The sequence below is a fragment of the Oryctolagus cuniculus genome, chromosome 14 (assembly GCF_964237555.1).
Source record: "Oryctolagus cuniculus chromosome 14, mOryCun1.1, whole genome shotgun sequence".
Lineage (NCBI taxonomy): Eukaryota > Metazoa > Chordata > Mammalia > Lagomorpha > Leporidae > Oryctolagus > Oryctolagus cuniculus.
The window spans coordinates 5,239,651-5,816,366 of record NC_091445.1 but is presented as its reverse complement, the minus strand read 5'-3'; the positions used below and the strand labels follow the sequence as shown (position 1 = coordinate 5,816,366).

Here is a 576,716-nt window from a genome sequence, read left to right as displayed (position 1 = left end):
CCATACAAATGTACGGAATCTTAGAGGTTATCTCAAGTATTTTCCATTATAAAGACATTTTAATAATGTTAATTATTTTATATTTCACTATGACCTTATATTTTATTAACATGTAATAGCTGTACATGTTTTGGGGGTACAGTGTGATATATCATTTACACAGCATGCATTGATCAAATCATGGTAACCAGCATTTCTACATGAAACAAAGTAAATTACAAATTTCCAGTGCCTAGCTGCATTATTTCATATTAAGTTCTCCAAGAGATAACCCTACAAATCTTTTTAAAAGTATTTATTCTTTTTGGAAAGGGGGTGGGAGGAGAGAGAGAGAATATCTCCCATTTTCTGGTTCACTCCCTCAATGCCTACAACACCCAAAGGCTGGGCCAGGCCAAAGCCAAGAGCTCAGAACTGAACCAGATCTCCTATGCGGGTGGCAGGGACCCAAGCTCCTGAGCCATTACCTGCTGCTTCCAGGGTTCACGTTACCAGGAAGCTGGGGAGACACGGGGATGGGACTCCGACCCAGGCACTCAGACACGGGATGTGTGTCTTCTGAGTGGGGTCTCAACCACTGCTCCAAACCCTACAAATCTTGACAAAGTAGAGTCGCGTTTCTTGGTCATATTATTTCCCTGACTAGGAGCCTTCCATCTGGTTATCCAAGAGACGCGGGCTCCTTCTTGCAGGATCTCAGAGACATTTGCATTCTGATAGTATATGGAGATGAGACAGGGACAGGCCCTTCCACGTCCACTCATGTTTCACTCCCAAGAAACTAGACACTAGTGTCCCTGGACATTGGGGGTGCAGGGAAATCCAGGTCCCGGGCGAGCAGCAGCCCCCCAGAACCCAGCTCTGCTCTATAATGGGGAAGGGACACACATCTCTGTGAGTACACAGCCAACTCTGTCCAAAGCATTTGTCAGAAGATTTAAAGGGATTGTTAACCAGCTAGGCCATCCCTGTTTGGTGGAGGAGCCATGCTACATACACCTGCCGTGGACCTTGCATTAGTGCTATGTAACAAGCATATATGGTGTTCACGTGGTGGTGTCTATAGGTTGAACTGCTTACTGAAGTATACTGAAGGCAAGTGTCTTGTCTGACCTCAAACTGCCTGCCCAGGTTTCTCAGTCATGGCTCGTAAGCCGACAGAAGGCCTTGGTTAATGGCTGGCACCAGCCTTTCAATGAAGGACTCTAGCCTGTAGGCTGAGCAGATGGCAGAGGGACCGGGGCTGCACGCACCGTGAGCACAGTTGATGGTGTAGTAGCAGGGGCCCTACAAAAGGTGCTTTGATTCCTCCTTCTCCAGTAGAGAGAACAGCGACAAGTGCCTGAGGCCCATCAGCAGAGCTGGGCCAAAGAACACCACATGATGATGAGAGAGCAATCAAGAGCTTAAAGCCCCAGGGCTGCAGCAACGTAACAGCAAAGTTGCTACCTCAAAATAGCTTGCATTTTCTATCGCAGGTCAGCTTCCAGATGCACACAGGTCCAGGCCTGCCTAGCTGCACCCCTGGCCTCTACAAGATCCCAAATCCTTCTCTTAACACAGCCTCCCTTCCTAAATATCCCACTGATTTAAATGAGGATACTATCAAAGGCAGCCCATCCTACTTGGTCCCATCGATATTCGCTTTAGAAATATCCTGCCCAAACACATAGTGAGTGGAAGCAGTGCTACACCGTGACTTCCCTCGTTTTCTAAGAGAGACCTAGTTTGTGCCCACTGGACCCATCTCCACATTCACAACACTCCCCTTCACTCTCAAAGTGTCCTGGGCATGGGGCAGCAAATTGCAAATTGGAAAGTCAATTTATTATCAGTCTCAAACCCAAGAACAGAACCTCATTCCGCCGACTCAGAAGTCACTGCTCCTCCCGTGACATCAAGTTATTTCCCATCCTAACCAAACGGCAGCATCAAGTGGGCGGGGTGGTTGCTGGGCACAGCGCCCCCTCAGCCTTCTGGGTTCCTAGACGTTCATAGAGGAGATTCGGTCAGAGCTGGATGGAGCCCGGATCATGCCTGCCTAAGAACTGGGATAACGTAAGCAGATCTGGAAGGCTGCCCCTCCTGTAACCTCAGGGTAAGCGCTAACATTCATCCCGAGTTTGGAAACCTTGTCACTTCAATTCACATCTAAATTGAAATAAAGTCCAGAGATCCTCCCCAGCCCCACGAACCCACTGCTGTTACTCAGCTTAGGCCGTTCTCTGCAGAGCTACCCAACTGCCCGTCTCACAACACATCAGTCACCACTGAGAAGGTCTGTTCACGACCCACTGTCCCCGCTAACGTCGTGTAAGGCCAAGCATGGCTTATTTTTCTTTCCCCAGTCAGCCATGCAGATAACTCAGCATCATTAAGAACCAGGTGCTATACGCAAACAAGAAAGAAGCGAACAGCCCGGGAGGAACTTGGAGAATCTGACTGCAATGAACTGGAGGCTGAACCTAGGCTGGGAGGGGGCAGCAAGGAACGTTCTCTGGTTCCCAACACTTCCCCGCCACCCCTCACTGGTGTCCCTGGTCTGGTGTCCTCGTGCACGCTTCCTCTCTCCATCTGTGGGTCTTCCGGGAGCACGCAGCTCCCCAGGAAGCAGGGGGAGACCGCCTTCCAGAAATGGCAATAAAGCGCCACTCCAGGCTCGGCCTCTGTTGGAGGGAGACACAGTTCCGGAGATTTCTATGCACGGCACCTTCGTTCCAATTGTTTTTCAAGGACAGAAATGTATCTTCACACTTCTGTCATTTTATTTATGGACTGTAAATCCTTACTTAATGGAAACACTCCAAGACTTCAAACTCCTAAATCAGCCTGGTGAGTCTCCAACCCTGGGAGTTCAGTTCAGGGAGAGCCTCTTCAAAAAGACTATGCTCCTGCTAAGAATGCATTTTGGAGTCCACACGCCTTAAACAATGGTGAGACAGTCTCGGACAGCTGCTCTGAGGCCACTAAGAAACCACCATTGATTATAGAGGACTATCCCACTTCTCTATCAGGGCCTTGTGAAGTCGGATATGGAAGCAAACTTTTAAAAGGCAGAGAGATGACTCCTCAGGAAATCCATTTGCAATCGCCAGTGTCACCTCCACTCTTAACAGTATGTCCCATTGTTTGCGGGCCACTGACCCCTCGGGGCGGCTGGTATCTCCAGGAACTGCCTGCCAACTGCGGCTGATGACGTCATTTCACTACGGCCAGCCTGAGTGTAGCCAGCTGGTAGCCCGCGTCAGCCAATGCAAATATTCCACTATTGGGTCAAACAGCTCCACGGGCAACCACAGGTCTCAGGCATGTGCATTTGAGTAAGGTTTGTTCCGTAATGAAGACAAAACAAAACACAGAGCTCCCCAGTGTGCGGTGGCGGCTGTGTCGCCCAGCAGTGCTGTGTCACCCAGTCTCCAGCAGCCTCATGCAATGGCGTTCTCAGCAGGGTGCCCTATCTGCACCCTCCCTGTGCCATCCTCTGTGCTCTCGGATGAGACGTCCCTCTCAGATAGCCCTGTGCAAACACAAGCTGCTGTCCCAGCTGCCTGGGGGACTGTCTTCATCAGCCACTAGCGATCCAGCTCTGGATAAAGAATTCCCAGCCTGGCTTGGGTCTGCTCGCCAAGGGGGAATCAAGGAACTCAGTGATGTCCCAGGACATAAAGAGGGAAGCACGCTCTCGGTTCCTTTGGCCTGGGCATCAAGAATGCTACAGGGAAAATGCGCTCACATGCAACAAAGTCACCATCAGGAGCACACAGACCACAGCACAGGGCACTGCTGAGGGCACCTAGGAGGAGATCTGTCACAGGATTGCTCCGACAGGAAAACTGGACTGCAGAACCAGTGAGCCGTTGGCTACTCCAAGACACTCAGCCAGGAGCCAACCAGAGCACGCCGTTACTCTGTGCCTCCACAGCCCTGAGAGGTGACGACGGGGCAGCCTGAGCCAGGCTAACCACGCCCACACCATCCCAGAGCCGGGTCTCAGAGCTGTCGTCTTGTATCAAGGGTGGATTTATATCCAATACTCTACTGTTGTCTGACTTTTTAACTCATTACCCAATTTTATCTCATTATTATTATTTATCTAATTACTGGAGAATTAGAATTGCAGGTAATTAGTGAATACAAATAGATGTCAAAGTTACGCAGTGTTGAGTGGCTGAACCAAGCTACCAAACACGCCCGTCCCCTCAAATGCCCACCATTTCTTCCTCAACACTGAAATGTTCTCCCCTTGAGCGACCTCTTCCCTTCCTGTCTCCAGCTGCCGACAGCCGCTATCCTGTTCTCCGCACTCATTGATATTCACCTCTTTGAACTTCCCAACTGACACCATGGTCTCTCTCTCTCCGTGCCTGCAGATTAATCCATTTTGCAGCAAATGATGTAATTTCCCTCTTTTTAAAGCCAAATCATATCTCATTTTCCATATATATATATATACACATATAAATGGATATAGAAAGGACAAATATGTATATATCCATTCATTGGTTGATAGTAATTTATGTTGATTCTGTAGTTGATTCTATAACTTGTTTGTCGTGAATACTGCCATCATCATGGAAGTGCACATCTTTCTTCCACAGACTGATTTCAAATCCATTTGGATATATATCCAGAAGCACTACTGTTGGATCATATGGTAGTCCTATTTTTAATTTTTTTGAAGAGATTCCATACTGTTTTCCATAACCAACCTGTTAATTTACATCCTAGTGAACACGATACTAGATTGTTTTTTCTCTACATCTTTGCCAGCACTTACTATTTTTGATCTTTTTAATAATAACCATTCTGCCAGGCATGGAGGACATCTCGCTGTGGTTTAAAATTGCACTTTCCTAATGGTGCGTAATGCTGAGAATGTCTTTCTCCCCCAGGAAAATGGCAGCCCCTTCAACAGAATGTCGGGAAAACTGAGTATCTGCATACATCAGATTCAAATTGAACCTTTAACTCACACCACACCCAACAGCCAACTCAAAATGGGTTAAAGACCAAAAATAAAACCTGGAGCTGCCCAACTACTAGAAGGAAACATAGGAGGGAAACCTCGACACTAACCTGAGCAACGGATTTGACCTCAAAGGCTTGGACACGTGGGATTAGATCAGGCACAGGAGCCTCTGCACAGCCTAAACAAACAGTAACAGGGGACGAGCAGCCTACAAATGGGTCAAACAGTGCAAGTCACCCATCAGATCGGGGTGAGATGCAACCCACAGATAAAGCGCTCCCAACAGCTCAGCACCAGCAAACACCGGAACAAAGGCAGAAATGGTGCCGAGGGCGGGACACTGGTGTAAGAAATGGCTGAGACAGGGAAGCACCTGTGGGTGGTGGCTGAGACAGCACCGGTGTGGATGCTCAAAGCACCCCGTGCCTCCGTGAGCGGAGCGAGAAGGGCGACTCTGGGCAAGACTCAGAGGGGACACAGGCTGCTCCTAAAGGATTGCCTGGGTGACTGGGACCCGAAAGCCGGCCCACGGAGGATCAGGGCTATGGGCGATTCTGACATCTCGCAGGGAAAGGTAGATGAGGTACCAGACACTGGTGGAAGGCTGACCCCTGGGCTGAAGTCGCGGAGGAGTGGCTGAGATGGCCACGTGCTTCGTGGGAAGCAGAACTGAAGAGCAATGAACTGGGACACCCAGCAGAACCAATCCCTCAGCCGCAGGACCGTGAGCTTCTCTCAGCTGCTTATAGGAAAGGGTGAGAAGAGACCAGCTATGTGGAGCAGAAAGTCAGAGAAGCAGAACGCAAAGACTGGGAAAATTCTGTGCCTGGCATAGAAAGAATACAATGCAGTGTGGCCAAGGACCTCGTGGTAAGGGGCTCAGCTTGGACAGAAGGTAACTAACCCGTGTTAAAACTCCCCAGGCCCACAGTGCCCGGAGCTGGAAGGCAGAGCAGTTTCGAAGGAAGGGCCCAGTGTATCTACAGGACCTTGTGGATTGATGCCCAAAGCCATCTCAGGCATCTCCTCCTCAAATATGACCACCGAAATCATCACCCCCTCAGTGTGGCTGCAGCAGGCCCAGGTGTGGCTCAGGCCCTGCACTGGATGGTACAAGCCGTAACCCTCACTGTTATCCACACGGCGCCAGCTCTGCCGAGTGCGAGACTGTGCAAGTATGGCTACCGCCACCTAGATTTCAGGATAGCCTCAGAGAGCCTTGGGGCCCAGGCAGACGGCCATCACAGGAGTGGGGACACTCCTGAGAGTCCCTCCATGGCAATGCTTAGCAAAGCTGTGGGACAGGATACCCACTAACCCCAGACCCTTAGTGCCACCAGCACACAGCGCCAGCCTTGGAGAGCCACAAGGTCTTAGCTCCAACCCATGGGAGCTGTGGCATGGACTGTGCCCAGCAAAGCCACGGGCGTTAGGTTCCTGGAAGCCTTGGGATCCCAACCCCCGCTCCAATGTGTCCAGAGGTCAAGATATAGAGACAAAGAAAACTTTTTCAGCCCTAGGATTTCATGTTGTAATAGAAATGTCTGTCCTATGCCTTTCCTATCACGGCACATAGAAAACTTGTTTTTTATTCCACGGGTTCACAGCCAGAGAACATTTTGCCTCTGATGAAATACGTGTTTGAGTTTCACTCATCTCTGATTCAGATGATATCTAGATGAGAGGCTAAGCTAAGTATTTAGATTTTTGAGTTGAAATGATTTAATGAATATATTTTCACGTGCTGAACACAGTTTAAAATACATTATGTTTTGGTGATTACTGACTTTTCTATCTAGAAAGTATAACTACAGCCTCAAAAAACCTCTCACCCAAAGAAATGAAGGTACTCAGAGATCTGGCATCCCAGCTGCTTGGGTCTTGACAGCTCCTTGAGGTGGGGCTGGCATTCTCTCCACTAGGCACAAGGGCACGAGTCAAGTTAGTTAACTGTGAAGAGATGAACTGGAGCTTGACAAATTGAAACAGAAACCCTCAGGAGGCTGGACCACCATATTCTTAGTCTGCAGAAGTCATAGAGGGACATCCAGAGGTAGGCTGGGCCAGGTGTTCGATACAGTGGATACGATGCCTAGATCCCACACTGGCATGCCTAGGTTCTAGTCCCAGCTCTGCTCCTAATTCCAGCTTCTGGTAATGAGGACCCTGGGAGATAGCAGATGATGGCTCAAATGGCTGGGTTCCTATGACCCACACAGGAGGTCCAGAAGGACATCCCAGCTCCTGGCTTCAGCCTGGCCAATCCCTGCTGCTATGAGCCTGTAGGAATGAACCAACCAGCAGACAGGACACCTGTCTCTCTGCCTTTCAAATAAGAAGAAAAGTTCTCTGTTCTGTATTCTGTATGGGGGTGGGGGAGAAAGAGAGAGGACGGAATGACCACACACTCTCTGGAAACGCTGCCTGCTTTACCCACAAAACTCAGGCTCAGAAAAGACAGTGCTATGGTTTGAGTACGCCCCTCGCAATTCCACGCAGGAGTTAATCCCCATCGCGTGGTATTAAGAGGTGTGGGCTTTGAGACCTCTGCTTTTGTAAGTGGATCGGTGCCTGATAGCAGGGCTGGGGGATCCGCTGCAGCCCCATCTGCCTCCCCCCTCTTCCCCTCGGGGAGGCGCCACCACATCTCCTGTGCAGGATGCAGGATCCAGACACTGACCCACAGGCGGAGAGCAGCCGTCAGCTCCCTGAGCCTGCGGGCACCCTCAGCTTCAGTTTCCCTGCCCCAGACTGTGAGAAATTCATTTCTGCTGTTTACCAACTCCCCAACCTGAAGTACTTTTGTTATACAAGCCCAAGTGGGCTGAGACACACATGCGATGCAGAGTCAAATCAGAAAAGATGCAAGCAATTGAAACTGTTCCCCCAAACCTAACGTCACACTTGGGGCTTTGGTAGAGCCATCTGCTGCGTGTTCATGTGAGTCACTCTTCTCCCCTACCAGCTTAGCTGATGTACTGGGTTCACTTGACTAACCCCTGTATTTTGTCTTTTCCTTCTCCACTGAAATTCTGTTTTAGTTTTGTTTTAACATTTTTGAGGACGACATAAGTTTGTAAACAGGGGCAGTAGATTATAGGAAGAAAAATATGTAGAACAATGTAAAATAAAGCAATTATTCATGTAATCCCTGTGGGATGATCATATCCTGGAAGGGTATGGACAGAGGAATCTGCATCAGCTAAGAACGCATGAGGTGGCAGAAACGCTAACTGCCAACCTACGGTCACTCCCGCTTTCTCTTCTTGCACATATTTTACTGCCTTCCTTGCAGATAAATGTGGCAAAGAAAATGCAAGCAGAGCGTGCTGAGTGGGATTTCTGATGAAGCATTTTGTCCACTAGCACCCCCTCCCCACACCCATCCTTCTTCCTGGGAGTGAAAATTGCCACAGGGTCTCCAGCAGCCATCTTGGACTCATGAGGAGAAAGCAAACAGAACCTTAGAGATGGAGGCCATGATGTGCTAGAGGCCCTGAACCCAGCCAGAAAACGCCCATCTGGACATCTGATAACTTGAGAGAATCATCTTTGGTGTGATGAAGCCACCTTCGAATATCCCATTCCTGCCAGTGAACTTAAACCCTACTGACTCTTTTGATAATGGAAACAATTTTCAGTCATCAAACCCCAGTGGGCAACCTTGAAGTCAAAGTTTCACTCTTAATCAGAAGCAACCAACGATAATTGCATAACTACCTTAATGGAGAGCAGAATTTCTGACGAATATGCAAAAGGCATACTAGAGGTGCTACATGAAGACGTGTATACATTTGGAAATAGTTATGGGTAAGGATAAAGCTAGAATTGAGAAATTAGCTTTGTGGGGCAATCATGAGAGATCTTTGGAATGATGGGCTGATTTTGTGAGCTGACCAACCAGAAGAGGCAACCCCAGTTGTAGGTTATAGGACAATGTGTAGCTTCTGTTCTGGTAGTTCAAACTAAAATTGTTCGTGGTTTGAGGAACATAAATGAAATCACAGTGTTAGGTTATGTAGTGTTCATTTACTAGTTCTCATGGATCCTTATGACCAACAAATGAGGACTATTTTATATGTTTTAAAAAGACAGCTCAAAAATGATTTTTTTACACATCCACAATAACTGGGACCTATTAGAAAATCATATTTTCAATGTTAAAGATCCTCAACTCTTATATTAAGAAGTCTTCTGTTTATTTTATCTAATCTATCTGAACAGTGAGAACCAAACCCTTAGAGTTCAAACCTACCAAAACAAACCTATGTTAAAACTTTTATTCAATAATCTTGATTTAGTACTTCAATCTTTTATGCCAAAATTTTCCTTAGTGGGCCATTTTCTTTTTCATTTTTAAGCCTTTTCGTGCAAGTCAAAAATATAGCAATATAAAAAACAACTATATTAAACCATAGAATTAGTTTCAAAACAATTAATTCCAGCAGCCACACAGGAGGCAATGGTAGTTTCCTTCTGAACATTTTCAAATGGCTTTGGATGTAGTAAAAGCTTGTTAAACCTAACCGGCAACTCTGCACTTCACCTACTATTGTTGCCTGTATAGAACTGGAAAATTTAGGTCAAATCATCAGCAATTGAGTCCCTGAGCAAAATAACGTAACTGGAGCAAAAAAGAGTTGCTACAGCATGACTCTTGAATTTTTTTCTCATTAAATAGGAAATAAATGAGAAGAGGGAGGATTGTTGTTTTAAGAAACTGCTAACATTAATAACAGATTTCTCATTTTCACCCATACAAAGGACTTCCTAAAACTAACGGGAGATGGAATTAAAAGATAATGAACCTTTTCCATGAACTTTTTGAAGACCCCTTAGCACATGCTCTAGGCATTGTGCGAAGGAGTGTATTTTTTTAAAGTATGTTACTTCAGCATTCTTTAAAGATAGGTACAGTTATTAACATCTTAATTTGACCATCAGGACAAGCAACCAAGGCTCGGAAATCCTTTGTATTTCCCCAAAGCCACATGGGTAGCAGACACGTCAGAAGGAAGACCTGAGTCCCGGCCGCCTGACCCCAAGTCCAAGACCCCACTACATGAGAGATACCGCTTAGACTTGAGGCAACATGTGTTATACTGGGAGGTAGGTTTACATTTTCCAAAAATTATACATGGTTCTTAAATAAATGAAGAGTGTAGGCTCAGTTCACACACTTCTTAAACTTTAGACTAAATGATAACTCAAAATTGGTTCATATTTTGAGGTGGTACTGAATGAGCGGGAACTTCCTGGTCTCCCCAGGAAACACAGCTTTCATCGTGAACAAGTCACACCATCCACCTGGCAGCCAAGGTAACACAGAATAGAAGATACAGCCACTATTGTATTTCTCTTTCTGTTTCCCTTTCTTTCTTCCCTAGTTTGCAACACGGAAACCTTAGTCAATCTTCTTACAACACAGCAAGACCACAAAACTAATGTTTCATACCCTAACCCACAGCAGTTCTCAAACCCAACAACTAAATTCCTAATTGTTTACCTCCTTACTCACGACAACTTATCTTGCTCTAAATTTGAAACAAGTTTTCCACTGCACAGTCATGAGTATGTAAGTAGTGGGCAGTGTAGCGGACACAGGAGCACTGCTCAGATTCGAACCAGAGCTTTAGCTATTAAGCAGCTTTTTAACCTTGGGAAGTCACTAATTTCTCTGAGTCCAAATTTTTTATCTACCAAGTGAAGCCATTTGACTACATGAATTCTACACCCTCTAGCACAAAGATTCTGTCCTCTTTGGAATTTCATGTAAATAAATTTTCAATTATCAGTAATAGACAGAAAATCATTTCATCGCACATTTTTCCCACCCTTTGGTTAACTGCCACCGTCTTCTTAATGATGCGTTGTGACACAAGCCCTATCCACACATCCCACAATGCCCTTCCCCATCCCTCCGCACAGCCATTGCCCAACCATTCTGTGCGGAGGCTCAGTTCTGGGACTAGGCTGGCCTGCGGTTGGATGTGGGCAGCACTACCCCAGAGGGAGGACACTGAAGGCATTTTTAAGATTTCAGTAAGGCTGAGTAAGGGTGAAGCGGGATACATGGAACTTCAGCAAGGTATTTATAGTCGAGAGAAGCACATTTTCTCACAGAGTTGAGGCCAATCTGCAGCAGAGTGCACAGGACATAACTCGCATAGCTGCTAAGACTTTTTAAGATGAGAAAAGAGGGTTATAGGGCAAATGTAGACATCACCATGCTTCCTGAGTCAGTCAGTTCCCTCTTGGGGATCAGAGAAGGGCTGCATCACTGAGTTCCCATTGGAAAATAAAGTGCAACTCCCATGATCAAATAGGCATTCATGAAGAGACATCTGACCAAGAGGTAGACAGGGCTACGGGGACCAACAGGATGTTAAAACCCCTTCAGCAGCTGCGACCACAGGAAGCCATTACCATGGCCGAGATTGAAAGGGCAAGAGAACAGTGAACATTGAAAAGCCTCCTGCAAGGAATGGTCAGGGACAAGGGCTCCTCTGGCGGAGGAAAGTGGTGCACCCAAAGCCAGAAACCACAAGCCAGGCAGGCAGCACGAGAGAGAAGGAATGCCCCGTTCTCTCTCTTGCCACCCTCCCATCTCCCGTTGCTGCGATTGGCCAAGGCCACTCATCAGGGAGCCCAGGGGAGAGTATGCCTGCCTAGCTGTGAAATGAGGAACTGTTTTAATGCGCTCTGATTCTTGTTTTAACTGATACTTCACAACAGGTTCTTATTAACCACTGTCGAGAACTGGCAGTCACTGGACAAATCAGCCCACTCTCTGTACACGAGAATCTCTCCTTAAGCTTAAAATGTGAAGCAGGGTGAACTGTCTTCTGTCTTCACATTCCGGGAAGACTTCACAGTTAGCAATTCTGACTTTAAAGCTTAAGTAAAGAGTAAGAGAACCTCTACGTAACATATAGAGTGGACACTAATAGCGAGTTTCTATTTGTTCTTCTTGCAGCATTCATTACACCTTTAGGAGAAAAGTACTGAACACACGGACAGCCTTGTCGCTTAGGAGGTGTCAGCTCCCAGGGAAGCTCTGCGGAGGCCACACTGTCCTTCCTAAGCGCCATGGTTTCAGTCATTCTGAAACAAGACATGGGAGGGTGGACAGACCGAGAATAAAATGAATTCCAGAGTGTTCTAACTCTGGGCAGTTTATAAACCCAGTGGAGCTTGCTGTTAACGTGTGGCTTGGCAAACTCACTCTTGGTCTGAGCTACAAGTTTGGCTGTTTTCTATCTCTCTGTAGCCTTTAAGATTTTGGGATTGGACCAGAGCTGTCAGCTTAGTTTAGTCAAACAGAATCCAGCTCCTTCCTCCACGCCTATAGTCTCTTATAGGGAAATAAGCCATAATTTAAAGTGTATATATTTAAATGTACATATCTAGAATTGTGAAGGTACAAGGAACGTTGAGAGCATAGTGAGACTTTAAAATCTCCAGTGGATCACAGAGCAGACATACATGATGCAAGAATTCACCATTTCTTCCCTTTCTTTGCACTATCATGGAAATTTACTTGGACATAATAAATCAATAGAGACCATTTGAAAGGACAGAAAAATATTTACACTTCTTCATTTATCATTTTGTGACTCAGTCTTGCTAGCACCACTTGAGCTAAATGGCTTTCACGGTAGTAGCACAGAAACACAGAGAGACATGGAAGCAAGCACACAGACGTCCGAACATGCGCACTCTCCAGCAGCTGAGGACGCACTGAGGGTAAACACAGGACTCCGGCGCTTGCCACCTCGCAGGAGCGAGACGGAAGACCCGACACCCCCAGGGACAGGAGGGATGAGGACACATATCCGAGGGCTATCTCAGGATGAAACCAAGGGAGGCACAGGAGCTGCCAGGGCTGGGCTCCGGAGGACAAAGAGGAGTTCTCTTGGTAAACAGAGGAAAACAGTGTGGCACAAAGAGGTGAGTATCTCCAGGGAGCGATTCTGCTGCCAACATCGCAGTCTGCACAGGGAGGGACTTCCACAGAGCAGGAGTAGCCGGGGGTCCCTCGCTTGGCTGGGAAGGGGGAGATTTACCTGTCAAACTATCGTTAGAAAGCACTCATTTTTTCAATTTCATCTTTGTTCTAAACTGCATGAGTAACTCAATCTTGAAGAAGGCTCAAGTGTTTCAGAATGTCTGAGGGAAAAGGTACAAATCTATTTTGTGTAACCTCTGTCATGTTTGAAAGCTCATTTTTTAAAAAGATTTGTTTATTTATTTGAAAGCCAGAGTTACACAGAGAGGAGAGGGAGAGGGAGAGGGAGAGGGAGAGGGGAAGAGAAGTGAAGAGAGAGCATTTTATAACCAAATTTCAAGAAATTCCATAGATCTGTTTTGCAAGAATAAAGTATCATGTTGTATCAGGGTTTTGTAATTTAGAAAGTAAGTTGGTTTTCATTTAAAATCATCGGCAACATTGCCAACAATGATAAAAGAGACCCCAAATAGAAAGTCTTTATTCTCGGATTACTCAACGCTCTCTCCTTCCCTTCCAACTCTCGTGCAGAGATAAAACTTCCACTCTCGCTCCCAACTCTGCTTGGTTTCAGTCCCCGAAACCAACTTGATTTGGCTTTCAACTCTTTCTTGGTTTTTATCCCACACTAATGAGGGATGAAAGCAGAAGGGAGAGTTGAGGCGATTTTCCCAACAGCCTGAAGAGGCTATTCAAACGGCCTTGGTGCCTCTCGGGGCAACTTGAGGCCGTCTGAAGAATTTAAGTATAAATAAGCAATTTTCACATAGCAACAAGCTTGCTGTGGAAACTAAATGAGTCACATAACTGCCTGTGGTCATGTATAAATTTGTTCTTATCTTTCTTTGTCCTTTGTCTAAAACAGAGGTCAGTAAACTTCTTCTTAAAGAGCCAGATACTACACGTGGCCGTGGGTCTTAGCATCTCGGTCCCAACAGCACAGCTCTACCCTGGAAAGACAAAAATAGCTGGAGACACTAGGTGAACCAATGCATGTGCCAGTGTTCCAATAAAACTTTATTTGTAAAAACTGGGCTAGCCTGCCAGCTCCATCTAACCCCTACAGTGAGCAAGAAAATCAAAGAGCTACGGACTGAGGTCACGTCTTTGCGTTTCTAGGACATCCTTTCTCCTAATGACTTAACCACTGCATTTTGGTGGCTCAAAATATATGGAAAAAGAAGAGAAGCCTCTGAGGTACATACAGAAATAGGCACACAATTTTCAAACACTTCCAGAACTGGGAACACAACTGAAAGTAACAAGGAGCTCTCTGCCCTGCTGTATCTTCCAAGTTCAGCTTTACTGTGTGTCTTCTGAGCTTCAGAAGGTCAAGAAAATCGCCGATCTGTGTTAAGGAGGGCAGTGCTGAACGTGGGCATGCATAAAAATGTAAATGGTCAGCGGCCATGAGGATGACGGGTAAGTTACACTCATTCTAAAGTGAGTATTCCCTTGACCTAAATGGGTACATCCCAGTCTTAGAGTGCTCAGTGTGCTGTCACCCACTCCACAGGACACCGCACCACCCCAAGGCTGACCGACAGGAACCTGCTGTGGTCACTCAGCCGTTCCTCCCTCTCCGCTACGTCCACCAGCTCGTGTGAGGTTCTCACAAGGTCTGTGAGCTCTGAAATCCCAAGTGGAAACTATTAGATCAACGTTTCTCAGAGCAGTGCCCATCACCTCCAACAGCCCCACACAGAAATCCAGAGCCCAGAGTGACAGAAATCACACCAAGCACTTCCTTCATGAACGTTCTGAAGTCCTACTGTCCTACAGGGAATTCTCAGAAACGCAATAAGAAAACAAACAACGTGATTTGTTTTTAAATGGGATATTTTCTGAACAGAAGTCTCACCAGAGAAGACATACAGGTAAAAAATAATCGCATGAATAAATTAAAAAAAATAATCCCACGAGGTCATGTTCATGATCACTAGTCAGCAGTTCCAACAGTGATGAGGGAGGAACACACAGAATGGCTCGGAGCAGGGGAAGCTGCGTGAAGCGTACACAAAGATTCTGTGACTGTCTTTGCAAAGCTTCTGTAAATGAAATGATTGCAAATAAAAGGGTGCCCTTTAAAAAAAAATCCCAGTGGCCTGGGTCCATTTTTCATTGCTAAACCCCCAGTAGCCAATGTCACGGTTTCCAGCAGAGAGCACATCAGGTCAAAGAAAGAAGAGGAGGGACGGCTCACTGTGGCCTTGTGCTCTGTCTCGGAGCCCCAGGCTCCTGCACCTGCAAGCTTCGGCAGTTACACCTTGCGTCCCACACACGGCAAATTTTTCTTGGTTTGCTTTCTGTAGTATCTCCCACATCGGGTGTTGAGTATGAGAGAACAGAGAAGGCCAGGGGGTTCACGGGAAATGAACTACGTGGGAAATTAACGTGATCTCCTTGTCGTTTGGTTTGGTTTATTATTGTGCCCAGCGATGGAGCACAGGTAAGTAAATAGCGGTTATTTCTGTGCCTGCATTAATGACTGCTTCCACTCGCACTCGTGGACAATTTTTCCTTTCATTTAAGACAATTCTAAGACCCTCCTCCCTACCTCACCAATCCCAGGAAGAAGCTGAAGCTGAAGTAGATCTACTTTCACTGGACATTGGTAAGTTCACCTCCTAAACATAATGATTCTTTGAGAAAAATTAAACGTTAAAAAATGGCTTTAGATTCTGACTTGAACTAGAGTTTAAAACCCTTGTCAGGTGTGCTCATACAGCCACGTGACACCTGGTGTGCTCACATATAGCCACGTGACACCTGGCATGCTCATATACAGCCACGTGACACCTGGTGTGCTCAGCCATGTGACATCTGGCATGTGACATATAGTCACGTGACACTTGGTGTGTTCACATACAGCCACATAGCACCTGAGGCTTTTCTCAGAAAGCACTGGCCTACACAGCCTTGAATTCAGGTCACAATTCTATCATGGAACTCAAAACAGCCAAAAATATGACATAATTTCCTCCACTCATCTCCACACACAACCACCTTTCAGGAAGCCAATTTCAACCTTTTATTGGCTGGTGAACCACCCATCAAAAGCCACATTTCCGCATCTGCATCAACTGCAGACCTGTGTGAAGTGACTGCAGTCAATGCTACAATGGATGCGTCTCCACAGGAGACAAGCACAGAGCCAATCATTTCTGCTTTGCTGAACTAGTTAGGCTTTTTCAGGGCAAAAATGGGATGCATCTTACTCTTCTCAGTGTTAGTTATTCCAGCTCTGAGAAGGACATTATCCCCAGGAACAATGCTTTCAAGATCCGAGGGGTAAAAGCCAACGTCAAGTCTCCAAAGTGACCCTTGCTTGTCCTTCTTAGCCTACTGAACTGGCTTCAAGTGGGCATGCTAACACTGCACCCGCAGTCACCATGGACCAGCTCTGCTCACCCGGAAGTTCTCCTTAGCGCGTGCGTCCCATGAGCCTGGAAGGCCATCCCACTTCTCTGTGCTCCCACCAAGCCCCTCCCAATTTCCTTTCTCGTAAGAAGCACACGAGCAGAGTGTGCCTCTGGGTGTTCTGTGTGACGTAGAATTTTCCCTGGAAGGAAGGAAGGAAGGACGGACTAGGTGATCCTGAGTAGGGGCCGTAACTGCTTCCATTACAGATGGTGCTTCTATTTCCCACCGTCTCCCTTCAGTCTGTGAGAATCTCAAGTTCAAGGACTGCACCATGGAGTCACCCTATCTAACCCAGGACACATGTTCAAATTGTCTAACTGATGACAGTACTGCTTCACCGTTGCTCTATCAACAACAACAGAAATAATACATATAAAAACTCAATCAACCAGCAGACAGAAAACCAAAGAGAAACTCATTGGAGTTTGGGGTCAACACCAGAGATTCCCAACAGCAATCCTAGTAGTTCTCTGGGGAAGACTTCATCTAGCTTTGTGAGGTTTATGACCTATTTGCAAGGATCTCAAAATGCCACCTAGCAGCTCATTTGGCCAATTCTTTTTCCCACCCAGCAAGATAATCTTTGATTTTTAGCTTTGAAAAAAAGCAAGATGAACAGTCCTATCAAATTAGTTATCCACTTAGATTCAAACATCTTGGGTCCTTGAAAAAAAAGATAAATGCACTCAAAAGTCCTCAATATGGTAAGAGCAGAGAAGCATCACAACTTGATCTCAAGTTTGGGGAGTAAGGAAAAAGCAGATCCTGGAAGTCGAAGCTCTCCTTCTGTGAAGGACTACCCCTGTCTCTAAGCAGAGGTCTGTTCCCATCCACCAAAAATCCAGTGGGCAACTGAACACCTCTGTGATGTGTGCAGCCCCGAGACAAATTGCCTGCTATCCCAGACAGTCCATTTTCACTTGGTTTCTGTAACAGTCAGAGAAGAAAGAATAATAGCAAGGCGTACGGCTGCTTCCGCATGAGGCAAGGGTTTTCCATCCCTCCTGTAGTACTTGGCCCCCAAATCACTTTTTACACCCCACACTGCACGTCTGCATAGTATGGAAGGAAAGGGAGTTGGGATTCCATGGGGCCGTAGGAGACATGAAATTGCTTCTCTTGGCATTGGGTGCTAGGCAATCTAAGGAGCTGCTCCCTGAGACAGCCAGCGTGGAGGCGGATCTTCTCAATGTCTCAGCCCAGCAGCTGCCACCAGGCTTCGAGAGAGCCATCCAGGCACCCTGCATACATTCCCACACAGGAGACGCTGGAAGATGGCATGACGTCCCGGTCAATCATCTTCTTGAGGGTAGCCAGACTCAGGTAAATATTAGCTCTGCCACCGGTGACCCAGAACGGACGCTTCTGAGCTGCAGGTTCTGTGTTTGCAAAATGGGAATAGTAACACCAAGCTGTAATGTCACAGGGCAAGGAGAGGGGTTTCATGTAGACGAAGCCACAAAGTGCAGGCACTCGGTCAACAGCAGCTGCTGGTTTCAGCTCTTTGCTCTTTCTCTCCGCATTCTTCCTCTCCCCCTCTCCTTCCTCTCCCTTTGTGCCTACCCAGCCTCCGTTCTGGGCTGGCCAGTGACAGTCCCTGTGTGGGCAGTCCCTCCACCAGAGGCCCAGTGCCTCTCCTTCTCGACCGTCAGCTTGTTCACGGCAGCCTGTCACCAAAGCGTAGACACCACCACGTGCCTCTGATATTCAAAGGGTCATTGGTCACCGAAATTTGCCTCCCACCTATAGCATTTTCTTAAGTAACTTCCTCAGCGTGGAGTACACTGCCCCACTTTTAAAGTGATCCAGATAAAAAATGCCACTATTTTAAAAGGCATAGGTTTTTTTTTCTTTTGGTGTTGTTCAATTAAAAAATAAAAACAGAGGCCGGCGCCGCGGCTCACTAGGCTAATCCTCCGCCTTGCGGAACCAGCTCACCGGGTTCTAGTCCCGGTTGGGGCACCGGATCCTGTCCCGGTTACCCCTCTTCCAGGCCAGCTCTCTGCTGTGGCCAGGGAGTGCAGTGGAGGATGGCCCAAGTGCTTGGGCCCTGCACCCCACGGGAGACCAGGATAAGTACCTGGCTCCTGCCATCAGATCAGCGCAGTGCGCCAGCCACAGCACGCCGGCTGCGGCGGCCATTGGAGGGTGAACCAATGGCAAAAAAAGACCTTTCTCTCTGTTTCTCTCTCTCACTGTCCACTCTGCCTGTCAAAAAAAAAAAAAAAAAAAAAAGGATTATGCCAAATACTTTTCTCTTCAAAAACTTCTTATTAATATACAGAGAACAGACTTCATGTATTTTGTAGGTAATTTTCTAAGAAGATAACTTTCCTCCTTCCCTCCTTTATCTCCCTCCTTCCTTTTCTTTAACTGTTGCAAAAACATCATTTCTTAATGTACCACTAACCATAATATTCAACAAGTAAAAAGCATAAAGACCACATGGCCCTGTAGGCTGGGAAGTCCAAGATCGAGGGCCACAGACAGTGAGGGCCTCTGGCTGCACACCCTGTGAGGAAGGAGGAAGGCACAAGGACAGGAAAGCGGAACACAGGAGCCCAATGCAGTCCTCATCAGGACTCCTCTCCCCGGCCAGCGGCAGGTGAAACTACTGCTTTTCAGCCAGCATCCCACACCGGAGTGCAGGTTCACGTCTCAGCTGCTCCACTTCCCCTCCAGCTTCCTACTACTGTGCCTGGAAGGCAGTGGACGGTCGTCCAAGTACTTGGGCTCCTGCCACCCACATGGCAGATCCAAATAGAGTTCTAGGCTCTTGGCTTCACTCTGGCCCAGCCCTGGCTCTTGAAGGCATTTGGGGAGTGGACCAAGTAGAAGGAAGACTGCCTCACTCTCTCTGCCTTCCAAATAGATATACCTAAAAAAAATGGAGATAAAAAAGAGGAACTGACTCCCAAGACAACTGACCAACTCCTGCCCTAACAGCACCACCGATGAGGGCAGAGGGCTTAAGACCTCATGCTTCTTAGCTGTCCCACTTCTCGACATCTTTGCATCGAAGATGAAGTTTCAAAAACTTTGGGGGACACAGTCAAATTATCGCAATACCCTTAGCCTGATTCACTAATTGAGAACACATGGTACCACTTGCCTCATCGGCTTTCTCTCCCTCTTTGTATGTATTTACATGTGTTTCTATGTACATGTGGATGTGTATTTGTCTGTATCTGCATATATGCACACATATATAAAGATATGTAGCATTGTCTGACATCATTTAAAAGTCAACTGCATACACCATGGTTCTTTATTCCTCAACAATTCTGTGTATATTTCCAAAGGACAAAGGTATATTCTTACATAATTACAATGTAGTTATAAACAGTTCTTTAATTACTATCATTGATGCATGCCTTTTATCTAACCCACCAAGTTTAATCTAATTTTCTCAGTTAACCCAATAACAACCTTTAGAGAATTAGTTTTTCTTTGCTATGGGACTCAGCCTCGTATTTTTAAGGCGTTGCTTTAGTTTTTCAGTCTCTTTAGTCTCCTTTGACCTGGAGCATTTCCACAGCCAGGGAGCCTTACAGCAATGCATTCTTCTTCCCACCCCCGGCCTCATGGACAGACCACGTGTCAGGTGACAGGGACTTGGGATCTGCCCACACCCAGGGCACTTTCACCCGCTGCTTCAAACCGTGTTAGACAGTGGTTTCAGTCCTGCGTCACACGGCCCCAAGCAGCATCTACTTGAGGAACGCAAGCCATGTCTAATGGAAAAAGCAGCTTCCTCATCCCATAGCTTTGTATTCCAGACAAGGATAATGAACGTGGTTCAGGGATCTGTGGACCTACTGACACCTGTTAGCAATAGTACTGTTTGCAACCTCCGCAAGTTTGAGGTTTCAAAGAACATTTACCCAATATTCGTTGTTCTTCAAAGGGTTTTTATAGGAAATTCTTTTAAAGAGAGGTGGCTCTTCTTTCTAGCTTAAAAAAATTGGAGGCAGGCACATGTATTAAAGGATTGGAAGATGATAAAGAGAAATCAAAGATGCCGAAAATCGCCAGCACTGCTTTTATCTTCCAGGTATCAATGATTCTTACTAAATCATTCTTTCATTTAATATTTATTTGAAAGGCAGAGTTACAGAGAGAGGTCTTCTGTCTGCTGGTTCACTCCTCAAACGGCCGCCTCAGCTGGAGCTGGGCCAATCCAAAGCCAGGAGCCAGGAGCTTCTTCCAGGTCTCCCACACAGGTGCACTTGGGCCATCCTCTACCACCCTCCCAGGCCATAGCAGAGAGCTGGATTAGAAGTGGAGCAACTGGGTCTTGAACCAGTGCCCATATGGGATGCCGGCACCATGGGCAGCAGCTTTACCTGCTAACACCACAACGCCAGTCTTAACTAAACCCTTTTGGAATGACTATCTTATCAAGCCTTTTGCTGGAGCAAAGTCTTCTGATGGGGGAAGCTGAGCACCTGTTCTTTCCTCTGACCTCTAAGACTTCCTCTCATGCCCTCTCCTCCCTCTCCCGAGGTGAGCAAGGGAAACGCGGGCAGAGGCTGGGCTGCAACCAAGACCCTCACCACTGTCACTCCTGACTGCCCTGGGCCTCGTGCGCTGTTTGTCCTGCATAGCTGCCTGGACCAGAGCCTGTGCGGGAGTGCAAGTGGCTTGTAACTGCGCTTGCATACTTACCCAGCACAGTAAAACACAAAGCGCTTGCTCGGTCCCGCCCAGACTGGGAACACTGATTTTAGAGTTTTCCACCAAAAGCAATATTTTGCCATGACCTAAGCTATTCGGCTGTCCTGGACGCATACAAGAAAAGCAAGGCAGACGCCATCTCTGACATGTGATGCCTTGCTGGGCGGATGTGGACTCTTTCTGTGGTCAACACTGCTGAGACACCGAAACTGTGCCAGCCACTGTGCCAAGAATTTCTATAAACATTATCACCCCTGGTGCTCACAAAGCACCTCTAGTACAGGTACTGTTGTGTCCCCACTGCAGAATAAGAAAACTAAAGCACAGAAAAGTTGTACGTATTTGCCCAAATTCATACAGTGATTAAGTTGACAACTCTGATACTTCCCAAAGGAATGTGCTATGGACTCAATGTGTGCCCCCCCTGCCCCCCGCCCAAGAACTCCGATGGTGTGGCCCTAGCCCCCGTGTGCAGCTCTGAGAAGGTAGGCTCTTTGGGCAGTGACTGGCCTCTATGGTGGAACTGCTGCCCTTCCAGAGGGATGAAGGGTGCAGAGTCCTCTGTCCTGGACATGACGATGCACTGAGAGTGGCCATCTGTCACCCCAAAAGCCCCACCGTGCTCCCCGACTCTCAGCCTCCACAATGGGGAAAGGAAGTGCCAGCCGTCTCAGCCATGCAGTCTAAGGTGTTAATCATTAACAGCCTGAACTGCTCCCGACAGAAGGTCAATCTCAAACACCCTGCTTGGCCCGCCCAGTCACAGACAGGGGCCCGGGGCCGATGCCTGGGGCACACAACGGTAGGCTCTGAGTGGAGGTCTGATAACTACGGACATCTGTCCTGTGTGTCGTTCTTGGTGATGTCCAGCGGCCTCAGGGATGTGACCAGAGAAGCGGTTGAAGGCCATTAGGAACCAGGGGGAACCTCACTTGACAGAGGGGTGCATGAGGCCATGGTGGGGGGTTACCTGGGAGCATTTGCTAGGGTTTTCTTCAAAGCTTTTCCCCAGGGGGCCAGATACCAAGCAGAACCCTCGCTGCTGAATCCTGCTGTGTACTCTTAGCTATGGTGGCCCTGGGGCATATTCCTAAAGCAACTGAAATATCAATGGAGAAAGAAAGACAAACAGCAAGACTTCTAATGCAGACTTTTATTGTTCTTAATTTCTTTGCTGTTGGAGTCAGTGGCTTTTGTAATGCCATGTGGGTTTTTTATTACATTGCTGGAGTTTATAATTTGTGGGACAAAGTTTTCTAAATGTAAGAGGAGCAGTGGCTTATTAACACCTACCAGCTACAGCACTGAGCTTAGTACTGATCGGAGTCTAAATGGAGACCTCCAACTTAGAGCCTCAGTGTGCCCAAGGACATTGTTTGCCACAGATTTTCCCAAAAGACGGCAGCCATTATGCCCAATTCAGGTTTCATATTGATAGCTCTATTTCCATATTCTGTCCTCTAACCCATACTATGCGTCAGGTGTTTGGCACAGCAGTTAGGACTACTCAGGACGCCTACATCTCATGTTGGCGTGCCCTGGCTCAAGTCGTGCCTCTAATCCCCACCCCAGCTCCCCGCTAATTCATACCCCGGGAGGTGGCAGCGGTGGCTCCAGTGGCTGGGTTCCCACCGTCTACTTGGGAGACCTGGGCTAAATTTCCAGCTCCCAGCTACGGTCCCAGCGGGGGACTATTGTGGGCATTTGGAGAATGAACAGATGAGAAGACTTCTCTCTCTGCCTCTCAAATCAAAGAAAAGAAACACTTAAAAATAAGACAGGGGCAGATACTGTGGTATAGCAAGTGAAGCCACTGCTTCCCACACCTGTGTGTCTATAGGGAGTCCTGGCCACCCTGGGCTTCTGATCCACCTTCCTGCTACTATGCCTGGGAAGGCAGCAGATCAGAGCCCAAGTACTTGGGCTGTCATGGGCATTCAGAGAGTGAACCAGTGGGTAAAAAGCACTGTTGCAATCACTCCTTCCAGTAAATCAAATTTTAAGAAAAATAAAAAAAGACTATGACCACACTAAAGAGACATTAATCCCTGGTGGCAATCCAATTGAGCTCAGCAGGGGCGGCTCCCATGCAGCAAAGCCCCTCATACTGTTAGAAGTGACAGCACGGATGCTGTGCAGTGGAGGGAGCAGGGGGTCGGGGGCAGGGTGAGAGCACCAGCAGACCTGTGTGATGTCACTGACCTAAGCAGGCGACAGGAATGGTGACAACAAGTCAAAGCATTAGGAGTGTTTTTAGAGACAGAACAAGGCTCAGGGAGAGAGCAAAGATTTCTTTCCCTCCTGTGCAACTGAGACTGAGAACTACTCTGGGGGAATTGGGAGCCGCATCCTGAGCCCTTGAACCGTTGCTCACACTCGGCGAGGACCCGCCCTGGGTGCTGACTGGTCATTGCCACAGTCGGGTCATCAGCACGCTGCAACGTGAAGATGACCAGAAGTGGACCAACAGGGCATCCCAGCAGGTAGCCTGAGTTAATCTACCCAAGTAAGGCCTCTGTGCTTAGAACTGCAAGTTCTTACTTTAACAACGTGATATCCGACCAGACTTTGGCAACACAGGCGGCCTCTGGGCTGTTTACACACAATGTATGCTATTGAACACGGAGTCCTTTTCCAGCCCACTAATTCTGCTAACAATCTAGAGAGAAACTTCTCCGCACGTGATATCCAGTCCCCCCCCACACCGATCCAGGGCTGTGCTGTGTGCTCGGTGCTTCTCATCACTAAATAGCACCTATCAGCTGGAAACCGTATTTACATGCCTTGGTAAACAAAGGATTATTCTGAAGCCCTGATTTGGTAAATAATGTGGTCTGTGGGATTGCAGTACAAAATTAAACAGCAAACAAAGAAGGAAAGCTCTGTAGCTTTTATTTAAATTTCGAGGTGGGGGAGGGAATGAAAAATTCTTTAACACTATACTTGATCACGGCAAACAATGGAAACACATCTTAAAATAAACTGTAAGGAAAAATCAAACTACTTGGCGGGATTTATTGTTTTAAAAATGGATTTAAAGTAAGTGGGAGAAGAACTGAGTTCGAGATTCCAGGCAAGCACCTGACCACACATCTCTCTCCTAATAGTGATTAAAAAGTAATAAGATTATTTAGCCAATATTTGTGGTGTTTGCTTTTAGGAAACATTTAATTCAAACGGATCATCAGCTCATACACCATACAACAGATCCCTATACCTATTTCAGCATAGGGTTTCTTTAATCTCTTTTCTAAGAGAAGCTGAGGTGCAGCCTGGGAGACTGACTTAGAAGCAGGCCACATTCTGGCTTTGTCACCTTGAGAGTTACCCAGTTTTCCGACCTGGACTTGGTCCCAATTCCTCAAGCAAGCTGTGATCAGCAAGCAGCAAGTGTCCCATCCACACTTGGATCCCCTTCTGCTCCGAGGCAATCATGACCGACCATTGCGAGCAGTAACGAGAATCGCGGAAACGTGCATCCGTGTTTGTGTGTTTACAACCTCCGATCTGCCCTTGCTGGGCAGAGGGCTACAAGGTCTGTTTCCCTGGCTGTCCCTGAGCCACCTCCCAGGGGTCTCTTCTCAGATCGTTTTTCTACTTGTGCACAGTCGGCGAGGACTTGTACTTGGTGTGGACCCGCAGCTGCTGTGACAAGCGGTTGTTCTTATTTACTTCTATATATTACCATCAAGAGGGGGAAGCAACCTGCAATCTGCCGCGGGAACACTGATCAGGACCTAATTGCTCAAGGACCCCCTCGGCGTTTTCCATTGCCCAACACATCATTACACCGAGCAGTGCTCTAGGTAATTGTCAGAGCCACGTAGGGACTCTGCCAGTCTGTGCACAGAACAGGAAAACACCACCTGCGGTCAGTCCTGGCCAGCTCACCCCAGCGCCATGGGGCCACGGGGCCGCAGGCACTTTGGCAAAGACATCTGCTTGGGATGCTTGTGAGCACCAACTCAGGCAAAGCTCTGCACGTGGGTTATTGAGCTTCTAACTGGAAAGCACCAACTGTTTGGGTGAGGAGTTGGGGGGCGGGTAGCACCTGCTGGATACCCCTGCACATGCTGGCCTACCTGTAGAGAGAAAATTCAGCCTGGATCCAGCTGAATGGCAACTAGCACAAGGCGTTTCCCCAGATGACACTCAGGGTGTCACACAGGTGGAAAGCCACCCACCACACACCGCATATTCACTTCGACCTAGCCTGGAGGCCGCACACACTGCACATCGGCCATGGTTACAAAGGAGGTGGGGATCCAGTTTTGTGGTTTGTTACGCTGCCTGCAGTGCCTGCGTCCCACAGAGCACCAGTTCGAGTCCCAGCTGCCCCACTTCTGATCTGGCTGCCTGCCAGTGTACACGGGTAAGCAGCAGCAGATGGCCCAAGTGCTTTGGCCCCTAGCACCCATGTGGGAGACTCAGAAGGACTTCTGAGCTCCTGGCGTTCGCCCGGCCTAGCCCCAGCCATTGCGGCCATTTCGGGAGAGAACCTGTAGATATTAAGATAGGATCTCCTTCCCTCTCTCTCTCTCTCTTTCTGCCTTTCAAATAAAAACTCAATTAAAAAAAAAAAAAAAAAAAAAAAGGAAGGTGATGAACCTACGTGAGCATCCGAGAGGTCTTTTTGCACATTCCTGGTGGCTGTCTCCACCAGCAGCTCCCGCTCCGGCCAGGCACCTGACACCTCCACTAAACCCTGCAAATCTGTGCAAGTAGCTTACAGACTATTGAATCAGGTCATGGGATCTGGTAGCTCTGATACAATGGGAATTTTAACAGTTTGTGCAGAAAATGGAATCAAAAGCTAATTTTGATGCAAAAACATTTTTGAAGTCCATGCAGTATTTTATGAGATACATCTCCCTCAACCTTTCAAAGACCCCTCCCATACAGCACAGGAGCGCTTTTCTGCATTTGTATCAAGTGAAAAGGAGACAAAGAGGGGACCAAAGAAATTCAGCGCTTGTCTGCAACATTTCTGCCCGGGACCCTTTCAGGCTGAGCTCTTGCGTGAAAGCAACGCTCTTCTAGTCAACGCAAGTTCAGAAAAACACGCTGCTCTTTTTTAACCTAAGAGCCCCTCCTGAACAACCAGCAATTACCTAATAACATAATTTCTTGGCTTAATGTGTTGCTGTAACTATACTGGAATCGAGCCCTCCTTTTATTAACTGACCTTTCATTGTGACCTAAACAAATTCAATAGCCATTTTCTCTGGAGTCCTTTCAAGTGTTCAGAGTGTGTCAGTCAACTTTTTCCAAGGACCGAAACTACTCTACAATGCAACTCAATTCTTTTAAAGCTGAGACCCTCAAAATCACTCCTTTATAGGATAAGTGCTAAGCAGAGGCACCTGATTTTCTTTACATTATTTTGTTTATTTTACTCATTTATTTGAAAGACAAAGAGGCAGCCATAGCTTCCATCTGTTCTCCCGCTAATGGGCGAGGGGCTGAAGTGGGACTAATACAGGAATCCTACATGGGTGTCGGGAATCCCACTGCGTGGACCATGACTGCTGCCTCCCAGAGTCGGCAGCAGCAGGAAGCTGGAGTCGGGAGCCAGAGCGAGGACTCCGACTTGAGCACTCAGGTGTGTAACCCGGGCATCTTCAGTGCTAGGCTAAATGCTTGCTTGCTCCCTGACTTTTCCAATAAGCCAGCACCGTCTTCGGAGTATGACTTGAGCCTACGAAACACACAGAGCTGCAAGTAGAAGGTAAACTCCCACGGCCTCAAGGTACATCCAAACATGGTGGTGACGCCTGTGCCTTCCTTGGCCAAGAGAAGTGATCATTTTCTATGAGACCTGGCTTAGCTGCCTTCAGTATATGCCTGCCTGTGATGGTTTTCAGGAAAGAAAAAAAAATCCAAGACCTTCTTATTCCCAAAACTAGAGTTTTCCCTTGTGTGAAGACTTTAAGCCATTGAAAATGTCCTTACCATAGAGTTAATTAAAAAAAAAAAAAAACAAACCTGTGTCCAAGTGTCTACAACAGTTGTCCTCTCATATCTGAATCAGCAATAAATACTGGCTTTCTATCTGTGATCCTCTGGGCTTGAACAAAACCAGTCCATCAAAGATCCAGGAAAACAGATCTAATCTCAAAATAAGAAAAACATGTTGTAATGACTAAAACTAAGCCTCTCTCTGTGCGAGAGGGCTGAATTGCAGAAAATGCACTCAGGCTGAGAAAGGACAGACGTAGAAGTGACACATTGGCAGGGTTTTATGGAGAACCTTTCATGGACCAACTGTTACTGGGACGAAGCACCTGAGAGATCATCGGAGCTGCAGGAGTCGCTGAGCGGTTCCGCGCCGACTTCCCGCCGTTGCTACAGAAATCATGCTAAGTATCAGCAGAGGAATTCACAGCAGTGCACATTTATTTTCGGTCCCATTAGGACCCTCCGAGGGGGATCAACAGTGAGAGTCAGGGAGCAGGCGTCTGGTGCCAGGGTTAAGCCTCCCCTTGAGGGGCCCACCTGCAGGCATCAGAGTGCCTGGTGTGAGTTCTGGCTCCTCCACTTGCGATCCAGCTTCCCGCTAAGGCTCGTGCTGGGAGGCAGTGGGGGACAACTCAAGTGCTCTGGTCCCTGCCACCCACACGGGAAGCCCGGATTGAGTTCCTAGTTCTGGCCTTGAACCGACCCTGGCTACTAGGGATCTTTGAAGAACACACTGACTGATGGAAGATCTCTCTTCCTTGCAAATGAAATGAAAATACAAAATAGTAGTCCAAGTAGAGATCACTGTATTATCAGTGAGGGCAATGCCCCCATGCCTACTCTCTGCCTCACCCCATTTTTAATTAATTAATTAATTTGAAAGGCAGAGTAACAGAGAGGAAAGGAGTGACAGAGAGAGGGAGGGACATTATCTAGCTGCTGGTACCTGCCCCAAATGGGCACAACTGTCACGTCCAGCCAGGCTGAAGCCAGGGGTCAGGAACTCCATTCTGGTCTCCCACGTGGATAGCAGGCACCCAGTGCCCTGAGCCCAAATTCTGATAGCAAAGTGGCTTCCTATAAAATTAACATGACTCTCCAAGAGACATTATCAAAAGCAGGTTAGCGTGTGTCTGCAGTTTGAAGTGTGTATAGCCAGAGTCACTCCTTAAGAAGTAGCAGAGCTTACGAGAAAAACTTGAGAAATTTTCTCAAATTTGATGACAATCCTAAAAACATATGATATTGTTGGTAAATTATGAAGCAGAAAATTTCAAGTTCACCAGAGGAAACACTGTATTATATTTATATTCACTAAGCAGTTAATGATATTTTAAAATATTTATCATGGTTGAAGGGTGATTAAAGATTACAAAGACAGAGAATGCTCGGAGAAATTGTACGTAGGTGTGTCAAGCAGATTAATAAAAACATACCCCTTGTCTATTACATAATGGATATTTTCACATGGATCACTAGTTTTGATTTCTATTCATGTTCTAAAAACATTGTCTACTTCTGCATTTGTCATTTTGGATTCTTTTCCTTAAAAAGAATCACTCAAGGTGTAGAGAAGCGCCAGCCTCACCCACCAGGCCCAGCTCAGGTGAGGGAGGCATCCACGAGGAAGTGACCTCTGAGCCAAGGCCACGGTCGCACAGGTGGTCACCGGGCAGAGAGCGCAAAGAGTGGAGGTGCTGCAGGCAGAGACGGCAAGTGGGAAGCTTTGGAGGAGAGCGAGGTGGCAGCAGGTGGCAGGTGCCGACATGTCCTTCTCTAAGGACAAGGAGTGGGGCAGAGAGGAGTGTGCCGTGTGGCTGGCAGCTCCCGGCAGCACTGTTCACAACAGCCGAAACCATCACCAGCTGCTGGACAGAGTAGCGCAATGAGGTCTGCGCGCACGATGGAGCGGGTCCAGCCGGGGAGCGAAACCCTGCTCCTCTACGCTGCTATGCACCTGAGCCCAGGAGGCAGCACGCCAGGTCAAAGTGGTCAGGCACACAAGAAAACCAGATGTCCTAGGACTCCATTCCGATCCAGAGCAGACGCTGCTTGGGCTGCGCACACCCCACGTCGCAGGGCGTGGCTTCCTATCCTGCGTCACCTTCCTGCTACCGAGCATCCCAAGAGGCTCTGGTACTTGGGTCCCTGCCACCCACTGAGAGCTCCAGGCAGACTTCCCAGCTCCTTGTCTGGCTGTGGCTGTTGCAGAATCAGAGATCTGTCTCTTCCTTTCAGATAAATAAAAGTATCAACGAAAAAAAGTTTTAGTCCAGGGAGATGGGAGCAATAGCATCTCCCCATGTCTAAATCCTTGGCGTCTGAGTATCTCGTGCTGTGCAGGGAACAGGATTAAAGCCGTCAATGGACCCAAGTTTCAGCATCAGCTGAATCTGAGACAAAGGGAGTCCACAGTCTCCAGGTGCGCCTGAGAAACCACAAGCATCCTTTGAGTGGCAGCAGGAAGTGTCAGACGGGGCGAGGCCCGAGTGGCCACTGCTGGCTCTGACCGTGACGGTGCAGGGCACAAGCCAGGTGACGGAAAGAGACAGAAAAGGCATGAAGTGGGCAACATCAGGCCCATCGGCCACAGGAGGCCCGCAAAGTCGTCCGGCCTGGTCCTCCCAAAGCGACGGCAGCAAGACCCGAAATGCAGTACATCTACAGCAGGCTGAGTGTGGGGTTGATAGTTTTGCATGACCCGCAAATGACCTTATCAAATCCCAATGGCACTTGGTAGGTTCCCTACCCCCGCACCTATGGCACCCAGCCCGAGACACACCTCGCGCTCCTGTGCGACAGGAAGTGCTGTGAGAGCTTGTTGAAGCAGTGACAGCAAGTCAAGCACTGCTACTTCTCTGGGTTTGTCACCACCCCTTGGGCTAATGGTTCCTGCGTTTGGGAAGTAGAACTGTGTCTTAGCCCCCTTTGAGACCTGTTCTGTAATCCTGACCCCTGGAGCTATAAAGCAAGAGATGGCGGCAGCTTGTTCCAGCAACAGGAGACCAAGAGGGGACAGTGGCCTGGGTTAGGAGGGATCCGATCTTATGGAGGGAGGATACGCTCGAGGGATCTTCATGCAAAATTGGGTCTGAAACAGCAACCAAACCTTTGAGATAGGCATTGAGAACAGAAAAAAAATGCGTTCAGAAACATCTCAGCTGTGCCTCTGATGTGTAGCTTGACCAAGTGGGGTTGAGGTTTGCATCCATCCCCTGGATAAACAACGCAGCTAGAGGGTTCAGTCTGAGAGGGGAAGAACAGGAGCTCAGCTGTGCTGTAGCCACACCTCCAGCACCAGGCCAGGCAGAGATGCGTACCACGCAACTGAACACCAAAACCATCCCATGGTCAGGAAACAAGAGCCCGGTGCTCAGAGAAGACGGGTTGTGGGTGAGCTCCCTCGGGCAGATGAGACTGCGTAGGCGCTGTGAGGAAGATGGTAAGTGGGCTGCCGAGGAGTCCCGAGGCGTTTCAATGCCCAGGTGCCAACACAGTGAGGCGTGCTGAGAACCTGGGAGGGGAAGGAAGCCAACAGGCGAAATCCAGCCCTGGCCAAGAGCAACCGAGGCCGTGGGGTCCAGGGAAGGCTGCCTGTAATTAAGTGGTGGGAATGGAGGCTTTGCTGGAGGGAGGAACGCGAGGGAGAGAGCACCTGCTCCAAGAACAAGCAGAAATGGGGAGCAGAGCTGTTGTCTCCGGCAGTGGGGGACGGCACCCGCCATGCATTGGAATAAACAAGGATAAGAACAAGGGTGTGTGACGTGGACATGGAAGCTGGGTCCAGGCAGCTAAGTGACTCCTTAGGAGCTAGGCTGAATGGTTGGGTGGGGGTGATGTTGACTACCACAAACCCAATCTGCACGAACTAGCGAAGTGAGGTCGGGGCTGTCATCATGCCACACTCGGCTATGAGCGTGCTGAGAACTGACAGATCGAATTCAAGGCTACCCCACGTCCCAGCATCTGGGTACCGGCCTGGCTTCCAGCTCGGCCGATTATCAGCAGGATTTTGGGCTTTGTTCTATGCACCTATTTGCTTTCCACACCTAAGGAGTGGAGAAAGCGTAATTTGCCAGGACTCTCCTGCGCCAGAGGACAAACAGCCCAGAGCTAACCCAGAAACTCAGGCTACCATGGGAAAAACTGTGTTTTGGCTTACATCCAATTAAATAGAAGCACCATAAAACTCAAAACTTTTTTTGCACTTATTTAAAAAAAAAATAAAAAGCCTACCATTGGCAGAAAAGCTCTGGGCTTCATCTTTTTTTTTTTTTTTTCTCTCCACAATAGCAAGATGTTTCTGCTTTCTCTCCCCCATCAACATGTGATTTAATGTAACAGGTACCTCTGAAAACTGCAACATTCATTTGACTGTGACAGCCAAGAGCTTGCAGATGTGAGCCGTGGGGAAAGGCACTCCAGAGGGCTGGCGCTCGGCCACCTGCGCTAGGGTTTGGAAGAAGCCCCGAAAGTAATCCTCACTCAACTTTGCTTCAATAGGCAAGACGGCCAAAATACTCTTCTGCCTGAGCTGAGCACTGAGCGAGAGCCAAGGGCCCCACTGCAGCCTGGAGAAATAATGAAAGCATTGTAGCAAGACGCACGAATGCCTGGGCTGTGCTTTCCCGTCCCTCCTTGAGCCTGACTGCTTGCAATTGGTTCATCACCAAGAACCGCTGAGCAGGGCGAATTCAGTGGGATGGCAGTGCCCACAGAATCAAGGATGCAAGTATGGCACAGTGTTTCACCGACCCCTTCACGTGGCATACCTGACGTTGGGTGGGGCTGGGGGAGAAGGGAGAGGAGCCAAGGAGGAGCAGCCAAAGAGGAAGAAGAACAGGAAGAAAAGGAGGGAGGGAGGGAAGAGAGGAGGCTGGGAATGTCTTCCAGAATTTAACCACCACCAAGCCCAGGATTATTTTCATGAATGTTGCAGGCAGAGCCACTCCCCAAATCATAGTCTCCAAGACATCAAAGTTCCACTGCAAAGCCTGTATCCCTTGCTTTCCCACGCTCTTCATTTTTAACATCCAACTAAAAATTGTTTCCTAATGCAATCATGTTGAACCCAAAGCTACCATTTAATATATTAATGGAACACTTCCAGGGCTAAGATTAGGAGGTGAAAAGAAATGTAGACATTTATCTTAAATGAGACAACGCCTTAGAATTCGACAGAGTGAATTCAACAGTTGTCCTTAACTACTGGAAGTGTTATAATTTGCTAATCATATTTTGGCTAGATCCAAAGATATGCATTTGCACTAATACAAGTCTGTTAGAAGATTAATTTCAGTTCATTATAAAAATGATTTTTTAAAAGTCAGTATTCTGGGGTGGGCTCTGTGGTGTATGGGTAAAGCCAGTGTCTGCGGCCCCAATATTCCCTACGGGTGCCAGTTCAAGTCTCTGCCAACTCCCTGCTAACACACCTGGAAAAGCAGCCAAAGATAGCCTGAGTCCTTGGGCCCCTGCACCCATGTGGGAGACTCATATAAAGCTCCTGGCTCCAGACTGACCCAGCTGTGTCTGTTGCATCAGCCATTTGGGGAGTGAACTAGTGGATGGAAGATTTCTCTCTCTAATGCTGCCTCTCAAATAAATAAGTAAACCTCAAAAAAAAAAAAAACAAAAACCAGAATTCTGCAAAATTTAAACCTTTGTAATTAGAAAGTCGCCTATCAGAGAAACTTTTAAGATGTATTTATTTGAAAGGCAGAGTTAGAGAGGAGGAGGAGAGGATCTTCCATCCGCCAGTCCACTCCCCAAATGGCCGCAACAGTCAGAGGTGGGCCAATCTAAAGATGGAAGCCAGGAGCTTCATCTGCATCTCCCATGTGGGTGCAGAGGTCCAAGCACTAGGCCATCTTCCACTGCCTTCCCAGGCACATTAGCAGGGAGCTAGGCTGAAAGTGGAGCAAGGGTCTCAAATCATAGCCCACATGGGATGCCGGTACTGCAGGTGGTAGTTTTACCCGCTACACCACAGCGCTGGCCTCCAGGGAAACTTTTCTAAGTCTTGCTAGTTTATTGAGTACTGTTGATAGGGCAGAAGCACAACATAGTTTTCTTCTTTCTCATGAATCAGCACTTTAACCTGCTTTGTCAACCATTTTATTCCCACGTCTGGACGAAATTTCTTGAAAATTTGAGGGTACTTCATCCACTTCAAGGCAATGGAATTAAAAGACAAGTTTATCTTGGTGCAGAAATTCTGAAATTATTGCACCGTGGTTTTCATCATAAGCAGTCCCTACAAACTTCTTGAAGGCTCCTTGTACCACCGCATGGTTAAGGAGACTCTTGTCTGTCACTGACCCCAGAACTGGTCTCCTCTTCTACACACACCCTTCTTCCCCAGCTCGGAACCCCACAGTGGTGGTGGAGAGCGAGCTTGGCTGCTTCCTTGAGATTTCTGCTGCTCCTGCGGCTCCTCTGTACTCAGAGTACCCCCTTTGGGCCTCCAGCATTGTTGCTACTAGAAGGTAGACGTGAAACGCAGGTCACACTCGGACATGTATGATCTGGCGTGAGGTCATACGTGGAATCAGAATATACCTAACTATCATATATAATCTACATATCCAACAACAAGCTCTTTCTCCAATGTAGCACTTGGGTGAGTCCCACACACGCTCTTCCCATCCAGCTCTCTGCTGTGGCCTGGGAAAGCAGTAGAAGATGGCCCAAGTCCGTGGGCCCCTGCACCTGCATGGGAGACCCAGAGGAAACTCCTGGCTCCTGGCTCCAGATCGGCACAGCTCCACCATTGCGGCCATCTGGGGAGTGAACCAGCGGATGGAAGACCTCCCTCTCTAACTCTTTCAAATAAATAAATCTTTAAAAACAACAAAAAAAGAATACACCGAAAATTGTTTTAACAGTTTGTGATATAATCTTTATCCATCTAAGAGGATTTCACTCCGTGAAGATTTAAGATGTCAAACTCATAAGGCAGCTACAGGCTTCACAGGGAAGGAAAAAGGAGACAGGGGAGAGGGGAGAGGGGAGAGAGGGGATAAGGGAGAGGGGGGGGGAGAAGGGGAGGGGGGGAAGAAGGGGAGAAGGGGAGAAGGGGAGAAGGGGAGGGGGAGGGGGAGAGGAGGGGAAGGGGAGGGGGGAAGGCAGTGCTCAGACACACACATGCAAAACTATCTGTGCAGAGCGGTCTCTAAGTTAACGTAGATATCTTTAAATGTAGGGCATCACAAGTTCCTTAAATTTGTGACAGTTGTGACACACACAGATCTGTCGCTCCCCGTCTTCGTGGAGGAACGACACAGGACCCTGCGCTGTTCTTTTGTCTGCTCGGCCCTTCCCGGGTTTGCTGCTGGTTCTTCCCGGGTTGGCTACCGTCCCTTCCACCTCCGTGGAAGGGCGGTTCCCCCTGCCACTTTCCCCACTTCCGCGGGGGAGCGGCACACCGCCGGCTGGCTCTCTCGGGGGCTGCACAGGTGTTCCTTCAGATAGATGTTCCTGGTGCATGTTGTCTCTCTCCTCCTTTATAGTCCTCTTCCACCAATCCCAACTCTGCTACCCACACACTGAGTACGCTGCTCTCCTCCAATCAGGAGCAGGTCCTGCAGTTTATTGGTTGAACTGGAGGCAGCTGTGTAGAAGCTGTTTCTCCCTTCTCAGCGCCATATTGTGGGAGAGCAGATGTATAGAATAAGTCTTAATTCCAGTAACAGTCTAGTCCGAGTTGCTCCCCACAAAGATCTGTGGAAAATCAAATTAAAAGTTTGAGTTTGTTCAGAGCAATGAAAATTTCCCTAATATGTAGGAAATTATTTTTAAAGGTTTATTTATTTTTATTTGAAAGGCAGAGTAACAGAGAGGGAGAGAGACATCTTCCACCCACTGGTTCACTCCCCAGATGCCTGCAATGGCTGGGGCCGGGTCAGGCTGAACACCAGGGCCTGGCATTCCACTGGGTCTCCCACAGGGATGGCAGGGGCCTATATACTTGAGCCATCTTCTGCTGCTTTCCCAGTTGCGTTAGCAGGGAGTTGGGTTGAAAGCAGAGCAACCAGAACTCAAACCAGTGATCTGATCATGGGAAACTGGCACTCAGGCAGCAGCTTAACCTGCCGTGCCACAGCACTGGACCCAGAAATGCATATTAAGAATTATGCATGGCCAGGGCTGTGGCTCACTTGACTAATCCCCTGCCTGCGGCCCTGGCACCCCAGGTTCTAGTCCTGGTCGGGGCGCCGGATTCTGTCCCGGTTGCCCCTCTTACAGGTCAGCTCTCTGCTGTGGCCCAGGAGTGCAGTGGAGGATGGCCCAAGTACTTGGGCCCTGTACCCCATGGGAGACCAGGAGAAGCATCTGGCTCCTGGCTTCTGATCAGTGCAGTGCGCCGGCCATGGTGGCCATTTGGGGGGTGAACCTGCGGAAAAAGGAAGACCTTTCTCTCTGTCTCTCTCACTGTCTAACTCTGCCTGTCAAGAAAAAAAAAAAGAATTATGCATGGATTTTAAAAATAAAATTAACTTGTAATTTAATTTCATTTTCTGTGACTCAGATACCCTAATACATTATCTATCAAAATAGAACTTCCAAGAACAATCTTTATCTTTCAGATCTGATATGAGGTAGAGAAGACAATCAAGCCAACGAAAACCACAGCCTTCCAATTCATACTCTAAGGTGCTCAATCGTCATTATCTCTGCAGGTGCAAACCGCGGGTGTGCAACAAGTCACGAAGTCACACGACTAGAACCTGCGTCTCGTGTTTCCTAACCCAGAGGTCTTTCTCATCATGTGTCCCATCCTGCATGGCACAGAAATGCCCTGGTGGCACTTAGGACAAGTGTCACTTAAAGGCTGCCGGAGCAGCAGCTCTGCAGCTTGGAAGTTGATTGCTGGCACCCACTGGTGCCCTCCACTAACAAGCTTGCTCAGCTGCCAGTGTTCTTAAACCTCAGAGTGAACTCAGGTTTCAACCTCTTTGGCTCAACAGTCACCAGGTAATCCTTGATTTCCAATTAATGCATTCTTTCAATGTTCCATTCACTTCTCGATATATACTTACTCATTTATTTCATCCACACACATGGTTTTAAACATGAATTATATGACGATGATTCTCAAATGTGCTGATCTCTCTGTCACGAAATCCAGACTAAAATACCCAGAAGTTTAGTTGACATCATTACTGGGATGTCTACAAGACAATTAAAACTTAACAGGTTCCCAACAATTCTTTCAGTACTTGAAATGTGCTCTCTTCATCAAGTTCACTCTACCTAAGATAAAGGACCATCAACCACAGCCCTCCCCCCCAAAAAATGAGCTATGAAAACCACCACCGAACTCTTGTTTCTTCCATCATCTGTGTACTCAAGGACCTTACTTTGTAAACCTAGGAAATGTTTCGTAGAAAGCAGGAAATTTCACCTTCAATATTACTATTCTTGGGCCATGTATAAAAATTAGCAAAGTTTCTTAAGAAAGAAAAGTGCTTACTTTTCCCATCTAGTACTTTTTAATCTATATAAGTAAATGTATTCTTTCTTAAGAATTATTCTAAAGAATAATTTTGTAAAGACTAAAATCACTCATTCTATAAAAGTTTGGCCCAGGGAAACTTATTGTTAATATTTTGGGGGTACATCTTACCAATGTATTGCTTGATACATAATCATATACACATGTGTATTTTAATGTTTATATATATCTTTCCAGATTGTGTGTACATATATATACACACATGTATATGAATGTTATCAAATATTATCTTGAAATACATACTAGCCTATAACTTGATTTTTGGATTTAATATCAAACATTTTTCATGACAAAAAACATATCTCAGTATTCATTTTTAAGGACTGAATAATAATACATACCATGGATTATTTTATTCCACCAGTCCTTTAGTGTTGAATACTTTGACTTCATTTATTAGAATTACAAACAAAGTGACTAAGATCTTTATGCATTTATTTTTTTCCCTAGCCTACTTTATTATACATTTAGAATGCACTTGTAGAGTGAAATTCTATGTAAAAGGTTACCATATTTCTAAGATTAAAAAATGTGGGCTGGCATCACGGCTCACTAGGCTAATCCTCCACCTGCGGCGCTGGCACCCCAGGTTCTAGTCCCGGTCGGGGCACCAGATTCTGTCCTGGTTGCCCCTCTTCCAGTCCAGCTCTCTGCTGTGGCCAGGGAGTGCAGTGGAGGATGGCCCAAGTCCTTGGGCCCTGCACCCCATGGGAGACCAGGAGAAGCACCTGGCTCCTGCCATCAGATCAGCGCGGTGCGCCGGCTGCAGCGGCCACTGGGGGATAAACCAACGGAAAAGGAAGACCTTTCTGTCTGTCTGTCTGTCTCTCTCTCTCACTGTCCACTCTGCCTGTCAAAAAAAAAAAAATGTATTGAGACTGTTTTTCAGAAGGGTAAGAATAATGTAGGTTTTTTTTTTTTTTAATTTTTTGACAGGCAGAGTGGACAGTGAGAGAGAGACAGAGAGAAAGGTTCACCCTCCAATGGCCGCAGCAGCTGGCGCACCGCGATGATCTGATGGCAGGAGCCAGGTGCCTGGTCTCCCATGCGGGTGCAGGGCCCAAGCACTTGGGCCATCCTCCACTGCACTCCCAGGCCACAGCAGAGAGCTGGCCTGGAAGAGGGGCAACTGGGACAGAATCCGGCACCCCGACCGGGACTAGAACCTGGTGTGCCGGCGCCGCAAGGCGGAGGATTAGCCTAGTGAGCCACGGCGCTGGCCAATGTAGTTTTAAAAATTAAATTCCTTCAGTTTTTGCTCAAGCACAAGCCTTACATAAAACAGAATATTATTTGAAGAGGAAATTTAGTCCATTAAAAATATACTAAAATAAATGTTTACTGACATTGTATTAGCTTTTCCTAATAGACATGACCCAAACTGGGTTGTGATTTGTTAAAATAAAATGTATTAAATATTTGTCACAAGTACCTAGAATACACAAACTGTTTTTAGAGAGCTCTACTGCATATTTCAAATTTTAACGTATTTTTATAAAAATTCTCAGTATGTTGCGTATCCAGGGAAAACATGCACATTTTTATTATAAAATTATCTTTCCAACATTTCAAGATAATCCTGCTACATCCCCTATGAGAAACAATTTCAAACCACAGAAAACAAATCCTTCATCTTACTGTGCATACCTGACACCAACACACCCAACAACTCCTGAGAATTTGATCCACCGTGCTCCATGTGGCTCCAGCTTCTATGTGAGCATTATTCCAACAAAGTCAACACAACTGATAGACCTGCTGTCCCAGCCAGCATGAAATATAATGACCAAGGAATTGCTGGGTAAATATTTGATTCAGCTGTGAAAGAAAATACTTTCATTTAAACCTTTAAACAGAAATAGGAAGAACTAGTTGTGTATCAATTCTTATTTCTTATGCTGCAAATGAATAAAATGATTGTGTACAATTGGAGGATTGTAGCAAGTGGCTTCCAGAAAGTCGTAGTAACCACAGCACACTATCACCAGGTCAGTGAAGATCAACCACAATTAAGAAGTATGTCTTTTCGCTCAAAATCAGGTTTGCACTTCATGCCAGTGCCACACAGAGGTTTATTCCTATCTTTCAAATGTCTTAAAACTTACAGGAATATATGAGAAGGAAATCCACCCATCTATGTATAATGAGGATTCCAGAGACTGGAGCTTCTTGTAGGTCTCCCATGTGGCTGCAGGGGCCCAGGGACTGGGGCCATCTTTTGCTGCTTTCCCAGGTGCATTAGCAAGGAGCTGGATCTGAAATGGAGCAGCCAAGCCTTAAACCAGTGCCAGTATGGGACCCTGGCACTCCAGCCTGCAGCTAAACCCACTGTACTACAGCACTGAGTTAATATCTTTTATGAGAAACCTAGAAACTGGCATCAGAACTACTGGGAAATGGAAGATATCCTCTTGTCACAAGGCCCATCCTCAGCATAGCACCGTACGATCAAGCAAAAACTCCCAGCTCCAGCTTCTCCATAAGGAAGGAAGAGTTGGACTGCCCACTTACAACCCAGCTTTATGGAGCATTGCCCCCAAGGGCAGCTTCTCTTATCTGAGTGCAATAGGACCTAGTGTGTTCCAGATGCTCTAGCTGGGGTTGGGGGGAACATAGAAAAGGAGCCAGCATTTTGAACGAGCACGCAAGCACTCCAACAGAAAGTCCTTTACTGTGAAAGCCAGCCTATCAAGTGGATAGAGCCACTGACTACCACATGCACAAAAGCCAATACAGGGACATAAGAGCCATGCAAACACACAAGGTAATAGGTTATCTCCAAAGAAATAGAACTCTCTGGCAACAAACCATAAAGAAGTGGAAATGCACTAATTTCCTGTCTAAAAACATACAAAATCTTAAGAAAACTTAATGGAGAACTAGAGAACACAGACAATTTAACAAAATTAGGATAATTCATAATAGGAATAAAAATTTCAATTGCTATCCTAAAAAAAATAAAGGAATCAGAAACCTTATAGCTGGTATTGAGTAAAATTAAAAATCCAGCTGAAATTCTCAGGAAGATAATCAAGGAGGCAGAAGAATGTCTGAGCAAACATGTGCTGTATGGGAACTCCAGAAACAGAAAAGGGAAAAGCACAGGAAACCTAGTGAAGGAAGTTGTTACTGACAACTTCCCAATTGTGAGGAAGACGCTAACATCCAGTTCCAGGAAGCCCCCAGATCCTCTCAGAGACAACTCACAGGAGGTATTTTCTGAGGCATGTTACTGTCAAACTATCAAAATACAACACAGACAGACTCTAAAAATACTAAGAAAACACTCAGTCATACTAATGGGAGACTTTTCAGCAGAAACCTTGTTGTCCAAGAGAAAACAGGATAAATATTCAAAGCCCTGAAAAGGACAAAAAAAATGCTCATCAAGGATATCACCATCAGTAGTTATTCTTCAGAAAAGGAGAAATCAAGACTCTGCATGACAAGAAAAAAACTGGAGTAATTCATCACCAGCAGACTGCATCAACAAGAAATTAAGGAGATCCTACACCAGAAACAGAAACATAATAACTACAACTACAAAAACGTCCAAGTGCAAAGCCCAACAGCAGAGCTGATGCACGAAAGAAGAAAATAATCAATTCTATCAATACCCAAACCCATCAAACCACAAAGGTAAGCAAAAAAAGATGGGAACAAAGGATTTACAAAGCAAACAAAAAAAATCACAAAAATATCTTCTTACTTCTGTAACACTAATGTAAGTGGACTAAGTCTCCCATTTAGATACAATAGGTTGAATGGATTAAAAACAAAACATGCTGGCTACAAGAAACTCAGTTCACCAGTAAAGATACACCTAGGTTGAAATCAAAGGACAGAAAAAGATGTACCTTGCAAATGAAAATCTCAAGTAAGTAGGAGTAGCTATAATTGTATCAAATAGAAATGAATTTTCAGATGAAAACTGTAAAAAGAGACAAGATCAACACAATGATAAGTGGGTCAACCCAACAAAAAAATAATTGTAAATATTTACATACTCAAGAATGGAGCACTCTAATGTTGACATAAAGCAAACATTATCAGTTCTAAAAGGAAAGACATACTCTAATACAATCATGAAGAATTTAACACCCCATTTTGATTAAGGGACACATATCTAGACATCAGAAACCAACTGTAAGACACAAACAACTGAACATTTATAGACTATTGTGTCTAACAGTTGCAGAATACACATTCTTATCACCACTTCGAACTTTCTCCAGGATAGCTATCAGGCCACGAAACAAGTCTCCGGAAAAAAATTTAACGAAATCATAGCATGTATCTTGCCAATCCAATGAAATAAAAATAGAAATCAGCAACAAAAGAAACTTCTGCAATTACAGAATACATGGAGGCTGAAAACACGCTTCTAAACAAATAACGGGTCACCGGAAAAAAAAAGAATTTTAAAAATATAATACATATAATTATAAAAATATATTATATGTAATATATTATGTAATAATTAAAAAAACAAGCACTGAAGAATAAAATTTATTAAACAGGTAAAAGACTTGTATGCAAAAAGTTATAAACCACAGGCCAAAGAAATTAAGTAGGACACAAATGGGAAAGTATCCCATGGTCACAAACTCAATACTCTCGTAATGTGGGTACCTTCCAAAGCCATCTAGTTTCCATGCAGTCCCAACCAAGATCCCAACAGCAAGGTGGGCGTGTGGCATGGCAGCTGAGACAGCATGTGGACACCCACACTGTGGACCAAAGCACTGCGTTTGAGTCCAGCTCTGCTCCCGATTCCACTTTCTTGCTGGTGCGTCCACTAGGAGGCACCAGGCGATGGTTTGGGTGGGTGATCCCCTGTCATCCACCTGGGAGACCTGGGTTCAGTAATGGTTCCTGGCTTCAAATTCATCCAGCCCTAGATGGGCATCAGAGTTTATGTGTTCTTGTTCTCTCTCCCGCCCCCCTCTCCTAAACAAAAGATAAAAATAAAACTAACATTCGTATAGAACTACAAAGGATCCCAGACAGACAAAACAGTGTGGGGAAAAAAAAAAAAAAAACATGGTGGCATCATACTTCCTAATTTCAACATATATTACAAAACCGTAGTAATTAAACAGTATGACTGTGGCACAAAACCAGACCTATAGGTAAACGGAACAGAACAGATGGTTCCAAATCAAATCCACACATACACATCAACTGATAATCAACAAGAAAGTCAAGCATACACAATGGGGAAAAGATAGCTGTCTCCAACAAACAGTGCTGGCAAACCTGGATATCTATATGAAAAAAGTAAAATTAGATTCTTGTAATATACAACATTCAGAAATCAACTCTAAATAGATTCAAGAATTAAACCTAAGACTTGATATTGTAAAACTCCTGGGAGAAAACAAATGGTAAAATTTCATGACATTGGTTTTTTATTTTTTTATTTATTTTTTATTTTTTGACAGGCAGAGTGGAAAGTGAGAGACAGACAGAGAGAAAGGTCTTCCTTTGCCGTTGGTTCACCCTCCAATGGCTGCCGCAGCTGGTGCGCTGCGGCCACCGCGCTGATCCGATGGCAGGAGCCAGGTGCTTCTCCTGGTCTCCCACGGGGTACAGGGCCCAAGGACTTGGGCCATCCTCCACTGCACTCCCTGGCCACAGCAGAGAGCTGGCCTGGAAGAGGGGCAACTGGGACAGAATCCAGTGCCCCGACTGGGACTAGAACCTGGTGTGTCCGTGCCGCAAGGCGGAGGATTAGCCTAGTGAGCCGCAGCGCTGGCCGACATTGTTTTTTTTCCCTCTCCCTCTCGCCCTTTCTCCCTCTCGCTCTTTCTCCCACTCCCTCTCCCCCTCTTTCTCTCTCTCACCCACCCCATCCTCCCTCCCTCCCCCCTCCCTCTCATATGAATATGACAAAGATTTAAGGATGCTCAGTATCACTGTTCACCAGGAAAATGCAAATTCTTATTACATAAATTCAAAGGCAGGTGTAGGTGACGACACAGACAAACTGGAATCCACAGTTGGTGGTGGAAATGCGAAGTGATACAATAATGGAAAACTATATAGGAGTTCCTCAGAAAGCTAAAAAGCATATTCCCCGACTCAGCCTTACCCAAAAGGGTCCAAACCGGGATCTCTCAGAGATGGCACACCCACGCTCACTGAAGCCCTGCTCACCACAGCAAGAATGTGGAATCAACTTAAGTATCTACAGATGAGTGAGTAGACACCGTCTGTGGTTCATTCGTGTAATGGGAGACTATTCACTCTCGCAAAGGAAAATCCTGCACTCTAACGATGTGGATGAACCTCGTGCTATGTGAAATAAGCCAACCACAAACAGACAAAAGCTGTGGTCCCACCAATATGAGGTATCTAAACCCGTCAGACGCCCCAGAAGCAGAGCATAAGCTGGTGGCTGTCAGTTTATGCGACAGAAGAGACCAGGAGTTGTTAATCGACACGCATGTAGTTTGTGACACAAATAGCTCTAGAGATCTGCTGTACCAGAGGTGGAATCTACAGTTAGCAATACTGCATCGCTTGCCTAAAACCTACTTAGAGTAAAGTTCACATTGAATATTCTTACCAATCAAAATCAAGTAATTTGAAACAAGAAAAAACAGCCCTGGTTTGACAGTTATCCCTGAGTAGCCTCCCATCTGACACTGGACAACTTGGGGTCCAAGTCAATTTACTGCCCCATGACAAATCAGTCAAGTCTCAGAGGGGTACACACTGGACGAGAGAGATTTTACAATGCTGACCAGGACTGTGTCAATTGGCCCCAAAACTGATGGAAAAAGACATTCCCCCTCGTGCTGTCTAGAGAGATGGGCCAAAACTAAGAGAGTTATTTGAAACCGACTAATCCCCTCCAATACTGCAGTCAAGTGTCAGTTTAGAATTTCTCTTTTGGTTTTAACTGAAATTCATGCATTTTATGTTCTTTGACTAACACCATTTTTTTCTGAAGAACATGAACAAAATAATGATTTCCCAAAACAAACCAAAAAAAATGCATGCACACATATGCACATCTTTTATTTTAGACTAATACTTCAAAACAAGTCTTGATTGTAACTAAAAATGTGTGCAGATTATTTACTTTTTAGAGAAGATTTTTTTCCTGCCAAGCCAGAGTGACAGAGGGAGAGAGATCTTCCATTGTCTGGTTCACTCCCCAGACGCATGCAGCAGCCAGGGCTGGACCAGGCTACAGCTAAGAGCCAAGAATCCCGTGTGGGTCTCCTCCTAGGGTAGCAGGGGCCCATGCACCGGGCCGGCATCCTCTGCTTTCCAGGAGCATTACCCAGAACCTGGATTGGAAGCAGTGCAGGTAGGATCTGAACAAGGAGTCTGACAGGGAACGCCGCCACTGTAGACATCAGCTGAACCCACTGTGCCACAATGCTGCCCCCACATTATTCACTTTTGTTTCAAAATGTTTTCCTACCCTAAGTCAATATGTAACACCAAATTAAACTACATAAAATGTAAACAGAGCTGGCGCTGCGGCTCACTAGGCTAATCCTCCGCCTTGTGGTGCCGGCACACCAGGTTCTAGTCCCGGTCGGGGCGCCGGATTCTGTCCCGGTTGCCCCTCTTCCAGGCCAGCTCTCTGCTGTGGCCAGGGAGTGCAGTGGAGGATGGCCCAGGTGCTTGGGCCCTGCACCCCATGGGAGACCAGGAGAAGCACCTGGCTCCTGCCTTCGGATCAGCAAGGTGCACCGGCCGCGGCGGCCATTGGAGAGTGAACCAACGGCAAAAGGAAGACCTTTCTCTCTGTCTCTCTCTCACTGTCCACTCTGCCTGTCAAAAAAAAAACAAAAACAAAAAAAAACAAAAACAAAAACAAAAACAAAACAAAACAAAAAAACAGAGTGTATCACATGCACCTCTTATTATTTCTCTTCTCACTGCAGAAAACCTGCAGCTTTAGGATATCAAAAATAGCTTGTGTATTGAAATAGCAGCCATTATTTTTCCACTTTCTGACATGACACCACAGTGCACAGAGACTAGCCCAACTCTGTCGAATCTGGTCAGCAGAGGGTTGTTGTGAAGACGAGGCTTTGTAACAACTATGAAAGAGAACATAATCTGATGCTCTGAACAGCTTTAAGAACTAGAAATCAGGGGGAGGGGGGAGGCTGGCACTGTGGTGTGCCAGGTCAAGCCTGCGCCTGCAGTGCCGGCATCCCATATGGGCACTGGTTCGAATCCCAGCTGCTCCACTTCCAATCTAGCTCCCTAATAATGTGCCTGGGAAAGCAGGGGAGGATGGCCAAAGCCGTGGGCCCCTGCACCCATGTGAGAGACCAGGAAGAAGCTTCTGGCTCCTCGCTTCATATCAGCCCAGCTTCAGCCATTGCAGCCAAGGGGGAAGTGAACCAGCAGATGGAAGACCCCTCTTCTCTCTCTCATTCTCCATCTCTCTCTCTCTCTCTCTAACTCTGCCTGTCAAATAAATCTTTAAAGAAAAAGAAAAGAAATAAAACTCTATGAAATGGGTCAGGTGCAACATCTTCTGAAGACAACAATATTTAAGCATGAATATGCCTTTATAGCTTGAAGATCCCACGTGGGATAAAATTCAAATACAGATCAGGCGACTGGACTTGCTCCAAAGGCACAGAATCTGGAGTTTCCTTCCTGGAAGTAAGATGTGAAGACTGTATCTGTATCTTCCAGTTCTCCAGACTGAAAGGTGCAGGTCCCTCCAGCTCCACACTGATTGGCAGATGCTCAGAGCAGCGTCAAGAATGACCGGGCTCAAGGAACACACGATGGTTTATTTTAATGCATTTGACCAGTCGTAGATCTCCAACTGACATTTCTTTTTCAAAGAGTGATTTAAAAGGAAACCAAACCCAACATATTTTTAGCACATGGTTCTCCTCTGTATTACCTTTCAGCAGCTCCTCCACTTGCCCTCACTGCCTCAACCCCATCAAACACAGGACCCAAAGCGCAACCACTGGGGCCTTTGAACAGAAGGGGACACGTACATGCTGCACAGATGTGCTGCTGCCTGTGGGATGGGAATCATGCCAATGGTTGATGACAGTAACCGGCGGAACCTAATTCCTTTCTAAGGGATGTCTGGCTGTGAAGAATTTTCAATGGATATTTAGAGCTCTCCTGAGGACCCTAGAAACTGAAATTATTAGGATATTTGCACCTAAGGGAAGCAGTCTATCAACACTTCCAGGCTCTTCACTTTCCCACACTTGCCTTTATTCTTCCAAAAAGTTGGAGCTGTTGCAGAACTTCCCAACTATGAATAAAACATTCTGTTTTTAGGGATTTATTTACTTATTTGTCTATTATCTATTTATGTGAAAGACTGGGGGCAGGAGAGCCAGAGAATGAGAGATCTTCCATCCACCGATTCTCTCCCTAATTGGCCTCAAAGGCCAGGACTGGGCCAGCCCGAAGCCATGAGCCTAAAATTCTATACAGGTCCCACGGGGGTGCATGGGCCCAAGCACTTGGGCCATTTTCCACTGCTTTCCCAGGTGCATTAGCAGGAAGCTGGATTGGAATTGGAACAGTAGGGACTCGAACCAGCACCCAAATGGGATGCCGGCATCTAGGTGGCAGCTTAACTTGCTGCACCACAATGCCAGTCCTGCCACTGAAGCTTTAATAAGAGGATGTGAGGACTTAGCCACTGAGATGGCAGTGAGTCACGCTGTGTTATCAGCAATCAATGAACATAACAAGTGTCCTAAAGACCTTGGTATGTCCTCCATGGGGCAGAGTCAGCTCTTTGAATCCATTTGTTCTGACCATGTCCTCACATGGGGAGGTGATCTCTCTGGTTCCCTGAGCTCTGCTCTGCTGGTCGGTGCCCAAGGGTTGCTATCAGCCCCTTGAATCTGTTCTGAGCTGCACAGATGGTGGGGGTGATCATTTGGAAAGCAATTTCTTGCATGATCACTTCTGTGAAACCATCCCACACTTCCGTCTTTACACATAGAGAAAAACCTCAAAGTTACAAGGGTTCATGCTATTAGCAGCCTGTTTCTGCATGGTGGAGGCCTGCCATCCTAAATACTGCCTGAAACATTTTAGCCATGAGAGGACTGGAAAATTATAGCAATGGCCTGGAGAGCAAACAAAGCAAACAGCATCATTAAAATGCAGTAATTCCATAACCCCGTCCACTCAAACAAACGCATCTTTATGACACCAACTATGAAAAATCTGCCACGCTGGCACAGGAACTGATGAAAAGCAAATGAGCACAAACTCCTATCAATTAAGACCAGTACAGGCTGATTTAAAAAAATCAGTATCAGTTGTGGAAGAGGGTTAGATCACAAAACAGTGCAGGACATTCCACTGAAGTTGATAGTACACCCTAATTCACAGGGTGATAGTTCAGGGTGTTAGGGGGAAGGGTATCCCATTTAACTTTTAATTCCATGTGTATAACCTTCTAACAATACTGTGGTTTTAAAGAGCGTCTTTCTCTAGAATTGTGCTAACTGCTGAGTGGGAGAGGATGGGTGGTGAATGCTACTGAGAAGCATCATGCATTCAGAAAGAACTCACTAATACCGGAAGGTAGCACCTAGGAGCCATGAAATAGTATCAAGAAAGAGGAAACAGACGTCCCACTCAAGCTAACGGCTGGGGAGTGGGCAAAGGCCCAGAGGAGCCCCTCACTGGGTGACAGTGTCGGCCGAGTTATCATGAGGGCTATGAGGAAGCCAGCTCTGAGGCTATCTGGGTGCCCAGATTTGCACAGGGCTTCCGTCACACTGATGAGTCAGGCCCCGCCCTCGGTGAGCAACGCAGAGCGTGTGTCAGTGGGAAATCCTGAGTGACGCTTTGGCGATGCCAGTTTCGGAGCTTTGGATAGAGTATCTGCTCATACAATCACCCAAGTGAAATGGGTCACTCAGCACCTCTGACCCATGCAAGCTGTGGGGGTGTTACCATGGTCTGTGCGAAGTCACAAGAGACAACTCCAACTAAGCAAAGCAAAAACAAACAAACCCCCCCGCCCCGGGTTCATTTTTCAGGGCTATCAGGAGATAGAGATGAGTTTAGGCAAAAATGAGTTTCTCTCTCAGTATTGCAACTCCAGTTCACTTGCCTGGCATTATTCTGTCTGTGGGCTCTGTCTTCTTGTGGATGATGGGGTCAAGATTATCCCTGAGAGGTGAAGTCCCCAAACACCCTAATCTGACAGTAGCTTCCCCCGCCCACCTGCCTAACGCCAGAGGAGCAGATTCAGCATCAGCTTCCCCTGCTTCAGCCCAGCTTCCTCAGCCCGAATCACGACAGACAGAAAGGAACACTATTCCCAAAGTAAGCAGGTGCACCACAACAGGTCTGACTGAGCCTCTCGCTTCAATCTCTGTCAGCACTTCTACACAAGAGGTCCCACTAGCAGCCCTGCCACATCGTACTCCACCAGGGGAAGCCTCCTCTCTGATGAAGTCCAAGTGGACTGTGATGCTCCAAGGGATTCCTCTTCCCCCTACTCTAGCCTCCAATCGCAGGCAGCGAGAAGGGACGGGCGACAAGCAGCCCTGCCATCACACCTACTTTCTCGTCTCCAGAGAGGATTCAACACATCCTATCACAGTAAGACACGATTCTAACAACCCAGCACAGGCAGGCAATGCTAGCTAGCTTCTTGGTAATAATGTGAAGTGTTCAAAATGAAGTCACTGGAAGTCAGCTTTCGAAACTGGAATTCAACCTCTGCAGAACTGAGGGCAGAATCCACACCCCTTCTGAATGCAGGGAAGGAACTTTGGGGACAACACGCTCCCTAACACGCTGCTTCACGTTTTCAGAATTTCTTTAGGGCCAAACGCTCTAAGCCTTTCCTTGGACAAGAGACCATTACCACCTGTTTTAGTAAAACCTGTTCACCCAAAGCAATTTTTCAACGCTGGCATGAACCCAGCAGGTTCACCAACCAGTTCAGACAAGAATTCAGATTGGGACCATTTACTTTGAAGCTTACCCAATCCAACCAAAGGCCATCAAATTTGACTTGGAAATCTCACTAGAAAATTTGGTCCCAGGAAAGTTCCATCAAACTCACGTCTGTGGAACATATCCTGGAAAAAGTGCATCTCCAATGAGCAAATTGGAATGCTGCTTTCTGTCTATTCTGGGTCAGGATCATGGTGAATATTTTCAACATTAGTAGTTTCTCAAGTTTTAAAGTAGTGCAAATTCAGACTAGAGATATTTTCGATTTTCATTTTATCTACTTTCTATGTATCCCCTACCTCACACACTCCCTTTTGTTAATAATAATAATAATAATAATAATATGTGTGTGTATATATATATATATATATATATATATTTCAGCGGCAGAGAGAGAGAGCAGAGAGAGCTTGCTCCCCCAATGCCTGCAACCACCAGGAATGGATCCCAGCCAAGTGGGAGCTGAAAACTTAACCCAGGTCTCCCACATGGGTGTCAGGAACTTCATTACTGGAGCCATCACCGCTGCCTCTTGGGGTCTGGATTATCGAGAAACTGTATCCATCAGGAGCTGGAGCTAGCAAAGAAGTGCTCTACTGTGAAATTCGGGGTATGAACTACCAGACTAAATGCCTCCTCCTGGGACTGCTCTCCACTACTCCACTTCTCATCTAGCTTCCTGCTAACGCACCTGGAAAAACAATGACAAATAGTCCAAGTATGTGAGCCCCAGCCACCCTAATGCGAGACCTGGATGGGGTTCCTGTATTTGGCCGGCCAGGCTCTGGTTGTTACAGCCATCTGGGGAATCAGTCAGTAGATGGAAGATTGTCATTCTTCCCCTTCTCCCTTTCCCCCTCCTCCCCCCATATATCTATCACTATCTATCTCTGTATCTTTCTGCTTGCCCTGCCTTTCAAATAAATTTTATAAAGATGCCCACTCCTCACTCTCCTTTTAAATGTCAACACACAGGGGTCAGCACTGTGGTGTAGCAGGTAAAGCTGCCGCCTGCAGTGCCAGCATCCCATATGGGCGCTTGTTCAGATCCCGGCTGCGCCACTTCCAATGCAGCTCTCTGCTGTGGCCTGGGAAAGCAGAAGAAGATGGCCCAAGTGCTTGGGCCCCTGTACCTGCATGCGAAGACCCAGAAGAAGCTCCTGGCTCCTGGCTTCAGATCGGGGCAGCTCTGACCGTTGCAGCCAACTGGACAGTGAACAAGCAGATGGAAGACCTCTCTCTCTGCCTCTCCTTCTCACTTTCAAATAAATAAATCTTTAAAAAAATTTCAATACACACCAACTAATCTGTGGAAAGAAATTTTCCAGGTTAGGTTTTTTTTTTTTTTTTTTTTCTCTTCAATTGAAGTGTGCCCAGGTCACAGTTCTCTTATTAGTAGACAAGTTAATACAGAAGTGTAATATCAGAATTTGTACAAGGTCAAACACCAGACATAATTAAAAGATTAAATGCAAAAATGGAGAGAAAGGCAATGATATGTTGGTCGAGTGCCAAAAAAGAACTACATAAAAATTCATAAAGATCTATTTTGTAAATTGAAGAACAATCAGTTGAAAAACCAAAGTACCCCCAAAATTCTTTTAAAGAATTTTTTTCTGGGAAGATAAGGCTTCTTTTAGGTTACTTTTGTGGTTTGGTTTTGACAGGCAGAGTTAGACAGTGAGAGAGAGAGAGAAAGGTCTTCCTTCCATTGGTTCACCTCCCAAATGGCTGCCACGGCCAGCGCGCTATGCCGATCAGAAGCCAGGAGCCAGGTGCTTACTCCTGGTCTCCCATGCGGGTGCAGGGCCCAAGCACTTGGGCCATCCTTCACTGCCTTCCCATGCCACAGCAGAGAGCTGGCCTGGAAGAAGAGCAACGAGGACTAGAACTTGGGGTACCAGTGCCACAGGCGGATGATTAGCCTAGTGAGCTGCAGCACTGGCCACTTACGTTATTTTGTTTCCAGATAGGAAGACCAAGGATTTACTAGAAATTTTTCCCGTGTGTGTATCAAACCCTGTATCTGTGTATATCCATGTATGTATTATATATTTTACACACACAGCCTTTCCTTATGTTGATTTACGATATCCTATACAACTATTTTAAGGCACAGAATAACTTTCTCTGGGAATTTGACAATAGTGAGTCAATGATCCCAATCCCACCATCCAGGAAGGCACAATGACAAATTTCCCATTTGAGAAAAAGGCAATCCTAGATTAAAGACCTCAGCTACATCTCATACAAGCCACACCATCTGAAAAGCAGAGACAGTATCTATGTGATGGTGGTCCTGCAAAGACCAAATAAAGTAGCATCTTTATGGTCATCAGCACATTTTTTAAAATTATCACTAATAGTATAGAATCTTAGGGTACACAGAGTGTTCATGTGGTTAATTCAGTCCAACTTTAGACCCAACATCCCACATAGAATTTCCTGACATTTGATCCTGCAAGCTCCGTGCCTCACATGGAGCCATTCCATCTTTATACAGACTTTCCTCGCAATACCCACCAAGCCATCTCTCCATAACTCATATCCACCACCCCAGTTCAACTCTAACATTGAATAAATAGTACATTTAATCCCTTCCTTTTATGATTCTAAAATATTTCAGGATGATAAAATTGAAGAAATGATTACAGCATTAAGACCACAAAAAAGTCTTTTTTCACAAAAACTACATATTTTTATTCCTATAATTATTGTTTCCATCTCCTTGGACATTCTACATACTCTTGCTATATGTATTCTAGTCAATAAGGCTATTTTATACTTGTTAAATTATTTTCCCTGTACAGAATAACTAATATGTTTTCTTTTAGTGACTGTACTTAAAAACATTTAACCTCAAAATTAACATAAATTTCATGAGAAATTTCTATCTACCTTGAGAAACCATATGTAAATATTAGAACATTTTAACTCAATTATCTCCCTCCTGAGTTGCATGGTATTTTATCTTTTGTTAAGTCTACATATTTCAGATTATCAGGTCCTGCCTTGTATTTGAAAAAGGAGTACATTTAAAATTTCAATTTTAGTGTCTACTCAATCAGCTGTCTTCACCAAATCTGTAATACTTATTAAAGTCTTTCAGAGCATGGGCAAAGCACGTTGAGGTCACTTTTCTGTTCTAGCTAAGTCCAACATGGCTACTTGTCCAGTAGACATTCTTCCCATCTACCAGGAACATTCCTTTCTCTCCCACTCAATCATTTCTGTAGTGTGCCAACAGACGGTAGTATTTCGGGAGCAACAAAAATATAGAAAAAACTCTGGGGACCTCATACCCCGTATCTCTTTCCTGTAGAGTAAGACTTTAGACCCAATAACCCACATAGGATTTCCTGTCCCCACCTATTGTCTCCAGCTTACTTCCTCCGTCCCATCCTCAGTTCATCTCAGCAGTCTCCCTCCCCACTGCACGGAGGCTGGGCTCACACAGGTTATCGACTGCCTCCCTTACCCCTGCTCCCTCAGCTGAGCCGCGTGCCCTCGGGCGCTCCTCACTGCCGATGCCCTAATGAGAAGTTTGCCGTGTACTTCATCTCTTGTGTTCTTCATGGGAACTCAGCAAGGTAGGGATTATCAATCCAATTAGCGAATCGCAGCAGAGGACTTTGGAAGCCTTTGGGAAGCATATGGTTATCACTTTATCAAGACTCCGTTTCAGCAAACAAATCTGCTCTCCTTCCTGAAGTTTCCGATGTGTACATCAGAGGAGTCCACAGATATGATGAATGATGTTTTCACCAAGCCTTCACACACTGTCATTCCTAATGCTTTTGGAGAAGAGGTGGTAACATGTCTAGGAAGTTGCAAACGCAATGACTATTGATTAATGGATCCAAATGAAAACCAGGAGGGGTCTTGAGTGCCATCTGTACAAGGTTCCTTACTGCCAATGGTTTCATTTAGCCTTTGATGGATTAAGCAAACATTTGGAAGCGCCTTTTCCCAGGTACCTTTCTAGATTTTTGAACGAACATAAAAAATCAAAGTTGCTAGCCCCATGGAGCTTATATCATGACGAGGGAAACAGGCCTTAAGTAATTAGAACGTATCACATGCCACATACTAACAAGGGCTAAGGATAATAAAAACATAGGGTGACAGTGAGTGTGTGAATGAGGGAGCAATCTAGCATTGTTTAGCCAGAATACACATAGTGTTAAAATACAACGGCACTTTCAAAAGTTCATGGAATGAAAACATACGTTTATCTTGGTCAAAATTTTTTGCCATCTGAGCATAGCGTATTCACAATAGACATTTTGCATGGACTTCTGGAAGACCCCTTGTTCATGTAAGAAATGAGGGGTGAGAGGGAGGGAGCCCACTAGTGCTTCACCGGCCGTTACAACACACCAGCTCACTGGCCGGCATGAGCAGCGCTCAGTAGCTGTTCTGAACAAGGGAGTATGTCGAGAAACCAAGACTACCTGAGCATGCGCAGAGGTCGTCCGTCATCCTATGCAATGCCCGGAATCGTGGGACGCGCTGCCTGCAGAACACAGGCAGCAAGCTTCCATTTGTACTTGGGCTTCTTTTGATGACTCGCAGAGCTATGGAAGTGAAGGAAGCAGTAATGGGCCACCACAGCTGCTTAATGGAATGTCACCTGTTGCCATTTCCAGTGCTCAAAGATGGTTTGGAAAAGGGCTCTGTGTACTTAGTTAGGAGCATATGTGAGCTGAAGAGTGAGGAGACGGATACAGGGCACGTGATTCAGATCAGTGCGTTTATCCCTCCCGAGATCTCGTAGCCGGGTTCTAAACTGGGGTGGGTCCTGAGATGCTTCCGAAGGCGGTAGGGGAGGATGGGGGAGGTTCTGTTGGACGTGAACACACAGTGGCATCACACGGACACAATGCTTTAGAAGTGGGCGACATAAACATCCCATCAGGCTCAGACGGGCCTTTCACACAGCAAGCTTTCTCCTGGACACTTGGACCAACATTTTCCAAGCTCGTGGCTCTTTTTGTTCGTTGGTTTTGTCTTTTTTCTTTTCTCTCAAATAGCCTGGGCTTCCCAAGAGGCCCTGATACGTGGAGAGGTGGAGTCCCTAGTCTCAGCCTCCCGCACGCTGTAACAGCAGCGGCCACTGGGAACTGTCTCCCACGTCTCGTCAGAATAGGTTGTGATTTTTTTTTTCTTTAGCGCACATACATCAAGACGATTTGCCAAAGCAAACCTAGCCAAGTTAAATTTTCTTGAAAGGCTAAGGATGATAATTCAGCCATTCTCAGACAGGAAACAAGTGACTGTGTGGGCCTCCGGTGGGCCGGGACCCTGCCCTGACCGCAAAGATGACATTGCCCCTGACCCATGGATGTCCTTATCACTAAGGCACAGGGCACGATTCTTCCTGCTTTTCAGCATACACCAAGGGGTCCAAGACGATAAAGGGTGGTCTTCCTTTGAAATACCTACATCCCAATAATTAATGCCTCTTCCTATATTTGATTCCCCACTGTTGGCCCTGACCGTATTTTATTCCCCATTCCTCCATTCCAGACTCCTAAACAATTAAATGACAAAGTCGACAGAGCAGCCAGGGGTGGTCTCCTGCCCAGAGCAGTCGTTAGTCTAAGACTGCATTTTCAGTGACCATCATCCTCCCCCTTCTCCCTTAGTCCTGACATTCAGGTTCTCATCAGCCCACACTACACTCTGCAGGTGACACTTCATGCTTACCTGGTTGTGGTGAAGTACGTCAGGCCTCCCAGTCCATCGGCTATACATCCCTGGGTTCAACGAACGATGGATTAAAAAAAAAAACCTGCAGCTGTACTGAACAGGTACAGACGTTTTTCCCTAAACAATATAGTGTAACTACTGTAGACATGGCACTTAGGTGGCATAAGGCATTCTGAGTCACCTAGCCATGGATTTAAAGTATGTGGGAGGATTACATGGGTTCTAGGCAAACCCACACCGTCTGCTCTAAGGGTCTTGAGCATCTATAGATTCTCATGTCCAGTGGGGTCCTGGAGCCCACCCAGTGCCGATCACAAGGGACCACTGTACCTGATTTTAAAACCAAAATGTTCAGAACTGTATCAACGCTTAAGTCTGGCTATAAGACGTAGGAATTTCTATTAAATCAGAATAGGATTTAGAAATTTTGTTCTGCGATGTTCTCCTTTCTGGAGAATTTATAGACAACCCCAACACACAGCCTATAAATACAAAAAGTGAATATGCTCAGTAGAACATTAAGGATATATTTATAATAGCTCTCCTTAGGAGTCCTCTTAGATAATTATGTTTTAGGCAGGCTCTATTTTCTTTAAGACTTGAAGGCAATGGACTTCACTCCTGTGTTCCATGAACTCTTTCTACTCACCAAGTTGATAGCTCTCCCAGATAAGTGAGTTCTTGTTTTGATGTCAATACTAGTCTTTTCTTCCCACATTGACACAGTCAGCAGTGGGTTATTCAATTCCTTAGGGAAAAGTCAAAGAGCCCAAACAATATTATCAATATTAGCAAAGCTTGGATGAAGTTATTTTCATTTCACAAGTTAGACGATGTAAACATTTTAAAACCTGCCAGAACTTTGGATTATTTACTGCCTTCTCATTCAGTTTAGTAATTGCAATCGTAATCTACCTGTACAAGAACTAAGCTCCGTTGTTCAGCAAATCAAATGAGCTCAGGGGAGGATGTCAGAGAGTACACGGATCATAAACACCCTGCCAGAACCGTGAATTTACTCCTCCAGCGCGTCTTCCTGGGTGACCCCAGTTCTGCCACAGCCGCCTTTGCTAGCTTGGCCGGGACATTTGTGCATCAGATTCCTGATCTTTAAAACGTGGACATGGATGTTCATCTCGACACCAGCCAAGGTTGTTGCCAGCTTCAGTGCAAGCTAAATTCTTCCATGTTGTTCTCTTGTGAGTTGACATCAGAAGAATGAACAGAACTGAGCAAGCAAGGTTTCCGAATACGCCACAGTTCTGAGTGACTGCCACGCACACGCAGGGCTCCTTCTGTGGGAAAACTTCTGCTTAGGGGCCTCCATAGACAGCCACATGGACACAACCATGAGTGAACTGGGAATGACCACGTGGCCCACAGACGGAACTCCAGATGCGGGCCACATCCTGCTGCAACTTAAATGGGAACAGCCAGTAAGAGGTGCCAAATGCATGGAAATTTTGAATTAGAGAAGAAAATAAATCAATTATTCCTAGAATTTGGAAGAACACCATCATGACAAGCAGGGAAGCAGGAGAGACCATGGTAGAGTGTGTATCCAGCTCAGGAAATATAGAGCAATGTTACCTAAAGGTTAGGCAGGCATGCCCCTTGTGACACTGACAAATAAAAAGGTGTGGAACTCCGAGACAGACATCACCGAGGTTATTTCAAAAACGTCCCTTTGTTTTCCTCTCTGGAAATTTTTTTTCAGCTAGAGAGTTGTTAATCGCAAAGGTTCTGATGAGTCACCGGCCTCTATGCCGATATTTCCAACAGCATTTCAGAGTTGTGGGTGCAGACTGGAGACATCCATATTTTAGGAGGGCTGAGCCGAGCTAGGACCTGTCATGGGTTCTCACATTCGCAGTGACCCACCTCCCTCTTCCACACCCAAGAGGACCAACAGACATAATTCCGATCACACATTCTCTTCACTTGCTTGCGGTACAAAGAGGCTACTCTCTACCTTAACCCCCCTTTCCCGGAACAATACAAGGGATTTACTGATCAGACTTCAAACCCAAAGAGACTCATTACAACAACTCGAACATCAATAATCAAGGGGCACTCTGATGAGGGAAATCAGACAATCGGGGAATGAGAGCGTTATTAAGGGCATGCACTGATTGAGCCCTTCACCTGCAAACTGAGACCACAACGGGCCATCGCTGACCCTATTTGGGGAACTCTCTGATGAGGCCGATCCAAGCGAACGCACAAGCTCCCCAAATCACAGTTACTCAAAGCCGCCCGCCAAGCCATCTGGAAGGTCACCCGCCATCTAATTTCAGCAGGCCGGGTTTCACCCAGCCGTGTCCCAAAACGCTGGTCATGTTGACCTCTGGAAGGGTCAGGTTTCTCTACTGCAACTCCAGGGCTGTCGTGCCAAGGCCAGAATCAAGTCATTAAGAACCAAGTGTGTCAGGCAGCTGCCCGAAGTACCCCCAGCGCTTCCTTGATTCGCTCAGTCAATCCCATCAACCCCATCGTGAGCGACTGCTGGCCCAGGAGCTGAGACCATAACCAGGTCTCTGCTCCCAAGTTCTCACCTCCACATGGCAAAGGACGAGGGGGACAATTAAACTAATGATGGGGACGAGGACAGGCAGAAGAGCCACTCAGAGACAAAGGTCCTCTTCAGATCACAAGGCAGACCTCAGAAGAGGCCAAAAGCTACCATGATGACAAAGACAGTCAAGAGAGTTCTCGGCCGGTGCCGCAGCTCACTAGGCTAATCCTCCACCTAGCAGCACCGGCACATGGAGTTCTAGTCCCAGTCGGGCACCGGATCCTGTCCCGGTTGCCCCTCTTCCAGGCTAGCTCTCTGCTGTGGCCAGCGAGTGCAGTGGAGGATGGCCCAAGTGCTTGGGCCCTGCACCCCATGGGAGACCAGGATAAGCACCTGGCTCCTGCCATCGGATCAGCGCAGTGCGCCGGACACAGTGCGCCAGCCGTGGCGGCCATTGGAGGGTGAACCAACGGCAAAGGAAGACCTTTCTCTGTCTCTCTTTCACTGTCCACTCTGCCTGTAAAAAAAAAAAAAAAAAAAAGTTCTTGAACACGCTCTGTTCGTGCAGACCTATCCTGCAATGTTCCCTCGGAACGGGTAAGGCCATTAGACCTGCCTGGTGCCTGTTCAACGCAAACCCACCCATGTGTCTAACACCCTTGGCTGCTCTGGGTCCCAGAGGCCTGGGAACACAGGGGTGATGACCCCAGGGTGACTGCACCCTCTGTGCCCCGAGAGCTTGACCTGGACTCCAGAGGCAGGCAGAGTAAACCAGCGCCTTCACCCACCGGGGTCACACAGGGCACCGCTCCCATTCAGTGCCAAACCACCTCGGAAAATATAAGGTACCCAGAGCACCAGAAGTCAGCCTTCGTTTTCAAAGGCAATCATTTATAATCCCCCATACTAAGAGGGGACTTTGTGATTCCACAACTCAGCTAATTTCCCAATCTTCCCTCCTCAGGGCTCCTAATGGGAAGCAGATGTGGGAGCCACCTCCACACCAGGAGTAGCCCGCTCTCCTATCTCGCCCAGCCTCTGTTGCCAATAAGCCCAACGTAAACCAGCAATCATGCGTGTTCCCAATCAGCTCGCTGGCCTCCGAGCCACGGAAGGAAACGTTTGCTCGCACAGCAGCGCCCGGACAGGGAGCAGCACGTTCTCACGACATTAGCATGCTCATAGCCAAGGCAGAGGGAGAGCAGGGGCCAGGCGTCAGCAGACACAAAGGCCACTTAGGGAGTGAGCCAGCGGATGGAAGGTTTCATTCTGTGCCTCTCCTCTCATTCTGCAACTGCCCTTCAAATAAATACATCTTTTTTTAAAAAAAGGAAAACATGAACTTGGTGTGAAACACACATCCATTTTACTTTTCTGGATGTTTTGTGAAAGATGTAGACTACATTTCACATTGACTTGGAGTAGGTGGTATTAAACATAGATGCACCAAAAGATGACATGTCCAAGTTTAAGAAGAAGTTTCACTGTCTGCATAGTCTTTATTACAAATAATTAGCAGGGCCAGCATTGTCATACAGCAGGTTAAGCCATCACCTGCAACACCGGCATCCCATATGAACACAGGTTTCAGTACTGGCTGCTTGACTTCCAGTCCAGCTCCCTGCTGATGCTCCTGGGAAAGCAGCAGAAGGTGGCTCAAGTCCTTGGGTCCCTGCACCCACGTGGGAAGCTTGGAAGAAGTTCCTTGTCGGCTGGCTTAGCCTTGGCCCAGCCCTAGCCATTGCAGCCATTTGGGGGGTGAGCCCAATGATGGAAAATCTCTCCCTCTCTCTCTGTAACTCTGCCTTTCAAATAAATAAATTTATCTTAAGAATTTTTTAAATAATATTTGGCCACACCAAGTTTTCCATTATAGTCTTTTCACAGGAGACTCCTCTCATTTGTGTGTGTGTGTGTGTCATCTTTTGTCAGTTCTCGGAGCAGAGCACAGTTGGGCAGGAATCCCTAGCATCAATCAGAACACCAAAGGCTGCAGGCTAATTCAATAAAACTCTTAGGCACACAAACAGCTGAGAATGTTCAACCCGCTGAACAGATAGTGTGGAGCTAACAGTTCTGGGAATCACACTGAATATTTATTTTCATTTGCTTAATTCCAAATTGGAACATTTTATTGTACAGTAAGTTTATGAAAATTCTGAATGGTTGGTTAGGTTACACACTTGTTTTCCAATAACTTTAAAACACTTAGCACATGTAGCTTTTTAAGACAGCTTCAGTTTCTCAAAGCACTGCAGAAAAGAGTTTAATGCAATCAACACAAAAAATCAACAGACCATCACTCAAGTTTCAGAAAGCCTTCTTTGCCACCAGCAACCTGCATTCAAATCTCGCCTCTGCCACCCTCTTGCTCCGAGTTTGGGCACGGTGCTTACTAGGCTTCTCTACTGCCATCTGTTCAATGAGATCAAAATAATCCCGAACCCACAGCATCCCTGCAGGCATTGCTAAAGCAAGGCAGGTAGTGCACAACCAGTACTCAGCCATTATCATCACCCTCTTCTGCATCTTGGCATCAGCCAACAGTCTACACACGCCTTGGCCAGCTCAGACACCCCTACTGCAGGTCCACACTGCTCATCAGAAACCTATCAGCAGAGGGATTACTCAAAAGCACATGGCTCATTTTGTGCACCACAGTCCAAAATGCAGAGGCACAGCTGTCAACAGAAAGACACTCCAGGAAGGGTCCTGACCTCGAGGATGATCTCAGAACACATTTCATTTGCATTCTGTGCAAGCAGGGCTGCTTATCCCAAGCCTGGAGCGGGCCAGCCCCGCAGTGGGCCTTAGGCCGGTCCACAACCAACACCACTGCCTATCTACCATCTTCCTCTCCCTTCCTAACCACTAAGCCACAGCGGGGAGGGAGAGACACAGTGAGTTGTTCTGGTTTTCGCCACATTCATCCAAATTTAGAAGCAATTCAGAACAAGACTTGGGATCTCCCAAGACATGAATAAGCTTTTTGGTTTCCCTAAATATGAGATTCTTCCCCACAAACTTGGTCACTGGCATTGCCAGATATGGGTGAGCCTGAAGCCACAGGGCAACCGCGCTACTGGTCTGTCAAATGCTCAAAGCTCACTGGCTATTCGCTTGTGTCTGTTTTCTCTACCAGAGAGACGGCAATAGGTCCTGGTCAGGGTCCAGATCCCACTGCTGCAGGCAAGCCAGTCTCACTGGAACCCCTTCTTGGGACAAAGTCTGGAAGATACAACTCACTGGACCTCCTGCTTACTCTGCCCACACGTAGCCGAGACATCCTTAGACACTCCAACAAGGTTTCTTCCATGCAAGTCCTACCAGAAACCTGTAGAAATGGCTGTCGACAGCAGTTCAGGGCTTCCACTTGCAAAAAACCCCGGCCAGAAGAATTAAAGTGATCACACTGGCTGTGATGGAAATCACCAAAGCCACTTAGAGTAACTTAACAGCACACACTCCTTCAACGAAACCTTGCTGTTTCACCTTGACAATTACGGGGGGGGGGGGGGACCATAATGCAGATGGCGTCCTGCTGCTGCCTTCACACAGTGTCCGTTCAGATGGTGGTGAGGGTCTTGCGCCCACAGCCCTCCCTGATGGCCCTAGATGTTAGGAGCAGGTACTCTTCAGTTCACCTCCCGAGTGGGCAAATGCTAACAGCTCTTCCACTGAGTTCATGGAGACCTTCAACCCCAGGGTAGCCAACCGGAGATGCTGGATTCTCTCCCAAGGAGCCTTAATAAAGCCCATGTGCAGCCCAGGAGGCTCCATAAGGAGGAAGACTCAGCCAGCAGTTGGGGCTTTTGTCTCCTGGTCGAGCACCTGCTGTTGAGTCCCTTCTGCTGTCCTCGCTGCTGAAGTCTGACCACACAGGCCAGAGACCTCCTTATCTCTCGACAGTGGGGGCTGACAGCAACTTCTCTTCAAGGAGCTGCATGGAGCCATGTCACCCAAAGTTAGGCATCCAACAGTGGGAACTGAGTTTGCCACTGGGATTATGATTGGGGGCAATGTTGCCTGCTTTGCCTTCAATGAGAAAATGCCCCAGTACTGGGCAAGGCAAGGCTGCCATTCCCCGAAGTGTGACTGTGGTATTTAAGACGACATTTTCGGAATAGCACTGTCCCAACATACCAGCCAACCTCTTCAGCTGGTGCTCATCTGTTTAGAAAGCACAAGAAAACTGGCTCCCTCTTGGTTTCCAACAGGACATCTTCCTTACAGCTTTCCAAGAATTCTGTGTGACTTTTTACTTCCTCGCCACCTTGGGGATCTAATCCCCCTCTAACATGTGATTCTGTGATGGTCTGTTCTTGCCTGGGGTTGGATAAACTGTTGAGGTTTGTCTCACGATACAGTGTCCTGAAGCAATAAATAGAAACAAACCAGGTCATGTACACTCTCAGAGAGTCTACAGCATGACAGATGAACAGGAAAACGCACGAAAGGACAGGTGTTTGGTGCAACAACTAAGGTGCCCCTTGGGATGCCCTCATCCCCTATGGGAGTGTCTGCATTCCAGTCTCAGCTCTGCTTCCAATTCCAGCTTCCTGCTAACGCATATCCTGGGAGGCAGCAGGTAATGGCGCATGGATTTGAGTCCCTGCCACCCACGTGGGAGACCTGCATTGAGTTCCAGGCTCCTGACTTCGGCCTGGCCCAGCCCTAGCTGTTGGTGCAATTTGGAAGTGAAACAGCAGATTTGAAATTTCTTATCTTTGTCTCTGAATCTATCTCTGCCTCCCAACAAATAAATAATTATAAAAAATAAAAAAGAAATGGGAGTTAGGGACAGTGAAAAGTTATTGTTGGGAAGAGGCATAGTCTCTCCTCAGTGAAGGCCAGGTGTCAAGTCCGCCCATACTTTGAGTAGCTTTACAGCATTTCCCAGGGTTGTGAATCCCCTGCCTCGAAACACTGCATAACAGAGGCAGGGCTTAGCTGGTCCCAAATACAGTCCTTAAAGTACACTTCAAAAAGGTTTCCGAAAATAGAATTAAGATGTGTATCTTGATGTAAGAAATTTTTGAAGTCCATGTACAGGTGTTTCTCTTGTAAATTTATTCATTTACTTATTTGCAAGGCACAGAGGAAGGCACACAGATAGGTCTCCCATTCACTGGTTCAGATAGACACAGATAGATCTCCCCATCCACCTTGCAACACCCACAAAAGCCAGGGCTGGGCCAGACCAAAGCTGGGAGCTACAGCCGGGAACTCAATCCAAGTCTCCCAAGTAGGTGGCAAGGACCCAATTGCTTGAATCATCACCTGCTGTCTCCCAGGGTGCATAGTAACAGGAAGCTGGAATTAAAAGTGGAGCTGGAACTTTAACCCGCTCAGCCTGATGTGGGATGCAGGGCTCCTAAGTGATAATTTAGCCACAGCACCACACATGGGCATTTTTCATGAACTTCTTCAAGACCCCTGATACTTCTGCATCAAAATAAATTGTTCTGTTAGTTTCATTTTCTACGGGCACTCTGCAATACCCTGGCACCGCTTTCAGCCTCTCAACTGAACTCGGTCACCAAGGCATCCGCGTGTTTCAGACTCGCTTTTGCTGTCTCCTTCCAAAGTCACGACAGGTGGGACCTCAGCCTTAGTGAGTCAGTTGGACATGGGCGGGACAGAGACTGTGACGAAGCCAGAACAGCCACAGGCCAGGGAGCCCGATCTGGACTCTGGTGGTGACAGCTAAGACGTGAGGAGACTTCAACACGAAAGGAAGAGACAGCAGTGTTGGCGTGGTAAACCCCAATGCCAGCGAGGCAGGGAGTTCAAAGCCGACCCTGCTGACGCTGTGCAGGCCTCTCCTCCCAGCAGACAAGACGTCCCTCGAGAGACGAAGCCAAAACTATCCCAGGAGCAAAGCCCCAGATGCCCGAGGGAAAACATTCCAGAAGTAGAAAGCCCGAATGTTAGCCAACAGAAATAATTGAGGAGGAACATAAGAGAGAAAGAAAACACATAAAATGTGGCTTGCAATTTTCTGGACATCTTCAACCCAGAGAAATGTGGTCAGTGCATCTGGTCCCCTCGCCATCTGCGTGTTCCTGGAAGCAGGGCACAGAGCAGCACTGTAGGCTCCCTTGGTTAGGGTTGACTGTGTTTGATTCTTGTCTTCTAACAGCAACAGGCGGAATAGCATCCACTAGAGTCCTGGACATCAGCAAGATGAGAAGAGAAGGCAGCGCCAGGACCAGAACTCCTCATGTACAGACCACAGGCGTAACAGCTCTGTCAGCAAGGCCATCTCAGAACAGACGAGTCCCACGATGTCACATCAAATGGGAGACGCTAGCCTTTAGCATCCCAAGTGCAGGAATGGGGATGACCACAGAACCTAAGGCAGGACTGCAGTTATGACCTTGAAGCTAAGATTACGTTTGTGCCCCGACATGAAACAGCCCCGTTCATCTGAAGGTTCATGTCAATGTGACTGCTGGTGCAGGTTCTCAAAGATGACCACTGTGACCCTTTAAAAAAATAATTTACTTGAAAGTCAGAGTTACACAAGGGGAGGTCTTCTATCTGCTGGCTCACTCCACAGTTGGCCGCAACGGCCAGAGCCATGCCGATCTGAAGCCAGGAGCTTCTTCTGGGTCTCCCACATGGGTACAGGGGCCCAAGGACTTGGGCCATCTTCCACTGCCTTCTCAAACTATAGCAGAGAGCTGGATTGGAAGTAGAGCAGCTGGGACTAGAACCAGTGCCCATATGGGATGCCGGCGCCACAGGTGTAGGCTTTACCCACTATGCCACAGCACTGGCCCCTACTGTGGCTCTTAAACACATTCCAGATCTGTAGATGGGGCTCTCCTTCAACTACCAAGTCTGTTTTCACAAGGTCATTTCACAAAGCATTCAAGAAGATTGTTTCACACCCAAACTGCCTGGACTTCTTCAGAATGCAGGAATAAATGAACCCTACAATCGCAGGGGTGCAACAAGACAGATGCTGTTCTCTCTTGGGGAAAGTCAGACATGGGAGGGGCAGACTTTCGAGGGTAGCTCTCCTCCGCATGATGATCCAAGGGTCCAGGCTTTCCCCACTTGGCCTTCATCAGTGGACAAGACACCAACTTTCAGCTTCCCTCCTGGCCCATTGGGCAGAGCATAGCCAACAGCTCATACTGATCATCTTGGCTGTATTTGCATTCCCGTGCTTACCGTTAATTTCTGGGGCTCGGTACGATTGGGCCCATGGAGCCTGGAGGCTGGTGTAGGGCTGGCTGTCTACTGGGTGAAGCAGGTCACATCTGTGGGATGAGGCAGGCTTGGGAAAGCAGCGGAGCTGGGAGAAGATCGTCACCTGAGAGGTACATACTTGAGCTAGGCTATTTAACTAACAAGGACTCAGGAAAGGGGAACGAGAAGCCAGAATTTCTCCCTGGGTAGAGGGCAACCAGCTCACTTCCCCAGAGCAGGCTCGCGATGTGGACACTTGCTATGGTTACCCACAGGGAAAGCACTGCCCATCCCAGAGGGAAGAGCTACCTGCAGGCCAGCAGGGACCTTGACGCTGCTACCCCTGGTTGGCATCATCCATTCAGCCTTTGCCTGGTGCTGGTCCCACCAGACTAGAAAGCAGCATAGCAAGGATGTGAGTGCTTGAGCTGTCACTCACACACCCTGACCCAGGGAATGCTTCTGATCACTAGTGAAGGGCGTTGGGCACTTGGCCTACCGCATAGGAACCCCACGTGTAAGATGGGACCCACCTCCTCTAACACTGCTCTGGGGTACGTGGGAAGCTCAAACGATGCCAAGCATCCAATCTGAGAGGCAGTCAATGGATGTGAGATTGCTGTCGGACAAGAGGAGACACTGGAAGGCTAAGCTTCCACCAGGAGAAGACATTAGTGGAGGAACACGGAGTACAGGGTGAGACACTCAGTAGCAGTCACTGTGGGAAGGGACAGGAGAAGAGGAGGGCGTGGACTCAGACAAACTCAGTCCCAGCTACCATGTAGACCAGACCAACCAGGTACGTCTGATTCTCATGATTGTGATTTGGTGAGAACGGAGAGACATAGTTATAAATTAGCCTACAGAAAGGTGCACTCTGACAGACGCTTTGAATCTACACGGTCACGGACAGCCGACCTCTGGTGTCCCAGCGAGTGCCACTGGGTATCCTCCATTGATGGCTCTGGGGCTGCCATCACCGGGGAGTGATGAAGGCACTCTGACTACCCAAAGGAGGCAACCTGAGAGAAACACTTCACTTCCCAGACCTAAGATCCCATCATCCTTGCAGTATCTTACATTGCACAAACATCGGGAAACATTCCCAACTAAACAGTATATTGGTTCTGTTTTCAAACCAAAGAGTTGTATTCTATTCCAGGAAGTGTCTCCAGGATTCTTTAAATGAAGTTGCAAACACTGCAGAAGCATACTTTTCTGTGATGCTACTTTGGCTAACAAGTATATAAATTAAAAAGTCAGGGGCCAGTGCTGTGGAGTAGAAGGTTAAGCCTCTGGACTGCAGTGCCAGCATCCCATATGGGCGTTGGTTCAAGTCCCAGCCGCTCCACTTCCAATCCAGCTCCCTGCTAATGTGCCTGGGAAAGCAGCAGAGTCCCTGAGCTCCTGCACCCATGTGGGAGACCTGGATGAAGCTCTTGGCCCTGGCTCAACCCTGAAGGTCACTGCCATCTGGGGAGTGAACCAGCAGATGGAAGATCACTCTCTGTCCCTCTCCCTCTCCTGTCCGCTTCTCTATCCTGTCTTTGTATTTTTGCCTTTCAAATAAATAAATCTTTAAAAAAGAATAAAGGCTCACAAAGGTGATGCCTTTAAAAATTATGAAAGAAATCGTATTTGTGAAGCAAACCCTTCATTATACGATAATATATTTGCTTCAGAAAAATCCATTAGCCTCAGAAACAGCTGTTTACAATGTACCAAAAAACAAATTACAGGGCTTCAGAATGGCTAGGTTTGGACACATGGGGATTATCTACAATTTAATCATGATAGCCTTTCAGACTGGAGCTGGAGTTTTTTTTTTTTTTAATTAATTGGTTCAAAATCTATGATTGCCTGCTAAATATATACAGGAATTGTGAAGTCAGAAAGAAATGCTCCCTAAAATACAAATGAAGCAGCCACAAAGCAGACCCTCCATGAAAAAAAGTACAGCACACTGTGAATAGTTCTGTCCACATCTCTCACCAGTCCAGAATCTGGGACCAGCCTAGCACCCACGGCTTCAAGGCCAGGGTGGAATCTTCCAGGTGCTCCCTGAAAACCAAAGATGAAGCCCAACACTGAACTCTCCAGGAAAGTGAATTCACGAGTGATGTGACTTGGCTGCATCATTAGCCACCTGCATGACCGTGGGCAGCATCCTGTGTTCCTCCTAGTCGTCAACAACAAAACCACAATACTGCCCCCTGCATGGGCTTGTTGAATGGCTAGAATATGGTGACCTGAACTTTCCTCCCAATGCCAAGGGCACACAGACACCAGCTGCTCTTTGCTGTGTTAATCCGCTGTGCTACTGAAACCCAATCTTGAGCCACCATTGTGTGGGTCCTTGTACAAAAGAAATCTTCATGAAGAACAACAAGGTGATTAGATCGTGTAAAACCACAGAGTGGTCTGACTTAAAGTATAAGCTGCATGGTATTTAACAATGTCCCTTTGCAGGGCCTGGGGATGGGGGCCCAGGGGAGTGATTCCCTGTTTGCCAGGACAGCTGAAACCAGGGTACCCAAGGCCAATGGGTCTGCTGATTAGAAGACGTCTCAAGATTCTATGCCTTTGGCCAGCGCCACGACTCAATAAGCTAATCCTCCACCTAGCGGCACCAGCACACCAGGTTCTAGTCCTGGTCGGGGTGCCAGATTCTGTCCCAGTTGCCCCTCTTCCAGACCAGCTCTCTGCTGTGGCCAGGGAGTGCAGTGGAGGATGGCCCAGGTGCTTGGGCCCTGCACCCCATGGGAGACCAGGGCAGCGCGCCGGCCGCAGCGGCCATTGGAAGGTGAACCAACAGCAAAAGGAAGACCTTTCTCTCTGTCCACTCTGCCTGTTAACAACAACAAAAAAAGATTCTATGCTTTCACATGTTAGCCCCAAAGTCACAAGGGCAGTCAGTCTCTCAAAATCTGTCATCAAGAGGCTACAGTCTGGCCACAAGGCTGATCATCTCCCCGGGCAACATGGCCAGAGGCAAACATACTCACAGTATTAGCACATCTTACATCTCTTGTGTAAGTCACTTCTCTCCAACTCCCAATGAGCACAGTACACATCCTAACAAAATGCCACTGTCAAGAACGCGTCAACTTTGGAATCGAGGTTACCCCAATTCAGGACCCTGCTAGAAGCTGGGGTTGGAGGGGCAGTACCACGAGACGTGACCTCCTCGCTCATCTGCACAGGGGTGTCCTACAGTTGCCCAACCAGCACTGGCTTCTCCCGGACGCCCAGCGTGAAGCTCCAGGTCCAGGGTTTGCTCCAAGTCCCAGTGTGGCTGCCCATAACTAAAGGGTTTTGACCTTGGCACTGGAGGGATCATTTTAATTCTGTGCCATCCAGGGAGCAACGAGGCAAAGCTGCTAGTGACTCCTAGGATGTAAGAATGCAGTCGCTGTTCATGGCTGGGTTGGTTGCTGCTGGTGGTTGCTTTTTCTATCTTATTTTAGTATTTTTGTTGTTGTTGAGTGGGAACATGAGGATACACGCATCATTTCTACACAACCATACCTCAAAACTCTCCAAGAAGAGGGTACCTGTTCTCTGTTGATTGTCTCCCCATCACTGTCTACCATTCCAGGTCCTCAGCCTTAGGGGTTCCTCCTTAATAATCCCAGCCATCCGTCGTCTCCTTAGATTCTCCATAGACAAATAGTTTGCGTGGAAAAGGGAACAAGCCTCGGGGATCCGGGAAGGCTGGTGGTGGCTCATCTACCCCGTTTCTTACCACAAGTCTCCCCCCAAACCCAGCTCCCAGCCATGAAAACTGGGGAGTCATGCCAGTACACTCAAAGTTTCCATGTAGCTTGCAGGATAAAATACATTAATAAAGAACCGCAACACCGTATTAATACAGTCTTGTGTTTTGTCATAAATTATAGCAGTCAAGTGTTTTATGATCACTTTGAACTTTACAAACACTCTGAGAGGGAATTATAATTTATGCTCATTTTTCAAGCAAAGTAGAGACTCCCAGGAGTCAAGGACATTAGCCAAGGTCAGTCAAGAAGACATGGGAAGAGAACCAAATGCCCTACTCCAGTCCTGGGCTCTGTGAGTCCCACTCAGGCTACCCAGCCATTCATGCTGAGAGAAACAAATGGATGCAGGGGAGTGCGGGAGACTGGGATGCTGCCCGGTGTGACAAGGGAAAAACAAGTCCTGTGTACTCATTGTTTCACGGGTAGAAGCCCTGCATCACCCCCGCCCTGTCTCGTCTCAGCAGTAACACTGCACTCAGTATCTGCTGAAATCTAATGAATAGCAGACAAATTAGGCAGTAAGATAAACAGTGACTTATGACGTTAGGATCGGCACATTCATGTCACAAATGATGAAACCGAGATGCAAAGCAATCAGATAATCTCCAAGAGTTTAGATAATTCCAAGGGAAGGGCCCCGAATGACAACACCGCAACTCCCACCGGCTACACCAACTCCCCCAGGACGACAGCCGCCGTGTGCTCGACAGCCAGCCAGACACTGACCCCAGCGTGGGCACAGGGCCAGCTGGTGGTCAGCTCGTGACCGTGAACGCTGAATGCTGGGTTTCACTGATACGGACAAGGAAACAGAGATGCTCCAGGAACCACCGTGCACCCACCTCCTGTAGGAGCCAGCACAGCGGCCATCAGTGAGCGTTATGGGAGCACGTAGAGCCCGTGCCCGGCAGGACAAAGCTCCCATGCTCCTCATGGTGGAGCCATGCTCAGTGTGCCCCTGCTCTCCTCCCCAGGGTCCTCGTGGGCACCTCGGAGTCTCTCCAGTCCACACGCAGACCTCTAAGGACTGACAACGTGTCAAGAGCGGGGCAGGACATGTGGGCTGGAAGAGGGCTGGATACCCTGGTTTCTAAGAAATGTTATAGGATCACTTTCCCCATTTCAGAGTGGACATTCTCCCGTCCCAAGGGTCGCATTGGTTCAAGCTGATGAATCGCTGTGCTGGCCCCACACAGTCCCATGACTCATTTTGCATGTAAGCCTTAATGCCACGATTTCAATACTGCTGGCTCTTATGCTGTGCCAAGTGGTACAGGCCTGTGCATTTGTGGTTTAATTCAGTCTTCTGTTTATTTCCATTGTTGGCACTATTTAAATCGTTACATTAGCATTCAGATTCAGAGGGAAAGCCAATCAACCTCCTCGTCTTTCTGGTTCATGAATACCATTGTGCCCTTGCTGCAGATCCATCTGGGACGGAGGAGGGCGGGCCTGGTCTGGTCTTCCTCCAGAAAGCTGATACTGTCATTGAGAGCCTCGCTAATAGTAACTGGCAGTGGCAAGAGCCAGGCTCTGTGCTGGGTCAGCTTTTGGTCAGCCCTGCTTTGCACAGAGACCCCAGCCTGCTGGGCAGACAATCTGTGTGGCCCCATGCGAGACAGGGATGGGCTGCTGAGAGACAGAGGTTTTCAAAGCACAGCTTTTCTGAAAGACACAAAAAGATGGAGCAATGAAGTATAATTTAGAGACTAAAGTAGGGATAGTGGCATAGCGGGTGGGGCCGCCGCCTGCAGCGCTAGCATCCCATATGGATGTGGGTTCAAGTCCCGGCTGCTCCTCTTCTGATGCAGCTCTCTGCTATGGCCTGGGAAAGCAGAAGGTGGCCCAAGTGCTTGGGCCCCTGTACCCGCGTGGGAGACCCGGAAGAAGCTCCTGGCTCCTGGCTTCGGATTGACTCAGGTTTGGCTGTTGCAGTATTTGGGGAGTGAACCAGCAGATCAAAGACTTTTCTGTCTCTCTCTGTGTCTGCACCTCTAGTTCTCAAATAAGAAAATAAATCTTCAAAAAAAAATACAAAAAGAGACTAACTCTGTGTGGTTTTCCAGGTACAGGTGCAAAAACTGGTCTTTATTTTTGGTTTCTCGAGACGAGTCAGGCCACTCCCGTAGGTGAAAAATAAACCCAAGGTCAGCTTCAGCACCTCCGTCGACACAAAGCCCCTCAAAAGGGAGGCATTATGGAAGAGGGGAAAAGGACAGAGCAGGTGTTTCGGCTGCTGGTGAAGATGCCAGCATCCTATGCTGGACTGCCTGGGTTTGAGTCCCGGCTCCACTCCCTACTCCAGTTTTCCGCCCATGTGCACCCTGGGGGGCCACACGTGACAGCTCAAGGAGTTGGGTCCCTGCCACTCAATGAGGAAGACCCAGACTGAGTTCCCAGTTCCTGGCTTCTGCTTAGCCCCGCCCCAGCCGTTGTACACATCTGGGAAGTGAACCAGGGTATAGCATCCCCCTCACCCTCTCCCAAATACTAATTTTTAAAACAATTTTAACTGGAGGACTTCTAACTCAGCCTGTCAAAAAATAAAAAAAAAAAAATCAGAATGTCCATGTCCTGTACGCCTGCTCTCTTCCTAAGCACGGAGAAGAGTCTCAGAAAAGCAAAGGGATTTAAGCAGTCATTGTCCATCAGGAATGGGCTGGAGTCCCTCAAGCAGGGAACGATAGACCAGGAGCCCCTCTGGAGAGGAGCAGTCGCACCCAAGAGGGATGGTTGAGACCAGGAAGGCAGGCAAAGGCCAGGCAGACAGAAGGACCTGTATCATGGGATTACTTGAAAATACATGAAATCTGGTGAAGACACTGCAGGGAAGAACACTCAGTGAACCATGGTACCACAATCCTCAAGACCTCCCGAGGGTCTAGCTAGCCAGTGGAGACACGGACACTCTGAGTGGGGAAATCAGTGGTCATGTTGGTTATCTTCTGTCCCCATTACAAAACCCGAGTACAAGACTCTGTTCACAGCACCTGCTAGAACAGCCAAAGGGACCCGCTGCACCCTCAGCAGCTACTGCCACCAACCCACACGGGGTCCTGAGCCCCTGCGCCGTTAGGATTTGTCTCATTTGCCTTTGAAACCCATCTGACAGATTTTAGATGGAAAATTCAATGATTGGCAAATTACAGACCTATTACTCTAAGGTCTTATATCTTCTCCATAAAAATTCAGCTGAAGGCATCAAAGACAAGAAACATGTGTGAAGCATTTAAATGAATTTGCATGCAACTTTCTAGAGCAAAAAAAGGTAGATTAATACAGCAAATCAAGATTTGCTTTCTGCAAAGTGCCCACCTAGCATCCACTAAACCCAGATGTGGTTTCAAGGGCAGCGACTGATTTCTCCCAAAATTCAGTGTCCTCTGATTCGCTGTGGAAGTCTGTGGACCTCTGGTCTCCTTTGGGGAATCTGAGGAAATGTCAAACAATGCCAAGGTTGCCATTGGCTGAATACTTGCATGGTTTAAAAGTTTTATATTATTTATTGGCAGAGCGAGAGAGGGAAAGGGACAGAAGGCAGGCTGCTAGCTGCTGTTTCACTCCCCAATGCCCACAACAGCTGGGCTGCACTGGGGCCCAACCCAGGAGTTGGGAATGCAATCCGCTTCTCCCACACAGATGGCGAAGACCCAATGTACGTGAGCCACAGCCTGCTGCCTCGCAGGGTGCACCGCTGCAGGAAGTTGGGGTCCAAAGCTATAACTGGTACTGAACCAAGTTACCGTGGCTTGACAGAACAGGCATCTGAACAGGCTCGTCAAAGCCTGCCTCTAACTACGCACACTGATATTCCGCCTGCTTCTAAGAGCCCACAGCCTCATCCCAACCCAACCAGCAAGCTACTCTCAACCCAGGAGAGGAGAAACAAGGGTTTCGCAGGGCCAATGGACACCTCAAAGATTAAGTGCTTTCCACATGTTGAAAAGCAGTCTGTTCCCAGTCGTGACCTTCTAGGATGGAGTTTCAGAATCGCCACGTGCATATCCTTCTTCAAGCTGGCAATCTGCTTAGCCTTCTGCATCCTTGGGCCTGGTGACAAAGCGAAGGGGAGAGAAAGGGATAAAGTAGGATTCTAATAAGAAAAGATCTGGGGCTGGGGCTGGGGCTGGGGCAGTGACATGGTAGGGAAAGCCACCGCCTACCGCGCCAGCATCCCGGATGGACGCTGATCTGAGTCCCAGCTGCTCCACCGTCCATCCAGCTCTCTGCTATCACCTGGGAAAGCAGCAGAAGATGGCCCAAGTGCTCTCTGCATCCACATGGGAGACCTAGAAGAAGCTCCAGGCTCCTGGCTTCAGATCGTTGTGGCCTTTGGGGGAGTGAACCATCAGATCGAAGACTCTCTCTGCCTCTGCCTCTCTGTAACTCTTCCTTTCAAATAAACAAATCTATAAATATAGAAAATAACTTCCTCTCTCTTCTAGGAATATGGTTTTTTGGTCCCTTGGAAACATCTTGCCTTTCAGTTCAAGGAATGTGAATTTAAAGTTATTGTGTGTGCGTGTTTTTCATAAGATACCGATACAAAGATTGACCACAGCAGGGAAACTGCATAGCCTAAAGACCATCCTAAAATTTCTAAGTGGGAAACGTATCCACTGGTGATTAAATGCAAGTAAGGCACAAGGAAGTCCACCTCGTAATTCTGTTCTAGCACCAGTAATCACTCGTGGTTCTCCAGCCCACTGCCCTGCCAGTCAGGTGGCAGGGTACATGGTCCCAGCATGTGGAAGACCCACCGGCGGCACGGAGTTCCTTTCTCCTTATGCACTCACACACAGTTCATTTCCCTCCACGGGCCACCGTGCCAGAGCCGATTTTCCCAGCTCAACTCCATCCCATCCCAAGCTGCCCTTTGTCTCCTTCCTGGCTCCACTGAGCTCGGACAGAGAAATCAATTCGCAAATTACCCCAATGATAAAATCTTTTTTCTGTTCCTAATTCTAGCGAAGCCTCAGATTTGTTTCCGATGTGTTTGCTGGTGTTGTTTTTAGTATTCTCCTCTTGTATTTCTCAGGAAGTTCACTGTTCTGTACTTTGCATTTCTTCTTCAACCTCCCCCTTTCTTACACCTTTATTTCTGTGATTATCCTAATGCTGTGTACTCCAAGAGAATTCAATTAACAAAATTTGCCTCCACAGAGACGGGATAATTTGGAATCCGATAAAAACACACTCCAGATGAAACACACTGCACAGAGCCAAGAACAGTTCGTGCACCTGGACACCGAGCCTCCGAAGCCAGGTCTGGAGACTTCTGCCCTGCCGTGTGGGAAGCGGGCACTGTCTGGTGTCACTTAGTGACCAGGACAGCGTGGAACATGTGTCGTTAGGTGACGTCACCCTTGTTGAACATCGAGTGTATGCACGCAAGCTGAGAGGGCCACACCGTCACTCGAGAGAAGCCACATGGGACCACCATCACACACACGGTCCATCGTCAGTCAGGACAGTGTCCTGGGAGGAACAAGGAAGGAAAGGCTGACTGGGCACTGCCCAGTGACCGTCTCTGTGAAGGTTAAGGCAAAGGGGGATTCCGCACTTCGCTGGGCAAGACGGGCTTGTCTGGGACTTGCCTAGTCTCTCTTGCTCTCCTCATCTCTGAGGTTATGTAAGCACGTGACTTTCAGCTTGGTCACATGAACACTTAGCACGAGCGACTATTTTGATCTGATTCGTTGGGCCTCGGGTAGGAGTTCAGTCCAAATCAACAGCCTCCTAGAAATTTAACAAAACCATACAGGGATCAGTAAGGCACAGAAATCCACCAGCATCTATCTGAGAGTGTATGCTAAAGGACAAAGCCCCCGACAGTCTGTCCAGCAGGAGTTGGCGCTGTGGTGGAGGAGACACTACTACGGCCAGCAGCCATGGCAGGTGAGGAAAATGGCCCGTTCCCCTCCTCCACCTTCCAGTCTCCCAGCAGCCTTTTAGCTGGAGACCTGGGAAATGCATGCCTTCAGCTCAGCCTGCCTGTCACTCACAGGGAAGGGCATGGGATGCAAGGGGAGAGCAAGAGGCCTATGACTGACCGTCACAGTCCCTAAAGCTACAGCTGTCCAAGTCCACAGAAGTGACATGACTCAAACCCTGCGAGTACGCTGAGCATTTAACTAACAACGTGTCATCCGTACACCCTGGAGTCAGTCCAAACTCCCTCCAGCTCTAACATTCGGTGACTGTTCACTGCTGAGACACAGAACAAACTTCGGTTGCTCTCACCCGCACCAGTCGCTTGGCATACTTACTGTCCTCTACCAATCAAATACGCCTTCCAAGAAAAGTTTTTTAGAATCTACCCACCACAGGGCTGGAGAAGAAAGTCCCTTTAAAATGTTACTGGGGCTAACAGATAGTCCAAATAAAAGCCGAGCACAGGGCAGCGGTTCACCAGCTACCAGAGGCAGTAGATGAGAAAATCCACAGAGCAGAAGACCATGTCCATGGGCCCGACGCGCTAATCTTCGGAGACTCGGACTTCCTGCTGGTTGTAGAGAACGGGCGAGATTTGGTTTGGCAGAGAGCAGTAGCTCAGGCAGAACTGTGGGAACCAAGATTTGGAGGCACACACACAACTCGCAGCAGGCGCAGAGCGTCATGGAGTAGAATGGCGCTGTTTCGGGAATCAGGGTGGGATTAGCTGGGGCTCTGAGCACGATAATGACGACGTATTTTCAGTTCACCGACTGATAGTGTTTTTAATTAAAACAAACACTCCATAAGGTTTTCAAGCAAAATAGTCATTTTATGGGGCGAGTAGTCTAATATTGCAGCAACTCCAGCTGTGCTTAATTTGGAAGAAGATAGTAGGCTTGTTTTTTCAAAGCCAACTTGCTGTTTTATTATGCAGACGACACTGATTGACAGCTTAGAAGACTGGGCCCACAGTCATTCGTTCTGGTTTTTGTTTTATTCTATTATCTCCTCCTTGAAAAGTCAACATGCTCCCAGATATTAACATCCCCATGGCACCTAGGGTGTGCTGGCACCCTGGCCAGGGACAAGTGTTAGCAACATGACTCCAGGTCAGTGTTACTAGGAGAGCATGGCTGTGCTCCCATTCTGAGGGACTGGCCCTTTAAGATGAATTCTCTGTCACTTATTTCTTTGCCCAGTAACTTTTTTTTGCCCATTAACTTTTTTCTTTTTAAGATTTATTTCAAAGTCAGATTTACACAGAGAAAGGAGAGGCAGAGGGAGAGAAAGGAGAGGCAGGGGGAGAGAAAGGAGAGGCAGGGGGAGAGAAAGGAGAGGCAGGGGGAGAGAAAGGAGAGGCAGGGGGAGAGAAAGGAGAGGCAGGGGAGAGAAAGGAGAGGCAGGGGGAGAGAAAGGAGAGGCAGGAAAGGCAGAGGCAGAGGCAGAGAAAGACAGGGAGAGAAAGAGAAAGACAGGGAGAGAGAGACAGGGAGAGAAAGAGGGAGGGAGAGAAAGAGGGAGGGAGAGAAAGAGGGAGGGAGAGAAAGAGGGAGGGAGAGAAAGAGGGAGGGAGAGAAAGAGGGAGGGAGAGAAAGAGGGAGGGAGAGAAAGAGGGAGGGAGAGAAAAAGAGGTCCTCCATCTGCTGGTTCACTCCCCAAATAGCCACAACAGCTGGAGCTGCACCAATCCGAAGGCAGGAACCAGGAACTTCTTCCAGGCCTCCCATACGGGTGCAGAGGTCCAATCTTCTACTGCTATCCTAGGCTATGCAGAGAGCTGTATCGGAAGAGGAGCAGCCGGGACCAGAACCGGCGCCCATATGGGATGCCGGTGCCGCAGGCCAGGGCGTTGACCCGCTGTGCCACAGCGCCAGCCCCTACCCGTTTACTTTCATCTTTGCTGCTCAGCACACGTGCAGGACTATTTCCTGAGCAGACAAGCACAGTGTGAAACTCTGCTGTACCTGAGGGACACTGGACCACGTGCACCCACTGGACAGCCCAGCAGCACGGGCGCCCTGCACCTTTCTCCTTGGCATGTGTTTCCCCTTCAGATTCCTTGGAAGGAAATCCTGGTGATGCTGCCTCTGCCCTCCGGCCAGGCGCTCTCGGCCTCCTTCCAGGGCTCTCCTCTCTCTCCTTGTGTCCGAAGTGGGTCTTCCTCAGGGGTCTTGTTGCAGGATGCTTCCCACTTAATGCTACCTGCTCTCCCGTGGCCTCACCCCCACCCAGGACTTCAGCCTCCCCTCCCACACACAGCTACAACGAACACAAAATTCACAGTCTGAGGCCCCAGCTCTCCCGTGATTCTTAATTAACAATTGGTTATGGAGAATCTCATGCTGAATGATAATTCAATGTCACAAATAAGCCCTGTGGAGTGCACGTCCTAAATCTTTCTCTAACCTATCCTTTCTCTGCCTTTTCACTATCATCATATCCCAGTATTACCATTTTCTGCCTGGATTTATTGCCATTATTTTCCTTCCTCCAATCTTAACCTTTCTGGGGGTGGGGGATTTCTGGAGGACGCTGGTGTGTGCAATCAGTGAACTGGGTGCAGACTATCAGCCCCCAGTGTGGTAGGCACCATCCAGTCTACTGGGGACCACACAGAACCACAGCAGGAAGGGAAGAAATGATAGGGGGTGGAGCAGTCTCCTGCTGCCTTGGACATCACAGCTCCAGGCTGTGTAAGCCTTGGGACCCCAAGACTCACCCCAGAAACCCCCCAGCCTCTCAAGCCTGCAGGTTTGGACTGAGATTCGCACCCTTAGCTTGCCAAGTTTCTAGGCATCTCAGCAGGGACAGAGCCCTTTTATGAGCATCCCAGGGTCTTCCAGGTCGCAGGCCACTCATAGGACTTCACAGGCCCCATAACTGCCAATCTTCTTAATAAATCCAGGCTCATATATCAATATGTAGATCCTATTGATTCTGCGTCTCTGAAGAATGCTGATTGGCACAAGTCTTAGTATCTATGTTGCAGGGGGTTTTGTAGAATATAAAAGGCTCTGTGTGTGAGGCTGCATAGTCCAACACTTGGTCCACTGAGTCACTAAATGCCAGCAGCCTCTGCTCCATTGCCCGTCCTTCAAACATCTGCCTCTTGAGCGGGACTACGTGAGTCATGAAAGGCACGAAGGTGAAGTCCACCTCTGCTTCCCCACCTCCCCACCAGTCCCTGTCCCTCAGGCCCCCGTGCTGTTGTCCATCTGACACAGGTCCACAGGCCTTCCTGCAGATCCCTGGGGTCCCAGGCCATTGCCCACAGGCCCCGGCTTTGCTAGTCCCAGCCCTTCCTCCCCATCCAAACTCTGAACTCCTGTGAGCATTTCCTTAAAGAAACCATGTGGTTAAGAGATGCCCGCGATCGCGGTTTCCATGAAGGCAGGTGCACACCCGTGGAAGCACAGGAGGGCACATGGATTTGCACACGGTGGGATTCCTTGACTGGCATTCGGAGCCTCAATGCATCAGAGAAACGTGCCAGGCTAGAAACTGGACCCCTGTGGAGCAGGGAAACTAGCTGGACGTGACCGAGCCTTCCAGCACGACTGCTCCGCTGACTCACTGTAGAGCCACAGGCGGCTGAAGTGACAGCTGTGTCTGAAACAAACTTCAAACGGTTACAGAGTCCACAAGTCCTCCAAGTTTAGATAAGCAGGGTATTTATCCACATGAGCTGACGTAACACATTCCACAGACCACTGTAACTGGACAAAGATCCTAGCGTCTCTGCTTGCTAGCCATATACATTTGGTAAGGTATTATCATCTCTCTATTATATATGTATGTAAAATATATATTTATATATAAATATAAAATTTATAAAATTTATAAAATATATATACTACTGTTTATAATAGAAAGGTGAGGCTTTAGAGTTAATAATAGCTTACTTAATACATATAGAGATGATAATAATTGTACTTATGATAAAAGCTAATACTTACCAGGTGTCAGGACATCGGGCATCTTTTCCTCTTAACCTCAGACAGGCCCCCATCATTAGCCTCATTTCATAGATGAATGAACGGAGGCCGTCAGAGCTTGAGCAAATGCACAAAGACCTCACTACTGGTCAGTAACAGAGTCAAGATCTTAGCACAAACCTTCTCTCTCCACCAGCAACTCCATTTTCAGCCATTCTGCCCCTCCTAGGCCTGCTTAAGGTTTTCCAAGGATTAAATAAGAAACACCCTGAGGAGTTTAGACCACCATGCCTACAGCACAGACCTCTGGGGTCTCTACTCTGTAGAACTCCAGGTACTTTACTCACATCATGTTAGGGGCACCACACATGTCAAACAGAAACCCTGCTGGCTCTGCGCAGCTGCCACCCAGCCACCCTTCTGCAGACACCATTGAACCCATCAAACAGCAAACATTCAGGCCATTGTGTCTGCTCGATGTCATTCCTCTGCAGAGGGGATGTCACACGTGTCTATCACCTGAAGGAACTTTCTAGAACACATGTGATCAGGGTAGGAAAGCTGGGTTCTGGAATACCAGCTGACAGACATCAGAGTGCCAGACACCCCTTCCCCCAGAGGTTGTCAAATGGGGTCCTGTCTCAGGACCCACACTGACCTCCAAGGAGTTCTGGGGAAAACTGTACACTGTTGCACTCTGAAGGAAACCCCAAGACTGTCCTTCTGTAGAAAACTGCTCCCTAGAGGGAGTCCGCCGATCCAACACTGGGTCGTGCTACATTCTATACTCACAACACCAAGTCCTTGTGAAGCCGAGAGTCCTACAAACAGTGGGAGAGAAAGCAACTTAAACTGGAAACACCAGTGTGCGACAGCCAATGGGAGCAGCCATCCCCAACGTGATCTCCAAGTCCGATAACCTTAACAGTGCCCAGCAGGCACAAACTTCTCCTCGACCAGCAATGTGGTGCAGAATGAAAAATGTCCTGGTTATTGTCTTTGACTGTATAGGAACACACACCTTTGTTGTCAGGACATAAATACACGTTCAATAACATGGGCCTAACTACTTGACAAATGGAACTCCTGGATATTTCTCTCGATGAGCAGCACCATGGAAAACCACTAGGACCATGAGGGCCCCAAGAACAGAGGTTATTTGGGAACTGCTGCCCTGCCTTTCTGTGCGTTGTTCGATAATTATTGCAGCAATGTTAGGACTCACGTGTTGTTAATGCTCCAGTTTACAGACACGGGAACGGAGGACTTGAGCGGTACCACCACGAGGCCGAGTTCCCAAAATGCATGGGTTGTTCAAACCCAGCCACCTGACTCGGAACCATCACCCTCAGCCACTAGAGCATCCTGGGGCCACGCCCCAGGCTGATTTCATTCACGCAGACCTTAGGACAGACGACCACTTCCTCCCAGACCTCAATCTGCCCCCAGCACACAGCCACCAGCTCATGTTTTCCCGCCATCTGGTCACACCCCATCTGCTCAGTCATGTGTCTGAAATGACAATGTGAAGGTTCCTGAGAACCGTGCCTGCTCCGGATGCAAGTCACCTTCTACCAAACAAGCCAAGCAAACGGAAGGCTGTGCAAAGTGGCAGCATCAGCAGGTTCACAGGCCAAACACCAGATCCAACAGAATTGGGTAAACCATTCCAAAACGCTGCATGACCCGTGCGTTTTTGAACCATCTTTAAATTCTGAAATATTTTCAAAGTGATGACGAATAGGAACCAAAGTCATTAAAAATTATCTCTAGAAAGTTGGCAGACGAAGCAAAAGTCAGCCACCTGAGGCTGTAGGATCTGGTACTGGGCTTCTCCCAGCCTTTAGGACAGACTACAAAGAAAGGTTTCCCAGTAGCCCTCGGGGACGATTCTCCCTAACCGAGCCCCTGGGGACCACAACAGTGGCACCGCTCCACACATGTCCACCTTCATGGTCCCCGCTTGCCAGTGGCTCTTACTTGTGACAGCAAAGCCCGTCTTGGGTGGTCTTTAATCACCGAGTCACACACAGCTCAGAGCCCCGGGCAGATGTGGCAAACTGTTCTCCCAGAAACACCACAAAACCTTCCCAACACTTACCAGGGTGCTCCAAAAGGCCACGGAAATGAAATTAAACCTTTATTTTAGTACCAATAAATTTTAAGCCATGCAGTTTTTTCATGATATACCTTTTTCGTGAACTTTTTAAAGACCCATCAAATGCAAGGATTTTCAAATTTTTTGGCCAAAGTCAACATCTTTTAATTCCATGCTCCCGAAACTTTTTGAAGTACCCTCCTTTGTGTGCATGTGTGTGTGCGTGTGTGCGCATGTGCGCACGGTGGGAACAAGAGGGATTGGCTGATTCATTGATCTTAAGGAACTGGAGCACCCAATTGTGGAGGCTTTTTAAGTTCAAGGTCTGACAGAGGAGGTGGCCGGCTGGAGACTTTGGGCCATCTGAGTCTGAAGGTGACCGCTGCCATAGAACCCGGAGGGCTGAGTGTCAGATGAAGTCCAAATGGGTCCGCTGGGAGACAACCTCTTGTTGTGGGGGTTGGGATTGGAGGGGGGTGGGGCATGGGCTGTTTCTCCTTTTCACGTCTTTGTCTGATAGGATGAAGCCCACCTGCGCTGCAGACAGCAACTGGCTCTGCCCAAAGTCTACCAGTTCATGCACATCCCATCCCAAACCACCCTCACAGAAACAGCCAGAACAATGCTTGACCAAGGAATTGGCAGTGAGGCCTGCATACACGACAGAGAAATCAACTGTCCTAGCTACCGCAGGCACGAGAGACCTGAGCCCATCAGCACTAAGCAGATTCTGGGAATCCAATGCCAGTGCCTGCAAAGATGCTCTGGGAACCAGATCCATCCATCCATCCTGGGAAACACACCCCATGTCAGGACAGAGGGAAGGAACACGTAACCAACATCAGGAGGCAGGCTGCTGGCTGTACACAGATGCACTATAAAAATGAGCAGCGGAGGCCGGCGTGCGGTGCAGCACACTAACCCACTGCGTTCAAGGCCAGCACCCTGCATCAGCGCCAGTTCCAATTCCAGCTCTGCCGCTTCTAGTCGAGCTTCCTGCTAATGCGCTTGGGAAGGCGGCAGATGATGGCCCAACTACTTGGGCCCCTGACACCTAAAGGGATGGAGCTCCTGGCTCCTGGTTTCAGCCTGGCCCAGACCTGACTATTGCAACCACTTGGACAGTGAACCAGAGGATGGTTCTCTCTCTGCCCACCTTCTCTCTGCACTACACCTCAAAACAAAGACAGCAGCAGCAGTGGACACATCACGTACCTGTCCTTGGGCCTGCACAACACATCTCTTCCCGCCTGGAATTTCCAAGGCCAGTTATCCAGGGCCCTCTGCTTGGAACTTATGTGCACACAAGAGGTGTGAGGAAACCAAGGCCCCTGTGGCCAGCCTCGGCCAGTGGGGGATGAGCCCCCACACTCGTTTCAGACAGGTCCCTAGAGGGGAGAGTCACCTGCAGGGGTCAAAAATTCTTCCTCCATTATTTCCCATTCGATTCCCTGCACTCTACTCCCTAGAACCAGGCTCCCAAGTTGACCCCCTGCCCTGACATGTTAATTTCAGGCTGTGTGTTCTGCTATCTAAATCCATGGGTGGAAATATTTCCTTCGTGTGTCTAAGAAAGGATTCAGGTTAAGTCAGCACTGTAGTCCACTGAGTCCCAAAGAACAGGCTGAACGCTGTAGTTCGCCATGCCACAAAAGCTATCATTGAACAAGAAAGACATGGAAAAGATGGTCGAACCCAAGTAAGAACACGTTCCAAAAGCTCCTGAAAGACAACAAATGTTTTCATTTTCTAAGTCTGTAGGCGCTCCTGGTCTGACTCACTGTTTAAGCAGTCTCCACACAGCTGCCAATTCTTACACCCCCGTGCTCTTTCCATTATTTCTAAACCCCATTGGCCCCCTGTGGCTCTCTGTCAGGCCAAATGGCTCGCCGGATTGAGACTTCCAGGAACTCACTGGGGCTCCGCATTATTAATCGGCCACCACAAGCCAAGTTAGAAACAGTTTATTCTCCCCCAGCCCCCTTCAAGATGCAATTACGACTACTTATTAAAGATCTGGAAAAAGAAATCAATTTTTAAAGCGCCTTTTCAACACTTAGGGAGATGGGTTCAGTAACAAAACCAGCGACAGGGACTGTCCATCATCGCATGGAATCATTTCTGTTTTATTCACATCACACCAGGCACCGAGCAAGCAGACGGGATAAGGCATGGAGGCCTCCGTGCTGGTGCTGCCCGGGGAGCTGCAGGCACAGAGCTCCATTCCCTGATACAGGCCTGGTTCTGGGGAAGATGCGTGGTCAGTGGACCAACCGGAGCTTCTCCATGGCATCTTCAACTTAAGGCATGGGCTAGGGTGCAGGGAGGCCTGCGGGTGGCCTTCTGCCCAGCTCAAAGTTGTGTCTGCAGTGGGGGAAGTGAACTTGAACATGCAGGGATCAAAGACAGAGATGTTTGCTGCTTTTTAGACACCTGCACCTTGTATGCCTGAGCTTGCTGCTCCCATTCTTTCCAGCGAAGAATTCTAAGTTCTGGTCTACGCTTGTGCTAAAACTGAAGCTAGTTTTCTGTCACTTCCTACCGGAGGGGACCAGTGGGAAAGCTGAGTGTCGGAGGGGCCCCTTTTCTCTGCTGCTCTGCTCTGTGCGGGGTGGGCAGTTGTGCCAAGCTCCCTTGGGCTGCTCTCTGCCTTTATCAGTTCTTTCCTAGCTATGCCGTTTAACCTCCTTGTAAATTCAAGAAGAATGCATGGGACAGCTTGGTCCAGCTCCTTCCTTCATTCTCTGGGGACCAAGCTTCTGGACAGGGCTCTTTTTTTTTAACGTTTTATTTGAGAGGCAGAGTTACAGACAGAGAGAGAGAAAAGTCTTCCGTCCACTGGTTCACTCCCCAAATGGCCGCAACAGTAGGATCTGTACCGATCCGAAGCCAGGAGCCAGGAGCCTCTTTCGGGTCTCCCATGTGGGTGCAGGGGCCCAAGGACTTGGGCCATCTCCCACTGCCTTCCCAGGCCATAGCAGATAGCTGGACTGGAAGAGGAGCAGCCGGGACTAGAACCAGCACCCATAAGGGATGCCAGTGCCACAGGCGGAGGATTAACCTACTGAACCACAACGCCAGCCCTGGGCCCTCTTCTGAGTCTCCCTGCATGGTTGAGGATAGCCTAGCCCAGGCCTCCTGGGGCTTGGTTATGGTTGGAGTTAGGGCTCCTTAGCTCTAAGGTCTGGCAAAACTGGTTTACTGGGGCTGGCATCATGGCATAGCAAGTCAAATCTCCACTTACAACTCCAGCATCCCATATGATACCAGTTCCTGTCCTGGCTGCTCCACTTCTGAGCTGGCTCCCTGCTGATGGCCTGGGAAAGCAGCGGAAGATGGACCAGAGAAGCTGGTCCAGATGGCCCAGAGAAGCTCCAACCTCCTGGCCTCATGGGCCTCGGCTGTTGCAGCCATTTGGGGAGTAAACTGGCAGAAGGAAGCTCGCTTGCTCTCTCTCTACTCCTCTCTAACTCTGCCTTTCAAATACATTTAAAAAATCAACCTTTAAAAAACATCATTTGTTGGGGCCGGCACTGTGGCACAATGGGTTAAAGCCCTGGCCTAAAGCACTGGCATCCCATGTGGGCTCTAGTTCGAGTCCCGACTGCTCCTCTTCTGATCCAGTTCTCTGCTGTGGCCTGGGAGAGCAGTAGAAGATGGCCCAAGTCCTTGGGCCCCTGCATCCACATGGCAGACCCAGAAGAGGTTCCTGGCTTCGGATCAGCGCAGCTCCGACTATTGCAGCCATCTTGGGAGTGAACCAGCGGATGGAAGACCTCTTTGTCTCTACCTCTCTCTGTAACTTTCAAATAAAAAAATAAAATAAAATAAAATAAAAACATTGTTTCCTTTCCTGCCAAGAAAACTGATCTCCACTCTACTCTTGCAAGTAGCAACAAAAAACAGTTAGGATGTGCCTACTGCCTGGGCCTCTTCCCTCTCGGCCCTTCAGACAAAGGTGTCGAAGCATCGCACGCAGCACTCTTCCAAGGGGAGGGGCCTCGCACCTCGGGATCCTGGGCTACAGGCAAGGACACGGGGCACAGATGGTTCAAGCCGTCCTCGCAGGTTCCACAGCCTGGAGGCGCCCACCCGAGATTCCAGCACCGTCTGTGCTGCTGGCTGCCCCCACGCTCCACAAGCAGGACAGCAGTTTCCTCGTTACTCTCCCACGGGCCTCCCTCCTCTGTCTTAAACACCCATTTGTTCCAAGAACCCTCTTTCCTTAAAAGTCCTTTAGACTGATCTAATCAAAGTCTTAGAATAATTCCTGTGCTGAAGCCATACCTACAGAAAACTAAGTTCAGGGAATACTAAACAGCTTCCACTGGCTGTGCGCCATATGATAGAACACAAAGCTTGCACCAGCCAGCAATGCTCGTTCCAAGGCCCCAAATTCCATTCCTTTGCTCAACAATCAATGCTCCCACTTTCTTCCCTGGGCTTTCAAAGTTTCACTGCTCCATTTTATGATGCCTGCCAAAACGTTCTTGAAGACCAGCATAAACAGTGTGGTATTCTCCAAGGACCAGTGGGCTGGGCTTCAGGCTGGAGGGGTCAGTTGCCCCAGCAGAAAATGGATGGCCTAGAAGGGGTTGCTTAACAGTGTATGGAGGGGCTGGCGCTGCGGTGCAGTGGGTTAATGCCCTGGCCTGAAGCGCCCGCATCCCATGTGGGCGCTGGTTCTAGTCCCGGCTGCTCCTCTTCCCATCCAGCTCTCTGCTGTGGCCTGGGAAAGCCGTAGAAGATGGCCCAAGTCCTTGGACCCCTGACCCTGTGTGGGAGGCTCCTGGCTCCTGGCTTCAGATAGGTGCAGCTCCGGCCGTTGCGGCCACCTGGGGAGCGAACCATCGGATGGAAGACCTCTCTTTCTGTCTCTACCTCTCTGTAACTCTTTCAAATAAATACAATAAATCTTTAAAAAAAAAAAAAAAACAAGTGTATGGAAAGAGCACCCCTACACTGTCTCTTCCATTCTAGCAAGCAGGCGTTCTATGTGGGCCTCAAAGCAATTTGTCACTTGTGAAAAAAAGAACCCAGTTACTTACTGCATTCCTCAGGGTTCCCCAGGGGGGACAGAGGAGATGACCCACACAAGGGAGATATCAGGAGGAATTTGTTCCATGGTGATGGGAGCCGAGAGGGCCCACAATCTGCTGAATGGATGCTGAGACCAGGAAGCCTGATGTATAACTCAGTCTGAGTCTGAGAGCCAGAGACCCGGGAAAGCTGGCGGAATACGTCCCAGTGTGAGGGCAGCAGAAGCCGAGAGGAGACGTCACAACGTGGGGCTGGACCAACACAGGAGGCAGGGACTTGCGCCGCCTCTGCCTTCTGTTCTCCTGGCCCTCGGCGCACTGTTTGCTGCTCCCTTGCAACAAGGAGGGTAGGACGCTGCACAGAGCCCACGGATCCTAAGGTCGGGCTCATCTGCAAACAGCCTCGCAGACACCAGAGGTAAGGTTGCACCTGGGTACCCCAGGTATGCTCAAGTAACACATGAACTTAACCATGGCACTTCCCCCAGGAGTACGCTAAGGCAAACAGGAGGCAGGCTTCTTGGACTTGTCAGAAACCTCTGCGATTCTCAGGGCTTCTTGGCCCGGAGAGCTGGCATGTATTACACAGGCCATAGACAGCCACGGAGACTTCTGGCACCACATGCTAGCCAAAACCCTGCCATCTCCCAGGAAGGAAAGCCTGTTCTCCCTGGGTAGATGGTGGTGACGGCTGGGACCAACTGAACGCCCTGGGAGAGCTGTGGTGCAACTGCCTGGTACCTGGTTGGCTCAGTCTTGGGCCTGACACTGTAGCACGATCACTGGGCTGTGAGGAACCAGCGCTATGGGAGGAGGTTCTGAGCTGTCTCGTTGACAGCCCCAGTGGAGCCCTCAGCAGACAGCCAGCCTCAGCCAGCAGATGTGTGAACAAGTTCGTCAGCCAACATCAGCTCCTCCGGCTCATCGGGCGTGGAGCGGAGCGAGCCATCCCCACAGATGCCTGGCCCAGTTGCAGGCTCATAAGCAAAATAAATGTTATTTTAAATCACTACAGTATGCAGCCACACATAGCAACTATGACAACACCAAAATAACCCTAATATCCATCAGCAGAAAATAGATAAATGGATGATGGCGCATCTATGCAATGAAGTAATATATGGCAATAAGACAGAATTGCTGATCCAGTGAGTAACATGGATAAAATCTCAAGATATTCTGAGCAAAAGAATCCACACACACAAGAGTACAAGGGGCCTTTTAAAAGTTCATAGGAAATATGATTAATAAAAAAAGACACATGAATTACAAGTTTTTGGTATTAAAAATAAACTCAGACAAACTTCTTATAATGTATATAAACAGGATCCACTTTGAGGCACTAAGAAGAGTGAGACAGGCCGGCGCCATGGCTCACTAGGTTAATCCTCCACCTGCGGCACCAGCACCCCAGGTTCTAGTCCCCGTCGGGGCGCCAGATTCTGTCCCGGTTGCTGGCCCAGGAGTGCAGTGGAGGATGGCCCAAGTGCTCAGGTTCCTGCACCCACATGGGAGACCAGGAGGAAGCACCTGGCTCCTGGCTTCAGATCAGCATAGCACGCCGGCCATAGCAGCCATTTGGGGGGTGAACCAATGGAGGGAAGACCCTTCTCTCTCTCTGTTGAACTCTGCCTGTCCAAAAAAGGAAGAAGAAGAAGAGTGAGACAACAGTTTGGAAAGATACCCCTAGCAAAGCAACAAAAATTCAGCTGAAACTAAACCAAGACCAAACATCAAACTGATGATGAAACTTGGGAAGACAAACAAAATTACTGATGTTTTATAAAACTTTATAGGGACAATGCCCTCAAGAAGTGAGCAGTTTACAAATGGATAACTCACTTTAAAAAGGGATGATTTTGAAATGGAAGCACATAGCAGCACACCGTCCAGCTCAATTTGCAAGGAAAAATTTAATATTGGTTATGTCCAAATTGAAGGAAATGAGTGACTGATGGAATTATCAATCAACGGTACAGACATCAATTGGCTCAGCTTACACAAGTCTGAATAAAAAAAATTAAGTGGAGAGATCTTTCTAACCAGTTTTGGGTACCAAAACTGTTGTGTCCACGTCAGATACAGACAAGAGCAGCGCCTTCAATGGAAAGGGTAAATGAGTCAGTAAAAGATCCTAAAGCATTTAGTCACACAATTGTAAAAGGACAGGAGACATCGCTCTACCAACACAATCCTGCAACGCAAAGGCTACAAGAAGAGGAAGGAACAGTTAAAGGCAAAGTGGGCCAGTCAAGAGCCCAAGTCCTGGCAAGAGTTTTTCCAAGATCCTAAAGGCATTTGCTTGTTGGCTTTCTGAAAGTCAAAGAACAGTAACACCTGCTGATTGGGAGAAGTTTGGACACAGTGAACCAGAGCCCTAGCACGAGAACTTCCAGACGGCTTCCTTGACCGTGACCACGCTCCGGCTCACTCCTCTCATCAAGCAACAGCAGTTTGTGAGAATCTCAATGGGGAATCATTTGACAGCCAGCGTGCAGTCCTCATTTGGCTTCTTTTGCAAGATTACTCAAACTTTAAAGAGCAACCATCCATTATTCTTCAAGAAATCACATAACAAAGACCACCCCGATATGGTTAAATTCATAGGAACCTCAGCTGAGTACAGACTGATTGCTTATTATCACTGTTTTCAAGCCTCTTGAATTTGATACAACTTGTGTTGCAAGACCGAGTTCATGCATTTCATCTTTCAATTCCATTTCTCTTTTTTTTTATTTATTTATTTATTTTATTATTATTTTTTTTTGACAGGCAGAGTGGACAGTGAGAGAGAGAGACAGAGAGAAAGGTCTTCCTTTGCCGTTGGTTCACCCTCCAATGGCCGCCGCGGCCGGCGCGCTGCGGCCGGCACACCGCGCTGATCCGATGGCAGGAGCCAGGAGCCAGGTGCTTTTCCTGGTCTCCCATGAGGTGCAGGGCCCAAGCACCTGGGCCATCCTCCACTGCACTCCCTGGCCACAGCAGAGGGCTGGCCTGGAAGAGGGGCAACCGGGACAGAATCCGGTGCCCCAACCGGGACTAGAACCCGGTGTGCTGGCGCCGCTAGGCGGAGGATTAGCCTAGTGAGCCGCGGCGCCGGCCTCCATTTCTCTTCTATATGTGCTCTCCTGTCTTCATTGTTCTCTGCATTTTGTCATCATCTTGGTTTCTACCTCCACTCTGTGGTACCCTGAAAAGTTACAGAGTTGTATTTTTGAGACCAGGCATAGGAGAAAACGGTCTTATGAGATATTTAGAAATGTTTTAGAGTTTTCACCACATATGCACAATCACACTTAAAAAGTGAAAATGCAGGAGGAGGCAAGACAAAGAGAGAAGGAGGAAAAATAAAGTATTAAATTTTAGCAATAAGCAAAATTCAACCTGCAGTTATCCGCAGAGTCAGTGATGAATCTGACCACAGAAGTAACTGGGAATCCTGAACTCCTGTCCTGTTCCTATCCATGGCATGAGCTCCTGTCTCCTAAGGAAAAATGCAACCTTCCCTGGAAAGTGCTATAACTTTGTGTCAACTTGGGAAATCCCCAGCTGTCTGGCTAGCTGTCGGGCACAGCAATAGTTAATAGTAGTATGTCCCTTCTCGCTTCTGACTTTTTCCAAAAATTAGCTTAACACCTCTAGTAATAAAACTTCACATTACTGAAATAAAAATAAAGCAGCACTATGCCTTGTTCACTGCCTATAGAATTCTAGAAGAGGTGTTATGTAAGAGCAACTAATGTGGGTCTGAGAATTATTATCAAAGAAACCTTACTAGTTTCATTTTTGTCTCAACTGTCTTCTAGCTGTTGAGAAATCATTTTTTTAACACAAAATGTAATGTTTTGGCTAGTTCAACTTCACTACATACATGTGCACGATACAACTATTGAAAAAGGCACTCATGGTTTGTAATGTATTTTATTAAACTAATTAAAGAATTTATGACAAGAAAAAATCAAGTTAACTACCATAGGGAAGAAAGAGGAAAACGAAGTCTTTTGTGCTTGAGCCAACTCCTGCACAGTTTCACAGGTGCCACACCAAGGTGATGTCATTTTGATTGGAGACAAGCTCTCCCCCACCAAGACACATGAAAGAACCCCTTTGAAAGTAACCCTCCCACTTCCCACAGGTGGCCAATCCTCAGTAAGCCTGCAGACTGTGCCTCAGCCACAGTTGTCTAAAGAAATGTTCTTCCAGGACTGCTCCAAGGCTAAAGTCTGACTCAAATGTGCTGGCTGCTCTTCGCAAGGAAAATCAAGAAATGGTTTTTCTGCTCTGATCAGTGAAAGGCATGTTCCTCAAGCAGCGCTCTGTAATCGATTTATGGGACGCAAATAAACTTCCTCTTGACTTGTTCAAAATCGATTTGCATGGTTATGTTCGCTGGCGTCCACACACTGGCAAGGCATCCCATCCTTACTGGGTGTCCTGGACCTTGATTTCTTTTGATGGTTCATACCCAGGAATGACCTTGCTGGCTGCCTGGTACCGGAGACTGAGAGGTCCAGGTTGTCTCTGATAAATCAAAGAATTTGAGGATGGGACATAGATAAAGGTCATCAGAGGATTAAAAGTTACAAAGAAAAGCCAAACTTACACACTCCAGAGAGACTTGCGGCCCATGAAGGTGGAGGTCATCCCTGTATGGGATCTGCTTTGGGCAGTTTTCCAGGAAATGGCATGGGTTTCTAGAAATTTCCTGACTGATCCATTTCTGTCCTTTTCAGAAAGTACCATGGTGTCAAGTGCATGATGGGAATGGGAATGTCAGCCATGGTAGTTTTACTGTAATGCTGCAATAGGCTATAGATCATAGTGGGGATGAAGGCAGTAGCCATGTTGAATATTTCCCATGGCCCGTGTTCTTGATGCAGGCTTTTCTACAATAGTGAGTTTGGGTCGGCAGCCATGGGAGGAGTGTTTAGAGGCAATCAGGTGGTGTTTGGTGGTGTCGTATTTCCTCTGGCTCTTTCTCTGATCCCTGAGTCCTTGCCTATAACGCTGGGTACCAATGTTCTGTCAGCCGCCACAAAACTGTCTGAGGAGGTTCCTATAGTTGTTTCTCCTCAATCTAACTACTCACTACAATATTTGGGTCCTTAAGAATACAAATCTTGGCCAGCGCTGCTGCTCACTAGGCTAATCCTCCACCTTGTGGCGCCGGCACCCCAGGTTCTAGTCCCAGTTGGGGCACCGGATTCTGTCCCAGTTGCTCCTCTTCCAGTCCAGCTCTCTGCTGCAGCCCGGGAGGGCAGTGGAAGATGGCCCAAGTGCTTGGGTCCTGCACCCGCATGGGAGACCAGGAGGAAGTGCCTGGCTCCTGCCTTCGGATCAGCATAGCGCCGGCCATAGCGGACATTTGGGGGATGAACCAACAGAAGGAAGACCTTTCTGTCCACCCCCTTGCCACCGGCTAACTCTGCCTGTCAAATTAAAAAAAAAAAAAATACAAATCTCTCAGTCTCTGTGGTTGTGAGGCACTGCAACATCATATTTGCTTTGTTTCACCAACTTTGGAGCTCTACTGTATCCATGTATATATGTATGTATGCATTTATTTATTTGACGATAGAGTTAGACAGTGAGTGAGAGAGACAGAAAGGTCTTCCTTCCATTGGTTCACCCACCAAATGGCTGCTATGGCTGGAGCTGTATCGATCCGAAGTCAGAAGCCAGGTGCTTCTCCTGGTCTCCCATGCGGGTGTAGGGCCCAATCACGTGGGCCATCCTCCACTGCCCTCCCAGGCCACAACAGAGAGCTGGACTGGAAGAGGAGCAGCCGGGACCAGAACCCGGTGCCCATAAGGGATGCCAGCACAGCAGGTGGAGGATTAACCAAGTGAGCCATGGCACCGGCCCCCTGGAGCTCTACTGTTTTCACAACTCAGTGCTGGGCTTCTTTTTATCCTCCCAGTATTTGAGCACGAGTTTAAATGCTACCAAGAAAAAACCCTCTGGCTTTCACACTTAACTCCTGATGATTAAATGTTCTTATCATTTTCTTATCTTTTCCAGAACAACTGAACTTAAAAATAGGCAACCAATTAATACCAAACCCTATATATATATATATATATATATATATATATATATCTCCATATTTTCCCATACTTACCTATAATAAAGTTAAACTTAAAAGTTAAGCCCAGAAAGAGGTTAACCTTAATAAAACAGAATAAAAATTAAAGTTATATAAATGTGGGGAAAAAAGAAATGGTTACCTATATCCATTGTCCTTATAGTTACTGTTTTTCCCATAATTTAAGTGCTAAAACATCATGGAAACAAGCGCATTTCCTTGTGTTAGCAGATCATCCCAATCCACCACCACAGAAGTTCTGACAATCGCACCGCTTCCTATTTGACGATAGAAACTGTGTGTTCCACCAACCATCCGTCTCTAAGTGTCCAGGATCAGCCAAGAGTGAGTGACGCAGCGGGGCCAGCGCTGTGGTGCAGCGGGTTAACACCCTGGCCTGAAGCGTCAGCATCCCACATGGGCGCCGGCCCTAGTCCCGGCTGCTCCACTTCCCATCGGGCTCTCTGCTATGGCCTGGGGAAGCAGTGGAGGATGGCCCAGGCTCTTGGGCCCCTGCACCCACGTGGGAGACCTGGAGGAAGCTCCTGGCTACTGGCTTCGGATCAGCACAGCTCCAACTGTTGCAGCCACTTGGGGAGTGAACAATCGGATAGAAGACCTTGCTCTCTCTTTGCCTCTCCTTCTCTTAACTCGGACTTTCAAATAAATTTAAAAAAAAAAAAAAAAAAAAAAAAAAAAAAAAAAAAAAAAAAAACCTTTGAAAAAAAAATCCTATCCCTAAGCTTGCTTTTTTAGGTTGTCCTGGTACCATCTGCTGCTGGTGGTTTTTTTTTTTTTTTAACCAAGAAGCCAACTCTGAGACAGAAATCAGTCAGGAAATTCATTAGAGAATTTATATTCAACACCTCTGTGAGAGCAACTAAGACGAAATGCAGTCAACAGACCATGTGCAGAGTTGTGAAGATGGAGTGATCCTGCAGGGTGTCCCTTCTTGGTCTATCAATTATTTGCTTTGAACTGCCCTGGAAGGTCAGTGTGAAGCTGCTTGATGAGGTGCCAGTCCAGCTAACAGACTGGGAGCTGAGGGCTTTCTCCTGGCGATAGTCCTGGAAGTTGAAGCACTGTCTCTCAATCCTCAAGGGGGTGTGGGTAGCACATCACAGTCCTTAGCCCAGAGCCCATGAACTATCGTCATGTGATGACCGTACCTGACTTTTGTCATGACTTTCCCTTGAAGCCTATTCCACTTCCTCTAACAACTTCCTTTTGGTTTATATTTCACTGGAATATCACCCTCCCTTGTTTTACTCACAACTTCTCTGGTCTTTGTATTTTAGATATGATCTTATAGATTTCACCCAGTTAGATGTTGTAAACTCAGTCTTCATAGTCTATGCTGTTTATTTTGGAGTTTGGTCCAATTAGAGTTACTACTGGTATACTCAGTTATTGCTCAGTGTTTCTGAATTCATTTCCTTCTCCATGATTTCTTGTCTTACGTCTGTATTATGAGTTTTATTTTTTCCATTATTTTTCTTTTGACAGGCGGAGTGGACAGTGAGAGAGAGAGAAAGGTCTTCCTTTACCATTGGTTCACCCTCCACTGGCCGCTGCAACCGGCGCAGCGCACCAATCCAAAGCCAGGAGCCAGGTGCTTCCCCTGGTCTCCCATGGGGTGCAGGGCCCAAGCACTTGGGCCATCCTCCACTGCACTCCCGGGCCACAGCAGAGAGCTGGCCTGGAAGAGGGGCAACCGGGACAGAATCCGGCGCCCTGATCGGGACTAGAACCCGGTGTGCTGGTGCCACAGGTAGAAGATCAGCCTATTGAGCCGCAGCGCCGGCCTATTTTTTCCATTATTTATATACACATCCTATTCTCATTCATTTATTTGATTCCTTCACAGATTTTGGTATATATATTTAATATAATCTAAGGGTAGCAAATAACTTTTCCCTCTTCTAATACAAGGAATTTATTTTAAACTTCTCTCATCCTGGTTTACATAATTTTCTTCAGTATTTTAGTTATTTTGTCTTGAACAAATCGAGTCCTAAAATTATAGCTTTATACAGTTATTGAAGGCCACCTGTATTTTATCTATTTTCAATTCCTAGTCTTAGGTAACATTTCATTTCTGAGCCTGTGTATTTCTATCTTTAATTATGAGATATATGTCCTGCATTTTTTCTTGATCTTTTATTCCTGAATGGTGAATTAAGCATAGGGCAATCTACTTTCTTCTAGGTCGCTAGTACAGTATCTGTATCTTAGCACTTCTGTGTTGTAAATTCTAGCAATTTTCCAGATTTATCTTTTAGACTAATACCCCTTTACCTGTGTCTAATGTTTCTACTGAGTTTCTAGTTTCAATTTTTTATTTTGAATTATTCTATAAAGGATTTTTTCTGTTTATTTTTGGTAGTTTCTAATTGATGTTTTCAATTCCATATTTCATTATTTGAACATATTGCACTTAATTATACACCTGAGATGGCCAGAACTGCAGTGTTTCATGTCTGGCTCCGTATCTTACTGTTTCTGTTGGCTTTAGCCAATGGTGGCCTATTTCTTCAGATGTTCTGTCATTTTTAAAGTGTGAATTTACATTCCTTGGGTTCTTGACTGTGTGACTTCCTTGGACCCTCCCTCCCCCCAAAGTTTAGATGTATTTACTCCAGCCAAGCTTGAGAGCAGACGGAACATATTTCTAACTCACTACTACTTGAAACTAAATTTTCAGCTTTAATTTTTAAGCTACTTAAAAAATGCTTAATTTCTTTCTCCAAGCAAACAGAGGAATGGCTTATGGTTACAACTTCAAGGGGAGACATCACCCTCTCTCTTCAAAACCAAGGCTGAGAAGCAAACTTGCCTGGTCCAGGCTTCCTGTGGCATGGGGTTTGTCTGAAGTTCTCCCCTTGAAGGGGCCGTCCATCAGTGGTCTCAGCTATGTACGTGGGTCTCTGATTCCTCATCCCATGTTAGATCAGTTCTGGACTGGAACAGGTGTTTCTAGCACACTCAAAGCTCCATGCTACCAAAGATGTCTATTTCTCCAGGATGGTTAACTGACCTCTCCGATTTCAAGATCTCTTGTTGTCCATTTCATGTCTGAAGGTTTTACTTTCTTGCCAACTCAAACCTTGTACCCAGCATTTGGTGTCGGTTTTGTTTTCACTAGGTGTCACAGGGAGGGTGTGGCTGGCATCCATCCAGTCTGCTGTATTGTCAGACACAGAAGTCTTCCTTATTCCTAAATCCACACAAATATGCGTTAACTCATTTTACTCTCCTCACAATTACTGAGGTGGGTCACATTTTTGTTTCTTCTTCATAAACAAAGAAACTAGGCAATGGAGTTAGGGTTTCTCACACCCAAGATCACACAGCATCTAAGGCACGGAACAGGACTTCCTTTCCTGGCAGGCTGGCTCCAAGCTCGTGGCTTAACCACCTCCCTAGGCATAGCAGGTGCAGTGGTGAGCATTAAACACCGGGCCCAGCCCTGAGCAGTGCCCGGCCCATGCTGGCTGTGAACAGTGCCGGCATTCCCGGGCAAGACTTTAATTGCAAATACCTCATTGAAGAGGCCAGGATGCAAGAAAATGAAAGGTAAACACACTTGTTCCAGGGCGAGACTCGCTGCTGGGGCTCACACAGTGTCCACCAATCGCACTGTGTGCCTGTGGGTACCCGGCTCAGGCTGCAGAGGAACCAACAGCCATCGGGGAAAATCCCGACCACAGCTGGGACCTGGACCAGGCAGCTGCATCGACCTCACTCTCCAGTTCTTAAGCTCCCCAACTCCGGGAAGGAAGGCTGCATCGTGGGAAGAAGCCATCGCCAAGCATCCGTTTTCTCACTGAAAACCTGCACACACACTTCCAGGGAGCCAAGAATGGCCAAGTAACTTTTTCCCCTTTTTTGGGACCTCAAAAAGCAGCAGTTATTAAAGGGCAAACAAGGGGAACAAGAATAGTGAGTGGCACTTGCCCTGGAATGAAGAACAGAGAGAACATGTGGCTCCTGGATACAGGAGGACCCGCACCCCACTCCATGACATGGGCTCGTCAGGCGGGCTGCTCCCCGGGCTAAGGGGCAAGGATCCTGCTGTGAGCTCCCTGGATCCCTGAGCCGCAGGTGCCATCGGGAAGGAGAGTTCTGCCCAAGCCCAAGACAGCACCTTGACCCAAGATGACAAAACCATCAGGGAGTGTGGCTGTTGCCTCGCCATCTCAGAGAATGGAGAGTGGCGGCTGTGACACTGAGAAGCAGAGAAGCCCCCAGCGATGGCGGCTGAATATCCTGCCATGGCCTAGGGTACAGGTTCAGAGGGGAAATTCATTTAAAAGAAATAAAATGCTATTTCTTGACCATGTGGATATGTGGACCGGGATTCACACTCGCTACAAGGGTGCTCCGAGTTCCAAAGCAGGACCGGGACCCTCTCTCTGGAAGGATACAGAGTGTCCATTCTGGTATTGCAGTTCCTTCTTGAGGGTGGGGGGAGGACAGGACGCAGAGACAAAGAACTCCAGCTGGGGCAGGAGCGGGGGCTGCAGGGGAGGGCCAAGAAAGCTCAAGGAATCCTTGGGAATGCAGGAGGGCACACACTAGATGACCCAGAGACAGGGACTCCGCACCCCGAGACAGCACCACTGGGCAACCGTGACCGCTGACTGGACGTCGCGTTCTATTAAGGCGTCATCGTTGAGGTTTCGGGAACTTGTGGACTGTGTTGTGTTTACAAGTAAAATTCTAGACAGGATCTCCAAGTCTTACACAGAAATCTTACCTAAGGAGACGGTAGGAAGCCTGGGATTTGGGAGGAGCAGGTGGGGTACAGATAGAACGAGAGACGGTGAGAGTAACGTGATGCACTTTTCCTCGACGAAGGAGACGGCTGCCTTCTGTTCTCAGAGCGAGTCCTGGCGAACAGAACCGACCTACGAGAGGCCCAAGCTTTGCCTTCTCAGAGCCGAGTTGTGGGCCTTTGGACCCTTGAGACTGTGAGCACACATCTCGCAAGTCTCTGGGCAAGTACACGGCAGATCGTCACAGGACCAAGACCTTACGGCTCAAGGAGATGAGCAACAAACTGGGAGTTGTTCTTCTTCCCCATCTTAAACTTGCGGTCAGTTTTATCCTGACGCTGTAGTCCCTCCCCGCTCCCTTTCCCGTGTGTGATCTGCGAGTGCTAATGCAGTAATACCTTGCTTCCTCTTCCATTTGCACTGACACACTGCATTTCCAGGACTGCTCATTTCCCCAACAGAATACTTGGGAATCCCTTGAAAACAGCAGTGTGCTGCGCAAAGCCAGAAAGACGGGATCAAAGTCCAAATGCATTTAGAGTGATTTTGGTTGCAAATAAATCTTACAATTTTTGTGTAGCAATTTTCATTATGCACATTTTCATCAACTTATTGAAAACCTCTTTCTATAATTAATACTGGAAATGCTCTGTAATATTTTTAAAGACAATAGTTAATAATTTCAGATACTCCAGGAAGGTAAGAACCAACCAACAGCCAACAGGACCTTTCTGCTGATGTCCTTGGATAAATAGCAGAACCAAACAGTGCATCTTCACTGAGAGCCATCAAAGGGAGGGGAGAGATCGCAGGCAGCACATGTGACTACTCTTCAAGATACCCAGTGGACAGCAAGAAAGGGAGAAAGGGAGAAGAGGAAGTAGACGGTAGGATTCTTTTAGGACAGACACAATCTGGGGATGAGCATTAGCAGAGAACATGGAACCTGCCCACAGGGAGAAACGGAAGCTGCGCAGGGGAGGGGTAAGCAGAGACCCAAGGACTGCCCCCTTTATTTCCTGTAAAGCAAACCAGGTCACCACTCTCTTGCTTTTGTTTTACTCACGATTTGAGTTAGCACACACACACAAAATGTCTATTCAATAAAGAAAACAGTAACTTTTTTAAAAGCACGGGTAATCTTTCTCATATTGGCACAAGCCACCTGCTGTTTGCCACGTGTCTGTAAACAGATCCACACACTAATGTGATTGTGTTACATAGTGGTCTAACTGTTCTCACTTTTTCTGTTATGAATGTCATCCTGTATCAACAAGCACAAGGATCTTTGAAAAACAAACTACATCTTACCACCTTCTCTGTTGTTGAATTAAATACTTCACTGGCTCAATGTTGCCTTTAGAGAAAGAAAATCCGAGACTTCCAAGATGGCTGAACTGAGTGCAGCCACACTAACTTCAGCTGCTCCGGGACATGCAAAGAACAAAGGACCACGTTTCCAGAGGTCCGACCGACTGGAAATTTCAGCCAAGAACTGAGAAAATAAAGACTGCATGGGACAACAGGACAAAAGACAGAGACATGGCTGATGGGATAAGAGGAGAAAAGCCAGCCACATGGCACAGCCAGCTGCTGACTGCAGCCATCTTACCACATCAAGGCAGGAAGAAGTTGCCACACGTCCCACCACTCGGTTTTAGCTGACAGTGAATTCCACAGTCGCCCACTTTGACTTCAGCCTGGGGAGCTGAACAGGGTCTAAGCAACTGCCAGGTGTGGAACCGGGAAGCCACTTTGCTTCCCTGCCCTCCCCCAGCACCCCAGAGCACCATACTCTGCAGTGAGAAGTTGGACAGTCAGGAGGAAACGTCAGCTTCCGATAGAGGAGCCTGCGGTACCGCCATGTCACGGCTGCTACTGACTCAGGGAGACCCCTGCAGACCACACTGATTGAGTCCAGCCTGGAACACTACAGAGGGCAGGGTGCCCACCAACCCTTCAACAGAGAGCACACTGTCTGCTTCCCACTCCCCCCATAAGAACTCCCAGAGACACCCAGGGAGCACGCGCCAGCCTGGGAAGGCCAATGCAGGCAACTGTGGCTCATGCAGTCAGGGAGGGGATTTTATCTGAGAGCTCTACCCACAGTCCCTACCGATTCTGAGTTTGGACTAGAGAGTTGGCAGTGGGCAGGGCGCCCCCTTAACCCTGTGAGGAGCTCCCCTCCCCTAACAACAAGGTGGAGCACTGACCCCCTCCCCTAACAACAAGGTGGAGCACTGACAGGCAGCTGGCTCTGGGCTGCCTCCGCTCTCTCCGTGGATACAGAGGCTTGCAGGGCAAGAGTGGGTGTGGATTCCTTGCTGCCTGTGACGTGGGAGCCCTGAGCACCATGCTGGTAGGAATTCTGTGACTGCACAGTGGAGTGTGGGGCACAGCCGGGTCTCTGGGCCATCACTGTGTCTGCATTCAGAGGCTCAGTGTCCCAAGTGCTGGGGACAGGTCACTGCAGAGAGCTCTGTACTCACACTGAAGATCGCACAGAACCTTTGTGTGGCTCCTGTGAACACGTGGGTGGGGTTAGCCACACTGGGCTAACCATGGCATTGATCACTGGGGGAGAGGCGGAGTCAGCGGTCACACCAGCTGATGTGATTGCATCATCCCCCTGCTGACATCAGAGATCTACCACGCCCAACTTGGTGTGACTCTGGCCCCCTACACCAACTCCAAGCAATGACTGGAGGTCCCCAGCCCGATCCTGCACAGTTCTCTGCATATTCACCTAAGGAGGTGACACTCTGCTAAGTCAGAGGCCTATTTAAAAGATAAAAGCCTTAAGAAAAGATAATCAACTACTGGTTCCATAGATGTCTTAAATTAAACATAGAAATGAGAAAAACAAAGAATATGACTCTCCTAAAGGAATACAACATGTCAACATTTGAATGTGAATACAGACTGATGAAATACATGAAAAGGAACTCAAGAGAATGATTAGATTACTCAAAAAACAATGAGAAGCAAATGCAATAAAAAAAACGATACATTGGCCGGCACTGTGGCTCACTTGGCTAATCCTCCACCTGCAGCGCCAGCACTCTGGGTTCCAGTCCCGGTTGGGGCGCCGGATTCTGTCCCGGTTGCCCCTCTTCCAGGCCAGCTCTCTGCTGTGGCCCGGGAGTGCAGTGGAGGATGGCCCAAGTGCTTGGGCCCTGCACCCCATGGGAGACCAGGAGGAAGCACCTGGCTCCTGGCTTCGGATCGGCGCAGTGTGGCAGCCGTAGCGGCCATTTGGGGGGCAAAGCAACGGAAGGAAGACCTCTCTGTCTAACTCTGCCTGTCAAAAAAAAAAAAAAGAAAAGAAATCCATACTTGACATGGATGAAAAATTTTGCCCAGAGATAGAAATATTTAGGAGAAATCAACTTGCAGTATTAGAAATGAAGAAATCAATATATCAAAAAAAAAAAAAAAACCATAGTGGAAAGCCTTAACAACAGAATTTGGTGGGAGCAGGAAAGGGGTGCAGAAGAAACACTAACCAAGCTAGAAGAAAAATCTTTAGAAACAGATCAGCAAAAAAGAGTAAGAAGAAATTAGAAAAACTAAGACCATGTACAAGATTTATGAATTCTATCAATGATTGGATTAGCTCAGTTACAGCCATTGAGGTCATTTGGAGGAAGCAGCATTGATCCAGCAACCTGCAGACATTTCTCTGTAACTACATCTCAGTAAATAAAATCTAAAAAAGTATATTAAAAAAAAAAAAAAAGAAGGAAGACTACTGTGGGAGACCACAAGACAAGCACAGAGCACTCAAAGGTTGCAGTTCAGCACAGCACAGTGAGTGAACACAGCAAGCAACAGAGCTCAGGTGGGGCTCAGCTAGTTCAACGGCGGCACTAAGAACAGTCTCTGAGTGTAAGGAAATCAGCCTATAATTTCCACTGCAGTATCAGTGCCTGAGTGGAAGGGGAAGTCGCTCTCAAGGCCTCCATTAGTGGTCTGGAGGAGCGTCTGGAAGATGTATTTTACAGCATGGCACACACAGAAGTACACGAAGATGGGAACTGGAAAGGAGAGACGCTGTGCAGATACTGGGAGTCCGTCTCCTGTTCTAACTCCTCTCGGTGTATCCTGTGGTCGCCTTAATTTTGCATCTCTAGAACCGGAAACTCAAAGACAAAGCTTTTTCCAATTGCACCTTTCGCCCCATAGACTTTTGTGTAAAGTGTTTTCCTTTTCATTGCTTCCTAAAGGGTTACTAATTGATTTAAAACCTAATTCCAGTGTTCTGTGGGAAGGTGCTTGTTGTTTTCCAAATAGATAATTTCTACAGTAAGGCTCAGTTATTCATTTTAGATTTATTAGCTTAGGAAGAAAAAAAAAATGTGGTCTGTAAAATAAAGACCTTTTTAGAATTTGTAGTCAGCTACAAAAGCAGTATACATAAAATCTAAGTTTTCTGACTCATGTAAAGATTTTACTATTGCCGGCGCCGCGGCTCACTAGGCTAATCCTCCGCCTTGCAGCGCCTGCACACCGGGTTCTAGTCCTGGTCGGGGCACCAGATTCTGTCCCGGTTGCCCCTCTTCCAGGCCAGCTCTCTGTCATGGCCTGGAGTGCGGTGGAGGATGGCCCAAGTCCTTGGGCCCTGCACCCCATGGGAAACCAGGCTAAGTACCTGGCTCCTGCCATCGGATCAGCGCGGTGCGCCGGCCACAGCAGCCATTGGAGGGTGAACCAACGGCAAAGGAACACCTTTCTCTCTCTCTCTCTCACTGTCCTCTGTCAAAAAAGCAAAAAGGAAAAAAAAAAAAAACGATTTTACTATTAAAAATGTGTATTACGCTTGAGAGTTCAGAAGTTCTGTCTATATTCAATTTATTTTATAAGCTGCATTTGAGGTTTTTAAAAGTAAATTTTCTATCTTCACTCATTTTTCACGTCCATTCATGTCCTTATTCATGACTGTCTAGTTGGACCTCTCCTGATCTATGCAAAGGACTGACCAAGTATTAGCAAATGGGATGCAGCAGTACAGTGAAACACAAATGCATTACGACCAGCGAATTCTTACCTCAGGAAAGCGAGGTATTTTATCAACATAATCAGTAATTTTATCTATTATACATAATTCCTGCAAACATTTAAAAATCACATCAATAAATACTGAATAAGGATTTTATAAAGTTCCACTCTTCCTCAGACGAATTTTCAGTAGCAGGATCGGCATTTGGCCTAGCAGGTAAGACGCCCATGTACCACAGCCAAGTGCCTGGGTTCAATACCCGGCTCAGCTCCTGAGAAGCAGCCATGATGGCCCAATGAGCTGGGTCAGTGCCACCCACAGGGGAGAGCTGGCGTGAGTTCCTGGCTCTGGTGTCAGCCCCAGCAAGGGGCCATTGCCACTGCAGGCATTTGGGAAGTGGACTGGCAGACAGGATCAATCTATCTGCCTGTCAATTTAATTTTAAAAAATTAAAAATTCAATTGAATACAATAGAACCAAGACTATGTACTAAAAACCAGTAACATTATGTTCCTAATGGTGAACCACTAAAGTAATTCAAGTAAAATCCAATCTGACCATTATAATTTAGTACTGTTATAAGTTTAAAAAAAAAAAAAAAGAAATTAAATAACTGGTATACCCATTAGGATAAAATATATTAACATCTCTTTTTGTTGGTATAATTGAACAGCAAGAAAACCTAAAATTTATCTGTGGAAAAATCCAATAGCATTGAAAAGAAAATTTGAGGCTGGCGCCGCGGCTCACTAGGCTAATCCTCCGCCTTGTGGCGCCGGCACACTGGGTTCTAGTCCCGGTTGGGGCACCGGATTCTGTCCCGGCTGCCCCTCTTCCAGGCCCGCTCTCTGCTGTGGCCAGGGAGTGCAGTGGAGGATGGCCCAAGTACTTGGGCCTGCACCCCATGGGAGACAGGATAAGTACCTGGCTCCTGCCATTGGATCAGCGCGGTGCGCTGGCCGCAGTGTGCCGGCCGCGGCAGCCATTGGAGGGTGAACCAACGGCAAAAGGAAGACCTTTCTCTCTCACTGTCCACTCTGCCTGTCAAAAAAATAAATTAATTAATTTTTAAAAAAAGGTAGAGAATATTTGGTAAGGTATAGAACACAAGATAAATATCAGAATAGGCACACTTTTCTTTGGTTTTCTTACTAAAGAAAGAAATGACCTAAGGAAAGAAAATGATATTTAAAAATATACTTGAGATACATTTATTCTGAAGTATTTTAGTATTCGTTTAACAAGAAAGGTATGAAGAAAATTATAAAATTTTTATTCTAGTATTTTATAAGATTTTAACATGCAAAAAATGCCACATTCATGTTCTTGAGCAGGAAGACAGCACATTTAAAAGATTCATTTTCCCACAATTAATAAATAAACTCAATGTCATTCTAACTGGGTTTTCAATGAAGGTCATTTGTCATTTGGTGCTGGTGGGAGGGAGGAAGGGAGACAAGTGGCTGACGAAATCATCCTGAAGCTTCCAAGGAAGAGAGCACACCTGGAAATAGCCAATAAACTGGCATCGCTTTTCAAAGCGGCAATTCTAACCGTCTGTTTAAAACACAAACCCGGCAAGCTTTGGGGCAGGACACGGGGAGGACTCGTCCATGAAGGAGACATCAGTCCCGATTTTCCTCCTTCCTCGCTGCCCCTGGCCCTGCCCTGCCCTCTCCAGCACAAAGATGCACTGTCCACCCACGCAGCACCCGACCAAGTGCAACCTGCGCCTGTGGTTCAGTCCTCAGGATCCCCCCTGCTGACCCTGTTGTCAGCTTCAGCCTGGCCCATCGCAACAACCCCCTGCAGGGCTTACATCCTACACTCTCAGCCCTTCCGCTCGATTTACAACCTCCAGCGGCTTCCCGTGGCGCTCGGACCAGTGTCGGAACTCCACCTCTCCACAGTCCGGCCAAGTCTGGTGCCAGCCATCCTGCTAACCTCAGTGCCGTTCTCTCGTCTCAGCCTCTGTGTCCCAGCAATGGCGACCTTCTCTCAGCCTATCCAACACACCAACCTCCTCAGGCTGCAGAGCCGCCTCACCTGCTGGGCCTGCGAACTGGTTCACGGCTCGGATCCTAAGCATTGACGAGATCCCTTGACCACCTCTCATATTACCTTGCTGTAACTGTCGGCGTCGCACTAGCTATTGTTGGATCTTTCTTTGGCACGTACGTTTGCCCAGTGTTCACTTCCACATGACAATGTCAGCTTCAAGACTAAGCAATTAGTCTATGTGATCTTGGCACAGTCCCTGACACGAACCAGGCACTCAATAAATGGTTGTTACGTCACAGAAATAATGCTTCACCCAAGTTGTGTTTCTTAGTGTTTTCCTGAGAAACCACGGGACCCGCAGACATAGGTTTGCTTGCAAAGATCATCAAGGGGCCAGCACTGTGGCTCAGTGGGTTAAGCAGCCCCGTGCAACCCTGGCATCCCACACCAAAGCATTGGTTCAAGTCCTGGTGCTCTGCTTCTGATGCCGATTCACCTGCGAGAACAGATGACAACCCAAGCACATGGGCCCTGCCACCCAGGTGGGAGATTTCACCTCTCGTCTTCAGCCTGGCACAGTCCCGGCTGCTGCGGCCATTTGGGCAGTGAACCAGCAGATAGACCATTTGTCTGCTTTCTCCCTCTCTCTCTGTAACTCTGCCTTTCAAATAAATAAAATCCATCTTTAAAAACAAGAGAATGTCATTGAAGCAAAGTGAATAGCATATAAAAAGGGCTTCCTTATTCCAAAAAAGGCACTGTTGCAGCCCAATTTCAGGAGGATTTTAAAAATTCGGAAGCAAATACAAAAGCCTGGCCCTACACAGCTGAAGTAATCACGGTCAAGTACAGACTGATGGCCTCCATCTCCCGAATGTCAAAGACAGATCTGCAGCACGGATGTGTCGGCTGCAGGCAACGCTGATACGTTTGCTAGAGGGCTGTGATGATTCATGTAAATGAGCTGCCACGGGTGCTAAAGGAGACATTTCACTTTCTGCACCTCCTTCTACAGCGAGTGACCAAATCCCAAGCTCACCCTCAGTGCAGTGATCCATCACCCGCAAACTTGGCGCCAATGTAAAGCCCTCGTGTGAGAGCCACGCAAGGACTCCGGGAGAATACAGGGAAACAGGACGAGCCGATGGGCGCGTGAGGCTCAGGGCTCGCCCTGCCATGCCCACCTCCACTCAGACAGTCCCCGGTGGGCTTCCTTGTCTTCAAAGAATTGGAAATGAGCAGGGAATCGAATCTATACAGGATTTCTCCAATCCCGGTGGTCTTTATGACCCTTCCCCGGGCTAACTAGCCTCAGCCCTGACCCTCTGGACTGGGGTTTCCTGTAAGAAGCTTGTCCAGTTGTTGCTCCCAAGGTGGACTACAGCTAACTCACAGCCATGTACACATGCGTGTCACGGAAAGGGAATCTGAGGCCATACTGGCTGCCTAGGCCCTTATCTCAGACTGACCTGTGTTCCCCTGATCCAGATGTTGAACCCTAGTCTTTATAGACAGGGTCTTTAAGGTTACATGAGGTTGTGAGGGCGGGGCCCTAATTTGATAGGACCAGTGACATTTTAAGAAGAGACATCAGGCATGGTTGTGGTTTTGTGTGTGTGTGTGTGTGTGTATATATGTTTGTGTGTACACACACACACACACACAGAGAAAACAATCTGTGTGCACACCCTGAGAAGTCAGCCTCCACGGGACAGAAGAGGAACCTCACCTGCAACCAAGCCTTTGAGCCCCAGGATCTTAGATTTGTGAGACATGGAACATCTGTTGGCTAAGCCACGCTGCCCATGGTGTTTTTGCTGCAACAGCCCCAGCAAACTAACACAGTCGTCCTCCACCACTCAGGCCCTGGGATTCCAAGATACACCCTCTCGCTTCCCCACGTCCCACTGCAGCCCCATGCCTGGCCTCACGTCCAAGGCACATCCAACTGGATTAGGACAGCCAGCCACAGGAGGAACAAGCAGCTTAGGAAACTTAAAACGAATCCTAAGTGCCAGAAGCTGATCCACAGCCGTGCAAAGCTGTTTGCTTCCAAGAGTAGAGCCACAGAGCGCTGCTGCTGTTTCTAGAATGCCTAACTTCCAATCGAGGGGAAAGCAAGTGTGCGGGGCCTCTGCTAGATTAAAGGCAAACCTGTTCTAGCCCACAGCTAACACGCCACAAAGCCTTCTCTCCTACATGCGAGCTTAGGCAGCAAACCCAGCACCAAGGCAGAGGGGCAACTGGATGCCGGCCACCGCACCCTCCGAGTGCCCAGCCCACCTCTGCCCCTGACTGCTGTCCACATCTAGAAGCTGCAAAGCACAGGCAGACCCACACAGTACTAGTTCCCGGGTTCATCAGGAATTCCATCTCGACTATGCCAATTCCCATTCCTCCTATCAGACACCCAGTCCAGAAAGTAACACACACACGATGACCAGTTCTGCCTGAACCTCTCACCGAAGTCCAATGCCCTCTTCACTATTGTTTTTCCAATCTGTTGATCCGTAATCCACCTCATTACTCTGTAATTTGAAAGCTGAGACGAGGCTAGTATCATGGAAAGACGAAACGTACCATCATCCAGTTCTGAAAAGTAACAGCCCTGGACGTCTGCTAGGGGCACTGATTTATTTGTCTCCAGAGTTCACCCAGCTGTCCTCTTGTGTTCTCCAACCCGTAAAAATCTAGCAAATTTCTCACAAGTAGTTTATTGAGAAATCACTTTGCAATTAAGGTTACAGATGACAAAGCAATAGTGCTCGGCCAGTGTGTTTTACAGGCCATTAGGGAGGCACCAAGATGAAGGTCCAGGGACCCCAGGGAGCCTCCAAGCTTCAAGAACACGGCCTGAGGAATGGCCTTGGGGTTCTCCTGGCACTACGAGCTAGAAGGATCGCAATGATGAAATGTTGATGGGTTTTAAACTGTTTCTGGACTATGCCTCCTCTGTTGTGAGCTAAGAAGTTGTGTAAGAAATGGGAAAACGGTACATCGCAGCGTTTTAGGAAACCACTTACGTGGTAGTTGGAATATGCACGTCCTACACCGTTTCCTCCCCTTCTCACCGCTTCTGGGACTTCTCTCAGCCTCCTTGCATCTCCAAGGTGAGGGTTGCACCAGGGATCCCCGGCAACAGAGGAACACGGCCCACGTGCTGGGCCCACTGTCACCCGTGTCTCAGACTTGTATGGTCTGCCTGGCCCAACTCTGGCCATTGTGGCCATTTGGCGAGTGAACCAGCACATTCAAGAGTTCCCTGTATCCCTCTCTGTAACTGTGCCTTTCAAGTAAGTAAGTATTTAAAACATAAATACAACGTACGATCGGCTAGGGGAAGGCCTGCACCTGTCACTACCAGCTCCCCCACAACACCCAATGAACTACATTAGTTTCCCAGAGGGGCAACAACTTATAACTCCTGGAAACACGATGCTACTGTGTTCAGTGGATAGCACCAGCTGTGCACTACACATCGCCCATCCGTGTGTTCTGTGATTCTGGGTAAATAATACTACCGTGAAGGTAACAATGCATGGTAACACAAACCATGACACTGATCATGTCTGACCTGTCCCCCCCAATCCCATGTTAGAGGTTCCAAAGGAGCCACCTGCAGAGGATGTTAACTGAGCAAACAGGGACGCCGTCACTGAAGACTGCATCTCCTCCTTACAGAATCTCTCAAGTCCCAAATTTAACATTGTTACCCGTGGCATGCAGTATGGCTACAGGTAACCAGAGGGGGGAAAAAAAAACACACACACACACACACACACACACACACACAAACGAGGTAATCACTCCACTGAAACCAGTCAAGACTGCAAAATGCACAGCAATGACACCCAGCGGCCACAGCCCGGGGGAGGCGACTAAGCCAAGCTGATCCAATCAGCTCTCTAGGGCATTTACCAATCAGAGTTCAGGGAGAGGAGGGGGTGCCACTGGAGGACAAAGTCAGAGGCCAACATGCAATCATTCAGCTCAAGAGTTCTAGAAAGAGTTAACATACAGTAACATCAAAATCTCCATTAATAAATAGACAAAAGGCGTGAACTGTGAATTCACATGCGAGAAAATACAAGAGAACGAGCGCAAGGAAATACATTCAGCCTTCCAGTTTGCAACTAAGAAACAGAGCTGCAAATGAAAACCGTAATGCAGCCAATACAGGAACCAAAATTATACAGCAGCAGAAATCCCATCTAGACAAGTTTCAGCAGACATTATGGTATTTATACATGATTCATAGCACTGAAAATTGATGTAAGCCTTCTTGGGAGAATTTAGTAACACACAATACATACACACATACACATGTGTGTGTATAAATATATATTTATCATAACCATTTGGTTCATTAATTCTATGACTTGGAATTTCTCCAAAATAAATTATTGAAAAGAAAAAAAAAGACCATTTGTACAGCAACATTCATAGCTCTGTTATATTAAAAAATTGGAAATAGTCCAACCATTTCCTGTCATTGGACATTTAATTATGGCATGTAATTAATGGAGCATTATGTGGTCATAACAAAAAAATACAACTGGGCAGTAACATGAAACTGTTTATGAAATACTAAGTAAAAACGCAAAGAACCATATTGTACATGTACTTACGACCACATAAAAACACACCACGTATGGTTCGATTGGCACATAAATATTAGCAAAGGAAAGACAAACCTATTAGGATGTTTAAGTGTAATTTCTTTTTCTTATTCCTTTTAACATTGTTTTAATGTTTTAATAAATCCCTTTTTTGTTAAGGAATTAAGGGATTTTAAAGATTTTTCTCATAAGCAATAAATATGACAAAAGCAAAATCAATTGGATTAAGAGCATAAAGTCATACAAATCCAAGTAGGAGGCCTGTGACATAGTCCAGGCTAGACATAACAGGCTGGATCAGGGTACAGAGTGAGAATACAGAGTAACGGATGCTAATGGAAACACTGGGGAAAAAAAAGGTTTTGGTTCAGGCAGGAAAATGAGGAAGACCACATTTCTACCCTTGATGAATAAAATGGGCCCAGCTGTTGCAAGTTCATTTGTTTTTTCAACACTTATTGTGTACCTACTATGCGCCAAGCTCTTGGTTGCAGGCACTCAGCCCTCAAGACAGATCCCTGCTATCATGGAGTTTGCAATCAGTTCCCATGGAGGGATAAAGGTAAGTACATACACGATAGGTAAAATGAATACAGAGGGTGGGACAGTTAATACGCAAGAACGCTGAAATGGAAGGACTTGTCTGGGAGTGATTTGCTGGATACAATAGGTGGATCGGAGAAAGGTTTCGGGGGATGTGTCACTGGACACAAGATTCGGATGTCACCAAGGGGATTCCCACGTGATGAACATCACAGGACGAGAGGGAAGAAGCCCAAGGGGATATTCCCTGGCAGAAGGAAGCCAAGTACACAGGCCCAGATGTACGTCGTGTATTTTGAGATCAGTACTGCTCCAGGAGATCTGAGATTCTGGCTGTTCCTGGACTGGGGAACAATATAAACCATGCAGGGTTAGGGGATTTGAATTTTAAGGCAGGTACTTGGGAAGCAAGATAGCAACATGATTCGTTGCATTTTTAAAAATGTATTTGAAAGGCAGAGTTGCATAGAGAGAGAGAGAGACATCTGCTGTTTCACTCCCCAAATGGCAGCAATGGCCAGGATTGGGCCAGGCCAATGCCAGGAGCTTTAACCATGTCTCCCACTCAGATGGCATGAGCCCAAGCCCTTAGGCTATCTTCCACTGCTTTCCCAGGCACGTGATCAGGGTGCTGGATTAGAAGTGGAGCAGCGGGGACCCCATCAGCATCCATATGGGGTGTCAGCATTCGAGCTGGCAGCTTTAGCCACTGTGTCACAAGGCTGGCTCCAATATGCATGTTTTGAAAAAGGTAACTAGTGCTGTGTGAAGAACAGATTGCAGGGGCCAAGAGTGGAAGTCGAGATCCCAGTTAGAAAGCTTCTCTCATGGTCCAGGGAGCGGACACGGTGACTTGGACAAGAGCAAGGATTATGGAAATAGAGAGAAGTTAGCCAATCCGAATTCACACCAGAGACAGAGCCTTCAGGAACTTCCGATGGACTGGGTCAGGGGTCTCTGGAGGGGAATGAGTCCAGGGAGGTAAGGGAAAATCTAGAAGACTCCAGGATGACTTCAGTTGGGTGGAAAGGCGTCGTACAATGAACACCACGAGGGTTGCCGATCAAGTCAGCATGAGCAGTGGCAGGCGATGGACAGGCCAGGCTGGGCAGGCCTTATTGTCCTGTCCATCTACCCAAGCCGGTCAGTACCGAGAGCTTTCGCACCAAGAACAGGAAGCGCACGATTTTCCACCCGAAAGAGCATTGAGACACAAGTTACGATACCCCGAGCCTCTGCCCAAGGATATGGCCTGGCTTACACAACGTTTGAAGCAACAGGGTCTAGGAGCCCACAGCATTTTACGCGTGACCTCACTGAACTCACCGACATCAATCAGGCTTCTGATATCCGTATTGACAAGCCATCAACAATAAGTCTTCTCGTGTTTGTTTCTTCCTTTATCCTCACGGGAAATGCTCAGGTCAAAGGGAAAAGACTTTAAGACCACCATCACACTGGTTTTCTCTTATTTCCATTTTTAAGATACTGAGATTTCGCAGTGGTCTGAAATTCCCAGTAAATTTCACTCAAATAAAGCTACTCCTGGCTCGATTTGAGAAAGTTGGTTCCCCGAGAGTAAACTTTTAATTGTTTATGGAGAACAATACTTAAGTACCAAGACTAAAACAATCTGTCCACCACTGTAACATTTGGAAAATCATTCTGGATTCCTCACTAAAATTTGCTTTTGAAAGAAAAAAAACTTTTAAAACATCAGGGGCAAAGTGACACTCTGCAAAATTGCCCTATATATTAATTTTCTATGTAGACATACAATTCTGTGATCGAGAAGAATTTTTAAGACTTTTTCAACTTTGAGATTTTAACCAGGCAAATAGATGAACTGGAGACACTGAACAAACAGATTTCACCACAAAGGTCATAGGTTCAAACCCAGCCCAACTCATCCGGAAAGCAATTACTGTTTGCTGATCTTTACAAAATGTACTGGTGGGCTAAATTCAATTTCTGGCAAGGAAAATAAACATCCATAATTGTTAGATGGCTGGGTGAGGGGCCAAGGATTAATTTAGTTGTTCCGTGTCCGGATTGATACATATCAGAAATGCTAGGTTGTAGAACCAACTGAAAATTTTCACCAATAGTACACAAGGGTACAGCAAGAACATAGCAAGTACACTAATGTGCATCAAGGCAATCTATGTGCATAAGTGCATATATATGTCTGGTTCATGACCTCATGTATGCATGTATGTATCATAATGGATACACAGGGATAAGCACTTCCTTTGAATATTTTGGAGCACCCATAAAGATTCATGACCTACAGTTCTCACAGGCAGCACATCTCTAGATATTCAAGAATTCCACATTTACTGATGCACCTCTTGCATACAGTTTTCCCCCTAAGATATAAATTAAAAAAAAAAAAAACCACCATTCCCTTGGGTCCTTCACAGAAACATTTGCATTGCCCGATTCACCGATATTCCACTTCCCCCACAGTCCTGCCTATGCAAACCATCACACCACAGTGGAGTGCCTTCTCTTTCCCTCAAGTTTCACCCTTCTCCAGTTGAGCAGCTCTGGTGCTATTGCACTGGCGGAGACAATGGCTGGGCTCCTTTCGTGAACTGATGCTGTCTGTTGGCCTAGCAAACTTAATAAACTTCAGACTGTCAGAACCGTGGCATTTAGCCAAGCCCAGGAAGTTAAATCTGCAGGGGTCTCTTGGTAAGGCACGATTTTGCTAAGTTGGTAACTTAACTCTGGCCTATGATGTTGGAAAGAATTATTTAACCAGTGCGTGAGACCGGCTGATTGCTCAACCCTTTCCCCTCGGTGCAGCTTGTTCTTGTATTTAATCGTTTCTGAATAGCACAAATTTAAATTTTGTGGCATTTTATGGGACAAAAAACACCTACAGTAATATCTTAAGACCTTGAGGTTCTGGAAGTCTTATCCGTCTATTCCTAACAGACACCACAGATCTGCAATACAAACATATTCCACTCTAACAACTGGCTACAAGTTGGCTAAAAAGCTGATGGCCAGGGCCACGTCCAACTTCTAAATATGAGCAACTGACCCATCGAGGTGTTATCACCAAGTACAGAGAAATCTGTGGGAGAAACTCAAGTTTGAGGTTATGTCTCTTGCTTTTACAGCCTGTTGTGACAACCACATGAAAGATCCGCACCAGGAAGATCCATCTAGAAAGGAACTCAGAAATGAGCCCCAAGTGATGGTGGCTTCGGCAGCAAGGTGCAGGGTGAAGTCGAGTGGAGGGTCTAGAAACCGGCTCTTCCATTGCAGGCATGGAAAGCCAGGACACTGTGGCAAAACAACAACAACAAAAAATCTAAATGAAAGATCTCTGTGAGTGAGATCCCAGTGGAAAGAAGGGGCCATCAAAGAAGGAGGTGCCTTTCTCTGAAGGGAGGAGAGAACTTCCACTTTGACTATGACCTTGTCTAAATAAGATAAGAATCGGAGAACTCAAGGGGCTTCCATAGCCTTGGCAGCTCATGACAAGGGCCTCGGGTGATTACTGAGGTCATAAATAAGAGTGTCAATTGTTAAATCAACAATGGGAGTCACTGTGTACTTACTTCCCATGTGGGATCTCTGTCCTTAGTGTGTTGTACTACGCGAATTGACGGTAAAACTACTCAAACAGTACTTTATACTGTGTGTGTCTGTGTGGGTGCAAACTGATGAAATCTTTACCTAGTACAGAGCCGGTCTATCAGTATATAAGTATAATTACAAATGAATCGTAATTAAGAATGGGATGGGAGAGGGAGTAGGAGGTGGGATGGGAGTGATGGGAGTGGGGGGTGGCAGGGCGGGTATGTATGTGCGGAAGAACCACTAATTCCCTCAAGTTGTACCTGTGGAATTTGGATTAAATAAACAATTTCAAAAAACAGAACTGGCTCTTCACACCCTGAAGGGACTGATGTCTAGTTAGAAAAATGAAGTTCCAACGCAAGAACTCTTCATGCTTCAGTAGAAGATGTTCGCCCCTCAACAGCTAAGCCTGGCTGGGGCCCAGCAAGGGAGCAGCCAGGGTCTCTGGCCCGGGGAGGGGTCCACACGTCCAGTCAGCTGCTACTCCAGGGGCCTTCATTTTGCTCGCGAATTCAACAGATTTTGACTGAACAGCCCAAGTACACAAACCCGTTTCTAAAGCACAATGTTAATTCGTCCAATCATGTCCTCGGTCCGTCTTCTCACAGCAAGGATTTTTCAATATAATTCAGTTTCTTTAATAGAGGCAGGGTTCTCCACATGGACTGTGCTGTTCTCTTCTACCTAAGGGTCAGAGTCCAATGATACCAACTTGAGGACCATCTTCTACTTGTAAAGTACCTAACAACAAAGAGGAAGGGCTTTCCTTACAAGCCAGCTTCCCTTTCTGTTGAAAATTCAGCCCGCTTCCATGAAGCCCAGAAATGCTGGTCTTTCCCTCTAATCCAACACAGATGGCTCACGGCCTCTCGGAGGCCACACAGGGGAGCAGCCCTTCAGCCCAGGCAAGGTCATATCAGAATTAAGTTGGTTTCAGTAAAATGAAACCAAATGAAAACTTGATGTCCACACTCCCCGCCCCCTCCCCGTATAGACAGAGCCAGGCATGCAATTGGTTCCGCGCTACCCACCGCAGGACGCCCTGGTCCCCAGCCCAGGAGATGTCATCACTGAGCACCTTGCGTTCCTCCCTGCACACTCGACACTGTGCTCTCTGGAGAGTGCTCCCAGAGCGCCGATGGAGTCACTCTATGAACCGGCTCACTATGACGCTCTCCAACCTTACGATTCTCTGCCCCCAGATGTAAACCTCCATTAATAAAGCTTTTTGGTCTGATTTAGCCTGGAATGCTTCAGGTGCAAACAATTCTTCATGCCCATGTAAGCCGGGAGCACGAACTTTTGAAAAAAACCCAGAGAGATCCACACAGTGGCTTGGACTCACGGCCAACCCCCACACAAACGGTTTAGAGAGAACTAATTTTCCCCTGAAGTAATTGGATGTGAAGTCGTGCTGTCTGTGCAACCTCTTCAGTCATTTATCCCTTGGGGAATTTTTTTTTTTTTTTCACAAATGCACTATCTCCCACTTCTACACGTAAACCAATACTAACACTTCTTATTATTTATCCTAAAGTGATCTCTCCCTTTCAGTCACCTGTTGGCGAATCACTATCAAACCATTTAGGTTCAGCTTCTCTGGACGGATTCTGTACTCTCACCACCTGTTCTAACAAGGGGCGAAGCCTGCCTAACTGCAGATTCCTCTCCAGGTACTACCTGGATCATCCACCCGGTGTTGCTCTAAGGGAACCCCCGAGACGTAATTTACAAAGAATAGAATGCAATTGACTCACAGTTCTGGAGGCTGGCAGGTCCCAGAGCGTGGCACCGGCATCCTGTGAGCATCTTCGTACTCCGGCAGCCCTTGGTGAGAGGCAGAGGGCAGGAGAGGGTGAGAACAAGGAAGCACCGAGGAGCAGAGCTCCGTTTTCCAACCACCCTCTGCGGCTCTCACCCGGGCACTCTGACGACAACCCCAGGAATCCTTGTGACTTCACCACCTCTCGCTGGGATCCACCTCCCAACGCTGCTACAGCTGTGCCCCACACTGCCAACACCTGCGTTTTGCAGGACACACTCACACCCCAAAATTCAGCTTTCTCATCTGTAAAACAGACCCAACAGTCCCTACACCTTACAGGGTAGCACTGGTTAATACTGGTTATCCCCGCTGGTGCCACGGCTCACTTGGCTAATCCTCCGCCAGCGGTGCTGGCACCCCGGGTTCTAGTCCCAGTCAGGGCGCCGGATTCTGTCCCGGTTGCTCCTCTTCCAGTCCAGCTCTCTGCTGTGGCCAGGGAGTGCAGTGGAGGATGGCCCAAGTGCTTGGGCCCTGCACCCGCATGGGAGACCAGGAGGAAGCACCTGGCTCCTGGCTTCGGATCGGCACAGCGCGCCAGCAGCAGCGGCCATTTGTGGGGTGAACCAACGGAAAGGAAGACCTTTCTCTCTGTCCCTCTCTCTCTAACTCTGCCTGTCCAAAAAAAAATATTGGTTATCCCTCAGTATTCAGAGAGCCATCGACCCCACGCCTCTGTGGCTTCCGCGAGCTCCAAGTCGCCCAACACTGTAGCTGCTGCCATCGGAGGCAGAGCCACAGTCACAACGCCTGAGGCTGCCTGGCCGACCGCTGCTGCTCGAGCTGCCTGAGCCGGACCCAGAGGCTCGGGTCCTCCTGCTGCGGCTCACACACAATGCCGGGAACAGGGGAGACAGCTCTTCCCTCCTCCCTACCTGCTGATTTCCCGCCATGCCTCCCACTAAGCAAAGCCAAGAGCAGAGGAGTCCGAGACATACAGGGCACAAGCATCCAGACCCTCGTTGAGAGAGACGTGGAGCCGAAGCCGAGAAAAGCAACCAGCCCCGGTGCTAAGGTCAGACCAGCACGGCCTCAACCCCACAGGAATGCTGCACCGGTCAGCCAGAATGCGCTCCAGCTGCCTTCTTAAGGCTGTGACACTCCCACACTCGGGTGAGGCTGAGATGAGGGCCACCTGGGCTCAATGTCGACTTCTGCAGGGGTGGGGGTGGGAGTCCCTACTCACACATAAGCCACAAGTCTCCACCCCTCTCACTCCCAGTTGGCCTCTTAGTATCAAACGTCACTCGCACACCTGCAGGTCAGGTTCTACCAGGACTGCCAACGCTCCAGTCGCAACGCAGGCCCAAAGCGTGAGACGCTCACCTCGCCTCCCGCGGGTGACTACAGCGATGAGAATCCTGGCGGGAGGAGCAGAGCGGCCACATGCTTTGCTCTGTTCATGCTGCCATTGAACAGCAAAAGAGAGGGAGCGCTTCCGTTGGTCTCATCACCTCCAAGGTTCACCCTGCTTCCAGCTATCTGCGAATGCTCACTCTGGGGAGGCCATAGGGGACAGCTCAAGGATGTGGGCCCCTGCCACCAGGTGGGAGACCCAGGTGGACATTCAGACACCTGACTTCCACCTGGCCCAGCCCGGGCACTGGAGGCATTTGGGAAGAAAACCAGTGCACGAAAGCTCTCTCCCCGTCCCCTCCCCCTACCTCTGTGTGTGTGTTTCAAATACGTTTTTTCAAAGATTTTTATTTATCTGAGAGGTACAGTTATGGGTTGGGAGGGGTGGGTAGAGATGGAGAGAAAGGTCTTCCATTCACTGGTTCACTCCTCAGATGGGTGCAACAGCCAGAGCTGGGCTGATCTAAAGCCAGGAGCCAGGAGCTTCTTCCAGGTCTCCCATGTGGGTGCAGGGGCCCAAGCAGTTGGACCATCTTCCACTGCTTTCCCAGGCCATAGCAGAGAGCTGGATCAGAAGTGGAGCAGCTGAGACTCTAACCGTGATCCATATGGGATGTTGGTGCTGCAGGAGGAGTCTTAGCCCACTATGCCACAGCACTGGCCCCTTAAATAGATTTTTTATGAAAGGTAGTTAGGGAGGCCAGCACTGTGGCACTGGCATCCCATATAGACTTTGGTCTGTGTCCCAGTGGCTCCTCCTTTGATACAGCTCTCTGAAATGGCCTGGGAAAGTAGTGGAGGGTGGCCCAAGTCCTTGGGCCCCTGTACCCATGTAGAAGCTCCTGGCTCCTGGCTTTGGACTGGCCTAGCTCTGGCCATTGTGGCCAATTGGGGAGTGAACCGGCTGATGGAAGACCTTTGTCTCTCCCTCTGTCTGTAACTCTGCCTCTCAAAAAAATAAATAAAATCCTTCAAAAATAATTTGGAAAGGGTAGTTAAGCCCTTTGCCTGAGTAACTTCATAGTCTCTGCAAATGTCAGGTGACATCATTTTCTCAACATGAAAACCTGCTTCCCGTCTACCCCTCCCCCTCCCACCCCACCACGGTTTTCCAAAGCAAATTGGGAAAATGACCAGCCTCTTCCCACACGGTTTACCAAGGACCTTGTCCCGGCTGCTGCCTTCTCCATGGCCTCCCGGCATCCATCTCCTTCCTAAGGACTGACGTCCTCAGGGCATCTGGGAGCGAGTGAGGTCCGAGCGCTATCCCACTCCCTTCATGCTGTAGTGTGGTGCTGACCCAGGAAGAGAGTCCCCACGGCCTCTCTTGTAGCTCTTCCTAAACCAGAGAGCGCTCTGAACACCTGGTGGGAGCTGCCTTTCTGGCCTGTTTCATAAAACGGGAGAGACAGGGAGGGAGGCCAGGAGGCTGAGGAGTAAGCTTCAGCCGTGTGGGGCTACCTCTGGCGGTGGAGGCGGCGGGCAGCAGGCCGAGAGGTGGGGCACAGGGAGAACCAGCCCAATGGGCTGGAGGGAAGGAAGGCAGAGGCCGATGGCAATCAGCTGCGGAGAGATGAGGTCATTCAAACACGAGACGCCGTGGGCCAGAGCACAGGGTGAGGAGCGTGCAGGACCGAGCTGGGGGAAATTCTGAGCGAAAGGAAGTCTCTGGAAAACGGCTCTCACAACCCAACTGAGCAAGAGCTACCCAACCACCACACTGGGAAGCATTCTAAGGAACTTCCTCCGCGCGGGCCACCACCACAGGGGGCAACCTGCACAGCGTGCTGGGTTTCTGAGCACACTACCTGTCTCGCTGCTCCTTACAACAAAACTATGGGGTGACGTGGCCACACCGCTGTACAGGTGTGAAAGGCGGCAAGGGAGGGGTGCTGATTCCATGGAGATAGACCGCTGGCAAGTGGTGGAGTCAGGACTGTCCACAGCTCAGTTCCTAATGCTTTGCTATCTTGCCCCTCTCTCTCTCTCCCCTCCTTAATCATCATAATATTATCTTGCCCCCCCTCCCTCTCTCTCTCTCTCTCTCTCTCCCTCTCCCTCTCCTCCTTAATCATCAGACTTTCCCTCCAACACATCACCTGCCCCCAGAAAGGACTGTGGCGCCCCCAAAGGAAACGGACAAGGCACGGTGAAGGCACACAGTCTCGCTTATGCATTTCAAACTTCGGAGGCAGGCTGATGGGATCCTGGCTGACAAACACGTCTTATGGCTCCAAATCCTCCCTCCAGAATGATGAGTTTTCCATGTGGGATGCCTATCAGAATTTCCAGGGCAATCAAACACCGCCTCACACCTTCTCTGGGTCAAAAGGGAGCGGGAGCTAAGAGCCTTCTCTCGGGGGTGGTGGTATCCAAGGGAAGACCCTGCTTTTGTAAAATTGAACAGCATTCCCAGAAGTGCCCTGCTTGCTAAGTTGCAAAACTGCTGTTCCCCAAGCTCACTCTTGGACGTTTCCTACCTCATCTTTCCTTATATCTCAGCTCAGAAGAATTTAGCTGGAGAATGACAACAGGAAAATCCGAAAATGAATAAAAGACCTCTTGGGGGAAAGTATTCTTTAACGGTACAAGTTTATTTGCCTCGGGATTTGACTTCCTCATTCAAAAAGCACTGACCCCAGCGGTCAGGGTCAGCCTCCGTGAAACTGTGAATTCAGACTGCCCCCAGCCCCCACCCTCGATGCACACACAGCTTCCTTCCGCGGCCATCAGATGTTGGGTATCTCCACCCTGCTTGGAGCTTATGCAGGCTTGCTCTCTCCTTGCCCCCACCCCAACACACACAGCCACAACATCACACCAAAACTGATGCGTGGGGAGTGTGTGCCCTTCTAATTACATGAGATCATATGGCACACTGCCTGGGGACTGGATACCTGGCTGCGTTGTCACCCCCTTACACCAAGACCAGTCCAGCAGAGCCCACAGCTCCTAGAAGGCTAGTGGCTGGGCTCGATTGCTAACTAGCGCGAGTTTGGGTTCAACTATCACTTGGATGGAACAGCATATATGTGGAATTCGGCCATGACTGCCTAATCACGGTGCACCCCTTCCTCGTTCTCCAGCTGTCTTCTCTGTCCACTCACTCACTTATCCTCTTGCTTGCAAGCGGCCCTGGGTGAGGACATGATCCTTTGGGCTGTGGAGCTGAGCAGAGATGAACAGCACAAGCCCTTCCCCAGGACTCTGTCGGAAGGACAGTCCACGCTCCTGTCTTGGAAGAGCCCTGTGACACTCTGGTCTGCAGCCTTCCCATTCTGAGCAGCCCCTCAGGTCTAGGCGGGGGACAGACAGGAAGTCCTGGATGATGAACGCTTCCCGGACAGCCCTGGAGAGATTCACCCCACACAGTAAATCTCCCTGTCTCGCTGGTGCTAAGATGTCATCTTGGAAAGCTCCACGTTTCGCAGGCTCGGGGAGCCAAGGGCTAAGTCCACCAGCAGCAAACGCGGCCTCTGATGTGGAAACTCCCCAAGCATTATTCCAGAGTTCCAGCCTCACTGAACACTGAACGGAAAGCCAGAACTGTTCTAATTAGCTCCATCTTGCACAAAACCATCGGCTGCAAAGAAGGTATTGCTGACCTCTTTAATTCAAGTAGCTATGCCTTCATGGTGGAGGACGATTGTTTTAATACTTTGGGCTTTTGTAGATGAAAGTTCAAGCAATTACCATTGTCCAGTTCCTGTTCTGTGTTCAGTTTGCACCAGACAGTAGCCCAAAGGGTCACAGCAAATCTTGACTGAGGACTGTCTTCGTCCAAGTCCTATGCCAGGGACCAGGAAGACGGGAGGGAGTTACTTAGTGCAGGCAATCAAGGAAAAGAGTCCAGGCAAGTGTTGATAATTCTGATCCAAACTAAAACTTCCAAACAATTGAAGGAAGTTGGGAAACTGGTTAATGTTAAAAAAAAAAAAAAGTTCAGATAAAAATGCCAATTCGATATCTACAAAGCCAAAAGTAAAATGTTATTCAGCTGTTTTGGAGCCAAGTAGATACAAGGTCTGGGCTCCAGGAAATCATACAGATAAAGTGGAATGAAATAAGGAGACATGAATGGAAAAGCTAAATACATCGCCTCCCACTCAACCCGTAACCCATCTCCACAGGAGACATGATCATTGCTCTACTCTTTCCCGCACAAAGCCTCTCCCCTTTCTCCCAATAGTAATACCTTAGCAAGAGTTATCTGAACAATTATCCCAAAATTACACTTGCTGTGTCTACTCACACTCAATGAGAGGGGAGAATAATTACACTATGAAGCCGTCAGTGTTGTGGTGTAGCAGGTTAAATCACCACTTGCCACCAGGGCATCCTGTATGTGAGCACTGGTTTGAGTCCTGGCTGCCTTGCTTCTAATCCAGCTCCCTGCTAGTGTACCTGGAAAGGCCGTGGAAAATGACCCCAATGCCTGAGCCCCTGATACCCACCTGGGAGACCTGATGAAGCTCCAGGACCCTGGCTATGACTTGGCCCAACCCTGTCTGTTACACCCATTTGGGGAGTGAACCAGCAGATGGAAGACCTCTCTCTCACTTGTTCTCGCTCTCTCTCTATGTCACTGCCTTTCAAATAATAAATAATTCTTTCAAAAAAGAAAATGCAAGTCATCTGGTCAGGGAGTCATGTGAAGATGGCCTGCGGTGCCTGCCTGCGTGGGTACAAAGTCCCCACACTGTGGGCAGCTCACAATGTGCGAGGGAACCCCAGCTGGGGTGGGTGGAACCTCCGGCACTAATGCAGTGGGTGTCTACTGAGAGGCACAGCAGCCCCCCAGGGGCTTCTGGTGCAGGCGCCTTCTCTCGCCACACTCAATCCCAGATGCCGTCACCCCGTTCTATGATTTGCATGAACTATTTGCAAACCTGTGTCTCCAGCCAGCCCCCACCTCAGGGTATTCAGGGCCCTGGACAAATGGCTGTTGCCAATGCTCTGTCGACATAAACAAAGTGAGTCACCCAAAATCAACCTGTCAGCACCATTCTGGCGGCTCAGTGTCACCCAATTCTGTAGAGAAAGATCCCACTGGGCAGCAGAAGGACTTTCTTGGGATGACCCCATCTGTGGATCCCCTGCCAGCGCCGGCTGTGCCAGGCACCCGAGGGACACTGGGGAAAGGGAGCCCAGAGCGATTGAAGCACAGGCGAGGCCAGCAGCCCACTTGTCCTGGCTGAGGAAACATTGTCTCTAGCCTTGACCTCTGAACCACATTTCCAATTTGTCAGAAGTCATCCACCAGTCCGACCACAGGTCCGTGTGTGCACGGTCACTCCTCAGTACATGGATGGCATAGTGCAGAAACCACTGGGCCCAGACTCACAGAGGACCTTAAACCCCCAAGTCCTTCCTAAGTTATTGGCACAAAGGGGGGGGGGGGGACTGGACCCAGCCGTGGTGTTTAGGGAGTGGGCTTGGGAGAGAGGTCCCTGGGTCACGGTGGTGGCAACTTCAGAGGTGGTTCTCCCAGGAGGGCTGTGACCCCCGCCCCTCTCTGCTGCCCAGCTGGCGGTCTGAACCTCCTCTACGTGTATTCTGCTAAGGCCAAGTGCCACCCACATCAGAGGCCGAGCCAGCACGGCCACCCTATCTTGGGTTTGAACCTCAGAACCTGTAAGCTAAATAGATCTTGTCTCATTAATAAAATTCATTTCCTCTGATGTTTCATCATAGCCGGCTGGCACAAACACGTGTTGTACGTTGCTGTCCTCTCCCTAGCAGGCTACCACCACAAAGCCAAATCGTCATTAGCACAGCAGTGGGAAGGAGGGGACAGGGGGACCCAGCTGACATGGTCCTGAACCAAATAAGACAACCAGCCCCAACCAGGCAGCGCCATCAGCGGGAGAGAAAGCTGGAGGGAAGTTAAGTCTCTCTGACGCACTTCGCCCTGCGCCCCAGCCACACCCGTTTACAGAACAGAGGCGACTCCCCGCTAAGATCTGCAGCTCAGCCCTCTGGCGGACGTGTCTGCTGGTCCCGCAGGTTAAATAGGGCAGCCTAGGCTGTGGTGCTTGCCCGGGAACCTGGCACTGGGCCCTTCCAGGAATCCCTGGGGGCCCGGAAGCCTCTGAAGAGGAAAGCAGCTGCTGCAGTTAAAAGAACCAGAAAACTCCGTTTCCTTCCCTCCCACAAACACAGGGACGCTCTCCCGGTCTCCAGTGCTCACTCCCCTCTCTGCTGCGGCAGGACGGCTGTTGTACTAGAGACACACCGTGACCTCCTCCAACCTGTGGCTTCAGGGCCTGCTCGCGCGCTGCTGTAAAACGTCACAGGATCATCTAGGAGTTGGGGGAGCTTTCCTAGGTTGTAGTCGTGCAAAAACACAGCCTGAGGTTGGGTGCACGGACAGCGGGGCGGCTGCACGACCTAACGCCCTGCCCGGAGCACACATTCAGCAAACAACCACACACCTGCTTCTAACACCTGAGGCCGGGCCCTCGTTTTCTGCAAAAAGCCTGCAGTGGTGTTTCCTGGCCGAAGGACAGCCGAGGTGCTTCAGAAACGCTCACCACCTTGGGCTACAAGGATGACCCTTAGGCCCCATTTTCCCTGAAAAAACTCACAACGGACCCACCCACACAGCCAGGGGCACAACTGAACTCGTTTACACTACTTGCGCTGCACCTCCGCCCTATTCATTGATTTCCATATCAACCATAAAAAGCAATTTGGCAACAGGCCCAGGCTCAATCTGCCTACCTGGGTTCTTTGTTCTGTTACACAATTCTGACATTCAACACATTGGAGCAGTACCACTGCTCTCGCAACACCCAGTGATAGTGCACAAACAGCCCGCCCTTCACAGCCTCAACATCTTTCCGGTTCAGTGTGTCCACCACATTATCCACCATGTGCAGACCTGTCCTATCTCTTCATTTAGTTCCAAACAAATAAGATCTTGATTGATCTGTTCAGGGAGGCGTGTGAGACAACCCGGGCATCAAACGATTGATGAACACCTTGGGGCCTGGGCTCGTAGACTGGCATCAATAATGTCAACCATTAAGACAGGCAGTAAAAACCTTCCCCTCCGAATCCTGCAGACAGCAGCAAGCAGAAGGTCACGCTGACATTCTCACTGCTTCAGGGGTGAGACCAGTGAGCACCTTGGCTGCAGTGTGTGACGAGGTCAGGACACAGAATGCAAAATGGTTTGCCTTTTGGGAAATAACCAACGGAGGCAGAACAAAGTTGTGGATTCGCATTGCACAGCAGAAGGAACGCGAACTCCCAGGTGTCTGGGGAAGCATTGTAGATTGATCATCACCGTCTTGGCTGGCTGGCCGGCTGGGGACTCTCACCCACCACGTCTTCCCTCCATGAAGTGTCCTGCAACTTTAGCCTTAAAAACGACTCACAACAAAACACTTCAACTTCTTCCTCTTGTTTCTGGGTCCCTCCAGTACCATCTCCCACAAGGCTGCCGGAGCAGTCCTTCTAAAACGTAGACCCACCTCCTTGCGTAAGGTCACTGCAGCTTTGCAGACGTAACATAAAACTCAGACACCTTAGCATTGCAGGCAAAGCCCCCTCCCCCCAGCCCACACCAGCCGTCCATCGCGAACTCCTGCTTCATGGCCCCACCGTAATGAGTCATCTGCAGTTCCCAGAATTCCCCAGCTCCCTCGGGCTGCCGTGGCTTCCTTGTGCTGTCCCTTCTAGCTGGAGCACCCAGCCCTCCGTGAGAGCCGGAGTGCATCCCTGAACTACCCTCAGTGCGTAGTTCCTTCCTCTCTGGAATCTCCTCCTGACCTCTCCTAATCTATCCCAGACCCCCTCCCTCCTCTCCACTCCTGTACACAGCCTCACAGATCTCATTGCACCATCCTGTAATTGGAAAATGAAATTATATATAATTTCCGTCTGCAGCGTTTTACAAAAGGAAACATGATATAAAGGTCTATAAAGTATATAAATATGAAACAAGACTCTGCGAAAGCCTCCCCCCAACCCCCTGAGGCCATGCACCTTCCTTCTTCTACTCCACCGTGACTCGTGCAAGGCCTTCAGGTGCCCTAGGTCTCCACGCGCCCTCTAAGACCTTAAGCCAGAAAGTGCTTGTCTCACCTCTGCTCATCAGCCCCACCCAGGTGCCAAAGAGGCAGGGAATGTGGTCTCTGGCTACATGGCCACCTGCCAAGCTAAACTCAAGGATCCTCATACTACAAGGAGGAGGAAACAGGCGCTGCAAAAAAAACAGCTCGCGGCAAGCAGCTCCAATACTGCATGCAGAGAACAAATAGAGACGTCTGCAAACACAGAGCTGGGAAAGTATTAACAAAACTTCTAATCCCCTGGTACAGAGAGCAGCCCCTGGACAGTGCAGGGGAACTGGAGGAGGAGAACCGGACCAGAACGTGACCGGGCTGCATAGGCTCCTGTTTAGCAGCAAGTTTCAAACACGAGCTTTAGACGTAACAGTCCCTGAGCTTTGAAACCTCTGGGCTGTGAATTAGCAGATACGCGTCTGCTCGGCTCCGCTTGCGCAAGCTCACTTGGCAGAGAGGAAGCGCTCTGCACGTGCAGAGCAGTTTCCTGAGATTTAACGCAGACAAATTAAAGATTCCTACAGAACTGTGCACTCTGCCGAATCTTGGCAATCCACTCATTTCCCCAATGGCTTCTGTACTCCCTCCGTTTCCGGATAGCACCATCCTAAAAGAAGCAATTATTACTTAAACATAACCCATAAGGAGCACAAAGAAACACGCTTTGCAGTTACTGACTTATACGTCAATTCCTACACCACTTGGGCGCTTGATTTTTCTCCTGCTGTTGAGCCTCCTCTTCCTGTCAAAAAGCAGGCGACGGGACCGTATTTGCCGTTCACAGGCACGACTGTCACAGGTGTCCTACAGGAGCTGGGGCAGGCCATCGCAGGACTGCGTGCAACTGTCCTTTAGGAACCACAGAAAAGAGAGCGGCGCAGAGGCTGCCGGGGCAGAAAGCAACCCGTGGGGCGGGTGCCGCAGCTCACTAGGCTAATCCTCCGCCTTACAGCGCCGGCACACCAGGTTCTAGTCCCGGGCGGGGCACCGGATTCTGTCCCGGTTGCTCCTCTTCCAGGCCAGATCTCTGCTGTGGCCCGGGAGTGCAGTGGAGGATGGCCCAAGTGCTTGGGCCCTGCACCCCATGGGAGACCAGGAGAAGCACCTGGCTCCTGCCATCGGATCAGCGTGGTGTGCTGGCCGCAGCGCGCTGGCCGCGGCAGCCACTGGAGGGTGAACCAACGGCAAATGAAGACCTTTCTCTCCGTCTCTCTCTCTCTCTCTCTCTCACTGTCCACTCTGCCTGTCAAAAAAAAAAAAAAAAAAAAAAGAAAGAAAGAAAAAGAAAGCAACCTGTGAGAAAAGACCTGCGAGGAGAAGTCTAGTCTCCTGGCTGGGGGCCGTGGCTCTGACAAAAGAAGCAGGCCAACCAGTTCTTGGAGAAGCAGTGAATTACTGAAGAGAACTCCAAAGAAAGACAGGCAGAGAGCAACAGGGACAGGCAGAGATTGACCCAGCGCTGGGGCAGGAGTGGGTGAAGGAGAAGGTAGCACGCTCAGTCAGCTAGCGGAGAGTCACCATAGTAGGCTCACAAAATAATCTGCAGTTCTGTTTCCAGCAACACTAAGTAACCAAAAAAAAAAACTTAAAAAGAACAAAAATGGAACTTTTAAAAACATCTGATTTTGTGCATAGGCAAAGGAAATTCGGGGTGGGGGCGGTCAACATGAAGGATAAAGTAAAAATCAGAGTGGTGATCCTTGGCGTCTGTGGTCTACGGACACAATGGGATTCCCCCCTCCCTATCTCCTTCCTTCTACTCTTCTGTCTTCTTCAGTTTTTGATATATCTTAAATTTACATTACAACACAAAGGCTTCATACCACACCACATAAATTTAACAAGTAAAAAGCAAAAAGACCCTAGTTTAATGGGAATACAGACAGCAGCTATCAACAATAATTGAATGCGCAAATGACCATCTCACCCATACTCTTTTTTAAAAAAGGTTTATTTATTTATTTGAAAGTCAGAGTTATACACAGAGAGAAGCAGAGGCCAAGAGAGAGAGAGAGAAGTTTTCCATCCACTGGTTCACTCCCAGTTGGTTGCAGTGGCCAGAGCTGCACCAATCCAAAGCCAGGAGCCAGGAGCTTCTTCCGGGTCTTCTACATGGTTACAGGGGCCCAAGGACTTGGGCCATCTTCTACTATTTCCCAGGCCATAGCAGAGAGCTGGATCGGAAGTGTAGCAGCTGGGACTTGAACTGGCGCCCATAGGGGATGCCGGCACTACAGGCAGTGGCTTTACCCACTATGCCACCAGCCCCCTCACCCATACTCTTTAGAAAAGTGCAGAAACACTTAAAATATAATAACAAAGAAATGTTGAAATTAAAAAAGAGTAAAGGAAGATATACTGAACAAATAAGATTTTTTAAAAAATGGTGTAGCTATACTATTATCAAACTAAATGGTGCTTCAGGTGAAAAAAGTACTAAGGACAAAGACAGTTATTACATTAAAGTGGCAGGAACCCACGACTCCAATGTGTCCTGTGATGTGGCCTGAAGCTGTGCATGGCAGGGAGCTCACAGGTGCCACATCCAACAGCTAATAATCCAGTCTGACACGGTCCCACACTGGCGCTCCTGGAGGAACATCTGGTCTTGCCTACACAGACATCTGCAGAACCAGGAAGTTGATGATGGGACCCTCGCAACTCCATGTACACTGGCTCTCAGCAAGGCAAGCTGGCAGGCTCTGTGGGGACAGTCACCTTTATTAGAGTCCCAAGGCAGGAGTTAGGAACTCGGAACAGGCATATTCCATCTCCCGGTCCCACTTCCTCCCCGGCCGTACGTGAGACACAGGTGGGTCCTCACTCTGCCCAGGGAGACTCCGGTGTGCACACTTCTTCACCTAAAACACGTGACAAAGCCCCAGTCCACGGCGAAGGAGGCTTCACCTTCCATCAAGGTTACACCACCTGCCCTCGGAAGTAGCCCACCCACCCTGGTGGCTAACAGCCCCGGCCTGGCCTGGCCACCAAGAGCAATGACTCCAGGGAAGCAGAGGGCACTTGGACGTGAACACCGTCTGCCACAGCTTCCACATTTATCACCAAGAAATTCCACATGCTCGGGGCACCGTTTGTCACAGAAGGCTCGGGGAGAGCTGTTGAAGCCGTGATTTCCGTCACGGCCATGCTAACAACGGTGATGACATGAGCAGTCATGACGCCAGCAAGCGGTCCCTCTCCAGTTACATCCACTCAGAATTCTCGCCTCCTGCAAGGCTGGGGGCGGAGTCTTCTATCAGCATCACGCTCTTACACAGGACGAGGGCGAGGGCTTTAGATGAAGCCAGTCCCCCCTCCCTCTCCAGTCCTGGCTCTGTCCACTACTGGGCACCACAGTCTGCATTCAGAGGGGCATTCTGTGACCAGGGAGAGGCGCTGCTGCGACCCCTTGCTGCCCCCCAGAACCAAGGGAGTCCCGGGCGCCAGGCTGCCTCCCGCCAACCGCAGGAGCTGAACCCCCAATGTTTTCATCATCCCGTGAAGGCCACCCACAAAGAAGAAAATGCGCTCCTACTTTTCTCTCTTCTGCGGGAGGCACTGGAGCGAAGAAGCCAGTCTGGGGACGCAGCCCGTACTGGTCAGCCTTCCCTGCCCCCACCCCGCATCAGCAGAGCCCAGGAGGCTCCAACTCACAAGCGCACTGGGCACAAACTGCCCCTCAGATTCACAGCCGGCCACGGGGACAGCACGGCAAACCCAAGAAGACAGGAGCAACCCTGCCACGGGCACCGGGCCCTGTCCTGTGCCTTCGCCACTCCCACTCCTCAGCCCAAGAACAGCCTTGCAGTAGAGGCGGAGGGAACCATTTTCCCAACCGCACCAGGGACTTCAGAATGTTCTTGGGAAAGGCAATGGACAGATAAGTGTATTTGGGTACCAGAAAAGGAAAGGACGGAGGGAGGGAGGGAGAGGGGAAGGGAGGGAGGAAGAGGGGAGGGAGGGAGGAAAGAAATAGGCTGCTGTTGTGTCACAGTAGGTAAAGCCTTCCCCCACAACGCCGACATCCCATATGGGTGCCATTTAGAGTCCTGCTGCTCCACTTCTAATCCAGCTCCCAGTTAATGCGTCTGGGCAAACAGTAAAAGATGGCCCAAGTGCTTGGGATCCAGAAGAAGCTCCTGGATCCTGGCTTTGCCCTGGCCCAGCCCCAGCCATTTTGACCATCTGGGGAGTGAACCAGCAGATGCAAACTCTCCCTCCCTCTATAATTCTGACTTTAAAATAAACAAGTAAATCTTTAAAAAATATTTGAAATCCATGCATAGTTTTTTCATAATATGCAGTTTTCATATACCATTATGTATGGATTTCAAAAATGTTTATGCCAAAATAAACTTCAACTCAAATTCCATTTCCCGTGAACTTGTTGCCTGCTTGGTACTGCCTAGTGTTGGATTTCAGCTCCCCCCAGCACATGCAGCTAACGGACATGGCCCTATGCCTGCGTAGCCTCCCACTCAACCCCGAGAGGACTGTGGGTCCAGGAGGGAAGGGGAAAGACAAGGAGCAGCTACCTCTTCCCCAAAAGCCAGAGTGCCCACAGCGCTCTGCAGAATCGCGTTCAAGTATGTTGAGAAAGAGCATTCGTGGTGTCAGGGGGAAGAGGAAGCTGTCCCAGCACGTCCACACCCCTTTGCAGGCTTGCAAAGAAGCTGGATTCTCTGCACTGATTCCTGCCATTCTTTCTGTGTGTCTGTTTTCACCATTTCTTATTCCAGACGCGTGCATGGTTGCCTGGAGAGCCAGTCGTACTAGAAACAAAATCAAGCCAGGCAGCTGATTGCCCCCTGCTCATTCTGGCTGCACCTGGTGTAGTACAGCCTACCAGCAATAAAGTCGACTCGGGCTCAACCCTGCTGATCATTTTTATTCCCGTCTTGGATGATCTATGGCAACAAAAGAATCAGCTTCCATTTCTCTCCTGCCTGAAGTCATGCAGATACATCAATATCCTCCAGTCTTTGGGACATGCCTCTTGTTTGTGTGTTTCTGAATTTTTCTTCCTTGCACATGGCTCATGAGTCTGTCAACATGACCTCTGGCTTATTAACAGAGATTCTGAGGTCATACAATGGAGAACATCTTTCCTGAAGCTGCTGGGGCGTCTCAGATTTTAACTTGCAGATCCATCATGGTTTGGTTTTTGCACGGATGGCCGCAGTCTCCCCCTGTGGGGAAGAACAGATGGAAAGATAGAACGGGCAGATTTCCCGTGGAGCTTTGCCTCATAGTTCAGAGACCACTGTTATCCATTTGCAGCTCTAACTGTCTGGAACTCAACTTCAGCATAGTTCAACCCGAAGTAGCAGAGCCCCATGAAAGGGGAGAGCAGCACTAGCAATGACCTTGAGTTTTCCATGCCGTTCACCGTTGATATCAACAGCCAGGCCCCCATGAGTCAGAGGAGAAAGGCACGGAACAAGGAAACAGAAAGACCCTCAGCCAGCAAGGCCTTCCAGGGCACCACCCACAGAATCACAAGGGCGAGGACCCATGAAGTGCCCTGAGAGGCGTGGCTCTTCCCAGCCCGTCTGCAGTCCCCTGGGGTGTTTCTGAATGTCCTGCATCGGCTCCCTGCTTTTTGTCTAGATGGACAGCACGCAGCTTCCAGGAAGCTAGGACCATTGTTCTGGCAGAAACCCCTTGAATAAAACAGCTGACGCCAACCATGACGCCCCACCTGAGTGTCCACAGGGCTGCCCTCTCAGAACCCACCACCCTAATGCCAACTGCATCACCAGCTGAAAGGTCAATGCTAGAATGCACTGGCGTATCCAAAGGGGACGGGGGATGAACAAGCAGAAAGGGCTTCTTCTGTCCCCAGGAGATGGGACAATGCCAGTGGGAAAGCATGAACCTGGTGACCAGCAAACCTGACGTTCCTGAGGGTGACAGCCAACACGTTTAATCAATGACCAATCTGCCAGCTAAGCAACTTGAGCATAGCAAGGCATCAACTGCACCACTGTTTTTACTTGCTGACGTTTGTATGGCACCATACAGCTGTTAACGTCCTCTTCTCATGCAGTATCTCATTCGATGTTTGCAGTACTTCTGAAGGGCGATGATCATTATGCACACTTGAGACGTCACAGCCCAGCTCGTCTGAAGTCCCAAATGTAAATAGCAAAGCTCACTGGATCCCTGGACACTGAACTGCTAGCTCAGTGTGTTTCCATCGGACCCCAGATCCCTCACACAGGAAGTTGTCCCGTTCACTTCCCAAGATCCTAATGCATGTTACCCTGGTTATGCTCACACAGCTCTGTAAGATATGCGCTGGGTCATTAGGCTCATTTTTCTAAACGGAAAACTTAAACACAGGGGGATCACGGGATTTACCCAAAGTCCTTCTAACTAACAGTCACAGCCCAGGTCTTCTGAGGCCCCAATCCAGTGTTCCTTGGGCATGATGACAACATCATCAGACCATGACCCTGTAGCAGGGAGAGTCATGGCTGAGCAAAGCCATGCAGAGGGATCCAACCATCCTTGACATCAGCACAGTAATCTTGTAGCGAGGCTGTTGATACAAGCAATGCCAGGTGCATTGTTTTAAAGTTTCCAGTGGTTCTCATGCTGTAGAGGAAGCACCTTGCCCTTAGCTCTCTCCACTGCTGGACACTGCCACCGAATCCATGGCCAGCCCCAGCCCATGCTCCATGTTTCACCCCCTGCATCCTCTAGGCAGAGCACGCGACTCCCTAGAATATATGGTCTACAGTGAGAGGAGAAGGGGTTCCACTGCATGAACTGGGGAACGCAGCACATGACACGTCAACCGGGAAGTACTCATTCCAGTCCCTGTTTCACGTATTGATACCAACTACAAATCCAGAGAGTTAGTGGTGAAGGTTCATTCTTTCTAACTGCAAAACACCACCACCAGGGACACATGTGGAACCAGCCCCTCTGTGATCAATAAAAGGAAAGCACTTTCTTGGCTTTGGGCAAGGGCCAACCTCTAAGGGCCAAGGACAACTATAACCAGTCGCTCCGAATCTCAGGTGACCCCCTCTTTGGATGGATGAAGGTGCAGGTGCAGGTAGGGAAAGGAGTCCACTCACCCACCGGGACCGACTAGGAAGAAGCCAGGGGGGCAGCATCTCACTTTCTCTCCAGCCTGAGTTACTTCCCTTTCAACAGGACACCTGCCTCGCCCCAGGCCAGATGGCAAGAGCTCCAAGTCAGGCTCCTGCAGTACAAGGGGACAAAGCACCAGGGACTTGGGCCTTGGGAAGAAACGCAGGTCTCTCTTCACTGGGCTTTTATTATTCTTGTTTTCCCGCTGGTTGATAATCCCAGCTGTGAATTCCAGCCAAAGAATGCTGGACAGTGGAGGGTGACAGGACAAAGACTGGAGACAGGGGAGAGCTCAGAGCAGGCAAGGAAAACTAGCTTCTATTAAAAACCCTCCTGGATGCCAGAAACACTCGGCTTTGGAAAGAGCCCCTACTCCGCCTACCAAAAACCCATAATGCAGCTGCATCCCTCTACGAAACAACATCTGCTATGTCGCTGTAAAAGAAGAGCTCAGGGCTTTCCACTGGAGACTGACTCACTTTCATCTGGAAAGCTTCTAATGCAGTTGGCTCTGGGCATTTTGTATTTCGGAAGCAGTAAGATTGTGTTCACGAGTTGATCTTCATTGCGAGTCTAGGACAACCTCCAGGTCTTCGTCTCACGCAGTGTGTGATGCCTGAAGAGTGCACAGCCTGGGCTGAGTGTGAGTGAGCTGGGCTATGCAGACAGGGGCAGGGAAGGGGCCAGAGGGGCAGAGCAAGTGATGCCTGCTGCTGGGGTGCGGGAGATGCCCCCCATTGTTAGCTTGCTGTAATAGGAGGAGCAGGACTGCCCGTTCCCAGACATCAGCTGGGGGGGGGGGGGGGGACCTGATGCGACATAACAAAGTGTAACAGAGAACAAGTCCATAATGACAAATCCTTCCCAGAATGAGCCACTCCAAGAGCCCACAGCCTGAACAGGCTCAAAGTCCTGTTCTGACCCTGCCCTGTATCTACACTCACCAATGTCCCTGCCTCGGTCAGGGCCCTTGGAGAAAAACAGCATCCATCCCCTCTCCCCAGTCCAGGAGAATCTCATCGTCCTCTAGAAGCAAGCCTCTCTGGGCACGTCTGGCACTGGGAGTCAGTAGTCGCTTGGAGGGCACCGGACCTGACACCAGAATCTTCCAGATAGTCTGTGGGGAAGTGTAAGCTGGAGAACGTATTTCTCAAAGTGGAGCTGAAAGGGCACCACTCGTGGGACCCCAGCTACCCAGTCCAACCTGCCTTATGGAGACCTGGTCCAGCTCTCAGCCTTACCCTCAGTGTCAGGCCAGTAGGTCAGGCACACATGCATCTATGCCCTGTGATCAGATCCCTATGAACGCAACTGAGTAGCACCACCAGCGAGGAAACACAGCTCACCTGCACACAGCCCTCCCCACAAAGAAATGAGAAAGTGAAGTTCAAGGTAATCTAACTCCAAATGCAGGGGCAACACGTCTAATTTTGCAGAAGCACAACCGCCAATTGCTCAACAAAATATTAACATAATCATTAATTATTATTAAAAGATTAACAACTAGGGCACCTACTTTAGGATTATTAGAAAGTATGCAAGTTTTTTTCCCTTAAATCAGAGAGGAAAATGTGTCCACCTTACACCTGCCTATGTAAAAGAGTTAAGTAGCTTTCCCAAATCAAAAGGTCAGGCTTCTTCAAAAGCAAATCACAGCCAGCATCGCGGCTCACTTGGCTAATCCTCCATCTGCAGCGCCGGTACCCCAGGTTCTAGTCCCGGATGGGGCGCTGGATTCTGTCCCAGTTGCTCCTCTTCCAGGCCAGCTCTCTGCTGTGGCCCGGGAAGGCAGTGGAGGATGGCCCAAGTCCTTGGGCCCTGCACCCCATGGGAGACCAGGAGAAGCACCCGCCTCCTGGCTTTGGATTGGCGCAGCGCACCAGCCGTAGCAGCCATTGTGGGGTGAACCAACGGAAGGAAGACCTTTCTCTCTCTCTCTCTCTCTCATTGTCTAACTCTGCCTGTCAAATAAAAAAAGAAAAGCAAATCACAGGGGCCAGCACTGTGGCATAGCGGGTAAAGCCACTACCTGCAGAGCCAGCATCCCATTGGGGCACCGGTTCAAGGCCCGGCTGCTCCACTTCTGATCCAGCTCTATGCTACGGCCTGGGAAAGCAGTGGAAGATGGCTCAAGTCCTTGGGCCCCTGCACCCACGTGGGAGACCCGGAAGACATTCTTGGCTCCTGGTTTGGGATTGGCCCAGCTCCGGCCATTGCAGCCATCTGAGGAGTGAACCAGCACATGGAAGACCTCCGTGTCTCTACATCTGCCTCTTTGTAACTCTGCTTTTCAAATAAAATAAACACATCTTTAGGGAAAAGAAGTAAATTACAATCCCTGCTTTAAGAGGCACGCATGTTTGAACCTTTGGAATGGCAGCTTTCTATCTTCCAGGGAAAGAAAATGTTGACATCACCTTCCTACTGGAAACCTCATAATTATGGAGTGGCCCGTGTCGTGCAGCTCCGTTCTGGGCCTTCGGGGGGAATTCTCTACCTGAACTCCCCCTTTCCCATGTTCTCCGGTAAGAATGCTGATGCCCACAAGGCTAAGACCAGGAGTGAATCTAAAAGACGGACCAAGGACACGTGGTCTGCAGGAGCCAAAGGAATTCTCTCAACCCACGTGTGGTCCTCGCAGTGCCCAGCATAGCAGTGCCAAGCAACCTCAGAACCAGCCAGTAACTCGCCAGAGAGAAGCTGCACCCAGATGGGGGCCCATGCTCGTGACCACCTTGTAATTGAATTCTCTCTCTCAAGACCCCATCTGCAAACACAGTCGCATTCTGAAGTATTGGGAGGCGGGGCTTCAACCCAGGAGTTCCGAGGGGCTGTGGTGCAGCCCATAGCGGGAGGTGAGGAACCAGGCGCGTCCTGAACTCTTCAGCCTTCTCTCCCTCCTCCGTGACTCTGCAGGGCAGAGGCCTTGCGTGCGGTGATGGACCCAGCACCCTGACCGTGCCTGCCTGTCACTGAGACGGGTACCACTTCCACTCCGCAGGCTGGGACCCGCCACAGCAGCGTCTCAGGTCTGGTCGGGCTGTTTTTGAACTGCACTATCTCAAGGGCGCCCAGACTCTGATCTCAGCATCTCTGCATCCAAGGTGAGGCTTCCGTTTTGAAGCAATCTGTAAATATTCTGGGACAAGCATTTCTTGCCACACACTGACCTTGTCTGGAATACTCTGCGCGTGTGCTAAGAATAGCAATTACATTAACGACAATTGTTTCCATTCCTGCAAGACGCGAGGACAGCCAAGGTGCATGGAAGATTGGAGCCTGAGATACTGTCCTTGTGCGCAGCCCTGTGCCTCCCTTCAATTTCCTGGGTGCCCAAAAGACTACCTCCAGCCTCCACAACAGCAAAACAAGGCGACTCAGGTACAAGGTGAACACTCTCTTATTGCTGCTTGCAAAGCCGATTTCCCTGGCCTAGAGATGAGATAAAACTGCAGAGAGTAGAGATAAGACACAGCGGTGACAAAGGGGAGGCAGACAATAGGACAGAGGCTTCCTGGAGGTCAGAGGTACACAGATACCCATCCAGAAAATTACGTGATGTGGGGAAATGGTAGCTTCCATTTGCACAACCCTTGGCAACTTGTCTACACTGCGTTACTGGATCATCATCACACAGCCCATGAGGCCGGCTGAGCTAGCTGTTACAAATCCCATTGTATAAAAGGAAGTGGGATGTAAGAGTTAGCTAAGTCTTAGCCAACGTCACATAATTAGAAAGTGGCAGAGTCGGAACTGGTTTTCTAGTATCTCTCCCAGCTCACTCTCATGGCTCCATAGGCCTCTCCCCCAAAAACAATGCAACGGTAGAGCATTCTGGGAAGTTGAAATCCTCAGTGAATGAGGTCCATTTTAGCCACAAGTAAAGGTCTCCGGTTCTAGTCAGGTAATTCTATTTTTGTTTTCTGAGTGTTAAATCAGCAGGCTGGGAATGAGTCCATGTGTCCCATTTCCACTGCATACTCCCTCGCTGTGAAGCACAAAGCCCCGTAAACTCCTGTTCAGCACCCAACAGACTTTCAGTCTCAAAAGAGGAAAAGGACACCTAACGACCAGGTTTCTCACTGCTGCTTTCTCATGCTCATAGACACAAGTCTTGTAGGTAGCACACGCGAAAGCAGTTTTCATCCTAATTCACGCAACTGATAGATCGAAGTGAGACGTGCAGTTGTTGCACAGCTGTGCAGACAGACCTTAGTCACGGACCACGGAACTAGGTGCACGGCCAGCGGAGGTGGGCCCTGGGGAGGACAGGACCAATCTGCTAGGGGCTTCAGGACAAAGGAGTTCAGGCCCAACCAGGAGGCCCAGACAAGGCCCCCCAAGAAATGTGCCTATCACGCAGGCTCTGACGGAGCAGGCAGCGAAGACGTGCGGCTGGCTCAGTACATCCAGAGGGGACACAGCCCACGTGCGGTGTCCCCATGGAGCCCCGATCCTGGCCATGCAGGATCCAGCATGGAGACACTAGGCATGGGGAAGGCAGGCAGAGAACCAGGAGGCTGAGAAGGGGGACTTTCCCTCGAGGAGGCGAGCCCCACTTCGAGGAAAGATTAACGGGGACCAGGGGCTAAAGTTCGCCCCCGCTATGCAAGCACCGGTTCCCCAGGGCCCTGAACAACAGGACAAGCACCTGTTTCCCCTGCTGCCCCCGTGAGGCCCTCCCTTTGTGTTCCCAGCGCTGGGTCCCGTCTTCCCCAGCCCCTGCTGCATGCAGCCTGCCTGCTCTCCTGGCTACGTGGGATGCAGCACGCTGATCCTCCCCGAGGCACGCAGGGAGACCCACCACCTGTGCTGTGGGCAGCTGACAGGTCTACCTGCCCGGAACCGCCTGCTCCCAGCCCACTGAACTCCCGGGGAGGCTTCCAAGCACAGGGAGCTCCCGCGCGTGTGCAGGAACCACGACCAGGGACTGGTTCTTCCCGGCGCGGAAGGTGAGCTCCCACCATTACACACTGACACACAGGGGGCTTCAGGATACCAAGGGCAGGAGGAGACAGGCACCCGAGGGCTGAGCCTGCCGTGGCCCTGCCTCTGCCTCCCAGGCGGCAGTGCGATGGGCAGCTGGAGGCCTGTGGCCGTTTCCTGGAGGCAAGGACTGACTCAGAAGTGGTCTTCCCGGAGGAAGCTCCCCATCCTGAAAGTGCTCCCCCCGTCCTGCTGTGAGGCGAGCGCTGTGGGCGCGTTATGGGAAAGGATGCTATGTGTGTGCAGAAACAGCCCCGAGCCAGACACGCTGCCACTCAGCATCACGAGCCCACGCCCCCTTATCGAAGCCCCCGAAACTGCCACGAGGGAGCAGCCATTGCTATTATTATCATCTCCCATTTTAGAGGGGAAACTGAGGCAGACGGATGTTCAGGTAATTCTTCCAGAAATAAAAAACAGTTTATGATTAAACATCTAAAGAAAGTTGTTTTTTTGTTTTTTTGTTTTTTTTTTTTTGCTCTGAAAGTTTAAAATACATGGGCCGGCGCTGTGGCATAGCAGGTAAAGCCGCCACCTGCGACACCAGCATCCCACATGGGCACCGGTTCGAGTCCCAGCTGCTCCACTTCTGATCCAGCTCCCTGCTAACACACCTGGGAAAGCAGCAGAGGATGGCTTCAGTGCTTGGGCCCCTGCACCCCCATGGGAGACCTGGAAGAAGCTCCTGGCACCTGGCTTCAGATCGGCGCAGCTCCTGCCATTCTGGCCATTTGGGGAGTGAACCAGCAGATAAAAGACCTTTCCCTCTGTGTCTCCCTCTGTCTCTTTGTAACTCTGCCTTTCCAATAAATAAATAAATCTCACATCTCACAAGGCTATCTTGTAGAAGACCAGGTAGTATTCAGGAGATATTAACAGACTCTTAGGTAATATTTTGAAACTGTCAAATCAAGCTTTGATTATTTGTCAAAGGATATATATTTTTAAAGACTTATTTATTTATTTGAAAGTCTGAATTACACAGAGAGAGAAAAAGGGAGAGAGAGAGAGAGAGAGAGGTCTTCCATCCGCTGGTTCACTCCCAGTTGGCCACAACGGCTGGAGCTGTGCTGATCCAAAGCCAGGAGCCAGAAGCGTCTCCCAAGGACTTGGGCCATCTTCTACTATGTTCCCAGGCCATAGCAGAGAGCTGGATGGGAAGTGGAGCAGCCAGGTCTTGAACCAGCACCCATTTGGGATGCCGGCACTTCAGGCCAGGGTGTTAACCCACTATGCCATGGCGCCAGCCCCAGAACATAGTCCTTAAAAGGTGGTTAAGTAAGTGACGGTGCCTTTGTGTAACATCTGAGCCACGTAGCTCAGCTCAGTGCCCAAACTCAGTGGAACATGCGGCTCACAGAGCCGGAGACACGGTCCACAGTGCCTGGGTGAGTCTGTTCAGCAGCCACGAGTGCCACCAATGTGAGTGGCAGAAATGTGTTCCCTCACAGTCCTGGAGGGGGTGGGTCTACGATCAAAGCAGTGGCAGGACTGGTCTCTCCTGAGACCTGCCCCTCGTCTTGCAGGTGGCTGTCTTCTTCCTGTAACAAGACATAGCCTTCCCTCTGTGTGAGCACACACCAATGTTCGGGCCACCCTTTGACCTCAGCTGAACTGAATTAGCACTTTTGATACTGTCGCCAAACACAGTCACATTTTGAGGAACCAGGATTTAGGACTTTAGCCTATGACCTTGGTCAGAAGACATTCACCCAAAAATAGTGGCTTAGCCTGTGACTTGGGAAAAACTCAGATCCATGGACAGGAAGACACCAGCAGAGCTAGGACAGCAACGCTGGTTGGACACTTGCTGCACCTTGGGATCTGTCTGTCCCTGAAGGGAGGGAGCCCAAGGAGTGGGAGAGGATTCCTGAACGCAGGTCCAACTCCACTTCCCTGCAAACAGGAGAAGGGCGCCCTGGCTACCTGGAGAATGTGCCCAAGAAGAGAAGATCTGCCTGAGACATGCGCCTCCTTCCCCTAACTGCACCCTTCCATCGTTAGCTGACCTCTTGAATGAGCTGAGAGCCCAGACAGGAACATAAATACGGCAGATTCCAGGGTGGACATGGGTGAGCCCAATTCCATCTCAGCCTTTGAAAGGATACGGCTTGATGATGTGGCCAGGAGCCTATTCTGGGGCTAGCTCATGTGTTTTTGATGCATTTCCTCTCAAAAAGAAATGCAGTATGCTTTGTCTGACACAAGCAAAAATAGAGCTTAATCCTGAAAGCAACCCGTGTTTTTATTTGCCTTTTAGATTAACTAGCCATTTTTACTTTCAGTGCTATTTTCCTTTCTTCAAAAATATCTGCCAAGTTACATTACATGAAATGTGTGTTACTGTTACAATTTTAAAAAAGAACTTCTGCGGAATTATCACATACTTCTCAAACGCCCATTATTATTATTATTATTATTTTTTGACAGGCAGAGTGGACAGTGAGAGAGAGAGACAGAGAGAAAGGTCTTCCTTTGCCATTGGTTCACCCTCCAATGGCCACCGCGGCCAGCGCACCACACTGATCCGAAGCCAGGAGCCAGGTGCTTCTCCTGGTCTCCCATGGGGTGCAGGGCTCAAGCACTTGGCCATCCTCCACTGCACTCCCGGGCCACAGCAGAGAGCTGGCCTAGAAAAGGGGCAACCAGGACAGAATCTGGTGCCCTGACCAGGACTAGAACCCGGTGTGCCAGTGCCGCAGGCAGAGGATTAGCCTATTGAGCCACGGCGCCAGCCCAAACTCCCATTTTTTACAAAAAAAAAAAGAAGCAGTTTGTAGTTTTGAATTTTTTAAAATTTGTCCAATAAAATTTTCTTCACTAATTAAATACAAGTGATTCTAAACTGGGTAAAATGAAGTTTCGGGGAATGAATCACACATTCTCATTGTAACTTCAGAGGGGCTCCCGTAAAGGGAATAATTGGGGGATCACAGAACAGGAACTTCTTATTGCCAGAGTCACTCCTCTTGCCAATGGTAAAGAAACTTGCTGAAACTGGAAGAAAGCCCAAGAAAAACTGTCATCAGCATGGGACGGGCACTGAAACCCCAAGAGCATTTCAACAAGGAAATTTTACTTCTAAAGATCTAAATTGGTACAATGCGGAAAAATGTTTGCCGTATATGCACACATGTGAGCAAGAGCTAGTAATTAAATATTTGAGAAACTTCTATAACCCACAATAAAAACCCAGTAAGAAATGCACAAATGCCTTAAACAGTCCTGTGACAAATGAAAATATACAAATGAACAATAAACACACAAAAATATCCTTAATCCAGGCTGGCACTGTGGCTCAGTGGTTAAGCCACAGCTTGCAATGCGAGTATCCAAGACTAGAGGGCCAGTTCGAGTCCTGGCTGCTCCAGCTTCCTGCTAAGGCACCTGGGAAAGCAGGAGAAGATGGCCCAGGTAACTGGGCCCATGCCACCCATGTGGGAGACCCAGATGGAGTTCCAGGCTCCTGGTCTCTGTCTGGTCTACCCCTGGTTTTGTGCCCATGTGAGTAGCTTCTTCCCAGGCTCCCACGTGAGTGCAGGGATCCAATTAGACCACTTTCCTCTGTTTTCCTAGGCACATCAACATGGAGCTGGATCAAAGTGGAGCAGCCGGGACTCAAACCGGCACCAATATGGAATACCAGCACTGCACATGGAGGCTTTGTCTGCCACGCCACACCATCAGCCCCTTGGCAGCTTCTTATTGAACTAACCATATACCTACCATTTGACTCAGAAATTTCAATCCTAAGTATTTACCCAAGAAAGTTGAAAAAGTTCATCCATAAAATGTTTATACAATAATGGTTCTAGAAACTACTCCATAGCTTCAAAATGGAAGCAACTCACATAGAAAATAGAAGATTGGAACAACAAACTGGTGTGTTCAGGCAATGCAATACTACATAGAACAATGCAGAAGGAGTTCCTGACACAAATAACAGTCTAAAGTATGTTACACACTGTGCTCTATTCAGATACGCCAACGTGGAACAATGCTTCCTGCCTGGTTCTTTGAAAGCAGCTCAAGAGGAACCACTGTAGTAGAACAGCAGCATAAGCTACTGCCTGCACCTGTAGGCATCAGCACCAGTTCAAGTCCCGGCTGCTCCACCTCTGACCCCGCTCCAAGCTGATACAGCTGGGAAAGGAGCAGAAGCTGGCCCAAGTGTGTGGGACCCTGCACCCACATGGGAGACTCAGACGGAGTTCTTAGCTCTTGGCTTCAGCCTGGCCCAGCCCTAGCTGTTGCCGCCATTTTGAGAGTGAACCATCAGATGGAAGATCTCTGTCTATGTATCTCTTCTCTCTCTCTGTAATTCTGTCTTTCAAATAAATCTTAATGACGAAATGACAGGGAAATGTCTGGAGTGAAGATGCATAATTTTTACCAAAATTCACCAATTTGGCCCTGTAATACCCGTGGTTTTTCGTGGTGTGTAAGTTTACTTCTATGAAAACGCTTCCAGTGGTTCCACAAAACTGAACTTCGCAGTTTTCCTTTTTTTCACATCTAGTGCAGTCTGTGCTTCTCACGTGCGACTTGGCTAGCTCGCCTGACTTGCCCACCGCCTACTCATAGGCCTCCTGGCACATGGTGACACAACCCTTTCGTGGAGGTCAAGTGCACCCCGCAACGTCCCACTGTGAGGCCATCCAGAACATGGCATGGCACAGGAGAACAAGGTCTACCAGACCCTCCTCCAGACCTGTTATTTCTGACTGCCCTTAGCAACAGTGATGTGGTAACGTGGAAACACAGCCAAGGAGCCAGCTAAACCAGAGATCACATTCTAGCTCAGCCATTGCCCACCCTTGATCAGGTCGTTTAATCGCTCTGAGCTTCTGTTCTTTTGTTTGCAGAAGGCCCATTGCGAGGATTACAGGCTATATTATAGTGTTGTCTAGGTTAAGGCTTTGCACATACTAGGTCCTCAATAATGGACAGCTTCCATTGGCAATCAACTCCCTGAAAGTAGATGACCATGACTGTTCAGCACACAGTAGGAGTTCACTAAATATTTCCTAAATGAACAGCCCAAGACATTTCTATTTTTCTTTAGTTCTTATGAGAAAACACCAAGGGATGTGGCCAAGAAGCAGCAGGAAAAGTTATCTCTGCATATATCCAGTCTGTTACGGGGAACACGTGGGATCAGGTGCGACGCTGAATTCAGAATGTTTCTGGTTTTGGCATTGGATTATGGTGCCTACACTGCGCATATGTAAACTCCCCAGTAGACAGGAGCAGCACCCTACACCAAATACACTGTGAATTCCACAGCAAAACAGAAAATACTTACATTAAATGGAATAAATAAGGGCAAAAATTTCCCCATCAGTTCAGGTTAGTTCTGTCACCAAATAAATTATTTTTAAAAACAAAACTTCCCCCTTTTCACGGATGAGTAGTCTTCCACCGTGTATACGCACCATATTTTCTTACCCATTCATCAGTGAATGGGCACTTAGGTCCGTTTCTTAGCTACAGTGAATTAGACCGCAATAAACAGTTAGTGACAGGCTGATTTTACTTCCCTTAAAGGCATGTTATTTGCGACAAAATGGATGGAACCGGAGGTCAATACTTAAGTAAAACAAGCCAGGCACAGCAAGACAAAGACCATGTGATGGCATTCCTCTGAGGAACCTGAAAGAGCTGACCTCGTAAAACACTGAGAGTAGGATGGTGGTTACCAGCGGCCAGAAGGGCAGCGGGGAAGGCGGGAGAGGGAAAGGCTGAGTACCGAGGACCACGTTCCAGCTAGGGAGAAGAAGGAAGGTCAGCCCGTCCGCTGCACAGCAGGGTGACTGTGGACAATGATTGTATACTGCATACCTTCCTAAGAAATACTGGAGTGGATCTGAATATTTTCACCAAAAAGGAATGATAAAACATGACAAGATCAACATATTTACCCTAACTGGACATTATATAGTGTATACATGAATCAAAACATCACATCCCATAATATGCACAATTTTTACACACCAGGTAAATTTTTTAAAATATTTTAAATGTAACACAATAGGGGCCAGCGCTGTGGCATAGAGAGTAAGTCTCCACTTGCGGTGCCAGCATCCCCTAAGGGCACCGATTCATCCCAGCTGCTCCACTTCTGATCCAGCACCCTGCTGATAGCCTGGGAAAGCAGAGGAGGATCTCCCATTGGGCCCCTGCGCCCACATGGGAGACCCAGAAGAGCTCCTGGCTTCAGATCAGCCCAGCCCCAGCCACTGTGGCCATTTGGGAAGTGAACCAGCCAATGCAACACTTCTGTTTCTCCCTCTCTCTCTCTGTAACTGCCTCTGAAATAAACAAATCAATCTTTTTAAGAAAAAAATAACAAGGGGCCAGCACTGTGGTACACTGGGTTCATGCCCTGGCCTGAGCGCCAGCATCTTATATGGGCGCCGGTTCGAGACCCAGCTGCTCCACTTCCTGTCCAGCTCTCTGCTGTGCCCCAAGTCCTTGGGCCCCTGCACTCGCATGGGAGACCTGGAAGAAGCTCCTGGCTCCTGGCTCCTGGCTTCGGATCGGCACATTTCTGGTCATTTATGCCATTTGGGGAGTGAACCATCGGATGGAAGACCTCTCTCTCTGCCTCTCCTCTCTCTGTGTAACTCTGACTTTCAAATAAATAGATGAATCTTAAAAAAAAAAAAGGTAACAAAATACTGGTTGCTTGATTTCAAAGCTGTTGGTACTTGAGTATTGTTGAAAAATCTGTAAGCTACCTTCATGTAGCACCTGCAGTGCACTCCGCCCTCTGGCTTAAGCACCTGCGTGTATTAACCCACTTACTCGTCACAGCAACACCTTGAGATGGGTGCTATGGTGACTGCTTAGATTTTAGAGGAAAATGAGACACTGGGCACGTAATGTGCCCGAGGCTACACCCAATCAGCACCCCGTTAGTACAGAGGCCCGTACCTGAATCACTTTCCCACACCGCCTCATCTCCCCTGCGGTTGGTATCTCAGCAGTGAGCTTTGAGGAAACATGACTCTCTCCCTCAAAGGTTGAAAATCCCTCAAGAACACAGGTCCTGCTCTGCCCACGCTGCCCACGCTGCCCACGCTTCTCCCACTGACTCAAAAAGGGCGATTTTCCTTTCAGGGGGCCATCCAGTTAAACCAGAGACACACACTGCCCATCAAAAACAAATACATGAAAAACTTATCAAAGAGATGGCTAATAAAAGGCCACGCTCGGAGGCTGCCCCAGCGGTGTGCGTGGCAGAAGAACAGCGAGAAACCGGCCGAGCAGAATGGTGCTTCCAGCAGCCAGCAGCTCATTAGAAGGCACATTCAAGTTTCTGAGTTACCCGGCCGCCTTATCAAAGGAAAACAACCTAAGCCCTGCACAGCAGCGAGGGCGAAGGGAGAGGCAGGCACCGGCATCAATCATGTGGCGGGCTCCATGCTAACAGCTTCTAAACGGGCAAGGTGAAAGAACCTTTGTCCACCAACGGCCGCTTTGGCAACTGATGGGGGAAGGTTTCGGCACACGTGTTGGAAACTGTGCCTCCATGTGTGCCTTACTGTACCCCTGGGCCCCGTGTGCTTGGGAAGCGAGGTCACTGGGGCCAGCAATTAGTCTGGCACTAATCAGTGTCCTCTGCTGAAGCCCTCAGGAAGCCACTCCAACCTAAAGGAGGACGCCCCAGGCCAGCTCTGCCTTCACAGCACATACCCAGCCCTGAGCTAATGCCCTCGGGAATACACACTTCCCCTCCGCCAGCCAGCAGTTCCTGAGCGTCTAGAAGGTACTTAACCCTACAGTCCGTGCTTGGGAGCCCTTGTTAAAAGAAACCCAGTTTCCTCCTGCAAATAGTTTAAAATCTAATTGGGGAAATAAAAAAACACAGTGACGTCAGAAATGGAAAAATCTATGTGCATGTAAGAGTTGACAAAATGTTTTGACTTGTGTTTCTCTGTTTCTCTTTGTGTTTTATACACCACTCCAATTACAGTCTTCGGGCCAACCTTGCTGAACGCTCAGAGAATAACAGCCTCACTCAGGTCAAGTATTTCCAAAAGAAAGCAATGTTTCTTTCAAGCAATCCCTCTGCTCCTCGCACCACCTCCGCACAGGCTGTAGAACAAGTCATACGTGTGGGGCAGAGCAGACAGACACACGGCCCCGCTTAGCAAGCGTCTGTTGCAGTGAACTGAAACCCTGCCCTCGTCTACCCAACCAGGATGATTTTGCTCATGAACCTGACCGGACTCACCAACCACCAGTGACTTGGGCCGACACAGTTCAGAGAAACGTTCTCCCCAAAACAACCTGTACTCACTCATGATAGAAAGCTCCGGACAGGATAGCACAGCCTAACCTCCACAGTAAACCTTTCATGTTCACCAGATGCTAGTTTGCTACTAAGTTAACGTGTTTTAATATTGGCCTGTCCAGGGCCGGCACCGTGGCTCACTAGGCTAATCCTCCACCTGCGGCGCCGGTCCCCCGGGTTCTAGTCCCGATTGGGGCACCGGGTACTAGTCTCGGTTGCTCCTCTTCCAGTCCAGCTCTCTGCTGTGGCCTGGGAGTGCAGTGGAGGATGGCCCAAGTGCTCAGGTCCCTGCACCCGCATGGGAGACCAGGAGGAAGCACCTGGCTCCTGGCTTCAGATCAGCACAGCACCAGCTGTAGTGGCCATTTGGGGAGTGAAGCAATGGAAGGAAGACCTTTCTCTCTCTCTCATTATCTATAACTCTGTCAAAAAAAAATGAAATTCTATCATTTGCAACAAAATGGATGCAACTGGAAACCACTGTACTTTGTGAAATAAGCCAGTCCCAAAAAAGATGAATACCATATGTCCTCTCTGACCTGTGGTAACTAACAGAGTACCTAGAAGGTAAGCCATAGATGTGAAATTGATACTTCGAGATGCAATGATTGTTGAACAGCCCTTTTCTCAACTGTTTGTTTCTTTTTCTCTTCACTTATTTATTAAACTCTATAATCTTATGAGTATAAAGTTAAATGAAAATAGATCTTTCTAAAAAAATGAGAAGGGTAGTAGGAGAGGGGGGAGAAAGAAAGGTAGGAGTCCAGGTGGGAATCCAGCACTGCTGCCCAACTTTCTTCACGACATTGGCCCTAAAATAGTGGTCTGTTTGCACCACACCCCGGGGAACTTGACAAACCCACAAGATGGCAGACACCTGGCTACCCAGGCCCCTCCTAAGCACCCTGAGGGGTTAGGAATCCTATCAACTCCCACACGTCGTTGACACACCCAGAGGAAAGCCACCAGGAGGTATTTCAACTTCCGGTGTGATCACCCCAGCCTCCTGGTAGGACTTCTGGTAGTAATCCCCACATCGTGGTAGGACTTCCGGTAGTACCCCCCTGCCTCCTGGTAGGACTTCCGGTAGTACCCCCCTGCTACCTGGTAGGACTTCCGGTAGCACCCCCTGCCTCCTGGTAGCACTTCCAGTAGTACCCCCTGCCTCCTGGTAGGACTTCCGGTAGTACCCCCCTGCCTCCTGGTAGGACTTCCGGTAGTACCCCCTGCCTCCTGGTAGCACTTCCGGTAGTACCCCCTGCCTCCTGGTAGCACTTCCGGTAGTACCCCCTGCCTCCTGGTAGGACTTCTGGTAGTAATCCCCACATCGTGGTAGGACTTCCGGTAGTACCCCCTGCCTCCTGGTAGGACTTCCGGTAGTACCCCCTGCCTCCTGGAGCACTTCCGGTAGTACCCCCTGCCTCCTGGTAGGACTTCCGGTTTAAACGCTGCCTAGCCAGATCTTTCCCAGCTTACCACAGAGTTTTTGTTTTCATTTTAAGATTCGAGGCGAGCTAGTTTATTATCAGAAGCTTACAAACCAGCTGAGGAGGAGAAGCTGTAAAGACTCTTGGCTGGATAGTGGATGGTTGGATTCAGGAGGACCTGACATACTTCCTGTCCCCTGAGCTTGTCACTGAGTATCCTCAACAAACCCTGGGGGAAGAAGGAACGCAGGCATGAGAACGCAAACAAGAGGAGAGGGAAGATTAGGGCAGAGGCTGAGTGGGAAGTGTGCGAGGAGGAGAGGGAAGTGTTTTCCATGCGGACGGGAGTAGCCATCTGCATCGGGATACGACAGAAGGGGCAGCTCCCTCGCCAGCAATTCACAGCACTCTTCCAGCCCTCCCAAGCGCCTGCCTCCCTCCTTCCCACCTTGGGGCCCTGGACACGGTCACTCCGAGTGGAACACTCTCAGTGCCTTCTCACCTCCACTGGTGGGTCTCCTCTGGGACAGTTCTCCCTCCCGGGGACATGAGCAGTGTCTGGGGCAGGAGGACAGTGCCGCTACTTCCAGCCAGTCGAGGCTGGAGTGCTACCGAATATCCTCCAATGCCCAGGACAAAGAGTTCCTGCATTCCGGCCAGCTCTGTGGAGGCCGATAACCCTGCCCTGTGCTCCAGTCTCTTCCCACCACCCTGCTGGGGTGCTTACTCAGGGAAGCCCCCCCCACGACTGCCAGGAGGGGCTCTCATCACAGCCTGGGCTTCCCCCCAGTGTGTGTGTCAGGACAGTAAGGAGAACCCAGGGTCTGTTGTACATCTGTGTCCCCTGCTCCCCTGGGAGCCCCCGGAAGCCCAAATCCTGCCTGTCTTCCTGGGCACCATATATTCAGCGCTTAACACAGCGCCTGACGTTTGTTGCAGGAAAGAAAAGAGCTCAGAAATCCCCACTGGAGAGCAGCCTTCAAAACAATCCAAAAGCCACACAGTGGACCTGTCTCGGCGCTTACACTCAGCTCATTTTTCACTGACAATGGCCCTTCCCAAGATGACGTCACCAGCTTGTCCTCCAAATGCCGCTAGCTGTTTTAAAGACCAGATCCTCCCTCAGAGAACACAGAGTGGCCACAAGAAGGGAGTTTGCAAAAACGGGAAGGAGGCCAGAACACGGACACTGCACAGGAGGGAGCCCAACTCCGCAGCTGAGCACTTAACCTCGAAGGGCGCGATCCTCGGAGGAACCAGTGTTAAGACACTTGCTAAGAGACCAGTGGCGCACTCAGTAGTCCTAACAGCACTATTTGTATTTATCCTAAGCAAATGGGATGCCAGGCAATTTTGTGAATGAAAAGAACAGAACATGAATGGGCATGACTTAAAGGAGGTGTGTAGAGGTTTCCGCAGTGAGCTGAGAAGCATGTAAACTCTGGAAGTCAGAGAGAGCCATGTCGGAACTCTGGCTGTATCCTTAGGAAGCTCTATCAGCTTAGGCAACTTTCTTACATTATCTGAGCATCAACTGACTAATAAAAAGTGGAAATGAAACTTCTCAGAATCACTGTTAGGATTAGTGGGTTTTATTAGCACAACCCCTAATCCCACCCTTAGAAGACACTCCTAAGAATAAGTTTACACCTCATAAAAAGCATCATTCTGACCTCAGAAACAATATAGCCTGAAAAGACAAGCTAAGGATCTTCCTCCTCTAGTTCACTGAATGGTTACTGAGCACCTGAGCCCGTCCCTGGGCTACAACACTAACTAAGCCTGAGAATCTTACTACAATGAGGTTCTTAAAATATTGTTGCTCACTGACACCTGCAGTGCATGCAACAGTAAAATAGTAGGCACCCAAAATGCCATGTTTCAGACTCACAGCACAGTGTTCTTGCCTTCATAGTTGTCAATCATCTCCTTATAATTAATATTTATATCATTTTGCAAGAAACAGAACCCCCCCCCCAAGTAATTGGAGTCAATAGCGATTCCTTACAAAGATGATGTGGGAATCCGAGGCCTGAAAAAGTAGGTTCAGAAAGGGTGGGGAGCAGAGCCGACCCTGAGCGACCCCACATATGAGCGCTGCACTTGGGTGAACCTGCAGCAGGCACTGTGTGTGGTTAGCATCCTTCCTTGCTCCACCCCTGTCAGGCACCAAAATCCCAAAGAGGGAGCCCCACAGCCTAGCTCAGGCTGGGTACCCCACCCACACAAAGGAAGGCTGTCTCACCCCTAGTGACAATCAGCAAGCAAGCCAACAATAACAGATAAGTTACCAAAAAGGAAGCTGCGTATTTATAGATTCAATGCAATCCCAATCAAGATACCAAAGACATTCTTCGCAGATCTAGAAAAAATGATGCTGAAATTCATATGGAGGCACAAGAGACCTCGAATAGCTAAAGCAATCTTGTACAACAAAAACAAAGCCGGAGGCATCACAATACCAGACTTCAGGACATACTACAGGGCAGTTGTAATCAAAACAGCATGGTACTGGTACAGAAACAGATGGATAGACCAATGGAACAGAATTGAAACACCAGAAATCAACCCAAACATCTACAGCCAACTTATATTTGATCAAGGATCTAAAACTAATCCCTGGAGCAAGGACAGTCTATTCAATAAATGGTGCTGGGAAAACTGGATTTCCACGTGCAGAAGCATGAAGCAAGACCCCTACCTTACACCTTACACAAAAATCCACTCAACGTGGATTAAAGACCTAAATCTACGTCCTGACACCATTAAGTTATTAGAGAGCATTGGAGAAACCCTTCAAGATATTGGCACAGGCAAAGAATTTCTGGAAAAGACCCGGGAGGCACAGACAGTCAAAGCCAAAATCAACTATTGGGATTGCATCAAATTGAGAAGTTTCTGTACTGCAAAAGAAACAGTCAGGAGAGTGAAGAGACAACCGACAGAATGGGAAAAAATATTTGCAAACTATGCAACAGATAAAGGGTTAATAACCAGAATCTACAAAGAGATCAAGAAACTCCACAAAAACAAAACCAACAACCCACTTAAGAGATGGGCCAAGGACTTCAATAGACATTTTTCAAAAGAGGAAATCCAAATGGCCAACAGACACATGAAAAAATGTTCAAGGTCACTAGCAATCAGGGAAATGCAAATCAAAAGCACAATGAGGTTTCACCTCACCCCGGTTAGAATGGCTCACATACAGAAATCTACCAACAACAGATGCTGGCGAGGATGTGGGGAAAAAGGGACACTAACCCACTGTTGGTGGGAATGCAAACTGGTTAAGCCACTATGGAAATCAGTCTGGAGATTCCTCAGAAACCTGAATATAACCCTACCGTTCGACCCAGCCATCCCACTCCTTGGAATTTACCCAAAGGAGTTTAAATTGATAAAGAAAAAAGCGGTCTGCACCCTAATGTTTATTGCAGCACAATTCACAATAGCCAAGACCTGGAACCAACCTAAATGCCCATCAATGGTAGACTGGATAAAGAAATTATGGGATATGTATTCTTTAGAATACTATACCGCAGTAAGAAACAACGAAATCCAGTCATTTGCAACAAAATGGAGGAATCTGGAACACATCATGCTGAGTGAAGTAAGCCAGTCCCAAAGGGACAAATACCATATGTTCTCCCTGATCGGTGACAACTGACTGAACACCAAAAAGGAAACCTCCTGAAGTGAAATGGACACTATGAGAAATGGTGACTTGATCAGCATAGCCCTGACTGCTAATGGACAACTTAATACATTATCCCTCATAGTATTTTTTTTTGTCTGTTCTACTTAATATGACTGGTTTAATTCTGTAATTATCACACAGTTATTCTTAAGTGTTGAAAATTAACTGAAATGTGATCCCTGTTAAACATAAAAGTGGGAATAAGAGAGGGAAGAGATGTATAATTTGGGGCATGCTCGGGCTGACTTGCCCCAATTGGTAGAGTTGGAAACATACTAGGGGATTCCAATTCAATCCCATCAAGGTGGCATGTGCCAATGCCATCTCACTATTCCAAGTGATCAATTTCAGTTCACAATTGATCATAATGAAAGGACTAAGAGTCAAAGGGAGCACATAAACAAGTCTAGTATCTGCTAACACTAACCGATAGAATAAATAAAGGGGAGAGTGATCCAACATGGGAAGTGAGATACTCAGCAGACTCATAGAATGGCAGATGTCCTAAATAGCACTCTGGCCTCAGAATCAGCCCTAAAGGCACTCGGATCTGGCTGAAAAGCCCATGAGAGTATTTCAGGCATGGAAAGCCAAGACACTCTGTCAAAAAGATCTCTGTGAGTGAGATCCCAGTGGAAAGAACAGGTCTTCAAAGAGGGAGGTGCCTTTCTCTGAAGGGAGGAGAGAACCTCCACTTTGACTATGACCTTGTCTAAACAAGATAAGAGTCGGAGAACTCAAGGGGCTTCCATAGCCTTGGAAACTCATGACTGGTGCATAGGGAGATTACTGATGCCATAAACAGGAGTGTCAATTTGTAAAGTCAACAACAGGAGTCACTGTGCACTTACTCCTCATGTAGGATCTCTGTCCTTAATGTGCTGTACACTGAGGCTTAATGCTATAACGAGTACTCAAACAGTATATTTCACTTTGTGTTTCTATGGGGGTGCAAACTGTTGAAATCTTTACTTAATGTACACTAAACTGATCTTCTGTTAAAAAAAAAAAAAAAAGAAAAGAAACTATCAATTCCCAACTTGACTCTCACTGGGATTAAACATGACAATAGGTCTGATCTGATTTCATCATCATGTAAAAAAAAATCATCTATTATTTTTCACTTTATGTTCCTGTGTGGGAACAAACTGTTGAAATCCTTACTTAAGGTATACTAAGCTGATCTTCTGTATACTAAGATAATCGAAAATGAATCTTGATGTGAATGGAAGGGGAGAGGGAGTGGGAAAGGGGAGGGTGGTGGGTGGGAGGGACGGTATGGGGGGGAAAGCCATTGTAACCCATGAGACGTACTTTGGAAATTTATATTCATTAAATAAAAGATAAAAAAAAAAAAAAAAGGAAGCTGCGTAATATTATCCCCCCAAAATCATAACGCACGATGGAAATACAGCAGTAACAACAATGGGAGCTGGCTGTGTGTTGGGTCTGATGCGAAGCATCTTATAGCAATTATCTTATTGAACCATTACCACAATCCTATGAGGTAGAGAATATTATTCCCATTTTAAACATTAATAGATTAGGCTCTGGGTCCACCACTATGGCATAGCAGGTAAAGCCATCACCTGCAAGGCCAGCATCCCATACGGGCGCCAGTTTGTGTCCTAGCTGCTCTACTTCTGATCCATCTCCCTGCTGATAGCCTGATAAAGCAACAGAGGATGACCCAAGCACTTGGATTCCGGCACCCACCTAGGAGATCTGGAAGAAGCTCCTGGCTCCTGGCTTTTGCCTGGCTCAACCGTGGCCATTGTGGCCATTTGGTGAACCAGCCAATGGAAGATATCTCTCCCTTATCTCTCTCTCTGTAACTCTGCCTTTCAAATAAATAAATAAATCTTAAAATAATAATAATGAATATTCAATATTCAATATTAAAAGGAAAACTGCGGCCCCTGTACTCTGATAAGTATATCTGGTATCACAGTAAATGATGGCATAGTTATAGAAAAGCAAGTGGCAACAGTAACAAATGCAACACAGAAAGCCAGAATAATGTTTTGCAAAAGGAAAGAAAGGTGACTTATTGACTACAAATGCTTTTTTCATCTCTCTGTAATTTGGAAACTTAACCTTGGCAACAAACTAATCACTTATTTCAGATTGGATTCCAGTTGCCATCACAAGTAGGCTTTCAATCAAATGCCTGTGGATTAGTCAAGCTCAGTAAAAAACTGAACATATACAAGTATCATCTATCATCATGTTAGTGCTATCTTGAAAATAAAACCTCTCTCGCTAAATTGATGAGAGAGAAGCTGAGATTTCTTCTTATCTAACCAATAACACTTAGCATGAACGAATAAATATTTATAACTATGTTGTACTTTTCAAAATTTTAAATGATCTCACACATAACTCCAGTAGTCCTAATGAACAGCTGGAGGTGCAAAACTAAAGAACCCGCCACTTCTTCCAAAGCACCCATCCACCCGGAGCGGCACCGCTTCCGATGCTGCAGGCTGTGTGTGTTGGGCTGAGGGTCTTGGTCCAGGGTCAGACTGCCTGGCTGTGAATCTCAGGCTCCCACTGCATGCCTTTACTTCTTTAGGCCTTGGGTGCCTCGCCTACGAATAGCTGTTGCTAAGTTTCTCTGAAGACGAAATGAACAGCACCAAAAGCTGCACGGCGTGGACCTGTCTTAGGATGGGATTCCCCAGAAGCAGAGCCAGTGGTGGGGATTCTTGCTTTTTTGAGGGAGTAAGAGAAACAGAATGGGGCAGGGCAGTGAGCCGGGAGAGGATGTGACCTCCGCAGGAGACCCGCTCCAGGCAGGTCCAGGCCAGCTCTGCAGAAGGAACCGCACGAGAGGCTGGTCTCATATTGAGGCAGGGGTTGGGCTTGGGTGTGGTCACTGGCCACTGGGCAGAGGTTTAGGGGACAGAAGGCCAGTGAGGCTACTGTAGAGCGCAGAGTAGCTGTGAGCACGAACAGCCGATGAATCATGGCAGCTAAAGCGTTGGAACAGGGCACCCACGGTGTTTGCTGCACATGCCCGGGGCACTGCCGAAGGGTTGGATAAACACAGCTCTTATTTTACTCTCCACTTCGCAAATATTTATTGATCCCAGGACCTTGTTTGGCAGTGAAGCTGTAAGATGAATAATGTATAGTTCCTGCCATGGAAGAATGCACAGCCTGGCCAGACAGGTGCGCATTGGACTAAGGTGGCAATGGGTATGCGAGAGACTGTTTTTTATTATTTTTTTTTTGACAGGTAGAGTGGACAGTGAGAGAGAGACAGAGAGAGAAAGGTCTTCCTTTTCTGTTGGTTCACCCCCACAAATGGCCGCCGCGGCCAGTGCACCGTGCTGATCTGAAGCCAGGAGCCAGGTGCTTCTCCTGGTCTCCCATGCAGGTGCAGGGCCCAAGCACTTGGGCCATCCTCCACTGCACTCCCGGGCCACAGCAGAGAGCTGGACTGTAAGAGGAGCAACCGGGACAGAATCCGGCACCCTGACCGGGACTAGAACCTGGGGTGCCGGTGCCACAGGCGGAGGATTAGCCTAGTGAGCCACGGCGCCGGCCGAGAGCCTGTCTTTGGGACTCCTCTAACATCCTCCCATCCTTGAATGCCCTCTTTCTTCCATTCCACAGCAAGTACTTTGCCATCACTTCCTTGGCCACCATGCTCACTACCCAGGCCCATATTTCAGAATTTTTTTTTTTGCAACATTTACCACAGATAGATATGTGATAATGACATGGAACTTCTCTGCTCTACAAATAAGATTAAAAACTCTAAACTCTTCAACTTTAGGTGGGATAATAGGGCAAATACATATTTTTATTTGACAGGCAGAGTTAGACAGTGAGAGAGAGAGAGACAGAGAGAAAGGTCTTCCTTTTTCCATTGGTTCACCCTCCAAATGGCTGCTAGGGCCGGCGCACCGCGCTGATCTGATGGCAGGAGCCAGGTGCTTCTCCTGGTCTCCCATGGGGTGCAGGGCCCAAGCACTTGGGCCATCCTCCACTGCACTCCCTGGCCACAGCAGAGAGCTGGCCTGGAAGAGGGGCAACTGGGACAGAATCTGGCGCCCTGACCGGGACTAGAACCAGGTGTGCCGGCGCCGCTAGGCGGAGGATTAGCCAAGTGAGCCATGGTGCCGGCAGGGTAAATACATATTAATGTTGTGCTCAAGTTAAGAAAGTAGGTGGAATTGCATCAAACTGAATACTCCTGTGGACTGTAACTTGAGTCTCCTTCACCCCAGGAATACCCAGTGGTCAAAGATGTTGCACTATTCAGGAGAGTGAGCCAGGGGGATGGGAACCCCCTCTTGTGTGCATGTGTGTGAGTGCACATATGTGTGAGTATGCATGCGTCCCTCTGCCTCTCAAATAAATACTTAAAAAAAAAAAAAAACCCTATTCTCTACAAGACTTTGTTTTCTGGTTGTTGTGAAGTACCCTGGTGCCTAACCTCATGGACTTTAAATCTCATTTGGGAGAAAAAAATGCATGCAAAGAAATAAGAAAAAGGACATACAACTACAATAACATACATGAACCTTTTTTTAAGAGAGGAAGGGGATTTGGTTATTGTTCTTCGATTTGTTTATTTGTTTGTTTCTAATTCCAGAAAGACAAATAGGAAGTGTAGAGCCATACCAGGTGGAATCAGGAAAACAAGGTTGGGCCAGGAATGCATGAACTAGGGCCAAAGAAAGGCAAATTAAGCACACTCGTCTGTGCTTATCTGACACATGGTAAGCATCCCATAACTGTTGGAGTGCACACAGAGTGCCCATCGCTGATGAGTGGGTTGATCCACCGAATGTTCCCAGGAACCAGCAAGATCAGCAGTTAGCAGGGACGTGCCTCGTGCTGGGTTTTATCTGATCTCCACAACAGGAAGTGTCAGCAATCTGGCGACACTGGCCACACCAGCACTGGGTGTAGACATCAAGAGTATAGACCTGGAAGAAACCCCTGCTTCCCGGCTTCGGCCTGACGTAGGCCTGGCTGTGTGGCCATCTGGGGAGTAAACCAGCAGATGGAAGATCTCTCTCTCTCTCTCTCTCTCTCTCTCTCTCTTCTCTATCTCTTTTTCTGACTCTGTTCCTCTCTGACTTTCAAATAAATATTTTGCTTTTTTTTTTTTTTTTTTTTTTTTTTTTTTTTTTTTTTTGACAGGCAGAGTGGACAGTGAGAGAGAGAGACAGAGAGAGAAAGGTCTTCCTTTGCCGTTGGTTCACCCTCCAATGGCCGCCGCTGCAGCCGGCGCACCGCGCTGATCCGACGGCAGGAGCCAGGATCCAGGTGCTTTTCCTGGTCTCCCATGGGGTGCAGGGCCCAAGCACTTGGGCCATCCTCCACTGCACTCCCTGGCCATAGCAGAGAGCTGGCCTGGAAGAGGGGCAACCGGGACAGAATCCGGCGCCCCAACCGGGACTAGAACCCGGTGTGCCGGCGCCGCAAGGTGGAGGATTAGCCTATTGAGCCACGGCGCCGGCTTTGACTTTCAAATAAATAAATCTCTTTTTTTAAGAAAAAAGACCATAATATTTGGGGAACACAGCAAAGAGACTGATTTGGGCTGGGTTAGATGACAACAAAGCTAAGACATGAAAGAAAATGTCATAAAATAGTGCCAAGATACACAGGAAATCTGATCTGGATAATTTTTCCTTTGCACTATGTTCCTTTTTAATCAGCTTTATTGAGGTATTATTTACTCATATCAAAATTCACCTGTTCTAAGTATACAGTTTGATGAGTTTCCACAAACACCTATGGCAGTGTAACCATCAACACAGTCAACATACAAGACATGTTGCTCCCCTTGGGACATTCGGATCTGGCTAAAAGGTCCATGAGAGTCTCACAGGCATGGAAAGCCATGACTCGGTGGCAAAAAACAATCTAAATGAAAGATCCTGGTGAACAAGATCCCAGCAGAAGGAACAGGCCATCAAGGAGAGAGGCGCCTTTCTCTGAAGGGAGGAAGGAACCTCCACTGTGATACGGCCTTGACTAATCAAGTTCAGAGTCAGTGAACTCAAGGAGCTTCCATAGCCTGGACAGCTCATAGCAAGAGTCTCGGGTGATTGCTGACGTCATAAATAAGAGTGCCAATTGTTAAATCAACAACGGGAGTCACTGGGTACATGCTCCCCACGTGGGATCTCTGTCCTTAATGTGTTCTACTATGAAACTTAAAAACAACACTACTAGTCGAACAATACCCTATACCTTGTGTGGTTGTGTGAGTGCAGCCTGTTGAAATCCTTGCTTAGTGTATACTAAGTTGATCTTCAGTATATGAAGGTAATTGAAAATGAAACTCGATGAAGGGCAGGATGGGAGAGGGAGTGGGAGAGGGGAGGGCCACAGGAGGGAGGGAGGTTGGGTGGGGGGAAGCCACAACAATACACAAGTTGCACTTTGTAAATTCACATTTATTAAATGAAAAAACTATATAACAAACAAAAAGAAAGAAAAAAAAGACCTTAATACTTTACCCTTTTAGTATCTTTTATGTTCTACTTAAAACTATTGGTTGACCTTTCTCTCTGTCTCTCTCTCTCACTGTCCACTCTGCCTGTCAAAAAAAAAAAAAAAAAAACTATTGAACTCTGTAATTAATACACAATTACTCTTAGGTGTTTAATTAATGCTATAACTAGTACTCAAACAGTATTTTACACTTTGTGTTTCTGTGTGGGTGCATCTGTTGAAATCTTTACTTACTGTATGCTAAACTGATCTTCTGTATATAAAGATAATTGAAAATTGATCTTGATGTGAATGGAAGGGGAGAGGGAGTGGGAGAGGGGAGGGTTGCGGGTGGGAGGGAAGTTATGGGGGGAAGCTATTGTAATTCATAAGCTGTACTTTGGAAACTTATGTTCATTAAATAAAATAAAATATATAAAAAAAGACGTGTTGTTCACATGGAAATGTCCACCGCCCTCTTCCTTCATGTTGGAAAGCAGGCTCTGAGGTGGATGAGTTCAGCGCTGGCGTTAAGGCAAGTTGTGTCGGCCTACGATCCTGAACACTGACTTTATGTCTCAGTAAAGAAATCAAGGCAATTGGTGAGACACAAAGAGAAGACAGTAACAGCAGCAGAGACTGTACAGGACCAGCCGCCTCCAGAGACCCAGTCTTCCTCTTGTCTGCACCAGCGTGATCGGAGCACCCATGGGACTACCGTATCTTCAGTGCCAATGGACTTGTGGAGGCAGGGGGCCAGACTCTGCCCCACCTGAGGTAACTTCCTAAACAGTTACCAACCTGGCAGCCAGAGAAGGAAGTGACCTGAGCATCCCGCGGGCCCCTGAAGGTTTACACGGTGCAGCCGTTTCTTTGTGTTCTTTCTAAGGGGTGGACGTGGACCCGAGCCCCACACAGTAGAGAAACATCACTCTCAATAGCCACGTCCTCATGAGGATGACTGTGCTCCTAAGTTTCAGACAGATGTTTTATTAAAAAAAAGAAGAAGAATGAACAAAAGCCAGATGGGAGTATTAAAGGCAGGAACCAAATTAAGCCTGAGATTACCCAGCAAGATAAGACGAGGACTGGGAAGGTAACAGCCCGTGCTGACCAGAGAGCGCTCCGCCGGCCAGCCCGAGCAGACAGACGCGGCCCAGACCTGGCTCACGTCCAAAACAAGCACAAGGACATCGCCCTCTCCAGAGCGGCCAGGGAGTGAACCGTGCGCTGAGCGGCTGAATCACCACGTTACAGTAAGCGTCCGCCACCCATTGGGAGGAAGAATGCTTTGAGAAGAAAACGAAATCTCACATGGCTGGGCAGGATAAACTCCAGAGACGTTAGCCCAGGGCCAAGAGACGGCCAACGACAACGAAATACAACGTTGACACACACACGCCGCCCAGACTGTTTTCAATCAAATTTCAAAAGTAGCAAAACACATGAAAAAAAAGCACAAATTCCAATCTTCACCCTGCAAAAAAAGGGGGGGATCAAAAGGCTTGAGAGCGTTCTATTTTTCTTTAAAGAGCTATTTATTTTTATTTGAAAAGCAAAGTTACAGAGAGGGAGGGAAAGACACAGAGAGGGAGGGAAAGACACAGAGAGATCTTCCATCCACCGGTTCACTCCACTGAAGCCAGGAGCCTGGAGCTTCTTCTGGGTCTCCCACGTGAGTGCAGGGGCCCAAGCACTTTGGTCATCTTTGACTGCTTCCCCAGGCGCATTAGCTAGAAGCTGGATTGGAAGTGGAGCAGCCAGGTCTCTGTATGAGATGTTGGGGTCACCGGCAGTGGCTTAACCCATTATGCCAAAACACTGGCCCTGAAAGGGTTCTATTTTATAGTTTCAAAAATGTCAGTCCCACTCGAGCATGAAGCTCCCATAATGATGTCCCAGAGGTCACAGAGGTCACACCGTGGATGCTCAGTGGGCATCAGCTCCCAAAAACCCTCAGCCATGACCTTGAGGTGTCTGTCCATCAGCTGTTCTCTCAGCAGCAGGCACAGACGAGTGCTGATTCACTTCATTGCACCACCAAACGTCCCAAGTCTTACTAAACACTCCCATGCCTGACTTTGGCCAAGGCCTAATCCATTCCCTTAGCTGGGCACTGGGCCGGACCCAGCTGAGAATGGCCCCATCCCTGCCAGCTGCCCCACCTTCTGGTTCACCTTTGCAGATTCCAGCTCACCCAGCGTCCCCCCCGCCCCCAGCTGAGTCCCCAGGAGCCTAGAGGGCTGCCTTCCTTTCCTTCTGACTCACCTTGAACCTGACAGAGGCCGAGTTAACCTCTTGCAAACATCAGCAAAGAGACCGAAGCACCAAGAGAGGGAGAAGAGGTGGTGCTGAGAAGCCACTGCCCACCTGACTCTGAGCACACGGCTGCAGTTCAGACCGGCGAGATGGGGTCTCACCCGAAGCTCTTGTTAAAACACGCAGATTCTGACTCCAACCTCTGGGCTGGGCCCAGGCCTCCGAGCTCCCAGGCGGCACCAACCAGGCTGGCCGATGGCTCTCCCTCAACTAGAGAGTTCTCGGAGTCTTGCCTAAAAATTCAGATTCTAGGCTCCACCTCGACTAACCGGACTTTCTGCTCTTTAGAAGGTTCCTGCACAACACTAAATGTTGAGAGCTTCTAATTCCCTGTGGCCCTACTGGGACAGTAACACCTAAGTCTGTACTTACCTGGGTGACAGCCAGAGTAGCGACCGCGGGGGGTGGGGTGGGGTGGCAGGGGAGCATTCCATCTCCCGGAAGTTTGGACAGTGGTTGGGGAACACAGGGGCCGGCTGAGCTGCTTTCCTAACCCGGGGGGCAGGAGTGGAGGTGGGAATTCACTTCACCTGCTACTGGGGGTGGGGCGCTGTCCCACGCTATGGTTGGCTTCTCTCTATGGTTTCTGTCCTATTCCCCAAGAAGCTTTATTGCTTTTGCAGTCAGAGAAAGGAAACCTTTCTAGACGTGTTTACCCAGGGGCATCCGCGTCCTGCCAATACCACAGCAGAGCACAGGGCTTCCCGAAGCAGGGGCGCCGCGCCTCGGAATGACTGCCACTGAAGGGTACGCGTCCCTCTGCACGCCACTGGACTCCTCAAAGTCCACGTCTGGATGGCTCCTACGACAACGTCCAGGCTGTGCCTTCTGTCCTCGCCTGGGAAGCAGGCAGGCTGCGGTCTCATCAACACATCTGTTTTTCTCATAAGAAAATGTTCAGACCTACCTGCTTTTGACGACTCCTCACATACTATTTCTTTTGGGTTTTAGTTGTTTGGTTTTAATAAACCTCACTGCTGATTAAATGAAGTAAATGGCCCACATCACCTGTTCCTCAAAGGGACGCACTTTTAACTGTTTTATTTCCTCTGCTCTTTTCTACATTTTTTTAAACTTGTCAAACATGATGAAAGACGCACACTCAGTTCTCTTAATTCCTATGTTGTTGTTGGTATTATTACTAAGTCTTCATGTATCACATACAGAATTCTAAGTGTTCTGACACCTCCGTTCCTTATTCTGTTGGCTCCTGATGCCACCCAGGGTCTTCCCAACACGTCAGCTGATGCAGCTACCAGGGGGTCTCAAGTTCACGGAAATTCAGGCGACCTTTTCCGTCCACTTTTTCGTGAACACTGTGAAACTGCCTTGTGCGAACACCTCTACTGCATACCTCCCTTCTCCTTCCCTCCTTCTCTGTAAAGTCCCTCAGCCTTCAGTCTACAGCTGCTACTTCCGTACACTAACCGTAACTGTCTTTAGAGTTCTAATGCTGAGAAAGGAGCCAGCACTCAGCACCTATGGCATTACGCCCACCTGAATACTGTTCACAGCCAAGCCAGGAAACGTGCCGGTTTGCATGTCCACAGTCCCACCTGGCCGGTTTCCATGTCAACAGTCGCAGCTGGCTGGGCTGGGCAAGCACAGGACCCCCATGAGCACCCAGGCAGAGGGGTTCTCCCGTTCCGTGGGGCCTCCGTCACTCCCAACCCTGGCACTCTTGGGTTTGCTTCATATGTGGGCCATGGCTTCCTTGAAGTTTCTGTGTTTGGTTGGGACTGGAGGGCAGAGGGGAGGGGGTATTTGATTAGCTTGTTTTCCCCTCGCAAATAGCAGAGACGGGTGCTTCTCCCATATTCTGGAAACTACCCCCGCCCTTGCACAAAGTCTACTTTTTCCAAGTGCAGTGTCCGCTGTAGGCCCTGGGCCCTCGCCCTCCCGCCCACCCAGCGGCCTCCTGGTCCCCCTGAGCTCCCATCCTGGGCTTCCCCCTGAGCACACTTGGCCTGGACGAAGCAAGTTCTCTCTCAGTTCTCACCCGTGTTTGGTTGTCCTGGAAACACACCTTCCCAAGGGTGCACAGTAGGGACACATTCTGAGCTCTTGCAAGGACGAACGTGTTTTTGTTCTACTCCAATACTGGATTCCTAGAAAGGGTGCAGAACTTCTGTGTCTAAATAGCTTGTCTTCAAAAGTTGGAAGCATTGCACTGCTGATTCTCACAGCCCGTGCAGCCGATGAGATGCCCAAGTCGGCAGAGAGCGGTCTGATTCTCCTTGCTCTTTAGGGGAACCCTGTTTCCTTAGGGAACCCTCCTGGGATAACACACATTTCCCACGTGTTCAGAAACTTTATTCAGAATGTGTCTCTGTGGTCTCCGTCACCCTGTACAGCATGTGATGTGCTCTCCTCACCTTCAGTACTGTTCTGGGTGATTCTATTATCTTCGTTTACTTCGTCTCGTCTGTTTTCTCTGCTTTCCATTGTGGGTTTCCTGTTAAAGTCCTTCCAAATGTATTGTATCTATCTTTCCTATTTTAGTGGTGACCTTATCTGCTGTTATTTGATGTTCTTGGAATTTTACTTTTCAGCAATCATTTGTAATTTATAAGAGTCATTTCTCATTTTGCTTTTTTTTAATGGAATCCTGCTTTATTTTATGGGTGTACTGTGTTTTCAAGGGCCAATGCCAATTCTAGTAAAACAGGATTTTTGAAGTTCTCTTCTGCTTCCTAAATTATCTCTATTTCCTTGGGGGTCAATCTATATATATCTTATATATCCTATATATCTTTTTAAGTATATATAAAACACACATATTTGCTTATGTGGGCTTAACTACTACTTTTCTGTGGTGTTTGGTATGTTGAATGTCCATATGTAATTAGGAGGGCAGATGTGGATGTTATTCTAGATAACTGGTAGGGGGTTCCCGTGCACTACGATTAGGTAGGCTGTTCTCCCGCGTAGGATGGCCGCCAACTCTGTGGTCATCAGCCAGAGTATGAGCTAGGAGGGCTTGGAGTGTTGGGTGGGCGACCTAATGGCCAGAAGGAGCGTCCCGGTGCTCTAGCAACCTTGGTTTTCTCCCAGCAGATGAAGTTCCTCATTTGGCTGCTGGCCAAACTCTTTCACACCATGACAGACCTCAGAAGTGATACTTCTACTGGGGCACTTGCCCTGAGCTGTAGAAGATGCGCCAGTAGCTCTAGCCACTCCAAGGCACTTCACCCTGCCAGCAGCTCCACGCAGGGAGGCGGGCAAGGATGCACCTGCCACCCGGCGTATTGCAGACTTCAATCCATTCCTTCAGTTTCCTGCGCTCCACACCTGCCAGTGGGAGCCACATCCCATTTCATCCCGTTTCCCCTGTGCCCGTGAGCCAGCTGTCTCCTGCACTGTGTCCCCCTTCCCATAGCTCTGTTCTGTCATCCAAAACTGTGTTCAACTCTCATCTGATGATGGCCTCTGCGTCGCTTTCTCCTGGCTGTTAAGAACTTCTAGGCTTGTTTCAGCGAGAGGAGAGGCAGGAGGCAGGTTAAGAAGCATGCGTGGTCTGCCATCTTGAAATCTTGGATCCAACTGCACCCATCCCCCAGCAGCCAGGAGAACTCTCTGTCCTGCTTTCTCCATGTTGCATTTTCAGACAGACATTACTCTTGAGTTAAAGATTTAAATCATGAAATTATCCTTAATTCCTCCTTAGCCTTGATCCCCACATGCAGTCAATCATGAATCCTATCTATTATAGCCCACAAAGGTTTTGAAATCTGGTTCTTGTTTAACATTCCCATTGCCCATGTGGAAAGTGTAGACTGATGAGAGGCTGTTTAAGACCTTAATAGCCTGATCCTCATACGCCCACCTGCTCTGCTGAGACAGCTCCTGCAGTCTCCCTGCCTGCAATTTCTCCAGCTCTAATGCCTCCCACCCTCTGCTCGCCCTCCTTCTCAGTCGCCATGGTGAATTCTTATCACTCACCAGCCCAGGCACCCCTGGAGGTGCTTCCCTGCGCCTCAGGGAAGGTTGTGTAAGACTCAAGCATCTTGACCTTGAAGTCCTTCCATGTCCAAGCTTCTCTCTGCATCTCTGGCCTTGCCACCCCTCTGCTCCTCCTTCAACACTCTGAGTTCTAGCCAAGCTAAACTACTTTCTAGGCCTTTAATTTGCTCTGCAGTTTCCTATCCCTGTGTCCCTGGTTTTCCTATTAAAAAATCCCGTTCCCCTTTGGAGAAAAGCTGTTGTCAAACTCTCCCCTACGTCTCAGCAACCAGCTTAAATGCCTCGTTTCTGAGATGTTCCTGGATTCTCCCTGCTGGAATGAGTTTCTTTTTCCGATCTTTGATCTAATGTGTTGGTTTAACACCTGTCTTGACCCTCCCGCCATATCCTCACACTTAATCAAGTCAGTTCAGTGGGCACATTTTATCACTAAATAAAATCAGTGTAGACCATAAACCGCTGAGGGTAGAAATCATGATGGCCATTTCTTGTTCCCTTACAACAGAACAAAGACTCTTACAAGCAGCTGGTGCTGAGTGGAGGTAGATGAACCTTTCTGTGAGAGACCACCATGGGACTCTCAGTAAATTTTCATTGTTCAAGTTGGTTACCCTAGCGTTCAAAGTCCTCCGTCTTAGATCCCCCAAGTGCACCCACTCATTGGAATCCTCATCCATTCTCAGTCTACTCAGGGCCGAAGGGGCCACCACACGGTGCCCATCCCCTCTACTTGACCGCTTTTATTATCTTCATGATTTAAGGCAAAGCACCTCTCCACAAAGCCACTGCATGAACTGTAGCCATTAAACCACAATGCTCTTTCCATCTGCTAATCTCATTAGGCCACGTTCACATCAGCGATAATTTTTCTTGTTACTTAATTATTATTGCAAAATACCTTCCCTGGCTAAGTCGTGCTTCCTCTTCAATTGTCCCAGTAGTTTGCCCACAGCCAGCTTCAGCAGAGGTCTGATTTGTTAAAGATTTTTATCCTCATTCAAATTAATCAGTGACAATATTACTCCAATATAACCAACCATGTTAATGACAGGATTTTAAGATATGCTTCAGAATTTTCCACTATAATGTATTAGCAGTGACTACATTAATGAAGAATTACACATAAAATACATATGTACTAACTACTTGACACTTCAAATTAAGTCTTTTATAACAGGTCAACTGAAATGTTATGGTCTTTATATCACATATGTCAACAGGTTTATGTTATATACGCGCTTTTAGAAATACCAAAATTCATTCCGGATAGATACAAGTTATTCTCAATTTCAAAAGGCTGGAATCATGGAATTAGAGCTTGCTGTAAAATACAGAACAATCCCTTCTCTTTTCAAGTCATGCCTATAGATTTTTTTGGTGATAACTTTAAGACAATATGAATTCATTTTAACAAAAAGATGTCATACAAAGGAATAAAATTTTAGTACAAAGTCAAGCTATGTTGCTATGTGCTTTCAGTGTTGTCAGGAAACTTGTCATCTCATCGAAAACAAGTTACTTACTCCTGCTTATTTGTTTTCCAGAATTTTATTTCCATCTTACAAATATATTCCTACCTTGCCTTACTTGTCTTTCCTTCATAACCTCCTATTGCCTTGCATTTTCTGTCCGTACAGAATGTGCATCTTGCTCTGGGCTTCTTCTGTTGAGCCTCGTGCCTGGTGCCTCTCTCTCCCTTCCACTCCTTGAATGGGGCATTGTAAGGATAACGGAGAAACCTAACTCACAGGCTGTCTGCAAGTGGCTTAGGTGTCCAGGGAACATATCATTGAAATTATAACACTGTAAGACATGATGTCATAACATACTAACTGGAGATTATGATTCAATAGAGAACATGACTAAGGTCTCTAGGCTGGAATTATCAGACATGGCTGGATACCTTAGAACTTGACCTTCAGTCACATAGACATTAACAAAGTAATGAGGCCGTGTGAATGGTGGAAATGGCATGATTTTTGATGCTGGATAGAACTAGATTCTGCATATAGGTCTTCCACTAACTAGCTTTGCTGTGTAAGGCACATCTCTTCTCCTCAGTAACCCATAGTTCTCTGCACCATGGCCAGCTATCCAGTAGGGGAACCGATTCTTACCTCATGGGGTTGTTGGAAGGATGGGAAGACAGCATGCAGCCAACATGGAACCTGACATGCAGTGAACACTTAGCACCTCGCTTCTTCAAAGACAAAGCAATCTATGGGGACACCCCCCACGCAAGTCAGCGATGGGCCCAGCAGAAGGAAGGGAGCAGCTGCCTACAGCCCATCTAGGCAGGGGGTGGGGGGGCACTCCTCAAGCCGAAATTCCCCTCCTCATCTACCCTCCTTCCTCTTCCCCATCAGGAGAGCTTCCTGCAGCCACCTCTAAACCATAAGTCACATCCACAGGCCAAATAGTGTTGCTGGATTTTTCCCCTGCAGAAAAAAATGTCATGGAGGCAGAAGGAAAATATCTCTGTTGCTGCCCCAGACAATGCCGTCCGGCAAAGCAGCTGACTCACAGCCGGACAACCTGCAGAAGGAAAATCTTCCCCAAAACAGCGACAGTGCCACAGAGTTAAAAGGCGGGAGGGAAGGAAAAATATGTCATGACCTGGCACTCCATCCTGATGTCATGCGAATGACTCACTTCACTGTGGATCGGGTGTTGCGGCCACTTTGGAGGAGCGGGTGGTGGGAGGAGTCTCACCCCAGATGGTGACTTTCCACGCCACTTCACTGAGTGTGGCCCAGGTGCCCGGGCCCAACTCTGCCCACATGGCCCAGGGGGTGTGAAGGTCTGCACTCAGGGAGAGTCACCATACGGGCCCCTCCCATCCAGCACAGGCAGGAATTCATCAATGGTACTGCTGAGGTCGCATGCGTCCAGGTTGAGAAGAAGCAAGGGGAGAAAAGCCATCAAAAATGACCCCAAAGCTTCAGGATGGCCAAGAGGAGGGGTGATAAGAAAGCCCCTGATGCGCCTGCAAGCACAGTTGGAAGGCACCAGGCCCAGCAGGACTCCAGCTGGACAAGGTCAGAGGTTAGGGGACCTGGACGTGTTGGGCACTGGCTGCGTGGGAGCAAAGCAAGTTTCCAATAACAGAGCCTGGGTGCCCAGCCTGGCCGCCCAGCCTGGCCGACAACAGGAGCTCATCAGGGAGACAAAGGAGGGAGTCCAGGGGAATGGAGGCTGGGCGAGCCGGAGGGGCGGGCACGTTCCAGCCCTGGGAACTCTGCACAAAGCCGGTGCGAGATAAAGCCTGGAGCAGAAAGTGGAGGAGTGACGAGACGAGCTGCCATTGACCAAGGCAAGAATGGGAGAGATCCCTGTGGTCCGAGAGGGAGGTGACGTGTGCAAGAGCCTTCCAGGAGAAGAGGGGAGAGGCAGTTCAGGAGAAGAGGGAAATATCTGTTTATTTTCATGGGCAATTGTGGGTTTAAAAGGCAATCTTGGGGACGTTTAGCCTTAAACAGATAAATGGTATACTACTTGCTAGTCGACCCGGTATCTGGAACACGATTTAATATGCAGTTCCCAGAATGAGTTCTATTGAGCTGGATATCCAGTCCAGCCCTGTGAAAGGCTGTGTGTCTCTTCTCCCAGAAGCGCGCTGGGAGTTCTGCTCACTTCAGCCTCCCGCTTCTCCACGCTGCCCAGCGTCAGGAGATGCCTCTGACAGTCGTCAACATCGCCGCCAGTGCTCTGCTTCCCCCTCCCCCACCCCCCAGCCAGGGTTCGTCCAGGTCGGGCTCTGGTGCAAAGCCAGCTTCCTTAACACCTAATGGAAACTAAGCCCTGCCAAAGACGGACAGGAGCGAGCACGAATCCACATGCAGTGCACACACACTTGGCACCCAGCAAACACAAGACCACGCCCCCAGGGGCACCGCCTCTGCGTCCATGCTCTCATGATCTCCCTCACTTCTGTTTGAAGAAAACATTCAGAAAAGACTTCCCACTTCAAAACCCAACAAATTACTTTGATGCCGCTTCCAACTCTGCGCTGTCAGTTCTCCCACATTTTTGTGCTGATCCTGGGATAAGAAACCAATGACTGCATTGCTGGTGTTTATGGTCTTATCTTCAGGAGACGGCCTTAACCCTTGCCCTTCGAGGTAACCCCGCCAGTGCTTCTCAGCCCAGACAAACCCAACTGAGCATGCCTGAGCCACCCGGAGTCTGTCCTGTGGCGCTCATGTTCAGCTGTTCAGGCCACCCCCACTGCCCCGCCCCCACAGCTAAACTACCCCTCACCCCTTTCCCACAGCATTCAGGAATAATTTTATTTGCTCTTATTCATCAGCAAAGGAAAAAAGTAGCAACGCTCTGAGCCATTAACTATTCATCCGTCCCTGTTGATAACCCTGACCCCGGTACAGCCAACATCTGTCTTGTGTTTGAGGTGGCTGACGGCCAACTGGGGATCAGAAGACAACGGCTTCCCTGGTCGGATGAAAACCCTGTCCAGCATGTTGACTTTATAAACCACCCTGTAAGCTCAGCGCATTTAATTGGTAGATGGGCTTGTCTTTCCTTGGCTCATTTCCCGCCGATTAATGTGACCGGCGCAAGTACCCGTATGATCAGACATCCACTAACAAGGTTCTGTCTAGACAGGCAGAAAAGAACGCTTTCCTTTTTATTTTTTTCCCCTAGAGTTAGGCATTAATGTGCTGGTCGTGAATGGAACAAATGTTTACACAAATCCATCCTGGGAAAAGAAATACTGCTCTCAACTACTTCCAGTGGAGACACTTTAGACGGGATTAGTTAGGTATAAGAACTACTATATTAGTTTATTCCCTGGGTGGGTGCTTCCAAGTCGTGAGAGCCAAGCAGGGGGAGAGCAGCAGGGTGTGTGAGAAATGTGAGGACAAAGATGGCCAATCAGTGCTCCCATCAGGCTGATTCCAGCTGGCTTCGCTTTAACCACGATCGACCTCAATTTATGGAACTGGGGAGATAGCAGGCTTGGCTAATCGTGTTGAAAATGAAACTGGCCATCCCTGGAATATGGTCTAAGAAATTATCAAAGGCACTTTCAAAAACTACTTTGAATAAATGAGCTATGCCTTGTCAGAATAGCTAACCTAAACTGTAACATTCTTCTTATCTAAAGAGAATTTTTCAAAGCATCCCCTCCGAAAAGTCAAGTTCTAAGACATAAATACAACTACACACTAACCTCCCCCCCCCCAGCTCACTCACAGCTTCTCCAATGCCTCTAATACTTGCTTACACTGCACAAGTTATGAAATTCAATTTCCTCAGGAACACTAAATTCATGAGTTTGGGGTAAGAAACGCCGAAACCGACACTGATTAATCATGATATGAACTCATCCATTGTCACAAAGGATCAAATCGTGTCAATTCTTAGCATATTTGCAAAACTCTAAGCTACTAGTAGCATATGGCCCTGCCCTCAAGACTAACCAGGTCATCCACACCAGTTTAGTTCATAAGATTATTTCTGTGGGAAACTGAGACCCAACGGACAGTTTCAGGTTGAAAAGAAAGATTTCCATCAATTTAATGGAGAGTAACAACATCTCCCTTTCAGAGAGAGTTACATCAGCCCTCAAAGACGAGGATGCAATAGGGCTGCCAATCTTAGCGTCCACTTCCTCCCGGCCAGGAAGAGAGGCGTGGAACCCCAGCTGGACCAATCACAGTCCTGCCCTTGACAGTTTTGCCTCGGACCCTCTCAGGTGCAGAGCTTTGGGAGGCCTGAGGCTGGAGCTGCCCGTGGTCGTGGCTTGCTGCCCCTGGAGGAATGAAGGTGGAGAGATTGAAACCCCCATGCTAAGAGCAGCAGACACAGACAGATGGAGCAGCCCCAGTGGCTCTGTCTCCACACTCCTGAGATGGACCTGCCCCTACCCTCACCCGCCCCACAGCCTGGCTGTGTTTGCAGTAAGTCCCAACCTGGGCAGCCTGGTTGAAGCTGGAGTTCTGTCACTCACGGCCAAGACACCTCTTGACATCAGCTTAGAGCTCAGAGACAAGAGCTCACGTAACCAGAGAGACGAGCTTGGGCTGCTGCAAGAATGACGCAGTGGGCATGGCCATTATATGATGTGTGAGTTCTCGTCCGAACAGCGAAACTGCCACAACAGTGCGTGTGGGACTGTGGTCCCTGACCTCCAGGTCTTCTCAGATGCCTGCGCGAGTAACTTTACACCCAGACCAGGCTCCAGACCCCACGAGTCATTCTCAGATCATCTGTCCTCCACATCCTGCACTTGCTGAAACGCTCCAGAGACCACCGGCCCTGGTCAGCCGTGCTGCTCCTGCCATCGAGTTCCAAGAGCCCTCCCGTTGCTGTCAACGTCTGCACCTCCGCACACCTCTGGACGTGATCACTCACACACACATTCGAATGTCACCCACACTGTCCCTGCCTTGTCACTGAAAGGCCCTGCCTCCCGCCTGGCCATCTGGCGGCCACATTAACTATACCACCAGCCCTTCTTTCCTGGGTTCCTCCCAACTCAGAGAAGCCCTGGGGTCCCCCACGAGGACCACACTTTGAGAACCTCGGGGAAGACGTCTAGGCCATGTCTGCAGAGCAGTGTGCGGGGTCCTCCCTCCGTGTGTCCTGTGTCTGCTTCGGCAGCGACAAGGGCAGATCTGGGAAGGCCTCCCCCCTGCTTGTCCCACAGTTCCAGAAAACAAAAGGCAGCACGTGAACCTCAACCAGGAAGACTGTTTTTCCAGCTGCTTTTCTTTAACCTTGCGATGCCTGCATTGAAGTGGGGGAGGGAGAAGAATTGGGAGTGGGGCTTGAGAGATTGATTCCTGATAGTGAGGCTGGGGTGTGCGTTTTCACCCACTGTTCAAGTGTTTCTCCATGCTTCACTCACAGAGGAAAGTGTTCTTGGGAGGCAAATCTGTTTGAAATTATTGAGCTCGGAGACCGACATTGTAAAATTAGAAAGCGAGGGTCAAATAACCTTTCAGCAAAAGGCCCCGGAGCTTGCCTAAGCGAAGTGTGCGCAGGCACCACGTAGAAGTTTTCAGATGGCCCTGGACACTGAAAAGACTCGACGAATTGTTTATAAAAGAATTTTCCTTACAGTAGAAGAAATCCAAGTCCCACCCACACCATTTTTTTTTCCTTATGCTGCCTTGACCCTCAGCTGCTAACACAGCATCTAAATTACAGCAGATGCAGTAGGGTTTGGAATCTCCATTAATATTTACAGAGCTTGCCACCCAGGCTACGAACCACCCTGCTGCGTCAGGATGATAAATTCTTCTGTCTCCACTGAGGCCTGCAAAGCCTTATTTCGCTGGGGAATACGCATAATTCCTGCCAGACACGTGATGTGATTATCATGTCTGGTTTATTAGCCTGCCTGGTTCCCGAGGCTATTTCACAGTAAGAATGTGTTCAATAAAACTCTGGAATGACTGGGATAATAGCACTTTCTCCAGAAGTCCTATTTCCTCGGTAGCTGTTAATCTCTCTAAAGTGCAGGTAGACACAAGGCCAACAGGGGACAACAGGTAAGCGTTGGCAAATGCACCATGAAACATGGGCCCCTGAATGAGACATGCACTCAGCAGCAGCAAGGGGTAGAAATGTTTTCTGCCCCAAAACTCGCCTTTCCAACAATGGCTTTGTTTTGCAACCTTTACTGGGGAAAATAATGAGCTGACAACATTTGTTATTTTGATCATGTTACTTAAATGTACAAAAACTGAAATGCACCCAAGATTTTTTAATTATTTTTTAAAAGGCAGAGTTAGAGAGGGATCTTCCATCTGCTAGTTCACTCTCCACTCCCCAGATGGCTGCAATGGCCAGGGCTGGGCCAGGCTGAAGTCAGGAGCCAAGAGCTTCTTCCAGGTCTCTCAAGTGAGAGCAGGGCCCCAAGAACTGGGGCCATCTTCTGCTGCTTCCCAGGGTGCATCAGCAGGGAACTGGCTTGGAAGTGGAACAGCCAGGACTCAAATTGGCACCCAGGTGGGATGCAGCCACTAGACCACAGTGCCAGCCCCTGCACTCAGGTTTGAAGCATCAAAGTCTGGGGCTGGCCTTTAGCCTGGTAGTTAAGATGCCCACATTCCACATTGGAACACGTGGGTTACAGTCCCAGCTCTGGCAGCTGACTCCAGCTCCCCACCAGTGCAGACCCTGGGAGGTGGTGGTGATGGCTCAAGTGAGTTGTTACCACTCATGTGGGAGACCTGGACTAAGCTCCCAGCTCCTGGCTCCTGGCTTTGGAACATACCAGCTCTGGCCATTGTAGCCATCTGGGGAGTAAACCAACATATGGAAGATCTCCCTCAGTCTCTCCCCCACCCCACCTCTCTCCATAAACCCTGACTTTTATATAAATAAATAAATCATTTTTAAAAACTCAGGCAACCAGGGATCAGCATTGTGATGCTCTGGGCTAAACCACAGCCTTCAATGCCAGCATCCCATCTGGGTGCAAGTTCAAGTCCTGGCTGCTCCACCTAAGATCCAGTTCCCTGCTAATGTGCCTGAGAAAGCAGCAAAATGTGGTCCACATGCTTGGATCCCTGCACCCATATAGAGACCAGAGTGGAAATCCAGGCTCCTGGCTTTGGTCTGGTCCAGCCCAGGCTTCTGCAGCCATTTGGGGAGTAAACCAATCTTTCTCTCTCTCTCATTCCCTAACTCTGCTTTTCAAATTAAAAAAAAAATTTGTGCAACCCAAATAAAAAAAAAAAATCTTACCTGACATGAGGTAGTCAGTAAGTAAATTATAACTAGCATTTTGGTATTGATTTTTCCAAAAACTCACCCTTTTCTGTCAAAGAAAAAGGAAGATCTAAGACTGCACACCGAAGTTCACTGCTCAGTAACTCAAATGTTGGTCTGTCATATTCATTCACTGTCTGTGGCACCACTGAAACTATTACTAATAGTATTAGGAGCAAATATGTATCATTCACAGTGAGGAAGGCATTGTGCTGAGTGATTTGCAGTCCAGCCCCACTTAACACGGTTGCACGGTGACTGTCATCCATATTTTGCAGAGGAGCAAACCAGACGAACAGAGGCGAAGTAAATTTATCAAGAACGTGAAATGTCAAAGGAATATGTTTGGAGAGGATTTCCAATTAGCATCTAAGTCAAAAACCTGCTGCTTTGATTACTCCAGCTAACTGATTCGCCAAAATGTCTTTCCACTCCATCCCTTTACTAAATAAATTTTACAGACGAAAGAATGTGTTCTGATTTGAAGCAGAGAATATTTGAAGCAAAAAAAACTATCAAAAAGTGCTGTTTCTTCCTGGGGAGTAAACATCTATCAAGCATCACCGTCTGAGAGAATCGCGAGATCCCGACTGACAACACGATTTCACTGTTCCCAGCTGTTGCTCTTGTCTAGTGTTACAGATGTCAGCTTCCACGCAGCACTGACCAGGTCTTCTGTGAATGCAAAACGAACTTCCAAGTGAAAACTTTACAGCCACGTTATATGCAGGGCTCTGGGACTATTTGGAATTAAATGAGATGGAGAAATTCCTGATTCAAGGTGGCTAGTCTTTTGGGGGGAAAATGTCCAAATAGCCCCGCTATCAAAGAGCACTTGATAAAATTAGTTGCCCACTACACCTGTGGAGCTGTGCACTGCTTGGCCTGGGAGATAAAGCTCGTGAGCAGTCCGGGGGCTGCCCCAGCCTTGAGGTCCAGAACTCCACAGACATCCGGACTGGTGAGCCAGTGACTTCCACACGTGCTCTTCCAAGGGGCAAAGAGGCACAACACCCTATACAGGGACAGGCTGTTAGGCCCAGAGGATGGACAGGACGATCACAAGCAAGTTAGTACCAGCAGTAACCCGCTGCAAACTTTTCACCCAAGCTCACCAATGTATATGACCCTTGAAATCCAAGGGACCCTTGTGTGGACGTTGTATCATTGGGTCCACAGTTGTAAAGATCATTCATTGAATCACAGCATGTGCATGGTGACATACCCTTCTTCCCCCATTCATGGTCATTGTCACAAGTTCCTCACTTTGTGCTATCAATCTTTGTTTTCAAGAAAATAGTCTATGTGCATGTATGTAACATCTATATATGAACTGAATGTGGCAACATGTTAAAAAGTCTCCAACTTAAAACTAAAATTAAAAAACTATTTAAAAAAAAAAGACAAAAGAAAGACATCCAAGGAACCTATGTGACCCAAGCTTTAAATACCATTCCATTCAGGAGAAAAATGTCCAAACACCAAGAGTCCTTTGGAAAGCAACTCAGATAATTTACGTGCATTTCTGGAAGGCCTCATTCTTGATCCGCAACAATAAATTCTAAATCTTCTTTCTTGTCTTTCCCAGTTCTCAGGGCTAGAACGACTCCCACAGATGACTGAGAATTGCTAAATCTTTTCAAATTCTCTGCTGAAACATAGCCATGAACTGCAGGTTATATGACGGATACACTTTCTGCTGTATGACCCTTCCCTCTGTGAGAAGAAATACCTGCCCACCCTGGGAACACTGGCCTTGACCACAGACCAAGGCAACGAAGGTACACTTGAGCATCCCTCACGGCCACAATGTGGAGGCTTGACTCGCGCCTCTGTGCCCACTTCTTTTTTTTATTTTACAGGTAGAGTTACAGACAATGAGAGAGAGACAGAGAAAAAGGTCTTCCTTCCATTGGTTCACTCCCCAAATGGCCGCTATGGCCGGTGGTGCGCTGATCTGAAGCCAGGAGCCAGGTGCTTCCTCCTGGTCTCCCATGCAGGTGCAGGGCCCAAGCACTTGGGCCATCCTCCACTGCCCTCCCGGGCCACAGCAGAGAGCTGGACTGGAAGAGGAGCAACCAAGACTAGAACCCAGTGTCCTTATGGGATGCTGGTGCCGCAGGCGGAGGATGAACCAAGTGAGCCAAGGCGCCGGCCCTCTCTGTGCCCACTTCTACCTGCCTTTGCTGTAAGGAGAGGAAGCCCAAAGACTTCCTGAAACAGGCAACAAGAGGAACTTCAAGGACAGGACATAAGTAAAGGTTAGCAAGCAGGATTAAAGGAACTGCACAGTAAAGTGCACACTCAGGATGGAGTGCCAGCAAGCTTGAGAGACAGCTGCACTCTACAAGGTTCAGGCCATCCCATAATATGAGCTGGGGACATAGGCAGTGGTGTCTGTGCAGGGTTTAATGGAATATTCGTAAAGGGTAGCATTTGGGTGCATTTCCTTGCCCTGTTTTAGAAAACAGAAATATCAGGGCATCAGGCACAGGATAGGGGCAGGTGTGTCAACCATGGTAGTTTTTTTAGATTGACCTTATAAGGAGAAAAGGCCCTCAGGAAAAACAGCCAGCAGCCATGTTGGTGATTTTTAGCCAGCACTGGTTCCTAGCAGCAAAACCACAGTAACTGGATTTTTTCTGCTACCCAGAAGGTCAGAGGCAGGCGGTAGTTGGGGTGCTGCAGAGAGACTGGTCATCTCAGCTCCACCTTCCCAGCTGCCTCCTTTAAAAACAAATATTGTTACTATTGAGGAAGCCATTCATTCCCACGCTGGTACTTCCACCTGTGCAGCTGTTCTTAGACAGGACCAGAGCCGCAGCACTCCTGCCTCCGGGCAGAGGGAGCTCAGGAACCCTGATGGGCAGAGTGGGTACCTGGAGGCCCACGGCCTTGGCTGATGGAGCCGGGGCCGCTCCGTCAAGGCGAGTTCTGAGAACAGACTAAGAAGTCAACGCAATTAAAAGACTGAGCCATGGGCTGTTTCTCAAGCAAAGTCTCCCCATTGCTTTCCAGAGGAGCCCTGTGTCAATGCTTTTTGCTTGTTCTCCTTCATCCCTTCTCTTTAAGAAAAAAAAAAAAAAAAAAAAAAAAAAAAAAAAAAAAAAAAACACTTTTTTCCTAGCACATTAACTTGGGGGGGCATTTGCTACCTACTTCCAAGTGCCACTACAGGCAGGCCATTGTAGACCGCGGATGAGGCAGTGGTAAGCACTGAGGGATGGGCAGTAACACTTCTGCACTAAGACTTACAACTGTAAACCTGCAAATCTCTGGTTTACATATGCAAATGTGAGGCCAATTAGGGATCCACCTGCAACTGCCAGTTCCAAGGCCTGGGTGATGGTTGGCCCCTGCGCGGGCAGACTGGGGTCTGGCTGCCCGGCATCAGCTATGCCCACACAAAGAACGGCCCAGGGCAGAATCTCCAAAGATTAGCTCCCAAAAGAGCCATCAGAATTTTTATATCTACTAATTTAGAAGAAAAAAAAAAGTCGTGTGGGAAAATGTAATTATAATGTAGCTAGAAAATAAAAACAGGCAAAGCAAACCAGGCATTGTTGCATCATTAGAGGAGAAAATAACCCTTCTGCGTATTTTTCCCATGGAATTCAGAACAAAAAAAAAAAAAAAAAAGAGAGAGAGAGAGAGAATTGGAAAAAGGTTTGGAAGAAACCACATGTGATTCTTTGCCCTCCAATTACAACAAATTTCCACAGTTCTCAACTCAGCAAAATGCCTGAACCAAAGCTTGGCAAACAACAGGGAATAAAGTTGTTAATAAAACAAAAAATTCAAGTCCAAGCCTTGCAGACAGAGCGAGGCTGAAGAGGTTCTCATATTACTTAAACTAAGTTGGGAGATATTTATTCAATTTCTGACTTCCAGGGTCAGCTAAAACAATCTAATTAAAATTCAAATTTCTCCAAAACCTGCTTCCTAAGGCCCGTGAGTGGCAGACTCTGCAGATCTGCAGTTGCACAGACCTCAAGGTCAAGTGCTGGCACAGGGCTTCTTTTGTTGGCTTCCGTGGCTCAGGCACCCAGACCTAAATGACTCAACCACTGCTGTGACCACAGCCCTTTATTCTCTACTGTCGCTAAACCCACACCTCTCCACGACTCTCAAGCCCCAGCCCAAAGGACAACCATGACATGAGCTATTTGACCAGAAGCCAGGCCTGTGGCCACACCGACATCTCCATCAAAGGACTGCTGACTGCAGGCGCTGGTTTGGTTGGAAGCATTTGTCCTGGGCAGCACTAGCACGTTTGGGTTGGACAAGGGCCCCCTCAAAGAGCATCTTGAAGAACCTAATGAGGTATCGCCTAAGAATACTGCGTAACTGAGTGAGTGCGGAGAGGAACCAGCAGGTGGGTTGCGTCTGTGTGCTGCCCGCAAGAAGAGCTGGCGGAACCTCCTTAGGCTTACCTCATCAGCATATCTTGCTGCCTTGGAGAGAGGAGAAATAAATAAGCAAGGCTCGGCCAAGGGATGTACAAACACTGGACTTGGAGCTTGCACGGCCACACCACCCAGGCTTCAGTTATAGCTTTTCTGATCAACGTGTCTGCTGGTTAGGTTTAACCTCATTGAGTGTCTGTATATTCCGTGAAAAGACAGCACATCTTCCCGGATGCATTTCTCGCCACACTGTCCTCGTGCACTTTCCCACAAGCCAGGTAAGGCCGTGAGCTGCCCAGAGTCGTCGTGCTGTGCAGTGGGGGAGGCGGGAGGGCCTCGGGGCTCCACAGGTGCTGTCCCCAGCCCATGCCAGCTGCCACCACCATTTGGAGAAGCCATTCCCCACCCACGCTTTGTCTTCTGCTACTTTTGATATAATTGGGCCCCTTATTTGGGGGGCGGGGCTTCATTTTGTGACTTTTCTGTCTTCCCCTGTTTCTGTTTCCTACAGTTTCCACAATTCTCTGTGCTTCTTTCTTTATACACCTGATTCTCCACTCCTCCCCTTCCATCACTTCCACGTTGACACCAGGCATCCCAAATCCTGCATTATCAGAAACATCAGAGAAAGACGCAGGAAACGTCTACACGGTCTATCAACCCCACTTTCGTTTAAAGAAACCAAGTGTGGGAAAGGTTGAGCAACAAATTCAACTCCCATTCCTCCTAGAGAGTTAGACTCTGGGAGCTCATAGGCTAAGACGGATCCAGAGCCTTGGGCTCCTATGTAAGCAAAGGGAAACTCAACACCCATAAACAGTCAAAGCAAACTTGAGCTCAACTAATCAGAACCTGCTGACTAAACCATAACTAGGGACTGTCCACTTTACCCAGCCAAGTGCTTTCTTTGCTGGCTTCTGCAAAGGCTTGTAAAAGTCTTCCCTTTGGCCCCGTCAGAAGAGCCTTGAAACACAGCTTGGCGCTGCCCAGTTCATGAATTGCTGTGTGCCGAGAAACTCATTGAAACTCCAGTGTGCCTAAACTCACCTTTAACAACTCAATCTAGAAACTAAATCTTACTTCTTCAATGTGAGTTCTACCTCTTCGAGTGCCCACACCTGCTCCTCAGCAAAGAGTCACCACGGCGATCTACAACCACACTTGCGCTGTCCTGCCCCACACTTCGCAGCAGAGGTGCACCTGACTGGAGTCCCTGGGGGCACACGGCTTGGCTGGCCCCCTTTGTATCTCCTGGTCTCCCATGTGGGTGCAGGGACCCAAGCACTTGGGCCATCCTCCACTGCCTTCCCAGGCCACAGCAGAGAACTGGACTGGAAGAGGAGCAACTGGGACAGTACCCCGCACCCCAACTGGGACTAGAACCCGGTGTGCCGGTGCCGCAGGAAGAGGATTAGCCTAGTGAGCCATGGTGCCGGCCAGTGATGCCCCTATTCTAACCTGTAGTCACCATGTCTGCAACAGGTTAAAGCTGCATAAGGCCATGAAAGGTGTATAAGGAGAATGAAACCTCAAAACTTACTGAAATAGTAAACACATGTCATTACACACTCCCCATAGCCCATTGATTGCACACCACCAGGAGTGAGCCCAATGTAAAATACGCACACTGGGTGACAATGATGTGCCAACGGCACTCGGCAGCTGTAGTTAAAGGCCCCACCCTAGTGATGTTGACAAGGAAGGACTCTGACCCTGAACTGCTCTAAAAACAGTCTCTAAAAAATAAAGGATTTTACAAGTGAAATCCAACCTTTGTGGCTACATGCACACCTGGACTTGCTCTATAAAGCTTACTGTATCTGCGATATCAGAAGCAGTCACAAACCTCGAGAACACACGGCATTCACCTTGACATCATGACACGTCAATGAAAATGCAACAGTCGAAAGTGGGCTCCAAGACAGAAGCCAAGAAGCTCGCTTCAAGAACGAAGTCCAATTCCCACTGTGGGGAAACCTCCACAGAACCCCTGCCAGCTTACGGTCAGTTTTAAACTTAGCAAATACATCTTGGGGATTTATTGGCTAGAAGAGAGGAGCCGGAGGGCTGGAGAGCTGCACAGCCTTTTCCAATCTGTAGCCATAACCATCCCTGGGGAAGGAATGCTTTACTCGCTCTCCTGCCTTTGATCCCCACGGGCCAGACCTACAAGCTGTCAACAGCCCCTTCCAGGCAGGCAGCGAGCGTGAACCTCTGCCGATGAACACTCGCACTCTTGTCTCCAGCATCCTGAACTCTGCATGCACACAGGGCGGGCTGTATCTTGCATGGCCACATGGCAGTGAGCTGCAGCCGATGAAGTAGAAGCAACTGCACGGCCACCTAGACCGTGCTGTCTTTGAGCAGTGGTCCCACCTGCTCTCCCCCCAGGGCTGGCTTCCTGAAGTTCCCAGTGATGTCGTTTCTCATGTCATTTGTCCATTTCCAACTAAGCGTGGTAGACGATCCGAGTGATAAATAAGGAGTAACTGAAGCAAGTCTTCGCAGTTGGTTCAGTCATACTGGATTAATTATTAAGTCCTCAAACGTGCTCTTCCAGGACTCCATCACTCATTCTGCCAACTCCAGGCTGTCAGGAGCTCACAGGCCTTATTGTCGAAACAGCAGCAGGATGAGGGGAGCTGGGCCAGGAGCAGAGAGAAGGGAACCCCTATTCTCAGAAAAAGTTCAGAGGCCACCTTTTATGCCGATCCCCAAAGACTACAAAGGAAGAATATAGTAATATAGTCCACTGCCCTAAGGACAGCAGACCCATCCCAGCGAGGGCGGCAGTTGCTCTGCCTTCTGATGACGTCTTCACCCACCAAACAGGAGCCGAGATGCTTGCCTTGTTACGGAGGTGACGAGACATGCTCTCAGGACACCAGCTCAACTAGAATTTGGACCCAGAAACTGTCCTGAGATTTTGCTCTGTCTGACCAGAAAGAGAAAGCCCAGGAAAAGGCAAAGTTTAGAAGACAGAAAAGTAGAGGCCGGCGCTGTGGCACAGCGAGTTAACGCCCTGGCCTGAAGCTGGCATCCCATATGGGTGCCGGTTCAAGACCCAGCTGCTCCACTTCCCATCCAGCTCTCTGCTGTGGCCTGGGAAAGCAGTAGAAGATGGCCCAAGTCCTTGGGCCCCTGCACCCACGTGGGAGACCCAGAGGAAGCTCCTGGCTCCTGGCTTCAGATCAGCATAGCTCCAGCCATTGCAGCCATCTGGGCAGTGAACCATCGTATGAAAGACCTCTCTCTCCTCTCTCTCTCTCTCTCCTTCTCTCTCTCTCTCTCCTCTCTCTGTATAACTCTGACTTTCAAATAAAGAAATATTTTAAAAAATAAGAAAAGTGTGGACCCCTTTATAGGAACCCTGGTGATCTTTTCTTTTTGACTCTATCTTTATTTTAATACCTCTTAGATTTCCTTTTTTTTTTTTTTTTTCATTTTACTTTAAAGGCAGGGACCCGAGTACGTGAGCTGTCACCTGCTGCCTCCCAGAGCACCCATTAGCAGGAAGCTGGTGGGAAACAGGAGACTCGGAACTCACACCAAACACTCTGATATGGGAACCAAGCACCCACACAGCAGCTTAAGCACCATGCCCAAGACCCTCCTTTTCTTTCCATCACACATTCTTCATTTGGGGAAGAGCTGTGGATAAAATCAAGGAGTTATTCAGAATACAGGGCCAATGTCATACACTTCCTGCATCTCCTAACGATTCCTACCACACCCTAACGTGTTAAAGAAAGCGACCCTTGGCCGGCGCCGCGGCTCACTAGGCTAATCCTCCGCCTTGCGGCGCCGGCACACCGGGTTCTAGTCCCGGTCAGGGCGCCTGATTCTGTCCCGGTTGCCCCTCTTCCAGGCCAGCTCTCTGCTGTGGCCAGGGAGTGCAGTGGAGGATGGCCCAAGTGCTTGGGCCCTGCACCCCATGGGAGACCAGGAGAAGCACCTGGTTCCTGCAATCAGATCAGCGTGGTGCGCCCGCCGCAGTGGCCATTGGAGGGTGAACCAACGGCAAAGGTAGACCTTTCTCTCTGTCTCTTTCTCTCACTGTCCACTCTGCCTTTCAAAAAAATAAAAAAAAAAAAAAAAAGAAAGTAACCCTCTAGCTGTCCTGCCTGGATCTGTCACAAACTTTCCCGCAGTCCTTGGTGAAGTTCCCCTAACCTGGCTTTTTGTCCAGACCACATTCAACCTTTACCCAATTATCTAAGTTTTCAAAAATCACTCCTCACCCCTCCCCGGGGGCGTGAGTGGGGTATAAGCTAAACAAGCTTGGACAGAAGTTAAAAATGGTTCAACCTCAGTGATGAGTGCATGAGGGTCTCTTATACCATTTATTTGACAGAGGCAAGTTGCCATCTGTATTTGAAACTTTCCCCAACAAATTGCCCCAATGAGATTTCAGCCCACCATCACCTCAGTCAAGTACAGTGCTTTTGTGGTTTTTTTTTTTTTCATTTTATTTGAAAGGCAGAGAGACAGAGAGATATTGTCCATCTGCTGGTTCACTCCCTGTGGTGGAATGAGAAGGCCATGCCAAGATGGCCGCTGGCAACAGAGCCTGACTGGCAACAGGCTGTGATTGGATGGTTTTCAGAAACTGCCTGGCAACAGAGCCTGACTGGCAACAGGCTGTGATTGGATGGCTTCGGAAACTGCCTGGCAACAGGCTGTGATTGGTTAGGGCATAGACCGCCCCTTGACCGGATTGGCTGCCTTGGCTATATAAGCTGCTGTAGCAACTGAAATAAATGAGTCTGCGGGCTGCTCGCCTCTGGCCCGCTTTCACCCGACTCCCCGGGGGCTGTGTGGTGACTCCATGCCTCTTGCCCCCACATACTCTTCCTCTCAGAACAAATCAACCTCAGCAACTCCCCAAAAGTCCACAGAAGTCAGGGCTGGGTCAGGCTGAAGCCAGGAGCCTGGAGCTCAGTCTAGATCTCTAAGTGGTTTTAAATGAGAAATTATGAAAAATATCTTCCAAAAAGGACTCCATGTCAGAGCTGCCCTACATTCTATCCCTCAGCTACAGAGACAGCCCCTGCTGCTTGTCCCGCACTGCAGGTAATTCAGCCTGCTCCCTCCTCCCCTCCTCTCTGCAATCCATGATCCGCAGTTTCGACAGGAGTGTGGTGAAAAGCAGTGCACTGCCTCCCAACGCAGTGTTTTGAAAGAGGCTGGGAAAGCCTAAAGGAATGGCTTAGCCTTGGGCAAACTTGGCTCCTGCTGGGAGGTGTTCCACGCTCCACTCTCAGCTCCCCTGCCCCAGCCAGGGTACGAGCGTGCTGGCCAGCGTGCATCAGCCCGTGCTTACAGCTAGCTGTCCATGGGGTGGAAAGACCTGGATTGGAAGGCTTTCCATCCGGATCGATGCTAGCTCCCAAGGTGAGGGCGCTGCGTGGGGGAACTGGGAAGCCACGAGCACACTGAGCACCTGGGAGGAACCACTTCCACTGGCTGCTGCAAACAATCATGGCTGACCCTCTGGGGAAACCGCCCCAGAGCCCAGAGTGTCACTTCTCAGGACGCACCCAAGGACAGCTTGCAGTCAATGCCGAACTGCTATGGGGCCCAAAATAACGGACCCTGGGCTTCAAGGTCAGGCAATGCTGTTGGGAGATTTCTGTATCAGAGCCCCTGGGGAATGAGAGCCCACCCCTGGGGACCACCTCACTGTTCAGCACTTCCCCTTCTGATCCCGCCTCCCTCACTTAGCAGGAGGCCCGTAGGAAACTGCACGCAGCTGAGTGTTCGATGAGGGTTCAGCCTCCAGGAAGCCCAGCCTAGGCCTAACACACCCAAACATATCCCAAGAGTTAAGCTCTCCCCAGCTTTTCCCTCCAATGCACCCCAATTAAAATGAGGAAATAATTCTACTCCCAGGAGAGCCAGGGTTTCACAATGTCTAACTACAAACACTACATTTTTGAAACCTTTTAGTTTTGCAATAAAAATGCATGTGAAAATCTTAAATTACATTCTGTAATATATCTCTTTTTTATATGCCATTGTCTTCTCATGAATTCTTTTTTTTAAAAAAAAAAAAGAGATTTATTTATTTATTTGAAAGAGAGGGTCACAGATGGGCAAATAGAGAAAGAGAGATCTTCCATTCTCTGGTTCACTCGCCTAATGGCCACAACAGCCAGGGCTGGGCTAAGCTGAAACCAGGAGCCAGGAGCTTCTTCTGGATCTCCCACATGAGCGCGGGGGTCCAAGTACTTGGACCATCTTCCACTGCTCACCCAGGTGCATTAGCAGGGAGCTGGATTGGAAGAGGGACAGTTGGGACTTGAACCAGTGTGCATATGGGATGTGGTGTTGCAGGCAGTGGCTTAACCCACTACGCCCCCAGAATTCTTGAGCAGAATCAATGCCATGGGGTGCTGGCCTATCTTGGTCACATAAGAGTGTGCATGTCCACAGCAGAGAGTCCAGACAAAGTGGGTCTGGGGGCAGTGGGGTCCCCTGAGATGCTGGGCACTCAGTGTCCAGCTGTGCAGCGTCCAGCATTCAGTCTTGGCACTGTCTCTCCTGCACACAGGCTCACAACTGACCTACAGCAAACACAGATCAGTATATCTAGTGTCTGCTTCAGTTTAATCAGGAAGGAAGCGGGAAAAGAGGGAGAGGACAAAGGGTTTCAGCCACAGAGGGTCAGACCTCTTCCTGTGACGAGTGAGCACACTGAGACCTAAACCTCTGGCTTCCGAGCCCGGGGTCTCTGTGCCTGCCCGTGCCACCTGCCCAGCTGGTCACCTGGGAAGACGTCAGTGCCGACAGCACAGCCTTGGGCAGCGGTTCAGCAGCGAGGCAGCCTCCAGACTCCACGGGTTTACAAGTGCGTGCCAGAAACCGCTGCTGACTTCACCCAGGACCAGAGCGCGCTGTGGGTCCCAGCCTCCGTGCCTGGGTAATCCGTGGACCAAGAATGCCCTCTGGTGACTCCCCACTGCGCGCTCAGGCTCACTGGAGGCAGGACTGTCCCTCCTCTGTGGGAAGACGACGACAAGAAGCTGCACTCCTGGAAACCTTTTCCCTCCCAACCACGTGGCGGCTCTTGACCGCGGACCGTGGCGGGGTCCCACCAGCAAGCCGGGTAAAACAGAATGCAGGGTTCCACCCCGGCTAACGTGGCCTTCTGCTGTCTAATGATGACTGAGCTTCTAACTGTACAATTACCTCAATACTTGCTCCCCATCAGTAATGAATACAAGGCATAGAAACAACAGACTGGTAGGCGTGAAATTCTCTAACACAACTTTAATTTAGGCCTGTCCTGCTCTGCTAGTCTACATCAGATGCTCAGCACTTCAAAAAAAAAAAAAACCAAGAAAAAAGAAAATGAGCAAAAGCCAGGCCCCAGGTCCTCAGAACGGACCTTCTCAAGGTCACGGCCACCCCCCTGGGTCCTTAGAACAGACCTTCTCAAGGTCACGGCCACCCCCCTGGGTCCTCAGAACAGACCTTCTCAAGGTCATGGCCACCCCCTGGGTCCTCAGAACAGACCTTCTCAAGGTCACGGCCACCCCCTGGGTCCTCAGAACAGACCTTCTCAAGGTCACGGCCACCCCCCTGGGTCCTCAGAACAGACCTTCTCAAGGTCACGGCCACCCCCCTGGGTCCTCAGAACAGACCTTCTCAAGGTCATGGCCAACCCTGGGTCCTCAGAACGGACCTTCTCAAGGTCACGGCCACTCCAGTGTTGGTTACATGCACGTGAGGGAACAAATCTGCATTTGTGCCCCAAGGTCCACCCGTGAAGACACTGGGGGGAACGCTGGGGAGAAGCCATGGTAAGAGCAGGCAAAGGCTTTTCCGATGAACACATCTATCTGTGCTTCTCAGTTCTTCTAGATCAGAAATACAAAACGTGAGGTCTGGAAACGCCCTCGTCCACATCAGGATGAGTCAGAGTCAAGCGCTGTTGCCTGCTGAGTGTTTCCCAGGAGCCAGGGCGACGCACACACCTGCACGTGGATTCTTCATCCAACGCTCATGTTGGCCGACAGAGAAAGGAGCTGGGACCTTCTGCACTGTGTGTGTGGGGGGGGGGGGGGGGGGAGACCTGCAGCATGGGAGGGGGGGGAGACCTGCAGCATGAGGGTGTTGCCTGAGGTCACGCAGCCTTCAGCAAGCCAGACCTCAAGTGTTCACCTGCTCGGCTCCCGAGCCTGTGAGTTCAGACACCCTGCTATGTGGCAGCCAACCTTCCTCTAAAAAAAAGAAAAAAAACACATTGGTTTGTTTGACTTATTTGGGGGGAGGGGGATGGAGAGACAGAGAGAGAGAGAGATCTTCCATCTGCTGGGTTACTCCTCAAATGGCCACAACAGCCAGGGTAGGACCAGGCTAAAACCAGGAGCCCCAGAGGGGTGGCAGGAACCCAAGCACTTGGGCCACCGTCTGCTGCTGTCCCAGGTGCACTAGCCGGAAACTGGCTCAGAAGTGGAGCAGCTGGGACTCAAACCGACGCTCAGATACAGGATGTGGCCTAGCCTGCTGCACCACAACGCAAGCCCCTGCACCCCCACCCTTGCTCCATAGCCTCCCTGGCCCTTCCTTGAACTCATCCAACTACAAGCAAATCATCGCCTCATTGCACAGTCCATGTCGCTTACGGAACTGCCGCCCCCATCCCGATTCTGTGTACTGAAGCCAGCCGGCACGTTGCATCGCTCCCTGCCCCACCAGGGCAGAGCCATCCACATTGGGGTTCCTGTTGCAAGGCCGCTAAAGGCCACTTCTGCCCCAGCAGTGCCACACTGATCATTCACGCGGGGCTCACAATGAGCCGAAGAGTCTCAGCCTCTCCCACGCGGGAAGCCTTCTGCCAGCCCACACACGCCCGGGGAAGGGTTTCTTTACTGTCAATGTCCTAGTCCTATTTCTCCCAGGGTCTTCCTTTTTCCCTGTACTGAGACCATCCAGAGCTCAAGTCGGGATGTGAAGATGCTGCAAACAGAGCGAGAAGCTCCCTCCCGGGGGCACACACTGGTCCTGAGCAGACACAGTCCTTCCGGGGAGCTGTCAGCCGGCTCCCCTATCTGCGTCTTTCCCACAAGGACGGCCTAAGAGGCGTTATCAAGTGCCTTCCTGAAACCCAGACACGTTCTGCCTGTGGCATTTCCCCTCCGCACAGTCTCCCCAGCCTATCAGAAAAGGAAGTGCAGTTAGTGGAGCATATCTTGTTTTTAAGCAAACCCACGTTTAGGGAACCCATATTTGCGTGCACAAGGCTCAAAGAGATGTTTATTTCAGAAAATGATAGTACCTCCAAGAAATCTAATTTTGAGCAGACTAGAGAATCAGGATTTTGGCTACATTTTTGTTCTTTCGAAAGCACTTGCGAACAATGTATGTTTTCAGCAGCATACGGGGCTCAGCATTTACTGGTTGTACAAACACCACTATGTTCCCAACTACAACTGAACTGTAAGAACCACCTCCTTCACCACGCGGGAGTGTCTGCATCAGACAGTCGCCAGGGAGGGAAATCTCCCCCAGAAACCCTGGATGCCTGCATTTAACCCCGTATCCAGGGCACGCTAAGTTCCACTTGCTGGAATTTTCAGAGCTGCCATTCAGGTCGATGAAAAGCCGGCACTGAAAGATTCTTGTACCACTGACAATTCCCTTGTGTAAGCCCCCATACACACTAATCCCCCCAGAGCGGGAGAAGACATTCTTGAAGATATTATTTACCAAAAGTAATATAATATTTAGAATCAGGGTGCTCTTAGAGCTATACAAACATTAACTCATTTAATCCCTATAACAATTTTTTTTTTTTTGACAGGCAGAGTGGACAGTGAGAGAGAGAGACAGAGAGAAAGGTCTTCCTTTTGCCGTTGGTTCACCCTCCAATGGCTGCCGCGGCTGGCGCACAGCGCTGATCCGAAGGCAGGAGCCAGGTGCTTCTCCTGGTCTCCCATGGGGTGCAGGGCCCAAGTACTTGGGCCATCCTCTACTGCACTCCCTGGCCACAGCAGAGCTGGCCTGGAAGAGGGGCAACCGGGACAGAATCTGGCGCCCCAACCGGGACTAGAACCCAGCGTGCCAGCGCCGCAAGGCGGAGGATTAGCCTAGTGAGCTGCGGCGCCGGCCACAGTTCTTTTCTATAGTTACTTTTTAAAAAAGATTTATTCATCTGAAAGTCAGAGTTAGAGAGAGAGATCTTCTAGCTGCTGGTTCACTTCCCAAGGTGGCCGCAGCAGCCAGTGCCGGGCCAGGCCAGAGGCAGGAGCTAGGAGCTTCATTCAGGTCTCCCACGTGGGTCGCAGTGGCCCAAGCACTGGGTCCTCTCCTGCTGCTTTCCGCAGGCCACTAGCAGGGAGCCGGATGGGGGGTGGAGCCACCGGCACATATACCAGCGCCCGTATGGGAGGCCAGTACTGCGGGTAGCAGCTTTTACCTGCTACACGACAATGCCAGCCCCTGGGAGTTACTTTCCCAGTCTTCATTTTAACGGAAGAGAACAAGAAGGCACAGAGAGGGTAAATGGCTCGCCCAAGGACACACAGCTGGGAGGTGGCATGGAGCTTTGACAGTAAAAATGACAAGATTTATGCTTAATATGCAAACAAAAAAAACTCATACTGGCTTTTGTTCCCTCCCTGAGAGTCACCGGGAGGGTCTAAGCACTTTAGTATTTCTCTGCACATCCACTGGCAGTGTTGTGCACACCTTCGTAAAAGAACAGGACAAAAAGGAAGAAAACCAGACCGACAAACGAGGGCTAAGCTACACCTGCAGCTGGTGTTCACGGAACACTCTTGAATCCATGGGCTGCGGCTGACTGTGTTTCAATGACACACTTTCTTCAGGTGCACGGTCTTCTCTCCTGGCCCCCGGCGGGTGCTAATGGGCTGGCGTTTCGGGTGTTCCCAAGCTGCCCCATATAAAGGTAGCAATGCCAATGCTTATCACAGTACACTTTCCACGTGCTGTTAGCGTGCCCTCTCACTCACGGGAGATTGAGACCATAGTTCTGTAAGTAACATCCAGGATGCCTGGGGCCACGCGTTAGCTGAGCCTTTAACAACCCGAGTTCCCACGCACGAGCGCAGTAGAGCATCCCAAATCGGTCTTACACCAACGTGAAATACTATGAAATGAGAAAACGCACCAAGTCTCTTCACGCTCGCGATTTGAAGGAACACAATCCCGTGAAACCCAAGTGCTCCCAGGGGAGTGCACAGTTTCCAAGCTGGCGGGCACATGCACTGTCAGGCTGAGTGAGGCCACTGCCCAGGTCGTGCAGGCACTCACTGTGCAGCCTTGAGTCCCCGCCTCCCTGTCTGTGCCCTCGGCCCCCACCCGTCCCCAGCAGACAACACCAATGGAGCTGACGCCTTTCTGGGAGGCTGAGCAGACCCGGAAGCCTCATGCCAAGGGCACCGCCGTGGGTCTCTCCACAGTCTACAGAACCATGGAGAGCAGAGGGGAGAGAGGAGAGACCCAACCGTGGGTCTCTCCACAGTCTACGGAACCATGGAGAGCAGAGGGGAGAGAGGAGAGACCCAATCACACCCACACACTTGCAGGATGCAGGGGAGGGCCCTGGCCAGGCAGCCCGCAGAGAGACACACTCGCTCCACTCCGGCTCCAGGCTCTCAGGGCTCCCGTCCTGCATCTCAGTGAGAAACCACGGCTCTCTCAGAAGCCACGTCACCTCAGGGTAGGAGAAGACCACAGAGCAGCACGTGACAGAGTGAGCTGAGACCAGGGCACCCTGGAAGCAGCATGTGGGAAGGCATGCGACCAGTTCCACGCAGACTGCAGACAAAGAGAGACGCAGACAGAGAGATGGAGACAGAGAGAGATGGAGACAGGGAGATGGAGACAGAGAGATGGAGACAGGGAGAGATGGAGACAGGGAGAGATGGAGACAGGGAGAGATGGAGAGAGATGCAGACAGGGAGAGAGATGGAGACAGAGAGAGAGATGCAGACAGAGAGATGGAGACAGAGAGAGATGGAGACAGAGAGAGATGGAGACAGAGAGAGAGATGGAGACAGAGAGAGATGGAGACAGAGAGAGATGGAGACAGAGAGAGATGGAGACAGAGAGAGATGGAGACAGAGAGAGAGATGGAGACAGAGAGAGATGGAGACAGAGAGAGATGGAGACAGAGAGAGATGCAGACAGAGAGATGCAGACAGAGAGATGGAGACAGAGAGAGATGGAGACAGAGAGAGATGGAGACAGGGAGAGATGGAGACAGAGAGAGATGCAGACAGAGAGATGCAGACAGAGAGATGCAGACAGAGAGAGATGGAGACAGAGAGATGCAGACAGAGATGCAGAGAGAGATGCAGACAGAGAGAAATGGAGACAGAGAGAGATGCAGACAGAGAGATGCAGACAGAGAGAGATGCAGACAGAGAGAGATGCAGAGAGAGATGCAGACAGAGAGAGATGCAGACAGAGAGAGATGCAGACAGAGAGATGGAGACAGAGAGAGATGCAGACAGAGAGAGATGGAGACAGAGGGATGGAGACAGAGAGATGGAGACAGAGATGCAGAAAGCAGTCTTGATTTCCTCACCCGCACTTCATGCCCGCTGAGACTGTCCCTGGTATTTAAGAAAGTGTGGGCATAACCAAAACTAAGAAAAGAAAGGAGTTTGGCCAATCTTGAGGGTGACAATGAACGGAACGGAGCTTGAATTCTTCCAGGAGCACCGAGACCCTGAAGGTCTCGAGTTTTATCCACACAGTGGCCTTCCTAACTGGGAAAATCCAAACCCAGTCACTTCCAGCGCCTGCATGCGCCTGATCAGGTGTGCATGACTGTCGGCTCCTGGGTCATCTGCAGCGATCTCTCCAACGGCGAAGCCAGCAGTCTTCACTCAGATTCCCCAGGCAAGCCCGAGGCCGGGTCCTGAGCTGACGCTCCTCCAGTCTAGCGGAGCGACACTGACTGTGAACCTGTCCTTGTGCATCCCTGTGCTCCCCTCACTCCCGTCCTGCAAACCGACCAAAGTGAAACAAAACGCGGACAGCCCCAAAGTTAGGGTCGGCACAAGGGCTTGGCCAGGGTGAGAGCACCCCTCGTGAGCAGCGCCCCAGCGAGAGGACACGCAAGCACCTGTGAGGCGAGAATGTCCTGGGGCTTCTTTGTTTCATTCTTACACATGAAGAGCTCTGACAGGGCAGGCGGCGAAAATTTGAATCTGCAAGTCCCAAACCTCAGTGCCCTCAGGGACCAGATGGTACAAATTATTAAAATCCTAGGTGTCAGGAAATAGGGAGCCACACCGACTTTTTCCAAATGTGCTAAGCAGACGAAGCACTTATGAGGCCCTGGACACACACACACACACACACACACAGACACCCTACTGCAGTGTGCAACTCCTTCCTCTGCTACGGGCCATGTTATAGCATTTTCCCAGGCAGACAGACAGGAGAAGTAAACTGAAAAGGAGCCGTAGGCACGGAGGCTCCTGTCACCTGTGCGGGCAGGACGGAGACCACAGCTTCCGACACAGGGAGAAGGGCTCCTGCCCCTGTGCTCCCCGGGAACCCCTCGGGATTCCCCCAGTGGCAAATGCTCCTGGCTCTGCCGCCATCTCCACCCCGGGGCCCAGCCTCCAGAACCTCACCCCGCCTCTGCCACCTTGCCTGACCACAGCGGCAGCTCATCCAGCTCCAGGAGCCTAAGAGGGTCGCAAGAGCTCCACCGGGCTTGCCTCAGGGCCAGGCCACCACCAGGGGGCGCCCTAACATACCCTGGGCAGCGTCTTCTGACCAAAACAGCCAAGCTTCCGCCATTTTGGTTTCTTTCTCTTGACTCTTGAATAAGCAGGAATTGGGACTGGGGGTTAAGTTTAAACATCTCTCCTCTCCAAGGCCTTCTCAGCCCTCATGCCAGTGTCGTGGCACCTCAGGTGGCAGAACGAGAGTGTGCATATCCCTCTGCTGGTCTGTCCCCTGCTGTACCTCTGCCACCTGTTGTCACAAGCTGTCCCCAAGGGATGCCACATGAGCTGCTTCCCTGGCTTCTCTGGGAGGTACACACACAATTGCAATATCGTGTCTGAAACTCTGCTGTAGAATAAAAGCTAAGGTCAAGATGATACCAATACAAGGCAGGAAACTCAGGACCCATCTAGTTGACACAGGAAGCAAGGTATGATTTTTTTTTTTTCCTTTTCTGGACTTACGGAACTACCAACTGCAAACTGATACACACACAGAGTCGGGGACAGGGACAGGGCACGGCACTCGGGCGCTGGCTGTGTGCAGCCGCTGCCTGTGTCACAAGGAGAAATGCTGCGGCCTGCAGCCAGCGGCAGGATTGTCACAGCAGCACAGCCAATCTGCTGAATGGGAAAGCGTCGGGCTACGAACTGAAAACTGCAGGCCTAACGTTTTAACCAATGCTCGTGCCTAGGAAAATCACTGAACTCTGTTCTCCCAGCCCTGAGAACTGCACTCAGCTCAATTTAGAAATGAGCAGCGGCACCCAAACCTGCAGGGATCAGGATCCTCAGGGAGGCGTTCTTTAAAACAACAGGTCCCAGCTCTCACCCCGGATCTCATCCACGGGCTACTAAACTGGAAATCTGCATGGGGGTGCAGTTGTATCAAGTTATCCGGCTGACTCCAAATGACCAACCAGACTTCAAAGCACACGCAGCACAAGAACCCCTTCCCCTGCTCCGTTCCCAGGGCAGACATTAGTAATCAATACCGGCATGCTATCCCACTCTAGCCTGGCTGGGCCTCAGAATCCTTCTGCACATGGATCTCCAGGCAGCCCCCACCACCCGAGAAAGCTGGTTCAGGACTTGAAGCCTGTCGGCCACACTTGAACAAAGGCCACGTTGCCCACCAGCAGGTCGTGCTCCGTGGCCCCTTCCAGCCAGCACCCAGAAGGGCTCACTGCAGAATCCTTTCTGTTTGGACAAATGTTTTCAAACACAGCCTCTCAGGAACACGGTGCACTGAGGAGGACACGTGTCCTGATCCTCACTTCACAGATGGGAGTCACGGGAGCTCTCGGGCTCGCCCAGGTCAGGGAGCGGGGGAGCAGTGTAGACAGAGGCCACCCTGACCTCCTGCCTCCCACACTGCACGCCTCCTTCCCTGTGAGCTGGGCACAGGGCCGCTGTCCCTGGCCCCTGCTGTTCAGCTGCCCCCCCTTCTCCTCTCCTCCAGCCTGCCCCCAAGCGCCCTGCTCCCCCGGGCCTGGTTCCCTCCTCTCAGCCACACTCCCCTCTCCACAGCCCACCCCTTCTTGCCCCTGTCACTCTGTCACTTCCTTCCAAGTGCAGAAGGAAACCACCCAGCTTACTCAGAGCAGGTCCCGGCCAAAGGGACTGCAGATAAGACAAGCACCTTGGCAGGGAACGGGGAACACAAAACCGCAAACACTGGAGTCACAGGGCTGTAATCTTCTGAGAGCAGGAAGCGGGGCGGCCTCGTCTCCCCGTCTCCAGCAGCCAGCGCCCCAGATGCCACCTTGAGTCCAGCTGGGCGGACATGATCTCACAGGCCTGCCTGCCGCACGTGTGCATCCCCGGCCTGGACACGGGAGACGTGCGGCTACCGAAATCGAAGCGACCAGACTTGCTTAGCCGGCCTTCCGTGTGCTCGGACGCAGCCTGGCTGAGCTGGCTGTACCCTGGGCAGTCTGTTTAATCAAGCACTTTCTGGCTGTGGAGCCAGCATGCCGAGGGTCCCCGAACACAGGGACGGGCTCACCCCTGCCACCCACAAGGGTGTAACCGTGGCCGAGTTGTTTGATCCCTCCCATCTCAATCTTTCATCTACAAAATGGGATTCGAATGCCCATACGTCCCTCTCAGGTTACTGTAAATACTAAAGTGGATACCAGGAATGAGGACTTAGCAGGATGGCCGACACAGAGCAAGCAGGCAGTGTGAACCACACAGCTCTGGGTTTTAGACAACACCTCAACAGGCCTCCAGGTATTTTAAGGTCACAGTAAATGGGTTTAAATAGCCAAACACAAAACCCTACTTGTTAGTAGCTTGTTAGTATTATCTTCAGTGAAACAAATTCTACACATAGAAATGAATAAGGAATTAACAAGAATTTATAAAAGCCATCTTAAAGTGTTTGTGGAGATGTGTATCACCCTTTGGCTTTTTAATAGTACACATTTCTATACCTTCCAAGTTTCTATCAATTGCACTGGGAGAATTAAATCAGAAATAAACAGGGAATAAAATTGAGCGTGATGCCTGCCAACGTAGAGACACAGAGAGCCGAAGGAAACGGCCGAGAACGAGTGAGGACGCCCAGGTTGCTCCGTGGCTTCCCGAGCTGCCCCAGCCAGACAGCTCTGCTGGGACACCAGAGACCTCGGGCACCAGATCTGCAAGGGGACGGGACCCAGCGCGTGCTCAGTTACCACCGCAGTCCCCTTAGCACCGAGCAGGCCAAGTTAGAGCCACCACCTGAGCTCGTCCCATGCGTCTGGACACAGCCTCGGCCGCCGGGGCTGCTCAGGGTCACCCTGCCAACTGTACACACGCGTGCACAGCGCCCACACAAAGTGTGCACAGCCCACACATATGCACGCGCATGGGCACAGCCTCTACACACACACACACACACACACTGCCAATACACACATACACACTGCCAATACACACACATGCACAGCCCACACATATACGCAGTCTCTCCACACACACAGCCCTACATAGACACACACACACATGCACAGTTTCTACACACACACACACTGCCAATATACACACACACACAGCCCACACACACAGTCTCTCCACATACACAGCCCTATATAGACACACACCCATACACACACATGCAGTTTCTACACACACAAACACACACTGCCAATACACACATACACACTGCCAATACACACAATACACAGCCCACACATATATACAGTCTCTCCACACACACAGCCCTATATACACACACAGCCCTATATACACACACACACGCAGTTTCTACACACACACACACTGCCCACATACACACATGCAATCTCTATACACACACAGCCCCATAAACACACACACACACACAGTCTCTCCACACACACAGCTCTACATAGACACACACACACACATGCACAGTTTCTACACACACACACAGCCAATATACACACATGCACAGCCCACATACACACATGCAATCTCTATACACACACAGCCCACACACACAGTCTCTCCACATACAGCCCTACATAGACACACACACACACACGCACAGTTTCTACACACACACACACTGCCAATATACACACATGCACAGCACACATACACACATGCAATCTGTATACACATACAGCCCCATACACACACACACACAGTCTCTCCACACACAGCCCTACATAGACACACCCATACATACACATCACAGTCTCTCCACACACACAGCCCCATATACACACACACCCATACATGCACAGCCCACATACACATACACACATTCACAGCCCCCACACACATATGCACAGTGCACACACAAGGACACACACACAGCCCACACACATGTGCACAGAGCACACACAAGGACACACACACAGCCCACACATACACACAGCCCACACACACAAGGACACACGCACAGCCCACGCATACACACAGCCCACACACACAAGGACACACACACAGCCCACGCATACGCACAGCCCACACACACAAGGACACACACACAGCCCACGCATACACACAGCCCACACACACAAGGACACACGCACAGCCCACGCATACACACAGCCCACACACACAAGGACACACACACAGCCCACGCATACACACAGCCCACACGCACAAGGACACACACACAGCCCACGCATACGCACAGCCCACACGCACAAGGACACACACACAGCCCACGCATACGCACAGCCCACACGCACAAGGACACACACACAGCCCACGCATACGCACAGCCCACACGCACAAGGACACACACACAGCCCACGCATACACACAGCCCACACACACAAGGACACACACACAGCCCACGCATACACACAGCCCACACACACAAGGACACACGCACAGCCCACGCATACACACAGCCCACACACACAAGGACACACACACAGCCCACACATACACACAGCCCACACGCACAAGGACACACACACAGCCCACGCATACGCACAGCCCACACACTTCCATTTCCACTGCTCTGCTCCTGCGGAGACCAACAAGTACCAGCAAACCTGTTTCTTTTTCCTGATGCATTCTGGGAAGTTCAGCCTCCTTTTTTCAATTTCAGTCCTTTTTTCAATTTCAGTGGTTAAAAACATCCCCTCCCAGAGCACACCGTCAGCTGGTAAAATGCGAATTCTCACGAACCAGCCAACACTAGTGTCCTGTGAGCATCACGAACAAATCTGAAGAACTGCTGTGAAGGCCGACTTGACGCGCCAACCAGACAGACGGGCGCTGCAGCGCCTCCCATCCGTGCGTAGGGGCTGCAAGCAGAGGGACCAGCGGGGTCCCCGGTGGGGGCCGAAAGCCCAGGGAGCCCTGGTGTTGGCTGCCACTGAATGGGAAACTCAGGGCCCCTCAGGGTTGAGAGAGGCCCCAGCAGATTCCACATTTACAGGTCAGTAATACATTAAAAACTTAATAAATGCCCAAGTACTGCCACAAAAATATGATAGTTTCAGATGTTTACCTTTAGCAAATGAACATTTTTGGCCCCAAAACAATGTTGAGAACTATATGCCTGCTGAAGGAGTCTCAGTGTGTGTCTGAAGCCAAAGGCTCTCTCCCTCCACCCGGACACCGCCCTGGGGAGGCCTGAGGAGGACGGCCTGGCGTCAGAGGCTGTGGACTGCACCCCAGCTCCGGCCCCGCCCACATCTGCCTCGTGGCAGACGCACGGCCAGGACGAGGGGCTGCAGGCGCAGGCTGCCCCGGCCCCCTCAGCCCTGACCACTTCTGGAAGTTGGACAGAAACAGGGCATCCAAAGCAACAAAACCTGTGCTGATGGAGCTTCTGCCACTTTGCAAGTATCAACCTGCAGAGGGCCTCGTTCTGCGCGCCCACCTGCTGCTCAGCCTTGGTTTTAAGACCCCAGATCCAAAAGCCATCAAAGAGAAGACCTGGGGGCTGGGGCTCACTGAGTCAAGCTGCTGCCTTTGCCGCCAGCATCCCATACCCGAGTAATGGCTGGAGCCGCGGCTGCTCCACTTCTGATCCAGCTCCCTGCAATGCGCCAGGGAGAGCAATGGAAGATGGCTCAAACGCCTGGGCCCCTACTGCTCACATAGGAGACCCACACAGAGCTCCAGGCTCCCGGCTTTGGCCTGACCCAGCCCCGGACCTTGAGGATGGACGATCTCTCTTTTTCCTGACCCTGCCTTGCAAATAAATCAAATCTTTTTTAAAAAATAAGGAGAATGTTCTGCCAAAGTGACAGTGAGTAGTCCCACCACCCGTGTTCCCATTAGGGTGGGAGAAAGGACGTTCCGACGTCACTGGGTTGGTGCTGTGATCCTGAAAGACGCACTTCCGAAGAGCAGGATCCTCGAAGTCGAAACCTTGAAAGGTCAAAATCCCCAAAGTCGAAAATTCTGAAATAGCAAATAAAAATTTCAAAAACCACAATTCTTGGGAAAAGAACCTTTAAAAATTCTTTAAAAGTTCTTTATTTACATTTTCAAAGGGGATTTACTTGAAAAATACTTTTAAGAAAAACCAACAGGTATTTTACTCAATAAAATAGTCACTAATATATATGTATTTTTGCAAGCATTAACTACTCAGTTATGCCAGCAACAGCCACAAGGACATGGTAGTTATGACCAAATGAATCTCATTCCTAAAGACATTGGCGAAAAAGCAAAGTGTTTACCCACCCATTGCTAGCGTAACTGTGTGCGCTCAGCTTTCTAGCTGTGCTCATCTGAGATACAGGCGGGAGCAAAACTCCAGTTACCGCCACAACATCCGTACCCCCGAACACCGCGCTCTGCAGACAGCTCTCAAAAACACAGAGGAGCAAACAATCTCTGTTGAACCAAGGACAGTGCAACATTTTCACACACAAAGCCAGTGAGTGGTAACACACTTTCATGGGGTCACATCTGGGGGAGAAAGCTCATAAAACGAATGAGAACGCTCTAAAATCTCACGGAATTTACACCTCCGGGTTTGCAAATGACGCAATGATCAACTGACAGCAAAGCAAATTGTAAAAACTAACCAACAAAAAAAGCCTAAAGCTGGCAATTTTATATAGCAGGGAATAAACATAAAAAGCAAATTTGCTGGCGCCGCGGCTCACTAGGCTAATCCTCCACCTGTGGCGCCGGCACCCCGGGTTCTAGTCCTGGTTGGGGCACCAGGTTCTGTCCCGGTTGCTTCTCTTCCAGTCCAGCTCTCTGCTGTGGCCTGGGAGTGCAGTGGAGGATGGCCCAAGTGCTTGGGCCCTGCACCCCATGGGAGACCAGGAGGAAGCACCTGGCTCCTGCCTTCGGATCGGCGCAGCGCACCGGCCGCAGCGGCCATTTGGGGGGTGAACCAACAGAAGGAAGACCTTTCTGTCTCTCTCTCTCTCTCTCACTAACTCTGCCTGTAAAAAAAAAAAAAAAAAAAAAAAAAAAAAAAGCAAATTTGACATACGAAAAAGTGCACTGCAGATAGATGGCAGGAACTGCAGAGAGATCATGCCTAAGCATTGGGGCAGTGTTGGAGGGGTCAGCACTGTAGGGGCCAGCATTGTAGGGGCCAGCACTGTAGGGGCCAGTGTTGGAGGGGCCAGCGTTGGAGGGCCAGCACTGTAGCACAGCAGGGTAAGCCGTCACCTACAATGCCAGAATCCAATATGAGCACTGGTTGAGGCCCTGGCTGCCCCACTCCCCATCCAGCTCCTTGCTAATGCACCTGGGAAGGCAGCACTTGATGGTCCAAGTACTTGGATCCCTGCCACCCATGTGGGAGACCAGAAGGAAGCTCCAGGCTCCTGGCTTCAGCCAGCTCCTGCCCCAACCATTGTGGCCATTTGGGGAATTAACCAACAGAAAGGAGACCTCTCTCTGTCTCTGTCTCTGTGTAACTCAGCCTTTCAAATAAGTCAGTCAATCTGTAACTTTGTGTTGCAGCCCTGTGTCCTGAAGAGCGGCTGCTTTTGACCTTGCAGGGAGTTAACTCTCTTGAGACAGGGTGTTCACCTGCATCTTCCACGCAGCACTGCTCTTTCTGAAACTCCTCCGGCCCCTGCTGTGCCCCGCCACGTACAATCCCACCTTCCGCACCTGCTCTGTGCACACACATACAACAGAACACAGGTCTGGCCAAAATGATACTGGTGATGAAAAGCCAACAGCGTTCTTGTCTTCTACCGCACATAGAATTATTTTCTAGCCAGTCAGTAACTTCGCTGACTCCCTCAGGCCAAGGCGCCTTCGATTCATTAAAAGCTGGTGGAGTTTCATCAGCTGGAAGGCACGCCCCTGCAGCCCAATGACGCATTCTTAGACTGCAGTTTTATCCCGGCCTTATCCTGTGGCCAATTCCTTACCCCAGTATGCGACTTCCTCACTCTTTTTTTTTCCCATGAGAACTGCTGCTTAGAGGATTTGGGCTTTCAGGATTTTAATCGTTTGTGACTGTGATTTGGAGGATTTTAGCCTCTCGATATTTTGATCCTTTGGGGTTCCAGATCATTCAAATTTACGGCATGTGAGACTGTGTCTTTCGGGATGGTAAGGGTCACCAGACGTAAATACACGACACGGAGAAGCAAACAATTTCCAAACTCTGGGCCTAACCTGGCTCCCAGGTGACGACAGCCTGTCTCAGGTCCCCAGAAGTACAGAGCAGCAAGCCTGGGGAACGGTCTCCGGGTCTCCAAGCCCTCCTAGTGATAGGAGGGAGACAGGGAAATGATGCCAGGGACTTTCGCGAGTGACCTCACGACAGCCCCAATGTCCCCTCCTCTGTTCCGGGAATGCGACACTCCCAACTCAGCAGCTGCTCACACAGCCTCTGTAATCTGGCCCCCAGCGCCTGGCGCACAGCGCGTGTGATCACTGCTTTGGAAATGAGCGAGCGCTTCGAGGCAGACACGCTTTGAAGTCAGTTCTCATTCTGGGTTGGTGAGCTCCGTACCTAGTCTCCACATAGGGTCCGCTGTTGACTAAGAGTCTATCCAGCAGACACCAGAGCAGGCCTGTCCTGTTTACCTCCCAGCTCCAAGAACACTGCTCCTACTGTCTCACTCTGCGGCTTGCAGGTTTGAAGAATAACATAAGAACAAAGAAAATAAAAGGCGGTGAATCTATTTAAGAAAAGGCATCCACGATTCTCCAGCAAATGCATCCCTAGACGTTCAGGCCCGTGGAAAGTAAGAAGCCAGGGGCCGGCATCGTGGCGCGGTGAGTTAAGCCACTGCCTGTGACACTGGCACCCTGGTTCTGCTGCTCCCTGCTAATGCACCTGGGAAAGCAGCAGGAGATGGCCCAAGTCCTTGGAGCCACCCACGTGGGAGGCCCAGATGGGATTCAAGGCTTCTGGCTTTGGTCTAGCCCAGCCCTGGTCACTGCCGTCCTTTGGGGAGGAAACCAGTGGATGGGAGATACATCTCTCTCACATTCTCTGCCCTAGAGCCCTGCTGGGCACCTCGTAACATGCTTGGGGGCACAGAAGGCCAGGAGGTAGTGTTCAGGGAGACGTACTTCCCTGATGACAGTGAGAACACAGGCAGCCACCTGCAGAAGACGGGCGTCACTCCTCCGAAAGTGTACTTCCCCATGCCGGTGCCTCCTGCGACCACCTCCACACATCCGTCCTCCCACAGGCCGTGGGTTTCCTGAGAGCCCGGCCCCGCGTCCGTTCCCCTTTATGGTCACTGCGTCCGCAGGGGCGAGGGAAAATCAAGACTCTTAAGAAATGTTCGGCGGAAAAACTAACATACGCCGCTGTGTCTCTGGAAATGACGCCCAGAATCCTTGCGTTGAGAGGCGAGATCATCAAAGTAAGAAGTTCTCACATCGAGCGCTCCAGACCCGAGAGAGGACTTCACGGTTCTCCAGGCTTCAGCAGCGACCCCTTACGGACACCGCCTCGCGTGTTCTCACGATCGGAATGCTGAGACGCACTCTCGCTACCACCGACACCATCAAAAATGCCAGCCGTGTTCACGACAGCTCCAGTGCCTATGACCAGGAAGAGCCGCACACAAAGGACCCTCAAGAAGCCATGGCAGTGTCCCAGGAAAGCCTGGGGGGCTCAAGGAAGCGGGGTGGGGGGCAGCTGTGCTTCTGTCCCCAGGGCAGGGTCACACACGCACAGCACTGGCTGATGGCAGGAAGCCGGGCTAGGGGCCAGGGCTGGCCTTCCACCATGGGGCCGGGTAAAGGACACTGTCCTCACCTGCGCTCTCCCAGGCGTGCTCTGTCCTTACGCGGCACGAGGGAGAGGCCCTGCCAGATAAGTCACGCTGTCACAGAACCTCTGATGCTTGCGTAGGCGTGCTCCCCGCGAGCGCCTGGGAAGCAGAAGCAGTACTGTGTCTCATGGTTTCTACCGTCAATGGAGAAAGAAGGGACATGGCCGAGGGCTCACGTCTGTGCCGGCTTCCAGTCGACTGCGTTGCTATCCACTGACGTAGCTACACGCTATTTTTTAAATCTTTAGAAATTTAAGAATCCGACTCTGGGTGTCCTGTGACTACCTATTCATGATGGAAAGACAAAGCATTTCCACCTCCTGGAGTGGTTGATAGCAAAAGGTTATCAGGCATCTGACACAGCTCAGTGAATCTCTAGCGATCTCTAGTGGCTAGAATAGGAACTCATTTCGTCGTGAACAGAAAAAGCAGCATAGGCCTGGAGGGACTGTTTGCAGGGACAAAAGACAGACCTAGAACCTGGTGAGCTCCACTAACGAGCGCCTGGAACTTTCTGGAAGAGAAAGTCTGGATCATTTCCTTGCCAATTACCTTCCTCTCGTTTCTCTTCTTTGTGCCGTTACAATCCAGCTGTGCCTTTGACACCTGTCTGCCTCCCTCCCACCACCCAGGAAACACCCACTTCACGGCTTGCCCTGGAGGTCCACACAGCAGACACCACTTTGCCCCTTCAAAGGACTCCCGTTTCTCACATGCATTCCAGGGGCCCCAACACCTTTTTTTCACCCTCCACAGTCCCTCCATCTTTTATTCCTTGATTCTGCATGTACTCCCCCACAAGTCCAAGGACGTGCTATGGCTCTGTGCCTGTCACCCCTATTCTTCCCAGATAGAAGAGAACGCCAACATCGACAGGACACTGGCAGATGCCCCAGCCCCACGCGTGAAGTCACTCTCACACATTTGCGGGAGGGAGACGGATGGAAGGATCATTTTAGCCTGAGCACTCGCTGTGTGTAGTTTTCAGTTAGTCATGGTTTTCCCTTCCCAAATTCTCTTATTCAGCTGCTATGATTATGGATCCAAAGGTGAAGCACACATTAGCATTTATACTCACGGAGACCCGTGGAAGGACAGTCCTGGCTCTGGCCTAATCCCGTCTCAGGTAACAGGAAGTGGGGCCTGCAGGTCCGCCTCCTGTAGCTCTCACCTGAGCGCACAGCCTTAGCTTTGATAGTCCCCTCCCAAGCCCAGGAAAGGTCTCTCTGACTGGTTAAAAAGTCCATCAATCAATCCTCCCTGCAAATGAGGTCTTTCTTTCTGAGGGGTTGGGATCTGTGGCCAAGGGTGGGTCAGCCTAATGAGCCAGAGGCAGCAGCAGGTGCAGAAAGCCCGGGAAGGGCCCACACAACCTGCACCTGAAGCAGGCGATGTCCGCGCGTTCTCAGAGCACAGGAGTTCCCAGAAACCCCCCAAATTAGCAGTCACAAACGGCTGATGAGTGGGGAGGTGTATCCCATTGGTTCATGGTGTCAGAGAGGCTTTTAATGAAGTTAGGGGATGGTGGGAAAACCCCAGAAACTCGTTCCTTTGCCTCCCTTCCTTAGTTATCTCCACGTGGAAAGGGCTGAGGTCACTGATCGACACACGATGGTGTTTCTAGCGCATTATCAAAACCCAGGACCATGATCCTGCTGAGAAAACAAACTAGATCCTCTGACGCAAGTATGCCGTCCAGAACAGGATGGGGCGTGTTATAAAAACCGACAATTTGTTAATCTCTGAAATATATAAGGAGAGTGTAATCTATGAAGGCTAGCCCACTGATATTGCAAAAACTTTGGCTTTATCGCGCTTCTATTTTCCAACATCACAGCAGTGTGCTTGCGCATACTGAAGATGTGTTTTGAAAAGTTTTACGGGGAGGGATGGTACCACAGCCCATCTCAGGGAAGGAACCAGCTTTCTTTCCGATGGTCCACTGTGGTATAGGATGAGACCCTGAGGCTGGGAGGGGCAACAGGAAGGCACGTTGGGAGGGGGCTGCTCACAGAAGAACACGGCAGGGCTCTGCACTGAGAGAGGAAGAGCCAGGCAGACAGCACGGGAAACATGCAAGGCCAGATAGCCACTGCAGAACGCACCATGGTAGGATGAATGATTTTAAGAACAAGAGGGGCTGGGGCCGGTGCTGTGGCGTAGCAGGTAAAGCCTCCACCGGCAGTGCTGACATCCCATATGGATGCTGGTTCGAGTCCCGGCTGCTGCACTTCCGATCCAGCTCTCTGCTATGGCCTGGGAAAGCAGTAGAAGATGGCCCAAGTCCTTGGGTCCCTGCAGCCACATGGGAGACTCAAAGGAAGCTCCTGGCTCTTTGCTTTGGACTGGTCCAGCTCCAGCTCTGGCCATTGTGGCCAGTTGGGGAGTGAACCAGCAGATGGAAGACTTCTCTCTTTCTGCCTCTCTTCTCTTCTGTGTAACACTGACTTTCAAATAAATAAATAAATCTTTAAAAAAGAAGAAGAGGGGCCAAAAATAAGAGCTTGGTTTAGAAACAAGAACTGAATCATCAGAAACGCTTGTGTCTCTGCAGAAATCCACCTGTACCTCCCCGTCAGCTGTCCGAGCTCAGCTCGCCTCATGAGTGTGGCCCGCCGACGTCTCTTGCCCCTGGCCCCAGCGACACCACTGCTTCTGGTTCCCCGAAGCCCTCTTGGGCCAACTGGTCCACCAGCCCATGCCCGTTGCCCAAGCCTTTATAAATGCATAAGAGAAGTAAGTAAGTTGGTAAATCAGTAAATTCAGCCAGTGAGCCATTCAGCAATTGTCCACTTGTCCTGGAGCTCTGAGAACGGCAAGGCTGCAGGCCTGGCAAGGCTGCCGCCACTGCTCCTGGGCTCCCAGTGCCCTCAGCCCCACAGGGACACCAACGTGTCTGAACCCCAAGAACCAAGGGGACCAGCAGCTCAGACTCAGGCCTGCAGAGAGAACCTCAGATGGAGACTCCCATCTACAGGGCTCCTTTAAAGGAAACGCGGTGAGGACCCGACTCACTAGGGCTGCCCCTGGAAGCTCTCTGGGATGGAGGTGCTTCTGGCAACACCGGAGGTGACATCACAAGTCAGGCGGGAACCGCTGGCGGGAACTCATGACACCCCAAGGCTCACAGTGTGTCCCCCGGCACCATTGCCAAACGGATGCCCACGGGTCAGAGGAAGGCCTGGCGGTCACCTCCACCGCTTGGGCCCACAAGCTCAGTCGCACCTCTTCTTCCTCGCTGTAGCTCCATCTGCACCATTCAGGATCTCCCGTGCCATGCAGGAGGCGGCACTCAGCCCCCTGTGCCCTTCTAACCTCATCCAGTCTCCCAGAACCATCCCACTAAACGTACACTCAAGAGAGCTTTAACTGCACCGAGCGGGAAAAGGCTGGGAGCATAGAAAACACCCCAGGCACACAACACCCCTTAGGCGGCCCCCACATGGTACCCGCCAACACCCCGCAGAGCAACAGCCAATGACACAGCTGCAGAAATGCAGCCATCAGCGCGGCACACGTCCAGCGGGCACCAGGGCACGGGTGGCAGGGCGTCTACCGCCTCGCTCCACCCGCAGGTCCCGAGGTCCTGCCAGCACCAAGCCGGGGAGGGGGCTCCCTCCCAGCTGCGCCCATCCAGGTTGAGTGCCGTGGGCGCCGGCACAGTGGGGACAGCTACCTGCAGGCTGGCCTCTGCACACAGACCAGCCTTGTAGCTGAAGGAGAACCTGGCAGCTCTGCTACCAAGGCCAGCGGACTAGGCGGGATGGAGCGCTCCGCGGGCCCCTGCGACAGATCCCCGCGGCGCCATCTGCGGCCACAAGCCGGCTTCTCAGGAACCACCAACCTCCATACCCAAACAGCAAGGGTTGAATCTTCCGGGAGAGGCCTCGGCCCGCAGTTACTCCCGTCTGACACGCGGCTCCGACTCTGAGAGGCGGCTCATGTTCCTGAAACTGCCCGCGCCCTGGTCAGCCCGCCAGGGGTCCTTAGACAGGAAACCACGGCCCCCAGGGAAGCCAGCCCAAAGCCTGTGCCTCTCCAGACCTCAGCTCCCTCCGCTTCCTGGGCTTCCATGAGAACAAGGCCAGGCAACAGAAGTGGGTCAGATTTCATGCTGTAGCCTCCCGGAGCCACCAAAGGCCTCGGGCCCACTGCCTCCTCCTAAGGTTCACCAAGCACAGCGGCCCCCAGACGGTCTGTGCATCACCACTCTGCCTCCCCTGGCTGGGCCCAGCCAAGGTGTGCACTGAGAACTCACACTGTCCCCCTTGTTGGGAAGGGAGCCCCAGACCATACGCTTCTGCCCCAGGGGCACACTGCCCTCCCTGTGCAAGCCCCAGCAGCTGAGTCCTTCTTCCCAGGAAACAAGGTCCGAGCTTGGCTGCCCCACGGAGCCTCATCTCTGTGCCCAGGAAGAGACCGGACGAGCCATTTCCATGTCTGCAGACAAAACTCACAGGCAGCTCGTTCCTAAGAGAGCTCCTGTCGCCCACCACAGCCCCAAAGACCCCTGCCATTCCTCGGCGGTGTTTGCTGAAGCACCCCCTGGGAGTCGTGCTGCACGGGAGTCAGAGAAAGGAGAGAAACTGAGGCAGAGTGGGCTCCAGAACTGCTCGCCTGACAGCCGATGATCCCGGCAGGGCCCGAGAGAGGACACGCAGCAGTTTGTGGGCAACCCGCCTGTTCCTCTCCCCGCGGCTGGGCAGGCAGCCCAAAGGGCAGGTGAGTGCTGGGAGAGTGGTGGAAGCCAGCTCACCTCCCATCAGCCTTCTCCTCCTGGGCAGAGGGGGGTTGGGGTGGGGTCAGGACCAGCGAGAAGGCCCCTTGCACAGTAAGGCCGGGGTCAGCAGAACCACGCGCACTGCCCATCTCTGATGCTCACCACGGAGTGGAGCTCTGTGGAGGACACAGAGGCCCCAGGTCCCATCTCCAGAGAGATGGCTTCTACCAGGCACACGGCACGCTGGGGCCGGAGGGTGTGCGAGCTGAGGCCAAGGACTCCGTGTCCAATCTGCCTGGGTTCCAGTCCAGAGCCCGCCTCTCACTAAGCTGGAATTCGGGGCCGGTTCTGTGGGTCCCCATTCTCTCATTTGCAAAGTACAGACAGTAACCAGGTCAACCTGACAAAAATTGCTGTGAGAGCTGAATAAGCCCTTGCACGGAAGGTGCTAATGCATACGTGTCAGCTATTCACGGGAAAAGGGAAAAAAACCTCATACGTATCAGCTATTCACAGGAAAAGGGAAAAAAAAACCTCATCAATTATAAAGCCAAAAAAAAAAAAAAAAAAAAGACAGACGTGAATCACCCACAGAGTGGGCAGGTGGCTAAGAAGGACCACGCAGCCCACTTTCTGTGAATCAGCCCGAGTCCAACTCAAACACCCAGGAAACACTCACAGACCCTGCCGGGCTCCGGGGCTGCGGCAGAGTCCCAGGACCCCAGGAAGGGCTTCCTCACCCGCCACCTGCCAGCCGCCGCTCGGGGCTCTGTGAGGTGCCCGAGGGCCTGGAAAGTGCCCCGCCTCCCCCCACCCAGCCACCCGAAACACCTGTGGCCATCCCTAGGGTCCTCCCGCAGCCCGGGGCGCCACCAGCCCCGTCCCCACTTTGAGAGCCTCTCATTCCTGCTCACCCACAAAGGTGCTCCACACAGTCCCCCTTTCTCTCCAAACCACCCAGGGCACCTCGCGCTGCCACCTGACAAAGGCAGGAAGAGTCCACCCCAGGCAGTTTTAGGTCTTCTCCCAGTGGCAAAGGTGTTTAAATGGGGACCTGGGCGCCACAGGAAAGCGCCAGAGAAATTACAGCCCAAGGTAACTTCCGCTGCATCCCATAGGATGAGATGGGCGGATGCGTGCTCGCCAGGACGCAGGCCTTCAGAAACACAGCTGTGTGCTACGTGATCTCGCCGGGTGCAGGCTCGGGGCCACAGAGAGCAGCTGCGTGGTCACCCCAGGGGACACGGGGGGTCAGGAGGGCGTGCTGTCGGGGAGGACTGCTTCAGCAGAGTCTGGCGATGGGAGACAGAGGAGAGAAGGGGAGGGCATTTCAGCCGGAACTGGGAGCAGAGGTGGGAGAATGAGGATAAAGTACGTGGCCACGGAGGAGTGAAGACAGGGAGATGCAGGGGCAGCAGGGGCTTCCTGGCACCTAGCAAGGGAGGACCACAGCCGGGGGGGCCCCAAAAAGCAACAGAACTTGTGCCAAGGAGTTGATCCCTGACCCTGGGGTCCGCAGGGGAAGACAAAGCCTCAGAGTAACAGCCGCAGCTCCACACAGGCGCACCCATCGGCCCCTCCACGATGCACCGAATGTAGTGAGCAGGATGCAAGATCTGAGTAAAATGTGCAGGAAAAATGGGAAATGTTTCACTTATAAAGAAGATGTCCACGGATTCCTAGGGACTGCATTCGGCTCTCTCGATCCTAAGTGCACGTCTACAGCATGTTTGGCCAAGTTCTTAAGAGCTTCTTTAAAAAAAAAAAAAAAATCGGGGCCAGCGCCGTGGCTCACTTGGGTAATCCTCTGCCTGCGGCGCCAGCATTCCATGTGGGCGCCAGTTCTAGTCCTGGTTGCCCCTCTTCCAGTCCAGCTCTCTGCTGTGGCCCAGGAGGGCAGTGGAGGATGGCCCAAGTGCTTGGGCCCTGCACCCGCATGGGAGACCAGGAGGAAGCACCTGGCTCCTGGCTTCGGATCAGCGCAGCGCCAGCCATAGCAGCAATTTGGGGAGTGAACCAACGGAAGGAAGACTTCTCTCTGTTTTTCTGTCTCGCTGTCTATAACTCTGTCAAATAAAAAAAAATCAAGATGCCCAGTTTAAAAGAAACACACACACACACACACACACATTTTTTGTCACAGCCACTCAGTAACACTCACAACCCACCCCTGAAACCAGAGTGATGGTGTTGCAAACACTGTCTACTCTCCATACACAGGAACCCCTTGCCTCCATCCTTGCCTTTCCTGTTTAGTCTGTACGGCCGGTGACCCGGTCACAGACGACCACACTGATTTCACAGCTCCCCCCGCCCCCATGGGTCCCCGCCCACCGTAGGAGCACTAAGGCCATGCTGATGAGCAGACATGGAAGTGACCGAACAAGGAAGCGCCCTGGTCGCTCTGTGGGTTTAGAAAGCCGTGCTCTGGGCTCTGCAGTTCCCTGCGGAGGGCATGGGTGGGAGGGGCAGCTCACGCAGGAGGCTCCTGGGATTCGCAGGGGTCTGCAGCAGGACTCGCAGGAATAAAGCGGAGGTGCTGGTCCCGGGTACTGGGAAGGCAGGGTCAGTCAGACTTGACACTGCACTGGACACACTGCGAAGGGTCTAGAACGGCTCCCAAGTTTCCACCCCCGTGCTGGGTACCCTGTTAACTGAAAATAACGCAAAGCACACAGGGCTGCAGGCACAGCAGGTACCTTGTGTCACCTTGACTTTGACTATGAGAGCCACCCAGCTGGCATTTCCAGACACAGGTCGGAAACTCCCGGGCAAGATCAGAACGATGTGAACATTTCGGAATCAAAGGCAAGGGACAGCACTTAAAACTCAGAGGGAGGGCCGGTGCCACAGCTCACTAGGCTAATCCTCCGCCTGCAGTGCCAGTACCCCGGGTTCTAGTCCCGGTCAGGGCGCCGGTTCTGTCCCGGTTGCTCTTCTTCCAGGCCAGCTCCCTGCTGTGGCCCGGGAGTGCAGTGGAGGATGGCCCAAGTGCTTGGGCCCTGCACCCGCATGGGAGACCAGGAGGAAGCACCTGGCTCCTGGCTTCGGATCAGCGCGGTGTGCTGGCTGTGGCGGCCATTTGGGGGGTGAACCAACAGAAGAAAGACCTTTCTCTCTGTCTCTCTCTCTCTCACTGTCTAACTCTGCCTGTCAAAAAAAAAAAAAAAAAAAATCAGATGGCGTCTCATCCCCAGGGAGCTTTTCCCAGTACCTGGCACATGGAGCTCACTGCCTCTTACGTGTATGACTGTGCTTCTACGTGAGTACCACTTCGCAGACACAGTTAATCGGCTGACATAATATTCTACGCACACACACACCCCGAAAACAAAATCAGCCACAGACCTCGCCGTGAAATACACAACGGAGATGCAAGATTGTTTCACCACGCTATCTCCCCTTTGGTTCATGGCTGCAGCCTCCTCATGGGACCGGGGGCCCGTCGGCCAGCTCACGGCTGAAGCCGCACACCCGACCCTGTGCTCAGCGGAGCACTGGGTACGCAGCAAGCACCCTGGGAGAACCGCCACCTCCACACTGAACCATCACTCCACACATCCATGCACACTGAGGTCAGGATTTCGGTGGCGCCACTGAAAGAGAGACCCGTTTACAACAGGGGAAAACGCTCAAATTGAGAACGCATAACGCGCATTGCTTGGAATTGAGGCCAGTTCTTTGGCAAGCAATGAGAGAAATTAGTTGCGTACCTAAAGTCACAATACATAATGACAGAATAAAACAGTCCTCCGCTATGAGAATAGGATGATCATGTTCCTAATAACTGTACGAGTCATGCTTGAACGGCTTAGATGAATAATTCCCCTGCTGAGACTCCAACACATTTCCTTATACAAATACGTGATTTCACAAAGATGTCACATTATATAATTTTTTAAACTATCAAAAGAACTTACTCATGCATATTTCAAGGCTTCTACAAAGATCTATTCTAACTGTGTAGTGAGTAACAAATTTATTACAATAAATTATTTTAAAGTATTATTTCCATTTTCCGCTTAAAATAAGCCCATTATAAACAGCAGATCCCTGAGGGAGTTGAGTATTTGTTTGATGTTAAGGTAAAACAACCATACAAAACCTTCTAACCTGCATTCGAACTTGTTTTAGTGTGAATTTTAATCTTTCATGTTCATACATTAAGGAGCCTAAATATTTCTCTATTCATAGAAACACAGAGACTATCCATTCTAGTGTCTTTAATTTATTCTAGAATATTTCCATATAAACAGGTTCATTTGTACATGAACCTTAATTTAACCTGGATTCCCCAAAGGTGATTAGTTCACATTTAAAAGAATTTTCTCTCAAAAGCCTGCTACAGCAACTTCAAACATTGCTTCCCAAACGCAGATGAATTAACTAGCAGAAAGGAGGTTAGATGACCTTCCATTGTTAAAACAGGGAAGCTCGAGATAGGAGGGCAGATGAGAATTGCCGGCAAGCACCCAGCCTTGGCGTGCGCCAAGGATAAAAGTTTGCCATCCTCACCTCCAGGATAAGGCACCACGGCTGCTCCGGTCTTCTGCCACGTGACAGGACTTTGCCACCTTTTCAAACTAGGCTTGGGTATTCACTTGTTTGTTTTAAGGCTTATTTATTTATTTGAAAGGTAGAGTTACAGAGAGAAAGAGGGAGGGATAAAGAGAGACAGAGAGGCAGAGAGACAGATAGTTCTCCCATTCACTGGTTCACTCCCCAAATGGCCACAATGGCCACAACTGGGCCAGCCTAAAGCCAGGAGCCAGGAGCTTCTTACGGGCCTCATGGTGGGTGCTGGGGCCCAAGTACTTGGGCCATCTTCTACTGCTTTCAGGCTAGGCTTGGTTTTTCTTACCTTCCAAGAATACTATTCCACCTGACTTGAAGTAAATTTTCATGCAAGGTATTTGCCCAAGGACAAAGCCCTTATCAAGATGCATGGGTGCAGACTGTGTGACTACGTGTTAACAACATCTAGGTTGAGTGTCCCTTCTTTGAAATGCTTGGAGCAACAAGTATTTTTAGAATTTTTATATCTTTTTTAATTTGGAAATATTTGCACATACCAACATCTTATATGTTTTTGAGCAGGGCTCAAGTCTAATCACAAATTCACTTCCGCTTCATACACACCTCACACACACAGCTTGAAGGCAGTTTTACACAGTAACTGTAATACTTTTGTGCACAAAACATTTGTGTATACTGAACCAGGTTTTGTCTACGACCTGTCACATGGAGTCTGGTATGGAGTTTTCCGCCCATGGCTCCAGGTTCAATACTAAAATGTTTCCAATTTTGGAGCACTTCGGACGTCACAATTTTGGGTTAGGGATGCTCAGTGCATAGTAGAATTCTCCTGGAGACTTGCTTCCACTGGGAATAAAAACGGCAGCAGTAGCAGCCTTCTAGTTTAAACAGGTGGCAAAGTCCTCTGTCGCTGGCAGCAGCCCAGAGCAGCCGTAGGGCGTCACCCTGAAGGTGGGGATGGTGAACTTCTATACTCTGTCCATGTCAAGGCTGAGGGGCTTGCCTACAATTGTCATGTAACAGCTCCCACTGTTGGAAGCCACTGGTAATTTCCAAGGGAAGCTGACCAAACTGACTTACGGGAGTTCTCAGAATTCCAGAGTGGAGGCCGGCAGAGATACTCGGTAATGGCCTGCCCGTTTCCTTTTAGGAAGGCTGACCCTTCCAACGTCTGAGCAGTCTCAGAAAGAACAGTGGCATACAAGACAGAAGGTCTCAAACAGCTGAGCTAGGGTAACCCTCTCATTCCAGAGGGTGGCACCCAGGCAGGAGAGAGCAGAACCTCACAGGAAGCAGGTGAAGCTCCGTGCACAGTGCTCAACACCAGCCTGGGGCAGAGAAGGGTCTGCCCGGTCCTGTCCCGAGGATGGGGTTGGCTGGGACTACCCCGGAGGCAACTGGAGGGTCGCAGAAAGACTTCTAGCTCACAGCATCGTCCTGGGGCTGCCATCGGCTGCTGATGTTCCTAAGAGGTCTTGGTGAGCCAAGCCCAAGAGATACAGAAAGACAAGGAGGCTGTCTGAGACGGCTCCACAGCGCAGGATTTGCGGTGGGACTTGGCGTGGTAGAGCTGGCGCGACTCACTCACGCACAGATACCACATGTGCTCGGCAAACATTACTTGAGCACCGTGTGGATGCCAGGCACCATTCCGGGCACAGGGAACATGGCAATGGAGGGGAGAATCGCCTCTTGCAGGCCTGGGGGAGGAGCCTGTTCTCCAAGTCTCACAGCACTGGGTGTATCTCCACCTGCTGGATGGTTGAGCTCAGAGCCCCGGTGAGGCCTTTCCTCCCGCCGAGCTCACAACAGGTCCAGATGGTGGCCAGATGTGGAACTCACAGCTCCGGTCGCCCTGCACCCTCCCCGGGGCCGGCTGCTCAGAGACAGGGGCAGGTTGGGGCCGACATGCAAGGGCTCGCTGCCCGGAGATGGGGCCCAGGGTCTCAGACTCAAGGAGAAAACCTGCACGTCCTGCAGCTGGGGCTCAGAACCGCCCTTGGCAAAGGACTTGCAACTGCTTGGAAGAAGCCAAAAGACTTGCTAGACATCACACGTGCAGAACGCTGCTCTCCCGAGTTGCCGGTCAAGGACTCTGGGACGCATGTGCATCACACTCCCTCACCGGGCACGAGGAAGAACGCTGCTGACAAACCACCCATTCCATTGCCCCGATAAGGGCACCACTGTGATAGAGTGCCCATGACGTCTCCCGTGTGCAGCCCCCCAGGGCATGCATCTCCCGCCCTGGGCCGGGCTCCTCCATCAGAGGCGCTCAGAGTAGGCGCTCAGACTGTCTTCCCCGACCCAATACCAAGTGCATCAGACTGAGTAAACCGAACCCTCAATGCTTATCCAAACTTGAGATTAAAAGTGACTCCGGCAAATGTAGTAAAATACTAAATCATCTCGGAGCCCTGGGAGCCCGTCAGCAGCTCACAGGGGTGCACTTTAGCCGGGGCCTGGTTCTGGGTTTGGAGACGCTTCTAAACACGGTGATGGTTGGTGAAGGCGGAAGCAGCCGCAAGTGACCTCTCGTGTTTCCCTGACAGATGCTGCTGGCTGTGACTGGCACACGCACTGCTCTGCCCAGAGTGCACCGTGACACCAGATGGCCAGCTGTGCCCCAGGGCGCAGAGCAGACTCCACTGGAGGCACAGCTGTGCCCTGTCCTTGCCACCGTTGGGTTGGACAACCTTTCTGTGTGACAGCGCCCCACTGACAACACCACCGGCTCTGCATGTGTGGGAGAGGGCGTGACCTCCTGCCTCCAGGTTCTCTCCAAGGATCGCACACCCAGGGGCTTCCCAGCATTCCAGATCCTGGGAAGGTGCCGACAACAGCCAAGCAAGGAACCGTGGTACGGGTTCCAGTATTAGCATGTGGGCCACGTCGGCTGCTGGACTCGGCTTAGCAGAAGGTGCACTGGGCTTACAAGGGGTCATGTGTCAGGCACACATGTGTCATCCTCCTCATGGCTGATGGGCTAGAATGAAGAACATGAAGGGCTCATTGTGACTGAGCAAACTCGTAGGAAATACACTAAAGTATTAACTATATTTAACACATTGGCAAGGTTACATAGAAGCCTTGATGCATTTGGAAAAGGCAAATAGTAAAGGATCTAACGGGGTTAAAAATAATAATGGGCTATGAATTGTGGGCTTGTCCTTCTCCCATTTAGCTCCCTTGGTCCTACCACGGTCTCCTTGGTGAAACAGAGCTCAACACTTGACGGCTGATGGGTCTCTAGGTTCATCCCAGGACAAAAGCTAAGCCTATCTTACTGGAAAAGCAACGCCGAAAGGCTGCCACACAGAATCTGTAACTTCTGACATCGTGGTCTGTGCACCCAAGAAAGGGCCTCCCAGAAATGTTTGGTCCAAAGGGCTCTGGGCAGAATTATTCTGGGAAGAAGTAATTTCTGTGTTTGTCTGAGTCCACAGCAATCCCCAGCAGACAGGGCAGTCATGACATTACAAGGCTAAGGAGGGAGGTTGACACTTTCCAAACCCACATTAGTGATTCCGTCCATTAATCTCAATCTCCATCTGGGCGAGGGCGTACAATGTGGTCTAAGAGCTACCGAACAGCAGGAGCAGCTCAGAAGTTTCTCTGGCTCGAACATCCGTGACACTTCTCCAGCAGGAGCAGCTCAGAAGTCTCTCTGGCTCCATCATCCACGACACTTCTCCAGCAGGAGCAGCTCAGAAATCTCTCTGGCTCGATCATCCGTGACACTTCTCCAGCAGGAACAGCTCAGAAGTCTCTCTGGCTCCATCATCCACGACACTTCTCCGGCAGGAACAGCTCAGAAGTCTCTCTGGCTCCATCATCCATGGATCATCCATGACACTTCTCCAGCAGGAGCAGCTCAGAAGTCTCTCTGGCTCCATCATCCACGACACTTCTCCAGCAGGAGCAGCTCAGAAGTCTCTCTGGCTCCATCATCCATGGATCATCCATGACACTTCTCCGGCAGGAGCAGCTCAGAAGTCTCTCTGGCTCCATCATCCGTGACACTTCTCCGGCAGGAACAGCTCAGAAGTCTCTCTGGCTCCATCATCCACGACACTTCTCCAGCAGGAGCAGCTCAGAAGTCTCTCTGGCTCGATCATCCATGACACTTCTCCAGCAGGAACAGCTCAGAAGTCTCTCTGGCTCGATCATCCACGACACTTCTCCAGCAGGAGCAGCTCAGAAGTCTCTGGCTCCATCATCCACGACACTTCTCCAGCCACATAAAAGCCCTGAACGCCATGATCATGAAAGGTGTTGACGTATTTAATGGGTTTCGTGTCTCAGCCTTGCATCCAGCCTAATTTTTTTTTAAGGAGATTTATTTAATTTATTTGAAAGACAGAGCTACAGAGACATATACAGTCAGGGAGAGAAAGAGAGGTCTTCCATCTGCTGGTTCACTCCCCAAATGGCTGCAACGGCCAGAGCTGAACTGATTCAAAGCCAGGAGCCAGGAGCTTCTTCCAGGTCTTCCCATGCAGGTGCAGGGGCCCAAAGACTTGGGCCATCTTCTACTGCTTTCCCAGGCCACAGCAAAGAGCTGGATTGGAAGTGGAGCAGCTGGGACTCCCCCATATGGGATGCCAACACTACAGGCCAAGGCCTTAACCCACTACGCCACAGTGCCAGCCCCCAGCCTAATTTTTATTGTAACATCTTCTAGAAAACATAGTCGTGATTATTAACAAACCCTAACAGCCTTACCTAGAAATTTCTATGATCGAAGAAGCTAGGAAGGTGGGGGGGGAGACAGGCAGGCCCGGAGGGAGGGAGAAAACCCACACACCAGGCCGAGAGCATCTGTGGACTTGAAAGTGATCACACTGGATGTGGCGCCTTGCCATTAGACCATGTGTCTGAATATAAGAAATACGGTGAAAAATAGAGGGCAAAGCGCAGTAAAGAATTATAAAAGAGGATTAAACGATATATTTGGGGCTGGCGCTGTGGCATAGGGGGGAAAGCCGCCGCCTGCAGTGCCGGCATCCCATATGGGTGCTGGTTCGAGTCCCGGCTACTCCACTTCTGATCCAGCTCTCTGCTATGGCCTGGGAAAGCAGTAGAAGATGGCCCAAGTTCTTGGCCCCCTGTACCCATGTGGGAGACCTGGAAGAAGCTCCTGGCTCCTGGCTCTGGATGGGCACAGCTCCAGCTGTTGCAGCCGACTGGAAAGTGAACAGGCAAATGGAAGACCTCTCTCTCTTTGTCTTTGTCTCTTTCTCTCTCTCTCTCTCTCTGCCTCTCTGTAACTCTGCCTTTCATATAAAATAAATAATTCTTTGAAAAAAAAAAAAAGAAAATAACTTCTTTGAGGATAAAATCAGTCCCACAGAACAAACTGGAAGGAAGTTTTAGATGGAAGAAGGGTGGGAAGGTCCCAGCTAAATAACTTTTTACCGTTTTTTAATGTGACGGTTTCCACGCAAAATCCCAAACAAACTTTAAACTGCTCTCACTCCTCCCCAGGCATGGTACTTCGCGTTTCATCATGTGCTGGGTTCAACCAGCACCATCAAGGACGCAGCCGACAGGAGCGTGACCGCCCAGGGCTTGGGAAGCATCGGTGACAAATCCTGCCTCTCCCGAGCGAGCCGCCTGGCGTGGCCCTGGGTGGGAGAAGGGTCCCTTCCGAACCCGACCTCCAGACGAGAACAGAAAGACACGAACAGGAGGGCGTCTGATGACAAAGGACGATGTCCTCCCCTTCAGTCAACCACGGGACGCGACTGCCAAGGGTTTCCAGGTTTCGCACTTCTCCCTGGAATAGCTGTTACCAAGCTTAGTAGAGACACACGGAGGGTTTCTTCCGGGGCATTACTTGAACCTCGTTCTCAGTTCTTACTTCAGATGCCGAGTCCTGCAGCTGCCATCACAGACGTGCTCCTGGAGGGGGAGGGGACACACTGCCCACGGGTTTTAAGGGATTCCAAAGAAGAAAGGAAGGGGGAAAAAAGGCTAATTTAGGCCAGAGAAGAAAGCAGAGGCAGTCTAAATGCAAACCATTTATGTTAAACAAGTGCAGCCATGCGAAATAACAGAATCAGAGCCTGAGACACAAAGAACACAGGGAGATTCTTATGCTTACAGAGAACCATCCTGCTTGGTCCCGAGGCAAATGAGGAGACTTGCCTCAAATGTGCTGGGCGCCGAGACCCATTCCCAGCCCAAAGCTGCCTTCCCCTGGCCCAACTGACGGACGCAACAGCAAGAGCGGCCAAGGGGGCTCTTGGACACGCAGACCTGAGGACAGAGGTGATGGAAGAAACGAGAATATCTCAGAAGGAAGTCTAGAACCTGGGACCTGGTTCCCAGTCTGTCACTCTCTAAACGTGAAACACAGCAGGAATTCAGCCGAGCCACCGTTTCTTATTCAGCAAAATGGGATGATAACCCCTGCTCTGTCGAGGAACTCAGGACGGGGATCAAGTATGGCATCAGGGGCTGGCGCCGTGGCTCACTAGGTTAATCCTCCGCCTGCGGCGCCGGCATCCCATATGGACATCGGGTTCTAGTCCCGGTTGCTCCTCTTCCAGTCCAGCTTTCTGCTGTGGCCTGGGAGTGCAGTGGAGGATGGCCCAAGTGCTTGGGCCCTGCACCCCATGGGAGACCAGGAGGAAGCACCTGGCTCCTGGCTCCGGATTGGTGCAGCACCGGCCGTAGCGGCCATTTGGGGAGTGAACCAATGGAAGGAAGACCTTTCTCTCTGTCTCTCTCTCTCTCTCTCTCTCACTGTCTAACTCTGCCTGTCAAAAAAAAAATAATAAAAAAATTTAAAAAAATTTTTTTAAATGTAAAAAAAAGTATGTCATCAAAGTAAAGAGGTAATGAATTTGGGGAACAATAATACACTGTCTTTCTGGTTTAAAGAAGTAAGATGGTGGGGCCAGCACTATAGCGTAGTGCACTAAGCCTCTGCCTGCAGTGTCGGCATCCCATATGGGCACTGGTTCAAGTCCTGGCTGCTCCTCTTCTGATCCAGCTCTCTTCTCTGGCCTGGGAAAGCAGTAGAAGATGGCCCAAGCCATTAGGCCCCTACACTCACAAAGGAAATCTGGAAGAATCTCCTGCCTCATGATTTCAGACTGATCCAGCTCCACCATGGCAGCCAGCTGGGCAGTGAACCAGTGGATGGAAGACCTTTCTGTCTCTATCTCTCTGTCTGTAAGTCTGCCTTTACAATAAATAAAATCTTAAAAAAAAAAAAAAAGAAGCAATGGGGCTTCAGTTTGCTGGCAGATTTTAGTGGAACAAGTTGGAGGGTTAGCAAAGAAAACTAAGATTGAAGAAGCCTGAGATGTTAGCACTGAGTGCTTCCTTGGTTGTGGGTGAGAGTGAACAGTAAGCCTCCTTGGTGCCCAGGGCACTTCTTGATCTAAAGAACATCACGCAAAGCCATGTTTCAGTGGGGACGGGAGTCTTGCTAGCCGCTCTCTCCACCTGGCTCTTTCGTGGGCTCCACCATCTTCAATCTCACTTGGACAACACTCTTGAAGCAAAGTTCAGCTTATCTGACTCCGCCGGGGTGTTGAGTTGTTTGCGTCAGGGCTGTAGGAATAAGGCACTATTCTTAGCTGGGCTTCCTGGTGAAATGCTTAGCAGTGGCCGTTAGCTATTCTAGGAATGGAACTGACCTGGGAGGGGAGCAGGTTGGCGCCTCCGCTAGAAAAATGCCTGTTCTTGTGAGGAAGGCAGCTTGCAGAGAGCAAGTCCACCGCCTTGTGGACAAACTCACGTTCCTGCAGCCTGAGGGCTCCAAGTTTACTAACGAAATATCAAGGGTAGTTCCTGTCTGCCTACCCTAGCTACCACGTTAGCTGGTTGAATTCACTGCGTATTCCACTGACAAAAGACAAAAACCCTCCCAAATAGCTTGCCATATAATTCCTGGCAACAGTGCGTGATGAGTGTCTTAGAAATTACAGGTAGACAAACCCAATTAAAAAAAAAAAATCAGGGGCTGGCGCTGTGGGTGCCGCATGGGTGCCAGTTCAAGTCCTGGCTGCTCGTATTGTGATCCAGCTCTCTGCTGTGGCCTGGGAAAGCAGTAGAAGATGGCCCAAGTCCTTGGGCCCCTGCACCCACATGGGAGACCTGAAAGAAGCTCCTGGCTCCTGGCTTCGGATTGGCACAGCACCAGCTGTTGCAGCCATTTGGGGGGTGAACCAGTAGATGGGAGACTCTCTGTCTCTGCCTCTGCCTCTCTGTAACTTTGCCTTTCAAATAAATAGAAAAATCTTTTAAAAAACAAACAAAAAAAATCAGAGACTTTATGAAGCAGAAGGAAAAAACAAAACCCCTTTAGAGCTCAGCTGGCGTCTAAAAGCTAAATAATACGTAGGCAAACTCGGCCTGCTTCTACGGGCTGGGCTCCAGAGGTCCAGCAACCATTGCTAATGTCTACATGCTCACGTTTCATGGCCAACGTCCCCCCTTCCCTCGGTTCAAGAAGACCCACCTATGAAAGTCTTTTCAATCACTCATTTAATCTAGGTGAGTGTTACAGGAGTTATTATCTATAAGCACTTAGAAAAATCCCTGCCACATAGGAGTCTCTATATAAATGTTCATTAAACACAGAATTTAAGATTCTAAAGCATCCACTTTTTAAACCAGTTGCTATAATGGCACGCTACTTGGAGCACTAAAATTCCCTACAGTTTCTTGCTTGTTCTGGGGACACACGAGCCATGTCATAAACACTAATTCCTAACTGAGTCATCCTAACCATTTATTGGATACCCAAAGGGTCATTCAAAAAGAACTGAATACTTTTAAAAACGTATCCTTCAGGCCGGCGCCGCGGCTCACTAGGCTAATCCTCCGCCTTGCGGCACCAGCACACCGGGTTCTAGTCCCGGTTGGGGCGCAGGATTCTGTCCTGATTGCCCCCTTCCAGGCCAGCTCTCTGTTGTGGCCAGGGAGTGCAGTGGAGGATGGCCCAAGTGCTTGGGCCCTGCACCCCATGGGAGACCAGGAGAAGCACCTGGCTCCTGCCTTCGGATCAGCGCGGTGTGCCGGCCGCAGCGCGCCTGCCACGGCAGCCATTGGAGGGTGAACCAACGGCAAAGGAAGACCTTTCTCTCTGTCTCTCTCTCTCTCTCACTGTCTACTCTGCCTGTCAAAAACAAAAACAAAAAACAAACAAACAAACAAAAAGGTATCCTTCAGGAATCCAAACTGTACACATGGCCGAACCTGAACACATGGCCAGAACCAGCAGGTGCAGGAACACTGGCAGCTCACTCCCTAAGCTCGCACACGCTCTGCGCGTTAGCTGGCAGACCTCAGTCCCGCCGTGGCCGCTGTGTGGGACCTCAGCCCCGCGGGTCTGGGGGAGTGGCTCAGTGGGAAGCAGAGGGGGAAAAGTCTCCCAGTGTGAGATCTGGCAGTCGGAAGACCAGTGCTCCCAAGAGAGAAGGGGCCTTGGGCCCACATTCAGAGTCACTGCTTGATTCACCCAACCCAGGGAGCATTCGTATTACAAGGCCTAAAATATCCCTCCTCTTTAAGAGACTTACTCCTTCGCAGCACGCATGCTGTGTTTGGGCTGTAATTCTTGTCCACGCCTATATATATAGTATGTCATAGATCAGAACAGAGAACAGTCCACGAGTGCTTATGCAATTCTAGTCGTTTTTACACGCCTCATTTTCTTTATCTGAAGTGCTCATTTCTGGGCATTCTATCCACGTGATTTTTGTGGAGAATATAGCATTCAGCATAAAAGAGCCATTTTCCTGCACATATGAGGGTACTCCAACAAGTTCACAGAAAAATGCAATCAAAAAGATGTCTGTTTCAGTGCAAAATATTTTAAAAATCCATGCATATGAGAGAGAGACATCTTCAAAAACATTCATGGGAAACGTGTATTATGAAAAACTAGATATGGATTTCAAACTTTTTTTGCACTAAAATAAATGAACCTTTTCCTTGCATCTCTCCACGAACACTTTGAAGCAGCCTCGCGTAGTGTGCTGTGCGTCAGTGTCCATGTGGGCATCGGCCTCAGGTCCTGGGCCCAAAGCCTAAGCCTGCCTGTCCTCCCTTTGCCTGAGATGGACTTTCCCTTCCACACAGCCTCTCCCGGGCTCAGCCTTCCCCGTCTCCCTGTGCTCAGGGGCACTGGACGGTCCTCCCCATCTCGTACACCTCTTCCCGGAGCGTCAGTGACACATGACTCATTTCTTCCAGCAAAACATTTACAAATGCGGTCAGTAACCCTGAGCCTCCTGACCCCTCCAGTGCCTGGCACATCTCTCCGGTCTGAAGACATCTATGTAACCCCGGCCTCTGATTCCCAGTCTGCTTCAGCCTCGCCCACCCAGCACATCCGTAGTTAGCTTCCTAGGTCACATGTCATCAGTTCCTAAGAGGAAAGCTGCACTCCAACCTAGGCAGGTCACTTTTTTTTTTTTTTTTTTTTTTTTTTTTTTTTACAGGCAGAGTGGACAGTGAGAGAGAGACAGAGAGAAAGGTCTTCCTTTTGCCGTTGGTTCACCCTCCAATGGCTGCCGCGGTTGGCGCACTGTGGCCGGCACACCGCGCTGATCCAATGGCAGGAGCCAGGTACTTCTCCTGGTCTCCCATGGGGTGCAGGGCCCAAGCACTTGGGCCATCCTCCACTGCACTCCCGGGCCACAGCAGAGAGCTGGCCTGGAAGAGAAGCAACCAGGACAGAATCCGGTGCCCTGACCAGGACTAGAACCCGGTGTGCCGGCACCGCTAGGTGGAGGATTAGCCTAGTGAGCCGCAGCGCCGGCCACCTTTCATCATTCTCTCGTTCCCATAACCAGAGCTCAGTACGTCCAGACACGACCATGCCCAAGCTTATTATCCACTCCATCTGGGGCACACCCCCGAAACCACAGAGATGAGAGGTGGGCTAGCCCAAGAGTTCCCTTCAGAAAAGAGACGTCCTTTATTTTATCAGTCTCCAGGTACCTTCTTTACCCAGCATTCCATGCCACAAGGGTCTCAATGAAGACACTCTTCTCTTAAGGCAAAAGAAGAAATGGAAAGATCTCAGAACAGAAGACCTCAGACACGAGCATGCGTCCAGATCCCAGGCTGGGGCTGACTTTCCTCCAACAACCGCAAGACTGTCGCTCCCCCTCTTCGCGGAGGAACGACACAGGACCCTGCGCTGTTCTTTCGTCTGCTCAGCCCTCCCCAGGTTTGCTGCTGGTTCTTCCCGGGTTGGCTACTGACCCTTCCACCTCCGTGGAAGGGCGGTTCCCCCTGCCACTTTCCCCACTTCCGCGGGGGAGCGGCACACCGCCAGCCGGCTCTCTCGGGGGCTGCTCAGGTGTTCCTTCAGATAGATGTTCCTCGTGCTTGCTGTCTCTCTCCTCCTTTATAGTCCTCTTCCGCCAATCCCAACTCTGCTACCCACACGCCGAGTACGCTGCTCTCCTCCAATCAGGAGCAGGTCCTGCTGTTTATTGGTTGAACTGGAGGCAGCTGTGTAGAAGCTGTTTCCTCCTCTCCCAGCGCCATATTGTGGGAGAGCAGATGCATAGAATAAGTCTTAATTCCAGTAACTTAGTCTAGTCAGAGTTGCTCCCCACACAAGACCAGGGGACTGAGACTGCACTTCTGCTAACATCGGCACCGGCACCGCAGGGACGGTGGCCCTCACCCACACACAGCTGTCCTGACCCTGTGTCGGAAGTAAGCCCCAGGCGGCCTTGTGCTCTTCCCTAAAAGTCCCGTGTGCCCCCCGCCAGTCCTCTGCACTCCAGATGCAAGAGTGCGAGAAGCAGCTGGAAGGCCGGCACTTTCATCGCGATGACTCGCGCCGGGAACAGATCCGAGTGCACCACAGATTCCCAGAACTCCAGCAACCCAAAGGCAACTGGAGCTGTGATGGTCTATAAACCTCAGCTTCTATTTCACCAAACTCCGGGCAAGGCCTGCATCTGAATTCTTTCAACAGTGAGTCTCAGCACTTACACACAGTAGATGCTAGATACCTATTTATTGAAAAGCTAACGAGTAAATGAGCGAGCAAACAAATGAATTAGAGCTGTAGTCCGGGTATCTTCCCTCAGGACGACAATGCTAGGTACAGCATTAGCAACAGACCCTGTATACTTGCTTTTTGTCTCACAGCACTTGCAGTCTTAAATAATAATCAACTAACTTAAATGACTTGCCCAGTTTCTCACACTTCTATTATCAATATTTAGTGCTTCTAAGCTCAAGAAAAATGCTGAGGCTGGGAAGTTAAATATAACAAAAAGGCCATGGAAATCTGTAGGCGCTCACAGGCACAAAGTCTGAAATCAAGAGTATGTATGGGGACCAGTGCCGTGGCTCAGTTGGTTCATCCTCTGCCTGTGGTGCCAGCATCCCATATGGGTGCCAGTTCTAGTCCCAGTTGCTACTCTTCCAGTCAGCTCTCTGCTGTGGCCTGGGAAGGCAGTGGAGGATGGCCCAAGTGCTTGGGCCCTACACCCGCATGGGAGACCAGGAAGAAGCACCTGGCTCCTGGCTTCGGATCAGTGCAGCTCCGGCCATGGCGGCCATTTGGGGGGTGAGCCAACAGAAGGAAGACCTTTCTGTCTGTCTCTCTCACTGTCTAACTCTGTCAAATGAAAAAAAAAATTTTTAAGGGTATGTATGACACACTGATAAAATAGATGAATATTAATAAAATAAATAATATAGTTTACTTTAACACATCACTAACGCAGGCACTTGCTAATCCCAGGCTGCATCACCAACATCACTGCGATATGTACAAGAGAATGTCAAGCCTTGCACAGTTGCAGAGGTTGGTCAACATCTGTATATTGAGCATTTGTCTAAATCAGCCGGAAAAGTGACATGTCCGGGGGGAAGTACAATCGTGATGGAGAAGCTCCGTGTTTTTACATCTGCAAGTGAAACACACATCTCTGACTGCACAGTTTCAAGTTTGGGTTCTACGTTCACTACAGACCAAAGTGGAGCACTTCAGCAGTGACCCAGACATCTCACTGTGGGGAGAAGGGCTTTGCCAATTCCACCATATACTTCGCACAAAATTAGGGCCTGGTGTGTTCCATGTAATCTGGGAGAAGTCTGCGTTCTCCTGAAAATCTGGTAGTCACGTGGGATGACCCTTACATGCAGTGAGCTGTGCTGTCCGGCAATGGACTGCGTGTGTTGCAAAGTGGATTATGTCTTTATGTTGCTAATTTGAAATACCAGAGCATAAAAGATGAGCATGCTGACCTGCAGGGACGGGAGGAAGAGCACTGCTTATTCATCTGAATATTAAATATAAACACGGTTCTTTGACTCTAAATATGAGCGAATCCGACTCGACACCAAGTCCCTTACTCGACACCTTCCCAGCCGTCCGGTGGACCATGAGGGCCTGACGTCTGCTTCCTGGGAGGCTTGGCCCTGCTTCAGCCTCCTCTGAACCCAGAGCCAGCTGATGAAAAAGCAATGAGTCAGCAACTGAGCGCCTGACTGCGGAGGAAACAGATTGTGTGTGTTAATCCATCTACTTAAAATGGAAATATTTTGAAGATCTGAAACAGGAACCTTGGATCCCCAAAATAAATAAATGCAGATTTGTGGGAACAGTTTATAGGAAAAGACTGGGTGTGTCTACATTTTCCTTACTGATGTCTGTGACCAATTAAGTAATTCAAAAGGCAAAACTTGTTAGTAGGACAGAACTGGAAAGAAATGTAATTTTTCTGACAAGTTTTCTGTTATAGATATCAAGAAACAAGTGATCTCTCCTGCAAAGACAAGCCAGCACCCTCCCTGCAATCAGCTATGCGTTGGCTTTGGCTTGATTTTCCCCGGTTCTCCCTGACAAACGGAATTTGCTGGAACTTAACCTGTCCCTGCTCTGCCTTGGTCCTCTCTGTGGGAATCAGAGCGCCCTGAGTCTGGTTTCCCCCAGCGAATGGAGGGTGAGGCCCCGGCAGCTGTGAGGCCTGTGCTTTCAGGGCAGCTGGGCGTGCTGAACAGCTGAGCCCCAGAGAGAGAATGTGTGCTCCTACGCCAACGCACACGCAGAGAGCCGGGGCGAGAGAAGCTCTGGGTCCTGAGGCTGGAGAGGCCAATGCCGGGAAGTCTGCTTCCTGGGGGAGAGGACACTGCACAGGACATGCTCATCTCCCAGGACACCCCACAAGGCTAAGCACTGAGGCCGCCGGGGAGGGGGGGGGGGAGGCAGCGCTGAAACGCCTTCCGTGTTTTGACATTTAAACAATGAGATGTGGCTGCTTGGAAAAACCCTCCTGACTACAAAGGAACCATCTGGGGCTGATTATGACATCCAGTCCCATTTACGACCATCATTTAATGTTGTAGGTTGAGTTCCTCCGTTAGTTAATTAAGGCTTCCCCTGTCCCTACCATAATCTCATATATATATTATGAGGTGTGCCGGGGGGGGGGGGGGGGGTCCATACATCCATATTTGGCTAAGAGTTATGAGTTCTCCAGGACTTGTTTTAACTGGAAATCATCGTCCAAGTCTTCCTGAACAGGTAACGGTAATAGTTCGGGAAGATGTCAGTGGCTTATGTCACATCTGGACACCAAGACGGCAGGGCACGTGTGTCACTTGCATTCTGGAAGCCCTACAGACCCAGAATAAGGCAGGCCCCGCCCTCTGGTCTATGGAAAACCCCACGCGGAGCCACGAGGCCAGAAGGAGCCTCAGAGGAACAGAGGCTGGACGACATGGAAGGAACCCCTCTTCTTGCAAGCTGCTCACGGAACACAGACATTTCTTGGTGACCTCTTTCCCACGCCGCCACGTTTCAAACTTCCCCTTCGGGGAGAAGTCTCATGGCGGCTGCAGGATGCTCTCACGTCTCTTTTCTACCGAAGACTGAACTTAGAAAGGAGCCAGCGTGAGTTCTGGGGGATGATTCTCTCTTGAACTGTCAAGGAGAGAAGCCAGCACCCTCAAGAGAAGGGAGACTGCTTCCCTCTTTCACTGGAGTGACTTCTTTCCCCCGCTGTGGTCAACACGCTGAGGAGACCGTGACGACCCGGGGACTGCTGAATCCTCGTTAGCGTCTGCTCATCCTTCCTGCTGGCCATCCCCTACCCCAGAGTCTGGCTGAGTCAGGCCGAGAGAAGAACAACTTGACCACTTGCGGATGTCTGGCAAAACGCTGAGTGAAGGGACAAGGTCAAGTAAATTTCTAAAATAAATTTTTCAAATATTATTGGTACAAACCCAAGCTGTTTCGCATTACCACAGATACCAGGAATTAACTGTAATTTTGCTCCTATTTGATTCCCTGTAGGGACCAAACCACATTTTTAATGCCAGCGCATGCACATTCTAACGTTACAGTCAACGTTTTTCTGACGCATTTACAGATTCGCCAGAAAGAAAGAGGCAAACTGAAACACTTGGCTCCGGTGGAGTGACTTCACTGAGAATCAGTGAACATGTCAGAAAGCAGGACCATGGAGAAAGCACTAAATCCACTCTCAACAGACCCTCAGGTTAGAGTCTGGATTACCAGAAAAAAAAGAAAGAAATGCAAATTGTTTATTATATTCACATGTACAGTAAATTCAAAAAATTGTGTTTCTTTAGAGAACCATATGGGACAGGCTTTCTTTTCATCAGGAGTGGTTTTGCTTGTTGTGCCAAGAGCTAAAAAGATGTTTTTAATAACTAGAGCCAGTTGGCTATGCAATCTGTGTGGAGCCGGCTTGCCAGAGAGATGAAGGTCCCTGGGAGGGAACTGTAGAGTGACGGGGCAGTTGTCGGAGATGACAGAAAACGTGTGCAGAAAATCACAGAGGGGATGAGCAGAGACGATTCCCAAGGGATCACCTCTGCATCCCGACTGGTAGAACTCATTTGCGTAGTCACTGGAGAACCATGGGTAGCAGTTCCTGCAGCTTCCCTCTTGTAAGTGTGCGGCCTCATTCTTTATGAGGGAGGCTGTGAAAAATGCACTGGGTGCTGTAGTTAAGTCTGCTGAACACCTAAGCTTGTTGCAAGTGAAGGGTGTCCTGAAAGACCCTCAGAGAACACGGCTGCTCTTTGACCCAAGAGGAGGTCAGCTCCCTGCCTCAGAGGTTAGGGGAAAAGGGGTCTGAGCAACGCCAGCGAACCCGCGGGCTCACCCAGGTGAGCTCCGCCATAATGAGCTGCTCACGGCCCGTGATGGAATGAGAGAACTCAAGTCTAGTGCACTTTTCATCAAGTTAGGCAGATCCGTTTTAAGGTCACTCCCTTATTTTAAGATTATATCCTTCCTATATTCCTCGAGTTAAAATATGCTTTAATATATTAGATTGAACCACAGGAAATTGCTAGTATTCAACTGCTTTTGACCTACAAAAACAGCAATTTCCTAGGGTTCAACCTAACATTAAATGATGACGATTGGATACAGGAACTTCTAAAGGCTTTGTGTGGCAAGATGTAAAGGTGGTAACCATATGTCAGTACTAGATTTTTTTTTTTAATTTTTTTTTTTCGGTTTATAATGCCCAGAAGAAGAGTCAGGTAACCCTAGAGTGCCTCTTGAGGCCATCTTACTGGGCAGCCGTCTCGATTTTGACTGCCACAAAATGAAACAAAACCCAAAAAAATGACAGCCCCAGATGCTTAGTAGGATGAGATAGACAGAAAGGCCTATCTCTCTACAAGGACAGGCTAGAACACCTGAATCTCGGAGCACCCTAAAGACATGAGACAGACCGGGTGAAGAAAGTCTTCACTCTCCTGCCCCGGGCTGTGAGCGCCATGAAACGAGAGCTTTCTGATCACCCCCTCATTCCACTCCAGTGAACGGTATGGAAGCCCACCCTCCACTAGGAAAACTCCACGGGTGACCCGAAGAAAACGATTTCCAGAAACAGAGTGGTGCCTTCTGCCAGCAGTACACATTGAAAACACCCACCCGACGCCCTGCTTCCTACAGGAGTCCTACCCAATGCCAAGAAAAGGGTATTTTTATCGACCTTGTCAATCACTGTTTGAGCACATCTGAGTCTACCAAGGCAGACCCATCAGACTTTTTGGGGGTGGGCATTTGGATTTGTGGAACGTGAGCTCAAGGGTCTGGCAGAGACCAAGGCTGCCGTTTGGGGATGGGCACAAAGAAGATATGCGCAAGCGGAGAACTGGAGAGAAAGTGAAGCAAGCATCAGACGGGACGAGAGCTCAAAGAGAAAGTGACGGAAAAACGGCAAAACCAAGAGGCAGCTCCCTTAGCTGCAGGCTGCATTCCAGATCTGAATCCACTCATTCAAGCAGCTCTGGCTGGGTTTTCAGACTCTGAAGACCCATGAGAGAGACCTGGGCTTAATTTTTCTCTACGTAAATGAGCCGGGGGGGGGGGGGGGGAGATTCTGAATCTTAGAAACCAAAGATCCCTGTTGAGCAGTAAGAGGTCTATTTAACAGGGGAAGAAATGGGACTATAACCAGAACCGGCTAAAGGCCATCGCAACCTGACTCTCTGTCCCTCCTTTTGCGTCTCTTCCTTATGGCTCATTCCCTGTTTTCGTCCCTCTGATGGGGCAGCTGTAATGTCTCAGACATGCAGGTAGCTAATTTGGAAATACCTCTCCACTTGACGGCACACCAGTAAGCGCTGGCTGCGTAACAAGCCACTCCGAAGACAGAGGGGCTCAAAGCAACCACCATTCTTCACCACACAGGTCTGTAAGCAGGACACCGGGCTGACTCCCCCTTGGCCGTCAGCTTCTGGGCCAGCGGGAAGCTCGCTGATCTGCATGGCCTCAGCTCAGCCGGCTTACCTCTCCTGCAGGCGCTCTCCCATCCTCCCGCAAGCTCTCCCTCCAGAGCTGTCCACTTGGCAGCTGAGCAGACTCCAAGGTAGTAAGTGGCTGCTCGGGCTCAGAAAGGATCCAGCATTACCTCTGCTGTGTCTGTGGACCAAAGCAGATTAGACGACCCCAAATTCAAAAGCTAAAGAAACTAACCCCACTTCTTAAGGCAGCAGGGAGGGCAATGCACAGTTAATTCCCAAGAGATGTGGGTACCAGCAGGGGAATAATGGTGGCTACTCTGCAAACAGTTGGCCACAGGTGGCCTTCCAGCCCCAGGGTGGGGTCTGGACTGGTGACTTAGTCCTTGCTCCGAGACTCAGGGAGACGAACTCTTCTTCATTTACCTGCTGGCTTCCTCTGTCATATGCAGAGTCATGAAACACACAGGACAAATGCAGGACATGGACCAACAAGGGGGACTGTGCACTGGGAACCAAGAGGCTGGCAGTGGATGAATGGAGGCTCAGAAGAGACTCCGTCTGAAGAAAAGCCTGGAGAACTGTCAGGATGCGAGATGGACATTTGACCACATCAATTCAAAAGCAGCTGTTTTGACTGTTATTCCAACTGATGTACCTTCCCTATGTACCTCTCCATTCCTTTAAGCCTTCATGGTCTTTTCAGAACCACTAACACAGACTTTTCTCCACCATGCCACCAATCTGAGGACGCCAGCAACATCAAGTGACATGGAGAATGGAGCAACAGAGTGTCTTACTATCCAATGTACAGGACCTAACAGTAAAAACAAAGGAAACAGGGGCAGTGCTGTGGCACAGCAGGTAGAGCTGCCGCCTGCAGTGCCGGCATCTCACATGGGGGCCGGTTTGAGTCCTGGCTGCTCCATTTCCCATCCAGCTCTCTGCAATGGCCTGGGGAAACAGTGGAGGATGGCCCAAGTCCTTGGGCCCCTGCACCTACGTGGGGGACCTGGAAGAAACTCCTGACTCCTGGCTTCGGATCTGTTCAGCTCCGGCTGTTGCAGCCAATTGGGGAGTGAGCCAATAGATGGAATGGCTCGCTTGCTCTCTCTCTCTCTCTGCCTCTCTTCTCTCTCTCTCTTTCTCTCTCCCTCTCCCTCTCCCTCTCCTTCTTTCTCTGTGTAATTCTGACTTTCCAATAAATAAATCTTAAAAAAAAAAGAGAGAGAATGCTCTGAGAACAAATTTAAAAGGAAAAAAAAAAAAAAAAGAAACAACCAGACAAGAGAACGTAGTGATTTCAATGGGCAATGAATACAAAAAAAAACTATAAGCCCAAACTTAAGTTTATACTTGAACAACAAAATCTTTGGGATTTGTATGATTTGCCATACCCAACAATAAGTACTGACAGACAATCAGGTTTAGGCAAGAAAGTACCAGAAAGCACCCAGCACATAGAGTAGACAGGCGCTTACCTGATGCAATTTCAGTGGCCGCCAAGTCCCCAGCTTTTGCTACCACAAAGCTGCAATGTCCCACTGATAGAGAAATTCCTTCTCTGGCTAAGCCAGAAAAACACTCTTAGACTATTGTCGCTCCCCCTCTTCGTGGAGGAACGACACAGGACCCTGCGCTGTTCTTTTGTCTGCTCGGCCCTCCCCGGGTTTGCTGCTGGTTCTTCCCGGGTTGGCTACCGACCCTTCCACCTCCGTGGAAGGGCGGTTCCCCCTGGCCGCTTTCCCCACTTCCGCAGGGGAGCGGCACACCGCTGGCCGGCTCGTCTCGGGGGCTGCACAGATGTTCCCCTTAGATGTTCCCCTTAGATGTTCCCGGTGCATGCCGTCTCTCTCCTCCTTTATAGTCCTCCTCTGCCAATCCCAACTCGGCTGCCCACACGCCGAGTACGCTGCTCTCCTCCAATCAGGAGCAAGTCCTACAGTTAATTGGTTGAACTGGAGGCAGCTGTGCAGAAGCTGTTTACTTCTCTCCCAGCGCCATATTGTGGGAGAGCAGATGCATAGAATAAGTCTTAATTCCAGTAACTCAGTCTAGTCCGGATTGCTCCCCACAGATCCCCCTTTCTTTTTATTTTTGGCATTGATACGCGCCTGTCTTCGGTGCCCTGTGGCACACACTCTGCTCTGCTTGCTAGAGTTGCCACAGGTTCTTACAAGTCCTATCAGGCAAACCGAATCCGGGTCCTCTCTTCGCCATGTTGTGAGGAGGTTTTTAGGCGCTGATGCGTGCCTGTGTTCGGTGACCTGCGGCTCACACTCTGGTCGAGCCGCTTGCTGGTGCTTACTGCCTTAATCAGGCAGACCGAATCCAAGCTTTCTCATTGCCGTATTGTGGGGGAGACTTATTAGTGTTGGTTTGTGCCTATCTTCGGTGACCTGCAGCTCATACTCTGGTCGAGCTGCTTGCTGGTGCTTACCGCCTTAATCAGGCAGACCGAATCCAAGCCTCCTAATTGTTGTGTTGTGGGGAGGCCTTTCTGATGTTAATTCGTGCCTGTCTTCGGTGACCCGCGGCGCATAAGCTACTAGCCGCAGCAGGTGCTCATCGCCTCACTTAATCAGGCAGACCGAATCCAAGCTTTCTTATTGCCATGTTGAGGGGAGGCCTTTCTATTTCTCTATTTCTCTATCTCCGGGCATTCCTATTTCTCCCATTTTACTTCTGTCTGCCAACCTTCCCATTTCTCTCATTTTACCCGCTACACTACGGAAACTTCTAAACTTGTTTCTCTTATCCCCGCGGCTTCCCGGCTGCGCCCGCCCCGAGGCTGCTTCTCGGCAGCTTTCCGGCTGAGCCGCTTCAGCCCGCGTCTCTCTCATCTGCGCGGCTCGGCTTTGCGCGCACACTCCGCAGTCTCGCACTTAACCCTTTCGCGTCTGAACCACGGCCTTGCGCCAGCCCCGCGTTCCCTATGTACTTGAGCCCCGCACGCTCTGTCTGCGCGCGGCAGCCTCCGCGAGTCACACAGCGTAGCTTACGTGTCCGCCACTAGCATTCAATCTAAGTTCCCCGGGCTAGCCTGGCGAATTCAACCCAGCTCACGTTTCCGCCCCACGATCTGGCTTCCCGTCCTTTGCTCCCTGGGCTAATCAGACGGATCCCAACCAGGCTTACGTTTCAGCTTCTGGTTTCAACTTTTCGCCCCCTATTCCCGGGCTAACTTGAGAACCCCAAAGTGGCTTTCGTTTCTGCCTTGGCCTGCCCCCCGCGGCTTCAATTTCCCTAACATTTTTCTCTACCCGGTATGTTTCCCCAAGCTTTCCTCCAACAATACTCCTCCCTCATTTCTCCTGGCCTCTCCCCACAGTCCGCATCCGAGTCTGTTTGTTCTAGCTTTCACTTTTGCTTTTGACCTTAGAGATTTCTCCCAGCTTCCCCCCGTAATCCGTATCTGAGTCTATGCCTAGGCTTTCAATAGCTTCTTCCGGCACCTTTTTCGTCCGGCTTTTCCCTAGGCTGTTTGCTAGTCTCTCTCTCCGATATTTTCCCTAGACTGTTTGCTAGTCTCTCTCTCCGATATTTTCCCAGTTCTTCCCGGTCTTTCCCTCCTAGGTTTCCTATCCGAGTCACAGCACCACTATGTCGCTCCCCCTCTTCGTGGAGGAACGACACAGGACCCTGCGCTGTTCTTTTGTCTGCTCGGCCCTCCCCGGGTTTGCTGCTGGTTCTTCCCGGGTTGGCTACTGTCCCTTCCACCTCCGTGGAAGGGCGGTTCCCCCTGGCCGCTTTCCCCACTTCCGCAGGGGAGCGGCACACCGCCGGCCGGCTCTCTCGGGGGCTGCACAGATGTTCCCCTTAGATGTTCCCCTTAGATGTTCCCGGTGCATGCCGTCTCTCTCCTCCTTTATAGTCCTCCTCTGCCAATCCCAACTCGGCTGCCCACACGCCGAGTACGCTGCTCTCCTCCAATCAGGAGCAAGTCCTACAGTTTATTGGTTGAACTGGAGGCAGCTGTGCGGAAGCTGTTTACTTCTCTCCCAGCGCCATATTGTGGGAGAGCAGATGCATAGAATAAGTCTTAATTCCAGTAACTCAGTCTAGTCCGGATTGCTCCCCACAGACTATAAGTGTGTTTCAAATATATTTGAAAATATGACTTGCTGATTCATTAGCAATGTGTCATTTTTCCATCAGAGTTCAAACCGCAAACAAAGGAAGAATTAAAAACGAATATTCAATGAGATGGAGCGATGGGGTAGAGGAGTAGCCAGTGTGGCCTGGGTCATCCGAGTCTGCCTAAGAAAGCAGAGCACAGAGGAAGGGGGAGAAGGAACAGTCTCTCCGACAGGACCCACTCTGCAGCCTCCACACGTCTGCCTGGAGCCGTCCCTGCAGAGAGTGATGGGGACTGGGAAAAGGAAGAGGAACGTGTGGTAAGGCACAAGGCCCAGCCCCATCCGTGTCACTTCCTTTCGGGTCCAGTTCCTCGTCGGGGCTTCATTGCCATGGGGACAGATGGCCACACATTCAATAGCTGCCAACACCACGAGCGTCCAACCCCATCGTTCTGGATGTCCCACACTCTAAAATCAAAGTGGCACCACCACCCCACAAGCTCCTACGGACAGCTTTCCCTTGCCTGCTGCTAGAGGCCACCTGCAAGTATGGCTCATGGCTCCCTCCTTCTCCCATTCCCACTTCTGCTGTTGCATCCATCGCCCGCCCACCCCTTTGGGTCTGCCTCTTCTGTCTCCCTTCCTTTCACAAGGACCCTAGCGATTACGTTGGGTTCACTTGGGTAACACGGAGAATCCTTTTGCCATGTAATCTAACACACTCACAAGGGTCAGGATGGAGACAATTTGGAGATTAAGGTGATCACAGGGTCTGTACTCAACACACACACCAACAGTACAAGGTTGTCTGTCCTTCTCTGAGAACTAAATATAATTAACACTAACAGGGAAGAGAAACCATGATGCTGTGGTGCCTAAGGGGCACCACTGGAAATATCAGTGGTGGAGGGGATGTTTTATGGAACCTTTGGCAAGCTCCTATTGGCAAATCACAGCGAGGACCCTTGGGATCGAGGAGCAGAACCACCCATCCTGTTCAGAGAACTACTCTCCTTTAGGGATTTTGGATTTCTACTTGACCTTAGATGTGGAACACTTGCCCATGTACTGTGCATCCTAAGCTCCCATCTCAAAATAGATGCTGTCTGGCTCACCAAGCCCACACAGCTAGGTACACACAGCAGCCCACCATCAAGAGAATCTGGCTAGGGGAGGTCTTGAGACACAAGTCAACTGCATGACACAGTGGCCTGGGTGCCCACAACCCAACTCCTGCTGATTGCCCTCTCTCTCTCCGACCAACCCCATGGCCTTTGTGAGCAGTTGACTGAGAAAGGAGAGACAGGTGTGGTTTACAGATGATCCTGCTTCATACACACAGGCACAGCCTGAAAGTGGTGGCTCCTGTGCTCAACCTGAGGCCAGATGGGCTCTGTGGGTAGCGGTAATGGGGAAGCCTCCCTGTGAACAGAAATTTGGTTGTTTGTTTTATGCTGAAGGAAAGTTAACCAGAAGTAGGGTCTGTGGTACTTCTTGAGGTCCAGCTAACGGTTTGCCTGGCTTTTCAGGGGCTTAGAAGAGACTCAATTATGACACTGGTAATATAAAGGACTGGAGAAGAGATATTTGGATAAACTTCCCTGAAGGAACACAGACTGAAAGTATTTGAGTGTCATGTGACCACTCATCAACGTGTTCCTTAGCTTTTTCCCTTCTACTCTGTCACCAGCAACAAGCTCAGATAAGATGACCATGGTGGTAGGATAGACTTCTACTCAGCAAGGCTTCTGTGGCTACAGCACTGCTAAGTGTCCAATCTGCCAGCCGAAGAAACCAACTCTGAACCCCTAAAGCAGTGTCTCTCTAGGCAAGATCAGCTGGCTGCCTGGGGAAGGACCAGGTGCACTGGGTCATCTCCATCACAGAATGTGAGACACTTCTCCTCGCTGGGTAAGCATTTGTCATAGATGTCCATTTCTTTTCTTGATCACAGTGCTTCTGCCTGACTACTATTGATGGGTTTACAGAAAGCCTTATCCATCACCACGATATTTCACAGCGTTGCTTCCGGTCAAGAAATTCATTTCATAACTGAACACATACCCAGTGTGTCTGTGCTCACAGAACTCACTAATCTTACCATAGAGTACTGCTGGCTTGACAGAACAGAATCGCTTTTTGAAGACTTAGGTATGGTACCTAGTAGGTGACACTCTTCAAGGCTGAAGACACAGTCACCAGGTTGTAAATATACTCTAAATTAACAACCAATATATGCTCTTATTTCTCCCTGAAGCAGGATTTATGAGTCTGGGAATCAAGGGACAGAAATAGAAGTAGTTCTCACTAGACCCCATGATTCACAAGCAATGTTTTTGCTTCCACTGCCCGCAACCTAAGGATCAACTGGTTTGGATTTCCTAATACTTAGGGAGGAATGTTTGCACCAACAGACAAAACAATGACTCCACTCAACTGGAAGCCGAGACTGCCACACAGCCACTTCAGGGTTCTCAGGCTTTCAATTAACAGGCCAAAGAAACAGATTTCTCCATAGATTCTCAACTGGGGGTGATTTTGTCCACCAGGGACAACTGACATCTCTGAACATATTTTTGGTTGTCGTGACAGGGGGAAGAGATGACACTAGATACCATGTGTGTAGGAGACGGAAGCCAAGAATGCTGCTTAACATCCTGTACAATGCACAGGGCAACCCACAAAGAATGTTGGCTCAAAATGTCAGTTAAGCAACCCTGGGTTATCCTAATAGTCCTGGTGATTGATACCCACTGTCCATGGGAAACTGAATCTCCCCATACAACTGGGACAGAGAGGAACTCAAGGGTGCCCCTTGAAACTCCCATGTTCTGTGATTAAAGTCAACAGAAAACAAGTACCCAAATCAGGCAAGTTGGCTAATGGCACAGAAACTTCATGAATAAAGGTTTGGGTTACCCGTAGAGATGGAAACCACAACTAACTAGCTGACAGAGGCAACTTGAAATACCAAGTAGACCAGGTAACCAGCTGTAGAAATGAGCACTACCGTTGTGACGAGCACTTTTGCTTATTTTAATATGAGCATGTTTGAATATATATTAACCAAATACTTTTCCCCTTCTTCTCCCAGTCCTCTATCATCTAACATAAAATGCACTGATAGTTATTAACCTATATCCCAATACTTAACTTACAGGACATCAAAGGGGGAGGTTGGATAACCTAAGAATGAGTAAGACCAAAGACACAAAAGGGAATTAGTATCCATTTGTGGGGAAAGGGTTCCCATGTATTCAGCTGTGCACAGGGTGGTTGTAAAATGTTAAGCAGAGGCATGCTTTTGTCAATGTGTCCTTTTCAAAAATAAGTACCGTGAGAGATACATGGGCGCGGAGTTGGCAATGGGCAGACTGCAGTGGTTCATAATACCTCAGTGTAAATAGGCCGATCCATGTTTCCCAGGATAAGGTGAGCCAACTGAGAGGCATACTTGCATGAGACTTAGAAGGCGAAAGTGAAGCAGCAAACTTAATCTTCCCAGCATAGCGGCAGGGGCTTCTGTAGCTCATGTTCAGTGCCACCTGTTGGCTGGCTCACTTTGTTGGCACAGGGCAGCACCCCTGTGGCTCAGCCATGTGCCAGCTCCTCCTTTAGTGTCTCTAACTCCTGGGCCAAGCGTGATCCACCTCTGTGGCAAATGGCACCACGTCATCAGTGAGCATGGACATGGATCCCAGTCCCTCACCCACCACGGTCCCAGGTCCTCTCTGTGGATTCCAGCTTATCCGTGCCCACCCCACCTTACACCCAGGTGTCTGACATCAATGTGGAGACACCAGGCTCACAGAGCCTGCTGAGGCAGCCCCCATAACCATGCATGATGCCAAAGCTCTATTTCAAAATTCATACTTTATAATAAATTTATAATGAAATAATAAAATGTATGCATACTTTCTCACACACACACAATTTATCAGGCTCCTTCCATAGCCCTAAAAGGGTCCCTAGCAATGTGTTTTCATGATTATGTTTTTGTAAAAATAATGTATTTTTAATCCATCATGTCAACAACTTAAATTTTTAATTCGTTGTGATTTGTTTCCTTTCTTAACAGAGAACCACATCCATGCCTAGTTTATATCTGTAAGTTTACAGTCACTTTCCCAACGAGTCTCCTGGTGTGTGCTACAACATCTGCAACCGTCCTGCAGAGAACACGTCGGACGCCCGTTTTGCAGCTGGAGGAAGAAACAGATGCAAGCCCAGGGGTGGAGAAGGCTGGCGAGTTCTGAGCTCTGAGCCCAGAGCACTGAAACAGGAAGTGAGTTCAGCCAACCTGGGCCTTGTGGTAGCTTGCACCATGCGGGAACCGCTCAGGCTCGGGATACGCACAGCCTTTACAGGAAGCAGGTAGCACCCAGGGGCTGTAGACTGTTAGGGTGAGAACATTTATCAAAATCTCCACCAGCGTCTCTCCCTGGACTCCAGATCCGTGACCTCTCCGAAGAGCACAAAACAAGTAACACATAAAGATTCTCCGATTTCCCTGCACTGACTCAATGAGGTGGGGAAAGGAAAGTGCCCATTTGAGGAGAAGGACGTGAGAGTGTTGAGTAAGTTTTTAAGTTGGATACCCCACATCAACGGGACAACAAACTCTTACGGCCAGAGATGCTTGACTTTGGCTCCAAATGTCATTGCTGGATAAAGATGAACATTTTCGGAAACTTATCGCTATAATACAGCTGGAAATACAGTTTCACTCCTTTATCAAAAACTGTGATAGTATGCATTCTGTAGCCAATCCTAAGGAATCCCCAAAAAGGTTCATTGAAATGTGTATTGGGCCAGTGCTGTGGCATAGCAGGTTGAGCTGCCACTTGCGATACCAGGATCCTATAGTGCTGGTCTGACCCTACTGCTGATCCAATTCCCCGCTAATGTGCCTGGGAAGGCAGCAAGACAGCCCAACTGCCTGGGCCCCAGCCATGAGCGTTGGAGACCCAGGTGGAATTCCTGGCTCCTGGTTTTGGCTTGGCCCAGACATGGCTGTTGTGGTCATTTGGGAAACAAACCAGCAAATGGAAGATTCTCTTTCTCTCTTTCTCCCCCCTCCTCTCTCTTCCTCTTCCTCTGCCTTCCTTTCACATTTAAAATAAAGTTCACCTTTAAAATAAATTAACTTTAAAAAAAAAGCAAGCTAAAACAAAAAAATTCAAATGTGTTTTATGGAAAAAACTGAATAATTTCAAAAATGTTTAGAACCAAAATAAATTTATATTTTAATTCCAGTTTTTTTTTCTTGAAATTTTTGAAGGACCCTGGTGCTTTGCAAACCAAACAATTGTTTTCTTCACATTTTTAAACTTTTCTGTGACAACTTGTCCACGGAAGAGCTGATATGCATCTTTCCCGACCTAAACACGTAGATTTTTAAAATATCTTCTGCTTTTTAAAAAATATTGTGTCTTAGTCTACTTTGATTTACTGTAACAAAATGCCTGAGGCTAGGCACTTTACAGAGAAAAGAGGTCTGTTGATCTCCCAGTCCTGGAGTCTCGAGAGCAGGTGCTGGCATGTTCTGGGCTCTGGTGACGGCCTCGTGGTGCACAGCCTCACAATGGCGGAAGCAGCCACGCGAGGAGCCCAGAGGCGAGATGCTGGGCAGAGCCAGGCTTGCTCTTCTCACACCAAGTGGCTCCCTCGAGACCTGTCTTCTCAGCCCTCCGAAGTGAAAGGCAGGCACCAAAGACCTAACCACCTTCCCTCTGGCCCTCCGACAGGCCCCACCACTCCTGGACTCCACCACTCCTCTGACCAAGCACCCCGCACAGGAGCCCCTGGGAGATACGCCATACCTAAAACACAGCATTCTGCAAGCCACATTCACCGTATATGTCTCATAGGGCCGATGGGAAGGAGAGAGAGAGAAACGGTCTGATGGGTGCACAGCTGTGACTTTCAAGCTGATGGTGGGGTGTAAACACAGTAAGGGCAGGAGAAGAAGGGCTGTGTTCCTGAGGAGCAGCCCCGCGCTGAGTGCACTGCTCAGGAAAGCTGGGATTCTTTGGCACCAACCTCTACAAGAGAGTTCCAATAAAGAATCAAACCGTTCTCCATCATAAAAAGGATTCGAGAAAACAAAAGGGAGGTTCCTCAGGTCATCAAAGAAGGAGGTACCTTTCTCTGAAGGGAGGAGAGAACTTCCACTTTGACCATGGCCTTGTCTAAATATGATCAGAGTTGGTGAACTCAGGGGGCTTCCATAGCCTTGGCAGCTCATGACAAGAGCCTAGGGTGATTACTGACGTCATAAACAAGAGTGTCAATTTGTTAAGTCAACAACAGGAGTCACTGTGCCCTTACTCCTCATGTAGGATCTCTGTCCTTAGTGTGCTGTACATTGAGATTTAATGCTATAACTAGTACTCAAACAGTATTTTTCACTTTATGTTTCTGTGTGGGAGCAAACTGTTGAAATCTTTACTTAATGTATGCTAAACTGATCTTCTGTATATAAAGAGAATCAAAAATGAATCTTGATGTGAATGGAAGGGGAGAGGGAGTGGGAAAGGGGAGGGTTGCAGGTGAGAGGGACGTTATGGGGGGGAAGCCATTGTAATCCATAAGATGTACTTTGGAAATTTATATTCATTAAATAAAAGTTTAAAATAAAAAAAAAGGGGAGGTTCCTAAGATGGTCCAAGTTCAGAGCCAGAAGAGGACCCTGGCCAGCAAGAAACCCCCTGTGATGAGTGAAAAGCATTAATCACCCATGAACGGGGGATCTGGGATTATCTCCCACCCTGTGATTAATTAACCTATTATTTCCCAGCTTTCAGGAAAAGTCCATGATACTCATGCCACCATCAGGCAGCAGTTCCGGGAACGGACAGAGCCGCAGGAGCATCTGAGGCCACCACAGGGGTGACTGGAAACCAACTGGAGAAGTGACAGAACATCACCGCGGCTCACGCCACCGACCCACCCTTCTGCTGGCTTCTCGGCTTTGCTGGGGAGCAGACTTGTTTCTCACACTAAAGGGGCTCAGGTCACTCTATTAGGAGAGAAAGTACAGGTCTCCCCATAAGACCAGAGAACCTGCAGGTACCCAAGTGGCCAGCATTAGAGGTAAGTATCTCACAAAATGACTGATGTAACAACTGAACTTGATCACATGCACCTACCCTGTTTTCCCTTAATAAAAATATAAAAGATGCAAACTACACTCTATTTGTAACTCGCAGTTTGCTTTAGTTCCCTTTGGTCCTTGGAAAATGCTGGTCATCTCAGGAACCAACAGCATCCTATAGCAAATGGCCCAAGTTTTACAATGCAGAGAGAAATGTGTAACAGAAGCAAATTGTCTCAAAGAGCCACAGAGAAAATCTAGATCTGTTCCGTTAATTATCTTCCTGACTCTTGAGGTCTGAGGGCCTGGACGGCTCAAGCAGGCCAGGGGCAGAAGGCAGAACTGCTCAGGACTCGGTCCAGAAGGTTCTGGCCCTCCTGTGTCTCTGCTGAGGAGGCAAGTGGCTCCTTCTCCCCACCCACCTGTCACTCCCCCACTCGCGGAGGAACGACACCAGACCCTGCGCTGTTCTTTTTGCCTGGCCCCTCCCAGGTTTGCTGCCGGCCCCCCCCCACCGCCTCCGCAGAGGGGCGGCACCCCTGCCGCTTTCCCTACTTCCGCGGAGGAGTGGCACACCACCGGCTGGCTCTCTCAGGGGTTGCTCAGATGTTCCTGGTGCATGTTGTCTCTCTCCTCCTTTATAGTCCTCTTCCACCAATCCCAACTCTGCTACCCACACACCGAGTACACTGCTCTCCTCCAATCAGGAGCAGGATCAGCTCCTGCAGCTTATCAGTCGAACTGGTGAGGCAGCTGTGTAGAAGTTGTTTGCTCTCTCTCAGTGCCATATTGTGGGAGATCAGATGCACAGAATTAGTCTTAGCAGTTCCAGTAATTTAGTCTAGTCTCAGTTGCTCCCCACACCCACCCGGCTGTAATGCTGCAGTCTAGGACCAAGCCCCATCGTTTTCTCCTCATCTGCTGTCCGTATTTGTCTCCTTTCTCTTTCCCCTAGTTTCTTGCTCCTAGCCCAGGGGCTCCCAACTCCATGCCCTGCACGTAAGTTAGAGAGTATCCAAGAGCTGCCCAGTAAGAATGGCATTCTGGCATTCCAATGTGCCCTTTGGAGTGAGAACACCCCAATCCGGTGCCTGGGAATTGTCTGTAGCCTGCAGCCTATCCCAGCTGCCCATGGACCCAGCCTCAGCAGGGGTCCCAGACACCTAAAGACTGGGAGACAAGGCAACCAGATGTGGGCCTTCTACGCAGGTGCATTCCACATCAAAGTCAGTGCTCATAATGTTGCAATGGGCAAAACAAAAAACAAAACAACTGGGGGCCACTGCCTCATCTTATATCAAGCTTGGGTGTCTTCCATCTTATCAAAATCTTATTAAGGGGCCAGCATTGTGGCATAACAGGTTAAGCCTCTCTCTGCAATGCCAGCATCCCAGAAGGGCACTAGGTCAAGACCTGCTGCTCCACTTCCCATCTAGCTCCCTGCTGATGGGCCTGGGAAAGTAATGAAAGATGGACCGAGTGCTTGGGCATCTACATCCACATGGGAGACCAGCAAGAAGCTCCTGTCTGTCTGTCTGTCTGTCTCTCTCCTCTCTCTTCTCTCTGTAACTCTGCCTTCCAAGTAAATAAAAATCTTTTTTAAAAAAATCTGATTAAAATGGTTGCTTAAATCCTTTCTGAAAAACTGTTTAAAAATGATAGATATAAAGAAAGAAACAAAGCACACAGTAAGTTTTAGCTGGCCTAAACCTCTGTGTAAGCCTAAGCCCCAGCAGGTGGGTGTACTTGAAAAGGTCCCAGCAGGGGACAGGAAAACCACAGGGACAGTGTGGTGCACTGAGCGGGCACTAAGGGCCTGGTCCACATCTCTCAGACCAGCGCAGAGAAGTTACTGGAAGCTGGGAGCAGGCAGGCACGTGGAGGCAGCCACCTTGCGACCAATGGCGGACTTTGGAGAAGGGGTGCGATCAGTCCCAGCTATGCCCCCTGGGGAAAACCAGGGGGATAAATACTGAGTCCTCCCCAGTCCCTCTTTTCCATGGAGAGTTAATGTTCATCAATGACTTCTTGCTGGCCAAATCCAAGAAAGAAACACTTCCCAGTTCTTTTCCGACGGTAACGCTCTCCAGCACCGGACAGTGCTGACCGCTTCCTTCACCTCTATGGTCTTTCCCTCCTTCCATTTTCTGAGACCCTCGTCTTCCTCGCTGACTGTTCCTCCTCTCGCGCCTTCACAGACTCCCCTTTGCATCCTGCTCCCTGGTGATGGTGTCCCCTGGAGTCTACAAGCAGCCCAATGTTTCATCTCTGTCTCCATCACCACCGCTCCCACCAAGCTGTCAGCTTTCCCCAAATGCCTTAGTTTGGGTTTCCTTGGAAGCAGATCCTAAAATAGAGACTTCAATGTGAGTAGATCATTTTGGAAGTGGTGCCAGGAAATCCCAGTAGGGGAGTAGCAAAGTGAGTCAGAGAAGAGAACGGAACCAATCAATTAACGCACTCAAGCAAGTTCTCCCAGGGGCCAAAGAGCTTCGTCCCATGGGGGAGTCTAGAGTTCTCTCAGCCACAAGGCAGATGAGCTGGAGAATTACGCCACAGCTTCTGGGAGTCACTGGCTGAGGGCTACGCCCAGCTCCCACGGGTGGAGCAGCCCTTGAGGACAGCTGTTGGCAATGGACAGACGGGCCAGGATGGACCCAAGGGGTAAGGGCCAGAGGAACCTGGGTGGGATGATGATAAAAGCCGCCACATTTCTAACTCTCTACTTCTGACCCACATCTCCCTATTTCATCCCAGGTCCTACTCTGACCTCTGTTGTGGGATCTGCCTGCCCGGACCTTACACTTCCAGCCTCATCTGTTATCTTCCTGAATTCAGAAGCTGGCATCACATCCTTCCAGCAGACCCCAAGACAGGTACCTACTGGTCTGTGATGTGCCGATGGGATGCCAACCTCCTAACACTTTCTCCAGCTCCCACCTCCCCTCCTAGTCTCTTAGTTCAAAGCTCCATTATTTTTTTGTCCAACCTATTGCAATCTACTCCTAATTGACATTTTGGTCTTTATCCTATTCACACTCACACGTCATGCAATCATCTTGCTCTGAACCCTCCAAGACCCTCTCAGGGACCTCTCTATTACCTAAAGTCAGGCTGTTAAGTCTTGGGTTGAGCACAGTGAACTGGCCCCGCCCTTTCTCTCCATGTCTCCTTCTTCACCCCTCTAAAACTGAGGGATATTCAAAGAGTTCATGGAATTACAGATTACGAAAAAACTATGCACATGGATTTCAAAATCTGTGTGCCAAAATGAACTTACCTTTTTTTTTTTTTTTTTTTTTTTGGACAGGCAGAGTGGACAGTGAGAGAGAGAGACAGAGAGAAAGGTCTTCCTTTACTGTTGGTTCACCCTCCAATGGCCGCCGCGGCTGGCGCACTGCAGCCGGCGCACCGCGCTGATCCGATGGCAGGAGCCAGGTACTTCTCCTGGTCTCCCATGGGGTGCAGGGCCCAAGCACTTGGGCCATCCTCCACTGCACTCCCTGGCCACAGCAGAGAGCTGGCCTGGAAGAGGGGCAACCGGGACAGAATCCGGCGCCCCGACCGGGACTAGAACCCGGTGTGCCTGCGCCACAAGGTGGAGGATTAGCCTAGTGAGCCGCGGCACCGACCATGAACTTACCTTTTAACTGCGTTTTTCCACAGCCTTTTTGAAGCACCCCCTTCTATTCCTGCCCACGAGCGTGTATTCAAAGATCTCCGTGCGTGAGAGAGCGGGTCTTTGCAGTTGTGTGTCCTTCTGCCACGCTTGTCCTATGCCTGACCCACCTGGTCAACTCCTGTTCATGTCGTACATCGCTTTCTGTGCCCTGTTGTTCCAGATCTCCCAGGCAGACAGACACCTCATAGGCTATGCTTCCAGAGTAGTACCAATCAAACAGCAATACTCGCCTAGCTGATGGGTGAAGAGTAACGGTGCCTACAGAAATCACCCAAGTACTTTACCTGAAAATCAGGACACAACAGAAGTCATGAAAAAGACAGATACAAACACAGAATTGCTCACGATGATGACCAACGCCAGACATAAAGACCAAGGGCCCCCTTAAGAAATGGCTTCCTGGGGCCAGCACTGTGGCTCACTTGGTTAATCCTCCGCTTGTGGCACAGGCATCCCACATGGGCGCCGGTTTCTCCTCTTCCAGTCCAGCTCTCTGCTGTGGCCCGGGAGGGTAGTGGAGGATGGCCCAAGTGCTTGGGCCCCTGCACCTGCATGGGAGACCAGGGGGAAGCACCTGGCTCCTGGCTTTGGATCGGCACAGCGCCGGTGGTAGCAGCCATTTTGGGGGTGAACCAATGGATGGAAGACCTTTCTCTCTGTCTCTGTCTCTCTCTCTCTCATTGTCTATAACTCTACCTGCTAAATAAAAAATAAATAAATAAATAAACCTAAAAAAAAAAGCCTTCCTTCGAGGAGTCTGAGTTAGGAACAGATTCAGCCCTGGGACCCACCACACTGGCTGAAGCAAGAGGTTTTGAGCCACCTTTACATTTTATCCTCACTGTTGTTGTTATACAGTGGACTGTTCAGTCACATCTGTCCTGGGTCAATTTACGAGTAACAATAGAATCCAGGAACAATTTATCAGTAATGAATATAACCCAACCTGATTAACACTGTTTGTACTCCAGTAACCAACAGAATCCCATCTGATTAATACTCCTGCCCTCAGCCCTTGGAGGTCACTGTGCTGCTACCTTTGTCTGCCACGGAAGGATCTCGGCCTCGCTACTGAGATGAGGGGTTCCCCAGAAAGGACAGCGTCTTCCAGCTTCACCCAGAGCCTAGAGAGGACTGGGCACGCTTGAGGCACGCTGCCAGCGCGCTTCTCAGAGTTAGGACACAGCGGGGATTCTCTGGGCCTGGACGGAGGAAAACAGTGTGGGTGAGGAGAAGCCTACATAAACATATCTAAATCTTACTTCTCTAAGTCATTAGGCTTCTTTTCTTTCTCTAAACAGTACCAGGGAGTTCCTGATCTACCGCATTAGGATATGTCACCGTGGAGTACCAGTTTAAAGCAGCTTTCTAAACAAAGAGTTAGAAACACTTCCTTGGGGCCAGCCTTGTGCTGTAATGGGTAAAGCACTGCCTGAAACACCAGCATCCCTCAAGGACGCCGGTTCAAGGCTGGCTGCGCCACTTCTGAGTCAGCCCCCTGATAATGACCCGGGAAAAGCAATGGAGGATGATCCAAGTGCTCGGGTCCCGCCACCCACATGGGAGACCTTGATGAAACTCCTGGCTCTGGACTTCAGCCTGGCCCCGTCCTGGCTGTTGGGGCCATCTGGGGAATGAACCAGCAGATGGAAGTTCCCTCTCTCTCTGTCCCCATCTCTCCCTCTCACTAAATAACTCTGATGTTCAAATAAACAAATCTAAAAGAAAAAATCAGCACATTTAATCCCAAAATCTGGTAAGAAAACTCATGTCAAAAAATTCATCACAATCTTAAAAGTATGCATCTCTCTCCCTGGGCTTGCATGTCCGGAATCCATTCTCAGATATACTCTCCTGAGTCTTTTGCTGAGGATGGCAAAACTAGCTTTGTAATTCAATTCCCCCAGATTCGACATCACAATTGGTTCCCTATCACAGTCTAGAAGCTGCCTACAGGCAGTGAGGGAAACCAGCAGTCGCTGGCAAAGTTACTACCTCTGGAGAAGTCATCAGAGTCTTCAAGCAAGGGCACCTGAATACAGTACCATCTCCCAGAGGTTGCGTCTGACAATAACAATGAGAGTAACAAAACCTTAGTGGAGCTTGTGAGTGTTGTCTAAAGCCTTCCCACACTGACCATTCCCCCTCTCGAGGACACTCGCCTTTATAATCAGTGGTTTCATGTTCCCAGAACAGACCCGAGAAGGCTGTGAACTGCACCAGGAATGCAGGGTAGCAGACTGCAGGACTAGACCAGTCTCTGATTTTTAATGCCGTCCCTCTGACAAGAGGTAAGAGATCCCTTTAAATCACTTACAGAAACTCCCCAGATCTCTGCCCATGCTTTGAGATACGAATTTAAAGCCTCGGGCTATTGCTTGCTTCCTGTAAGCCATGCAACACAGTTAGAAAGTGCCAGTCTGGCCTGCAGTCGCCACCTAAGCCCAGGAAGACTACACCCTACTCTGCTCAGTGCCATCCTGCTGTCTGCAGTCACTGAATGATTCCCAACTCCCCCTTTCACTTTCAAAAATGTCCCAGTTTCAACAGAAAATTGTTTTCTCCTCCATGCACCTGTAACTTCTCAGCCAGCCATGAAGATCACTGGCTGTCCACCACCAGTGGACACTCAAGGCAACCACAGTGAAAAATCTGTCTCACTTCGGAGTGGCATGAGTATCAGTCTACCATCCCCAATGCTTACAGAGTTTCCACTGGTTTTAAGCCAATTGGAGTAAGACAACCCACCCTAGATTCTCACTTTCTTCAGAGTCTGTTTCCTGCAGTCGTGTTGACACGAGTATGTCAGTCAGGATTCTTGGTTGCAGACTACAGAATCTACTCCGGAAACCGTCAAAACAGAAAAGAATTTATTGTAACATGTTGTTCTTACAGAGCCGTGGGAGGGCTAGAACCAAACCTACGTTCACAGCCAAGAATAACACAGCCATAGGAAATGACAGACGTGAGTATGTCCCATCAGAAACTTCACTGTCATTGTCATCTACTGCTCGCTACCCAAGCTGGGACTCATGTTAGACCCATCAGGATGGCCAACCGGAAGATTCAACTTTTCCATGCATGACACCCAACCACCACCCAGTGTTCCCACCTGCATTCCGAGGCTTGGGCCAGGGTATCTGCTCTGTGAACCTAGTTTACGTACGGGACCCTAGTTAGGAAAGTGCACTGTTCTTTTTTACATTATGATCTCTCCGTCACAGGAGACAGAGAAGTTCTGGTGAGGATGGAGAGAGAAGCGATCTTCAGTTATCTGCCAAGAATGGAAAAAGATCGGGTGGGGGTGGTGGCTGCAATGGAAGAAGGTGTTGGTAAGAACATCAGTGGTGGTGCCAGCATTCCATTCGGGGGAGCTTAGGGGCCATCACCTCACTGGAGGGGGTCGGTGGACGTTTTTACAGAGTGGCACACTGCTCTGACTTGGCCCAGTAATGAGCAACCATTAACACCTCCATCAAACTGGAGAGTACGAAACAGTCCAGAGTGTGCTCCCAACTGCACTCCACTTCTGAACAGCACAGGGAACAAGCAGTCTTGAGTAAAGTGCTCTGCCACACCCACAGGGGTCTGCCCCAGACAGCTCTGAGAAGGAGGAAGGAAGACTACCTTGAAACAAAACGACGCTACTTCTGCAAGATGCAATGATGGTATAAAAGTTTAAACTCCGAACTTGCAGATAACCTCAGGTTAGTTATCTCTCTCTATTCTAACCCCATCCAAATTGGCCCAGGCAAGGAGGACCAGCCCAGGGGGACAAGTGCGCTTTCCTTTATGATTTGCTGTTTCTCTCTCTCATCCCCCTACTTCTCAACATTTGCCCACAAGAGGTCTATGCAGCAACGTCAGGATCTCTGAGCTGCTCCCCCACTGCCCCAGGTCATTCTAGGCAGGCTGGTGGAGGCCTCTTTTTTTGTTAACCAAGCCATGGACAAGGGAGCACAGGAAGGAAACAGCCCCTCTCAGGGCCCGTGTGGACAAGGAGAGGGGCAGGATGTTCTGCTAAGTGTAGACTGTGCAGAGGCGCTGGCTCCTCAGGGCCCGTGTGGACAAGGAGAGGGGCGGGCCTGTGCACTTAAGCGCAGACTTTGCAGAGGGGCTGGCTCCTCAGGGCCCGTGTGGACAAGGAGAGGGGCAGGATGTGCTGCTAAGCGTAGACTTTGCGGAGGGGCTGGCTCCTCAGGGCCCGTGTGGACAAGGAGAGGGGCGGGCCTGTGCTGCTAAGTGTAGACTGTGCAGAGGCGCTGGCTCCTCAGGGCCCGTGTGGACAAGGAGAGGGGCAGGCCTGTGCTGCTAAGCGCAGACTTTGCGGAGGGCTGGCTCCTCAGGGCCCGTGTGGACAAGGAGAGGGGCGGGCCTGTGCTGCTAAGCGTAGACTGTGCGGAGGGCTGGCTCCTCAGGGCCCGTGTGGACAAGGAGAGGGGCAGGATGTTCTGCTAAGCGTAGACTGTGCGGAGGGCTGGCTCCTCAGGGCCCGTGTGGACAAGGAGAGGGGCAGGCCTGTGCTGCTAAGCGTAGACTGTGCAGAGGCACTGGCTCCTCAGGGCCCGTGTGGACAAGGAGAGGGGCAGGATGTGCTGCTAAGCGTAGACTTTGCGGAGCGGCTGGCTCCTCAGGGCCCGTGTGGACAAGGAGAGGGGCAGGCCTGTGCTGCTAAGCGTAGACTGTGCAGAGGCACTGGCTCCTCAGGGCCCGTGTGGACAAGGAGAGGGGCAGGATGTGCTGCTAAGCGTAGACTGTGCAGAGGCACTGGCTCCTCAGGGCCCGTGTGGACAAGGAGAGGGGTGGGCCTGTGCTGCTAAGTGTAGACTGTGCAGAGGCGCTGGCTCCTCAGGGCCCGTGTGGACAAGGAGAGGGGCAGGCCTGTGCTGCTAAGCGCAGACTTTGCGGAGGGCTGGCTCCTCAGGGCCCGTGTGGACAAGGAGAGGGGCGGGCCTGTGCTGCTAAGTGTAGACTGTGCAGAGGCGCTGGCTCCTCAGGGCCCGTGTGGACAAGGAGAGGGGCAGGCCTGTGCTGCTAAGCGCAGACTTTGCGGAGGGCTGGCTCCTCAGGGCCCGTGTGGACAAGGAGAGGGGCGGGCCTGTGCTGCTAAGCGTAGACTGTGCGGAGGGCTGGCTCCTCAGGGCCCGTGTGGACAAGGAGAGGGGCAGGATGTGCTGCTAAGCGTAGACTTTGCGGAGCGGCTGGCTCCTCAGGGCCCGTGTGGACAAGGAGAGGGGCAGGCCTGTGCTGCTAAGCGTAGACTGTGCAGAGGCACTGGCTCCTCAGGGCCCGTGTGGACAAGGAGAGGGGCAGGATGTGCTGCTAAGCGTAGACTGTGCAGAGGCACTGGCTCCTCAGGGCCCGTGTGGACAAGGAGAGGGGTGGGCCTGTGCTGCTAAGTGTAGACTGTGCAGAGGCGCTGGCTCCTCAGGGCCCGTGTGGACAAGGAGAGGGGCAGGCCTGTGCTGCTAAGCGCAGACTTTGCGGAGGGCTGGCTCCTCAGGGCCCGTGTGGACAAGGAGAGGGGCGGGCCTGTGCTGCTAAGTGTAGACTGTGCAGAGGCGCTGGCTCCTCAGGGCCCGTGTGGACAAGGAGAGGGGCAGGCCTGTGCTGCTAAGCGCAGACTTTGCGGAGGGCTGGCTCCTCAGGGCCCGTGTGGACAAGGAGAGGGGCGGGCCTGTGCTGCTAAGCGTAGACTGTGCGGAGGGCTGGCTCCTCAGGGCCCGTGTGGACAAGGAGAGGGGCAGGATGTGCTGCTAAGCGTAGACTTTGCGGAGCGGCTGGCTCCTCAGCTCGTAGCAGTCGGCCCCCTGGCTCCGGAGCAGCTCCTTCTCGGCGGCATCACCGGCGTTCAGCGGTGGGAAGCGGGCAGGAGAGGTGAGGCACTCGTAGTGCTGGTCCAGAGCGCGCAGGTAGGTGAGCATGTGCAGGACGTAGGCCAGCACCAGCAACAGGACCAGGGACGTGGCCAGCCCCATCAGGATGGCAGGCGAGAAGGCAGAGGCGCAGTCCCGGGCTTTGGCGAAGCGCGCCCCCTGGACGGCGAAGCCTTGGATCTGTCAGGAGAAGGAGGCGGCTGCATGAGGGTCGCTGCCTACCCCGGAGAGCTGCTGCCCGCGGCGCTGGCGGCTCTGGGCCAGGCAGCAGCCGGATTCAGTGCTGGGCCACCGTCACTGCGCGTGATCTGACAAATGTGACCGTGCTGGGGCCGCAGGGAAACTTGACTCTCCGTCAGGCCTGGCCCAGAAACTCCGGGGTGCACGGCTGTCCCAGCTCAGAAACAGAACCGTGATTGCAAGGCTCGGGAACAAAACCTCTTTTACTCTGACCCCGAGGAGCGTTCTAGTTCCTGTAAAACCACAGCTGCGCGGTGCCTCTGAACCCCACAGTGCACGTGTGGGGTTGCAAGTGTCAGCTGAGTTCCACCGAGACTTCAAGTCTCAGTTCCTCCACGCTTCACTGTTTCGAAGGGAACGACGCAAGAGGAGCCCTCGGAGGGAGGGTAGCGTGATTCCCATTTAGATAAACCATGGTGACAACAAAAGCTAACGCGGCAGGAAGGCGATGGCGTGCCAGATACCAGCTGGCAGCACTCACTAGAGCATCTGCCTAACTCACTATTCATCCTATTTTACAGATGTGGAAACTGAGGCACGGGAAAGTTAAGGTGCGTGCGCAGAGGCACACAGGCTGGCTTCAGACCAGACCCGGCGTGCGCGTCCACAGTGCCTGTGTGCTCTGCCTCTTCTGGCCTGACTCGCTCCCTCCTTCACGTGGCCTGCTACCACTCTGGGAAGAGCCGGATACCGGCCCCTCCTTGCATCCTGCCCATAGAAGGAGAGGGGTCTTCTCAAGTCCATGGAAAATGTGAACTGTGAAAACAAACGTGCATGGATTCAAACATCGTTAGCACTGGACCAAACTTATCTCGTAATTCCATTTTCCACAAACTTTCTAAAGACTCCTAGTGGGAAGAAAAGCTTTCTCGTGTGTGCAGACAAGGCGGTTCGATGACCTGGAAGGAGAACACTTTCAACGATGCTCGGCCCCTACCCATGTGCCACCAACACGGAAGAGCCAGGGCCATAGAGCTTTAAGCACACAGCTGCCTTGCAGGATAACCCTACACACACCGCCTCAGTCACCCACCTGGCTTTAAAGGGGACATCAGAAGAACAAATACTGGGGTGGCACTGTAGCACAGCAGGTTAAGCCGGCATCCCATGTGGACGCTGGTTCAAGTCCCGGCTGCTCCACTCTCGATCCAGCTCCCTGCTAATGGCCTGGGAAAGAAGTGGAGGGTGATCCAAGTGCTGGGGTCCCTGCACCCATGTGGGAGCCCTGGAAGAAGCTCCTGACTTCAGCCTGGCCAAGCTCAGCCACTGTGGTCATTTGGGGAATGGACTAGCGGATGGAAGGTATCTCTCTCTGTCCTTCTCTCTCTGTAACTCTGGCTTTCAAATAAATAAATAAATCTTAGGAAGAAAAGAAACACCGAATTGTCCAGCAGTGCAGTAGTGAGAATCCATTTTCATGGCACAGTGGGCAGTTCAGTGTGTTCCTGTGCTAAAGTTCCTGAAACCTCGCACGGGGCTGCAGACCTCAGGGCCCGGCTCACGTGACCGCCTGTGCTCTGGCTCCTGCAGGAGTCTCTGGGCCCAGCTGCACGGCCACCTGACCACCGCCCCACATAGTGGGAGAACAGCCCCCAAAAAGCAGAATCTGAGTCGAGCTCTTCAATGGCAGATGATGACCTCATTTGATTCTGCAACTTCCCCACCCCTTGCCAACGAAACTATTCTCATGGTGACTACTCCTTAATTCTCTTTTTTGTAAAAAAAAAAAAATTCTTTATTATTTGAAGGGCAGTGTGGCAGAGAGGCAGGAACAAAGACAGGGAGAGACATCTTCTATCTGCTGGTCCGCTCCCCAGATGGCTACAACAGCCAGGGCTGGACCACCTCCCAGCCAGGAGCCCAGAACTCCACCCAGGTCTCCCATGTGGGTGGAGGAGCCCAGGTCCTTGGGTCATCTTCCACTGCCTTCCCAGGTGATCAGAAGTGGAGCCACTGGGACGTGAGCTGGCACTCCAATGTAGGATGCTGGCGTGGCAGGTAGTGGCTTAACCCGCTGCACCACAATGCCAGGCCCCACCCCTTAACTCTTGACAAGACACGGCTGAGAACAGCCAGTGCGCAGCCTACCTGAAGGCCACGTGGCCCGCCGTCTGCTGGACTGCAGGTACAATACAACGTAGCTGGCACACAGGAGAGTTCCGTCTGGCCCAGGGTTCTGAACACCCGAAGCATTTCCACCGTGTTCATGGCATTTACATCCCCACCAGCAGCGCACAGGTTCCCGTGTCCCCATATCTTTGCCAATACGTATTTTCTGTTCGTCTGTTCTTGGTAACAGCCATCCAGATGTGCCCAAGGGACCATCTCGTCATTTCAAACCAGGTCTGCCTCATTCTCAAAGGCAAGCTCCCTCCCCTAGCCTCTGTCCCCTCTGGGGACCCACACAGCACAGTGACTATCTGTACACGTGGAAAAGGTCAGAACGCACCCGTACTGCAGACCCGAGAAGCCCTCCTGTCGTGTGAGGGGCTGGAAGAACACACAGGTGAGCAGGACGGACGGACTAGACAGCATCTCTGGCCTGAGACACTGGCGCAGGAAGGAGCCTCTTACCTGGCCAAGCCCCTCCCAGACACTGTCGAGAGAGGTTTGGAATATTCTGACTCCCTGGCCGATGATTCGAATCCTGTGCCACAGGGGTCTTGCACAGTGCTGGTGTACTATTTCCCCGCCCTGACAGCCTCACGGCTCCACTCCCTGAAGGGAATAAAACAGTGGCCCAGCCGCGCCTCCCCCAGAAAGGCCTCTCCGTGCATGGAGGGTCCACCGCAGGCCTCAGCCACAGCGTCCCTGGGGCTGGCGTGGCTGCCACTCCCCCGACCGCTCCTAGCAATAGGATGAATGGGAGGTCCAAGCACGCCCTTGAGAGGTGAAGACGCAGAGGTGCAGGGAAGCAGCTGCTCTACCCGGTCCACCCGCCCCTCAGAAGATAAAGAACGGAGCACCAGTGTTACTTTAAGGACAGCCACTCCCGTCTCTCCCCGAAACAGCCGTGTTCCTGCCAGGTGACACCCGGCCGCAGCCTACCCAAGGGCTTCAGTTCCTTACCTGGAAGTCCGTGAAAGAAACCTCCCACAGGCTTGCCATGTCCGCGGGGTCGCTAGGCAACAGGAGGGCGTCGGCTCCCTGCAGGCTGCTGACCAGGTGGCAGTGGTACGAGTAACTGGACGGAGCGTATATGCCAGTCGCATTGAAGGTCGCACGGACGGAACTGTTGAAAATCATCTCCACCCGGTGCAAACTAAACCAGCTCTGGATGGACAACTTGTTGTAATTGGTAAGGACGAATCTGAAAATGATGACAAAACAACGATTACCCCCAAAGCACTTAGTCTGTACTTACTGGTACAGGACATTGTCTATGAGCAGTGCGATGGTGCCCTCTGGTGGCAGATGGTGGAACCACGGTGGGGGCAGCTCTCCCTGTGTTTCCAAACAGGAGCCTCTACTAGAAGGCTGGGACAACACCCAAAGTGAGCAGCTCAAATTCCTACAGAAGAAAACAAAACAAAAAACAAACAAAAAAAAACTTTTTCTGTCTTTCTTGAACTCAAAACTTCATTTGATGTTTATTGTTGTTAAAAAAAAAAAAAAAGGAGGCCGGCGCTGCAGCTCAATAGGCTAATCCTCCGCCTTGCGGCACCGGCACACCAGGTTCTAGTCCCGGTCAGGGCGCCGGATTCTGTCCCGGTTGCCCCTCTTCCAGGCCAGCCCTCTGCTGTGGCCCGGGAGTGCAGTGGAAGATGGCCCAGGTGCTTGGGCCCTGCACCCGCATGGGAGACCAGGAGAAGCACCTGGCTCCTGCCATCAGATCAGCGCGGTGCACCCGCCGCAGCGCGTCAGCCGCGGCGGCCATTGGAGGGTGAACCAACGGCAAAAGGAAGACCTTTCTCTCTGTCTCTCTCTCTCACTGTCCACTCTGCCTGTCAAAAAAAAAAGGGGGGGGGAAACTTAAAGACACTTCAGTATAGAATTGAATAGTGCACTAGAATTCACAGGTGTAGCTCTCTTACTGTGTGCCAGTCTCCCTTCCATATCACACATGTGTACTTTATTTCATCTTCCTATGAAACCATGTGGTGAAGGACATTACTCTCCTTGCACAGAGCAGAGTGACACCTCGCGTGCACTGACTCATGGAAGCATCAGGGCTTCACAGCCACTCCACGACCAGAGCGCTCACTCCTAGCCACTTAGCAATGCGATACTCTCCAGCCATCAAAGAACTATAATACACCTATTCCAAGATTTTTTCTTTTTCTTCCTACTTACAAATATGGATTACTGCATATGAAAAATGCCGCAGCAAGTACAGATAAAACCATTAACACTGATTACAAGTGGTCCTGGGATTATTGGTGGCTTTCTCTTTTTTTCTGAAGGAGCCTTTTATTTAAGGTATACGAACTTCATGCATTTCATAAATACAGCTTTAGGAACACAGCAATTCTTCCCACCATATCTGCTCTCCCACCCTTTTCCTCCTCCCTCTCCTATTCCCATTCTTATTTTTTACTAGGATTTATTCTCAATAAACTTTACACACAGAATATTAATTCTATACTAAGTAAAGAACTCAGAAATCATATGGAAAAACAAACTTGGGCTGGTGCTGTGGCATAAAGGGTAAAGCTGTCACCTGCAGTGCCAGTGCTCCATATAGTCCAAGTCCCAGCTGCTCTACTTCTGATCTACCTCTCTGCTGTGGTCTGGAAAGCAGTAGACCATGGCCCAACTGCTTTGGCCCCTGCACCCACGTGGGAGACCTGGAAGAAGCTCATGGCTTCTGGCTTCAGACCAGCCCAGCTCCAGCCACTCGTCACTTGGGGCGTGAACCAGTGGATGGAAAACCTCTATCTCTGTCTCTACCTTTCTCTGCAACTCTACCTTTCAAATAAATAAAAACAAATCCTTAAAAAAAAAAACTGTTCCTCAACAGTTTTTTGATGTCTCGTTTGATTTCTTCTATGATCCACACTGTTCATTTTCAGTCTCTTTGCATTATGGCCTAACATGTGGTCTAGCCTAGACAAACTTCCAAGCACGGGTGAGAGGAATGTATATTCTGCAACTAAGTTGTGTAGATTCCTATAAGGTCCATTTTGTCTATAGTGTCAATTAAGTGTTGTTTCCTTGCTGATTTTCTGTCTGGTTGATCTGTCCATTCCTGAAAGTGGGGTATTGAAGTCCCCCACTACTATTATATGGATCTGAAGGGAGACTTAGACTTCCATATAACATTTCTTTCAAATAGCCAGGTGCCCTGTAATTAGGTGCATATACATTTATAATAGTTACATCTTCCTGTTGAATTGATCCCTTAATCATTGCATAGTGCCCTTGTCTCTTTTAACAGTTTTTGTGTTAAAGTCTATTTTGTCTGATATTAGGATGGCTAAACCAGCTCTTTTTTGGCTTCTGTTAGCATGGAATATCTTTTCCAACCTTTCACTTTCAGTCTGCATGTATCCACGTATTGGTGAAATGAGCTTCTGATAGGCAGCAAATAGATGGGTTTTGGTTTTTAACCCATTCAGCCAGTCTGTGTCTTTTAACTGGAGAGTTGAGGCCATTTACATTCAAGGATAAGTAACGACTTGGCCCTGCCTTTTTTCCATAAGTATTCCTATTGTTTACTTTGGATCTCCTTTGTATTTTTACTGGGAGATTTTCTGTCCTCAGCTTATTTCGTAGTGATGACCATGTTTCTGTGTGCAGCACATACTTAAGCATCTTTTGTAAGGCCAGATGAGTGGTGACAGATTTTTTCAGTTTCTGTTTGTTATGGAAGGTCTTTATTTCACCTTCATTCATAACTGAGAGCTTTGAGGGGTACAGAATTTTGGGTTGAGTTTTATCCTCTTGGAAATATATCTCGCCATTCTCTCCTAGCCTGTAGGGTTTCTGATGAGAAGTCAGCTGTGAGTCTAACTGGAGATCCTCTGAGAGTAATCTGATGTTTCTCTTGTGCACAGTTTAGAATCTTTTCTTCATGTTTTACTGTGGAGAGTTTGATTACAATGTGTCGTGGTGAGGATCTTTTCTGGTCATGTCTATTAGGAGTTCTAAGTGCTTCCTGTACTTGGATGTCCCTTTCTTTCTCCAAATTAGGTAAGTTTTCTGTAATCATTTCACTAAAAAGGCCTTTTAATCCGTTCTCTCTTTCCACACCTTCAGGAACTCCTAAACACGTATGTTGGGTCATTTGATACTATCCCATACATCTCCAACAGTGTTTTTCAATTTCTAATTTTTTCTTTCTTCTTTTTTTTTTTTTTTTTTTTTTTTTTTTTTTTTTTTTTGGTCTGACTGCAAAATTTCCAGATATTTGTCTTCTAATCTGGATATTCTGTCTTCTGCCTCACCAACTCTGTGGCTAAGGCTTTCCACCGCATTTTTTATTCAGTCTATTGAATTCTTCATTTTCCAATATTTTGATTTCTCTTTAACATCTCAATTTCATGAGAAAGATTTTCATTCATGTCAGGCATGGATTTCTTTGATTCATGGATTTCCTTCTGATCACTCTAGGTAACACTATGATCGATTTTCTGAATCCTGTTTCTGGCATTTCTTCAACCTCTTAAATTTCACATTCTAGTATTGAAGTGTTGTTGTGTTCCCTTGGAGGTGTCATATTGTCTTCCTTATTCTTGTTTCTTGAATTCTGAGGCATTTGTAGAAATACTTGTTGGGTTCCCCTCCCCATCATGATGGCTTTTATCTTTGGACTACGAATTAGTGGCCTGCTCCTTCAGTGAATACCCTGAGGCATGTGCTGCACGTGGCCAGGGAGTTCAGTACTCCAAGGTGAGGGTGTCTCCAAGGTGACATCTAAATTGGGTATTTTGTCTTTTATCAGAGAGGAGGTTTAATCTACTCTGCTGGCATAGTCTCACGCTCGTCTCCTCTCCTCCAAGGAGACCAAGCCTGGCTGCTAGCCCCAGCAGGTACAACACTCATCCGCACTGCCACAAGACCCACTCAAAGGGTCTGTGCAGTCCTCAGGGTGAGCGCGGGTCCTGCAGCAGAGACCCTCACTAGGGAATCAGAGCCCCGAGTGTGTGCAGCTGCCCACAGTGACTGCCCAGAGACCCAGCCACACCCTGTGCCCTCCCAGCAGCCACAGTGTTTTCCCAGTCCCAGCACACAAGGCTCCCACAGTCACGAGCACCCAGCCCCCTGTCAGTTCTCCCCGCCAGACTCAGGCATTTCATCTGAGCGAGTTGCCAGGTACACGGACGTGAGCTGGCACAGCTATTACAAATGTTCAAAATCGAGCCCATCCTCTCTCAGCTAGTTACAGGACACCAGTAACGGGTGGTCAGGGACAGAGAAATGTGCCCCCTTTTTCCCCTCTAGGTTGGCAGGTACACGGTCCCCCAGAGGGCTCCAAGCCAGACTCAAACCAGGCTCTTCCCCACCTTTATTGCCAGTGGCTTGGACTGCTGCAGTCTGCTCTCATCGCAGTCCACAAAGCTGGGGCTGAGGCTCTCGGCTGCTGGGATCCTGTGTTGTACACGTCCACGCCCTCCACATAGATCCACAGTCTCTCTAATTTGCGTTGAATTTCCTCTGCCGCTTTCTCCCTAACTTCCCTGAGACTGTACTCTCTCCACCTTTTTTTTTTCAACTATCTTACCCTAGACTAGGGCAGTAAGCTTCCTCCCTATTCGGCCATATTGCGTGCGCTCTCTCTCTTTCTCTCTCTCTCTCTCTCTCTCTCTCTCTCTCTCTCTCTCTCATTTGCTACTTTTTATTGCTCAGTATTTGCTGATTTTAATGGCTTTTCTTAACTTGAAAGTAGACACCAAGATGAGGATGTAAATGCAAGAATATTTCAAATGGTTGGAGAAAAAAAAAATAGAATTAAAAGGTAAGTTTATTTTGGTGAAGAGAAATGCTGAAATCCATCCACAGGTTTGTCTTAATAAGCATTTTTCATAAACTTTTTGAAGACCCCTTTCTGTGTGTGGTTTTCAAAATTTTTTTGCACCAAAACAAACTCATCCTCTAATGTATTTTCCATAAACTTCCTGAAGTACCCTCGCACAAAGGGCACCGTGGGGTACACCTTCCAATCCAGATAGGCAGAGTAGAAAGGAGGCACAAGAGAGGAATGGAAAAGCTGCCAACTGGGGCACATCACTGAGCAGGTTTCCACCGTGAACAGGCCTCACTGCCCTTCCGAGACTGGGAGAGGGAGCTGGGGTATTTGCACACTTCCTGGACTAGGGATGGGAGGCAGGTGGCTGCTTCCTGAGCCAGAGAACGTGTTCGGTTCGGGCAAACAGAGGCTGACAGCTGAAATCTGGGCAAGTGACGCCTGCTCTCAAATGGAAGGCCCAAGCAGGCAGGAATGGAGTACTGACAGCACCTGCTGTGTGACCTTAACACCAAAATCAGTATTACCAGAGCTAGTTTCCATTTGGAAAAAAGAAGTGTCGTGCATGAAAACACTCCCCACTTTTATCAAACAGACATGCATGTGTGTTTGGCCACCCTGTGGCATTCCAGTTCCTGATAATGCTGCCCTGTAAGATGAGGCCTGTGTCTCCTTGTTTTCCGTGTCCCACGGGATGCAGGTCGGAGGAAGAAAGCTGGCTGGGGCTAATCCCAGCTCAAAGCACAGCGGTCCCCTTCAGAGCACGCCTTCTCACACACTTGGATACCAAATCTACCTCCTCCCAGAGCAAGACATGGTGTGTGGTGGTTCCGGACTCTCACAAACACTTTCGCCAAGCAGAGGTGTCCCACAGGGCACGGCTTCCCAAAGGCTGCCCTGGCACAGCCTGCTGGGGCTCCAGGGGGAGTCAGGAACACAAGTGCTTATCGCCATGGACGGCTTCGTCTTATGGGAACTGAAGGACTGTATTTGTATGAGAAAAATATTAATACCTTCTCTTTGTTCTCCCCCACTCAGGAGCAGTTCCCGAACTTCCTGGATAAACCCTGCGGGCAGGTGCCCCCTACCACACCTAAGCACAGCCAAAGGCCAGCCCGTGCGGCTGTCTGCTGGGGAATTCTGACGGTACAGGCGTTTACACTGTACTCTGGTAACAGTGAGACTCCCTGTAAGGAGCTAGAGACCCTGCGTTCACACCACAGCCTCAACAGCCAGAGCTGGCTTCCTTTATCCTCTTAATCTTCGCTCAGAAGTAAAGAGAGCACGTGGTCAGGCCCATGCATTCTTCAAGTCCCTGCTGAAGGAGGTCGGGAAGGAACTGCAGGTGTTTTGACAGGAACGAAGGAAAACATTAACAGATTCCACTGCAGAACACGTGACTTCTCCGTGTAATTAGGAAGATTTGGCATCCGCTACATCACAGCACTTGGCTCATAGCAAGCTCTCGATACTCACGTGTGAAATGAATAAATCATATAGACTATTCCGAAGAGATGAAGCTGTAACACTCACCTTATAACAAGACCTGTGAGATTTTCTGTGCCGCCAAACTTCAGAGACAACCTAGTCAAAGAGAAACAATGCAGTCTGTCAAAATGGCTCTGATTCCACACTCTTCCCAAAAATTACTTCAAAATGGACCACGGATGCAAATGTAATAGTTAAAGCTCCAAAATCTACAGAGGAAATGAAAAAGAACAGTTTTACAGTCTTGAGGTAGGCAATGATTTCTTGAGAAATACAAGAGGATGAGACGTCAAAGAAGAAAAACTGGGCTGGCGCCACGGCTCAATAGGCTAATCCTCCGCCTTGCGGTGCCAGCACACTGGGTTCTAGTCCCGGTCGGGGCGCCGGATTCTTTCCCGGTTGCCCCTCTTCCAGGCCAGCTCTCTGCTGTGGCCCAGGAAGGCAGTGGAGGAAGGCCCAAGTCCTTGGGCCCTGCACCGCATGGGAGACCAGGAGAAGCACCTGGCTACTGCCTTCGGATCAGCGTGGAGCGCCGGCTGCAGTGTGCCAGCCGTGGCGGCCATTGGAGGGTGAACCAACGGCAAAGGAAGACCTTTCTCTCTGTCTCTCTCTCTCTCACTATCCACTCTGTCAAAAAAAAAAAAAAAAAAAAAAGGGAAGAAAAACTGACAACCTGAACTTTACTAAAATCGAAGATGTTTGTTCTTCGGAAGATGCAGTTAAGGAAACAGGTAAACCACGGAACAGGGAAAAATATGGACTTTATCCAGAACAAGGCAAAGGATACTAACAGCTCAGTAAAAGTCAGCTCAACTCCAAAAGGAGCCAGAGACTTGGCCAGTTCACACAGGAGATACACAGATAGCCAATAAGCTCAGGACACAATGTTCAAAACACATAATGAAATCAAGTCAGAAACCACCATACAGAAATCCAACAACTGACTCTTAAACTCTTAGTACCTGTATTTATTCACATTTTCCTGAAAATAAACACAAGATTCCCTGGAGCAGAGTTAGGTCACTACTCACACGAGGGAATAACCGTATCAGTTACGTTTATAACCCAGTTCTTCCCCTGGTTAACATGATGAGAGCCAGATGTCACCCTGCACAGACTGGGATGTGCAATGCAGGTGAGGGAGTTTGTACAGGGGGGGACAGCACCCCCGCCTCACCTCCGGAGACAGAAAGAGAAGTATGTGTTCCCTGGCGTCAGTCAATTTCCCTCAGGGAGAGGAGGAAGATCCTAAGCCCCACCCTCACCCCATAATAAGCTGAGGAGCTGCGGCAGCCTTGGGATGGGAGCAAAGAGCAGGCCATGAGGAGACAGATGGCTGCCGGTCGAGCACCTGTGGTCAGGACTTCCTGACCCCGGAACGGCTCTGTGGTCCTGAGTCCCACTACCTCTCCAGGTCAACACGCCCCTCTGAAGAGGTCAGTGTCTTCACGGCTTATCTGTTAACGCGGGTGCCAATAATTTTATTCAGAAATGACCGCGCATGCAGAAGTGTACAAGCGTCTTCTCTCCAGTCTCCCAGTGACCACGTGACGTGTCGCTGAGGACGCGAAGCAACCGGAACTCTCAGGAACACCACTGGAAAGGTGAAAACACCCCCATGGCTTTGAAAACCAGCGTGTGAGGCCGTTTCCCTAAAAGTTAAACACACGCATTCCGTACGATCCCACCATTTACTCGTGGGAGGAAGGGCACCGAAGAGAAATTAAAATGTTCACTGCCGCAGACTTGCCCATGATAATTATTCATAGTGGCTTCAGCTGGAAAATGACGCAAAAACTAAGGAAAAAACCCATTTCCATCAGAGGGGAATGGTAAGTTGCAGGACACCCACGCAACTCAACAATGAAAGGGACACACTGTTGATGCGTGCGACAGCAGAGAAAATTATCCAAGTCCATGCACAACTGAGGATGGAAGACTGAAAGACAGTGCACACTCTGTGGTTATCTTTATACGGCGTCCTAGACAATGCCAATGAAGTGACCAGTGTGGTCTGGTCTGGAGAGCTGGAAGTGGCTGTAGGAAAGGCTAACCCAGGGGCACAAGAGGACTGGGCGTGGCGTCTGCTGTGTTGATGGTGGTGAGGGTTCCTCAGGGGTACAGATATGTCAACACTGAGCTCACTGGACATGTTAAAGATGCGCAATTCACTGTTCTTCACTCATCTTTCAAAAAGGCTCCAAATGCAGAAGCGATAAGAAGCTAAATATAATTATAATAGGTAATTATATAGGGAAATGTGAGAAATCTAAAGATATAAAGGAAGTTGCTACTGCGTCAGGAACTTTTTGAAGACCCCTCAGACATCTAAAAGTTGTAACGACTCAGTTTATATTAGAAAACAAAAAAGCAAAAGTAAATAGTTACAAAATGTCTGATTACAAATGTGAAAAGCATGACACCTACACAATGTAATTAATTTGATCCCGCTTAAAAAGAAATAAAAATAGCAATGATTGGGTTAAAGTTTAGCTACACACTATTTTTTTTCTTTATTAGAGAGACAGACGGATAGAACTTCAACCCTCTAGTTTGTTACTGTAGCTTGTTGTGCCTGTAATGGCTGGGGCTGGACTACAGCTGGAGCTTGGAGCCATGAACTCATCCAGGTCACCCACACCCAGGTGGAAGGAGCCCCGTCACCTGAAACACCACCGCTGCCCCCCAGGTTCTGCCATGGCAGGAAGCTAACGTTGGGAGCCGTAGCCAGGTATCAAAGCCACGTGCTCTGATATCTTAAAACTATTTATGGGGCAGGCGGGGTAAGCATTTAGAAAACAAGCCATATAAACAGGTTGCTAAGAGAAGTATTTTTATTCCCTAGCATCATAAACGTACACTCCACAAAAGCACCCATAGCAAACACTTCATAAGCTTTGTACTCAGTAAAGAAGTCTTCAAGAAGGCCTTTCTCCAACAACATGTTCGCAGCCTGCTCCAAAGGACCGAAAATACTTTAAAGAAAATGCATTTTTTGAGCAGCATTTTATAAACGTGACAGCCGCTTATTCTAACAGAAACGCCCCCAGTTCTTCCACGGAATCAGGAGAGCGTGATGTCCAGAAACTGGCTCTGTGGCTCACAAGCTCAGCCTCCAGGCAAACCCGTGTCGGGCCCACCTCCCCTCTGCCTCTGTGCCCTGTCAGGGCTGCCCGTCCTCACAGGGCTTTGCTCCAGGGGTCTTGGTTTCAGGGGAGCTATTAACACGCCCTGTTTCCCAGCAAAGAACACGAGGCCGGATTTCAACAAAGCAGTCGGTGTGCAGCCAGGCGGTGTCTGGTCGACGGGGAACGGAAGAGAAACGCAGCGGAGAACACGATGGGCTCAGCAAGAACACATCACCCCAGGCTCCCTGCTCTCATGCATCCAACAGACTCCGAATTCTCCAGACTGTCGCTGCCTACATTCAAAACACACATGGTAGCCGGGATCATGCACGATGTTCAGGATTTTCTCTATGTAAAAGGACTTCCGCGGCAAATCTGCGTGCCCACAATTTGCCTCCCCCCCACCCCCGAACGTTTCATTTCTGAGAGCTACAACAAGTTTGTTTATTTTTTACTCCAAGCTTTTGACCTTACATGGTGATGTCTTTGCTTGGGCCGGTTCTGTGAGCAGCTCCTGTTCTGGTTCTGGAGAACCTAGGATTTCCTCTCCAGCACAGCAAAGGCCTGCGGCTAATCCACGGGCACTGGCCACACTAAGCCTCAGCAGCGGGCCCCTGGAGGCCTCGCCTCCTAAGGCACAGGGCTTCCCAGGACGCCTGCACTCTCAGCCGAGCAGGAGCCCGGAAGTGCTGTGCACACAGAGGCAGTCCCAAGTGGACAAACCATGAGCCTGTGTGCTGTGCAATCAGGGTTTCTCAGGGCAACTCCAGAGGCAACCAAGACGCGGAATCACTCTACTAGTGGCCATCCTTAGTACCAGGCGTTTCCCAGAAGCTCATGGCAAACACGTATCAGGAAAAGATTATGCGTGGATTTCATAATGTATTTTAAAATAAACTTCTAATTCCATCTGATCAGAGATTTTCTCAAGCGCCCTTGTATGTAAGGAAGGAAGAGAAGCCTAGTTCTCTGAGTAGCACGGGACAAGATCACAAAGCCCAGGAACACACATCGCTTCATCTGGATTTCACACTCCTCTGAGACAGGGCCACAGGTGAGGAGGCAAAATGATGTGTTCACTTTATTTACTTATTTTCACGTCATTTGAAAGAGAGAGATCTTCCATCTGCTCGTTCACCCCCCAGATGGCCACAGCAGCCAAGGGGCTGGGCCAAATCAGGACTCAGGAACTCGGGCAGGTGCCCCACCACAGGGGGCAGGGACCCACGCACCTGCGTTGCTACCTGTCGCCTCACAGGTGCATCAGCAGGAAGCTGCACAGGAAGTGGAGGAGCAGGAACTTAACCAGGCCCTCTGACGTGGGATGTGGGCGTCCCAAGCAGCAGCTTAATCACTGCGCCAGACGCTCGCTCCAAAAATGCCATTTTTTTTAGATTTATTAATTTTCTTATTTGACAGGAAGAATTAGAGAGAGAAACAGAGAGAGAGAGAGGCCTTCCATCCACTGGTTCACTCCCCAAATGGCTAAAGTGGCCAGAACTGGGCCAGACCAAACCCAGGAGCCAGGAGCTTCATCTGGGTCTCTCACATGGGCACAGTGCCACAAATTCCTGGGCCATTCTCCCGCTTTCCCAGGTGCACTAGCAAGGAGCTGGATCAGAAGCAGAGCAGTCAGGACATGGACCAGCACCCATATGGGATGCCGGTGCTCATGGTGGTGGCTTAACCCACTATGCCACAGCACTGGCCCCAAAATGCCATTTTTAAAGATGTTTGATGTGAGCTCTACTAACACACAAGCTGTGTGACTGTAGCAAGTTTTCTTTCTTTTTTTTTAATATTTTATTTATTTATTTGAGAGTTAGAGTCACAGACAGTGAGAGGGAGAGACAGAAAGGTCTTCTGTCCAGTGGTTCACTCCCCAGATGGCCACAACGGCCGGAGCTGCAGCAGTCTGAAGCCAGGAGCTTCTTCCGGGTCTCCCACGTGGGTGCGGGGCCCAAGGACTTGGGCCATCTTCTACTGCTTTCCCAGGCCACAGCAGAGAGCTGGACTGGAAGAGGAGCAGCTGGGACAAGAACCGGCGCCCATATGGGATGATGGCGCCACACCTGGAGGATTAACCTAGTGCGCCATGGCGCCGGCCCCTGTAGCAAATCTTCTAAGCTCTTTGAGCTGTGATTTTCTGAGACATTTGGGACAGTGATAATAAGAGCACCTGTGACTGAGGGCACTCCCATGAGGAATAACAGACACGAGGCCTCGGGAAACTTGGCACAGTGTCTGGTCCGTGGTCAACACCAAGGCCATCATCTCCATCCCACACATGACAACTCTGCAGGTCCTTTTTGTAAATTCACAAAACTCACTGGAAAAACCTGGCCCAGAAGTCACGTTTTCATTCTTTGCATTCCAGGTTCCCAGACACTGCCACGATCCCCAAGCCCAGTAAAAAGCACGGAGCCCTGATTCTCCCCACCAATACTGAAGGGGCCTCCAGCCGGGGACAGGCAAGATGATGCCAGCACAGTCAGCCTCTCTCCAGGCAACTGACCACCAAGAGCCCTGCAGGGAATTGCTCAGAGCCACAGGCAGAAGCCCTGGGCTCTCCGCAGAGCTGGGGTCTTTGATGGTCATGCTCTAACGGAATACAAAGCTGGGAGGACTCTGGGTGCTCACACTTAGAACGCTCTAAATTCCAAATAAAAGACAGCCATTCTCATGGGAAGCCAAGAACGGGTCATCAAAGAAGGAGGTACCTTTCTCTGAAGGGAGGAGAGAACCTCCACTTTGACCATGGCCTTGTCTAAATATGATCAGAGTCAGTGAACTCAGGGGGCTTCCATAGCCTTGGCAACTCATGACAAGAGCCCAGGGTGATTACTGATGCCATAAACAAGAGTGTCAATTTGTTAAGTCAACAACAGGAGTCACTGTGCACTTACTCCTCATGTAGGATCTCTGTCCTTAGTGTGCTGTACATTGAGATTTAATGCTATAACTAGTACTCAAACAGTATTTTTCACTTTATGTTTCTGTGTGGGAGCAAACTGTTGAAATCTTTACTTAATGTATGCTAAACTGATCTTCTGTATATAAAGAGAATCGAAAATGAATCTTGATGTGAATGGAAGGGGAGAGGGAGTGGGAAAGGGGAGGGTTGCAGGTGGGAGGGAAGTTATGGGGGAGGAAGCCATTGTAATCTATAAGCTGTACTTTGGAAATTTATATTCATTAAATAAAAGTCAAAAAAAAAACATTGGTAGGCAATCTTGCCAACTTAGTATTCTGGAAAAAAAAAAGACAGTCATTCTGAACAGCAAAACACTAACACTTGTAATATGGCTTTTAAGTGTATACTAACATAATCTCTTCTTAGTCACCATCAAGATTTTTTAAGTGAGAAGTAAAGATTAGGGGAGACAAAGACATTTCCAGCCAAACTATTTGAACTACACACACACACACACACACACACACAAATATGCTACAGCTTATACAAAGCATCTACCCAACAAAACCAGGCCAACACAAATGTACGGAATCCTCCGAAAGCATCGACTATACCAGCAAATGTTGAAGAGCCTTATAGAAATTGAGTAGGACAGGCCAGTTTCCCGCCGCTTGGACCAAAACAAACAGAAGCAAAAATATTTTGCTTGGACGCCTGAAGAGAAGAGAAAGGCCCTGGACGTTGTGTGCTCTTCGAAAGGGATGCTTGTTTAATCTGCTTTCCTCAAATCAAAACTCATTATTCTAACCACTCTGAAAGGTCCTACAGGATCCCTGAAATTGCCCATCCAAGGGTCACGATTTCAGAAAAGCCCCCTGGCGTCAAACACCTGTCCTGGCTAGGGCCCTGCTCATCGGTTCCAGAAACTGGACTGGATGACCCCACTGACACAGGTCACTTCTCCACTAGAGGAACAGACGTGGTGTGACACTAACGCTGGAGTCGAGACCAAGACTGGGATCTTTTTCTCCTTTCGGCAGAAGGAGTCTGAGAGACCTGATGTTCAAAACTCTCATTTTCCATGTATTATTGTGACAATTAGCGAAAGGGTTAGCTAACAAATTGCCAGGGTGGAAAAAGTTGGTTTTCCAAGTTATTGTCTGAGTTTATTCTTCCATTTTCTATATCCCATTTCATTTTAAATGCTCAAAGGAACCCATCGGTTCTGTTCTGAAGTGACAGAAATCTAGATTCACACGGTCACCAGACCACAGCAGCCCCGGGGCTTCCTCCACCCCAGGTCCACTCACGTGGCACTTTCTTCACTGCAGTTTGAGTTGACGATGTCCACCATTGCCTTCTGGCCAAAGGCTTCCTCTGCAAGGTCCAGCCAGGTCTGGTTCTTAAACTTCACGGTGATTCTTCTGGCCCAGAAGAGAACGCAGGGAATTCCATCGATGGAGACATTAACTGGGCTCTGGTGGCCAAAGGCATTCCAAGGTTGTTTCTCTAAATGCCCTTCTCTGCTCAAGGTGTCATTGAGAGCCTAATTAATCAAGTGAAAGAAGTTGACAAGGTAAGTGTGAATCCATGGTGCAAAAGGCTTCCTAGAAATGAAATGGCTAATTCACATCATGGAACGGTGGATGCAAATTGGTTACATTTATTAAAAACTCCTAAAATGCACACTACAAAGAATGAACCAATTACTGCAACGGAAATGCAAATGAAAGAAGAATTAGCTAACAGGGAACAATGACCCAAACTCAGTGAGAGAGAAACCGTTCCTATAATGATCCCGTCTGGAAAATGGCAAAAATAAAACAGTATCATAATAAAAATACAAAAGAACAAGTAAAATTAGGTAGTTCACTTTTTTCTCAACTGTTAAGATTACTATAAGACATGTTTCCACTCAAAGTTCTGGCAATAATATGTTAATAATTAACATGGTTATTACTTGGATTTTACAGTGGTTCTGACATGACTGAAATCTTTAAGACAGGTTACAATCACGTTTCCTTTTTTTTTTTTTTTTTTTTTTTTTTTGACAGGCAGAGTGGACAGTGAGAGAGAGAGAGACAGAGAGAAAGGTCTTCCTTTGCCATTGGTTCACCCTCCAATGGCCGCTGTGGCCGGCGCACCGCGCTAATCCGATGGCAGGAGCCAGGTGCCTCTCCTGGTCTCCCATGGGGTGCAGGGCCCAAGCACTTGGGCCATCCTCCACTGCACTCCCTGGCCACAGCAGAGAGCTGGCCTGGAAGAGGGGCAACCGGGACAGAATCCGGTGCCCTGACGGGGACTAGAACCCGGTGTGCCGGTGCCGCAAGGCAGAGGATTAGCCTAGTGAGCCATGGCGCCGGCCAGAATCATGTTTCCTGACACAACCATACCTGTGCGACTGGTGTTGTGGAATTCCGGATTGCTGTCATACTTGCATTATTCTCTTGATCTGTCAAACAAATAATATGAGGACCATGGTTAAATGCCATCAGCTTATTAATGCAATTGATCTGTGAACAATACTGGGCCTTTTTGTGGCTCATATTTAGAATCTGCTAGTTTAGAAAATTCTCACAAGGGGCTCCTGGTACCACTGCATTCGTCAGGGACGTCTGTGGCAGACAAAGCCTTTCTTCAATTCCCCCCACCCCCACCGGAATCACAAGGGCAGCTGGGAGTCTTACCATTCTTTATAACCACTTCCTTATCTGAAGATGTTTGAGAACTGAAATTGGAAAAAGTACACAAAAATTAAAAGGTGCTGAATGAATATCTACAATTCAGACGTTTACGTGACTTTTCAAAGACTTATATGTTCAATTATTTGAAAGGCAGAGCATCAGAGAATAAGGGAGAGAGAGAGCTCCTCTGTCATCTGATTCGCTCCCTGAATGGCCACAGCCGTCAGGGCTGGGCCAGGCAGGAGCCAAGAGCCCCATCGGGGTCTCCTGCGTGGGTGGCAGGGACCCAAGTACTTAGGACATCATACGCTGTATTCCCAGACACATCAGCAGGAAGCTGGGTTGCCAGCAGAGCAGCAGGGACTTGAACTGACACCGCTACAGGACGCTGCGCTAGCAAGAGGGGGTTTAACCTGCTGTGCCACAATGCCAGTCCCTTTTACGTGAAATTTTATGAAGTATATCTAGGGTTATTATATTTCAGAATAGAGGAACAGAAACTTAGCTGGTCAAAACTGCTTGTTTTTAGAATATTTATTTACTTACTTAATTTATTTATTTATATTTGAAAGGCAGAGACAGAGATTTAGAGTGACAGACAGAGAGCTCTCCCACCTGCTGGCTCACTCCTCAAATACCCACAACAGCCGTGGGCAGAGGGACCAAGCTGAAGCCAGGAGCCCAGAACTCAGTCCAGGTCCCCTACACAGGTGGCAGGGACCCCAGTACTTGAGTCATACCCTGCTGCTTCCCACAGAGAGCATTAGCGGGAAGCTGGAACTGGAAGTGGAGCCGGAACTCAAACCCAGGCACTCCCACAGGGGCTGTGCGAATCCCAAGGGGTAACTGCTGCCCCAAATGCCCACCCCAGAACTGTTCACTTCTTAGATAGCGAATTTGTGATTTAAAAAACAATAAGTGTTCTTCAAAGAAAATATGAAAAAATTTTATAGAATAAAAATTTTAAATCATCCCTGATCCTTACTCATTGAATAACATACACAGGGTAGTAGATCCTGATTTTTAACCAATAATAAATAATAACTAAATAATAAAACATGCAAAATAGCTTGCAGTGAAATAATTTTACGCTACATTATATTATTAACATATTGAAGACAAAATATATACCCTTTATTATGTAAAAGACTCAACTGCCTAAAAGATATTTGTGAAAGTATAAGGATATGTAAATTATGATATATATTCTTTCAGTCTCTATTAAGACACATATATATACATCCATATTTATTGTAATAAAATTTAAAAAGACTTTTGTAAATATATTGTTTTGGAGCCTGTATTTTTTTTTTACTAAAAATTGTGGGAAGCAAACCGGACTAGACTGAGTTACTGGAATTAAGACTTATTCTATGCATCTGCTCTCCCACAATATGGCGCTGGGAGAGAAGTAAACAGCTTCCGCACAGCTGCCTCCAGTTCAACCAATTAACTGTAGGACTTGCTCCTGATTGGAGAGCAGCGTACTCGGCGTGTGGGCAGCCGAGTTAGGATTGGCGGAGGAGGACTATAAAGGAGGAGAGAGACGGCATGCACCAGGAACATCTATGGGGAACATCTAAGGGAACCCGTGCAGCCCCCGAGAGAACCGGCCGGCGGTGTGCCGCTCCCCTGCGGAAGTGGGGAATGCGGCCAGGGGGAACTGCCCTTCCACGGAGGTGGAAGGGATAGTAGCCAACCCGGGAAGAACCAGCAGCAAACCCGGGGAGGGCCGAGCAGACGAAAGAACAGCGCAGGGTCCTGTGTCGTTCCTCCACGAAGAGGGGGAGCGACATAATGGTGCCGTGACTCGGATATGAAGCCTAGGCAGGGTTTAGTGTCGTTCCTCCATGAAGAGGGGGAGCGACATAATGGTGCCGTGACTCGGATATGAAGCCTAGGCAGGGTTTAGTGTCGTTCCCCCATGAAGACGGGGAGTGTGGGGAGCAATTCGGACTATACTGTTACTGGAATTAAGATTTATTCTATGCATCTGCTCTCCCACAATATGGCGCTGGGAGAGAAGTAAACAGCTTCTACCCAGCTGCCTCTCACCAACTTGACAAGCTGCAGGAGCTGCTCCTGATTGGAGGAGAGCGGCGTACTCGGCGTGTGGGCAGCCGAGTTGGGATTGGTGGAGAGGACTATATAGGAGGAGAGAGACGGCATGGTGGTGTGGGTTGGTTGGAGAGTGCGTTGGAGAGTTCGCGGGGAAGTTCGTTACTTCGTTCTTTCTCATTTCTCTCTACTCATTCTTGCTTTGGGAGTTTGCTGTTTACTTATTCTTACTTTACTATAGAAAGGACTTGTAAAAAAAGGGAACAACAAGCGCCCGGTCCGGTGCGGCTCCTCCGCGTGCGGAGGAGCAGCAAGTGGTGCCGTGACTCGGATATGAAGCCTAGGCAGGGTTTAGTGTCGTTCCTCCATGAAGAGGGGGAGCGACATAATGGTGCCGTGACTCGGATATGAAGCCTAGGCAGGGTTTAGTGTCGTTCCCCCATGAAGACGGGGAGCGACAGGGGAGCGACATAATGGTGCCGTGACTCGGATTAGGAAACCTGGAACGGATAGGAAACCTAGCTCAGATAGGAAACCCAGGACGGATAGCAAACTTAGGAGGGAAGAAACGGGAAGAATTGGGAAAATACCGGAGAGAGAGACTAGCGAAGAGCCTAGGGGAAAGCCGGACAAGAAAGGTGCCGGAAGAAGCTATTGAAAGCCTAGGCATAGACTCGGATGCGGACTATGGCGGGGAAGCTAGGAGATTGAAAGCGAAAGTGAAACCTGGAGGGGGCTTGGACTTGGATATGGACTGTGGGAAAGAAGTTAGGATTTAAAGTGAAAGCAAGAAGAAACTTAGACTCAGATACGGACTGCAGGTTGAAAGTGAAAGTGAAACCTATAAGAAACTTAGACTTGGATACGGACTGTGGGCAGAGGCCAGGAGAAATGAGGGAGGAATATTGTTGGAAGAAAACTTAGGGAAACACACCGGGTAGAGAAAAATGTTAGGGAGGATGAAGCCGCGAGTGCAGGCCAAGCCATCTTGGAATTCTTCAAGTCACCCTGGGGAGCAAGAGGCGAAGATCTGGAACCAGAGGCAGAGACGTGGGCCGCCAGGATTCGCCAGGTTAGTTCGGGGAACTTGGACTGAATGCCGGTGGTGGCGGAAACATTCGCGGAAGCCGCCGCGTGCAGAGAGAGCACGGGGCGCTGGCGCGAGGCTGTGGTTCAGACGCGAAAGGGTTAAGCGTGGAGACCGCGGAGCGCGCGCAGCGCAGAGCCGGGAACCCGCCGGCGGGGCGAGGTGCCGGAAAGCCGCAGGGATAAGAGAAACAGAAGTTTGGAAGTGGAGTGAGAGAAATGGGAATGTTGGCAGATAGAAGTAAAATGGGAGAAATAGGAATGCCCGGAGATAGAGAAATAGAGAAATAGAAAGGCCTCCCTACAACACTGCACTGTGAGAGCTTGGATTCGGTCTGCCTGATTAAGTGAGGCGATGAGCACGATGAGCACCTGCGGCGGCTAGCAGCTTATGCGCCGCAGGTCACCGAAGACAGGCACGAATTAACATCAGTAAGGCTTCCCCACAATACAATTAGGAGGCTTGGATTCGGTCTGCCTATTTAAGGCGGTAAGCACCAGCAAGCAGCTCGACCAGAGTATGAGCTGCAGGTCACCGAAGATAGGCACGAACCAACACTAATAAGCCTCCCCACAATATGGCGCTGAGAAGGCTTGGATTCGGTTTGCCTGATAGGTTTTGTAAGCACCTGCAGGCAGTTCTAGCAGAGCAGAGCATGCGCTGCAGGGCACCGAACACAGGCACGCATCAGCGCCTAAAAACCTCCTCACAACATGGCGAAGAGAGGACCCGGATTCGGTTTGCCTGATTGATAGGACTTGTAAGAGCCTGTGGCAACTCTAGCAAGTAGAGCAGAGTGTGTGCCGCGGGACACCGAAGACAGGCGCGTATCAACGCCAAAAATAAAAAGAAAGGGGGATCTGTGGGGAGCAAACCGGACTAGACTGAGTTACTGGAATTAAGACTTATTCTATGCATCTGCTCTCCCACAATATGGCGCTGGGAGAGAAGTAAACAGCTTCCGCACAGCTGCCTCCAGTTCAACCAATTAACTGTAGGACTTGCTCCTGATTGGAGAGCAGCGTACTCGGCGTGTGGGCAGCCGAGTTAGGATTGGCGGAGGAGGACTATAAAGGAGGAGAGAGACGGCATGCACCAGGAACATCTATGGGGAACATCTAAGGGAACCCGTGCAGCCCCCGAGAGAACCGGCCGGCGGTGTGCCGCTCCCCTGCGGAAGTGGGGAATGCGGCCAGGGGGAACTGCCCTTCCACGGAGGTGGAAGGGATAGTAGCCAACCCGGGAAGAACCAGCAGCAAACCCGGGGAGGGCCGAGCAGACGAAAGAACAGCGCAGGGTCCTGTGTTGCTCCTCCATGAAGAGGGGGAGCGACAAAAATGATCACAAATATTTTCCCATGTTATTATATATTTTTCAGACCCAATTTTAATGCCATGTGGTGTTACATTCTAAAAATCTATCAACATGTATTTATCCAAATTCTTATCCTTAACTATTTGTTTCCAACTTTATGGTATTATTATAATACTTCATTGACTATGACTGTAGATGGCTCATTACTATGAGAGTTCCTTGGGAATGATTCTAGAAGTGACACTGCTAGCTTAGGAGATTTATACTCTTTTTTACCATGGACTATTTCAAGCATACACAAATAAAAACAGTAAAATACACTAACTATAACTAACCCACGTGAGCCTACACCCATCATCCAGTTTGGTAATTATCAAGTCATAGTCTTATTTCACTTATAAGCTCACCTACTTCCCCCCATGATATTAATTTGAAGAGAATATCAGAAACTGCATCATTTCAATATGTATATCTAAAAAGTAAAAATTTTGAAAATAACAGGACAGTTACATCTAGAAAAATAGTGATAATTCCTTAACATTAAGTACCTGTCCGTGTTTAAACCTCTTTCACAAAAGTTCCACGAAGATTTTAGGTTTTGGGGCTGGCACTGTGGCGCGGTGGGTTAATGCCCTGGCCTGAAGCACCAGCATCCCATATGGGCACCAGTTCAAGTCCCGGCTGCTCCTCTTCTGATCCAGCTCTTTCTATGGCCTGGGATAGCAGTGGAAGATGGCCCAAGTCTTTGGGCCCCTGCACCAGCGTGGGAGACCAGAAGAAGCTCCTGGCTCCTGGCTTTGGATCGGCACAGCTCCGGCCATTGCAGCCAATTAGGGAGTGAACCATCAGATGAAAGACCTCTCTCTCTGCCTCTCCTCTCTCTGTGTAACTGTGACTTTCAAGTAAATAAATCTTAAAAAAAAAAAAAAAAGATTTTAGGTTTCCTCGCTGCACATTTTAAGTTTTTCATAAGTTATATCTCTAGTATAAGGGAATACAGATCTAATTTCACAGTTCCTATCTAAGGCCTGTTCTATCACTGTTATATAAACTCTTAGCATTTTTAAAATTAGACAATGATATAGATTATATTTAATGATGTATATGCAAAATATTATACCTTTAGAGTTACTAAATCTGTATCATAGTAACATGCTATAGAATTAATAACATGGAACCAATTACAAGTTAAATGCACCATTCCCTTTTTAGTATGATCTCTATTGTCTAAAGAGAATTTCTGAAGATGACAAATTGGTAGCAATGTTTACCAATTACCATTAATAAATTCATGCATGCCTGAAATTATTCATCTATTTTTTATCAACTTCACTTAAGCATAATTTATGCACAGAAAACTGTCTCAGTACAAATCATACAATTCTATGAATCTTGGCTTATGCCGAATACCATGTCATGACACCACAATAAAGATACAAAGTATTTCTATGGCTCACAAAATCTTCTTATGCATTTGGGCAGTGGAGAGATGTTCCCTCCACATTCAGGCCCAGGCAACTTCAGACTTGTGTCATTTTAGATTAGCTTACATTTTCTAGAACTGCATATAAACAGAACCATATAGGGACTGTTTTGTGTTTGGCTTCTTTCATCTCAACATAATGACTTTGAAACTCTGCAGGTTGTTGCCTACATCAACAATCCTGCCATTTAACTGCTCAGAAATATCTCATTTTGTATGGCTATACCGTATTTTTATAGGGAATACACTGGTGGGCATTTAAGTCTTTCCAGTTTGAGGCTTAAATAAAGATTTAAGAACATCTGTGTACTGGATTTTTTTGTGAAATACGTTTTTTTCTCTTGAATAAATATCTGGAAGTAAAGTTACATAATAGATGTGTTTTACTTAAAAAAAAAAAAAAACTGACCCTTGCTGTTGCTCAATATGCTTGCTAACATTTGGCCATCTGGGCTTGTTTAACTGTGTGTGGGTTGCTAGTTACCAGAGGTTAACTTGCTTCTCCAAAGACTACTGAATGACGCTTAGCATCTTTCCTTGTGCCTACTGACCAGTCTTGTATATTTTCTCCTGTGATGCGTATGTTTGAATCTTCTGCTCATTTGAAAAATTAAATTCACTGACGTCTCACAGTTGAGCTGTAAGTGTTCTTGGCGTGTACTGGATACGAATCCTGTCCTAGACAAGCAGTAGAAATGCTTTCTTCCCTCTGTGTCTTGCTTTTCCGTTTTCTTAATGGTGGTTCTCAAAAACCCTGAGTTCTAACTTTCATAAAGTCTGGCGTATTTGTGTGTGTTTTTTCTTTTACGGTCTGTGCTTTTATGTTAAAGAATGTCACAAAGATTTTTCTCTTGTGTTTTTTCCCTACAAGTTTAAATATTTTAGGTTTTACATTCAGGTCTGTCATCCATTCTGAGCTGATGTTTGTCAGCTAAATATCTGTAACATTTTGGAGCCAAGGAACAAGAAAACAAGCTATTAGCTTTCACACATTTTAAAAAAGAGAGAGAGAGAAAGAAGTACGGATTCAGGAAGTATGCTTCCCATATTCTCTCACAGGAAGCTGACAGAAGACACACACCTTCTCAGCAAGGGGGAAGCAAGAAAGACAAAAATACAGGCTCTAACAAACAGCTGCTGTAACTCAGAAGAGGGGTAAAGAGAAACCTGAGGCCATCGTATATGAGGAGTCCGCAAAAATTTCACAAGAAATATGTATTATGAAAAATCTGTGAGTGGGTTTCAAAAATATTGTGCACCAAAATAAACTTACCTTTTAAAAATATATTTTTATTTGAAAAGCAGAGTTATGGAGGGGAAGAGGACAGACCTTCCATACACTGGCTCACTCCCCAAAAGGCTATGATACCTGGGGTGGGGCCAGGTCAGAGCCAGGAGCTTCTTCCGGGTTTCGCATGTGGGTAGCAGGGGCGCAAACACAGCAGTCCTCTGCTACTCTCCCGGGCTCGTTACAGGGAGCTGGATCAGAAGTGGAGTAGACCAGCCAGGACTGGAACAGGCACTCAAATGTGATGCTGGCATCACAGGCGGAAGCTTAATCCACTGCACCACAATGCTGATTCCAATAAGCTTCTTTTAATTCCATTTTCTAGGAGCATTTTGAAGCCCCTTCATCCATTAGAACTAGAGAGACCCAATCCAGATTGGAGCAAGAGGACAAAAGGGACAAGACACAGAGGGAAGCCCAGGGCAAAAGGACATTCTGAGAGACTGCACTACAAGTCAGAGGAGAAAGATCAAAGGATTTAAGAACACACATGTTTAAAAATGGCAACTGGGGAAGGACGATTTTTAATTCTAGCACAAAGGACACAGTTAAACACACGCAAGAAGCATGGTTTCCCAAGTGGCGTGTCACGGAATACACAGTCACAGTGACGCGACACTGAACTGAAAGTAGTCATGTCCCCATGGGGAGGCGCGGGGAATGAAGGGAGGGAAGGTAAAGACTCTGGAGACAGAAATCTTGTTGACAACAACAGAAAGTCGTCAGACGAGGTCTAAAACACAAACGCTGAGACATCGCCCATGTGTACTGCTGGGACGTTAGGGCAGTGTGGTGGCTGGTGATTGCTGCCAGCTCCTGGCTCCCTTCTCCATGGAGGAGTTCCCATGCCCGACCAGAGGACCTGCAGCCGCCCCCTTGCTAGGTAAGGCTTTTGTCTTGCTTGGGCGAATGGAACATGAGCAGAGGCAAACCAACAGAGAGACAGAGAGAGAGCCCCCATCCACTGGTCCACTCTCCAAACGCACGCAGCAACCAAGGCTGGGCCAGGCTGAAGCCAGGAGACAGGAGCTCCAGGGAGTACCCACATGGGCAGCAGGGACCCAAGGCCCTGGCCCATCATTCCCTGCTGGACCAGAAGGCGGAAGCACACCTGATCCCATGCATTCTGATATGGGATGAAGGCACCCAAGTGGCACCTGAGCTTGCTCAGCCACCACATCTTCCCCCATATTCAAGTTTCAAAAGGCTTAGCGAACAAAAACATAAAAAATTATGAGGTCTATTTTAACTAAATAATATAAAATATATCAAGTCATTTGGAAATATATAGTTAGCAGGGGAGTTTAACAAATGTTTATTAAAAGTGAATGAATAAGCTATAATATTGCTAATATTCTTGGCTTCAGGCTCTGCTCCACTAATTCAAGATTTCTGTGTACCCACTAGTAGACAACACAGGCTCATTATCATTGCAGTAAGTCTATGGTCTCACCACACAATAATGCTGCTTTACTTCTACTTTACACATACTGCAATTCAGGCAAGTCTTACTTGCATCCATCAGCAAGGTAGAGTTATAGACAATGAGAGAGAGACAGAGAGAAAGGTCTTCCTTCCGTTGGTTCACTCCCCAAATGGCTGCTACGGCCGGCGCTGTACCGATCCAAAGCCAGGAGCCAGGTGCTTCTCCTGGTCTCCCATGTGGGTGCAGGGCCCAAGCACTTGGGCCATCCTCCACTGCCTTCCTGGGGCCACAGCAGAGAGCTGGACTGGAAGAGGAGCAACCGGGACAGAATCCGGCGCACATATGGGATGCCAGTGCCGCAGGCGGAGGATTAACCAAGTGAGCCACGACACCGGCCCGGATCAGCCTGAACTAATAAGGCTTCATGGGAAGCCATAATCTAAACCAAAGACAAAATACCTGTGAATTTTCCTGTCACAACAGTCTCAGAACTAAAATAGGAACTAAACACTGTTCTGGTTAAAAACTGTCTATGTTCCTTTCTCTCTGTCTCTCTCTCACTAACTCTGCCTGTCAAAAAAAAAGAATAAATTAATTAAAAAAAAAACTGTATGTTAGGTTGGCACAGCAATTAAGATGCTACCTGGGACACACATATCCCTTCTCAAAGCCTGGATCCAAGTCCCAGCTTTGCTTGCAAGTCCAGCTTCCTGCTAATACACATCCCGAGACGCAGTGGTGACGGCTCAAGCACTCAGGCCCCTGCCAGCCACGTGGGAAACGCCGGCTGCCTTCCCAATTCCTGGCTTCAGCCTGGACCAGCTCGGGCTGTCGCAGGCTTGGAGCGTGAACCAGAAAGTGGAAAACTCTCTTTTTCTTGTTCTGTCTCTGGTTCTTCCTCTCTCCCTCTCTGCCTCTCAGGTAGATAAAAGTGAGCAAGTTTAAAATTGCACGTGCGAAGAAGCCGAGGAACACAGGTTTAAATGACACCTACACCGTCACTTTAATACTCGGCCCTTTTTCTCGTCAGAGAGACCTGTGCCATCCCCAGAACGCAATCAAGAGCCTTAGGTGCCAAGGCCTTGAGGAAGGTGACGGGGACGTGAGGCAGCTCCTCTGCGGTGCACATTCCCGACCCGGCCTGCTCGGAACGACCTCTGGAGGACCTCGACGTGCCTGCTGCGCCAGCTCGGCTCCCCCTCTCCCTCCTCTCCGCTCCGGCTGCACAAGCACGCCTCAGGCACTCAGCGTCTTGCCCTCCCGAAGCCTCAGCACAGCTGCTAGCACAGCCTGCCATCCTCTCCATCCACCTGCCTCACCCCTGCTCTGTTGTCACCTGGGCAGCTTCCAGGGCACAGCTCCACGCCACCGCCTGGCGACCACAGCCCCTACACTCCCCAGACTGGTTCAGATGGGCTCACTGTCCCCATGCTTTCACTCATGCTGAATTTCAAAGTCTCTTTGTCATAAGAGACATGGACAAGGGATGAGCCCCTCTCCTCTCTGGTCAGTCAGGCACAATGGTTCTTTGCATCTAGCACAGTACCCAGCTACTGAACAGTACCAAGGATTCTAAACAGGTGTTACATGCATGAATGAACTGTCACGTTAATGAACAAACCCTAAAAGCCAAGTGGAAAATGGAAGATTATAAAGGATTTCCTTTTGGTTCAAAAATAAACCCAACTTGAGGGGGAAGTGTGGGAAGGAAGAATGGAGACCCCTTCCAAGCTGGGAAAATCACTCTGGGGCCAGCAATGTGGTGGCACGAATGAAGCTCGCCTGGGCCCCTGCACCCACCTGGGAGTCCTGAAAGAAGCTCTGGGCTCCTGGCTTTGGCCTGGCCTGCCCTGGCCATTGTGGCCATTTGGAGAGTGAACCAGTACATGAAAGACCTCTCTCTCTCTCTCTCTCTCTCTCTCTCTCTACCTCTTGCTCTCTCGCTCTCTCTCTGTAACTCCGATTTCAAATAAATAAATAAATCCTAAAAAAAAAAAAAAAATCATCCTTCCTAGAACCTGAAGAACCTTGAACGGCCCCATACAGCTGACAAGTACTTCTAATTTCGGATCTGTGATTTAAAAGGACACTCGCAAACATCAACAGTTGCTTCCTTCATCATGAAAAAATATGCCATATCCGAAAATTCAAATGCTCCTTGATTCATCCAGCTTCTGAGGCTAAAATTACTGAAACCTATTAACTTTTTCTTAAAAACAGAATTGAGATTTTTAAAATTCTTGGCATATATTTGAGCAGTGCAAATACATACATCAGTAAGTCCTCTATAAGCCAGGTGGGAAAACAATCTTACGTTCTGAACACGACGCAAAAGAAGTTGCTATTGTAAAGGGAACCTGGAGGACAGCATCGACTGATTTGGAAACCAGGACAAATAATCATTTCAAATGCCTGTCCCCACAGCTGTGACTTCAGGACTGTGTCACACAGGTCTCGCCAGCTCGTCCTGCTTGCTGCTGCCCTTGGGGTTCACACGAATCCCTGCTGCACCGGCTGAGCCAGCACACCATGAGCCACTGGGAGACAGGACAGAAAGGAACTGCTACTCGGATCCTGAACGCTCTTAACATAGATAAATCTCTAGGTGCTGCTTGCCACGGTACGGGAAGAAGTCAAAGGGGCAACAGAAGTACAAAGGGTCTTGCTTGGTCATTTTGAGTATCATGCACAGCCACCATCTTCTACCAGTTATCTATTTCCCAGATTTTTAATTCTGTGTCCTCCTCTCTTCTGACGTGACCATGGCAGGGAAACTGTGAAATGAACAGTTGCGTGTAAGTATGAAAGAACACTGGTTTCAGGAGTCAGCTCACAGAAACACACTCTGACACATAATTCAAATGTTTCTGGAGTATTCTGATCAAACAACCCTTCAATTCATGATGAAGGCTATGTTCTTATCTCATAATTATAAACCCCAGCTCAGTAACTGTGGCAGCTAACTGTATGCTCTCATCCGGCCTGTACATCTTAATCATAAACAGATGTGGGTATGAAACAACACGAGGACACTCCGAGCCACCCATGCCTGCACGGAAGGGCGTGACGAGACGCGGCTACTCACCTTGCATTCTTCCTGGCAAGGATCTGCTCCAAAGTCAGGGAAAGCCCCATGCACAGAGAAGCAAGTGCAAAATAAAACAAGATTTTTCTTCCCATCAAGAAATGAATCTGTTGTTCGAACCAAGCACATCTGTGAACTCATAAACACAAGCAGAACAGAGGCAGTGCTTTGCCTGCCATGTGACTGGCAGTACATTCAGCCAATGAAAGGACAGCTTTCCCAGGTATTATGTGGGGGGAGACGGAGGGGAGGGGCCTGACAGCGCCTAATTTAGAGCATATGATGAAACAAATGCAGTATTCGAGCTTTTAATGATTCATTTCAATAAAAATTAAGGAGCAGATTTTTAGAGATGTGTTTACCAGCTCAGCTTTTTTTTTTAAATTTGCATTGTTTTGATACTGTCCTGTAACTTTTAGTAAGACTCTCATGGTCCTTTTAGGAGCTTTTAAATTCTCCCCTAAATTAGCGAAATGTGCCTTTTCACATGCGTGTTCCAAATGGACAAGCAAGCACCAACCTCAGGAACTTACCTACATCCCCACAGGTGCACACAAGTGCTGAATCCTTGACTCTGCATTGGCAAGGAGGCAAGTGTGTGCAGTGGTGAGCCCTGCTCTGCAAGTGCACGACCAGGCCAGCCCTCTCCCTCCTCCCCTGCACAGACAGAGGGGACACAAGTTCCTGCAGAGCCGCTGGCACATGAGATGAGCTCCTGTGGGAAAGCTTCTTATGACTTCAATACCCATTTTCATTCCTTCCCTGCCAGACTCTTCACCAACTTCACCCCCTAAAGAGCCTGAAAAACAGAACAAAACAAGATCCCTAAGATCTGTACATCTGAAAAACTACAATGAAGGTGCCACAATAAAGAAAATTCTCCAAAATTAAAGTATCAGTGTTTTGGGCTTCTGGAATCTTGGTCTTTTAAAGGCAGATGGTGGGGAGATGGTGCAGCCAGGGAGGCTAGGGACCTGGCTCCAAGGAGACACTCCCTGCCTCACTGTCAGCTTCCCACTTCCCACACAAACACAGCCTAGGGAATGCAGAAAAGGATCAGAGGTGAATAAGGCACAATGACCAGAGGATGCAGGACTAAGGAAGTTACCAAGAGCAGTTACAAAACAGAGACAACCCCTGGCCCTAGGTCTTGATATGCTCCATCGTCCCCTCCCCTTCTTCTCTCTGAATGTTCATCCTACCCAGCATCCACTTCCATCTTCCGTCCTCACCCCGAGTCTGCGGGATGTCAAGTCACAAGACAGGTATGGACAAGACGTTTAGCCTGAAGTGGGATTGATGAACTCTAGGATATCCAGTTAAGTGGTGAATTTCATTAAAGCAACAAGTAATTTTCATATTAATATGTCCTGTGCATTAAGTGGGACACACTGTATCTTTTTAAACTATTCACTGTTTACCTGAAAATTGAATTTAACTCGGTGCCCTGTGTTTTTATTAGCAAAGTCTGGCCACCCTGGTCTGCTGCACACAGCTGCACAGGAGTGTCACAAAATGCTTGCCCCGACTCAGCAGGTCTGGGGAGGGGTGTGGGACTCTGTGTTTCCAACAAGCTCCAGATGGCTGTTGACGCCGCTCGCCGGAGGACTGCCCTTGGAGCAGCCCAGATCTAGAACAGCATGGTTCACTAGACCTATCAGGAGAGCCCCACATGTCTTAACATTTTCTAGTAGTCACATTAAAAGGCAACTTCTACTTTAAGGCAACAGGCAAGATTGATGTAAATAATATTTTTATTTAACCTAAAATATTTTCACTTCAAACATAATCCACTTTCAGAACTATTAATGAGATACTTTCCGTTCTTTGTCTTTCCTAAGTCTGAAATCTGCCATATAATTCACCCTTTCATTTCTCCATTGACATGAGCTGCCTATCAAGTGTCCAATAGCCACACGTGGCTCATGGCCACCATACCAGAATGGCTCGGCCAGCTGCTCGGGCAAGACCTGGAAGTCTCCTGCAGTAGCAGTAACAGTGGCTGCTCCTCAGGTCCCACCCAGGTCAGGAGGGAGAGCCCAAGCCCAGTGGGGTCAGGCACTGTGACAATAATGACACTGAACACTAAGAAACCACAGTGTTAGGCACCTAGAGGTCATTATGTAAGAATCTTTTGTGGAAATACACTTGGGTTACATTCTTAAACACATGACGTTTTTATTTTAAATCAAGTATCATTTGAATACGCTTTATGTCTTGGTGATCCTAGAATTTTCACACAGCATTCTTTGCGCTGTCGGAACATGCTCCCCACTTGGTTAAGAATATTCAAGGCACGACGTGAGTGTTTGCCTTAGCAGTTAAGATGCCCATGTCCAGAGCAGAGTGCCTGGGTTTGATTCCTGGCTCCGGCTCCTGACTCCAGCTTCCTGCTAATGCAGACCCTGGGCGACAAGAACGACGGTTCAAGTAGTTGGGTCCTCGCTGGGCCCCACATGAGAGATCTGGACTGAGTTCCCAAGCCTCGGCTTCAGTCCAGCCCTGTCCTGGCCAATGCAGGCATCTGGAGAATGAACCAGGAGTTGAGAATATACTTGCTCGGTCCCCATCTCAAATAAATAAACAAATTCTAATGAGAAGAAAAGAATATTCAAGACAGAATAATTAGTAGCTAGTAGATTTCACACGTGTATTTTAGAAGAGCTCACACTTTAGGATGTGATTATCTGAGAATAACTTACTTGTGACGCTGGAGAAAAGCAGTGACAGTAACTGTTAATGAGAATCTTCCTGCAGCCTGCAAGGCCTCAGAGGGTTTCAGTGGCCTGGCACGAGGCCTGCCTGCTTGGCCTGCTAAGCAGACTCTGTCAAGACCCGTGAAATGTCTGCGATTTCACCCACTGGGAAGCTAACACCTGCCAGTTTTACAGCTGTTGGCTGAAGACAGGACTCCGGGTCAGAGACACAGGCCTTTATTCTCACCCCACAGCGGCAGTGTCAGCAGGTCCTGTGTCACAGGGCAATGCAGGAACCCTAACGGATGCTTGTCTCCATAGTGAGTTTTTGTTTTTTATATTTATTTTATATTTATTTATTTGAAAAGCAGACAGAAAGAGACAGAGAGAGAGACAGATTGAGAAAGGTTTTCCACCCACTGGTTCACTCCCCCAAATGCCCATAATAGCCAAGGTTGGGCCTAGCCAAAGCCAGGCACCCAGAACTCAACCTGGTTTCCTACATGGCTGGCGGGGGCCCGATGACTTGAGCCATCGCCTGCTGCCTCCTGGGGTGCTCATTAGCAGGAAGCTGGCTCAGAAGTGGAGCCAGAACTCCAGCCCAGGTACTGTGATACGGAACACAGGCGTCCCAGGCAGTGTCCTCTCTGCTCCGTGAAGCCCCACTGGTCTCGTCTCCGCACAGAGAGCCTGAGCTTAGCCCCGGCCGTTCACGACATCAAGCCCCGCTCCCCCAGCTCTGAAGGAAAATGCGATCTCCCAAGGCAGTCGGCAAACCTCCCTCCACTGCAGGAGACAAGTTCTACTTCCACAGCTGCTCACTACACAAACACCCTGGGAAACTATGCAGGAAAAGCGCACGGAGTGACCCACGCACGAGACAAGCCGGAGACAGAGAGGCAGACGGGGAACTTCCCCTGCCAGCCCCAGGAAAGAAGAGGACGCGGCACACTCTCACCACCCTCTCCTCACTTGGAAGGAACTAAGGTTTGCTGCCTTTTGCTGATTTACTGTGTAGAACTGAACGCACCCTCAACTGCGGATCTGACTATCAAACCCGTAATCACACCTGACCACAGAGAACTGTGTTCCCACGGGGAAATTCAGAAACGGCTCAAACTTCAGAATTCTAATATTAATTTAAGAAGCATCTAGCAAGTGTGCAGAATCTATTCATTCAATGCTCTTGGGGCCAAAACGGCATTTGTCAGATGTTTAACTCAATTAGAACGGTCTTTGCATAGTGACTTCAAATCCAGAGCCATCTGCCTCTACAAAGCCCTTCCTGGCATGGCCCCTGCTGGCCTCTCTCGCTTAATCTCATGCCAGCTCCTCCTCCTGCCCACAGTCCAGGCACACTGTTTGCACCCCATCAACAGCGGAGCTCAGCTGCACCTCAGGGCCCTTCCACATGCCATGTCGTTCGTGGGGATCACCTCACCTCTCTAACTCTCCCTGCTTTCTCTTCACCTTCACTGTTACACACAATCTGCACTGAGACTTGCTGTTTTTTTCCCAAGGTTTATTTATTTTATTTGAGAGGCAGAGTTACAGAGAGAGAGAGATGGAGAGACAGAGAGAGAGGTCTTCCATCCACTGGTTCACTCCCCAAATGGCTGCAACGGCTGGAGCTGGGCCAATCCGAAGCCAGGAGCCAGGAGCTTCTTCTGAGTCTCCCATGTGAGTGCAGGGGCCCAAATACTCGGACCATCTTCCACTGCTTTCCCAGGCACATTAGTAGGGAGCTGGATTGGAAGTGCAGCAGCTGGGACTCGAACCAGCACCCAAATGGGATGCTGGTGCCACAGGCAGAGGCTTAACCTTCTACACCACAGCACCGGCGCCAGGAGTCTTGTATTTTCTTGCTCCCTTATCTGAGCCCCATCAGAAGGCTCCAGGACAGGCACTGGTCTAATCAGCCAATCCCCACCCACAGCCCAAGGTGGAGCTCAATGCAATACACAGAATGAATGATTCAACCTACCCCAACACCACTTCATTCAGTCCCACGTCATGTCACATTGTTCTAACCCACAGGGTCCTGAGGCAACGTAACTGGAAAATCAATAAATCCACGCATTCCACAGAATCTAGGAGTTTGAAAATGGAACTGGACAAAACCCAGGTGACACCAGTTCACCACCAAAACACCTCAGCGCACACTGCTTACTCCTCGATGGTATCTCCTTATCAAGTTCAGGGCCAAATCACTGCCATGACTCCAACCAATTTTCATCAAACCAGCTCGGAGGTGACTGCAACCAGAATGGTAAGTCTAATGATTACAAGTGCTTCTAATTTAAACATTAACCACTTTGGGCGTCCATTGACTTCTGGAACACAAATAATGCGGCAGATCAGAGTGTATTTTTTTGGTCTGTGGTGCTTGAGCTAACCTGAGACAGAAGGGCCGTTCTCGCACAGTCTTGTCTGTCTGACAAAGACTGATCGGCACTGCGCCAGATTGTTCACCAGGTATACAGGCCAAAACACAGAGTCCTCGCCTCTCCAGAAGCTCCAAGCCAAGTGTCATGCAGAAACGTGAACACATAACTGTGCTGGTCAGTGTCTCCCTGGGGGCTGTCCTCACCTCCACACCAGGCAATGGCTGGTTAAGTGAAGGGGACAGAGAGGCAGGTGGATAAAAGCTAGAAAGAGAGCCTGAGGGGCCGGCACTGTGGCACAGTATATGGATGCCGATTCAAGTCCCAGCTGCTCCACTTCCGATCCAGCTCCCTGCTAATAGCCTGGGAAAGCAGCAGAAGATGGCCCAAGAGGTTGGGCCTCCACCCCCAAGTGGAAGGCCAGGAGGAAGCTCCTGGCTTGCCGTGCGGCCATACGGGGAGTGAACCAGCAGACAGGAAGATCAGTCTGTCTGTAACTCTGCCTCTCAAATACATAAATACATCTTGGGGGGGGGGGGGTTCAAGTGGGTTTCTGTTAGTTGTGGTGCATTAGAGCCCTCACTGGAAGGATCTGCTAAATGACACTTGGTGCAACGCGAGAGGTGTGAAACAGGAAGAGGGGCCCAGAGGTTGGGGGACCCTCACAGAAGGGGTTCTAGGGATGAGAAGCCCCCGTCTCCACCACCTGCACAGATGCTCCCACCAGGCACCTGCAGGGCCCCTCCCTCAACACCAACAGGAATCCGAGTCTTAGATCACGGAAATAAACTCTCTTGGAGAAGAAATGCCCTACATACCTGGGTTAGTATACCTGCCCCCTTTATACCTGGGTTAGCAGTGTAAATGAATTATCTGGACAGAGACGAAGCAGAACTCCTCACAGACGGCTCTGCATATGGTGCAGTGAATCCCAGCTGCTGCTTTCTGAATCATTAACGTAAATTTGGAAATGCTAACTTACAAGCCAACTAAGTATTTATTTATTTTTTAATTTATTTGACAGGTAGAGTTATAGACAGTGAGAGAGACAGAGAGAAAGGTCTTCCTTCCATTGGTTCACCCCCCAAATGGCCGCTACGGCCGGCGCACCGCGCCAATCCGAAGCCAGGAGCCAGGTACTTCTCCTGGTCTCCCATGTGGGTGCAGGGCCCAAGCACTTGGGCCATCCTCCACTGCCTTCCCAGGCCACAGCAGAGAGCTGGCCTGGAAGAGGAGCAACCGGGACTAGAACCCGGTACCCATATGGGATTCCAGTGCCATAGGCAGAGGATTAACCAAATGAGCCACGGTGCCAGCCCCCAACTAAGTAAATTTAAATATTCATGTGTATTGGGGCTGGCGCTGTGGTGCAGCAGGTTAATGTCCTGGCCTAAAGCGCCAGCATCCCATATGGGCGCCGGTTCTAGTCCCGGCTGTTCCTCTTCGGATCCAGCTCTCTGCTGTGGCCTGGGAAAGCAGTAGAAGATGGCCCAAGTCGTTGGGCCCCTGCACCCACGTGGGAGACCTGGTGAAACTCTTGGCTCCTGGTTTTGGATCGGCGCAGCTCCAGCCATTGCGGCCATCTAGGGAGCGAACCAACAGATAGAAGACCTCTCTTCTCTCTCTGCCTCTCCTCTCTCTGTGTAACTCTTTCAAATAATAAATCTTTAAAAAATAAATAAATAAATATTCGTGTGCACATGTGCACACCACTCCACAGTAGGCAACACGACCATGTATCTACGCCCAGGTTACACATCTCACTCACTGTGGTCGTCCTCAGGGCCGTAATGATCACCAGAGCCAACCCACCTTTGCGGCAGTAAGAAACCCATCACTCTCCTCCTGGGAGGCTCTGCAGAGCCAGGAGCCCCGCATTTCTTTCCTCCTCTATTTCCTCCCATCACCATCTGCTCTTGTTGCCTTCAATTCGAGGGGATTTTGTTTTATATTAAAATCCTTAAAGCAACAAAGTCTCAATAATACAAATGGCCACAATGGTGTGAATGGTTTATTTTGAAAGGGATTATTATGCTTGCATAATAATCCCTTGCATATAATTTCATTTAAATAATCAAGAACTAATCCTGGTAAGTCTTCATTTTGCTGTGGAAAGAACTGGGAGCCACTCTCTGCCACTCCCCATCACCAAAGACCAACTGTCCACCCTCCAATCAGACTGTAAAGACCTGGGTCCACCTACCCCATTCTTAAACCTCTCTGTGCAAGGACATCCTAAAGCTTAATGTTCCACTGTAACACGGAATAGTATCTTTTCTTTCCTAGTGAAGAAAATTCCCTCTTCTACCTCCAAGGTGCCTGCTGAAGCGGAAGCCCGGTTCCTTTGTTTCGTCCTCAGCCAGGCCAGGAACATCGGAGAATAACCCCTACTACACATACTAAAATTACACTCCCTTCCAGGGACTCCACACAGGGCATTCAAGAACAGCTGTGACGGCTCCCTCTAGCTCTTACATGGATGTTTAATGATAATAACTGGATTTTAAAGATCAGGCCTGAATACGAGTAAGGTTATATGGCACCATACACTTATTTCTTTAGAATGTATTCTTTGGAATCAATGGAAAAAGAAACAATTACTGCCCCAAACAGTCACTAGAGATGAGAGATTCCGTTCACCTCGGATAAAGGAAAACTTGTGTTTAACAATTTCATCAGGTAAAAAGCAGCTCCCGACATCCATCCTGAGAGGTCATCGCCACCCTCACTCTCAGCTCCTCCTCTCCCGCTGCCAGCTCTTATTTTAATGTGTCCCGTTACCACAGCAACAGCGGCCACGGTTTTTACAGTTAGATCACTAGCCGTCATCTTCAACTCTTAGTTACATGTTAATAGAACTTCAGTGTTACTGATCCACACTGCTGGCCTCCTCTCCCACATCACTACGCTTTGGCCAGCCCGCGGAGCAGGTGTCCGACCTCTCTCGCTCCGGCCTGTCCACGGTTCCCCCCAGGGAGCCACCCAGCGCTGTGGCCCTGAACACCACGTGTCCACGTTGCATCACTCACCAGCCCCCTCCTTGGCACCCTACCTGCTCCTCTCGCGGTATGTCCCACTCCCTGGGTGCCCCAGGTGCCCCGCCGCGGTGCTACGACCGAGCTCCGGCCCGGCACGTCGGGTCAGCTGGACCACCAAGGGTACACCTGACCTAACCACTTCTTATCACGTCCACGGCGGCTTCGAGCGGCCGCTCTCACCGGGCTACCGCGATGCCTGCCCACGGGCCTCACGCAGTCTCGGGTTCTCCCCACGGCAGCCCGAGCGATCCCAAAAATGTGACTTCCGCGCTCAGCACTTCAGGACAGCACCCAGTCGGCAACCACAAAGGCCTTAGGGTGGTCGGCCAGGTCTGAGCGACCCCCGGCAGCCCTCGGGCCTCGCCGACCCGCTGCTGGGATCGCTCAGATCCAGAGCCGGCCCACGCCCCGCCCGGCCCACGCCCCGCGCGGGGGGCTCTGAGCTCCGGACCACCTGCTCGGAGCCGCCGGAGCCGGGCTTCCTCACAGAGGCGGGCACTGCTCCGGGCCGAGGGGCCTCCCCGTGGGAGCCCCCGGACTCGGACGGCCCACGGCTGCGAGACGATACCTGGTCGGGGCCGAGGGGCTGCCCGTGGGACGCCCACGGCTGCGAGACGACACCTGGTCGGGGCCGAGGGGCTGCCCGTGGGACGCCCACAGCTGCGAGACGACCCCCCACGGCTGCAAGCCGGCACCTGGTCGGGCTCGAGGGGCCTCCCCGTGGGACGCCCCACGGCTGCGAGACGACACCTGGTCGGGGCCGAGGGGCCTCCCCGTGGGACGCCCACAGCTGCGAGCCGGCACCTGCTCAGGGCCGAGGGGCCTCCCCGTGGGACGCCCACGGCTGCGAGACGACACCTGGTCGGGGCCGAGGGGCCTCCCCGTGGGACGCCCACAGCTGCGAGCCGGCACCTGCTCAGGGTCGAGGGGCCTCCCCGTGGGACGCCCACGGCTGCGAGCCCGCACCTGCTCTGGACCGAGAGGCCTCCCCGTGGGACGCCCACGGCCGCGAGCCGGCACCTGGTCGGGCTCGAGGGGCCTCCCCGTGGGACGCCCACGGCCGCGAGCCCGCACCTGGTCAGGGCCGAGGGGCTGCCCGTGGGACGCTCACGGCCGCGAGCCGGCACCTGCTCAGGGCCGAGGGGCCTCCCCGTGGGACGCCCACGGCCCCGAGCCGGCACCTGGGCAGGGCCTCCCGTGGGACGCCCACGGCTGCGAGCCGGCACCTGCTCGGGGCCGAGGGGCTGCCCGCGCGGGAGCCCCGACTCGGACGCCCCACGGCCGCGTGACGACCGGCACGGGCACCTGGGCTTGGGGGAGCGGCCAGCGGGTGGAGACCTGTCTCTGCCTCCCCAGTAAATAACTCACTCCTACACCGCGGGTGTCCCCGGTTACACCTGCGCACACGCACAGCACCCGTAACTGCTGCGTTCCGCCGGCCTGCGACACCGGTGGTGAACGAACCCTCGGCTCGGAAATCTCTCGTCTGCCATTTCCCTTTCCAGGACACACAGGTTTACAGAGCCGGGTAACGAATCGCCCCAGGTCGCAACAGCGCGGAGCCGGAGCTTAAGGCGCCCTCTGACTCCGCCCAGGGTTCTCTCAGTACTGCCCCGCGACGCGGCACACCGCTCCGGAGGGCGGTCGGGGATCGAACTCGCAGACCGCGCGCCCCTCCCCTGCCCCACGCGGCCTAGGCCCCCGGGGCCGCAAGCGCGCGTGCGCAGCACGGGACTCGCGCAAAGAATTCTGGGACTGGTAGTCCACGATCTCCCTCACCCCACCGTTCACCGGAACGGGAAATAACGATGAAAGCTACAGAGCTTGGAATTTCGTGAGATTCAGAAAACACGCAGATTCTTGCGCAGGGAAGTGGTGCGGACGACTCGTTTTCGAGGGCAAGGCCACGGGCTCGGGTCCGGCGCTGCGCGGGCAGCCGCGGGGTCCTCGGCTGGGCGGGGCTTGCGCGCAGTGGCTTGTGGGGGCCTGGCTCTGCCTCGCTCTTTCGCTCAGGCCCGCGCGCTGGCAGGATGGGTGAGCTCTCGCTGCGGGGTCCCGGCGTCCACGGGCGGGACTGGGGCTCGGGGCGGCGTGCGGGTGGGAAGAGGGGCGCGGAGCGCAGGCGGGCGGCCTCGGGGCGGCCGGGCCCGTCAGCCGGGGAACCCCGCTCGGGCCGGCGCATGGCGGCCGGCGTCGGCGGAGCAGCCCGGGGCCGCCCGGGGCTCGTCGCGGCGGGGCAGCGGCCTCGTGTGCGGGACGCGCGCTCTCGACGCCGCCCGGTCGCCTCTGAGGCCCCGCGTGGGCTCTGAGCGCGGGCGCGTTTGGGCCTCGCAGGCAAGTGCCGTGGGCTCCGCACCGCCCGGAAGCTGCGCAGCCACCGGCGCGACCAGAAGTGGCACGACAAGCAGTACAAGAAGGCCCACCTGGGCACGGCGCTCAAGGCCAACCCCTTCGGAGGCGCCTCGCACGCCAAGGGCATCGTGCTGGAGAAAGTGTGAGTGCGGCCCGCGCGACGCCGCGTGGCTCTCCTGCCCTGGTCCCTGGGGGAGGCGAAGTCGCGGCCGTGCTGAGACAGGGAGGGGACATGGTGAGCCCCTGCTGCGCTGGGAGCCCGCTGATGCTGACTCGAGTTAGCCGGTGTGTGCGCTTTTGTAAAGAGGTCATGTAGGGCCCGGCGCTGTGGCGTAGCGCTGCCTCCAGTGCCAGCATCCCGTGTGGGCGCTGGTTCGAGCCCCGGCTGCTCCACTTAGGAAAGAAAAAAGAGGTAACGTAGCAGAGCTCACATTAGTGGTAGAATCCTGAACCTCGACTTCCTTGTTGGGGAGCTGTGCAGTAATGAATTAGGAATTCCTGTTCTGCCAAAATGAAGACACGGCAGAAACTTGATTTCCGTTAGCAACTGGAGACTGACAGGAGCAGCGGTTTCCAGGCGCGGGCAGGGCTTGCTGTGTCGCCTTCGAACGCCAGCTCTCACGCTTGCTGTCTCCGTTGCAGAGGGGTTGAGGCCAAGCAGCCCAACTCCGCCATCAGGAAGTGCGTGAGGGTCCAGCTGATCAAGAATGGCAAGAAAATCACGGCCTTCGTCCCCAACGACGGGTGCCTGAACTTCATCGAGGTGAGTGCTTGCGGGATCCTCACCCCTGCCGGCCGCCTCCGCGACTCCTGTGCTTGCCACTGACCAGGAACCCACTGTTTTGCTACAGGAAAACGATGAAGTTCTGGTTGCTGGATTTGGTCGGAAAGGTCATGCTGTCGGTGACATTCCTGGCGTCCGCTTTAAGGTGGTCAAAGTAGCCAATGTGTCTCTTCTGGCCTTATACAAGGGCAAGAAGGAGAGGCCAAGGTCATAAACGTTGATGGCAGAAATGTATTATGAATAAATTTTCATATTCCAAAATGTCTTGTATCTTATTCCTCTCCATAGCTAGCAGTTTGCAAAGTCATAGTACTTTAAAAAGTGACCTTTGGATGAGACTGTTGACGATGCCCTCAAGCTCAGTGCTGAGGGTTGGGGTGCCCTTGGGCATGGGTACTGTTGGGTCCATATTCCAGGGCCTGGGGTGACCAGTGTAGCCCACGGTAAGCTGCTCCCTGCTGTGATCTTTCTTGGGTGTCTGAAGGGGTCAGGACCACGTTGGGATTTGTGTGTCTAAAACAGGCAGAGAACCAAGAGTGGGCGGTTACGGGAAGGATGGGCTAGACCTTGCCACAGAAGTTGATGCAGGAGCAATGGAGCAGGTATTTAAATTTGCTTCAGGGTACAAGGTCAGACAATTAGCAGCGGAGACACTGTGTTAACACAGCTGGGATTTAGGTGCACAGGGAAGTCTGCAACAGGGTGGAGAGTGAGTCGAGCACATGGAGGCACCACTAACTGTCCAGGACGTGGTGGCCGTGGGGTCCCACTATCTCCCACTGGGAGTCAGCAGCAGGTGGCACGGGGGAGGGGGCAGAAGCTTGTGGGCACCCACTGGGCCTCAGCAGGTTCTGGTCTCCACCACCTCAGCTGAGGCCAGTGGTTCATGGCCGTTAGTCCCAGCTACCAGATGACCAGGAGCCTCAAATCCCAGGGTGAGACGCACGTTCTGTCCCTCTGGTCTCTGCTACCCACCTCATTCCCCTCCACTTCGTGCCCAGAGTCCCTTGTGTGTGAAAGTCTTGTGTTCTGCCCAGTCTAGGGTAAGAGGAATGAGGCACACACCTTGGTGTACAATTTAAGCAAAATCCCTGCAGGATCCAGAATAGCTAAAACAATAGTGAAAAAGTCAAGTGGGAGGAGTTATAAAATGGTTTTAAAACAAAATTTATAGCTTCAGTAACCTAAACTTAGTGGAGAAAGGGCAGGATCAAGGATCCATCAGGAGAAACTTGCCCAACTGATCTTTACAAAAATAAGCAGTGACGGAGGATAATTTTTTTTAATAAATGATACAGGCTTCTATTTGCCAAAGTTGAAACGCAGTGGGTCAGGGATCTGAATGTAAGACAACACCAAACTGCATCCTTGCAACTTGGGTGGAGTTCTAGATGTGGCAGCAGAAGCACATTAAAGAAAAACCGATAAGCTGGACTTCAAAATAAGAATTTTTGCTCTGCTGTGAAAGATGGATGAAAGAGGATGAAAATACAAAAAATACTTGAAAATTACAAATCCAACGAAGGACTTCCACCAAAATATTAAGTGAGAAAGTAACTTACAAACGGGCAAATAGGGGTGTGGGTTTGGTGCCAACAGCGAGATGTGGCTTCCTGCACAGGTTGAGTGCTAGCTTCCCACCGCTGTGCACTATGGGAGGTGAGGGACAGCTCAGGTACACGGCTGCCTGCCACCCACGAGGGAGACTCAGTTTCCAGCCCCTGCTGCAGTGTGGCCTGGCCTCACCTGTTGGGCACGTTGGGGAAGTCAACCAGCACATGGAAGATTCCATTTTCTCTCTTTCCTCCCTCTTTATTTATTTTTTAAGACTTGTTTATTTGAACGGCAGAGTTAGAGAAGTCTGGTCCACTCCCCGGATGCTGCAATGGCTGGGGCTGGGCCTGTTCTCTGAACCATGTGGATCCAGAGGCCAAAGCACTTTGGTCATCCTCTGCTGCTTTCCAGGCGCGTTAGCAGGGGGCTGGGACTGGAACCGGCACACACAGGGGATGCTGGCGCTGCCGGCAGTGAGCGCCATCTACGCCACAGTGCCAGCATTAAAATGAAATTTCATTAAAATGAAAATTTTAATGCTTATAAAAGGGGGACAATGGACATTTACCAAACAGGTGCAAATAAACACGTGGAAAGGCAAACGTTAGGAAAATGTAAACAAACCACAAGGTGGTGTCACCTCACCTAACAATGGAGAAGAATGAGGACTAACACAGGAGAATGTGAAGTAAGTGGATCCTCCCACGGTTGGTGGGAACATAACGTGGAGTAGGCACTCGGGGAGAGTTACACAGAGGCTTACACGTGGCTTCTGGGTAGTGCACACGAGCGAAAATAAATGCCCTTACAACCTGTGCAGATACTGCCGCTATGTGATAGCCCAAACCAGACAGCCTAGGTGTCCTACAAGGAGGGCACAGACACGGTGGGGCACATCCATAAATTCAGTACTAATTAACCGGGGCCAGCCTCTGCCTGCGGTGCCGGCATCCTAGATGGGCGCTGGTTCGAGTCCCAGCGGCTCTACTGATCCAGCTCTCTGCTGTGGCCTGGAAAAGCAGAAGATGGCCCAAGTCTCTGGGCCCCCGCACCCGCGAGGCAGGCCTGGAAAAGGCTCCCGGCTCCAGACCAGCTCAGTGCTGGCCACTGCGGCCATCTGGGGAGGGCACCAGTGGGTGGGAGGCCTCTCCATGCCTCTGCCTCTCCGTAGCGCTGCCTTTCAAAGACATCTTTCAAAAAAAAATGTTTGACCACTAAAAGAAATAAACTAAATGCATGCAACAACTTGCACCTGTCTCAGCAGCGTGACGCCCAGTACAAAAGCCGCCTTCCACCGGTTCCATGACTCAAGCATGGGACCCCGAGCGGGCCTCTGCTGGCTTGGAGCCCAGCCTACAGGTTATACAGTGCATATTTTATATATATATATATATTACACGATATGGGTCATCGTCTGTGTCCACCCTGGGAAATCGTCCAGTTGTGGGTTCGGCCATCAGAGGCCCGCTGCGGATGACAGGCCCGGAATCCGAGCTACAGATTACCCTATTACAACAAACTTCACCAGCTGTCAACCAGAACCTTTAACCTGTAACATCTCCGAAACAGGCGGCTCACCCACTGACACTCCTCCCACACACCAGCCAAGGCACCACCCGCGCCCGACGCCAGCTCTGACTGGCGGGGCTTGGAGCCAAAACAGCCGGGGAAGGCTCAGTGGGCGGAGCTCCGGCGCCGGATTTCCGGTCCAACAAACCGCGCCCCGCGCCTAGGGGCTCCGCCGTCAAGTTCCGGTCGTTCTTCGCTCACTTTGGTTCCGCAGGTTCCTTAGGTTTTTGCTTTGCTTTGTTTTGATTTCTTTTTCTGCACTTGCCCACATTGCACGGCTTGACAGTTTGGTGGGGGCTCTGCACAGCTGAGTCTGCAGCAGCTCTCCTCTGCAAGCGGGAACTTTGAAAGCATGGTTAGAGAATGAGCCAGGGAGCCTGCAGGAAAGGGATGGGGAGACAGGAGGGATACCCGACGGTGGGGGTGGGGGTCTCCTATCAACGTTGTTCTTTAGGGTGCGAGGAAGGACGTGGAGTTTAAGGCTGACAGGCCGGCGCAGTAATGTCACAGTTTCTAGAGCCGTGGCCCGGGTTCCTGTGTGCACACGCAGTAGCCGCCCCTTGGGGTGGCTGCAAGAGCCCCTTCCCCTGTGGGCTGCGGCCCGGGAGCCGTGGCAGGGCGTGGTGAGCATGTGGCCAGCCCATCCCTGCGACCTGAAGCTTCTGGGCCGAGAGAGCCTGTTGCTTCTGGGGTGCGGGACTCCGGTCCCCGCATGGCCTGTCGGAGCTGGGCAGGGCCTTCACCGCTGGTCTGGGTATTTGTGGGCCTTAAGTCTCCGACTCAGGCTCTGTTCTCCAGGCTGCTGGCTTGTTAGTTTACGTCTAGCTTTACAGATCTCCTTTCACTGTACATTTTTAAAAAGATGTTTGTTTATTCCTTTGAAAGGCAAAATTACAGCGATGAGTCACCTCTGTGCTGGTTCACTCCCCAGATGGCCACAGTGGCCGGAGCTGGGTCATCCTGCAGCCAGGAGACGAGATCCTCCGGGTCTCCCATGTAGATGGCAGGGGCCCAAGCACCTGGGCCACGTTTCTCTGCCTTTCCAGGCGCATTAGCCGGGGTCTGGATGGGAAGGGATGCAGGGATCACAGGGGGTGCCTTAACCCCTGCACCGCAGTGCCCACCCCATTCATTGTAGTCAACTTGAACACGGAGGTTCTGTTAGTTGGCTAGGTCAGAAGTGTAGAACTTACAGACCACACCTAAATTTTCAAAGTTTCTCTGCAATGAAAACATCGCATTGCTTTCCCACCTCTTTTAGCAACCAGCTCCTGTTGAAATCTGCACAACAGGGGGTAGGGTAAACCATATTTTAAACAATTTTTCATTTAATTCACAGCTGAACACAGTAGAGAGAATTGTTGCTCGTTGAGACATGTTTCTCCATTAGCACCTGCCTCGAAACAGTGATAGGAAACAGATTGTTGTGCCGGATCTTCTGTCTCCAACAGATCTGTGCGCATATTCACGAGGATTTTTTTTCCCTCTGTAGTTTGGCAGCTTCAGGTACTCCGTTGCACAGGTATTTGTCGGCTATTATGCCTGCTTCCCCCCTCCTCAGGTTCCTAATGGAGTCCAACCATTTCCCTAGGATTTTAACTTGTGTTAATAGTTGATTTTGTTCATTCTGTACGTTACATTCCCCCCCCTTCTTCCTGCCCAAGATGTATGTGGGTAATAGAAGAAAGCCACTTGAATGGACTTGTGATCTGCACTGTGTCCCATACATGGATGTCAGAAGGCCCAACAATCGCCTGACTGTGTATACACTTTTCTGTGTGTCTCTGTGTGTGTGTGCATTTTTGCCAAGATGGGTTCGCTGCTTTTTTTCAGATTTTTAAAGAGGTTTCTAGCCCAAGAACCCAGTTGTTTAAATCTGTACAAGCGTGAGCAGATTCAGTCACATATCACACATATGTGTAAACCACATATGGTGGTTTGGCATCACTGATTAAATGCCCCAGTGTGGCGAGGTCCTGGGAATGGATGGTTGCCTCCATTCTCCCGAGGCTGGGAACGTTATAAAGAACTTTATTCAGATCACGGTCCTGGAGATGGAAGAGTGCAGTGCCAGCATCTGCCCAGCTCTGCTGAGGCCCTCACGGTGGGTGGCATTGCAGTGGTGGGGGAGCACATGGAAGAGTCAGGGAGATGGCACTCATTGTTTTAGGAAGAAATCCAGTCCCACTAGGCTGGGCTCACTCTGGAGACAGCAGTCAGCAGTCGTGAGGGTAGAGCCCTCACTGTCTTCCAATAGAACTGACATGTTAAAGGTCTCACCAGCTCAGCATGGCCATCCTGGGGCCCGGCTGCCAATGCCTGAGGGGAACACATCATATCCAAACTATAGCAATGACACGGCCGTTAGATCCTGCAAAATGCACACTCAGATTCTCCTGTGATCACAATGGTTAAGCTAATTCTGGTAATTTTAGAGGAAAGGGCACAAGAACCACTGGGAGAGGTAGGATCAGCAAAAGTGTAGTGGCCAGCACTGTGGTGTAGCCGGTGAGGCTGCAGCTGCCTGCAGTGCCGGCATCCCATATGGACACCACTTTGGCTGCTCCACTTCTGACCCAGCTCCCTGCTATGACCTAGGAAAGCAGTGGAAGATGACCCAAGTGCTTGGGCCCCTGCACCTGCATGGGAGACCTGGAAGATGCTCCTGGCTCTTGGCTTCAGATCGGCGCAGCTCTGGCTGTTGCAGCCATTTGGGGAGTGTACCAGTGGATAGAAGACCTCTCTCTCTCTGCCTCTGCCTCTTAAGTAAATAAATAAATCTTCAAAAAAAGGGGGGGGGGGGGTAGACAGCCCTACCCTCAGAAGTAAAAGCAAAGGACAAAAAGTCAGCATCTGAGAAAGAGGTAGAAATGGGTGGAATTGATCAAATACAAATATCCAGTGTGCACCTGTAAAAACAAATGGTGTCTTTGTGACTGTGAGTGCCTTTAAAGTATTTGGGCAAATGTTAGGAAGAAACAGTTCAATGGAACCAATGTGGCCACACTTTGGTAAATGTACTGTTCCCTCTACTTTTTGTTTTAGAAGGCTTTTATTTAATAAATATAATCTTCATAGGTACAGCTTTTGGATTTTAGTGGTTCTTCCCCTCATACCCGTCCTCCCACCCCCATTCCTGTCCCACCTCCTAATCTCTCTCCCATCCCATTCTTCATTAAGATTCATTTCTAATTATCTTTATATACAGAAGATCAATTCTATACTAAGTAAAGATTTCAACAGTTTGCACCCACACAGACACACAAAGTATAAAGTACTGTTTGAAGACAAGTTTTACCATTAATTCTCATAGTACAACTCATTAAGGACAGAGGTCCTACATGGGGAACAAGTGCACAGTGACTCCTGTTGTTAATTAAACGGTTGGCACTCTTACTTATGATGTCAGTGATCACCTGAGGCTCTTGTCATGAGCTGCCTAAGCTATGGAAACCTTTTGAGTCCACGAACTCCATCAGTATTTAGACAGGGCCATAAGAAAAGTGGAAGTTCTCTCCTTCCTTCAGAGAAAGGTACGTCCTTTGATGGCCCCTTCTTTCCACCAGGATCTCATTCACAGAGATCTTTCATGTAGGTCATTTTTTGCCACAGTGTCTTGGGTTTCCATGCCTGAAATGCTCTCATAGGCTTTTTAGCCAGATTTGAATGCCTTCAGGGCTGATTCTGAGGCCAGAGTGCTGTATAGGGCATTTGTCATTCTGTGAGTCTGCTGTGTGGCCCACTTCCCATGTTGGATCATACTCTCCTTTTTAATTCTATTGTTATTAGCAAACACTTGGTCTTATTTATGTGATCCCTTTGACACTTACTCCTATCTTTATGATCAGTTACACACTTAAAATGATCACTTTAACTAATAAGATGGCATTGGTACCTGCCAACTTAATGTATTCCCTTTACTTTCACCTATGCTTGAAGTTTGCCATCATAATTTTTAAAATCACATGCACATACTAATTGTTTAATGGTCACCCTGGGCACACTAGAGCCAGTACATGGATGGCTGGGTCTTATAGGGGGGCACAGTGGAGATGCTGGGCCCTGCAAGTGGCAGGAAGCAACTGAGGACACTACACTTAGGGCCCTGAGACATGTTAACCTATCGGGAAGAACCCTTGCAAGAACAACAATAACGTTCAACTAAGTAGTAAAAACAAAGTAAAATAAGATCATTTTCAAAGATTTAAGGGACAGATAAAACACAAACTGCCTCTGGGAATGTCAAATCGGGAAGCCTCGCTACTGAACAGTGATGTGATGCAACAGCCTTTGATCTGATGTCCCCAGCTACTTGTCTCACCAAAGGAACAAGTGTGAGCCACAGTTTCTGCACGCACTTCCCATCGCTGTTGTGAGAGCTCTCGGCGGAAAGGGGCTCTCTTGAGCACTGTATCCCTGGAATGGACCCTGACCACGCAGGAAGTAAGCACTGAATGCTCAATGAGCAGCGAGGAATTCCAGACAACTAGCAGTCAAATGATAGAATTATTTGGTACATTTTTAAAGATTTATTTTATTTGAAAGGCAGAGTTACAGTGAGAGAGAGAAAAGTCTTCCATCTGCTGGTTCACTCCCCATATGGCCACAAGGACTTGAACAGGTACCCGTATGGATGCTGGCGCTGCAGGTTACCCACTACACCGCAGTGCTGGCCCCTGGTATGTTTTGTTTTTAAAAAAGATATATTCATTTATCAAGAGCCAGAGTTACAGAGAGGGAGAAACAGAGAGAGATCTTCTATCAGCTGGTTCACTCCCCAAATGGCTGCAACAGCCAGGGCTGGGTCAGGCCAAAGCCAGGAGCCAGGAGCTTCATCTGGGTCTTCCATGTGGTGACAGAGGTCCCAGTACTGGGCCATCCTCTGCTGTATCCCAGATGCATTAGCAAGGAGCTGGATCAGAAGTGGAGAAGCCAGGACTTGAACCAGCACTCAAATGCAACGCTGGCATCACGGGCGGCAGCTTAACCCACTGCACCACAACACTAGCCACAGTGCGTTTTGATGTGGAAGAAATCCTAGTCTTTTAAATTCTATTTTCAAAGAACATTAAGTGACATGAGAATATGTTCCAGATATTAAGTTAAATGGAGAAAAATCAGGATGTAAAACCATATTCAGAGTGGTCTTTAATGTGTTTAAAAGAGTATAAGGAACTACATCAAGATTTTAATTGAATGTATCTCTGGGTAATACATATACTTAAATGATTTTTAAATTTTCTCCTTCAGTCTCCTGCATTTTCCAAGTTATCCATAAGGCCTCAAATGTTTTTAACAAAATGAACTTTGTTCCCCATTCTGTAGGTGGAGTGTGTAGCATCACCAGAAGTACTAAAGTCTTCTTGGATCCCTCTAATCCAAGTTCCCACGCTCTGCGGCCCAAGTTCCCTCTTACAAGTTTGGTGCATTTCCTCCCAACCACTCTCCCGTTTTTCACCCATGTAAGGATTTAGACTGACAGACAGCGTGTGGTGGCAGTGTGTCTTTATGTAACAGTATCAGGTCTCGGCCTGTGTCGCGCTGTGCTACAGCGGACTGGGTGATTTCTGAGTGGAATGTGTTGACTCACCATCTGAAGGCTGGGGAGTGCGAGAACACGGCCCCAGGGCCTGGTAAGCGCTGTCCTGAGGCATCATACCGTGGCGGAAGGCATCCCTTACCTGGGAGCGTGTGCAGGAGGGGCCGCACGGGTCCTGTCAGGAGCCCCCTCTCGAGAGAACAGCATTAATGCAGCCTACGGACAGAGCCCTCGTGGCCCCTTCACTGCTCCAGGGCCCCACCCTTTACTGTTAGTGTCATGGCAATTCAGTTCCTAACACATGCTCTTCTGGGGGACACCACAGGGCCATGCACACCACAGGACATAGCTAGCAGCTGGTTTCTGTTCTAGCCCCACGTCTGGCCAGGGGCTCTGCCCATTGGATCCCTGGAGAATGAACTGATTCCCCATTTTTACTCAGACATTTCCATACTGATGAGCAGGAAAGGGCCTGGGTTCCCTTTTCCTGAACCTTTTGAAGGAGGGGGCTGTGGAAACTATACCTCACTCTGCTGCTGCTGGTGGGATGGAGAAATCTTCCCAGGGAATAAGGCGGTGGCTCTTCCCGAAACAAAGAGGCAAGTCCAGTCCCCGGTACCCCGAGAAAGGAGACTGGAGCCAGGCCTCACGGGGACTCCCAGTTTAGGACCTAAGGCATGGCCAAGTCATGGCACGTGTCTCCTCTCCCACCAGTTCTGATTCTCAAATGTCTCTGACATTGGTCTCTCTTCTCACTGCCTTAGCTTAGGAACTCAGTACCTCATCAGCCTCTTGGCCTCTGTCCAGTTTCTTGCCCTTTTCCCCTTTTCTAAGCACTTTAAAAAAAGACTATTTAATTTGAAAACAAGAGTGACATACAGAAAAGTATTCTTCATCCTCTGGTTCCCTCCCCAAAATGCTCACAGCACTAGACCAAAGCCAGGAGCCAGGAACTCCATCCAGGTTTCCCATGTGGGTGGCAGGAATTCAAGTACTTGGGCCATCATCAGCTGCTTCCCAGGCACATTAGCAGGGGGCTGGATCAGAAGTGGAGGAGCCAGGATTTGAACTGCCCCCCCCCCAACGTGGGATCTCAGCAGCACTTGACCCTCAGTGCTCCAACATCAGCTCCTCTCTCCCTTCTAATCCATCCTGGAAACCACTGCCGAATGAGTCCTCCAAAAACAACTCCAGAGACTCCCCTCTGCAGGCCACAAGTTTCAGGCAGGATAAACTGGATCTCACTCATAGGTCGCTGCGTGGCCTTCCACAGCTGCTACCTTCAATGCTCTTGTCCCTTTAGTCTCTTATCAAATTCCTCTCTATCCTTCAAGTCCCACTCTTTCTGGGGTCTGTCTTGAGCTCAGTGATCACCCACAAATTCAGGTATTTCATAAAGATGTGGCAGGTGCTACCAGGTCCCAGACACCCCACAAAAGCCCGCAGTTCACCTGTAAGTAGCGATGCACCAGGGCTGGACCTGTGTGAGCGGCGACTTTCTGTTAAGTTATCAAGGCGTGCTTTGTGCTTTGTTTCAACGTCTGCCTCCTGTTAGAGTTCGCAGTGACTTCTGTGCCCTTGGAGAGCTCCAAGTGCTCCAGGCAGGTGCTCCAGGCACGCGTGGCACTGCTGTAGGGTTGTCGTTTGAATGTTAGGCTCGTCTGAATGTGTGCATATTGAGTTTTTATTCACGTACAAAACGGGAGTGGGTGGGCTCTAGAGGGACTTCTGCTCTAGCGGTCTAGAATACAGACCCGGAACAGGACACTAGATGTCGCTGCTGACAACAGAAAAGGAAAGCCCGGGCTGGCCATCGCAGCGCTGCTTTAAAGAAGCCCTGTGAAAATGCAGAGGTGCGGCTCCCTCCGGAGGCCCAGTGTCCGAGAAACCAGCGCAGAGCCCTGGCACGGTCACTACGCGCTTCCTCCTTACAGGGAAGCCGGCAGCAGCCCAGGTGGGGAATCAGAGGGTCCTAGCACTGGAAGGCAGCTCATGTTTCCCTGAGTTTGCCGATTTCTGGCTGTTCCCTGGAGATAAAACACGGTGTATTTCACAACCCAACACACAGACATATCATATAAATGACACGCACACTATCTTGTGCCACATGATCACACACACGCTGCATCACACACACACACACACACTGTTGTACACTGCATAATCACACACACACACACACACACATCATGCACGGCACAGTGACACTGCAGTCCACGATGGGCTGCACCTGAGATGGTGTATACCCGACAGCCTAGGTGTCAGTAGGCCACACCGTTTCAGTCTGTGATACCCACATGGCCACAGCCCAACAACTCCTTTCTCAGAACATATTCCCACTGTCAAGTGATGTGTGACTGCAGCTGAAACCAAAGTCTTGCAAAATAAGCACACTCTTACTGTGTGCCACGCCATTTGCTAGCTTCTCATTTATGTATTCATTTAAAAATAATGGTCATAATCCAATACTTTGATTTAATGATCTAATATACTTCCGTCTATTCACAGACGAGAGAAAGGCAGCTCACAGAGGCACAGTGACGTGCCTCAGGGAACACAGTCAGCCAGGGCTCAAGGCTTTCAGCTTGGTTTGGGAGGCACACGTGAAAAGCCAAGTGTCCTTGGCACAGTCCCAGCCCCTCCTCTGCCCTCCTTGGCTGGTACAAACAACAAAACATGGACAAAGTATATGTGTGGTTAATTATATGCAACAGTCATTTCGAAAACGCAGGTTCTTCCTAAGACACAAATGGCATCATTTTGGCTTTTCTACTTGAATGGCTCTTTGTGACTTTTGAGCCAAACACAGATTCTCAGTGTGCCATAAAGGCTGTTCCAGACCCGGCTCCGAGGTGCTAGCCAGCAGATCTTCCTTTTGCTGGTTCACTCTCCAAATGCTTGCAACAGTTGGACTGGGTCAGGCCAAAGCCAGGAGCCCTGAACTCCACCCAAGTCTCCCACATGGGTGGCAGGAACCCTACAGGTGCACATTAGCAGGAAGCTGGAATCAGAAGCAGAGGGCCTGCACGTGAACCAGGCACTCTGATATGGGATGTGGGCTTCCCCTGCGGCATCTTAGCCACTGTGCCAAATGTACGCCCCTGAAAATGGGAACATTTTATCAACCCCAAATTAAGGTTTTTTTATGTGAAAAAATTCTGAAAGTGGCACTGCCTGAGGAGATGTATTTGTGTGGGTGCTGGGGGCAAGGGTGGGACTTTCCTCTCTTCGGAACTTCCTTCTGCTGCTGATGAACTTTTAGGTCTTCACCGAGCAGAGAGAAGAAACCCTAATCTTTTTAAGAAACCCAGCGCGGGCCGCTGCTGGGCCGTCTCAGGATCCGCTGGCACGGGGGAAGCAGTGCTTCCAGACCGCCGTCACCCAGAGGACACGGCGTTCCGTGCTCTGTGCTCCGGCCATGGCCCGGCTGGGAAGTCTGCGTTTACTCTGGGGCGCGTGGCGGGAGGAAGGCCCTGGCGCGGGTGGAAAAGCCGTTCCGTGGTAAATACCAAAATGCCCGGCAAGCACATACGCAGGAATATGTGCAGCTCAGCGATTTAAAATTCACTTTTAGCTTTCCTAGCAGATCGAGTTAACCCTTTCCCTGCCTCAGTTCCCTCTGTGAAAGCGCAGCCCTTACCCTGCAGATGGGCACTGGGGGTGCTGTCACGGCAGACGCCCTTCATCCCACCTGGCTCCCCACAGGCGGGCCATGGCCTTTGTCTTCTGTTGCTATCACAAAATACCTGGGCCTGGGTAATTTATAAGCAAAGACATTTATTTTGATTCATATTTATGGAGACCGGGAAGTCTGAGATCAGACAGCGGCATCTGTGAGGCCCTGGCTGCTCCAGCTCTCGGTAGAAAATGGACGGGGAAGCAGCAGCAGTCAGAGCAGGGCACCTGGGCACCCGCCTGCTGACCACAGCTGCTCTCTCCGAATGAGCCTCCCGGAGCTGCCTTAGGCTCCTGAGGACTGAGCGATGCCCGTGGAAGGCCCCACTGCCTCTCAACACGGGGACCCTGGGAATCGAATCCCAACACACACTGCAGCAGACACAGCCCACGATCCAGCTGGAGCGGCCATGAGCCAGTGTCCAGGCTGCCCTACTGCCCACCCACACGCAGTCCCTGGCTTAGGATGGGCCCACTTAGGGTTTCTCAATGTTAGGACCATGTGAACATGATAAGCCTTCATTAGAAGCCAACCTTTGATGTCTTTTTTTTTTTTTTTTTTTTTTTTTGACAGAGTGGATAGTGAGAGAGAGAGAGACTGAGAGAAAGGTCTTCCTTTGCCGTTGGTTCACCCTCCAATGGCCGCCGTGGCTGGCGTGCTGCGCTGATCCGAAGGCAGGAGCCAGGTGCTTCTCCTGGTCTCCCCTGGGGTGCAGGGCCCAAGCACTTGGGCCATCCTCCACTGCACTCCCTGGCCACAGCAGAGAGCTGGCCTGGAAGAGGGGCAACCGGGACAGATTCCAGCGCCCCGACCGGGACTAGAACCCGGTGTGCCGGCGCCGCTAGGTGGAGGATTAGCCTAGTGAGCCACAGCGCCGGCCTTGATGTCTTTCTGAAAGATTTATTTGACTGACGTGTGTGGGGGAAGGGTATCTCTTCCATCTACAGGTTCACTCCCCAAATGGCCACAACAGCCAGGTCTGGTCCAGGCTGACTCCAAGAGCCAGGAACTCCATCTGCCCACGTGGGTGCAGGGGCCCAAGCTTTGGGCCACCTTCTGCTGCTTTCCCAGGCGCACTATCAGGAAGCCGGATCAGAGGCAGCACAGTGGGGACTCAAACCAGCACTCTGATACGGGACGCCGGCATCACAGGTGATGGTTTAATCCACTCCGCCAGAATGCCAGCCCAGGCTGTTGCACTTGGACTTTCTCCCAGGCCAGGGGTATGTGGGAAAAGCCTCACTCGTGGCGCCGAGCAGGGGCAGTGAGCGCAGGTCCCAGGCAGCCATGAGACCGTGAGGGAAAGCCGCGGACACTCCACCCTGCACTGTGCTGCCGGCGCGTGTTGGAGGCTCTGCTTCTGCATCTCATCATGCCTACGAAACGCCCGTCAGTGTGCACCAGGATACACTGTGGGGCACGCATTTGGCCTAGTGGTCAGGTGCTGGTGAGGATGCCCGCATCCCAGGCTGCAGTGCTGGGTCCTAGTCCCAGCTCCAGCCTGACACCAGCTTCTTTCTCACGCGCACCCAGGGAGACTGCAGCTCATAGTCCAAGTGGATGGGGTTTCTAGAACCCAGCTGTGGCCCCAGCTAGGGGCTACTGAAGGCATCTGGGAAGTGAACCAGCTGTTGGGAGTTCCCTCTCTCAACTCCACACCCCCCCCCCCCATCTCTCAAATAAATTAAGTACATTTCTTAAAAAACAGGCTTTGTGTTGCATGATTTCAGCCTAGGCTAGTACAAATTTCATGGGCACGTTCAAGGCACAGTGGGCGGAGCTGCGTTTGGGAGGGTGGGGGGACGGAGTGAGGGCTCAGCTTGCGAAGCTGAAGTTGATGACGTTGTCAGGGGTTAACACCACGGTCAGCTGAAGAGCACCGGCAACACCCAGACAATTCCTGTGTGTGTAGGGCTGCAAAAGGCCTCTGGAGACAGCGCGACGGCGTAGTCAGCTTGGTCTGTGAGCCCCCCAGTGCGTGTGCTGTGTGCATCAGCATCACCCAGGGCTGTTTCCCAAGGTGGCGTGTGAGGCTGCCCGAGTCCTCGAGTGATTCCAAAGGCCGTGTCTTTCCACCGAAAGGCACCGATATAGACGCTCTAAAGACACAGTTGCAGCTTTCTCCTCATTTCCGCCCCTAGCAAATTAAAATGAAAGGCAAAACAAGCCACCAACACAGAAAATTCTTCCAAATTAGGTTCAGCGTACAACTCATCATAGTGAGTTTAATGCTATTAAACTCATGCCCAGGCTGAGTGACAATCAGACGGCAGGAATGTGAGCACTTAGTGTGCATTTGTGTGCTACTGTGCGGCACCTTCTCACGCGCTGAGACCCCAGTGGCTCCCACAGCCCCTTCTGAGGTCACGCGATAGAGTCCCCTGCAGGTGAAGGGGACAGGGAGACTCGCTCATGATCCCCCACTCAGTACAGCACAGCAGCTGCGGCTCTGACAAACAGAGGACAAAATGCCTATTGTTTTACTACTGTAGGTAAAAAGAATTTTTAATCTTTAAACATTTCCTACAGTTTTTTTTTTTAAACTACTAATGTCTACAGTGGTTAAGATGTTTCCTGATCAGTGTCTGTGTTTAAATCCCAGATTTGGCTCCTGAGTCCAGTTTCCTGCTAATGCAGACCCTGCGAGGCAGCAGCGATGGCTCAAGTACTCGGGTCCCTGTCACTCTTGTGGGAGACCTGGATGGAGTTCCGGGCTCCCGGCTCTGACCGTGGACCAGCTGTGCGCACTGTGGGCGCTTCTGGAGTGAACCAGCCTACGGGAGCACTCTCTCTCTCTTGCCTATCAAAAAATAAACCCAGAATTGTCTCTCTCATAATTGTGTTTTTTCTTTATTCTACATCTATCTACACATACACTTCTGTAATAAAATAGAAATAATATATTGTTTCTGAGGTTGACTGTAGGAGAATAATGTAAGATAGGCCACACAAAGTAATATTAATTTCAGAGCTATATAAATCCTCTTTTAATTTTCATACGTTGTCCATTACAATGATCACACAAAGACATTTCTCCACCATCATCCACATTAGGAAAAGGGATGTGAAGTGGCCCAGAAAACCATGACCTGCGAGTGCCCTAATGACGTCAGTCTTCTGAGGACTGCACAGTTAGATTCATTTTTTTCCTACTTCTATTGATTTGTGTCTTGGGTACATTCCTTCTAAACATCCAGTGTATCAGACATCAGCTGCTGCAGACGTTCACTTCCAAGGGACAAAGAAGTCCCTGGGGAGAAGGGCTGTCTCACAGTACCGGTCCCAGCAACGCCAGGCCGAGCGGGAAAACTCCTGGCATTCTACTTGTGCAATGTCTAAGCCCAGCAGAAGAATCTGGAGGACAGGAACACAAGACAAGAAGGAAAGAAGCTGCACTGGGCAGTAGGGCTTATTTTGGGAACATCAGCACTGAAGGCAGGGTATCCCCCGCCCTGTGGCTGGGCGAGGGCTACTTTGATGACAAAGGTAAACACTTCCTAAGGGGTGGAGCTAGGCACTGACTGGAAAACTGACAAGCACGCCAGTGGCCGGCCCAGTGGGGCTGAGAGCCAGCGCAGTGTGTGGTGGGGCCAGCAGGACATACGTGAGCGTAGCAGACACGCTGTGAGCTTGGAGCACAGCACGAGGCCCAGGCTTCTCTTCCTACCTTCATGTCCACAAGTCACATGTCCTGAGAGGCGGCCTGGGCGTAACTCAGAGGTAGGTTCAGCCCCACCACCGGCCCCACGACGCTCAGCCACGAGGTGACGTAGTTGATGTTCCTAGGAGACACGGAAGTATTTAGACCAAGAGCAGAAAAGCCAGCCAGTCACCTGCAGGAACAGCGGCGAGGCTTTTCTGCACACAGGTGGGCCTGCCGCCAGGAAGACGGAGGGTCTCTGGCTAGGGGAGTTAAAGGGCAGGCGAGGTGAGGCACGGGGGCTCCCGACTCCCCTTGGTGACCCAGAGCCTTCCTTAAAACATACAGCAGTTACTAAGGTGGCACAGTGCAGTGATATGAGCATGGCTCTGAAGCTACAATCCCAGATCCGTCCCCCAGCTCGCTGTGTGACCTTGGCCACGTCACATAACTCCTTCGCTTTAGTTTGCTCTTCCATAAACTGGGTAAAATAATGGTACAGAGCCTATAGGGGTGTTATAAAAATCCAGTGTGTTATTATATATAAAACTTTTCCAACAGCACCTAGCGCATGGTAAAAATCAATAAGTGTGAACCATTATTATTATTACAAAGCGTATTTCTTTTTTAGCCTGGCTTTTACAGTCACATGAGAAGATTTATACTTTTAAAATCAGAGTAGAGGCCAATGTATCTTCATGGTGTTTCTTACCTATTGATTTTCTGAGGATTCTTTAACACTGGAGTCATGAATTCATTTGTCTTGCAAGGATGAAGTACAAAAAAGGGTTGGCCAAGTATTGGATGCTCCTGTAAGAACCAGGGTTGCCAGTGTGAGCCACATTCAAAGTTCAAATAATCTGGTTTGTCTTAATCAAATAGATAATCTGGTACACTCCTTGAAAATAAAAAGTTCGTTTTAAATTCCAAGGTACTCAGTGAACACATGAGGTTGATTTCCTGTTATTGCTAGGGCAAACATGAGAAGCTGGGGAGAAGGAGCCAGCCACAGATAAAGCGGCACAGTGGGGTATGGTGTGACTCAGGGCTTTGCTGACACAATGCCGGCTATGGTGTGACTCAGGGCTTTGCTGACACAATGCCTCCTGTAGCTCTGTGTGGTCAGTGCCCTCTCGTTGCTGGCCACTGCTTCTCCTTGGCCCATGATAATTCTGCAGGTGTTCGCCAAGGATGTCCCTGAAGCCCACCGCACTGAACTTCTCAACCATGCATTCACCCAGCTCTTTGTCAACATTGTGTATTCTCACAAATGTTCTGTCAACATACTAATCCTCTCAGGCCTAACAACATACAGTCCCAGTGGATACACATTCAGAGAGTAGATGGGTGCGAAGATGGCTTGCACTATTTAAATTGTTCTACCGTCCATGTGTGCATGCTGTGTGCGTGCATGTGTGTGTCTCTTTAAACTTCCCGTTGCACCTGTTTCTCTCCTCCTGTCTCTCTCCAACCTATGGCTAGGGCTCCTTCTATAAGCTCAAAGCCCCGTGGCATAACTCCACCGTCTAATTGGGGCCAGGGGTGTCCAGCTTCTTCTCTCTGTTGCTGCTTTGCTTCGGGCAGCTCAAGGAGAAGCAGATGGCGGAGCCATTCGTGGGAGGGACTCCATGGTTGTCCCTGCTGCCTCTACCTCTCCACCCCAACACCCTGCCTGCACACGTGTGCACACACTCACTCTCTGGAACAGGAAGGGGCAGTTCCACTGGCACTGGTGTCGCAAGTAAGGAGACGTGGGCAGGGAGAAGGACAACTGACCCCTTAGTGCCGGTCAGTGCACGCAGCTGGCATCTTCTCCCCAAAGCCCACCTCCGGCTGCTTTTGCACCACAGCCCATCCGTGCCCAGCCCACCCTGACTGGCCCCGGGGCTCACGGCCCAGATGCGTTATGCCTAGGGGAAGTCCTGTCCACCTTGATTCTGGCCTCCTTCCCTCCTTAAACTACCATGAATTAATTCAACATACACTTATCGATCATCTCTTATGTGTCTGCCAGGAACGGCTCTAGATATGGTTATGGAGCCCACCGTCTCCCTAGGATAAACAAAAGTTTCTGATCCCACGGAACTTAAGATTCCAGGGCAGGTGACAGGTAACAGGCACACAGAACACATTAATAGACAGCATAACACAGACAGCAATAGCTCTGTGAAGAAACAGCAGGTTTGCAGGATCTCGGAGGGACCGTGGTGATGTCTGACTTGGACAGAGCGGAGACCTCACTGAGGAGGTGTGCAACGGACTCAATGTCTGAGTCCCCCTAACCCTGAAAGAGGTGCTTCTGGGAGGGGTCCCTGGGAAGTGACCAGATCATGAGGGTGGAGCTCTCAAGGTCAGGATTAGACAGACCACCCTAAGGGCTCCCCCACCTTCTTCCCGTGATGTGACAACAGAGTGAGTAGACACCTGATCTGCCACCACCCGACACTGGGCTCCTCAGTCTTTGGTGTATGCTGCAGCCACTAAAACTATGGTGCTTCTGTTGTAGCAGCCAAAACCCACTAAGAATACAAATCGACCTTGCAGAGGTCTGGGACAGTGTGCCAAGGCAGAAGGACTCCAGAAAATGAGCCCAGGAAATGCAAAGAAATTTTAGAATTATCATGGACTTAAATAATTACTGTTTATAGAGGACTGGGATTTTTTTAGATTTATTTATTAATTTTAAAGAGTTAGAGAGAGAAGGAGAGCTAGAGAGAGAGCAAGTGAGAGAGAGGGGTCTTCCATCCACTGGTTCACTCCCCGATTGGCCGCAATGGCCAGAGCTGCTCCAATCTGAAGCCAGGAGTCAGAGCTTCTTCCGGGTCTCCCACACAGGTGCAGGGACTCAAGGACCCAGGCCATCTTCTACTGCTTTCCCAGGCCATAGCAGAGAGCTGGATCGAAAGTGAAGCAGCTGGGACTTGAACCGGCGCCCATAGGGGATGCTGGCACTGCTGGCAGTGGCTTTACCTGCTGCACCACAGTGCCGGCTCCAGAGGATTGGGATTTTAAGAGCTAAATATAGTCTCAATTCTTTTTGTATGAGTTACATAATCACCACTGGAAGGAATGAAGAGCTGTAACCCAATTTGATTGACAGGAAGCCATAATTCTTTCCTTAATAAGATGAAATCCGGGGGCCGGCACTGTGGTGTAGCAGGTTAAGCCTCCACTTGCAGTGCCAGCATCCCATATGGACGCTGGTTTATGTACCAGCTGCTCCACTTCCGCCCCAGCTCCCAGATAACGCACCTGGGAGAGCAATGGAAGATGGCCCAAGTCCCTGGGTCCCTGCACCCATGTGGGAGTCCCAGAAGAAGCTCCTAGCTCCTGGCTTCAGACTAGCTCAGCTCTAGCCTTCGAGGCCATTTGGGGAACAAAACAGTAGACAGAAGACTTTTCTCTTTCTTCTTTCTTTCTCTCTCTCTCTCTCCTTGCTTCTCCCTCTCTGTAACTCTACCTTTCAAGTAAATAAATAAATATTTAAAAAAGAAGTAAGATGCAATCCAGAGCTCCAAGACTGCCCTGGGAGGGGACACTCCCAATGAGGAGGGCCAGTGTAACCACACAGTCTCCAGCTGTCCAACACTAACTGGCCCTGTGACATCTGAAGGTTATCACGGCCACTTTCACATGGATCTCATGGGAGCCCAGCTTTCCAGAGCGGAGGCAGAAAGGACCATGCAAACTTTAAGTCTGGGGGTACTGTGAGTCAGAAGAAGCAACAGGACCCCCATTGGTCCAGACTCGTTACAAGGCTGGCACCTGCGTGAGTCGTGTGAGACGCTGAGACTGGCTGGGCCTTCCCTCCCTGGCCTACACGGGTGGAGCACTCACTCCACCACTGAGGGTGTCTTCAGAGAAACATCTCCCTTAGCTCCCAGTGCTCCCTTCCTGGAGGACCCGGGGGCCACCACGAGCATCAGCTTCCTCGGATCGTCAAGACCTGCCTCTTACAGGCCTGTGGCACCACCATCACCAGACAACAGAACAACCGCGCACAGCGCTCACCCACGATGCACGCACACCGCAGTGCAGAGCACACTGAGGGCCTCGTCCCGCTGCACCCCTGCTCCCTGGACACTGCTGTGTAAGGACTCGACCTTCACTCCTCTGAGTCATCTTTGCTCACTCCACAGGCAAGTGGCTGAGAGTGTGCATGAGCACCAAGCCAAGGCCAGCGGAGGGAACGTGCAGCTCCATCAGTGAGCAGCTCTGAGCCATTTAATGTCTCGGTTTCCTCACCTGACAACTGGGGCTAATGACAGCACCTGCCTCACACACTGACTGCGCCTTTTCAAGGCGGCAGTACCAGAACAGTGCCCAACACACAATATATAGGCTACTCTTATTCAGCTACTGATCTCTAAACAGACAAGAATAATAACCACATATTCAGAATATGAGCTTAAAGCATCCTGTAATAAAGCCCAATTCAACATATAATACTAGGAAGCCCCTATAGATTATACAGCATAGTTAAAAAAATCACTGATTAGTACCTGAAGGTTTGGGAATATTTGACAATAAGTACAACCAAAAGAAAGAGAAGTCAGAGCCAGTCAAAAGCCTAGGAACATGTGGAGACCAGAACTACCAATATCTTGGTATTCAGGTTTAGAGCCAAATTAATGGAAAATAATTTAAATGAATTTAAGTTAAAATAAAGCTTAGACACTTCAAAAACACTTCAGCAATCTACATTTTAATATTCATTTTCCTTAAAAAAAGGCCTATTAGCATGTAAGGTTATGTTCTAATAAATAAAATGCGTGATGATGCTCACACTAAGTGTTTTTCTACCTAACAGAGACTTCTATGCCATGCAGAGCAGATCAAATGACTGGGGCACATCTTCAATGCAAGAATGGCCATCTGGAAAAACACTCTTTATCTTTTGCTATATTGGGACCTTATCTCTATGTAATTAAATAGAATATATTTAAATGAATAACTGTCTTCATAAAGATTTCCTTCTTTCTCTCTTTGAAAACAATGTCTTTAAAAAGCAAAAATTAAATTGAATTTTAAAATAAAAACCATCTTTTTAGTAAAATTTCTTTGGTTTACAAAGATCAGGCAAAGAGACGATGATCAGCTTAAAATAGGAATTATAATGAGATATATTTATGTAATATTTTAAGAAAAGTTTCATAAATAAATAACAATAGAAGCAGACTTCCAGCTGTGTCAGAATGAAGAAGTCAGCAAATTCCCCAGAAAATAAGCACAAAACTCAACAGAACTGTCAAAACCAAACCATTTTCGTACTAAGAACAAATAAAAAATTTTAGAAGCATTTAATTCATGCTAAGCTGCTAGAATGTCAAGTTGGAAGCCGAGGGAGTCTCCAGCCTTCTTGCCTGCAAACACCCCCCAAGTGCACTTGGATGCACACCGGGTCCTGGCTACATCACCAGGGAGGTTTGCACCCGGGCCCTGGCTGCATCACCAGGGAGGTTTGCACCCGGGCCCTGGCTACATCACCAGGGAGGTCTGCACCCGGGTCCTGGCTACATCACCAGGGAGGTTTGCACCCGGGCCCTGGCTGCATCACCAGGGAGGTTGACCAGAGCAGAGCTATGCTGCCAGCAGGGCTGACTTACCTCCGGCACACGGCAAGAACTGCCCAGCACACTGTCTACAAAAAGAGCAAACTAGAGACGAAATGAAAAGGAGCAGCCGCAGCTCTGCAGGCCAGAGGTTGCTGTCCCCACTGAAGCAAGCGGCAGCCCTGCCAGAAATGGAACGGGGAGATCCTGGAAATGAGTCCCAGGAGGGCAGGATGAGTCCTTCAGCACTGCCAGCTGCTGGGAACTGCCCGCACGTCCAGGGCAGACGGGAGAAAGCCTGCTGGGAAGCACCAGCTGAGGCCGAGTCAGGCGCTACCTGAGTTCTGCAGGTGCCTCCAACCACACACACATGTCCATCAGCTAGAGGGGAAAGCACCACAGACATGGGGGATTTGAGCACAATCCCCGTCCAGTCATTGGCTGACCAAGAAGCCATACACACCCAGAGCTGGTGACCTTGAGGAAAGCAGACTGAAAAGTCAGGATTAAAATAACATACAGCAGCCACACTTGCGGGGGAGACGAATTTTGCAGACAAAGCCTAGGAAAGTTACGAAAACAAACAAATCAATGGCAAAAGGACAACTCCCGGGAGAAAATGTTGGAATCTTGAAGTGCTTCAAGATAGTATCCAAAATGTCAGGCTTCCAAAGAAATGTTTGTGACATGCAAAGACACAAACCAGCGTAATGCATCCGGAGGGGTCCGGGAGGATCCTCTGGACTCTGCAGGGAACCAGATGCTGGACTTATGGAACCCAAAGCAGCTACTGTAAATGTGTTCAGAGTATCAAAGGGCAGAATTATGACAACGAATCTGAAATCAGGTCATCTCCAACAGGAACACAACTCATGAAAAGAACCAAACGAAATCCTACCATTCAAAAGTATAACACCAGAAAATTAAAAATTCAGTGATGGGCTCAACAGTAGATATGAGGCAACAGTAGGAAAAAAATCAATGGACTTGAAGATGTATTAGTAGAAATAATTCAATTTAAAAAAAAAAACAAACAAACAGAGAAAAGTGAGCCTCAGAGGCCCCTGGGACAACATCATCTGTATTCACATCCATGGAAAGAAAAGGATAGAAAGGGGGGAGGCAAAATATTTGAAGAAATATTGACTGAAAACTTCTAAACTTTAATGAAACACATTGATCTACAGACCCAATGAGAACAAACCTGAAGTAGAAACACAAAGGATCCACACCAAGACACATCATAGTCAAATAATTAACATTACTTTAAAGGCTACTCCTCATCAGTATAGGAGACCACAGAGTAACACTCTCAAAATACTCGGGAAAAATCACTAATATCGTCAACCCAAAGTCATTGTAACCAGCAAAACTATCCTTCAGCAGTGGAGGTAAGATAAATATATTGCCAAGGAAGAAGACCAGGAGAATCCCTTGCTAACAGATCTGCCTAACAGGATATGCAAAAGAAAGTCCTTCAAAAATTAATACCACAGGGAACTCAAGTCCATGGAGAAACAAATGAAAAGCCTCATAAATGGTGAATATAAAAGGCTATTTTTCCTTAATTTCTTTAAAAAGACATAATTTTATATGAGCAAAAATCATAATATTGTAGTGTTGGGTTTATAGCAGCTGTAATATGCAAGACAACAACAGCTCAGAGGAAGGGGTAAGAAATGTAAGCATATTAAACAAAGTTGCTGTATTTGAACAGAATCAAGTCAGTATTAAGCAGTGCTTTTAGTGTTAGATTGTTAGTAAGGTGTTGTGAAGTGAAATCCTGTTGTGAAGTGAAATCCTTTCAGTGTGTTGTTAATCATAAGCTCTCTGCTAGCATGTGTCAAAAACATCCACTGTTGGGGCTGGCATTGTGGCATAGCAGGTAAAGCCTCCTATTGGATCATGCTGGGACCCCACATGGGCACCAGTTCTTGTCCTGGCTGCTCCACTTTCTATCCAGCTCCCTGTTAATGACCTAGGAAAAGCAGCAGAAGATGGCCCAAGTGCTTGGGCCCCTGTGCCCCACATGAAAGACCTGGATGAAGCTCCTAGCTCCTGCCTTCAGCCTGGCCCAGCTCCGGCCATTGCGGTTATCTGGGGAGTGAATCAACAGATGGAAGATTGATCTCTCTCAAAATAAACTTAAAAATCTTAAAACAAACAAACAAACAAAAATCCATCGTTAAGTATATGCTTAAATGGTACATGGTTCAACACCCAATACTTCCCTTATCCAAAATGCTTTGGACCAGACCTGTGCCCTGTTTTGGAGCTTTCGGCATTTTTGGAATAACAGTATAGACTTTAATGGGTCAGCATGCTTCATCTCAAAATCTGGAATCAGAAATTCTCCAGAATAGGAAACATCGTGTCACATCAGCACTCAAAAAGTTCGGATTTCGCAGCATTCTGGATTTTGAATTTTCCGATCACATATGTTCAATCTTATATATACGCCTACTGAACAGACAAGGCCTTGAGTTATGATGAACGTAATAATGCTCATATTACACAGAAAATACCAAGTTTTCCAGCTATGGTTAGAAGACAGACATTCTATCATTCATTTGCTTAGTGAGCTCAAGGCTACTTCTCTGCTCATTTTAAATGGATTTAAGCCCAACTCAAGGCAAAGGGGGCTAATCCCACGGAGTTCTCATACTGCAGGAGGCAGAATTCACATCAGCAAAGCGACCTGAGCCAATTCTACCTTTTCAGTCACATCCAGTCAGGTGCTCCTGCAGCCTACTGATTTGCGTTTGGACAAAGTAGGGTAGAGAATGTACAAACAAGGAGGCAAGTGACAGGTGTAGGCAATCAATCTGGATAATATCCTGCACAGGCCATTTTTGTGCAGTGGACACTATCTATATTTTCCACTTTTTTCCTTCAGATGGCTAGAATCAGGAATGAAACCGTCTCTAGCTGGCTTAGGAAGTATATGTTGGAATTCAAAGAAATCTAAGCTCCTACACCTTCTCTGTTTAACATGCCTTTTTAAGAACTAGAAGGACCTGGACCATCAGGATCCTTTTTTGCGACATTTCTTAGATCAACTGTGAGGTAAATTCATGTCAAAGTGCTGGCATCTGCTGTCTGCACTAATGAACTGAGCAGATCCGCACTGAGAAAAATGTCTGCATGGGAATGCAGACAACCAGTGAACTGTACGAGGCTTACAACTCAATAAACACTTCTCTTGGAACAAAGTCCTGCTAACTGGGTTTCTGTGGAAATAGAAACGAGGCGCTGGGTTCTCTCCCTGCAACTCCTGAGGAGTTATGCAGGCACATTCCCTGATGCAGTGTAATTTAGCAATGGTTAAGTGTCTCATAAAATAGGTCTGACATGAACACTTGAGTTGGTTTCAGGACTATGCGATGGGACTATCACAAGGAAATGGTAGTGCTGCATCTTCACTCTTACTCGTCATAATCGTGATGAGTTACTCAGTTTGTGTCCTCATTTCCTTGGCTCCCTGGGAGGGCACAGATGTAATTTCACATCCTAAGCTTCCATCCAGGTTCACATTCCACTCTGATCAAATTTGTCTTCCACTCTGGGAACACGCCCTGGAAATGGGAGCATGGCGTCTCCCTCTTCCCACCCGCTCCAGCAGGGGAAGGAGAGAGATGATGGGGCACACACAGGATCAGGCTCCTGCCACAGGAACTCTTGGATGAAGGCTTTACTACGGCCACATTGGGGAGCAGGATGAAGAAAGTGCGTTTGGGTACAGTTATCCTTGTAGTAAGGGACAAAGCCCTCCACAGCTCGAGTCCACAGCTTATACTGCACCTCCTCATCTCTCCGAACAGAGGGGGCATCTAGGATGGTCCCTCACTCTCATTACTGTAGTTCACCTCTTCAAAAACCTATCAACTTATTTTAAATTACAGCTGGCCCTCTATAATCCCGGGTTCTGCATCTGTGGCTTCACCCAAGCATGAATCAAATATATTTGGAAAAACAAATTGCATCTGTGCCGCACACATACACACTTTGTTTCTTGTCATTATTCCCTAAACAGTACAGTAGGATAACTATTTACCTGGTGTTTACATTGTAATAGGTGCTAAGGATGATCCAGAGAGGATTTCAAGTTCACAGGAGGATGTGCAAAGCTTTTTTTTTTTTTTTTTTTTTGACAGGCAGAGTGGTCAGTGAGAGAGAGATAGAGAGAAAGGTCTTCCTTTGCCGTTGGTTCACCCTCCAACGGCCGCCGCGGCTGGCGCGCTGCGGCCGGTGCACCGCGCTGATCCGATGGCAGGAGCCAGGTACTTCTCCTGGTCTCCCATGGGGTGCAGGGCCCAAGCACTTGGGCCATCCTCCACTGCACTCCCGGGCCATAGCAGAGAGCTGGCCTGGAAGAGGAGCAACCGGGGCAGAATCTGGCGCCCCGACAGGGACTAGAACCCAGTGTGCCGGCGCCGCAAGGTGGAGGATTAGCCTAGTGAGCCACGGCGCCGGCCCCATGCCATCTTAATAGCCACACATTCTGGCCTCTGTGGGCAATCCTGAAGCCAGTCCCCAGGGACAGCCAAAGACGCTGCAATGTTTTCACAAACTTGCAAGAACAGTACCCGCAGAGAGTTCAGGAAGTGCAGATGAGAACAAAGAATAAAAGGACGACTCCAAACTACCCGGCTGAGAGCTCGTCCCTGGGGACTGCAGGCCCTTGTCACACTTGCACGGGTGTGGTCTCCCACGCGTGGGTCCACCGGGCACTCACTGAGGACCTGCAGTGGCCAGTCCCTCCCTGCGGCTTCCGACCCACGTGGGGCAGCTTTGTCTTCTGTTTTACTCGTTTCTATCCTCATTTGTCTGCATATACTTTGTGGGGTTTATTCTGCATAAAGAACACACGGTCTTCGCTTGGCCGCAGCTTTATTCTGCATGTTTCCTGTGGTCGAGCAAGCTATGCTGTCCCCGCCTTCTCCACCCTTGTCCGTTCCTGTCTGTCTGGTCTGTCAGCTTCTGAGAGGAGTCCAGATTTCCACTGCGGCAGCTGATGTGTCTATCTCTGCCTGTGGCTTCCCCATCTTTGCTTCAGGTATCCCGAAGCTACGGAAGTGTACCTTCCTAGAGAGCTGACACTTTAATACTGAGTGATCGTGTTTATCTACGATTATGCTTTCTGCTGAATGAGGGAGAGATACCTGATATTAATATAACCACACTAGCTTTCCATTTGTATTATGCATTTAAAATTATTTGACTTTCATTCTTTCTGTGTCTTTATGTCGACTGTGAAAAGAACATAGAAGGATTTGTTTAAATCCACCTTTATACTCTTTTAACTTGAGTGGTTTGCTCACTTACAGGCTCTGTGAGTACTGCTGAATTTTGATTTCATTCTTCCATCTTAATGGAATTTTTACTGATTCTGTTTTTTAAACTAGTAATTAATGTCACACACTCCCTCCCCCCACACACAGAGAGAGAGATGGAGAGGGAGGGAGAGGGAGAGAGATGGAGAGGGAGGGAGGAGACAGAAACACCACTGCCTCCCAGGGTAAGCATTAGCAGGAAGCTGGAGTCAGGAGCCAGAGCCACAGTCAGACCAAGGGCACTCAGATGGGGCTCAGACGCCCTGACCGACTTCTTTACTGCTGGCCAAACTCCTGCTCCTCATTCCATTGTTAATGTTTCTTCTTTTCTTTCTCCTCCTAAGCTGTTTTCTTTCGGATTGATTGAGTATAGGATTGAACTGTTTTTCCTCGGGGCTGGTGTTGTGTCTCAGCAGGTGAAGCCAGCACCTGCAATGCTGGCATCGCGTACGAGAACTTGTTCAAGTCCAGGCTGCTCCATTTCCAAGCTGGCTCTCTGCTCGTGTGCTTGGGAAAGCAGTGGAAGAAGGCCCCAGCCCTTGAGCCCCTCCACCCCTGTGGGAGACACGGATGGAATTCCAGAATCCTGGCTTCCTCCTGGCCCAGTGCCAGCTGTTGCAGCCATTTGGGGAGTGAACCAGCAGGTGGAAGACCTTTTTCTCTATCTCTTCCTGTCTTTGAACTCTGCCTTTCAAATAAAAAAAATAAATTTTTTTCTCATTATTTTCTTTTTATTTCTTTAAAAACTACATACTTCTTTAAAGTAGCCCCAAATTTTAAAATAATCATTTTATGCAATAAAATCTAAAACTATTCAGTATCTTTACCTTTTCCCCAAACAATTCATGTACTATATTTGTTGAAGTATACTCACATTTTACTATTCTTTTTACTTCCCAAGATTTTGTGTATCTTGATATTAATTCTGGGATCTCTTTCTTTGCCTATGGAATACCAGGGCACTTCACACAGTTCATGGACAGTGGAATTAAAAGATAAAGTGGAATTAAAAGATATATTTAATTTGGTACAAAAAATTTGAAATCCAAGCATGTGAGGGGCCTTCAAAATGTTCATGGAAATTGTATATTACTAAAGAATGGTGCATGCATTTCAAGATGTTTTTGCAACAAAATAAAACTCTTTTGATTCCATTTTCCATGAATGTTTTCAATCTCCTCATATGTTCTTCAGAACACACTTCTGTGAATACCTGTAGGTAGTAAGTGACCCTATCCCGTGGATGCTCTATCTCCCCCTCATTTTACAAGTGTAAACTTCCACATTGCAATCGTATGCTCCCAGCACATGGTTAAGTTATCTCACTTTCCTCTGACTTCCATTTTTCCTGTGTAGAAGTCACTATCTGTCAAACGGCCGCTCCTGTAGGGATCTCCTTCTTCCCTCGGGCATTCCACGAGACTGTGTCTAGGTGTGGGCTTCTTCCCATTTATCCCGCCGAAGCCTCACTGAGCCTCCAGGATCTAAGTGTCCGCGTCTTTCCAACAACTCCGGGAGACCTCGCCACTAGCTCTTTGAAAAGAGTCAGCCCCTGGCTCTCTCCCATGTCTCCCCCCCAGCTCCTAGTCTACATCTCTTAACCCCCTCCATCCCTTGTACCCCTTAACCTGATCTCACATTTACATTTACTATCTCTTCTTCACTTTTTTGCCACAATGCGTGAATTTCTTCATCTTCTAGTACATTAATGTTCCTTTTAACTGTACTTACCTACATTTTAGTCTAGATCTAATTACATATTTTCTAAACATTCTATTATTTCTTAAATTTGCTTCATCATTTTCTATAGTCTGTTATTATTTCACACTTCTGGTATCTTTAGCCATCTAAAAAATAAGCCGAACATCTTTATATTTTGTGACAAAAAATTTCAATACCTGAATTTGTGGGTCTGATACTGCAGTCTGTTGTCTCAACTGGCTCTCAGTCTGAACGGCTTGCTATGAACTCTGTGCTTTCTAACTGTGATCTTATAGTAGGACTATATATACCATAGTTCTCTGAGGCTTAGGATGGAAAGTGCATCCCTTCAAAGAAGTTGATCCGCGCTCCAGTCTCGTGCCTAGGAGGATGCCAAGCCTATGCCAGTGTGTGTTTAGGAATCTTCTGGGTAGGCTTTCTTTCCTTTCCCTTTTTAGCTATCCTATACATAGTAAGAGAAATTCAAAGGGAGGAGGCAGAAAAACTTAAATTTTAGAGACTGATGAGGGAGGGGCTGTTTCGGGTAAAGGCCTCTCCGCAGAGGTAACACCTGACCAGAGGCCTAAGGAGCAGGCCATGTAATGCTTTGGGAAAAGAGTTATTTCCAGCTTGGGAACGTCAAGTGCAAAGCTCCTAGGACCCTGATGTTGGGGAAGGAGCTTGGAATGTTCCAAGAATGGCAACACGCCCAGTGACCAGGGACGTGAAACCAGGGTAGTGATGGCAGAAGTGAGCCTGGACAGACGGCCAGGAAGCAGGATCTTGTAGGGCCTCGTCAAGCCTGGAAAAGACTGTTCCTATTCAGAACGAGGAAGCAGATATGTACTTCATGCACAGTTTGCCTTTATGTGCTTGCAGTGCCCCAAACATGCTGCTGTTTCCTACCCACAGGCCTTTGCACGTGCTACTCTCTCTGCCTGGAGCGCTCTGCCTCCCTCCTATACCCATTAATGCCTGTTGCTCTCCAGTAGAGCTCAGATCTCTGTTATCCCAGCCCTAACCCAGATGCCCTCCATGCTACAGCTCACTGCTAAATCCAAACAGTTCTGTGAAGGCACCTGGCTGAAATTCTTGAATGCAGAGGTTACATTCTGATTACTATTCTAACCTCAGTGCCTCACTGCATATGGTAGGCACTAAGAGTGATGCTTAGACAAAGACAGCCTGTTGTGGCAAAGGGAGCGATGGCTACACAAGGCTGGCTCTGTAGAGGGGAATGTGTGTGGGGAAGGCAGCAGAAGGCCCTCTGCCACTGCAGACAGAGCCAGTCTCCCCTTGGCGTAAAACCAGGGACAGCACCTCCCGGACATTTACGGAAGTACCCAGATAAGCTCGGAATGTCAATGTCTGTTTCCTCAAATATTTCCTCCAAAGTGTTCCTAAGAGCAAAGGAGAGAGCGTAAGGGCATGTCTAGGAAGAACTATACCTGTCATTTACTTTAAAAACTTATTGGGGCCAGCGCTGTGGTGCAGCGGATAAAGCCACCACCTGCAGTGCTGGCATCCCACATAGGCACCGGTTTGTGTCCCAGCTGCTCCACTTCTGATCCAGCTCTCTGCTATGGCCTGGGAAAGCAGTAGAAGATGGCCGAAGTCCTTGGGCCCCTGCACCCGCATGAGAGACCTGGAAGAAGCTCCTGGCTACTGGCTTCGGATCCAAATTTATGCAGAGAGAGAGAGAGAGAGAGAGAGAGAGAGAGAGAGGTCTTTTTTCCGCTGGTTCACTCCCCATTGGCCGCAACAGCTGGAGCTGCGCCGATCTGAAGACAGGAGCCAGGAGCTTCTTCCAGGTCTCCTACGTGGGTGCAGGGGCCCAAGGACTTGGGCCATCTTCTACTGCTTTCCCAGGCCATAGCAGAGAGCTGGATCAGAAGAAGAGCAGCCGGGACTAGAAGTGGCACCCATATGGGATGCCGGCACTGCAGGTGGCAGCTTTAACCTGCTGTGCCATAGTGCTGGCCCCATAAAATCTTTAAAGAAAAAAAGATTTGCTTCAACTAAGCAATATAGTCTCAAATCCACCTATGATTTTCACGTGAAAAAATACATGTTACTTTACCACTGAGGAAAACTGATAGACCAACATGCACACTGCAGTTCTGTGACCGGCCCGCGCCCTGCACACTGCTGTACTCCCCTAACATCTGGTACTAGACTGAGAAATGCTGCAGACATCTCAGCAGCTCAGGCCTTCCTCCTCTACTCACACCTTTTACTGCACAGACATCACTGAATGCCTAGAGTGTCCGACTGCTCGTGGCTCACTGCTCCCTGTCCATCTGTCCACCGAGAGCGTGTCCCCCGGGTCAGGCACTGTTCTAGGCCCTGGACCAGGTGACACAGTCCTGAGGACAGAAGCAGCACCTGGTACCACACGGCTCACCTTTCAGGTTAAGTCACCAGGGAGGCCCCCCCCTCCCAACACTCTGTCATCTCAGCTCCTGGGTTTACAGCAGCTGCACCCTCTGTACTGAAGCTCCTGGACCGTGCCAGAGCTGCAAAGCAGAAATAAGTTTGTCGTCTCTCACTCCCCTTCCCCGAGGATTTCTAAGGAGAACGGGGAAGCAGAGCCTCGAGAGGACCGAGTTCACCTGGCCTGACGGTGGGGTGAGGAGCAGGGCTCGCCAGCAGGAGCAGGAGAGCTGCTCAGAGATGTCTGCAGGGAGGGACTCCTCACCATCTGGAGGCAAGGCAAGGGAAGCCTTCATGTTCCCAATGCCACCGGCAAAGCACGAGAAAGCCCCCGCTAGACGACAGAGCGTGTCCTGAGGTGTCGGAGGGCCAGGTAACAGCTCACCCATAGACTAAGCTAACCAGAGGTGGCCCAGGCTGCGGGCCCGGGGACGGAAAGACCCCTGCTCCCCAGGGTGATGCTCATGTGAGCCCTGGGGCGCAGGCACCATTTCACACCGCAGACCATAAGCTTGCCGAGTGGTTTCACCCTGTGAGCGCTCTACGTTAGACTGCACGGCCATGTGCATGTTTCCATGAGCTGAGAGGCACCTTGGGTTAACATGAAACAGGAAATCTCTCCTCTCCCTGTGCCCCACTGGAGCACCTGCGGCTGAAGGCTCACAGAGAGCGCTGTGTCACACGACAGGTGACGATCCTGGCCACTCGAGGAGTCCACAGGGAAGCTGAGGGCACGTCTGCCTGGAGGTGGGGCATGGGGACAGCAGGGACATGCCGGACATCCAGCCTGTGTCGAATCTGCCCAGACCTTAAAGGATAGACGGGACTCGGAGGGAGGACCTTGCGGTAACTCAGGTTCAGACAGACAGTGTCTACGCTAAGTCTAAAGCGAAAGTAGCTGAGTGAGACACACCAAGCTCCATCTTTTAGGTAAGACTCTGACGTTTAGAAAAGCTGCAGAAGAGAAACATCTCCTTGGTTCAGCTTGGTGGTGGTGGTGGTGGTGGTGGTGGTGGTGGTGGTCCTGACTGAGGCCGTCCTGCTGATTCGAGAACTCCCCGGAAGCAACCAACACCAATGAGAAGCAGCAGCAGCAAGGTCTGAAATGCAAGCTCTCCTATCTTAGAGTTTTCAGGGAGAAAAGAGAAAAAAGGGGAAAGAAGATCCCAGTCAGATCTCTCTCTTTTTTAAGATTTATTTTATTTATTTGAAAGACAGAGTTACAGAGAGGTAGAGACAGAGAGAGCAAGCAATCTTCCATCTATTGGTTCACTCCCAAAATGTCCACAATGGCCAGAGCTGAGCCGATCCAAAGCCAGGATTCAGGAACTTCTTCCCGGGTCTCCTATGTGGGTGCAGGGGCCCAAGGACTTCCTCCGCTGCTTTCCCAGGCGCATTAGCAGGGAGCTAGATAGGAAGCGGAACAGCCAGGACTGGAACCAGTGTCCATATGGGATGCCAATGCTGCAGGCTGGGGCTTTAACCTGCTGCGCCACAGGGCCGGCCCCTAACCCCGTCAGATTTCTATCCCTTACGGGGGTTGCATGAAGATACAGACAAGAAGACAGCGAGAGAACATTTAAGAAACAAGTATTTGGGAGAGAAATGCCAGGTCTCACCCAAGTGTCCAGGCAGTCAGCAACATCCTCATTTCTGAGATGGGCAGAGGACCCTAGCGAACCAAACTTCTCCCCAGCTGCATCTGTCCACGTTTCATGGCCAGAAAAGTCTAATGGTGCTTGGGAAGGTGGCTTAAAAAAAAAAATGGAAACAATGACCAAGAAACAGTTCTTCCAATTCCTAGCCTGCGCAGAGACCACCAGGCTGCCTAGAATTTTTATTACAAATTACTGACATCACAGCAATAATTCTCAGATGCCGCTTTCTCTACTAACAAAACCCCTCTTTCATGGCTCCAGAGAGAGCCCAGAAACTAATTTTCCCATGCCTGCATAAATCTACAAGGGGCTCCCTCCCTGGGCTTCTGACAGGCCCAGCCCCAGCTCCTGGAATACAGAGCAGAGTCCGCATGTGCCAACAGAGCCCGTCCAGACCACTGTTTTAAGCAATGCTGTTAATATGCCGGGACGCCGAGTTCCCAAACTTAATGCAGTTATCAATTTGTGGTACGTAATTTAATCTCTCTATATTTTGATATGCAAAGTGGAAATGGCACTGCTGATACTTCACAGGGTGAGAAGCAGATAACCACCAGCCCCATTCTAAAGCTTGCTGGGCGCAAGGAGCTTATGTAAATACCTATTAATTAAACAGTCACAGCTGCACAACTAGGTCAGGCGTGATGATAAGACTCCGCAGCCCACCCCGCCACCAGCAGCAAGCAGGGGAGTGAGCACCGAATTCCAGCAGCACTTGTTCACTTGTTGCGCTCCACAAAGAGCAGTATTGAGTTGTAACGTCCCACAACATGACACAGTGTAGCGTCTTTCAGGCCATCTTCAAAGAATTCTTTGGTAGAACATAAACTTATTAGAGAAGACAGCCACCACAGGAAAAAAAAAAAAAGCCAGCGAATTACTAATGAAGAACTGGCAAAAAGCTAATCAGAGCTCTCATCCAGAGAAAATGAGAAAATCTGAGAGTCAGACTGATTTTGTATATTGATGAGATTTTGATGTAGTGTCACAGACAGGAAAATAAAACAGATTCGAATGAAGACAAAAAGGACCCTTAAGTCTTTGTTTAAAAGCCCTGCTATGTTCCGTATCGCAGTGTTTATTACAATGCTCTGTTCCGACAGAAACGGCCATGTTTTAGAAGAACCTGATGGGAGGGGCTGAGAGAAGACCCTGTCTCCCGAGTCCAGCCACCAGGTGAGGGTCAGAGAGAAAAAGGTTTTCAGCACCAGCAGAGGGTGACGGCACGGGCGGTACTTGAGGATGCAGGACCCCACCATTGTCTGCATGCCAAACAGCACCAACCAACCAAACCCTTGCTCTTCCTTTTTGAGAATAAGGAACATAGCCTGGAGACAGAAGAGAAAAATCCCAAGCAGGTGTCAGATTAGGGGTGAGGAGACAGGAAAAGAGTGGGGGCAAAGTTTCAAGAGAAGTGAGGAATAAAAATCAAAAATCAGAGCAGGCTTCTCAACGTGTGATCTCAGGAGCATCAGAGTGGCGTGGGGTTGCCTGCTGCCAGGGCAGATTCCCGGGACCCACTTCAAACCGCAGTCAGCGCCTGAGGTGATGTGCGCGCAACTCTGAGGCCTCAACTCTGAGGGCCTCTTGCCTCCCCAGCGGAAAAGACTGGCTTTCTCGAATGGCACGAGAAGGAAGGAAGGAAGGGAGTCGTGGTGATGTGCCGAGTTCAGAGGGAAACCCAGGACACACGGCTTCTGGCCCCCCATGAAAATCGGAGGCACGTGCAGAGGGAGTAACACACCGTGCGTGGCATCAGCGAAGTCGACAGAACCCACAGGCAGGATGAAGTGGGGCAGCACAGATAATGTGTTACTATCGAAAAATGCCCCATTTCTCTGCACCAACACTTTGTTGTCAGGGAGCAGGAAAGGGCCAGACAGCAGAGCACCCAATGGGTGGTGCTGAGTTTAATCAGAGAAGGTGGGTCTGAGGGAGCCTGTGGGCACTGGCATCCTTGGCAAGGAAATAAGACAAACAACTGCAGTATTGAATATCTGCTAGGATTCACATTCTAAAATAACGCTAAGAGGCTGACATATAACTATTACAAAGATGAAGAATCTGAGGCTGATATTTTTATTTTTTAAAGATTTATTTTATTTACTTGAAAAATAGAGTTACAGAGGGAGGTAGAGACAGAGAGAGAGGTCTTCCATCTGCTGGCTCACCCTCTAGATGGCTGCAATGGCTGGAGCTGCGCTGATCTGAAGCCAGGAGACAGGAGCTTCCTCTGGGTCTCCCATGCAGGTGCAGGGGCCCAAGGACTTGGGCCATCCTCCACTGCTTTCCAGGCCATAGCAGAGAGCTGGATCGGAAGAGGAGCAGCCAGGACTAGAACCGGTTCCCATATGGGATGCTGGTGCTTCAGGCCCTGGCGTTAACCTACTGGGCCACAGCGCTGGCCCCAGAATCTGAGGCTTGAAGATGCCAATTATCTTGCCCAAGGGATCTTGACTTCAAGTTCCTTGGTCTAATTTCCAAATACTTTCAAGGCTAGTTTGACCTTTTTCAAAAGGTACGCAGAGCAGATGACACTTCCTTCCTACCATGTCTCTCCACCTGTCCCCTGAAGGGGGTTTAGGGTAGTGGGCTAGGCCAAGCTGTCTGCATGAGGCCTAGGGCTCAAGTCTAGGGCAAGGTTTGTGCAGATGAGCCCATTTTGGGCACTGCAGAGGAGCTGCTGTAAGCCCCGCCTCTGCAGAGTAGGCCCCCAGCTCTGCTTTGTGCCGAGGGCAGCGGAGGGGGCTGCAGGCAGTGGGGATCAGAGTACGCCTCCCACCAGATACGCCACTTTGGCTGAAGGCGACCAAGAAGCAGCAACTGCAGAGACCTCTTTACTCTCCCCCATCTGCCTAAAAGCAAGACATGCATTTCCCTTTGTGAAAGTTTTTGCCACAGGGCCAGCACAGTGGCGTAGCTGGTAAAGCCGCAGCCTGCAACGCCAGTATCTGATGTAAGTGCTGGTTCAAGTCCTAGCTGCTCCACTTTCAATTCAGTTCCCTGCTAATGCACCTGGGGAAGCGGCAGAAGCTGGCCCAAGTGCTTGGGCCCCTGCACCCGTGTGGGAGACCCGGAAGAAGCTCCTGGCTTTGGACCAGCCCAGCTTCGGCTTTTGCAGTCTTTTGAGAGTGAACCAGCAGATGGAAAACCTTTCTCACTACCTTTCCCCCTCTCTCTCTGTAAAACCTTGCCTCTTAAATAAATAAATCTTTAGAAAGTGTTTGCCTTCCTCTCTCCCAGGCCAAGAGGAGAAGAACCCATTATCACTGGAGAGCCCGCACTGAGATGACTCTGGAGTAACCCTTTCTTCCGTGAGTTTCACCTTAGGTTTGCCTTTGCACCGTTCACTGCCCCTGGAAACACAGACCCCCTTTCCTTTGTCTCGTCACTTCTCCACTGGTTTACTACCCTCTTTTAAAGGTGGCACATAGGCCTCCACGTCTGACCACTCCTTCAGGTCTTTGCTTCTCTTGTGTGAAGACATCTGTAGTGTATGTGAACACTACAGTATTAACACTGAGCAAAATTTGTGTGCCTTTTCTGCTGTTCATCTGTTTGTTAGTGCAGTTTGTAGTCCCCGGCCAGTGGTTGTCAGAGGGTACAGGGAAGAGGTTTTTTTTTTTTCCCCCTTCCTTACACCCAAGGAGGTTGAGGGCAGAGACGTGTGGGCCTCCCATGGAGCCGCTCTTTGCAACAGTACAACCAAGGGGCATTTGCACCTGGGATTCAGACAAGCACAGACTGACATAGTGCAGGACACCCCTAGAGACGGGAGACGCCATGCGAGTTTAAGTGCAAACAGACCCCTTGATGTGAAATAATTACGATTAAGAATGATGCCAGAGAAGGGTAAACAAGCAAATACACAAATGCATATTTTAAAGTTTGGATAATGCAAACTTAAGACCAAGGAAGGAGCTATCCCAGCGACATTTAGAGGCCAAAAAATGTACTTTTCAGTTTAAATTAATGATGAAAGACCAATTCTGGGTTATTAAGGAGAACACATGTTGAAGGGGCCAATTCCTCAGTCTTTTAGGCTCATGCTAGAGCAGGTACCTTGTCCATGGCATCAGAGATGGAGTACACATTAAGTCGACTCTAATAGCGAAAATGTTTCTTGGTAGTGACTGAAGAACTCAAAAGTGAATCTACAAAATGAAAATGCACACCTGTAAAATGCTTCCAAGGCAACTAGTATGGCTCTTAATCAGTCTTACACATCAGCTCCACATCTTTTGTGTTATTTTTGATATTTTCAAAGCCGCATTTCAAACCTGGACAAGGACTTTAAAGGCACCTTAGGGAGGAGAGGACTGGGTGTTCTGAGGGAGCAGACCAGAGCCAAGGCTGCATGGCTGGCTCACTGGCTGGAGGGAAGACAGGGCACGCGGGAGCGGGGAAGAGGGGGAGTATGTGACACGTGCACAGCCCTGGGAAGGAGCTGCCCACCTGCACTTACTCTAAATCATGAGAGGTGTTTGTTTCTAAATTATTTTCCTTATTTGAAAGGAAAGACAGAGAGAAAGACAGAGACAACTTCCATCCACTGGTTCACACCCCAAATGCCTCAGGTGCCTAGGACTGGGCCAGGCCAAAGGCAGGACCTGCAGCTCAACCCAGCTTCCCACTTGGTCAGCAATGACTTAGCTACTTGAGCCATTACCTGCTGCCTCCCAGGATGCATACTGACAACAAACTGGAATCAAGAGTGGGCTGGGACTGAAACCCAGGCGCTCTGATATAGGATGAGGGTGTCCCAGACAGTCTTAACCACTATAGCAAATGCTTAATCCCCAGTAGGAGGTCTTATTTATTTATTTTTAAAACATCTATTTATTTATATTTCAAAGGGAGAGCGAGAGCAACTCTCTTCCATTCTTCCATCCACTGGTTTACTCCCCAAATGGCTGCAACAGCCGGGTCTGGGCCAGGCCAAAGCTGGGAGTCAGGACTCCTTCCAGGTCTTCCACATGGACGGCAGGGACTCAGATACTAGGAACATCATTCACTGCCTTCCCAGGTGCATTCCCATGGAGCTGGATTAGAAACTGAGTAGCTGGGATTTAAACTGCCTCTCCAATATGGGATGCCAGCATCCTAAGTGATGGCGTAACCCACTGCACCACAATGCTGGTCCCACAGTGAGAGCTTTTAAGTGGTGAATGGCATGATCTGTTTTTCTCGCTTAAAAACAGTACCCTGGTTTCTGGGTGGAGAACAGGTTACAAGAAGGCAGAAAAGGGAGACAGAAGGTGGCTTGACTAGACTGGAGACAGAAAAGATGGAGTGAAATAAATGTATTTCAGATCCACTTCAGGCTAGAGATGGAAGGTGTGTATTGGATTGAGATTATGTAAATGAAGGAAACAATACAGCAATATATATTAGTTGATTTAACTTTAACAATCCAGTAAAGCAGGCATTGTTTTCCTTTTGTAGAACTCTTCCAGAGGAATGACTTATCTAAGATCATGGAACTCACATGAGATGGAACCAAGACTCATGCCCAGGTCTAAGAACAGAACATGGCAGCTGACTTGCCCCAAATGGTAGAGTTAGAAACATACCAGGGGATTCCAATTCAATCCCATCAAGGTGGCATGTACCAATGCCATCTCACTATTCCAAGTGATCAATTTCAGTTCACAATTGATTATAATGAAAGGACTAAGAGTCAAAGGGAGCACATAAACAAGTCTAGTACCTGCTAATACTAACCGATAGAATAAATAAAGGGGAGAGTGATCCAACATGGGAAGTGAGATACTCAGCAGACTCATAGAATGGCAGATGTCCTAAATAGCACTCTGGCCTCAGAATCAGCCCTAAAGGCATTCGGATCTGGCTGAAAAGCCCATGAGAGTATTTCAGGCATGGAAAGCCAAGACACTCTGGCAAAAGATCTCTGTGAGTGAGATCCCAGTGGAAAGAACAGGTCTTCAAAGAAGGAGGTACCTTTCTCTGAAGGAAGGAGAGAACCTCCACTTTGACTATGACCTTGTCTAAACAAGATAAGAGTCGGAGAACTCAGAGGGCTTCCATAGCCTTGGAAACTCATGACTGGAGCATAGGGTGATTACTGATGCCATAGACAGGAGTGTCAATTGGTAAAGTCAACAACAGGAGTCACTGTGCACTTACTCCTCATGTAGGATCTTTGTCCTTAATGTGCTGTGCATTGAGATTTAATGCTATAACGAGTACTCAAACAATATATTTCACTTTGTGTTTCTATGGGGGTGCAAACTGTTGAAATCTTTACTTAATGCATACTAAACTGATCTTCTGTAAAAAAAAAAAAAAAGAAATTATCAATTCCCAACTTGACTCTCACTGGGATTAAACATGACAATAGGTCTGATCTGATTTCATCATCATTTAAAAAATCATCTATTATTTTTCACTTTATGTTTCTGTGTGGGAGCAAACTGTTGAAATCCTTACTTAATGTATACTAAGCTGATCTTCTGTATATTAAGATAATTGAAAATGAATCTTGATGTGAATGGAAGGGGAGAGGGAGTGGGAAAGGGGAGGGTTGTGGGTGGGAGGGATGGTATGGGGGGAAGCCATTGTAATCCATAAGCTGTACTTTGGAAATTTATATTCATTAAATAAAAGTTAAAAAAAGAAAAAAAAAAAGAATAGGTCATCAAAGAAGGAGGTACCTTTCTCTGAAGGGAGGAGAGAATTTCCACTTTGACTATGACCTTGTCTAAATATGATCAGAGTTGGTGGTCTCAAGAGGCTTCCATGGCCTTGGCAACTCATGACAAGAGCCTGGGGTGATTACTGATGCCATAAACAAGAGTGTCAATTTGTTAAGTAAACAACAGGAGTCACTGTGCACTTACTCCTCATGTAGGATCTCTGTCCTTAATGTGCTGTGCATTGAGATTTAATGCTATAACGAGTACTCAAACAGTATTTTTCACTTTGTGTTTCTATGTGGGTGCAAACTGTTGAAATCTTTACTTAATATATGCTAAACTGATCTTCTGTATATAAAGATAATTGAAAATGAATCTTGATGTGAATGGAAGGGGGGAGGGAGAGGGAAAGGGGAGGGTTGCGGGTGGGAGGGAAGTTGTGTGGGGGGGAAGCCATTGTAATCCATAAGCTGTACTTTGGAAATTTATATTCATTAAATAAAAGTTAAAATATATATATATATATATATATATATATATAAAAGAACAGAACATGGACTTTCCAGCACCACACCAGCTAGAACTAAACACAGACCCTCAGTACCAAACCACTTCCAGATGACACATCTACTCTTCTATCTGAAAACAGAAGGCAGCCTGTGCTTTCCAGCTGTTAATTATTTTTTTTCTAGAAAGCTTTTATTTAATAAATATAAATTTCATAAGTAGAGCTTTTGGAATATAGCAACTCCCCCCATACCCACCCTCTCACTCCCAAACCAGCCCACCTCCTACTCCCTCTCCCATGCCATTCTTCATTAAGATACATTTTTAATTAGATACATTTTTAATTATCTTTATGTACAGAAGATCAACTCTGTACTAAGTAAAGATTTCAACAGTTTGCACTCACACACACACACAAAGTATAAAGTACTGTTTGAAGACTAGTTTTACCATTAATCTTCATAGTACAACTCATTAAGGACAGAGGTCCTATATGGGGAGCAAGTACACAGTGACTCCTGCTGTTGTTTTAACAACAGATACTCTTACTTATGTCAGTGATCACCCGAGGCTCTTGTCATGAGCTGCCCAGGCTATGGAAGCCTTCTGAGTCCGCAAACTCCATCAGTATTTAGACAGGGCCATAAGCAAAGTGGAAGTTCTCTCCTCCCTTCAGAGAAAGGTACCTCCTTCTTTGATGGCCTCTTCTTCCAGCCATTAATTCTTTTTTTTTTTTTAAAGATTTATTTTATTTATTTGAACAACAAAGTTACAGAGAGAGGTAGAGACAGAGAGAGAGGTCTTCAATCCGCTGGTTCACGCCCCAGATGGCTGCAACGGCCAGAGCTGCACCGATCCGAAGCCAGGAGCCAGGAGCTTCTTCTGGGTCTCCCATGTGGGTGCAGGGGCCCAAGGACTTGGGCCATCTTCCACTGCTTTCCCAGGCCATAGCAGAGAGCTCAATTGGAAGAGGAGCAGCCGGGACTAGAACCGGTGCCCATATGGAATGCTGGCGCGTCAGGCCAGGGCTTTAACCCACTGCACCACAGCACCGGCCCCAAGCCATTAATTCTTTACTTTTGTTTTCCATGGCATTACATAATGGTGACATTTTTGCCTTATGAAAGTCTATTTCTAGAAGATACTCTAAAACAGTGACCCTACTTTTGAGCTAGATATTTTGGGAAATATAGGGCAAATCAGCAATCAGAAAATTCAAAGATTTTCAAGAACAAATTCACAAAAACCTACCAACATGTTGATAATCAGATATCACCATCTGGCAAACACCACACAGGAAGATAACTGGAGTAACACAAAATAAAATGGCTGCCGACCAGTATCTTTATAGAATGGTGCGTGATATAATTTTAAAGCCACGGAAACAGATGAATCTTCAAGATCATTTTTAAAACTCCAAGATACTTCTCTTCAGAGACATACAGCTGTGTCAACATGTAACAGAAGCACTCCTGTGTACAGCTGTGGCTCCTATTAGGTATGTTTTTCCTTCCCACTTCTTACTCAACTGTGATAATGAGAGATTCCATTTATTCTCAGAAGCAGATTTCCCAGTGATTTGGTTAAGCTAAAATTGGGTTCTTGAGAACTTCTCTCAAATGAGATTCAATGAAGAAAATTCCTGGAAGGGACCAATCTATTACAAAATCCCCCTTCTAATAATGAAGAACGATCAGTAAAGATCTGACCTACAAGAACTTAGCCAGTGTGACATAGTTTCCCCGCTTTCTGGAGTATTAATAATTTGAAGCAAGTTAAAAAAAAACAATGCCACTAATAGCTGCAGTATTAAGCAGTAATAATTCTCTATGTAGAAATAAATGGAATCATAGAGTTGTCCGAACAACTATTATTCTGCGGTGTTTTGCAAGCAAGTATTCAAGAGAGGAAAACCCAGCACATTACATTCATTATTGTTACAGCCATGGACATGCTGACATGAGACAAGTCCCGTAAGAAAGAAGCATCTGAGACAGCGTTGTGCACAGTGCAGGCTGCCGCCTGCCATGCCGGCATCCCATATGAGCACCAGTTCGAGTCCCAGCTGCTCCACTGCCCATCAAGCTTCCTGCTAATGTACCTGGGAGAGCAGTGGAAGACGGCTCAAGTACGTGGGCCCCTGACACCCCTGCAGGAGATCCAGATGGAGTTCCAGCCTCCTGGCTTTGGCCTGGCCCTGCCCCAGCCGTTGCAGCCATTTGGGGAGTGAATCAGTGAACAGAAGATCTTCCCACCCACACCCCCCAACCTTGATAACTCTGTCTTTCAAATAAGTAACATAAAACTTAAAAACAAGATAGAAGGAAAGAAAGAGAGGCATCAACAATTTTACTTAGAGGCACAGAATGAAATGAAAATGAAGACAAAGGTGTGCGCGTCAAACTCATGTAAATACAATGCACTCGCCTAACCGTCCGTTTCCAGCATGTTCCTCACGGAAGGCCGTGCGCTCAGCCCTTCGCCCTGGCTGGTGCTCCTCTGGCAGTGTGACAGCTGCCGTCTCCAGGAGGCAGTAAGACTGTCTCGGGGCACCCATCCCTGCAGAGCGGCCTCTCCAATTCTGCTTCGGGCCAGGGACGCACACACGGGGCCCTGCCCACCAACAGGACAAACCAGCACCCCTTCCAGAGGCAGGGCTCCCCCAGGTGCGGGGAATCCTGGGACTCGGGTGCGCTGAGCTTCTCAGGCAGCACCGGAGATCCTTCCGGCAGATCAGCCTGCACAGAGCTACAGTGGCTGCCTGCGGGGAACCTCGAGCTTCCACAACTCTAAGAGTTTCCCAACTGATAAGGACGATATCCTTCCTAAGGAGAGCTGTCACTCAGAAAAACAACGTATAGAGGCAATTGGTGGGGCCGGCGCTGTGGCACAGCAGGTAAAGCCACGCCTTGTGGTGCCGGCATCCCATATGTGCGTCAGTTCGAGTCCTGGCTGCTCCACTTCTGATCCAGCTCTCTGCTATGGCCTGGGAAAGCAGTGGAAGATGGCCCAAATCCCTGGGCCCCTGCACCCATGTGGGAGACGTGGAAGAAGCTCCTGGCTCCTGGCTTTGGATCAGCTCAGCTCCGGCCATTGTAGCCATTTGAGGAGTGAACCAGCCAATGGAAGACCTCTCTCTCTGTCTCTATCTGTCTCTGTAACTCTGCCTTTCAAGTAAATAAAATTTTTTAAAAAATACATATACCCATACACTCCATGGCACATAAGTTGACCTTTGAAGTTTTTCATTAAATAGTTGCTAATGATGTAATTTCTGGTGCATTGTACAACTGACAATTTAAATACAACTATTATATCACTCTCTTAAATGCATCTAATTGGAAATAAATCCCCATCATAACTTTAAAAATATAAGAACAATTCAGTATTTTGTATTTTCTGCTTGAATTCATATCTACATTCTGCTTCTCTCAAAGAACTTTATCCTAATATATATTTTATGCTTAAAAGCTTTTTATTGATCATCTTCTGGTTATATATATATATATATAGAGAGAGAGAGAGAGAGAGAGAGGAGTTTATGTTTTAAAATTTCCTGTGATCATTCTGGTCTCAGTGTTAACTTGGATGTCTGATTGCATTTTCGTTATAAGTCCTGCTACTACTCAGTTGATCATTTTAATCTCACTGCTAACTTGGATGTTCAACTGAGTTTTCATTTTATTTATTGCCAGTACTCAGCTATCAATGCAATATATATTATAAAATTTGATAAGCAAACATATAAAATGACATCTTTTTGGAAACCACAAGTTAATAGTATTACACAGTACGTTTTTATAAAACACACTTATATGTAACACGTGTAAGCCATATAGTACATTTATACTCTTCATATAGCCCATACCTTTTGCCCATGTGTACAGTGCAAGTGGCCCTCACAATACCACAGTATTCTGGCCACCACTTTACAAGAGCAGAAATGAAGTCGGAGGAAGCCGCAGTGCTTCCCGGAGGTCCTGCAGCAGGCTGAGTAGTGGGCACTGGATCTACACACAGGCCGTGTGGCTCCACAGCCTGGGCGCTGAACCTGCTACTCCCTGGCTCTTAACGCATGGATTGGGGCCGAAGACCGCCTTCCATGGAGAAGTTGTCAAATCGCTGCTCTGGTCACTGCCCTGTTTGGGCGGCAGGCATTGTGAGGGAGGGATGTGGGACACGCCTTTCTTTGTACACTGAGAGACAGGCAAAAGGAGACTGGGAAAAGAAAACTCTTGACCACAAGTGCCTGCTTATGCAGATGGATCTCCCGGGAGGGTGTGTACAGAGGTAGATCAGGAAATCAATACCCTGGAAATGCCTACGCCCACAGAATCCCCAGGAAGTCCTCGGGAACACCAGGGAAATAGATGCAGTGCCCTGGTCTGGATACCACTGGCCTACACAGCCTCTGGTACGATAAAAATTAGAGGAGGTTTTGTGGAATATTTTTAATGCTTTGGAAACAAAATTTAATTAAAACTGAAATGATTTTAACCCTTGCATTTTATATTAAGATGGCAGTGCACTTCAATAATTTGGAAGGACACAAATGCTGAAATATAACAGATTGGTAATAAGCCTAACTACACTCTACATGGTAGGTTTCTAATGATCAGATGTAATGCCTGGAAAGAGAGCAGGTCAGTAATAGAGCTATGCATAAAATGCTGCTCTCAAAATCTTTATTTGCATTTCTATTACTGAAGTCATTTCCTAATAATGAAGTTGCTATGAGAGAAGCCCCATTACTAAGGAATCACTGTTACAGAAACCACGTTATTAAGGCATTGCTATGTACAGGAACTTTTATTAGGATGATACAAGTTATAGATCATTGTAATAAAGCTTCCGTTATAATCCTAATTGCATAAAGCTGTGTTTGAGTCTAACTATGCTAGAACAGTAGGACTTTTAATAAAGCATCAAAATAATGCTTTGGTAATAGGATTGTTTAGAATACTAATACTTCAGGGAAGACTGAACTAGCTGATGGATGATGATTATTTCACTTATTACACGTGGCCCACCAAGAATTAAAAAGGAAAAAGAAAAGGTAGAAAGACCCCCTCATGTACTAACAGCAGGCATTAGCAGCCCTCTCTAATGTAACAAGTCCATGTCTCCTTTCTGAAACAAGAGACCCAGCTGCTTACGTGGACATTTACACACGTGGTCTGAAAGGGTTTAGTATTAAGATACTAATATACGCAGAGCTAACAGCTCCGATACGCGTGCACCTAGACCATGCATACATACACACCTTGAGAATTTCCTATGGGAAAGACCATTAGGGAAATGTAGGTTTGGGGTAAAGAGAGAAAGAACAAGAGTTGACTTTGAAGAGATTCATTCTTTTCCTTCTCCCACCAGAGATGAAAGTTTAATACTCCAGGATGTTACTGCATGTTACCTGTGAACAACGTAGTGGTGCCTCTGAACGCCAGCCTGACATCAGTGTCAGTCTTAAGTTCACCCTGAGGAGTTTGAGCATATTCACTCAAATGTTCCTGTCCCATGTGTTCCGGGGAGTCAAACACGCCACTGCTTGCTCCAGGAACATACATAACGTTCACCACCAGAGACCGCCCGAGAGCCATCCATCACCTGGGGGACGAGGAGACACTCAATACACCTGCGGTACCTGACAGGGCAGAGGCAAGGGCAGCAGGGCAGTGGCCAGTGCCTTCCTACTGCCACGTTCTCCATTAGATACCACCATGTTCTTCATTAGAGACCCTTTGTGGCTTGTCACTGCTGCAGCAGCTGGACTGCCTTGCAAGCTGCTCGGGAAGCAAAGTGCCTCTGCCTCGGGAGTGAGCGAGTTCCCCTTGGACACCTGCCGTGCGGCCGGGATAATCCACACAGGGCTGGGCGGGGCTGACTGAAGCGCCAGGAGGCTCACTTTCTCGCGGCCCAGGTGACCAATCGTGAGCAGCAGGAGCCATGCCCTGGTGCTACGATCCCTGTATGCTACCTGAGGGGAAGGTGAACCATTGTTTGACTGCACAGGCCGCTGGCATGGCTGGCTTTCAGGACTTAGGATTCTTTCATTAAATACCATCAACCCAAACTAGTGTGCATTGGCACTACCAGGGACTTATAACCATCTCTGAAACGTCAAGAAAATTCTGAGCTCTTCAGGGGGGGGGTGACACAGAGGTCCTACTGGTCAACTCCAGTACCTGCCACCCAGGACCCACAGCATCTGAAGAGAGCTCAACTTCCATGCATTTAACTAGCAATTTGAAATCAGATAATTTTGGGAAAAAATTTAATTTCAGCATTCAAGTAGGTTTGCAGTATATAATACACGGATATCCTTATTTTTAATATTGGGGGAGGCGGATGCAGGAATCCCAGTCTGCCTAATTAGACCTGCGAGAAAACAGAAGCCTTATTGGAAAGTCATACAGTGCAGCCTGAGGGATTCTTTGGGAGCTGATTTTGTCTTCACCACTCCCGCCTCCCCAAACATTTTGTCAGTGACGGTCAAAGCTCACTTCACCCCCTTCTCTCCTCCTGACTCCTCTCCTATACTCATCTCTCCAGCCCCCAAGTCTGCACACAGACATCTGCTTCACAGCCCCCACTGCCCATATTATGTCCCTCCCTTGCTCAGCAACACTCCCAATTGCCACCATGTTTGTTGTCTGAGGGCTGGCGATCCCTCCCTCCCTCCCTTCCTTCCTTCCTTCCTTAAGATTTACTATTCGAAAGGTGGAGTTACAGAGAGGTAGAGGCAGAGACAGGAAGAGAGGTCTTCCATCCGCTGGTTCACTCTCCAGATGGCTGCAATGGCCTGGAGCCAGGAGCTTCTTCTGGGTCTCTCACATGGGTGCAGGGACCCAAGGACTTGGGCCATCTTCCACTGCTTTCCCAGGCCATAACAGAGAGCTGGATCAGAAGTGGAGCAGCCAGGACTTGAACCGGCACCCATATGGGATGCTGGCACTGCAGGTGGCAGCCTCACTCACTATGCCGTAGCATTGGCCACAGCAACGCTTTCAACTGCCTGTGAGTGCCATCGACCTTACACTAGGCCTTTTGCCCATGGTTGGGGCTTCTCACATACCCCAAAGTCTGGAGATTTGTGACCCTGTGTAAAAAATGCTGATGACAACTCAAACGTGCGACACAGTTTTGAACTCCCCGGCCATCTGCCAGGTTTCCCTGCCGGTGGGCACAAAGTGCTTTCCCAGTCTCACCTCCCAGCAGAGAACCCCCCACCAAGGAGGAGAACTAAGCACCTACTGGACGGCAGGGAGTATCCACACCCTAAGGAGACTCATCCTCCATCCATCCAGTCATCCTGGTCCTGTCGTATCCTGAGCTGGCCTCCAGGTGTGCAGGGCCCGGTTTTGGAAATCAGATTCTTCTTGCACTTTGTACTCTATTTATTCCGGTTTTCTCTACTCCCAGGACACCTTGCATTTCCTCATCTCTGTCTAGAAAATTCCCTCAGCTCTTCCTCCACCTCCCAAACACTCTAAGACCATATCAAGGCCTTCTTTCAGCTCACAGTAAACTTTCTTTCCACCCTCTCTCTCAGTGAGCTGCCTCATCATGGACCGCCTGCAGCACCTATCTGAGAGTAGCAGGTTGCCGTATGTGGCAACTGTCATCCTGGATGGCTCCTTCTTTGTCATCTGTGCATTGTCCTCCACTTTTGGAGAAAGGAGGACACACAATTGATTTCTGTCTCTTGAACAATGTTGTCTTTTCTCATGGTGCCTTCTGCATACAACACCATTCAATCTGTGTTTGGTGGTGCTGATTAATTCCAAGAGCTGATGCCACTGAGGGCATGAAACTGACTGCTAACTTCCGGGGGGGGGGGTGACCCATACAAATTTTGGAGAATCTACCTCTTTAGGGATTGATAACATGGCTGAAGTTAAGCAGAGCCTAGCAAAGCTAGCTAACCAGTGTTCTCCATCATTCTGACTCTAAGACAAGAGTGTGCAGACCCTGGCACACAGACAGTGTGGGATGAGAGGACTTATATTCCCAACGATCACTTGCTGTTGCCATCTGCATACGGCTTTCTTATGTATTGGACACATTCTTATCTGACCTAATCTTCAACGTTAATACTGGAATTGCAATCTCTGAAGGCACTGAAGGGCACCTTAAAGCAAACAAACAAACAAACAAACAAACAGAAACCCAGACAGCAGATGATAACGGCATGGGAATTCGGCCTTGCTTGGTGCCATTAGTCACTGTAAATGCATCTGCTATCTCCCGTCTGCATCTATAACCATCATTCCCTCGCACGGTAAACAAATGTTGCTTATGAACTTCCCCCACCCACCCTGTCTTTGCAGGATTTTCTAACCTACCAAATCAACTAACAGAATCAAATGCCTTGTTAAAATCAAGGATATGGCATACAAATGCTAATGCTATTCTTAGGACTGTATCAGAGACGGTGTGATGAAATTTCTCAAGCATGACACTTGTTTTCTTTGCAACCTGAGAGAATGATGTGCCTCCATGTCACCTTCTCAAGTGCAGGTCCACCCATGTCTATGCAACCAGTGGTAGGTGTGCCTTTAAAATCCTGGAGCAAGCCTTTCACCTCCCCCGACTGGGGGCCATCTCCAGGTAGGGAGCTGTTCATCTCAGTGGCAGATCTCCATAAGCCTAGAATTGCTACCAGATACTCCACCAAATGATGACTGCTTGATACACACACACACACACACATATATAAATCTAATATATAAACACTATATATAACATAACTATATAAATAGAACATTACTTGTCATTTGAACTTATGTCTTGGAGTACTAACCTCATAAGAGTGTTAGGTTTTGAGGCTGGTGAATGACTTAGTGGAGGCTATGTCACCAGCATGAGATTCGGTCATTAATGGCAGCAATAGGCAGCATTTATTGTGTGGCTCGGCATTATGCTGGGACTGATTCGCAACAGCTGATGTTTATTATTGTATTTAGTCTGCGGAACCACTTCACAAAGCATGTACCGCCATCTCACCATTTTATAGATGAGGAAAGTCGGGCACAGAGAGGCTTAGCCAGCCCTGGAGCCCAGCAGTTTGGTTCTAAGTCGAATGCACTTGACTCCTAGGTTGTACCCATCTTCTTTAATTAGTTCCACTTCCACTCGCAAGCTTGGAAGTGGGGGTAACACTGACATGCCTTGTATTACTGTGTCAGAGGAAAGTGGTGTCAGGTGTTCATCCTGACTCCAAAGAGACAGTTTTCAACAGGCTGGGCTTCGGGGAGATGTCTGTACTAACGATTCTGAGGTTTCCTCTTTACGTGCAAGTCTTCACCCTCACAGAGAAAGCTGCACTGTGCTGCTGTTGGTGTCCAGGACTTGTGATGACCAGTAAGTCGCCTCTGACTGGACGTCGGCTACTCCACGCACATGAATGCTGCCGCGCCACCTGTCAGGACAGTGCTGGTCAACCCAGCAGGCACGTTCCAGGACAGCTTCTGTCTATCCAACCGAGCAGCACACATGCTAGTCAGTGTCACGTCTTGGCCTACATCAAAGACTGACCTTTGACCTTTGACAAGTGCCCTTGCAAACATATTCATAGGATGACAAGCAACACGTGGCTTTGTTTATTATTCGGATTGGAGAGCAGAGTTAGGGCTCCAGTTAGGAACTAATATAGAGTTTGCCAGTGATGTGCTCAGGCACAGGGGCTGTCCACAGCTCCTCTATAGCCACCCAGCACACAACAGTCTGAATCTGCTTGCTACTAATGTCATTTATTTTATTTACTTGAAAGGCAGAGAGAGTTGAAGAGAGGGACATACACACATACATATACACACACAGAGCACACCCATCTGTTGATTCACTCCACAAAATACCTGCAACAGGGGCCAGAGTTGTGGTCTAATAGGTAAAGTCACTGCCTGCAATGTTGGCACCCCATAGGGGCGCCCATGAAGACCTGGCTGCTCCACTTACGATCTAGCTCCCTGCTGATGTGCCTGGGAAAGCGGCAGAGGATGGCCCAAGTGCTGGGGCTCCTGTACCCACATGGGAGACCCAGAGGAAGCTCCTGGCTCCTGGCTTCAGCCTGGTCCAGCCTTGGCCAGTGAAGCCATTTGAGAAGTGAACCAGTGAATGGAAATGCACTCTCGCTCTCGCTCGCTCTCTCTCTCCCCGTCTCCCTCTCCCTCCCTCCCTCTGTCTCTCTCTTTTCCTTTCTTTCAGTAACTCTGCCTTTCAAATAAATAAATCTTTAAAAAAAATCTGCAACAGCTGGGGCGGGGCCAGGCCAAAACCAGGAGCCAGGAACCCACTTGGGTCCCCCACATGGCTTAACTACTTGAGCCACCACCTGCTGCCTCCCAGCGTGCATATTAGCAGGAGGCTGGGAACGGGAGCAGGACCAGAGCTAACATCCAGGCACTCAGATATGGGATGTGGGCATTCCAGGCAGTTTCCTCAACACGATGCCAAACGCTGCCCCCATCATTATTTTTATTATTTTTTTTAAATATTGTTTTGCATGCCTACACTTTACCACGCCAGCATCAGACCCTTGAAACACTACATTGTGGATTCTGAATCCTGTGCAATGGCTTGATGCTGCCTGTGCTGCCGGCTTCACCACCTGCTGGAAAAAGCTCCGAGTGAACAGACGGTGGCAAAACCATGACACGTTGCCCAGGCTGTCCTGCCCCTACGACTCTGACATCTGAGTGTCCTCTACATGCTCTGCGCACTTGGCACACGGTCTGCAACCTGAAGGCCAAACATATACACACGTAGATGCTTTTCAAACACTCGATCAGATCAGTTCATGTCAATGCCCACGTCCTGGCCCTTCCTGGCTCAGAGGTCCCATGCTGTTTACGCATGTTGTACAAAACCGAACAAAACACACCCCGACTGCAGAGGAGGCTGCATTTCTGTAGGAGACACACGTCCTTGAATCATTTCCAGCTGGGTTTGCTGAATAGAGAAGTGCAGAGGCATCCCAAGGGCCAGCAGAGGGGAGAGTGCTCCAGGCGGAGAACCACTCAAAGGCCGGGAGTGAGGAGCGGCACGGTGGACACGGCCGCAGGAGAGCTGGAGAGCGAGAAGGAAGCCGCTGTGTGCACAGACGGTGCTTTTCGTTAGCCCGCAGCTCCTGCACCCTGCTCCCTTCCCAGTAGACTTACGACAGATGTTGCCTCCTTCCTTTTCCCACCAATATTACTCATTTTCGCATCCCTGTTGCTATTGGCTCACTGCAGTAGTCTTCGAACCAAAAATGGGGATCCTACTGTCTGAAGTTGGAGAATACCACCTGTGTGACAGAAGAACACACCTTCCAAGACGTGGCTCCCACATCTATTCCCTGCTCCCCTGTCCTGCTGTCCCCAACCTCTCCTGCGCTCCCAGCCACCAGCATCCAGACTGTTCCGCATCTGCTCCTGTTCCTACCTGGGGACCCCGCACATACTGCTCACTCCCTCTCACCCCCTCGGCTGTGTGCATGACCAGCAACCTGCTCAGCTGCAGGGCTCTTCTTTCATGAGGCTGTCACTCATTCTCCCAGGCAGAAAAGCCACATCTGTGCCCCTCCTCATTGCACAAATACCCTTTACGAGGGTTCTCATCCAACTGCTTTGCAATTGCTGCTGCTGCTTTTTTTAAAAAAATATTTATTTATTTATTTATTTGAAAGCAGAGTTACAGAAAGAGAGAGAGCGAGCGAGAGCAAGAGTGAGAAAGAGTGCTTTTCCATCCGGTGGTTCATTCCCCAAACGACTACAACAGTTGGAGCTGAGCCAATCCGAAGCCAGGAGCTTCTTCCAGGTCTCCCACACCATTTGAGTCACACACTTGGGCCATCTTCCACTGCCTCCCCAGGCCACAGCAGAGGGCTGGATCGGAAGTGGAGCAGCTGGGACTCTTCTTTGCAGAGCTGTCTCCCCATCAGAATAAAAGCCCTTTGAAGACTAGGAGTGTGTGTTAGCTGTGCTCTGTCCCAGCAAGAATGCAGACAACTTGCTCATGATAGACAGGTGCTCCCTTCTATACCCCCCCTTAGTATTCTCGTAAATCCAGAAGCAATCAAGCATCTAAATCAAACAGTAGGGTCAACACCAGCTTCTCTGAAAGCACTACTGCCATGTGGCCAGGTGGGCGAGGAATGTGAAGTGCCAGCCCTTCCTGGGGTGTAGGGCCGCTAGCCTGATGCCCCAGCAATAGAGGCCCCAGGAAAGCCAGCTTATGTAGTTCTCGTCACGGTCTCTGAAGCCAGGGCCAGTAGGAGAGGACTGCTCGGGCTCTAACACCATTACATGCCAAAACCATGTCTCTGCTGGACTTAGTAAACAGTCAGTGCCTATTAAATGTTTATGAGTAACAGAACATTTCACTAAGAATGTAGTGGCTCAGTGGAACCACCATCGTAGCATTCTAATTAAGTCTCTGTGTGAAAAGAAGTGCTCATCTCCATTTTAAAGCATCAATCATGGAAAATAAACTGAAATGTGACCAGATTTTAAAATGCTACTTGTGCTAAAATCAGATGTAAATGAAAGCTTCCAGGATTCTGAGAGAGGCGATTACAGAGTGCTAGGAAACCCCATTTAAACTCAATCTTCTAGGAAACTTTAAAATACTTTCCCAGTTTGAAATTGTTCCCTAATATCACCCTTCATATGGTTTCCTTGTCTAAGAAACTCTGCTCTATAAAAATTTCTCCCAATTTATAAATGAAATATTACAGAATTTCCCAGAAGCATGAGCGGTGGTTCCTTAGCAACTGTTGATGTGTCTCAAAACAACCCAAGACAGTCTTCTCGGAGACATGTAGCCGCTCCCTCTCGCCACTCACAGAATCCCACAATATGGCACTAAAGATCTGTGCAGCCAAAAATAGCTCCCGACACACGTTTTCTAAGTTGACGGGGTCCATGTGATTTAAGTCTTCCATACCACAGCTTCGGCTAGGTGTGCCTCAACAGCTGTATATCAAACGGCTCTGTGCAGGGAGATTTTAGGATCTTTTCCTTTTTTAATCACACCATTAACATTCTTGACATTTGAGAAATAATGTTTATCGATTTTGGTGTTAGCACTCCCATAAATTAAGTGATGTAATGGATGGAATTATTGTGGTTCTATAAAGAATGTGTCATTCAGATTGTTAACTACATATGAGAGAAAAAAAAAAAAAAACAACACAGAGACTTTGGCTTCACGTAAAAATAGTCCTTGATCTAGACAGTAACTAGGAGGTGAAGGAAACTGACATGTTTCATTGATAACGCGTGTATCTGCACCACTGCCTCCTGGCTGTGGTTCCCAAAACAAATGAAGTTGTTAAATAAAACCAAGCTATAATAGCAATGATCACTGTGTGCAAAAAATCCAGAGATGAAAGTAAGACGTATGAATTCAATGTTATTCACCCCAGAGACATCTGTGTAAAGGAAAAGCATTTGGAATAGAGAAAAATGCATTTAGAATCTGTGGCCGTCAAGAAGCATGGGGTGCAGAAATCAGAATGGCTCACAAGAAGCGAACCCTGGTGGCTAGGAGGAGACGGCCCAGGTCCAGTGAAACGCCTGAGTGTGGGTCCAGGGCAGGGGAGGGGAGGCTGAAAATGGTGACATCACCATGGGACAGGCACACTTAAAGAATGTGTGTGTGTGTGTGTGTGTGTGTGTGGTGTATTTGGGAAGAGTGGTATTCTGATACAAACTTCCTCATGGGCTGTCTGGAGGATTAAATGAGATCAGGCAGGTAGGCAGAGCGTTCCACCTGCACAAACCACTACCAGTAAGTATCAGGGGCCTTATGCACACACACACAATGTGTCAGGAGGTTTGTTAGCGACCCTGGGTTCTTTGCCCCAGTTGCAAACAGGAAATGACAAGCGGCCAGCTGCAACCAGGTCAAGGTCTACTGGGGGCTTATGCTCAAACACAAGGAACATAGCATGACCGGCTCCCCCTGGGAGCTGGACAAGTGTCTTTATGGGGTTGGAGAGGCATGGTTTCCCCTCGGCACACAGCCCTCCAATCTGTACCTGGCCTGGAGTCTGACTCGTCCTCCTCAACACCGGACTCTTCAGTTTGCACCTGGCTTGTTGCTCTGCACACAGCATGTCCTAAATAGCAGTGTTGCTTACTCACTGCTGCCCCTGTAGGAAGGTTGCCTTCCAGGCAAACTGGCTATCCTGGGCATGTGTGCAGGTTGGTAGGGTGCCAAACGGGAGAGTGGGGGGCCATTTTGCATTTAGGGTCCAGACCCTCCTTGCTCTTGACTGATTTGGAGCTGGAGATGAGATGAATACACATGAGGTTGGGAGGGGCTTGACTAATGTGTTCAGCTTCTATCCTGTCTCGGTTTCATGTAGATAAAGACAGGCTCCAATGCACATACATGTGAGACAGGACACACGTGGGATAAGAACTGTATAGACACTCACTGGTTTACTGGGTAGTGACCGTAACTGTATTACTAAAGAATACCCATAGTAAGTGAAGAAATGCACATAAACATCACCACGCCTGGCTCACAGCAAGGACTTAGCAAACGTCGGCAGTGATTGTCCTCACCCTCATCGGCACCATCTCCTACTTTATACAGGACTCTGCGTTTCCGAAGATGCTAGGTAACTCACCCGAGGCAACACAGCCAGTAAGGGGCAGGGCAGAAGCCATGACCTCCTCAGTTTCACTGTAGGTCTACCTTCTCACAGGGTGGTTAACTTAAGCAACCTGCTTCTACAAAACAGGCTTCAAGTGAAAAGAGAATACCATCTTCATTTTTTATGGCTGTAAAGCAAATAAATCCAGTGAAAACGAGTGGCATGAGTTTTATGGCCTGGCAGGTTATGTTCATCTGTTGCTGTGCTAAGCATTTCTGGGTCACAGGGCCAGTGTTAGAAGTGGCTTTTGTTGAAGTGCTGCCAGTCTGCCATTGATCTCTGGTTCTGTACATATCCAATTAGCATTCTTGAAGTCACACAAGTTGTCAAGGTGACTAAGTTGATGATGTTATTTCTCTTTTTTTTTAAACATTTATTTGAAAGTCAGAGAAGGGGGAGAGAGAGAGAATCTTCTATCCACTGGTTCACTCCCCAGATGGCTCGGGTCTGGGTCAAGCTGAAGCCAAGAGCCAGGAGTTTCATCCAGGTCACCCATATGGCAGCTGGGGCCCAAGCACTTGACCATCTTCCTCTGCTTTCCCAGGACACAGCAGAGAGCTAGATCAGAAGTGCAGCAGCTGGGACTCGAACCAGCGCCCATATGGGATGCTGGCACTATGCCACAGTGCTGGCCCTGATTTTATCTTAAAACAATAATATTACTGTGTATATGGTGAATACCTTTGTCCTATCAGAATATCAAATCCATTCATTAAAGGATCTGTCAAATAAGTCTGGATAGAAATTAATAATACACACCCTTGCCCTGGTTTGGGTATGAAGAAGGAAAGCTACTTGACAATCCAAGGGCAGAACATTTATTTTTAGTCCAGGATATACTTAGTTAATAGTCTTAAGAACAAAATTCGCTCATTTGAATTTCTGTTGGTTGCCCTTCCTTTTCCTTTTTGCTCTTCAGCAGACAAGGTAATAAGCAGTGGGGACAAATCCAGGCGCTACCGAATATTTCTGCAGTTTCTATTTTCTAAATCATCAATCTGTTCTTTAGTTTTATAGAGCAGTTTTTCAATTGTTGAGGATCTTTCTGCAGAAAGGCAATTTGATTTCTATCCTTGGCTCTTCGATTTTACATTCCATCATCACTAAACATTGATTAAGCCTGCTGCAAAACACTCTCTTGTATTTGGGTCTTTGAGTTCTCAGAAGGCCATTATTTATTACAATGTAACAATGTGGAAATATTTTAGAAATACAGTCAATGCAGGTGTGCTATTTTTCAGTACTAGCTTTTTGTTTTAGCACAAAATGAACTAAAGTTTCGTAACAAATATGATATTTAATTAAAATGCTTTTTAAAAAGATACATAAAAATTAATATTCCCTTTCTGAGAATATCACCGTTTAAAAAAAAACAAACAAACAAAACAAAACCTCAAGGGCTGGTAGGCAGCTTTCTAAAATGGCGCAATAATCCCCAAATTCTGTATCCGTTCCTTTGGCAACGCTGTCTTCCCGCCCCCGAACCCACACCTTGTGACTCACGTCCAATCCACAGAATACGCCCACAGTGACGGACGCCACTTGCATCGGGTTACGGCAGCACTGATGCTGGCTGCCCCAGCACCTCCTCTCTTGCCCTTTCACTTCCTAGCTCTGCCGGAGCAAGGTATCGAGCCATGAGACGTGGTATGGAGCATCCCAGGGGGCAAGGATCTGAGGAGGGCCTCAGCCCCACCACCCAGGATCCTTCCTGGATAAGCCTTGAGACGGTCCGGAGCCAAAAGACCTCACCAGTGCAGGCCTGAGCTCTGACCCATAGCAACAGTAAGACAATAAATACTTCAAGCCATTCGAATTTGGGTAGACTGTTACATAGCAACAAATAAAAAATAAGACATACGCCATCATCTATGCTATTTAGTACGTATTTAACCAGAGCCTCTTTCATGCAAAGCTCTCAGCCATGTGCTGGGTGGAGTGCAGAATAGCACTCAGGGCCCTCCAGGAGGGGACTGTCCTGTGCCCTCATCCCCGGCTGCCAGTTGGCACTTGCTCCCCAGAGGCACTGGGGGGTGTTGGCTGTCATCTAACGAGAGAACATGGCTACCGTGAGAGATCCTCCATCTCGCAGAAGGCCTTGTGGGTCAGCCACAGCCATGTCTGAATAGGTACTCCCTCCCAGGCACAGGAAGATCCCTGGCAAGTACAGACAGCAAGACTTCAACACTCAACTCGCTTTACAGATGAAAGAAAGGTTGAGCTGTGAATAATTTTTTCTTATATTAAAATAAAACATTCCATTAGCCTAATCATAATAGTAATTATAACTGGCAGCCAATTATAATTGTTGTAACAACAATGCAACTGCAAGTCTTTCATAAATTAGTAGCCCTCATCTGCTTCTGCTCAATTATTCCTATCAAGCTGACAAAATAGCATGCATTTAGCTCATTATAATACCTTTGTTTTGGGTTCTAGTTTTCCATATGAGGAAAGTTATCTACATTCACAATGCCTTCTGATTCTGTGGTACATTCTTTCAGTGGTCATTTTGTATTTTGAAGATCAGTTACATCTTTAGAACAACTTGAGTCATTTCTTCTTGAATTTCTGCAGATTATGATGTATTCCAAGTAATTGTAGGCTATGAAGTGCTCACAAATCACCATGCAGATGTCCCCAGGTAGGACAAGACATCTCACTCCTCCAGCTTCATGAAGCACAGGCTACAGAGTGGCGGAGGCAGTGCATAGAAGTGACCATGAGACAGAAACTCACAGTGAAACTAACAAAATTTACCCCAAATACTTGCAATCAGATGCATTCAAAACCCATCCTAAAGACTCAAGATCCATAATGGAGAGAAAGCAATTGTGGTTTGACTAATTCTGAAAGACTCTGTCAACAGAACAGAGATAAGCAGCAGAGATCAGAGAAAACCAGGACCCAGGGAGTAGACGTAGGCAGTGCTCACACAGCGTGGTCCAAGCAGGGAATCCCAGGAGTGTTCGCCCTCATGCTAAGCACTGGGTCTAATGGAGAGCATCAGAGACCCTGCTCTTAGGAATGTGAGGTTCAGGCAGACCAGATGACAAAGTGACCGGCCAGACTACACACAGAGGTGGCCATCCCAGGCTTAACGTCACCTTTAAGACCATCTAACTCTTCTTGCTGTGTTTCTAGGTTCACCAGACAAATATTCCCTATATAAAGCAGCTTCTGATAACTTCCTCAATGCTAATTGAGTGCCACAAGCTTTCTCATCCACTTGGCAGTTGCAACTCACAATTCTAAATGTCATACTGCCATTCTGGCCTTCTGTATCAGTCATTTAAGAGTTTGAGTTTTGCTCAAAGAGTGGAACCCCAGTGGAGGCCAGAAGAAGAAAGGTGCCCAGGTAGGACAGGAGAGGGAGCTGGAAGCGCTGAAGGCAGGGAGCGACGACAAGACAGGCCCTTGGTCAGGAGGGGCCGAACTCTAGTTAGGCTCTGAAAGATGACAACTGGCTTCAAGGTCGAAGCGGAAATTTAAAACAGAAACATCCTTCAGTTCAGCTCAAAGTGGAATAAAGTCAAGGAAGAAACAGAGTCAGAAGTTCAGACCTAACTGATATAAAAATGTTTCTAATTGTTTTGGTATGAGAAGCTAGGAGGACAGCGGCCGTGACTTCCTGTAACGAAAGAGGCTTGAGGGGGCTAGCAGCTAAGATGCCAGTTAGTGTCCCATGTCAAGAGCAGCTGGGTTTGACACCCAGCTCTGGCTCCTCGCTCCATCTTCCTGCTAATGTAGACCCTAGGAGGCAGCAGGTGGTGGCTCAAGCAATCGGATTCCTGACAGTGGTGTGGGAAACATGGACTGAGCACCCAGCACCCGGCTTTGGCCGGGGCCTTCCCCCCGCCACTGAGGGTATGTGGGGGGTGAACTGGTGGATGAGAGCATATGCTCTCTCTCTCTCACTCTCTCTCTGCCACCTCCTCTGAAACAAATAAGTAAACAAATAAAAAAAATATTTTTAAATGAAATATATTTTTAATGAAATATATTTTTAAATGAAAGAGTGCCATTTTAAATGGCAAGAGTGGGCGTGGATTTGGGAAGGAGGAAAATCAAACCTTTTGGGGTCACCTTAAATTTGAGATGCCATTAAATTATCACACAGGCTGTTTAGATAAACTAGTCTGAGTGGGGGGCTTAACCTCATGGTCAGTGGTGTATGAAAGGTACTAGGATTGGACAGCACCACCCGCAGCGAGAACGCAGACGCAGGAAAGACTAGGTCAGAGACGAAGCCCCCGGGGGCAACTTGACATTTACAGGTCTGATGGAGGGTGAACTTGAGAAGTACAACTCCAGGGTCAAAGGCCACCTGTATTCAGCAATCTTCCAAGAGACTGTCAAGTTGACCTCCTTGCAGGTTGTATCTACATGCTCCCACGACACAGAATGAAAGTGCTCTTTCCCCCACACCTTCCCCAAACTGTATGTTTCCAAAATTCAATATTTCTGCCAACATGGTAGGTAAAAATGACAACTCTGTACAGTTTTAATCTGCACTAATCTTTCACAAGTGAGCTAGAGTGTATGTTCAAATCTTTAAGAAACTGGTTTTTACCTATGAACTGCTTATAATCTTTGAAGGAAAAGGTTCTTAAGACAGGTGACAGTATAGGTGCTTATATGGCAATGGAAGGAAGGACCTACAACACAGAGATTGTGAATCAAGAGAGAAGCGTGTAACAGAGGAGCCATACCCTTGGTTTAGAATTCAGACCATGAGGTAAGGTGCTGGTGTTGGAAAGGGAAGGCCCTCTTGTCCCATAAGCAAAGGTGGGGTACAGCTGACAACAGTCACCTCTGGAATTGGTGCAAAGAAAGTAAGGTAGGAGGCCAGCACTGTGGTGCAGCTGGTTAAGCCACCACTTGCAATGCCAGCCATCCAAACAGGAGTGCTGGCGAGTCCCAGCTGCTAAACTTCTGATCCAACTCCCTGCTAATAGCCTGGGAAGGCAACCTTAGACGACCCAAGTGCTTAGGCCACTGCCACCCACAAGGGAGACCCAGATGGAGTTCCCGGCTCCTGGCTTCAGCCTGGCCCACTTCCGGCTATTGCAGCCATTTAGGGAGCAAACCAACAGAAGGAAGATCTCTCTGTCTCTCCCTCTCTGTTGCTCTGCCTTTCAAATAAATAAATACATACATACATATTTTTAAAAAACCAAGAAGGTGAGGTGGTTTGCTTCCTACAATGCAGTCTCACTATAACGTGTGAATGCAGGAAGAGAAGCCTGGGCCCTGAGAGGAAGAGGCCTGACACAGTGTCCCTGGGCAGTGGGAAAGTGGATTTACTAGGGTAGAACGGAGTGACTGGCAGGTCCGCACGCCCTCTGAGCTAGGAGGCTCAGCAATGCGGTGGTGCAATGCTCCATTGTCTAGATATGGTGTGGGAGGGATCCAGGGATGGTAAGGGGTTTAAAAGAGGATGACTACTGATCTGGACCCTGGGGCAGAGCGGTAGGGACTGAAGGACTCAGTGAAGCAGGGGAAATCCAGGGAGAGGAGAGTGTGGCCGAGGGGACACCCAAGCGCAGTCAGGGGCTGGGTGCAGCACTAGCCTGGGCCTCAACGGAGCTGGCAATTTGACATGAGGATGAGCGAGGCCGGAGGCTGAAATGGCACTCAGAGACAAGGGAACAGAGGCTGCAGGGAGGCCGGGTGCTCTCAGAGATCCGGGTTCGGTCGAGGACAATGGCCGAAGGAAACCGTCCGTGGAAAGCCAAGGAGGCAGGGCACTTGTTCTCCCTTAGAGAGAGAATTCTAGAGAACACAGTGAAAACTACGGCAGGGCAAGGACACGTGGGACACGGGGTCAGAGAAGAGCAAGGACAGATGGGAATGCGGAGGACTCAGCGGTGCAGGACGAGGAGAGGGCCTTACACACGAGGAGAACACGCACATCACGCGAGAGCACAATGAAACCGTGATGCAGCCTACAATAGGAAGGAACAAGGCAGCTTCCATAAGCCTACACTATCCAGCGACCCACAGACGCCTAATTCCCAGCAGATAATATTGCAGTCCATTCTCTTCGGACCTAAAATTTCAGAATCCCATTGCGCAATATGGAAAGAAGTTGGTTCAGTGTTTTACAACTGGGGGCTATTGTGCTGAAATTAAAACCCAGAAGCTTTCTTTATGATGATAAGCCTCCTTATCTCTACAGGAGAAATTCTAAGTTCTAATTAAACTTCTAAATTAACCTAAATGGAAGCCCAGCTCATTTAATAGAATCCCAGAATTTCAAATTACATGAAAACTTAGATGTCAGCTAGTTCAACAACCTCCTCCTAAAAAAGAAACTGTATTAACCTGCCCCTCCGCCAAACTCTCCCCCTTCCTCGGTCTCTCCTCAGCGTGAGACCCTGTACTCCTGTCCTGATCGATCATGACAGTCCCTAAAGATCCCATCCCCCTTGAAGTCCTCCTAAGTAGAAACTCAGTCCTGTAGGCAGACACAGTGTTACATCTTCCCACTGACCTCCACCAAAACCCTCAGCTCAGGAGCACTGCAGGTCCAGCATGGCTACCACTAGGAACTAGGGAAGCTGGAAACATCTTAATAATATCTACTTGATGGCACTGAAGAATTTCAGAATCACGGAGGAGTTGTACGAGGACAAGACTGTAGGGCAGAGAAGTGAGCCTGGCATCTGGAGGACTGCTGGTTCTGCAGGGTCAAGGCCTCCCAAGGAAGAGGCGCACTCACTGGTAAGCAAGTTCGGATTCTGGATTTTGAGTGACGCCACTTCAGAAGTAAGGGAACTGGAGACAGGCAGTCCTTACAGGGTCTGGAATCCAGCTTCAGAACCTCTCTATCTTGGCTGCATGGATACAATCAGAAATTGCCAGTTCTCCAAAGCCAGCTGCCTGCCTGAGGCAGAAATAAATCCTCCCTGGAGAAAAAGAGCTTTTCATAGAACCTTCAATTACCTCTGTAACGTTTCTATTTGCACAACATCTGGTCCTAAATAGAAAGAAACCACTTCATTTATATACATGAGACTTGACCAAAACGCAAGAGAAAAAAATGGATGATAGTAAAAACTCACACAATCCAGATAAAGGAGTTATGAGACATGAACTTCAAACTTCTAACAAGCTCAAGACAAGCTTGAGAATTTTGGTAAAGAACTAGATTTAAAATTTTTTCAGGGACTGGCGCTGTGGCGCAGCAGATTAAGCTGCCATCTGTAGTGCTGGCATCTCATGTAGGTGCCGGTTCAAGTCCCAGCTGCCCTGCTTCCAATCCAGCTCCCTGCTAACGTGCCTAGGAAAGCAGCAAAGGATGCCCCAAGTCCTTGCATCCCTACACCTGCGTGGGAGACCCAGAAGAAGCTCCTGGCTCCTGGCTTCACACCCACCCAGCTCTGGCCATTGAGGCCATATTGGGGAGTGAACCAGTGGATGGAAGATCTCTCTCCCTCTCTTTCTCTCCTCTCTCTCTGTAACTCTTTCAAATAAATAAAATAATAAAATTTTTAAATCATTTTAATGATACATAATTTATGGAGTATACATAAATTCAGTGTGTGTAGATCCAATCAGTTAACACTTCCATCTCTTTAAATATTAAAATAATTTATTAATAATCATTGTACATATTTATGGGGCATAGCATGACATTTCAATAAGTGCATACAACGTATCTTGATGAAATCAGCGTAACTAATGCTCCCATCTCCTCCTCATTAGTTGACGACTGGAGCCTTCAGACTCCTCCCTTGCATTTTCTCAGACAATATGTAGCAGGTCATTGTGAGCTCCGTCACCTCACTGTGCTGTGTGACACTAGGAACTCCCTCCTCTTATCTCAGCGATGTGGTACCCACGATCCAACTTGCAAAGAGAACTAAATCAGAACTGCATACAAGAAAAAAGGGCTTCAAAATAGTCTATCTCAAACCCAGAATTCCACAAAAGGCTTCGGCAGCAGGTTAACAGAGATGAAACTGGAAGAATAGTCAGGAAAAAAATATCCAGAAGAAAGTACAAGTTCGGAGAGACAAAAATGCAGGTGACAAGGAAGAACCTAACAGACATGCGAGAACCGGTGAAAAAGCCTAAAGACTTCTAGTGTGGGTCACAGGAAGGGAGGCCAGAGAGAAAGCAGCAGAGGTAGTGAAGAGACAAGGGCCGCGAATTTGCAGAGAAAAGAAAAACCGTGGAAGCCACCAAGCCACAGGAAACCCTGAATCTCGAGACGCAGAGGTCCTCCTGCAGAGCCTGCCATGCATAGATAGACGTCTTAGTCCATTCAGGCTGCTCCAGCCAGAATACCAAGGACTGGGTGACTTGGAAAGGAAGCAGTTTCTCCCAGTTCCGGAAGCTGGCAAAGTTGGTGAGGGCTGGCTTCCTGGTTCATGGATGCTGTCTTCCCGCTGCCCTCGCCAGCAGCCAGGGACAAGGCGGCTCACTGGGTTTCTTTATGAGGCCACCAATCTCATCACCGTGGCTCTGCCCTTGTGACCTGACCACCTCCTAGAGGTCCCGACTTGAAAACTATCTCCTTGGGGATTCCTAGGTTTCAGCAGATGGATCTGGAGGGGGCAAGGCGCAAACACTGAGTCTTCAGCAATATACAATGGTAGTAAAACACCCAAGAACTTAATCTAAAAATCAGCCAGAAAGAAAAAGAGGAAGATTACCTTCAAAGAAACCACAATTAGATAGATAGCTAGATAGTACCTATCTATTGGAAAAATCAATTTTGTTATTAAAACCTTCCCTTGAAGAAAACTCTAGACCCAGATGGTTTCACTGATTAATTCTCCCAAACATTTAAAGACGAAATAACACAAACAAAACATAAACTCCTCTGAAGAGAGGAAAATGAAAACCCCTTCCAAACTCATCTTATGAGGGTAACATATGCTGTAGACCTGAAGTAACAAAGGCGATAAAGAAAAATAAAAGGCCAATTCCTTCTATGGACATGGATGAAACTGTACTAACCAAAATACTAGCAAACAGAATCTAGCAATATAGTGAAAACTGTATTTTAACAATGTTGGATTTTCCCTCCAGGAATACAAGGGCTGACTTAACATCTGAAAATCAATCAGTATAATTGATCACACTAAAGGAGTAAAAACAGAAAAAAAAATTGATCATCTTGAAGGATGCCAATAAAGCATTTGATTTAAAAAGTAAATCAACATCTCAAAAACACTGACTAGGACTAGGAGGAAACTTCCTTAATCCAGAAAAGAATATCTATAAGAAAACCTAATGTTCATACTTAAAAAATTGCAAGCTGTCTCTCTGAAATTGGGAATGAGATAAGAATGCCCATTTAACTACTTCCATCAAGTTCTGTGAAAAATTCCTACAAATCAGTAAGGAAAAACAAGTGACCTAAAAAAATGGTAGTAGAAAAAAATGGTAGTAGACACGAACGTGCTTTGATAAGCGTCCATCAACCTCTTTTATCACCAAGGATATCAAACTTAAACTATAATGAGATATCAAAATACATCCACTCCAGTGACTAAATTTACTATCAAATAGCAGTCAAATACAGAGTAATTAAAACTCCTACACTGCTGCTGAGAACGTACCCATGTTCTGTTCTTGGTATACACCCCAAATAAACACATACACTAACAGTTCAAAAGAACTGTTCATAGAATAATCATAGCCAAAACCTAGAATGGGAAACACATTTATCCATTAACAGCAAGAAGATAAATTGTAGTACAGTCTGGAAATGAAATATTATACTAGGCAGCAATACAAATGAATGAAATCCTGCTACAGTCCCCAACTTGGATGATACTTGCAAGCATAATATTGTGCTTAAGAAACTAGAATTTTAAAAAAGTACAACACACCTGTCTTTTGCAACAAAATGGACCCAACTGGAAACCATTAGGTTTAGTGAAATAAGCCAGTTCCCAAAAGACAAATATGTTTGCTCTCATGTAGTAGCTAATAAAGAATACAAAAAATGTATAGGAACAAAATGGATATCTTGTGATTTGACTGTTGTTTTTAACCCTTGTTTATACTCCCATGGAACTGTGGTCTTTATACTCTCTACTTGTTGAATATTATGGTTAGTGGTACATTAAGCCTGTAATTATAGAGCTGACTGAAATTTGGCTTTTGCAAAAAATTTTTTTAAAAAGAAAGGAAGGAAGGAAGGAAGGAAGGAAGGAAGGAAGGAAGGAAGGAGAGAGACTGAGGGAGTGGAGGAGGGAGGGAAGTATGATTATCATCTTAGGATTGTACCTATGAAATACATGAAATATGTTCTCTTTGTATTAATAATTTTTTTAAAAAATTTCAAAAAACAAGTAAAATTAATGTCAGGTTTCAGGAGTCAGACTAACACTTCAATCTATGGAGTACTGTAAGACCAAATCATCCTATCTTTTCATATTTCTTGGTCAAGATTTTTTCCTTTGACCTCGTAGGAATTTCCAGTTCACATTTTCTATGAGTAAATTCCCTTTCTTCATTATTAAACTTAGATTCCAATTTTTGTCACTTCACTTTTTCACCAATATTCTCAACTTCCTTGTCTACTATCTCTTCACCTTAACAGCTGGCAAAATTCCAGTTCTGACACACTCAACTTGTTGTATACTTTCATGAGGCAGCTGAGCATGTCCTAGGAAAATCACATGACTTGGCATATCCCAAGTAGATCCTCCAGGCCTCTGCTTGTCCATGTCCATTTGCAGTCTACTCTTCCACCTCGCCATAGAGGAAACTCAACTTTCCCAGTCATAGAAAATGGTTTGGAAGTTCCTTGAAAACTAAAATCAGAACTACCAGCATGATCTAGCAATGCCACTAGTGGGTACACATCCAAAGGAAAAGAAACTTATATCAAAGAAATATTTATACTCCCATATTTATTCTGGGTCTATTCACAATAGCCAAGATATGGAATCAGCCTAAGTGTCCATCAACAGTCAAATGGATGAAGAAAATGTGGTCTATATTTACAATGCATTATTATTCAGGTACTACAAAGAATGGAACCCTGTCTTCTGTAGCAACATGGACAAGCCTATAGGACATCATGTTTAGCGAAATAAGTCAGACACAGAAAGACATATGCTGTATCTTCTCGCATATGGGAGCTAAAAAGTTGACAAGCCGGGAGTAGAATAATGGTTACTAGAGCCTGAGAAAGGTATATGTGGAGGCCAGGGTTAGGGGGATGGTAGGGACAGAGGATGGTTACTAGGTCCAGGGGTCCAGCTGGATAGGAGGAATAACTTATTTTTAATAAATTTTTTAAAATATTTCTTTATTTATTTGAAAGTCAGAGTTACTAGAACAAAAAAAATACTAAAATGGATAAAGTATTACATTGTACTTCAACAGTCAGGACAAGAGCTGATCAAGTCACTGTTTCTCATAGTGTCCATTTCACTTCAACAGGTTTCCCCTTTGGTGCTCAGTTAGTTGTCACCAGTCAGGGAGAACATATGATATTTGTCCCTTTGGGACTGGCTTAGTTCACTCAGCATAATGTTTTCCAGATTCCTCCATCTTGTTGCAAAAGACCGGATTTCATTGTTTTTTTTTACTGCTGTAGAGTATTCTATAGAGTACATGTCCCATAATTTCTTTATCCAGTCTACTGTTGATGGGCATTTGGGTTGGTTCCAGGTCTTAGCTATTGTGAATTGAGCTGCAACAAACATTAATGTGCAGACCGCTTTTTTGTTTGCCAATTTAATTTCCTTTGGGTAAATTCTAAGGAGTGGGACGGCTGGGTTGTATGGTAGGGTTATATTCAGGATTCTGAGGAATCTCCAGACTGACTTCCATAGTGGCTTAACCAGTTTGCATTCCCACCAACAGTGGGTTAGTGTCCCTTTTTCCCCACATCCTCGCCAGCATCTGTTGTTGGTAGATTTCTGAATGTGAGCCATTCTAACCGGGGTGAGGTGAAACCTCATTGTGGTTTTGATTTGCATTTCCCTGAGTGCTAGTGATCTTGAACATTTTTTCATGTGCCTGTTGGCCATTTGGATTTCCTCTTTTGAAAAATGTCTATTGAGGTCCTTGGCCCATCTCTTAAGTGGGTTGTTTGTTTTGATGTTGTGAAGTTTCTTGATTTCTTTGTAGATTCTGGTTATCAACCCTTTATCTGTTGCATAGTTTGCAAATATGTTTTCCCATTCTGTTGGTTGCCTCTTCACTTTCCTGACTGTTTCTTTTGCAGTACAGAAACTTCTCAATTTGATGCAATCCCAAATGTTAATTTTGGCTTTGACTGCCTGTGCTTCTGGGGTATTTTCCAAGAAGTCTTTGCCAGTACCTATATCTTGCAGGGTTTTTCCAATGCTCTCTAGTAATTTTATGGTGTCGGGTCGTAGATTTAAGTCTTTAATCCATGTTGAGTGAATTTTTGTGTAAGGTGAAAGGTAGGGGTCTTGCTTCATGATTCTGCACGTCGAAATCCAATTTTCCCAGCACCATTTATTGAATAGACTGTCCTTACTCCAGGGATTGGTTTTGGATCCTTGATCAAATACAAATTGTACTATTGGTTGAACTCTGTAAGTAACACACAATTATTCTTAGGTGTTTAAATTTTAACTGAAAAGTGATCCCTGTTAGGAATTTGGAAAACATTATACTGAGTGAAATAAGCCAGTCCCAAAGGGACAAATATATGTTCTCCCTGATTGGTGACAACTAACCGAGCACCAAAAAGGAAACCTGTTAAAGTGAAATGAACACTATGAGAAACGGTGACTTGATCAGCCCTTGCCCTGACTGTTGATGAACAACTTAATACGTTATCCCTCTTAGTATTTTTTTTTTTTTTTGCTTGTTCTACTTAATACTTTTGGTTGAATACTGTAATCAACACACAGTTATTCTTAAGTGTTGAAACTTAACTGAAAAGCGATCGCTGTTAAATATGAGTGGGAATAAGAGAGGGAAGAGATGTGCAATTTGGGACATGCTCAAGCTGACTTGCCCCAAACGGTAGAGTTAGAAACATACCAGGGGATTCCAGTTCAATCTCATCAAGGTGTATGTACCAATGCCATCTCACTAGTCCAAGTGATCAATTTCTGTTCACAATTGATCATAATGATAGGACTAAGAGCCAAAGGGATCACATAAACAAGACTAGTGTCTGCAAATACTGATAGAATAAAAAAGGGAGAGAACGATCCAACATGGGAAGCGAGATACACAGCAGACTCATAGAATGGCAGATGTCCTAAACAGCACTCTCTGGCCTCAGAATCAGCACTTAAGGCATGCGGATCCGGCTGAAAAGCCCATGAGAGTATCTCAGGCAAGGAAAGCCAAGACACTCTGGCAAAAAAAAAAAAAAAAAAAAAAAAAAAAAAAAAAAAAGAAAACAACAACAACAACAAAACCTAAATGAAAGATCTCCGTGAGTGAGATCCCAGTGGAAAGAACAGGTCTTCAAAGAAGGAGGTACCTTTCTCTGAAGGGGGGAGAGAACTTCCACTCTGACTACGACCTTGTCTAAATATGATCAGAGTCGGTGAACTCAAAAGGCTTCCATAGCCTTGGCAGCTCATGACACGAGCCTAGGGTGATTACTGATGCCATAAACAAGAGTGTCAATTTGATAAGTCAACAGGAGTCACTGTGCACTTACTCCTCATGTAGGATCTTTGTCCTTAGTGTGCTGTACATTGAGATTTAATGCTATAACTAGTACTCAAACAGTATTTTTCACTTTATGTTTCTATGTGGGTGCAAACTGTTGAAATCTTTACTTAATATATGCTAAACTGATCTTCTGTATATAAAGAGAATTGAAAATAAATCTTGATGTGAATGGAAGGGGAGAGGGAGTGGGAAAGGGGAGGGTTGTGGGTGGGAGGGAAGTTATGGGGGGGGAGCCATTGTAATCCATAAGCTGTACTTTGGAAATTTATATTCATTAAATAAAAGTTAAAAAAAAGAAAAGAAAACAAGTATACCAGCTTCATTAATTTGAACAAGTGGCTTAACCTTTCAAAGCCTTCATATCCCTGAATGAATCTCTTTATGTCACCATCCAGGACTAAATGAGCTCATATTTCTAAAAAAAAAATGGCATACTTCTTCAAATTAAATAATCAAACTGAAGGTGATTATGTTGAAGTTATCCAGTATAAGAAAGGAAAAAACAGCCACTTTTAGTCAGGGGTGGATTTATGGGGAAGCAAATGAAATTTCGACTTGCATGAAGTTTAAAAAAAAAGAAAAGAAAAAGAAAGTCAGAGTTACACAGAGAGAGAAGGAAAAGAAGAGAGAGAGAGAGAGAGAGAGAGAGAGAGAGATCGTCCATCCACTGGTTCACTCCCCAGATGGCCACAATGGCCGGAGCTGCGCGGATCTGAAGCCAGGAGCCAGGAGCTTCTTTTGGATCCCCCACATGGGTGCAGTGGACCAAGGACTTGGGCCATCCTCGAATGCTTTCCCAGGTCACAGCAGAGAGCTGGATTGGAAGTGGCACAGCTGGGACTCAAACCGGAGACCATATGGAATTATGGCACTACAGGCATCGGCTTTACCTGCCATGCCACAGAGCCGCCACCAGGAGGAATAACTTCTAATGTTCCATAACTCAGTGGGAAAACTAGTGTTAACAGCAATTAACTTAATATTTCAAAATAGCCAGTAGAGGGGATTTTGAGCATTCCCAACACAAAGAAATGGTAAGTACCTGAGGTGGTAGATAGGTCAGTTACCCTGCTCTGATCCGTACACGTAACACACAGTACTGCAATGTCACACTGTGCCCCATAAATACGTGTGACTGCTAAGTGTCAATTAAAATAAAAGTATATTTTTAAAAATCTTTCCCATTTGTTCTGAAGTTCTAAAATCCTTCTCTGTCAGATGAGTTTTCATCCAACTTTCCAGAAAAAAATAGAAACCATAAAATGTCCTTTCTTGCCAAACTAAAAATACCTCTGAATCCATATTCATATTTTGTCCTACTAGCTCTTCTGTTACAATAGAAGAGTCGCTCCGTGTCCCTCCACAATTTCACCTTTTCTGAGATTCTGCTCTTTCAATTCTCTTTCTCCTCTGTCTTGGCTCTCTTTGGACTATCTCCTATTGATTTTTAAAATACCCAAGTCTTTTCCATCTTAAAAACAAACACGAATTACAGTGAAGAGCAAAGTCCTCCTTCTCTCTTTGTTCTTCTTCAAGAATCATCCCATTTTCCTCCTGGAGTCAGAGAAGATTACCTATGTTGGATCTGTTCCTTGCCTGGCTCTCAGCAGTGAGCCACACAATCTGCTAACTTGCACTAAGAACACAGGGAACCATATGAGTGCTGAGCCCATGGGCATGGTTCAGGCCCTTCTCCCCTGACCACTGAAGCACAGGACATGCTCTTGGTGCTGAGAGCCAGCCCTCCCTGGATCTAAGACCCCAGAACCTCTTGTGTTTCCTGAGACACTCTGCTCACACTCTCTCAGTACCTTTCACAGGGGTCCTCTGTTATTCCATTAAATCATGGACTGTTTCCAAATGATCTTTTTCCCTTTGAAGTCACCTAAGTTTGTGGACCGCATCTATTCCCATGGCTTGCATGGCCATTTAGTGCTGGTAACTTCTGACTCCACATTTGTGTTCCTGATTTGTCCCATGAGGTTCAGTGACATGCAACTGATATTTTATGTGCTCTTTAACCTTACGATCTTGAAATATGAACTCAACACATCCTTCATCTGTCAATAGCATCATCTATCAGCCAATTTCCCCAGCACTGTTAATTCTACCTCCAAAATGTCACCTCTTCTGATCCCTAGTACCATTCTTATTTATCTATCTATTTCATTCTTATTTGAAAGGCACAGAGACAGAGAAAGATTCCACATCTGCTGGTTCATTCCCCAAATGCCTGCAAATGCCAGGAGCCTGGAACTCACGTGGGTCTCCTACATAGATGGCAGCAGACACCTAGGTACTTGAGCTATCACCTGCCGCCTCACAGGTTGTGTGTCAGAAGGAAGCTGGAATCAGAAGTAGAGCCAGGATTCAAGCCAGATGCGTGCATACAGGATCCCAAGAATCATCCTACACATCGTGCCACATGCCCTCTCCTCTAATCCCATTCTCTGTCTCCACCACGTCTCCACCTCCAGCGAGGCCTTCATTATGTGTTTTGCTTCTCTCTGACAAATGGTCTCCCTGCCCCGACCGCCGATCCCCTCTAATCGTCTCCATATAAAAGCCAGCAGAAGTTGTTTATTTAAGTGCAGTTGTTTACTTGAATGTTTGTTTTCTCACTGTATTATAAGATTCAATAAAAAAGAGACCATGTCTATCTTGTTAACCTAATGATTACTAAAGTGTCTGCTAAGTGGTAAAATTCAAGAAGCATTTATCAAAGAGAGAATTAAATGGGTATTCTTGGTTTTATTTAATATGAAATAATACAGAAACAGCCCTATAGAATGCACAGGAATGCCACATCCACTTCTGCTCTTCATTGTACCCAAGAATCTAGTACAAGTCTGGTTTGTATTTGTTGAGTCAATGAATAAGCATAAAAACAAAATGTGAGATATTAAAGGGCTTTGGAGAGTGATATAAGGAATGCATACAAATGAAACACACGAAGAACAGAGCAGCGTGACTTCCCGCACAGCAGAGAATGAAGTTCCCATTTTAAAACAGTCACTTCTACCCTGCCAAGGTTTTCCCTACTCTCTCTGTTTAATTTTTCCTTCATAGCTCTGTCATTGTCTATCCCACTTTATAATTCAGTGATTTGTTTCATCCACTGTCATCTTCTCCACTAGAATGCAAGCTACAGTCTTAAGAGCAATACTTTTTATGTGTGAATATTATTAAATCAAACTGATTATATTTGGAACTGTGCTAGCTAGAAAACAGCACAATGCTAGACCCTTTTATTTCCATGCTAGAGATTTTTAAAAATCTCATAAAAGTTACATCATTTCTTCATGACATAACAGTATGTTATGTGAGGAAACCAAAAAGAAAGAACAAAAAAAAAGCATAAATAAGATATAGGGAAAAAAATTAAAATATACCAGTCATCACAATAAACAGTAAGCAGATTAAACTCCCTGAAAGAAAAAAAACTATAGACTAATACTTCTAAGTATAGCAATATGAAATATACATATATGTATTTTAAGTGCTACTCATATATATACACACACACAAATACATAAAATATTTACATACTTATGTGGTTCTATATTTGTATAAGGACACAGACTGGAGGTGCCGGCCAAGATGAGTCAAGCCTATCACAGCCTATCTTTCCCACTGATTAAAATCAACAAGAAAGAGTGAAACAGAAAAACCCAAATCAGAAAAAGCAACTACCCTGGAAAAGTCAACAAAGCTTGGAGAGAGTAGCCGAACTTGAACCCCTCTGCAGCTAAGCTCCCTGGTTTTTCCCTTTTATCTCCTGGCCTCGGTGTAAAGGTTGCTCCACCACAGAACTGTCCAGAGAGCACACACAGCAAACATGAGCCGCACCCTGCTACCAGACGGCTGGGAAAGGGGCTGCTGTAAGGCAGAGTGGGTGGAGAAGAGCCCTGCTATTCTTTAATTTTTACTTTCCCATTTTTCTTTATTTTTTCACAACCCCAAAGTGAACTCAGTCATAGATTTGCACTATTAATGGCAGCCTCAAACTTGAGAACAACAAAACAAAACAAAAATGACAGCAACAACAACAAAACCACGTTTCCAACCAGTGGCACTGGAAAAGGGCACACTGTGGCTCCCTACTCCCCACACTGTCTACACACAGAACAGACTCAAGTCAGCCCAGCAAAGGCTATGAGAACTGGGCTGCTATTTCACCTGGGACCCAAGTCTTAGACTAACCCCTGAGAAATGCATGCAAAGGAGAGAGGCCAAGCACCTTAGTAAATGCTTTGTTTTGCAAATTAGGCTGACATTGAAAACAGCCCTCACAGAAGATGAGACAAAACGTGCAGTCTGAATCTAACTGGGATGGTTGCCTATTGAAATAAACAAAATCAACATTCTCTTCAGGATTTTACTAGGATCCAGATTCTAATAACCTGATAGTCAATCAGACCAGGATACAATCCAAAATTACTTGACAAATAAGGATGCAGGAAAATATGAACAATTCTCAAAAGGACAAGACTTGCCAAGTTCAAAATGTTCACCAATTGGAATGACCATCAAAAACAATATAGCATTGGCCGGCGCCGCCGCGGCTCACTAGGCTAATCCTCTGTCTTGCGGCGCCGGCACCCCGGGGTTCTAGTCCCGGTCGGGGCACTGGATTCTGTCCCGGTTGCCCCTCTTCCAGGCCAGCTCTCTGCTGTGGCCCAGGAGTGCAGTGGAGGATGGCCCAAGTGCTTGGGCCCTGCACCCCATGGGAGACCAGGAGAAGCACCTGGCTCCTGCCATCGGATCAGGGCGGTGCGCCAGCTGCAGCGGCCATTGGAGGGTGAACCAACGGCAAAGGAAGACCTTTCTCTCTGAATCTCTCTCTCTCACTGTCCACTCTGCCTGTCCAAAAAAATACAGCAGCCATTACAATGATACAGAATGAGGTAAAGCTATGCCATTTTGAAATGAATGGGAAGACAGAAGCTCTTTGCAGATAAAACTACAGAAGAATCTATTGTAGAAACTGGAAAGTACAGCAATGTAATGAATTAAAATATAAAATATTTCAAATCCACTGGATAGGTTCAAAAGCAGAACAAAGCTGACAGAGCAGCCAGGTAAGACACCTGGATATCAATCAACAGAAGTTACATAAAGTGAAGAAAACAGATGAAGACTGAAAAAAACCATTAGAATTTGTGGTAATATTTGAAAAGATCTAAAACTATTCATGTCTCCAGAAAAAGACAAAGAAAATGCACAAACTGCAGATTAATATTGCTCATGATAGTGAATGCAAAAGCTTCAACCCAAAACACCAGCAAATCAGACAACAAAACATTAAACGGACAACACACCATGAGCAGCTGGGATTCAGCTCCAGAACATAAAGTTGGTGCAGCATTCGAAAGTGACTCGCTATGTTAAGTGACTACAGAAGAAACATACAACCATTTCAATAGATGCATAGGAAGTATTTGATGAAATTTAACATTCAGTCATGTTTAAAAAAAAATTCTCAGCAGGCTAGGAAAGGAGTGACTTTCCTTAAAGCACATTTAGAAAAGGGCATCTGCAGAAAATGTCGGATTTTGGGGCCAGCGCTGTGGTGCAGCGGGTTAACATCCTGGCCTGAAGCGCCGGCATCCCATATGGGAGCTGCTTTGATACCTGGCTGCTCCACTTCCCATCCAGCTCTCTGCTGTGGCCTGGGAAAGCAGTAGAAGATGGCCCAAGTGCTTGGGCCCCTGCACCCATGTGGGAGACCTGGAAGAAGCTCCTGGCTCCTGGCTTTGGATCTGCGCAGCTTCGGCCATTGCAGCCACCTGGGGAGTGAACCATCAGATGGAAGAACTCTCTCTCTCTCTCTTTCTCTCTCTCTGCCCCTCCTCTCTTTGTGTAACTCAGACTTTCAAATAAATAAATAAATTTAAAAAAACAAGATGGCAAGAAGATGATTACAAAAAAAGAAAATGTCAGATTTTTTTTCAAAAGATTTATCTTGTTTATTTGAAAGACAGAGTTCCAGAGAGAGGGAGGAAGAGAAAAGGAGAGAGAAATCTTCTACCCATTTGTTCATGCCCCAAATGGCTATAATGGCTGGAGCTGGGCCAGTCTAAAGCCAGGAGCCAGGAGCTTCTTCCAGGTCTCCCAAGTGGGTGCAAGGACACAAGCACTTGGACCATCTTCCACTACTTTCCCAAGTCATGGCAGAGAGCTGGATAGGAAGTAGAGCACTGGGACTCAAACCAGCACCCATATGGGATGCTGGTTGTCGCATGCAGCAGCTTTATCCACTATACCACTGCACAAGCCCCAGTGAATGTTAATTTAAAAGAAAAAGACAGAATAGTTTCTTTGTAGGATCAGATCAAGGAAAAAGAAAAACATGTGTCTATATCTATTGCTACTCGTACATCCATATAGACATGTGTCATTTAATGATAGATGTACGTTCTGAGAAATGTGTCTTCAGCCAGCTTCATCACTGTGCAAACATAACAGAATATACTTAGACAAACTATGACAGTTAGGCTATCACTAGCCATTGTAGTTGGACCACCATTGTGGATGTGGTTCATTGCTGACAGAGGCATCATTATGTATGGCATGACTATATTTAGATCAGCTTCGAGATGGAGATGGAGATACACAGTGTGTGTGTGTGTGTGTGTGTGTGTGTGTGTATAATAGAGACAATGTTATATATATTATAGAGTATGTATACATTATATAAACAGTGTTTATACATAGAGAGAGAGAGAGAGGAAAAAAGAGAGAGAGGTTTATTTTGAGGCATTGGCACATATGACTAGAGGTGTGGCAACCCTAACATCTACAGGGTGAGCCAGCAGACTGAGACCCCGAGAAGCAGTACATATGGAGTACAGAGACGGAGGGTTTGCAGGCAGAATTCCTTCCCATTCAGAAGTCTAGGTTTTTCTTTTTCTTTTTTTTTCTATTAAGACCTTAAATTGACTGGAGGCTCCACTATGAAGGATAATGTGCTTTACTCACAATCTACGAACTTCAATACTAATCTCTTCCAAAAACACCTTCACCGAAACATCTAGAATAATATTTAGCCAAGTAATCTGGGGACTATAGCTTAGCCAAATTGACAAACAAAATCAAACATTACAGCTATTCAGCATCATTTTGGAAGTCCTATCTAATGCAATGTGGAGAGAAAAAAGCATGCAGGTTAGAAAGGCAAAAATATTTTTTCATAGATGATACAATTATGAATTTTAAAAATTCCTCCTCCAAACTATAAAAACAAACAAACAAACAAAATCCTAGAATGAATAAGTGAGTTCAACAAAGTCTCAGGACATAGGGACAATATATAAAAATTAATTATACTTCTTTGTACTAGCAATGAACAACTGAAAATTGAAATTAAAAAAATTACAAAATTACCAAAAGTTTAAATGATTAGGTAAAAATTTAGGGAAATATATTCCAAATCTGCATGCATAAAACACTGATAAAAGAAAGAAATGCAGACATAAAACATGAGTTGCGCCGTGTTCAGATACTGGAAGACTCATTAAGATGTTAACTGTCCCCAGATTGACCCAGAGATCCTACAATCCCAGTGAAAACCCCAGCAGGATTTTTGTGGATATTAACAAATTAATTCTAAAATCTATACAGAAAGGCAAAAGAACCCGCAAAGGATTAGTAGACACAACTCTGAAAATGAACAAAGTTGGAAGACTCACACTCTGAAATTAAGATTTAATAAAAAACTATAATAAGCAAGATAGTGTGGCACTGTTGAAAAGATGGAAAAATAGACCCAAGACTAGGACAGTCCAAAAATAGACCCACTCAAATATGATCATTTGACAAAGGTATGGAGGTAACTTAATCAAGAAAGAATCATCTTTCAGTTACTGTTGCTGAACCAACTGGACATTCACAGGCAAAAAACATGGAATGAACTTGAACTCATAGCACACAGCACATACACTGGCTAGTTCACAAGGGATCATAGGCAGAAGCTTTAGAATTTACTTAAAAGGAAAATGTCTAAGAAGAAAATCTTTGTAACCTCGGGTTCTTAGATGTGATGCCAAATGAACAGAACATAATTTTTGTTCATAAAATGAACCCCATGTAAACTAAAGCATTTTCTGTGTAAAACTCTGTTAAAAAATAAAAAGAAATTATATGCTTGGAGAAAATGTCTGCACATTACAAAGGACTTGTACCTAAAATAGAAAAACTGAAAACCCAAGAAAAATATAAAACAATTCAATTTTTAAAAAATGGGCAAAAAGTTTGAAAAGACCTTTTACCAAAGAAAATACATGAATGGCCTACAAACGTGAGGAGACACATAACATCATTATTCATCCAAAGCCAGGAGCCAGGAAATCTATCTGGGCGCTCCTGTGGGCAGCAGCAGCCCACGCACAGCAGCCCTCACCTGCTGCCTTCCCAGGATGCACACTAGCAACAAGCTGGATCAGGAGTGGACGCAGAAGACTGATATGGGATGCTGGTATAGCCACGTGGCAGCTTAACCCACTGTACCACAGGGCTGCCCCCAGTTCAGGTGTTTTAGAAAACAGTCTGGCATTTCCTTATATATGTTTACCATATGGGTCACTAATATTATTCCTAAGTATTTACCTACAAGAAATGAAGACTTACATCAACCAAAAAATTGTCAATGAATGGTTATAGTGGTTTTATTTTTAATCACTCAAAACCAGAATAAGCTCAAAGATCCATCAGCTGCTAACGGATAAACAAAATGTTGTACTTTCCTACAATGGACTATTACTCTGCAATAAAATGTTATAAACTATTGATACAGGCAGTAACATGAATGAAACTCAGATGCATAGTGCCAAGTGAAAGAAACCAGACTCGGGATGGACACTCTGGCACAGTAGGTTAAGCCTCCACCAGCAGAGCAGACTCCCATATGGGCGCTGGTTCATGTCCTGGCTGCTCCAGTTCTGATCCAGTTCTCTGCTAATAGCCTGGGAAAGCAGTGGAGGATGGCCCAAGTGCTTGGGCCCCTGCACCCACACAGGAGACCCGGAAGAAGCTCCTGGCTCAAAATGGCTCAGCTCCAGTCATTGTGGCCATTTGGGGAGTAAACCAGCAGATAGAGGACTTTTCTCTCTGTCTCTCCCTCTCTCTGTTTGTAACTCTGCCTCTCAAATAAATAATCCTAACAAAGAAACCAGAATCAAAAGCTTAGATTTTTTTTTTATGCACAAATCCAAGTATGCCATTCTGGAAAAGCTGCAACATGAGGAGAGAGGACAAGGGTTTGGGGTGAGAGACAAGACTGACTGATACAAGAGGATTTAGGCAGAAAGGTGGTTAAGTATTTTGGCTCTTCTTTACACATTTGTAAAAAGTTACAGAACTGTGTACCCCCCTTAAAGTAAATTTTAGGTATGTAAATTTTTTTAAAAATAATGTTCTATTTACCAGGAAAAAATAACACAGAAAGATCTATCTGTGAAATCTCCCTTCCCTCCCACAAAAAGCAGGTGTAGCTATATTACTAGGCAAAATAACTTTTCGGTAACTTGCCCCAAGTGGCTCAAACACTCGAATGCCTGCCACCCGTGTAGCAGACTCAGATGGAGTTCTGGGCTCCTGGCTTCTGCCTGGTCCAGCCCCACCTATTGCAACATATGGGGAGTAACCAGCAGTGGTAGACTGACACATCTCTCTGTCTCTCTGTCTCTGTCTTTCTCCCTCTCCTGTTCAAATAAATAAAGCTAAAAAACAAACAAACGAAAACTTCTACTGACCAAATCAGGATGACTGGTCTTCAGAAAAGTTAAGCAAAGTAGCAATTTTTTAATAGATCTATTTTATTTATTTGAAAGAGTTACAGAGAGAGGGAGGGATAGGTTTCTCTGGTTCACTCCCCAGATGGCTGCAACAGCCGTTGTTGCGCCGATCCAAAGCCAGGAGCCAGGAGCTTCTTCTGGGTATCCCACATGGGTGCAGGGGCCCAAGGACTTGCGCCATCCTCCACTGCTTTCCCAGGCCATAGCAGAGAGCTGGATCGGAAGTGGAGCAGCCGGGACTCAAACTGGCGCTCACATGGAATGCTGGCACTTCGGGCCAGGGCCTTAACCTGCTGCGCCACTCCCCAAAGTAGCAATTAAATAAAAACTACTGTAGCACTGTTTCCTTCTGGAAGCTTCTTCAATCACAATACAACAGCTGCATGGTTCTCTGAAGGTGATGAGAGCAATAAGCTCCGAGATCACAGACTCAGGTTGTAGAATCTCTGTTCTGGGGGGTGAGTTTAAGGTTAAGCCCCAGAGTACACACAACGCAGGAAAATACACATCTTCATTCTAGCGTTCTATTTTGTTTAGTAAGTGAAAATCTGGTTTCTCTGCTCATCTTCTACTTTACATAAAACCAACAGTGAATTTATTATTCCACTCTCTCTACACATGTCCTAATACTAAGAATGTCTAAGTAAATTTCCAAGGAAATCTAGAATCCAGCAGGTGAATTAAAAGAAACCACAAGGGAACTATATTGCATTACCAGCTGAAACCCTTAAAAAAGACCCTCAGCACTAGTTCCTCAGCGTCTCCCAATATCCCTCATATTCACCCTAAAACATATGAGAACATCTAGCACCATGGTTGAGGTGACCATTCAAGGATTATGAAATCAACTTTACTTCTTGCTAACCTCAGTCCTTGGCAAAAAAAAAAAAAAAAAAAAAAAAAAAAAAAAGTTCTTAGGGTACTGGGGCTCAGCTGAGATAAGCCACCTGAACCACTGAATGTGACACAATAAAAAGGATTCCGTATGGATGTACTAAACACTGCTAAATAAATCAGGACATAAAATAGGGGGACAGAGCTACAGTATAATCAGAGTAGGATGCAATTAATCACAGGTGGTGGATGGACATAATGGAGAAGATGAAGAGAAGTAATCCAAGTAGGATTAGGATTAATGGCAGACCCAATGCTACAGGAGGGACACAGTCACAGGTCATGTGCCCAGGACAAAACCCAAGCAACCAAGCTTAGCTGAAATAAGGAGAGAATTATGGTTCTTTCAACAATCTCTTTTTCAGGTAACATGATCCTAACTGTATTTTCTGGGCCATCAAACATTGGAGCCGGCGCTGTTGGCATAGCGGGTAGAGCCGCCGCCTACAGTGACAGCATTCCATATGAGCACCAGTTCAAGTCCCCGATGCTCCACTTCAGATCCAGTTCTCTGCTATGGCCTGGGAAAGCAGTACAAGATGGCCCAGTCCTTAGGCTCCTGTGCCGGCATGGGAGACCCAGAGGAAGCTCCTGGCTGCTGGCTTCGGGTTGGTGCAGCTCTTCCTGTTGCGGCCATCTAGAGAATGAACCAGCAGACGGAGGACCTCTCTCTACTCTCTCTCTCTCTAACTCTGCCTTTCAAATAAACAAATAAAGCTTTAAAAAATTTAAGACATGCCACAATGACATGATCTTGAATATAGAAAATTCTAAGAAATTCACAAGATAACTATTAGAGTTAACAATTGAGTTGAGCAAAGTTGTAGGTTACAATATCAATACACAAAATTAGTTATATTTATACAGTAACAGCAAACAATCTGAAAATGAAATTAATAATTCACCTTATAATATATTCAAAAAGAATAAAATATGCATGAACAAATTTAATGAAATAAATGCAAAACATAATGCCAAGCCAAATCAGCCAGGAGGGGTAGGCATTTGACCCAGCGGTTAGATGCCTCTTAGCAGACCATATCAGCAGGACTGGGTATGAGTTCCGGTTCTGCTACCAATTTTAGCTTCCTGCTAATCCACACCTTGAGAGGTGAGGTCCGTGATGGCTCAAGGAACTGGATCTCTGCCACCCACGTGGGAGACCCAGAACGAGTCTGCACACTTGCCCTTTGCCTCTCTGTGTAAGAAAGGGAGAGCTGAGGAAAGGGAAATTTTCAACTGAAAAGCAGTTGGGGGCCGGGGTTGTTGGGGGAGCGCAGTGTATGGGATTCAACTTATCTAGTATCTTCTTCTCTTTTCTCTACCCAAATCCCAATTTCTGCTTCTAAGAATTAACTAAGAGCCTGACTGGTAAACTTACTATCTAACACCTTATTCTTTAAGTTGACCCTCGATGACCTGTAGTTTATTATCTGAAGAGGTATAACCATCACTCAGAAATTCACAGCCCTCCTAAAGCAGCCTGGTTCAGAAAACCTGCCTTCTCAGAGACTGCTTGGTCATATTATATTGAAAATTTCTTTAGTCTCTGTCCAATCCTGGCTGAAAAGGGTGTGTGATGGTACGGGGATAGAGGGTTGCTTGCCTGCCAGCCAGAACCAGACAGAAAATACAGAGAAACAAGACCAAGGCCAAGTTGGCAAGAGAGACTGAAGGTGTGTGCATGGAGAAGAGCACTCTTGCAGATGCTGTGGCACAGAGGGTAAAGCCTCAGCCTGCAGTGCCAGCATCCCGCATGGGCGCCAGTTCATGTTCCTGCTGCCCCATTTCTGACCCAGCTCTCTGCTAATGGCTTGGGAAAAGCAGAAGATGGCTCAAGCGTTTGAACCTCTGTTACCCAAGTGGGAGATCCGGAAGAAGCTTCTGGCTTCTGGCTTCAGCCCGGCCCAGCCCAGCCCTGGACATTGTGGCCATCTGGGGATTGAACCAGCAGATGAAGATCTCTCTGTCTCTCCTTCTGTCACTTAATTCTGAGTTTCAAATAAATAAACTTTTTAAAAAAGATGGTTAAGGTAAAGATGAAGAAGAAGATGAAGATGAAGACGAAGATGACAACCACTCTTTAAGTAACAAAGTCACAGGAGCAGAGGGGTCAACACCAGGGTTACAAAGCGAAGTGCATGAAGCCAGGGAGAAATGAGACAACAGTGAAAGCAGATAGTCAACGAGCCCAGAAGAGGGGATGTCTGAGTAATTTTCCGGAGTTCCTGGTGTGTGCACAGGTGGGTTATCTCTGTCTAAGGTGCAAGCAAGCTGGGCTGGTGTAGACACAGGAGCATGGGCGTCCCCACTGGCACCCACGCAGACCGGGATCCAGAGCTTCCAGGTTAACCAGCTATACTTTCTGATTCTGAGGATGCTCCACCTGGGTGACACCCAGTGGCCTTTAGGGTCTGTCAGGGTGGACAGCCAGTGTCAAACACTTCCAAGTCACCTTCCTCCTAGGCCCCACTGTTTCTGTTAGAAGCTGCCTCCGTTTGAAAGAAAGACTTCTGCAATATCCAGCATCCAAGTCCATGGATGTAAGAACTGTTTCATTCAAGGACTCAACAAAGCCCCTTTGGTAGGCACAGAGTTCAGCCTGGCCATACTGATCAGTGAAGACCGCAGAGGTTTTCTGTTGCTGTTGCTTTTCCCCAAGAAATCTCTTAGAAACAATATGGACTTAAATAATCCTGGTTCAACTATTTCAAAAGATAGACCTGACGCATCTCACATCTGGACACTAAAATCCACTTTAATTCAACAGTCTTCTGAATTTTATCTAGGCAATATGCCCACTAGTTCAGATATTTACAAACACCTTAAAGTAGGAGAACACTTTTGCAAATGAGACACTGTAAGAAATCCCAAGAGAGGAGAATATCAGAGGTGAGGTACTCTGACTGAAGTACGGGGATGGATCCAAAGACCCATCTACTGTACGTGGTCTCCTCCAAATATACCCCCCTTCTCCCTGTGCCCTAACACACAACAGGAATGGCCCTGAGATTCCTACACTCACATGGGGGGGGGGGGGGCTTTGCTAAAACCAGTATGAAATTTAAATCAGCTGACACAATGATTTCCTGAGCTAGGTGCACATGAAATGACAATAATGTGACTATAGCATCATATAGAAGACAGACCTATTCTAAGAAGAGAGTTCTCCTATGCTCACACCTATAGGCATAGTCATCTTGATCAATGCACAAAACATTTGGTCAAACGTGCAGAAAGTCATAACTTAATTCCCTTAAGTTGAAGTCCAAGGGGAAGAATCCTCCACTTATTCAAGAAAATCATTGATCAGTCAGCCATTCCTGGTGGTGACAAAAGAAACTGATGTCCAACATGCATCTGAAGAAACTGAAGAAAATGTTTAAAATTTGGAAAATTTTACTGATTATTTCTCTCTATGAGATGGACTCAACATTTTGCAACATACACTCTTAAATTTGTTCACTCCCTTAACTGGTTACAAGCAGTCTGACTGCATGAAGTCTGGAAGATAGCGGGGGCGGGGGGGATGTTTTAGGAACCTTGGATTGAATTTGCAGAGCAACCTTCCAAGGTCTAAGGCACTGACAGTTCTGAATGTCCCCTGTGAGAGGTTCTACACTGGCTTTGCGTGAGCAAGCCTACGTTTGAGGAGGGTGAATGCCGTGTGAGGGTGTGAGGGGCAGCCTCTGCAGCCTTGGTTATCAGAGACTGGATAAGGCTTGAACTGGGGTGGGAGAGAAGGCCTGGCAGGAAAAGAGCACACTGATTAGAAGAAGCTGCTTAGACATGCATCCCATCAACAAGGAGTTTAGAAAAGTGATGACAAGGTTTATACCATCTCATTCTAGATATATTGTAGGGTATGTAAGGCTGTATCTATACCTCAGTGGGAAGCTATAGGTTCAGTCAAGGCCCTGTAACAACGTTGGATTGTAGAATGCAACTGTTAAAGGCAGGACTCAGAGCAAAGCATTGGGGAGGCCCACTGTCACTGAGGCCAGACAGCCTACCTCTGCCATCGTGGTCTTGGGACATTCCACCTGCAATCTGTCAATGCGACTCCATGATAAACAGCACATCTAATTGTCATCCCAACCAAAGGCTTCTCCGGAGGAAGGAATTTCAGAACCAAAAGTTTCAATTTTTCAAGCCTTCTTCTGAATGAGAACTATCTACAAAGCTCTTCATTTAGTTACCTAAATCAGGGTACGAAGGACCCTGTGCTGGCTGCCTCTACTGCAGCCGGCTCCTGAGCCACACTGCGCTGCTGCAGTTCACGGCAGCGAAGTGGGTTCCCAGCCTGTGCCAACACAAAGCTGGTGACACCAGCCTCTCAGAGGTCCCCGGAGACTGGCCACACTGGAGTGCTTCAGACACAGTGTGTTCCGCCAGAGCGGGCAGAGAACCGTGCTCTTGCCTTGCAGCGACTGCACTACAGCAAGGCACAGGAGGCAGGGGAAATGGAACTTCTCTACCTACTTGCTAATCCACCAGAGCTACTAGCGTTCCTAGGACTTGATGTCCCGTCGAGGTTTAGGAGAGCCCTGACTAGGGCTGCAGAACTTGATGCATCTCGGGAAAACATTGCAGAGTTTCCATCTGATTCTCAAAGGGGTTTGTTACCCAAACCTTGACAGATCCACTTGAATACAACATCTTTATATGGATACTGCCGGGAGAATAAGCTTAGCGTCGCAGGAGCAGGACAAACGTAGCGGACGTGGGACGTGGGCTCTCAAGCTTGGCTGTCTGAGCTACAACTCTGACCCTGTTGTTTTGTAGGTGTGTGACCTTCAGAAGGTCATTTAACTTCCTTGCATCTCAGTTTACCCCTCCCTGAAACACAGAGAGCAGTTTGAACCTCATAAGGGTACTCAGAGTCCCAGTGGGACAATTTGTGTGAAGTGCACAGAAGAATGCCCAACTATCCCTAATATCTGCTAATGTTGCAGGAACAACTTCTAGACAGGATAAATTCTACTCGTAAGAGGCTGTAAAACACAGCTGCATTCTACCCTACATTTTAACGTTACTTCCAATCAATTGCATAGGTTTTTTTTTTTTTTTTTTAAGAAGAAATGAGGAACTGACAATAAAGCATCCACCTTTATGGTAACGATCTGGTTCTGTTTAGAGTAAATTAATCTAGTGGCCAATTCCCGCCAGGAGGAGCAACTCAAACCTGTCATTTCCAGGGACTTGCTTCAGGACCCAAATGGCTATTTTAAAGGTATTCAAAAGCTAATGCTCTAACTGGAGGTGGGGGTATATTCAAGTGACCTCATCCAGATGAGTCTATTCACACACAGCTTACTCACATATTCTTATCATCAAGAGGATGACTGATAGCTCACAAACATCTTACAATCCCAAACCCCGTCTTCCATGCTTAAAGGCGTCCATGAAGTCATGCTCAATCATTTGTGCAAATCTAATGAATTTTACAAAGAAAACCCCCTCTCCTGCTGGCAGGCACTCCTGCAGACTGCCTCTGCACAGCAGAAAGACCAGGCTCGGAAAACTATGAGTCAGAACCTCTGATTCTGACACAAGGTCAACTGTCCCAGTGTCTCAAACGCATGTGTCAACCAACAGCAAGCAAAACCTGCACTGCAGCTATCCATCAATAATTTCAGGGGAAAACTGTTTGCATGTGACTCCAATTAGAAATCTGGCTGACATAGGGTTGTCACACAGTAAGGAGACTGAAGAGGACCCCTATCAGTCAGCCTGTAGGGGCATGGGAGGAAGCAGCATCCTCTTTCTGAGATTAACAAGGCAATATACAACAAACCTTTGAAAACTGAATACTGTAGTCACCATTTCACTTACAAGAATGTATCGCAAAGAATCTGAGAATTGCATAAACTAGAATGAGAGAGAGAGAGAGAGAGAGAGAGAGAGAGAGAGAGCCCATGTACTGATTCGCTCCCCAAATGCCTGCAACAGCCAGAGGGCTGAAACCAGGAGCAGGAACTCAGTGACTTGAACCACGACTGCTGCCTCCCAGGGTCTGCATTAGCAGGAAGCTGGGGTCAGGAACACAGCTAAGTCACAACCTCAGGCACTACAATGTGGGATGTCAACATCCTAACTGACATTGTGTGTGTGTGTGTGTGAAGATTTTAAAAATTTAATTTGAAACTCAGAGAAAGGGAGAGAGAGGGTGAGAAAGAGATCTTCCATCCACTTCCCAGATGGCCGGAACAGCCAGGGCTAGACCAAACCAAAGCCAGAAGCCAGGAGCTTCACTCAAGTCTCCCACAGCGGTGGCCGGGGCCCACACACTTGAGCTGTCTTCCACTGCTCTTTCCAGGCAATTAGCAGGCAGCTGTATTGTAAGTGGAGCTGCCGGGACTTGAACCAACATCCATATGGGCTGTCAGTGTCACAGGCAGTGCCTTTACCTGCCATACCACGACGCCAGCACCTAACTTGCATCTTAACTGCTATGCTGAGTGCCTGTTATAACATATTACTTTATCAATCAGCAAAACATAATGGCTATTAAATTTTTTAAGTCCATGTGATGCCATTTTTCTTCAGTACAGTTCAAGATGACGTACTGAGGTGCGAGCATCCACCATCACACAGACTCTCCAAGCACTTTCTTTGTGTCTTACCAACAGGCACACGCAAGTAAGTGAAATAGACAAGGGATGAGGCAACAGGGAAGGGAGGCGTCGTTGAGGAACCGTGGGGCACACACCCAGTCCTAAGACATCAAATCCGAAACATTTCAGAGCTCCTATAATACTTCTGCAGGCTGAATGTGACCAGCAAGGAGGGCCCATTCCAGGGTCGCCCCTACAGAGTGCATCGCTGTAGCTCTCTCACACAGCTGCACCTTGCCGCTGTACTCCTTGGCACACAGAGGACAACACCATCTCTCACAAGGACAAGGGAACAGCCCCCTCCTCATCTAGTGTCAGCGTAAATAGTAGCTGTAAAAGAGACCACTATTTTTCTTGTATTTGTAAAATGATCTGCCTAGAATTTAGTATAGGGATGTTTCAACAAGTTCATAGAAAATAGAATTACAAGATAAGAATTTTTTGGTTCAACAACACCTAGAACTGTGCAGTTTTTCATAATACATGCTTTCCGTGAACTTTCTGAAGATCCTGGGTACAAGAAAATATTTGTTCCACCCCGGGAAAAAAAAAAAAACTCTTTTGCTTCATCCCACAGGGCAGAAACAATGTATTTAATGGCTTTAAATTTTATTTGCTCTAGAAAGACTAGAAACTTCCCTAGATATTCTTCTCCCCTCCATCATTTAGTTCTTATTCACATGTTTTGATGGTTATGGTGTAGGTTGGCATTATTATTATAGTACAGTGAAATGTTGTTGAAATTCAGGTTGGACAGGGGAACGGAGACTTGAATTAACACGCGGAAAAAAGAATATCAGCGAACAACAGAACAATGGCAATGACTCACGCAGGCACCTGACCTGTTTTGGCAGTAGCTCCATTTATTGGCCAACTTTTGTACTAATACACGATTTCAGGAATAATATGGGAAATGTAGCAGCCAGCATGAAAAAGAACCTAGAAAAACCACAGGGAGAAAAAGAAGCTGGAGAGGGTAGGAAGTATAACACGAAAAACTTAAAATAATTGCAAGGCAGAATATGTATGTATAGCAACCATTTATTAAAAATAAGACAAAGCAGAGAGCAGCACACAGCCTGCCCTGGGGACTCACAGTGGCCCGGGTCAGTATGCCGCACAGCCTGGGTCCCACCTGGCCTTCGACCTGCTTGCCAGCCAGCCACACCCCTGGGGGGCCTCACCTAGCTCTGGCTGCTGTTTTACCTGCAGTTCGCCTCTCTCTCAGAAACTGGAAAGGAGACCATAAATATCGCTCAAACTTGAAGTTTGAGAACTAAGATGTTTATTAAAAATTAAAAATTGATGGTAGGTAATTATCAAAATGAAATGTGCTAAGATGAGTAATATTAAAATTAATTATTAAATATTCAAAATCCTATTTTATTTTTATATTTATAAGCTGCTCCTTTCTTAGGAATAGAAGTTCCAAAGAACAATGAAATGAGGTAAAATTCTTTAAAGGAGACCCGTGAATAAATTCCAGGCATGCGCTGAGTCAAAAGAGTAACACTGATGGAAAAGGCTCAACCTTTTGACAAGGAACGCTGTCCAGTCTCTCGTTTTTTGTTTTTTTTTTAATTTGCATGCATTTCATAAATACAACTTTAGGAACATAGTGATTCTTACCACCATACCAGACCTCCCACCCACACTCCCAGCCCTCTTCTGTTCCCAGTCTTGTTTCTTACTATGATCTACTTTCATTTAACTTTATACACAGAAGATTAAATTATATACTGAAATAAGCTTCAAGTTAAAGAAGTAAAACTCAAATATGCCAGTATAGTCTGGTTATTTATAAGGAGCACATTCTGTTGAACTGTGTGCTAAGAACTCTCATTAAAAGGTATGGCAGGGGGCCGGCACCATGCTCACTAGGCTAATCCTCTGCCTGCAGTGCCGGCACACGGGGTTCTAGTCCCAGTTGGGGTGCCGGCTCCCCAGGTTCTAGTGCCAGTTGCTCCTCTTCCAGTCCAGCTCTCTGCTGTGGCCCGGGAGTGCAGTGGAGGATGGCCCAAGTGCTTGGGCCCTGTACCCGCATGGGAGACCAGGAAGAAGCACCTGGCTCCTGGCTTTGGATTGGTGCAGCACCAGCCACAGTGGTCATTTGGGGGGTGAACCAATGGAAGGAAGACCTTTCTCTCTGTCTCTCTCCCTCTCACTGTCTAACTCTGCCTGTCAAAAATAAAAAATTAAAAAACAAAAAGGTGTGGCAGAAACAGTGTTGTGGTGCAGCAGGGTAAGCCACTGCCTTCAGTGCTGGCATCCCATATGGGCATCAGTTCATGCCCTGGCTGCTCCACTTCTGATCTAGCTCCCTGCTAACAGCCTGGGAAAGCAGCAGAGGATAGCCCAAGGGCTTGGGCCCCTGTCACCCACATAGTAGTACCTCATGAAGTTCCAGGATCCTAGGTTTGGTCTGGCTCAACCCTGGCCATTGTGGTCATCTGGGGAGTGAACCAGCAGATGGAAGATCTCTGTCTCTCTGTCTCTGTCTCTTTCTCTCTGACTCTCCGTTTCCCTCTGTAACTCTGACTTTCAAATAAATAAATAAATCCTTTTTTTAAAAAAAAGCATAAGGGAGCTTGGGGTGTAGCGGGTTAAGCACTTGGGATGACTACAGCCCAGAGCAGAGTGCCTAGGGTTCAATGCTGCCTTCGCTTTTGATCCAGTTCCTGCTAATGCATCTTGGAAAGCAGCAGATGATGGCTCAAGCACTGCATCCCTGCCACCAGCACGGAAGACCCAATGGAGTACAAAAATTACTAGAAATTAATTTAACAAGATGGGAGTCAAATAATAAATCTTTCCGTCCTTTTACTTAGATTAATCTGAACACTTACTTAGCAATTAGCCATCAGAAAACTTGAGACGGTAAAAACTGGATGAGAAAGTAATGCTGCCCAAATGCCTAGAGTATTCCAGCCTTAAGACTGTCTACATGCTCTGGTATACAGCCCAACAAATTTGAGAAATATAAACCACTCAGCCAAAAACAGTGAGAAAGAAGTTTCATATATTTCTTGATGTAAAGAGAGTGTGACGAACAAACAAAATTCATAAAAATGTGGTTTTCCCCCAAACAAGAAAAGCAAAATGGAGCAGGCACTTCAGAACCGAGAAACAAATACAGAAAGTGTGTGGTACCCAGAGCACCCGCACTCGACAAATGCAAGTACAGACTGACAATCTAGAAATAAAGACTTGGAGGTGACAGTCACTGCCACCCTCCGATGCCCGAGTGAGTGGGGATGAAGCAGGACAGCACGTTTCCGCTTCCTAAGACAAGAAAGTGCAGTAGAACCTGAGTGCCATTTGCACACTGAAGGCTTCTACCAAAAGCCTGCATGATGGAGACATTTACTGTGCTGCCATAATCGTGCTTCCTCAAGTGACTTATTAACGGCCAGAATTAACACCCACAGACTCAGATCCAACAAATTAGTGGCGAATTACAGTGAAAACAAGCACATGATGCCTGCAGTCCCATTCAAACGAGCTCCACCACGACGGAGCTGGCCGGGAGCTGGCAATGACTGTGCGGTGGCAGCAGCCGCCGCCATCCATAAAGCCTTCTTAATTTCCTTGTCATTTAAGAATTAAGCCACTTCCAGGCCATGCGGATCTTTCCAGGTGCACTAAATTGATGTCATTATGAGCCATCAGGAAATACCCACGGAGACCTACGCCAACACTGGGAAGTTTTGTTAAACAGCTGTGTGTTTTAATTGATTTGTATTATTTAAAATAGGAACCGTTGAAAGTCAGTTATCGGATGTTGTGTGAAAGGGATGCCTAAAGACTCCAGGGAGACTGGGCTCAAAAGCAAGCCAATCACTGGGACTTCACTGGAGCACTTAAGATTATTACTAGAGGAAGCACAATTAAATCATCAGTTTAGCAGCCATCATTATAAATCACCAGGCAACCTATCAAGCCTCATTATCCACGAATCCTTCCCCAGTGGCTTCCTGAACATCACTGCGAGCAGAAAGCTACCTATTCACCAAAAGGTACCTAAAGAGTTTTGCTTTTTTTTTTTTTTTTTTTTTTTTTTTTTCCGTATCTGGAGAAATGTATCACGGAAGGAAGATAAAATTCACTGAAATTAATTAATGTATTTGTTCATGTTTTAGGCATGGCAAAGTCTTCAAAATGAAATTGGTGGTATTTGGGATATGCAAAATGTGGACTGCACAGGCACCTCCTCTCCCACTGCCTACCAACACTGAGCCTGATTCTCTCAGGACTTGCACAATGGGACCTCAAGAGGAAAACAACCAGGGCAACCCTATTCCTTTACTTGTACCCCCTTTCCCCAGGCATATGGAAATCAGAAAAAAAAAGTCTTGGTTTCCAAATTAAAAGCGCACAGTTCAGTTCAGGTGTTAAATAGAATACATTTAAAAGCAGATGAGACGCAGGCCGGGTTTTGCACAAAACTGTCCCCCCTCAGAGCTGGAAGGAAAGCAGGGGCTTGCAGAGAAGACAATGGGGAAAAGGGTATCCCACCTGTGTGTACGCACACACGTGCACACAATGATACCACACAGCAGAGAGGATGTGGGTCTAACACAAGGCTTTCAGAGTTGCCAGGTCTCAAAGGAAAAGCCCCTCCCGTCCCCAACAAGCTGACTGGATCAAGACTTGGCTGGGCATAAACACTGGAGACACCTGCCTGGGCGTCTGCAGTCTGCTGTGACAGCAGGAAACAATGGGGGCAGTAGCAGACACCGGAGGCACGGTGCCTAGGTCCACTATTGCTTTAGGAACCCATGAACATGTTGCTGCTTCTTTTTTTTTAAAGATTTATTTATTTATTTGAAAGTCAGAGTTACACATAGAGAGAAGGAGAGGCAGAGAGAGGTCTTCCATCTGTTGGTTCACTCACCAATTGGTTGCAACGGCCAGAGTTGTGCTGATCCAAAGCCAAGAGCCAGGAGCTTCCTATGGGTCTTCCCACTGGGGTACAGGGGCCCAAGGACTTGGGCCATCCTCCACTGCTTTCCCAGGCCATAGCAGAGAGCTGGACAGGAAGTGGAGCAGCTGGGACTAGAACCGGCGCCCATGTGGGATGCCAGCACTGCAGGCATCCCGCTATGCCACAGCACCAGCCCCATGAACATGTTTCAGTTGGTTTTAAAAATAAAAACCATACACTTTTAGGACAAAGAATGTATTTTTTAAGAGTTATTTATTTACTAGAGGGCAGAGTGACAGAGGTGGGGAGAGAAAGACAAAGGAGGAGAGAGAGAAAGAGAATCTTACCCACTGGTTCACTCCCCAAATGCCGGCCACAGTGAGGTCTCGGCCAGGTCTCGGCCAGGCTGACACCACAAGCCAGGAACTCCACCCTGGACTCCCACCTGAGTGGCAGTGGCTCAAGCACCTGGGCCATCTTCGGCTGCCTCCCAAGGAGCATTAACAAGAGAAGTGAAACACCCAGGACTTGAACCAGAAGGATGCTGATGTCACAAGTGGTTGTTTAACTTGCTGAACCAGAGTGACAGCCCCAAAGAAAATATTTTGACAGGGTATAAATGTAGTCATCTTTATAACAATGCAGTTATGAAATACAATTTTCATACTCTTATGGGAAGGCAGCATTGTGGCTCAGTGGGTTAAGTTGTCTCCTGAAACCCCAGCATCCCATGTGGGCGCCGGTTTGTGTCCCGCCTGCTCCACTTCTGATCCAGCTCCCTGCTAATGCACCTGGGGAAGGAGCAGAAGATGGCCCAAGTGTTTGATCCCTGCCACCCACGTGGGAGAGCAGGATGAAGCTCTGGGCTCCTGGCTTCAGCCTGGCCCAGGCCTGGCTATTGTGGCCCTTTGGGGAGTGAACCAGCAGATGGAAGATCTCTCTCTCTCTCTCTCTCTCTCTAACTATCCATTTCAAATAATTATATAAATCTTTTCAAAAACAATTTTTATGGTGGAAACAGCCCATGAAGGCAAATGCTCTCTAAGACCCGTGAGAGTCAGGATATAGTGCTGGAATTCAGAAGTTTGAGGAGACAGAACAAGAGCAAGAAGGAGAGCAAGCATGCATACAGCTGAAACAGACTTGGGTAGATGCACTCAGATCGGGAGTTCAGTAGTAACCCAGGGTAAAAGGGGGAGTTGGGTCAGACCCTAAATTTGACCCATTTTATGATTAGACTGAGAAATCCCTGAAGAAAATGTGCTTGCCTGGAAAATGACCATTATTAATTACAAAATATATTTACTGCTTATTACACATTAGACAAAGTATTTGACATGTTTTGACTCACTTATTCTCCCCCACTGACTCTGTGTAGATGCTACCATTATCTCTAATGAAGTTAATCAAGACAGAGACCTTTGCAACATGCCCAAGGTCATGCAGCTGGTCACTGGAGGTGCTCAAAGTCATATACACTCTCTCTCTGACCACAGCACCTGGATAAAGACTCTACCATTTCCCAAAGGAACCAGCCAGGCATGGTCTGTGGCGGACTCCACGTCTGGGCAGGAACTGTCACTGCTGAGTGTGCACCTTGTCATTCCAGGGAGCAAGGAGGCTATTGAGGCTACATGGGTTGTGTTACAATGACTCGGGGGCCAACTCACAGAGATTTTAACTAGCAGAGACAAGGTAAACCGAACATCCATAAAGTTAATCATCACAATGAACTGAAGTGCCCAAAAGGTTTATATCCACAAGTTCCTAAAGATACACACACAAAAGAAAACATTCCTGGTCACTTTTGGAAGATGCTAAAAAGCATCTCATTATCTTGAAAGCTAGAGTGGGAAGGGAAAGAATCACACGTTATCCTGCCTTTGCTGTGGGACGCCTGCCTCACGTACCTAAGCTGGGGAGAGAAACTTCACCTCTATAGAATTTTAACTAACACATAACATGATAGAATTAGCAAACTATAGAAATGATCCTGGAAAGTACAGTTTTCATATGACAGAATTAGAAAAGCACCATTTTGGAACCGCTAATGATTTAATGGGTCTAGACAATAATCAAGAATCAAGAATCATGAATGTGACACGGTGGCAAAAAACGATCTAAATGAAAGATCCTGGTGAACAAGACCCCAGCAGAAGGAACAGGCCATCAAGGAGGGAGGCGCCTTTCTCTGAAGGGAGGAAGGAACCCCCACTGTGATATGGCCTTGACTTAAACAAGTTCAGAGCTGGTGAACTCAAGGGGCTTCCATAGCCTAGACAGCTCATGGCAAGAGTCTCAGGTGATTGCTGACGTCATAAATAAGAGTGCCAATTGTTAAATCAACAACGGGAGTCACTGGGTACATGCTCCCCACGTAGGATCTCTGTCCTTAATGTGTTCTACTATGAAACTTAAAAACAACACTACTAGTCGAACAATGCCCTATACCTTGTGCAGTTGTGTGAGTGCAGCCTGTTGAAGTCCTTGCTTAGTGTATACTAAGTTGATCTTCTGTATATGAAGGTAATTGAAAATGAAACTCGATGAAGGGCGGGATGGGAGAGGGAGTGGGAGAGGGGAGGGCCGCGGGAGGGAGGGAGGTTGGTGGGGGCTACAACAATACAAAAGTTGCACTTTGTAAATTCACATTTAATAAATAAATAAATAAATCATGAATGACCAATAGCATCACAAAAAGAGATCACTAGACATTATGTGCTTACCCAGAAAGACCTATGATGTATTCATGTAAAAAAAATCAAACATAGATTTGATCCAGTTTCAAGATCTAACTATCAGTTTATAAAAATTACAAGGAAGAAGATACCAGAAAGATACAATTAGAAAAAAAAAATATTAAGACTTCAAAATAACTACAGACAAGCAATCTGTTCAACAGCAAAAAAGTCACCAGGAAAAAAGGGAGGAACAAGAAACTGTATCACTGTAAAAAGTTTTGGGGGCCGGTGCTGTGACGCAGCAGGTAAAGCTGCCGCCTGCAATGCCAGCATCCCACATGGGCACCGGTTCAAGTCTCAGATGCTCCATTTCCAATCCAGCTCTCTGTTACAGCTTGGGAAAGCAGTAGAAGAGGGCCCAAGTGCTTGGACCCCTGAATCCGCATGGGAGACCTAGAAGAAGCTCCTGGCTCCTAGCTTTGGATTGGTGCAGTACTGGCCATTTCGGCCAACTGGGGAGTCAATCAGCAGATGGAAGATCTCTCTCTCTTTCTCTCTTTCTGCCTCTACCTCTCTGTAACTCTGCCTTTCAAATAAATAAATAAATCTTTAAAAAAATTTTTAAAATAAAGTCTTAAGTCAACCAATTTAACAGGTAAACATTGTTACATTGTTTGGATCCTAATTCAAACAAACTGTAAAAAACATATGAAGTGGGGGACATTTATACAAAATTGCTTACTTAATGATACTAAGAAATTTTACTAATTTGAGTTGTGATAACAGAATTACAGTCATGTAAAAGAGTAATGACCTGTTTTAAACTAAACTTTTGAGCTAATTTTCAATTCATATGCAACCATAAGAAATGACACAGAGACCTTTTGTACCTACTCTTTGCCCAGTTTCCCCCAACAGTACCACCTTGCGAATCTACAGTGTCACAGTACAGCCAAGACCCTGACAGTGACCCAGTGAAGAATGCCATGGCCATCAGTCTCCTCACGATGCCTTTTATAGGTGTACCATTCCCCTCCTGCCTACATTCCCTCCAGCACCTGACAATCACAAGTCTGTTGTCCAGGCTATAATTCTGTCACTTTGAAAATGTACATAAATTGAATCACACACTATGCTACCTTTTAGAATTGTGTTCTTGCACTCAGCCTACTTCTCTGGAGATGCACCCACGTTGCTGAGCATATTAGTAATTGGTTCCTTTTCACCACTGAGCAGTACTGCATTGTGAGGGTGCACCCCCAGGGCTATTTAACCATCCACTCAGTGACGGACACCAGGGTTGTTTCCAATGGGGGCAGTTCTGAATAAAACAACTATAAACATTCATGGAGAGACTGTGCCTTTTGAGGGTACTTACTTACGTTTTATGGATAATATAAAATGATGTGTAGGATTGACTTTTAAAAAATTCCACAATAGGTAAGATATCAAAAAAAAAAATAATAAGGTTGCCATGAGTTGATAAGCCCATTATACTATTATCTATACTTTTGTATATGTTTATAATTTTCCATAATGCCAAGTTTTTAAAAAGATGATAACAAGAAAAAATTACTTATCTGACCACGACTCACCTACACATATAAACACACACATATCTTCAAGTAAAACTGAAGGCATCGGGGCCGGCGCTGTGGCATAGCAGACAAAGCCACCACCTGCAGTGCCGGCATCTCATATGGGCGCCAGTTCTAGTCCTGGCTGCTCCACTTCCAATCCAGCTCTCTGCTACGGCCTGGGAAAGCAGGAGATGGCCAAGTCCTTGGGCCCCTGCACCCACATGTGAGACCCAGAAGAAGCTCCTGGCTCCTGGCTTCAGATCCAGATCAGCACAGCTCCAGCCACTGCGGCCAACTGGGAAGTGAACCAGTAGATGGAAGACTTTCTCTGTCTCTGTCTCTCTCTCTGCTTCTCCTTCTTTGTCCGTATAACTTGGACTTTCAAATAAATAATCTTAAAAAAAAACCTGAAGGCATATGCTTCTTTTCTTGTAGCTTTAGCCTGTGTCATGATCATGCGCATCTTCCGCATAACGCACAGAGCCCACACCTTGCAGAGACTGTATGTGTAAACTACCTAGCACACCAGCTTAGGCAGACCCCACCCAGGCATCTGTTCACCTCCTTTGAGGTGACAGGTAGCCCATGATGGTGGACGAAGCAGGTCAGCAATCACCTATGAGTGGCTTGTCTTCAGAAGAGAGGGTGCCTGTCTTCCATGAACTGGAATCAGCAAGACAAACGCTGAGCGAACAGCAGTGTGATTACCAAAGATGAAGAGCAACAAACTGTGAGCACAGTCAGGCCTGAAAACGAAGTGAGATGCGTTTCACGTTATGCAGAGGCTGCTTTTGTTTTCAAGCTGCTCTGGAGGACAGCATATTATGATAGTGTTCAGCCTGCAAGCTAATGATTCTTTGGCCTAATTCTGCAAAACGGCACCTGCTATTCAATGCCACCGATACTCCATCAGCTCATCCTCCGTGGTCTCCATCACACTGTGCATCTCCATCTTACTGGGACATCCTGCTTTTCCTCCACATGGAGGTCTTACAAAAATGAAGACCCACTCTCCAAAGATCACAAGCAAAGAAGAGGACAAAAAGTACCCACCCATTAACCAATCTGGGATGAAACACCAAAATCCCCAAAGTGAACAATCATGATGACTTTCAAATGCCAAACAGTACAATGACTATAGACAAGTTTCTCTTGCTAGCTCTTTAGTACCTGGATGAGCAATGCTAAAGCTTAAATGAAATCTGTTATTAGAAGTAAGACACCCATCCACAGATCAAATCCCAATACAAAACATTCCAAAGGATCAACCAAATCTCATAGTTATGTGACAGTCTGATTATATCAAATATCTCTCTTATTAGGAGAGCCCTAGCCTTGGTGGGTAAGAGTAGCAATGCCTATTGTGTTAAGATTGGATTTGTAGTACTATGCTAGTGTTAGGTAGGAAGATAGAAATCAGCCTATGTACGTGAAAGGGGCCTAAAGGAAACAAAGCACCTTGGGAAAGCAATGCAGCAACCTCGGGAGCAGCCCTGTATTTCACACTACAAAGTCCTGCCCTATTCCAGTAACTTGACAGGCGGTCCTAGCCTCTCCCAGGGCACCCCAGGAGAATCGAACCCTCTGTCTGCTCTACTGGCTACCCAGTCTGACGACATGGGGTCTAACACCTTGAGAGGAATTTTACTTCTTTCACACCAGCAAACCCTTTCTCCCGGGGGTGGGGGGGATGGCTGGAACACATGGACCCTGCTCCCTTATGAGCCCCAGCCTGAATACAGGCTGCGTCCTCAGCTCTTTCTCGGGACACCCACCTGGTCTGGCAGGTGTATTGCTCCCAGCTCAGCTCCCAGTCCTTTGCTGAGTGTCTCCCTGGCCTGCCAGGTGTGTTCTTTCTCTTAGTCTTGCCTGCCCATGTCTGAATGACTGGGCGTGCTCTCTCAGATCCATCTGGAGAGAAGCCCATCTGTCCTGACGGGTGCCCTACCCCATTAAACCTTGCTAATCTCTACTCTGTCACACCAGAATTCTCCAAGAGGCAATTCCTGTAACACTAGGTTAAAAAAAGATGGTCCATGAAAAGGCTGTCTGTGACACTCAAATGTCTATGAATTGAAAGACATTATGAGGTTGGTGCTATGACGCAGTGGGTTAGGGCCCTGGCCTGAAGCATCGGCATCTTATATGGGTACCAGTTCTAGTCCCGGCTGCTCCACTTCCAATCCAGATCTCTGCTATGGCCTGGGAAAGCAGTGGAGGGTGGCCCAAGTCCTTGGGCTCCTGCACCCACGTGGGAGACCTGGAGGAAGTTCCTGGCTCCTGACTTCGGATTGGCTCAGCTCTGGCCATGGCGGCCATCTGGGGAGTGAACCAGCAGATGGAAGACCTCTCTCTCTGTCTCTACCTCTCTCTGTAACTCTGTCTTTAAAATAAATAAAATAAATCTTTTTTAAAAAAAGAAAGACATTAGTCAATTCCATCCAGAACAGTCAGTGTACAGATTGACTCCTCTGGTTCAAAAGAATTTCTACCAATGCAAAGAAATCTATTGGCACGGCCGGCGCTGTGGCGTAGCGGGTAAAGCTACTGCCTGCAGTGCTGGCATCCCATACGGACGCCAGTTCAAGTCCTGGATGCTCCACTTCCGTTAGGGCTCTCTGCTATGATCTGGGAAAGAATGTAGAAGATGGCCCAAGTCTTTGCGCCCTCGTACTCACGTGGGAGACCTGGAAGAAGCTCCCTCCCGGCTCTTGGCTTTGGATTGGCACAGCTCCAGCCATTGCAACCATCTGGGAAGTGAACCAGCAGATGGAAGACTCTCTCTTTCTCTCTCGCCCTCCCTCCCTCCCTCCCTCTCTCTTTCCCTCCCTTCCTCCCTCCCTCCCTCTCTCTCTCTCTCTTTCTCTGCCTCCTTGTAACACTACCTTTCAAATAAATGAATAAATCTTAAAAAAAAAAAAAAAGAAATCTATTGGCAATACCAAAATAGGAAACTAAGAAGATATGGTTGAATTCCAATATTGTGCCTGTGCCATGAGTTAGAACAGACATGTGGAATTAAAACACAGAGGGACACAGACCATCAGGAGTTGTGCCATAGGCTGGCACTGAGAAGATTAACAATAGGGCAGCCAGTGAGACAAAATGGATAAAAATTGCCCTCAGGCTGGCGCCTTGGCTCAACAGGCTAATCCTCCGCCTTGCGGCGCCGGCACACCAGGTTCTAGTCCCGGTCGGGCACCGCATTTTCTGTCCCGGTTGCCCCTCTTCCAGGCCAGCTCTCTGCTGTGGCCAGGGAGTGCAGTGGAGGATGGCCCAAGTGCTTGGGCCCTGCACCCCATGAGAGACCAGGAGAAGCACCTGGCTCCTGCCTTTGGATCAGCGCGGTGCGCCGGCTGTGGCGGCCATTGGAGGGTGAACCAACGGCAAAAGGAAGACCTTTCTTTCTGTCTCTCTCTCTCACTATCCACTCTGCCTGTCAAAAAAAAAAAAAAAAAAAAAAAAAGAGTTGCCCTCAAGAGCATAATGAAAAGTTACTGAGAAGGAGGTGAGGACAAAGTGCCGAAGTTAAATATACCTGTACTTTTGGACTCTCCTCCCTTGGCCTTTGCTGTCCTCTCAACCCTTATGACCAAATCTCTCCTGGTTCCTACACATTATGACCCTGCAGCATTTATTTTTGGATGTTCTGTGATCATCAATGAGACACAGAATGTTGAAACTCTTATAAGTTAAACAGTTTGCATAAAATTAAGTGTCTTGGAAGAACTATGAAGGATGGATCTGCTTCTGTATCTCATGACCTGGCTTGAACCACCACTGACGCCTGGTCGCCAGATCCTGGACTTCAGAAGCAGTCACTCTGGTGAGCTAGGACGATTACAGAGAGAGGAGTGGATGAGAACAACAGAACAAAGAGGGAAAGAACTCCAAGAGCAAAGCTCCCGTGGTGATAAGCAGCGGCCATGTTTGGTGGGCGAGCTGCAGGGGGAGGAGTAGAAGATGAACTGACAAGGGCAGGTAGAGCCAGGAGTGGGAGTCGGTGCAGCCTGGGCCAGGCACTTGGACGACATTCTGCAGACCCTGGGTAGGGCGGAGCATGACTAAGATAAGAAGGCACTTTAAAAAGGTTTTGGAAAAATGGAATTAAATTTATTTGGGCACACAAAAAAATTGAAATCCATGTATGGTTTTTTGATAATATGCAATTTTCTGTGAGTTTTTTTTCTCTTTGTTTGCACGGACTTCGAAAGCTCGTTTTGCACCAAAATAGAACTCTCCTTTAATTCCATTCCTCTACCAATTTTGTGGAGTATCCCGGTAAGTACAGCAGTGGTTGGGCTGTGACTGCAGGGGTAGGAGAGGATGAACAAAAGATCAGGGAGAAGAGGATTTATCAGTGGTCTCAGTGAGGTCAGGGGGCCTCCATCGAGGAGGGTGCCAGTGGGGACAGAAAGGAAGAGATCAATCCAAGCGGCAGCGTCAAAGATAATCACACTTAAAGCTAGCCTTGTCCTCAAGGAGAACCTAGGTAATGGTCATTTGCAGTCACTGTCAAAGAAGTGCCTCTGACGGCTGGGGAATCTCACGTTGATTGGGAGGCAAACTGCTGCTTCTGATCAAACACACAGGAGGGCATAAACAACCTACTGGCTGGTAAGTCATTTTTAAACAAGGCTCTCATGAAGCATAACAGGCTTGAAAGCTAAGATATTTGGCATAAGTAAAAATTATTTTCAAGGAGACCATGATTGGTGGCAAGGTGATGAGTATTTTTAAATTTCTAAAATAATTAACTGCTGATTTTAGGGAGGCAGTAATAATGACTTACATGATTGACAGGTCTATTTTCTCTACTTTTGCAAATCTACTTTTTATACCTACTTTGCAGATCTATTTTCTCTACTTTTGCAAATCACTACTGTAAACCTATTATTAATCAAAAGTCCGTATTTATTTATTTATTTATTTTTGCCAATGTACCCATGAGAAACACTGTGAAACATCCCAGGCAACCACAGTCAACACAAGCCCAACCATCTACTCCGTAGTTTATATGTCAACCAATCTTCTATTTATCTAGCACACATTTACTAAACACATTTTCATTGAGTACCTACTATATGGTATGAGCTCTGCTGGTGCTAGGTGTGTCCCGTGAGGTGTGCATCACACCTGGGAACTCACAGTAGAGTAGAAAAGACAGGTGTGTATTTTCTGAAAATCACACAAATACATAATTTTCAGTTGAGATAAGCACCGTGAAAGGAAGTTATGGGGTGTGATGTGAGCTGACAATAAGGAAACTAGCCCAAGACTGGGAAGGTGTTGTAAGGAGGCTGTTTCTGAACTGAGCTCTGTGTGGCTGTGGGGAAGCGAAACAGAAGGAAGTGCAGAGAGAACTGGACAAAGAGGCGCAGACGGAAAGGCCTGCGTACACAGAAACGAGAACGGTCTCACCTGCTGGGTGATGGTGTCCCACGGCCCCTGCAGCAGCCGCGTCCTGTAGCACTCGTGGACTCCCTCCCAGATGTCCTCCAGGGTCAAAGGCCGCCCGTCTGTGAAAGCGCAAGGGAAGGGCTGAGTCAGCACCCCAGCAACCACAGTGCTGATGGCTTTGCTACCTCAAGCCGTCAAAGAACCTGTAGCAGGGCAAATTCCACCAGTGTTTAGATGAAAAGAGTGCTGAGTGGATTCCCATTTTCTTCCTGAGGGGAATTTAAGCATTTCTCTCCTTTGCATTTAGTTAGCGGTTAAATTATCTGCTCCTTCATTGACTACACCAATTTTATAAAAATAAGCAAACCCAAATGTGTTTGAGAGAACTGACAGATACAAGTGCAGCAGAGGGCCAGGTGAAGAGGCCCCATCTTGTCAAGGTGCACCAGGGAGGCCTCTGGGCTTTAGAATGAACAGCCCGCTTTCCCACTTCTTCTACTACATTGACTGAATGTCTGCAATGTCCAAATGGCTCTGATGGGCACCAGGGAGAACAGAGAAAAGGAAAACACCAAATTTATCCCACTGAGGAGCCTATCACCTACTAGGGAGACCAGCACAAGGATTCTACAAGCTACCAAAATACCAGGTAGAGGGGTTGCTGCCAGGAAAACTGCAGTTCTCCGACAGACCAGAGGAGGGAGACACTAACACCCAGCATCTGTGGCTGGTGGCCAGAGACAGAGGCGGTGGTTGCTGGGGCCTGGAAGGGATGGTGTGGAAATGAATGAGTGGATAATTCTCCTTCTATTGATTAAGTTGTTTCAATCATCCATCCACATCCATCCAACTGTGTACCTTATAAAAACCACCATGTCTGGCTGGCGCCATGGCACACTAGGCTAATCTTCCGCCTGCGGCGCCCGCACACCGGGTTCTAGTCCAGGTCGGGGCGCCAGATTCTGTCCTGGTTGCCCCTCTTCCAGGCCAGCTCCCTACTGTGGCCAGGGAGTGCAGTGGAGGATGGCCCAAGTGCTTGGGCCCTGCACCCCATGGGAGACCAGGAGAAGCACCTGGCTCCTGGCTTTGGATCAGCGCAGTGTGCTAGCAGCAGTGCGCTGGCCGCGGTGGCCATTGGAGGGTGAACCAACGGCAAAGGAAGACCTTTCTCTCTGTCTCTCTCTCTCACTGTCCACTCTGCCTGTCCAAAAAAAAAAAAAAAAAAAAAAACATTATGTCATCAGAGAAGCAATGAGGAAACAAGGTCTCTATGTTCATAAAATACAGCAGAACGATGGAGCTACCCGAAGACTTTCCCACCACTCATGCTAGAAAAGCAGGTATCTCGATACTAGGATTCAGGGCTAGTCACTCAAAACCCAACAAGCCTTGTGTTCACACTTTCAGACTACAGGTAGAACTGCAGGGTGTCAGAACGACCACCAGATTTGGAGTCCGAGCTAAGTTTAAATCCTGGTGTTGGCCCACACTTAGAGTGAGACTGCAAGTTATTTAGCTTTTAACTTTACCTGTAAAATGAGGACAATACTGCTTTTCAAATCTTGTTCTCATGCAGCTTGCATCAGTGAAGCCGGGATTCTGTTAGAACTCAGTGCATATTAGCTATCTACTCCCAGGTCTCACTCCACCATGCCAGTTATTCCCCAGGCTAGATTTGTCTCTAGACATGGCTGAGAACTGTTCCATGTGTCTATACCACGCACACTGCCTTTGATACAGTAATATACTAACAGCATAAGCACGGCATTTCTCATGTTTGACCTGAAAAGTTGAACTTTTCCTCAACCTTTATTTTCAATAAATAGCAATAGAATATTTTGATACATTTTCAATAAGTATCTTCATCTTGGCATTTATCTGGCGGCAGGAGACTATTATCTTGTGATAAATAGTTTTATTTCATTGACATTTCCATGTCTGTAAAATGAACAAGATTTATTCATCCAATTAACATTTGAATGTCATGTTTAGCTACAAGTTAGAAACAAGCTGCTGTCAGTGTCTGTGTTATATTGTTTTCTGAACACATTTACAGAGTAGGGCCAAACTCTGTTAAGCACTACACATCTTCGCAATACGCACAGGCACGTGTGTGTGTGTGCGTCTCTTTGTGCGTGTGTAGTGGTGTTGGAAGAGACAAATTAAATCTTAAGGTCTTCGTTGTCAAATAGTAAACTAAATCATCAAATTATGGAAAGGTACCACACTTTCAAAATAATTTTTACTTGTCAAAGTTAGAGGAAACCAAGTAGTAGCATATTGAAATATTAAAGCTGAACATACTTATGTCACAAAAGATACAGATTTTTTTTTAATGACAAAGAATTTCTGTAGACGTTCTTTTTCTAGATTGTTAAAAGACAATACCATAATAATAGTATTCAGGCTATTTTTATGTCATTTAACAAAAACCAGCAATTAGCAGGAATGCATTTGTCCATGTCCCTTGTTTGTAACCTGATCCAAAAACTATAGTAAGGAAAAGATTTTTTAGTAGTGGAAATAAAGCACACCACAAACTGCACACACTGATCCATCACCACGCTGTTTCTCCATTCCCCATGTGGTGCTGTAGAAGAGACCCCAGGAGTCCCTCCACATCTCTCTCTGTCAGCCATGAATCTCAGGATGAAAAGCACGGTTCATTACCAACTACATTCTAATCCCTCGCCTCTCTGCCCTCTGCTCCATTCCCACTGCACTTGAGTTCAGTTTCAACCTCCAGAACCAGCCTGTGCCAGTCCTCTAGCGTTCCAAGACTGGTCTCTGCCCCACGGGCATCAAACAGATGTCCCCCAAATTCTCCTCTGCTGAATGCCGGTCTCTGGCACCGCTTCCCCCACAGTACGAAACCCAAACACTCTGGTGTTCCTGCCCAGGCTATCTGACCTGACGTCACCATTCTTCTCTGGGAATCAGTCAAGGCCCTAACTCCGCCCATCACAGTCTCAGCCAAACCCATCCACTCTGTGCCCTAGTGCACTCTTCTGATCGCTCTCCGGAGTGAACGTAGGTGTTACAGGTTCACCACAGCCTGCCCTTTCCAACCGTAATCCAAGCTCTGGGGAGGCAGGCATGCAGACTGCTCTTACTCCTGCATGTGTCCCGGCCCCTGGGTCAGGGTCTGACACACAGTAACTGGTAACACAGATTTGCCGAGATAATAGAACAAAAGAAAGCATATATATATGTCTATTTTCCCACTCAGTAGTATGACATAAACCTTTCCCACACTGGTAAAAGGCGTCCTTATGATTTCACTGGTTATGTGGTCTAGTACTAAGATGGTGCGCCATAATTTGTAAATACTCCTCTGTTATTGGTCATTTAAATTATTATCAGCTTTGAAACACAACCTGGAGCAAAACAGTCACAAAGTAAGCCACAGCAATTTTTTCTTCCTTTGAATTATTTTCTTTTGATAAATTCCCCAGAGTGGAATTACTAAGTCAAAGTGAAAAATAACTGTTTCAATTCTAGTTCAGAAGAACTAGTATCTCGCCACATCAAGATTTGCCCTGGGGTAATGAGACAAGAAGTTAATTTTAGAAGCAGGTGCTTATATAATTTGGCACCTACTATACACCAAGCATTGTTCTGAAACCTCTGTGATCCACCAGTGGGAAAAACAATGATGGTCGCGTTCTTGGAGGTTATCTTCCAGCTGGGGGCAGGGGAGAGTGACAAGAAACAAGGCACCTCGTTAATGAGTGAATGGTATAGCCTGCTAGGAGGCCACGGTACTATGATGAAAAGAAGAGGCAGAGCAGAGAAGGAGCGCCTGGCAGGGCGCGCTGGCCGCTTCAGACAGCTGAGAGAGCGGCCGAGAGCCAGCAGCAGGGGCGCCAGCCAGCTCTGCGGAGGCCTGAGGGAGAAAAGGAAGAATGTTCCGGGGTCCGGGACTGACCTTGGAGAGGCAGGGAGCTTGCTGCGCCCTCAACAACACTGAATTTTCTCAAGGAACAGCTTTACCGATGTAATTCACACGTGTACAATTCAATGATACTTCGGGTGCGCGGCCCTCGCCTCGACCCAGCTTAGAACGTTCTCACGCCTGACAGCAACCCCGGCTCCTGAGCTGACAGACCTTGGCCACCGACGCCGGCTTCCCTAGGGAATCGTGAGGCCATTTCTGGTTGGAATGAATTTGTCCGCTTGCACGTTTCACAGAAACGGGAGCACACGGCACATGGTCTTTTGTGACTGTTGCCTCTACCCAGAGTGTTCCAAGTGCATCCATCCATGTTGTACCTGAGTCCGAACTGCAGTCCTTCTCATATCCAAACTATGTTTCCCTGTATGATACAATGTACCGTGTCTACCCACTCATTAGCTTGTGGATATCCGGTTTTTCCCACTTTGGAGCCGTTATGAGTCATGGTGATTCTATGAAAATTCCTGGGCCAGTGTTGGTGTGGACTGTGTCTGCCTTTCTTCTGGGGGCATACCTGGTAGTGGTAGTAGAGCAAGATCTCCAGAGGTGCGAAGTAACACCTGCTGGTTCGGAGCTGTTTTCCCTTACAAGTGACATTGAGCACCCCTTCATGTGCTTACAGGGCACTGTCTTCAGATCTTCACCCTCTTTTAGGTCGAATTCTTTGTCTTATTACTGAGCTGTAACAGTTCTTGATATATTTTAGATATAAGTCCTTTATAAGATGTATTCATTTGCGAATATTTCCTCCATTGCTGTGAGCGCTTTTACTTTCTTGATGGTGCCGTTTGAAACACAAAAGTTTTTAATTTCAATAAAATCCAATTGATCTAGTTTTTCTTTGTTTGCTTATATGTTTGGTGTCGCAAATAAGAAAATGTTAGGGGACTGGTGTTGTGGCACAGTGGATTAAGCCACAGCCTGCAACACTGGCATCCCATATGAGTGCTGGTTTGGGTCCCAGCTGCTCCATTTCCCATACAGTTCCTTGCTGGTGAACCTCAGAAAGTAGTAGATGATGGCCCAAGTGCTTGGGCCCCTGCCACTCATGAGGAAAATCTGAGCTCTGGGCTCCTGGTTTCAGCCTGGCCCAGCTCCTGCCATTCTGGCCATTTAGGGAGTAAACCAGTAGATGGAAGATCTCTTTCTCTAATTGCCTTTCAAATACATACACCTTACCCTTTTTTTTTAAAAGAAAATGTTGCCTGATCCAAGGTCATGATGACTTGCCCCTCTATCTTTTTCTGAGAAAGTTGTCTGCTGGTTTTGGAGTTACTGCCAGGTTTTCACCAGGACAGTGACAGCACCCGGCTAAGGGTTGGTAAAGATCACACACTGCAGCTCTCTCAGGAATGTGAACTGTGTGACGCACGAGTGCTTATTGCCTCCATAGGCATGCCATTTTCTAAATTTTTTTTTTTACTTATTATTTTATTGCGGGCTTCGTTGTGGGCAGGAACCTTGATTGTTTGGCTTCCTGATTTCCAGCATCTAGAGCAGACGCTGTTCCTGCTGGGTAGTTTAACACGGGGACCAGCACTGGGGCCACAGTAAGCCACAGCCACACACAAGCCAAGGCAATGAGGACACGAGGTGCAGAGGAGGAGGCAGAAGCTGGCCTGCAGACAGGAGTGTGGTTTGCAGGGGAGGGTGACACGAGGGCCAGGGAACTGTTTACCTGGGAGGGGTCCCCCACTGCCACTCCCATGAGGCCAGGCCAGGCTCCCAGGACACTACAAAAAGAGTTTGTGGAAAATGGTTTTGGTACAAGGAGAAACATTATCTTTCTGAAGACTCCTCATGTTTGCCTGAGTTGCCTTCTTCTTCACAATGAGTTCTTTTCTCTTAAACAGAAACGGTAAGGATTTTGTACACATCTATCCATGTGTTTACAAAAAGTGAAGACCCAAAGGTTTAACTTAAAATTTAAAAATGGGCATCAATAAGCTCTTGCTGAAGCACACTAAACACAGAATTAGGTGTCTACACGTTCAGTACAAAGCATCTTCAATCAGAAACTTTACACTACGCTATGAGGGCCTTTTTTTTTCTGTCTGGCCTCAGTCAGAGGAGACATACGCATACTCAGTCAACAACTCCCTAGTTTCAGACACAAGATACTCGATAGCACCAATTTCAACTGCGTAGAAATCTCATTAATCACACTGAGGCTGAGGAGCTCAGGAAAATCCCTCGAATACTTGAAAAATTGAAGGAGAAGCCAAAATAATTCCAGCTGCAACCCACAGAATGAGCATAGTAAATTGAGGTCATTCGCTGAACAAGTGTTTACTGAGTGCCTACTACGTGCCAGTGGTACCTGGAATGTTAGTACTCACGTAAGTTACCGGAGTGTCCTGACAGCCATCTAAAACACCAATGACAAAAGAGGAGGAGACATCAGGTGAAAAGAGAATAATTAAAGAAGTATAGTCTTTAGAAACTGCCAGCAGCCTTTAATTTAACATTTTCATATAAAAATCTCTCAATTGAATAATAACCTACATGTCAAGTAATCTGTATATTACTCAAAATGTGCAGCTTTCTGAATTAAATTTCTCAGGGCTATTAGTGTCCATGAATCCAATGGCAGCTCAGCTAGCTCACAAGCACTACCCACTCCAGTACAAGCACACGGAAGTCACTTTCCCCTCACTGAGCATCTCACTGAAGTCTCTGGACTCCTACAATGAGCAAGATTAGACGGAGTATAAATTATTCACAGGAAGTTTGAGAATAATGTTCTGGATGAGGTCACTCGAAATAAAGAGGAGGAAAATGGATTTTTCACAAAGAACGTTTTTCGACACACTGTCTTCAACGGGGATGTGGCGGATCTAGAAATTCACGCCACACTCCGAGGGAGGCAGAGATGATGCTCCGCCAAAGGAGAAAACTCACTTTTGCTTCTGTGGGAAAATTATGCTGTGATGTGAAATGCATGCAATAGTTCACGGACATTCACACCAGCCACTACCCTGGCGACTTTGGTAATTTTACTATTCTACAAACATCCTAACATCTACATCTTGATTAATCTCAAGAAATTTGAATGGAAATTCCAAATATACAGCTTACAGCAACCTCAGTTTACATATGCATATACACACACACACACACACACACACACACATCTATAATGTAATTAGTTTAACTCCTATGCTTCTTAAATTTTGGTTCATTATTTGGATGATGGTGACACGTAGTGAAACACGGGCTACAGAGTTTGAACCCCAACTCCACGTTCTCTGTGTACCCTTAGATAAATTGTTTTGCCCTCTGAGTACTTGCTTTTTATGTCTAGGCATGAAGACAATAAAGGCTCCTGCCTTCCAATGCTACCGCAAACATCAACATAAATAACCCAGCTAGGATGACTGCCAGGAACTGAGTGCCAGGCCCCATTTCACGTATGTTTTGCATTTATAGAACACACGTCATACTCACGTAAATCCACAGCACAATCTTCAGAACTCTGAAGCAGCTATCTTTATCTAATTTTTTTCAGATGATAAAAGAAACAGAAAAATTCCATCACTTGCCCAAGCCATACAGCTAGTGAGTGGCATATCCCGGAATCAGAAAAACGTGTTCAGATTCCATCTTTCACTGGACACGGGCGCCCCATAACCTGCCAGTGATGTGCACGTATTGTGGCATTGCTGCTGCTGCTGGCGGTCTCTACCAGCACCACCTAACTTCTAGGAGCATCGAGACTTTGGCCTCTCCTGGTTTTCTTCCTTGGCCTGGTTTTCTCTTTCCGGTATCACTTCATGGGCAGATCCCAAGCCAAAACCTTCATGAATCACCACCACTCAAGGTAACTTCAGCTCTCTGAGCCAACGTCTTCTCTGAGGGCTCTTAATCTATTTTTTTAAAGATTTATTTATTTGAAAGTCAGAGTTATACAGAGAGAGGAGAGGCAGAGAAAGAGAGAGGTCTTCCATCCGATGGTTCACTCCCCAGTTGGCTACAACGGCTGGAGCTACGCTGTTCCGAAGCCAGGAGCCAGGAGCTTCTTCCAGGTCTCCTATGCGGGTGCAGGGGCCCAAGGACTTGGGCCATCTTCTACTGCTTTCCCAGGCCATACCAGAGAGCTGGATCGGAAGTGGAGCAGCAGGGTCTCGAACCGGCACCCATATGGGATGCTGGTACTTCAGGCCAGGGCGTTAACCCACTGCACCAAAGCGCCAGCCCCTCTTAACCTATTCCACTTGTTGCAGGGACTCTCAACCTGTCTGGTTACCCTCACTAAGATGTACCTCAGATTTCCTCCATTCATCTGGGCATTCCACAAACATCTTCTTGCCTTGGGCATCCGTAAGTTCAAATGAATGGGTGAATGAAAGGTCAACATGATTTCTAGAGCAATTAGCACAATTCTTGCTGAGAATAAAGATAGAACAATCAGGATCAAAAATTCACTCAGTAAACGGTTTGTGCTTATATGACAAATTTCAGACCATGTACATCCATTACATTAGACAGATGCAGACAGACAGGGGACACCTGATTTCTTAGCATCTAAACATAATTCCAGTTTTGGAGAGAAATCTCTCAATAACTGTGGGACAGAAGAACCCCATTTCCACCACTAAGGCCCAACAGAAGCAGATGGCTCTTTCCTCGTCATCTGCTGCCTTCAACTGATGCTGTCATCTGCCTACTACGTCCTTTTATGCTTTACTGCGGTCAGGCTCAAGAACTGCAACTAAGTCTACAAATATGTTACAAACAGATGGTTTTAAAGTATTGCTTAATAAAACCTGCTTTCAAAATTATTAGCCCAGACACCAGCTGCAATGCCAGCATCCCATACGGGAACCAGTTCAAGTCCTGGTTGCTCCACTTCTGACCTAGTTCCCTGCTAATGTGCCTGGGAAAGTAGCAAAAGATAGCCCAAGTACTTGGACCCTGCACCCACATGGGAGACCCAGATGGAGTTCCTGGCTCCTGGCTTCTGCCTGGCCCAGCCCCGGCTGTTGTGGACACGTAGGGAGTAAACCAGCAGATAAAAAAAAAAAAAACTCTCTCTCTCTCTCTATCTCTCTCTCTCTCTCCCTTCCCTTCTGTCTCCGTCTCTGTGTAACTCTGCCTTTCAAATAAATAAATTCTTAAAAAAGATTATCAGTTTGGGGCCGGCGCTGTGGTACAGTAGGTTAATCCTCTGCCTGTGGCACCAGCATCCATGTGGGTGCCGGTTTGAGATCCGGCTACTCACTTCTGATCCAGCTCTCTGCTATGGCCTGGGAAAGCAGTAGAAGATGGCCCAAGTCCTTGGGCCCCTGCACCCACATGGGAGACCCGGAAGAAGCTCCTGGTTCCTGTCTTCAGATCGGCGCAGCTCCAGCCGTTGCAGCCATTGGGGAGTGAACCAGCAGACGGAAGACCTTTCTCTCTGCCTCTCCCTCTCCCTCTCCCTCTCCCTCTCACTGTCTGTAACTCTGCCTTTCAAACAAATAAATAAAATCTTTTAAAAAAATTATCAGTCCAAGATTTTTAAGTGATATATATTTTTAAACATTTATTTATCTATTTGAAAGGCAGAGTCACACATAAACATACACACAAAGACAGAGAGACAGAGAATTTTCCATCCACTGGTTCATTTCCCAAGTGGCCACAACAGCTGGAGCTGGGCTGACCCAAAGCAAGGAGCCAAGAGCCAGGAACCAGGAACCAGGAGCTTCCTCCAGGTCTCCAAGTGGGTGCAGGGGCCCAAGGACTTCAGCCATCTTCCACTGCTATCTCAGGCCCATCAGTAGGGAGCTGGCTCAGAAGTGGAGCAACCAGGACTCAAACTGGCACCCGTGTGGGATGCCGGTGCCACAGGTGTGGCTTTACCTGCTACATCAAAGTGCACACCCCTAAATGTTACATATTTATCTACAATTCTTAGTAGAAAGATAGGTTTTTAATTACATGAGAAAGTTAATGAATATCACAATCTAATTTTTGAGATGGATGACCAACAGCACATGAACAATTCTTGAATGGTCTAAACGCTGCATTAAGAGGCCTGTAATAATGAAAGTGATGCTATCAGCCCTCCTGTAACTAAACCTTTAATCTGGCAGGTGTATACATAAGGCCTTCTTGAGGAATCTCTGAATCAGTAAACGTCCCACAGGAAGTAACACTGGTTGCAGAGGATACAACGTCCACGCATACACCCTAAACCACACTAATGACCAGGAGCCCTAAGGACCACCTGTTGGAAATCCATGACTTCAAGGCTGCTGGTTCTAAAGCAGGAGACACACTTCCAAACGGTGCAAAACATCCTCAGGTTCCGATGCCAACCTCCAGGTCTGATGCCCAGCCATCAGCAGTTTGGACACTTGACTTTCTTCAAACCTCAGTAACCCTAGAACGTGAACCTACCCCTCCTGTACCAGCCTCTGAGTATCCTCAATCTACCAGGAATGCAGTCTCGCCCTTCCTACACAGACCTGCAGACTTCAATGAGAAAAGCAATAAATGAATGTCAGGTTGGGCAACCCTCTTTTCCGGCATCTTTGAAAAGCAGGTTACGGAGCTTTCATGCTATGCACACAGCAGGCACTCAAGAAAGTAAATTCACCTTCCAGTGCTCTGCCAAGCACCCTCTGTGGCCATTTAAAATTCGATGCAGTTTGTACGTGTGATTTTTTTTTAAAAGATTTATTTATTTATTTGAAAGGCAGAGTTACACAGAGAGAGGAGAGGCAGAGAGAGAGGTCTTCCATCTGATGGTTCACTCCCTAATTGGCCGCAACGGCCAGCGCTGTGCCAATCTGAAGCCAGGAGCCAGGAGCTTCTTCCGGGTCTACCAGGTGGGTGCAGGGGCCCAAGGGCTTGGGCCACCTTCTACTGCTTTCCCAGGCCACAGCAGAGAGCTGGATCAGAAGTGGAGCAGCCGGGTCTCTAACCCGCGCCCATATGGGATGCTGGCGCTTCAGGCCAGGGCGTTAACCCGCTGTGCCACAGCGCCGGCTCCAAGTGTGACGTTTTGTACTAACCCAGGTTGGAGTAAACATTTCAGCTAATTCTGTCTCTGCAATGTGATTCCCATTTCTTCAGCACTTCCATTTGGTGCATTTTTCAAACCAGACTTGATTTTCAATGAGATTCTATCGCCAGCCCATGTTCTGACCCAGCAGTGCACACTATCTTAACTGCCTACATGCTTCAAACATTTACACAGTTCAAAAAATAGTTCTCATTCCATTTTCTCCATTATTTGCACTTTTCAGGTTGAATATATTTGTATTAGTTACAAAATTTTCCATTACGTTCCTTAATAACATTCACTGTTTGCTCTTCAGATCGTATTCCAATCCTAAGAATCTCTTTTTCAACTCACCAAAATTCATGTTGTAGTTCCTTATTATGACTTTGGCTAGACTTAATATTGTTTACAAAGATGTAACTATATGAACCATCTTAAAGAGCCTTTAAATCAAAAAACATTCTAAATTATTTAATTTCTTTCTATTTTCTGCTCATTGGAATAATTATTTGGAATCATTTTTGTCTCATTTTTTTTTTTTTTGACAGGCAGAGTTAGACAGTGAGAGAGAGACAGAGAGAAAGGTCTTCCTTCTGTTGGTTCACCCCCCAAGTGGCTACTATGGCTGGCACACTGCGCTGATCCGATGGCAGGAGCCAGGTGCTTCTCCCGGTCTCCCATGGGGTGCAGGGTCCAAGTACTTGGGCCATCCTCCACTGCACTCCTGGGCCACAGCAGAGAGCTGGACTGGAAGAGGAGCAACTGGGACAGAATCCATTGCCCCAACTGGGACTAGAACCCGGGGTGCTGACACCACAGGCGAAGGATTAGCCAAGTGAGCCGCAGCGCCGGCCTGCCCCAGTCTTTAAGTACTTCTCTAACTCCCTAATTTTTTTTCCCTGCTCAACAGGCTACGTTAACTTCTGCTGTCATGCAATGGCAACTTTCCCCTGAAAATACACACTACGTTCTCTTCAGCTTGATTTCTCTAAGAGGTTAACATTTTTAAATTTTAGCAATGCTAACAACAAGCACAAGAGTCAATTTCCTTTTCCTCAAATTTCATTCCCACCCTTCATTTATTCTTGTTTCACTCGGTCGTAATTGCTAAGAAATTCCCTCCTCTGGCCTCATTCACTTCAGCTCTCTCGCTCTCTATTTATATTCTCCAACAGCTCCCCACTCCTCACCCCTTCCACAGTTTACCTCGTTTTCAACCACTTCTTCCACAACTCAGCCCAGGGAGACCCTCCTCCAGATCGGAATCATTGTTCCCAGATGCGAGTATGTGGAGCGCTCTCAAGCCCCCACGGCCTGGCACTCACCCTGCACCCCCCTACAAGCCTCTCCCCATCCTCTGTAGACACGTCAGGCTGCACCCATGCCTTGCACGTGGTTGGACAGAGCTAGGCGTTCTCTGTTCTCGTTCCTCGTGCTGTACTGCCGCTCCTCAACACACTCCCCAGCATTCCCACCTCACTCTTCCCTCAGCCTGGTCTCCACCTTGCTTTCGCTCCTGCTGCCTGGGAAGGGATTCTTCCTTGGCTACTGCCTTCCCTGATCTCCATGAGCATCCTAAAATACCTGGGTGATGTTTTCAATTCTACACTCCTATCTCCCGGGCCAGTAATAGAACGGGTCTCCGGAAGGGATAGACACTTAGTTGTGGAATGGAAGAGATGTTTCCTTCCCTATTCAAAGCAGCCCTTCTAACTAATTAAAGAACTATGTCAAAACAGTTCCCAAGAAGAACCCATATGTCAGCCAAAGAATTAAATATTTTGAAAATGAGAAGAACTACTCAGTCCATTTCTCAATAGAGACTGAGAACAAAAGAAATGACAAGACACAGGAGAGAAATCAGAATTCAAGCTGAAACGATTACAGAAACCTGTGGTTATAGTAAAGGGGAAAATATTTAAGCTTGGAGCTCTGATGAAGTCAAAAGCCATGATGTAGATGCCCACGATTTCTACCACATTTCTCACATTTGCCATCAGCTTTTGATGAAAGCCAAACTCCCAGAAGGGAACTGGGACAGGAAAAGGTCAGGAAACTTTAAGGGAGATGGGGAATGGTAGAAAGAAGGCTTTGGCATGAAACAAGTTAATTCTTCAATCTAGCAGGCTTACAAAACACTGGGCAAAATCAAAAACAATGGAACAGCGTGCACCTGAAGCTACCAGTGCATTGTGGGAACAGACTCCGTCGGCTACAGTGCTCTCTGAATGCAGGTGATTCATTTCCGTTTGGTAGAAGCAGCACAACTGCCTCTTGCCCATCCCTGGGTGGCAAATGGTGTTGACTGTGGCCCACTACCTCTCCCAAACCTACAATGACAAGAGTAGTGCGGGAAAAACAGAACGTGGAGAACTTAATTCTTCTCCTAAATCCGTGTCCCCCCCCGGTGGGAGCTGAGCTCCCATAGCTCACACGGTAGAAATGAGAGGCCTGCGGCAGAATGCTGTTTCACCTTGGCTGTCTGCTCAAGGGTCAGGCACACACGGTGTGCACAGAAGCACAACAGCTGCCAGCTCGTGTGGATGCCCACTTTGGAGTCCCCAGAATGTTCCCTTCTCCTCAGCCCACTGTGTTTGTAGTCTGAGCAGTAAGAGACTGGAGAGAGATCTACAGACGGTCCTGGGTCTCCCAGAGACCAGAGGGCTGCAGTTGGATTCCCTCACCCTGCTTCAGCCTTTGGGTGACATTCAGCAACAGCCAGAAGTCCCTCCCCACTGATTCACTCAACCAATACTTGCTGACACTCTGCCACAGTTGAAACTGGGGGTGTCAATATGAGGAAGACAAATCAGCCAGACACACACACGTTCTCTAAGCATCACACATGCACGAGACCACCAGTCAGGTTTCTCGCTGTGGGCACGCAGTATTAATGTCCTCTACTCCTTTCTGGTCTCAAAGCACTACTGTCCAGCTCACCATCTGACAAAGCACAAGAAAAGAATTCTCTTATGGTACGACTTGTGATATAATGGACTACATCATGTGAAATAATAGACCATATGATGTGATGGGATACACAACCCTACACGGGAGCGACAAGAGTGGGTATGCTGTCAGCGGAGTCTCGGCAGGAGCTGGCCTGGTGGACAATGGACCACAAAGAGGAATAAGAGGAAATCACAGTCTAATGGATTTGCATTTCGAAAAACAGAATACAGATTTTCTGAAACCTCAACTCATTAATAAGAGAAAGGATCATGTTAATTTAAATGGGAATTACCCACTACTTGCTTTGCTTTGCTTATTTAAAAAAAATAAGCAGGTACAGGAAGAAAAAATTGGGGACAAAGCAAAGAAATTAATTTCTATGAACCATCAAATGCAAGAGAAATTCTAAATATCTGCCAAAAACAAGGCTAAGTGAACTATTTTTGAAGCAACAAAAAAAGACCCTTGGGCGAGAAATTTTGCAGTCATCTTCTTTTTAGGTCGGTACTCTCTTAAAATGAGACAAAGAAAAATCTGGACCTGGAATAAGAGAAAGACGCTAGGAATCCACTCAGCACCCTGACAGATGTGTGGGACCAAAAGATGAGCACCAGGGAAAGTGGACGTCAGAGGGGGAGGACGGAGGGGATAAATGTAAAACCACGACTCCAGAATAAAGGGCGGTGCATCTGCCCAGCACCCACGAGTTTAGGTTAGGTAGAAGAGAAGTAAGAAATCATCAGACACGACAAAGGAAATGAACCATTTTTCATGTTTCTCTACAAGAAAACATTCAGTATACTTCGCAAAAATTAAATTTGATATCTCAATGTACCTGAATAAGCAGTAAATGGATTTAAAAATTCCTAATGCCCATCATTCTCTACAACACAGAGCTGGGGGGATAGGATAAGGCATGCTTCCACATGAAATAAATGACTTGCTTCGGCTTTCTTTTATTAGACATCAGTGGAGGGCATCCTACACGTCTGTAAACAGATTCCAAGAGCGCCTGTTGTGTGTGTCCACTGGAAGGAATGGAAAGTCGTCATGAAGAAAGGCTCTTCTGCAGGGCACGCGTGTCATTCACGCCACTGGACTGGAGGGAACGGTTGCCGTGTTGACCTGAGAGGGGCGCTGTTGGCACACGAGAGCCCAGCACACGCATGAGCTCATCCGCCAGCCTCAGCAAGCCCCGCTTCCAGCCAGAAGCAGTCGTGTTGCAGCACCTCCGAGTCCACGACGCTGACAAGCTCAACAACTTGTTTTGTCTCTGGGAGCTCTTCTCTGGTGATTAACTGCTTCTGGTGAATACTAATTGTAGGAAGTGCAGTGTGGAGGAAGTCGTCTCCTGGCGTCTCTACCTGCAGCCTCGACTCTTCTTTGGATGGAGGAGGTACTAGGTGGAGCCACTGCAAACCAGAACCCAGCAAGACCACTCTCCTCCCACAGGGGAAGGAATTATCTCCTCCTTTTGAGTAGGGCGCAGCTTTCTGACAAGAAACCCCCTTTAATCTCTGGGTTCCGCTCCAAACAGAAGCACGAGAAAGTGGGTGTTGTAAAGCCTTCTAATAGTCACAGAGACAAATCTGCAACAGGAGTCTGTGAATTAGGGACCGATCAGTGTCCTCAATTCCCCACATTGTCAGTTCTTAGGAACTGCACCTCAGATTAAAATCTTCTCACTAGGGAGTCTATGAGAATTTGTTCTTGTGTTTTAGATTCTAAGTGCTTGTTAAACCACCAGTGCTGCAAAATTAGAGACCATTAAACAATATAAGGCAGCAAGTGATTAAATCTACCAAACACACATTGGAAGCAGCTTAAGCTACTTTTTAATTAAAAATAAAATATCATTGGCTAAACTCAGATGTCTTAGAAAAAGTTAGAAGGCTGTTCCAAATGCAGAGTGCTGCTGAGAAAGCCACAGGGGCCAGGGGGTGGGCTGGCCAGGGGGCTCCGCCTGGCCACCATGCCGAGCCCAGCGTGCCTCGGGGTTGACCCAGTTCAGGCAGTGGACAGTGTGTGGGAGGGCGAGGACGCTGGGCGGCTGCTGATGAAATGAGCAGCATGGGCCATGGCCTCCAAGGAGACAGGGCGTTCCAGCTTCCTGGCAGGGGGATGAGCTGAGGAACCGCACGGCACGAAGCTGAGGCGGCCGCAATGTATAGGTGGCCAGGGGAGACGTTAGCGCTATTTTTACACATTGCTTAAGCTCCCTGATAAACATTTCTTGAAATAATTATTAGCTTTTGGGGAAGGAAGCGTGGGGGCTCCTGAGTTAATGGGGTCACTGGAGATTGAAGGGACTTCTTACTGGTAAGTCTGAAGCAAATACCCAGTGCAGCTTTAAGTTGTCTCTACTTGTCTCAGTGTGGAGGGGCGAAAGGGCTTGGGGGCCCAGTTGGCTGCAGGCAGTAGGCCAGGGCTCACGGGCAGACTGCAGCCTGGGGGACACTGCTCACGCTCAGTCTTGATCCCCTTGACGCAGCACAAGAAAATTTACTGGGAAAAGCCTTCCCTCACCCACAGTTTCCGTATTCTAACTCACTTTCTCTCTCTCTCTCGAGAATATTTTTCCAAATATGCATTCTGCCTTCTGTGTCGATGTGATGAACTGACTGAGCTTTCAGACGCGGTCTTACCTAAAAAGCTCGCCCTGAAGTACAGCACAGGCACTTGGAAGCTACAGGAATATAAGACGTGATACTCGTATCGTATCACCGGCGACACTGCTGGCACCTCGGCAGCTTCGGCATCGTCCAAGGCCAGCTCCGCAGCTTCCTGGAAAAAAGCAAAATCAAAATGGTTTTTTTTTTTTTTCAGCCAAAAATGTACTAACTCAGAGATGGGAAAATTATATTTTCTTCTTGCAAAGTAACAGTTAAATAAATACTGGGCTATGAGGTAAGGAAAAGGGAGTTTCCCATATTAATGTTTAACATTTGAGTCTTGGGTAAATACTAAAACCAGAAAACATTAGCATTAAGTAATTCCAGATTGTTTTTGAGAAGACAAAGCAGCTCTGGCCAGAGAAACAGGAAGGGGGAAGAAAAGCAAAAAGATCTATTGCAACAGCAACTCTGAAAAATCTTTACTGTACAATTTTAGCAACAAGATGATGGCTGTGCATGCTACCTCCTCCCCTACCTGGGAAAGCTAAAAACATCCTAACAGTTGAACAAGAGCCTGTGAAACGTCCCTAAAGATTCTATTGTACTTGCCAAGAGATGATTCATTGTGTGCGGAACAATTCCCACTTCCATTTTGAATAAGAAAGCCATTCTGCAAAAGGTTGAGTTTGTTAGGTTATTTCAAACCCGGAGAAGCTTCTGTTTTCTCTGGTACATTTCCACAATAAATTCTGAGTTATTGCAAAAGTAGATGGCAAATATCAACGTCAAGTTAAACAGGGTTTTATAAGCAGAGATGGTGATAGTCCCATCACTTCTCACCTAATCCTTCTTCATGGTTGACTTTTCTGTGTGTGGGGAGGGCTGCTCATGCCTGCAGCTCAGTGTTCAGAGCACTTGGACACACTGAGTCACAGTCTGGTTCCATCCACATTCACGAATTTATATGCATTGAACAATTTCCTTTGGCATCGAATTAGCAGAAGGAATTAAGCAGGTTGGTTTGGTTCATTTCTACCTCAAAACAGTAATGATGACAGCAAAGAATCAAGAAGAACACTGGAAAAACTTCCAACTTCCTCCATAAGAAGCAAGGCTTCCAATGGAAATAAGCTAAGACCCAGATCCACATCTCTGTCTGTACTGATTCCCCACTCACAGCCAGTCCTCTGGGGAGATAGTTCAGTGGACCAATCATGACTGCAAATATTAACCAAAATACTGTCACTCAGCCCCAGTAAGGACTATCAATTAAACACAATGAATTAAATAACCAGGAAGAAGTCACTGGAATAAATATTCCAGATACAGAAAATCGATAAGACAGAAAGAAAGACTTTCTCTGTTTTTCAATAGATATGAGTCCATATATTGTTAAGCAGCTCTTTTAACTGAATCTTTCCTTTTAGTCAACAATTACATTACTTAGCATTTAATTTTTCTTTCTTAACATTATAAAATAATTATATCTTGGTGATAAAAAACAGAATTACAAACACGGCACAAGTACACAGAATAGAAACTGAGATGCTCCCCTCAGTCCCAGCATCCTCTCCCTCAGATTTGTAGCTATTTTTAACAGACCAGTGTTTACTTTTCCAGACTTTTATATTTTCTGGCACGCAAACATATACATACACATACACACCTCCTCCTCATGCTCCCCTGCTTGCATTAAATCATACAAAACATGAAGGGACTTCAAAATGTTTGGGGGAAAATGGAATTAAAAGATAAGCTTATGGCCGGCGCCGTGGCTCACTAGGCTAATCCTCTGCCTGCGGCGCCGGCACACCGGGTTCTAGTCCCGGTCGGGGTGCTGGATTCTGTCCCGGTTGCCCCTCTTCCAGTCCAGCTCTCTGCTATGGCCCGGGAGTGCAGTGGAGGATGGCCCAGGTGCTTGGGCCCTGCACCCCATGGGAGACCAGGAGAAGCACCTGGCTCCTGGCTTCGGATAAGCGCGGCGCGCCGGCCGCAGCGCGCTGGCCGCGGCGGCCATTGGAGGGTGAACCAACGGCAAAGGAAGACCTTTCTCTCTCTCTCTCTCTCTCTCACTGTCTAACTCTGCCTGTCAAAAAAAAAAAAAAAAAAAAGATAAGTTTATTTGGTACAAAAAGCTTCTCTGAAATCCATGTGTAGTTTTTTGATAGTTTGCATTTTCCATGAGCTTGTTGAAGCTCCCTTCAGGCCATCCCACCCCAGGGAGCCCCCTCTGTTAGGGTCTTCACTATATTATCCCACTGTGTGACTCGGCTGTCATCTTTTGATCACATTCCCAAATGGCTAGATATTCTTGGTTGATTATAATTTCCTGCTACTACAAATCATCCTGCAATGGATCTCTTAACACACCCTTGCATACACTCAATTCTATTTTTCTATGGCACAGCTGCCTAAAGGCAGAACCACTGTACCAAAGGATATGTGCATTTTAAATGCAAGAGACGGAGGTAGGCATTTGGAATAGTGATTAAGAGTTCACTCGGGATACCCACAGGACGTATCTGAGTGCCTGGGTTCAAGTTCTGTCTCCACTAGGCTCCCAACTTTGGCCTGGCCCAGCTGCACCTTTTGCAGGTGTTTGAGGAGTGACCCAGAGATGGAAGATCTCCATCTTTCTATCTGTCACTCTTTCAAACAAATGAACACATTTTTAATAGTATAAAATGTTAAATTCCCTTATTATACACCGAAACATGTTTTTAAATTAACACTTAGATCATTAATTCATTTGAATCTTGTTTTTGTGTACAGTGTGATGTAGGAATTTTTCCTAGATGATTTCTAATGGTCCATCTTTTCCCCATTGATTTTAAAAGTTATTATTACCATAAATTAGGGATATGTGTTTATTCTCTATTGGGCTGTTTCTCTTCTTGGACCATCACTGTGCAGTTCTTTTTTTTTTTTTTTTTTTTTTTTTGACAGGCAGAGTTAGACAGTGAGAGAGAGCGACCGAGAAAGGTCTTCCTTTTTCCGTTGGTTCACCCCCCAAATGGCTGCCATGGCTGGCGCGCTGCACTGATATGAAGCCAGGAGCCAGGTGGTTCCTCCAGGTCTCACACGCGGGTGCAGGACCCAAGCACTTGGGCCATCCTCCACCGCCTTCCCGGGCCACAGCAGAGAGCTGGCCTGGAAGAGGAGCAACCGGGACAGAATCCATTGCCCCAACTGGGACTAGAACCCGGTGTGCCGGCACCACAGGTGGAGGATTAGCCAAGTGAGCCGCGACGCTGGCCCACTGTGCAGTTCTTAAGTGCATACTGAATCTAAGGAACTGGGTCACCAATTTCTGCAGAAAATTGAGACCCAGTCTTGCCAGGGAGAATATGATTTTTTGCAAAGAATGTTTTCCACACAAACTCAAATTAAAAACCCAAGAATGTGCAGAGGTTGACACCACAGACTTGTAACTGGTGTTCAACTAAGCATGGATCCAGACTCTGAAGTAGTCAGGAGGCTCAAAAGTAGGGGAGGAGGGCAGACCAAGCTTCTTCAAGAGTTTGCTAGGGGCTGGCGCTGTGGCATAGCGAGTAAAGCTGCCGCCTGCGGTGCCAGCATCCCATATGGGCGCCAGTTCAAGTCCCAGCTACTCTACTTCTAATCCAGCTCTCTGCTGTGGCCTGGGAAAGCAGTAGAAGATGGCCCAAGTCCTTGGGCCCCTGCAACCTTGTGGGAAGACCCAGAGGAAGCTCCTGGCTCCTGGCTTTGGAAAGCGCAGCTCTGGCCATCGTGGCCAATTGGGGAGCCAACTAGTTGGTAGAAGACTTGTCTCTCTCTGCCTCTCCTTCTCTAACTCTTTCAAATAAAATAAATGAGGTGGGGGAGAGGGAGGAGGAGGGAGGGGGGGGATGGAGGGAGAGAGAGAAAGCAGTCCAGTCACTGCTTCCACTGACAGCTGAGTACCTCTGTGGGATGTGGGATCTGAAGGGCAGGAGTACTTCTCCTGTAAATGGGACTGCTCCTGCGACACCCAGTCTTATGCTAGGCAGCCGCCGGTGCAGAAAGGCATTTTTGCAGCCTTCACGTGGATTACGTGAGTATGAATCCCCGGCTTGTGTCTGCTGAGATCTTCCCATCGTTCAAAGTCACCTTTACGATACCCACGCAAACGTTCCCCTTGCAATGTGGAAATCAGACTCCCACAGATTTCTGCTTCCTTTTCCAGTTAAAAGTACCAGACAGTTTTGGAACGTCCAGAGACTTTAGTAGAGAGCTGAGAACCTTAGAAAGCAATATTTTCTATTTCAGCCTGCAGATGTTTCTATGGAGTCTGTTACAATACCACCTAGATGGGAGGAATTATGCTAAGTGCTAAAAGTCATTCCCAAAGGTTGCATACAATTCTATTTACACGACAGCTTTGAAATGATAAGATTTCCAAAATAAGGCACAGAAAACAGGTTAGTACTAGGTAGCTGTAGATTAGTGTTGCGTAGTGTTGGTCCATTTGTAAAAGGGCAACATGAGAACTCTTGGTGGTGACAGGACTGTTCTGTATTTTGGCTGTGGTGGTGCATATTCAAACCCACACAAGAGACTGAATTGTACAGAACCAAATACATACCCGAGTACAAGTCAAAGAGGGGAAATCTGAATAATATCAGCATATCGTATCAACATCATTATACCCTGGTTTCAAGAGGTTACCACTGGAGAAACTGGATAAAGGGTACATGGGGTCTTTCTGATTATTTCATGTTACCAGATGTTAACCTGTAGCTATCTCAAAAATTTCAATTAAAAAATGCACTGTGGCTCAGCACGTTAAAATCCCAGCCTGCAGCACTGTAACCACTATGGGCACCAGTTCCCGTCCTACTCCTGGCTGCTCCTTTTCCAATCCAGCTCCCTTCTGGCATACCTGGGAAAGCAGTGGAGGATGGCCCGAATTCTTAGGCCCCTGCACTCACATGGGAGACCTGGAAGAAGCTCCTGGTTCCTGGCTTCAGATCCACTCAGCTCCTGGCTATTTGGGGAGTGGGCCAACAGATGGAAGATTCCCCCACCCCTGTAACTCTTTCAAATAAATAAAACACTTTTTAAAAATGAAAAGCAAAGAGATGGGCATTTGAGGCTTGTTAAAAACTAAGTAAAATTTCTACGGCCTCAAGGTGCTGACAGTACAGCTTGCAGAGGCAGAGCCATGATGTGCACAAAGATGCTAATCTCTGGGACTTAAAAAAAAAAAAACACAGGAGAAGAATAAGTGGGTGGAATTGTTAAAGGGGCACAACTGGGCCCTGTGTACCATGGTTGGGGTTGCTTGATGGGCCCCATGGTGCTCATTACACTATTCTACCTACTTCTGTGAATATTTTACATTCTACAAAATAGGGGGAAAATAGGGTTAAAACCGTTATCAATACCATGCGAACAGCGTACAGAATCAGAGAACTCTAATTGTAAAAGGACCTTGCAGCTTCCATCCAGCTCAACACTGCAATTCTGTACACAGACACAGAACAGAGGCTGGTGGTTTACCGAGTGCTGCCGCGGTAGGCAGACACAGGCAGGCCCCGCAGCCTGTCCACCAGCATGGAAGCCACTGCTCTGTGCTATCAGATTCTACTTCTCAGCTATCACCCAACATCATCTGGACTGATGTTCTAAATATCATCATATTAATATTAACATTTTGAGCTAGTTAACACTTTATTATTTTCTTCTTTGCGTTTTAAAGGAATTGAATATATTTAATTTGCTATGAAGAGTTACTGGAAAAAGAAATCACAATACATTTATTGTTCTCAAATTGGTGCCATTTTATTAAATGAGAAGTTACCTGTGCTTAGAAAATTGCGTTCATTCAAGGAGCTAAAAGATTAAGTGGTTCACATTCATTTTAGAAACCTTGATTTTATTGAATTCAATTAACAATAAGTTGACAGTGATCTCTCATTTAGAAAATCTGATATGAATTAAGCTTTACAACTAAATCCCATTAAATAGGGATCATGCTGAAGACACTTCATAGATATTTTATCGAAAGCAAACCCAAATAGTGGATTGGGTTTTGGAAATGAGATCCGTATCTCTATTTAGCCTACAGGGTAAAATAATTGAAGGAAGAAAAACTTTTCTCCTATCACTAATAATCTCTATTACTATAGCTGAGCAAACACAAATAACCAGTTTTATTCATAACTACCCTTGAGCAAAGGAGAGGCCATTTGCTTATCTTCTTAACATCATGGACTAGAATCACAACTCATAGCAAGGTTCAGGGACAGTGGTTCCAGGACAGTGTCCAGCTGTCTCCATGAGTGGACACACAAACCACACACTCATGACAGCAACATTGTATCTATGCAACAAACTCGGCTTGCTGATGTTCCCAAGTACGCAACCGTTTAACAGTTTCAGAAGTGACAAGGACAGATGAAGCGCTTTGACAAACCACTGAGAAGTCAATTCCTTAAGAAAGAATTTTAATTATTGAAATGTTTAAAGTGAATTTTAGAGCTAATCTGTGAGACTTTCAGCAAGCAAGCCTTTTTTGTCTTAGGCTCACCACTTTACAGAGGGCTGGTCTTTTCATTCCCTTAATTCCTGAGAGGACTTTCTCATTGTCTCTGTGACCAGAACTCTTACAAGTGGTGTGATTTTTTTAGCAACTGTCACAGAGGGCTCAACACAGGCAGACCTGTGTCTGACAGTATCCCCTGAACACAAGACCACCGAGGGTGGGCACAGAATGAGCCCAGAGATGGCAGCTAAGGGAGGCTCCCCTTCACCAGTAACATTAACCCTGATACTGTGGACACATAAGAGGGAAAGAGACATCTTTGCTCTCCATGCTGCATCCGAGGGAAGAGGACCATCATCAGCAGGGCCAACATGGTGCCCGCTGAGCGGGGGATTTATCTTTGTGATGGGCTGGCTCCCCCTCTGCAGACTGCCAAGGGCAGACTCAAGGGCGAAGCAGGTGGGAGCGGGCACAGGGCCCATCAGGACACATCTGGGAGGTTCCTGCATCTTTGCAGTTGGTTCTGTTGTGATCCAAAGACCCTGTTTTCCTCGATGCCAGCAAGACAGCCAATGCCCAGGCCTGAGTGGCCAGCAGAGGGGCTCTGGAGAGGCAGTACGGTACAAGAGGCTGCCTCTTCGTTTTGGCCCTGGAGAGGAGTCATGATACCTCGGTGCACCTGCTGGGCATTAATGGCATTCACCCTCACATCCAAACAGTACATAAAAGCATTGTTGGCTCAGAAAGACTTTTTTTAAAGATAAGGTAGATTCTTTGTGAGGCAGGACAAGGGATTTGAAATTCCAGAAATTCCTAGGCCAGTCCTGACTGGCTGAAGAGGGAAGGTTTTCACCTGGCTTTCGGAGCTCCAGAAGAGTCCAGCGTGCTTTCCTTCAGCTGTGCAATACACTCCCCATAAATTCTTGGGGTGGAGAAGGGGCTCTGGCTCCCCCTACAATCCCCCCCACCATTTTCACTTCAGTGTTTCTGGAGAGGGAACGTGAGAATCTACCTCACTGTAGAATCACCTCATTGACCACATTCCTGGAGACGCTGACGTGAGTGACCTGTGAACCACCCAAGTAGCCCTGGCTCACCTGTAGGTGGGTGGTCTGCTTTGGGAGTCTTCCCTTTGCTTGTCTGTGGTAGTCAGGAAAGCCCGATTGCCAAGAAGCAGAACTACTCCTTGAGCCCACCTACCCTCACGAGCTGCTCTTCCATGTCTTCAGGAGTACCGGCAGGCTGTGCGGCCTCCTCTCAGAGGCAGCCCGACGTGCCTCCATTAATCTAAGAGCCCATGCAACGCCTGCACCCAGTTCAGGGCCTTTTTTATTATTATTATTCTCTCCTGCTATTCAAAGCACTCGTTCATTTTCTCCTTTTCCTCCTAATTGATTAATTCTTGTAAAGTAGTAATGGCCATTAGTAGCCTACTCCTTTATCAATTAATTACCTTCAACAGCAAATCTGTGGCTGATCACCCTAATCACAAAGAATCTTTAACAGGGGAATTGTGTACCACACTTGTGACCACTGATGCATGAGGCATGTCTTATCAGATACCCTATTTTTTAAAAAAAAGATTTACTTATTTATTTGAAATAGTTACTCAGAGAGTGAGAGAGATACAAAGCCATCTTCCATCTGCTGGTTCGCTCCCCAAATCACTGCAATAGCCTGTGGTCTGGACCAGGCGGAAGCCAGGAACCAGCTTCTTCAGGTCTCCCAAATGGATAGCAGAAGCCCAAACACCTGGGTCATCTTTCATTGCTTTGCCCAGGCCAGGAGCAGGGAGCTGGATGAGAAGAGGAGCAGCCAGGACATGAACCAACACTCATATGGGAAGCTGGCATTGCACAGTGGAAGCTTCACTCACTATGCCACAACACTGGCCCCCAAACGATCTGGATTTTAACTCCACAGCCATAAAACTCTCCTTATTTACCCTCCATGCCACAGCATCAATAAGTTTCCATTAGATTTGTCATTGCAGAAAATCAAGTACTAAGTAATCATTTTCTTATATAATATATGAACAAGCTTAATGTACTCAGATTTCTCTTCCCCATTCTACCTGATTCTCAGTCTTTCAATTTTTTCTTACAGCCCTAATTCTACAGATCTGCAAACCTTTCCTTCGAGGACCAAACAGTGATTGCTTTAGGCTTGGGGGCCTTTTGTTCTGTGTAGTTGTAGCCAGGAAGCAGATGCTGGCTACATGTAAACCAACTGCTGTGGCTAGACCCTATGACATGTAGTTACAGAAATGGGCTGTGGCCCACAGGCCTTGGTTTGCCTTCGATTGCCAAACCATCACAGGGCCTTTGTTCTAGGTTTGTAAGCAGGGAGCAGAAGCTTACGAAAGGATCCATTTGCTGAAGGTTTCTCCCTTCCTGTTTTTCTCCTACCTTAGGACATCAGCTGAAATTTCCTGAGGTGAGAAAGTCTAGGTCTTACCAAAAGGATGCTAATGACACCCAGGGGGCTGCAATTGGGCTCAGTCATTTTCTAGAGGAAGAGGCAGCACCACTCTCACTTCAACAGTGAGATTCTTAAATGCCTCGATGAATAAACCGCAAATTCTTTCGTTCTAATCTCAAATCCAGAACTGAGGAAACCCCACCGCCAGAGAGAGAAACTGGTAAGGTCGCGTCAACAGAGCAACAGGGAAGCGCCGCGGTAACCTGCGAGGCCCGCAGGTCCCAGGGCACAGGCCTGGGCACAGGAGCCTCAGGACTGAGAAGCGGGAGAGGCTGCCCTCGGGCCCTCCCCTTCCTCAGCACCACCTCCGCGCCTTATGGATGGGAGTCGGGGCTGGCCAGCTTGACGGAGAAATCCCTTAGGACTTCCACAAGCACCTCCTGTGTACCCAGGCACTGTGCTTGTGCCATGACAAATGTGGCTGTTGCTTTATTTAAAGATTCCTATTTCGGCTGAAATGACAGCAAGATGAAGTTCTCATTTTGCTACTGGGGTGTCCATCAGGGGACATTCAAAATCTCATACAAGAACACCTAGATTTTAGAGAAGTGCAGCTTAGGTACAAGTGGAAAAGGGCATGGATTTTGGAGTTTGGAGCTGGGTGTGGGTTCAATCCCTGGCCCTGCCACTCAGAGAATGGCTGGATCATTTCCTCTCACTGTACCCCCAAAGGCACGTCTCCCTGAGTAATGTGTGTTAAACAGTGCTGGCACACAGTAGGCACACTGATCAACCTACTCATCCATACAGTGTTACAGGGCCCTGTGTAAGCTCTGGATCAACGATCCCCAAACCTTTTCTTAAGGGGCCAGACAGTGACTATTTCAGGCTCAGAGCATGATCCGTCTCTGTGGAAATCCTTCTACTTTGCAGTGTGGCATGAAAGCAGCCTGGGTGACGTGTCCATTAATGAGTGCTGCTTTGTTCCAAAAAACATTATTTATAGAGGCTAAAATTTAAATTTCATAAAATTTTAATGTGTCATGAAATATTCTTCTTTTTGATCCTCTTTTGACCATGAAAAGAAGTAAAAACCATTTTTGAACTGGCAGCAGGCCATGATTTGCCAATCCCTGTTCCAGACACTGTCCCAGGACTGGGAAGATAGGGGAGGAAGCGTAACACATTTTGCTCTGACGGCAGGAGACAGATTCAACAGTCACACAAACACTGCAACCTTACGACAACAGGCTCTATTAGAGACACGCTGCGTCCCCAGAGCATACGTCTTCACACAATTCCACCTCACCTATGTGAAACTTGGTTTGTGAGACTTTGATCTTCCTCCAGCTCTTTCAAGTATAAACGAGTTGTACTAAGCACTGATCATTTTAATATCCTCAACCCCCCTTTCCCATACCACCCACCTAGAGAGAGATACAGGAACAGATGCTGTCCAAGTTCACCAGATCACCTACTCAGCACCTGGCACCTCCAGCCCTGCCACCACCCTCCTAACAAACTCTAAGTGCCTCCCACAAACGGGTCTCCACCCACACTTTGTTCATGTGCTTCATGTCCCTCTGCCCCTAGCAACTTTCAGCTTGAGAATACCCCCACAGGTACCTCTCTTAGCTTCACACATTCACATCCAAGTATGTATGTGTGCGCCCACTGAAACACGTGCAGAAAGAACACACACTCATCCCCTGTGTGCTTGGCATGGCGCAGCCCTCAAGTTGTGCTGCTGAACTCAACACACAGGGTGGTTGCCCTCAAAGAGCTCAAAAGCGGAGAGGCTGTGAGGAAAAAAAAACAAACAAACAAACACTGCATAAAGCTACCTGATAACGGAGCTGCAAGGGCTGCTGGCCAGGGGTCCGGGAAAGGCACACACACACATCCAGGGCAGGACCTGCGCTTGCCTTATGTGCTCAAGTATCCCAAGTACCCTGAACAGTGCAACAGTGCCTAGGAAACCGTAGTGTCCAATCAATGCTCACTGAATGAAATAAATCAATGGAACGGGGATAAACTGTTGCCATTTCCATCCAGTATAGCAGAGGCCTTTCAACTGTTTTGTGACCATAGGAGTCACAAAAGTTAACCACCCACCCCTCACAGATGCACATGTTACGTCTCAATTGTGAGTATGTGTTTCTATGTAAAACACCATGTTCACTAGAAAATATCCTAAAACAGGAAAGCAGGAAGGAGGGAGCACGACGCAGGAAGGCTGTGTCTGCAGCTCTCGCTCATTTCTGATGCTGCATCCCACCCCGCTCTGCTCCCAGCACCAGAAGGCCCTGCCTGGCTGACGGCTGGCCTCAGCCCTCAGTGGACGTCTTGCCCGTTTTGCTCTCAGATTTCCGGGAGAGCGGTTGTGGCCCAATCAAGCTGCAGAAACGTCCGTCGTAAGGTACCCATTGGAAAGGTAGCCCCGCAAATGCTCACGCATGTATTAGCGTGGAAATGAGCGTCAGTTACCTGACCCTCCCCGGAGTCCTGGCTTCCAGACCTCTGTTGCTGAGCAGCCAGCAGGTCTGGGCACGGCCCTGGGTGAGCAGCCACCGGAAACCAGATGCCCGGGTCCCACGTGCACGGCAGGCCTGCCTCTGCTCCAGCGCTGGGGGCAGCAGCTTGATGCAAAACAGATGCTGACAGGCCAGAGGTGATTTCCTTTGTCTTTTTTTTAAAGAATTCCATGCAATTTCACACACAAAGAGCCCTGGTTTCCAAATGTGTAAACCCACACAGGAAATAAGAGGTTACAGAAAGACAGTTATTTTCTACTTAACGGTACAGGTACTTTTTGCCAATAACGCGTTCATGCGGGCAGTCTGACTGAACACGCACTTGGTATCGTTGTTTGAGACCCTGAGTGTGATATGGCAAGTCCACCAGGCCTGGCTTCCCTCGCTTTTCCATAGGCAGTTCTGACGGCTGCAATGGAGCAGCACGAACCACACCCCCCCAAGAAGAAGAGGGCTGCCATGGGCCATGCACGCGTGTTCCCTCCCCTTCTGCAGTCCTAACAGGTTTGTCCTCACAGTCTGAATGCTTTTCAACTGCAAGTCAACTGTCACTTCACACTGTCCTTAGACTCACACACAGGCTGATGGGCATCACGGGAAAGACTCAATATAAACCCATATGTCAAAGAAGTTCCCCAAATTAAAATTTGGAGAGCCAAATTTTGGAAGATCTATTATACAACCAAACATTGTTGGGAATGCGGGTGAGGGTGTGGTTGCGGGTGCACGTGAGGGTGCGGGTGAGGATGAGGGTGAGGATGGGGGTAAGGGTGAGGGTGAGAGTGCAGGTGAGGGTGAGGATGAGGATTAGGGTGCGGGTAAGGGTGAGGGTGAGAGTGTGGGTGAGGGTGAGGGTGCGGGTGAGGGTGAGGATGAGGATTAGGGTGCGGGTGAGGGTGAGAGTGCGGGTGAGGGTGAGGATGAGGATTAGGGTGAGGGTGCGGGTTAGGATGTGGGTGAGGGTGAGGGTGCGGGTGAGGGTGAGGGTGACGGTGCGGGTGAGGGTGAGGGTGAGGATTAGGGTGTGGGTGAGGGTGAGGTTGCGGGTGAGGGTGAGGATGAGGATTAGGGTGCGGGTGAGGGTGAGGGTGCGGGTGAGGATGAGGATTAGGGTGAGGGTGAGGGTGCAGGTGAGGTTGCGGGTTAGGATGTGGGTGAGGTTGCGGGTGAGGATGAGGGTGAGGGTGCGGGTGAGTATGAGGGTGAGGGTGCGGGTGAGGGTGCGGGTGAGGGTGAGGATTAGGGTGCGGGTGAGGGTGAGGGTGAGGATTAGGGTGAGGGTGCGGGTGAGGGTGCGGGTGCGGGTGAAGGTGAGGATGAGGATTAGGGTGAGGGTGTGGGTGAGGGTGCGGGTAAGGGTGAGGTTGCAGGTTAGGGTGTGGGTGTGGGTGCGGGTGAGGGTGAGGTTGCAGGTGAGGATGTGGGTGAGGGTGAGGGTGAGGGTGAGGGTGCGGGTGAGGGTGAGGAGTTCTTTGCAGCCATCTTTTGAGGCTCCTGGTCTGACAGGGAGGAGCTGCGTTAACTGAAGCAGGATGAGAGCAGTTAAAGGGGGGGGGGCACTGGTGAACTCAAGCCTTCCATATAAGGAAAGGAGTACAGGCAACACTGGTAGCTCCTCCTCTCCTCTAGGGCCCAGTTTCTTTCAGGTGCCTTAAGTAACAAACACAACATCTGATCTTTTGACAAAAGGCCACAGTGGAGATAACAATGTGAATCCATATGTAGTAACGCTTCCTAACACAATCAAAATGATGAAAATACCAGTTCTCATGTGAATTCCCACACCTCAGTGGACTGTTGTGCAGGCACCCTGGGGGTACCTGTCCACTTAAAAGGCTCAGGATTATGAAGAAGACAAGACTGACCTTTGGCCTCCTCTAGACCTTGCTCTCTCCAGTTTAACCTGGATCTGATATTCACTGGAAAGAGGCCTGATAAACTTAGTACAGACTGCATTTTAAGTATTTTTAAATTTTTGTAATCTGATTTGAGAGGGAGGGAGAAAGAAAGAGTTCCCACCCACTGGTTCACTCCCCAAATGCCTGTGTGAAGGGAACTCAGTTTGGGTCTCCCACAGCGGGTGGTCAAGAGGCCTTCATTGGATGCCTCCCGGATGCACATTAGCAGGTATCTGGAATTGGGAGCAGAGCTGCGACTTGAACCTGGGCACTCCTACATGGGATACAGGCATCACAACTGGCATACTGATCAGTGTGCCAAATGCACACCCCTTAGCCAGAGGTATTGATCCTACTGAGAGTCTATGCCTTGTAAGAGAGCGTTCCCTGAAGAGGAAAATCTTAATGAATTACCAGCCACTACAGCTTCTGTGACAGACTGCAGTCTGTGGGGTGATGACAGGGGTGTCCCTGGCACCCTTTGGAACACACTGTGGGCTACTGCCTGCTGTCCTGAGGGCAGGCCAGCAAACAGGGTGTAGTTACCACCAGTGCCTCCTGATCTCTGTCCGAGGTGACAGAAATTCTCCTGGAATGAACCACATTGGACATCCAAATGCTGGGGCCCATGTCTTCCTGTTACCAAGCCTGGGCATGAGACCATTTTTTCTATTTGCAATGCTAATGATAAATCAACATTCAACAGAAGTTTCCAAAGGAGAAAAATAGAAGAAGCTTAAGCTGGTAATCCTGAATTAATGTATTTTCCTGGTTACTTATAATGGCAAAGAATTATTTGCGCAGTAAGAAAAATGCTAATTTTATTAAAGTGCTATTAGATGAGGCTTTTAGACTAACTTGCAGTACTCTAAAAAAAAATTATACGAGTGACTCGATTTGTCAGTTCTAACCTCTTTGGACTCATTTGCCTGCACAGTTGCCATCCTTGGAAGGAAAAGCCAAACCCAGAACTGACTTGTTTCCTAAATGAATCGGGAAGTTGTCATCAGCAAGCATCTGCTACTTTATCGCGTTCACGTAAAAGCGTTCTTATGCCCGTGTGACGGACTATTGAGCAGATGCTGTAGAGTGCTATACCCGCAGCAATGCGTGTGTCATAAAAGAGAGGGAGCTGCGGCGTAAATAATGATTCTGATCCCTCTATAAATGACTTTCACTTTTTCTAATGGATTAAAAGTTGTGTCAACAAGTTCAACTTCTAACCCAAGCAATTCACTGGCAAGAAAGTGAACTCCAAAGCATTCACAGCAATCAATAACACAAGGTCAGCTTCAGGGTTACACCCAAAACGATGAAATCTGAGAGGCAGGAAAGACCTCCCTCGTCAACTCAGTCTCCCACGTTCCCTCACACCAGCCAATCTGCAATTAGACATCAGTTCCTTCGTGCCATAAAGGGCTCTAAGCTGGGAGAATATTCATTTTCTTTAAGAGTGGGAGCAAATATAATTATTATCAGCTATATATTTTTTTTCTTTTAAATCTTAGCCAAGATTTTTTAATGGACCTTGGGGTGGCAGCATGGGAGATGAGAATGCAAAACAGGAAGGCAAGTCATGTGTGAGCGTCAGAGGGGTAGTCAGTTACACATGGTACCCAGTTCCTCTCACTTTAACATGTGCCCTAACTTCAGTGTAGGACATTTGAAAACACAGAAAAGGGGTCAACAGCCAAGGGATGTCTGCAACAAGGCTACTCCTCCACCCAAGACCCATGCTGTCAGAGCCCTTGTCTTAGCTGGGTTAGCCGGGTAGCAGACCTTGACACAAGGGATACACTTGGAGAGGGAAGAGAACACAAGACAGGAAGGGAGCGCAGCTGAGACAGGGTACATGGGCCCAGTAACCAAACTGCCCCTGTGGGCAACTGGGGCTCCTGGCTCCTGGTTCCTGGCTCCTGGCAGAGTACCCTAGTCTTCCCACCTGATGGGTCAGGAGGTTGGGGACATGCCTTTACGAGGATGCATGGACTTTGGGTGTGCAAGGCCACCTCACGCTGGAGCACAGCACACTCTTGCTGCTCTTGATGGCCACCCTCAGGTAGAGTCCCTGTCTGGGCCCCCACACTGTGCACAGGAACAGGAAGTGTCGTGGCACCTGCAGGGGCCGTAGACCATCACCAAGCAACACACCCCGCGACATTATCTGTGCCTCTGAAACCCAAAATGCTCTGAACAGGGAAGGATTTTTTTTCCTTAAGTTTGGCCTACAATTCATTTGGTGGCAAATGCTTACCTGAGGCCTTTCAGAGCATTTATTTACTCTACTTTCTATGAATACTGTTTCCCTGAGGAAATACTAATAAGTGTGAGTATTGGGTGTCATCCAGAATATAATATAACCTAGAACTTACTTTTGTAACATTACATCTTCTCTCTAAAATTCCCAAATTCTTAATTCTGGACACAACAAGGCCCAAGGATGTGGACATGCAGCTTCTCAGTGACTGCTGCCTCTCTTGAGTTCATCCTGAGAATAAATAAAATAATGAGGTAGAAGTACAGTAACCTCCTTGGACAAAAGGCACTGAGCAGATAACTGAGCAGTTGGTTGCCAGATTAACACACTTGGAGAAAAAGGAAATGGAGACTGGTGAGGGTGGAAGAAGGCAAGTAAAAAGTGTAGCTTTTTAAGTACTTGAGTATTTTTTTATTACTGAGATGCTTAGCAGCTTCTCCTTACCCAGAGTCCATCATAGTGAGCAGTCTTGCAGCTTGTATTTAAAATATTAGAACCGGATTCCTCAAAAATCCCTCAGAAAATAAAAACCCAGCCCAAATGTGAAAATGTTAAAGTATGAATATGAACAAAGATCTCGGGTTTCTGTTTGTTTATTTTTACGAGAAGCAGAGAAACAGGACTAAAAGACAGAGTTCCCTTCTGCAGGTTCACTCCCCGAATGTTTGCAATAGCCAGTGCTGGGCCAGCCAAGGTCAGGAGCTGGGAATTCAGCCCAGGTCTCCCACATGGGTCGCAGGGACCCAACTACTTGAGCCACCACATGCTGCTTCCCAGGGTCTGCATTAGCAGTGACCTGGAGCTGGGAGCCAGAGCTGGGATTCAAACCCAGATACTTCAATGTGATCATCTTAAATGCCATGCTAAATGCTTGCTCCTATTTTGTAAAAAGGTGGTCCCATTAGATTAACACACACATAATTTCCACATCAATCTCTCATGTGCATACACTTCAGGAACTCAATAATCCTAATTATTGAGACCCGTTATTATATTTATTCATTTAGTAAACACCTGCTAAACACAGAGTATAGAGGAGACAGTGCAGTGATGACTAAAAAATCATGAAAAAGGAACTCCATAACTGTTCATGCAAGCACTGTGTGCCTGGGGGAGGGGGCCCCTTGGTGTAGGTCACATCATGAGTGAGTGCGTCCCCTAGCAAGCTATGATGATGGCTGGGTATGTGTTCACACATTTGGGGGATTAAAGATGAAGCCCTCTCTTGGTCCCGACTGGAAGGATAAAGGAGGTCTCTGTTTAAGAAATGCTACCCTGCTGAATAACAAATGATTCCAGCTGGCGGAACTGAAGCATGCAACAAAGACAAGCTCCACGGTGCGAGGCACCGAAGCTCATGGCAAATTCAGCAAACCATGCTGTTGGTCTGCAGCACAAGACTGTACAAGAACCTTGAAAGAAGATAGAACCGGTACCATGATAACAAAACTAGACAAAGAAAATATAAGAAAACTCTATCTGTAGATCAATATTGCTCATGAACAAAACAAAACTCCAGCAAACTGAATCTAGCATACACACAAAATTAAGATGTAACCAACCAGAGCTTATCACAAGAATTCAGAGATAGCTGGACATTCAAAATGCAATCAATTTCACTTACCAAATTACCTGAACAAAGGAGAAAAGCCATAGGGGCTTTTTTTTTTTTTTTTTTTTTTTTTGACAGGTAGAGTTTTAGACAATAAGAGAGAGAGACACAGAAAGAAAGGTCTTCCTTCCGTTGGTTCACTCCTCAAATGGCTGCTACGGCCGGCACTGCACCGATCCGAAGCCAGGAGCCAGGTGCCTCCTCTTGGTCTTCCATGCAGGTGCAGGGCCCAAGCACTTGGGCCATTCTCCACTGCCCTCCTGGGCCACAGCAGAGAGCTGGACTGGAAGAGGAGGAACCGGGACCAGAACCTGGCGACCATATGGGATGTCAGTGCTGCAGGCAGAGGATTAACCAAGTGAGCCATGGCACCGGCCCTGGTAGGGGCTTTTCCATAGTTGCATATGAAAAACATCTGAAAATTCAACACCCAGCTATGACTGAAAACAGAAACCCTGAACGCTTCCTCCTGGATCAGGGAGCAGGCAGGCAGGTCGACGCTCGCTGCACTCGCTCTACCTGATCCTGGAAGTTCAAGGCCATGAGACTGCAGAAGAAAGGTGGGGGAGCAGGGAGCAGAGAAACGGGGATAAAAGAAGAAAAGAGGGAGGCAGAGATGAAGGAAGGAAAGAAAAGACTGGAAAGGGAGAAGCAAAACTGTCTCTGCTTACAGTTTAAGTAGAAATCCACAGGAATCTATAAAACAGTTGCTATCACTATAACTAAAATGTTCATTTTCTCAAGGTTGTAAGATTCAAGGTTAATATACAATATTGTATTTTTATCACACAACTAAAAAAATGTATATATTTTTTTTTTAAACTTTTATTTAATGCATATAAATTTCCAAAGTACGACTTATGGATTACAATGGCTTTCCCCCCATACCGTCCCTCCCACCCACAACCCTCCCCTTTCCCACTCCCTCTCCCCTTCCATTCACATCAAGATTCATTTTCGATTATCTTAATATACAGAAGATCAGCTTAGTATACATTAAGTATGGATTTCAACAGTTTGCTCCCACACAGAAACATAAAGTGAAAAATAATAGATGATTTTTTAAAATGATGATGAAATCAGAGCAGACCTATTGTCATGTTTAATCCCAGTGAGAGTCAAGTTGGGAATTGATAATTTCTTTTTTTTTTTTTTTTTTTTTTTTTTTTTACAGAGGATCAGTTTAGTATGCATTAAGTAAGGATTTCAACAGTTTGCACCCCCATAGAAACACAAAGTGAAATATATTGTTTGAGTACTCGTTATAGCATTAAATCTCAATGTACAGCACATTAAGGATAGGGATCCTACATGAGGAGTAAGTGCACAGTGACTCCTGTTGTTGACTTTACCAATTGACACTCCTGTCTATGGCATCAGTAATCTCCCTACGCTCCAGTCATGAGTTTCCAAGGCTATGGAAGCCCTCTGAGTTCTCCGATTCTTATCTTGTTTAGACAAGCTCATAGTCAAAGTGGAGGTTCTCTCCTCCCTTCAGAGAAAGGTACCTCCTTCTTTGATGGCCTGTTCTTTCCACTGGGATCTCACTCGCAGAGATCTTTTGCCAGAGTGTCTTGGCTTTCCATGCCTGAAATACTCTCATGAGCTTTTCAGCCAGCTCCGAATGCCTTTAGGGCTGATTCTGAGGCCAGAGTGCTATTTAGGACATCTGCCATTCTATGAGTCTGCTGAGATTCTCACTTCCCATGTTGGATCACTCTCCCCTTTATTTACTCCATCAGTTAGCGTTAGCAGGTACTAGACTTGTCTATGTGCTCCCTTTGACTCCCAGTCCCTTCACCATGACCAACTGTGAACTGAAACTGATCACCTGGAACAGTGAGATGGCATTGGTACATGCCACCTCGATGGGATTGAATTGGAATCCCCTGGTATGCTTCCAACTCCACCACTTGGGGCAAGTCAGCCTGAGCATGTCCCAAATTATACATCTCTTCCCTCTCCCATTCCCACCACCATGTTCAACAGGGATCACATTTCAGTTAATTTTCAACACTTAAGAATAACTGTGCATCAATTTCAGATCTAAACCAGTCATATTAAGTAGAACAGATAAAAAAAACTACTAAGAGGGATAATGTATTTAGTTGTTCATTAACAGTCAGGGTTATGCTGATCAAGCCACCGTTTCCCATAGTGTCCACCTCACTCCAACAGGTTTCCCTCTTGGTGTTCAGTCAGTCGTCACCGATCAGGGAGAACATATGGTATTTGTCCCTTTGGGACTGGCTTATTTCACTCAGCATGATGTGTTCCAGATTCCTCCATTTTGTTGCAAATGACTGGATTTCGTTGTTTCTTACTGCGGTATAGTATTCTAAAGAGTACATATCCCATAATTTCTTTATCCAGTCTATCGTTGATGGGCATTTAGGTTGGTTCCAGGTCTTAGCTATTGTGAATTGAGCTGCAATAAACATTAGGGTGCAGACCTCTTTTTTGTTTACCAATTTAAATTCCTTTGGGTAAATTCCAAGGAGTGGGATGGCTGGGTCGAACGGTAGGGTTATCTTCAGGTTTCTGAGGAATCTCCAGACTGACTTCCATAGTGGCTTGACCAGTTTGCATTCCCACCAACAGTGGGTTAGTGTCCCTTTTTCCCCACATCCTCGCCAGCATCTGTTGTTGGTAGATTTCTGCATGTGAGCCATTCTAACCGGGGTGAGGTGAAACCTCATTGTGGTTTTGATTTGCATTTCCCTGATTGCTAATGACCTTGAACATTTTAAAAAAATGTATCTTTAAAAATCTCATTTAAAATAGCACTAAAGCCCATAAAATACTGAAGAAAAATTTTTCACAAGTGACTTAAAAACTCTGCATTACTGCATATACAGTTGACGCTTTGAAAATTGACTTTGAGATTCAACACAATCTCAAACAAAATCCCAGCAAGGGAATGGGGAGAAAAAGGAATGAACAATCTAGTTTACTTTTAATTATATGCAAAACTTAACAAAGTGGCCATAAATCTAACACAAAGGTTTAAAGTACAAAATTCAAAGACTAAAACATAGAAAAAAACTTTCTTTCTTTTTTTTTTTTTTTGACAGGCAGAGTGGACAGTGAGAGAGAGAGAGAGAGAGAGATGGTTCACCCTCCAATGGTCGCTGCGCCAGCGCACCGCGCTGATCCGAAGCCAGGAGCCAGGTGCTTCTCCTGGTCTCCCATGCGGGTGCAGGGGGCCCAAGCACTTGGGCCATCCTCCACTGCCCTCCCGGGCCACAGCAGAGAGCTGGACTGGAAGAGGGGCAACGGGGACAAAATCCAGTGCCCCGACCGGGACTAGAACCTGGTGCGCCGGCGCCGCAAGGCGGAGGATAGCCTAGTGAGCCACAGCGCCGGCCGAGAAAAACTTTCTGACTTCATAGTAAGCAAAGACTGCTCAGGGTACAAACAGCCTGAACCATAAAAGAAATAAATCCTGAGAGTGGATTTTGTCAAAAGTGAATCTTCTATTCCTAGAAAGACAAAGTTAGGAAAATGAAAGGCAAGCCATGTAATGGGAAAAAATTCACAATACAATGGACTCATGTCCAGAATATATGTAAGAATTCTTGGGGTTGGTGCTGTGGCACAGCGGGTTAGGCTACCATCTACAATGCCAGCATCCCATATTTGAGTGCCAGTTCAAGTCCCAGCTGTTCCACTTCTGATCCAGCTCTCTAATAATGCTCCTGGGAAAGTAGCAGATGATGGCCCAAGTATTTGGGCCCACGACACCCATGTGGTAGACCCAGATGGAGCTCCTGGCTCCTGGCTTCAGCCTGGCCTAGCCTCAGCCAAGGTAGACATTTTAGGAGTGAACTAGCAGATGGAAAATCTCCATCTCTCTGTCTCCACACCCCACCCCACCCCACCCCCACAACTCTGCCTTTCAAATAAATAAAATGTTTTAAGAAAAAGAATTCTTACAACTAAATAAAAAGTCAAGCAATCTCATTTTTAACCGTGTTAAAAATTTGGACAATATATTTTACAAAAGAAGACACAAATGGCTAACAAGCACATGAAAAGATGAACAACACAATGTGGCACTATTTGAATAAAATTAAAAACACTGAAAATAATAAATGTTGGCAAAAATATGGCGCTTCGTACCCCTAATCCACTGCTGGCAGGAATATAAAATGCTGCAGCCATTTTGGAAAACTAGCAGTTTTTAATAAAAGTGAAACGTGTGCCTCCCGCAGGACTCAACTGTTCCACTACGATCCCAGAGCAGGAAGACATCTGCCCACACAAGGTCTCCGCACCAACACCCAGCGCAGTTTTATTCACAACAGACCAAAACAGAGAACGACCCAAATGTTCATCAAAAAATGAAAAGCAAGTGTACTGAGCAATGAACACATGCAAGAGGACTGCTGATACACACCATAACATGGATGAATCTCTGAGTGATTACGCTGAGTGAAAGAAGACAGACCCGAAGGAAGACCTATTTTATTATTATCTGCGTCACTGGGTGTTGCTATTAGCAACACGCCTGACCCCGGGTATTTAAAAAGAAGAGATTTATTCAGCTCACTCTTCTGGAGATTCAAGGGTGCGTCCCCAGCATCTGCTTAGCCGTGGTGATGGCCTCATGGCAGAAGGGGTCATGTGGTAACAAGAACAAGAGACCAGAGTGGGGCAAGTTCTCTCTTTGTGTAACAACTCACTCCTTTGGGAATCAATGCACTCCTACCAGAACTGACCTTCTCCGACCAGACAGCACTGATCCACACGTGAGGGTGAAGACCCCATGATCCAATTACCTTCTCCCAGCCCCCACCTCTTAAAGGCACCCAACCTGCAATACCACCATCGTAGAGCCCAAGTTTCTTGCACAGAAACCACTGGATGTCAATCATACCAAACCTCAGCCTAGAGTAACAAAGCACACAACAGCTTTTGCCTGGTGCCGGGAGGTGGATCACAACCAGATCCAGGGAATCTTTAGGGGTAAGATACATTCAGTCTCTTCACTGTGACAGCAGTTTTATACACTGTGATGGTATATATAAAAGCCACAACTCCTGAGATGATACACGCTAAATAGCTCAGGTCTATCACACATAAAATCACTTAAAAAGCATTGGACAGGATGGAATGCAGAGTGTTACAAAAGAGTAGTTGTTGAAATGAGTCAAGTCTGCAGGACTCAAGGTAAAACACAGAGCACATAACACTATACTCTGGCTGATGACGGTGTTACCTGTGGGTGCAGGTTACCGATCTGGACGCCACCATTCGATTAAACAAATGCCGGGCAGATGGCAGGCACGTGTTTCTCACTGCTGGAATGGGAGTGGCTAGGTAAGCAAGGAGAGGTAGAGGCCCTGTACTAAATGTGGAGGCATCAGTGAGAGCTCATGGTTAGTTTAATACACACAGACACGGTCACACATAGAAGTATTTATAGATACATGTAGATACCCGGGTTACTATACACGTGGACGTCTCCTTGCTCTGTTAGCCGAGACACCCCAGCCGCAGTGAGCACAGCCAGCACCCAGAACTTGGTGCACAATACCACCCAATAAAACAAAGCAGGATTCCTTAGAGAAATGGCTGAGTTTAGGACTGGAATGGAAAATACACAAACTCAGCCTAGAATATCTTATAGTGCCAGAAATTAAGAGTGTTTTTTTTTTTTTAAAAAAAGAATGAAATAAAAGAAGAGAATGGGGATAGGAGCAGAGAAGAAGCAAAGAGAAGAAAAAGGAAAAATATGCCACGGTGTCACAGGCACATCATAGGGACACAGGAGCCAACCGAAAGAGCTACCCATAGTCAAAACCGGAACAATCTGAGCAACAAACAACATAGCACTAGATTTTAACCCAAAGTGTGAATGAAATACCCATAGGCCCATACTGATAAGAGAGCTGATTGGATGCATAAACAGAAAGGAAACTGTCCCGTGCAGACAAGTTCTGAACAAGCCGCACGGTTTCAACACCCTGCAGCAGGTAGAGTGGGTTCCCCTCCTCCCACGAGTGGACTAGGACGGCGCGATGACAACAGCAGTGCTGCAGTCCCGCCAGTCCCCAAACCTCAATCTCACTCCACCTTTACGTCCACCACAGCAATACACGGATTCTGTAACTGAGGAAAATGCTTCTCTTTTTGGGGGGGAGAAACGTGGAAAGAAAACACTGTTTAAAGGGAAATTTAAAAAGGGCGGAGCTGAATTTTTATCAGTTGCTGCTTTGGACATCCCTCTTCTCCCACCAAAATCTGTCAGGAATCAGCCCCGTGCGGCAGAAGGAGAGGTGGGGGACAGTGAGAACAGGCCCCTGCTGTACCTTGAGCCTGCAGCGTCTCCAAGGCCTCTTCCTCACATCATGTGAGAAATGCACTCAAGTGTGCCCCATCGTTAAAGTCCACAAATACACAAACACTGCTGACCCAAGACTTCTTTCTTCACAAGCCTCCTTCCACGCCTGCGCCCCCTCACCCCTGCTCACTGCACAGAGCAATCTGGCTTCCACCCTCGGCCCACAGACAGACAGGGCTCTCACTTTGACCTCTGGGGTAGGACATGCTCACACTGTCCACCTGCCCCCTGCACGGGAAGCTTCCTGCTGCCTGGCTCTCGGTGCCGTCACTTCTGCCTTGTTCCCACTGCTATCCCCTGGCATTCTGCCTCCACCAACAGTATGTGCAAGTGTAGGGTTCCACAGGGATCAGGGGATCAGGCCTTGCTTCCCCTCCCTGACACACTCTTCAGGTGACCTTGTCCACCCATGACCCTGGCATCTACCCCGAGGGCTGATGATCTCACCGCCTCTCCCTTGCTCCCATGACCCTGTGCAGCGGCGTTTATGCCCACATGATTCTGATAACCTTCTCTGCTTCCACCCTGCGCTGGGTCTCCTTCACACCTATGGTGCTGACTTTCTGTGAGGGTGCTGCTCCCTCCCACGACCCTGACAGCTACCTCTGAGCAGGTCTTCTGACTGTCCCTGCAGCTCTGACTACCAATGGCATTGGTTCCCATGGTCCTGGCTCTTCCTCCACCTCAGTGCCATCTCACTCACTCCCTGGCCCAAAGATGACCTCTTTGTCAAAGGATCTGAAATCTCTAACCTCAACCCAGGCTTTTCTTGAGTGCCAGACCCATCTGCCTGACCAAGCCAAACAAAGCCACTTGTCCTCCTCAACCCTCAATTTTGGCAATGGCACATACATAATAGCCACATGTCTAATAGTCATCCCAAACATATCCCTTTCCCCCTTACCCTAGATTAGTCACCAGATTAAATGACTCGACCTCGTAAGTGTTACCATCATCTGTCTTCTTTTTCTATACTCATGGCCACTCCCTAGCTCAGTCCTTATTAACTCTTGCCTGGAATACTACACCAGTCTCCTTACTGATGTCCTAACTCACATCTCAGCCACTTTCATGGTAGCCTTCACAGGGTTCTTCCTAACACACACCTGCTCATGGCAACCATAAGGGTTAGAACCACGTCCCCTTTCCAAGTATGGAATTTGGGGCTCTAAACTGGCATATGCCACACTACCCATCTGAGCAACCCTAATGGCCACCAGTCCCATTAGCAGACTTTGTTCCTCCTCTGCACAAACTTGTAGCTAGCTCCCCTGATCTGTCAGGACTCCTGTGCCTCTACCCATACAACCCCCAGTCAAGGAGTCTCCACCTAAAGATTCCTGCTCATCCTCCCTGTCCAGCTCAAATCCTGTCTCCACTAGGAAATCTTCCAGATACCTTTGGGCAAATATACACACCGTGTCTCCCTCGTGTCTTACTGACAGCAATTATTTTATTGCATTTTCATTGTTTATGAGTCCATCCACTACACTGTTGGCTTAAACAAAGAAATCGGGACTTACAGTCTTCGTAACCCAGTACCTACCACACACCGCCTAAAGCACACACATGTTCAGCAGGTATCTGATGACTAAATAAATAATTTGGGGACTTGTTCCAACAATGTCATTGCCTTACTGCTTCATCCCTAAGCTTCATAGATTCCAAATTAGGAAAAGTAACATTATATTCTCAGAGTAGAGGGAGAATTATTTAGTAAGTCAAGACACTGAAGCTAAAATAACTTGCACTGTATAAAATGTAAGGTTTTGAAAAGAGGCAACAATGGCAGGAAAAGAAGGCAGTATCAGTACTATCTGAGTGAAGACACCACGAAGCTATACCTACGGGCAAGTGGGGTCATCCTGGCTTTCTTTTTAATGGCTTTACAAGAGAGTAGCATGGAGTAATGGCATATCTTGGTTGGAACTTTGCATTATAAAAAATATATAAGAATCATCTTCAAGCCAAAAGAAGAGGCTACCCCAAGCAAATAAAATTCTTAAATTCTATGCATACATTTTATATACTCATTACTATTTTCCTTTTAAAAGAAATTGTTGTCTAAAGTAAGCTATATTTGCTGGCATCTCTGGGCACAGTGCCCAGTTCAGCTTCATTTTTTTCAGTTGTTGAGTTTTTCTGGGTATATTGTGACTGGTATTTTTAAATGATAGCTTAGCACAACTGCTTTATTTTTATGCACCTCCAACCCAGGATTATGACTGAGGCTAAACACTCTTCCTGCACAGTCCAGACAAGTACACTTGAAGTAAAGGATATGTAAAAATTAAACCCCAAAAAGCAATTTTCTTAATTAGCTTAGTTAGTAACGATTGTTCTCACATCAAGTGTATCAGATCAAGATAAAACAGGATTGGCTCCAATAAGAAAAAATAAATAAATAATAAAATTACAGAGTATTAAATCTTCCATCATACTCTCCTTTCAGTCTTTATTATATGGCTTCAAATTCTGCTCTCACCAAAATAACTTCTAAAATTTAAACAGTAATGTTATTGGTACCACTTTCTGCAAGCCTGCCAACATATTTTTAGCTGCTGGTTAGACTCAAACAAATCCATGGACTCTACAGAGAACAGGATCAGCAGACAGTAGACAGCCAATTTCTCATTCCTCTGTTCCCTTTCAATAGTGGTTTAGACTTGGCCTAGACCGCACCCCCCCCCCCCCCCAGTCTCTATCTCCACCTTCTCATCGTGAAAAGTAGTCTTCCTAGGTGAAGGAAAACGTGTAGCATCCTGAAGAAGCTTATTACTTCACAGCTAAGTAAACGACCCATGAATCTACGTTTAGCTGTGAGTAGCCAAATTAGAGCATGAGTGAAGAGGGCACTGATGTCCTGTGCCACCTTCCTGGTGGCTCCTATGGGCAGGACAGAAGCCATCCACGAGCACCTCTGGAGTCCTGCAAGTCCCCTCCCCGCCCAGCTACAGTGCCTCTCGCACACAGCTCAGGAAATAACTCTACAAGAACCGGTGGCACGATCTCTTCAAGAACAAAGACTAAAATGCTCTAATCTAAACTCCTGACTCCACATTAGGGCTTCTGAATCTCATTTTAATGGGTGTAATTTTATTATTTCATTCATTTAACTAATCTTTTAAAGACTTAATATATACAAGCACAGTTTACAAATAAATGGAGGGTAACAAGTATGAATTTTCCAGCCAGAAATAACGAACCCTTTCAATCTACACTTGAACTCCCCACCCACACTCGGGCCACCTCCCTCTAAACCACCTTACTGTCACCAGGCCCAAATCTTGGCTGAGTCACAGTCATTTCAGGCCAAGTCCTCCGTGTTCTGCTCAGCCAACAAAGACTAAGACGTCTGGAAAAGAGAGTATAACATCAACAAAGTCTGTAAGATTGTTAGAGAAAGTGACTGGGGCTAATATAAACAAACAGAAAAAGTAAAAGCAAGGATTCTTCCTTAATCTCCTCTTCTGTCTATTACCAAAATCAATCTCTATCAAGAAATGAGGGAAAGCGCTATTACTCGACTCCCCTTCATCAAGTCACTTCCATCCTGCTCCAAGATTTGCCTAAATAAAAAATCTTAACTTTTTTCCTAGAGTTTTTCCCTGCCTCACTAGTCCTAAATATATTCTCAGTCTGTCTATTTTGTGACTTTGCTCAATGTATGTCGCACAGGCTGAGAAACAGCGGCTGATGCGACTCGGCACTACGGAGGTCTTAACTGGCACCGGGCCAAGAAGCATCACCCTGTCCAACTGGACTGCAAATGGGCCAAGGAGGCTTCTACAACACAGAACAACCAACAGGGAATCAGTAGGCTCAAGATTTTGTATATAACTGCAACAAGTCAGGCATTTTTGAAACAAAATCAATATTTCAACCCAAATTTTCTAATCATCTTGTGGGACAACAGTGCATTATAGAAGGGATCTACTGGGGCTGGCACTGTGGCATAGTGGGTAAAGCTGCTGCCTGCAGAGCCATAAGGGCGTCAGTTTGAGTCCCGGCTGCTCCATTTCTGATCCAGCTCTCGGCTGTCGCCTGGGAAAGTAGTGGAAGATGACCCAAGTGCTTGGGCCTCTGCACCCATGTGGGAGAACAGAAGAAGCTCCTGGCTCCTGGCTTCGGATCTGCCCAGCTCCAGCCATTGTGGCCACTCTGGGAGTGAACCAGCAGATAGAAGACCTCTCTCTATCTCTCTCTGCCTCTGCAACTTTGCCTTTCAAATAAATAAATAATTTTTTTATTTTATTATTTATCTTTTTTTGACAGGCAGAGTGGACAGTGAGAGTGAGAGAGAGAGAGAGAGAGAGAGAAAGGTCTTCCTTTTGCCGTTGGTTCACCCTCCAATGGCCCCCGCGGCTGGTGTGCTGCGGCCGGCGCATCACGCTGATCTGAAGCCAGGAGCCAGGTGCTTCTCCTGGTCTCCCATGGGGTGCAGGGCCCAAGCACTTGGGCCATAGCAGAGAGCTGGCCTGGAAGAAGGGCAACCAGGACAGAATCCGGAGCCCCAACCGGGACTAGAACCAGGGGTGCTGGCGCCACAGGTGGAAGATTAGCCTAGTGAGCCACGGCGCCAGCCATATAAATAAATAATTTTTTATTAAAAAAAACATATTTATTGACAGAGAAATCTGTCCACTCATAAGTGAGTAGTGGCCCATCCAATTTGTAAATTCAGAGCTACAAAGAGATCTTCATGGGTACACACACAGACACACACAATATGCAGTGGATGCCTGTAGCTACATAAGTCTTCAAGTGTTTCTATTTCCAAAGAAAGGTTTTTGTCCGTTTTGTCTGTTTTTTAAGTTCTCTCTTGCTGGTTGAATGCTATGGAACCTAGTCTATTGCTAAAATAATTTTGCTTTTCCAAAGAAAATCAGGAGAAAAAAAGCAAGATCGTGATCTTTATGGTTGTTTTAAAAAATCCATAGCAATTCAAAAAGCCTTACCAATCAAAGAATAGCAGCTTCCCCATTCTACCATACATGCTCGTATATGCACAAATTTATAATAATACCCTTACTCATTAAAAATCATTTAGGCTAGAAATTCATTTGTCTTTTAATTGCTTTAAGAGTGTTATCACAATTGAAAGGCAAAATTTATTCAAGTAAAAGGGGCAATGGACCATAAAAATTTGAAGAGAGAACAGTTTAGGACATACACTTCATCTAAAAGTAGAAAGTTCTTTCCAAATTTTGGTGTCCTCTTGTAGTTAGCTCAGTCAGGCAATGATCCTAAAAGGGCTTTATAAACTGAATCACACTAGTAAAGAATCAATTTTATTTTAATTTAATGGACTTAAGGTAATAGAAAATCTCCACAATTTAATTTGTCTATCAATTAAAGATTCCAGACATAAACTTGAGGCAAAACACAGGATAGCAGACTATTTCAGGCATCCCTGGCCTTCCTAGGACTCTTCCAGGAGGTCAGAATTCCCAAATAGCCCATCCCAAGACAGGTTCTCCCTTCCCTTTGATGACAACACTGTTCCCTGACTTTCCTCCTAGCACCTTGGAGACCCTTCTCAGTTGCTTACCTAACTCGTCTTTCTCTATTTACCTCTTAAGTATCTGTATTCCCTGAGTTCTGTCATCAGCCACTCTCACAGCTCACTTGAATCCTATGAATCTCAACCATCTCTATGTATCAGCAGCGACTGACACAAGTATGGATCTCATAACAAAATCACCCCTCTGAAGTTCAGGCAGAGTCCAAGCTCCACCTGACCCACGGCATCTCAGTTCCGTATGTCCAAAATAGAATCTACCACCTTTTCACTGAACTAGTTCACCGCACGTATTTCATGTCTTAGTTGAAAGTATTAAGTTTCATCTAGAACAGTGCCTGATAGTTGATTAAAAATATACATATATTTTTAACAAAGAAAGAGACAGCACTCCTATCTACCAGTTCACTCCTCAAATGCCCACAACATCCAGGGCTGGGTCAAGGCTAAAGCCAGGAGTTGAATACTCAATCCAGGTCTCTGTTGTGGGTTGCAAGGATACAACTACTTGAGCCATCATTGTTGCCTACCAGGGTCCACATGAGCAGTAAGCTAGAACCAGGAGTCAGAGCTGGCTATTGAACCCCGGTACAAAAAAACACCATAACTGCTAAGCTAAATGCTCACCCCATCAATAAAAATTAATTGAATGAATAAAGCTTGTTACCTGGTCAACAACTATTAATTGAGTATATCAGTATAGCCAGACATATGTTAGAGGCTGGGGAACAGGGACATAAGCAAGGAAGCCTAAGTCTTTGCCCTCAGGAGTTCATCTTCATAGAGGAGACAGCCATTAAGTAAACAAATAATTACAAGTATAATTAACTTTTTCACCTTAATTATAAGTGTAATTGCAGAGAAAATATATCCTGTTCAGTCACCCTAACCAGAGAACTTGACAGTACATTCAATATTTTTTTCTTTTTTAAAAAGATTTATTTATTTATTTGAAAGAGTTCTAGATAGAGACAACAGGGGAGACAGAGAAACACACAGAGAGGTCTTCCAGCCTCTGGTTCACTCCCCAAGTGGCTGCAACTGTCAGAGTTGAACCAGGCCAAAGCCAAGAGTTTCATCCGGGTCTCCCACATGGGAGACAGGAACCAAAACACGTGGGCCGTCTTCTGTGCTTTTCCTAGGCCATTAGCAGAGAGCTGGATTGGAAACAGAGCACCTGGGACATGAACTGGTGACCACATACAAAACCGGCATTGCAGGTGGCAGCTTTATCCACTATACCGCAATGCTGGCCCCATCTTCAATATTTTTCTTTCCCTCACTCTCAGTTTTCAAGTGTCTCCCAAATCTCACTGGTCCATTTCTGAAATCTTTCTAATCCACTTCTTCCTCTCCACCATTACTGTCTTGCTCCATTGGGACTTCATCTTCTCCTTGCTTTAGTGGATCTCCCTGACTGTACTATCTCCTCTTGGCAGCCTAGTCATGACACCGTTCTTTCCACAGTACAGATGTGATAGTATCACAAGTCTCCTGAACATCGTTTATGGGTCCCCTTTGACCTGAAGAATAAATCCCCAAATTCATGGTCATCACGGCTGTTATAGTCCAGCCTTCACTTGCCTTGTAAACCCCACTATGTTCCCTCTCGGTCCCCTGAATCTTGTCTGAGGCCATTCACACCTGCTTTCTCCCAGACCTTTCTTTCTAATACGGGTCTCTGAAAACTAAGATTGGCTGGAAGACACTGGAGTCAAGACTTGGATACAACTCTGGAGCCCCAGCCAGGTCATGTAAATGAAACCTGAAGCTGTAACGGGTCGAGCACAGGGGTGATTACAAGATATAGTCGACTTTGAGAATGCAAATCGGTAACTCAAAGTCAAGTCAGCCATCTAACATGGGCCACGTATCAGTCGTACCCAAAGAATAAAATGAGATAGGACAAAGATCGAGTACTGCAGGATAACAAAAGAAAAATGGAAAGCAGACAATGGGGAAAGTAAAGCAGAAATAACTTCGAAGTGGAGGTTAAAAGGCTTGTATGCATTTTTTTAAAACGTGGTTCTCACAATCACTAACATTAATATAATAGTAATACTAGTCAACCCCTATTTATTCCTCAAGGTTTTCGTTCCATCCCCTAAGCCTTTTCCCTATAATGTTGCCCATTCCTTTTCACAGGCTTCCCTTGTAACAACTGGCATACTCATTCCCAGCTACTCACTCGCATGCCTGTGTACCCAACTGACGCAGGAACAGCAACAGGGTAGGGGCTACATCTCACACTTTCTTTTTTTTTGACAGGCAGAGTGGACAGTGAGAGAGAGAGAGAGACAGAGAGAAAGGTCTTCCTTTTGCTGTTGGTTCACCCTCCAATGGCTGCTGCAGCTAGTGTGCTGCGGCCGGCGCACTGCGCTGATCTGATGGCAGGAGCCAGGTGCTTGTCCTGGTCTCCCATGGGGTGCAGGGCCCAAGTACTTGGGCCATCCTCCACTGCACTCCCTGGCCACAGCAGAGAGCTGGCCTGGAAGAGGAGCAACCGGGACAGAATCCGGTGCCCCAACCAGGACTAGAACCCCGTGTGCCGGCGCCGCAAGGTGGAGGATTAGCCTAGTGAGCCGCGGCGCCGGCTACATCTCACACTTATGCTTTATCCTCCATGGGAACACACAGTGAGTTTGTTACATGAATGAACCTATAAAATGAATTAACAAAGGAACCCAGTACTCCTGACTTAATGGTACCTAATAAGCACAAATATCTGTTATGAAACTTTGAGAGTGACTTTGGTAGACTGTTGCTTTTGACTGAGTACACAATGAGAAAATAATACTTTGCTTTACTTTTGACTAAAAAAAAATCAGAAAAGGGACTCAAAAAGAAATACCCAAACAACCCAAGAAAGGTGCAAATGAATATAACTAGAAAAATTTCACAATGTCAACATAATGCTATTTAGTAACTTTTTTATTTTTTTTTATTTTTTTTGCTTTTAAATAGTTAGTTCCTAGTGGGTCAATGGTACAACAGAAATCCCACCTTGTAGTTCATTCACAAGTACTAACAGCTGATTGGGTGAAACGCCCTCCCTCATTTTCTGACATGAAGTATAAAATAGGGGCACTTGCCACAAACATGTAAAATGGATACCGTGTGACTGTTCATTTACTGATGCAAGAAATTCTTGCTTTACAACAGTCTTGAGACTACAAACCTAAGTATAATCACAGTTCCTAAATTGTTTCATAAGTGTTACTTTGTAAATTAAAAAAAATTTTTTCTCTGCTCTAACCAATAATCAATTGCACCAAATAGTTTCATTACTTGAATAATCATAACTATTGTCTACCCATTTTCTCACAACCTTTTTTACAGCATACATAACCAAAATTCTATAATCTACATGGCAGTAATTTTACACCAATTATCCTTTGGAAATGCAATATGCATTTCATAAAGTGCAGAAATAGACAGAATTAGTAGATGACCTCAACATCCCCTTTTAGGTAAAACTTCCACATTATTATAATTATTTCATATTGAACAAACAGAGGAAATCAGGCATAGCAGACCATGTATTTGACAATGAAGAATGTCAGTCCGGCTATATGCCACGTCAGCTAACTGTCCTTCAAATATGCAGCTCTCCCAGTAAGAACTAGCAGTCACCACCCTCAACTTTTCTACACACATCGTGCCCTCCACCTGGTCCCACCTTGTACCCATTCCAGATTTCTTAGGAGTTAGGCTTTGTTTCTTCTGCTCCTCTTGAATATGCTACTGCTATCTCTCCTCAGGTTTCCCTCCCAAACTACAGCTGCCCCATGCGGCCTTACCACACAAGAAATATGCAAGATAATTCATCAAACGTCATGGAATAATGAGGCTTAGAACCATGCATCTAATGTATGATACAGTATGACGTCTTAGAAAATCAACAGAATTTAGATCCTAATTCTGCCATTAAATGGCTGAGTAAATGAACTTGTACAGATGGCTGGACTGTAACACTTTTGAGTTCTCTCAGCTCAGTAACATTCACTATGAAAACTTTCCATTACAAATAAAACTATAAAACCAGTATAACAAATCCCACATGCCCATCAGCCAACTCAAAAACTATGAGTACTGACTCATCCATGCCCCAGCCAGTACGTTTTTTACTAAAGCAAACCCTGGGTATCATATTATTTTATCTGAAAACTTCACTCTTGTATTTTAATAAAAACTATAAAATAATCATACAAATAATACATAAACCCATTGCCAGCATCATACCTAACAAAATTAACACTAATTCCATTAAACCACCTAGTAATTCATCCATGTTCAAACTTCCAATACTGTCTCAAAAATGCCTTTTACGTTTTTCATGATTGGTTTCTTCTAAACAGGATCCAGTAATATCGCACATTCTATGACATTTCTTATCTAATAAAACCAGAGAAAGTTAATTTTCTTTTTTTAAAGATTTATTTATTTATTTGAAAGGCAGTGCGAAGGTGGGGAGTGGAAAGACTGTGTGTTTCTATCTGCTGGTTCACTCTAAATGGCTGCAACCGTCAGGGCTGGGCCAGGTGGAAGCCAGGAGCCCAGAATTCCCACATGGGTTTCACATGCCCAGGCAAGTGGGCCGGCTTCTGTTGCTTTCCCAGACGCATCAGCAGGAAGCCAAATGGGAAGTGGAGCAGCCAGGACTTTAACTGATGCTGCAATATGGGATTCCAGCTTCACAAACAGCTGCTTAACCCACGGTACCATCATGCTGGCCCCTAGAAATTTAATTTTCTGATTTAATACTCTGAACACAAATCTCTAAAACTGTGGCTTTCAATATAATAATCACTAGTCATATACAGATGTTTAAATTAAAATTTGAGGGGCCAGCATTTGTGGCATTGTAGGTAAAACAGCCACCTGTGATGCGAGTATCTCATTTGGGCACCAGTTTATTTCATGGCTGCTCCACTTCGGACCTAGCTTCCTACTAATGGCCTATGAAAACAGCTAGGATGATCCAAGTGCTTGGGCTCCTGCCACCTATGTGGGAAACCATGATGAAGCTCCTGGCTCCTGGCTTCAGCCTGGCCGGGCCCAACCCTGGCTGCAGTACCCATTTGGGGAGTGAACAGTAGATGCAAGATTGATCGATTGATCTTTCTCTCTCTCTCTCTCTCTCTGTCTCTCTCTGTCTCTCTCTTTCTCTTTAAGTCTGATTTTCAAATAAATAAAAAAACTTGAAAATTAAATTTTAAATTAAAAATTGAATTACATTAAAAGTTCAGTTTCTCAGTCATGCAAGTCACATTTCAAGTGCTTAAAAGTTACCTGTTGCTGGTGGCTACCACACTTGTCTGCAAAAATACAGAGTGCTTCTCCCTGATAAAAGTCAATGAATGGCTGCAGAAAATTCCACTGGCTGATGCTGTTCTAGGTTCTGAGATGAAACTGACTTTTGCACCCATCACACTTTCTCACTCTGCATAGATCTGAGGAAACAAGCCTCACTGCAAAGGTGCGGGATTGCTGGGGACCCTCCAGGGTCATCCAAGACCAACCAGACCATTCTGGTCCTTGGGCGAGTCTCTCCCTAATAGGGCTGATTGACAGGCCACAGCCTACGAAAATACTCTGCTTCCAAAGTTTATTTGTAAACTATTTTGACCTTAAAATAACTTTATCCAGTTCTCAGGCTACCCTTAAAATTCCAGTTACCTCAGAATTCAGCTGAAATTTTATACAGTGAGCGGTGGAAAAAGACTAGCATTGCCATTTCGGGCTACCTTGGAACCGGATGATTATGCACAGTGAACGCAAAGTGTCCCCAGGAGTAAAGAGGGAAAAAGAGTGTCAGTGGAGACATTTCTGGTCTCCTTTCTTTCTCTGCCTCCACCACGGCAGAAGGTCAGCAGCAAGAAGGAGATCAGAGAACTGGAGGACGTTTCTCATGCTCCAGGGGCCTCTTGCAATCTGAGGAAAGAGCCAAACATGCATACGGGATATCTGCAAGGGAGTCATTATGAACAGAAATCACACAGTCTAGTAAAGATAATTCCTTACAACTTACTACAACTCAGTGCCGTAGAGACCTTGCCTAACTGTTTCTCCAATGTCACACAGTCTCACACACACAAAAAAAAATTGTCATATGTAGCATTGATGCAGGTCTTTTGAACCTTAACAAATAAATAAAAAAAGAGAATAAAAATTTACTAGGTTTCACTATTTTTTAAATTACGCATGGCCAAAAAAAAAACCATAAATAAGATTAAAATACAAAAATAGTAAAAATATTTGTAACACACTCAATAAAATATTAGCATCCTCTGTAAAATCTCCTGAACCAGTTAGAAGTGAGTCCCTTAAGAGAAAAATGGACAAACAAGGATGAGCAAGTCATAAAAGAGAAAATGAAAATGGCTAAATCAACAAGAAAATTGAACAGCTGAATGATAATCCAAGAAATACAAGTAAAAAAAAGAGAGAGATCAATTTGCCTATCACAACAAATAAAAAGGAGAAAATCAATTTTAACTGGTAATTTCTGGAAGTCATTATTACTGGAAGTCTGCAACAGGGAACACAGCTGTTGGCACCTGTTAGGTAGAAGTAGCCTCTTTCCTGGCCTCAAGAGGGAAAGCACACAATGCACTGTACATAAGCCCTCATCCCTCTGAACATGCAAACTACATCACATACTACACAATACGCTTCCCAAAATCGTGGAGAATTTTATTAAGGAATGGGCATGAAACACTGAAAGATCTGACTTTTATGGAATGCTACTTTATTATATTTCACATGAAGTCATTTTAAAGCATTTGCAGTCTGTAGTCTGCATCTTCTCTGCATTGCTTCTTAGCATTGACTCATTAAGTATTCTCCATCTGATTCAAGGCAAAATATGCTTCTGATCAAATATGCACTCACATGCTCTTTGGCAAGCTAGAAACCAAATGAGAAAAATCATAAATCTGGTACTAAATGTTCTGAAGGAATGGTATATGCTATACCTTCCTATCAGAGAAGCACACATATGGATTGCAAGATGTCAACAAACTGTGCCTGTGACTTTTCTCACTCCCGATTAAAAAAATCATAGAAAGATCAATAAAATAAGCCATATTACTATATCTGGATTAATAAATTACAAACCTAGCTCCTTACTTCTCAAATGGAAATCATTCAAAAACACTTCGAAAGACACTCAAGATGTACTTGGAATGTACATTTTAATAACTATATCTGCATGAAAGTTAAAAATAAATATATCTGATATCCCAACGCTGGTACCAATTTTGATGTCATTAATCACTTACACAATATGGTTCTCCAAACAAAGTCTGCTACTGGGCTATGAAATCATTTTATCACTTTGAGTATGCTCCTTGATTAAAAATATTCTGTACTTTCTCTACTTAAATGAACATAAGTGATCAATTATTACTACCCTTTAATCATACATGCAAAGTTCACTTTTATGCCACAGTTGTGTCATTTCACATTTGAACCATTTTTACACGTTCTGAATGATCACAGCATTAGCATCTAATAAATCACATACACAGTAAACAAAATCCTTTGCAATTCATAGGAATCATGGTCTAAAAATGCAATTCCGTATATGACCATTTAGTAAGATTAACAACAATAGAATTTCACAAAATGAGATGTAGACATACAATTATGTTATAAAAGAATAAATGTTTCTATTCAAATAACAAAATGCATTAATCAAAATTCTAGGCATAAGACCAAATATCATAAATTAATTACTAAGAAGAAAAAAATCTGAAAATGTACCATCTTCAAGTATCTCTACAGAAGATTCTAAACCCCCTCAAATATACTTTATAAAATAAATTTTAATGCACATTCATTTTGAAAAATGCACTTTTTTTTTTTTTTTGACAGGCAGAGTTAGAGAAAGAAAGGTCTTCCTTTTTCCGTTGGTTCACCTCCCAAATGGCCGCTACAGCCAGTGCGCCGCAGCTGGTGCGCTGCGCTGATCTGAAGCCAGGAGCCAGGAGCCTCCTCCTGGTCTCCCATGGGGTGCAGGACCCAAGCACTTGGGCCATCCTCCACTGCACTCCCTGGCCACAGCAGAGAGCTGGACTGGAAGAGGAGCAACCGGGACAGAATCCGGCACCCCAACCGGGACTAGAACCCGGGGTGCCGGCGCCACAGGTGGAGGATTAGCCTAGTGAGCCGCGGCACTGGCCTGCCATTGTTTTTTAATAAATATTTCTTTCAGGGCCACTGCATGCAAAGTTCTGGGCTATGTACCAGGAGTACAGAAAGATGTAATGACAACAGAAAGATGGATGAGCCATCTTTGGTAGACTTAAACAGGAAACAATCTAACAGCAAGGATAAGACCTACACATCCCCAAACAACAGAATTTAATAACCTGAAGAGATGTTCACGTTTCCTTAGTTCAATATCTGTACTTATAAGAAATTCTGTGTTCAAAACAGAAAAATTTCTTTCTGATTTCTCAAAAGTCCACCTTTAAGCCAATATTAAATGATTAGGATTTTGCTTGACTTTTTCCACTTGGAAAATGCCTCGGCATAACCTTGACCACTCATCTTCTGTATTAATGGTTTTCTCCTGAACAAAGCACACATACACACACACCAATATCTGTCAGCTATCATATGATGCATATACTTGACCTGTTGCAACTTGTCCTTTTGCCTTCACATTTTGTGGGGATTTCCCCCTTTTCTGGTGTTTCTGGTCTTTTGAAGCAGAAAAATCCATATATCACTCTCTCATGGTTTTATCTTGAGGTCACTGGTAGAAAGATTAGAGTATCACTAGTGTTTCCATCCAGTAGTTGTATGATTTCATTGACAAGTTTGACTATTCAGTTCATGTAGGATTTTGTTCTTGGGCACACTGTGAACTAAAACTCTATTTCATTTTCCACATGCCTATAACATTACAGTTGAACAGATACACTAAAATATACACATGGAGAATGAAGGAGGAAAAAAAGAGGAAGAGCAAAAAGAAAACCACACTCAAATCCGAGAACAATTCGGCTGTGGGGAGCAGCCCGGACTGGACTGAGTTACTGGAATTAAGACTTATTCTATGCATCTGCTCTCCCACAATATGGCGCTGGGAGAGAAGTAAACAGCTTCCGCACAGCTGCCTCCAGTTCAACCAATAAACTGTAGGACCTGCTCCTGATTGGAGAGCAGCGTACTCGGCGTGTGGGCAGCCGAGTTGGGATTGGCGGAGGAGGACTATAGAGGAGGAGAGAGACGGCATGAACCAGGAACATCTATGGGGAACATCTGAGGGAACACCTGTGCAGCCCCCGAGAAGAGCCGGCCGGCGGTGTGCCGCTCCCCTGCGGAAGTGGGGAATGTGGCCAGGGGGAACTGCCCTTCCACGGAGGTGGAAGGGATAGTAGCCAACCCGGGAAGAACCAGCAGCAAACCCGGGGAGGGCCGAGCAGACGAAAGAACAGCGCAGGGTCCTGTGTCGTTCCTCCGCGAAGAGGGGGAGCGACATTCGGCGAGGCTCAGACTCCACCGGCAAATTCCAAGATCACAGAACTGACCAGCAACCATACGGTCCTGAAGGAAAGAAAGGACGGCCCAAGCGCCAAATGTCTGACCAGGACCAACACAGCAGACGACAGGAAGCAGCCACCTAGGAGACCTTCCCGGTAGGTTCCATTTCATGATGAAAACCAGACAATTAAAATATGAATTACAACTAACATCCAGGGATAGAAAACTCAAGGTAAAAAAAAGAAGTCGCTGTCGCCGCGGCTCACTAGGCTAATCCTCCGCCTTGAGGCGCTGGCACATCGGGTTCTAGTCCCGACGGGGCGCCGGATTCTGACCCGGTTGCTCCTCTTCCAGGCCAGCTCTCTGCTGTGGCCTGCGAGTGCAGTGGAGGATGGCCCAAGTGCTTGGGCCCTGCACCCCATGGGAGACCAGGAGAAGCACCTGGCTCCTGCCTTCGGATCAGCGCGGTGCACTGGCCATTGGAGGGTGACCCAACGGCAAAGGAAGACCTTTCTCTCTGTCTCTCTCTCTCACTGTCCACTCTGCCTGTCAAAAAAAAAAAAAAAAAAAAGTAGTCACGGTGATACTGGATTCCATTATGAAACTAAGTATTAATGTTATTAGGCTTGATCAAGTAAGAACACTACTGTAACAAAGGGAAGGTCTAGGAAAGTAGAGCATGCGTAAGCATCTTTCATAGGTTAGTGCACATGGTCTAACAGAGACATGCATTTTAAAGCCACAAACCTAACTGAGTTGTTTTTTCTCATAATCTCATTTCTTAACTTTAGATAGCTGGATCTTCCAAAATAGATAGTATTTCTTGAAGTGAAGAAGCATTCTTTTAAGTACCAGTTTCTTTTCCTTTTTTAAAAATTTAATGAAAAATAAATCTAATAACTTTTATTTAAAATAATAGACATAGAATGATCAGCAGGTCAATAGGAAGGCAAAGAGGGAAGGTGGATTTAGAAAGGGAAGGAAATTGTATTTCTAGTTATCTAATGTACTATGAAGGGTCATCTGAGGAGTTACTTTCTAATTTCTTCTTTCTATCTGAATTTTTCATCATACAAAAATAATAGTGATATTTTTCTCTCTTATAAAATACTAAATGAAAAGGAGTAATAAAATAAAGTAATGGAGGTTTGAAGGTATTACACATCTTTTGGAAATGAAAATGTGAGTCTGATCCACAAACTACTCTTGTGGACATCAAACTTACAGCTCTCAGATTTCAGGTGGAGGGACAGGTCTCTGGCACCTTTTAACCTCCCCTCTGCAGAGTTGCAGGGGCGGGGGACGGAGTGGGGGAGGGGAGGTGCCTCTGCCTCCTGTGTACTTTAGCACAGAATCCAAGTCTACGCATATTTAGGAGGTCTGCTCCCCCTTCCCAGACCACACCTGCAACGGCTACTCCCGCCATGCCTCCGTCACACTCTGGGCAGGGGTCCGGTGCCCAGCACTGGGCAGGAACGCAAGTCTGTGTTGAGCGAAGGGCAGGGTATTCCTCTGGCTGCTCTCACCTCCGCTGGAGTTTGCACACAGACTGCTCCCAAGTCATCGTCCTCTCCTCAGCTCCCTTCATGTAGGCATCCCCGAAGTCTGGTCCTCACTCACTCCTGGCCTCCACGCTGTCTCTGAAAAGCGCATCCTCCCCCAAGTTCCAGCTGAGCGCCAACCCTAAAGTGTGAAGTACATGCTGGAAACATCTGCAGGAAAGTTCCTCAGCCCCTCAAATTTGCTGTCGGGACTGAACTACCTTCTCCTCCCCTCCTGCTTCCCACCTGACTGCCCGGCTACTCCTACCCTCCCATCTCCGACACCAAGCTGCCTGGTGGTCAAGTACACCAGCAATCCAGGAGTGTCTTCAACTCCTGCTGGTGCCTGTGTCCCCCTATTTTATAGCTCCGCAAAGTGTCTCAAGTACATCCCAACCCTCCCCGAACACTGACATGGTCTAATGCTCACGCTTACAGTATAATGAAAGAATGTCAGGTTTAGGTTCTAAAAACCTAGGATTTGAGCACCAGCTCTGTTCTGAATTTGCTCAGAGACCTTGTACACACTAGCTTACATTCTGAATATAAATCTTCATATTACGGGGCCGGCGCCATGGCACTGACGTCTCATATGGGCGCTGGTTCTGGTCCTGGCTGCTCCTCTTCCAATCCAGCTCTCTACTGTGGCCTAGGAAAGCAGTGGAAGACGGCCCAAGTTCTTGGGCCCCTGCACCCACGTGGGAGACCTGGAAGAAGCTCCTGGCTCTTGGCTTCGGATCGGCGCAGCTCTGGCCATTGAGACCATTTGGGGAGTGAACCAGCAGATAAAAGACCTTTCCCTCTGTGTCTCCCTCTGTCTGTAACTCTACCTTTCAAATAAATAAATAAAATACTAAAAAAAAATCTTTAAATTATAGGGTAACTCTGAGGAATATATGTACACGCACATATATGGTAGGTATATACATATTTTATGTATATAGACATGATCCAGACATCTATGGGAACAGAATTATTGTATACAGTATACTGTGTGTGTGTGTATATATATATGCACATATATAGGTGTCTGGTGTTTTTATGCACACAAATACGCATGTATGCGTGTATACACATGTATGATATTATGAACATAAATACAAATAAGAGGCAGTATTATTATTAGGGATGTTACAATGTCTGATCTTGTCTACAAGAGTAATGTCTCATCTTTAATCTCAGTTCTCCAGGCAACCTTTCATGCTGAAACATGCATTATTTTATTAGAACGTCGTTTGTGTCTTCCTACTTGTTTGCAGTTTGCTCTCCTCTGCCAATGGAATAAAACCAGAAGTCCATAGCACGGATTTCAAGGTGCCCCATTATCTAACTCCACCTTGGCTTTCAGACCCCACCTCCCAGCGTAACCCCTCCAACACCCAGGCTCTACCTTCACCCTATAATTGCCTTTCCCCAGACACACCCTGCATTTATGCTGCTGCCTCTGGTCTGGAATTTCCATTTTTGGAAACCTCTCCCTCAAGGTCCAATTCAAATGTCACCTTCCCTATAATACCTCCACTGATTTGTGATCAAAAATTGGATCATATTCTCCCTTTATTACCGTTCTGTCTTGCAAATAATTATTACATTTCTTTCCTTCCAAGTTAATTTAAATTCTTGAAAGATAGTGACTTTGGAACATTCACTTTTGACTCTCGATCATGCATTAAATCTTTGATACAGTAAGCATCTGATGAATGTTTATGGAATGGAATAACGTAAACAAGGCCCCTTTACATCTTTTAACTTCAAAGTTAAATACAGAATAATATATAAGTTAAATACAGAAAAATTAAAGTTATATAGCGAAAGTGTATAATCAATCAATGGTTAGCTGTAGGCATCTTTGTAAATGCAAGTGAAGGAAAAATTTTAAAAACACATTTTTAAGCTTTAAGCTAAACAGAAATACTGTTTGGTGCTCCCTCTGCTGGCTTTGCTTCAGCAGCTTAGAATGTTGAACAATAACCACAAAGAAGGGAACACAGGCTCTGCTCTCCGCTCCCTTTGCCTCCTGCAAATAACCAGAAAAGTCATTTTCCATTGTGTTCATTTGGAAATAATCCCATCTGTAAGAAGAATTCACTTTGAAAGTCATTGATAAAGAGACAAAACTGATTTGCAGTTTTGATGAGAATCACTCCAGTACAGAGCTCCTGTTTATATCTTTGTTTTCTAACTACTTCATGTATAAACAACTTTAAGTTTTAGCTGAAATTGTTGAGAAACAAGGAAGGATGATATCCTTTTGCTTTCTGATTAATCTACATTTATGTTTTAAAAAACTGAATAGGCACATAAGAGGTTAAATTCTTCTTGTGTTTCTAAACAGAGTTATTCTGAGTACCCTGAAGGCATTTAATTCCAAAACAGGAAGCCACAGAGAGGAACACTTGGTTACACTAATGTTATGCAGATCTTGTGGAACTTATTTTCCTAAACACTTGCTGAAAGAACCTTCTCTGTACTGCAAGCTCTCACTTGAAGTTGGAGCTGGTTCCCTGCCTGCTCCAGCCACCCTATTGTCCTCCACTTTCCTTACTCTAAAATGTTATCCTGCCTCTCACAGTAAGAGTGGTAAGAAAACCAGGCGGGGTCAGCCAATGCTCCTACAGACACTGTAGTTTAGTCGTTTTGCCTACAGGTGAACAAGAACTACGATAGGGCTTATGACAGTCGATTTTTCTTAAATGATTGCGCAGCAAGATTAACCCGAGACCTGCAGAAGACATCGCTATTAAAGATCAGTGTCCTTTCTGATAAATTCTTGTTTTAAATGCTTCTAACTCGACTATGAAACCGCTTTAATCTAAACCACGTTCAGTGAGATCACACCCTTGCAGCTGAAACAAAGAACAAGAGCAAAGCACAGGCGCGCGGGCAAGGCAGTGGATTCACGGAGTGAAGAGATGTGGTTGCTGGGGCTCCCTCTGTGACCAAGCAAATCACACGACCCTGCGGATCTACTGCCCCACCTCTCACATGTGAGTCCAGTGCACGGGTGAGCAACACGCTCCTGCCTACTCAGGTGAACTAGCTAGGGCCACTACAGATCCCCAGGTACAGGGCAGTACAAAACCAGCAATGCTGTTGGATTCCATATACCATTTCAAGGCCATTTTTTAAAAATAGCTCTTCTTTAGTTTCTGTCTTCGTTTATATTCAGTTATGTTTTAAAGAAAGTAACTGATCACAGAGCAATTATCCTTCTGTGCTGGAAATTAAGGTTTCATGCACATTCTTGATTATCCATAAAAATGAAGTGCGGCAACACTAAAGCCCTAGTCTAGTCCGAGGAAGCCAAACAGGAAAAATAGTCAATATATTTGGATCTGCCTGTGAGTTACACTCAAAGAATTTATGAAAATATTTACTCCATTGTTAACTTTTCAACATTAAGACTTCTGTTGAAATCAGCTATGAGAAAGTCAAACAGTATTTTTAATCCATTCTGCATGGCTTAGAAATTATTTTTCCTTAAGAAATGTCCAACTGGGGTGGATATTTATTGTATCTGTTAAGTCGCAACCTGGGAGGCCCCTGCAGCCCCTACAGGAGTACCTGGTTGGAGTCTCAGTTCCTTTGCTTCCAATCAAGCTTCCTGCTACTGAACACCCTGGGAGGCAGCAGGTGATGACGGCTGCCTCCCACGTGGGAGACCCACACTGAATTCTGGGCTTCTGACGTCAGCCTGGTCCAGTCTTGGCTCTTGTGGGCATTTGGGGAGTGAAGCAGAGAATGGAAGATATTCATTCTCTCTGTCTCTCTCTCTCTCTGCCTTTCAAATAAAACAAAAATACACATATATTTTTTAAAGAGACACCTCCAGAAGACAGAAAGAAGGGCTTAGCCACTATACTCTCTGGCTACTGGAATTCTTGTGCTGAGATTTTTGACTGCTACCTTCTTCATGGGCTGAGGTCAAAGGGTAGTTGTGAACTTGGGGGCTCTCTGTTAGTTGGGTAACCACACCAGTGGCAGCGAGGCACAGAGGGGAGGGCAGAGGGGGTCTGCATGAAGAAAGATATCCCCCAGCTCACCCTGTCATCCAGTACGTGGAAACCTCTTAAACACTGAGCTCTTATCTTTCCAGCTGGGCTATTACATCATTTGATTTGTTTATAGTATTTCAACTCCTGCATATGTCCTCCAGTGTTTGCAGGGCATCCTCCCTGAAATGTACAATTACATACATGAATGTAGCAAAGACACACTCACTTTTCAAAAGATGTGACAGCAATTCTTCGTTAGACAATGATACATTTCACTCTAAGTTATCCAATGCTCTACTCCAAGTGATACAACAAGGTTTCAGAACTGTAAATTAGCTGGCAGTTAGACAATATCTAAAAAGTCATTTTGAAGTGTGGAAGAAAAATATTCAGAAAACGTGATTCATTTTCATTTAGCATGATATAAACCCAATGTTGAATGAACACAGGAAACTTATGATGTGGCCTGTTGCAAAACTCGAAAGAGTAGTATCCAGTAAAAACAATGCCTTCGCATTCCTTATGGTAACCTGCTTACTCTACTGGCCAACACCAGTTCAGAAAACTGGTGGACAGCCCCAAGGGAAGACGTCAAGGAAAGCCACTGACCAGGCTCCAGCTGCGCTGATGTCATTATGTGCAAGTCTGCGGTGACATCAAACACTGACATTGTTAGGGGCTGCCGTAATAACTCAGCCCTTTCCAGACTGATGCAGCAGGAACTGATCACAACATCAACTCAAGTAGGTCATGTTTCCCTCAAAACACCCACTGCATCAATAAATAACTACAACATCAATAAATACCAGACATCTTAAAAACAAAATACATTTAAATGAATATAACTTTATATTCTGGATGATTTTCCCCTAAAAACTTATAACAACAGAAGACCTTCTCTGTGGTGGTTGACTATAATCACATTAGCTTCCACAATGAAGCCTAAGTTCTGCCCCCTCTTTAGGCCAGTAGGTCTCTGGGGGTATTATTTCCCAAACTCTCATTGAAAAGTTAATTTAATAAAATAGTGGTGTTTAAGGAAAAAAAAAAAAAACTATTATTTTTGAATTGTTTTAACTCTCTATTCTCTCTATTGCTTTCAGTTAATCCCAATATGGAAGCCTGAACATTACAGAATCTGGCCAGTTAATACTGCTTAAGGGGGCAGGTGTCCAATACAGCACTCAAGACAGACCTTGAGAAGCCAGCATCCCATAGTGGAGTGCCTGGGCCCAAGTCCCATCTGCACTCTTCATTTCAGCTTCCTACTAATGCACACCCTGGATGGCAGAGGTGGTGGCTCAGTAGTTCACGATCTGCCACCCACATAGGAGACACAAACTGACTGCCTAGCTGTGGCTTTGGTCCTCATTTACGGAGTGAACCAGTGGATAAGAGAGCTGTCTGTCCATCTACTTGTCTCCCCCACACTCCATCTCTTGTCTGCCTTTCAAATAAACAAAACAAATAAATACATAAAAATTTACAAATATACTGACTACTTAGTTTGGCTATAAAATCAGATTCGCTGTGTGGAGGCCGGCGCTGTGGCATAGCAGGTTAGGTCTCCACCTGCGGTGCTGCCATCCCATAGGGTGCCGACTGGAGTCCCTGCTGCTCCACTTCTGATCCAGCTCCTGAGGAAGCAGCAGAAGATGGCCCAAGTGCTTGGATACCTGCATCCACAGGTATCCAAGGGGGGACCCAGAAGAAGCTTCTGGTTCCTGGCTTGGGATCGGCCCAGCTCTGGCAATTGCAGCCATCTGGGGAATGAACCAGTGGATGGAAGACCTCTTTCTCTGTCTCTCCCTCCCTATTTCTCTGTAACTCTGCCACTCAAATAAATAAATACATCTTTTAAAAAATATCCATTGTTTGAAGAGTAGACAGAAAAAGGATTGCTATATTAATTTTTATATTGATTTTAATTGCACAAAGTTTGACCTAAAAACTTTTAGCATTATCTAAACATTAAGAGTTAATTTTCAAGACAGAAAAATGAAAAAATTTCAATATAGACTTGACCTACTTTACCATGGGGACAGACAATAGGTTCTTTGAAAACTATTAAGCAAGCAGGAGTACAAATTATTGCAATTACCTTAGAAAACTCTTGGGCAGAATCTACTAAAGAAGGACCTATACACATTGAATGACCCATTAATTCCACTCCTAGAACCCAATAAATTACATACAGATGTTCATCAAAAGAGATATCTAAGAATGTTCATAGTAGCACTCTTTCTGACAGTCAAAAAACGGAAAGAATATAAATGTCTGTCATTTTGTAGAATGTATACAAAGTGTGTATCTTCTCATGATAAAACCATACACAAAAAGCAGAATGAACAACTACATGTAATTTGAATGAATTTCACAAACAAATGAAGGCAGACATAAAGAATATGTAGTATACAATACATTTAGATAAAGCCAAAACAGGTGTACTGAATCTAAGTGTTAGATCAATTTGTGAATGTTGAGGAGCAGGTGGTGACGGAAAGGATCAAGAGTGGGTGGGTATGGTGGTGCAGCAGGTTATCTGCCGCTTACAACACGGATATGCCATCCCAAAGTGCCAGTTTGAATCCCCACTACTCCATTTCCAATCCAGCTTCCTACTGAATGTCCATGGAACACAGTAGAAGATGGCCAAAGTACTTGATCCTTGACACCATGTGGGAGACTAGGATGGAGTTCCTGGATCCTGGCTTCAGTCTGGCCCAGCCCTGGCTGTTGTGGCCATGCAGGGAGTGGTGGATGGATGATATCTCTCTCTCTCTCTCTCTCTCTCTCTCTCTCTCTCTCTTTACCACAGCCCTCATCCCCAGTCTCTGTCTTTTCTACTCCATCATTCTGCTTTTGAAATAAATAAATCTTCCGGAGGGAAAAAAAAGAAAGTGTTAAGAGTGAATGCTGGCCAAGAGATAATAGGGAAAAAAAATGCTAACATCACCAACATCAGGGAAATATAAATCAAAACCACAAAGAAATACTGCCTCACTCGGGTTTGAATAGCTATTATCAGCCAGCGCTGCGGCTCAACAGGCTAATCCTCCACCTAGCGGCACCGGCACACCGGGTTCTAGTCCCGGGCGGGGCGCCGGATTCTGTCCCAGTTGCCCCTCTTCCAGGCCAGCTCTCTGCTGTGGCCAGGGAGTGCAGTGGAGGATGGCCCAAGTGCTTGGGCCCTGCACCCACATGGGAGACCAGGAGGAAGCGCCTGGCTCCTGGCTTCAGATTGGCGCAGCACACCAGCCGCAGCGCGCCAGCCGAGGCAGCCATTGGAGAGTGAACCAACAGCAAAAGGAAGACCTTTCTCTCTGTCTCTCTCTCTCACTGTCCACTCCGCCTGTCAAAAAAAAAGAATAGCTATTATCACAAGGACATCAGTTGATGGAACAGAAACATAAGCCTCAGTCATTCTGCTCACTGCCCAAAAGACAGTAATAGCGGAATTTATCCCTTGTCTCTGCATCTCAATTCAGTCTCACACCCCATTGTCTTTATACTCCACCCCCACTCCTACCCCTCATGAGATACAGAAAGGCTCAGCCTGCTGGGGTCTGGGCCCTAGGCCACATGTTCAATCTATGTGCATGCCGGCAGTCGGTCACCCACCTCTTGGGCCCTCTGCCTTGTGTTCTATGTACACACTGGCAGTTGGTTGACCTCTGTGAGTTTATTTTCTCTGAATAACTTCTGTCTGGCTTTGAGTTCAAGCCCTGTCTCCTCTCTGTTCCACACTCCTTTTTCTTACATTTTGGTGTGAGGAGGCACCAATCTGCATGCATTCTTTTCCTTTCATTAGTGATGTGGAAAAAATGGAATCCTGACACACCGTTGGTGAGAATGTAAGCTAGTACAGCCATTGTCAAAAACGCCATAGATGTTCCTCAAGAAACTATAAACAGAATTATAAAGTGACCCAGCAATTCCACTACTGGGCATATACCCAAAGAAATGAAATTGCTCTGTGGAAGAGACATGTGCACTCCCATGCTTATCAGAGCAGTAGTCACATAGCCAAGAAATGAGAACAACCCGAGCCCCATCAACACATTGCCTAAGAAAACGTGATGCAAGCACATAACAGAATACTACTCAGTTGCAAAAAAAGGTGACATCCTGTCATTTGTGACAACACAGATAAAACTGCAGGTCATTGTGTTAGGTGACATCACCAGGCACAAAAAGACAAGTGTGGCATGATCTCACTCTCATGTGGAATCCAAAAATGTTGATCTCATGGAAGTGGAGAATAGAATGGTGGTTACCAGAGGCTGTGCAGAATAGAGAGCGGGGAGGGAATGGGAAGGGCTGGTCAATGAGTACTAAGTTATACTCAGATAAGAGAAAGACATTCTGGTGTGCTTTTGCATATCAGGGTGACTGTAAAAAATGATTTTGAAGTTTTTGCCATAAAAAAAATATATGAGGCAATAGATATGTTCGCTCTAATTTAAACACTGCGCAAAATATACATTTATTAAATCATTACATGGTAACTCATGTATATACAAGTACAATTTCATGTATCAGTTAAAAAATAAATTTTAAAAATGAGTGTTCTGGGATTCAGGTGATGTCCTGTTTCTTGATCTGACACAGCACTTTTTCACAAACTGCTAGGCAGAAGTCATGGGAAGACTGAGGCCCTTCCAAGCAGACATGGGCACACCATAATTCGGGATGGATTTCTAAAGGTGGTGGGGAGGGAAGAAGGCAAGTGAGAAGCGACACAAAGAAGGAAGCTGAGGAATGGTCCTAGATGGGCCATAGGAAAAGAAGTGACAGAAGGGCAGGAAGTCTAAGTAAGACCAAGTTCCACACCCACGCAGAGCACAGGGCAAGAAAACTCGGGGCCCATGTGCCGGGATGACAGGCTCAGTGGGGTCCCTGTAATCTTTAAGACTTCACTTTGGAATATCGGCTCGGTGGCGAAGTAGGTTAAGCCTCCACCTGCGGCACTGGCATCCCACATAGGCACTGGTAGGAGTTCCGGATGCTCCACTTCCCATCCAGCTCTCTGCTAACAGCCTGGAAAGGCAGTGGAAGATGGCCCAAATATTTGGGCCCCTGTACCCACGTGAGTGACCCAGAAGAAGCTCCTGGCTCACTGCTGTAGCCATTTGAGGAATGAATCAGTGGATGGCAGACCTTTCTCTCTGTCTCTCTGTTTCTCTGTATGTAACTCTGATTCTCAAATAAATAAATAAGTCTTAAGACAAAAAATAATAACTGTTGATCTCTATATTAGACACTGTATTAAAAGCATTTTTTTACTATTTTCATTTTACTAGATCAAGAATACAGATTTTGAAATAAATTTATTGAACTTAATTGTTACAATCTTTATATGATTATCCTTAGCTACAGATGCAAAGCCTGAGGCCTAGGTGAGCTATTTATAAATTTTAGAAAAAGAAAGAGGCAGAAGGAGGGAGACCCATTTTTCTCTTGTGACAAAGTTAAGAAGAAAAGAGCCAAAGAAAATTAGTCCTTCCTTTTTTTTTTTTTTTTTTTTTGACAGGGAGAGTGGACAGTGAGAGAGAGAGAGAGAGACAGAGAGAAAGGTCTTCCTTTGCCATTGGTTCACCCTCCAATGGCCGCTGTGGCCGGCGCACCGCGCTAATCCGATGGCAGGAGCCAGGTGCCTCTCCTGGTCTCCCATGGGGTGCAGGGCCCAAGCACTTGGGCCATCCTCCACTGCACTCCCTGGCCACAGCAGAGAGCTGGCCTGGAAGAGGGGCAACCGGGACAGAATCCAGCGCCCCGACCGGGACTAGAACCCGGTGTGCCGGTGCCGCAAGGCGGAGGATTAGCCTAGTGAGCCGCGGTGCTGGCCAGTCCCTCCTTTTAAACTCAATCTCTGTCCTGCTACCCCAAAGAAATAAGTTCTGATCTCTGGAAAGCATGGTTCAATTCATTTCAACATGGCACGTATGATATTAGCAAAAGACTTCATCAGAGGATCAACTCTGGATTTCTCAAATGAAAACTCTTCAAACTGGAGGTAAAACGAGGCCAAAAGCATGGTGTGTTAGCAAATCCAGTGACATCTTCAGAAGAGCACAGTTTTAGCAGTGGTTGCCTTAGCATTCTTACTGATGCTGGGTCTATCTATCGGAAATCTTGAAAACAAACTTCCTTTTTCGTTTTTCTAATGTGGCACACACTAGATTTTTTCCTCCTGTTTGCAGTGGAGTAACAATTGTGTTTAACTACTGAGCGTCATCTGCACCAGAGGGAAAGAACACAGTTCACAAGTAAAGGAGTGCTTCCACTCTTTGTACTTTAGACTTACAATGCAAGGAACAATATCACGATCTAACGCTACAAAAACCGTAACTCTGACATAGCCAGAACTCTTAACTATACAATTGCAATACAAATCCAAAATACACACCAGACTAACATCTTAATATTTTTGGAAGAAGTTCATGTAACTCAAACAACACAGGAAAATAAAAATCCACCACAAAATAAGACTGACACTATACATCTCAGGTGCCATGAAACTTAAAGTGTATCTGTCTTATAGCTATACTGACTGCAGTTTTGGTCAACAGATCAACTCTTTCCTTCAGCAAATTGTTCAATAATAAAAGTCATAAGGCACAGAACTTCATGTCTCAGAACGACTGCTAAGTGTGTGAAGTCACTGCGTGTCCAGAGAATCCTAATTCTTTTTGCCTTCCATCAAAAAAATAAGCTGGAGGGCCGGCACTGTGTTGTAGAGGGTAAAGCCACTACCTGAGACACCTGCATCCCATTTGGGCACTGGTTCACGACCCAGCTGCTCCACTTCCAATCCCGCTCCTGCTAATGCACCTGGGAAAGCAGCAGCAGATGGCTTAAATGTTGGGCCCCTGCACCTGAGAGACCCAGAAGAGGTTCCCGGCTCCTGGCCCAGCGCTGGCTGTTGTGGCCATTTGGGAAGTGAACCAGCAGATGAAGGATCTGTCTTTCCCTCTCTCTCTGTAACTCTGCATTTTAAATAAATAAATAATACTTTAACAGGCTGGTTTTTGAGTCACATGAAAACAAGACTAGTATACTAAGAATTCACTTTAAGCAATACTTGTCATTATTGATTATAGTGAACAGATATCTCAGCTTATCAAAATTTCTTACAAAAAAAGTTATTCCCACTAAAACTCACAGCTTTTGCACACACACACAGAAACAGTCTTAGCACACAGTACTGGGAGGAATCTTAACAGTCTGGTCTTCCCTACAACCTCCTGGGCTGCCATTTTCCTAGTTGCTTTTGAATGTTCAACAGCAGTGACATCAGTACTTCCAAAAAACCCCATTCAATTTGGGACAGATGAAGCTATTAGGACATTTTCTTTGTACTTGTTCAATAAAATGTATCTCTTTTTAACTTCTCTCTGCTCCTGTCATTCCACCTTCTGAGTTTAGATGACCTACACAAAGCTGTTTGCCTCTCAATATCCACTGAGCCCCTCCCTCCCTAGTAATAAAGTCCTGGGCACGTCTAGCCTCCCAGCGGCCAGGGGTGGTCACAAGATGAGGCTCTGGCCAGAAAGACGGAGGGGCAAGTGGAAATTCTGGAACAACTTAAAGGGTAGCAGACGTGCCTTCCTCCACACCTGCCATCTGGTTCAGGATGTGGCTGTAGGGGGCGCAGTAACTTTCCTTGAGGTGATGGTGGCACAGGCATAATCACACGCTAAGGTCATCCGTGTTGGGCCCCCAGGACTCCACTCGGCCACTCCCCCAGCCTGGGGCCAGCCACCTGCTGACTCTGTGTACACACAGCACACTCTTCCATGAGCACTCTAGTAACCCAGCACTTCAGAACTGATTCCTGACTGGTGCTGGCTTCAGACAGGCCTCCAACATTCGACGCCCAGCCTCAATTTCTGCCTCTGTCCTCTCCACTTCGAACACTGCACTGGCAGCTTCCCCACTGGGAGTTATTCTCCTCTGCACTGGGTCCAGCTTTTCAGACCCTTCAAAATTTCCGAACAGAATTGAATGCAACCCACCTAATACAATCTGACCAGTGCAAGAGTGGGCAATTTGTAACTACCTTTTCTTTCCCTTCCAAGACATTCTTAGGCATTAACTTTGCCAAGAGTCCCCAAGATGCACACTGTGGTTACATGCATTAAAAAAAAAAAAAGGTTTTCGTTTTACATGCTAGACATGCTGATTTCCATGCCTTACATATGTCCAACTGTTTTTCTTTAACATACGTGTAGAACTTATTAGTTACGGCGCTCCATTACTCCATTCAATGGAGATCAACTTGGAACACCAAGTGTGGCATCAAATCTGCTTCGTTGCTGTTCCTAGCTTGTACTGCCTTTTTATTTGGTTACCCACTGTGTCCTTGTTCAGAAGGGAGACGATGCGATCCTGCCAGAAGACGGAGCCCTTTGCTGACCCACTGAAGACCTCCCTTCCCGTGAGAGGAAGCACACGACGTGTTCTGGGGAAGCTCGTACAGCCAGCTCTGATCTCAAAGATCTGCTCCTTCTCTCGGGAATTCAGGGACAAGACAGGGCCATAGGAGGCCCACTGGGCAGAGCTCAGGAAGCCTCCTCCCCAAGGACTGAATCTCAGGACAGAGAATTCCAGTAGGAGCGGACACACTGTGCCGTGGGAAGCACACATGAAAAAAGGCAGGCAAGGCACTCATCTATAAAACAAATACTTTAAAAAAAATCACTGTCTCTTTAAAGAGAAAAAAATCTATTAGTACACTGAATGCAGGGCGGAGACCTGACTGGTGATTGATTGACAAAGCAGTGTAAATTCCATAACCACCCTATTTGCATAGATATTGATTGCAGTGGGCTTCAAAAGACTGATTATGCTGCTTTGCAGATTCGCAATGAGTGTCTTTTACCTTAGCCCTTCAGGAAAACCAAGATTGTAAATGTTAAAGGCTTTAAATATGCACATGCGAAAATTTATTTATGATTAATGATAATTTATTAAGTGTAATACTATGCTAAACTAATATATGCAGAGTAAGGCAGGCTTGTGTTGATGGGATTATCTTGTTTGTGATTATTGTTATTGACTTTAAAAGAGCTGCCTAACTATTTTCTGAACAAGAGGCATTGTCTAATAAACATAACACAAAACATTTGGATATTGATTTTATTGTCATTGTTAATTTCATTTACGGTCAGTCACTACAGATTAAGAGTTCTCTGTATCTATAAATGCCATTTCACTTACTACATAAATATTATTTGAATATATACTTATTAATATACTTATTTCTGATTAAAACATAAACATACAAAATAACTACTTTGCCAACTAATGACTATCCCAGTATCCCTTACATAAGTTATATCTTAACTAAAATTATGACTCTCTTTAAAATTAATTATTAAATATGCTTGTCAATCTTTCATCCCATCAGTGTACTTTTTTTTTTAATAAGTTTTATTTATTCTACTTGAAAGTCACAGTTACACAGAGAGAGGAGAGGCAGAGAGAGAGAGAGAGAGAGAGGTCTTCCATCTGCTGGTTCACTCCCCAGATGGCTGCAACGGCTGGAGCTGCGCTGATCTGAAGCCAGGAGCCAGGAGCTTTCTTCTGGGTCTCTCAGGTGGGTGCAGGGGCCCAAGGACTTGGGCTGTCTTCTACTGCTTTCCCAGGCCATAGCAGAGAGCTGGATGGGAAGTGGAACAGCCAGGTATCGAACTGGAGCCCATATGGGATGCAGGCACTGGAGGCGGTGGCTTTACCCACTGCTGCACAACGCCCGCCCCACCTTTGAAACTCACCCTGCTGGGCTGGCACTCTGGTATAGGAGGTTTTGCCTCCTCCTGCAGTGCCAGCATCCCATATGGGCGCTGGTTTGAGTCCCGGCTGCTCCACTTCCAATCCAGCTCCCTGCTAATGAGCCTGGGAAAGCAGAACATGGGCCAAGTCCTTGGGCTCCTGCACCCACATGAGAGACTGAGAGAAGCTCCTGGCTCCTGGCTTCAGCTTGGCCCAGTTCCGGCTGTTACAGTCATATGGGGAGTGAACCAGCAGATGGAAGCTTGCTCTCTCTCTCTCTCTCTCTCTCTCTCTCTCTTTCTTTCCCTCTTCCCCGTGTCTCTGACTTTCAAATAAATAAGTAAATAAAAATGAATATGAATATAAATATAATAAATAAGTAAACCTTAAATCAAAAAACAAAAACTCACCAGCCATCCTTTTCTTTTTAAAGCAAATTTTTTTTTCTCAATTAAATAACATATTCAGGTTTGGCTGACAGATACTTAGATTTTCTAGTTTTTTTTTTTTTTTTTTTTCCAATGAGTAAAATGTAAACCTTGGTGAGGCTTAAGTCTGAACCCCTCTGATAGCTTTTTCTTCTCCTTATAGGCAGGGAAAGATCTCCAAATTAATATGGTTTTGTCTAGTTTTTGGTTCATAGTTTGTATTAGTTCAAGTTCCTAGTTAAAACTAACTTACATGCAAGATGTAAGACTATTTTATTGTTTTTTTAAGGCTCTTTTCTCTATCTGACTTCAATGCTGTCAGCCAAGTCGCTATGTTGGTGGTAAGTGGGACAAAGGCCCTTTTCAGGCTTACCTGCAAGGAACCATTTAAACAGATAGCTCAGTACTTGTGAACTCATTGGTCTTGAATCGACTACAACTGTTCCTATAAATCTTACTTCTGAACAATCTGAACATTTTTACTGGTTCCCATTAGCTAACAGTTTTGTCTTAATGGCAAATCAAGTAAGGATGTCTAAAAACAATGATTTCTACATTGGCACTAGTAGCTGAAATGAACATTAGCAAATAATGAAAAAGACAAAGACAGGTGGGCATTGCTGAGCAGTGGATTAAGCCACTGCTTGGGACGCCCACATCCTGTATCAGAGTACCTGGAATCAAGTCCTGCCTCTGCTTCCAATCCAGCTTCCTGCTAATGTACACCCTGGGGAGCAGTAAGTGATGGTTCATATACTTGGGTCCCTCCAGCCCAAAAGGGAAGCCCACAGTGAACTCCAGCCCCTGGCTTCAGCCTGGTCCAGCCCTGTCTACTGTCTACTGTAGGCATCTGGAGAATGAATCAGCAGGTGGAAGATCTATGTCTCTGCCTTTCAAATAAATAAAAACTATTGACTATTACCATAAAGTCTTTTTAGATATTAAAACACTAAGCTAATGGAAAGACTTAAATATTTCACTCTTGTATCTCAAAACTGAATAATTTACATAAATTTAAAGTATCCAACACCTTTAACCACCTTTAGCTTTTGAGAGACCGGGCTGAAAGACAACTTTTAACCACCATGGTTGAATGAGACGATCACGGGTGCAGCGGAATCCAGACCTGCAGTCACAGTGGGAAACAACCATTTTTTCCCATTGGCTGCTCCACGGTCTGACTGTAACTTATCACCAAACCAACTTAAAGACGTCCACTCTTCTCCTTCTAGTTCTCCAGCTCCACACTCCATTCCCCCCAGGCCCAGTGCATTGCTGCTTTCAGATACACTGCTTTAGTGTGTGTTAAATGACACCCCAGGTTCATAAGAGTGCTTTGATTTTGTGAGCAATATGGACAGTAAGTAAAATATACCCATTATTTTGTACTCTACAAGTATGGCATCTTCAATGATGACATTGAGCTGACAGAAAATGACTTGCAATATGTTTGAAAATTAAATTAAGACACTGATTCATGTTTCCAGTTGGGTTTGGTTTTTAAGCATGGCTATCCTATAGCTCAGGCTGCAATCCTTGCATGATCTATTGTGAGTTCTTTGAGAATTCTTCAAGCAAATACTGTGCTGTGTTTTAACAAGGTCTTAGACCTTCTGAGAAAGCTTTGCACATAATTTAAGCAATGGTGAAAAAGACTTTCTAAATAGACTTGTCCCGAGGTATCTGTGGGGGGTTGGTTCCAGCTCCCGCCGCATTACAGAGACCAAAATCTGTAGATGGTCAAGTTCATAGTGTTTGCATATAATCTATGTATATTCTCCCTCAAACAGAACTTTGATATTTTACTCCTGACTCATTATAACCCAGTGACCTTTGATCTTTACTTAGGAAGGCTTGGATTTGGTAAAAAGAAGGAATTTTTGATTTATAATACTAATATTTTCAGGGATAAAGCTCATTATCATCCATAAGATCAACAATAGTACCTGATATTTACATAGCATTTTTCCTCAAGAAGAAAATTTCTTCTTTACTAAAAAAATTAAGATTGACTAAAAATTCTTTCCTGAGGCTGGCACGGTAGCATAACACGTAAAGTCACCGCCAGCAATGCTGGCATCCCGGCATATGGGTGCCAGTTCATGTCCTGGCTACTCCACTTGTGATCCACCTTTCTCCTAATAGCCTGGGAAAAGCAGTAAAAGATCGTTCAAGTGTTTGGGACCCTGCACCCCTGTGAAAGACCCAGAGGAAGCTCTTATCACTGGCCTGGCTCAGGCTCGGCCATTGTGGCTATCTTGGGGGTGAACTAGTAGATGGAAGATTGATCTTTCTCTTTCTCTGTAGCTCTTTCAGATAAATAAATCTTTTTTAAAAAATTCTGTTTTATACAACTAATATATTTTAGATACAAATGGCTATAATTTTGCAATGGATTTTAAACTACTAAGTAAATGGAGCTAATTTGCTTTAACCTTGAAGTAATTCAAAGGGTATATAATTTTTTAGGATTTATTTTAGTTATCTGAAAGGCAGAGAGAGGGGAAGAGAACAAGAGAGAGAGGCTATCCATGTGCTGACTCACACCCCAAATGGCTGCAACAAGAGGGGCTGGGCGAGGCCGAAGGCAGGAGCCAGGAATCAGAAACCAGGAGTCTTCTCTGTGTTTCCCACACGGATGGCAGGGACCCAAGAACGTGGGCCATCCTTTGCGGCTTTCCCAGGTGCATCAGCAGGGAGTTGAATCAGAAGTGGAACAGCTGGGACACAAACCAGAGCCTACACGGGAAGCCAGCATCCCAGGCAGTAGCTTTACCCACGATGCCACAACACCTGCCCCAAAATATAATTTTCCTAAGTAATTCTAAGCCATATTTTCATAACTATTTCTTTGTAAATTGTTTTGGAAAAACAAATACAATAAAATGGACATGAAAGACAATAAAGACAGAACATACTATTTGGTACATGATTTTACAATTAAGATTGAGGTAGTAGTATGAAGTACAAGGAATTACTAGGTAATGATGTGTTGGTTAAGGGCATTAGTCTACATAATGTGCTTCGAGAAACTTTGATTTCAGTGTGAAATGCAAATTCCCAGGCTATCTCATACTTTTCACCAGGGTACCAACATCAGCAAGCAAACTTCATCCATTCTGGATAAATGGGCCCCTTCACAAACTCTCAGGTCTTCAATAACCGCGCTGGCACCCCCTCCTCCCACGGCCTTGCAGCCTGGCACAAACACTCATCAAGGAGGCAGTAAAGGAAGGTACAGCCAAAGGGCTAGAGGCAACAGAAGAAATTGCAAAGCAGTGCTGACACCATGGACTGGAAAAAATCGCAAGGCACTGAAACAGTAATATTCCCATGTGGGTTGCATTTTGAGCTAACTTTGTATATAAGTCTTTCCACAGAAAACATATATCCGAGAGACTTGTAAGAGCTAACTTTCAAACTGTTCTACTAATAGCAAAAGTGGCTTAAATCGACATCTGCAGAAAATTTAAACCCAAACCGTCTGACAAAACAGACAAATCTTAGAAATAGATGTGTGAGTACACCTGCTTTTCTCACAGCAGTGCATAAAAATACTCCAAACCCAGACAGACTGCAGCACTGACGCTTTGAGTCTTTATCTGACTACAAAACACTGTCCGTGTGATAGCTGACGTGCCAGTGTTTTCATCTGAAAGATTAGTAATGTCTTTGACAATAAACACTAGTTTCTCTTCTACAATATTAGTGGCAAGACGCTATACTGAACACAAAGGAAAGAAGCTGAGAGAGTCCTGCCTCCACGGAGTCTCCAGAGCTACACCACTGTAAGGGTGTAAAAGTGTGAAGAAGGACTTTCATTTGAAGAGTTCAAGATCACTGAAGCCACCCGACTTTCCTACGGATCACACCTTGTTTTAAAGAAGGCACGACTCACTGTGCTCCTCACAGTGGGCTTATCCCTGGGAGTAAAGAAGGGTGGCTGGAAACCAAGAGACGCCTGAGGTGCCGTGAGGAAGGGCAGGAAGCCACCGTGCAGGAGCACAGCCTGGGCACCCCCCTGCAGAGAGCCGGCCCTCCCCACACAGAAGGGGCCCTCAGGCTGGGAGGAACCACCCGCTCCAAGGAGAGAGCAACTCCCAGTTAAAATCAAACGAAACAAAATACTTTGTGAGTCCTTTTTGTTGTTGTTGTTTGCTGGAATATTTATTGTTTTTCTGTTTTCAATGTACTTGTATTGGTTTATTTTATTTTGTTTTATTTTTTCCAAAGAAACCTTTTATTTAATGAGTACGAATTTCATAACTGCAACTTTAGGAATATAGTGATTCTTCCCACCATACCTGGCTTCCCACCCCCACCCCCACCCCCACCCTACCTCCTCCTCCCTCTCCCATTCCCAGTCCCATTCTGTGCATCTCTTAATTGAAGATCAGATTTTAGACCAAAATTGAGCTTAATTGAAATTAAAGATGGCAGCTTTCACACAGAGATAATTAGTATCTGCTAATTGTACCATGATAACAAAAAACCCATCCCATAGTCCAAGTAGATTTGATACCTGGTAAAAATTATTCCCTTTCCCTTATTTTGTAAAAATAATAACTTGAAAAAGCAATCCATTCTTAGCTGAGTGTTTGTATACTGCCTGTGCCATGAATATGATAATTACAGGATATATTATAATTTGAAAAGTTCCTTCACATCTACTGAAGTCAAAGCTGTTCAATAATTTACCCAAGATCACCCTATGTAGAAAGGAAAGAAACCGACTCAGACTTAGCTGCATCTGTTTCTGCCACCAAACCCCACACGGACAGATGACAGGAGTCGTCTCGTCTCTACACACCAGCTTCTTACAATCCCTGTAAGGCTTCTGTATGCATGTTTCCTTCCTGTTACTGTCTTTTTACAAATACAGCAAAATCTTTATCTTTTTGAAACTGTAAAAGCTCTACGCTATAGTTTAAGTAAGATTTTGCCCTTGAACTCATACAGATATTTAAGCCTCAAGGGTGTAGGCTAATGGCAGTAAGAGGGTGGACTTCAGTCCAGTTGTGGTGCACAGGAGGTGGGCCTATTGGGAAGTGCCGTGGACAGGGAAGGTGAGTTTTGAGAGAAGCTGTCGTGAAAGCCTGTGTTAGGCCTAACTACTCTCTCTGCTTGCAGGCTCCCTCTGAGATCTTCCTCTTACACATTCCATCATCCACCGCTCACCAGCCTCATCAGAGGTCAAACCAATGGGGCTCCAGAAGTGTGCACTAAATGAATGTCTTCTCTTTATAAAGTCAGTTGCCCAGTTGTTTTTTTTTTCCAAGCAATTTGTTGAACTCTTTACTTAGTATAGAGTTAACATTCAGTATATAAAGTTTATTGAAAATAGATCTTTGTGAAAAATAAGGCTGGAAATAGAAGAGGGAGGGGGAAAAAGGGCAGGAGTGTGGGTGAGAGGGTGAGTACACTAGGAAGAATCACTGTATTCCTAAAGTTGTATTTATGAAATGCATGAATTTTGTATTCCGGCCGTCGCCACAGCTCAATAGGCTAATCCTCAACCTGCGGCGCCGGCACCCGGCGTTCTAGTCCTGGTTGGGGCGCCGGATTCTGTCTCGGTCGCTCCTCTTCCTGTCCAGCTCTCTGCTGTGGCCCAGAAGTGCAGTGGAGCATGGCCCAGGTCCTTGGGCCCTACACACACATGGGAGACCAGGAGAAGCACCTGGCTCCTGGCTTCGGATAAGCGTGGTGTGCCAGCCGCAGCAGCCATTGGAGGGTGAACCAACGGCAAAGGAAGACCTTTCTCTCTGTCTCTCTCTCTCTCACTGTCCACTCTGCCTGTCCAAAAAAGAAAAAGAAAAAAAAAGCATGAAGTTTGTATTCCTTAAACTAAAGGTTTCTTTGGAGAAAAAATATAAAGTCAGTTGCCTCAGGTATTTCATTGTAACTAAACGCTAGCTGATATATTGTCCATCCTCATTATTTCAAACACTTATACAATATAAGAACAGAAACTGGGGCCGGCAATGTGGCATAGAGGATAATGCCACCGCCTGCAGTGCCGGCATCCCATGTGGACGCTGGTTCAAGTCCCGGCTGCTCCACTTTCGATACAGCTCTCTGCTATGGCCTGGGAAAGCAGTAGAAGATGGTTCAAGTCCTTGGACACCTGCACCCACATGGGATACCCAGAAGAAGCTCCAAGCTCCTGGCTTCAGACTGCCCCAACTCCAGCCATTGCGGCCATTCAGGGAGTGAACCAGCAGATGGAAGACCTTACTCTCTCTCTACCTCTGCCTCTCTGTAACTCTGCCTTTCAAATAAATTAATTAATCTTAAAAAAAAAGAAGCTAGAAAATGAAAATCACCTGCATTTCGACCTCTCAGAGGAACGCTATACATTCAGATGTATGTGAATGTGCACATGCTAGCTGTAACTCGCCTCTTTCAATTGGTATTTTTAAGATCTTTTCATATTAATAAATAGCTACCTCATTATTTCTAATAAAACAGTTTTTTAACACCTGATGAAATAATGGCAAAAATAATCACTGCAAGATTTTTTTTTTTAAGATATTCTCTATTTATTTGAGAGACAGAGTTACGGATAGAGAAAGGGAGAAACACAGCGAAAGTTCTTCCATCTGCTGGTTCACTCCCCAAATGGCTGCAACTGCCAGAGCTGGGACAATCTGAAGCCAAGAGACAGGAGCCAACTCTAGGCCTCCTATGCCAGTGCAGGAGCCCAAGCACTTGGGCCATCCGCCACTGCCTTCCCAGGCCAAGAGCACAGAGCTGGCTTGCAAGGGGAGCAGCCAGGACACAAACCGGCACCCATATGGAATGTCAGTGCTGCAGGAGGAGGCCTAGCCCATTATGCCAAAGCAGCGGCCCCTGCAAGATTTATCATAAATAAATAGCATGTGTAACAGCTAACTATTTGACTGGTGATTGACATTAAAGTTAAAGGCAGGCACTTGGTGCAGCAGTTAAATTGTTGCTTCGGACACTGGCATTCAAAATGCAGTGTTGGGCTCAAATCTCAGTTCTTGTGCTTTCAACCCAGCTTCCTGCTAACGCACACCCCAGAGCGGCAGCTCAGGTACCTGGACCCCTGCCACCTACAAGGAAGACCTGGACTGAGTTTCTGGCTCCCAGCTTTGGTCAAGTCAAGCCCCAGCTGTTGAGGGAGTGAACCAGAGGATGGAAGATCAATTTCTTTATATCTCCCCTACCTCCAGATAAACGTAAACCAAAATGAAAAGTAAGCTTGGTAAACTTAAGATGTAACCCTAGAAATTATTTTTAAAAAGTAACTATAAATGAAAAAAAGAGTAAAGAAAGAAGAGAGCACCAGTGAGCTGTGGGGCAACATCAAGCAAGTAAACTAACATACTCGTAACTGGAGTCCTCTAACGAGAGAAACAGGATGAGGTGAATAGTTTAAAACTATGAGCCTACATATATAAGCAGCTCAGTCAACGCCAAGAACAGGAAACATGAAGAAAACTGTGCCTAGGTACATCATAACCACATTGCTTAAGTTCAGCAATGAAGCTACTGCATTTCTGAGTTAACATAGTGTGAGTATGATTGGCAAGTTAGTGAGATTACCATGTAATCCAAGACTATTTAGATATTAAGTTTCTAATAGGAAATAGCAAAAATTCAATAATAGGGGACTTATCTAAAAATGTACCCAAACCTTTGTGTTTCTTTTTTTCAGGCAGAGTGTTGGATAGCAAGAGACACTACAGGAGGTCATTATTACAGTGGCTTCCGAAGAAAAATGCCACAGCAAGTCGAGACTGATACTGATGCTCAAGAGAAGGAGTCTATGCGTTCATCCTCTTACCTCTGGCTGGCCTTGCAACTTGTTGTGGCCAACAAAATGTGGCAGAAGTGGAGTTTAGTCTTTGGAAGCCTAAAGTTTCTCCCTTCAATTGCCAATTACCAAGGCAAGTTTGGGCTGCAACTAGCTCAGAAACCACAGGCAGGAATGGAAATAGCCTTGAAGGCCCTTCAGCTACAGCCATCCCCAGACAAAAGCAGCCACAGAAGTCAGTCCAGATGAGACCCACAGAAGAACTGCTTAACCAATCTATGGTCTCTTAAATCATGAAGTCTGGAATGGTTTTTATTCACTGATAGATATCATAAACTTGCTGTGTTTGGTTATCAGTGTCATGTTTAGAAAGCCCTTGTCACGGGGCCGGTGTTGTGGCATGGTGGGTAAGGCTGCCTCCTGTGATGCCAGCTTCCATACGAGCACTGGTTCAAGTCCCAGTTGCTCCACTTCCAATCTAGCTCCCTGATAACGTGCCTGCGAAAAGCAGCAGCAGATCATCCACGTGCCTGGGCCCTGCCATCCATGTGGGAGATCTGGAAGAAACTCCTAGTTCCTGGCGTTGCGGCCATCTGGGGAGTGAGCCAGCGGATGGAAGATTTCTCTCTCTCTCTCTATGTAACTCTTTCAAATAAATATTCTTTATAAAAAAGAAAGAAATCCCTTGTCATGTGATATTATAAAAATGTCAACCTTTATTTTCCTCTAGTGTTTTTACTTTTACACATTTAACCACTTGATTTGTTTGGGCATATTATATGAATGTAGTACCTAATCTTGTTTTTTCCAAATAATTACTCTATATAACATTTATTGTTGTTGTTTTTTCTTTTTTTTTCTTTTTTTTTGGACAGGCAGAGTGGACAGTGAGAGAGAGAGACAGAGAGAAAGGTCTTCCTTTTCCATTGGTTCACCCTCCAATAGCCACCGTGCTGCAGCTGGCGTACCGCACTGATCTGAAGCCAGGAGCCAGGTGCTTCTCCTGGTCTCCCATGGGGTACAGGGCCCAAGCACTTGGGCCATCCTCCACTGCACTCCTGGGCCACAGCAGAGAGCTGGCCTGGAAGAGGGACAACCGGGACAGAATCCAGCGCCCCGACCGGGACTAGAACCTGGTGTGCCGGCGCCGCAGGCAGAGGATTAGCCTAGTGAGCCGTGGCGCCAGCCTCCATATAACATTTAATACATAACCATTCTTTCCCTCATTTAGCACCACTTTAATCACATATAAATCTTGAGGGTAACTTGGTGAGACAAATCCAGAAGTAGAATGTATAATCCCATCTTCAAATAACAGAGGCTATTAAATCACATTAGTAGTATTTGTACAAAAATTACATTTCAAGTATGTATATACATATTTATTATAAATATTCTTTTTCTATATTTCAATAATAAAACAGAAACATGTGTTTTCCCACATTTTGACATGAAAAAAGCCTTATTATTTAGGAAGCTTTTCAGTATTGTATTCACTGTAATATGATTTTACTGGTACCAATTATCCCTGGTCCTGTAATGTGGTTCCTAAGCTCCCTAACTATTATGAGCCAAATGACCTTGAGTCAGCACTTATCCCACTGAAAAGACTTCTTGAGAAACCTTCACTAAAATCGACAAATATGATGTAAAATTCAAGTCAGTATTTTCCATATTGTAAAACTAAGCATTGTGGGGGTGGGGGGGAAAGGGGGACAGAATAGGTAGTGCTAAATTCCCTGTAGGGTTCTGTCAACACACAGGTCTTTGAGGAGTTCCTGGGTCCCTTAAAGTGAAACCTATAAGAAGACATTTCATGGAAGTTATTTTAACAGCAGGGTTAAACCCTGTATCCCTGATGATAAAGATAACAGTGTTTATGGAGGTCTCTGTAACAGGAAAAATGTGGTCCCCAATGTTCATGGAAAGTATGAGGGGGTCTTCAAAAAATTGACAGAAATGTGTACTATTAAAAAACTGCATGGACTTCAAAAAGTTTTGCACGACCGTAGCTTATGTTTCAACTCAATATTTCTACAAACTTTCTGAAGCCCTCTCATAGACATTCAAATGACTGCTGTTGAGTTGCTTCCTTTTAGTTCCACTTCATTGCCCAAAGTTCCCTGATGAGCATCGTGAAAGTCACTGAGTGGGAAGAAGGAAAGACGCATAAAAAGGAAGAAAGAGCAAAAAGTGAGTGGCATTTTTAATGTTGTAGTCGAGTTCATTGTTGATACAGAGAAATAATTTGATTTTTGTAGGTTTACCATATATCCTATGATATAACTCACTTCTTAATTGTAAAAGTAATTTTATAGTTTCCTTAGAACTTTCTACATTAAAAACATCATGCCATGTCCTCTGCAGTTAGGTACAGTTTTATTTCCTCCTTTTCAACCTGAACATTGCATACACTGGCTAAGACTTCTACCACTATTTGAATAAGAATAAGAGCAGACAACTTTGACTTGCTCCTGAATTTACAGGGAAAGAGTCCAGTCTTTCACTATTAAAAATAACGCTAGAAGTTTCCTGTATCAATGTTAAGGAATTTCTCCCTGTTCCTATTTTTCTGAGTTTGTATATTGAGCAGGCATTGAATTTTGTCATCTGTGTTTCTGCATTGAATATTATGAGCTTTTCATGATTGTTCACATGATTTTTCTTCTTTAGCCTGTTAATATGGTAACATTACACTGAATGATGTTTCAAAGACTAAACTAGTCAGGCATCCCAGGAATTAACCACACTTGGTCATGGTGTATAATTCCTTTTTTTAGTGCTGAATGCTATTTGCTAGTATTAATTCAGGATTTTTGCTTCCTTGTTCACAAGGATACAGGCCTGTAGTTTTCTTTGTTCTACTATCTTTGTCTGCTTTGGGTATCCATGTGATATTAGCTTCATAAAATGAACTGGGAAATAGTCCCTCCTCTTCCAGTTGCTGAAAGAGATTCTACAGAATTGGTACTGTTATGTTTCCAAGAGTTCTCATTTTTAACTTTTTTCTTGTACCCCAGTTCTTCTCCTCATACCTGGATGCCCTAGAGTTTTCTCTGAGCTTCCTTCAGGTTACTCGGTCAGACTATGGAGACCTAAAACCCACCCCTCAGCAGTATCTCCAGCATGAAAGGCAAAGTGCTGAGCACAGTCCTACACACTGTGGCAGTGTCTATGAGATTACTCTACACATCAAAAACGCCACCAAGCCCGTCAACATGTCCTTTAGATATCATTCCCAGGGCTGGCCTAGAGGCAGGCAAGAGAGGCACTTGGGCCATGGAACCACTGAGGCCCCCTCTCTGGGCAGGGCTGCCTCTGGCTTCCCCAACTCAGTCCTGACCTGCATTGTTTATTTCTTCCTCTGCATTTATGAGAATCCAAGCCTTCATTCCTGGGCACCTGGACCTCTTTAGCTCTGACTCAATTCTGGTATGAAGGCTTCCCAAATAATTTCAGAATACGCTTCTCTCTCCCTTCCCTGAAAATGTGTATCATTGCTGCGAATTGCCATTTGTCTCTTGATGTGTAAAACTTGTCTCAAAAACCAACATTTTCTTCAGTACCGGATCTTATAATTCTCAGAACTTTTTCTCTAGTGACTTGAGCAACACCCCCCTGGGCCCAGCAGATAATCAAAATGAATTCGAATGAAAGAAGGCATTTGTTTTTAGAAGACTTAATTTTCTCGTTGTAACTAAAACTTTTATTAACATACAAATGAAAATACATGTTGGGGTACAAAATTGTTACACTTATAAAAACTATTGTGATTTTTAATTTTGGAAGTATGCTGATCCAAATTTTAGCAAATAGCCAGTGAAATATTTACCATACACTTACAAATGAATATTACGAATGTGGCAGCTTATCTACAGCAATGTCTCTCTGCCCTCTCTCCTCCCTTCCTCCCAGAAACCAAGCCCCCTGAGTCGTCCCTACAAGCACCTGTACAGACACTGCCTTGGACTCTGGGCTCACCCTGAGACTCACGGCTGATCAAGAGCATGGGCAGAAGGGAAGTGAGGCCACGTGCTTTCTCAGGCTAGGTCACAAGCCCTGCAGCTGCCATCTTAGTAGTCGCCTGCATTATTTGTAACCAGGAGAATGAAAAGTCACCAGCCAAGAAGTTCAACCACTCTTCAAGAACCACACTGCAAAAAGTCTGTGACAGCCAAGAAGTAGACAGGTCATATAGGAGGGAAGAGAGCCTGCCAGCCTCAACTATCCCCACCACCCCAGCCAAAGCGCCAAACATGTGAGTGATAAAAACCCCTGGGATGTCACCCCAGTTGAGCCTATGGGAGCTCCAGCCTTAGATTTCGGTCTGAAATCACTGTGTCCTGTGGTAGTTTCCTAGGCAGCAATATATGACCAAACTGCACACTTAAAACATAATCACTCATACAATAAACATATGGTTTTTCATTTCAGTCATAGCCCTAAAGGTATTACTGTTTTGTCTATTGTTGTTTTTCATGGTTTTTATTTTGCTAATTTTATTGTCATGTTTAATTTTATTCCATTATTTCAAATTATAATTTATAATTGGCTTTTTAGTACCAGTAACTATAAAACATCTTCTCTTTGTAGAATCCACTCAATTGTTTTTTAAAAATATGTTGCTTTTAAAAGTTTTTGAAAGCAGAGATGTCTTGATTATTTTTCCCTATACTACGCAGTTCACAGTAGTTACTCAATAAAGGTTGGTAATTCAATTGGTAAATGACGGGAAATGAACACTTCACAAAAAATTAAATCAAATGTCTTCCACAGAATCTACCATGGACCCAGTTAAGAATTTTTAAAATAGGGAAAACTTATTTGGCATCTATTGTCATATGTGTTTGAAATTATTAGGCTTCTATTCTAATTCAGTATTATCCATTCTAACCCATTATTAGTCTGAAATGAATATTGTAATAAACAAACAATAAATTCACAAATAAAACAATTTGACATTTTAAATGAATTTTGAGGGCCTAATAGGAAATAATTAGAAATAATACAATAGACCTTGAACGTAACTTTTGAACAAAAATAGAAAAGGCTCTGTTCAAACTTTTTACCAAGTATGGCAAACATCCATATTTTTGACAGGTTTAACAGAAAAATGATTTCTTTAAGACTTAGTACTTTCTGCAGTTGTAAATTCTATATGGACCATTAGTAATTTTTAACTTTGTACTATAGCTGTTTACCTACTTAGTTTACAAACCAAGCTTCTAAGAAAATTGTGATAGTGATTATCTGGAAAAACTATAAATATATTCACTAAAACCTTAGTATTCCATATTTCCTGATTTGTTTCCTCTTTCATGAGAGTAAATGAATTCCTTACCATTTTAGTTAGTTTTGTTTAAAGAAGAATGAAGTATTACCAACGGGATAAAAGGCTAAGAACTTATTTTGGTCTCAATGCATTCATAACATACTTTTAAACAGGAAAAATCCAGAAGTCTACTAGCCAGAAAATATATTATAAAAGGAATTTAGAATAAATTAAGCATGTTCAAAGACTCTCAAGAGACTCTTCAAAATGAAGTTGCCCATGAGACACGATGTTAATCAAGTAATTCAGGGGAAAAAAAAAAATTCAGCCTGGTTACATGCCTATTTACTGCTATACTTCTGGGCTCAACAAATGACAAGATACAAGAAAATGGGTGTCTAGGTGTTCGTGAGTTACACTTCTCATACTGTAACTGCCTTCTTCAGAACTTCCCACATAGTCACAGCACTGAATTCCAGAAAACATGAACTGTCAAAAATCAAAGGCCAAGTGACCGAGAGAAAAAAAGAAAAAGAAAAAGATGGTCTAGTTTTACCCTTTTATCTTCATGAGACAGAAGTTCAGGGGTCAGGACTTGAGATCTATCAAGAAAACTGAATGATTGGTTTAGTCCAGATAAAACACCGAAACATCAAACCGCATTTGAAACAAAGGGAGAGAGACTGGGAACTTGAATCAAATCTTAAGAATGAGGTCAGAAACAAGAGATCCACACAAGGATGAAGTGTAGGTGAAAGCAGAAAAGGGACCAAGTAAGGAGACATGTTCAGAGTCACACAGGCAGGGCTAGTCAGGAATTCCAAGTTCAGCTCCCAACAGGAAAAGCAAGGTGCTGGGGTTTGGGTGCATGGGCTTCCTGATAGAAAAGAGATTCAGTGGCCTTTTCTGTGAGTTCCTCTTGTGTCCATCCCTGAGCCCTCGGCCCTAGGGTTCACAAAGTGGCCTTTACCCACTTTTCTGAGCCAAAACTGGTGACAAGTTTTTCCCACTGTCCCTACAGCTGTGTCAGAGAAGACAAAAGAATGACTGTGCCTTTATATGATAACTTATTTGGGAAATGGACAAGTAACTCTAAGTAGGCAAAATAATAATTTAATCTTCTAAGATGGCTGGTGGGATAAAAGTCTTCATTGCAAGTTATAGTAAAAAACTAAAAGGAGGGGAACTATCAGTCTAAGAAAGTACAGAGGATAGTGGCTAACCAGGAAGGTATATGCTTTCTATAATATAAATCATAGAATCTCAGTATTAAATAACATTCAGCCAACTGAGATGCTTAGAAGACTATGATGAAAGCAAATTGATTGATTGTATTATAGTTACGGTAGAAAACTGTTTTTCTGTGTTAAAAATCATGATCCCAGTGCACACAGGCCTTACTCCCTAAGAATAATTGATCAAAGGAGAGTGATTTCATCACGTAATTGTACTACAGTCAGTGAAAAATCAGAACCTACTGAACCTGCCAAAAAATACCCCAGACAAGTGCAAAGTCTATGGAGCAAAAACAGCACTACCCACACTAGAAAGAAAAGAAAAGAAAATCTTACAGTTTCTCCTAAAGCATCAATCAAATGAGAACCAAGCGCCACAGAGAAGACTGCTTCATGAAGTGCTGGCTTCCTTCAAGGTCATTCATGACGGGGATGCAAAGATGGCTGCACACTGTGCTTTCAGACGCGCACTAGAGAACTGCCTAGGGTCCTCACTTAATGAGTTTACTAGCTGAGCTTCATCTTAATAGAAGCTGTTGAGTTCAGGAAAAAAATTCTTCTTTTTCAATCTCAGCTCAGTGCAGTCTGTTTCACAGATACAAAAAATATATACATTTATTATAAAGTAATGGATACTGAGTTAAAACAAACATGACCTTCGAAACACCACTAAACATAATTATTATAAAAGACAGCTTCTCATTTATTCATCATTCTGCACAAAATGTATATGAAATGTTTACCATTTAATACTGAATTAGATATTTATCATTCTCTTTTCTCCCTAAAGACATCTTTCATTCGCTAAACCTTAATCTTTGAAAGATGATCCAAGTTTACAAAGGCTTTCAAAAAGCCTAAACCAATGGATTATGAAACAAAATTAGAATTAGGTGATATGACAATGTAGACTTAGCATATTAATTTTCTGAAACTATTAGAATGTTCCCAAACTTCAGCATTAAAAAAGGAAAGAGGACCAGTGAGTATTCCTCATTTATTTAATGGATCACAACATTACTGCACTATCAGGGGAGTCCAACCTAGTCCATGAGTCCATGAAGCTTCTCTACTTGACCAGCCCACCGCTCCCACAAGACTCAACACCATCGACAGTCATGTGAGTACCAAGCACTCAGGTTGTATCTGCACATTTCTCCGTGAAACTGGCTTATCTTGGAATATGACCTTAATCCAAGGCCCTCAAAAAGATCACCACAATGTGCTTTCCCTCTGAGATGCCCCTGCTCCATGCACAGGACAAAACTGTGGCCACAGAATCAGAAGTAAACTTAAAGAGAGGCGGTTAAGGAGGACCTGTGAACTCTGTTCACTCCATGAAAGCAGCCAGGAAACTCTAGGGCTCTCCTTCAGAATAGGGAACTTTAAAAAGTTCATGGAAAATGTGTGTTATGAAAAAACTACATGAATTTCAAAATTCATTTATGTACTCATTATTTAAGCAACAAGGAACAGAAACAGAGCTTCAATCTACTAGTTCACTCCCCAAATGCCTGCAATGACAGGAGCTAGGCCCAGCAGAAGCCAGGAGCTAGAAACTCAATGCAGGTCTCCCAGAGAGGTGGCAGGAACCCATGACTTGAGCTATCACTGCTGGCTACCAGCTGCATACCAGCAGGAAGCTGGAATCAGGAGCAGAGTCAGGACTCAAAAACTCAGGCATCTAAACAGTCATCTTAGCTGACAGACCAAATGTCTGTCCAAATTTCAAAAAATTTTGACCCAAAATAAACTACTCCTTTAATTCCATTTCCACAAACTTTTTGCACCTTCACTTGTCCATAAATACAATCCAAATAACACTGCTAGAAAGAATTTTACAACTTAAAAGGGCCAGCCTCTGTTCTCAGCCAGGTGTCATTTATGTGCATAAGATCTGTGATGTTTGCTCTAGCTGACCTTTTATCACAACTACTTCATATATCAGAGACCAACAGCAATTTCTCACTCCAAAGCTACAGAACACACCAAAAACTCCAGCATTCTGTTTTAAAAATAAATAACTGATTCATTAGAAGAAAGTTCCATACGGATCCAGATAGTAATTCCCAACTCAAACCATAGAGTTTCATCGTCACAGCAGAGAGGAGCCAGATCAGAAAACACAGCCGGATCCCTTCCATCACCACACTGTCCTGAGCTGTCTGTCCTCAGCTACCCCAGAGGGCTTGACCCCTCAAGCTGTCCTTCAGGGCTGCACCTGACAATCCGAGAGAAACCCAAACATAGTCGCTGAATGAAGCACCCAGGGAAAAAGAAATACAGCAAAAAACAAGGATACTTCAAGAAAGCTCACAGAGGGGCTGGTGTTGTGGCACAGTATGTTAAGCTGCCACTTGCAATGCTGGCATCCAGTGTTGGAGCACTGCTGTGAGTACCAGCTACTCTGCTTCCAGTCCAGCTCCCTGTTAATGCACCTGGAAAATCAACAGAAGATGGCCCAAGTGCCTGGGCCCCTGCCACTCATGTGGGAGACCTGGATGGAGTTTGGCACTCCTGGCTTCAGTCTGGATCAGCACTGGTCATTGTGACAATTTGAGGAGTGAACCAGCAGATGGAAGATCTATCTGTCTCGATTTCTCCCTCTCTGTTGTTCTGCCTTTCAAATAAATAAATTTTTAAAAAAATTTTAAGTTCATGAAAAAATGAAATTAAGCTCATTTTGGTGCAAAAAAAAATTTGAAATCATATATACAAATATAGGCACTAACTTCCTGTCCTAAGGAAGTCTCATTCAATATGCAAAAATAATACTTTGCAAACCATTTAAATATAACCAGAGAGCTCGCATATATGAGTGGTCAATATACCAAGACACTTTTGCTTTGAGAAAATATTCCAATTAAAATTTGTAATTTATTTACTCCACAGTTATTTATTACTAACTACTAGTGATAAATTACCTAATAACACTGAGATATTAATAACTAAACATTCTTTATTAAAATAATTATACATTAACAAATTCTAAATTTACTAAATGTAACACACAATACAGTACAAAACCTTCAAAGTAGAAACTAAATAACTCTTCTTAATAAACTCTACAGTACTGAAAACACTTAACCCCATGTTTTCACATGATGCTGGCCACCCATTCAAAACGCCCCTTCACTTCCCTTGCCCACGTGTTTCCAGGCTCTGAAGAAACCCTGGCCGAACCTCTCCATGTACTCCAGCGAGTTCTTTCTGTCTCACCCTCATGGTATTTTCCAACTGTCTGCCTTAAACAAAGAGACACTGCTGGCGCTGGCGCTGGCTTGCTACTAGTCAGTATTTAGCTCGCTCTCTCTGTAGTGCAGACAGAGCTACCATCTGCTTCACACAGCTTTTCATTCCTCGGATAGCTTGCTGCTCGTCCCTCTTCCAACTCAGACACAGAAAGCAGGAGATAACACAAAGCATCTTAGGTCCACAAGGAGCTGCAGGACACCCAGGAGAGTTTCCTCCCAATCACGAAAATGCTTCCTTAGCAACCAAGTTACTAAGGCCAATTAACCTCCCCTCTCTATCAATATTCACTTTTCATTGAAGCCCTTTTTGGTTAAGCCCTTAGGCTGTACAATGAGCTTCCTGGCAGAGAGAACAGTGCTTCTGTCTTAAAGGAGCCAGGCCCATTCTCCCGCGTGTCTCTGAGCAGGATCTGGACCTAACATAAAGTCTTTTGTGATTTCCTAAGGCCAAGTAAGGGGCTGGAAACTTAGAATGGGTACAGAAATTAAATGCAATCAACCAATGCATGCCTAAGTGAGGCAGAAACCTATCAGAGCAACCAGACTGTGGAGACTAAGAGACCTGGAAAAGATGCTGGCTGATTTATGTCCCTTTCCCACAACGAACAAAGCCCAGGTTACCACTAAATAATCACAATCTCAGTAGCATCCCAGAGAAAAGAGGGGTGGAAGAGAAGGGTATAGGCAGTAACAAAATCCAGCAACGTTCAAAATTGTAACTAGTGAGGAACTAGCCATGACCTATTTCAAAAGAAGCAAAAACCGTAATACTTAAAAGAAAATGAGGTGGTTTTATAAAAGCATGTAAATGTACAGTAAAAAGTCTCTCCCCACCCAAGCGTTCAAACTGTGAGATGGGGGTGGCATTTTTCTAAGTCTCTCAATTAAATTATTGTACTGGGGCCGGCACCATGGCTCACTTGGTTGATCCTATGCCTGCAGCGCCAGCATCCCATATGGGCACCGGTTCTAGTCCTGGTTGCTCCTCTTCCAGTCCAGCTCTCTGCTGTGGCCTGGAAAGGCAGTGGAGGATGGCCCAAGTGCTTGGGCCCCTGCAACCGCATGGGAGACCAGGAGGAAGCACCTGGCTCCTGGCTTCGGATCGGCACAGCGCACCAGCCGTAGCAGCCATTTGGGGAGTGAACCAACGGAAGGAAGACCTTTCTCTCTGTCTCTCTCTCTCTCTCACTGTCTAACTCTGCCTGTCAAAAAAAAGAAAATGAACCTAGATCATCGTGTCTGATCCTCATAACAGGGCTGAGAGGCAGGGACTGTAACTGCGGCCTTCCCCAGCCGACGCTGGAAGTTGAGGGTGCTAGGAGATGGAAGGGAACTGGATGAAGCACCGACCACAAAAAGCTTTCATTTCCCAGTGCTGGCTGGGTATACACACACACACACACACACACACACCCTTATGCACAGCCCTCAAGTCCCCATCTCCTGAATCCTAGGAGTATCTGGGACTCCATCTGACAAATGAGGGATCTGAGGCTCAAAGAAGTTCAGTAATGTGTTCAAAGTCACACAGTTAAAATGAGGAAAAGCAGGGGTTTGAAACCAAAGTTGTCCAACTGCAAAGCCCTTGCTCTCCCAACCATGCCATACCACCTGTCACACCAAGCCCCAGCAGCACCATTAGGCTGCTCCCCGTGAGCAGCCACTAAGGGTCCGTGGCCCCATTTCTAAACGTGAATCATGAGGCAGCCTTTTTAAAAAATAAAACAGAGCAGACTAGATCAAGTAGAGTAGATCAGAAAGAATAAGAATTGTTTCACAGACCGTGGTTTCAGGCACACATGTGCGCACTGAATTGGGTCCTGATGTAAACTGTGGGTTTATATCAAAAAATTTGAAAGAACCTGGTCTCAGAGGGTAAGCACGCCCAGACCCAGGACACGAGGGATCCTATCAAGGGCCTGGGGACTCAACTCTTTCTGCTTAAATAACACCAGGAAACACAAGATAGGAAGCTCCTTCTCACACAAGACAGAAAGAGAGAATCCCCGAGACTCAGCCGAGGGGGAGGAAGCTGATTGTATAATTACACACCTCCTTCCAGCCACTCCAGCCCATCAAGTAGATAGTACGGTTTATTTTTTACAGCACTAATTATGTAATTATCCATAACACTAAATCAGTTCCACCTGATTCAGACTATCACAGGTTTCCTGAAACATTCATTTGTTTATTATTTTTAAAAGAACACTAAACTACCAATCACCTGATAGTAAAAGTTCCAGCTTGGAAATCTGACAAACTTTCTTGAAAAATATCTTGTGTCAAATATGACGCTTTTGGCTCTCTGCGGTAAATGCCAACTGAACTTTCTTTGAAAACACACTGCGGAGCTTCTCCACACAACAGTGAGGCAAGTATATTCTCACTTTATTCTTGTTTCTTCTTTAAAAAGAAGATTGATTTATTTATTTTAAAGGCAGAGTTCAGAGAGGCAGAGGTAGAGAGAAAGAGAAAGTCTTCCATCCAATGGTCCACTCCGCAGATGGCCACAACGGCTGGAGCTACACTGATCTGAAGCCAGGAGCCAGAAGCTGCTTCTGGATCTCCCATGCGAGTGCAGGGGCCCAAGGACTTGGGCCATCTGCTACTGCTTTCCCAGGCCATAGCAGAGAGCTGGAGTGGAAGTGGAGCAGCCGGATCTTGAACCAGCACCCATATGGGATGCCAGCACTGCAAGCAGCGGCTTTACCCACTATGCCACGAGCCAGCCCCAACATTGGATATTTTCACAAAAAGCTTTACCATACAGTACAATTTAGTTGTCCTTTATAAAACTCCTTCTGGTTTGCCATTCATTCACAATGCTTTGCTGGGAGTACGCTGCAAACGTAAACAGGCTAGGGTCCTGCACTGAAGCAGTGGGCAGCTGACTGGGGGAGACAGAATCCAAAAGGCTGCGGCTTCCACTCAGCTGCCTCCCAGCCCATCTGAGAAGAGCCATCACCCCAGCTACCAGCCAAAACCGACAACAGCCGTGGACCATCCCCAAAAAAGCACCAGGCCCCTCTACCACGCAAGAGACTAAACACACACACACACACACACACACACACACGCACACACACACACACACACACCAGAGCCAGGAGAAAGCATGCTAATTATAGATCCCGCACATTCAGACCTCTTATCTCTGCTTAAGCCCCCAAACCTGTCAGTCAAATGCCAGCCAACCACCACCTGTGAGAAGAGCCGGCAACTCAGCTTGGTCAGGGCAGTCACATGCTTCCTCCTCACCTTCCCCACCTAACCTAGCCCAAGTCTCCCTTCTGCCTAACACCAAACCTTCAACATCATCACTGCCTGCAGTATAAGTCCCTCTAGACTTGTGGATTCTGACTTGGTCTCCCTCTCTGGACCTCAGTACTCCCTATTGGAATAGGAAGCCCAAATTCAGGAACCTGACAACACATCAGAAACCCAACCAAGGCCCCAGCATGGCGAGCCCACGGCCCCTCAGTGGGGGAGGGGGAGATGGACCTGCGAATACCTCTGACTCCTTCTCAGATCAATCTGAAGTCACAAGTCAAGTCCTCATGCCCCGCCCACAATCACTTTCTTTAGTGCAGAGGCCCTCTTGCTTCCCACCACTACTTTTTTTTTGGACAGGCAGAGTTAGTGAGAGAGAGAGAGAGAAAGGTTTTCCTTCCATTGGTTCACTCCCCAAATGGCCGCAACAGCCAGGGCTGAGCCAATCTGAAGCCAGGAGCCAGGTGCTTCCTCTTGGTCTCCCATGCAGATGCAGGGCCCAAGCACTTGGGCCATCCTCCACTGCCCTCCCGGGCCACAGGAGAGAGCTGGACTGGAAGAGGAGCAACCAGGACAGGACCAGCGCCCCAACTGGGACTAGAACCGGGGGTGCCGGCACCGCAGGCGGAGGATTAGCCAAGTGAGCTGTGGCGCCGCCTCCACCACTACCTTCTGTACACATTACCATGCATCTCCTACAGCCATTCCAAAGAAACCTAGACGTGATAAGTAGTGGGAGAGGCACTAGGCTCCTGCCAGCACCAAAAGTAATTCCAGCACCCAGTGTCACTAAAAGAGCATGGTTTGCAGAAATGTCTTTGGAAGTCAACATCCCACCTCAAGAATGCCTAAGATGTCCTGTGGCCTCTCTCCTGAGGCCTGGGAGTCACTGTAGAAGCCAGGACTGATGGGTGGGTCCACAAGGCAGACAGAAAGACAGACGGAGCCCACCCTGAGCTCTCAAGGATTTTGTGGCCATGTTTCAACTATCTGTACTCAAGTCAGTCTGACAGAATGCCCCCATCAAACTGGAAAGCAATGGGCACGTCAGCTTTACTTCCCCCAGATCCTGTTAGTAGCTCTACATTCACAATGCTTGACTCAGTTTCTCATTTCCAGTCCCATACCTGTCTTCTGGAGTCATTCTTGGTTTGCATGATTTGACCTTAGGTCCCAGGACACTACTTAAGGAGATGTTGGAACTACTGTCACAGAATAATAGGTAAAAAAAAATAACCTGTTAAGAGACGAGAATACAAGGGATCATCCGCTGTGTCTCAGAGACAAAAGAGGAGGTGATTTCAAGAAGAAAGAGGATACCAGATGTGAGCTAACCAGGAACCTAGAAGGAAGCAATTTCCATTGCTCAGTTTTGAGAGCTGAAGTGGGAGTGACCGAAGAGAGAAATACTGCCGATCACTTACGCCATCAGTAGTGAAGGAAGAGAGGACTGGAGAAGACTGGGAGTGGCAATGCAAGTGTGGCATTACAGTACAGGGCCTGGGGACAGCACTGTGGCATAATAAGTTAGGCCCCTACCTGTGCTGCCATCATCCCGTATGGGCGTCAGTTCATGTCCTGGCTGCTCCTCTTCCAATCCAGCTCTCTGCTATGGCCTGGGAAAGCAGTGGAAAATGGCCCAAATGCTTGGGCCCCTGCACCCACGTGGGAGACCTGGAAAAAGCTTCTGACTTCGGACCAGCCCAGCTCCAGCCGTTGCAGCCACCTGGGGAGTGAACCAGCAGATGGAAGACCTTTGCCCCCGTCTCTCCCTCTCTCTCTCTGTTACTCTACCTCTAAAATAAATAAATACATCTTTAAAAACAAAGTAGAGGGTCCTGGGCCATGGAACCTCAGCATTGTTGAGGGCATTGGTGAAAAAAGATTGTGTAGACATTAAGTAGGAAGAGTAAGTAGGTAAGGATTAAGTAGGAAGACAAGCGACATAAAAAGGGGACGGGTGTCATTGAGTTCCTGATGACAACAGTGTGTACAAAAGCACGTTCAGAAAGATGCACATAAACACAGCTGAAAACAAGAGTTCAAGATCATTATACTCTCCTCTTTTGCTTCCTATCTAACAAACTTGAAGGAAAGCTGAGAGTAAACTGTTCTACGGGTACAGGACATTGAAAAAATGTCACTCCAGAATACTCACTGATCACTTTAACTATCTCATTAAAAAAAAAAAAAAAAAAAAAACTGGGGGCTGGCGCTGTGGCACAATGGGTTAACGCCCTGGCCTGAAGCGCCAGCATCCCATATGGGCATCAGTTTGAGATCGGGCTGCTCCTCTTCTGATCCAGCTCTCTGCTATGGCCTGGGAAAGCAGTGGAGGGTGGCCCAAGTCCTTGGGCCCCTGTACCCACGTGGGAGACCTGGAAGAATCTCCTGTCTCCTGGCTTCAGATCGGCGCAGCTCCAGCCATTGCAGCCAATTAGAGAGTGAAGACCTCTCTCCCTCTCTCTCTCTCTCTCTCTCTCTCTGCCTCTCCTCTCTCTGTGTAACTCGGACTTTCAAATCAATAAATAAATCTTAAAAAAAAAAAAAAACTGGTCATTTTTGAAGATGAGTGCTTTTCTTTCCAAAGAAGCAGAGTGAAGCAGTGAGCACCGAGACCAGGGTGCTGTTCTCTCACAGGCCCAGTCACCCTCACAGATGCTCCTCAGGGGCACTGCCAGCATTCTACACTGTGGCTGAGACAGACGTGCCATCCCCACTGCAAGGCTCCTTCCCGTTTAGCGAGGGCTACACGTGGCTTCTCTCACTGCTCAACCTAAACACCTAGGATGAACAGTTTGCTAAGAGCAAACAATCCCACTCACACGGAACATTCGCAAGCACCATATGGAAGAAGATTACTGAAGTTCCCCCAGCCTGTTTACACAATCAAAAACAATACCCGTAGAACCCTGCGATGCCTCCCTCTGACAGAGTTTTTCCTCTTAGTTTTTCATTTTGTAAACCCTGAACACAATCCAATCTTGGTTATTTCCATTTAATTTAAGATAAAATTAGTATTCACTCTTAGGCACATAAATTCATAAATAAACTTTAACAAAACCTTCTTGGGCTATTAATTTAATAAGTGCTCCTTATAAATAGACAATGATGGATGAAGGCAAAATGTTTATATGTCCATTGCTGGCTCTGGCTGTCAGTTCAGTTAGCAGTGCACTGGGGAGAAGGAAAGGCAAGCCATCGCAGTTTCTGGAGCTGATGTGCCAAGATGTAGGTGAGAAGCCGCGGACACTGCAGCAACAGAGGTGACCTAACCAGGCCCATGCTTAACAGACTAGACACAGGCTTCAGAACCAAGACTCCAGTTTGAAAACGGTCTGTACCCTTCACCCCAAACCACCCCTCTGCATTCTGAATGAGGACTCTACGTGCGAGCATGTTTAGGGCACTGGCAACTGTAGGAGCCCTATATGTCCAGAGCCTTCCACACGCATGACTCCCTAGCTCTGGGCAATGCTTTTGCAGTAAAATCATACTTGCTATAATGGCTAGTCTTTACCTAACAGTTAAAGTCAACCTAACATGTAACTTCATTCAAGTGACAAAAAACATTCAATAATCCTTCTGAAATCTGAAGACTAACATTTATACCAGGCAATTCTACACTCTTACTTGAACATTCAATTTCTTTAGAACACACAAGAAGATTGTTTTTGAGTGCTGCAGATGAGTTTAAGCCAGTGGATATTTCTTTCATGCCACAAAATACTTCTTACATTGTCCTTTTAATTTAATTAAGAAATAAGAAGAATTTTAAATATAATTAATAAAAATAATTTTGAAAACTCAAACATTTTAGGTTCTATTTAATCTTTTGTGAAGTCAAATCTCATCATAATATATTCTAAGCAGGGTATCTTTCTCCACACATGGAGTCTGTGCTGGCTTCAAAAAAAATCAAAGGGGGTGAAAGCAATACTAACTAGTAGTTTCACTTTCATTTATTTTAGACTTGATTATAAAAATCAAGATATCCTGTTAAGAAATTCTCCATGAAAAAGACTCACATAAAGTCTGAAACCCTCAATCAATCCATTACGCGTCCTGCAAAAAGCTGTTATCACAGGAAGCATCTGAAACTCATTAGAAGAAAGGGGAGAGATACATAATGAGTGCAATTCAAATACTGCCGCGGTGTCCTTCCTCAGAACAGCTGGCTCCCTGGCGGACCCTGACCGCCGCACGCAGGCACTCCTGCAGTGGACGCTCGTCCGACGTTGTGCAAAAATATCAGCTCGGTATTCTCATAAGTACACATCAGCTGCTAGAAGAGATCTTACTGCAGATTTTAAAGAACTGGGCTGGCCGCCTTGCACAGCAGTTAAGTCACTGCTCGGGTCCACATTCCCTGTGAGAGTGGCTGTTCAACTTTGGCTGCTCTGCTTGAGAGCCAGCTTCCTGCTAAAGCACATTCTGGTAGATCGCACGATGATCTGGTTCCCTACCACCCACGCAGAGGACCTGGGTGAAGCTCCTGGCTCCTGGCTCCAGCCTGCTCAGCACGCATTTGTGGAGTGAACCAGCGGGTGGATGATTTTTATCTTTTATCTGTCCTTCTCTTTCTTTCTTTCTTTCTTTCTTTCTTTCTTTCTTTCTTTCTTTCTTTCTTTCTTTCTTTCTTTCTCTCTCTCTCTCTCTCTCTCTCTCTCCTGCCTTTTAACTATATGAAACATAAATTTTAAAAAATTTTAAAGCAACTATAAGGACTGAGTTCTTAAAGAAAGAAAGCAGCTCAACATTAGAACGACACATAAATGAAAGCAGCTGACAAAACTCACTCGTGAGATAAATTTCAAATGGTGACAGCAAGTGCCTTTACAAAGGCTGACGAATAGAACAAGTTACCTATCTGGACTGATTCAGCTTGATTCTTCTCAGAGAAACAGACTGTCCCTTTCCTTCACCAAGGAGAGGAGGGCACAGAGCGTTCCAGAGGGGGCAGTGACATGAAGAAGCCGTGCAAGCTTTCTGGACTTGATCAAGGGGACCACACAGGTCAGTAGGACATGGAGCCCAGCCTGCGGCTGGCTTCCCGGCCCATCGCAGAGCACTACAGTGCGGAACATCCTGAAGACTCGGATGTCATCAGACAGTTGAAATGGTTTGAGTGCCACATCTCCACATGTGCTTTCTGATGAATTCTAAGAATTCATGAACTCCGACATCCGTGAAAGAAATACAGCTGGTGCAGTAAGTATTCCATCTAGCGCAATAAGGCCCGGTTTTACTGGAATTGAAAAACACTTATCAGGCATGACGACTTTTCAGAACAGTCTATGTTCTCCCTTCTTGAACATCGCACTACTATATGTCATGTTTGCACCTTACAGTAAATAGAATACAGTTTACCCTGTCTTTAATTTTTTCTTAATGCCTTAAGAAAAACACAAAAGTGGAATTGGGGTATGTTGTATCGACAATTATTTCCTTAAAAACATCAATATTTCTATCAGCCTTAGACTTGTCAAATCAGTCCATAAGCAGTGAGTAGTGAACTGCCACCCGCACTTCCACTTACTTCTGTGCACAGAGTGTGGCAGGTGTCCTGGTGGGCGGGAGCCACATTCACAGCCACACCCCCAAACACCAGGGGTATTCCTGCTCGTTTCTCCTCCCCTGCACGACTCTGCACATCTGCACTTCAGCCTCAACGTGGCAGTCACTTCACAGCTAACTCTGAGCACTGTGGCTTCTCATTTATTCCATGATGTTCCGTAATGTTCGGACTTCGGAGTCTCGTCTGGATGTACGGGGTCATGAGCGTATCTGAAGGCTGGCTTCCTCAGAAACTCATCCTTCTCTGACTGCGCTCCTCAGCAATGCGGAGCACCTTCTGTTACCGATTCTTGGCTTCGTGCTTCGGGGAACTTATGAGAGGTCATTTTTGTTGGGGCCCATTCTCTTTAACATTCTACCTGCCCTGGTGTAAGGGAGGGAAGTCCCAGTGAGTGGGCTATAAGGCCCTGGGACAAAAACCCTTTTTTTCCCCAGTAGCATACAATTGCTATTTTTATCACCCCAACTTTTTCATAGTTTTAAAAAATGTAATCTGAAGTTTCAACCTGAGGCTCTAGAGAAACGAGGGTAGTAAATGAATAAATAAAATCTGCTCAGTACCCATTTCTGATGTCTCTGTAAAAGGAAGAAATGGAATTTTGGTAATCAAACTTCAGACGGAAAAATCCAAACTTCAATAATATAAAATTTATAGGCCAATTTGAAGTAAAAATGTATGGGTATCTGAACTGTATTAATCAAAGGGCAAAAATCTAGGCCATTTCTATTCTACGAAATGATTGAAAATTTCATAAATGAAGAAGCTAGAGACAAAAAGGAAATGCAAAGCAATGTCAGTGAGAAAACAGGTTCCAAAGGAAAGACTTGTGCAAACTTCCCTCTTCCGAATACTCATTAATAATTTTTACTACTGATCATTAACCACCAATATCCACACTGAATATTCATCTCGTTTCTTCCTTTTATGGATTGGTTTAGGTAAGACATGGTAGCAAACCTACATTTCATTTCTCCATTCTATTCTCTCTATCCTTATTAGCCGGTGAGTTAATTTAGAATCTTACAAAGTATTTTTAAAGTATAGTAGCTATTTTGCAATAATACATTCATATGAATCTTAAAGGTTAATGACTAATTTTCATCAAAAAGCTGTCTAATTAGAAAAGGGAGCTTGTGTTCCCATATCCATTCTCAAACTGTTGTTTTGTTTCTGTAAAGAGGCTTTGAAAAGGACCATCCATTGAAAACCCAGTGTTGATTAAAGACCAGCTGGTAGATCACATTTTCTCACTACTATTAAGCCATCACATCCCAATTCCTCAACAGAAAGTTTCCAATTAAATCCACAGACCCATAAACTGATAAAGTGAGTGTAGCACTGACACCCCTTTACAGAAATGTTTCACTAAAAATGACATATCCTAAGGACCAGTGTATATGATTATGTTGGCTCATGTTGGTAATATTCATTTATATTAGGCCGGCACCGCGGCTCAATAGGCTAATCCTCCGCCTTGTGGCGCCAGCACACCGAGTTCTAGTCCCGGTCAGGGCGCCAGATTCTGCCCCGGTTGCCCCTCTTCCAGGCCAGCTCTCTGCTGTGGCCAGGGAGTGCAGTGGAGGATGGCCCAAGTGCTTGGGCCCTGCACCCCATGGGAGACCAGGAGAAGTACCTGGCTCCTGCCATCGGATCAGCGCAGTGCGCCGGCGCACCATTGGAGGGTGAACCAATGGCAAAGGAAGACCTTTCTCTCTGTCTCTCTCTCTCTCTCACTGTCCACTCTGCCTGTCAAAAAAAATTCATTTATATTAGAGGACTTTGAATAAATGTGGTGATTTCCTTTGGTCATTAATAAAGAAAAGATCATGTTCAACAATCACCACAGTCTTGTTTGTGATTTCACAAATTCAGAAATGCCACAAGCAAAATCATATTAGCCATTCTCAATGTCTCATCCATTACAACCAACCTGTAAGAACTGTTTCCCAAAGCCAAACTGAAAAGACACCTCAATATATTTGAGACTTCTGAGTATCAGCTCATTCTTTAATTATCATTTTAAATTATACTTAGAAAATTTTAAAAAGGTAGAGATTATGGGGCTGGCGCTGTGGCACAGTGGGTAAGGCCGCCGCCTGCAGTGCCGGCATCCCATGCAGGCACCAGTTCGAGTCCTGGCTGCTCTACTTCCAATCCAGCTCTCTGAAAAGTGGCCTGGGAAAGCAGTAGAAAATGGCCCAGCTCCTTGGGCCCCTGCACCCACACCTGGAAGACGCTCCTGGCTTCAGATTGGCACAGCTTCAGCTGTTGCGGCCAATTGGGGAGTGAACCAGCAGGTAGAAGACCTCTCTCTCTCTCTGCCTCCCCTCTCTCTGTGTAACTCTTTCGAATAAATAAATAAATAAATCTTTTAAAAATGGTGGCAATTAGGTTTCTCACAAATGACTTCATTTTCTATTATTTTCTTCCTTTAATTTTTAATTTTTATTTTTAGGATTTACCTGAAAGGCAGAGAGACATCCTCTGTTTCACACCCTAAATGCCCACAACAGTGGAGGCTTGGCCAACTCAAAGCCAGGAGCCCAAACTTAATCTGGGTCTTTCACAAGGACAGCAGGAACCAGTACTGGGTCCTTGCTGCCTAGCAGGGTGTACATTAGCAAGAAGCTGTAAAGGACTGAAGCCCAGGCATTCTGATATGAGATGCGGGCATCCCGAGTAGCATCTTAATTAATGTGCCAACCCTCAGCTTTTTTTTTTTTTAAATTGCACTATTATTGATAATCTCAACAGGCCTACAAGTCATGAATCTAGCAATCTTTCTACAATCAAGACTGTCAGTTCAGGACAGAACAGGGAAGTGAATTTGATGATTTCCCACATCATCCAAGGCCAAAATAACAAAAACATGTTAAAACAACCACTAGCAGAGCCATCTCTTTTGACATCTTTAAATAGGAATGCTGATGTATACATACGGAACTATTGGTCATTAAATTCTGAAGAGAATTTAGAAGTTCCCTAGCTCTGTCCTGTATATAATGCAAGAAATTTTTCTGAAATATTTGAGGCCTGAGGTTATAAACTGACAGTCTTAAGGACCATTTAGAGCCTATAGATGCCAGCTATTTGACATGTACAGGGTTTGTTTTTTTTTTAAGATTTAATTATTTATTGGAGAGGCAGAATTACAGACAGAGAGAGGTAGAGATAGAGGGAAAGCTCTTCCACAGGGTGGTTTATCCCTCAAATGACTGCAGTGGCCAGAGCTGGGCCAGTCCAAAGCCAGGAGCCAGGAGCCTCTACCAGGCCTCCCAGGTGAGCGCAGGGATTCAAGCACTTGGGCCATCTTCCACTGCTTTCCCAGGCCACAGCAGAGAACTGGATCAGAAGAGGAACAGCCAAGACACGAACTGGTGCCCATATAGGATGCTGGCACCGCAGGCAGAGGCCCAGCCTACCACACCACAGCGCCAGCCCCAGATAGTTATTGGTTTGTTTTTTTTTTTAATTAAGCCAATACATAAAAATCCTTATCGGCCTTCTCTTGAAAGTTGTCTTACAGCTGCAAGTCTGCTGCCTGTTGGAGGAAGGACACCTGTACCTCCTCATGGATGCTCCCACCTCTTGCAATTGGCCACTTCCCTCCCTCATCCTCTGGCCTGTTGCATCCAGCATCCATGCACTGTGACCACTCTTCTGGACAGGTGTTACCCACACCAGAGATGAACATCTCTACTCAAGTGGAGGGTGCTCAGTGCTTTACAAGTGGATTGATTTCATTGTAGACAACACTAAACATTCCTAAGATTTGTCTAGAATAACTTCCAGGCACTGGAACCAGTCCTACGCTCAGAAACTAGCAATGTCAGTCTCCTCTCTCTTCACAGGAAAGCCTTCTAGAACTAAAGGCAAGCAATTCTTCTGGGTCTTCAGTTCTTTGGTGTGTTCCTCTACAGGGATGATTTACTTATTCATTGGAAAGGCAGAGCTGCAGAGAAAGAGAGAGAGAGAAAGACAGAGAGAGATCTTCCATCCTCTGGTTCACTTCCCAGATGTCTTCAACAGCCAGGTCTGAGCCTGGCCGAAAGCCAGGAGCCCAGAGCCTCATCTGGGTCTCCCAGGTGGGTGTAGTGGCCCAAGAATGTGGGCCATCTTCCACTGCTTTTCCCAGACCATTAACAGTGAGCTGAATCGGAACTCAAACAGCCAGGAAATGAACCAGCAACCATATGGGATGCCAGTGTCACAGGAGGCAACTTAACCTGCTGTGCCAAAATGCCCACCCCATGATCTTTTTCTATTGTAACTATTTTCTATCATAACTATTTATGAATTCAAGTATTATTTATACCATTATCCATGTTCTCCACATGCATTACTATAATATTTTCCTCATTGTAGATGAGTGGTTCTAAAACTTTCTGGTCACAGGACCCCTTACACTATTAAACTTTATTAAGGTGGGGCTGGTGCTGTGGAACAGCGGGTTAACGCCCTGGTCTGAAGCGCCAGCATCCCATATGGGTGCCAATTCAAGACCCAGCTGCTCCACTTCCGATCCAGCTCTCTGCAGTGGCCTGGGGAAGTAGTGGAGGATGGCCCAAGTTCTTGGGCCCCTGCACCCATGTGGGAGACCTGGAAGAAGCTCCTGACTCCTGGCTTCAGATTGGCACAGCTCCAGCCATTATGGCCATTTGGGGAGTGAACCATCGGATGGAAGACCTCTCCCTCTCTCTCTCTCTCTCTCTCTCTGCCTCTCCTTTCTCTGTGTAACTCTTTCAAATAAATAAATAAATCTTTAAAAAAATAAATAAAATTTATTGAAGATCCCAATGAGCTTTTATTTTAGAGAATTATGTTTCCACATGTTAGAAATTATATGAAAATTTTTTTAAAACGAATTCATTTCAAAGTAATTGTCAATGTGTTGGCATATTTCTATGAAAATAAATATATTTTCCCTAACAAAATAAATGTGTGAGTAAAGTGGCATTATTTTACACTTCTCAAATCTTTTTAATGTCTGGCTTTATAGAAGACAGCTGGAGGAGGGGGGAGGGGTGCTGGTGTTGTGGCACAGGGGCTTAAGCTGCTTCCTGAAATACCCGTCTCCCATAAGAGCGTCAGTTCGAGTGCCGGTTGTTCACTTACAATTCAGCTCCTTGCTACTGCACCTAAGACAGCAGCAGAAGATGGCCCAAGTGCCTAGGCCTCTGCCATTCACAAGAGAGACCTGGATGGAGTTCCAGGCTCCTAGCTTCAGGCTGTCTCAGTCCTGGCTGTTACGGTCATCTGAGAAGTGAACCAGTAGACAAAAGTCTCTCTCTCTCTCTCTCTCTCTCTCTCTCTCTCTCTCTCTCTCACCATCTCTCCTTCACTCTCTGTATAACTCTGTCTTTCAAATACAGAAATCTTCTAAAAAAAACCAGAAATTTATACAAAACATAGAAGAAATCCGGGTTCTTATAGCTGCTTTGCATTCAATCTCTTGTAATAACAGATATCAGAGTGGACTCTGGAAAGGCCAGGGTGAATGAGAGTGAAAAATGCACACAGGGTAATATATTATGACAGTATCTGATTTTGTAGACCCGCAGAAGGGACTCTGGGACCCCTCAGGTGCCCAGGCCACGTGTGAGATTCAGTTATGCTTTAATGTGCAAGTTACAGTTACTGTGTCCGCAATCAAGGCATTCTTTTTGCTTGTCTTGAGCATGCAGTCAACTGAAATCAATAGTTCTTCCTCAAACTATCTGCTGTCAAGTCAGGCCTCCCGATTTTGTATAAATGCAGACTTTATACATGTATTTTCCCACGGATGACATTTTGTTGGTTTCAGGTTATTCTTTAGTTAAAAGAGAATGTGCTAAAGTTGTTGATTAAAAAAAAAAAAAAAGTACTTATCAGGCCTACTACTGCTTGAACAAGATTTGGCTTCCAAACTCATGCAGACATCCAAATCCCCTAAGTCCCCAAATCCCCATAGTTAATGACACAAAGAGGGTGGAAAGCTAATTCAGTTAGGGTGCTGAGAAGCTAGGCCCAGGGGGAGGTCCTTAGGTCACTGATGGCAGGCCCTTGGAAGGCTGTATGCATCAGACGGTTGACTATAAAAATGCCTGAGTGAGGCCCCGCCACCCTGTTCCTAGCTTACCATGTGACACTTCCTGCACTCATGCTTCGTGCTCCATGTTCCACCACTGCTGCCCTCAACAGCGGCCAACATATGGAGCTGCCCAGTCTTGGACTTGAACCTCCAAAATGGTGAGCTAAATAAACCTTTTCTCTTTATAAGTTATCCTCTCTTGGATATTGCCTTGTAGTGATGAGAAGCTCACTAATACAGGGCTAAGCAAATTTACTAACCCCACAGAAACCATTCCTGCAAGCTGATATCCACTCATTCATGCATCTGTATTCCTTCGGTATGGTTGGTCAACTACCTATAGACACCATTAACTATTAACTTAGAAAAAAAGTTAGAAAAGATTTTTAGCCCCTCGTCATTATATTTTCAGGGTCAAGAAACAATTGGGACCAGCATTTTGGCCCAGTAGGTTAAGCTGTCATCTGCAGCGCTGGCATCCCATATGGTTGCTGGCTGATGTCCTGGCTGCTCCACTTCCAATCCAGCTACCTACGAATGTGCCTGGGAAAGCAGCAGATGGCCCAAGTGCTTGGACCCCTGCACCCACCTGAGAGATCTAGATGAAGCTTCTGGCTCCTGGTTTCACCTGAAGTGAACCAATGGATGGAAGATATTTCTCTCTCTCTCTCTCTCTCTCTCTCTCTCTCTTTGTGTGTGTGTATGTGTGTGTGTCCCCCTCTCTGTAATTCTTTCAAATAAATAAATAAATTTCTTTTTAAAAAAGTCTTATACCTAAATTTTCATAATGCCAACTACTCTAATTACTAAAAATTAATCACTTTTTATACAGAGCTGAGGTTTATTTTGATAAGTGATGGTTGAAAATAAAAAAATAATATTGTTTTCCACAATTTCTACAAAGGTCATGAAGCTCATTAATTATCATAAAACTACCAACGATTTTTCATGACTGACAAATTCTATCCTTTAAATACACGTATGGCTGAATTTGATCACTTTCACAAATTAGGATTATACATCCCTTGAGTTACTCTATCAACAGCACAACAAATCCTCTTCATGAAATTTGCTTAAACACTGAATTTTTAAAATGTCAGTAGTCCACTTCATTTCTGAGAAAACAGGTTCTTCATCTTACTAAATTACAAACATACACAAGCACACACACACATATATATACATATACATACATACATATATATATATATGGTCATATTATTTTATACTGATGTTACAAATACAAGCACTATCCATTAGAATAAACATTAATTCTGAAATATGGTGGCACAGCACGATAACTGCCACTCGGGATGGCCACATCCCATGTCAGAGTGCCCCAGGCTGACTCCCACCTCTACTTCTGATCTAGTTTCCTGAACATCCTGAGAGGCAGCAGATGATGGCTCCATTTCTCGGGTACCTGCAGCCCACACGGGAGACCCAGAGGGAGTCTGGGACTGCCCTGTCCTGACTTGTGCAGGCATTTGGGGAATGAACCAGCAGATGTAAGACTGATCTCTTTTTCTTCCTCTCTCTCTCTCTCCCTCTCTCTCTCTCTCTCTCTCTGTCTCTCTCTCTCTCTCTGGCATTCAAATAAATAAAAACAAATTTAAAAACTTTTTTAAAAATAAAATATTTCATGTAATCATTTGGTACCTCAAAAAGTTTATAGAAATTGAATGAAAAATAAGTTTACTTTGATGCAAAGCTTTTCTGAAATCCATGCATAGTTTTGTCATAATAAGCATTTTCCATTAACTTTTTGGAGACCCCTCAAAATAATAAACCTACGAGTGAATCCATAAAAGTCATGAATAAATCTATGATGAAAAAATGAATCTAAGAGAAGAAAGTACAACTCTTTCCAATATTAGTCCAGGGATGTAAGACACTAGATTGCAGCTGAAATGAAAGGCTCTAAATGCCCTAATTAGTCTACCATGATCTTTTAGTGAGGGTCATTGTCAACTGTCTTTCCACTGCTCTCTGAGATCCTGGTGGCAGTGCCTGAATGAATGGTCACCTTCCAATTTGGAGGTTATTCCCAATCTCTAAAGGCAAGAAAAGAAGAGAAGAAGAAAGGAAGTATTACAGACTTCCTGTTCCTTGGTTTTCCAGTCACATCCTGCTATTCATCGCAAAATTTAAAAGATAGTTTCACATGTGACATTGATAGCATTAATATTAGTACTTCACGCTTATCACATCCAACCGAAAAACAAAAACCAGCTAAGTAGCATCTGTATTTGGGATGAGCAAACAGAAGTATTGTTAGTAAGCGGCTAAGAGAATTATAAAATACAATTTCTAACTCAAGTCCAGCATTCTTCTTCCAATCATGCTGCTGTTATAATCTAAGTCAGGAAGGCTTGGTCTAAATGTACTATGTTATCAGATAAAACACTGAAGTTGACTAAAAGATGGAGTGCTTACCATCAGACTCTTAAGACAACTCCTACAAACATATACCACCAAAAAAAAAACAAAAACAAAAACAAAAACAAAAACAAAACAAAAAAAAACCTCATGGCAAATCAGCCTTTTAAATATTGCTAATTTTTCTAAATAAGTTTATTGTTGGAAAACATGCTAGTAGATATAAATCTTTGGGAATTCCACCAGTTCTAAGTAACTCTCCCAAGAATCCAGCCTACACAATGTCATCATGCTGAGGCATCTCATCCTTCAATGAGCTGGTACTAAAGAGAACTAGATCTGAAGGATTGAAAAACAGGTGCTGAGTCGCCCTACTCCCTGCAGCTGACAGTCTGAGCAAAGGGTCTGACCTTAAGGAAGTAAGGACAAAGCCTAAGACGTAAGAAGGAAGAGAAATAAAGGGAACACACTTTTAAGGAAAGCCACTGAAGCGAAAGAACAGGAATAAAAGATACTAAAAAGAATTTTAAAAATCAGCTAAGAAAACCTTGTCTGACTGGAAGAGGGAAACTATTTCTAGGTCTTGTATATATCTTTCAATTACTGTTTCTGCTCAGGATGGGCAGGGAGGAAAAGCCAGGAGATGCACTACTGCACTTTGACTCTGAACTTAAAATCTTACACTGTCTGGGAGAGCAGTGACAGAAAAGGGACAGCAAGGGACTGTGTAAGGATGAATGGCAACGACCAAGAAAGCCACTGAATGAAGTAAAAATTATCCCAGGGGCTTTGTGAGGTGAGAGAAAGAGTAAAAGGCATCATTCACTGAGATACAAATGTAAAAAGGAAAACAAAATAGTGATTTAAAATCATAGCAGCCAATGGATAATTTCAAGGATGTTAGCTGTACATGAATTGTAATACCATAAGGACCACTTTTTTCCCTTCAACATGAACATTTAACCTTTACAATTAGTCACGTAGATGACCATTATTCCTAATAACTGCATCCATCATACAAATGTCCCCAAACTAACAAATCCATCGCAGTTGGACACTGCAGCTGTTTCCATTTTTCCTAGAAAATAACAATGAGGGCGCAAGCGCTGAGTGTCACACAGCAGGTTAGGCTGCCACTTGAGATGCCCGCATCCCATAATGGAACTCCAGTACTAGTCCCAGCTGCTCCCTCCTTCTGTTTACTTTTAGACTTATTTATATGAAGGGGCAAAGTTAGCAGAGAGAGTGAGAAACAGAGAGAGAGAGAGAGAGAGAGAGAGGTCTTCCATCCCCTGGTTCACTCCCCAAATGGCTGCAATAGCAGGAGCTGTGCAAGGCAGAAGCCAAGAGCCCATTACTCCACCTGGGTCTTCCACTTGACTGGCAGGGACCCATGACCTTGGGCCATCTTCTGATGCCTTCCCAAGCACATTAGCAGGAAGCTCCACTCTGACCCATTTCCTTGTTGATGTGCCTGGGAGGCAGCAGATGATGGCTCTAGTACTTGGGTACCTGCCATCCATTTGGAAGACCTGGGTGATACAGGTTCCTGGCTTTGGTCTGGCTCAGCCCAGACTGTTGTGGGCATTTGGGGAGTGAACCAGTGAAAAAATGGAAAAAGCTCTCTTTCTCTCTCTCTCCCTCTCCCTCTACATTACTCTATCACTCAAGTATATAAGAATAAGCTTTAAAAAATAACAAGATGAATATACCTGCAGGTAAATCAATGTGTATATTTCTTTTTATGAGTTATTTGTTTGCAGTCTACCGTGATATAAAATATAAGATATTGAGAGCTGGATAGATATTTAATAGAGAACGCTCAGCAAAATGATAATGGTGGAAAGTAGGTGGTAAGTATATTCATGTTCACTAAAAATTCAAGTTTACTAAATGTCTGAAATTTGTTAGAAATTAAAAATGCTGAAAAAGTTATATTTTAAAAGCATAATTTCAGAATTGGAATAGGTGTGCACACCTTTAGACTTGGTGAAATGAAAGCATCAATAGGAAGCACCAGTTCCCTTACACTGATACCCCACTTTCTTTTTTTTAAGATTGATTTTTATTTATTTGAAAGACAGAGTTACAGAGAGAGGTTGAGACAGAGAGAGAGGTCTTCCATCTGCTGGTTCACTCCCCAGATGGCCACAACAGTGGGAGCTGAGCTGAACTGAAGCCAAGAGCTTCTTCTGGGTCTCCTGTAAGAACGCAGGGGCCCAGTGACTGGGTCATCTTCCAGTGCTTTCCCAGGTGCATTAGCAGGGAGCCACGTCAGAAGTGGAGCAGCGGGGACTCAAACCAGCACTCACATGGGATAGCAGGCACTGCAGGCCAGGCCTTCAACCTGGTGCACCACAGCACCAGCCCTGACAGCGTCACTTTCTAGTGCCTTAGAATCTCGATCACTGGTTAAGCAGAGACCTGTGACTCATCTTTTAAATCATTACCTCTGTGTTCATTGGTAAGATGTGTTAATACGTAATGAACTGAAAAGTTTCCTAGCACACTTGGCCTCAGATCTGATGTTGTTATCTGAACCATGAAGCAGAAATCAAGATTCAAGCACACCAGCAACTGCCCCAGGGAGCTCAGCTTACCACCACAGCACAGGACCCTCAAGAATAACCTGCAGATAGGATTACGTGGGAGAACGTTCTCAGAGGCCAGAACAAACACAGGCACAGAGGGCTAACGCCTGATCGCCAGAAAGAGCTCCCCTTCACAAGAAAGGCTCCTCTCCCATTCCACCAGGATTCTCGGAAGCTACATGTTGGTGGGGAACTCCCCAAGAGACTCCTTTCAAAATTCAAGTATTTCACTTCAGTATGAGCTCCACATGATTATGGTGTAGCTATAGCATGGGATACAACGGAGTCATTAAACAGAACCAGGAAATTCTACTTCTACTGATACACTTGCTCATTGCAGAAGAACAGTTATGTGTATGGGGGTATGACAGAAATGTGTGTGAGACTATCTACCAGAATGTTAACAGCAGTTACCACTCAAGTAGTGTATGGGAGAATATTTACCCTTGTTACACATTTCTCTGTTCATTTTTATAATGGATAAATATGTATATAATTTTACTGACAATAATGAATACAGTCCTAGACTGTATAATGACATTTCGGTCCACAATGGATCACATATTCAATCATGGTTCCACATGACCACATGGAGATGAACACTTTTATTGCCAGTGACATCAAAGCTTACGTACCTGTGGTGACACAGGTGTGAACACAGGCACTGCACTGCCAGCAGTACAGCAATGTGACACATGTGTGTGCAGAACCCAATGCTCGATAATAATGAATCACATTGATCCCAACCCATGTGTTTACTGTGCTATTCTTTTTATTGCTTTTAGAGCCTCCTACTTTTAAAAAACTGTGTACTGCGATGGCGCCTGCACTGGTGCACCAGGAACAGCCTCATACATCTCATGTTGACTACATCATTTGACCAATCAGGGCCACAAGGGTAAATGACCCATACTGGGTAGGCCTGCAAAGTGTTGTGCATGATACTCATGAAGTACGAGATTTCCTAATGACACAGCTCTCAGAATTTATCCTGGATCTTAAGAGGTGCATGACTGTACAATAAGGTTATCTGTACTTCTATAAAAAAGAAAATTTAAAATACCCCAGAAAACCACTAAGCCATTAGCACCTTAATACAGCTTAACTTGGCAAGGCTTTCAAGTCAAGGTTAAAATCCCATTAGCAATGAGACCGAGAGTCCTCATACTTTCAAGGGTCAGAGGCAGAGTAGGCAAAGGGGTCTCCATACTAGATTATGTAGCCAGGGATATGTCTCTATCTTCCCAAGGGGGCTTCCCTGGAGAAAGTCAGTAAGCAGCAGAAGACACCTGGGCTCTGCAGATCCAATGAAAACAGAAGCAAGAAGGCCCACTACGACCTGAGCATGCTCCAAGTGGACCTTGCCTTTATCATAATTCCTGTTTTCAGCATTGTAGAAGGAATACCTCCCTGCAATGATGTTCCTTTCCCCCAACTACAATGGGTCCAAGAGCAAAAGGCAGTTTATTTTTTAAAAAAATACATCTAACATATTTAAATTTTTAAGCATACACTTCACAAAGACTGTAGAGAAGAACATGATGTGTCGACACACTCACCTCCATGGGAAGACCCGTCTGTTCGTGGGCAGATGGTCTTGGGCGAGGCGCCACAGTCCCGTTTTTAATTTGCAAATGCGTTTTGCACATGTAGCCATCAGAACAGTCCTGTGTTCCACCACCAAAGAACATGTAAGAAAATGCTAGTTATTTTAAGAAGTCATCGTTCTAAGAACTACATTTTCTGTTAAGTTCCAAATTGGGCAATGAGAAAGCATGTATATTAAGTAAGATAAAATGGATAAAGAGACTAAACTAATACACCTGCACATAGTAGGCAAGACACAGAAGTTTTACTCCCCTTCCTCTCTCATTTACTAACATTTCCCCTTCTAGATTCAAACCTCCTCATCAGAATATAACATCCAGGTCAAAGAGTAGAACTCAAGGTTGACAGCTGTGAAAAAGCATTTATACTTGCAAAAATGCCTTGTCACACAATGGATATTTTTTATGGCATAGAGGAATTCAGATTTTAGGAAGATTTGCAACGGATCTTGAAGCTGGAGGAACTTTCCCTTTCATTTTCTTTTTTTCCTTAAGATGAAATCTCTATTAAAATGTCCCAGGAAGATAATTACATGGCATCTACCCGAGGACTCGAAGGAAGCTGCACTTTCTTCCTCCTTTCAGACAGGCAGTTCCACCTCGGTGTGCTGTACGTTGGGAGAGTTTTGTTTTAGGCTGCACTGACATGTTTAAATCTAACTCACTGGTTCTAGCTCTGCTCTCTAGAGTCTAATCCCTTTTCCACAGAGCTTTTCGTCCAATAACTGACAATGACCACCAGCATGTTCAAATATGCCATTCAAGACATAGTTTCCAAGTCCTCCACCACATGTATTTCTTTTGTGCTTGTTCTTCAATATACTGATAGATGACATTCATCTAATTATGGGCAGTTGCATTTTTTAAGTAAGTTCATATATAAGAAGTTAATACCTCCTCATACACAAACACACAGGCATATGAAAATGAAGTGTCCTTCAAACTGCCATACCCACATTCACACTTTAACAGAATTAAAATAATAACAGAATTAAAATAATAATCTTCCTAGAAGAAGAGGAAATTATAGACACAGAAAAAAAGACACGCAGGGGAGAACTCCCAGGAAGACAAAGATAGGAGTGGTGTACTCATAAGCCAAAGCACGCCAAGGATTGCATCAAAGGTCTTCTAAGAAGTCACAGACGGGGCTGGTGTTGTGGTGCAGTGAGTTAAGCCGCCACCTGCAATATTGGGATCCCATATGGTCACCAGTTAAGAGTCCTGACTGCTCCACTTCCAATCTAGTTTCCTGCTAATGCTCCTAGGAAGGCAGCGGAAGACGACCCAAGTGCTTGGGATCCAGCACACACATGGGAGACCTGGATAAAGTCCTTTGTTCCTGGCGTTGGCCTGGCTCAACCCTGGCCATTGAAGCCAACTGCAGCCAACTGGGGAGTGAACCAACGGATGCAAGATCTGTCTGTTCTCTCTGTCATGGAAAATGAATATTATGAAAATTTTATGCATGGATTTCAAGATTTTTTTGTCCCAAATAACCTTATCTTCCAATTCCATTTTTCCATGAACTTTATGAAGTGCCCACAGAGAAGAGGCAAGGAAAGACTGACCCTGAAAAGACCTTGATTTCGGACTTCTAACTCCTATAACTAGAAGAGAATGAATTTCTGTTAGTTTAAGTCATCCAAGATCGTAGTCCTCTATTCTGGCTGTCACTACACGTTTAAGAGATGCAGTGGCACTATGACACTGTCCTGCAGGAGGCTGAGTTTCCAGCCGCCACCACTCACTTCTGATTGGCAGGACCCAACTCACTCAGACCGGCCAGTACCTCTGCCACAGGTTAAATATTTTCCATCTCATTCCTGCCTCTCTAGAGAACTGTCAGATTATCTGTACTAACCTTTAATTATTTCATTAAGGTTATGCATTTTGCAGATAGAATGATTGCTTTAAATCCCACCTCTCTATCATCCAAGCTCAAATCACATCTTCCGGTAGCTTTCTGCCACCAAAATCCTTGTTTTGGACAACATAAATTTAATCCTGGCTTTAGCGAAGAACAGTGCATGCAGTGCCTGTGGCCACCACTGTTGCTGCTGCTGTTTCACATCCAGCGTCTACTCCCCCTCCTGTAGGAACAGCCACCGATCTTCCTAGAGGGAATCATTCCCTGCTCCACCTTGAGTGTCAACATGGCCTCGATATCCAGGGACAGTCAAAGGACTCCCCCCAACCAGCCAGTCTTGTTGGCCTCAGACACTTTGGAAGACTAATGATTTTTAATCAGCCAATGAGATGCCATTCAAGACTTGTTGAGGGGAAAGGGGTTGTTCTCTTTTCCACTGAATGAGAATGGGAAAAAGAAAAATCCCTGGAAACCATCATGTAGTTATATGGAGCAAAGAGAGCAAGGCCATGAGATGCAGGGAGGATGGGTTTTTATTACACCTGTTGTACCAACTCTTCCTAAAGCTGGTTATACCAACCCTACACAAAGCTGGTTACACCAATAACTACTTGAAGCTGACTATACCAAACCAACCTGAGGCTGTTAACACCAACCATACTTGAAGCTAGTTAACCACACATTTTTCAATTACATGGCTCCAAAAAGTTCCTTCTATGCTTCACCCAAAAGGTTGGATGTTCTATCACTGGCAATCAAAGTAATCTTGCTGTTATATGACATATATTGTGCATGTCAGTTTAAAGACAGAAAATATCTATTATATCATCATTCTCATTATGGCATACAAAAGGTGAAGAGAGACTGATAGAAAAATAGACTCAGCCCTTATTTGGTATTGGTGATTTTTTTTTCAGTGTCAATCTCAAGAATCAAGAATAGCCTTGAAAAATTAAATACAATGGGGAATAGGGAGGGAGCCTACTGCTCTAGTCTAAGGGAAGATAGTTAAAAACAAAAGTTCAGAGAGTACAATTTCAGGAAACAGAGAGAAAACTGCAGAGGAAACTCCATGCAAATTAGACACCATGGATCTATGTGGAGGGTGTGGACGTGCACAACTCAGGACCCCAACAGTTGAGAGCCTCAGCCCCAGCTTTGGAGAGTGAGGTGAGACCAGACTGCAGCAACCCAAGCCACCAGCAAAAAAAAAAGCTGCAGGAAAAGGCTAGCATGAGTCCAGCTTGTAACCCAGTTGAAAAGTATACCTGCCAATCTAGAGGGGAAAAAATGAAAAAGGAAGCAAATTTTTCCTTCTCTAACCACCCAGCACCAGCATCCTGTAACTATCTGAGAGAGGACAGGTGCCATTTTGGACATATGTAATAGCTGCTCCAGCTTGTGTACCTGTGCCCAGCAACCAGCTGACAGGAGACACCTCAGTCTGGCTGGGAGCAATGACAGGGAGCTGGGTGCTCGTGACTGTGGGAGCCTTGTATGCTGGGACTATGAATACACTGTGGCTGCATGGGAGGGTGCAGGGTGTGGCTGGGTGTTTGGGCAGTCATTCTCGGTGATCCCATATACTCCAGGCTCCCCGATTCCCTGGTGAGGGCCATTGCTGCAGGATCCATGCCCACACTGAGGACAGCACAGGTCCTTTGTGTGGTTCTCATGGCAGCAAGGATGAATATTACACCCACTGGGGCTAGGGCGCACACATTAGTCTCCTTGAAGGAAAGGAGGTGAACATGAGACTATGCCAAAGGAGCTGATGAAACTCTCCCCTCTGATTTAAAAGAGAGAGAGAGAGAGAGAGAGAGAGAGAGAGAGAGACCATGCCCAACTTTGGTATCACCCTGGACAATCCCCTGACCCTGGAGCACTGAACAGATCGTCCGAGCCACACTCAGCACATGCCTCGGGTATTCACTGAAAGAGCAGATATTCCATTAAGCCACAGAGCCATAGTACAAAGATAAAAGCTATCGGGGTGGGGGGGGAGTCAACAAATATCTCCACAAATACCTAAAAATAAATGCAGAAATTCAAAAGGCAAGAATAAAAAGACAACATGACACCCCCAAAGTAACACATCAACACTTCAATACTAGAATGTAATGATGAAGAGATTTAAGAAATGCCAGAAGCAGAATTCAAAAAACTGATCACAGGATTACTTAGAAGTAATCAGAAGGAAATCCACAAATTAAATAAATTCATACATGACATGAATAAAAAATTTTCCCATGAACTTGAGATTTTAAGAGAAATCAAAATGAAATATCAGAAATGAAATCAGTAGAACAAACAAAAAAATGTGTGGAAAGCCTTAACAACAGACTCGGTGAGGCAGAAGAAAGAATATCCGAGTTCGAAGAAAAATCTCTGCAAGTTTTAAAGTTAGACAAAAAAAAAAAAAAAAAAAAAACCAACATAAGGGACTTAGGAGTTCCTGAAGACATAGAAAGAGATAATGGATTAGAAGGCCTTTTTAGCAAAATAATTACAGGAAACTTCCCCATTTTGGAGAAAGAAAGGGAGGTCCAAGTACAGGAAGCACACAGAACTCCTAATAGACATGACCAGAAAAGATCTTCACCATGACACACTGTAACCAAACTCTCCACAGTAAAACATAAAGAAAAGATTCTAAAATGTACATGAGAGAAACGCTAGATTACTTTCAGAGGATCTCCATTGAGACTCACAGATGAATTCTCATCAGAAACCCAACAGACTAGGAGAAATGGTGAGATATATTCCAAGTCTTAAGAGAAAAAAAAACTGTCAACCCACAAAACTGTACCCAACAAAGCTCTCCTTTATGAATGAAGGTGAAAAAAAGACCTTCCATACCAAACAAATTGAAAGGGTTTGTCACCACTCACCCAGCCTTAAAAAAGATCCTTACAGATGGGCTACAGACAGAAACAGAAACATGGTCATCACTATGAAAGAAGGTGAAGGCAGAAAATCCCCCACTAAAAGTACAAAGGAAACCCAAAGCAAACAGTGAAAAGATTTATGGGAAAATGACAGGGCCAACTCATTACTTATCAACAGTCACCTTGAATGTACATGGCCTCAATTCTGCAGTTAAAAGACACAGACTGGTTGAATGGATTAAAAAACAAGACCCACCTATTTGCTGCCTACAAGAAACACCAACAAAGATACACACATACTGAAAGTGAAAGGATGGAAAAAGATATCCCATGTTAACAGAAAACAAAAATAAAGCTAGTGTAGCCATCCTAATATCACACAAAATAGACTAACACCAAAACAGTTAAAAGAGACAAAGAAGTGCACTATGCAATTGATTAATGGATCAGTTCAACAGGAAGATGTGACTACAATAAATGTACATGCACCTTTACAGGGCACCTGGCTATTTAAAAGTAATGTTAATGGGTCATCAACTTCTTCTACGAAACCAACATCACCTTAATTCCCAAACCTGAAAATTAAGAGAAAATGAGAAAGAGAACTACAGACCAACTTCCCTAATGAACATAAATGCAAAAATCCTAAACAAGATTCTAGCCAGTCAAAAACAACAAAACATCAGAAGGATCATTCATCCAGACCAAGTGGGAAATATATCCCTGGTATGCAGGGATGGTTCAACACTCATAAGTCAATCAAAGTGGTACACCACATTAACAAAGTGAAAAACAAAAATCATATTATTCTCCCAATAGATGCAGTGAAAGCATCTGATAAAATACAACACCATTTAATGATGAAAACTCTAAGCAAACCGGGTATACAAGGAACACAATACAATTTATGATAAACCCACAGCCAGCTTCCTACTGAATGGGGAAAATTTGGAAGCATTCCCATTGAGATCCGGAACTAGACAAGGATGTCCACTCTCACCACTGCTATTCAATATAGTCCTGGAAGTTTTTGCCAGAGCAATTAGGCAAGAAAAAGATATCAAAGGGATACAAATTGAGAAGTAGGGAGCCAAACTCTCCCTATTTGCAGATGACATGATTCTATATATAGGACATCTAAAAGACTCCACTAGGAGGCTATTGGAACTCATAAAAGAATTTGCTAAAGTGACAGGATATAAAATCAACACACAAAAATCAACAGCCTTTGTATACACAGAGAATGCCACAGCTGAAAAAGAACGTAAAAGATAAATCCCATTCATAATAAATGCAAAAAATACCTAAGAATAAACTTAACCGAGGACATCAAAGATCTCTACAATGAGAATTACAAAACATTAAAGAAAGAAATAGAAGATGACACATAAAAAAATGGAAAAATCTTCCATGTTCATTGATTGGAAGAATCAATATCATCAAAATGGGCATATTACTGAAAGCAATTTATAGATTCAATGCAATACCAATCAAAATACCAAGGACATTCTTCTCAGATCTAGGAAAAAATGATGTTGAAATTCATATGGAAACACAGGAGACCTCAAATAGCTAAGGCAATCTTATGCAACAAAAACAAAGTTGGAGGCATTACAATACCAGATTCCAAGACATACTACAGGGCAGTTACAATCAAAACAGCCTGGTACTGTTACAAAAACAGACAGATAGACCAATAGAACAGAATAGAAATGCCAGAAATTAATTCACACATCTACAATCAACTCATCTTTGACAAAGAAGCTAAAACCAATTCCTGGAGCAAGGACAATCTGTTCAACAAATGGTTCTGGGAAAACTGAATCTCCACATGTAGAAGTATGAAGCAAGACCCTTACCTTACATCATATACAAAAATCACTCAAAATGGATTGAAGACCTAAATCTATACCCCTATATCACCAAATTATTAGAAAACATTGGGGAAACCGTGCAAAACATTGGCATAAGCAAAGACTTCTTGGAAAAGACCTCAGAAGCACAGACAATCAAAGCCAAAATAAACAAATGGAATTACATCAAATTGAGAAGCTTCTGTACTGCAAAAGAAACACTCAAGAAAGTGAAGAGGCAACCAACAGAATGGGAGAAATTATTTGCAATTGATAAAGGATTAATAACCAAAATATATAAAGAAATCAAGAAACTCCACAACATCAAAATAAACAACCCAGTTAAGAAATGGGCAAAGGACTTAGGCATTTTTCAAAAGATAAAATTAAAATGGCCAACAGGCACATGAAAAAATGCTCTAGATCACTAGCCATAAGGGAAATGTAAATCAAAACCACAATGAGGTTTCACCTCACCCCAGTTAGAATGGCTCTCATACAGAGATCAACAAACAACAAATGCTGGTGAGTATGTGGGGGGAAAAGTACCCTAATCCACTGTTGGTGGGAATGTAAATTGGCACAGCCATTGTGGAAGATAGTATGGAGATACCTCAGAAATCTGAATATAGACCTACCATAAGATCTAGCCATCACACTCTGGGGAAGTTACCCAAGGGAAATGAAATCAGCATTTGAAAGAGTTATTGGTATCCCCATGTTTATTGCAACTCAATTCATAGTAGCTAAGATATGGAATCAACTCAAATGTCCACCAAATGAAGAATGGATAAACAAATTATGGGATATGTATACCATAGAATACTATACAGCAGTGAAAAAAGAAAGAAAGAAAAAGAAACATGTCATTTGCAAAAAAATGGATGCTACTAGAAACTAGTGAAGTAAGCCAATCCCAAAAGGAAAAATGCCATATGTTCTCACTAATCTGTTTTAACTAATAAAGCACCCACAAGGTCACCCACAGAAGTGAAACCGACACTTTGAGATGCAATTACTTTGAACAGCCCTTGTCTCGACTGCAGAGGAACAGCTTTGTTTTCATACTATTTGTTGAACTCTTATAGTATAGAATTAATCTTACATGTATGAAGTTAATTGAAAATACATCTTAGTAACAAATAAGCATGGAAATAGGAGAGGGAGGTTCAGGAAGAAGGGTCTGTATGCAGGTGGGAAGGCAGGTAGAGTGGGAAGAATCATGTTCCTCAAGTTGTATATGAAATACATGAAGTTCATGTACCTTAAATAAAAGGTTTCTGGGCTAAAGAAATTAAATGAAAAAAGAGATATTCTGTTATTTCACAGTTATGAACATAAACACTGAGGGAGGAAATTGACATTAAATTGTATTTAATAGTTTTTTTTTACATTTTTTTATCTATTGGGAAAAAAGAAAAATTACGGTAAAAGGAGAGTTTTCCACATTTGATTTCCCTTCTTCACAGAATGTGTTGCCTCTAAATTGTTTTAAGACACAAAACCACGTCTTCAGGGCCAGTGTGTGGCACAGCAGATAAAGCCACTGCCTGCAGTGCCAGCATCCCATATGGGCACCAGTTCACCTCTGGCTGCTCCATTGCCGATCCATCTCCCTGCCAACGCACCTGGGAAAGCAGTGGAGGATGGTCCAGGTACCAGGGCCCCTGCACCCACGTGAGAGACTGGAAAGAGATCAGTCCAGCCCCAGCCATTGCGGCCATTCAGGGAGTGGACCAGTGGACAGAAGATCCTTCTTTCTCGCTCGCTCTCTGCCTCTGCCTCTATAACTCTGCCTTTCAAATAAATAAATAAATCTTGGAAAAAAGAAGGAAAACAAAAGAAAAACAAAAACCATGTTTCGTTCCTCACTGTCGAAGGACACTTCGCAGAGAGCCACACCCTGGACTCAACTCCAGAGTCCACTGCACTCAGCATACAACACTTAAGTCAAAATCTGCCCTAACTGCTCCCATTCAAACTCCTCTCTCATTCCCGGCATTGTCTCTGGACTTATCATAGCTTATAGTTTAACAGTAACTATTCTGTAATTTGTTAACATTTAGGATAGAAGAGTATCTAAGGAACTTGTCCTGTGGCTAAGCAGGAGCGTAGAGGGAAGGGGACAGCAATTCTCTTGACCTGAGCCTTCTTTTGTTTATCAAGTTGAGTCTGCCAGAGAGGAGTGAGGCAGAGCCGTGCTCACTGGCTCTCATAGATCGGGATAGGCCTATACTTTGCACTTGGACTAACTTGATCAAGCCATCAGGCATGGTCTAGGGGTTCATCAGACATGCAGACTCTCCTGCTGCACCCCAGACCACCTGAATCTGTATCTAACAGAAAAGAAGTTTCTCAATATATAAAAAAACTTAAATTTCCTCAAAATATAAATAATTACAACAAATCAATAAAAGACCACTGAATAGGAAAATGAGCAATGGATCTATAGATAGTTCAATAAAAAGGAAATACACATGGATGAATATATCTTCAATGTTACTCATAAGAAAAATGCAAATTAAAAACTCTGATAACATTTTTTACATATCAGATTGGCAACAATCAGAGAGAATGAAATACATGGTGTAGAGAGATACGTGGATAAAACAGGCAAAGACTCTCACATTGCTAGGGGCCAGGAAGCTTAAATCCATGCAAATCCTTGAAGAGCAAGATAGCAATAACTAATAAAATTAAAAGTGCACATACCCTGGACCCAGAAATGTTACTTCCAGGAGTAATTTGCCTTTCAGATCAGTTGCACAAGTAGGAAATAAAATTCATGCAATCACATGTACCAACGTATTGGTACAACCCAAACACCTTTCAGGGTGGATTGGTTAAATAAATTATGGTATATCCAAATAACAGAATACTATTCAGCCACAAAAAAAAAAAAAAAACTGAATAAATTCTGTATATTTCGTGTTAAATCACAACCAAGACAGGTCTTTCATGTGTTTTAAGTGTAGAACACTATGCGTACGCATGTGAAATCTACCATTTTTTAAATGTATGGTGCCTGCTGTCCGTACACTATTTTGCTACAAAAACACCACAGATCCTCCTATCAGTGATGACCTCTGAGAGTCTGAGTAAGAAGACAGGAGTTTGAACTTTTTTTAAGGTACCAGCCCTACTGTGCCTACAAACAAGTAACACTTCATTTTAAACAAGTAGCTGATTGCCCTTTGCACCTGTGTGCCTCCAGGCCAACGCACTGCTGCAACAGATCCCAAACTTGATCTCATAAGCAGAAAACATCCTGTAGGCCTTACAGAGTCCCAGAGAAACCCATGAGTTTTCCAGTGGAGTGCTGACAGCATTCTGGATGGAGATCTAAGGCTTTCCAACAGAGCATGTTTGGGGCTGCTTCTTACAAGCTGTCATAAGGCTGTGCCACCCAGGGAGCCGTGTTGTGCCTGCTGGAATCCAGCTATCCAAATAATGACAGGCTTCTGCTGCTGAATTTTACTAAGATTTTAACGACCTTCTCCAGGAAAAAATGCTGTTTTTTTTAAAAGGTTTAAGGGGAAGAGTGTTTATGTGAAGGTCTCAGCTTCGCTTTGGAATAAAGCACTGCATTGGACTCAAGCTCAAGTTCACTGCCCAGACGGATCGGCTGCAGGAAGGGCTTGGCAAGGTCCTCAGGGAGGAAGACAGCTGACGTTTCTAGGTCACTGCCTGCAATGATCAAGCGAGGTCTTCAAGGGCAGTGGAGCCCTGAGGACAGGGACAAGCCTGGGCCACCGTCCTCAGCAGATTCCTCTTTCTTGTTGGAGGAGCACACCAATGCTAGCAGTAGCCACTCAAAACTGATTAACATTGGGGCTGGAAAAAAGAAACAGCTACTGCTGAAAACAAAGTTTACACCAGGTAGGTCAGGCATGGAACTAATATCCATCCATTTTATCTATTTATTTTTAAAGAAGTATTTATTTATGAGAGAGAGAGAGAATCTTCTATCCACTGGCTCACTCCCCCAAATGGTCACAAAGGCTGGGGCTGGTCGAGGGCCAAAGCCAGGAGCCTGGAACTCCATCTGGGTCTCCCACATGGGTGGCAGGGGCCCAAGTACTTGGGGATATCATCAGCTGCTTTCCCAGGCACATTAGCAGGGAGCTGGTTAGAACTGGAGCAATCGGGACTTGAACTGGTGCTCTGATATTCAATGCAGCATTACAGGGAGCAGCTTAGCTTTCTGCGCCACAACACCAGCCCCCAGTAACTGTCCATATTTTTAAAAGCCAAAGTGAGATGGTATAGGAAAAAACTGTTACGGATGTGGAACACAATTCTGAATATATTAACGCCCACTCCGAGTACCCATTCCAATCTCAGTAATACTGGCTTCAATTTCCTAATCTGTGACACTTTCCAGATGCATGTGTGGATTGTAGCCATGGCTGACTCTGATGCCTCTTGTAGTACTGTACACAGAGACAAGTTAAAATAAAGAATAACAAGGGGCCAGTGCTGCGGCACAGCAGGTTAAAGTCCCAGCCTGCAGCATCAGCATCCCATATGGGCGCCAGTTCAAGTCCCAGCAGCTCCACTTCCAATCCAGCTCTCTTCTATGACCTGGGAAAGTAGTGGAGGATGGCCCTGCACCCACCTGGGAGACCTGAAAGAAGCTCCTGGTTTCTGGCTTCGGATGGACTCAGCTCCAGCTGTTGTAGCCATTTGGGGAGTGAACCAGAGGATGAAGGATATCTCTCTTTCTCTCTCTCACTCTCTCACTCTCTCTGTTTCTACCTTTCCCTGAAATTCTTTCAAATGAATAAAATAAATCTTAAAGAAGAAATTAAAAAAAAAAAAAAAAAAAAACAAAGAGTAACAAGATCCATCGAAATAATTCATGAATAGCTGCTGGTCTTTGGCTGAGACAAAAAATTCAGAAGACTCAAGAAACCAAAATCTCATGGGGGCCGGTGCGTGGTGCAGTGGGTTAATGCCCTAGCCTGTAGCGCCGGAATGCCATATAGGCGCCGGTTCCAGACCCGGCTGCTCCACTTCCGATCCAGCTCTCTGGTATGGCCTGGGAAAGCAGCAGAAGATGGCCCAAGTCTTTGGGCCCCTGCATCCATGTGGGAAACCCAGGGCAAGCTCCTGGCTCCTGGCTTCAGATCGGCGCAGCTCCGGCCGCTGTGGCCAACTGGGGAGTTAACCATCGGATGGAAGACCTCTTTCTCTGTCTCTGTTTCTGTCTCTCTCTCTCTGCCTCTCCTCTTTCTGTATAACTCTGACTTGCAAATAAATAAATAAATAAATATTTTTAAAAAGAAACCAAAATCTCAAAAATGAAAGAAAATAAGGATGTGATATCTTGACAAAGACCTCTGCATGTCTCTAGCTCTTCCCAGTCCTCTGCTGTGTCAGGGTTTATGGAACACGACACATTCACTACGTAGTCCTGGCACATCACAGAGCTTTCCAGGGAAGGGGTTGTAGAACCGCTCAGGAAACAGTGAGTGCCACCTGAGGAAGCTGGGCCTGTGCCTCTGGGCAAGAGTGAGACGTTCTGGATGCACTCAGTCCCACAGAAGCTGACAGTAACTGCTGCAGCTGCTCACTAGCTGGGAAGCACAGCACACAAAAACACCATGGCTGCAAACCCTTGGACGGAGGGCTCTAGAAGAGCCTTCCTGGTGGGGTCCTGGAACAAAACTGAAGGAGGATCTGTGCAACTCTGACTTCAAAATGTCTCTGTCCAGCAGCAGCAGGCCAGCACATCATGCTGCCCTCTATCACGGTGCCTGGTTCAGAGTCCTGGTTGCATAAACAGACTCAACACATGCTTCAGTTAGGCTTCCATTTCTAATCAACCTACAGGCAACATGCAGAGGGCTTATCTATACAGACCAGGATCTAAACATTACAAATCTTGATGATGTAAAAATAATAGTGTAATTAATCAACAATCAGATGGAACAAGAAGGAAGATGCGCAGTAATATAAATTCCTCATCTATCATAGCAGGAATCAAGTTATTGTCTAAAGATGAGAAATCGGGAAATAGAAGTATATTGTTTAAAGTTATGGGGGAGGGAGCTGGCGTTGTGGAAAAGCAGGTAAAGCCACCACCTGCAATGCCTGAATCCCAGAGGGCAGCTGGTTCATGTTCCACCTGCGCCACTTCCAATCCAGCTCCCTGCTGATGGCCTGGGAAAAGCAGTGAAGAAGGCCCAAGCACTTGGGCCCCCACTAACCACATGGAAACTTGGAAGAAGCTCCTGGCTCCTGGCTTCTGCCTGGCCCAGCTCCAGCCATTGCAACCATCTGGGGAGTGAATCAGCTCGCTCGCTCGTTCGTTCTCTCTCTTTCTACCCCTCACTCTCTATAACTAACTTTCAAATAAATGAATAAATCTTTTAAAAAATAAATAAATTTCGGGCTGGCACTGTGGCACAGCAAGTTAAAGCACTGGCCTGAAGCGCGAGCATCCCACATGGGCTCTGTTCTAGTCCCGGCTCCTCCTCTTCCAATCCAGCTCTCTGCTATGGCCTGGGATAGCAGTAGAAGATGGCCTAAGTGCTTGGGCCCTGCACCTTTGTGGAAGACCTGGAAGAAGCTCCTGGCTCCTGGCTTCGGATCGGCGCAGCTCCGGCCATTGCGGCCAACTGGGGAGTGAACCATCGGATGGAAGACCTCTCTGTCTCTGTCTCTCTCTCTGTCTCTCTGCCTCTCTTCTCTCTCTGTGTAACTCTGACTTTCAAACAAAAAAATAAATTTTTAAATAAATAAATTTATAAGGGGAGAAAGATGAGGAAAAACTGATTAACAGATACTAAGTTATGGTTAGAAGAAAAAAGTTCTGGCATGCTATTGCACAGTAAGGGAAATACAGATGATAATGTACTACATATATATACTTATATGCTAGAAGAAAGAACTTCCAAAGGTTTTACACTAAAGAAATGATAAACGTTTGAGGAGACAGATATATGTACCCTGATTAGAACAGTACATGATGTACACATTTATTGAAACATCATATAGTACATCCCATTTATATGCATAATTTTTATGTACCAATTAAAATCTTAATAACAAAAAAAATAGAGTAGGGGCCAGAGCTGTGGCATAGCAGGTAAAGCCACAGACTGCAGTGCCAGCATCCCATGCGGGCACCGGTTCCAGTTCCAGTTGCTCCACTTCTGATCCAGCTCTGTGCTATGCCTGGGAAGGCAGTAGAGGATAGCCTGGTTCCTTGGGTCCCTGCACTCGTGTAGGAGACCCAGAAGAAGCTCCTGGCCCCTGGCTTTGGATTGGCACAGCTCCAGCCAATGCAGCCAATTGGGGAGTGAACCAGCGGAAGGAGGATCCCCCTCCCCCCCACCGCCTCTCCTCTCTCTGTGTAACTCTGAATTTTAAATAAATAAGTAAATCTTTAAAAAAAAATAGAGTTGTATGGGTAACCATGAGATTAACTAACAGATTATTTGTCATAAATCAAATTTCTATTAAACAAATTAAAATCACCCATACAGTGGAATACTGCATAATTAATAAAAATAACAAGATAATTATGCATATGCCAACAAATAAAGGCATTAATGATATAACATTAGGTGGAAAAAGTAAGTTACAGGACAATGATCCCATTTATGTAAATATATGTGTAAATATGTGGACATATTTTATATGTGCATAGAAATGAACCATAGAATTAGAGAATGAAACATATTCATCTTTATTTCCACATATCTATATTTTATTAGAATTTTCACTATGATTATTGTTTTTCTTTGTAAATCTTAAATAAAATAAATACAGACACACTCATGAAATAAAAATTAAAGTTAGTACATTTGGGAGACTGAGACACAAGTCAGGAGCAAGGCAAGTTCATTACAACTTTCCTTCCACTCTGCAAGCATTATGATTCCAAGAACCCTGACATGTTCAAAGCTGGCCTTTGTCTCTATTTTCTCCCTGCTTTGAGCCAACCCTCTAGCTCCAACATTTGATGCCACTTATGGCTTTGAATCTCCATCTCTGTTCAGTGAAAACACGCTGAAAACCCCAGCACTACGCTCATGCATGTAGGAAGCTTGTTTTCTTACAAGCCCTGCGCCTTTTGGTCAGCAGGACTCTCAGAGACCCAGCAGGTCCCTCTCTTCTCTCCAGCCCTTGCTGACCCCGAAGGAGCAGCAGGAAGAGCTCTACTCAGCCAGGCCTCTCCCGCGAGTCAAGGCCCCTCAGTGACAATGATCACAGGGAAAAGGAGCTGAGGAAAAGCAGTCACTTGTCAGGCCAAAAGAGAAGGCTACCGGGCACAACGTGGTGACCTTATCTGAGGTAGCACCGTGCACGCGTGTGCACACACACATGCAAGCCTGCCTCTCTCACAGCGCCTTCTTAGATGGTGAGGACCTTTAAACGGCATTGACTCCCTCTCCCTTTTCACAGCCAAAGCTAGGGTTCCACTTTCCTGATGAACGGTCTGTTTTGCTGTTAAGCATTTTCTTTCCTCTCTTTCTTTTTTAATACTGTTTTGTTTGCAGGTTTTCCAGTTTTCCCATTTTGGGTTTTCAATCTTCGGTTCATAGATGGGGGACCTCCGTGGGTGCCCTCACACTTGTGATAATATTTAGCAATCTGCTCTGGGCTCCCAGAGTGCCCTGCTCTTTTGTGCCAGAGGAATGGCCGGCGGATGCTATAACCAGTGCAGGCGATGTGGGGCTGCTGTAGAAAACCAATTTTTCCCTCTCTTTGTTCCTGCTTCCTTCCAATTTAGGTTTATAGAGATTTTACCATATTTTGTCTGCTCTCACTGAAATGTTCTCAAAGATTTAGTTTTGCTTTTCTAATATCACAGATTAAAAATACATACAGATGGCCCAGGTTCTGATTTAACCTACCTTGATTTCTGGATTTAAAGTTACTCCAAATCTCATTCCTCTCATAAATAAATGATTGATTTTTAAACCATGGCTGTTGCAAGAGAATACTCAGAGAATTAAGAGATTAAAGAAATTTTATACTTTGTTAAAATGAAAGAAGTTTGATAGTACTGATGGGAGGAAAATTATCAGGGTAGCAAATTGTTGCTATACCTGGAAAGCAGTACAAATAATTTATCAACTTCCACAGATTCTGGTGAAATGAAAGGTGTCCAAAGTTAAGCAGTTCACCTCAAAGAAAGATCCTGCTACAGAGTGCAAAGTCACATGACAGGTGGCCTAAAAATAACACAACTTTATTCTCTTAGCCTGTGGAGGGCAGAAGGCTGGAAGCGAGGCGTCAGCAGGGCCGCACTCCCACTACTCTCTAGTGAAGAGCCTTCCTTGTCTCTTTCTGCAGTGGCTGCTGCGACTTGTAGACCTGCCACTCCAACCTGCCCAGATCCCTCTTCTTACAAGGACACCAGTCACTGCACTCAGAACCCACCCTGATCAGGAGGACCCCATCATGCCTTGACCACATCTGCGGTGACCCTATTTCCAAAGTCACATTTGCAGGCCCTGCAGATAGGAAGTGGGGGGCAGGTGGGAAGGAGGCGCATGGTTACTACTCAGTCCTGCACCGGTGCTGAGGCAAGGGGAGGTGGGGAAAATGCAGAGGCACAGCTGCTGCACCTAACACAGACACAGTGAGCCCTAAGAACAGCCGAGGCAGGACTGTCAGTGGCCAGTGCTGCAGAGGCTGCTCCTGTCTGGGGAAGCGGGCCTGATCCTTGGGGCTGCTCCTGGAAACCGGAAGGACTGAGGAGGACGAGGCAGAGGAGCCAGCTTGCAGAGAATGCTGCATGGTAGCACAAGCACCGCTTTCTAATCCATGGAGCCTGGATAACAGGAGGTTGAAGATTCTGCTGAGGTCATTCGGCTTGCCAAAAAGAGCGTTCAGTACTGACTTCTTGGATCAGCACCAGACGCGTGGCAAACGCGTGAGGTCAGCAGAGAGGGAACAGGAGGGAGCACAAGGAAGCAGAGAGGGAGGATGTAATCCACTCAGCCTTTTTTATATCTAACTGTAGCAAGTTTCCTGACATGTTTCCCAGAATGAGTCACAGAAGCTGCCCTCCTAGTCATCTCCATTCCAAGCCTGTGCTTGTTTAGAGCGCTTACATTGAGGTCCCTCTCCTTCCACGTCATCTCTCAGAACTGCTACATCCCGGAGCCTGGCATTCATTCACCCAGAAGTGGAGGGAAGCTGTGGCCTGGGCAAGGAGAGCTGGGGAGTGAGGCTGGCCCAGCGCAGTGCAGGCAGCAGAGACAGCCCTGTCCTTCTTCCTGCTTTATACCCCAAATGTTTCCCTTCCATAGGCCAGTCAGCTACTCCTACTTCTGCGTTCCCAACGGTAGGAATAGAAACAGATCAGATGAACTGATGGTCATATACAACTTCAAAAACATTCACAGAAAGTATATATTATGGATAAGTTAGACATGCATTTCAAAATATTTTGCACCCAAATCAGCGCATTGTTACATTCGGTTTTTCCATACTTTTATATATAAGACTTATTTATTTGAAAAGCAGAGAGACAGAGAGAGATTTTTCTATCCCCTGGTTCCCTTCCCAAAGGATCACAATAGTCACAGCTGGTTCAGGGAGCCATCCAGGTCTCCCACATGGGTGGTAGGAGCCCAAGGACTTGTGCCATGTTCCACTGCCCTCCAAGGCACAGGAGCAGGAAGCTGGAGCTGAAGCTAAGCAGAAGATGGCCCAAGAGGCCCAGCAGAGAGGAGCATCATTGGAAGGGGTACTTAGGCCATCAGACTGAATCTGTGGGAGGGAGGAAGGAGAGCAGGAAGGGAGTGAGACTGGTCAGTGAGGGCTCACGAGTGGTCCAAGCCAGCTGGAGCCTAAAGGCTCGTCAGGACTTGCCCTACCAAACCCTAAAAGCCATACTCTAGCAACCAAACCGATTCTGTGTTTGGGGGAAGGGGAGCAGCAGGCAGAAGTGGGAAGGGGTTGAGCTGGTCAGTAAACACATGGTTAGACAAAGAATAAGCTCCTGTGTTCCACTGTACAGTGTGGTGACTGTAATTAATTGATGATGATGTATTGTACTATTTCAAAGTAGCTAAAAGGGAGGATTTTAAGCATTCTCACTATAAAAAATTAAATATTAATAATTAGATAATATGATAACTAGCCTTATTTCATCATTCCATAGTATATAAGAGCTTCAAAAAGCTCATGGAAATGTGTAGTATAAAAAAACTATGTATGGGCCGGCGCCGTGGCTCAGTAGGCTAATCCTCCACCTTGTGGCGCCGGCACACCGGGTTCTAGTCCTGGTCGGGACACCGGATTCTGTCCCGGTTGCCCCTCTTCCAGGCCAGCTCTCTGCTGTGGCCCGAGAGTGCAGTGGAGGATGGCCCAAGTGCTTGGGCCCTGCACCCCATGGGAGACCAGGAGAAGCACCTGGCTCCTGGCTTCGGATCAGCGTGGTGCGCCGGCCGTGGTGACCATTGGAGGGTGAACCAATGGCAAAGGAGGACCTTTCTCTCTGTCTCTCTCTCTCACTGTCCACTCTGCCTGTCAAAAACAAACAAACAAACAAAAAACCAGCAAAACATCTGTGCTTTCATAGAACATGAGAGAAATTAAGGAAGACAGATAATATTCAAATTTATATAATGTTATAGCATGGTGCTAAGTACTCAGAGAAGAAACTGTTGGGAAGATATACAAAGAAGTCTTTTTGGATAAATAATCAGAGAAAGCCTCTCAGAAGTAAAGACATCTGAATAAAACAAAGAGAAATAAGCAAACACAAAGCAACCCAACAATCTAAGGGAGGGGATTGCAGGCAGAGGAGGCAGAGGGTCTGTGGCAGGAATGAGCCTGGACATGTGAAGGCAGCAACAGGTCAAGAGTCACATCAGGTCAGGATCTGTGGGCCACAACAAGTGGTTTACATTTCTATACCTTTTTCTTTCTTTCTTTCTTTCTTTCTTTCTTTCTTTCTTTCTTTCTTTCTTTCTTTCTTTCTTTCTTTCTTTCTTTTTTTAAGACAGGCAGAGTGACAGAAAGAGAGGGAGAGACAGAAAAAGAAAGGCATCTTCCATCTGCTGGTTAACTCCCAAAATGGCCACAATGGACAGGGCTAATCCAAGCTGAAGTCAGGAGCCTGGAACTCCATCCGGGTCCCCCAAGTAGGTGGCAGGGGCCCAAGCACTTGGGGCAGGCTCTGCTGCCTCCTAGGTGCATTAGCAGGGAGCCGGGTCAAACGCAGAGCAACTAAGACTCCAGCCGCTGCTCTGGTATGGGATACCAGCATCAAAAGCAGGGCTTAACCCACTGCCCCACAATGCCAGCCCCGTATTTTTATATATTTTATTCAGTTTACAATGAAATTATTCTAAAATAGAATATTGGGTCACAAAACGTTAACTGATTTTTCTTCAACAAGTAAAACCACAGTGGGGAAAAAAAACCTAGTTTAATCACAAACAGACAAAGCCCTGTTACATCAATCACAGTATATTTTGTTCTGGTACATTCTTTATGTTTGGGCCCCTGTGCCCACATGAGAGACCCATGTGAAGCTCTTGGCTCCTGACTTCAGCCTGGCTCAGCCCTAGCCATTGCAGCCATCTGGGGAGTGAACCAGTGGATGGAAGATCTCTTTCTCTGTGGGTCAGACTCCTGGCTACTCTCTTCTGACCCACTCCCTGCCAATGCATCTAGGAAGGCGGCAGAAGATGGTCCAAGAACTTTGGCCCCTGCTACCCACATGGAACACCTGGATGTACTTCCTGGATCCTAGCTTTGGCCTGGCTGTGTCCCAGCCATTGTGGCCATTTAGGGGACCAGCAGATAGAATCAATCAATCTCTCTCTCTCCCTCTCTCTCTCTCTGTCACTCTTTCAAATAAAAAAAAAAGTATTGTACACTTCAACATAGAAGGATGTCAACAGCTCTCACAAAAGAAATGATAAATGTTCTAGGTGATGGATATGGTAATTATCCTGATTTAATCATTACACAATGTATACAAACATCAAAACATTACACTGTACTCCATTAATATGTATAATTATTATGAGCCAATCACATTGTTAAATGTTATGTCAGAAGATTTTTCTGTTATAAACCTTGAGAAAAGTCACTCTCAATGGTTATCCGAAAGTGTATATGGGTGGTTATAAAAGTTCACAATAAGTATATTCACTACCATTAAAAACTGATTCAAATTTTTTACAAATGCAGTGCATCTTTGTTTACAAAGTTTTCCCCTCAGAACTCAGAGTACAGCTTTGAGTCAATTATTGACAGAGTGTTTAAAGTTTCTGATATTTACTGCCAAGATCTTTTCCAAGTCTGCCTTCCAATGCCACCAGCAACGTCTGTCTCATCCACCCATGTCAGGACAGGATTCATCCTTTCAGTTGTTTTATAAATCTGTTCTGTTTGTATCCTTTGCTAACTTGATGTGTAAAGCTCTGTTTCACTGGTGCCTCTATTCTGTATTTCTTTTACAAGTAGGTTAAAGATTGCTGCAAGTTTTTTGACAGCTCTGCCATTAAGATGTGCAGTTGGTTTGTTTCACTTCCTCTTCAAATGGGCAACCCTATGATCACGTCAACCAATAAAACATGGAAGATGTGACCCTATGCCAGCTGTAGGTCTACCCGTAAAGAGAACGGGACACGTGGGAATCAGTCTCTTGGACTCCTGAGCAGCAGCTATGAAGTAGAATGACCACATGAAGAGGCCCCCAGATCCCATGTAAGACCCAATCCACCTGGAGTAGTTGCTCCTGCCTGTGAGTGAAAATGCTGGAGCCTGCAAACCAGCTCAGCTGGCGGACGAACACCACCAGCTGACCTGAGGCAACACCTCGTGAAGCAGAAGAATCACTCTACCAAGCCCTGTGGAAGTCCCAACCCATGAAATCATTCAAAATTATGAATAGGTTTCTAATTGTTTTTGGCACCAAAAGTGACTTGTTATAATATTACTGAAAACATACTTTTTAAGGAGAAATTAGCTTTATTATGAAGAGACATTCCATATTAACCCAAGAAACCATGGTAATTTAGACAAGAAAACTGTACTATAACAAGTTATGAGTCTTAAAAAAAGTAGCAAGAGTACAGTCTCAGGGAAGAGTTAGGGAGAAAAAAAAAAAAAACAGAGGAAACTACACAAATTGGAGGGACACAATGGATCTACATGGAGGGCACAGACACCAACAACTCAGGACCCCAGCAGCTGAGGGCCTCCGCACCAGCATTGGAGAGTGAGATGAGACCAGACTGCAGCCCAACCCACTGGTGAAAAAGCAGAACAAAGAGCCTAGAGGGAATTCAGCTTGGAGCTCCATGGGAGATAGTGTACCTGCCAAACTAGAGAAAAAATGGGGGGGGGGGCACATTTCTCTCTCTCTGAAAAACGGTGTCCTGTAACAAGCTATGGGGAGCAGGTGCCATTTGGACATACACAGCAGCTGCACCAGCTCTTGTCCATGCCCAGCAAGCAGCCAAGCGAGAATGCTGAGTCTGCTGGGGAGAACAGACGGGGGCTGGGTGCTGGTGACTGTGGGAGGCTTGTCTGCTGGTATTGTGAAAACACTGAGGCTCCGTGGGAGGACTCGGGGTGTGGCTGGGACTCTGGGCAGTCACTGTGGGAGGCTCCACACGCTCAGGGCTCCCTGTTCCTGCCAAGGGATGTTGCTGGGCATGGACATGAGCTCACACTGCAGACTGCACAGATCCTCTGAGAACCTGCACAGATCCTCTGAGATCTGGAGAACAGAATAGAGCCCCCTGGCCACACCCACCTCACACCTCAAGCTACTAACTGAAAGCAGACACTCCACTAATCTGCAGAGGTATAATACAAAGATAAAAGATGCCACAGCGAAAAGAAAAAAAAAAAAAACAAAGAAGAAACCAACAAGTATCTCCACAAATACGGAACAACAAACACACCTAATCAAGAAACACGAATAAGGAATGCAATATGACGCCCCAAAAAGAACACAACATATCAATGTTAGATTGTGAAGATGATGAGATTGAAAAAATGCCAGAAACAGAATTCAAAAAATTGATAATAGGATCACTTAGATGTAATCAGAAGCAAATGCATAAACTAAGGAAATCTGTCCATGACATGAAAGAAATTTCCCACACAAAATTGAAATCTTAAAATGAAATCTTGAAAATGAAGAATTCAGAGGCCGGTGCCGTGGGTCAATAGGCTAATCCTCTGCCTTGTGGCGCCGGCACACCAGGTTCTAGTCCCGGTCGGGAGGCCGGATTCTGTCCTGGTTGCCCCTCTTCCAGGCCAGCTCTCTGCTGTGGCCAGGGAGTGCAGTGGAGGATGGCCCAAGTGCTTGGGAGCCCTGCACCCCATGGGAGACCAGGAGAAGCACCTGGCTCCTGCCTTTGGATCAGCGCGGTGCAGCGGCCGCGGTGGCCATTGGAGGGTGAACCAATGGCAAAAGGAAGACCTTTCTCTCTGTCTCTCTCTCACTGTCCACTCTGCCTGTCAAAAAAAAAAAAAAGAAAAGAAAAAGAAAAAAAGAAAAGAAAAAGAAAATGAAGAATCAGTAGAACAAACAAAAATGGGGTGGAAAGCCTTAACAACAGACGATGAGGCAGAAGAAAAAATAGCTGAGTAAGAAGGAAGCACAGGAAATTATATAGTCAGACCAAGCGCAAGAAAAAAGAAACTAGAAAACTAAAACACACTGTTGGTAATCTACAGGAAACTATCAAAGGACCCAACATACAGGTTCTAAGAGGTCCTGAAAGCGTGGAAAAAGAGAAAGGATTAGAAGGCCTTTTTAGCGAAATAATACCAGAAAATTTCCCCATTTTTGAAAAAGAGACACCAAAGTACAGGAAGCAGATAGAATTCCTAACCAACATGACCAGAAAAGATCTTCACCACGACACATTGTATTCAAACTCTCCACAGTAGAACATAAAGAAAAGATTCTAGGCTGGCGCTGCGGCTCACTTGGCTAATCTTCCACCTGCGGTGCCAGCACCCCAGGTTCTAGTCCTAGTTGGGGTGCCAGATCTGTCCCGGTTACTCCTCTTCCAGTCCAGCTCTCTGCTGTGGCCCGAAAAGGCAGTGGAGGATGGCCCAAGTGCTTGGGCCCTGCACCTGCCTGGGAGACCCAGAGGAAGCACCTGGCTCTTGGCTTCAGATCGGCATAGCACACCGGCTGTGGCAGCCATTTGGGGGGTGAACCAATGGAAAGAAGACCTTTCTCTCTGTCTCTCTCTGTCTAACTCTGCCTGTCAAAAATAAAAAAGAAAAGAAAAGATTCTAAAATCTGCACGAGAGAAACACCAGGTTACTTCCAGAGGATCTCCAATGAGATTCACAGCAGACTTCTCACCAGAAACCCAAAAGTCTAGGAGATAATGGCAAGATATGTTCCAAGTATTAAGAGAAAAGAACTGTCAACCAAGAATACTATACTCTGCAGAGCTCTCATTTGTGAGTGCAGGTGAAATAAAGACCTTCCAAGAAAAAAAGAAATTGAAAGAATGTCACCACCTGTCACAGTCCTACAAAAGATGCTTAAGGATGTGCTACACACAGAAACATAGAAACATGGTCATCACTACCAAAGAAGGTAAAGGAAGAAAATCTCCCAGTAAAAGTATAAAGGAAACCCAAAGTAAAAAATAGGAATATTTATGGAAAAATGGCAGAGCAAAGTCATTACTTATCAACAGTCACCTTGAATGTAAATAACCTCAACTCTCCAGTTAAAAGATACAGACTGGTTGAATGGTTTGAAAAACAAGACCCATCTATTGGCTGCCTACAAGAAACACCAACAAAGAAATACACAGACTGGAGGTGAAATGTTGGAAAAAGATACTCTCTGCTAACAGAAACCAAAAAAGAGATGAGAGATGGTGTAGCCATCCTAATATTAGACAAAATAGACTTTAACACAAAAACTGTTAAGAGAGACAAACAGGGGCACAATGTAATGATTAAGGGGTTAACTCAACAGTAAGATATAACTATTATAAATGTATATGCTGCACCTAATTACAGGGCACCTGGCTATCTAAAAGAAATGTTAAGGGATCTAAAGGGAGACATAGACTCAAACACAAAAGTAAGAGGGATTTCAATACCCCATTTTCAGCAATGGACAGATTAATCAGACAGAAAATCAGTAAGAAAATAGCAGAGTTAATCAACACTACAGACCAAATGGACCTAACAGATATCTACAGAACTTTTCATCCTACATTGCATAATACACATTTTTCTCAGCAGTACACGGAACCTTCTCTAGGGCTGACCACACGCTAGGCCATAAAGCGACTCTCAGCAAATTAAAAAAAAAAAAAAACTGAAATCACACCCTGCATCTTCTTGGACCACAATGCATCTCAAAGACCTAGAAAAACAACAGCAAACCAAACTGAAAAATAATAGGAGAAAAGAAACAAAATTAGAGAAGAAATCAACAGAATTGAATCCAAAAAAAATATAAAACATCAGCAAAACAAAGAACTGGTTTTCTGAAAAAATAAACAAAATTGACACACCATGGGCCCAGCTAACTGAAAAAAGGAGTGAAAAGACCCAAGTCAATAAAATTAGTGATGAAAAAGGAAATGTAACAACAGACACCACAGAAATAAAAACAATCATCAGAAATCACTACAAATAGCTGTATGCCAACAAACTGGGAAACCTAGAAGAAGTGGATAGATTCCTGGACACATACAAACTAACTAAATTGAGCCATGAAGATACAAAAAACCTAAACAGACCCATAACCAAGACAAAATTGCATCAGTAATAAAGACCTTCCCAACAAAGAAAAGCCCAGGACTAGATGGCTTCACTGCTGAATTCTACCAGAAATTTAAATAACTAACTCCAATTCTTCTCAAGTTATTCAAAAAACCATTTATGACAAATCCATGGCCAGATTCCTATTGAATGGGGAAAAGTTGCAAGCATTTCCACTGTGATCCAAAACCAGACAGGGATGCACACTCTTACCACTGCTATTCAACATAGTCCTGGAAGTTTTCGCCAGAGCCATTAGGCAAGAAAAAGAAATCAAAGGGAGGTCAGTGGAGGATGGGCCCAAGAGCTTGGGTCCCTGTACCTGCGTGGGAGACCAGGAGGAAACACCTGGCTCCTGGCTTCAGATTGGCACAGCATCGGCCATAGTGGCCATTAGGGGAGTGAACCAATGGAAGGAAGACCTTGCTCTCTGTCTCTCTCTGTCTATAACTCTACCTGTCAAATAAAAAAAAATCAAAAGGGATATAAACTGGGAAAGAGGAAGTCAAACTACCCTATTTGCAGATGACATGATTCTATACATAGGTGATCCAAAGACTCTATCAAAAACAGATGGATAGACCAATGGAACAGAATAGAAACATCAGAAATCAATCCATGCATCTACAACCAACTTATATTTGATCAAGGAGCTAAAACCAATCCTTTGGAGCAAAGACAGTTTCTTCAACAAATGGTGCTGGGAAAACTGGATTTCCACATGCAGAAGTATGAAGCAGGACCCCTACCTTATACAAAAATTCTTTCAAAATGGATTAAAGATCTAAGTCTATGATGTTATGCCATCAAATTATTAGAGAACACTGGGGAAACCCTGCAAGACATTGGCATAGGCAAAGAGTTATTGGAAAAGACCCCAGAAGCACAGACAATCAAAGCCAAAATAAACAAATGGGATTACATCAAATTGAGAAGCTTCTGTACTACAAAAGAAATACTGGGAAAAGTGAAGAGGCAACTTACAGGATGAGAGAAATTATTTGCAAACTATGCAACTGATGCAGGATTAATAACCAGAATATATAGAGATCAAGAAACTCTACCAAAAAAAAAAAAAACCCAGTTAAGAAATGGGCAAAGGACTCAAGACAGGCATTTTTCAAAAGAGGAAATCCAAATGGCCAAAATACACATGAAAAAATGGTTGGAATCACTAGCCATCAGGGAAATTCAAATCAAAACCATAATGAGGTTTCACCTCACCCCAGTTAGAATGGCTTTCATACAGAAATCAATGAACAACAAATGCTGGCATGGATATGGGGGAAAAGGTACCCCAATCTATTGCTGGTAAGAATGTAAACTGGTAAAACCACTATGGAAGACAGTTTGGAGATACCTCAGAAATCTGAATACACACCTACCATTTGACCCAGCCATCCCACTCCTGGGAATGTACCCACGAGAAATCAAATCATGTTGCCTGCATCCCCACGTTTACTGCAGCTCAATTCACAATAACTAATACATGCAATCAATCTAAATGTCTGTCAACCAAAGACTGGATAAAGAAACTATGGGATATCTACACTATGGAATACTACACAGTGGTAAAAAAAAAAAAAAGAAAGAAAGAAATCCTGTCATTTGCCACAAAATCGAAGAATCTGAAAAAACATTATACTTAGTGAAATAAGCCAGTCCAAAAGGGACAAATACTATATGTTCTCCCTGATCTGTGATAACTAATAGAGCACCTAAAACGAAATCTGTAGAAGTGAAATTTACACTTTGAGAAAGAATGACTGAAATAACCATCATCTTGACTGTAGAGGAACAGGTTTCTGGTTGGTTTGTTGGTTGGTTTTCTTCTTCATACTATTTGTTGAACTCTTAGAGTTAATTATATGTGTATAAAGTCAACTGAAATTGATCTCAGTAAAAAATAAGAGTGGAGGGGCTGGCACTGTGGCACAACGGGTTAACACCCTGGCCTGAAGCGCCAGCATCCCATATGGTCACAGGTTCAAGACCCGGCTGCTCCACTTCCAATCCAGCTCTCTGCTGTGGCCTGGGAAAGCAGTAAGAATATGGCCCAAGTCCTTGGGCCCCTGCACCTGCATGGGAGACCCAGAAGAAGCTCCTGGCTCCTGGCTTTGGATCGGCACAGTTCTGGACATTGCGGCAACCTGGGGAGTCAACCATCGGATGGAACACCTCTCTCTCTCTCTCTCTCTCTCTGCTTCTCCTCTCTCTGTGTAACTCTGACTTTCAAATAAATAAATAAATCTTTTTAAAAAATAAGAGTGGGAATAAGAGAGGGAGGAGGAGGCTTACAACTATAAAGCTGTATAGTTCTGCATACATTCCTACAGACTAACTTCTAAGGGTATAGTATAAAAACTTGCCATGGGACCCTAAATCTCATTCAGCTGGGTGGTAAAAATGCCATCTTAAGTGTTAAAGTGATCACATTAAATGTTAAAGTGATCATATAGAGAGGACTAAGTGCTAAAGGGATCATATAAATAAGATCAAGAGTCTGCAAATAATAATAGATAGAATTAGAAAGGAGAAAATGTTCCAACATGGGAAGCAGTCCATACAGCAGACTCATAGAATGACAAACACTTTAAACAGCACTCTGACCTCAGAATCAGCCCTTAAGGCTTCCTGGTCTGGCTGAAAAGCCCATGAAAGCATTTCAGATATGGAAATCCAAGACACTGTGGCAAAAAATGTTCTACATGAAGGATCTCTGTGAGTGAGACCCCAGTGGAAAGAAGTGACCATCAAAGAAGGGGGTACTTTTCTCTGAAGGAAAGAGAGAACTTCCACTTTTCTCAGGGCTTTGTCTAAATACTAATAGAGATTATAGATGCAAAAGGCTTCATAGCCTTGGCAGCTCATGTCAATAGCCCCTGACTTCATACATAAGAATCATTTATGTGTCAGGTGATCACTGACTTCATACATAAGAGTGTTACCTTCTAAATTAACAACAAGAGTCCCATGTAAGACTTCTGTCCTCAATGAGTTGTATTATGAGAACTGTAAAACTTCTCAAACAGTGTGTGTGTGTGTGTGTGTGTTGAAATCTTTATTTAGTACAGAGTTGGTCTTCTTTGTATAAAGTTCAGTGAAAATGAATCTTAATGGAGAATGGGACTGGGAATGAAAGAGGGAGGAGAAGGTTGGGTGGGAGAGTGGGTGGGAGGGTGGGTATGGTGGGAAGAATCACTATATTCCTAAAGTTGTACTTATGAAATGTGTACTCCTTAAATAAAAGATTTCTTTGGGAAAAAAATTAAAAATAGAGTTATTAAACCATAGAAGGGGAGTAACTATATCAATGAAAAAAAAAAAAAACTAAAACAAAACTGCAGGTTGGTATAGGGCTGAGGAAAAGTATGCAATGGAGGGCAAGGTTGGAAGGGGGGATTCCAAGATGGGGTTTGGACCTTGTTGCAGAGTGTGTGGCTGTAGCTTCCTGAAACATTTTCTGGGTCACTAAGTTCAGAGTTGTACCACATCTGCTGGGCAAGCAGGATGTAAGGTGGCAGGAGCTCTAGTTCCTAAGTGGCTACACAGACAGGCAATGGGGAAGCACAGGAGCTCAGGCAGGGATCACCGGAAGCAATCCTTCCAGTCACACGGTGGAGGGGAGACTCATGAGCTCAGGCAGAGAGATCACAGGAAGCAATCCTTCCAGTCACACGGTGGAGGGGAGACTCAGACAGGCGTGCACGGTCAGGAGACGACGCCCTCCTTCTTTTACAGCCTTTCTCCTGGGGCCTCTACTGATTCAATTTAACCCATGTTCATCACCACAAAAACACCTAGATCCCCACCCATTGCTGCAGGGTGGGCACTAAAGTGTGAGTTTGGAGCCCAAAGGCAACAGATGGTGCAGATGGGAATAGATTGAGCAGACTCTAGAAAACCGTGAGAGACCAAGGGTGGACTCAGGGACCAGTCCTCTTTCATTTCTCTTTCTCTTATCTCAGTTTTTTCTCAAAGTGTCTCTTGGGTTCCTTCTTTATAATTTCAACTTGTACATGACTACCATAATTTCTCTAACTGCTTATGAGGCATTTCAACTTCAGCTTCCATTTCTAATTGGAAGAGGGAATCTATTTAACAAAGTTCATTTTTTTGCATGAGACCTCATGAAAAATGGAGAGACAAAGCATACAGACTGTCCCTAAGGGCACCACTAAGAGCACCTACTTCATACAACATGGTGTACCTGGGCCTAAGAATACAGTGGTACACAAAACGGACAAAAGTCCTTGTCCCTGCAAAGCATGCATTGTGGTGGACAGAATGCAGACTGGAGAAGATAAACAACAAATCACTAAATACATAGAGCAGGTGGTTCTAAGTTCAATAAAAATAATAAGTCAGGCAAGGGATAACAAGTGATAGGGTTCGGAGGATTCTTTTTTACATAGGGTGGGTAAGGGGGACATTTGACCAAAGATCTGAAGGTCATAAGGGAACAAGTCATGAAGCTTCTAGGGGGATACAAACACATTAGACAGAGGGAGCAGGAAGTGCCAAGGCTCCAGGTGGAAAGCAGGATAGTAGTATGTCCAGAAAAGAGTGAAAAAGCGGGAGAAAGATAGAGGATTCGGGAGTAAAGAGGATGGGAACTATTTAAGATCTTGGAAGCATAAAGTCATTGAGGGGTTTTGAGTGAACTCAATTTTTTTTTTTTTTTTTTTTTTTTTTTTTTTTTTTTTTTTTTGGACAGGCAGAGTGGACAGTGAGAGAGAGAGACAGAGAGAAAGGTCTTCCTTTTTCCGTTGGTTCACCCTCCAATTGCCGCCACGGCCGGCGGCGCACCGCGCTGATTCTATGGCAGGAGCCAGGTACTTATCTTGGTCTCCCATGGGGTGCAGGGCCCAAGGACCTGGGCCATCCTCCACTGCACTCCCTGGCCACAGCAGAGAGCTGGCCTGGAAGAGGGGCGACTGGGACAGAATCCGGTGCCCTGACCGGGACTAGAACCCGGTGTGCCAGCGCTGCAAGGCGGAGGATTAGCCTAGTAAGCCAAGGCGCCAGCCTGAACTCATACTGTTTTTAAAGTTTGATTGTCCAGTGTCGCAACTCACTAGGCTAATCCCCCACCTGTGGCACCGGTACCCCGGGTTCTAGTCCCGGTTGGGGCGCTGGTCCTGTCCTGATTGCTCCTCTTCCAGTCCAGCTCTCTGCTGTGGCCCGGGAAGGCAGTGGAAGATGGCCCAAGTGCTTGGGCCCTGCACCCACATGGGAGACCAGGAGGAAGCGCCTGGCTCTTGGCTTCGGATCGGCACTGCGCACCGGCCATGGCGGCCATTTGGGGGGTGAACCAACGGAAAAGGAAGATCTTTCTTTCTGTCTCTCTCTCTGTCTAACTCTGCCTGTCAAAAAAAAAAAAAAAAAAAAAAAAAAAAAAAAAAAAAAAAAAACAGATTGATTGATTTGAGAATCAGAACTACAGAGACAGAAAGAAAGAGATCAATCATCCATCCACCAGCTCACTCCCAAGATGGCTGCAACATCCAGGGTTGAGATAGACTGAAGCCAGGAGCCAGGAGCTTCAACCAGGTCTCCCACGTGGGTACAGGGGCCCAAACACTTGTGCCATCCTCCGCTGCTTCCCCAGGCACATTAGCTGGAAGGTGGATTGAAAGTGAACAGCTGGCACATGGACAGGTGCCCATATGGGATGCTGGCATTGCAAGCAGTGGCTTTAACTGCTATGCCAGAACGCCAGTCTCAAGAACTCATATTTTAAAATGATTGCTCCACCTGTTGTTTAGAGTCCAAATTCTAAATGCACAGTAATTAAGAAGTTATTGCAACAAGCCATGTAAAAAATAACAGAGGCATGGGCTGAGATGGTACAGTGAGAGTGAAAAAGGGTTGATTTTGAATACATTTTGAGGGCTGTTATTGGGTTTTACTACTGGACTAAAGGTGGCATATAAGACAACAAAAGGAGTCAATGGGTAACTCCAGGTTGTAATCCTGAGCAACTAGAAGCTAATATGTACTGATACAGGGAAACATATGGAAGAAGCAAGTGGTGAGGGGAGAGAAGATAAAACTGCATTAAATTTGCAATTCCTAGTAGACATTCAAATTAGGTAGACATCAATTAGGTAGCTGGATATAAGAGTCTGAAGTTCAGGGAATGATACATGCTAAAAATACAAATTCCAGACTCATCAGTGTATACATAGTCTTTACTAACTAGAAGTTGCATAAGATCTCCTATTAGCATCTAATTAGAGAAGCCCAAAGACTGAACAGTGTTTAGCAGCTGGGAGATAAGAAGGCAACAGAGGAAGCCAAGAAGGAACAGTCACCAAGACAGCAAGAAACCAGGAAGCCAGCATTCCAGATGCCAACCAAGAGCATTTCAGTATGGGAGTAGTAATTATGCCAGTTCAGCCATCGCAGTATAGTGAGTAAGCCACCGCCTGCATGCCAGTATCCTATATGGGCCCCGGTTCAAGTCTTGGCTGCTCCACTTCCAATCCAGCTCTCTGCTAACGAGCCTGGGAAAGCAGAGGAGGATCCCCCAAGTGCTTTGGCTCCTGCACGCACTTGGGAGACCTGAAAAAAGCTACTGGCTCCGGGCTTCTGCCTGGCCCAGCCCTGGCCATCACAAGCATTTGGGGAGTAAACCAGAGGACAGAAGAGCTTTCTCTGTGTATCTCTCCCTCTCTCTCTGTCATTATGCCTTTCAAATAAATAAAATGAATCTTTAAAAAAGCATTTGTGCTTTCATTTTGAAATTATTAATCATTTTTTTCACTGAGAGAAAATAAATAATAGTAAAAGCCTATGGATCTCCATAGCTATTTCTGGCAATTTTTATTCTATGATCTATGGTTCAGCTAATACCAAAAAAAATCAAAGAATGGAGCTAATGTGAAGCAGACAATATAAAACACTTTCTAGCCATTCCCAAGATAAACAGATACACAGACATGTGGCAGTACAACTAGAGAAGTCAGAATAAAAGAACAAGGATAAAGTGAAACAAAAGGAAGACTATGAAATCGAGTACAGAGTCTAAGTACAGAGACTAAGCATTCAGGCAAATCTAAAATCCTACCTATCATACCTGATCGAGGCAGGCAGCCAGCATCTCCTTAAACATTCCCAGGGACACGACAGTGTGAATTACTGGCCAGTTCTAATTTACATTAGGCAAACACACTCCCTGCTTGGTCCGATTTCTCTCCTCTGAAGCAACACAGAATTAAGTCTTCTCTCCACAAAGGCAAGCTTTTGGCACAAACCTTGACACTGCTGCCTTGCATGGGCAGGCCCAGCCCTGCCGGTGTGGGCAGGGAGAACGTTCCAAACAGCAGCCTGCCACAGATGCTACAAACCTACTGTGAAGTACAGCTAAGATCCTTTCCACACAGCGATGCCAACAGGTAGGACAGTTAAGGCATTGTGGAGGTAAAATCAGGGAAAATTCTGTCACAGAAACAATAGGTCTTTGAGGACCACAAATGCCAGTGTGCCCCATAGAGACTCAGCTTGACCCTTTGATACAGAAATCAAAGTCCTTCCCTCACCACTTCTTTGTCTTTAGCACAAACCCTGTGCCAGCTCCTCCCAGACCTTCCCAAGGTGGAGCTCACTACCCCAAGTATGTCTCTGCCTCTAATTACTATTTACGGCATTTGCATGTGTGTTTTTTTTTCTCATTATAATGTCATTAGCATGAGAGGGAGCCCGTTGCCAAGGCAACCAGGAGTGGTGCATACAAGGCACTGCCTTTAATAAAAACTTAACCCTACTTCCTTCAATTCCCACTGTGTCTTTCCCCACACTTCACTTCTGGGAGTGCAAAGATGAAAATTTCCTACAGCCACTCCTTCCTATTCGGCATTGCTCCAAGGGCTTAGTAACCCAGGTGTGTTCCCCACAATACACTAAGAACACATTTATATTTTTCATAACTAACTTGGTAAATTCTCCTTCTGATCAACACTGTTCATTCAACATAGTCCCTTGGTTACCTAAAATAGTCTATTTTTCTCCAGATTAAATATTGCCAGCTTCAGAGTTGCAATGATTTCCACAGTCCTCACTCACGTGACTGTCCCCCCCCAAGGGGCTTAGTTGAGATCAGACTCACTATTCTAAAGCATCCTGCCAACCTGGTAACTCTCAAAAAAAAAAAAAAAAAACCTTGGTTTGACATGACTTTTTTTTTTTTTTAATTTACTTATTTGTTTGAAAAGTAGAGTGATAGAGTGAAAGAGACAGAGAGACAAAGAAATCATTCATTTACTGGTTTACTCTCAATGGCCACAATAGCCAGGGCTGGTCCAGGCTGAAGCCAGGATCCCAGAGTTCCATGAAGATCTCCTACGTGGGTAGCACAGACCCAGGGACTTGGGTCATCCTCCACTGCCTTCCCAGGCATATCCACAGGGAGCTGCATCAATAGTGGAACACTAGAACCAGCTCTCTGATCTGGGATCCTGACATTGCAGGCAGTACCTTAGCCCACTGTGCCACAACATTACTTGTTTTTCACCAAAGCACAAAGGTATGTTTCTATTAAAGCCGGGCATAACAATAATGGTTCATCAGGTGATCAAATTATGGTTAAACTTTAAAAAACCAGCAGTTACAAAAGGCAACACATGATAAAATTCTAAATTTAGACTAAAAAATTCAACTAATCAAATACAGTAATGTACAATTTCAAAACACAAGAGCTATGGATGTCTTCAAGCTCATTAGGTGCCAAAGTGTGAACAGGCTGTCTTTTAGGGATTCTGGGGAACTCAGTTTGTAATTGTCGTATTTGCAGAATCCAGTAAGGAGGAGAAGTCACCAGTATTGCTGAGTTGTTCCAAGAAAGCACATCTTGTATGAATTAGCAACTAATGACCACGGAAACATCTACTGCTCTGTGGTACCACCATCTTTGCAGTGTGAGGGAAGAGAGGAGCACCAGGACCAATACGAATTAAGCCATCTAACTGGGTTAGATGCCAGCAGGAATTGAGCTCCCACTGTTGAAAATGTAGCAGACTTGGAGAAGTAGAGGGTGAGGATGCCACTATAAAATAAAACCATTTGTGAAGGGCCAGTGATGTGCAACAGGTGAAGCCACTATCTGCAATGCTGGCATCCCAAATGGGTGCCAGTACAAGTCCAAGCTGCTCTACTTCTGATCCAGCTCCCTGCTAATGCACCTGAGAAAGAGGGGAAGATGGCCCAGGTGTTTGGGACCCTGCACCCACGTGGGAGTCACAGATGGAGATGCAGACTCCTGGCTTCAGCCTGGCCCAGCCTCAGCTGTTGAGGCCGCTTGGGGATTGAACCAATGGATAGATCTCTCCCCGCCAACCCGGAACTCTGCCTTTTGAATAAACAAATAAATCTTTAAATTTAAAAAAAAAATTGTGACCATGGAAATGCCTTCTGTGCTGTCCCAAACAGTAAAGAGAAACCACTGAAAACGTAGCCAGCACCACCAGGAAATCAAATTTTTCTTTAATTTCACTTAATTTAAATTTCGAGTAGCCACATGTGGCTGGTGGCTGCCAGCCTCTAAGTCACAGCTCCCTAGATGATGGGCTGGTGTGGAGCAAGTACTCAGAAACATTTTCAAGTAAGACCACAGGGGGCCCAGAAGCACCTGACTCACAGTCCAAGAGGAAGTCTTGCTATGGCACCCACGGTAAGCCACGTTCTTGGGCCGTAAGAGTCGTCTGCCAGAGACCAGATGAGGGTCTAGAGGGAGACAGCTGGTTGGCAACACTGCAGCCTAGAGAAACCAAGCAGAGGGCTAAAGACTCCAAGGCCAAACTGCCCAAGTTCATAGCCCAGCTCTGTCACCAATAAGTGCGACCTCAGTTCCCTTATCTGTAAAATGGGAATAATCATGTTTCTATTACCCAACATTAAGAAGATAAACTGAGTTAATATGTGCAACACACTCAGAATAGAGCCTGTTACAAAGTAAGAGCTGAAAAGTGTTTGTTCTCAAAATAGGTTTTAAAAGTGAACTTGTTTTGATCAATCCCCCATAAGTGAGTGAAAGGCCTAAGAACCTATTTCCCCTCCAGGCCTTCCACTTTATTCTACTTTATTCGGAGGCCAGGTGAGCAGCTCATCAGCCTCGCCCAGCCCAGTGTGGTTCATCCTCCTCCTGCCACTTCCCATCCCACCTGTTCAGACGCTCATCACCCATACCCATACGGCCCAGGGCCCACCAAGCCTTGCCCATGACACATGCCCAGTTTTTAAGTTTATTTCAAGAGATTGTACCCTCTCCCAGTCCTTGCATTTCCTCCAGATCTGCTGGCAGCTGGATCTGGCACGTGTCACAGCTGACAGCCTCGCCCCAGCCTTCTAGACTGTCCTGGGACCCACTCCCATCACAGCTGACAGCTCGCCCCAGCCTTCTAGACTGTCCCGGGACCCACTCCTGTCCTTCCTCACCTTTGCACAGCACGGCACACAGAAATCCACACCTGAACATTATAATAGGGTGCACTGGAGGGGACACAGTGGTGTTCATATGGAACTGTGTAAAAAGTTGTATTTTCTTTGTAATAGATAATTATTACAGCCAGTCCCCATTCCTTCCCCCATCCCAGGCAATAGCTACCCTAACCCTCTGTCTCTATGCAGGTGAATATGAATCACTTTTCTCTAGATGACAGAAACACTTTTCTTATCATCAACCAACCAGCATTTGGAATATTCAAATCTAAACTGTACTTCAAAAGTGCTACCATGGACCGGCACTGTGGCACAGCACCCTCCATTTGCAAAGCCAACTTCCCATTTCAGAGCACCAGTTCCAGTCCTGGCTGCTCTGCTTCTGATTCACCCCCCTACTAAAGCACCTGGGAAGGCAGCAGAGGATGGCCCAAGTGCTTGGGCCCCTGCCACCCGTGTGGGAGACCCAAAGGAGTTCCTAGGTCCTGGCTTTGGCTTGGCCAAACCCTGGCTGATGCATCTATTTGGGAAGTGTACCAACAAATGCGAGATCTCTCTCTCTCTCTCCCTCTCTCCCTCCCTCCCTCCCTCCCTCCCTCTCTCCCTCTCTCCCTCTCTCCCTCTCTGTCACTCTGGCTTTCAAATAATCTTTTTTAAAAAGTGCCATCATTCAGTAAACCAGATTTTCTTTTACTTTCATTAATAAAGGTAATGTGAAAATTTCTTATGGTAATATGCATAAACTGTGGATTCAACTGAAATCATACATTTCAAACCAACGATGCAGCTTTCTCTTAAGTATACAAGACATTAACCTACTTGTCTTAAGAAGCACCAGTATCAGGGCCAGGGCTGTGGCGTAGCAGGTGGGTCCACCACCTGCAATGCCGACATCCCATATGGGCGCCAGTTGGAGTCCTGGCTGCTCTGTTTCTGATCCAGCTCTCTGCTATGGCCTGGGAAAGCAGTGGAGGATGGCCCAAGTCCTCGGGCCCCTGCACCCACATAGGAGACCAGGAAGAGGCTCCTGGCTCCTGGCTTCAAATCAGTGCAGCTCTGGCTGTTGTAGCCAATTGGGGAGTAAACCAGCAGATGGAAGACTTCTCTCTCTCTCTCTCTGCTTCTCCTTCTCTCTTTCTGTGTAATTCTGAATTTCAAATAAATAAATAAATAAATCTTTAAAAAAATCACCACTATCTACTCAAACTATAACAGACTAGACATTGTGATGAAGGCATTTTTTAACTTCATGTCTCCAACACCAAATTTTTACCTTGAATCCATCAACTTTATCTGTACACAGAAATACATTATCCTGACAATTTTCTAATAGGTTCATCCATTCAGCTAATTAAACTATTTTTCAAGCCAATAACTACTGCTTAACAAATCTTCAAAATGAGAATTATTTACTGAAAAAGTTCCAGTTCTCCTTCTAGTTCATAAACTCCTGACCAGACCCCTCCTTGCGTATCCACTGTACTTTTGTACTTTTTTGGAAGTTGGCATTCCCCTTTCTTCACAAAAGGTGAGAACACAGGTTGAACGAAGCACCTGGGGTCTCTATTGAGGTACATCAGACCGTGGCATTCACATACAGGCAAAACAGTCCTCTAAGAATCACGTACTATACCAGCTGACTTTCACCCAATGCTTGCACAGTCTCCATCAGTATTCAAATCCAAGCCTGCTCCAGACAACACCTTTTGCTCCAAAGTATGAATTTATCACCTCCAAAGTCTCCTTCCCCGTAATCTGTCTGGTGCCTCTTCGTGGAGAATTTATATTCCTCCCAGCACTCCTCTTTAGGAATCCTACCTTGCACTGGGACCTACTGTGTGCTGCTTTATCAGTGTGCAGTCTGGATCCCAGCTGTCTTGGTGGCATCCGACAGGTCACTAACACATGCCCTGGTGTTCCTCTCCATGTGCTCTGCTCCCCCTGCCTCAGGTGATTTCCACACCAGGTGGTGAAGTGAGGGTGCCCATCTTTGTTGGAGGCGTCTGGCTTCAGCTTGTAATGTGAGGCTTTGTAACTGGTTTATTTAACTTAACTAACACCATTGGAACAAATCTCCACGAGAGCTTTGGCTTCTCGTTCTGCTGTGGCAGCACTTGAAGGCATTCAGACCTCGTCTGGGGAGGTTCTGGGTGAGGTGTCATGGAGCCTGCATGGACCCCTGGTTTCATCAGTTTTCTCTTCCCTGCCAACAGAGCATTAGGCTAACAGGAATGAAGAAAGTCCTCAATATGCACATCCAAACTTAAGATAACTTTCTTTTCATTACCTAAAGAGTGACTCTACCTTTTTTGATGCTATGTTTACTTTGTGAAGCTAACGCTTTCTGGTTTTAATGAAAAGTTACCCAGTAAGACTGAAAAGCTAAGTATATTAACTATAAAAATTAAATCTTTTTTGAAACACAAATAATAGGGCCTATAAGTTTTTATATACAGAGAGTTTCCTGAATTCTTTAAAAACAAATTTTGGAGCTGGCACTGTGGCACAGCAGGTAAAGCAACCACCTGCAGTGCCGGCATCCCATATAGGTGCCAGTTTGAGTCCCAGCTGCTCCTCTTCTGATCCACCTTTCTGCTAAGGCCTGGGAAAGCAGTAGAAGAGGGCCCAAGGGCTTGGGAGACCTGGAAGAAGCTCCTGGCTCCTGGCTTCAGATCGGCCCAGCTCTGGCCATTGTGGCCATTTGGGGAGTGGACAAGCAGATAGAAGGCTTCTCTCTGTGTCTCTCCCTCTCTCTGTAACTCTACCTCTCAAATAAATAAATCTTTTTTTTAAAAAATGAATTGCATCAAAATTCAAACAATTCATCACTGGTTTTTATTTATTTCAAAAACTAAAATCAGGGGCCAGCACTGTGGTACAGCAGTTAAGCCACTGCCTGCAAAGCCAGCATCCCATATGGTCACCGATTCAAGTCCTGGCTGCTCCAATTCTGATCCAATTCCCTGCTAATGCATCTGTGAAAACCAGCATAAGATAGTCCAAGTGCTTGGGTCCCTGTACCCACATGGGAGATCCTGGTGGAGTTCCTGTTATTGGCTTTGGCCTGGCCCAGCCCTGACTGTTATTACCACTGGGGGAGTGACACAATGAATAGATTTCTACTCTTCACCCCCCTCCCCTGCCTTCCCTCACTCTGCCTTTCAAACAAATAAATCTTTAACAAAAAAAAAAAAAAAAAGTTCTGGCGAAGGAAGGTAGTGATGGCTGCACACCCATGTGAATGTGCTTAATGCCACTGAATTCCACACTTAAAAACTCCCACAATATTTGGGGCTGGTTCAGGCTGAAGGAAAGAGCCGAGAACTCAGTCTGGGTCCTCCACAGGAGTACTGGGGATCCAATTCCTTGAGACATCACCTGCTGTCTCCTAGGGTCTACCTTAGCAGGAATCTAGAACCAGGAGGTAAGGTGGGACTCAAATGCAGACATTCCAATTTGGGACACATGCGTCCCAGGCAGCATCTTACGTATTATGCCATTCACTTCTGTAATTCTTATAAACAAAGCAATCTCCAGTGACCAGTATAGCAAGGCATGTAATCTCACATACTGGGTTGATCTAAAGCCCAAGGTCAGGTGTGGGTGCCATGGGATGTGGCTACTGCAGAGAATTTCCTTGTCATAGGTGCTATGCTTAATGGTTTTAAGGTCCAAAATAATTAGTGAATTCAGGGGTTTACATAGGGAGCCTTCCAAATAGTCCCCAAATATCATTTTGACTACCATATATTTCTAAGTGATCATACAAAACACTGTGAGTGAATTTTGACCCCTGACGTCTGAAGCCCATTTGCAGCCTCTTCACGGCACAGCCATTGGGAAACCCTGACCGAATCCACGGCCTTCAGCCTTTCCCTGAGCAGGCCCTTGGCTCTCCCAGGCTCAGCACATTCCTGGCAGTCCTCTGGGTAAATCCCAGCCCAGCTCAGCCAGGGCTTGGGACCTCTGCAACGTGAAGGCTGTGCACAAGGACATTTCCCCTGCCGGCACACCCCGCCCTCATGGGAAGAACCCATGAGTGGCCACAAAAAAACTAATGCATGGTAAGCAGGTTTCACAGAAGCAATATCGGGAACAAGGTGAATTATATGACCTTCCAACTTCAAACCTTTATTTCCATGACTTATGAACGTTTTTATGACCCAAGGTTATATAACACATTAATCTCAGCTTTATGTTCTGATTGCTTGTCCCGGTATCAGCAATGAATAAAATACATACCAAAGAGGCACGCCTCATGATTTTTAGTATCACTGAGATATCCTAGGGAAAGCTGAGAAGTAAACGAAACCCGTTATTGATGCTCTCCCATTTCCACCTCCATATTCCACAGAATGTCTCCTGCTGGCCCCAAGCCCCTAACTATCTTACATTAGCCTGCAAAAGCACACAACAAAGTATATTGCTTGGGGCAGCACTGTGGCACAGGTTAATCCTCTGCCTGCAACAACAGCATCCTATATGGGCACCAGCTGTGGTCCTGGCTGCTCTCTGCTGATGGCCTGGGAAAGCAGTAGAAATGGGTCCCTGCACCCACATGGGAGACCCAGAGGAAGCTCCTGGCTCCAGGCTTCAGATCAGCCCAGTTCCAGCTGTTGTGACCATTTGGGGACAGAACCAGTGGATGGAAGATCTTTCTGTCTCTCTCTCTCACTGTCTGTAACTCTACCTGTCAAATAAGTAAATAAAATCTTGAAAAAAAAAAAAAAAGAATATATTATTCAGTGTCCTTCCCTTTCCTCCACCTAAATCCTGCCCCACTTTTGAAAATCTCAATTTGGCAGTAGCCCACTCCACTGGGGCATTAACTCTGCTCAGACTTCCTGACTGTCATATGACCAGGTCAAGGCCAACTACCACTCAGGGGTCCCAACAACATATGGACCTGCCTCGATGAGAAGCACAGAGTATCTCTCTTTAGGTTCTACTGTCCGACCCTTCACTTACTGTACTGACCATTCAGTGTCTGCTAGCGTACGGGAGTTATAATCGAAGGATTCCTTCTCTTTATTCAAAGCTCACTGCCTAATGCTATACTACGGGGCAAAGGATATAAGTCAACATTGGAACATCTTATCCTAGACCAAATGCTTTACAAACCATCTGTGGTGAAAGATCAGGAATTTTATTTCCAATCTGTCACAGACATACTTTCATGGGGAAAAAAAAAAAAAACACTAAAAATGAATTACTAGAAAAAAGGAAATAAAAAAGTCCAAAACATACAAACTACAAGCCCCAATTCTTTTATTAGATTTGACAGATATAAAATTAGTCTGTCAAACTGTGTAAAAGCTTCTAGTCACTCATTTTCAAGTTCCGTACTTACATGCTCATGCTGGCACCCACCTAGGACCACGCTTCAAATAGCACTGCCCTAGAGTAACACGTATCTCCACCCTGTCCTGTCCCTACAGAAGGAAGCTGCAGGGGAAGCCAGGTGCCACGGGCAGTGAGAGCCACGTGGGGCCCTGCCATCCAGAGAGCTTAATTCACAGAAGCTGATCCCTTCCAAGAGACTCAAGAAACGCTCTCCAGACTAACACACATCCAGGTTCCTGAGAGTAAGGGTGGAATCCTCCTTTCTCTTTCTTTTCTTTCTCTCTCTCTCTCTCTCTTTTTTTTTTAGGTTAGTTAAAGCTCTCACTTTGGCTCTGGGTTATTTACATAATAAAGATCTATTTAAATGCACATGCACTATACCATTGTGCAGCCAGCAGGAGGTGAACATGAAGATCTGAGCGCAAACTTCTCTGTGTGTGTGCAAAGCATGTCTCCATTGTGCAACGGCTCTACAAATAAGACATAAACACTGGGTTTTTAAGACATGTAAGAAAAGGTTTACGGCTTTGACTGTTTTTCATTATGGGAAAATTTACATGCTGAAAAGTAGCAAAAGCCAGCGCAAAAGAATAAACAGCGGGTGTACTTCAAGGGCTTGTTTCTTTCAAGAATCAGGAGCAAAATTGGGTTTTATTAGCTGTTTCATTAAGTTTTACTTTGAAGAAAAACAAACAGTGAAAGCATATGTGCAACATCTGATGAAAAAGGTTTTTATTCTAAACAGTCTCTGTACAAAACTCATTAATGTAACATTAAATGTGAAGACTTGTCTAGCAATTTAAGGATAATTTTACTCATTTTAGTTTATTTATAATTTCTGACACAGTTTATTTAATATATTCTAATCTTTAAATCACCATGTGTACTAAACTAATATATTAAAGCTGTCTGTTCAAAGACATTTTGCGATAAATATCCACAGCATCTGTTAAAGGCAATTAGTCCATGAAGTTTGCATCAAATTTAACACCTAAAGTAAGATAATACAGCTGGATTTTTGTATGCTGGAAAATTCATGAAAACGGATCAGTTCTTGGTCAAATTCCTAAGAGTTAATGCTTTCCTTACATTGCAAGAATATTTTTTTAAAAAACGCTACACTAGTACAATATCTGAAATCTAAGCACCTTGTATACTAGTCAGAGTATTAGATAAAAGTGTATCCCCCTTCGGACAAATGTGGTCATGCTGGATACTCACTGCATTCCTGCTAGGAAAACTGCCAATAGCTCCACTGCCATTTCAAGACTACATGTTGATAAGAAACAACTAAAGCTTACTTGTGGGGAAAAATAGAAATTTTACATATATATACATATATATATGTATATATGTTCAAATTCAGGGTGATTCCTGAATTTCAATAACAGGACATCTTTCTAAAAAACCTTTGTTAAACTCACACATTAGAGAGAATATAAAGAAGAAACAAACTCAGTTTTAGGAGTCCATGTAGTCAAATCAACTGTAAGCTGTTTACTAAAGAATCTCTCTGTCTCAGGGTACAAATATGAAACGGGTTTCTCTTTTCCAATAACTCTCCTTAATATTCCAGTGTGGACTCTCCTCTCCCACCCGGTAAATGTGGCAGACTGACTGTGTTAATGACCCAATTTTTCACGCCACCCCTATAGTCACGCCCTTTGAGATGACCTGCCCATGCTGACTCAACTTGGCGCCTATGAAAAGCTCAAGCAGAGGTCTAAAAATGTCCTTGAATGCATGCACATCTTCCCTTTGGATCCTAGACAACAGGCCCATGCTGGCTGCCAAGAACAAGGCATGCGACTGAATCACCCTATGGAGCCCACCGTAGACCTGCCAGCCCCTAGCCAACCCTCAGTTGACTGTAAATGCATAAGTAACCCCTGGGGACATCCACGGAGCCTGGTGCACATTGGCAGAGATGTCCAGTCATTTTGTAGACCTCTGAGAAATTACAGATGTTTTGAGTCACTAGGTTTAGCAGGATACAATACCTGACACATTAGGTGTCCTTAGACAATGACTTTGTCTCCATCCATAACTTGAGATGCTCCCAGTTACTAGAACTCTATCCTCAGAAAATTAAGATTAAATCCTGTTATATCTGTTACTTTGAAGACTCAAATATAAAATTGATTTGAAATTCTTTTTTTCCCTGTAGTTCAACCCAAATCCTCAGTGGCTTGCCACACAGAAGCATGGCAGGTTTGGTCTTGCTGGGGAAATCCTCCTGCCCGCCACTCCCACTGCTGGGTGTGGCACCTGGGCCCTGAGAAGCAGAAGGAAGAAGCAGCATCCATCCCTGTGCAGCTGGGCGTGCTCACAGCCCTCTCCATACTCGCTGCGCTGCCCTGACAGACACTGGCTGGGTGTCACAAACACAGCTGCTGCTCCCACTCCCTGCTCCAGCGACTGTGTGGGTTCCTCTCGGGGTCCTGCAGGGGGACCATCCCTTGCACATTTACGTCATCTTGGCAGCCACCACCCCTCTCCACCCCGGCAATGGTCCCTTGCCTGAATGCCAGCCTCCTTGCGAAGGACAGGAGAAAGCAGGCCAAGTCTGGCTACTCTCAGAGTGACCAGATTCCACAGCTTACACAGCATCGCCTCTGCGCCTGCGTAGCCCACTCTGCCCTGCACTCCCTTCACCTCTGCTCAGGCAGAACTGGGTGATCAGCAAATCCACAGCCAAGCAAATGCAAAAGAGGCAATGAAATGACCACTCCTCCCGCCCACCAGGGTTCCCTTACAAGGGGCTCTTTGAAGGTGGAAGGGGGCTTTGGGGAGGGAGGGAGGGAGAAAGCAGCACTGGCCCCCTCCCCTGCTCTGCTGAGCCAGTTCTCAGAGCAGGTGGAGGTGGGATCCCAGCTCCGGACAAGCTCCTCAGAGCCGCTCAGCAAGGCAGGTTTCTGGCCCCAGCGGTTACTGGATTATTCATAGCAACCCAAATATAGAAAATTAGTTACTTAGTGTCTTTTGTCTTCAGCTTAGGGCCTTAGCTGCAATTCTGGAACAAGATAAAAAGGTCCCCACTCAACACACTGCTACATGGTTATTTTTAAATCTAAAGTGTGCATTACATTCTACTACACTGCATATCATTACAGAAAAAAATCCATTTTTACAGAAATGCCAGCTTTATTAAAAAGACTGCCCTGAAGAGATTATTTGAATGATACTTATTAACTTGGTATGTAAATGTTATGCTGTTTTCATGGATCCTAATTCATCAATTAAAGGTTAAAAAATGAACTTTGGTATTTTTTTAATTTTCAGAATTTTTCAAATACAATCTTTTTTCTCTCTCTCTTTTTTTTTTTTTTTAAATTGAGAGACTGGGAGAGAGAAAGAGACAGAAAGTGAGAGAAAGATCCCATCTGCTAATTGCTCCCCAAATGCCCACAATGGCTGGCGCCAGAGCCAGGCGCTATGAACACAATCTCCCACATGGGTGGCAGGGACCAATCAAAGGGCCATCAACACGGCCTCCCAGGGTCAGAACCAAGAGCCTGAGCTGAGGATTAAACCAGGGCACTGTGGTGTGAGAGGTCAGCATATTAACTCCCAGGCTAACTGCTTGCTCTCAAATGAAATCCTTTTGGCGGGGAGGGGAGAGGTGCCGAGGCGCCATCGCTTGGGATGCCCATATCCCATGTCGGAGCGCTGAGCCAGCTTCCTGCTAATGCATTCTGGGAAGCAGTTGATGGTTTCAGCACTTGGGCTCCTGCCACCCACATGCAAGACTCAATTGGAGTTCCGAGTTTCTGGCTTTAGCCTGGCCCAGCCCTGACTACTGTGGGCATTTGGGGAGTAAACCAACATATAGACGATCTCTCTCTCACCCTGTCATTCTTTCAATAGATGAAAATTTTTAAAAAGTTCATAATTCTCAAATTATGAATTTGAATTTTTTCTAGAAAATCAGATATTCAATCATCCATTTAATACATATTTATTTACATGCTTACTTTATATGCAGTGATAGTCTAATTGCTCTGGCATAACAGCAAACAAAACAAAGATCCCTGCTCTCAGACTAAACAGGGAGAGAGAAGCATTAAACAAGAAACACAGTAAGTAAGCAAATTACAAAGCATCATCATCACCCTAGGGTGAGTAGCAGTGTAGGACAGAGGGAGAGGAAAGGTGGAGTAGGCCATGGAGCATCAGGCAGTCGGGAGTGAGGATGCCAGGCAGGGGGGTGTTGAATGCTGAAATGTACCCAGCGTGCGTAGGAGGCCTCAGGTAAAAGGCCTCATGTGAGCAACCACACCAGGAACCTGGGAGCTGGCCTGGCAGGAAGAAGAGCGTTCAGATGCAGGGGCAGGCAGGTCTGCTTGTCTGCCTGTCTGAGGGACAGCAAAGAGGCCAGACTGCCTGGACCACTGGAATGAAAGAAGGGAAATGGGAGAGGAAGCTGGAGTAGAGAGGACGGGGAAGGGGCAGACCGCAGTCCACGGAGCATGAGAAAGACTTCGGCTTGGACCCTGAGAAGTGACACATTATGACTTGTGCTTTAAAGGGCCATGCCATAGGAAGACAGGAGTGAAGCGGGCAGAGGTCAGGAAGGTGATTCTCAAAAGAGCTGATGGTGGCTTACACCAGGGTGGTCCCAGGGAGGTCAGGAGAAATGGCCTGGTTCTGGACATCATCAAGGGGGGATCACAGGATTTCCTAATGGATTGGGTGTGGGATATGAGAGAAATAAAGAAATTAAGGACAACCACAGTGGGCTGAGCAAATGGAAAGATGGAGTTACATCAATTAAGAAGAGAAGTGTGGCTTGGGTGGTGCCAGGAGTACATGTTTGGGAGGGTGTAGATTAGGGCCTTAATTTTGAACATGCTGGCCTTGGGATCTAAATAGAGATGTCAAAGCTGAAATGTTGAATGTTCAGATGAAGGGAAATACTCCCTCTGGCCTCTGAACGTTTGCTGAAATGAACAAACAGGCAGAATCATTGGAGGAAAAAAGGCATAACAAACATGTTAGAGTGCATAGGGTAAAAAAGAAAAAAATCACAGCACAGAAGTATAAGCTCCCTCCAGGTGTCAGGCAGATGCAGTTTAAATGCCTTCCTAAGCTACAGTGAGAAACAGAAACTTGGATAGGGAGGGCTTAAGGTACCCTGGAGGGTGGCAAGGACAGCCACAGGAGAGGTGAGGGTGCGCATAAAAACTGTGCATAAAGAATCTCAGATTATCTCAGGCAGCGCCTTCAGAAAAGCGGGTGAAAAGTCTGTCCAGTGCAGTATCCTGGGCACGCAGCCCTTGAGTCTCTTACTTTTCCAGTGATCATGTTTCCACCACACTTGGTAACTACTGTAGTCCTCCTGGGAACGGAGCTTCAGGAAAGCACCCCAGCTCCCCACCATGCTGGAGGGAAAGAAGATCAAGAGATGGGGTGAGGGGCAGGGTCAGACAGAAATCCTGAGGTTGCTCCCTTAGCTCAAAGCCACCATACTTTAGAGATAGGGGTATGTTTTATGAACTCCAACACAAGTAAGAAGTTGTCTTTATGAATCTGGAATCTAGGACAGAAGTCTGGCCAATGAAGAAGTAAGAAGTCTTGGGACTAACAGGTATTAGATGGAATTTAAATGAGATCTCCAAGATAGCTAGAGAGGAGACTAAGACACAGGACTGGGCCTGGGCACTAATCTTAGGGGACTGTGGAAACAAGAAAGAAATAGCAAAGGAGTGAAGAGAAATCTAGGAGGTAAACCAAGTCAGTGAGTACACTCAGTGACAAAAAAGTCTATCAAAGAGCAAAGGATGGCCAATCCTATCAATTGTTGCTGAGGTATCAATGAACTTAGCAGCCTAGGTCACTGTAGGCATCGCATAATGATATTGAATCTTATGGCTCATCGCACTAAAAAGAAATTTTATTATTTAATGAAAGTTCTGAAACAAAGAGGATTTAAAACACCCATCAGTGACCCACTTATTTCAAACAACATATTCCACAATAAAAATGAAACACAACAGAATATATCTACAGAAATAAAAGGCTTGGCTGAAGTCCTTGCAGTTTATATTACTTTAATTCAATTAAACAAATGCAAAAATGACATGTGCTCACTATGCTAAGCACCAAAGATCAAGAAAAGAGGACTGAGAAACAAAACACAGGCTCTGCTGTCAAGGGGCTCTCAGGCTGCCACGGGCGAGGAAGCACATGCACAGATAGTCAGCACGTAGAACCGTGCTGCTGCTGCCGCTACAGAACCACGCAAGCCCAGAGGAGGGTGCCTTGGCCAGCCTGAGGACAGCGGGGGCGGGGCTGCCAATCAAGTGCATGACGCTACATACAGTTTAACCCAAAGCAACATGGGGTGAGAATGGCATAACCCAGCAACACAAATCACAAGAGGTACTACAGAATGAATAAACACAGGAAAATGGGGTTCAATGAACTAGTTTCTAGGGAAAATGCAAATTACAACCACCACACGGCCTCAGGAGGCAGGACTTCAAATCCTCTTCTTCAAAAACACAACTATGAAACTGGACAGAACTATTAAAAAAATTTTTTCAAGGATCTGGAAATTGGCAAAGGCAAATAACATATTAAGAAGCAAAATTTGGGTAGCAACAGTGGGGTCTGTGGCATTCCTCTCGGGTTGCCCCCACTGCTCCCTGGCGGCCAGCACAGTGGATCCACCAGAACCACAGGCTGTGAAACTCACGGCTTCCCTCCAGAGGGGCTCCAGGGACCTGAACAGCAGGGGGAAAGAGGCTGTCCCAGACAGAGCAGACAAGGAGAATCTCACTAGCAAGCCTGAGGCAGCCATCCCAGTCAGCACAAGTAACCACAAGCAACACAACCAGAAAAGAAACAGGAAATCCTAGAAATTAGGCTCCACGGAGGTGCTTCCTGACCTCTCAGCACAACCCTGGCTGGCTGCCTGCCACGACATGACAGGGGAACCAAAGAAGCCCAAACTGTCCACACGGCCTGGCTGGCATGGATGCTGTTCACGGGCACAGCGGACAATGGAGAAGCCAACAGAAGTGCAGACTGAACACTGCTTCAGATACGAATGTGCCCTCAACCCACACACAGACCCCTCAGGAAAGGCCGAAGCCTGACTGGCTCCGGGTGTTGAATGTGACTTCCTCCCAATCAGCAACCGGCAACTAAGCTATGCACAAATGTAATATGGAGAAACAGAAGCCAGACTCAAAGAGTCCATCTCTTTTAAGCAAGTTTTGTGTGTTTACATAAGGAGCCTGAGTTATATTCTGACATAATGGAGGGTCACTAACAGATGTGAACCAGAAAGTAAGGGATTGCAACTGCATTTCCTAAGATAACATCGGTGGGGTGGAAGGCAGGCTGGCTGAGGGCAAGATCTGAAAGAGCAGAAGTAATAATGGCCTGAACAAAGACAGTGGTGATGGGCAAGGAGGGCAGAGGGTGCGGAGGTGAGCCAGCGTGCAACATGCTTACAGGTGGGATAAATTATGGAATGACCCAGTAGGTACAGACACTGAGGAGACAAGAATGCAAAACCAGGGCCAGATGGATGGTGAAGCCCTCACCTTAAAACAACAACAAAAAATTCAGATGCAGCAACTGATGTGGAGGGTGAAAAGTGATGAGCTCAGGCTTGGTCATGTTGAATCTGAGGTGTGTAAGTATATAACTTCATGTAAAACCCATGACCGACACAGGGGTAAGGAGCATAAGGGAATATGGACTGCAGTGGCCCACAGATCTGCATTCTTGTGCCAGCTTAGGCTCGAACTCTGACAGAACCATTCATTGCTACCTTGGTTCTAAGCTTATTTATTTACTTATCTTTAGGCAAAAAGAAGAAAATAAGAGGGCGTTGTATATCTACAGGAGTTTTGTGAAAATCGAAAGGATGCTATAAAGCAAGAATGCACGTGATTGTTGCTATAGTGCACAACTTGTCCTAGAAGTTAAAATGAATACAATATGACCATAAGAAAGCCATAAATCTTGCAAAATAAACCATATTCTCATTCCATCAGATGACATGAAAGCTCAAAAGAGTTATTTTTAAAACAACTAGAACTAGCAAGAGTGTTTGGTAAGGTAACCAGTTAACAAAAACTACCTAGGAAAATCAGTGTCTTCCCTACATATCAGCACTAACCCATTCCAGAGCAGAAAATCCTCATCAGATTACAGGATTTACAGGCAGAAAATCTTCCTCTGCCTAAATAATGCCGCTCTGTAACTAGCTACTCTATCCTGGACCAACTTAAAGAAATTAATAATGCCTAATGAAGACTTTAAAAAGTGAACACCTACCATGGTCCTAAAAGGAAAGACAATGTTGTGGGTATGTATATAATTTCACTTCAGATTTATATAGGACAAACATTAAAACCCTAACTAGGAAATATAGCAACATTTAATTATTTAAATTAAGAGTACAGACATCTAAAATGAAAGCTTATATATAGGGGAATTAACCAAAAAAACCCACAACTGTATTTGAGTCAGAGAATTTGTGACTTTTTTCCCTCTATTTTCACAAATTCTCATAATCAGAATACTGTCTGTACTTGGAAACATTCTCCAAGACTTTGGGAATTAGGAATATTAAGAAAGCATTTTCCTAGTTCAAGCACAAAACTAACTCAAAATAGATCAAAGCAGACTGGCAAATTACCTGACAAAGAGAGAATGCCTCTCTAGTCTGCAAGAGTCAACTGAAATCCAATGGCAACCAAACAAAGGTTGATCAGTCATTAATACTATAAAACAAAAACAAAAACAAATAAAAAGCGGGAAAGCAAGCATGGGCAGTGTTCACTATACTATTCAAGAAGAGGAGCCTTTGATTCCAACTTCCTGCTAATGCACACCCTGAGAGAATCCCTGACACCCACAAAGACCTGGACTGAGTTCTCAACTCTCAGCTCCAGCCTTTGAGGGGGCCTGGGCAATGAACCAGATGATGGGACCTCTCTCACTCTTTCTCTACCTCTCAAACAAATGATAAAAATACAAACAAAACAATTTTAAAGAAACAAAGTCTTAACCTACACAGTTTAAACAATTTGACCTCACTGGTGAGATGGCCACCACTGCAGAGCAAGACACATGATGCCAGTTTTAGGTTATGTCATTCAATACTTCATTCTTGCAACTATGCATGAGAACTGGTGCTCACTCTGCTCACACAATTGTGGTTTAGTTACCTAAAAAACAGAAATGAGCCATCACAAGGAGAGAATTCCATTTCACATGACAATTGTTATTTATTATAAATGAATAAGTTAGATTCTAATATATATGCATATAGATATATAGGCATATAAATAACTATATTTTTATATGTAATATTTACAGTAAGTTCATATTATAGAATCAGTGCTTTGACATCTGGGAGATGGATTCCTTCCATTTGAATCAGAAAACCTGAGGGTCAACCCTGGTTTGGGAACTGGCCTGTGTAAAGACAACTGCCCACAGAGCCTTCTGAAATGCATCCTGCCAGCCTGTCCAGTGAGCCCAAACATTACTGCAGAGGCTTCTGTGCTGTTATTTGTTAAATTGCTATCATTTAAATTTTAATTTATAAATTTGCAAAGATAGCTTTCCTTTCTGAGACTATTTTGATAACCTTTAAAATGGTGCTCCAAAGTATTTAATTCACAAGTGATACAACCTGTTCTTGAAATGATTGCTTAAGATGTGCATATACTTAAGTGACAAATCATAACACTCAATAAATTATGAATGAAAAACTCTAGTGTAACTGACTGGGATTCAATGCTTATTACAAAAACACAGCACACTGCTCCAAGTGCATTTTTCCCCTAATTTCCAAAGATAAACCAAAAAAATGTAATTTAGTCTCATCAAGAAATGGTAAGAATGCAATATATTTAAACTTTATCTAGTGATATTTGGAGCCAGAAATAATATTTTATTAACTCACAGTAGATGATTTAAACAGATACATCATTACCTGCTCCAAACCCCCTTTAAAACTATTATTATTAATAAGGTAATATATAAAAATCTATAAACTAGAATAATAAAAGTTAAGCCAAAATCAGGTGTTTCAAGCCAACACATGCATTCGTTATTCAACAAATACAGCAATATTGTTCCTAAGGATCCGAGGGTGATATCTATTTTTTTAATGAACCTTAAAATTGTCATTAAATTTTAGAAAAGAAATCTAAGCATTTTGTGTACACGGAGACTGAAATTTCGAGTACTTAATATTTCACTACTGAAACAAAAAATAATTAATTGCACTAGGTTCAATGTATAAGTAACACAAAAGTGAATAGGTAAGCAAAGTAAAGTAATTGTATTTAAGGCCTGTGTTTCATTGTTTACTGTCTAATTTGATTATGTTTCTGATAGAAGTACCCAGTTGAGTTTACATATTATCAGCAAAAACAAGACTTGGTGAGAACCAATCTTATCAGATGTACAAGGAAAGTATTCTTAATCCTCTTTAACAATGCATTTCAGAAATAAAAGGAATATGATCTCTTAAAAGAATGCAGCTATGTAATTTAAAAAGTCAACATCCAACAAAAATTCACCATATATTTTCTTTAGTCCTTTACCTCATAAAATCCTAAATCAAAATTTGTGGAAATAGTGGATAAACCTTGAAGACACTATGCAAAACGAAATGTTATGAAAAGACAAATATCATATGAACATACTTACTCAGATGAGTTACTTTGAGTGATCAAGTTCAGAGAGACAGCAAACAGAAGGGTGGCTGCCGGGAGCTGGGGGTGGGGGGAGGGTAGGGGGAAGGTTCTGGAACTTGATTGCACAACAACATGGAGGTACTTAACTGTACTGTGCTGGGCACTTAAAAACGGTCAAGATGGTAAATTTGATGTTATGTGCACTTTACTGCAATCTAAAAAACAAATTAAAATTTTTAGAAATAGTATTTAATGTGTCTGGGGTCTTTGTTCCAGAGTTTGCTCATTAATTTTAATATATAATAATAAATAAATATGCAGAGTGCACTTGAAGAACCCATAATTTTAAGACATATGGGAGAAAAATAAAGAAAGCCAAGTTAATTAAATCGAGATATACCATGTCACTTCATACACGGCACAGATGCTTTACAAGACTCTGTTTCTGGCTGTGAGTTGGTAATTGTGGGAGCAAGGTGATGAGCACGAGGGAGTTCATTACAATACCATGTTGACTTTCATAGGCTTCAGATTTTTTCATAATAAGACATTTAGAAATACAGACCACAAATAAATGAGGTATGAAATTCAGCAGGGCAGTGGGAGCTATGGGAAAGGCCATGGTGGGCTTTGTTACTCACTCAGATGGTGTGAAAAGATGAAATAAGGCAAAATATGGAGATATTGAAGATTCTATTTTTAAAATATGAATTTGATATAATTAGCATGATGATGAAGGGTTTTAAGAAAAGCAATGTGAATCAGCCAGAGGGAAAGAGACTAGAAGAAAAGGAATCATAAATTCAGTTTAAATTTATACTCAGAATAAAGTGATATTTAAAAAATTTTTCTCTATATGTTAGGAAATAAGCCCTTTCAATAAGCACTTCTTACACTGTAATGGCGGTAATCAAAATATTTCTAGTGTGCTATTGTATATATTTAAGATACAATCAAGTGGGTTTAACTGAAGAGAAGGGATTAACACAGGGGAGAAGCTTTTTAATTCTTCTTTAAGAATGATATATAAAATGCTCTGGTACTAATTGTATAAAATCTAATTTCAAGAAAGTAGGACATTGTTTTCAGGATCTGCATGTTCTCTCTTTCTGTTTCTGCTATCAAAAAGCAAGAGAAGGAAGCTGAAAACCTGTGGGAAATTACTTTTTATTAAGAAATTGTAAATAGTAGAATCACAGAACTGAGATCTACAACTAGAACACACACACACAAAAAGAAAAAACTCTAGAAGGCAAGTTGGTTTGGAGTCTTAACATTGCACAAATCCCCAAAAGGGGCTGTTGGATCCAAGATAAACTAAGAACATTTCTAATTAGAAATAAAGCACAGAGAATGTAAGCAAATTTTGGCAAGACAGAGGGAAGTATACATGTACAGAACATGAAAGTAGAGGGAATAATACCAAAATTAAATTCATGTACACATTATTCATATTCGATACATACAAAGATGTTGCCACATTTGCTTCACCTATCCCTAGTTTGGTTTGGTTTTGCTAAAAACTCTTTGCTATCCTTTTATACCTTATTCCATAATTAAATATCCCTTATTATCTCAAAAAACAACAAAAAATTCCTTTTACAAATGATTTCTTTGAATCAGGATCCAACTAAGGTTCACACATTTACAATAGGGTATGTCTCTTAAATTTCTGCTAACCTAGACCTAGACCCTGCAAAGTATTGCTTCAGCTAGTGCCAGTTTTAGAGCTAACGGTTGCCAGTTCCAAACCAATTTGGCATTGTCTACAACTCTTTGTTACAGGCCAACAAGGTCAGGACAACACAGGGAAGTAGGCACACAGCTTCCATAGCAAGCTGATGCTGGAGAGACCTCCAAGGCCTGAGGGGGACCTCCACCACTGAACCAAGGGGCACTTTCTGACACCCACTGGGCACTAGAACCACGTACTAGTCACTGCCAGAATAGGATATTTAAAAAACAGAAACAAAGAACCTGGTCCTCAATCCTGGGTTGAGACACAGTCCTCTGGCTTCTTTCTCCTACCACTGACTTTCTGAAGAAATCCAGTCAGTCGTCCTTTAGATGTCTGGATTCTTCTGTTTATTGCCTCTAGTGTTAACTAACTTGGTCCTCTATCACCTGACTTCCATTTTGGGGCACAAACACATCATAGATGGTACCCTGTGACTCACGTTACAAAACCGTCATGGAAACAGCAAGAGTGAGTACTGGGCTCTGGTGACGACAGGTCAAGATCTCCTTGGCAAATTCCTCATCCCTAATTCCTTACCTAATTGTTGAACCCACCAATTAGTGTCACCTTATTCATTTCATTAGGGTTTGAAAGAGAGTGATTTTCTAAATCTACCCGTCTTTCTATGTTTGTTAGACAGGAGGGAGGAAAATTAGCCTATTTGGTTACCATGAAATACAGTTCAGGAAGGATGAACTATACAGGTGGGATAAATGCCTATTTCTTTCCTTTGGATTATCAATTCTCAGATCAAGACACTGATGTCCTCGATACTTCCAATGACATTCAATTAGCGGAGTAGATGTTCTCTCTTTTTCTAACAATGTGAATGCTTGGTTCTTAAGAGATTTAATGTTTTTAACAGATTCTAACAATTTCATTCCTCATTACTTATGTTACACATATTGGCTTATCTTTGACAAGTGGACAAGATCTCACCAACCACTAACCTCTAACTTCCTTACATTCTGGTCAAGTCAACAAGTTAACTCAGACTCACCTTGTATACTTCCTCCCCCAGACTTAGAATTAGCCATTCCTCCAAAAATCTCTGTTTCCTCTTTGTGGAGAATGGTACTTAAAATAAATCACAATCTGGGCACTTCAATGAACAAAGCTTAAAAATATATCACCTGAATTCTTATTGATACTTCCAATACAGAGTTAATATTACAAGATTTTTATCTAACATCTTTGGTTTAAATTGATCACTTTTCTCTTATACTCTAAATCTTGCCTCATGACATTAATCTAAGTACTTGTTTGCACTGTTGCAAAATAGGCATTAAATAATCGCAAAATATACAATACTAATAGTATACTAACAGACTACTAAGAATGATGTTTAAGATTTCTTTATAGCACTATTTATTCTTCAGTTACATCCCAGTAAGAATGTAAAAGGAAAAGACTGTGTTTAGAGCAAGCACTTAGTCTGGTAGTTAAAACTCTGGTTAAGATACTCATATCCCATATCAGAGTATTGGGTTCAAGTCCCAGCTCTGGTTCCTTATTCCAACCAGCTTCCTGCTAATGGAGACCCTGGGATGCAGCAATAGCTCAAAGTAGTTGGGTCCCTGCCATCCATGTAGTAGATATGGATTGAGTGCCAGGCTCCTGGCTCAATACTGATCCTATAGCAGTTGTTGTGGGCATTATTGAGAACTGGCCATACATAACCCACACATCATATGTCAACAGTGTTTGATTTAGTCTTCCTGATGTTTGGAAAACATCTTTTAGAATTAGCTGTCAACATTTAAACACTGAGAGAACTCTCCTCTCAAATCTGAACTCTGCCCTTCTTTTGAAATGTCAAAAGATCTATTAACAAACGGTCCTGCGTTTCCAGCTTGGCTTTGAGCAAAGCTCTCTGGGCAGCCACAGACCACAAGACGTGGTCTCCACCCTGTTCATCCCTGGCAGCTTCGTCCACCTACATTATCACTCTGGTCTCCACAGATGCTGCAGTTTGCAGTCCATGCCCTAGGGTGGAAAGACTTCTCTCTGAAGGATATTTTGCTTTGTTCTGATACTATCCACGGCGTCACTTCCACCTGAAAAGGAACTGTCTTTAATTCAGGGCCTAACTCTCTCCAGAAAGAGCAAGGAACCCTCCTAAGTCAGCAGCCAGCAGTAGCAAACAAAAGGCAATATACTTGGCTCTATCTCTCGTGGGACAGACCAACAACAAAAACAAATCCTGCAAACTGGTTCGAGACATTTATTTAAAATTTCACTGAAAAAAATCCTGAGAGATATAATTTCCCTCCTCAAGACCTGCTGCAGTCCCTGCCTACACCCTGTGACAAAGGCATACACAGTCCCAGCTCCCCTCTAATCAATCCCTTCCTCACCCTTGGAGGCCTCTCAAATGATTATAGGAACTTCATCACCCTCCCTCCAGCTTAAGATAAAAGAAACTCTCCTTTTTAATTTTTTTAGTGATTCCTTCATTTATTGTTCAAAAGGAAGCGAGAGAGAGACAGAAGGAGAGAGAGAGAGACACGCAGATCTATCTTCCATGCACTGGTTCACTCCCCAAATGGCTGCAACAGCTAGGGCTAAGCAAGGCCAAAACCAGGATACAGGAAGTCCATCTGGGTCTCCCACACAGATGGCAGGGGACCAGGTGCATTAGCAGGGAGCTTGATCAGCAGTGGAGTAGCTGGGAGTCAAACCAGTGCTCTGATACAGGATGTAAGCATCCCAAGCAGTGGCCTGATCCCACACCACCACAACACTGGCCCCTCATTAAAAAAAAAAAAAAAAAAAAAAAGTAGCATAAAGGGAAGATTCCCAAGGAATAGCCACACAAATTATTACAGGTCAAAAGGCACAGAAAACCTAAAGTCAGGCTCAAGACAGGAAATCTGATACTACCACTACTTAATATTTTTCCAGTCAGTGCATAAAATAATAGACACAGAGAAGGTAACAACCACAGCAAAAGTTTCATTTGCAGATGACCTCACAGTGCCCTTGAGGCTCAAGAGACAGGGGAAATGCCAGCGACTCACAGCGAGTACGTGGGACAGGACGGTCAGCCATGCACTGTGTAAAAATCAACAGAGCTTTTCTATATCAGCAATAACAACAGAAGAAATGAGTCAACTGAAAAGTCAAACACAACAGCAAGCAGAAGTACAAAGGACCCAGGAGCAGTAAGGCACATCATCCTGCACAGGGAGACTGCCACAGGCCTTGCAGACTGGCCCATCACGCGTCCGCACAGTGGGGCTGCAATCTACCACACGGTTGGCCCTCCACCTCTGGACCCTCCACGAGCCACTCTGCCACAGCTGCATTGGCAAAGCAACCAAGAGGGCACCATGGCTTCTCTCCCTGGGGACATTTGGACCCAACCAAGACATCTCTGTGGCCCAGTTCTGAGTAACAGGAACCAGTTCAAAACTGTTCACGTTTCTCACGGCGCATAAAAGAAACAGAACCAGCAGAGAAATCAGAACTCATGACTTTTTAAGAATCTGGGGCTTGTGCTGTGGTGTAGTGGGCTAAGCCTCCGCCTGTGCCCCAGCATCCCATACGGGTGCCAGTCTGTGTCCCAGCTGTTCCTCTTCTGATCCAGCTATCTATTATGGCCTGGGAATTCAGAAGATGGCCCAAGTCCTTGGGTCCTTACACCCATGCGGGAGACCCAGAAGAAGTTCCTGGTTCCTGGCTTCAGATTGGCTAAGCTCCAGCCATTGCAGCCATTTGGGTAGTGAACCAGCAGATGGAAGACCTTTCTGTCTCTCCCTCTCTCTGTAACTCTACCTCTCAAATAAATATTTTTTGAAAAATCAGATAAAATGCCGAGGAAAAAAACATAATCTCTAAGAAAGGATTTTAAGGAACTCCGGGCATCGAACTTTATTCACTGAATCTATGGAAGCAGGTGGGTGCCTGGGCTTTTCTCATTATGCCTTAAGGGAACCCAAAGAGAGCAGGTTTTGGAATGTGTATACATTCCTAAGTTTCCCTGAATACAACCTTCAGCATCTGGGAGTCCACGGCTGTCTGACTAAAGCCTGATCCCAGCATTATCTTTTTTCTCTCTCTGGACAAAAGTGATTTCCTAAGAAAATAATGTAGGCAAGTAGACGTAGACCACAGAAACTCTGTCTACATTCAGGTGTTAATAGGCCAAGCATTCTTTTTAAATTAAGCAGGTGACCTCCAGACTTTTTAGATAATACCTCATTAGCTAATAACAAGAAGTATATAGAATTGAAGTATAAACTGGACATCTGTTTCAAAAACACTTCAATTTAAACCTTTTATTAAATCAAACCAGCTTTCATACCTCCGTTTCAATTAGTGAGGTTTTACATGGTGGGGCAGGGAAGAACGCCCCCCATTGAAATAGGACATAAAAATGTCTGTCCTTACCTTAGACGTTCTCCATTCCCATCCGTCGCCTATCAGTTGTGAATGTTTGATGAATTCTGCACAACAATGCTGGAATGCTTTCTCCCCAAAGAACTCATCTTGTTCCATGTCAAAGGATAACTGCAGTATAAAAACAGTATTAGCTTCAGCTCCAGAATAAACATTGAGAACAATTCTAATTGTCTTACTTCTTTAAACATACCAAATTTGGAGATGTAGAATGGAAGACAGCCTCAGTACCATTTCCATCTTTCGTGCCCAATCCTCATTTTTAAAATCACACATCAAGAAAAATGTGATCAACATGAAAACCCCAAAACTACATTCATAATTTTTTATAATGAAGACAGTATAAATCCTTGCTGTTATACTTTAGTAGGATCTGTATTTAGTGAAAAGTTTGGCCTGTTCATAAATTAATCTAAAGAGCTTAATTTTATTTCATTTCTTGCCTGGAAGCAATCTCCTTAGACCTTCCATCTCCACCTCTACCTTGGCTCTTAACACTGATAATTTAACACTGACTAGTGGAGCTAAGCTAGTCTGCACACTTTAATAGAAAGTTCAACTTACCAACAAATGATGTCCTGCAACCTGAAATTATTTTCAAGGTATAAGCTGATCATCACCTACTAACCTACTTTATCAAATCTACAAATGTGAAATCTCAAGAAATACACTTATATTTGTTATACAAATCTGTTTAAAACATGAAGCATTCTTTATGCAATGAGAATTTTGGAGCAGGAAGGAAACACAGGCCATGCAATCCTGTCCGTGATAAGTCAGATCAAGTGAATTCCCGTGTTCTCCTCATTGGTGACAAACATTATCAAGGCTATCACGCATTATGTCAGGCCTTGTGCTGGACACTTCACATCCTCAGCTAATCCTCACACAGTCCTAAGGGGGTTGCTACCCCCATTTCTCAATGAAAAAAGGGAGCGCAATCTGCTCAAGAATACAAACAAAAGGGTTCAAACCTCTATTTTGTGCCAAGGCAATGACTCATCTGTCCTAGCTGAGTCCCAAACCAGTGTTCTTTCTGATTATTCCAATGCAGTAGCATGAACCGACATGACAATCTGTTCATTCATCTCACAAATACATGCTGAATATCTACTTAGTAGTAGATGCTATGCAGAAGGAAAGATCAGATAAACAAAAATGAAAAAATACATAGTCCCTACCTTTGAGAGAGCTCATACTCTAAAAAGGGGAGAGGTGAGGAAAATGACTACAGGAGAAACTCTTTTAACTAACTTCCATCCAACAGCACGCCAGATAAATTAACACAATGTCCACTCCCTCCGTACAACACTGATTGATGTCTACTGATCACAACTCTCTGCTCCAAGCAGTTGAATGAATTCATAAACCATATCTTATATCAGAAAATATACACTTCAATTAAACATTAAACAAACCATAAAATATAAGTGAAAAAGAAAGACAAGTGGTATTTCTATGATTGAATGCCTTGGAAAAGACATGATAAAGGTGAGTCTCTGTAAGAAAAACAAACTGCTACAGAACTAGGAGAGGACAGCACTACTGAAAGGATTTGGGGGGGGGGGGTGAGTCATACACCAGAATTCTGCACTCAAATCACTGCATAAGCGGCTTGCTTTTTTTTTTTTTTTTTTTTTTTTTTTCATTTAAACCAAAACTAGAAATCTAGAGGGTGCATTCTGGGTGCAGCTTAATCAAGAATGAACAATGAATTCCAATCAAGTATCCACACTCCAAAGAAAATGCCTTGGTCATCACTTAAAAATTGGAAAATGAATGTATTTAAGTTGAATTTAAATATTTATAGTAGGCATTTTTTTTTTAACTCCAGCTTTTCCAATTAACTGCTCAACTATCAGTTCCAACAGCACTGGGAAACAGAACTTCAAGATGGTATGAACAGGCACAAGGAATGGAAGTGGAAGTGAATCTTGAAATTAGGTAGGAGTGTTTGCTTGGCAAATCATCATCAGATAAAACTAGGGGCTGGAACAGTGCTCCAAACCAGGAGAACAGTGCGAATCAAGTCAAATGAGGGTGCAGAGAATAAGAAGTTTGGTGTCACAGGAACATGAGGCAGAAGTTAGGAAGAGGGGAAAATGGTGGAATCACACTCAAGTTAAACCCACCTGCCCTCACTAGTGGAGTAGAAATGGATGGGAAGGGGGCCAGTGCTGTGGCGCACCAGGTTAAAGCCCTGGCCTGAGGCAGCAGCATCCCATATGGGCGCCGGTTCTAGTCCCGGCTGCTCCTCTTCCAAACCAGCTCTCTGCTGTGGCCTGGGAAAGCAGTAGAAGATGGCCCAAGTCTTTGGGCCCCTGCACCTGCAGGGAAGACCCAGAAGAAGCTCCTGGCTCCTGGCTTCAGATCGCCGCAGGCCTGGCCATTGAGGCCATCTGAGGAGTGAACCAGCAGATGGAAGACCTCTCTGTCTCTACCTCTCTCTGTAACTCTTTCAAATAAATACAATAAATCTTAAAAAAGAAAGAAAGAAATGGACGGGAAGGGCCTCAAAGACACAAAAGAGCAATGAAGTTCCTCAAAAGAGGCTTGGGTGTCCTTGCAAGGGTGTGGAACCACTTCTGTAGGAAATGGAGAACCTGTGTTGAAAGCTGAAGGGGCTGGGAGGAGGACAGATTTGAAGGGCAGCAGCCTGAGGCAGGGAGAAGAGTTAGAAGCTGTTCGCAGCGTCTGCCTCAGAGGTCAGGAGGGTCTGAAGCCAGGCAAGGAAAAAGAAAGAACACGGGTCTCGGGTGAAGGGGAGAAGCCAAGATAAACTTACAGTTAGAGTCATCTCTCTGAAGACACAACTGAAAGCATGAGGGTGCCTATCACCTAGCTAGAACACAGAGAACACATTCTTCCCAGGGCTTCCCGTGACTCTTGACACTTTACACTCCATTTCCTGTGTATCAGCCTGTTTGTTTATTTGTGGGAGAGAATCCATAATTTTCAACAGATTGTTTAAAGGTTATAAGGAAAAGTCAAGAACCTCTGTGTATAGGGAAGGGCAGAGGTGGAGAGAAATCTGCAGAACAGAAGCAGTTAAGCCAGCTGTGGAGGAACAGGAACCAACAAGAGAACCAGAGGACAGAGTCAACCATGAGGAGGTGGTCCTAGAAGGGGTGGTATTACAGAGTCCAGTGTAGGGTTCAAGAGAGCAGAGAATAGCACACAGACATCCAACAGTGTCACAGGTGGCTCACTAAGGAGAGGACTGAAAATATCCATGAACTTGACAGCAGTCAATGAGGCCCTTAGTGGCCAGTGTTGGCAGCATGAAGAGAGAAGTCATGTTGCAGAGTGCTAAGGAGAAAACCCAAAGTGAAGAAATGAAGATGACATTGCTGACTACTTTTTCAAAAAGTTTGGTTGAAAGTAGATACAAACCAGTAACAGAATGGACACACAGGCTTCAGGCAGGACACTGTTTTTCTTAAGAGACCTCTGAGAGTCATGTGCCACACAACGATGCTTTGGTGGAGGATGGACCACATACAAAATGGTGGCCTGGCAACAGTAGAATAGGGCTGAAAAACTCCTATCACCTAGTGATGTCACAGCCATTGTATCGTCATATGAACGCACTGCTTGTATGTTTGTGGTGATGTTGGTGTCCACACACCTACTGCACTGCCATTGTTTAAAAGTATAGCACATGCAGTCTGGATGCTGGACAATTAACAACAGACAACTATGCTACTGGTTTACAGACTGACTGTACTAACCTTATCATTACAGAGCACTACTTATAAAAACAAGGTTACTATACATAGTCCCAGGCAGCTCCTTCAGGCGTCCAGAAGGCGGCTTTGGCATCACAGGGGATGACAGCTCCATGCATGTTGCTGCTCCTGACCACCTTCCAGTGGGACAAGATGTGCAAGTGATATTGATGAGCATGACCCCGTACAGGCCTAAGCCAATGTGTTTGTTCCTTGGTCTCTCTCTCAGATGTAGGCTAATGCCTATGTTCCTACCTCGCAAGTACACTACATGATGTTCACAATGATGAAATCGCCTAACACATTTCTCAGAAAGCATCCCCATCATTAAAAGATGCACCATTTAAGTAGGTGCTTAAACCAGACAAGGGGGTGGGAGAGAGGGTAAGTTAAAAACAGCAAAGAGAAAAAGTGACTGATGAAGCAATAACGTAAAGGGCTTGGGAGGGAATGCAACCAATAGCACAGAAGGATGCATTCGAACAATACAAACCCATTCTCCTGCAAGGAAAGACACCTGAGAACCCCTCGAAACGGTCGAGAAGTCTCTGGAAGAAGACCCACTGCTAAGGAAGAGGGAGTTACAGGATACACTGGTGCAGGGCAGGACAAGATGAGTTGCAGAGAGCCAGGAGGGTGGTGGACGCAGAGTGTGGGAGAAGCCTAGTGTGGAACTGGAATTGCTGGTGACGGAAATGAGAGAGCAGAATGCAAGGATAAGCAGATGGAGGTCTCATTAAAACCGAAGCTCCAGCAAGGTTGGAGACCCTGGATGTATAGTGCCACGCTCTGGGAGCTGTTGTGGTAGTGGTCATTGTGCTCAGTACTCCAAGTGTGGAGACCAGCACAAAAGATGCCTGCATGGGGCCAGCGCTGTGGCATAGCGGGTAGGGCCGTTGCCTGCAGTGCCAGCATCCCATGTGGGCGCCAGTTCGAGTCCCGGCTCCTCCACTTCCAATCCAGCTCTCTGTGGCCTGGGAAAGCAGTGGAGGATGGCCCAAGTCCTTGGGCCCCTGCACCCACGTAGGAGACCTGGAGGAAGCTCCTGGCCCCTGGCTTCAGTGTGGCACAGCTCCAACTGTTGCGGCCACTGGGGAGTGGACTGACAGATGGAAGACCTCTCTCTGCCTCTCCTTCTCTATGTAACTCTGACTTTCAGGTAAATAAATAAATCTTTAAAAAAAAAAAAAAGAAGAAGAAGAAGAAGATGCCTGCATGACCCAGAGCTGAGTTTTTGCTGGGCTGTTTTGGTAGAAGGATTAGCATGTAAAAGGGAATAGAAAATGCAAGTGAGAACGGCTCAGCAGTTCGGGTCATGTAAGAAAGGAAAAGATGCAAGGGAAAGCTAAAGGGGTTGGGAAAACACAGAGACATCAAGGACTATAAAACATCAAAAAGTCTTAAGACCGGTAGTGAAAGGGGGAGATGAAGCAATGGAAAGAACATGAGATTTTAGAAAGCGATGGAGTCTCGGCTATGGTCACACAAGTGAGTATATAAAGTAGCTTGGAGGTGAGTATTACTGGAGCTCAGGAAGGTTCTAAGATGAGGCTTAGATTCCTTCTCAAGACGGTACTAAAGGCAGCTACTACCACTGGACAAGGATAGGACGTGAGAAAACCTACTCACAATGGCTGAAAGAACTGAATCACATGAGCCTCAAAGGAGCAGGACTGTTCATATGAGGCTAGAGAAGCAGGGACCTGACTCTGGCTCCAGGGAGGTGAGGGCAGCTGGAGATCTCCACTCCCTAAGTCTTGTGGGGCAGAGAAAATGATGGATTCCATTCCAGGGGCTTCTCTACCTTTTTTTTTTTTTTAAGTCAATTTCCTCTGAATCTAGTCAATGAAAGCGCTGATGTGTGAAGCTTCCAGTGGGAAGACTGATCTGCAATGCGCTCACTGCTCACCCCAACCTGAACACACAAGCTGCTCACCTCAACCAGAGCACTGTCAACTCAGGCCACCCGACGCCTTGACCTGGGAGCACTTTTCAACAACGTACTCCACAGGATGTAGTAGCACAGGAAATAGTGGGTTAACGGTCTGGGTAAGTTCCTTTCCTATAGATGCCTCCTAAGATCACAGTGGAATTGGGGTAAAAAGGCCTGGAAGAGCAAGCATCAAGCACGGTGTGTGATTCCAGACCACTGGCTATCAAAGGATAGAGCGACGGCGGTTAGAGCTCCAGGCTGCACACAGGCTTCTGATTACAAAAGGTGCTCAGTGCAGACACAGACTGAGAAAGTAACGTCCACCAAAATGCTAAAAGGAAATGCTGGGGCCAACCAAGCAAAAGGAGAAAGCCTAATGTAACAGAAGGCACAAAACTCTGAATCTAAGAGGAAGTCTGATATCTGAAGAATTCTCCTTTGATGAAACAGAGGTGGAGAGGTGCACGGGGAGAACTACTGTTGAAGGCCTTATGGCCTGAGGGCTCAAAAGAGTTTTGAAAGTGAAAGTGAACTGATGGGATTTGCAGTCTGGCTTCCAGTAGAGACTGCAATCTTGCCTGAGTGGATGAAGTCAGTTAAAAGGTTCTTACGGTAATCTGAGAGACAGACACAATGATGCGACACAGCCCAGATATGGGCAGGAGGAAGGAATTCAAAAAGACTTTTGATAGTAGACTCATTACAACTGACAGAGTTTGGCACATGCAGGAAAAAGAAAAGCGAAGACTCAAGAATGAGTCCAAGCTTTCTGCCTTCTGCTGGTGGTGCATGGACTGACAGACACAGTGAAACCTGGAGGAACAGCAGTTTGGGGAGACAGAGGGGTTTCCTTTAGCCATACTGAATCGGAAATGTCTGTACAACACCCAGATGAAGGGGTCCAGTAGGCATTTTGAGGTGAGTCTTGAATTCACAAGAAGAGAGACACCTGCTATGAAAATATCAGTTCTGTACCAAGTATACCTAGATGGTAAAACACATTTCATCACTCAGCACTGAAGGAGAAGGTACAGAGTCACAATAGGTAGAGAAGACTGAAACGGAAAAGTAAAGGAAATCACTTCCCCAGTTATTCGACAGACCACACATAGCAAAAGATAGTAACTCAAAGAAAAGTTGGCTCTTTCACAAAAAATACTAATGTACTTGAGAATTTTTTTAAATTCCAAACAAACTCTTAATTACAAAATTGAACAAGTAAAAACACTCCATTCCCTAAGCCCTCCAGTTACACAAGATTCACTTAACTATTGAATACGTTAGTTAAAACATAAAATTTTACTCAACAGCCAAACTTTACCTAATTAACAGCATTTGCTATCAGCAAGATTTGAACATCAAAATTCTAATTGCTATTTGGTCGAATACTTGTAAAATTATCCAAAGACTGGCCTTTGCTAAAGGATGTTATACACAATGATGTAACCACTTATAGCTTGATTACAAAATCAGGAACATCTACTGTATTAAAAAGATATCCATCTCAATATGAACCATCACAACAACTCATATTGAAATAGCACTGAATAACTGTTTCATTGCTTATGTAAGAATATTTCAACTAATTATAAAAAAATGAAAATACAATCCAATCAACATTTCTAGACACACTTTTTAAGTTGTCATACTTTCGTCTTCTACCAAGTTCATGGCTTATTAGAAGCAAAAATTTGAATCTTATAATATCCTAATATGAGATGGATGGAAATAGTCAAAAATAGAAAAATCACAACTGAAGATTATCAAGTAATAATGGCAAAAATAATCCTTACTTCACAAATGAAAACCTGTAGGTATGTGAACTGCCTGCTTCCAGACAAGAGATCTTAACTAAAGTCAGACTAGAGGTGACAACAGAACACAATGAACCTCTCGTTTCCAATTAGAGCCAAAAGACAGAAATGAGTCAGAGCTCCTCATGCCATAAAGAATAAGTTGTTAATACATCTACTCGGCTCGCTTGAACAGCTGTTTTTTTTTAATTTTCAATCAAAATCTTTTTTCACTTGTCTCAGCAGAGACCAGACCTAGTAAGATAAAATACTTCTTCCCCATCAAAAGAGACTAGTATTTCCAAACAACAGTCAGCCTAGACATTGAGAAGCAGCATATGCTGCTGCTATTCACATACAACTTCTCATTAAATCAGCCCCAGTGAATTCTTTTTCATGTTTATTTTTATTTACTTAAAAGGTAAAGTTTCAGAGGGAGAGAGACAGAGACAGAGATTTCTATCCACTGATTTACCCCTCGAATGCCTACAACAGCCGGGGCTCGGTCAGAACAAAGCCAGGAGCCGGGGACTCAATCCGGGTCTTCCACATAGGTATCAGGGATCCAAGCATTTGTGCCGTCATCTGCTGCTTCCCAGGATGTGCTAGAATTCTCAGGAAGCTAGAACTGGAATCAGAGCCATCTGGGACGCTGAGCCAAATGCCCCACTTTGAATTCCTGTAGGTTAATCACATACCTAGCAGTGTCTTTGGTGGAGGCCCTATAACTTTTAGGAACAAGTATCTCAGGAGACTGCGAGAGAATTCTCTATAGCAGTTCGCGTGAACACAGTGAGATGTCTGAATATATGTAAGGGAAGCGCAGGACAGCCAGAAACCGACTATTGCAGGCACAGGAACAAGCCAAAAAGTACACTTCAAACTGCAGTATCTTCACGGGTCGAGTGGGCTTTCCCCATGATCAACAAGTATTCCCAGGTACATCATTTGCATTTCTGGGCACAGTGCTCCCCACCAGCACAGCCCTGAGCTTTGGAGCACTCACCAGTGCCCTGGGGCAATCATCCACAGCAAGGAAGCAAAAGGGGTTAAAATTTAAATCTGAAGTCCTAGGCCAGAAAGATTATGCATTTTCTGATTTCCACAGGCCCCAAAATAAGCACCTTTAATTAGTACCTGGGTTACTTCTGAAGAAGAGTGATGCTTAAAAATTGAAACCAAAAATGGATCATTTTGCTGAGACTGTCAAAGATCTGGACTTCAAGAGCATTTGGCAGCCTGGGGAGAGCGCAGCGGCATGGCCCAGGCCGATGAAGGGCAGACAAGCATCAGAAGGGGGGAGGGCAGCTCCGTCTGGCACAGCTGCCCAGCAGGATTCAGTTCTCCTTCCCTGCCTCCACAATAAAACTGAGAGCCTGGGGCCACTGCTGCTGACACCACATCCTACGTCAGAGGGCCAGTTCCAGACGCTGCTTCCAGCCCAGCTTCCTGCTAATGCGCCTGGGAAGGCAGCAGAGATGGCCCAAGGGCTTAGGCCCCTGCCACCCATGTAGGGAGCCAGGATGGACTCTCTGACTCCCAGCTTTGGCCTGATCCAGACCTGGCTGTTGTAGCCATTGGAGGAGTGAACCACCAATGGAAGATTCTCTCTCCCTCTCCCTATATCCCTATTGCTCTGCCTTTCAAATAATCAAATAAATCTTACACACACACACACACACGAAATCAAAGTTTCCTCCAGACTGGAAATGAGGCTCTCTGTTGGCAGGTGAAATCAGCTCTGATCTCTGCGGCAGGTCCACTGAGGAAGAAGGTAAGAAGGCACCTCACTCTCCCCTACTCTGAACTTTCCTCAGAAAAACAAATTCTGAGTTGAACTGGCTTCCACCCGCCAGTCTCTTTCAAGGCAGCTCTGTGCCAATCACACAAAGCATATGACCAGAAGGGAAAGGCAAGGCCACGTGGCACACTGCACACTGTGAAGTAGCCAGTGACAGGTAGCTACAGGAAAAGGATTTGCCCTTGGACTAGTATTGTCTCAATGCTAACACCAAAAAAACTATGAACTTTCAAATCACACAAAGACAATCTCCCTGTTGTAGGCACAGGACTGAAAACTAAACAACAGGGATGAAAGCCATCTCTGGAGTGTAGAGGAAGACGTAGTCTTCATAAATCTGGCTGGACTCACCTACCTGCTCTCCAACCTAACACCGAGAAGATCCCTTCTGCACTGGTCTGAGGAGGGATGCTTGCTCGCGCTGACCAGTCAAGGGGAGTACACCAAAACCTTGCCCAGCCACAGGGGCCACGATCAGCTCTTATCTAAGCAAAGAGGGGCAAAGCCACCTCTGTCCTGGGCTTACACAGGCAAGCAGGGTACAACTTAGAAATGACCTGCTCCACGATGCTCTCAACTAAAGAAGGAAAAGCAAAGAAGGCCTCTGAAGGCAAAAGAAGAGGGAGGGAAAAAATTGAGATTAAAAAGGAAACTGGATAAGAAAAAACTGGAAGAAAATTCAAACATATAACAGTAGAGACATTAATTAGATGCCGCAGAGAACAGAAGCTGGGGGAAAATCAAATCAGTATTTCAGCATACACTTGCGAGACGCTTTCCAAACACACAGAAGAAAAGGGGCTAAGAGGAAAACAATGCGTATTGATTGATGCCAAGGACAAAGAACACAAATCCAACCTGCAAGTAACTGGCATTTCTGAACTGCAATCATAAGCAAGTGTACAACTGAAAAATGCTTCTGGCTTGGAAAAACAGATTTGAAAGATTTACCTATAAATTAAAAGGATTCATTATGTTTCCGAGAAAAACTGTTGGACAGAAACTTTTGCCTACACATAGCCTAGTGGAATTTCTTAAAAAAGAAAAAGATCCAGGCAGAAAAATCATTTTACCTGTGAAGGAACAAAAATTAAACGAAGCCTCAGCCATCTTCTCTACCATGAACACCAGATGACGAGGGAGCAATGCCCACAAAGCTTGGGACTCGCATCTTAGTCTTCCTATCTTAGCACCTGTAACAGGCAGGTGGAGGATTGCCCCAAAACTAAGGGGGGCACCTCCCCACACACGCACACATACAAATGCAAATTACCTACCTGGGAAAGTTTGTTGGATCCTGGGAAAAATTCACCCTAACAAGGCACTACAGTTACAAGTATACTTCTTTGGGTTGTAGTCTCTGTAGCAGACACTCTCTGGCTATCCTGCCCCATAGTGTTCAATAAATCCTCCTGCTCACTCTGATTGCTCTAGTGAATTCTTTTACAACCTGCCATGCTTACCTCAACTGGTTGCTTCCTGCAACAAGACACAACTGTAGACTTTAAATAAAGGTTGTATTAAATAAACGAAAAACTCAAAAAGTACAAGTGAACTTATTGTACATCTGTGCATCAATTGGACTTTTCCCTACTGAAGCAGATTTCTGACATCTGATCGGACACAAGATCACGTTTCTCGTATAAAACCAGACTTCTCTGTAAGCATGTAAGAGAAATCGATCCGCCACTGGTGGTGATTTGAGCTGATTTACCTGCTCAGATTTTCCTGCTGCCTTTGAATAGTGGTACTTGTAAAACAAACTCCAGTCAGCACATAGGCTAATTATACCAGAATTGGGAACTAATGGGGTACGACCTTGGCCAAAAATATCCAACAAGTAAGCTACTGAAAACATCAACAAAATATCACAGACTTGGGGCTTGCTGAATATAGATGATAGAGCAATATGTCTTTAAGATACACTACCAAGCACCATTATTCTCTTAGGGGGAGAAAAAATTGTGAATGGTTGGACACTGTTGTAATGGAAAAGATGTTTCTGGTACGTTTTTCTTCCTGCAAAGTCTCTGTTCAAACAGTAAATAAATGTGCCTTATTATTTCCATTTATTCATTCAGCAAAGACAAGATCTCAGTCCTTGTTACACTTGTCTTCCTAGGAAGGAATGTCAAATTTTTCCTGGGCAAACCAGAGATTTCACGAAAAGGGAGTTTGGAAGACATGAATTTAACTCTTGAAGAACTGTCAAAGTTGAAAAGGGTCTACCAGGTGGAGATAAAGACACCCCTAAAAAATGGAAGAGCTCCTGCAAAAACAGGGCCCGAGTGCATGCTAAAAAAATAAATAAATAATGGCGGTGGATACAGCACAGGGTGGGTGGAGTGGCCTGCTGGCCACTCCCCTGCTTAACCTCTCTGCAGGGGAGTGTTTGGAAACAAATGGGGTCATACTGGGTTGTCCAAGTCCAAGGGTTCTAGTTTGCTGTTGCCATTTAGTGCCCACGAAGTGGGGGGAGAGGGGGTAAATTATCCTACAATGTTCAGACATCTCTCACACAAGGAAGAACTGTCCATAAAAATGCCAGGAGAGTCCCTTGACAAATACTGGGGAGTAGAGTAGGATCTGACCAAATCTGAGGAACTCCTGGACTTTTGAGTATTCCCTAAATCTGCAATCAAAATCTGCATTTCACTCATGAGATACTTATCTCCAAGTGTTGTAGGACAAACTAGGGGTGGGTGTCTTGTGTAGTGCCATAGGAGTGCCTAGGTTTGTGTCCAAGCTCTGCTTCCAACTCTAGCTTCCTGCTAATGCACGCACTGGGAGGCAGTGCTGGAGTAATTGCCACCAATGTAGAAGACCTAGACTGAGTTCTGGGCTTCTGGGTTTGACCTAGCCCAACCCCAGCTGATGCGGGCATTTGGGGAGTGAACCAGCAGATGTGAGATCCCTGTCTGTCTCTATTTCTTTCAAAAAAAAAAAAAAAATCTTTTTTAAAAGGTAATCTAAGGGGCTGGCGCCGTGGCTCACTTGGCTAATCCTCTGCCTGTGGTGCCAGTACCCCGAGTTCTAGTCCCAGTTGGGGCACCAGGTACTAGTCCTGGTTGCTCCTCTTCCAATCCAGCTCTCTACTGTGCGCTGGGAGGGCAGTGGAGGATGGCCCAAGTCCTTGGGTCCCTGTACCCGCATGGGAGACTGGGAGAAAGCACCCAGCTCCTGGCTTCAGATCAGCACAGCGCCGGCCGTGGCAGCCATTTGGGGGAGTGAACCAACGGAAGGAAGGCCTTTCTGTCTCTCTCTCACTGTCTATAACTCTCTGTCTCTCTCTCTCACTAACTCTGCCTATCAAAAAATAAAAATAATAAAGGTAAACTAAGGCACATTTTGAAGAGTTTATTTGAGCAACGATTCATGAAGTAGGCAGCTCCAGAAGGCAAGCAGTATGCATTCTACCAAACACAAGGCTGGGGCCGGCTCCGTGGCATAGTAGGTTGTCTCCGACTGTGGCGCTGGCATCTCATATGGATGCCAGTTCCTGTCCTGGCTGCTCCATTTCCGATCCAGCTCTCTGCTTATGGCCTGGGAAAGCAGTAGAAGATGGCCCAAGTCCTTGGGCCCCTGTACCCACATGGGAGACCTGGCTCCTGGCTTTGGATCAACCCAACTTCCTCCATCCGCGGCAGCCATTTGGGGAATGAACCAGAGGATGGAAGACCTTTGTCTCTGCCCCTGTCTGTAACTCTGCTTCTCAAATAAATACATTAAAAACAAAACAAAACACCATAAAACTCTTACGGAGTCAATGCTGAAGCAAGGCAAACAAACGATTTGACTGGCTACAGGAGAGCAGTGGTCTTACTTGGGTCATTCCAGTGGAAAATTCCTGGTCCTAGATGAGATGGCATTTTCTGATTAGTTAAGCCTAGGTTTCCTTTCCTAGAAGGTGACCACTGACACAGAACTGGGTTTTGGTTTGTTTCCCTGGGAATCCAAGATGCCAGAATTTCTTCAGGTAATGGTCTCCCAATTACTTACTATAACACTGGAGATGATGTTTTTGCTGAGCAAGGGGAATGTTTACTTCTTTGCTTTGACTATGGTGAAGCTTAGAACTTAGTCTGTGGCCTATGTTTAACAACTGTTCAACTTTTCATGTCTATTTCAGTGTAATGCACCTAATCTCATCTTTCTAGTTAAGCTTCATTTTCTCATAATTCTGTTTTATCTTTATTCTATATTGATTTTATCATTTGTTTCAAACACTTTTAAAACAAAATAAAATCAGGAGCAACACGGATGACACTGCAGCACAGGGTAAGCCACCACCTGTGACACCAGCATCCCACGGCTGCTCCACTTCTGATCCAACTTCCTGCTAACAGGCCTGGGGAAGCAGCAGCAGATACTTGGGCCCCTGTCACCCACTTGGGAGATTTGGATAGAATTCCAGGCTCCTGGCTTCGTCCTGGTCAACCCCAGCTGTTGTGGCCATTTGGGAAGTGAATCAGCTGATAGAAGATCTGTTTCTCTGTCTATCCCTCTTTGTCTGTAACTCTGTATTTCAAATAAATAAATCTTGTTTTTTAAAAAATTGGCAGCCTATATTAGGTTTGGCCCAGTGCTGGCCACTGTGGCCATTTGGAGACTGAACCAGCAGATAAAAGATTTGTGGCTCTCTGGCTCTCCCTCTCACTCTGTAACTCTGCCTTTCAAATAAATCTTAAAAAAAGATGCAAAATAGAAAACAGGCAATTAAATTAGTAAGACAGGAAGAAAAAAACATTACACTGAGCCCTCACAATCATCCTGGGAAAGCTTTCGGGGATTTTTTAAAAGGAAAGAGTGTATATTACAAGATCTTTGCTTTCAACAGTTTGCAATAAAATTTGTAAGAAAGGATTCAAACTGGAGTGAACATTAGAGAATAAAAGACAATACAATGATAAATTGTGTAACCACTATTTAAGGAATTAGTATGGATTAAAATAATTAAAGTAGCATGTATTGAGCTCTTACTGTGAACCAAGAACTGTGGTAACTCCAGTCCTCACAGCGAGCCTAGGAGGAAAGTTACTAGGATTTTCTGCTCCACAAATAAGGAAATTGCGACAGAGAGGGTAAGCAGCTTGTGCAAATTACACAGCAGGTAAGTGCAGCTTAACTAAGGCCCCAAGGAAGCAGAAGGCGCACCACATGGGAGTTAGATTTCAGCCAGTCATTGAACTGTGAGAGGCAGCAAGCAGCTGATACACGGTCTAAAACTAAAAGCACTGTCCACTCCAAACATCGGGCCATAGGAAACTATTATAGATCCTCAAGCTCAGAAGAGATGACTGAAAAATCCTCTGGGAAAGATATGACTTAACAGTGATAGGAAATAATCCTAACTTGGAAGTTCAACTCTTACTACACTGCCTTCCTGGATCCCATAAACATCCATGACCAGGCACCTCAAGCCTCGGGGGGCCAAGCACACTCCTACACAGGTCTCAGCAACCTCTCCCTAACCAGGATGCCTTCAAGTGAGACTTCCTCTCCATCCCCCTACTTTTCAATTGTTTTATACCCAGCCTCCTTATCCTCTGAAGGTTTCTGCTTTCCACAGATCATCTCTATGGTTGTTTCTGTTGTGGCTTCCTGATTGTATTTATGATTCAAACACAACCTCTAAGGTCCCAAACGCATCTCAAGTCTACAGACTTAATAAATCAAGCCCAGTCGTAAGCAGTCTACTTACTGAAGCTTTACCCTGCTTGTTTTTCCTAAGGGGCTACTTATCGTTCTCAGGAACTTATTAAGGATTAGACTGCTATCCACATATAATTAGCCATAAGACATTATTCCTAATTTGATCGTCTGATAATGCGGCAAAATTTCAGTTCACTTTTGTCCTAAACAAAACAGAAGGTGGTAGGGAAGAGAAATAGGGGACAGAGAAAAATCCTCTTACACCATTCCACACCACAGTGAGTCCCCTTTATAACTGTTTCCACTAGTACCCTCAATGAAAAATATCAACAATATTGAAATTCCGTAATTTGCAGGACTATAACTTCAATTTCTCAATATTTATCTTTTGGTCCAGGTTTTCATTTTGTAAAGTTTCCTCTCACTGACATTTGCCCTCCGGAAGTGGTGCGGAGGAATCTGCTTTAAGCACCCCATGGGGCCCATGTTCTTCAGTCCCGAAAAGTACGGTTAAGCTTGTGCCACTCAAGCGCAGGCCACTGCCAAACCCTCAGAGTTACGATAAGCATGACTCACAAGGAGCCTGTGGGCAAGATTTATGGAGCTCGCGATCACGGGGCACGCTGTAACACGAACCCCGAAGAAAATCACGTGTGACTGCGAGGTCAGGATACAGAAGACCCCATAAAGCAGCAAAGCCTCCACCTCCAGGGCTACTTCCGTCTCCTGCTAACAATCAGTGCCTCAGTTGCTCAAAAAGACCGCACCCTGTGGTCATGAACCCTCCCTCCACCAGGCCTCGCACCCTGGGGTCACGAGCCCTCCCTCCACCAGGCCTCGACTGCGAGGCCCCGCACCCTGGGGTCACGAGCCCTCCCTCCACCAGGCCTCGCACCCTGTGGTCATGAACCCTCCCTCCACCAGGCCCCACACCCTGTGGTCATGAGCCCTCCCTCCACCAGGCCTCGGCTGCGAGGCCCCGCACCCTGTGGTCATGAGCCCTCCCTCCACCAGGCCTGGGCTGCGAGGCCCCATGCTTTTGCCTACTTCCCACGGTCTTCCTATAAATTTACCCCCAGCAGGCACTTCTGCACACCCCGTACCGCTTCCGTGCTGTCCTAGGCTAAGGGCCGGGGGCTGCTGGCCCTAACCACTGGGTTTCTTGGTGAACCTCAAAGCTAATGGGCGCTGGGGCCCGAGCCCCGGGGACGCCCTGTCCTCTGTGCACGGCCCACGGACAAGGCCTCGGGCCACAAAGGAGACCACCGCGCCGGGGCGGGACGGCAGGGCGGGACGGCTGGACGCGGAGGCGGCCCCGGCGCCCGCAGCCTTTCCCGGCGCCGGCCCGGGAGCGGGCAGCACGGGCAGCACGGGCGCGCAGGCCACGCGCGGAGTCCCGCGTCCGCGGCCTTCTGTTCGGGGCCGCGCGCCTCCCGCCCGCCCTTCCTCCCGTCCCCGGAGTGGGGTGAGGACCGCGCGGGAAGCCGAGGCGCCGGGCGGCCGCCGCCATTGGCTGCGAGGATACTCACCCCGCTCCGCTCGGCCCCTGACCCGGCGCCCGGCCTCGCGGGGCGGGGCGGGGCGCCGGGGCCGAGAAGGGGCGGAGGGAGGCGCCCGGCGCCGCGAGCGCGGGGCGCGGCCCACGGGGCGCGGGTGCGGGCGCCGAGCCGGGGCGAGGGGCAGCCGCCTGAGGCGCCCCGGCCCTGCCTCGGAGGCCGGGGCGCGGGAGCCCGCGTCGGAGCATGCGCACTGCGCCGCGCCGCGCCGCGCGGGCGGGTGACGTTGTCGGCGGCGCGCTCGGGGCTGGGCCCTGGACGCGGCCGGGTGCGAGGCTGCTTCGCCGTGCGCATCCGGAGCCATCCGGCCGTGCTCCGGCACGGGGGCGTTGGCGGCGGGGACCCTGTGACCGGCAGCGGAAGGTGCAGCCGTCTGGGGAACACAGGAGTAGGGGTGAAAGTGGGGTGGCCAGCCAGGGCCGTAGTGCGGGGCACCCCGCTTTAAACTTAAGATGGAGGCGGAAATTAGGACGCCTGGTGTTACAAGGGTTCCTCTGTGGTACGTAAAATGCAGTGACTGGAGAGCAGGGGCGAAGCTACAGCCTGTGGCGCCTGCACCCCCTGAGGAAGGTGCGCCGCTTCCCGGTCAGCTCCCTGCTAAGGGCCGGGGAGACCAGCGGAAGATGGCCGCCCCCCGGGGAGACCAGCGGAAGATGGCCGCTCCTGGGGGAGACCCGGATGAAGGCCGCCCCCGGGGGAGACCAGCGGAAGATGGCCGCTCCTGGGGGAGACCTGGATGAAGGCCGCCCACGGGGGAGACCAGCGGAAGATGGCCGCCCCCGGGGGAGACCAGCGGAAGATGGCCGCTCCCGGGGGAGACCCGGATGAAGGCCGCCCACGGGGGAGACCAGCGGAAGATGGCCGCCCACGGGGGAGACCCGGATGCAGCGCCTGGCTTTGGCCCAGCCCAGCCCCAGCCAACGTGGCCATCTGAAGGTCTCTCCGTCTTTCTCCTAAATAAATAAAATCTTAAAGAAATCATTAACAGAATTACGTGAGGGTGGGAATGAAAGACTAGAAAAAGCACCAAATGATCAGCCTGCAACTGCTCCCTCCAACAGCAGACCTGAATTGGTTGGAAAGAGCAGTAAATCCAGGCAAGGAAGTGAACGGGGACTGCCTGTAAGCCTTGAGCTGATCCGACGTTCTAGGCGGTAGGTACGGAGGACACTGGATGCTACTTTTAGTTTCCCGTAATTATTTCAAAATAAAGGGTTTTTTTTTAAAAAAAATTTTTCTCATTTTAGAGGCATCGAGAGACAGATCTTCCATCCGCTGGTTCACTCCCTAGATGGTCACAAAGGGTAGGGCTGGACTAGGCTCAACCAGGAGCCAAGAGTTCCATCCTGGTCTCCAGGTCTCCTGTGTGGGTGGCAGGATCCAAGCATTTGAGCCATCATCTGCTATCTCCCAGGAAGCTGGAACCTGAAACTAAGGTGGACTCTGAACCCAGATGTTGTGATATTGGCCGCGGGTGTCCCAAGCAGTGTCAACAGCTGTGTCAAAAGCCTGCCCCCCAAGATAAAAAGAACAGTAGTGACCAGGGCTGAGGTTTGGGGCAAGGGGTTGACGAGAAACCAGCCTGACAGTATTGTTCGAGATCTTAATTGTACTGGTGATTAAACCACTGGTGTATTTGTCAAAGCCCTCTTCAAGATAAATTTTACTGCCTGGAAAAGAGTTCAAAACTCAGCCTTTAAAAAGATGCCACTAGTGGCCAGCGCCATGGCTCACTAGGCTAATCCTCCGTCTTGCAGCGCTGGCACACCAGGTTCTAGTCCCGGTCGGGGCGCCAGATTCTGTCCCTGTTGCTCCTCTTCCAGGCCAGCTCTCTGCTGTGGCCAGGGAGTGCAGTGGAGGATGGCCCAGGTGCTTGGGCCCTGCACCCCATGGGAGACCAGGAGAAGTACCTGGCTCCTGGCTTCAGATCAGCGTGGTGCGCCGGCTGCAGCGCACCAGCCGTGGCGGGCATTGGAGGGTGAACCAACGGCAAAGGAAGACCTTTCTGTCTCTCTCTCTCTCACTGTCCACTCTGCCTGTCAAAAAATAAAAAAAATAAAAAGATGCCACTAGTAACAGTGAACTTGCACTGGCATTTTTGAGCAACTATGCATGTAAGTCAACTGGTGTTTGCCAGTTGAAATGATCCATTTGATTTTTGTGAAGTTTAAGAAAGTAAATTCTGGGGTTGGGCATTTGCGGCATAGCTGGTTAAATCGCCACCTGCCACCCGACATCCCATATGGGCGTCGAGTTGCTGTCTCTGCTGCTGCACTCCAACCCAGCTCCCTGCTAGTGAATTCTGAAAAACAGCTTTAATGCATGACTGTCTCCTTCAACTAAGCAGTTACCTTTCAAACAGCGTTTATGTGCTTAAAACTGTATATATGAAGTACATAAAATCTGTTCTTTATGCAGTTTTTTAGAAAAGCTTTCACATCTGAAAATAAAAATACATCCCTTTACATTGTATTCAATAGTTTTTAAAAGATTTTATTTATTTATTTATTTGAGAGGTAGAGTTACAGACAGTGAGAGGGGGAGAGAGAGAGAGGTCTTCCTTCCGTTGGTTCACTCCCCAAATGGCCGCAGTGGCTGGAACTGCGCTGATCCGAAGCCAGGAGCCAGGTGCTCCTTCCTGGTCTCCCACACAGGTGCAGGAGCCCAAGCACTTGGGCCATCTTCTGCTTTCCCAGGCCACGGCAGGGAGCTGGATTGGAAGAGGAGCAACCGGGACTAGAACCGGCAACCATATGGGATGCTGGTGCCACAGGCAGAGGATTAACCTGTGCCACAGCACCAGCCCCTCAATGTTTTTTTTTTTAAAGATTGATTTACTTGAAAAGCAAAGTGACAGAGACAGATCTTCAATCCACCAATTCACCTCCCACATGTCCACAACAGCTGGGCAGGGTCAGGCTGAAGTTAGGAACCAGGATCTCCCGACGTGGGTAGCAGAGGCCCAGGTAGTTGGAGCACCCTTCTCTGTTGTCCCAGGCACCTTAGCAGGAAGCAGAACAGCCAGAACTTGAACTAGCAGTCTGCTGTGGGATGCCCTTGTCATGAGTGGCAACTTAACTCACTGCACCATGGTACAGTTTAGAAACACTTTCTGTGCAATAAGTATACTGTACACCGTGTTAGCTTAAAAAGGTGTGTTGTTTTTTTTTTTTTTTTATGCTGAAGAAGTTTTCAAGTTCACTCAAATCAAGTAAACTCCCAAGTGCTTCCTCTCATCCTGTCACTCAGGGATGGCACTGGTCTGTGTCGGTGTTTACCCTGCAGCACTATAAAGTGTTTAGGACAGAGTCCATCATCATAGCACCCCTAGCATCAGCAGGATCCCCCCTCTCCCAGGAAATATTTGTTGAATAAAAGAACATTAACTGAAAAAACCTGAAATTTAGTCACCACCTTCTATAGCTTCAGAAGCGTTATACATCATCTCATGACACAGTCACGAGATTTCCATTTTACAGATGTGAAAACCAAGACTGAGAATTGAAAGGGAGAGAACCTTTCCATCTTCACTCTACAAGTCCAACACTACCCTGGTACTCAGTATCCCTGCACTGATTTGGATGCTGACTGTCTCCCCACGGCCCGTGTGTTAAAGTTTTGGTCCCCAGGGTGGTGCCATTGGAAATGGTGGAACCTTTTAGAGATGGTCTAGAGGGTGGCTCTTAAGTCATCTTGGGTGTGCCTCAGCAGGCGCTTTTCATGTGACATCTTAAGTTCTCACCAGAGTGTTATAAAACTCTGACTCTGAGTCTGCCCACTCTTTCTGCTTCCAGACTTGAGATGTGATGACTTGCAATAGAACGTGCTCCTGCACTGCCTTTTGTTACCCCCATGAGAGAACAGGGTAATGGGCTGCCTACATCTTGGATCTGAACTTTCAAAACTAAGTAAAGTAAATATTTTCTTTATTAAGTTAGGCTGCCTCAGGTGTTGCATTGTAGAAATGAAAAGCTGATGAATGCAGTATGTATCTGCTTGGCTGCTCTTGCTAAGTGTAATGTGTTTGTTTGTTTGTTTTTGAACAGTCAGAGTTAGTGAGAGAGACAGAGAGAAAGGTCTTCCTTCCATTGGCTCACCCCCAAAATGGCTGCTACAGCCAGCACGCTGTGCCGATCCAAAGCCAGGAGCCAGGTGCTTCCTCCTGGTCTCCCATAGGGTGCAGAGCCCAAGCACTTGGGCCATCCTCCACTGCACTCCCAGGCTACAGCAGAGAGCTGGCCTGGAAGAGGAGCAACCAGGACAGAATCCAGTGCCCCAACCAGGACTAGAACCCGGGGTGCCGGCGCCACAGTGAGCCATGGCGCCGGCCAAGTGTAATGTTGTTAACGTTCACTCATGTTCTCGTGTTTACCAGTAATTAGTTACTCTTTATTGTTAAGTAGTATTCCAGTGTATGAATATAGCACAGTGTGCTTCACTGTTCATTTGGGAAGAACATTTAGCTTTTGGCTATTATCAATAAAGCTGCTGTGACTAACCATATACAAAGATTTTTGTGGACATATGTTTTCATTTCTCTTAAGTAAATACCTAGGGGTAGACATATATTTTGTGACCATTATGGAAATAATTGTGTTCTACTAATATTTTACATTATCTTCTTTAGCTTGGAGCTTTTCTTATTTGATAATTCTAATTTAGAGAATTTTTTGTTTTGCTCAATTTGTTTATCTTATTGAAATTAAACATGCTTCATATTATATGCTTTATTTGATTTTTGGTAGTAGACATGTGGTTACAGTATTTAGGATTAGGGACTATGGCATGACATTCTAGGATTTAAATATTTGTGTAGAAACAGCAATGGAGGATTATTTTAAATTAATCAGTATTATTGGGCAAACAAAGATCTTCAATTCACTAGTTCATTCACTGAATGCCTTCAATAGCTGGGACTAAGTCAGGCCAAAGCTAACAGCCAGGAACTCAGTCCAGGTATCCCATGTGGGTGGCAGAGACGTAAGTACTAGACTTCACCTAGGGTGCTCTTTAGGTGAAAGCTGGAATTGGGAGCAGAGCCAATGTGGGATACAGGCTTCCCAAGCACTCTATTTATCACTACACCAAATGCCTACCCTGATTGTCATTCTTTTAATGACAACATCTAGGGGCCAGCGCTGTGGAGCAACAGGTTAAAGCCCTGGCATCCCATATGGACGCTAGTTCTAGTCCCAGCTGCTTCTCTTCTGATCCAGCTCTCTGCTATGGCCTGGGATAGCAGTAGAAGATGGCCCAAGTCCTTGGGCCCCTGAACCCGTGTGGGAGACCTGGAAGAAGCTCCAGGCTCCTGGCTTTGGATTGGCACAGCTCCAGCCATTGCAGCCATCTGGGGAGTGAACCAGTGGATACAAAATCTCTCTCTCTGTCTTTACCTTTCTTTGTAACTCTGTCTTTCAAATAAATAAAATAAAATCTTATTAAAAAAATGACAACATGTAATCCTATAATTATGTTTTCTTAGAAAACTTCTAAAGGTTACTGTAAATTGCTTGTAGAGGTTTGACATAACAAAGAGTGAGGGTAATGCAGTGACGCATCGTACTCAGAGTGTGTAACAGTGGGAATCTTGCCGCGCTTCTGTTGGAGGATCTAGGCTGCGCTAGGAAGGATAGCGCATTTCAGGAAATTATCCAAATTGAATCATCTGAATAAGGCTGGACTATTTTACTTAGTGAATTTTCTAATTGGCGTTGTCTATTATTTCTAACACTTTTGGTTTGGCATTTTTATCTTTCAAGCATCTGAGAACAGTCAGAAGCGATAGCTGTGTTTTAAATTAATCAGGGGAATTCAGTGTTCTGAAAGGGTCACCCTGTCTCATATCATCCAGAGCACTTGGTTTTTTCCACTGGATTTCTTGGGAGAGCCCCATGTCCTTTTAGTAGAAAAACCAGGCATTTCTATAGCACATCCTTCTGGGTTATCAGATTCTCACCTTGTTGTCTTCCGGGCAGTTCATTGTAAGTTATAGATAGTTGATATGTAAATTTTATACTATCTGGAAGTGGTGATTTTGTTTCAGAGGTCCTACCTACAGGTTCTTGCCTCAAATTCCAGCAATGACCAAAGCTGAGCTGGGGCTGAGTCCGAGACTGGGACTGCAGTCCAGGTCCCCACCGGGGTGTCAGGAACCCAGTTACTCAGGCCATCATCCATGCCTCCCAGGGTCTGCACTGGCAGAAAACTCAATCAGGTGCTAGAGCCAGAAATCAAGCCCAGGTATTCCAATGTGGGAACACAGACATCTTAACGACTAGATTAAATGGCTGCTCCAACTAGCAGTGATTTTAATCAACCCATCCCTCACCTTTCCACTGGAAAAACCAGTTTTGTCCCATTTTTCCTCATTTCCTCCTATTGTATTGTTATGGCAACTCAGCCCAAGCTGGGCTTCTTTCAAGTTCTATCTCCACCCATGAAAGAATTCAAGGAGGAGCCCTAAAAATGTACAAGGAAGCATGCTTTATTGAACAGCATGAGTGTGGGCAACTTTTCTTTCCAAAGAAGGAACTGCTGCTGCTCCAACTCAAGTTGGGGGTCATCCTTTTATAGGGTAGGGGTAGTGGCCTAATTGAATATTCACATGGAGCGCAGTTTCGGCAGGACTTGAATATTTATTGCTTCCGTGTCCCCATTTATGGAAATCTCAGAAGTGTCATGGCATATCCACGGGGGGCTGCAGCACAAACGTGGTCATCTCTGGGAAGGTGTCATGGCGCCATTGCATGATGGGGGATGGGTGTGCCAAGCTTGCATTTGGGTTGGAAGAGCCTGGGTTTCGTGTAGTGGGGGGCAGTGGCCCAGGTGCTGCTGGCAGTTTCTGAGGCCTTCTTTGCTTACAAGCTACCTGTATATTAGCTATATCATTTCTTCCCTCAGAGATTTTCCATCCCTCAGTCCCTCATCCAGCTTCAATCCCTCAACCATCGCATAAGGGAGGGCAATGCAGGAGGGTCAGTCTTTGTCTGTTTCATGAAAACTCGGGGCATTGT

The 576,716-nt window shown here is 47.0% G+C and overlaps 3 protein-coding genes and 1 long non-coding RNA gene across 32 annotated transcripts; 2 read left to right on the top strand and 2 right to left on the bottom strand.

The window, feature by feature from the left end:
- Positions 1-243,320: 243,320 nt before the first annotated feature.
- LOC100339316 (V-type proton ATPase subunit S1-like protein) lies at positions 243,321-284,962 on the bottom strand. Of its 9 annotated transcripts, none has more exons than XM_070056387.1 (9): positions 284,671-284,962; positions 275,718-275,983; positions 275,185-275,207; positions 263,447-263,487; positions 263,153-263,211; positions 262,070-262,305; positions 254,763-254,813; positions 248,393-248,633; positions 243,321-245,263 (listed from the first exon to the last, which is right to left on the bottom strand). In XM_070056387.1, exons 5-9 carry the CDS (start codon positions 263,189-263,191, stop codon positions 244,964-244,966), a joined length of 867 nt encoding a protein of 288 aa, XP_069912488.1. In that variant the 5' UTR covers positions 263,192-263,211; positions 263,447-263,487; positions 275,185-275,207; positions 275,718-275,983; positions 284,671-284,962; the 3' UTR covers positions 243,321-244,963. The 9 variants fall into 9 exon arrangements, with proteins under 9 accessions (XP_069912488.1, XP_069912484.1, XP_051709589.2 ...); XM_070056383.1 differs by lacking the exon at positions 284,671-284,962 and adding an exon at positions 283,317-284,473 and having other exon boundaries at positions 275,185-275,320; XM_051853629.2 differs by lacking the exon at positions 284,671-284,962 and adding an exon at positions 283,317-284,473 and having other exon boundaries at positions 275,185-275,313.
- An 82-nt stretch (positions 284,963-285,044) lies between these two features.
- Positions 285,045-286,699, top strand: RPS23 (ribosomal protein S23). Its single transcript, XM_002713934.5, has 4 exons — positions 285,045-285,336; positions 285,637-285,796; positions 286,297-286,417; positions 286,506-286,699. Exons 1-4 carry the CDS (start codon positions 285,333-285,335, stop codon positions 286,650-286,652), a joined length of 432 nt encoding a protein of 143 aa, XP_002713980.1. The 5' UTR covers positions 285,045-285,332; the 3' UTR covers positions 286,653-286,699.
- Positions 286,700-297,554: 10,855 nt separating this feature from the next.
- Positions 297,555-569,815, bottom strand: ATG10 (autophagy related 10). 21 transcript variants are annotated; one of them, XM_070056364.1, is made up of 10 exons: positions 569,677-569,815; positions 553,232-553,351; positions 536,813-536,901; positions 496,248-496,355; positions 429,767-429,857; positions 402,978-403,116; positions 386,456-386,553; positions 383,713-383,784; positions 303,129-303,226; positions 301,736-302,558 (listed from the first exon to the last, which is right to left on the bottom strand). In XM_070056364.1, the coding sequence occupies exons 2-10, from the start codon at positions 553,337-553,339 to the stop codon at positions 302,459-302,461; spliced, it is 903 nt and encodes a 300-aa protein (XP_069912465.1). In that variant the 5' UTR covers positions 553,340-553,351; positions 569,677-569,815; the 3' UTR covers positions 301,736-302,458. The 21 variants fall into 21 exon arrangements, with proteins under 21 accessions (XP_069912475.1, XP_069912483.1, XP_069912465.1 ...); XM_070056367.1 differs by lacking the exons at positions 429,767-429,857; positions 536,813-536,901 and having other exon boundaries at positions 301,736-302,130; positions 302,444-302,558; XM_070056376.1 differs by lacking the exons at positions 383,713-383,784; positions 536,813-536,901 and having other exon boundaries at positions 301,736-302,130; positions 302,444-302,558; positions 569,677-569,731.
- Positions 299,809-301,610, top strand: LOC138845129 (uncharacterized). Its single transcript, XR_011381858.1, has 2 exons — positions 299,809-299,928; positions 301,379-301,610. It is a non-coding gene; the product is annotated as an uncharacterized lncRNA (long non-coding RNA).
- Positions 569,816-576,716: the final 6,901 nt, after the last annotated feature.

Excerpts from the sequence above, each read along its gene's own strand:
- LOC100339316 (XM_051853629.2), bottom strand. The coding sequence starts at position 275,764 with ATGCAGAGTCAAGGATTCAGCACTTGTGTGCACCTGTGGGGATGTAG. Across the intron at positions 275,314-275,717 it reads GTGCACCTGTGGGGATGTAG|ATGTGCTTGGTTCGAACAAC; the intron begins GTAAGTTCCTGA and ends ATGAGTTCACAG. Across the intron at positions 262,306-263,152 it reads CCACAACACCAGTCGCACAG|GCTCTCAATGACACCTTGAG; the intron begins GTATGGTTGTGT and ends TTGATTAATTAG.
- RPS23 (XM_002713934.5), top strand. Across the intron at positions 285,797-286,296 it reads GGCATCGTGCTGGAGAAAGT|AGGGGTTGAGGCCAAGCAGC; the intron begins GTGAGTGCGGCC and ends TCTCCGTTGCAG. Across the intron at positions 286,418-286,505 it reads GGTGCCTGAACTTCATCGAG|GAAAACGATGAAGTTCTGGT; the intron begins GTGAGTGCTTGC and ends GTTTTGCTACAG.
- ATG10 (XM_070056362.1), bottom strand. The coding sequence starts at position 556,903 with ATGTGCTATACTTTTAAACAATGGCAGTGCAGTAGGTGTGTGGACACC. Across the intron at positions 403,117-496,247 it reads AGACGGGTCTTCCCATGGAG|GAAGCTGCGGAGCTGGCCTT; the intron begins GTGAGTGTGTCG and ends GCTTTTTTCCAG. Across the intron at positions 302,559-303,128 it reads AATCCTCAGAAAATCAATAG|GAACATCAACTACGTCACCT; the intron begins GTAAGAAACACC and ends CGTGTCTCCTAG.